Source organism: Leptosomus discolor, chromosome 6, assembly GCF_034619465.1.
Source record: "Leptosomus discolor isolate bLepDis1 chromosome 6, bLepDis1.hap2, whole genome shotgun sequence".
In the NCBI taxonomy this organism is placed as follows: domain Eukaryota; kingdom Metazoa; phylum Chordata; class Aves; order Leptosomiformes; family Leptosomidae; genus Leptosomus; species Leptosomus discolor.
The window spans coordinates 41,725,656-42,302,371 of record NC_141396.1 but is presented as its reverse complement, the minus strand read 5'-3'; the positions used below and the strand labels follow the sequence as shown (position 1 = coordinate 42,302,371).

The following is a 576,716-nucleotide window of genomic DNA, read 5'->3' as shown; positions in this document are numbered from 1 at the left end:
CCTTTGTCTCTCATCAGAGCCTTCATTGCTTTACATCCGCTGGGAAGAACTGATCCAGTTATCTCCCAAATTGCATTTCAAGAGGCTGCAAGCCTGACTTCACAGATAAACTGGAGAGCACTCCAACTGACAGGAACACAGGACATAGCCTTTTCTGCTCTGTTCAGCAGTAGATGATGATTACCCAATTTTGCTACATCAGTTGCTATCAGAGGGAATAGCATGCCCTGCCATTTTTCCCAATGTTCAGTCATTATATGGTGATTGTTATTGTCTATTAATTTATATTAGGGTAGCAATTAGCACTCTCAGAGATTGATACCCCCTGTCCAAACAGAGAAGATGCTTTCACTCCCAGATTTCTCACAGTCTAAACGTGAGAGACAAGAGAAAACAGATAAATCCAGCAGGCAGCTCAGATAGATACCAAATGCAATGAGTCACAGCAGTGCCTTGTTGTAATTTTTGCAGGCTCTGTCTTTCTGGCTGTGGAAGGCAGAAGCCCCCCTTGTTTGATTTTGTTTTGTTTGGAGTGTAACAAGCTCCGTCTCGGTCAGATCTTTATACTTCTGCATCTGATTCAAGATTGGTGAATGTAGCCAGGCACCCCTTCCTGGAAGGGAGATACATTTTCCTTAAGCAGCAAAGCCAGTATTTTTCAGCACAATGCTGACTATCTAATTTCCACTCAGCAGAAATATTAGGGTAAGCATAAAACAGCCATGTCCCTGGACAGTGATGTGCTCCACTCAGCTGAAGCAACACCTCTTTAGTGGTTTCAGATATCTCCATTTTACTATAATCGTGAGTTTTGTGGACTTGGACAACACTGCTAGAACCCTAAGAGTCCTGCAGAGGTACTTAAGTATAAGCTGACAAAGAATACCTTACTGCATTAATATAACGGTGTGTACATTTGCTTGCCTTGATCTCAGATAATCCATCAAAATCTTCATGAATAGAAAAGGCTGAATCAGCCTTACTGATAGAAATTACATTCCCAATGTTGTCTCCCTGATAAGCTGACCACTTCACTGCTGAGGGGTTCATATTCCTTCGTCTTACAAGGCGCTTGGTAAAATTGCTCATCCTGGGAAAGCAGAGGTTTAAGACCAGTGGTTAGACAAAGCATCCAGTCAGAGGCTGTGCTTGGTGTTTGCTTTTGCTTTGCTGTTTATATCACACCTCCTGCTTTATGACAGGAGGCAGGAAAGAGTGACAATCAGTTAAAAGGATGTGAAGCTCATCTTCCTGTAAACGCACCTTATTGGGCAGGAGATTATTTGTTTTCAGTTTTTCAAAAGGAAAAAGTTAGACTCTGGAGTACCTTTCTGAAACGTGTGCCTAAGCTCAAAGCCAGATTTGGACACTTGTAAGCTGCTGGGCACTGAAGTGACTTTCTCACCACCAGACAGGTCAGCGCAGCATCAAGGTTGCCAAGGCAGACTGCAGGATCTCTGTAACCAAGGTGGCTGAGGACCACTCAGGCAAATATCTGCCAGGAAGGGGTTAGCATTGGCAGCCTTGCTTCAGAGCTTCAGAGCTTCAGAGCTTCAGAGCTGGGAGCTGGACCAGATCACCTCTCCCTGTCCTTTCTGTGGTAGCAAGACTCCAGAGATCACAATTGCAATTAGGATAATTCAATTAATATTGCTCCCATAAATTCCCATGGCCACTTCCGCATTCCTCACTTTATCTGTAGCCTTAGACTGCCTGCTACCAACAACTGTCTGCCGTTGACATGTTTTATGTTAGAAAAGGCAGTCTTGGTAGTGAGAAAAGTGGTTCCTCTCAACACTGAATTTTTATCAAAATTTAATGAAAGCCATTCTGTAAACAAATCCCCAGTTGCGGGTGCTGTGAATGATTTTTCCATGTGAGATGAGAAGGCTTCAGGGAGCCTCCTGGACAACATGAAGGTCAGCACTTGGGCACTGCCCAGGGGTGGCATGTTCCAGCTGTGTACCTGCCTCTTCCCCAGCAGAGATGGGAGCAGCTGTTTGAGCAGAAAGTGGTACCAGGAGTCAAATGCTTAGTACTGACACTGACACGCTCACACCTAGGAAGTATTTGAATCATGCTAACTTAGGCAGAGGCTCAGCCCAGAAGTTAGATAGGGTGAAGTGGCTTGATACGCTTTCCTCTTCTGGGTTTGTAGAGGCTCCCATGCATCTTCATGTCAGTGTGATTATCTCATCCTTGCTGGATTGCCCCACGAACTGCTCAGCATCTCTAAGCACTCTTGTGCCTAAACGCTGTCCCACTAGGAAGTCCCTGCACAGAGCCAGCACTGGAAAGTCCCAGGAGATCCTCTGGGGCCAGTGCACAGCTGTCACTGTGCCACCTGCCTGGAGAGCCCTGCCTTGCTACAGTCAAGGTTTTTCAAGCCCTTTTACATTTCTCCAGCCCTTTTATCCAGCAGAAGAAGACTGAAGGAGGGGTGCAAATCTCACCCCTGGATTTTATCTCAAGCTCTGTCATTGATGTGCCAGGTGACAAAAGAGGCTCTGATAGGAGGGCTCAGCCTCAGCCCATCTGTCATTTAAATGAAAATGATGCAGATTGTTTCTAAACTATGATTGTGTGGTGATATTGATCTCCAGTTATCAGACAAGTCTATTCAGTCCCCTTCCCCTTCTGCACCACCAGTGCTCCCCACCTCTGCCCATTTCCACTGGCACCTTTTGTGTGCCCCAGGCAGCAGGAGAGCTACTGGGCAAGCCCTGGCCCCGGTACTGAGCCAAGCGCAGTGGGATGCCTGCCTCATGGGGGCCTCGAGGAGCTACTCTAATGCACATCATATTTTTCCTCCCCTCTCCCTCTCCCGTTTTGTTAGCAGGGAGGATGGTATTGGCACAAGGACCGTCCTGCTGGGAAGTAAAGAAGCTGCATGCACTTGCTGAGAAAGGAAGAGTGATTTACCCACACAGAAATATTTACAAAGGCAATGTGAAAGCTGAAAGAGAAGGAAAACAGCGAATTTGGAGTGGTTGGGTTTATTTTGCTGTTCAAAACTGTGAACTCATGTCTTCCCGCAGCCTGCACTCCAGCCTTGATTGTAGGGGATGATGTTGGAAGAACTGCATTGCCCCTGTTTCTGGGAAGCCAGCTTGTTAAAAGCATACTCTTCATGGCTGAAATCCACTCTTTCCTGTGTTTCCTGTTGCTTCTTTACTGTCCCCATCTACTTCTTGCCTAGCTTTCATGTTTCGCCTGGTCTTCCCCAGGAAATAGCCTGAGGAAAAAAAGCAGGACTTCTGTGCCTTTTGGTGTGTTTTAGCTGAACTATTAATTGTGACCGAAAAAAGTTGGACTTTTTGGAGAAGAATGATTTTTCATGTGTGACAACCTTTTAAATACATTGCAACTGTGTTTTTCAATGCAATTTGAAAGCTATTTAGGGTGGCTTTGCTGGCTGTTTTTCAGAAGAAAAGCTATTCAAGTGTTGAGAGGGAGAGTTATATTTTCTGATGTGATATTTTTCAATCCTCATCACAAGCTGTAATTTTTCTAACTCAAAATTCTGAAGAATTTTAACTATTTGAATGATGTTTAATATATTCCATGGACAACTGGTATAATCACATTAAATCAGTATAAAGAACAAAATCAACAGAAATGGAACCGTTTCCTCTCAGTTACACTTGATTGTCAGATGCCTGAAGTCCGTTTCCTAAACAGACACTCTTCCACCATTTCAGAACAAATAAATGAAATGAGCTCTGTACCTTCTGTATTATTCACACCTTACTAGTCTGATTTATTTGGATTAAAATTTAAATTGCTTGGATTAAATTACTTAGGTTAAATTATTACTCAGTGAAACTTTCGGGTAGCGATGCTTTCTTTGTTTGGGGTTTACACAGCGTGATGAGGTCCTGCACTATATCCTGGGCACTTTGAAGCCCAGTGCTATCACCAGCAAATGTTAGTGCTGTGAATCTGCTTCTCTGCCCCTTGGGTAAGCTACTCTTCTCTGGCTTTCTCACTCTTGTTTTTTCCTGACTTATCACAGATAAGCTGTGAGCACCCTGCTGTGTCATGACCTCGATGGTAGAAGACATACCACTTGTCTGTATGGCAGGCAGCAATGTCTGGGCAGTGGCCAGTGGTTTCTTTGATACTTGTCTGCCTTCCTTCTTGTCACTGATTTCCAAAGAAGCCATCACTTGCTTCAGCCTGACCACTTAAAAAAATGTCTTCTCACGGGGAAGAAGATTCATGTGAGGGTTTCTCTGGAGTGGGATTCAGGATGGCCCTTCAACCTGACCCTCATGCCTGCGTTTTAGGCTGCCACACCAGGCTGGAGACTTCAAAGCATGCTCAACCCTTTTCCTGTACTCCCTGCCATGTCTTATTTTTGACCTTTCCTGAGAGATAGGTCCACTAGTGAAGAGAAGATAATTCAACTCATTTGGTCTCTTGGGATTCCCACTAAGGGGAAGAATAACATCAGCAGCTTTACTGACCTGCATAGAAAATTCAGGCTCCTTTTTTGCTGACCCTACTGGCTTGCCACATACAGCTGTAAAACTTCATGCTTGTAATCCAGAAAGGCAGCTGGAATTATCAGCCGTAGGCTCTCAAATGTCATGGTCATGCCACACTGGATTAAATGATAATAGCAGAATAATTATTTTAATAAGATATTTAAGACATATTGAAATAGAAGCTTTTGTGAAACAAATGCATAGGAATTTTACAGCATCAAAGCAAAAACAGACACTGAATTTTGCAGGTGTGTTTTTTTTTAGAAAAGGTTGATATTGGTAATTCAGCAGATCTGTCCTGGTAGTGTTACATACATGCTCATGACCTCAGCTCCTAGTGAAAGACCACCAGGCCATTCATCTGGAAACTGAGTGTGCTGAAAATCTGCCACTTTGTGATGCCCTGTGTGGCATCACTTACCTTCCTCTCTTTCGCAAAGCTGCCTAGCTGATGTAAAAAGTAAAATTATTATATGAACATGGACTGAAAAGGACCATTTAGATCACTGAGCCCAGACCTCTGTTACTGCATTTGACTATTTGATAGATGTTCAGTCACAAAGGAACCACAAAAAGCTTCCCAGCTCCCCGTGACTACTTTGAGATCTATAGCAAAAGGCCCAAACACAGTGGTATACATCACAGAGACAGCCAGGGGGATCAAGACTTTCACTACTGATTTCAGTTTTTGTTAGTGGTTAGGCCTTTAGTTAATTATTAGATGATAACACACTGTCCTACAGAGAAATGTAGATAACACTCGATCATCCCACCAATCTGATTTTGGGGAAAATTCCTTTGCAACCCCAGATCTGGTAGGCAGTGTGTCTAACCTTCCGGGTATATCTCAAAGGCACTTGAGAGATTTATATTTCAATAGAAGCACCAATGTAGCCTACCCTGTCTCTAGTTGACATCTGTCTCTGATACTTCAGATGGGAGCAAAAAAATTCACAGAAGTCAAGTTTGTGGGAAGAAAGGAAATAAAAGGTCTCTATGAAGGCCAAGGAAAATCTGAGGCATGAGATTTTATATTATAGAACAAATGCCTCCTTGTTTTGGAGACAAAGGACAAAAGGACTCATCACAAATTTAAACTTCTGATACCAGGATCTCCTCCTTAGCCTACCATGCAGTCCCATTCAAAAAGCTGAAGGCTCTGTTTTACAGCTGATGAGGATCTTTGCATCTCCTGGCCTGTTGGGAGTTCAGCTCGTGTCTGCTCATCAGTTTGAAAATATGCTCCATAGCCTATGAGTCTGTTTTGTATTTTATTTGTTATAGTATTAGGCAGAAGGAATTATTCCTCTCTTTCACTCATTGTACAAGGCAGACACTGTATAACTTTCATGCCTTTAACAGGATTTTCCTTACTTCTTCAGCTTTTTTTTCAAAATGTGATATGTTCCCATGTGGCAGCACATACCTGGCTGGTTAAATTGCATGGAAATAGACTGTCACCTCTTTTATTTAGTGATCTGCTTCTATAAATACAGACATATTGACACTGGAGGACCTCAGAAGCACCTTAGCTGGTAAGAGGTAGCCTGTGCCCATAAAGGCACATGTTAAACAATGTCCAGCTGTTTTCATTCGCACACACAAAGATCACAGTCGGATGCGATGCTCAGGAGCATCTCTGTCCCTGTATTTGAATGAGAACAAGATGTTTGCTGACCTTGGCACGAGTGCCCTTCGGTCCCTAATCAGGAGAATATGTTCCCTGCGCATGCATACAAATTGAGAAATACTCACATCCATTGGCTGTAAGCATAATAATTTTAATTCAAATGTTTTGTTTTGATTGCAAGTAAGAGCTATGCATGCATAGGTAGATACAAATATTTCCTCCTTTTGTATGTCCCTAATGCAGTTTATAGATTTAGAAAAAAAAAGGACTTTTAATAAGCTCTAGCCCAATTTAATTAGCTTGGATTTTTATGACATGTTGTGTCTTTAGAAATGTAACAATCTATAGAGGAATATTTTTTTCAATATTTTTTCATAATGTGCATAAGACAAAACTGAATTTGAGCAGTTTCCTTAGTGCCTGTTAATAAAGGGTATAAGAGCCCAGTGTTCACATAATAACTTACAGCTGTTAGAAGCTATTTTAGTCAGTGTATACACCAAGTTTACAGTTACTGTCTCCAAATACCTGTGGTCTAGCCACTTACTTCAGTCTGCTGCTTATTTAGTCAAGATAATCTACCCATTGGTCCTCCTTCACCTCCCTCCACCCTGACAAGAACCAACTGTGGAGTCATTTAAAGCAACCTGAACTGGGCTTCTGGACACCTCCATGGATGCCCAATGGAGCCTCCCCATTGCTTTGCCCTGCAAGTTTGGGCTGGCTGTGGCAAGAGTGGCTGTCACAGCATGTTTGGACCCACCGGGGGCTGGTGAGGGCTGATATGAATGCAACCTGGAGCTGGATGTTTGATTATTTAATTATGATTTTTTTTGACCAAAAATATTTTCATTCAATTGAATCATTACCTCTAAAATTGCTTTGTACTTTTAATGTCTAAGTTAGTCTTGTCCCTGAAACAGAGCATATCTAACAAGTGCCACAGATTAATTTATGTGCTTATTTCTCCCAATTATGATTATTTCTGATATTTTTTGAAGGAGGTTCGCCTTTCACTCAGTCTAGGATTTCACCAAGGCTTTTTTTGATCCTGTTCTTTTAATGAGCATTGGAACCAGTCTAGGAAACCATGTAAATCTCTTTTAAACAAAAAGTAATACAGCTGAGTTATCTGCTGCCTCTGCTGGGATTAGTAGGATTGTTACGCTTTTGTATACGAATTGCTTTGGGATAATAATGTTTTCTACTTGCTTACCCATTTTTCATCAGACAAATCAGGCAAAAGGTTGTATCGTACAGATCTGTAACAGTAGCTGCTTTCCTATCCTGTAGCTGCAAGGGAAGCATGAGATGCGTTTTCATACTTTGAGAAAAAGGGTCAGAGTTAGAAGGGGAAAATGGCATGAAAGTACAAAGCCTTGGATATAAGTAGCTGGCCCCTAAAGCAGGTGCTAACAAGACCTTCTTGACAACCACTGAGTTTTGTGCATAGCAGAGGAAAAGTTACAGCTGAAAGAAAAGAAACAGGCAAGGAACAGCATTGTACTGGACCTGACTGGGATTACAGCAGCTGAATGAGTCATTGTTATAAAATGTGGGCAGCGGAGTGTCCTTTCATGTCTTTCGACGCAGATTGAGTGCAGTCCTGACCAAGATGACAAAATTCATTTGGTTGAATAGTTGTCCATATTTTTAAATGGAATGCATGCAGGGCTATTAGCTCAGCTCCCCATTGAAGGCGGCTGCACCACAGCCCTGCCATATGTTTGGCAGCATCTGAAGCACCTGGCACCCTCCAGAACAGACAGTCACATTTGAATGGGGATAAATATTAAACCACCTCACATCTTTCTCTTCCAACTCCAGGGCAGGTATTTTTTGCATTAAAAAAATACATAACACAACATAAAATGTTAAGCAAAAATTTATGTACATAAAGTGTTTTGTAAAAACAGAAAGGGAGAGGAGGACAGGACTGGCATGGATCCTGGGCTCCTCCCATGTCTGAGTAGGACAGGATGGGCAGGGACACAGACTTCTTTCTTTGTCTGAAGGAGACATTGGACTTCAGAGTCCAAAAAATATGAATAATAAATTGTGCTTTTATTACAGATTCATCACATTATTATTAAAGCTAATATGCAATTTCTCAGTCTGGAACAATCACTCTCACAAGTCTCACCCCTATCAAATTTTCCTCTCTTTGATATCATCAAGAAATGTATGTGCTTAGCTGCATGTTGAGAAGTTCAATCACATCCTTTGGCTGAAAAATGAACAAGTTGTTTTTCCATTGTGACCATTTCCTTAGTGACCCGTGGGCCTGGATTTCAACCAAATAGGAATATTGCATAACCCTGGGCTTCTCCTGGGCCAATTTTTTTAAAGTGTTGCCACAGATTTATGGTACGTTTTGGGGTTGAAGAGCTGTTGACATGATTACACAGGGCACTGTTAGACCAGTCTTGATTACTTCCACCACTGAAAGGGGAACTGAGATGGGGATAGGTGAGAGCAGAGACTAGAACAATAACCAGAGAATGGAGAACCCACCACATGACAGAAGTTAAGATAACTTTGCTAGCTTTATGTAGCAAAGGAAAGTCTTAAAGAAGACATTGTATATTTCTCTAAGCATGTCTGCAGGAGGAAAAGAACCTTTCTTCTGAAGGGCAATGCGGCACAAGGATATAAAACAGATGTGAATACATTCATGTGGACACAAAAAGGACTAGCAATGAAAGGAGTGAGAGTCTCAGATGGACTTCTAGGAAGTTAGTGGGGGCTATAGCCACAATTTTTGATAACTGTATTCATAAAGTGTGATGATATGGTTGTCTGCAATAGCAGGTAGATGACCTCAACGGGGGAAAAAAGTGCCTTTTCTAATAATTTTTTCTATGTTCCTCATAACAAAAATGTCTTCCAAAATAGATTGATGAGGAGTACTGAGGATTTTACAACACACTTTCTAGCTGGAAATAGTACAGCATTACCTCTTTTCTTTTTTGGTACAGTGTGAAGGTGCAAATGATTTGAATGCTCATGTTGTTTCACTCATTCTGAGGATCACTTTCAGATCCCACTTGTATCATTCTTCTGCCTACAGCTGCTTCCACAAACATCTCAGTGGATGGAATCCATCTAAGAAGTCCTTCTGCCGGGATTTCTCTCCCATTGCAGCTCCACACATTTTAAAGAAATTCTAAGTAGTATATAGCAATAATGATAGAGAAAAGGTGCCATCCCTGGAACAGTATTTTCTGTCAGAGTTTTATTAGCTAGACTGGATGACTAGCTCTGTAAGAGGATGGTTGCTGTTTATTTTTCCGGATTGTTATTACAACTGTGCTGATTTTTTTTTTTTATAACATGTGTAACTGGTCATCCATGTCCTGTATACTGTTGAAGTACAAATGAGCAAAAAACACTGCCAGTTTTTCTGCCATATTTTTAACCTAAAACAAGCAAAGTGTAATAAACTTTAAGGCAAATCTGCTAAAATGAAGGAGTTCCAAATCATCACAACCATTTTTGGTCCAGCTATGTGCTGACAGGCATTACCATGGGAAGATGAGCATTGCCCAACCTTGCTCACAGCGTCTCTTGATGGAGAGCCTGCAGGAAGTCTGAAAAAGCAGGACCAGAAATGTGTAGGTGTAACTGCAAACTCGTTTACTAGTACTAAGCATTGCTAGAACTCCATAAAAATGAAAACAAAACAAGGATATGGTTATGTCGTACATATACATCTCTACATATCAGTATATTTCATACATAAGAGGAGCTTCAACCTCCATGCAATTACACTGCTCGCTGCAATAAAAAGGCTGTTCCACTAACAAAGGCCAAGCAAGGTCGTTATCTGCATTACTTAACAACAATTTCCACAAAGACTTGCAGGATATATGACAATTTACAAGCTTCCAAGTGTTTAAGAAATAAAAAGAAATAGCCTTTTTACCCATATATATTATTTTGCTTGCTGTTTAGAAATTGTAATAACAGCAGCCTCAGACTGTTATTTTGTAGTCCTTGTGGTACCAAAAAAGAAATATATAATTTGAAAACAAACCAAAATAAAAACAGCATGAAGGAGGAATTGCTGAGACCAGTAGCCTATAATCAGAGTTACCATCTGTGTTGAGGTTCCAGGAAAACAAACGCATGCCACACTGTCCCATTGGCTCTGCTTAGGCTCCAAGCTTTAGCTGTGTGGGCCCTGAAGTTTTTGTATACTCAGTATCTCACCTGAATGGGCCAATTCTCATATCATATGCGTATATCAGATCATGGTTGCCGACTCCACAGCTGCTCTATGAGCTTAATAATGCATCATAACACAGGTATTGTATCATAGTACTATAAATTACTAATACATTTAATTGATCATTTTCACCACCATTTTTTTGAATCCGTAGCTTCAAAGGAATTCAGAGGAGGTTTAGAAATATTTGTAGATTCTTGATATAGTTTATGAGTTTTCTTTGTTTCTGCTTACATTCGTTTAAAGGACTAGGTTTTTTTGGTCTATAAGACCAAACACTGATAAAGGCTGTGAACTGCTCCAGTGATTGTATGTAAAGTCTCAGACACCATTTGTGATTCCTGCTTCCTGGATTGACTTGCTGCTTCTCCCTGGCCACAGCATTGCTTTAGCCTTGTGCTATAGTTAAATTGCTATCTGGGCATGTTTGTATCGTTGCATGGGCATGGTGACCTTTGGTAGTAAATAATTTTGACTGCACCAGATTGGGTTGAGTTGCAAAAAGCAAACAAATGCATGTTTGTTTTCAACCTAAGAGATGCAGCAATTTAGATCAATTTAAAGTTCAGTTGCAGGAAAACATTTTGAACTGTTTATATTTCGTCAACCCGATTTTGATATGTAGCGTGTGGAATTTGTTTATTATATATATATAAAGATACAGTTATTATTTATTTATATGCATTTATAGGTGTATCTGTGTATGTGTATAGTGATGCACATGCACAAATAGATGTGCATTACATACACAGTAATAATATAGCTCCATCATTACGAAAACATGGAGACTGGGATTCCTCTCACCTAGATTTGCCCATCAAAAAGTTGACATCTATTCTAAGCCAGTCATGTAGGTCCCTCTGAAATCTATGGTGAGAGACAGGCAGTTCCAGAGGCCCATCTATTCAGAATGGAAGATACATGTCTCTCCATTGCCTGCAGAGAAAGCCTACATGGCTAATTCAGAGCAAACAAGTAACTTTCAGAACACTAAAGTTAGGACAGGAAACCCAAAACAACTGTATTCTTCAAAGAACCCTCCTTTGTGGAGCTGACTGATCTAGATTCATGCAGCATGTCTGGTTCCTACTCTTGTTTTTTTTTGTGCTGGTGATAATAGCGGTGGTACATACCACCAAGTTAGGAAAGATGTTTTCCACTTCGAATCAGAGGGTTGGGGTTTTTTTTTTTTAATGGTTATGGTAATTATTAAAGTGAAGAGTTCATGTTGTGAATTCATCTTTTATTTTGTTTTTTAATTTTCTCCTTAGAAACGTCTTTGAAGCAGATAATTGTATAAATGTGACTTGATCAGTGAAATCACTGGGTGGACTTTGAAATCATGAGGGAAGAAGGAAAAGGGAGGAGAAGAATTCATGAGATCTACAGTAAAGAGAATTATTAATCTGCAGAAATATGTGCCTCTGTTACTACTGGCTCTGCACAAAAATGATTTCACATGTTATAATGTGCCTTCTAAAACTGAAAAAATAGGAATGGGTGTGGAAACATACATTTGTACGGAGTATGAACACTTTGATCTCTTAAAAAGGCAGATATAGAGTAAAATGTAAATTAGATGCGGAAAAAGTGCAAACCCATGAGAAAAACAAAATTGAAGACCAAAAATCATGTCTCCTGGTTTAGTCGTAAGGCTTGGCAATAACATCTATAGGCACTTCTGAAACGAAAACTCAGATGCTTGGCTCAGTGTGTAGCAGAGAAATTGCCTTGAATATAAAATTTATCTCTGCCTTTGCTGTACATTTTGAGAGTCAAATTCCAGCACTGTTTGAGAGAATTAATATTTCTCTACAGCGATGGTTTGAATCAATAGTTCATCCTATAAGCAAGGAAAATCATTGTGACAAAGTTCTTTACTTAAGTAAAACAAGTAAAAGTGAAGAACATGCTGTGTCTAATGCAGTTTAGCTCCTGAGCTACTGTAAAATAGCATGCAGTGCTTTGCAAAACTTGGAGGACGTGGTAAGTGCACTAAAAGGAGTGATAATTGCCCTGTAACACGCAACAGCACTTTTGGAGATAATAATAAACTGGTAAAAAACCTGTTAAGCACACTAGTAGCATTTTGCTGCTATCTAAGATGAGAGGGTTTAGGACCATAGTAATTTGCAAAGCTAATCTAGTTCAGTGATCCACAGGCTGTGACCTTTGACAACCCTCCTGGTGATCAGAAAAATAGAGCATCTGGATGTCAGGAAGATAAGAAGGTTGGGAAGGCAGCTGGGTCTGCAAGAAAAGGCGACCAAACCCCATCCTGTGAGGTTAGTAAACATGCCTTTTGTTTAGGCGGATGATGGATAAATTTGATGTTTTAACATCTAATTTTCAAAAGTTGCTCTTGAATTAATATGCTTCAGTTTCACAGAGGACAACTTAAGAAATTTTGTGCCAATTTTCATAGCTTCAAAGTGCTGTTGGTTTCTAAATTAAACAGAGCTTCCAAAAATTATGTCAACTATGTGTTGAATTGGCATAAAAAAGAGAAACACCCTGTCAGTTACATTTAAATAAACAAGTTAGCAGCTAGTGATAAAGGCCATGAAGGGAGCAACTCAGAAGAATGTGAGTTCCAGACTCCAGAATTCCAGTTCTCTGACCCAAACAACAGTACTCCCACACACTGGGGAATGTATGTAGGAAATAAGTATGAGAGTGCCAAAGCTGGAAGGCTGTATCAAAAAAGGCCAAAGACACAGGAAACTTCAGATTTGGATCTGGATCTGAAATTCACCACTTTGGCCTCTTTCTAAAATTAAGTGCAACTCCCTTGAGTTTTGGGGACCGCTCAGCATCATACTGCAGGTAAGGCAGTGAAGAAAGGCAGAAACAAAATGGCAATAGACTCCTAGGATGGCAAGAAGGGGAGTGCTGGAGTTAAGAAGATGCTGCTGAAGACAGGGATTGTTTTGAAGGGAACTAGATGCAAAGGAGAACTTGGGGAGAATTGGGAGGGGATGAATTAAGTGAAAGGAATTTACGTCTCATGATGGCTCTCATATACTATCATAACTTAGTTCATCTTAAATTATTAAGCCAGGTTTGGCACAGAACTGCTCCAAATAAAAATACAGAAAATGAATCCTGCTTTTAATTTTGCAGAAACAAGTCCCAGGGATCATTCAGACATCAGTCTCATTTTTTAACCAAGCCCCTCTATTCCAAAAGCACAGGCACCCCTCAGTCTCCCCAGGGAGATAAGCTTACTCTTTTACCCTGATTTCAATCTCAGGAAAAAACCAGATAAAGATATGAACTGTAAGTTGTTTATATGAACATTTAAAGCTTTATCCACCACTGGTGATACACAGTCTTTAAACAAATTGCTCAACGGGAAACAATTATTGACATTTATCTCTCCTTTAGTATACTGATTTCACTGAGTTAATAATAATGATGATGATGATGATAAACTTCAAAAGATTTATGGAGCCCAAATACTTGTTTCTTTTTTCTAACCTCTTTAATGTGTCTCTTCCATTTTTGGAAGCCGTCATTTCTGTGAAAATTCTTTATTAAAGGGTTTAATAATTTTGGTAATCATCTTGGGATGACTATAATTAATGAGCTAGGAAAATCTTTAGGTTATATTAAGGTTGTGGATTACTTGAGGAATATTTGAAAAAGAAGCAAGCCTTCCCCTTGGTATTATTAAGTATGTCCAACATGGTAGCATGAAAGATGCATCTCACTGTAAGTAAAACCACCAGATGAAGTACTCTGGTTGCAGCTGTGGTTGTAATGGGGAATGCCACACCCTCCAAAGACAGAAAAAATATGAAAGAAAGACAATCCCAAATTCTTTTAAAGGTCATATGTGGATTCAAGTTCACAGCTGGAAGCCAAATCTAGAAGGACATCAGCATGAAGTCTGGGAATTTTCCATTTGGTATCTACATTTTACAGTAGAGCCCTTTCTCTGTAAAGCAACTACTAGAAAACATTGACTTGAATACCAAACAGATGCGGAAGATCCAGATCCAGATCTGAAGTTTACATTTGCCTCATTTCTGTTCTCCCGATAGAGGGACAACCCTTACAAGTGCAGTTCACCAGATGACCTGGAGCCAGTGCTATGCCTTCTTCCTTTCTTTTTCCTTTCCCTCTTATTTTCTCTCCATCAAAGACTGACTTGAAAGAGAGATGATGCTTGCTGTGAAAACAGTCTATCCCAACAGACTTCGCAAATTTTCTTCCATGATTTATGGTCACAGAAAGGAGTTTGAAAACTTTCAGAAAAACATCCTCGTTAGTCCTTCCTTCAGTCCTGTTGGAAAGCTTGTGATGGAAAAACTAGAGCCTCAAGAAAAAATAAAGAAAAATGACAGGAAATTGTTTGTTTTAGAATGAAAATGCGACAAAGGATGGAATAATGTCTAAAAAGATGTTATTACTGATGCACTTTAATGCTGCATTTACTTTAATATTGCATTTACTGTATCATTTCAGCAACTTAAAACGCTTTCAACAATGAACAGTATTCCCAGTGAAATTACCAGGTATTTCCAGTGCATTTATTCTGTAACTAAACTTTAGAATGTTATGGCAACCATAATTCCAGTATATTGTTGGCTGATTTTACTGTGAGCATTTAGTACTTTGCTGCATGTATTACATTACCATAAATGCATATATGGGGATGTCATGTACATTTTCAAGCTTTTCATCTAGAAATATGAATTTCTTGTGTGTTAGATCTCTAGATACCAACAGTTTCAGACCCATACGGATAACCTGTCTTTCGGTTTACAAGGCAATACTGTTGATGTTTCCCCGTTTCTTTTTTTTTTTTTTCCTTTCTTTTTTTTTTTTGTTTCATAGACAAACTGTCAGGGAAAATTGCTTTTTCTTCTATGGATAGCAAACCTCTTTCTACATCAGTGTCCTATTTCTCGTTTTATTTTTTTAAAGTATATTTATGTATTTTGTACACACATGTAGGAGTAATTGGTGTATTCCTCATCATTAAAGCAAAAAATTAACTACTACATATATTTCAAATACTCCTCAAATTTTCTATTTCCAAAAAAAGAATGAAGAAAATTTGGTTTTTGAAAATGAGTATTTCATATCCCTAGTACACATAAGAACTCCAGGTCCCCCTCAGGGCCACTGTAATTTATTTAGAAAGGTAGCTGTTCATCTTTTAAAACTTCAGGAGTCTTACAGCTCTCTTCAAATGTCATGTCACTACCAGTTTCTTTCACCAGTACCCAATTGCCATAAAATTTGGAAAAAAATCCTAGTTCTACACTAAATCTTCAGCCAAGACCGAATATGTTTTATGTTTTATGTGATCAAACAAGAACAGTTCTAATGGTTCAAAGAGAGGACAATGGTTTTATATGTCGGAGTGCATAAGAAACTTAAGTAAAGGACTGAAGGAAACATCACACAGAGGACTTACCACACAATTCATTGACAGAATGACTGGGGCTTGTGGTAATAGAGTTGCTGTTGAGTAGAAGTGAGGCAATGAACAGATTTTCAAACTATTCAAAACTTACAACCAAGCAGGATGGTCTTCATAGAAGTCAAATGGCAAACACAGTCTACACAATTGAGATATAGTTTGAATATTACAAAAATCCTTTATTCCTTTTGAACTAGTACATTTTGGTGGAAAGAGAAAGTGAAAGGTGCTGTTGCAGGGGAAGAATACAGTCAGGACTGCACTGCTTGTTCCATGGGACAGTATTTTTCTCCCCACAAAAAAAAAACAATCTAGGTCTTGCTTCTGCTACACAAAGGTCAAGCAGTTTTGCCAAGGATTTTCAGCCATCAGAATTACTCCAAATGTATGCAACAGGGTTGCTCTCTGTCATATAGTATTGGATGCGACAGATTTATCTGTCTTTCTCATTTTTTTATTCCAAACTGACAGTGATATAGTAAGGATCAAGAAACTGATACCAGTCAGTTGTGTTGTGTTATGAAATATCCACTTGACATCTCACAATTTTCCACTTAGTCAAGATGCTCTATCACCTAAACAGTGAAGAAAATGCTTTGCCAGTTTCAAAATCCTAAATCTAAGCAAGCTTATATAGTAATAACGTTTAAAAATACGTATCCTATTCACATGCCATTCATTCTTTTCACATGTATTCCTAAAAGAGATCCTGCATTAAATATACACAAAGCTTGAGCTATATAACCTTTTCCAAGACCAGCTTTCGCAGCCCTGTCTGGATGTTTTCTATGTGGGTAGCAACTCCTCAGATTCACGTGTAATTGACAGTATTTCAAGCCAATATTCATGATTCTCAGATTAAACTCTCCGTTGCTTGTCATAATACATGTTGCTCATTTAGATTATTCTCATCAAATTCTGCAGATGGAAGCTGAAGGGTATTTGCAGATATGCTGAGGAATATAAGGAAGGATTTTTATTGTTTCTGTAAGATTTCTCCTTTTCATTCTCCAGTCCATAATATGTTTTGCTTAATGGTAAAGTGGCAGTTGCTGAACCAGGTTTTCAAAATGCATGTCTATCTGTCAGTTCCAATGCGTCTCACAGCAGTATGCATTAACTTATCATGCTTGCAAGTACAAAAAGATTATGCTGTGGTGAAATGTTAACAAGGTCATATCACATACACACTAGCTCGTTGCACTTTTCTTCCTTTCATTGCTCCTGTTAGGCATTATTCCATGTCATGCATAAATAATGTTGCTCTAGAGAGAAAGTCAGTGTACTTTATATTACTGGTGCTACTATACTATTGAGAGAGGCTGAACTTCTGGAGTGAATGTCAGAACATGTCACTGGCTAAATTATTGGTACCTAGCCATCAAAGACAAGTATAGCGGATGAATATATGTATTCATGAATAGAAGATTACTTTCTGCTTCAGATTACCACAGCAGTAACCATATTGAGATAATTTTCATATAAATGAGAATTGGCAAATCATTGTCTGGCATCATGCATCTGATTTTACTGGACTTCTGTCGAGTCTGTGCTCAGAAGCTCAGAAGAGGGCAAAGCACAGACTGTGCTGTGAAAGCTCAGAAGAGGGCAATTTGCGCACTAAGGAAATCCTTCACAAGTAGAAAGTCTCAGCTCCTGAAAATCCTGACAGAGAGCCAGAGATAAAAAAATTTCCCTTGATACATTTCTGCAGTGCTATGCTGAGCTTGCCAGTACATCTGCTGCAAGACCTCAGCTCCTCCCTACACTCCTCTGCTCCCGAATATCACCAGCAGCGGTCTTGGAGTCATAGCTCCAGGATTTTTGGCTGATATGATTTGGTCTCTCTGAACCCAGTATCTGTCTGTGTGGGCTGTCTAGGCCTGCTGCCTGCTTCCCACCCCTTTTTATTCCCTCCAGATGGAAAACTGCGATTTTTAGGCTAGATATTCCTGGCAGGTGTTGCGGTAAAAGGCCTGCTTCAGTCTTTGTCCCCCAAGATAAATTACCACCCACATGTTAATTTCAGCTTTAATTACAACTAAATTTAATAAGATCCATGAGCATTTACTTGAAAGTCTGTCACAGAATTTCTTTGCTGGTGTATTTTTTCACGTCTACATATATTTAGCAGTAAATCTCATTTTGCCGAAGCCTAGGTCAAGCCAAAGTAAAGTTCTTAATAGCAAATACTTTATTTCCATGGGTAACAAACAGCAACAATGGCCAATTACAAATGGAGCCGTAGAAGTCTGTGTAGGGTGAAGGGGAAGGTGTAAATTTTGTTAGTAGAGAACAAAAGTGTGTGCTGTATTATTATGGTTGATCTCACAAATGCTGCTTGGTTATTTCAGCTTTAATGAACGATTTTGCATAAGTAGACAGCCATTTTAGTTTACTCAATAATTCTGAGAAAGGGAGGAGGAAATCTAATGCAGAAGACAGGTTCAAAATAATGGCAAAATTAATCTGGTTAAGACAGAGTTGCAGGTCATGCAGGTTCCCCATCACAAACACAGCTGCATCCGGTCCTACAGTCCCTGAAATTGCTGTTATCACTCTCCAGCAATTTCTGCTATTATAGGCAAGAAAAACATGGACATCCTGCAATAGTTTGGTGATGTAACTTGTACAGTGTTTGGTGGTCTTTGTAATGACCTTTGTCTCTATGCATATAACTACACGAGGCTTTACTAAATCTACAAGATAATTAACATAGACATGAATAGCTATGTAGGAAAAGAATGATCTATTGTCATTCTTCTCTGTTGGGCTGATAGTAGTAGCTGATATTTGTATTTCTCATTTCAAAGAAGAAAAATTTCAGTTTCTGGCTCTTGGAAGATGGAAACTCTTGGGTTACAGAAGTGTGGGATAGGTACCAACTCCTCAGGGTGAGGCATCCTCCCATAGGATTTGATTTCTTCCCTGAGACCATGATGTAAAGCCATTTTAAACTCAGGATTTCTATTTCATTGTAAATCCCACATATCAAATGAGGTTTTGATGCAAAGCAGAGTCACGATGGGCTTGGTCAGGAGCTGCAGGTTTTGGGGACTTCTCATGTCTCATGAGCAGCCTTATGGTAGAACTATGGTAGGAGTAAAGCCCTGAAGGGATGAGGGATTCCTCATGATGAACAAGCCGAGCCACATACTGAAGTTTGTCCTTCAATCAAACTATGAGACAATTTGTCAAGAAGCCTGGCAAATTTCTGATGCACCTTTGACTTTTACTGCAAATTCTTGTCAGCTGACTACTTTCCACAAAACTCTTCAGCTTAGTTGGACCTATTACTTTCAGATCAAAAAAGTTTCATCAGGGAATTCCAGACCAGCTCTACCACTGAGTCTGTTTGGATTGCATTGCTTGAGGGCTGTCTCAATAAAAGCAGACTATTTAATTTCACTTTAGTTTATAGTTTCTAACATGGCTGTTTGGAAAATGAAACTTCTGTCCCCAGTACAATTCCAGTTTCATCATTTGTTTCATCTTGGAATGGAATATGTGAAAATATTAATAAATTGGTTTAATTTTGTTTGCATTTATGTCATCAAGATATCAGAAATGGACTTTCATTTTTCTGTGATGTTGTTCAGATTTTGACAAAATCTCCTTTGGGAAAATGTCACAGGCTATTTTTCTTGTTACTAATTTAGCCAGTTTCTGCTCCTCAGAGACTGCTAAAATGAATCCATACTTCCAAATCAGAAAAGATTATTCCTCCAATGAATTATCTATGAATAATGGAAGTTAAAGAATTATGAATTTGTGCCTTACATCTTCTACTCATCCTTTCCACCTGAGCTCTTCAAATTCCCAGCTTAACTTCTCCCATGGAGCAGTCATGGTGGTCTTACTATTTTTTGTTGTTGTTGTTTTTGTATGGGCAAAAGCACAGCTGGGTCCTTTGAAACAAGTTAAACAGGAGGAGACATATGAACCTGAAGTTTCTCAGGACTCACTGCATCCTGCATAAGTGACCTGCTTTAGGGTTTCCACAGGGAGAACTTCACATGTGGTAACTGGACTCATCAAAAATAATGTTGGCAGATGCAGACATATACCATCACTGTTCCGATCAGGAATGAAAATCTGCTGTGTACACTGTCACTTTTTACTCAGCTACTGTTGCTGCATAAAATTTTTCCTTATATGTAACTTGCCAGTTTTAAGCCACAGGCCATTACTCCCTTGTTTTGTAGACTGTCATTTTACTTGAAAGACTAATAATGCTTGCCATTTGCATAGTGTGACTATTGCCTTTGGACTTGGACTTCCAGATAACCTCAGCCAAAGTATACTGATTTCTGTAGTCATATCCTAGAATAGAATCATAGAATGGTTTGAGTTGGAAGGGACCCCAAAGATCTTCTAGTTCCAAGCCCCCTGCCATGGCAGGGACACCTTCCACTAGACCAGGTTGCTCAAGAGTTGGGCTTGTTCATCCTGGAAAAGAGAAGGCTCAGGGAAGACCTTACAGCGGCCTTCCAGTACCTGAAGGGGGCCTACAAGAAGGTTGGGGAGGGACTTTTTACAAGGGCCTGCAGTGATGAGGGGTAATGGTTGGAAGCTGGGAGAGGAGAGGTTTAGACTAGGTATAACAAAGAAGTTTTTCACCCTGAGGGTGGTGAGACACTGGAACAAGTTGTCTAACGAAGTTGTGGGTGCTCCATCCCTTGAAGTGTTCAAGACCAGTGAAGAGGATTACTAGCAGAAAGCAAAATTTCAGCTCTTCTACAGGGAGGAATTCAGCACATAGTCTGATATATTTATGACTTCAAGAAAGAAACAAAACTGGGGAAGGTTTATTTTTCATGGTGAAGGTGGTGTTTGATTGCTGTTGAATACTTTTCATGTATTTTTAATAGTTAAAATTCAATATTCACTGAAGGATCAAAGCACAAAAGGCCGAATATTACTCTCAGATGTATATGTTTGGCTCATACTTTTCAGGGATCATCTGAAATTCGAGGCATAGCCTTTTGCATTGGAAACTTTGTAACCTGGTGAAAGCGAGGAGCTGCAGCTCCACTTGGCAGCGATACTCCTGCAGGTGCTCTCTCAGTTTGCAGCCGTGTACCAGTGGTGCCACTGGGCTCACATGCAGCTCCCAGAGAGGCAGGAGGCAGGCAGAAGGACAGAATGGATCTTAAACCCATCTCTCCTGGGTATTTAGTTGCTTAGCACTTCCCCAGGTCCACAACCCTCGCGCTTACTCCTCCCAGCTTCTGCAGAAGCAGCTCTCCCTTGTTCTCACACTTTCTGCTCCCTCTCACGTCCCATCTTTTTATCTGACAGCTTCACTTTTATCGATAAAATCCCACAGTACCATTCTGGTGGTGCCAGACACTGGGGTGTCTTACCCCCCACTGAGCTCTCTTGGGGGCAGCAAGCAAGATCACCCGGTCCTGCCATGCTCTGCAGGGGACCTGTGCCATGGCAGATGCTCACACACCCAATATCCCTCTGGCTTTTCCATACCTGGCACATCAATCCTGCAGAGGCTGCAGGATTTTGTCTTTGCAGGGCTAGACACCACTTTTCCTGTGAGGTGAAGCCAGTTTTTCCATAAGGCCTAGTTGCCGTTTGTAAATCCATCTCGATCGTTGCCCTATCAGCCCGGTGATACCTAACTGTCAAAGAGACCAAAGCCTGACTTGGAAGTCTGTGAACTAGGGCATTCATCTGGGACAAAAAAGACGGGGATTTCAGTTCTGTATCTTCCAATGCATATTTAAATGTATTTTAACTCCATTACAAGTATTTGTTGCAACATGGCTGACTCCAGATTTTCCTCTCCACTGTAAGCACAGGAATATAGAGTCATTGTGAGAGCCGTTTCCTTTCTAGGTCAGAAAAAGTTTTAATTTCTCCATGCACTGTGGAGCAGTAAGCACAATTTTCAACACATTTATCCCAGACTACTGTGGTGACCAACTTACTTGCTTGTGCAGATCCTGATTCACATCCATTCAGGCAGAAAAGGAAATTGAGCATGGTTTCCCACATTCTAGGTCAGTGTGCTAAACCTATGGCTGTGAACTGAAAGCAGGTATCCTCATCATGGTTAGGTAAAGAATAAATTTATGCCTAGAAATTGGATGGAGCAAAGATGAAAGTAACAGGTTTTGCCTCTCTGGTTTCCCTTTGGACCGTGAGTGTCTCCTTGTTATGTTGCCTTTCATTAATGGCATTGTGAGATGCCCATCAGTGTCCCCAAGTCATAGAGACAGTGAATGCAGTCAGTTCAGGGCTGCAAGTCCCAGTGCCAGGGAGGTGCTAACATTACATTGAAAAGTCTTGTAGCATCCATGTCCCCTCCATGATGCTCTTCATGAATTGGCTTGGGTGAGCAAGTACAGAATCTATTTTTCACCTGCAAATTTTGAGGCCTACCTAAAACCGTGGGCTAGGATAGCCAAAGCTCCAGCTTGAAGAGGGCAGGCAGTGGCAGGTGCGTGGCTGGTGGCAGGCAGGAGCTGAGCACCAGGGAAGCATGCCTCCTGCAACAGTAGCCCTGAGGCCAACCTTGCAGACAACATTTGGGAGTGATATGTGAATAACGGAGTGTGGAAACAAAACTAGTCCAAATGCTGAGCGAACATCTGGCATGGGCGCTTTCAAACCATCATCTATACTTCATTCTGCTTGCCAGCACACATCATTAACTTTTAATGTAAAGAGCAAACAAATGTGTTTGTCAGCAGGATGATTATCCTTCACACATTTTTTTCCATCTCTGAACATGTTAATTACGGTTTCCCCTAAAATACTTCATTAATGTTAGGATTCTAAGCAAATACCTCTGTAACTTAGAGAAGCTCATGAGGACAGTTTGTTTTTCTCAAGCTTTCAGACATTTTGTATTTGTTACACCTAAATATTTATGCATGTCCTGCTGCACTGTCACCTTTCCCAAATGTTCCCAAGGTGTTACTCTTCACCACCCCTCTTCCTCAATTTCAAAGCCTACCATTTTGGATCTCTGTGCAAAGCAGCTGGCAAAATCCATCTCCCAGATGAGGACAGTATTTATTGTACTTGGAATAAAAATCATTGAGGGACCAGGAGAACACGCAGAAAATTTCAGTAATCTGAGGATTGATTCAAATCAGTTTATTTCATCACCGATACCAGAAATAGATTTTTCCAAGCTCAGTCTTATTCTGATATCACCATGAGAATTATCAGTGTAAAAACACACTTCCAGGAGTTATCAGACTTCAGCTATTATCAACTGAGATCAGAAGAAACTTTCAAATGTTGGTTGCTCTGAAGACAGGCCACTGGGCTTATGGAGTTAATTTTGCCTGGGGAATCACATACACAATCCTGTTCTAGAAAGCAAACAAAATGTTTAGTCAAGCACCAAAAAAAATGGAATGGAAAGGAAACAATCAACTAAATTTTTATGTCTGGAGCTAGACTTACCCTAAATATACCTCACAGGAGCTAAGTGGGCTGTAGCTCTTCTCCAAGACCCACAATGAAGCTTTTATTTCTGATACGAGTTCTGGAAGTCTGCAACAAGGGAATGATTTGTAAGGAAATATATATTTTTAAAAGCCATCATTATAAAATACTAAACTAGAGTTCCAATATCAAATGAAAGATTTTCTCCAACATAGAAAAGCATATTGAAAAGGTAAACATAAGTCTATACAAAAGTGAAAAGGATAAAATGTTACTTTCCAGTCTTTCATGGTCTCTAAATTAATCAAATCATGCTTAATAAATTCCTGTAATACAGAGCAATTTTAACACATTCAAGGGTTAATAAAAAACTTTTCAGTCAGGGTGGGACTCTAACATACTAAAGAAATTCTTCTTGTACTTGGACTCTGACAAGCCATGAAATATTTAAACACAAAAAGCTATATCCCCAGTTACATGGCAACATTGCAGCTTTAAATATTAAAACCAATAGCACTGTAGAATTCTAAGCAAGCACAAGAGTTCATTGACACCAGATAGTTCTTGTCTTCTCCTGCTGGAGTGGTAGAAAAGATGCTTTATTATAAAAACAAAGAGAGACTACTGAGGAATGCACACTCCTCAGATTCCTTCATTACCAGAGTATGGAGGAAAGAAGTATCTTGCTGATTTATCTAACTAGGTATTTATATAGCACCATTCTCAAGAGTATCTGGATTCATGGAGTGAGTAATGCAAGAGGGACCATTTGTTTGTTATGGGAATAAGGTACATAATGTGAGATAGACAGGAAAGATCCCCTGTGAGTGTGTATCACCATAGCTTGAGTAAATAGCAGCAATGATATTTTTCCAAAACATAGTGAAAAGGCAGAAAATACATACTGAAAGCTCTTTGTTCTAGGTCAAAGAGTGACACAAAAATACACAAAAAGCTGAGAGTAATAGCTGGAGAGAAGTTCATCCATGCAATGGTGATGATATGTCCTGTTTATAAGATAATCTCTCTATCCCCAGTCAGGTGGGGCAGTGTGGGAAATCAGTTTGGAGGCCAATGGCCAGAATTAAATATCTTAGGACACGCCTGTTACTGAGTTCAAGTGGAGAACCTTCAGAGGCAAGCACAGCAGTACAGCTGTTAATACATGACTCCTGGCTTTCCATTTCTATCTGAAGTCTAACTCAGATTCAAGTTTTGTTGGGTTTTGTGGTCTGTACAGCAGGTCTCCCAGTAATGTATTCTCTGCATCAGTTTCAACCTTCTGCCCACCCTGTTCTCATCTTCTCCACATCTCTGCTTCCCTCACTCCCTTTATCTTAGTTGCTTCTCCTAATTGTTTTCTCATACACTTCCCTTCAGTCTCCCCTTGCAGCCTGCACCATAGGAGATCCCTTAAACAAACCAGTGACAAAATCGAAGATAAATGCCCTAAAGCACAGGCCTGCCCTACAATAGGACTGTACAAATCCCGCCATTTTGCTCAGCGCATTTGCTCCCTGCGTGCACTCATTGCCATATTGGTGACTTAGCAACAGAAACGTTTTCCTACTGTTTGCCTGGGTTAGCCCTGCAGAACAGCACAGCTGAGGGAGGGGGTTTAACTCCTTTTGTGTGTTGCCAGAAGACTCCTTTCTTATACTTTAGTTGTGTGCACAGATGCTGGGACTGAGTGGGGACTGGGCTGGCCGAAGAGCTGTGCACACTGACGTCCCGTTTGGTAGGACTGGCCCATAGGGTGGTCAGCCATGGGTGGTGGTTAACATGAGAAGGAAATAATATAATTTGAAAGAACAAATCCAGGTGCCATTATAGTATCAACGTCTGGCTTTCCTTTGCTTACACCTTATTACTATGACTAATCTGAAAGGGAATAAAGTTGACCCTTTTATTAGGCACCCTTGATCTGTCTCCATGTATGAGTATGGGCAGATGCAAACTACTCTGCCTGTGGCCCAGAAAAAGCATTGGCTCCAGATTCATAAAGTTAGATGAGTCCAGCACTGTGCCCTAGTTAAATGCATATTTGTGCAGTTTCTGGGACAGAGCAAGTTCACCTTTGCCCAGCTCTGCAGCCAGGAGGAGGTTGTGCAAACCTGCCTGCACCTGTGCATCCCAAAAGAATTTAAATGCCTGGCATGGGAGAAAGGGTAGCAAGGGCATGGGAAGGTCTGCCATGCTCCCTTCACCCCTGTGAAACCACAGGCGTTCCTAGCACTGGTGTGGAGCTGCTGATCCCCATGTGTCAAGTTACAGCAACTCCCAACACTGGTCCTCTGTAACAGCATCCAGGAATACCTATTAGTGCTCAAGGATGCTTAAGGCTTTTCATTATAATACTTGAAATAAAAGATGCTATCTACCGTAAATGCAAAGTCTAACCTGTGAAATCAGCAAAAAGTTTCCAGTGCTTAAGAAAAAAATAAATCAGAAACTGAATTTGACTTTTTCCTTCCAGCTTTGCCTGGAACAGGTCTCATTTGTCAATGAATGCTACATAATCACCTCACTGCAGCTTCCAAACTTTCCTGGTACAGGGATAAAAATACAGCATGCACCTACCTATAATACCACAAGATATAAGAGCACAGCCAATTTGAGAATATCATCAGCTAAGCCTTATTAATAAAATAAGGTTAATGATTTATTCATATCCAGGACAACAAGAGGACAATGTAGAGCAGTTACATTAATGGTAAGTAGATGCTTTGGGGGAAAAACGTGAACGCTAATGGAAACTGGTTCTGTCTGTTTCAGTGTTTTGTATAAAAAAGTGTGTGTGATTTTTCTGACCAAATCAGTACATTAGGGACACAGAATTCCCTATTCTACATATTAAGATAGGAACTAGGAAATTATTCAGATTAGTATAAGAATATATTATCACTTCAGTGCTTGAGTAACTCTCTCAATCTCATTTCCCCACATGCAATCTTTTATTCTATCTTTTCACCCTCGTTTTCCAGAAGCCTTGAACTTGCTACTGTAATTATGAATGCAGACATTGTTGCTGTGAGAATAGCACTCTGAAAATGGTCTGTGAAGACACTATTTGAAATGGTTACTATTTAAAGCTGCCTTAGCTGTACTTCTGCTGTGCAAAAACATATGTCCTTCTAGAATGGTGCTGTAACTTCTTGAAACTTGTGGTAGACACTTTTTTGCCATAGCATGGATTTTTTGCTCAGAAAGCAGAGTATGTGAGCTGTGCTCTTCTCCCCACAAAATCCATGTGCTGATCATCTAGTAAAGTTGTGGAGTTTCTTTAGTCACCTTCATGGTTATTTGGTGTCTAAATAGTGGCTATGTTTTGTTTGGGTTACTGTTGGTAGGATTCAGCAGTATCAGAGTCCTAACCTGGGGTAAAATCACTCCAGTTCAGAGCAAGCGCTGTGCTGTCTGCCTGTTCACAGCTGTCCTGGTACCAGCTGAGAACCACTGAGAGCCACAAGCCCGCTTTTTTCAGTAGTTTTGCTGGACCGGGTGTATTGCAAAACATTATATGACCTACATACTCTCTCTAGAGTGAGATTTGGAACAGAAGAGGGAGTTGAAAGATGTCAAGATGCCATGAGATCACATGAGCAAGCACTGGTGACCTGGAGTGTGGCAGATGACTACGTGTGTGCCCATGCTGCCTTGGTTTGAGCTGAAGCACTTTATTACTGGGCTGCAGAACAACTGTGAACATGGCCAGTTGCAGCATATTACCTGATGAACATTACTTAATTGTGAACTTGCCTCTATATTTAAATAAGAAGAGAATGCAAAGAAGAGATAAATGATGTACCATCAATGACAGCATTATATGACTTATAACTCTCCTACTGTAATCTCACTGATAAAAAATGGTTATTTTCCCTCCATATACTGGTCCTCTGTTACTAATATTTTGACTATATCTGTACTAGTGAATGAAATGGAAGAGGGACAAGCAGCTGTGTGTGAGACTGGGAGACTTAGTGCTGCTCGTGTCTGCACACCCAAACTCCATTTTCCCTCAAACAGGAGGGCCTCTTCCATTGCACCTGCTGGGAATAGTCACTGGCCCCTCTCACAGCCCTAAACTGTGGCCAAGCATTGTCTGGAGAGGGATGTTTGGCAAGAAAGGTGCTAACGATTACCCAGCAGAGAGGATGGCATGGCAGAGCTCTAGTGTGGCCCTTGTCATGCCTAGTTAACCGGTGTCCATGTGGTCCTTAACATTTGCAACCTCTCTTCTGCTGTGGGACAGTGTTTCAAGGCAACTGTGAACTTCTGACTAAGCTTCAAATGTGCAAATTCCCAGGAAAGCAGGTTCACTTTCAGACCGTAACTCCTGCAAGCAACCAATACCTGTCAGGATGATCAAACGGTACCCCAAAGGCAGAGGATCCAATGGAGGTTTCCCTGGGCTATGGCAGCAGGTGAGTTAAACACACTTCTCGAGTAAAATCCTGGAAGGAAATCTGTTGCTGCAGTGTTCATCTCCACAGCAGGTAACTTGTAATCCCTCCTGTTGCAAGCTGAACACCTGGTCCCCATGGCAGGGCATGGGCAGGGTGAGAGCCACCTTGACCTCCAGCTGAAGTGAGAAACCCCGAGGGAAGGGTAGGGTAAGCTATGCATGGGTAGCGAACTGTGGATTGTAGGTTACGTAGCCTAACTTCATATGGCCTGGCTTCTTCAGGCAATTCTGATTTTTTTCCCTCCATGCTTTTTGCCTCCATATTTTCTTATTTCTACTGCCATATCATTCAGAGCTAGTTGACGTGCAGGTTTACTACTTAAAAAAAACCCACAAATTTTCCAAAGCAGTTGCAGTTCTTATTTCTTCTCTCTGTCACATACCTGAAATCATGCTGAAAAATTGCTGAGTGGTAGGTAGCCTAGGGAGAAAGATGGGGGAAAGTGGAAATGCACACTCATAACTTTCAGAATCAGAAAAATCAGATGATTTGGCAGGGGTGGGGTGGGGGGGAGAAAAGAGTTTGTTCCTTTATAAAAGACAATATTTTACAGAGAAGAAAGCAGAAGGTCAAATTACATTCTTTGACCGATTCGAGCGCTTTGTACTAGGATAGAGGAACTGTCAAAGTAGCTTAAATCACCATTGTCCTTTCTTTTAAGACTATTATTTCTCCACTAGGTTTGATAATGCGTCCACAAAATTTAGATCTGAAATCTGTATTTCACAATGTTATTGTGCACTGTACATCAGGTTTTGGGTTAAACCTATTAATAAGAACTGTTATTGCTCAAGCTATAAAAACATAGATTTCTTTTATACAAAGGGTCTGCCTCTGATCTCATTCTTGATTTATATACACATAAATCAGTGATGGATTGAGCCTCAGTTAAACTTGAGAAGCAGGGGAGCTGAATGCAATGCCAGTCAGGCAGCAGAAGGAAAAGAAAAGATATTAAATTGCTCTTGTGGCTGCCCTGTAAATCTGTCCTGTAAATTATTGCATCAAAGACCCAGGAAGCTGCAGTGGTCAGAATCTCATCTTGAGTCTGTGGTGAGGTCTAGCAAATCACCCTGTAATGCCTAGGATGAGTGAATGCCCTACAGGCTTTTGAATTGCCTATAATTCAGCTCCTGGGCAGATTAATACTGCTTCTTTTTTTAAACCCAGACAGGGCCACAGGCACAAAGATCTGTCTTCTACCCTGTGTTATCTTCTCTCTCTCGCAAGGCACAGGAACAGCCTGCACTGCTGTGCCTTCTGGTGGCTCTTCCCAAAGAATTGTTGGACTCCATTTTCTCACTCATGAGCTTGCTGACACCTAATTTCTATTGAATGTTTTGGCAGATCTGCTACTCCAAAGCTTCCCCTGTGCAGTCTGACTGCAGTGGATCAAGAACCCTGTCTCATGCAGATGCTGTGCATCTTTGTATGTCCTATGCTCGGGAGATTTTTTACTGGTGGATTCTTTTCTAGCCTTGATGCTATCTCCTTCAGAAGGTGTCTTCTCTCTGTTATGCCCAGAGAGATAAACAGATCGTGTTTCTTGATGTTCATACAGTCTGTGATGATATTGTTATTTCAGAATGTTTCTGTGCTGCAAGTCCTGCTCGCCAAATGCTTTTTTCTGCTTTGTCTGCCTCTTTCTATAGATTTCTGGAAAACATCAGGGAGTAACTTAATGTCCCCAAGCAAATCTAGATCTTTCCAGCACTTGACCTTACAACCATTAGGGTTTATGTTGCTTGTGCAGTTATCCTTTATATGTTTATATCTTACTTTCTACAGCCAGAAATAGGTACAGAAACCAGAAATGGGTTACCCTTAGCAGATAACCACTGATTTCCACTTATAAATCAAATGGGGCTCCTCACTGAAACATCAAAAATTTTATACAAGGGCAGAACAATGAGGCCAAGAATTTACTTTAATATTTATAATGTTACAGAAATTCAAAAAAAGGTCATCAGCAGTCACCTCTGGGTGGCTATGCTTTGAAAGTGGTGTCAATTTCCAAACTTTGTCTTACGCCTCTTGTCTACAGTTTTTAAGATGGCTGCATCCAGTTTTAGACATGCAGAAGTTTTTTATAAATAATAGCACTTCAAAAAGGGGTCAGTGCCTTTAATGCAGCAATTAAATATCCACATTGTATAAAACACACTCATATCCATAATTATTTTCAACCACAAAACTGTTTCTGCAATTTCCTTGGAAAAGAACCCCAGGTATTTCGTTTCACAATCACTCTGTTAATGTTACTTCATTATTTTGATCATCTGACTTAATGATCTTTATTAACAGTTATCTTCATCATGGTTTAAAAAATAAATATACGTGTGTGGTGCGTCATACAAGGTAAATTCAGTAAAGACGCATCAACATTTGGACATACTTACAAAGCAAATTATGCAAGATTATTGCAGAGGAAAGCAGAAGGTAGCAACATAAGAAATGTTGAATAATTAATATGAAAGCACCAAATTCAGATAAATTAGGTCATTGCAAAATGGTCGAAACTGTACTGTGCACAAGCATACAGGAGGAATGTCTCTCTTTCTCTCCCCCCACCCCCCCGCCCCACTGCAACTTCAAAGCAATGATACCCAGAAAAGTAGGGACTGAAGATGCTATTTAAAGTTCAGTGGCTATGCAGTGCCTTACTGTCAAGTGATCAGTCCTCCTCATCAGCTGTTATCTGCAACTACAAATAAATAAGCGTTATTTCTATATGGCAAGCAAAGAAAAGGCCAAATTTCCCCTTACTGCCTTGGTCACTTCACATCACTGTTGGGTCCTCTTGCATCCTATGGAGGACCACAGCGGAGGGATACAGTGTCTGTCTGTATCACTGTGCATTAGTTACCTCGTAACTCTTCTGAGCTAGAGGGTGCAAGATTTTTGACCCAAGACTGCCGCCTTTCTGCCAGCACTGCAGTCCTCATGTGGTAGCTGGATAAACTGATCTAAATACAAAAGCCCGTCCCTTGGTATAAATAGAACTGTCACAGCAGATCAGTTTTATTTACGGCAAATTAAACAAAATTCTACTTTTTGGCTGAGAATTAATGACTTTCAGCCAAAAGCAAATTCTTACCTCTGAGTTATATAAACCCCCTAAGTAGGCCGTTTATAATACAAATACTAACAGACATGTGGCTTCTAGGCAGTGGTGCTTCCAGGTAATGCTAGCAGAAACATCGGCTAAATATCACAGGAATGAAATAATGATGCTCGATGGTGGATGTGAGCCCCTTACACAGCCCTGTGAGGAGATACCAGACAGAAGGCTGAAGCTAGGAGACATTTATTTTCAGGCTTTTGGTTTTTAAGGAGAGCAAAGGAGCCGAGAGGGGAAAACAGTGTCAACAGTTCACACAGACTTGCTTTTCATGTTTGGGAGAAGCCAAGCTAGACTAAAACTATAACTGTGATGGAATTTAAAAGTAGTCACAATAAAGGCATCCACAATCTACACCTGTAACAAGGAAGGTCACTTCTAGGAGGTTTTGATGTAGTGAAACTTGAAAAATATATTTGGTTTTGCCCAAAGGCAGAGACTGGCATGGCAGCTTGGGGACCACAATGGTAATTGTTCCTAAGAGGAAAAAGAAAATGTTCCATGAAGTTCCAATTGCCTTTAAAAGAAAGAAACATTTGAAGGACTCTTTGGTGCTGTTCCAGGTGCAGCAGAAGGAAACCTCTCACATAGGGCCACTTTCATCTGTAGGTACTGCTGTAGTCAACACAAATTGCTGGAGAGGGGAATAGGTCAGAGGTGGATGGAGGTGTTACTATGACAGCAAACAGAAACTGGAATAAGCAGAGCTTAAAAAACAAAAAGTACAATTTCTCTGTGGAAACCTGAACAATTTTAAATCCAAAAACGGGAGGAAAAAATGGGAGAAGTGGCAAAGAGGCATCAGGAGGAACTTTTTTTCTGGGAGGATGGTCTCTATCAGTTATTTTGTTGCATTGTTGATTAATGTAATTGAAGTATATATAACTGAAACAGAAAAGGAAATAGGACTTCTTCAGGGACCCATTAATTTCTTAAGGATCAAGTGTTTGAAGGTTCAAAGGCTTTGTTAAAGCTTATTTTAAATTTAAAATTTCCATTGTCAAGGGATTGATTACCATTCTTGCTTTAGCTTTGTCAAACAATAAGTTGATTCCAATCCTTTCAAAGTTTTATGGTGATACACATACGTTACTCAGTTAATTGTAAAAAAGGGGGGACTGACTTCTATACTCAAGGACAGGTATTTCAAAAAGGGTCTGCAAGTGTTCTTTCAAATGTTTGAAATCTTGGAAACCATAGCACTTGTATCCATTATTACAAGTCACAGTATTTTAAGGTATCATAATTATTTTTGAATATTTCTTCTCATTGGGAAAATTATATAACAACATACATGTCAATATTTTGGGGTATGCACAGCATTGGATAATAGCATGATTTCATGCCATTTAATAGAAATTACATTATCCTGAAAATAGCTCTTATGTGGCAGGCTAAGACTACCGTTTTTCTGCTAAACTTTTAATGTGACCTCGTCACCCAGATTCATTTCTCTCTCCTCTAACTGACATCTAGGTCTGCATATGTCCTGGAGCAGGAACAGACTTTTACAGTGATCACTACAGTAGGACTCTCATTTTCAGTTGCAGCTCTGGAGCATTCCCATCGTAGCAATAAAGAAAGGGATACTTTAGTTTTCTTATTTTCAGAATAAACTGGCAAACAGGACCAGTTCATGCATATATATATACACACAAACAGAAATACTTAAAAGGCTTCTTCACATAAAAAATATAGTTAATCAAATAATTATTTTTAGTTTTCAGAATTTTGATCTTTTGAAGAAAATTCAGATACTTGCTTTAAAATAATTCTTTTTGTAATTTCATATTAAAGCCAATCTCTCATTGAAAAAAAATAACCTTTCATTAAAAAAAGAACCAAACAGAACAAACTTATCAAAACCAAGGTGGTTTGTTATTCCTATTATGGTAGTAACTAAAGACCTCAACTGTATTTCCAAGTCAAATCAAAATGATTTATTCAGTATCTTACACCTCATTCAGTAGGAGTGCAGTTCACTCTACCATGGAGCAATTTCTAAATCTGTAGAGTGTTTTAAAGGAGGCTGTTTCAAAATAAAAGTACATTTGGAGCCTTGATTGCATTTTTTTAATCAGAAGAAAATATTGCTCTTTACTCTTAATTTTCTACTCTCCAAATGTTCTAAAATGAGCTGTTATTAAAGATGGTGAGATGAGATTGGCCTGAGCTGCAAAATGTGTTTCTGCACTCCGATTTTGGATGGATAGCTTGTGTTCTGTCTCTCTTATCTGACATGGATGAATTGGTTTTTCAAGGCAGGAGGAGATGAAGAGAGCAAGGGAGCCAATGACATAAAATGCTGGCAAGTTTTGAAAATGTTTCATATTTTTCTTAAAGCCTCATCTGTGGAAAGAAGCTATTAATGGCAGCTTGAGGTCTCATTTTAGGAAAAAAATTGTAGGCTTTGTCATTGCAATTGCTGGCACGACTCTGGAAACTCAAACCCAGAAGGCAAATAAAAAGTATCAACATATGCCATTTGAAACAACAAGATTTTAGGGCCTTAAATTTAGACAATCAATTCACGATATCTTTGGTTCCAGTAATTGTAGCATCTGTCAAAACAGCACTGTATGCATGGGATAGAGACTGAGAGACCAGAAGGGCCAGCAGTGCCTGCCAGTGACCCAGTGAAGGAGGCCTGAGACACCTAACAGCAGCAGCTCCTCTCACCACCTTCATGTGCCGGCAACACTTTTATGCTTTTATGTTTTGGGTTTTTTTGTCCAGCCAGACTGGCTAGAAACTGATTATTTAAGGCACTGCAAGCTCAGAGCCTGAGGAAGGCAATATCCCTGCATGTATTCCTTGGGAAGCCTCCCCGTTGTCCAGAGGTGGAGGGAGGGAGGGTAAGTCTTTCAAGACGCCTTAAGTAGGCTGTCACTGTTTACAGTCAAAACCTGTTTTTTAAGATTTCATGAGTTCTTCATGTAAAGACAAGCAAACAAATTCTTTTACCTCTTTATCCTGCTTAATTTAGGAAGGCAACTCTTCAAGCAGACTTTCCTCCTGTATTTTTCCTGCTGAAATCATTGTCGTTTTGATGCACTGAATCAGGAAAAATGAGTAAGTGGGAAAGGCTGAACTTGGTTCCTCTAGTATTTTAGATGAATCTGTCATGGCAGGGTATCCCACAGTGCTTTCCAATCCCCCAGCACCATTGCAAGACAAACATCTCACCTGATGACTCTCACAGAAAGCCCTGCAGCAGGTTAAAGGGGGAAATTATTCTTTTCACCTGTAGAAAAAAATCTAAAACTCTGTCATAGGATGTTGTGCTCAAGTTTTCTCCATTTTCCCTCAAGAATAGCCATGTATCATCGAGTTTGCTGGGATAAATTATAACTGGTCTCCAAAAGCATAGCTCCCACCTCACTGGGGAGTCGATGATTGTCTTGATGAATTACTCATCTATCCTGTTAGCCTTCTGTAATGAAGATCATTTGTGTGGGTTGCTATGTCCATAGTGACAAAACCACATTACAGAGGAATACAAATAATACCTCCTTGCCATAGGCTGCTTATGGTATGAACTAAGTCAACACACACAACACCAGCATAGCAACAGGCTAGGAGGAAATTTGAGAGGAGGGAACAGAAGGAGATACTGTTCCTGGAAAGTACGTTTCACGAACAGAGCAAACAATGTATTTCTTTAATTCCTCGTTGTTTTTAATTTCTAGTCTTCCAGGTTAACTTTGATACCAGTGGGGATGCTGATGAAGCAAGTTAACACAGCAAAAACATGTTTTGTATTTGGAATTTCAAGTAAATAAAACCAGTGGACTTTTGGCCAGGTGCAATTTAAAGTTTAAATACCTCTGCTAACTTTCACAGCCAAACGAAGCAGATATGGGCTCATACTACTGTTAGCTTGGTGAATCAGTATGGGTTTGGAGGCATGAACTCGTTTCTGTTTTGCCTCAAACCTCCAAAATAATGTTTATAAATTTAATACTCACAGAGTCTGAGCTCAGATGGCTCCTTTTGGGTGGGAAGAGGTGAGGGAGGGTCTGCGAAAGCAGGGCAGAAGGGAGCGGAGAGGTACACATGGATGGCGGGGAGGAGCAGGCAGGGTGCAGCTGTAATGTATACACGTATATAAGCACAGCAGTGCAGCTGCAGCTACATGTGAGCTTACACTGATGCTTTTTTTTTCTCCACTAAACAGCATGTAAGCTTTGTGTCTGCAATTAACAGCTAGAGTTGTGTGATCTCTGGATATCGGATCAATGTTTGCTCTGGGTTTGACTATGCCCAGATACAGGGCAGCCACGCAGGGGAGGGATGGGGGGAAACTTCCAGTTCTTACATCTGCTCACGCGTGCTACAGAGCCGAGGATGTCTGGAAATAAGAGCCTTATTCACAGTGTAGTGCTTGGAGAAAGTCACTGTGAAAGTGGGCCCATGGGAAGGAGATGGGGATGAGAGAAGATGGAGGCCTGCAGTGTCAACTGAGAAGCATCAACTCATCACTTCCAAAGCACGGGGACACATGGTTAGTGGGCCAGGACTCACAGATACAAATTGTCTGATGTAATGCAACTTCTTCCTTGAGTTACACAACTGTGTGCTGCCTGTCACAATATGAAGGTCCAAACTGTCCCTTTTTATACTATACCTGTTCTCAGGTAAATAATGAAGTACAGTAATAGCAGAACTGAAATGTTTATTGTCCCCCTGAATAAAAAAATACAAAGCTTTCAGAGAAGTTTTAAACTCCAAAATGAGTACTCATGCTCACTTCAGTTAATAGGTGTTTTCCAGAACCTGAGCATACCCACCTTCAGAGCAACTCACGTACTTTTTAGGTAGCTGGAGCTGATGGATGCTGCTTGCTGCAGCATGTGGTGAGTGAAAATATACAAGGACCCTCATCTATTTTAGTGCAAAATGCTTTTACAGCTTGAATCTCTTCAACACAAAAAGGAACAACTCACAATTATATTCCACTGGCTCAATGATAGTAGAAGTAATCGCTGAGTGATGCCAGTGGTTAAGGTGACGACGTCCTCAACCACCCCAGCCACACCTGGAAGAAGCTGTCTGTCTGCTCTTCTTTCCCAAAGCTCAGGTGTCAATGCACTTACCCAAGCTGCAGGAAACCAAGTTGCAGGTTCATTTCTAGGCAGATTTAAACACATATTGCAAAAGAGTTCCTACCCTTTTGGTGGGGGACTTTCTTCCTTCTAAAAATTGCACATTTGCTAGGTAAAAGAGACAGAAGAACACTTTATTGTAATGATCTCAGTCTGAGTGTACCACTTGTAACTGTGCTGTTTATGTCAGATATCTATCAAAGCAGAGCTGGAATCTGAGTCTCCAACAGCCAAGATCTACCTGTGGAGCTCTAAAGGCTTTCTCAGATTTGTGCTTGTATTCTGGCCTGATGCAAAGCTATCCCTCCTTGTAGATTATCAAAAGGACAAAAGGATAAGATGACTTTGGAGGCATAGTTGTTAGGGTTCACCTGTTCCCCTTAAACAGGAGAAGAACCCAGAACTTGGGTCTTCTAAGTCACCACAAGCCACTGAGTGGGTGGATTAGGTGCCCAGTGTGGTAACTACTCATATCACGTGCACACCCCACTGTGAATATAACTGCTTCAAGGTAGTTATTACATACTGGCATTTTATAATCACATAGACTGGTTTGGGTTGGAAAGGAACTTAAAGACCATCTAGTTCCAACCCTCCTGCCATAGCAGGGACACCTTCCATAAGACCCATCCAACCTGGCCTTGAACACTGCCAAGGAGGGGACAGCCACAGCTTCTCTGGGCAGCCTGGGACAGTATCTCACCTCCCTCACAGTGAAGAACATCTTCCTAAGATCTAATCTAAGTTTCTCCCCTTTCAGGTTGCAACCATTACCCCTCGTCCTGTCACTGCACACCCTGATCAAGGGTCCCTCCTCACCTTTCCTGCAGGCCCCCTTTAAGCACTGAAAGGCCCCTCTAGGATCTCCCCAGAGCCTTCTCTTCTCCAGGCTGAACACCCTCAACTCTCTCAGCCTGTCCTCACAGGGGAGGTGCTCCAGCCTCATGAGTATCTTCATGGCCTCCTCTGGACCCGCTCGAGCAAGTCCATGTCTGTCTTGTGCTGGGGGCCCCAGAGCTGAACACAGCACTGCAGGTGGGGTCTCACCAGAGCAGAGCAGAGGGGCAGAATCCTCTCCCTCGACCTGCCGGCCACACATCTTTTGATGCAGCCCAGGATACAATTTGCTTTCTGGTCTGCAAGCACGCATTGTTGGCTCATGTTCAGTTTTTCATCCACCAGCACCCCCAAGTCCTTCTCCCCAGGGCTGCTCTCAATCCACTCATTGCCCAGCCTGTGTCTGTGCTTGGGATTGCCTCGACCCAGGTGCAGGACCTTGCACTTGACTTTGTTGAACTCCATGAGGTTTGCACGGGCCCACCTCTCCAGCCTGTCAAGGTCCCTCTAGATGGCCTCCCCTCCCTCCAGCGTGTTGACCTTGACACAAAGCTTGGTGTCGTCAGTGAAGCTGCTGAGGGTGCATTCGATCCCACTGTCCATGTTGCCAACAAAGATGTTAAACAGTGCTGGTCCCAATACTGAGCCTTGAGGAACACACTTGTCACTGATCTCCACTTGGACATTGAGCCATGGACCGTGACTCTTTGAGTGCAAATATGCAGCCAATTCCTGATCCACTGAGAGCTCCGTCTGTCAAATCCATGCCTCTCCCTTTTAGAGACAAGGACATTGTGCAGGACAGTGTCAGATGCTTTGCACAAGTCCAGGTAGATGATGTCAGTTGCTCCTCCCTTATCCACCAATGCTGTAACTCCATTGTAGAGGGCCACTAAATTTGTCAGGCACAATTTGCCCTTAGTGAAGCCACTTTGGCTGTTACCAATCACCTCCTTATTTTCCATGTGCCCTTGAAGTTTCCAGGAGGATCCATCACCTCATCAGGAACAGAGGTGAGACTGACTGGCCTGTAGTTCTCTGGGTCTTCCTTTTTTTCCCTTTTTTAAAAAAAGGGGTTACATTTCCCCTTTTCCAGTCAGCGGGAGCTTCACTGGACTGCCGGTTTGCTAAAACAGTACCAGCTGTGATCTATACTAGTCTAAGCATTTTAATGACTTTTGGCTAAACCTTCATAGCTAATAGTTAAATTGCCAAATGCTCCGTAAAACAAATAGGCAAACACTTTGCTAGTTAATCATCTGTCATAAATGGATGTACACAACTGCTGAGATATATAATCGCTGTTTCATCAGGGTTCATACTTTATTTACATAATTCCCTTACTGATTTTAACATAGATTTTTTTTTTTTTCCAGAGAAACACAGGGAGCGAGAAATGCTAACATAATGTCTCATTAAATGCAGCATGTTAAAAAGACAGTTCTGGTCACAGCTGGTGGATAACAATAGTGATTTTCTTTGATGTATTTTTAAAAATAATTGACTTTTGTATATCTGAATATTTATGTATATGCATATATGTGCATGCATTGTTATTTACCCATACAAAATATTTGTATGTAGAACAGGCATTCAAATGTTTGTGTTAACATATTCAAATTAAGATCTGTTAAAAGTGCAGAAAATAGGTCTTTTATGCAAGTGAGAAAGATAAAACATGAGCAATAAAATATAAATCAGCATTTTTTCTTTGATTCTGTTCAGTATTTTTGATTAAAGAGAATATCAGCTGCAGACAGAATCCATGCCATACAAATTAATGTTTTCTGCAAAAGCATATTAAGTGGTTTAGTGGGTGATTTTTTGTTCTTTTTGAGTTTGTTGTCTTTGAGAAAAATCCCAATTAAAATGGAATAACACACCTTACTAGTGTTTTCTAGTGAAAATGTTGGAAAAAGTGACTGACATCTTTCTGTCTCCTTTTCTTTGTCAAGCTTTAGAGATCTGATGAAATTACTCTAAGCCTAGAAAACATTAATGCTAAAATGATAGCTTGTAGAACTATCCTAACACTAGCAAGGAAGGTTATTGCAATACCCAGGGCTGCTTTCCTTAAAATATTCTTTTGTTTGAATGGAAGTCCACACACACTGACTGGATGTTGACAGTATTTGAATTGGAGAAGCAAGATATGAAGAGTAAGAAAATATTGCATATGGTTTATAATGGGGTTTTTGTGGTTTCATTGTTGTTTTAGTTTTCGTTTGCCTGCATTTCCTCTCTTTTCTATGCTCTGTTTTTCTAGATCTAGGTGGGAATAGGTTCTAGAAGAAGACTCCTCGTTACTTTGGGTGTTACATTCATGCCTTTGGGAAACAGTTTACATTCTCTCCTTTGTCAGCTGTGCAGTAAGGAAGCTGCAAAATGTCTGGACTCTCCAAATTCAGCAATATAGTTGACTGACTTGTTAAGTTCCAGTTTTGTCTGGATCTAGACTTTGGGGATATTTATAAGGCAGATATATCCATTCTTCTATTTTGCCTCTTTACTGGCTTTTCATCCTGATTCTTGAACTCCCTCTGCAATAACAAAATATCAAATTAGCTTCAGCACAATACTGGAAGAAAAACATTGGGAAACGTGGTTTATTTTACCAAACAGTAAAACCAATAGCTATGCTTTTTTTCCTTCCCTTAAAAAAGCTTTTTGGTTTTCATCATAAAGAGCTGTCTTTCAAATGCTAGGTAAATTCAGTTTGCAGTTCCCAACTGCTCTTTGCCTCTTAGGTGTAAAACTTAATTTCAGCTGAAGCTGGTTTCTGTATATCTACCAAAACTGTATGGAGATCATCGATGTTTCGCTGGCTTTCAGTCATTATAACTGACCCAAATTCAAAAAAGTGACTGAATGGAGGGTATAGGGTTCTGTAGCCTACTCTGTTATTTCCACATACCTAACTTTAGTGTGCCGATCTCTAAATTACCTGCCTGTGAGGCCAAACATTCGACACTACAGAACAATGCCAGAGTTGGCTCAGTTTGACTGTAATCTGGACTCTTTGAAAACATTCCTCATGACAGCCTTTAACACTATGATTGTTCTGTTTGTTTTCTTGCCACTAGGCCTACAACTATACTTACTTTCCGCTGCTCCTGTTTCAGGCCCCATGTATTTGCATTCCCGAAAATTTGGGAGGGTTTTTTGCCACCTCTCTCTGATCTTATGAAAAAGTCACCTCTCCCTACAAAAACCTGGGGACAATTTGTATGATCATTAACAATATGATAGCATTTTATATATGGAAAAAACCAGCTCTTTGTGGCTCCATTTGCAATGGAAAGCATTTGTGATTTGTGGCAACCCTGACATGGAAAATGAGAACCATAGACTGGACATCCTGCAGTGCCTCATGTGACCCAGGACAGATTTTCCATGTCTGGATGAAGCAATCCTTCACAGTCCCACATCCACTCACTAGCTTTCATGCTTTGAGTAATTCCCATCCTCTGGTCTGAATGAGTCAGGGTGCCCACAGAAAAATGGGCATGTAGTCACTTCTTTTGGAACCCTGTCCTCTTGTATGGGTAGGAGACCAAAGGCAGGTGCATCCCACAACCTGACTCAGGCATTTCCTATCTTTTCAGTGCTTGACTTTGCAATCATGGTATCCTTATACCAGTAGTCTAATTTAGTTTCTTCTCTTTTTAAAAAATTAAAAGCTGAAAATGTGCAAGTCGTTGTCCTGACCATCTCAGGAGGGATAAAATCACCAGGTTTCTGATAGTGAGTGACTTGAAACAACTGATGACAATAGGATGCTGTTTAAGCCATATCCTGAAAGGACTCCCATGCTGTTTCTATCAGTGGTTTCACAGGCGTTTACTGATAGCAGATTGCTGAGGCTTAGGTCTTGGGTCCTGTGCTGGTGAAAGTGTCTTACAGACTAGTGCTCCACTTTCATCCTTCCCCCGCCATTTGTTTATGGCACCTTTGCTGCCATCTCCTGCCACTTGTCTTCATCTTCTTCTGCTTCTGCCTCTCATTAGTCAGAAGTGATATGGTCGGCAGCTGGAGTTGTGGGGAGGACTTCTTTATCTGGTATGCTCTCACATGCTGGGGTTTTAAAGTTGCAGAGCTGGCAGTTGGAGCAGTTTGCATTGGTAGGCCTCCCAGTCCCCATCTGAACTAGTGCCTCCTGGACCAACATGGACAGCAATGTTTTTTTTTTCCCTCTAACCTCATTCTTGGAGCCAGGAGAATTACTTTTGCTGCAAGTTTCTCATAAAAAATCAGCCAGAGCCAGATACCTAGCATGATTTTCTTCATTGCTTAAAGATGGTTAAAAAGTAAAAGTTCTAAGTGGCTGCAAATAAGATCTTCTGCCACCTCTAACAAAAAGTTGGAGAGAGTGAGGGTACATCTCTCCTGACCTGTCCAAGCTACCAGGTACTGAGGGACTGATTGACTACCAATCCTCAATATAAAGCATGCACTTGTGGATGTGGATTTATAGGTCTTGCAGGCAAAATGTTCTAATTTTTATTTTTCTTCATAAGGCAATGATTTCATTCCTTTCAGTTTGTCAAGGAGTAATATGGACTTCAACCTTCAAGTCCTCTCTCTTTCATTTTTTTCTTAAGCCAGTGGGTCAAACTCTGTCCTTTAATGCACCCACCAAGTCCCACTAATGTCAGCTTTCCTTCAGAGGATGAAATAATATGTTTAGTCTCAGAAAGCAGACCTCAAAGTCAGAGATTTTATAAGCATGCTTCTTAGACCGAGGGCTTTAACAGGTGGATTCTAAGGATTTTATTATGAGGAGCTTGACATGGAGTGGAAACTCTGAGCCCTGAGAATGTGCCCTTTCTCTCAGCCAGGCTGTCATCAGATGCGGCAGCTGCTGAGCTACAGGTCCTCTGCCTTTGTTCCAGCTGTTACTGGTGGCTGTTAACCTGCTACCAAGCAGGCTATGAAGCAAAAATCTTTCAGCAAATACATTTTACAGTAAATATTTTTTCTAGAATTAAACTGTGGGTGACATGTAATACTAAGAAAAGTGTATTCAGGATAATTCAAATTTAAATACCTATAGGGTATTTAAGTGTTTATATATGTTAATGAGGGAGATGACTACTTTATAATCAAAACCATACACTGTATTGCATTCTTACACACTAGACTGTTACCTAAATAAAGAAAAGATAAATTAAAAAAAATGCAGTGGGCTACTACCTATTTATGGACTTTACAAACCTCAAGGCGTATTCCTGCTAGTTTATGGGGGCTGATTTCACATTAAATTCTTTTAAGAACTTGCTTATTACTGTATACACCTGTGTTAATAAAAACAACTGTCTTCAGAAAGTGAAAAACATTGAACATTGGCCATGATCTTCGCTACATATAACAGACAATGGGAATTAATTGTAGTTAATGTTAAAAGATTTCACTTTCTTTCTCCCAGATCTTTTCTATTGTTTACAATAACATCAGATTTTTACAGGCCAGCACCAAATAACACACCCTACTCTCTTATAGTAGCTTGGTAGAGGTTGAAATGGTACCAAAAATTCTGTCTGACTTTGTGAAGTGTGTAGTATATTCTGTCAACTGTGCTTTTCCCACCTGTTGACGAATATGGTTTTGCAAGATTTCATGGTGTTTCTTGTGAGAAGTGGCTGTTCTGTACCGCACACAGAACTGTTCGGCAGTGTGAGCTGGACTCTCTCGTCAAGAGATGTATCTTCATGAACTCTACGGAGTAAAGCTGATTCCCCTTAGCAGTGCATCTTGAATAAATGCATCTTGTGTCAGATTATTTTAAATCTTCTGAAAAACAGCCAACTTTGTTTCTCCTTCACCATGTAGGGAGCACAGCTCCAGATGCAGCAGAGAGCAGAAAGAGTGTTTGCTCTCTTCTAAGGAACAGTGTTGTTTGTATTAAATACTTTTCATTAAGTAGGTGGTCAGTCCAGGACAGCGTCTTCGTATTGCAGTTTCATACTTAGAACAAACCACAGTTATGGTCTCAGCCATTGCCAGGCAGTGCCTGTCCTGTAGGCATATTTAAGCGTGCTAAGCTACATCTCACACAGTCCTTCTTTCCCAGAGTGTGGAGTGATGTTTGCTGGTGATCAGGGAAAGAGTTTTTCTGCAGCTGAGGAAGCTGCTTACTGGTGGCAGCCCTTTGAGCTTGGGGTCCCTCTGGATACTCCCCACCACCCCCAGGAGCAGCAGCACTGCATGATGCCTCTTCCACTCTCCATCACCCTCCCTGCACATATAGGAGGTGGAGATCACACTGCAAAGGGGTGCAGGGAAAGACCACTGCCTACACAGTATGAGGAGCTTGACACAGCTTAGTGGCCACCAACCCACATTTGTTATTAAGGGTCCTGAAGGAAGACTAACTCCATTGTTCACCTTTTTTTTAGTTTTTTTATCCTGGTCTGATTTCCAGACAGTCCCCTTCTACAGTGCCTTCCCTTCTAGGCTCTATTTTTTCAAAATTACAACTTTAGAGCACTACAGAATCCTGTAACAACAAAAAGTTATAGATACCTGTGAAGACTGGGTGCAATCCTCGTTCGTCTCCCTGTGCAATCAATGCCTTACCTAAGATTACAGGTTTCAGAAGATGTTAGGATGTACATTGCCTAGTACTGTCCAAGAGGGCTGGGAGAACATACTGCATGCTACTTCATCATAGTGTTGTTCTGCGACAGACATTTCACACATCAGCATTTTATTAGGCACACCGTTAGGTTCAGCAGTGGACTCTTTCTGAGGAATATTTCCTAGTACAAGCCTCAGCGTGACTGAAAAAGCTATACATAGGGAATTGCCAACACGGCAAGAGGAATGGGACACTTTCAACACTCACAATTCCCAACAATAATGGAAAAGCACAATTAATTTTATGGAAGGGATTATATAGATACAGACAGAAATTGCAGATTAAGGCATGGGAAGCATTGTATTATGTTTCTAGCATCAGAAGACATCACTGGCTTGCTCTTTGCTCTGACACAGAAAGTTATACTCTTTATGTCTGATGTGATCTTACAGTTGTAGGCTGTAAGCTGCAGGACTGTGTGCATGTGAATGTCTTCAGAAAGCAGGCACTCCTCAAGAGCTGATCTGCTTCCAGACTCCACTTTTTTACCATTGTTTACATTTTTGTACAGATAATATTTATGTGAATGTAGAAAAAAAAAACGAAGACTGCTTTTGTTAAAATCATAGACCCACAGGGTGAGAAGTGAACTCAAGAAATACTCCAGCCACCTTTCCATCCTCTCCATCTCCCAAAGCATGCTAAGTCCATGTGTCATCCCTGCTGCTGGAGACTTTGTGATTCATTCCCTGTAAACTTAGTGTTTCATTGTTATTATCATAAAATTGTTATAAAATGTTTTCCATTACTAGGAGTGACCTCTGTGCCCATTGTCAGAGAGAGGGTTTTTTTTCTGCAGCCATATTGACTCGTGATAAGCAGCACAGTCCTTACACTCCACCTGGCAGTTATTCTGTGAGCCCTGAAATGGCGCTGCCCTAAGCAAAGTGACCCACAAGACGTCCTTCATAAGCAGTTTGTTGGTGTCCTCCTCCTGCTATCCCCTGCAGCTTCCTGTGACACAGCTCTGGTCACAGCTGTGGTACTGGCCTTGCAGGGCAGTCCTGGCCTCCTGTGCTGCAGTGCCGTCGGCCCTGGCTTGAGTTGTCAGCTCATGGATCATGGAATATTATGAGCATTTTTGACTTTGAGCTCCAGCAGGCCAAAGGGAAAGAAAAGCAAGGGGAGAAAATTCAGGTGCTCTTGTGTCAGTTAACTCGTTGGCTGTCACAGTGTAAAAAACCTACTGTGTTTACAAGTGGGAGAGTGATACAACCTCTTTCACAGCATCCATGCTGTCCCTCTTTCCTCTCTCACATGCGTCGGTGTGCCTAGGTAAAGCAAGCCTCCTTGCTCCCTCCAGGAACACACTCGGTTCATTTCTGTTCAGCAGCCTCAGAGCTGGTGTTGCAGATGCTTTAATGGGTTTAAAAACATCGGTTTTTCCCCTGTTCTTTCTATGCTTCCTGGTTAGGGATTGCATCAGGATTACTGAAATTCTTCCCAAGAGATTTCCAGTAACACGTTGATGCATTTCCAAGACTTCACTGCCAGTAAGAGTCAGATGAAATTTGGGCCAATATCAATGTTTACAGATTCTTGAGTGAGCTGAACTGAATTTGTCGACCTGAGCTGTCTTATGTTCACTGTAACACCTGTCTATACAAAGCCACTTTCAGCTCTCTTGCACTCATGACTTCTTATATCTTGTCAGTCATTACGGCTCACCTCCCACATTGGAAGGACTGACAGAAAAATTGGCTTTGATCATGTGAGATAATAACTTTTTTTTAAATGGGAAATTAAGGAAACAAAAGGTACTGGATGCGACTAACTTGCTTAGATGTAAACATCTAAAATGGGTCACAGCTAAATCTGTGCTAATCACCCTGGGCTCCTTTGCTAATCTAGGGCTCAGTCTGTCTCACCCTAAAGCAGATGCTAAGAAATGGGCCAGCTCATCAGGTTCCAGTAGTGCCCCTTTCTCACCCCTGGCACCAAGGCAAGTCAGGGTGGATAGCTCAGAGGTGCAGTGTTGATGAGATGAATCCTAAAAAATAAAACCATCAAAAAGCTATCTTCTAGTAAAGAATATGGTGAGTCAGTACACTGAGAAGCAAATAGTGATTCTTTGGGGATTTATTTTCTCTCCCACCAACTTCCTTTTTTCTTCTGTCCTCAGCTACATAGCTATAAATAGAGATGAGTAGTTGAGTGCCTGAAGCATTCACTTATCGGTGTCATCTCGTTGAAGTGTACAATTAATTTCTGTTTCAAAAATGCCAGCTGTTTGTTATCTTCTCATTGCAACTGAACAACTGCAAAACATTTATTAATTATTGCACTGGCATACACAGGCAGTTAGCAGTTGTGCATATCACATTAATCTTCCAGTTAGTGGCAGGGGGAGGGAGAAATCTTCCTGGAAGGGTCAGTCTGAAACGTTAGTTCATCTCAGATCATCATTATGGGTTCTCTCTTTGCTCCCTTCTTTTCCCATTTATGAAATTCATTATTTCCCCATGGGAAACAGAAGCTAGGAACCTGGTGGTGCTGCAGGGCTTGGTCATGGCAGACTATGCCTCCTCACCCCAGCAATGTAGGAGCAACCCAGGGCTGGAAGGAAGCTGTGTGGAAAAAGCAAGCTCTGCTAAGCACGAGCCAGCACTGTCTGCAGGTCCTGCAGAAGTTTCTTGTGTTGTCTTCACCTAGGAAGAAGTGTCTGGATGCATGTGAGGAGGGTGGAAATTACCTAGAAGTCCAACAGGCATGGTAAAAATACTCTGACAGGTCAAACAATATTGCTTGTCTGTTACAGCATTTCCTTTCTCACATAACTCACTGTGGCAATGTAAGCACAAACTGGTTGGAAATACCAATGTCATTGATCTTTAACTGTTTTTGACACTACAAGTGAAGATTTGGAAGCTCCATGAGTACTAAACTACCTAATATTTGCGTCCCACCCCATTGCACTTTTACTGAATCCATTTTCCTGGGATAACAGGTCAGGAGCAGCACAAAGCGTGAAGTAGTGTAATCAGCTGAATCACTGAATTGGAATTCTTTGGTTATGAAATCTGAGAGTAAAGAATATAATAAATGCAGTAGTTAATAATAATGATAGCAATAATAAAGATCTAATATTTTCCAAAAGATCAAAGATTCCATTTTTCATTTTGCATTTGCTGCTCCTGCTGAAGGCAGCATAAAGTGCAAAATAGGTTTACTGAAGATGGATCATGTTAAAATAACATGATATCCTTCCTTGACAACATAATAGGTTTGCTTTAAACAAAAAATTATTTTTAACAAAAGAATTGTAGTAGAGATCATTTATCTGGTTTTCAAAATGCAGCTGACATTATGTCACACAGAAAACAATTAGTTAAGATTAAGAACATGGAGACAACAGATGAATTCTGAAATAGACAGTGAACGGGCTCGAAGGATGATGACAAAGGATCCTACTGCAAGGAAAAGTACGAATGAATAGCTGCCATATGGGCCTCTCAAAGCTTAGTCTCAGGACTGATCTTGCTTCGTATTTTCATTAATCATTTTGGCACACAAGAGAGAATGGGCTGCTGAATGATACACAATGAGAAGAGCTCAGGTCCAAGAAGCAGGAAATGAATGCTGTCATACAGACAGACCTGAATAAACTCAACTCTACAAATGCAAGGTTGTGTCTGATATACCACAGACTCCTACTATAGGCTGGCAATGGAAGAGAGAGGCTAGCCGATCACGTAATAGTACAAGACATTGGGAAAAAAGAAAATGTGCTCATAGGAACATATCTGTTCCCATATTTCCAATAGAAGTGGGTAAGTACGAACGTCATGCACACGCCACTGCTGGGACCTTATATAGAAAATGGCAATCAATTGCAGCCATCCTAAGAGAAATTCGAATGTGTCAGAGGGAGACTACTAAAATGAACACTGAAATCAGGTCCTTGTAACACAAAAAGAAATGGAAAAATCTGGAACTACTGAGCTTAGTGCTGCCTGTGCCAGCAAGGCTGGGTCACTCTCCAGAATTGTCTTTTAGAGTTACTGTCTGCATTTCAGTGCCCCTTCCATATTGCAGCATCTAGGCACCTCTTTCCCCTTCTGTTTGATTGGTGTCCAGTTGATCAAGTGCAGTAGGTATCATGTGGACAGCATGGGATGGTGGGTAGCGTGGCCTGGTGGCATGTGTAGTAACATGAGGAAAATTATTATGCTGAGATAAGAGGACAGAGGGAGACTTAACTTCCAAAAGACTGTACCAACGGCCTCCTACACCCCACTCTGTTAGATATTTCATGACACATACTAGTTGCTGGACTGGGTCTTTATCTGGTGAAGTTGAAACTTTCCAAGTTAATTTTGGAGTTCGCTGTCACTTTTGACACCACTCAGAAGACGCCTCCAGTCTTCACACTGCAGCTCATCTTTGAGGGCCTTTTTACATTTTTTGAAAATAGACTTATCCAAATTAGGAAAGCAACAAGACCACAGCACTGAAGCAAACAATCACACAGCTCAATGGCAAGTTTCTGTAAGTATTATTCAGTTAGTTTGTGATTACTTTATAGAAAAAAAGAAAACAGAAAAATAAGTAAACATTGTGACTTGCTGGCACTCAGTTTCTCCGTAGGAGTAAAAGCTGTTAGAATGTATTTAATAAATGCATTGTTTGACAAAAAATAATCTTAAAACATTACAAGAAAAATTAAGAATGTGAGCAAACAGAAAGATTCCAGAGGCTTTCTAGGCATAAAACCTGACAGCTGGTAGCAAGTTCTGGTTTTAAGGCAAATGGAAGACTACTGAGAAGTATTTTTTAGTCACTCTTTCTTTTGTCCTGCCTTTTTACAGCTTCCATGCTATCTTTAGTTTCATAAACCAAACAATTCTAAATTATTTGTACAAGTATAAAATACAGAGTTTCTCTAATTTAAACAAACCAGATAGCAACCACAGCCCTGTATATACATGTTGCATTTTACTATTTGTTATGGTGGTATCTAAAATTAAAAGATAATGAGTACATTTTCCAAAAAAGTGGCTTCAGGGGACTATGAGCTAGTAAAAAGTTTAACTCCTGTTTTCTTAGTAAACACAAAATGGTCATTATTTAGCGATTACAGGTATTCTATAAGAAAATATCTCTTGTGGTCACTAAAGGCAGGAGAATAGCCAGACCCTGAGCCGTAATTACACACTCTCAGCTGCTCTGGTCTTCTCCAGCAGCTAGTAAGGAACAAGTTGTTCCCATAATAGCCTTGGGTGGCCAGCTGCATCCAGACAGTGGGGAAATGCCTGTGGAAAAGCCCTTCCAAGTGAAGTGCTGAGCCCTCTAAAGGTCATTGCTTCCAGCCGTGGATGGAAAGCTGAGCATTTGTTCAGCTGGAAGATCCTGAAAGGTCTTGCAGGAGTGTCCAAACAGAGGTTAAATGCTGCTCTCCTAGCGTTATTCATTCAAAGACTTCAAAACACTTTCCAGTGGTTAGATGGATAATTCCCTTCCCCTCTGCTTTTGCACAAAAAAAGCCTCAAACAAAACCAACAAATGACAGTCCAGAGTTTGACTTACTCAAGCCTGAGTGGTGAAGACAATCACGTTCTCCCGAGTATTAGTCCTCTGCAGACTATTCCATGGTGCTAATACCTGTGCAGCCATGAGGCATGATGCTAATGTTGGAGAACGACTAAAACAGGGATTCTGTGCTATTAGCGCTAAGCACCAGTTCAAATTCTAAAGCATTGAAATCACAGAAGGAATCATTTGTCTTTTTGCCCTTTCAGTCTTAAACTGTAGAATCATAGAATCATTTAAGATCATGAAGTCCAACTGTAAGCCAAACACTGCCAAGTCCACCACTAAACCATATCCTAAGTCTTTTAAATACCTCCAGGGATGGTGACTCCATCACTTCCTTGGGCAGCCCATTCCAATGCTTGGCAACCCTTTCAGTGAAGAAATTTTTCCTAATGTCCAATCTAAACCTCCCCTGGTGCAACTTGAAGCTGTTCCCTCTTGTCCTACCACTTGTTACCTGGGAGAAGAGACTGAATCCCACCTCGCTAAAACCTCCTTTCAGGTAGTTGTAGAGAGCAATAAGGTCTCCCCTCAGCCTCCTCTTCTCTAGACTAAACAACCCTAGTTCCCTCAGTCGCTCCTCCTAAGACTTGTAGCAGGTTTAAATGACTCAAATACACTGTTTTAATTCATTAAATGTTTTACCCCCTCCCCAAAAAAGCCCTAGGTGTGATGCACAAAAGCAATTAATAAATTGTTCAACTCTATCCCATGACTTTGTGCATTAATACATGAAGCCTCTGACCCCCTACAACATGAATGTTTTAGTGATTAAAGAGGCATTCTGGTATAAATAGGTCAAATGCAGAGCTCTGGAGCTTCCTTCACCATCTGAAACAGAGTCTCTCCTTAATTACAAAATCCTGGCAATTGAGGGAAATATAGAGAAGCCTGAAATCCTATAAATAACACAGCAATGCTTGGCTTCTTTGTGGTTTCTCAGGTGTTGTCATGTTCTGAACTGTGCAGCCAGCATTCTTCATACATTAATAATCAAGAGGAGAGATATTAAAGAACAGGAAATATGTGAAAAATACAGGAGACAAGGGAAAAATAATGAATGCAAACGTCCTTCACCTGACATTGGGCATGATCATTCTGTCCCTGTGCAAATAAATTTCTGGCTTCAGGTTTGGTAATGAGGCAGGAAGTGGCTTATAAGTGCTACTGAAGGCACATAAAGACAGCTGTACTTTCAGATAGCTGCAGTTCTGGTTTACACGGTACTCCAGAATTAAACCCTTTAAGATAATAGGCAAAAAGTAAAAAGGCCTCTTAGCTTCACTGCGTTACACAGAGTCCCTGGCATTCCCTGGCATTTGCAAAATCTGCAGCAAAAGTAACTTGAGAAAACTGAAGCTGCAACCTCCCTGCGCAGCTCTCCCAGTCCCAGCTCTGTTGGGAGGGCTGAGTCCCCACTGGTAACAACAGATCACAGCTCTCAACAGCCGTGGAGAAAAGGTGCTTTAATCAGTTTGTTATACCCTGATGGTTTAGAATCTTTCTCTAACCCAGAACCAACATCCTTTTTTATTTGTTCTTACTCCCTTGCTGCCTTATTTCCCTGCAGTGAGAATTCCCCAAGCTCTTGTTGCTGACACTGGGTCTTCCCAGAGGCAGACAGGCAGGATATTAAATTCATCAGCAGTGACATGCCTACAACTCTTTCACATGTTTTGTCCTTGAGTAAGGCAAGTGGAAACTCTAAAGGTCTCGCTCACTTTCCTGCCTTGCTCCCACTCTGTCTCTGCCTCTGCATACCTTTCAGCTGCAGAAGTACCAAGGCTAATGGTTGTGTCAGGATGTGGGATCAGCACCTCCAGGTAGTTTTTGCACTTCAATAGCTTTATTTACATATTAATAATATTTAATTTGTCAGAGAAAACGATCGAGGAAGAAGTCAGGTGAAGAACACAGCTTCCCTGTGCCAAATGTGGGCATCTGAAAATAGCAATTCAAAATCACAGATACATTTTCTGTGATGTGATTACAACTCTTCAGATGAAGAGTCCTAACCCTGAACTACCCAACTCAATTTTTTAAATTTAGATGGTTTTGTCTGATGATAAGCTTAATCTACTCTGACTTCAGATGTCTAATAGTTGTCCTTGTAAAAAAAAAAAAAATCACGATAATCAACCTAGTGTAATATGCATCCACAGATCATTCATCCCAACTGTTTGAACATTTATTGGAAGAGCGGATGATTGCTCTTTTTCATGCCCTCCTCACTGACTTTAGAGGTAGGGGCAATGCCTAACTTCAACTTATACATCTGTTAGACCTCCAAGGTCTGTTGAGATAAATTGCCTCCGATGATGGCCAGCTGGGAACTCCAAGGGTTCAAATCTCACAGCCTCCATGTGCATATTCAATGTCCCTGAAACTCACCTGTGTCCCAATGACTCAACATAATGTGGTGTATGCCACACATTTAAATGATGTTTAAAAGCAACAGACAATGCTTACAAAGAAAGTAAAATGTCAACACCAGAACAACAATTAACACAGACGTTCTTTTTGAGAGATGAAAACATAGATTTCTCCTGCTTTTTCTCCAACTGAAGTTTAAAGAAGCACATATTCCATACTGGATTCATGTGTAGAAAATCTCCCTGTTGGTTGCACTTGGCACATCCTGTTGACTCATGCTTAGTCCTCGTAATGTTCAGTCAGAAGTAGTGATTACATCTTCTTAGAAAAAGAATAAATCTTTTTAATTATGATAAATCAGTCCAGGAGAAGAATATGAGCGCTGCCAGAGAAAGAAAAAGAAAGAAATGCTGACTTATAAAATAAGTATTCCATGTGATCCCAACACAACCACAATCTTTGGTGGGAGTGACCTTCTTGGAAAACTATGCCACTTTTGTTTAGAAACAGATTTGACTACAGAAATTGAATGCAGATTTTTGAGTACCACTGGTTGGCACAATACACATCAGGATTTTGGTTTGGCCAGCTATAGAAGTAGAGTCCAGTGACAAGTATCTATTTGCACTCTAAATATGGGTTTGTGCAAATTACATGTAAACACTCATTCATACTAATCTGTCAAAAAGCAGTTCATGCCGTATTTTGCAGGCTTGCTTTTGAAGTCCAGCTGAAAATCTTATCCTTTCCCCATCTAAACTTCAATAATGTAGAAATAAAATAAACTACCATCTTTCTATTTGGGTGAAGCAATATATCTTTGCAATATTAAAAACCTTACACTATGACTATGCTTTTTCTATGACATGCAGGGGCTCCATTCTGGCAGAGGATGGGAAGGTGTCAGGAGTGTCAAGTGAAGAACATGAAAAGTTCAATATTGTGTTTTTAGCCAACCCTTCTGAAATCTCATGTGGATCCTTGAATATTGAGCTCTGAGCTCCTTGGATCTTGTAATTTGTTCCTTCCTACTCAGCTCAAGCAGAAACACCAGCAGTATCCAAAGTAAAATTTGGATTTACCGGACAATACTTTCTGTCTTCATTTACACAGAATTGATGGAGTTTTTATTGACAATTATGACCCCTTTTTTTGCACTTAGAAAAGGGTACATATAATACCCATTCTCTATACAGTTAAGGGACATTAACACTTAGCTTTCTTCTTTAGCTTCGTGTCATGCCTTGGAAATGTTTATATTCTCCTTTTGCGAGTCATATACCTCAAAGTCAGAAGAAAAAACATGACAGTTTGTAAGCTGTCACAGGAGTAATCCATTAATAAAAGGGCTATGGATTTCCACCCAATACACTGCCCATTAGCTAGCACTGCTTTATAATGCAGAGATATGGATGTTTCCTGCACAAACAATGAAGATCTCTGAATTTTGTCCATGGTGAATAAACAAAGGAAATAACTGTTTAATTTTCAGTTACAAGAGAAGCTCGGTGTATTACCCTGTATTTAAAAGCATTTGATCCTTATTAACTACTGGAAATAGATTACATGCAAAGCATGAACTTGGTGGTAAGAGCATTTCCAATTACTTGTCTTTGCTTTCATGCTCAGTGCAGTATATCAATTCTCATTTGTGAGTGCACCAGCTTCCTGAACCTTGGGCTACGTCAACCAGAATGGCATTACTTTATCCCTTTTTTCCATGGTGAATATAGTTTGAGGCATGTTCATTATGGGTTTTGTTCTTCCTTGTAATAGGACTGTGCTTATGTTAGTCATTGAATTAATGAGAACAGGTGTCTTTTTGTATTTTCTCTCTCCTGTTCACCCTGTTCTCCCACCCCCTCAATCCCTTTCTTTGAATATAGATCTGCTATTTCTTTGTTCATGAATAATGTGGTTGTTTTCAACTCAGTATGCAGCATCAAAAGGGGTTTGTCAGGTATTGTTACCTGAAGCTCTCCCTCTCACTTGAAAACACTTATATATACTGCTTCTTCGATATATGGTAAAACCTAGTCAATAGCTAAAATAAATATAGTACCCCAAACTGGCATGTATTATATTTTATAAATGTGACATGAAGGTGATTTCCAGCTATGGGACATAGATTTGCAAAGGCATTTGTGCACAAAAGCCCAAGAAAGGAAGACAAGAGGATGCATTCATGGAACTATGATGGCTTAGTTTTCATTCTCTTTTCACTAAAACAGGAGTATCAGAGAACTGCATGGATGTCTGTATCATAAAGCACAACATAGAAAACAAAGATATTTTAGTTGCATATTTGATTGCTTTTTGAAAACTTCGAGGAAGAGTTAAAAAAAGCAGCATTAGAATGGCCTGAAAAATCTGCAAAATGAGATAGTATCTGATATAGATGATGCAAAAGAGCTAGAGAGCATTATATGAACATCTGACTTTTTTCAGTGAATGTTCTGTGTTAAGACAGTGGGTTGTAAAGAATATACTCAGAATCCAAAAGTACTATCTGAGAGTATAAGTAGTCTAACAGAGAAAGAAATAGCTTGGAGGCAGGGACACAGAAGAACAATACTTCTGGACAGGTAACGACTTGGGTCATAAGAATCAATACTAGTCTCGATTTACTGGGTTTGTATTTTGGCCAAATGTTTATTAGTTTTCAGTTGTTAACACTTAGTATACAGTGGTTTCTGTAGGTCAAGAACATTTTCTTGTACCTTGAATAAGACTAAAAAATAATTCAGGAATACATGGTATTCATAAAGAACGTGATCTTTCCTTAATGGTTTCTGCCGCCTTGACAAGCAAATGTTAAAAGAAATTTTTCCACAAATTTTTTTCACCCCTAATTTTGATTTCTATCAAGAAATTAGCATTCTTTAATTCTTTTTGTTGAGAATTACTGCCTAACTAATATAATTAATACCAGTTTGTTTTCAATTTAAATAATTATATTGGTGATTAGGAAAATGAAACAGTCTAATCACAAAACAATTGAGTTTTAAATTTTGGAGAAGAGAAACAGTGAAGAAAATTTCAAATTTGAAGTAAAAATTAACCATAGGAGACAACTTCAGAGGTTGGATTCATGATTACAAGCTAACCTCCCCTTTTTCATCTTCTGTTGCTTCATATCCTGGGTTTGAGTTTTCCCTGAGATATTCGGATTGATCTGATCACACAAACATTTTTTCAATGGACTAATATACAAAATAGTAGAAGTAATAGACAGAAAGTTACACAGCCAGTGAAGCCAGCAGTGGCAGAAGTTGGGGTTCGTTGTGACTTTCAACCACACTTTTGAAAGTTCAGGTAAACAGTATACACACTGTTTGCCATCACAAGATGTTCACTGTGAAGCTGCTGTGAATTTATCCTGTTTGAGAACTGTAGGGCAGCTCCAGATTTTCTCCATGCCAGCGTTGCTCCTGAGCCTGTGTGAAACAGAGTGGTGCTGGTCACTCCCTGGGAGCAGGGAAGGTGCTTGGACCACACCAGGTTGCACCAGGCTATGTTCTTCGGGTGGCTGCTATCACTTTTTACTAGCTATGGAGAAAGACATGGCTCAAGGTTGCATGGTTGCACAGAGGAAGTTGTTTCTTTCTTCTTACCTACCCTGGTGCAAAGCATAAGGAGTGGGAATTCTAGAGCCTTGTGTTTTCATGGCAATGGTGAACAAGCACAGCCCTGGGCTTGGGAATGTCACAAATACACAGTAAATGCAATCTTTCCAAGCAATAGTCACTGTCACTTTCTAGTGGCAGCCCCCTTCACATCAGGGTCTTTTCTGGATATTTCTTCTATAAAGAGAATGGTAAAACATCCACTGTGATGCCTCAGAATTTGTCCAATTGACAATTTTACTCCCCAAAATCTTCAGTTATCAGAATATACTTACATTTTCTCTTACTATAAAAGGTTAGATTTCAAATTTGCATGTGATTTTAAGATCCCACTTGGATAAAGTGACTGTTAAAAATAGTAAATAAATATTGCGTGCCTCATAAAATCCTTTCAGGTTGTTTACACTGTAAATATTAATAGCTGCAATATAAAGTTTACTGTCCAATTATGTTGCAATAACTGCCTGGTCTATATCAGAGGACTGAATGCATCCTGCAGAGACTTAATTTGCACTATTAAACTTTTTATTAATCCTTGAAATTAGTCATGTTTTTTGAACTTTTGCTCATGTTATGAGCTATATAAACACAGAAAGATCTGGTCATTTGCTTTAGCTCATTCCAGACTTTTTCCCAAAATTTTGAACTTTGATTAATTGTAGTTGCTTTTGAAATCTTTAATTTAGAAGATTTCATATATATATATATTTTAGGAATAAAATTGTTTTAAACCATAGTAAAAGAATTCTAGCTGAAATCTCAAGATAACCTGTTAGTTTATACAAAAGTACTAAAAAAATTGTACAAATTCCAGAATTTAGGGTGATTGCTTACTAGTTCCAAGCAGGTGCTGTGATACATAAAAGTGCTATATATTTACTGACATTAAAACCAGACATTCTGAGGATCAAAATCCTTCAAGACTGATAGCAATTTATTTAACATTTTCCAATGCTACTCTAAGAAACCACTCTTTAAAATTATTTCTAAAATATATAAACTATATATGTCCCTTCCAGTTTGTGCTGCAATAAGTATGAGAAGAAGGAACGGAATGAAATGGAATGGAATGGAATAGCAGAAGATCTGATTTACTAACCTTTTTATAGTTGTGGATAGTATGACTGAGTTATATAAATAAATGACTCACTGCAGAAAAGCCTAAGTTTTGTAAGCCAATCCAAGAAATTCCAACTGTTTTAGCTAAAATTGATGGCTTTTTTAAAGGCATTCTGTCATGTCTAGATGTATTAAAGGCAGATCTTTTTATTGACATTCTTAAACTCAAATATGTACATTTTGTCTTGATGCCTGATGTCCACAGACATGTATATTTGAAAATTATGGTCTTAATATAAGAAGTCATGGGTCACACATAGTGTTCTCCAGATCATGAAAACCAGCCAGATCACAATTACTACTTATTAAATGAGGCAGGTCACAGTGCTTCAAAGCTCATCCTCACTCTAAAGGATCTGAAAGCTACATCGTCTGCTATAAATATATATGTGCATATTTAAGCTTACACTATAGCAGTATACAGAGTGCAGGAACACACACCAACACAAAACAAGCCTATGCTAGCTGAAAGAAGAGACTAGGTGACCTAAAAGGATTATACTTTGTGTTTTCTCATCTGTATTTGATGTGTTATATTTTTATTCTCCATGGTCTCCCTTTAGTACAATTCTTCCAAAAGTATTTTCTTAATTTAATTTATTTTACTGTAACTGAATCAAAAATAAGCTGCATTTCTTCAGTGAATTAATAACTACCTACTGCTGTGCAGTAGTATATAATTAACATTAAAAGAGACTTAATGAATTGTTTAATTATTATTTAAAAAAAGGAGATAAGTAGTATGTAGTATAACATAAATAATAAATAGTACTTTTCTATATCCTGTTTTGTTCTCAGGGATTGACCTCGTTCTTAGTGGTTGAACAGCCCACACAAGGGACCTAGCAAAAATGAAGAAAAGCTTGAATGGACATCAGTGCTAAGACCCTGTGAGATAAAGCTATTTTGTAAACCTTTCTGTTAATTGTGATGTCTAAAGTTACACATAAGGATCAAAGTTACTGCCAATAATGCCACACCTTAGAGCATCCTCACTTCTCTAAAATCTTCTGCTCTGTAGTTCTTGGAAATCAATTGCTCCAGGTTGACTTGAAGTTCAAGGACAAATGTTTTCAAAAAACATGATCTAAAAAGAAGATCTATGGTAACAGATTCACAAGCAGTTACACTGTGGATGGTAGTGATGAAAGACCCACTCCTTCCTTTGAGCCCTAAAATTAAACAAATAAAAAAATCTTTCTCCATAACTTAGTGCCTAACCGCTTGTTGCTGGCACTGCACTGTAGAGGTGACAATTGGTATTTGCGTCTCCACCAAGATGTGGTGACATGTGCAGTTCTGAGTCCTAAAAATGTTGGGCTCTAGAAAAACAGACTGTGTTCATTGCATGTCCAGTTGAGGGGATTTGAAAGGGCTTGATTTAAAAGATGTAGGGGCCCATATTCTATCCTGAATCACACCAGTTCATGCTCAGTAATACATGCCTATGTGGATCTGATCCAGCAGAAGGAATAATAGACAAAGAATGAATACTCTGATTTGGCTGGGAAGATCTCTGCCCAATGTTCTGCTTGGTTTACAGCCATTAGTAGAGAAATCATTCCTTTTCTGCATCTAATGAGTAATGGTTTCCTTCTGATAAAAAGTGCTAACTACTATTTTTATCTGGGCTCAGGTTTAGTGAAACGTGAAATATTTGCTGAAGTTGAAGTTGAGTCAACAAGACTCATTGCATCCAAAATATGTTGTCATGTGGGTGTTTTTCTCCTAAAATGTTGAGAGGTGAAAAGCTAGTGCTTTTATCCAGCATGCCATCCAGTCATCTGAGCAATTACTTGCTTAAAGCAAATGACGTCTAGATGCTGGAGGAAGATAAAGTTAAAAGTCAATTAATTTAAAATATTATTCTCCTCAAGAAATTATTTGGGTTTTGAAGTAAATTGAACATAAAGACTAAGAAGGAAGAAGAAAAATGTGAAATTTTATCATACCAGTTTAAATTTGATTATATCACAGAGAAAGTAAATGGCAATAAAGAAATCTAATCCATAAAGGAAGAGAAAAAGGTTAAAGAAGTCAACAGTAATTAAATGGTGATTGAAGCTGAAAGAAAATTGATCTGTGTTGGCTGAGGGCCATTCTTGCCTTTTGGGATGTTATGCATTGGTGAAGATGGGAAAGAAAGGTTTTTCTTTTTTTGATATGGAAATATATGTCACATCTTTTAGTCTATGGTGCTGTGACTCAAGACTGCGTGAAGATTCTAGTACACTGATTCTAGTGTCCGACACATGCTTGTGGGTATTGTGTAAAGATAAGATGCTCTGACAAAGCTTGGCAAGGTCAGAAGGCATGGGAGCTTCAGCAGTTTGCATGCTGTTTTGTCTTGGGGCAAAAAAGAAAAGCAGCCTAAAGCAAATTAACCTAAATAGGGGTAGCACTGACATATCCATGTAAAATCTGTGCAATGTACACGACTTGGGGATGCAGTGATCCACCTACCACATATTCAAAGTCTGGCTGTTTGGCCAGCTCTTCAGGAGGGATACTTGGATGTGCTCGCATGAATTGATACGAAATGAACATACATTGACACTGAACCACGTAGAGAAGTTTTAAAAAAGTCAATAGTGCTTCAAAAGTACTTTAAGTTTTGGTTGAGTGCTTCAGAGGCTGCATTTAATGAATTTCTGTCAGGGCATGAAGAAATGAAGCTAAATGTGTGACTCCACTCAAATTAAATACTGTCAATAACAAAAGTATTAGCTAATGCAACTGTAAACAGTAGCCTCCAGGCCAGGTGAGAATCCATTTCATAGAAATCTTTTATTCTTGCTAAGATCGAAGCCACTTCCAAGCACCAGAGGCTTATAAAATGGGATATAAACTTTGTTGTGAGACACTGAGCACAGGCTGCAAGCAAGGCTCAGCACTGTGCAGGAGAAGACCTTGTGGTTGATCGTTTGTGGCAGAAGGAAAAATAAACTACGGTAATGAGTTATAAAACTACCAATACTTACTGATTAGAGATCAAATCTTTCGGTGGTTGTTTTGTCACAGTCTCCGTTGACATCCCTGGGAATACTGAGCATGTAATGAGTCAGTATAGCATGTTTTGGCCATAGCGATGTAGATTTGTGAAATAAACAAGAAAATCAAGTAATTTGCATTATTTCAGAATAACAGGCAGCTTCTAAATGTTCTGAGCTACAGTTTTAATGAGCTTTTTGTCACTAGAGAGAGCCGTAGATACATACAATTAATAACATTTATGTTAAAAAATACGTTAATTCATCCTTTAGTGAAGAATTAGGACAAATAACAAAGCATAACAACCTTTTGTCTCATAAACCACTATTAGGAATCTTTCCCTTTTGCAGTGAATATGGCACTAGCTGCCTGCCACCATCTTGTTCAAGTTTGTCAAGTATAACACGTATAAGAATCATTTGAGAGGGCCAATTCAAAAAGTAGCTCAGAAAGGAAAATCAATTTATTATTAAAAGGCATTAGTGAGCTATACTTCTCACAACTAGCTTCCAAAAATAGGAGGATAGAGATATTTTCCATGTATTTCAAGACAACGATGAATGTCAGTTAAGATGTGAAGTTTCAGTGAATTCTTTCTGTCATCTCTGGGTGTGTTAATACCTTAGTTGTAAATCCAGGCCATTGACTCAAATGCAAAAAAGTCTCTTGAACTATGGTTCAATAAATGGCTTTGAGATTGTTTTAGTTAAAATTAATATAACTTTCCAGCATTTTCCAGTGTTCATAGAAATAACTGCTTCTTGACTTTATAATTAAGGATTATTAGAATGTTTATCAGTCTTTAGTGATAATAAGTAAGTAAAACATTGCATTCTACCTACCCAGCCACTCAGGTATAGGCTTCATCATGCAGCTCTTTTTTGACTGCACATCACTTTGACTGCTCAAGTTATTATTTAACTTCAGCAAATTCTCCTCTGCATACCTTAGTGCTGTAAAGGCCCCAAGCCCATCTTCTAGCTGGGTTTTAGGACATCCAGTCTGTTTTGCCTTGCCACAGTTCAGACTGAACTCAGAGTATTCCAGGACCTATTGTTAAAAGGATATTCACCGTATTTTTTTCCCATGAAAAAGAAACAATAGATAAGCTGTGAGGTCAAATTAGTATTAATTCTACACTAAATTCTCACATATAGAGATTAAAGCCACAGGAACTTTTTATACTGAAATTCACTATATGTAGGCCTAGCAGGACCTGAATATTTCAGTGCTCAAATTTCAGGCATCCATTTATGTTCAGGCTCTCCAAGAAGAGCACTGTGTAAATGGAGACTGTCTAGTGTTCTCATGCCTTTTGGGGAGATGTGGTCATGCCCAGTGCTAGCAGCTTGGTGTGGAGGCATGGAGGTGACAAGGGCTCTGTGTGGCCCTAGCACAGTAGGCTCTTGGCCACTTTGTGTACACAGCACACAAAGCAACTTGCTTATTCCCTGCATGTCGGCCATCATAACTGTTCATGGTCTCGCTCTTAGCTTATATCAGTGTGCAATGTGATTTTTCTTTGGGGTTTAAAATAGCTCACATTTGTTATGCACAGGTGGTTTATGGCTGTACAGAGCCTACAAATGATCCATAGCTCCTCTGACACTGGGGTTTCAATTCATCTGTCTAAATGCAATCACCTGCTTTGCTGACAGGTATATCTGAGCTTGTCACCGCAGGCTTGCTATATAGTCCATGTGATGTACTGTAGACCTCTAAAGTGGGTCAGATGAATCATTCCTCAGAAACTCACTTTTCTCTCCACTGAGCACAAGAGGAACTGAGGATGACTAACCCAGATGCAAACATCAACATTGCAAATGTTTAAGGTTAGGTGATATGAAACCTGAAAGTAAAGATGAGTTAAAATGTTAGGCAGCAATTCAGTGCGAGTTTTGAGAGTCTTAGTAATATATAAACATTGGATTTAGGCGCTTAAGTAGCAGTTAGTCATATAAATATATTAGTTGATTTAGCCCTTTGGCCCAAATTCAGACACCCACATAACACAATTTGCACTTTTGAACGAGAGCTCCAGTTCCCCCTCGGTGCCTCAGAAGAGATTGACAAAACCCGGTAGGCAGCACACTAAAGCTGGCCAGACCCTGAGGCAGAGCCTCAGACCCTGGCCAATCTTCTGAAGAGCAGCGTTTAAACTCTTTCTGTCAGAGGACCCAGGTTTAGCCTCTATCTCCGTAATGATGGGCGTCTGGGTAAAAGATTACTTTAGTATCTTTTTCTGTCTGCTGACTATACAATTCAGTTTCAAGCTGGGAGACCCTGGCTGAGTTCTCACTGTGATTACAGTGAGTTTGAATCCATACCTCCCAATGTGTTCCCTAAAGACAAGTTAGAGGGTATTTTGGACTGAAGAAAAAGCAAAAGCACATTCCTTTTTGCTGAAGTTCTACTTCATGTTGATTCTTTGAGTTGTAAGGATAGTCAAGTATGGCGCTGCAGCTTAACAACATTCACCGTGTAAGGGAGACAGCTGAGTCCTGCCACTGTACTAAAAGCTATATATGTGTGTTATTGAGTGGTCATATAATGTGTAGCAGAAAAAGTGACAAGTGATGGGACCTAACATGAGACTTGCCTTCCAAAATAAAGGATCTGCCACCTAGGCAATAGTTTACAAATGCTGTGAGAAAAGGAACATCTTCAAAAAGAAAGGAGGAAAGGGGTGTTAACCAAAAATAGCCTGTCTGCCTGTTGATTAGGGCATGGATACAGGCTTGAATTATTCTTTCAGCTGTTTTCTGTGCAAAACCAGTTTTTGTGAGAATCCTCTGATTGTGCCTAATTCCAGCTGAGCGTGTCAATTAACATAGCTGGAAAAACACTGCATTGTACAACATGAGAGCATCCTTCAAAAATGTGAAGTCGTGTCCAAACAAGGAAAATGCAACAATAAATTCTGGAAGTTTGAATATAAAAATGCAGTAAGGCCAGCAAAACTATTGAAAATATTTTTTCAAATAGTAGGCCTTCCAGGGAGTATGCAGGACTACTTGATGATCATGATACCAGAGGAAAAGGTCGCTTCAGAGAAGTTAAATTAATTATTTGCATCAGTGTTCACTATGGAAGAAACTAAGGACATTCCCACTGAGGAGTATTTTTTTTTTAGTTGGGTAATGAATATCTCTTTGGAATTGAAATGACTGCAGAAAAGGATAAGGAACAAATGGACAACTGAACAGTAAAATAAATTGCCAAGAGCAGATGTTATTCAGCCAGGTATTCTAGGACAATGCAAGGATGCAATAGATGAATTATTAGTGAGGGTGTGTAATTTCTTGCCTGAAATTGCCCTAGCAGAAGGACTGAAGAGTGCCAAATGGGATGTCAGTTTTTAGAAATTATTCCAGGGAAGATCTGAGGAACTGCAGACCTGTAAGACTGACATCTATACTGGGCATATCAGTAGCAAGTTTAATAAAAATAGAAATAATGCACATCTGGAACTACTCCATGTCTTTGACCATGGAAGTATTGCTTTATAAATGTGGAGTTCTTTGAAAAAATAAAAAACCTACGTAGATAAGGGTGATCTGGTAGGTACAGTCTACTTGGATTTCCGTAAAGCTTTTTTACAAAATCTCTCAGTAAAGATTTTAAGAAAGCTGAACATTTGTGGCCCAAAAGGGAATTTTTGTTTAGATGAATATCTGAATGAAAGACAGAAAACAGAGGGCAAGAGTAAATGTTTAGTTTCACATTGGAGTCGTATCTCCAGAAGAACTCTGCAGGGATTTGATATATTTAAAATGTCCTGCAAAATCAATGAGCGCTGGGGTCAAGTTTGCTAATCATAGTTACCCAGAACATCAAAGGACAAGGGCCAAATGTGGAGGACTTTATGTCACTAAGCAACTGGGCAATAAAATGGTGAAGGAAATTCACTGTTAATAAATGTAAAGTGATGTGCATGGGAAAATTCTAACTTCATCAACAAAATGGTTCTGAGATGACCTCACCACTTGGGAGTGAGATCCAGGTACAAAGGTGGATAACCATGAAAATGTCATATAAATATTGAATAGTAGTCAAAAAAGTAAGTCAAACATTAGAAATTTTTTGGAAAGGAGTAGAACAGAGAGCATCACTACATCGCTGTATAAAGCCACTATCTACTGATGCCCTAAGACTCTGTAAAGTCGTAACCTCCTTGTCTCAAAATGGATCCAGTAGATCTAAACCAGGTTCTAGGCAATGAGGTCTGGAAAAGAGGTTTAGATCTATGGAATCGCTGGTGGTACCAAGAGATAGATAGATAACATTTCTTCACAGACTCTTCCAGTGCTAGAACTAGTGGGCATGCAATGCAGCCAAGCGGAGCTGAAAATAGTTGAAAGGCTTAGTGAGGCTTAGTGCAAGGTGTGTGAGCGTTAGTGCAATGTACCATGCAGGCTTGACTTGCTCTTATTTCTCCATGGGCACACGTTTACATCCACTGCTGGAGGCAGAAAGCAGAGCTATATTAACATTTGATCTGAAGCAGTAAGGTCATGTTTATGTTTTAAAATTATTTAGTGTTTATATGTGTTCTAAACTGCAGGGTTTATAAACTAGGGTGCTTGAGGACTCTAAACCTCTCCACAGGATAGGCAGCTGGTGGGTCGAAGTTGTGAGGATCACTGTTTTTGTAAGAGCTCCAAAGTCAATTCTGCTTTCCTTTTCAGCTTTTGCAGGGATACTGTTGGAAGTTTCACATTGGAAAAGGCAAGGACTGAAAGGACACGGAAAAGAAACTGCTCTTCAGTGACGCAAAGGCATGTCTGAAGGCCAAGAATAGCAGATTGGCTGAGTTGCAGTAAGGCTTGTTCCTCAGCTCTCTCTAGATTACTTAGTTTGCATATAAAAAGAATATTCAGCTATACAATGTATGTTTGTGCTGTGTCTTCTGTGTGGAAGTCCAATATCCAAAAAATCCAGAGTGGTATGTTCTGCTTGTTGCAAAGGTAACTGTACATTTTTCCAGTCAATAAGAGATACACTACTGGATATCTCATCTTCAAATGTCTGTATTGCTCTGTTATGCTTCACTTTCCATTTTAATGAAGTATAAAGCACTTTACTTTCCCTGGCCAGGCAACCTTCCCAGTTCTACTGAACTGAACTTACAGAAATACTTAACTGCTGGGACACAGAAGCTGAAAAGGGATTCTTATTATTGTTTTAGTACAATTACATACTTGGCAGCTTTGTCCTTTGCTTTTGTCCTAATATCTACATGATAATGTATTTGACATCAGAAATGGTTGTCTTTTGTGCTAAACATGGGTGTAAAACCGTAACCAACTAGTTGAGGCCTTAGTTTTCCAAACTCTGATCTAACACAAGTAATGACTTCTGGGCTTCACTATTGAAAAATAACACGTACTTAACCTTAAGCACAAGAGTAATCCTGGTGACTATAACTGTGTCTGAGACAATGGAACTCACCAAGTTTCTTCCCAGAAGTTTTTGTGGCATGGGGTCACAATTGCTTTATATTTGCATTTTTGGCATTGCTCAGAAACCGTACATCCTGTGTTTAGTTCTAACTGATATGTTTCCAGATTCCTATAGCCTTATTTGATGGGGTCATTCTTTGCTTTGAAATGAAATAAATTACTTATAGAGGAAGATACCACTTACCACAGATGAGTATGTTAACAACTAATGCATGGTAAGGCCATGAATATTTGTTGGCTAAGGAGGATTTCTTAATGGTAATGAGAATGCCTTCTTCTGTCATATTAAAAATCTTCAGTAATAAATCCTAGACCACCTGAAAAAAAATTACAAATAATGTTGTTTCATGTGTTTTTGATAAAGAGATAGTAAAACCTAAACGCTGAATAATTTGGAAGAATTAATGGCAACAAGTATAAAAAACAAGTTCCAAATATGATGTGACAAAATTATCTTGCATACAAACATGATTCCAAATTCTTTAATTCTGGCAAGGAAAGTTGTCAGTAAATGGTCCTGATTATAAAATTATGAGCTCAAAAGTTTTTAACAAAAGGAAGTAGTTACCACACAACACAGACCTAAATTGTGAAACTCGTTGCCAAAGTATGTTAACAGAAGCCAAAACTATAAATGAGCTTACAAAATAATTGCACAAATTGATGAAAGAAAATGTCCACTAAGTGCTATTAAACCCAAACACTTCGTATAAGTTCCAGCTATTGTAGTCCACGATTCACAGTTTGCCAGGAATCAGAAGGGTGTACCACTAAAAGGAGCGTGGGAGGATTGTCTTATAAACATCTTTTCCTGGTCAGTGTCAAAGCCAGAGTAGTGAGGTTTATGCTCTCCTCATCACAAGGAATACTAGTTAAAGTTTCTTCTAAGTGTAAACAGAATTGGTCTGAACCACCTTTCTTAGGTGGCCAACTACTTTTAAAAAAAGGAAAAATTAAAGCCTTTTTTGCATGATCTTTTAAGGACAGGTTGCATCATATATAAGTAGTTGTGATACCCTAGCAAACCAATTCAACATTTGTGTTTAATACTGCTATATTAACAAAATATAAAGGGGTTGAGTTCCTCCCACGCCCCACACACTGACCTACTCTCCTATTGTAAGTGTTTTTGGAGAGCAATTGTGATCTGAAGAAACATTTCATTCTTGAAAGAATTATTTTTATTCACAGCAGAACATGCACAAATTTTACAGATCTCCACCAAAAAGAAGTTTTTTGTGAATAGTTGGTGAAAGAAGCCTAAGGAAAATGTGTACCTAATCCTATTAGCTGACTTAATTTAGAATTATTAAAAGCCTTGATATACAGGATTTAACACAATCTTTCTAGCAGGGTGTGATGTAATCTATTTTTGTTCCTCAGCTTACCTTTAAGTAATTTCCAATATGTTAGGAGATCAAAAGCTATCCTTACGCCACAGAGGTAGTAATCGTTCCTCTCTGATGGGGGTTGCTTGGTACTGCGGTGGGGATATGCAAAGGTTGCTGGCATTTCCAAACATAGAAGGCCAACATTTCTTCAGACTTTGAAGTTAATAATCCTTCAGAAGTTGAAAAACTGAGCGGTTTTAAGAACCCTTTTAATGTTCTGTATGCCGTGTGCTAAAGTAAGTATCTGTAAGTAATCACTGCGGACTTGTGCAAGGAAGTGCTGCACAAGCAAGCACAGGGTGCAAACCATCATGGGGTGTGCAAGGCATGTTGCTCTGCCATGACAGTGATGCTCCGGGGAGCAGAGGGTCCGACTGGGTGGCACAGGACCTTGCTAATCAGCTCAGTGTGCACTGAAATGCCCTGCTGCCACTGAACCTGAAATGCCACACAAAGGCCTTACATGTGGCCTCACAGCATACCTTTTTTGTATTCTTCCCTTGCTGAAGCTCTGGTTGTGGTAGTGCAGAGTATCACAGATTCAGTCTGATTGCTTCCTCTCTGCAGAGAAAAGAACCTTTTATTTTTCCTGCAATCGGGAGACTCAGCCCTAAAACACCTGATAGCATGTGGGTTCGGACAATAAAGGGGAGGTGATTAGGACTGCTTGTGACAACCTCATTGATAGTACACTACACAGTTTCCAAAGCAGAATTACTAAATTGCCTGGTATCTATCCCTATGTCGACTTTAGAAAGTCATTTCAGTACAGGTGTAATTTGCCTCCCTGGATCAATCTTCTCCAGCAGTTTGGTGATGAAAAGACCCTACCACCCTGGAAAGAAGAGCACCAGCCCAGCAAGGAGCAGCAGTCTGGTCAGGCCCTTGCCTTGGAGCAGAGGGCTCAAATGTTTTGAATAAAGCAAGCCAAGTCTTAAAAAATATTGCCTACTGGGGTCAACCTTTATGGCTTCTGATCACATCATATTTATTTGGTAATCACATTTTTTGCTCTTTTTATATTAAAAATAACAGTTAACATCACTGTTACGCTCTCAATATGATTTAGCAGTTGGAAACATCTAATCAATGTTTTCTATAGGCAAAAGGTGCAAAAATTAGTACTCAGAAATAATAATGAAAGGATCTGTATTAAAGCATTGCTAAAACTGACTTAATGAAATATTTAAATAATTTGAAATTAACTTTGAAATTAGGTTAACCTATATGAAGGCCTACGATTACTGAAATAACTTAAGGCTATTTCATGTTAAATTAAAAATAATACTTGAGTTAAGCATATTTATTCTTGAAATTTTAAGAGAGTCCCACCATTCAGGAGCAGGAAGCCAGTGACTGAACACCTGGAAAAATGTTTGCTTATGCCAGCTGTACCTTCTCCACAGGTGCAGAGAAGGTTTTTTTCTGCATTTGGACTTATTCAAAGTCATTCATTCAAGGTGAGAAACTGATTGGGTACTGGAAAAACAGGAAAGAGTGGGTTTTTTCTTTCAATCTATGAATAAAAATTGGGTGGTAGAGACTTGGATGTATTAGTTTTAAACTCTTAAAAAAATAGCATGAGAAAACCTCAGGGGCATTAATGAAATGCAGACTATACTATCATAGTCGATTTTAACATATTTTGATAACAAAAATCATAAATTTCCAGAACATTCCAATTATCTAGAAACATTTTTACAGCAGTTTCCTGCAAGCATCCAAAACCAATTTATAGGCTACTCTTGAGCCAAACATTAATCATCTAGTTGGTAGGGAGTATCTTATAATGTTTTATGAGCATAAGAGAGTGCAAAAATAAAAAGTCTAGAAGAGATACTTTATGCCATAATATCGTTACAAAAAATATGCATAAGGCACACCTGCTGTGCAGTGCAGCAGATATTGCCTGGGCAGTTTGAGGAGCCCAAGGGTAGCCACAACATCTGGAAGCCGAGGTAGATGTGTGCCTGCCTGGGGAGGCAGCCGGATGCCAATCCCCAGGGTGGGGGGAAGCCGACCCCTCTTCAGAGTGCAGGTAGGAGTGCACTGGCTTCGTTGGACACAGGGGAGCCCTTGGCCACCTGTCCCACCACACAGCCAGGGATGGGGCAGCTTCAGGTCCCCCCATCTCAGGGAGAGCTGCTGCTGCCGTGTCTGTGCAGCCCAGTGGCACAGGGGATCAGGAGGGCTCATTAGCCGCTCTTTGCTGAATTCAAGCAAGTGCAGAAGCCTTTTTTTGCCGTTCAACTGCCCCAGCAGGAAAGCTGACTCAAAGAAAGGTTAGGGCAGGATCACGTCAGGGTTCTGTAGTGAAAAGAAAGGAATTGTACTGAAAGCATGACCAGGAGTATCACCTTGGTCCAATTTAGAACTGCCAAGGTTGCAATGAATGCGGCAACAGTTCCAATGTGTTCACAGGCTCAGGAATCAGCTTCATTTATCCAGACATGAATACGTGGGAATACCAGACATGGCACACTCTGTGGTAGCATTCAGCAACTCATTGCTAAGAACAGGAAAGAAATGTTGCCAAGGATACTCTTTATTTGCAATAATGATAACTCTTCGTAAAGAGTCTACTATTTTGGGCATACTGTAAATACCTGTTTCACTTGGGGGAACTAGAGACAAAAAAATTACAAAATAGTTACTGATAACCATTTATATACTAATTGTTGTATGTCTTTACATCTCCCCATGCAACCCTGCCAGTCTTGGCTGCAGCAGCCCTGCCCTTCACTCAGGACCCTTCTGTTCTCTCCCCAAGGCCTGGGGATGCCTAGGGCTAAGCAGTGGGCTCTGCTGTAGCTAATTCTGGCTTTTTTCTTCCTATCTTCTAGTCCTGAGAGAGAAATTCTTTGTACATGGATATTTACCCTTCTCTGGGACTTCTGCAGCCAGACTGGCTGCACACCACCTCCCCTTACAAACCTTCGCTGCCTGCCTCACTGTGCATGAGGATTTCTGACACCCTGTTTTCAGGTGACCTGGGTGTATCCCCCTCCACAACTGCTGCGTCTCTCCCTCTGTGGTCTAATCTGTTTGCTTCTCTTTTTACTCATACTTTATACAAGTCCATAATTTTTATTCCATGCTGTTCATTGTCAGTCTCCAGAACTGGGGAGCTACCTGGTTTATCCCTGTTTTCAAGTTAGGAAACTGAGGCTTAGAGCAGGGATGTGATTTATTCAATGTAACCCAGGATCCTGGTGCTAGTCACTTCTGCTTCCTCCCCAAGCTCTCCACTTTCAATAAAATGAGCCTTTGCTTTGACTTCAATATCTATTATTAATGTGAAACCTGCACTTAAGGGAAGGCTAAAATTAACCTATGGTGTCACTGGCCAATACTTATAAAAATGAAATCTCTTCAGTCAAGTGGAATCAAACAAGTTCAAGCAACTAATAACGTGTGACCACAGAGAGAAATACAGTCAGACATCCCACATTAGGAAGACACCCTTATATAATTGGGGAAATCAAGTAAAATTTCCTTTGGTGGCACATATCTTGCAGATATCTTAGGGCAAAGCAGTCTTTTTCAAGTGTGGCAGCATGGGAAATCAAAAATCTAAGTTAGCAATAGGTATCTGAGGAGCAGTATGAATCTTGTAGCCATTAAAATAGAGGGGAAAAATCTCTCCAATTTGCAGTTATGTTTCTACTGGGTATTCTGTATTCTTTCCACTAGCTGAGCTGGACAGAACGCCCAAAGGAAACGAAACGAATGAGTCCACAGTAGGCTGTAAATAGGGAACAGTGAAGGTTCCTGCCAATTAAAAAAATGAACATGTCCTCAAGTTCGTAGCTCAGTGTCCAGGATTCGAGTCCTTGTCTGAGTATACACTGGCAAAATACAGACATCTTAGCAACACTTCCCAGGTATACTTGCTGCCTAAAATATGAACTGAGGAGGATCCTCAGGCTGGCATATTAGCAAAAGCAGAAGGCACCAGTTTCTTCTGAGCACAGCACAGGGAACAATTATGCACAAAATTCTCTCTGATATATATTCTAGTGCAGGCCAACGGTACACAAACTGTCCCATCCCAAGGTGTCTGGACACAAAGGGCTTGTCAAAATGAATATAAGATGACTACTGTGTGTCTGTATGTACAGAAAAAAGCATAGCACAGCAGTGACTGCACAACACTTCCTACTGTGTACCAGGCAAAGATTTTTCAGTTCATACATGATTCACAACTTGCTACAGGGATTCCACAAACCCAGTACATATCCTTTACACAAAGGAAGGGGTAAAAAAAAAAAAAAGAATAAATTCAGAAAAGAAAAGAACCTGAAAGTGTGTCTGCTGGATGAGTAGGCAGTGTCAGGGGCACTAACAATACACAAAGCTTAGCAAGAAACAAAATAAATAAGTAAACAGTGACATCACCCCTACCCCATCCAATCCACTATGAAGCAGAGTGCTACCTCTGATATCACGGTGTATCTTCTCACAGTAGAGATAGCAAGCAACCCCCAAAGCATTTTCTTCCTGTTATTCCGAGAAGCGTTTGCACTGTTTGGCATATAAAAGGTGAGGGACTGGAAGAGAAGAATGCGTATAAGAAACTACATGGGGGGGGGGGGGGAATTATCTCACCCAGCTTCAGCAATCTACAAGATAGGTGTCTCATCTAGGATACTTATTCAGGCTCTTTTATAGTGTGAAGGGAAAGAGAGGCCCCTCCAAGGGGGCCTTCACAGTCTATTGTGCAGACCTGTCAATGACAGAGGTGCATACAGATGGACAGTGGATAAGCACTACTGCATTTGCATTTTAGACACAACACCTACTATCTTGACCAGGGATTGAACCTAAAACCTCTCTTACCAAAAGATTCTCATCTATTCTGCAGAAGAGAGTTGGTACAGGGATCTATATGGGCAGTGACACGAAATGAGAGCGTTGTCAGTAATAAAAGAAATTCAGAAGGGAAATTTACAGCTAGAAAGTTCAAAGGCAGTGGCAAGACAGAACAGTTTGACATACATCTGTATAACCTTCTCTGGGCAGGTCCCTTTTCGAGGTTGAAAACAGCAAAATGAAGGAATTTTTTGTCACAAATAATTTGTGGAGCAGACACAGCTGCATGAAGAGAAGATAAAAATGAACCACCTTTTTACCTGCACTGCTCCCAAAATTTTGTTAAATTGCAATAATAGCTAGCATGATCAATGGCTACAGGTAATGCCTGCTGTTGTGTTCCTTGATGCATCATCCTTAATCCACTATTTAAGTAAACTGTGCTGAATAGAAAATTTTGAAGGGCTTCATATAACATTTATAGCACAATGGGTTCTGTGCCATAAGCAGTGGTTTAAAAGTAGTTTATAGATACCATATTACACGCAAGGCAGTGCTGCAGCATACTGACAAGCACAAATCTAATCTAGAAATGTGTTTTAACTCTGAAATTAATACCGTAATGCAGACTGCCTGCTAGTTCAGTTTCAACTGTATTTTATCTCCTGGGACTCTGAGCTGATTGTAGCAGAAAAAGGTGCCAAGACAGTTTCTTGTATTAAAATATATGGGTTACATATGCACCAAGTTTTATACACAGTTTAGACTTAAATATCAGCTGCATAAGGCATATTGGCATGTAAACTGTTTTCAGATGTGTCCATGGGCTTGAGTGGAAAGGAAAATATTAATGGTACTCAAACCGATGGCAGTCAGGACCCAGAAGGTGAGCTGCAAAGTCTGAAGGGGAGCTGCTGTGTTTCTCGAAAGCTATAATCTTGACATTGAGGTTAGTTCTATTTCTCCCTTATACAGCAACGTGTTGCATTATGACTGTCTAAATATTTCTGGAAGCGTTTCAGAGATTTTGTGACCCAGATGTGGATTATGTGTAACGCTAATTATGTACATGCTGGAGATGATTACGCTGGGAGCTTTCAGATTCCATTCTGCATGTATAACACTGAAAAGAAGCTTGACTTGTACTTATGAAATTCCTTTTGACCGTAAGAAAACGGAAGGAAACCCCCTTTGGAGACTTCCATAATGGGAAACAGGAAACACGGCTGTCAAGAGTGGAAAGTTTGCAGCACAGGAAAAACAATGGACTATATAAACACAAATGCCATTATCAGATACTCTGCAATGGCCTTGCAATAGGTCTAAAGTTGAAAATATGCAGTGGTTTGTGTTTTCATTCAGATCTAAATATTGCTTTATGGGCTATTCCTGTTCCTGTTGAGATCAAGTGGTATTTTCATATGTACAAATGGGCATAGGTTAAAACACAGGGGCAATGGTTTAAAAAAAGACACTCTTTATGAGAGTTTTCAGCATCTTGACTAATTTCTGCTCTTTGTTTTTGCATGTCTTCATAGTCAAAGAAGTTGAATTGGAGCAGTTATCACAAAGATTTCTTGTCTAGCAATACAATGAGTTTCAATGGTAGCATCTAAATACTAAAAGCAGGATCCTGGTATTTCGAAGTTCCATCCATGACTTTAATTTCTTTACAGGATTCATCAAAGGGCAGATTTTTCATCAGCGTGGGAGACTGTTCTAGGGAAAGTACTGCAGCTTCTTGCTTGGACCTCAGTTAAGGGCACTCTTCCAAGGCTTCAAAGGAAGAAAACACAGAGGATGCCACAGTCTGGCTGCCTGGTGCTTGAGGACTGCAGAAGAAGCTGGTTGTTGATTCAAAGTATTCCTACAGTGTGCCAGAGGTCAGCAGTGATAGAGGCACTGCTTGCAGACCCTCCTTAAAACAGTTTAAAACAATTCAGCAGTCTCTAGGGAGTGGTGGCCATTTGGGGTCCCAGCAAGACAAAGCAATCTCAAGACAGTTTATGCTAGCTCACATTCATACTGTAAGATCTGTGTTGCAATAAAATTCACTAGAACAGAATGTAACCAAGCCAGAAGCTGTCATTTTTAACTCAGGTTCTGGGAGTTCTGCAGATAAATGTTATCAGCAGTCTTCCTATTAAGGCAGCTTTCTAGCTCCTCTGCCCTGATGCCAGGGAAGGCTCTAAGACACATCTACAGGGCAAAAGTTGTATCCTTGTCCCGCAGGTACTACAAAAGAGGAAGGAAAGGCCTCTGATTAAATATAGATGTTTACATTGAGGTGGTCACCAATGCCATTAATAGCAATGGAACCAATATATGCTTCATTTCACTCCAAAGCTTTAAAAACAGCTCCTATAAATAAAATGATGGTAAATTGAGACTAGTTTGGGCAAATGCATCCACACTGTAAATGCCAGTATTTAGGTCAGATGAATTCTACCCCTGACTTGCACTTGCCAAGTACATCGAGGATCCCAGGAGGGTCACCTGCATGATTCAGCAAGTTACCCTGAAAAAGGCTGAGTTCAGCTCAGCCTTCTCTGTAGCACTGGCTCTCTTTTGCAGAGACAGCCAGACTCAGGATGAAGCAGGACAGGACCAGCTCTCTTATGCACCTGCTGCAACCACAGAAGACTTTAGAAAAGGAATATGTTCTTCTCCAGGTGGGATATATATATCCTGGACCTTCCACTGCCTTCACTAACAGACTAAAGCAGAGGTCTATTGCATGGCACTTCCTCTCTGATTCTGTATGACTGCTACAGTGAAAGGTGGATGTCGCTCTTGGAGTCTGTAGACTGATTTAGACCTGGTGAGAGAAATTGTGTTATTGGTTGGATATACTGAATGTATCACTTATCTTTTATCTTTAGAGATACTTCACAGCTCTTTTGCTATTCCTGTATTTGAAATCATGTGGTTGGTAGACATCAATACCTTTTACTTTGCTGAAGCCAACAGCAAAGATTTAAAAAAGTCTGTTCTGTCTCAAGAATCAGAAATTAAATGTTTTTATGGCCTCTAGAAAATTATCTCTTTCATCTCAAGCAACTTCACTGGCAGTGTTTCGATCTGATAATTAGATAACAACCATATTGAAAGATACACCCCCAATGAATGAGTAATTTAATTTCTGTGTAGCACAAAAGATATCTACCCGAAATGGCATCATCCACTCTGGATGATCTCTACTATCTTAAAACAATATGATTCAATCAAAGTTGGTTGGTTTAATAAAAACAAGAAGAGTGTATTAGCTAAATGGGATCGAATAATACTTGTTCATGTTCCAAATATTGTTTGCCCTTTCACCCTAGCCTACTCACAGGGTTCTTCATCCACAGCTGGGAACTGACTCCCAGCATCTCTTGGGTATCCACAGTTGTGTTGGCCCTCCACAGATTGGAGGGCTCTGCTGAAGGAGATCCTGTTTCCCCTGGCTCAGCTAGTAAGGCTTCCACTCCCTGTGCGTGGGAAAAGGTCTTTTGTCTGTGATGCTCAGTCCCACTGTGCCTCAGCATTGATCAGGAGTCCTCTCCCTGGCCTCTATTTTCAGTTTCTTTCTTTTTTAGATTCTCTGAGCAAATAAGGAATGGATGGATTATGTAAAGAGAGCACAGAAGGGGGCATGTGCCTTTGCAGTCACCCCTTACTCCACGCTGTTCTGGATGGTTCTCTTGAAATGGTGGTTAAAAAGTGGTGATTATGCCATGAAGAGGACAGCTGAGGGTTTCAATTTTTCAATTTTTCAGTGTATTCTCTGCTTTTTCTAGTTCTGCAGTTTCATGGAGGTTTTCCTAAATGAGCTGTGGCTGAGGGAAATACAAAAATTATCTGCCTCTCTTCCGGATAGAAGGTATAAAATTAAAGTGATCAGAAAGAAGAAACCACGCTTCTAACATCCAAAGGCTCAACTTCTGTCAGATCAGCACTGAGTTCTCCACAGCCTTCAGAATTAGATTCCAGTTGTTTTTTTCTGAAGTACCTCAATGACTACAACTTAAATTTTCCTTGCGTATGATTTGAAAAATCTGGTTATACTTTATGTTCACTCCAGCCACATAGTGTTCAATGACTCCTTTATTCTGGAATTAATGACAGAGCATACTTCGTGGTCCTCTTGTACAGATCCTATGAACAAATTACTTCAGTCTGCTCTAGCCATCGAGGAGAGACAGGACCTCCACAAGGCAATTCATCTTCCCTATTTAAACACCTGTTTTAGGATGGAATAAATCACCCTCTGGAAGTGCCTGTCTCTTCCCATTGACTATTAAGCGACACTAATGACTGGCAGAGAATAAACGCCTAACTTCAGAGGTCTAAGATGAAGGCCGATGAATCCCACCATAAAAAGGAAGCTGAATGTTTCACCTGGGCTGTGTTCCCTAACTGGAAAGGGATTCCAGACAAATGTTAGCGTCCCCAAACTTTGTGTCATCACAGAAAAGCTGATTTTCTTTAAGGACTGAAGAAAATCCACATCTGGTTGCCCAGAGAAGCTGTGGATGACCCTCCCTGGAACTGTTTGAGGCCAGGTTTGGTGCAGCTTTGAGCAGCGTGATCTAGCGGAAAGTGTCCCTGCCCATGGCAGGGGGGGTTGGAACTAGATGATCTTTAAGGTCCCTTCCAACTCCAACCATTCTGTGATTCTATGATTCTATGAAAAATGTTAGTGAAATGCTGCTTCATTAGTACCTTAGAAGAATAAAGAAAGAAGGAATATCCTAGGAAGAACACTAAATACAAGCTGGTAGCTGCCAGCCGGAGGAACCCCAAGCTATATATATTGACTGTTAGAAGTTTCTCTAACCTTGCATGGTAGGATAATATTAGAAGTAACAAAGATAATATTTTTGAAAGTGTTTGTGAAATTAACAGTAACATAAAAATCAAGGAAATAAAAACTTTCATTTCAGAACATAAATTATTAAGCACACAAAGCCATCCGGCATCCTCCACCCAGCAGGATGGGCTCATTGGACAAGATTGCATGCATTTCCTAGAAGTGGCTGGATGGTATATGCAACTTGGTGCACTGTGAAAGACTCCGTAGAGAACCTAAAACAGGGTTCCTGGTCAGCAGCGTAACTGGTTCTCCTTTATGCTGGTGTACAAGTCCGAAGTGTGGTAGGAAATCTTTTCAAAATTCTTCCAGAAATGGACTTTTTAAACAAAGAACAATAATATCTCCCAGAAAACTTATTTTGTTCCCTCTATCTATCTGATAGGGATGGAAAAAACAACAACTTGTTCTAGAAGCAATTTATAAAAGGAAACACTGAATATTTAAGAAAAAGTTCTCAAGAAAATGCAAATGAGGACAAATAAACTCAGAAAAATAATTTTCTGCCTCTGTATGTAAGGTGCTTTTATATCAGTCAGTGTTACTTGAGGATATTTAAAATCTTGAACATTTCACAGTGAAAAAAATAATAACAGAAGCACAAATTTGGAACGTGGTGGCGTTGTATAGGTTTATTTTCAGCCATAATTACCTGGTTCTTATTTTTTCTGGTTTTAAACTAATCATTAACCCAAAGATGTCAGTACAGGTATTGCTTATTTTGCTCAGCCAGTTTGGGAAGTGGCAAAGTTGAGGGAAATAGTGATTCAGGGACCAGCGGATGATAATGCAAGTGAGCTCATTTTCAGTGTTAGGTAGTGCTTAGACACACAACTTTTACCTTTTCTGGGACATGAAAGGTTGTACATGTATACAGGACCAAGCTGATTACTTACGGGCATCACAGAATAGCAGAATGTTAGGGGTTGGAAGGGACCTTGAAAGATCATCTAGTCCAATCCCCCTGCCAGAGCAGGAACACCTAGAGTAGATCACACAGGAACGCATCCAGGCGGGTTTTGAATGTCTCCAGAGAAGGAGACTCCACAACTTCTCTGGGCAGCCTGTTCCAGGGCTCTGTCACCCTTATAGTGAAAAAGTTTTTCATTATGTTAATGTGGAAACTCCTGTGCTTCAGCTTGCACCCGTTGCCCCTTGTCCTGTCATTTGCCATCACTGAGAAGAGCCCAGCTCCATCCTCCTGACACTCACCCTTTACGTGTTTATAAACATCAATAAGGTCACCCCTCAGTCTCCTCCAAGCTAAAGAGATCCAGCTCCCTCAGCCTTTCATCGTAACGTATAGGTTCCACCCCCTTAATCATCTTTGTATTTCTGTGCTGGGCTCTTTCAAGCAGTTCCTTGTCCTTCTTGAACTGAGGGGCCCAGAACTGGACACACTATTCCAGACGTGGTCTCACCAGGGCAGAGTAGAGGGGGAGGAGAACCTCTCTCGACCTACTGATCACATCCCTTCTGATACACCCCAGGATGCCATTGGCCTTCTTGGCCACGAGGGCACATTGCTGGCTCCTGGTCATCCTGCTGTCCCATAGGACCCCCAGGGCCCTTTCCCCTAAGCTGCTCTCTAACAGCTCACAACCTATACTGGTACAAGGGGTTGTTCTTTCCCAGATGCAAGACTCTACGCTTGCCCTTGTATTTCATTAAATTTCTCCCCGTCCAGCTCTCCAGCCTGTCCAGGTCTCGCTGAATGGCAGCACAGCCTTCTGGTGTGTCAGCCACTCCTCCCAGTTTTGTGTCATCAGCAAACTTGCTGACAGTGCATTCTATGTTGCAGAATAATTCATTCTGAGAAAACCCAGGTGAAGGAAAGTATCTGGAGAGCTCACTAATTTAAAGTTGCACTTGGGTTTTTAAAAGAAAATTTGTAGTGAGTAATGTTTTACAGAGATTAGTTTAGTCACTCTTTAACAAGCGAGATAAAAAGGTTTTCAGTGCTGAGGTTTACATCCTTCATCCCTGAATATCTCCTTCATTCCTGAATATCTGGAGTGACTGGAGTCCCAGTTGTCTAGCAATATCACTTTATATTTAGCAATGTTTCACATCTTGCATCCTCATCAGCTGAAGAGCAGCCATCAATAACTCCTGTCAGCTCAACATCACACAGACAGATGCACGCTTTAGTCTCTTACTGCTATGCAAAACTTGGGCAGAGGCAAACTGCACTGCAAATAGATGCACATATCTAGCAGCAACCTCATTTTTTTAACGGAAATTAGATGTTCAGATTGCACAAGCTGGGCTAAGCTCTTGAAATTCTATCAAAGAAGTGCAGAAGCTAGATAAATAAACAAAGCGTATTGCATTGCCCCATAGCATAATTGGCATCACCACTACCTCTGGTCTTCTTAGTATATCCAGTTGCTTGAAACAGAACATCTTTGCCTGTACTGTTATTTGCATGGGACCATATTTCCATGCCCCACCCCCAATAAACAGTGAGTATTTTCATAAATCAAGAAGAAATCCTTTTGTGTGTTTTGGATGGAGTCACTGTTGCCCCACTGAGCATCATGGAAGGCAGCAGGGCCATGGCTGTGCCCAGAGCAGCTCTTTGCTGCAGAGCTTCTCTCTGCAACCTGACCCCAAGGAATCTGTTCATCTATCAAAGAAGTACAAAGAGTAAAAGCAACAGGTGTAGTATCAAAGATGACAAGCCTTTCCCACTTTCATCTCTGAGAAAAGCAGCAGTATAATGAAGATAAATAGGAATTTTACAGACAGGTAATCACATGATAACAGATCCCTGTTATTTAATACCACCAGAGCTATTTCAAATAGTGTTAGGACTTGCCTGTGCCCATCAGTATCAAGTTCTGCTAATCAGTGATCTGTAAATGTGTATGGTTCATTAGGGTCTCGAGAACAGCTGTCTGTATCCACTCAGGATCACATTACAGGATATCATTAACTGGGATTCCATATCCGCTTCAAGGCTTTTCTTACAACTAACTCATGATTCTTTCTTCTTTTTTTTTTTTTTTTAAACTGTTCTGGAAACCGGGAGAGCTAAAGACCGAGGTTTCTGTTTTATCAGCTTTTGTTCAGTATCATTTTAATGTACATTTAAAAGAAAGCAGTAAATATAATGTTCATTGTAACTAGTGCAATAAAACACAGAATAGTTTCATGCCCCTTGCACATGCCTGTGCTCAGGCTTTACAGTTGAATTCTTTTAGTGGAACTACTTAAACCCACTCTAATCTCCTACCACCTGTAAAATATGTAATAATACATATGTATAAAACCATGTTATATATTTCAGAGCAAGCTTTCCAATTTACTTTAGTGACTTTTGTCTGATAAAATAATACATTGGTTTGGCTATTATTGCATGACTTAAGTATAGCTCCGGAAACATAAGGCTGAGTATGCTCCTTTCCATGAACTGTGCTCTAATTACGGTATGGGTTGTTTGATTTTAAATGCTTCCTAGTATAATAAGAAATTTATAGGGCATATGTAAAAAAAAATGGTGATTTTTTTCCTTATTTTTTTGAGGCAATTTGTTTCTTTCTACTTTTTTCTGCACTAATTCTAAGAGTGATGAAGCAAATCAAAGAAAAAGATTGATTCACAATTGATGGAATTGGGAGCAGGAATAAAAATCAACCAATACAGTATTAGCTGAATTTTATTCAGTTATCTTGACTATTATTCTCCCAGGGTAATCAAGCAATCACAAACTGTGTTCATGAAACACTTATTCAAATAAAACCACCCAAATTCAGTAGTCAGGGTGAATAATTACACCAGCAAAAAGGCAGAAAAGAACACATTAATGGACTCATTGCTCATAGAAAATGTGAGTTTATAATATCCTGTTTCGCTCATGTCAGCTATTATGCAATTACTGATTAGTAGATCTGTTATTAGATACTAGGCCTGATTGTTCACTACTGATTTTATAAGCAGATATCTTACATTCAATATGAGTATGACCAAAATCTGCTTATTTCAGTACATGAAACAGGATTATGTTCCTAGAATAGCTGAAATTCCCAGAATAGCTTATATTAGTAAGATTAATTAATTAAGATTAATTAGATTAGTAAACTATTAATGCAAACTGTAGATATCTGGATATAATATGATGCTCAAGCTAGGGCTCTAGGGTAAACAGTGCTTTTGAAAGAAACTTTCCAGACTTTGTTGCCAAAAATCCATCCCTTGTAACAGGCCCTGCTGAAAATCCAGATTTGGCGTACACCAAATATTCAGATAATATTGTGAATGGAGTGGCTCTGAAGTGAGGCTGTCAATCTGAATCTAGACACTAAAGCAAACAGCTCAGTTCTCTCCAGAAGTGCATAAAACACCTGCAGCAGGAGTTGGACTGGCCCCCTCATCGGTAAATATCGCTCTTTCTCCAAGTCCTTCAACGCACTCTAATGCAGTGCCCCTTTGCAATTAAAAAAAAGTCACAAATTTATAAAAACACTTGATAAAGCTAAACAGAATATACATGAGCTGTAGAAGAAAAGGTTTCCTGACACAAAACAATACATATGTGGATGTTTAAGGTGTTGTTTATGGAGCCCAATTATGTTTCAGGGCTTTGATTGTCTCTTGTTCCTTCTGAACAGGTTTTTCCATAGGGATGACTTTAGATTGCAATGGTTAGACACTGAAGCCTAAAAATGTTGACTTTCCATAGCCGGAATCCAAAAATGTTAATTCTCCTGATCTGGCATGACTGCATAATAATGTAAGTGACCAGAATTAAATACAGTTGTGTGTGCTGTGCCCTTGAAACTATAGCTGTGAAAATGTGTTCACTTTTGCTCTGTATAAATGATGTGCTACATACATTTTCTTAGCAAAAGACAGGCAAGATAAGACTCAGATTTTAAACCATTTAAGATTATTTTTGCTTAGAAGAAAAGGGCATTTGTCTTTAAAAATGGAAGGTGCTGAGGACTGCCTTTGACAGAAACCGCAGCATGGAAAGCCTCAGATGTACTGACCCCCAGTTCTCAGCTCCAGATGCTAAAAGCAGCAGTTTAATGTTCCCCTGTAAGTGCTCCTGCCTTGCAAGCAGCTGAAACACCCTTCAGGGTCTGCCAGCACCATCTCTTTCTGACAGGACAGTAGACTGTCCCCAAAACCACCAAGAGCCCCTGCAGTCCCTGAGGGTGCCCCCAGGCTAGCGGGCTGCAGGCAGTAGTCCAGGGCTGCTGGGGTGGGGGAGCCCCACTGGTCCCTGGGCACTGGGAATGGTAAAAGGGGGGTGAGGTGGAATCTTTCTGGTCATTTGCCCACTCTTGTAGATCTTGCCTGGCTCCCTGATGATATCCCTAGCAGGAAATCTGCTTGGGCAAGATCTTCTTGCTGGTGTTCACAGTCTGCCAGCCCATGATGACAATTTACTTAGAGCAGAAAATTAGTCTGAAACCTATTTATCACTGAAATATTCTATTGAAGCAAACCAAAACAAAATCATTGGTGGGCAAATTAGTTTAGTTACAATGACCTGCAGATACTGCAGATCTGGGAGGCTTGTGGCTTGGGTTGGGATGGATTTCTCCCAGTTGGAGATGTTGCCACAACAATGGGAAGCAGATTGTGGGTCATGTTGTGTAATGCAAAACTTCCGCCCTGGTTGGAAATGCTCGGCACAGAGCACAGGCAACACTCAGGGCCAGAATGGTAGCCTGTCATACAGCTGTTTACAAACTTCTACTGAGCTGTATGAAGGCACTTGCAAGCTGTGTGTATGAGATAACCAACAGCCATCTCTAAACATTTATCAGTATGACTGGAGAAAACCCATTGCCTTTATCTGTCTAGAGGGTATCTCCCTACAAACAGAAACTGTAAGGAGGGTATGTAATGTTTGCATACTAGCCATTAGCATAACAGAGCCCCTCACTATTAAAGCTGTAGTACTAAACCTGTTGGCAAAGCAGAGTCTTGGCTGTAAAACTGGATAAACAATAAGAAATAAGATCCATGACTACTTTATTTATTCATGAATCATCACCTATCACTAATAATGCTTGTTAACGAAAAAATATAATATCAAGCCATCAGCTATGAAAATGTAAGTCTCAAAGGATCAATAAGCTACAAATTATTGTTATGAAACTAAAAACAACAGATGAGACACTGATGCTTTTTCACAAAAGATTCATCATTTCGGTCTGCAAAATGACTACTGTTGAAATTCTGGTGAGACCTCAGTTCTCTATTGCCAAGCAGAGGAAGGATTAATGTTGGAATCTGCTGGCAGGACAAATCAGAGCAACGTGCTTGCTGTATTTTTCAAAAGCATTCACTTCCATATAGGAATCTTTCTATCTGACATAGCTTAGTCAGTGAATGGGAATTAAAGGTAATCATTTAGGGTACTTTTTGGGGGTATTTTTTTCCAAATGAATAATAGGGCTGTTGTAAAAGAGAATGTTGCTACTCCAATTTTCTTTTGATAAAACAATAATAAGAGACATAACAAAATGCTGTGATGAAAACAAAGTCACAGCTTAGAGCCTTTTCTTACAGCTTTTCTCACAGCTGTGGCCCAAATTGTAGGAGTTTTCCACACACTTAACTCTGGCTCTAATTTACATTAAGTAGTTTTACCATGGGCATCTGGAAATACGTGGTTTTTCTTTCATCGTATTGATTTATATGACTGTAATTATGACTATCATGGTATTTGGGAAAAATACTGGTTCTCCTTTACCTGCTTGGACTTGTTATGTTGTGCAAATTCCTGTGGGGCTTTTTCCAAAAGAACATCTGCATGCCGGTGCCTTTATCCTATTGTCCTACCTGCTCTGTCCTGGGCATGCACAGAGGGACAGGCAAATGCGCCAATCTGCCTGTGATGCTGGCAGCATGGGTCAGCCACGGGAAACCAAGTCTGACGAATGCTTTAGATGTTTCTTTGTAAAAACATAAACCCTTCCACCATTGTGAAATCAGGGCCAAAGAAGACGATGGCTCCTTCAAGCTGTGCCTCTATTCATAGCATTGAGACCAAAACCCCAGACCCAAACATCCTGAGACTCTCCAACACATGAATTCTAGATCCAGATCTGGACCCACATGGTGCGTTTTGGGCTCATTTCTGAATGAGAAGAAGCAATGGTACTGCACTGATCCAACATTCACAGCTATAGTCAAAGAGATGTTAAAACACAGCAAAGACAATGCCCCAGTGTGGTTCAATTCCCAAAGAAGTGGCTCAAGCTGATGCTTTGGAAGTAGCTGAGGAAGATTTTCAGATGTTCCAGTCTTTTGCATTGGCTTGTCAGTCACTTCTTCTCATCATTAAACTCAGTAAGGACCATTACCACAGTAACTGGTTCACCTTCACTTGTGTAAAAAACGTCCTATAAAAAATCCCACTGAATTCTCTGAAGATTCAGAGCAGGTACAATCTCTTCTATTGTGAACCTGTGCTCTTTATTGTCTTTAAATCAAGAAAGACCATTCTGAGAAAAGATTGTTCTGGGACTATTTGGGGAAACCAGTCCAGAAACTGGGGTATGCGTGAAGCCTTCACCTCTTATAGGAAGCAAACCATTCTGCTCTGTGAGCAAACCGTTAGGGTTTATTTGGTTGAATTGACATATTTGCGTGGCTGGCATGAAAGGGCATAATATGGATTAATTTTTAGCCTAACTTCCTGTGGAAATGAGATTCATGTATAAGTGTATATGTATGTATGCATTTTAAATTTTTGGCTTCTGGGATTCAACTTAGATCTATAAAGTTCCTATGAGCTGTATGAAAATAGCTATCCATTTGATGAGAAATATAATATTATTGCCTGTAATCAGGGAAAAGCATCAGCGAGTGGCTTTCCCTTTAAGAAACGCCAGAGAATCTCAACATGGGACAGCGGCCCTAGGCAAGGTAGGGTCGCTGCTAGATCCACTGGTCATGGAGCAACCTGCTTCTTTGGGCAGTATTTAATGCTATTTTAATAAAAGCTATTTCTAAGTCATTCAGGTTTTAAACCTCAGGAACTGTGAGATGCTGGAGACCTGTTCAGAATATTGGTCCAGTTGTTTGTGCAATGTCTCCCATGGGCAGGACTTTGTCACAGGGCGAATGAGCAGAAGATATCATCATATGTGGCTTCTGTGCTCTGACATATTTCTGAATCAGTTGCTCTCTGTCAGTTGTTGATAAATAGGCCAGATTCCTATAGAAATACAGCCATGTGATTGTTGGTGTTCGTGTGACTGCTTGGGTTTCCACAGACGCGCGTTTTGTCAAAACACTTTTTCAAGATGTTACATATTTCAACCAATTTCACAACAAGGTAAATTTCAAAGATCATTCATTTCCTAAAGAGACATTAGATTGGTAAGCTGTCTATGAAACAGAAGAAAGAAGACTGTACCAGAGCCCTGATGGAAGTCCTCAGGCAGGGGATTCCCACCTTCCTAAATACCAAAGGCATGAATACTGTGGGACCTGCATATGGGCTCCACCCTGCTTCACTGTCTTCCACATGTGCAAAATACATAAACTAAGTGGAAAGTGGCTGTTTAAAGTGGCTAAGGGCATCCATTAGCTTACCAAGTATATTTACAGCACATCTAAAAATTGGTGCTAGGATAACTAAAATGTTTATTGGTAGAATATGAGGACAGAATTTTATAAAATGTTTACTTCTGGACAATAAAAAGGAGGAGAGGGTGATGATTGTACTTCTGAATGTCTGTAAACCAAAAGCTTGCACAGTCCCAAATTCCAGACCACTTACAATGATATATAAATGTCATGCCTTCCATGCCTGAGTAGAAGCCAAGCTAAGGACACATGACATCCGCTCCAGATGAAAGTGATTCATGCTTATAATGTAATTCCACATATATGACAACTTCCTCAATTTTTTTTGCAGTTATCAAGGAGTTATTTGGGGCATCTGGGGAGCATTGTCACTGTAATAGTATTGGCTTGTTAACAGAGTTTGGAATTCAAATTCCCCTCGTGAAGATGAGGGGTAATGACTCAGTAACTATTATCTTGTAAAGAATTATCCATTTAGCACACACACATATATGTTAGAGATTTTCTTATGCTGAAGTGGATATTCCAGGCTTCGTTTGCTTCCTGTGACATTCCTGAAAAATGTGACTTTGTTTATTTTTTCTTGTGCAACAAATTATACAGGCTTTAAGTGGAAGTGATGCTGCATTCCTGCTCAGTCACAGCACTCTTCATCAGCTTGGTACTTCTCGACCACATGGAAATCTAGTGAACGAGTACAGTGCTCTGCAACAGATTACAGCTTTGCATCACTTTAAGGACACACTCCCTCCCAACATACAACCTTGCTGGTATCAGCACCTGCATACTTTACACCTTTTATGTTACTGCAGTTGTTAAATCTGTTCCATCTTTCCTTTTGTACCCACATCAGTTAAACTAGAATCACTAATTCAAAAGGGCTCAATGCTCATCTAATAAAAAGTTAGTCTCTGCCCCAGTGGCATTTACTGCATCATCACTTTTCTCACAGGACATGAATTTTTCAACAGCTTGTGAAAAGTTGTGAACAGAGCCTTAATTAAAACCATATTCAGCAGAAAGGTATCTTACATTATGAGTGAAGGAAAGATTTGGGTAATATTAAGCAGCTGTTAAAATACACAATTAGATCAAACTAATTGTTATTACTGGCAGCCCCAATGACAGATGAGCAGTGAAATGCTTGACTGAACAGGCCTTTGGTCAAACAACTGACATTGAATAGCTCTCCTGCAGTAGGCTCCTGACCCCCACTGAGTACAGAGATATAATACTGACAGTTAGACAAACAATGCAATTTGTATGAGTATCAAAAGCATTGTCCTTCCTGTTCTTACTGAAAAATAGTGGCTGGCTGAATTCAGACTTCAGAAGCCCTAATGAGAGTTCATAGATTTGAGGGACAGGAACCACAAAGGCAGCCTGATCTCCTGACACAGATTCACAACCTCTTCCAGTAATTCCCATTCAATAACTCATGGCTGAACTGGAACACAGCCCATTGAACAGACATGCAGTCTTAATTTTGCAGATACTGGGGGTGGATATTCTACATGTTTTTCCAGAAGTCCTAAAGTTTCTAGAAGTTTCAGAATACAGGTGACAAAGCCAGCATAACAATTTCTTGCCTTCCCATCCTCTGGCTACTCCCTCTCACCTCTGTGCTGCTGCTCCCTCATTTGTGCCAGCGCAGCTCTTTGTGGATCCATGTTGTACACCAGATTGCTGTAATGATTAAAAAAACCATGGGAACCTCTCAGTTTAACTTAATTACAGAAAAAACATATTGTTAACTGTCTCTTTATAGGCTGAGGCATTGCTGCAAACTTGATTTAGTCTTGTTCCACATACTTTGTAGGTATTTACATCCAAAGTGTGTATAAAATGCTACCTTTCTGCTATGGAAAAGCTTTACCACACTACAACTGTATTGCTCTCCCTATGCACTAAGAAGTGAGTGAACAAGTTTCATTGTAACTGTCAATTTACAAAGTTATTGGAAGGGTGAAAATTGAACCAAGCATTTCATTAGCTGGACAAGAGCATGAGAGATCTCTGATTTAAAGAACAAATTTTCTGCCAAACTGCAAGCAAAGCAGATCAGTCAATGTCTCCATTTTCCCTTTACTTTAGAAGCGGGAGTCCTGTTGTCTTCCCTTGGCAAGGCTTGTCTGTTGACATTGAGGAGCCTTTTTGAACTTGTAGGAAGCTAGGGAAGAGTAATTTCCCCACAGGGTGAGCCACAAGTCTGTTTTCCATCATTTGAGCCTACCTGGGAGACTGGGGGTTGAAAACCAGTTCCAAAACAAAACCAGACCACCTTGTCTCCTTGGACCTCTGTGTAATTTCTGCACTTGGAGGATTTTGTGGCATCAGCTCATGTGGCAATCAATCACACCTGGCAATAGGGGTGCAAAGGAAACATCTTCTGTTTAAACCTCTTCTCCTTGGCCAGGATGGTGACTAAGTACCTACACTGCCTGCATACAGCTCTGCTGTTCATGGGGAATGACTTTGTGCATGTGGGGAACAGGTTGTCCTCAGCAGCTACACCAAGACACAGGAATTTACTCTTGAAGCAACGTAGCTTCTTGGCAAATTCTGTCTCTTTCAAATCTCCAACCAATGTTTTCTTCTTTGTCCCCAGGAGGCAGCCTCTCATCCCTCAACACTTACTGCATGCACACCCCATGGCAGAGGATATGTAAAGGGAACTTTATGTGTTGGTGCTGGTTTTGCTCTGAAAGATGCTCATATACGTGATGGGCACATTGGAGGAACCTGAGTAGCATAGAATATTCTGCCAGCTCTGTTTGAAATAGCTTTCTTCCCAGTGAGGTGGTTCTGCTTTTGCCTTCATCCTGTGGAAAGGCATTATCACCATTTAATACAGCTTAAAGTGGAAAGATAAGAGTATTGTCTCTGTGTGAGGGACTCGTGTAAGGCTGCAGTTTATTTCTGAGATGATGAGAAATAGGAGCAGTTTCAAGAGAGAATACAAGTGAAGGATGTAGAACAAGCCTGATGAGATCCACAGATGAATCATTCTCTTTTCTAATCTCTTCCTTTAAAGAAAAAAAGGAAGGAGTAAGACTGTAAATAAAGCACTAGTTTTAAACAGTGCATGCAATTAACTATGGAAACAGCTTAACAGTTTGCTGTGGATTGTCCTTCATTTGAAGGCTTTCAAACAAGGTAGAATGTGTTTCTAAAACAGACTGAGACAGAATTAGCCTTGATGGCAGGATTCCTGTGTTGTGCAGGGGCTCAAATGAGATTTTTATTATAACCCTTCTGGCCTTAGATTCCCAGGAAGTTTCACTTTAGTTGCTCTGCCTCTGTATGGTGGGAAGAGGGCATTTTTTTTTTAACTGGACAGCAAAAAAATAATTTAATTCTTGGTGATCATATATCTAATATATATACACATAGTTTTAGTTGTTGACTGATACAAAAAAATTCTATATCTCCATCATGTCTTTGTCTTTTCTTCTGCTGATTAAATTTTTTAAGTTTCCAGCTCCTGTGATTAAAACCAGCACCAAGAATAGAAGGCAGGTCCTTGTTCTAAACCTACTAGGATTAAATATCAGACAGAAATAAGTATCAAAATAAAACATCACATAAAGATGCACAGCAAGGTCAAAGACTTTGATACATCTCTGTAGATCAGACAATGGCACTTTGCTGCCTATCATTATCTTCCCAGTATGATCTTAAAAGTACTGCATATTTTAAAAATCATCTAGTGCTTAAACTTAGGCATCTGATGTCATTTTGACACCTAAGGTTACCTAATAGCTGCATGGGCTGGTATGTATAACACAGGGCCACAGAGGAGGCTTGTGCCCTTCCAGAGTGACAGCAGGATGACACTCAGGAGGCCCTGAAGTCTTACTGGCACCTGTGTTTCACTGTGGAGCTACTGAGACAGCAATTCACTTCCCTGCTGTCTAATGTACAAAGCAAATTGAACTTTTCTTTTTAATTCAAAAGCTTATTGATTTAAGAAAGAGAATAAATATGATGTTAAGACTTCAGATGGTCTACACTGGTCTGGCTTCATTAATTTTAGATAAGGTTATATTATGTTACCTGAGAACTTATCCCATAACAATTACTTGAAAACCATCTGTGATAGGTAACTGATTTCAAAAGAATTATGTTAAAGTCAGGGCTGTCAGTGAACCTTTCCACAGGTAATCTAAGCTACCATTCTGGTCTCTTTTCAGTGTTATTTATAGCTGGCTAATTTGACTACCAGGTAGAAAGTATGCAAACCTAGCCATTAAAAGATCTATTCCAGATAAGAGATTATCTTGGAGCTAACAGTGTTTGTGTTCAACATTTTGTCAAAATATCAAGCTGGCCCTGTGGGAGGCTGGAAAATATTTTCCTCTGCTTTGAGGTGTTGATTCTGCTCAATGTGACCTGTACTGCAAACACTGTGAGAAGACGGTGTTTAGTTTGAGCTTACATTCTCAGCCTTACTGCAATTATAATAATTAGAAGAATCTGGTACTGATCTCTGTTTTCTTTCTGAATATTCTGTTCATTGTCACTTGGAAGCATTGATCAGCATTCAAAATAGGTTAATTAACTGCAATCTTTTTTATAGTCAACCTGAAGAAAAGACATAAGCCTAAACTAATTGCGTGCATCCACCGTCCAAAATCTGAATTCAGATCCCTTCTCAAAAGGTCCCTATTTTGGCACGTTGGACTGAAATCCCCAATGCATGTGTCCTGGCCTTCAGGCTTATCTGGAATCTGCATCTAAATAATGTTTGGCTTTCAGCCTCTGTCTTTAGGCAAAAAAAGTTTCTAAAAATGTTATGATCTAACAGCAAAACTCAGACAATAAATCAGGCCAGCTGTCACTATTTGGTCATGAATGTATACCAGACTTCCAAGAACTGGGATCTGAAAGTTGGAAATTAGACAAAAGAAAGTGGAATAGCAATAGAAAAGAGCTTAAAAAAAAAAAAAGAGACATGTATTTTTTTGTAGTCAATAAATTGTTAATAGATTTTCCTCTTTTGCAGACTGTTTAGAATTAGGGTAATTCCTTTTTCTGTTGTTTTTCCATAGAGTTGGTTTTGTTGTTTGGAGGTTTTTTAATGTTTATAGACATTTTGCTGCTCATAGGATCGCCTCTAATATACAGCAAGGTAGTACTGGCACTATTCTTGCTCCTTGATTAGGAAAATGTATCCATGTACACTTAAAAATGCAAGAAATATTGTCCAAGAAAACATCATGAATGCTTTAGTCTTCTCATGTTGAGGGCAAAACCCATAAGTCAATGCTTACAAAATGTCTCTTGATGTTCTTTATATAATTTCCATAGCTGAGATATTTCAAATTTCCTTTCCTGAATTGCATCTCTGTTAAGTGCTCTTTAAGGAAAAAAATTAAACTTTTTCTGCTATTGCAGAGCACTCGTTTCCAGAGACTAGGATCTCACACTTTCTGTGCCATCCTCAAGTTAATAACCTATTTTAAAGGAAACATAAGCGCACATTTCCATTTTCTCCTTTTGGGCTGTGCCCAGAAGTTGTGCCAATACTGGCTGTGAAGAACACTCTGTCTGCAGCGTGAAATTAAGATCATCTGGTCATGTCCATCCAAACTGAAACCAGTTATATACAACACTCCACAACACATCTTCTCTGGGCACTGAAACACCAATCATAGAATCATAGAATCACTAGGTTGGAAGAGACCTCTAAGACCATCAAATCCAACTGTTGACCTAATACCACCATGCTCACTAAACCATGTCCCAAAGTGCTACATCAACACATTTTGTCGAACACCTCCAGGGATGGTGATTCCACCAATTCCCTGGGCAGCCTGTTCCAATGTTTGACCACTCTTTCAGTAAAGAAATTTTCCCAAATATCCAATCTAAACCTCCCCTCGTGCAACTTGAGGCCATTCCCTCTTCTCCTATTGCTTGTTACTTGGGAGAAGAGATTGACCCCTACCTCACTACAGCCTCCTTTCAGGTAGTTGTAGAGAGCAATAAAGTCTCCCCTCAGCCTCCTCTTCTCCAGACTAAACAACCCCAGTTCCCTCAGCTGCTCCTCATAAGACCTGTTCTCCAGACCCTTCACCAGCTTCATTGCCCTTCTCTGGACACGTTTCAGGACCTCAATGTCTTTCTTGTAGTGAGGGGCCCAAAACTGGACACAGTACTCAAGGTGTCGTCTCACCAGTGCCGAGTAGAGGGGCACAATCAACTTCTTACCTGCTGGCCACACTATTTCTGAAGACTTATACACAAAGAAAAGGAGAAAAATCATTATTTAGTCCTGGATAAGCAATATGAACAAACCTGACAGTGAGCATATCACCACCCAGGAGATCTCAGTACAGGAAATAAGAATAATTTGCCCTAAAACACTTGAACAGGATTCATTAACTTTAGCTATCTACTGGGTAGGTAATCAATGTAAATTCATCAGAATTCCTTGATATGTAATGGAGAAAGGTAGACTCTTTTACAGTACGTATCTTCCAATTTCAATATAGGTGTTTACAGTAGGTGGGATGAAAAATACTCTAAAGATGTGTATCTCCTTATAGGTTAAATCCAGAGAGACTAGATAATTTGCTTAGACTAGACACCTAAATTGCAGATAACTAAAATTAGGGGAGTTGGGTCTTGCCCTGGGTGCCTGGCTGAACAGGGAATACTTCTCAAGTTACTTACAAAAAGAATGCCACACTGCTTAGGAAGGCTTCTGATTACTCCCAGTCCTTCCTGGGCTTCATAAACTGCTGTGCTTTGTCCAGGACCTGCTGCGGAACTTGCAAACTTGCAGAAGCTGACATAACAGGGCATCCCAGGTTTGTTAGGAAGAGAGCAAAGCACCTCAGTGTCTCTGCTTTTAGGCCATGGGTAACCCCCAGTACTGATAAATGACCCACTGAGGACTAATTTTTGACTGCAGCTTCTGCTTTCGAAATCTGTCACTGAGAATCCTAAGTGCCCTAGTGCTGAGGACCAAAACCTGTGTGCTACATGAAATGTACCTAAATCCCACCCTGCATCCCTTCTCTCTCTCCTCTCTGAAGGAATTTAGAGAGAAGCCCTAAGGCTGTAATCTTTTTTTCTGTTGAAAGGGACCACTCTCGCAGTCCTGCCTACCACAGTAGTTTTTCTTGTTAAAACACATAGGAGCACCAAGTGTCTCACTTGACAGCTCAGACATGTTTATTGATTTGTTTTTGTTGGCCTCAGACCCTCATAGTGGTTGTAATGTGCGAGGAGGTGGTGGCAATGATGCTTGCATGGTCCATCTGTCTCCAGAGGGACTGCTTGAGAAATTCTGCCTCACCAGCAAAGAGGTTTTGCACCAGTGATGCTCATTCCCTGGTCACCAGGGAAGTTATCCATATTTATTTTTGTTAACATTGCCCTTGACCGGTTATTCTCTAGGCCTTTCACCAGCTTTCTTGCCCTTCTCTGCACTCTCTCCAGCACCTCAATGTCTTGAAGTGCCCAAAAGTGCACACAGTACTCAAGGTGTGGCCTCACCAATGCTGAGTACAGGGAGACAATCACCTCCCTGCTCCTGCTGGCCACACTATTCCTAATATAAGCCAGGATGCCATTGGCTTTTTTGGCCACCTGGACACACTGCTGACTCATATTCAGCTGCTTGTCAATCAGTACCCCCAGGTCCTTTGCTGCCAGGCTTCCAGCCACTCTTCCCCAAGCCTGAGGGAACTGGGGCTATTTAGTCTTAAGAAAAGGAGGCTGAGGGGAGACCTTATTGCTCTCTATAACTACCTGAAAGAACATTGTAGAGAAGTAGGTGCTGGTCTCTTCTCACAGGTAATTAATGATAGAACAAGAAGGAACACACTCAAGCTGCACCAGGGTAGGTTTAGGCTAGACATTAGGAAAAATTTTCTCGTTGAAAGGATTGTCAGGCATTGGAATAGACTGCCCGGGGAGGTGGTTGAGTCACCATCCCTTAATGTGTTTAAAGGTCATTTAGATGTGGTGCTTGGCAATATGGTTTAGGGGTGTACTTGGTAGAGTAGGGTTGATGATTTGACTCGGTGATCTCAAAGTTCTTTTCCAACCTGAATAATTCTATGATTCAATGATTCGCAGGACCTACTGTTTTAGGGACATTGTTTTCAAACGCCAGACTTAAGCTGGTTGGGCTGAAATATGCTTGCCAAAAATCTTTGTCGCCCTTCCTGACCTGTTTTCAAGAATAGAGCATGAGGGAAAATTAATCTTGCCCATGCAAAAAATTTCTGTCAATCTTTTGTTTAGGATAGTCTCATTCTGCCACACTTTAGCAGGAGGACTGGATGGTAACCCTGCCCATGGCAAGTGGGTTGGAACTACTGGACCTTTAAGGTACCTTCTAACCCAAACCATTCTGTGATTCTATAATTCTACAATGACTAGAAACTGGGCCTACAGAAGAATGCCTCCCTGTTTATGGTCACAACATGGCATTATCCCACTTAATAGGCTCCCAGGAGCAGGATGGGCAATAGGTTAATGAAGACAGTTTCCGAACAGATTTCCAACCTAGCTGGAGGGTGAGCTTTGGACAGACAGATGCATAGGTCCTATGTGTAAACAGCAAAAAAGAAACATCTCCATTAAATATTTTGTCAAGTTTTTTTTGAATCTTTCCTCGCCATTAGTAGCACTCCTGATAATTCATACGGGGTAGTGAAGGCGATCGGATAATGAGATGATAATGGGATGGTTCAGTCTTATTTTTTCCAAATTCAGTTTTTGCAAAGCTTATGAAATCATATACAGAATCGAAGTTAATGGACTGTTATTAAGACTGAAATGTCAATAATTCAATGTGAATAGTAAAGCTGCCAGTGCAAGCTTAATCTCATCTCTTTGCTGTGTGTACATTATGATAGCCTTTAATTATACGATCACAGACTAGTTTGTGGTGAGGTAACCATCTCTGCGACACTGCTGGGAATTTGCTGGTCTGATACCAGGAGTAAAGTTTGGAGTTTTCCTTACAAAATCAGCAGGTCTTGGTGTGCCTCTCCCGTGGAGCAGGAGAAAAGGAGGGATATTCAGAAGGCTGCCTTGCCATCTGCCATCAATGCCATGCTAAGGCACTGACCAGTCCCTGCTCAGCAGTCAAGATGATGCACTCATTACAGCAGAGGTGTGGACCTTCACTTAGAGAAAGATAGGGAGCTGTATTTTGTATGTGAGAGAATATTCTGAATAAGGTAGGGAGTATCAAGGAAGAAAGGAGGAGGATTTTCAGCTTGTCAAGAAATAAGGAAGCTTTATAACATTATGGAAAGCTAGAACTTTCCTCCCTTTCTCAGGGAATTTTGGCAGTGTAAATGAAGCAATGGGTTTACAATATCTTGGTAGCCTCCTAGCAGCAAGTAAGTCAAGACAAAGAAACAAAAAAGCAGATTTACTGGCTGTATCTGCTTTTTATTCTACTACATCATGTTCATACAAAGTATTCTTGCATGCATATTCACTATTCTGTTTGCAAGGGTAACATACGTGTTATCTGACCATTTGCTGCAGAGTCAGTCTGTGCTGACTCGAGCCTTGTGAAGGACAAACATATTTAGGAAAGCTAAAAAAGGGGAAACTTTAAGTTTTATCTGAAACCATCCTAGGATAATATTATGTATTAAAGGACATAATTAATCAATTCTGAGCTAAATTCTTACTAAATTGACCAAGTTTTATGAGAGTTTGTACTTTAATACAAATGCTGTCTTAAAAAACCAAATTATTTTGTTCAATTTCTACCTATATAGGCTTTCATCTTTTCTAGCTTTTATGGGTATCTTTGAGTGAACATTTATTCATATAAATGCATGTATTTTGTTTTTAACATAACCATTGTCATATACATAGCTGTCAGAAGAATTAGTGAGGAGGTGCAGATCAACATGCTTTAGGTATGGTTGGTTTTCTACCTAGCTAATTCGTCTAATCTTTATAGTATTGGTAAATGCCTTACCCAGTTTCCAAGGGAGAAAATGCTTAAACCAGGACAGCTGATGGCCATCTCAGTCTGTGTAAGAATGCCAAACTAGGAAGCAACCAGAAAAGCGGTGATGCTCCCTTTTCACTTGAACATGTGGTTACTGGTTATTAGCCGATGTCTGGAGCCCAAGGAGTTTAAGAATTCATTCAGCTTTGGAGGATCGCCTAGCAACAGTGTCTGGGAAACCACTGCTCTGAGGGATTTTTCACTGTATTATATTCTCAAATACAAGGCAAGAGTGTGCAACGCCTCACGTAAGATCAAAATCTAAGTAAATCAACATTCAGCATCCACATATCATGATAACAGGAGTCATAAAAATAGCCTGCCTTAGACTACTCAAATTATATGGAGAAATTATACTCTCCAAACATTTGTGCAAGCAAAGTCAGTCTCACTTAAAAGTTCACTGGGAGTGATGCAGACAACATGAAATCAGATTTGATTTAAAATATGTATGGACAGGAAAAAATGCGTCTAGCCATCTTCCAGACCCATACTAGTATGGGCTGCATTGTACTACAGAAATAGGGGTTTACTGCAAATCAACAAAATACAATTGTTCAAACTGGAATTCGATCAGGACATCCATCTGAGCTTCTACTGCAAAAAGCATTACTATTTTGAGACCTAGTCCCAAATGTCTTGCAGAAAGTTTTGGGGATGGGGATAGGGTTTTTTCCCCTTCACTTGTTCTAATAGCAATTGGATTATTTCCAAAAATGTCTCGTTTAGACTTCATTTAAAAAAAACAGATCAGAGCTCTCCCACACTAGGTCGTGGTCCTGTAGGCTGTTGGAGGAAGGATGGTCTGTACCTGTCACATCAGGATCTTCATGCAGGCACATGATAAGGGAATACGAAACAAATATTTTGTGCATTTTTCACTTCTCAAGATTTTAATCTTGTGTCTATGAGAAAAGTAGGCCACATACTGTGGATGTCTCGCCATTATTCTGTGGGGACAAAATGTGTAACAGCGTGTTTTGACTTGTATGCCTGTAGGAGTTTCTGCATACTCTTGCTTCTTTTTCTCTTTGACACACACGGGAAATATTTGTTCTTCAAATAACCCAGTGTATTAGAGGGCTGTTAAAACTACTGTGAGTGAAAGAAGCACTAACAAATTTATCTGTGTGGTATATATGGACTGACATATCATCATAAGGAATTATTCAATTAAATGTGCAAATGAAAGAACATCAACATAAGAAATGCTCAGGTGAATAAAGAGGTGCTTTGAAGTGCAGAAATATTTTGAGTCAGCTGTGGGAGAATAAACAATTTTTAAGTATAAGTTTCTGAGAAAGAGCTGGGTCTCCCTGCTTAGAAAAGTCCTCAGTCCAAACCTACTCTCTAATAAACTCCAAACACAGCCAGACATAAGGAGCTTGCTACCACAGGTTCAAGTGAAATCCAGTTCTCGTCACAGTCTTCAGCTCACAAAGGAGAAGCTAATGGTCAGTCAGAGGAATGTGAGAAAACATACGGAAATCTAGAGCATCAACCTTCAAAATCAGGGACAGATGGAGCAAAATAAAGAGCCAATCTTTCCATTTATTCCTTGATTATGGTGGCTGGGCACATTTGTTCCTGTACAGGTAGGGTAGGGCAGCCTCCCTTAGAGCAGAATAAAGACAGCAGTGCAGTTTTCCTTTTGTGAATCAACCATTGTTAGTGGTAGTACAACAAGCGGTGTCCAGAGCCTCTGACAAATCATCACCTTGTACCAGAATGTCTACATGCCATGTATCCTCCCCTCACCAAAATTAAACTTCAAGTGACAAGTGAACTTTATACACAGGGAAACATGGCAGGAAATGATAAGCAAGTCTTCAAGTGTAGAATTCATCTCACCTAGCTTGACTTGTCTGCGGTGCAGACAGCAGTACCTGAACTCATGGCCCTGAGTTCCCAGCACAATCAGTGGTGAGAAATACACACTTTTATAATGTCTGCTCCTTACTAGACAACTACTTTCAACTGAAATTAATTGTGTCTAAAAGTGCCTATTTTCCTGTTACTAATTACTAACTAGAAGACCAGTTAACTAATTCAGGTGTATATACGTTAAAATAAAACACCGGCATGTGGTCAAATGTCAGCATTATTTGGGTGTATTTAAAGCACCTAATGGAATTTTTAGAGGTACTTGCGGCCCAAGTTAGCTGAGGTACCTGGCCATCTATGTGACTTTTTTGCCTCTTAAAACATGTATGTATATACATATATATATATGTCAGAGACCCTCATCTGATCCTGAGAGTTGATCTCTGACTTCCCTGAATGCTCAAGTCTCCTCCTGAGGTCAATGAGTGAGGTGGGTACAGAAGAAATGCTGAGTTATGCCTAAAATACTTTTTTTCCTCACCTTCTGTGACTTCTGTGTAGCTAAGGATCATGTGGCAAAAAAAGAGTTTCTAATCACATATCATTTTCCACAATGGCCCTTGGCCTTTGGCCTTCCTGGTCCAAAAATCACAGAGCCATGTCTATTTTAACATCCCCAGAACATAAAACAATTCAAAAAAAATAAGATAAAGAGGGGTATCACCAGCTAAATAGCAGAGTAATAAATATCCAGTCACATTAGAAGGCTTTTTGCAGGATACCAAGGGGAGTTCAATCTCTCTGGGCTGGATTGCAAAACAGTAAGTCCTTTAAGCCAAAAGAGACAGAAATAAATTTACCTTGGTGGTATTTATTTACTTGTAGCATTTCTCTCAGCTGCATCCCTCTCTTTTAGTACCTTACTTAGTCAGCTTCCCATACCATGGAAACATGCTTTTCAGGATCTCTTGGAGGAGCAAAGCCTGGCAGAAAAAAGAGGCAAACCTGGGACAGGTTTGCTTATACCATGTCTTCACTGACAAAAATGAAGGGTGTTTTACATCTGAAAGGTAAAGCTAATGTTAATTGTTTGCTATAGAACCATGGCGGAAACAAGACACTAATATCCTGAGGCTGAATCTCTCCTTTGCCATCACAAATTGTTTAGGAAAGGCTCTTACAGATGCTGCAGACAGTGCTATTTGCTGGAAGGACTGTCTTGTGTCTCTGTAACTCAGCCTTGCTAAGAGGATAAGTGTGTCCTGTCATTCAGCAACCACCTTTTTTCTCTGGTTCTTACTCCAGAGGTTTCTGCCTGGGAAAGGCCCCAGGGAAGTACTGCTATTTTACTGACAGGTAATTTGGAGATGACCACAAGCAGACAAGTTACATGCAATAAGGTAATTATTTTGTGTTAGTTATCTTGTTACCAAAACAAATTAAGCAAGAGGAACTCCCATGTTTTTGTTTCAGAGAAAGTCAAGACTTAGATAATTTGTTCTCCAAGCTTTTCAGGCCCACAGTCCCACTCGCATGTAGGGTTGCACACCATGGGTACTACCAAAATACAAATGGTACATTTGACTCACATGGAGATGATTATTTTACTGAACTCAAAGATGAGAAGAGTAAGGGTGTGGTCTCTGAGTGCAGGTACAGGGGAGGCAAAGGATACAGAAGTAACAAAATACGTCCTTCTTCCTCAGAGGTTCCAGCACAACTGCTCTCCAGGCAGCTCCTGATAGAGGGCAGAAGGGAGGAAGATGTCTATTATTCTTCCACCTTGCTAGATGGGGACATGGAGAATATCTCCTTTGAGAATATTCCCTATGGAGGCTCTCATGCTGCATACTATATTTCGTACAGAGATGACCCTAAAGGCAAAGCACATAGCTGGCAAAAGATGTGTTCAGCCATTATTACTTGAACTTGTGTGCTGACTGTTTTTCACAGACAAAGAGAATTAGATGTGATAAAATCCTGCATTTCTGTAGTATCATTCTTGAAGGACCAAAAAGACATTAATTAAACTTCTCAACAGGCCTGTGTGTAGCTGAGCAAAATGCAGTACAGAGAGATTAATGGACCTGTTTTAAACTTACTCCCCAAAATATCTTTAACTTCAGTTAAAATAACTTTATGCATCCGCATGTTACAGCATTTTCCTGAGACCTTCACCTGTCCATGCAATGAGGTTACAGCTGCCCCAGAAAACACCTCAGCAATAGAGCTTCTGGGCCATAACCACAAAAAATACCTCTTCCCTCTTAGAAAAGTTGTACCAAGTCAGTGAGGAGTTTATTGGTAATTGTAAATCCACCTTGAGAATAAACTGGTTTGGAAGGTTAATTTAAAGGGTCAGAGGAATGTGCTAGTGCTTGTTTTAGGAGCTCACTCCTTCCCTCTTTTTGGCAAGACAGGATTTTTGTCTTGAGCAACACAGTCCTCAAACAAGGGGTTACAGGGCTAGTGAACGCCAATCAAAGGTATGTGCTCATCTGGACGGTGAAATCCTTTTGGCAGGAGCATTCCTTGGACCTGCCGTGTAAAGCAGCCAAGACCACATTTCAGGACAACAAACATTCCTGACCTGGTGTGTGTTTGTAGGTGTATGTAGAAAAGACATAAAACGTAACAGATAATGGTTCACATGCAGCTTGGCCTGAAAGGTCCCACTGATTTTATGTACCTCTATATCAAACTGGTAAATGTGAAAACAACATGCCAAACCTATTCCTCATAAGGTTTTCCCATGGTTACAGTGATTTAATCCCATATGAACCCAATTAAACATGTTGCATAACATTTGGCTCTCCATCTTGAAGTCTGTAGATACTACATCATTTTTTATGTGATTTATTTCTGGTCTTTCACTAATACTAGGTAAAGAAGAGGCTCCATTTTCCATACTAAAAGTATTTGTTTTCCATTTAAGGGTCCACTTTCTGTTTGACTCCCTTCAACCTCATGGAATTATAAATTTATAGGCTTACAGAATTTTCTGACTCTAATTAATACTTCTGATTACTAAAAAAATTGCTACAGAAACTAAGGTAGAAAACAACAGAGGCCCTTCCACCAGTACCAATGCAATGGAAAAAAGAGACAATAGGAAGTAGCCTAGAAAAGTTGCTTCTGAATTCGTTTATCATATTTTCATCTTGCTGAAGACTAATGTTACCACATGTCTGGATTCAAGGATTTTTCCGTATTTGCTTGGAATTTCTAGAGTTGCTAGGTATCTTTCAAGTCAGATACTACTAGGCAGGACATATGGAAATCACTGACTTGTTCATGAATGATATCTATCTGACACTATGCAACTATGTGAACATGGCCTACATTTGATACACACATTTATATATAGACCATGAATCTTCTCTGCCTTGAAAGCTTCAAACCCAGTCTGTGTACCACATGATACATAGAAACCTGCTGCTGTCCCAGAAAGTCCTGGTCAACAGGGGAGGTCCCAGATGACTGGAGGCTTGCCAATGTGATACTCATCTACAAGAAGGGCCGGAAGGAGGATCCGGAGAACTACAGGCCTGTCAGCCTGACCTTGGTGCCAGGGAAGATGATGGAGCGGTTCATCTTGACTGCACTCACACAGCATGTGCAGGACAACCAGGGCATCAGGCCCAGCCAGCATGAGTTCTTGAAAGTCAGATCCTGCTTCACCAACCTGATCTCCTTCTGTGACCAGGTGACCTGCCTAGTCAATGAGAAAAAGGCTGTGGATGTCATCTACCTGGACTTTAGTAAAGCCTTTAACACTGTCTCCCACAGAATTCTCCTAAGCAAGCTGGTGGCTCAGGGCCTAGACAGCTGTACACTAAGCTGGGGCTGGGTTAAAAACTGGCTGGATGGCTGAATGCAGAGAGTGGTGGTGAATGGAGTTAAATCCAGCTGGTGGCCAGTCACAAGCGGTGTACCCCAGGGCTCAGTACTGGGACCCGTCTTGTTTAACATCTTTATTGATGACCTGGATGAGGGATTGAGTGCTCCCTCAGTAAGAGTGCAGATGACACTAAATTGGGTGGGAGTGTTGATCTGCTCGAGGGTAGGAAGGCTCTGCAGAGGGACCTGGACAGGCTGGATCAATGGGCTGAGGCCAATGCTGTGAGGTTTAAGAAGGCCAAGTGCTGGGTGCTGCACTTCGGTCACAACAACCCCATGCAACACTACAAGCTTGGGGATGAGTGGCTGGAAAGCCGCCCGGCGGAAAAGGACCTGGAGGTGCTGGTTGATAGCCAGCTGAACGTAAGCCAGCAGTGTGCCCAGGTGACCAAGAAGGCCAACAGCATCCTGGCCTGTATCAGCAATAGCGTGGCCAGCAGGAGTAGGGAGGTGATCGTGCCCCTGTACTTGGCACTGATGAGGCCGCACCTCGAATACTGTGTCCAGTTTTGGGCACCTCATTGCAAGAAAGACATTGAGGTGCTGGAGCATGTCCAGAGAAGAACAATGGAGCTGGTGAAGGGTCTGGAGAACAGGTCTTATGAGGAGCAGCTGAGGGAACTGGGGTTGTTTAGTCCAGAGAAGAGGAGGCTGAGGGGAGACTTTATTGCTCTCTACAGCTACCTGAAAGGAGGATGGATTGAGGTGGAGGTCAGTCTCTTCTCCCAAGTAACAAACAATAGGAGAAGAGGGAATGGCCTCAAGTTGCGCCAGGGGAGATTTAGACTGGATATTAGGAAAAAATTCTTTACTGAAAGAGTGGTCAAACATTGGAACAGGCTGCCCAGGGAAGTGGTGGAGTCACCATCCCTGGAGGTGTTTAAAAAAAGTGTAGATGTGGCACTTTGGGACATGGTTTAGAGGGCATGGTGGTATTAGGTCAACAGTTGGACTTGATGATCTCAGAGGTATATTCCAACCTCAGGATTCTATGATTCTGTAATTCTGTAAATGCTGCACAGCAATCCAGCTGCCTTAGTGAAAAGAGGCTGCATTATTATTGTTGAGGGAGCTCAATGGGAACTGCTTTCTATTGCATGGCCTGGCTTTTAACGGGAGAAACTTCTGCTACTGGCTTTGATGCTAATTTGCACTGTTAGCTTAGACAACCCAGCAGTGCTGGCACTTGTGCACAGATCCATGGCAGCAGCATCAGCGTCACACAGCACATCCGGCCACATCTGAGCCAAGACCTGCTGCTCACACTGGTATCTCCTGAATGTCTGACTCTGCAACAGCATGGCCAGAGCTGCTGCTGCCTGAGGGCTGCGAGGCATCCACCCATAAATTCTAGACAAAGGTAGAAAATCCTAAAAATATGCTTTGATGGGCTTTTCTTTTAGATAAAGAAGACCTGACCAGGAGAATTTAAGTTTGCAGTCACTTTAGGAAAATTGTGCTTTTACTAGTAAAGCTTGTTTCATTTGAAGGCTAAAATGATTTTATTATACAAGTACAAAGCAATCCTGCTAGTCCAACAGACTAAATGTACTTCATTGCCATGATGCACAGGAACCAAGCCAAGTCCTGTCCAGTTTACCGTTTCCTATATGTTGCAATGCTGTTGAAAGTATTTCCAGTCCTCAGTAACTTAAATGCAATTGCCTGAAAGATCCCAAGTGAAGACTGAAGTGAACAAAGAATGGAGGAGACTATTGGCTGTGATTGGCAATTTTCCTATTATTGTCAAGGCTGAATACAGTCAAGAAATAGTAACATTTCTGCATAGAGTAGCTTGGATTGTGCCTGAGGATGGCAAATTACAACCATCTCATATAGAAAGATCTGCAGTGTGACTCTTAATATACTTCCTCAGACACTTGTGAACTCTGGGACTCCCTCTGCCACGCTTCGGATTAGTGCTAGCAACAGTGCCAGACCTACAGTGACGACTGGAGATTTGACTGTGGGCCACCAAGGAATCAAACCCTCAGCCTCACACTTCTTGTACTGATCCGCCAGGCCTGTGAGCAAACAGGAGAGGAAGCACACACCACTCCCCATCCTGGTCACCACTACTGTGCCTAGATGCCTGCCTGCCACATGTCTCAAAATGCTCCTCTCGGTGCTGGATCTCTACCTTGCTGGCCTGAAGGGCGTATATCTGATCATGCAACTACGCTTTTGCTGGATGTAGTTTGTACCACCAGGACATACCAATTAACCCCTTGGCAAATGCAATATCTCTGGGCTTGAGGGGGTTAAATGAACGACTGAAGTACTTGTTCAGCCTTCACTAGCTTGGGGCATTGTGTTACAGTGTTTTTAAGGCTCTACTTGTTTCTATATTGGCAGAGATTTTCAATTTAAAAAGAAGTCTGTTGTCAGACACCCTAATCCATGCACTAAGAACAAACTCACCTGATTAAGCCCAACTACATAAACAGATTAGGCAGCTGTCATGTACCAACACGCATCATCTAATATGAGATGACACAATATGATAAACAGCATACATATTACTTGGAAATTTCTATCTCTTCAGCTTGAGATTAAATACTTACGGAACACACAAAGGATGACTTTTATTTGGCCATTGTCTCTGTTTCTCCAGGACAAACACTCATTCAGTAATTCATCACACATGTTTCATTCATTCAAGCCTCATGCACACCTTGTACGCCGTGGGTCAAATTCTCTTCTCAGCTGCTTTCTTTGCAAACCATTGGACATCAATAGATATGGAAATGATTCATAAGCAATGAAAACAGAGACATGTGGTTTTTTTACTGGGTAAACACTTTTGGGATTATAAGCATGAATTTCAGCAAATTTTGGGCTATGATACAATGACTTTTCAAGACGATTTAAGAAAAACGGATCTACATCCTCTTGCCATATGCTTTCTGCTATGAACATCTGGTTCCAGTGAGAGCTCACTGTGGGATATTTTGTAATGCAAAAGTGCATTAAGTGACTTTTGCTCAGAGAAAGGTTTGGTCACAGACCCTTTATCCTCAGTGTTATATGCACAGTAAGGCTCCAGTCTGTACATTACGCATCTGGGGACAATTAAATATCTACAACCAACCAGGAGGCATTGATCTTAGCAGGCACAACAGCCAGGCTGCAGACAGACAGATTGGAGTTTGTTGCGAGATCTGGGTAAGATGCAGCAATATGGAACAGAATCCATGGCACAGAAAATAGCGCAATATATCATGTGCTAATGATATTATTTTTTTGCTTAGCCAGTCATTCTTTCCTCTGAAACTGTAGCCTGTGGCAATTAAAGCAGGGCAAAAATACAAGTTTTCCTTAAGCAGTCACTGAAATTTAAACCTGTCCATTAACAAAATTTATTCACCACCTCTGGTAATTTCTAACTTAATGGACTGAAACTTGAGGGTCTGTATGCCTTCATTCAAAAATAATACATATTCTGGATGTGTACACATAATGAATAAACGTTCATGTAGCCCCAGGTTTCAGGTCTTGATTTCCCTAAGTGGCTAATGATTCTGACTTTCAGAAATAAGATGTCCACTACTTTTAGAAAAATCAAAGCCTTCTGAGGAAAATCAAGTCGGACACTCAAAATCTGAGAAGCCCACAGCATAGGCCCAAGTTCATTTTATGAACCTTTGCCTCATGATATCATTTAGCAATGAATTCCTTGCATGATTTGTATATATGAATAGTCACCCTGAGAAGCTTTTACCCAAGGGGCAGAGGTGACCTGTGGCTGTGCCTTACAGTTCATTGTCACATAAAATCCTCTTGTCCAAAACCTAAGTAAGGTGCAAGTAGTTTAGTATTTAAATCAAATAAGGGCACCCTGTTGCCATTTTTTCTAATCTGAGACAACCGAATGGGTGCTGTAAGTCACACCTGATATAATGAATATGGAGTGGAGATGGAAAGAGTGAAGAAGCCACAGAACTAGATTGGTTGAAGTTTTGGGACTGGTGCTGTTTAACATCTTTGTTGGCGACATGGACATTAGGATTGAGTGTATCCTCAGCAAGTTTGCTGACAACACTAAACTCTACTCTGCTCTGGTGAGATCCCACCTGCAGTACTGCATTGAGCAGGTCCACAGGAGGGTCAGGAAGATGCTCAGGGGGCTGGAGCACCTCCCCTGTGAGGATCGGCTGAGAGTTGGGGTTGTTTAGCCTGGAGTTAAGAAGGCTCTGGGGACACCTTATAGTGGCCTTCCAGTCCTTAAAGGGGGCCTACAGGAAAGATCATAGAATCATAGAATCACAGGTTTGGGTTGGAAGGAACCTCAGATATCATCTAGTTCCAACCCCCCTGCCATGGCAGGGACACCTTCCACTAGACGAGGTTGCTCAAGGCTCCCTCCAACCTGGCCTTGAATACTGCCAGGGATGGAACTTCCACAGCTTCCTTAGACAACTTATTCCAGTGTCTCACCACCCTCAGGGTGAAAAACTTCTTCCTTGTATCTAGGCTAAACCTGCCCTCTCCCAGCTTCCAACCATTACCCCTCATCCTATCACTGCAGGCCCTTGTAAAAAGTCCCTCCCCAGCCTTCTTGTAGGCCCCCTTCAGGTCCTGGAAGGCTGCTGTAAGATGTCCCTGGAGCCTTCTCTTTTCCAGGGTGAACAAGCCCAACTCTCTCAGCCTGTCCTCGTAGGAAAGGTGTCCCACCCTCTGACCACCTTGGCAGCCCTCCTCTGGACTCACTCCAGCAGCTCCATGTCTTTCTTGTGTTGGGGCCTCCAGAGCTGAACACAGTATTCCAGGTGGTGTCTCACGAGGGCAGAGTAGAGGGACAGAATCCCCTCCCTCGACTTGCTGGCCACAGATCTTTTGATGCAGCCCAGGATACGGTTGGCTTTCTGGGCTGCAAGCGCACACTGTTGGCTCATGTTCATCTTATCATCCACCAGCATCCCCAAGTCCTTCTCCCTAGGACTGTTTTCAATTCACTCATCACCCAGATTGTATCTTTGCTTGGGATTGCCCCGACCCAGGTGCAGGACTTTACACTTGGCCTTGTTGAACTTCATGAGGTTGGCCTTGGCCCACCTCTCCAGCCTGTCAAGGTCATTCTGGATGGCTTCCCTTCCCTCCAGCGTGTCAACCTCACCACACAACTTGGTGTCGTTGGCAAACTTGCTGAGGGTGCACTTGATGCCACTGTCCATGTCTCCAACAAAGATGTTAAATAGCACCAGTCCCAGTACCTATCCCTGAGGAACATCACTTGTCACTGGTCTCCACTCCACTCAGATGGGGAGGGACCCTTTATCAGGGAGTGTGGTGTCAGGACAAGGGTAATAGTTTCAAACTGACAGAAGGTAGATTTAGATGAGATGTAAAGAAGAAATTCTTCACTGTGAGTGTGGTGAGATACTGGAAGAGATTGCCCAGAGAAGCTGTGGCTGCCCCCTCGCTGTAAGTGTTCAAGGCCAATTTGGATGGGGCTCATGCTGGGAAGTGCTGTGAAGGTGTTCAGGTTATTGGGTATGCAGCAGACACAAGCAACGAGGAAAAGCTTCAGGAGTAGATACTACTAGTGTAATGGGGGATGTAGCACAGTGTGCTGCTTTTCAGAAGAGTTGTAGTACTTGTGCTGGTAGGTTTTTGAACAGAGCCGTGCGACCTTCAGATTCTGAAATTAGGTTGATCAAGTCTATTCTTCCCTCCATATCACCAGAGGAGTTCGGGGTGAAAAGAGTGCTTCTGGTAGCACATCTTCTGTGGAAGTCAGACAACTCTAAAAAATTTCCTCTGTGATGCTGCTTAACTGGATTCCCGTAACTTTCCAAAGACATTGCCAAGACCAACACTCCTTCAAAATATTTGGCACAGTGGGGATGGTGGCCTATGATGTGAAGAAGTTAGGTTCTTTCAAATGGAAGTTAACTCTGAAACCCAGTAATGCTAGATTAACTTTAGGCACAAAATTTTGAAGTCTGACTTCTTCCCAATCAAAACATTAAAAAATTAGTAAAATCTGTGCAAACTGCAAGACCACCGGCTCACTGTGGTTTTGTAAAATAGGTGGAAGTGACCTACTAAAATAAGCTTGGAGAACTGAGCAGATTTTCCCTCTTTCTGTTACAAGCTGGAATAGCTGCAAGGACAACGTGGCACTAGGGGAGATATTCAGGTGCCTAAACATAGGTGACTGGTGTCATTTCAGTTGATTTCTGATGGGCTGACAGGTATATTGGAAACCCATGGCCTTCTGCAATGAAGCAGGAGATTTCAGGGCATCTAAATTGTACATGTTCAGACACCCAAATCTCTCCATAGGTGTCTTCAAGTGGAACTAATGTGGCAGCTTGCCCTTCATGGTTTTAGAAATCCATCCCTGAATAGCTTCACTGTATCCCCAAAGGTGAACTAGCACAAGGGTTCAGCAGCACAGCTATATGATTAAATTTCCAACCCTAGGCTCATTCATATTTTCCTGCTAGCATGCACATTTTATACCCCAAATCGCTGTGGGAGTAAGCACTAAGGCAAACCCTACTGTTCCCCACCAGGGCTGGGAGCTGAACCAGAACTGTGGAAACATACTTTCTTCCTTGGGAGGGAGATTTGACCCACTATCACCCCACACTTGTCCCTCACATGTTTGTTCCAGCTGCCCCTTCTCTCCCCAGAGGTTTCTGCTGTCTCATGTCTGTTGCTTTGCTTGTTTGACCACTCTACCAAATGCATAATATGCTCCAGCTTTACACATCTGCATATACTGAGACGTAATGCATTTTGTTTAATGCCAAAAGTCATCTAAGCTAATTTCCATGACTGCCTTGAAACAGATTAAGAGCACTGGGGCAGGCAGCTCCTATCTGCCCCAGGGTGCTGGTGGTTATGTGGGACATCCTGTCCTCTCCCACCCGCATGGCCGGGATGCAGGGCTGAGCCTGGGGTGAGCTCCAGCACCTGCTGGCTTCCAGCTGCCTCCCATTCTCTGGGAGCCAGCAGCTCTTTGGGTGCTCCCAGTGTTAAGGCTCAGTACGTCATGAAAGCAACCTTGTCAGTCAGGGAGAGAAGCGTTATTACTCAGATCAAAGTCAGGATTTTTCTCCTGTTCTGAGTCACAGCTAGAATTATTGCTCTATATCTTATCTGTCATATTAAAGTTTTGAGTGAATTTAACTCAAAATAAAATGCTTCAACTAGTGCAATTAATGCTTTTAACACATTTCAGCATTTAAATTATTATACTTGACAGTGGCATAAGCGTAAAAAAAAAAAAAAAAAAAAGAGAGAGATTGAGACTCTAGCTTTAATCCAAGCATTAAACCATGTGTAAATTATAAGGATTCTGGACAAGGGGATTATAATGTGATCTCAAATTATTAAAAGGCTTTAATGCACTAAGAGAGTTCGCAGCCTTTGGCACTGCTAACATAGAATGTTTCAGTAATGCTTAAACTTTTCTGAAGATCCTCCTTTTTTATTTTCTTTGATCATATTTCTGACTTTATAGCAGTAAATGGAAAAGTTACAAGCAGAGCACCGGAATGCCTGGGCTGGCCAGGCACTAAAACAAAGAACCCTGACTTCAAATGTCATCTAATTGTCTTTCAGTGGCCTCTCAGTTATGGAAACTCTCAGCTATTGAAAGCTAAGACATGTTGTCCTCCTGCTTAAGAAAAGGGTAAAGTACTGGTATGGATTTCTACCGCATTTGCCACTGGGAAAGTTCAAGGACCTCCCCAACTAAATAAACCAAAATAACCTCAAACCCTAAATGGCCAAAGTAGATGACAATTGAGAAAAACCATCACACTCATACAGCATGGTATTGTCTGTGCAGACAAGCAAAGAGGAAGCAGAAAGCAGAAGACTTTACCCTCTGAATTTCCCCTGGGAAAGAGAGACTCTTCGTAGATACAGAAGACAGGCCATTACCCAGGAAGCTGGGGTGAGCCAGGGTTTGAAGCCCCAGACAGACTGAGGGTGGACCATCCTAGAGAGGCCAGGATAGCTCCACGAGCAGGATAGCTGCTGCCTCAGCAAAAGAAAAGGAGCCAAAAACCTTGAGGGGAGATCCACAGTAACTGGGCAGCCTGAGTGAACTCGTGTATCTGAGGGCAGGGCAAGCAAGTAAGATAGTACCTTCCACCCCAGGCAGTCCATGGAGAAACTAGGGCAAATGCGTTTTGCAGGGTACAAATGCAACCTCTGCTTTTGTTCAGGTTATCGAAAGAGTGCAAGGGCAGATTCTGAAACACCAGGAAATTCACAGTCAAGGCAAGATGTAGAAGAGCAAACACTGATGTGAGAGCCAGAAGACCTCTGCAATTGGGAAGCCCCAGTGAACAATTTACTTGCATCCTTCATAAAAGAACTGCTGGGCCATCATGAAACAGTGTGACTTATATACTATGATCTTTCTGTAGCTATCATTCATTAATATGGCACCTTGCCTCCCTCTGATTCATGGATATATCTTTCAAATTTAGGCCAACGTCAGCATGGACAATAACTGAACACATAGGTGTTTCGTTGTATAATATGCCGAACAAGAAGTACACTTTTGTGCCATACATCTTCTCTATGGTTCTAAAGCTTAAAGCAATATGAATAGATTTAACTCTGCTTCACTTCCTAGGGAGCCAGCTTTCTTTCTGTTTTGTAGAGGTAAAGCTAGGCACAAAGGGCAAGATTTTAAAAGACATTGAAGTGCCTGAAGATGGAGAAATGCCTTTTGGGATTTGCGAAAGTGCTTATGCAGAGTAGGTACCTGCCTCCCACTGAGATCAGTGTTTTGTATCTGTTCAACAGATGCAAATTTGACAGCTGGCTCTGTTAGAATAATATTTGCTGAGGGTAAACCAACTGTATACAACAGAGAACAGGTTCAGGACCCATGCTCCACTTTCCGCCTGAGATAGGACTGATGTGACATTCACGTGAGACAGAGATCTCACACTTCTATCCACAAGCGGCTTCTATCTGCTGTTGATCAGGCTGTGCCACACTTGGCTGCACTCTTGTCATAACCCCACCCTCTTCAGCAGCTCCTGCAAGTCCGTCAGGGGAACCTTCTGCTATGTTTCCCAAAGCAACTGCCCTTAGCAATATTGTTCTGCCTTTTTCTGCAGCAGTCATTCAGCATCCAGTCATGGATTAGCCTTCTGTTTGAAACACTTTATCTTTTAATGTCTGAAGATCTAAATTTTTAGTTCACCCATTTTAGGTATCCAGCCTCTGGCACCTTCAGAAAAGGGTATCCAGAGGCTCCTGGACTGGGCCTCTGGAGACTCATGTTCAATTCCATCACCTGCTGAAGATTTTCCATATGAATTTAGCAACTGACCTAAGAAGAATTAATTTACAAAAAGACTGGGGTACCTAATGTAAAGGCTTACATGCCAGCAAAATTCCAATTGTTCAAGCTGTGTGTAGGCATGCCATCAACCACATTCACCTGCAACTACCGTGCCATTTGACACCTGTGTGACCAGTGGGAATTGGGAGACATCAAGCCTGCAGGTGTGCTCAGGGCACAGCTAGTGTATGTCTGCAAAATCAGAGTCCAGAGAGTATGGGGACAGCAGCCCTCATTCAAAACAGTGCCTAAGCAGCAACTCCTGCCCACAGCGCTGCTACCACCACCATGGAGAAGACAGGTCCACTTCACTCTTTCATCAGAAAGGATTCAAACCAACATGTCTCATCTCCAGCAAAAGGACAACCTGGTGGGCAGTCAGAGGATACAAGAATGAACATCAATCTGGAGCTAAGCAGACAGTAAGGAAGATACCCAAATTCCTGTCCCTGACCTGCAGCCTGTCTGTGTACTTTGACCAACAACTATTTAATGCAGTGGTCAGATTTATGACAGTAATTTGCACGTTAAGAGTAATTTGAGGTAAACATGAACCTCTACTTATGGTCCCAGCCAAATGAGGATTTTCATATGGAAACAGTGAAAGAGTCTACACAGCTTTGGTGCTGTGTCTTTTTGTGTGCTTGTGAGAGAGAGTTTGTTGGCTTGAGGGTTTGTGTTACAGACACAGCTAAGCCCACTCCAGCCCTCCCAGGCTGGAGCATTGATGCTGTAATCCTGAACAGGATGCTTACTACTGAAAAGCACACTGAGAGTGAGGAGTGAAATCAACAATTGAAAAACAGCCTACAGCAAAATTCATTACCTGTGGATTCAGTGCTAATATTCCAGGGTTATACATGCTGCTTAGTTTTTTATCTGCAGTGACACCAGATACGTGAGCTCCCACGAAAACGTCTTTCTCTGCCATGGAATATCTGATATTTCATATTTAGACAGAAGGAAAGGCAAACAAATTTAGGAAAACATTCTATTCCTCGCTTCGCCCTTTTGTGGTGATTGAAACAAAACCCCACGCACATTGAGAAGGGATGCTCCTCAGTGCATGCACATGGGCTGGCTCAGCATTGGGTTCAAAGGCGAGCACATTGCTGGTGCACAGCATGGCATGCATGGGAATTCGCCACTCGCTGGCAAGTCTTTCTCCTTTGTTCAGTCACTCTCTCGCTCAAAGGAAATTTGAAGGACTGAGAATGCAATATTGAAAAACAAGCAAGGACTTTAATTACATACTCATCACTGTACTTCATAAATGTCAGTGACACCATCAAATTCAAAACACATTTGAAAACACAATATTGCTATTGATATTCTTTGTTTTAAAAGCCACAAAAAAATTTAAGATGTATTTATTTTTCTCTGTTAATAGTGTTTAGTCATTGTTAAGGATTTATACACTTAATTCATTGTGGACAGCAAAACAAGCCAATTCTCCATTCCTCCTTTCTTTCTACTGTTTTCTGTTTACTGGAAGTAAACAGCACAAAGCCTTTTCCTTTGTAAATCCTTTGTGGTTATAACCTTTAAAATTTCTTTAAGGAGAAACTTATCTGTTTATGTTGAGCTCTCTGTCTATCCTACAATACAGAGAGACACAGAAATATAGAAAATTTATTTTGAACTTGAATGACTGGATGGCCACACGAGTTTCCATGTTCCAGAGGACTCCAATCATCAGCAGAGAAGAGGTTCCACAGCCAAGCAAGAAGGAAAAACAAATGTTAGCTTTAACTTCAGTGCTTTACCTGGGCATATGATAAGCGATTGAGGCCAAATAAGTAATAACATTTTTCTACAGTTATTAAAGCCTTGACTAATGAAAGCCACTCATAGAAAAATGATTCTCAAATTCAAGTGCTAGCACCTGATCTTATCCATGCTACAGCACATGTGCTGACTAAATATCAGAAAAACAGAGAGAAATCCTTCCTCCTTCATGTTGCTTACAGATGATTATGATAAAATATCTGTTCCCAATCTAGTTCCAGTGAAAATGGTGGAATGTTCTTTTGATTTGATGACACTAAGAGACATAAACAGGGAAATTTCATCTTCCAAAGACAGAACCATCACAAGTTTGGCAGTTTGATATAGGGACATTTTAAAATGAGGCCCTGGATTAATTGATTGCTCTTAGAACTGATGTTCTCCTGACCTCTCCCAGCTCCCTTCCCTCTGCCACCAACTCAGGGAAACAATTTCTCAGTGGGGCAGGCTGTTCCTAGCTCCCCAGCCATGAGAAACGTATACATCAGGATGTTTCTTAACTCTATTTATTAAAGATTCCACAAGCTTGCCCCAGGCACAAGATTGTATAATTTTGCTGATGAACGATACACTCTTGAGGATGGTGCTCCCTGCTATCCTCTGTTGTTGGCTGCAAATCTGTCCCAGCATCATCAGAGTCTTCAGGTGGACTTCATCAGTTGTAGTCATCTTATCAGCTAGGCACAGGCTCTCCTAATGGCTTGATAAATATTCTGGCATCCCAGTATCACTATCAAGAGATTCAAATCATGCCCAGTACTTACTGCTGGTATTACTACAGAGTTATTGCCAATGACTCTTTCACTTATCTCTGTAGCCAGAGACATTTAATAGTTCTGTTTATGTCTCCACTCTGTGTGACTGAGAGCAGAATTCATACAGAACTGTCCTCCACCTGGATGGGGAAGCACACTGCCCATGTGAAATTCGAAGAACAGATTTAGTCTGTGTGAGAAATGTATTCCTACAATCCCATCCCTAGCTTGCTAATGTAAATGTGTACTGCACCGGTTTTTTTAATTTCTGACATAGGAACACTGCATGTTCAAGTCTCTCACATGGCCACTCAGTGATTGACATGGACCTCAAAGCAGATATAGGTGAAATAATTTATTTTGTTATTTTTACACTCCCTGCATCCCAAACTAACAAAATACATATGATACATATTTTGGCTTCAGTTAGAAGAATATGATGGCTGTCTTAGTGATTTTCAACCTTTCTCATGCTAAGCCTTCATCTTTAATCCTCCTCCCATCCAGCTGGGCTCTAGCTAAGATGTTCTTCCCCAGATAAAATAGTCATGATGCCTGTTTGAGACTCAATACTTTGATACAACATCAGGGAAAAGAATGAGGTAACAAATAAAGTGGACTTTGCTGCCATTTGGGGATATTAAAGTGAAATCCTTTAAGATGAAATCCTGGTACCACTGAGAAAAGAGTACAACTCACCAGTACAGGGAGGGTTTACATGTAACCTAGAGCACTGTCTAGATTGCCCCCAGTTTTTCTGAGATAACCAGGGAAGTTAAGGTGAAGATGTGTGGTTTTCAACTTTTTTTTTTCCTTTTTCAGAATGGCTCACATCCAGTATAGGAGGACTGAGAGGAGCACCATGTAGTAAAGGAGGCAAAGGCAAAATGGTCTCTGTGGTCTGCCCCGATCAGGAAACAATGAGGAGATGGGTTGGAGGGATGCAAGAAGGGTGGAGCAGAAGTGCGATGTGGGAGAGAAAAGGTGAGATGAACCAAGATACCAAATTAAAGGAAAAAATGAGTAAGGGAAGAGAAAAAAAAGGTTGGGTAAGATGGGAATGAATCAAGAAAAGAAGGAACATGTAAGACTGAAGCAAAAGAAAAAACACGAATGTAGATGAAGAAATAAGGCTTAAATTGGAGCCTTTTCAATTTTATGTTAGATTAGTACAATAACCCATGTACCTCAGCACATGACATCATGTGGCCACATGCCATGTGAAGATGAGTGACAAGTCAATCAGCTGACATCACAAGAAACATACACGTAGAAGAAAATCATACTTAAGCTGACAGGATAATTACTTTCACCATCCCTCGTACAGGCCCCCTCAGGCAGGAACCTGACTCCCAGGCCAAAAGACTGGGAGAACTGTTGCCACGTACAGAAGTATTTTTCTCCCTTGTTACATTCTGAGGCATTTCTTCCATTCTTTGAGTCAGAAAACCATGAGAACAGAATGTACTTTATGATCAACATGTAGCCAGGATGAGTACTTCCAGTACCAGACAATCATTTAATAACATCTGCAAGCAAGATGTCTCGGGAGGAGGTTGTGGTTTTTTTCAAATCTGCACCCTCTGCAATCCTTGTGGTTGATATAGAGGGTTGTTTATACTATGCAGGAGTTTCACTTGAAGAATGGAAACAGGCACTGGTATAACCAACCCTTCCCTTCCTTCCAAGACTTCCTGTTGTGATGGGACCCAGTTGTGAGAGATGAGAAAAATTTTAACTACCCTGTGGGAAGCCCCTCTAAGTTGCGACTACTCGGTGCTTTTCAGATTCAGACCCAGTGTGAACACTGCTAACCATCATTCGATGATTTAAGGTGGTAACAATTGACATGCCAAGTTCAATTGAGTTCTGGTAGCGTCTTTCACTTTCACCAGAGTTAAGACCTGCCTTTGATTATAACTACATTAGCTAGCAAGGGAAGTGATGCATTATTATAAAGCTCATGAAAGGAAAAAATACTATCGTTTCTGTGCATAAATAAGATATCTGCAATTTTTTCCAAATTCAATTTGTGATGCAGAATTTGTATTTGCCTTCAGAACAGTGAAGAACTGCCAGCTTAAATCAGCTTGTGTTCAAGCATCTACCTTACTGTTGATTTTGCTTTATATGCTCAGGCAGATGACATCTTCCAACTGTGGAATGTCCCACATATATTTATCATTTTTGCTTTGTCCAAGGTTTAAGCCAAAGTGACTGAGCAGAGATATGCTAGTCACTGAGGCTGCCCACATGTTTCCACCACAACAGTCTCATGCACGGTCTCCCATGCTTGCACGGCATAGGTGCTAGATAAGGGAACACATGCATTTTTCTGCCCTTTTCTATAACAAAGAACCTGCCCTGACTTGGTTCCTCTCTCCCACCAACTGCTTCCTGTGCCTTGTGCAGATGAAGATACCTCATTCCCTCACACTCTGCCAACTCCTCCCACACACCCCAGCCCTCCCAGCTCTGCCTGCTGTGCTTAAAGAGATCCTCAGCAGATTCTTACCATCCTGGACTGGTGCAACAGTGGTTTGACTTGAGATGCAGACAGACAAGGAAGTCTTGTCTAGGTAGAAAACACCACCAACACCAAACGAAGTCAGTCAGGCTCTGGGACAGACAAAACTCAGTTCCTTTTCCTCACTCTCCAGTTCTTTCCAGGAATTCCTTCTGAATAATGAAATAGAGAAAAACACCCTTGATATGAGACTGCTTTTCCTATCAGACACTACAGAAATGCAAAATAGTAGGTTCTTCTTTGATGCCCCCTCCCACCACCTGCATCTAAGTTTAGCTTTTATAATCACCTTTCAGAATGGGGGGGGAAGCGGGGCTTGAAGGCAAATTACAAATCACCTCAACCTCACAGTGATCAGCCAAGCCTTCGGAGAGATGCACCACCAGTCAACATGTCATGCCAAAATCTGACAGTACAGAGAGTTCGTCTGTTTATTCAGAGAATATATTTGAATAATGAGTACACTTAAGAAACCATGCTGCTGCTGTGCTCATGGAAAAAAGAGCAAAAGGCTAACTTTGCCAAATAAATTCTGTGTTGTAAATTTTTCTTTTTCCTCAGAGCCCTCTGTGTCCCAGGAGTGCAGAGCTAGCAAAGAAATTCTTTACCTAGGAAAGTGGTAACTTGGTAAACAGGATTTCCAGCTCAGAATTCAAATGTGAGGACAAGTAGAAGTATCTTCTTTCTAAAGTGTACAAATATAGGCAGTAGAGACCCTCTCAGAAAAAAAAAAAATGTATAGAGAACATACAGGACACTCAACACAGAACCTTCCTTTCATCAGAGAAGCAGCTATTTTCAAAAATTATGAACCCTGATTTAGAATTGTATGCACATTTACTGGGATAGAGAGCATTTTCTCCACTTCTGTTGGCTTCAGCTTAGGTGTCCCTCCAGGATACAGGTGTAACATTGCTGAAATTCCCTGGCCTTTGCTTGAAGGCCTGAAAGTTGCATTCTCTTTGCTTCTTTTGTTTGCATAAAAACATCCACAATGAGCTTTATTGCACTTTTCCTGTTCAAACATGGTTGCTATGTGAATTTCTTCTTTTTGACACCTCACATATTCCACATGGCCAGTAAGTGGAATTTACCTATTTGTGGTCCAAGAGGTAGTAGCTATGAGAGCTATTAGAGACAGCCAGTCTTCTGAATGCAGCAATTAACTGTTTCCCAAGGGAACTACTTCTTAGATGGTTTTCCACTAAATATTATATTCCCTCCGGACTTTTAGCCTCTTTGCTTATCTTTTCTTCATGAGTAAATTCCCTGTTTTGCACCACTTCTAGCTGTCTTCCTTCTAGCTTCTATATAAGGGAAGTCAAGAGTACCTGTACTCTCAGTGTCTTTCCCTATTACTTTACTTTGTTTTCCTCTTTCCTCTCCTACCTTTTCTTATCCAAACCAAATGCAGAGGGAGAAAGTCACTGACAAAAATTACCATACTGTTCCTTGCCTTACACAGAGCTTTTGTAGCCTGGGGCCATGCCTGGAGCTGCTGGCAGATACTGCACAGCAGAGCATGCATGAGTAGCAGGGTAGTTCCCACAGTTGTTCTGATGCCTGCAGCTCCAGTTTGACAGGATGGATATAGGATCGTAGAATCACAGAATCACAGAATCATTCTGGTTGGAAAAGACCTTTGAGATCATCAAGTTCAACCATCAACCGTACCCTACCAAGTACACCCCTAAACTGTATCTCCAAGCACTACATCTAAATGAACTTTAAACACTTCAAGGGATGGTGACTGAACCACCTCCCTGGGCAGCCTATTCCAATGCCTGACAACCCTTTCAATGAAAAATTTTTTCCTAATGTCTAGCCTAAACCTACCCTGGCGCAGCTTGAGTCTGTTCCCTCATGTTCTATCATTAATTACCCATGAGAAGAGACCAGCACTTACCTCTTTAGAATGTCCTTTCAGGTAGTTGTAGAGAGCAACAAGGTCTCCCCTCAGCCTCCTTTTCTTAAGACTAAATAGCCCCGGTTCGCTTAGCCGCTTTTCGTAAGATTTATTCTCTAGGCCTTTCACCAGCTTTGTGCCCTTCTCTGCACTCTCTCCAGCACATCAATGTCTTTCTCCTGTTGAGGTGCCCAAAACTGAACACCATACTCGAGGTGTGGCCTCACCAGTGCCAAGTACAGGCGGATGATCACCTCCCTATCCTGCTGGCTGCGCTATTCCTAATACAGGCCAGGATGCCATCGGCTTTTTTGGCCACCTGGGCACACGGCTGACTCATATTCAGCCACTTGTCAATCAGTATCCCCAGGTCCTTTTCTGCCAGGCAGCTTTCCAGCAACTCATCCCCAAGCCTGTAGCGCTGCATGGGGTTGTTGTGCCCAAGTGCAGGACCTGGCACTTGGCCTTGTTGAAGCTCATACAATTGGCCTCAGCCCATTGATCCAGCCAGTCCAAGACCCTCTGCAGAGCCTCCCTACCCTCAAGCAGATCAACACTCCCACCTAACTTGGTGTCTGCAAACTTACTAAGGGTGCATTCTATCCCTTCATCATGATCATTGATTAATATGTTAAACAGAAGTGGCCCTAGTACTGACCCCTGTAGGATACCACTTGTGACTGGCCGCCAGCTGGATTTAACTCCATTGATCACCACTCTCTGGGCCCGGCCAGCCAGCCAGTGTTTTACCCAGCAGAACGTATGTTCATCCAAGCCATGAGCAGCCAGTTTCTTCACTAGAATTTCATGGGAAATGGTGTCGAAGGCTTTACAGAGGTCAAGGTAAACAATATCCACAGCCGTTCCCTCATCCATCAGGTAGGTCATCTTGTCACAGAAGGAGATCAGGTTCGTTAAGCAGGACCTGCCTTTCATAAACCTGTGCTGACTGGGCCTGATCACCTGGTTGTTCTGTAAATGACTTGTAGTGGCACTCAAGACGATCTGCTCCATGACCTTCCCTGGCACCAAGGTCAGACTGACAGGTCTGTAGTTTCCTGGATCCTCCTTTTGGCCTTTCTTGTAGATGGGTGTCATATTTGCTATTCTCCAGTCCACTGGGACCTCCCCAGTTAGCCAGGACTTCTGGTAGATGATGGAAAGAGGCTTGGTGAGCACTTCCACCAGCTCTTTCAGTACTCTTGGATGCAGCCCATCTGTCCGCATAGACTTGTGTGCATCTGAGTGGTGTAGTAGGTCACTGACCACTTCCTATTTAATTGTGAAGGCCACATTCTGCCCCCTCTCCCTGTCTTCCAGCTCAAGGGGCTGGATGTCTAGGGAACAACTAGTAGTACTACTGAAGACTGAGGCAAAGAAGGCATTGAGCACCTCAGCCTTTTCCTCATCCTTTGTCATTGTGTTTCCCCCTCTATCTAGTAAAGGATGAAGGTTCTCCCTAGCCCTCCTTTTGTTAATGTATTTATAGAAACTGCTTGTTTCCCTTCTGGCCTGTGAAGACGCTCTTCACAATTTTAATGACCCTGACCAAATGAGTAAGCTCAAACACAGTATATGACACCCTACTGTTCACCTTCCCCTCCTACTTCACAGCTAAATATGATAAGATAAGGTGCTTAAGGTTTGACTCCAGTGGAAGCTATCAGTCACTGCACTTTCAAAGGTGACCCTTGTTTTGTAAATGTCTTGGTTTAGGAGGTTACTTCAAGATTTGGAGTTACTTTTTGTGCCACGCTTGCAGATTGTGGTCTATATATGCTGATGTCAAGACATTTTTCCTGAAAAAAGGCTTACAGAAATTAGATTGTTTCCTTATGACAAAGGACATCCCGTATCCTCTAGCCCATTTCATTGTATTTCACTATTCGTCTACAACTGTGGTTCTCATTTATATAGTCTCCCTGTGTGGCCTCTCCTATGCTTCCTTACACGGCTCTTATCACACGCCTGCCAAGTTGGGCTCTACTGGATGGCTGGTGCTAATGGAGCTGAGCACTTTCTGTCATCCAGTTGTACTTTGGCTCTGAAAATGAGAATATGGATTGCTTAGTAAAAAAATTATCTGATTGATTATTTTTAGTTTACTCTTCTGCTGCAATGGGTGAAGCAGCTTGCAAAAGGCATGATCACTGCTGAGCAAGAACAATGAAGAAGTATTATTTGTGTGCAGACTTCCCCACAGCTTCTATCTTCAACGCCAGCTTAAAATGTTCCCAGTCACTGATGCATGGAAATTGTTCAGGATGCAGTAGACAGTTCTAAAAACACCAAAACCACTCACCTGGGAAACAAGAAAAACAGAAAGTCAAGCCAAAAAGTATTTCAGCTATTAAACAAACACCACCCACCTGTAGGTGAGTGGCTAGCAGCCTGAAGCAATATGTATAAATCCTTTCTAGCAGTTCCAATGTTTTTTTAAATGTAAGAGAGAATCGGTTCCTCTCATATTCTTTGTGTGATACTTAAAATCTGCTGTGCAACGGTAAAACTGCAGCCCCCACCCAAGGTTATTCAATATCATTTTTAAGTTGATATTGAAACGACTATGTGTTTGTGAATTAAGTTCATTAGAAACAAGAATTAATCTAACTTGATAGAAAAACTCAAACCCTAGGCTCAAAACTGGGGACAAACGAGAGGTATGATTCTCAAACTCCACCCTCAGTTCCAGGGGATCTGGAGCCCTGTTAAAATAATCAGTAACAGGTATTGCACTTGTGGAAATCCAAACCTAAATCTGAGGCTGACACAGGAGGGCTAGGTCTGAGCTCTTTCAAATGGTACCTACAGAGTCAGTCACCTCTCCATCGAGTTTGCTCTTTTCTTAGATTGGTTCAGGAGGTAGTTTCCCTTCAAATAGTATTATAAATTTGCATTATTTTTTAAAATAAAAGTTCAAATTCAATACAGAACAGGTCCAGACAGAGAGGTCTGCCTGATGCAAATCTTCATGAGGCATTAAACTATCTGGGTGACATTCAATACAAGTAATCAGCCAAAAAGAAAAGAAGAAACTGGTTGTCAAGGCTACTTCTTGGACACTGAAAAAAATGGATATCATTGCACCACACTTAGCTACAGACTCTCTCAATAGTGGACAGAAAAAGGTGCTTGGGTTCCTTATAGCACCTGTCCTTATGGGAAAAATAAGGAAATTCACTACCAGCTGTGGAAGAAGAAGGACTGAAATGTTGTGTGTCCTAGCCCTGCCAGGTCGAAAGCCTTTTTGGAGTGACTTTACGGTTTTGTGTTATCACAGACAGAGCAGAACATGGTCACACAGAGTGATTTCTGTGCATCTGCATGGCCATGTATGGCCAAAGTTTTAAAACATTAGTTCCACTCCCGGGCGCCTCTGATTCTGGTATTTTGGGGGCAGTGTAGAGGTTATAAGTTCTCAGCCCATCTGATAAATAGGCCCCTGAGAAAGCTGTTCATTTCAAATTTCCCAGAACTGAGGCACCTAAAAATCATGACACTTACGGAAAATGTGGTTTTAAATGTATAGCAATCGTGTTTTGGTTTATTTCAAAATGTGTGTACAAACCACGATAGAGAATTATCCCTTCATTAACACCAATAAAAGTGATGCTAATAATAACAACCCTTCAGTGCTGTTTCTGAGAGGGAATTGCTCAAGGTTAAGAGAGGTAACCTTTGAACTAGTGTATGTTTTCAAACCAGAAAGATTAAAAGGTCAAAGTTGAAAAGTATATATTTTAAATAGCACCAGATGGCTGTGGTGCAAACACAAGGCAGAACTCAAACTGCTGTGCAGTTAAAGCACATGCGCTTGCTGGGACCCCACGGGTGAATTACGGCCTCTGTGTATGGTGGGGCTGTCCGCTATCTGACATACACCTACACCTGCTCAGTATTCAGCCAGGGACAACTTTTCTTTCTTAATGACTGTTGGATGAATAGGGCCAATTCTTCAGCCACGAGAGCCATTCACAGGGCCTGCAATGAGAATTGGGTGCATAACCGAGGACAGACGTTAGCTCACAGTCCAGTGGTTTTCAACTTTTTTTGATTTGTGGACCCCTTACTAATTCACTCAGAGGAAGTGGAAACCCCAGAGAAAATTAACACATGTGGATTGCTACAGAATATTTATGAGCTTGGTTTCCACAGTCACCTTTTACAAACAATTTCAAAAAGTCCTCTGCAGACCCCAGACCAAGACCATCACTGAAAAAAGCCTCTTTCACACTCCATCTAGTCCTCCCTTTGCAAAATCTAGTAGTTTACCTTAAAAACATCCTCTCCCAGTTTCACTATTTACCAAAATGAATGCAGCTGTACAGATTTGATTTTACCTCCAAGTCATTTGAAGGTTAACATAATTCCTTTTGCTTTTTAGTTCTCACATTTATATGTCAGCAGATATTTGATTGGCTTCCTCCCCCTTTCCCCCATCATTTTTCTCTCAGACAACTGTGCAAAACTAGCTGTAAATTATCTGGTAATCACTCAGGACTTTTTTTTCTGGGTTTATGGTGTGACATTATCCTATCGGCTTGTTGTCTAATCTGAAAAATCTTTTTCCATGTGGGAAGAGTTCCATATGTTGACCAACTAGATTTATTGCCTATTAAATTGATAGTTAACTTGAAATAATAATCACAATGAGGAATCTAGATTATAGGCTATGTGGCCTCTATTCTTTCCAGATCAGTCTTAATTCTCTGAGCTCTTAAAGTCTTACCTTTGCTTAGGATGCTGAAGACCTCTCCTCCATCTGCTGCAGAGACCCTTTAAAATATGAAATCAGAACCGAAAGTGAAGAGCAGCCTTCTTACAAGGTCTGTGAGCTATTATCCTTTTTAATATTCTTTTTTTTAAGTCTCCCTCCTTATTTCATTTTTTGGTTCTTTGATTGCAAGCACATTGAAAAGAGTCCGTTTGTATCACTGTCTTCGTTTCTCACATACAACAACAAAGTCTTTGAGCACTGGTGGAATGTAAATGTTAAAGAAGGAGAAGAATGATTCCTAGGATGAGGAGGTTTTTTCAATACCTCTCTGTGCCCTCCATCACCTCTCTAATATGATAGCATTCACTAACAGGTGAATAATGCAATATGAAGACATAAAAGATGCAAAATTTTCATTTTATAAAAAAGTAATTTTGTTGAGAGGGAAGCTGTGGTCTTTTTCAGAAAACAACACAGACAGAATGAATTATTATTTCCTGCAAAATGATAAAACCTGTGAGTTTACAAGTGTAAATTTTGTGTCTCAGAAAAAAACACATTATTTGTGCAACTAAAGTTCTTTTCTAGTTATTTTGCACGTCTCAAATTCCTAGCACTATTTTATAGCACACACACCAGGCTTTCGTGTTTAGTGTGTCCTGTATTGTACCAGCCTGTTTATTCATTTCACCAGTACTTGTCACACAGGATTAGAATAAAGTGAGGAATTATATTTGTCATGTAGAATTTTTAGTAGCCCAAAACTAGTCCTTACTTTTGTATTTGCATAAAAGTTGGGTTATTGTCACATGTCTAAACATTCCAATTTAATCCATTTATTTTGTTTTCAGGTATTCCAGGGCAAGAATCTTGATGCTATAGCGGAGTCGGTGAATTGAGCCGTAAGTTACTTTTTGAGCAATTCTGTGTTTTTTTCTGTTCTATTCACTGCAGTTGGAACATGTTTTATATGTCAGCGTAATGACAAGGGCTTTCTGCATGCCTTTCAGGCAAATTATTTTTATTGAAGGTAGGACATGCATTTACTCATAGAAATCCTACAACTCATTCTTGTTATTCCTCTAAGAGTTCTCACAAGAAAAAAAAAAAATAAATGTTCCAAGCAGCCAAACCATTAAAATCACAAATATTATCAATAAACCCATATCTTCATTGTAGTTTGAACTTGCACCTGTTTTCATTCTGGAGGTAGGCCTGGAGTAACTCCCCTGAAATGAATGAAGTTTCATATTCAAAATAAAACCACAGTAAGATCTTAATCTAGCCCTGTATCTCAAAGTGCAGAGGTGAAGATATGTATGACACATATTTTCACGTTACTTTATGTACTGGAATATTTTAACGTAGATAAGTAAGGAATTCATATACTGTGCTGTTCACCTATTCCCTATAGAATTTAATAACTTTAAATCTGTCTTTTGGAGAAGGAAAAGGCTGATACCTTAAGATTAAAATAACTTGCATAGAATTGTAATCAGAGAGATTAGCTAATGTTAGCATGTAGCCTTCATATCATCAATGTGGTTTCAAGGTTATCCAGAAATTGAATAGAGCTAGACCTCATTATCTGACCATCTAAAGAAATCAGCTATGCCAAAAAGTATAGCAATATTTTTTGAATTCTATTGTCAAGCTTTTTTTCCATGCAACTGCATTGATAAACATCTAAGACTGTTTTCAAACTGAACATGTCTTAAAAATTGTACCACTTAATTTTTTCCCTGACTTTATGTATACAAATAAAGATAGACTTGTCAGCAAGCTATTATTTACTGGTAGGTGAATCCTGTTGTATGAACCTTGTGACATCACCATTACGCAAACTGTTCCCCAAGGCCACGTGAATGTATTTGCTTTCTTTCCTTAAAAGAAGAATATTTGATACAGCTGAAAAAACTTTATACAGCATCTTTGGAATTGTGACACTTTGTTTAAACACATTAATGATTGTAACACATTATGACTGTGTCAAAATAGCTACCTGTTAGTGCAAGGTGATATGTTTCCAAGGATTTTACAGCTTCAGGTTTATGAGACTGTACTGTAAGTCCTACTTGCAAAACTGTGCACAGGATATCAGAGATAACTAGATTAAGAAGATGATTAGCCATTGTTCTTTAAAATCTCTGCCCAGATCTCCTCTGATTTTTTCCTGCATCCTACAAACACGTACTATGGCAAATTCCCAGTATCCCCATGTCTACCTGTACTACCTCCCTGATCCTGATCCTCCTTGCAGCAGCAGCAGAAGTTTCTGGTAGAAGCTTTGTAGCTCCATGTTCCTTCCATGTGCAACACCTAGACTTTCAGAACAATAGCACTGTGATGCTTCAGATCCATGAGAACAAGTAGTGGCAAATAGAAGGAGACTCTTTCTACCTCGTATATTGACCACCCTGCCTAATTCTCTATAAAATGTATAGAAGACAAACATTTTGCATGTTATGAGGACATAAGGTTGGCTGTAACTGAACTTTGCTTCACCGTTGTCTGCTGAAGAGGCCCTGCAAATGTCAGCTCAGGACAGCCTGTTCCATTTCATTTGGAATCTGATAGTACCAAAATTCATATTGACTTTTAAATGACACCTTAATGCGACACACCCCAATATCCAAACTTGGCTAGAGTCATGGACACCTAGATTTATGTGGATGTGCTGTCTGTTAGATTAGCCTGAATTTTCACTGGGCACCAGACAAATTTAAAGTCAAATCAATTAGTATTACACTAGCAAAACAGTTAACTATTGATCTCAAAATCTAAAAAGAAAATAAGTGAAGCAAATGCAATGACAGAATCATAAAATCATTGAGTCTGGAAGGGATCTCTGGAGATCATCTGGTTGAACTCCTCTGCTCAGAGCAGGGTCAGCTAGAGCAAGTTGACCAGGATTGTGTCCAGTTGGGCCTTGGAGATGTTCAAGGATGGAGACTCCACAACCTCCCTGGACAACCTGTGACGTGTTTGATCACCCTCACAGTTAAAAAGTTTTTACTTACGCTCAAATGTAATTTCCTGTGTTTCAGTTTGTGCCCATTACCTATTGTCCTCTCAGTGGGCACCACTGAGACATGTCTGGCACCATCTTCTTTATTTCACCTATCAGGTATTTACACATATTGATAAGGTTCACCTGTTCTTTCTCTTCCCCAAGCTGAACAGTCCCAGCTTTCTCAACCTCTCCTCATATGACAGGCGATGCTGTCCTTTAATCACCTTGGTGGCCTTCTGCTGGACTTGCTCCAGTATGTCCATGCCTGTCTACTGGAGAGCCTAGACCTGGACCCAGCACTCCAGCTGTGTCTCAACAGTGCTGAGTAGAGGGGAATGATCACCTTCCTTGACTTGCTAGAATGCTGTTCCTCATGCAGCCCAGACCACTGTTGTCCTTCCTTTCTGCAAGACCGTGTTGTTGTTCGATGTTTAACTTGTCATCTACCAGGACCCCCAGGTCCTTTTATGCAAAGCTGCTTTCCACCAGTTTGCCCTCAGCGTATACTGGCATATGGCCTTATTCCTCCCCAGGTGTAGCACTTTGCAATTCCCTTTGTTGAACTTCACAAAGTTCAGCTCATTTCTCCAGCCTGTTGAGGTCCCTTGGGATGACAGCATAACCATTTGATGTATCAGCCACTCCTCACAGTTTTCTATGATCTGTAAACCTCCTGAGGGTGCCCGTTGTCACATAATCCAGGCCATTACTGAAGAGGCTAAACAGTGTTTGCCCCAGTATCAACCCCTTGGGTAGACTGCTAGCAACTGTCCTCCAATTGGTCTGTTATGCTGGTGTCCAGAACCCTTTGAGACAGTTTTCAATCCACCTCTCTGTCCATTTATCTACCCTATACTTCATCAAATAGTCTATTAGGATGCTATGGGAGACAGTGTTGAAAGCTGAAGTTGCTTAAGTCAAGATAAACATTCACTGTTATACCCCATCCATCAAGCCAGTCATCTCATCACAAAAGGTTATCAGTCTGACCCAGCACGATTTCCTGTGCATAAATCCATGCTGACTACTCTCAAGCACCTTCATGTCTTAAAGGACTTTGGAAATGGTTTCCAGAATTATTTGCTTCTTCAATTTCCCAGGGATCGAGATGAGGCTGACTGGCCTGTAGTTCTCTTTCTTCCTTCTTGCTCCTCTGGGACACAGCAGCAACATTTTCTTTCTTTCCATTCTCAGGTGCCTCCCCCAGTCTCCAAGAACACTGAAGGATTATCAAGAATGGCATTGCAGTGACATTGGCTAGCTCTGTCAGCACTTCTGTGTGGATCCCTTCAGGCACCATAGAGCTGTTCATATCCTATTTATTTAAACATTCCCTAAACTAATCCTGCTCAACCAAGGATAAGTCTTCCTTGGGTCCAGATTTTTCCACTAGGCTCAGGGATCTGGGATTCCTGAAGGCCAGTCTTTCCAGTAACGAAGTGAAAGAGCTACTTTCCGTGTCCACCAGGTCCCATGCCAAATTCAGCTATGGGCTAACATTTTCCTTTGCCTTCCTCTTGCTGCTGTTATACCTGTAGAAGCCTTTCTTATTGCCCTTCATGTCCCTTGCTAGACCCAACTCCAAGTGGGCTTTGGCTTTCCTAGTCCCATAAAAACACACTTGGACAGTATCTCTATATTCCTCCTTGGTGATCTGACGCTGGTTCCATCATATGTACCCTTTCTTTTTATGTTTGATTTTTGTCAGGAGCTCCTTGTTCATCCATGCAGGCCTCCTGGCACCTTTGTTTGATTTCCTGCTCCCTGGGTTGGACCATTCTTGAGCAAGGTGAATCCTTGAAAAGCAACACTCTTCCAACCACTTAAAATACCTCTGGGATTAGTCTCTTCTTCAAATTGCCATCCATGACTTCTCTGAGATATTAGTTAGCTATGATAGGTGGCAATAGATCCTGGCCAACTTTTCCTTGAGGTTGCTTTATTTCAGATCATATTCTCTGAGGCTGCAGTCAGCCTCAATAACCAAGGCAGCAGCTTAGTAGCTCTTTTTCTCTTTAATGTCATCTTACAGAGCTGATTTAAAACATTAATAGGAGACTAGAGAGAAGGAAAGAAAGGCAGATATTTAAAACCCCAGCACCACTCCAGGGCTACCAATATCAGTGAGATATTTCAGGTTGCATTCTCTGTCCAAGATGTATTCCTTCCCACTTCTCCTGCCTTCCTTTCACTTTATCTTTATCTCTGGCTCTTGGGAATGTAGGTTTAAGATTTACATGAAGTAAAGCCCTCTTCCCTCCTAGCTAGGATCAGATTTCTTCTCCCTACAGCTTGTTAGAAACCTACCTGAGTTCACATTCCAAGAGCATTCCTTAATTAGCACATTCCTCCAGCCCCACTGGTTTTCACACTCTTTGCAGTGATCCAAGACAGTTATAGTATTTTTTGACTAACGTAACATCAGAACAATGAATTTTCAGCACTTCTTATTAGATTTCGTAGTATCTAGGTCACTGTGAATTTTTGACAGAGGACATGTATGGCATTAATAAGGAAGATGAATGGAAAGGCATTTAAGTACTTTTTCTATATAAACTCCTTGAATTTAACTGTTACACACAGTGACCCATTCCTTGGGTTTACACAAACCATGACTCTTCTGTTTAAGGAACACAAATTCTACCTCAGAATGGCTCTTTATTGGTTTGCTTAACCAAAATCCAAATACATATTTTTTAATACAGTATTTTTTTCTAATTTCACATCAAAGGGCTTTTCTGAATGCTGTTTATTGTCTTTGAAGATATTACATGTTTGGGTTAAGCAATACACAGTTTAGCTAAGTTCATTTAACTAGAGAAGTGTGTCAAAGAAGGAAAGAAAAGAAAATGGGATTATGGTTGGGTTTTTTTAGATGACCGTCATGTTTACTATTGAAATTCATTGCATCTCTGATTTTTGTGACTATTAGTTTATGGATATCCAGTGTTTTCATTTCTTATGACTTTATTGCTAATCTCTTAATGTTTGTTTTTCCTCTAAGCTCCTGCTTTTCATGTTACAGAATTGCTGGCAAATCCCCACTTTTGGGCAAAAAAAGAAAACATTTATTTTGCATTGTCTCAGGAAAAGTCTCATTATTTATTATGTTTGATAGTATGATTTTTAAGTTTGTCTCATGACAATAAAGATGTTATTTTTGTTGAAGTCCAAACCAGTCTTTTAATATTTGACATAATCTTAAATAATACTTGTTAAAGATTTAACCACGGATGGATTAATAGTGGCAATAATAGAAGTATTACTACAGCACTTCTGGACATTAATCATGGGTCAGGTTGACATAATATGAGCACAGAATGTAAGGATTGTCTTTTCTCTAAAAACCTTATGTTCTCAATCTATGATACACATTGATTAATACAGAAGTAAAATGCAACATTGGACTAGTTGTACTGACTATGGTAGACGTAACACAGTAACATCATAATTGTCAGTTTTTGTAGGCATCCAAAGAGAAAAGTTTTAAGGTGCTAAAAGAAGAAAAAAGAAGGGGAGAAAATGGTCCTAACAGCTAAAATAATTTGAATGTACAAATGAACTCAAAATAAAGAGTGAAGAGAAAGGGGAAAGGAAGAGCATTTCCCTGTTAAATTATTACCATTTGGGCCTGTAGACCAAGCGTTCCACGTTCCTCCCTCTACAGGACATAATAAAATCTTGAGTGTTGCTTTCACAGCTGCAATCTCATGAAAAAGACACTGGATTCAGAGCTGGGCCATCTTGACATCTGTCCCATTTTTAGGGGCTGGCAGGAAGTTTACTCTCCTGTGCTTTTGGAAGTCATTTGAGTTCTGGGGCTTTCCATGGCATATCTCCTGCTGCTATAAAATGCAAAACATGATATCCTGCTTTTTGCTTCATGAAGCAGTATCAGAATCTTCAAATCATTCTGGAGTTGGCTCTTTACTGGAAAGATGGACCATTCCTTGATAGGTGGCTACTACATCCTCCACCGTCTGCAAGGAATGATTTGATCGAGCGATATCCCACTGTTCTTCCCCATAAAATGCCTTTAATATGCTGCATAGCCCACTAATTACATGGAGTGCATCATCAATTAGCAGGAAATGCACAAGTTCATTGTGGGCACTTATCTTGCCCATCTTGCCCAGGAGTGCATATGTCAGGAAATCTGTGTCTCTGTATCCTCACTGGGAAGAGAGGCCAGGTGTTCCCAGCATGGCCTTTAGACCATTTACTCATCACTGTTTTGCTTCCACATCCATCCCTTTCCTCATTCTGGCACTACAGCAGTTTTGAACAGCAGCTACTGAGAGCTCCATCCAGATTTCCTCAGGAAATACCTTCTGTGGGGTAGGAAGCAAGGCAATGAAGCAGCAGCAAATGGAGCAGCCTTGCCATTTTCTTCACCACTGCTCTCACCTGCACTCGAGCCAATCACTTTAGCTTCCAACAAAGCCCACAAGGTCTGGATGTAGAAGATCCAGCGTTTGGACTCTAGTACAGGTCTCATATAAAATATCACAGCCAGGATTCTGGGCCAGCTTTAGGAATGTGTTTTTAATATTCATTGTTCCCTCTGCCTGTTATAGATGTGTACAGTGCAATTATTATAATGCTTTGCACATGTGGTGTTATGAAATGTGTGCCTTTAAAGTCATGCCAGGTTTTTTTCCTGTAACCCAAATATATTATTTCTACCTATGTTCCAGTTACTTAGTTTGCCACACGTTTTTTATAACAAAAAAAAACCCAAAAACCTCTACTTTATAATAAAGATTAACAACTATGTAAGCAATGCAACCAAGAGAACAGACCCATTTTCTTCATAAAAGAACAAATTTTTTTCATTTGTATGCTTGGATTTTTTTTCTTGTGCTCCAGCTCCTCAACACAGACACAGATGCTCACACAAACATCTATCCACATAAAAAATACATGCATATAAGCATAATTCGTATTGTACAAAAGGCTGGGAAGCCATGCTCTATCCAAACATCCTCAGCTCCAGCAAATTATGTCCTTGCATTAACCACCTTCAAGCTTAACAATTTCAGCTCATTATACCCAATAATGAAGCTTCATACCTTGCTCTGAAAATTCAGCTCTCAGAGAACATGATAGACAGTCATCAGAGGGACACTGTATTTATTGTGCCTTGGTAGTCCATTTTGGTTCCTCACTTACCATGGGGTTCAGTTAAAGTAGGTGGTATCCAGATCCCATTTGTGGACATTGGTGGCTCTGAGACTCCCATATGGGGTCTCCTGGGATAACAATGCCTTCCTGGAGAAATAAAGAGATCAATGTGTGGGGGAAGGCATGGGAAGCATGAGTGCAGGACACAGACCTTACACCGGAGTCAGGCACAGTCCCCTTGAAGAAGAAACTAATCGTTACAGGTCTTACTGCATTCAGAACTATGAACAAAACTCATCTTTTTAATCTCTCTCTTCCGTAATTTGTTCTCCACTTGGCCACCTGACAACCACTCTCCCTTTGCCTCCATTTCCATTCAAACACCCCAGTCAACCGGAACTCAAACTAAGCTGGCTATTTCTTTAGCAAACTGAGAGTAGTGTGCATGTGAGTGTTACTGGGTGATGATTTGGGAAATAATGAGACTCTAGAATAGTGTGATCTTCATAAAGTGGTGGACAGAAAACTGACACAAATGTGGGTTTGATTTTCCAACTTCTTTTCTTGTCTTCTGAAGATGGACCAAGTTATTTAAAATCTACTAGGTAATTGCTAGATATAATACTAATAATATAGGCAAAGATTTCATTTTAAGTGTGTAACTTCACCTAACAAATGTTCTTGAACATTACCTAATATCTCAATTTAAAATCCAGACAAACCAAACGATATTTCTAATAGAGCTGTTTCAAAGAGTTGTCAAAACAAGAGATAATACTGAGGGCTTATCCCCTTTTCGGTGTTATAATATGCCTTAGTATTGTCCTCCTTGAAGAACGCATATATAGAAAACCTGATATTTCACCAAGCTTCAAAATTAAAGATGCTAAAGCAATCCCAAACCTTTATCAAAAGCAAATTTTCCAGTGACAGCCTACCCAGGGTCATGAGACTGTGTCAAGCCTATAACCTGAAATACACCTATTGTAGAAATAAATAAATGCAACACTAGCTAGACTTCATGGCATATTTTATAGCCCTCAGTCATCTGGATTGGAGGTGTCCGCAAGATACCTTTGGACTGTAGGTTTAGTCTTTCCAATGGGAAATGGGCATGCAGTGGGAGACAAGATGTAGGTCTGTCCATCCAGGCCTCACTCTAACACAGACTCAAGATCTGTCCATGATATACACTGAACTCAAGAGCTGGGTGTAACAGCTCACCAGCTGTGGCTGGCTTCCCAGCTTTTAAAGGACAACATTAAATTAATAAGGCAATGATGCTAATTGTCTTTAGATGCTCTCCTGGTCTATACTACTTCGGAGATGCACCACTGCCACATGACCTAGCTGTAAAATCCAACCTTAACTTCTCAGAACAGCAACAGAGATTTGGAAGTAGATACACACACTGCAAAAAAAAATGAATCTGTTACTGAATATTTACTGATGAACAGGACGAAAATTGAGTGGGTTAAACAAGGACATCCAAGCTCTGACTAGTGACAAGTTCATTCACAAAGAGTGTCATATTGAAACTTAGCAAGAGGAGTTGTAGGAAAGACTGATGACACTCCAAACTGACCACTATGGTGACCTCCTTACACTTTACCAGGGAGACTACAGTCACAGCAGCAGGTAACCAGCAGCAAATTGGCTCAGTCTTTACCACTGAAATAACAAGTGCCAGGGCATGAGTCCACTGCTATCCCATGATTGCCCATACCATTACATATGAGAACGATACCTGGCACAGTTTTGGTCATATCTGCTAGCCCATTCGCCAGCAAGTCCTCGGCATGGCTCAGGGGGGGAACATGGGCCAAGGACCGTTCCCCATGGGCAGTTTGCATGCAGCCATCAAGGTTTGGAGGGCAGGAGAGTTCAGTCCTACAAGCATGAGCCATGCCCTTTCAGTTGGCCAGAGGAGAGCCAGGATGCACTTCATTTCCTAGTACAGATGTAGCCACCAGTGTCTTTGGCATGGGAGCCAGTGAACTCTGCAGGTCTTTGCTTTCAAACAGGAGAATCTCATATACCTGAAATAAATGCAATTATATTCCAGTTAAGTAGCAAGCCACAGTGAACATCAATTTGTTTGATGTTGTGGTTTCATTCAGTCAATTGCCTAAAACTTCAACTATTTTTCTGAAGTATATCCAGGTTTCTTTGCTCTGGAAATCTCAGAGGATCAGTCTCCCTGAGGAGATTTTCAGTACACTCTCATTCAGGCTGGGCAGGCATGTCTTTCATGCTGTGTTTTGATACTTCCACATCTTCTTCTGTCTGAACACAAGAAGTAGGAAAGCTGCTCAGAACTTAATTTAAAAGGTAAACTGAGCTCTTTTGAATTTCAAAAAGCCTCAGGATCAATCTTATTTTATCAGAACAAGCTTATCCATCCCTAATTTGGAGAGAAAGGTAGGGGTTCAGATCAAAACATTTTGATTTGGCTTCAGGTGTTCTCAAAGTTCAGGGGCATTTGGATCTCAGGTTTTGGTGTGGACTCATCCGTGACCTCCAATGCCTTTGTCTCACTTCTTATCTGCCTATTATCCTACATGTACGTTTTTTCTTCCCCACTTCCCTCCCCTCCATTGCTCTTCCAAGACTAAACCTTTTTTATTATTATTAAAAACATAATTCCTATAAGAGATAAGAAGTTCCCCAGTGTATCTTTATTAATTCTAGTTAAGATAACATTTTGAAAGCAGACAGGGAAATAGATTTATAAAGAGCAAGAGAAGACGGTTGCAGATCAGCACAGCACAGCCAGAATTTCCTACACTGAATCTGTTTACAAAGACGTGAGAGTTAAAAATTGCCTTGCATGTGAAGTCCCACACCAGTTTACAGGTAACCACATTGCTGAGTCTGAGACTAGATTGTATCTTCTAGTATGGCAAATATTATAATCTTGCTGTGCCTAGGAATGGTTGTGATTGTATTTTGTCTTGTGTGTAGATCCTTGTCCATACAAAGCTATTTGCAGCATTAAGGGCCTGTTATTGAAATATGAGTGTAGCTTGTGGATTCAAAAAGGGAATAGAGATTTTACTTCAGGATGGGAAATTTATGGATGCTCACCAGTAAGCCAGAATGTATGCTGGTGTTTGCTGGGATTTTTGGTAATACAAATATTAATTTCCAAATACATACAGAAAATGCAAACCATATAGTGCTATCTGAACATGAGCCAGCAGTGTGCCCAGGGGGCCAAGAAGGCCAACAGCATCCTGGTCTCTATCAGAAATAGTGTGGCCAGCAGGAGTAGGGAGGTGATCGTGCCCCTGTACTCGGCACTGGTGAGACCACACCTTGAGTACTGTGTCCAGTTTTGGGCGCCATAGTATAGGAAAGACATGGAGGTCCTGGAGCGGGTCCAGAGAAGGGCAATGAAGCTGGTGAGGGGTCTGGAGAGCAGATCTTATGATGAGTGGCTGAGGGAACTGAGGTTGTTTAGCCTAGGGAAGAGGAGGCTGAGGGGAGACATTATTGCTCTCTACAACTACCTAAAAGGAAGATGTAGTGAGGTCGGTGTTCGTCTCCTCCCAAGTAACTAATGACAGGACAAGAGGTAATGGCCTTAAGATGCCCCAGGGGAGATTTAGATTGGATATTAGGAAAAATTTGTTTATTGAAAGAGTGGTTAGACATTGGACCAGGCTGCCCAGGGAGGTGGTGGAGTCACCATCCCTGGAGGTGTTCAAAGGACATACACATGTGGTGTTTAGGGACCTGGTTTAATGGTGGGCTTGGTAGTGTAGGTAATAGTTGGACCTGATGATCTTAAAGGTCTTTTCCAACCAAAATGATTCTATGATTCTATCCCAACACTCTTAGGTTAGAAAACCAGGTTGTTACGGGGAAAAGGAACACACCATATACACAAAGCCAGTAATTTACTGCTGATCTAATTACAGTCCTAACAGTATTATCGAAGAGTTATTGGTTGTACAGTTACAGTGATACTACACAGTTCAAATTGCATGTTGCAGGTAAAATGACATATACACAAGCTTTGTAGTACTAACCCCCTTCCCTGGTCTTACACTCACCCTTCCACTGCCCCTTGGTGTCCTAAGGCTGATGGTGTCCATTCATGCAGGGCACAGGGAAGGTTACCATGAATCTTAAGTATGCCAAGCCCTTTGCTAGGAGGAGTATGATGTTGGTGTTGAAGGTTTCTTCCTCCTTCTCTGGGGTTTGCTAGGGCACATTTTTATGTTTGCTGAGATGCTGTGTACTTTGCTTTCCCATCATTGGTCTGCAGGTCCATGTTGTATCTCCATGCACTCTATATATGGTGAGTTTTACATACGTTGAATACTCCTTGGTTGTCATCACTCCCCTGAGAGTGGTTTAAACAGTGCCCAAGGTCGCATTTGTTTGCTGACAAGTAACTCACCCCAATTTATAGCCCTTAGGTCTCCTGTATCTATCTTTGCCTGTGCTTCCAAAGCCTCTGTCCTCATCCTGTGCCTTCTCCCCTCTCTGCTGCATTTTAGTCTAGGGTCTAGGGTCTATTTCTTGTTTTGACTTTATCTAATAGTATGTGTAACATCTCACTTGTTCCAAGCTAAGCAAAAGCTAAAATCAAGCAGGCAATGGCCCCCTGGTCAATAGGTAATTGATGTTACAAGCTGAAGCAAATCTCCAGGCGGGTAAAGACAAGTCCAGACAAACCCTAAGAGGTCTGTACTGGTAGCCTAATGTGCCTGTTACAAGAGGTGGAAACACCATATTTACTGAGAAAAAGGCTACAGATATTTTTTCTCTTTGCGTGGGCTCTAGCACTTTTTCTGACTTTGGCTTCCCATGAGGTCCTGGACAGGTTTATTCCTCCTTCTGAAACTGTAAAACAGAAATAAAATGTACTGTCACCTTAATACTGTAGAATGAGAGGAAAGTGATAGAAATTAATCAATTGTTACTTGTTCAAATTAAAATCTCTGGTTTGGTAAAACCAAACAAGTCGAATCTGAGGAATGACATTTTTCTGGGAAAGATCTTAGAAGACTTAGGAAAACCTGATCTGAAATCCTTCTGACAATCAAGTGAAGGAAATATTTGGTTTCTACCCAGATATACATGCTGAGAAGCAATAGCATGGTGGAGTATCTTGAAGTGTGTAATCCTATTCTATACTTAATTTTTCTTAAAACTAGGAACTTAATCTACTCAAAATGGGAGGATCACCTTTTAGATACATAAACAGATTAAAAAATCAGTTCATTATTAAAATACTGAGAAAATTAAATCATTCTCAGAAGCCAGATGAACACCGATAAAGCCTACTTATTCTGGACTAATCTTGTGGGGCAAAATACTTTTTAATGTGCACCAGATTATGGAGAGCATAACACATTGAAATCTAAATTAATCCTGCTTATTGACTGATAATATGCCCTGATCCTGGGGGAATATGCCTAATTTATTACTTTTTAAATTATTTGGATTCCTTCAGGATGAACAACTCCCCAGTTTATTTTCATTGGCTAACTATTTTGGGAAAGGAGTCATTAAACATGAATGGGAATTATTTTGTTTTGAAAAAATATTACAAAAAATTCACATTTAGCCAGTGCTGTTTAGATTGTATGCTTTTTCATACTGCAAGGAAGAGAGAATATTTGGAGAACAGACTCTAAAAAATAAAAATGAAAATAAGATGCATTGTATGTTTTCCTGGCAGACAGCTATTGTCCTCTGAGTTTTCCTCTGTTTCTGAAGCCACCGTCCCCAGAGCACATGCAGTACAGACTGGAAGAGTGGTGCTGGTACAAGGCAGGTGGTTCTTATCCCAGTTACTGTCATATTCACAAAATAGGAAAATGGGGAAAAATACAAAATATTGTAATGTAAAGTCTTGAAGGGCAAGTTAGCCAGGGGGTGTTACTTGATATAACCCTTGAGGCTGACCTAGTTTTTAGTAAGGGCTCTTGGCCCTGACTGTAGATTGCGACCCTACCATGTTTAACACTGCTCATAACCTAGTCTAAGAAAGATACTTTGTTAGATATTAAAAAAATAAAAGTATATTTAATAAATAACAAAATAAATTACAAAAATGCAGTTCCTGACTTAGACAATCACTCTGCAAAGATGTCATTCCTATCTGAACTCACCTCTTCTCCTATTCCCCTTGTGCATTTCCCTGTCACAGAATCTGAAAGCCCCTACTGAGACCATCTGTCACAAGGTACCACCTCCCTACTTAATTGATGTGCTCATCATATTTGTGTTGAACTGGATTCTATCAGGTCTTTAAAGGGATGAGCATGCAAACCATGCAAACAGTTTGTGCTGTGCATAAAAGAGCAGCCTGCATTGTGGTTTGCACTTCATTCTTATTTCTTCTCCAACATCATTCATCAATAAAGGTGTGCTCTCAGACCTATATGAGGGATTCAAGTGTTCAGCAGCCTCTAGTTTTCTACTAAGTCTAATTTTTTATTTATTGAATAGAATTATGCTCTTCTAACTTTGTTGCAAACCAACATTGTTAAATGATCAGTGAGGAGGCATTAGACAACTGCCAATCTTTGTTTGGTCTTTAATAAAACTTTTATGGAAATCCTATGAAATTTTATCATCTTTTATATTATCTGCCTAGAGACTGCCCTAGGAAGGAACAAAGGCTTCTCATTGGACTTGCTTGTTATTCCCTACTACTGTTTGCACAAACTGCTAACTATTCAAGTCAGCATGAACCTAGGGATGGTAAAGGAAAAGCTTTGACTGAATTTGGCCTGATGGATGACATGTTTCCCACTCCAGAACAAAATTCATTGCCTTTTGCAGAATCTTTGCACAATGTGCAAGGTGTTCCTCTACAGGGTGGATTTATGCTTGGAACGAACCAACACTTTGTCTGCAGTAAAAGGGAGAAAACAGACCTGCTTCACCACATAGCCTCATCTCCTCATACCCTTTCCCCAAGTGGAACAAGCTATGGAGTCCAAACTAACCTACGTGTGACAGGTGAACCTTTAGGTAAGGATTAAGTGCGGTTAATTTGGTTTGTTGGAGTCATTGAAGTTTCTTGCCTGGGGAGATGTGATCACTATCCAGATCATAATATTAGCCCCAGAGCTTGTGGCTGCTCTGGCAGACAGTGCTGTACAGGGACTAACTGCTTCCCAGACAAATGATGGCCAGCTCAGGGAACAGTTCTGGGAGCCCAGCATGAAGAAGGAGCAGCTTGCATCTGGAAGATTAATAGCTCACTGTTGTCTTTCAGTCCAGGCCAGGGTTCATTTCTGCATCCTTTTGGGATAGAAGACCAGAGTTTTGAAAGTGCTCAGGTATATACCATCTAAACCCTAGAAGAGCACTGATGGCACAGAAGGATATTCTACACACCTTTTTTCTGCATTCTATGGTGCCTGTTAGTTAAATCAGAAATACTTACATTACATCACTTGCAAGTGAAATATGAAGAAAGGTGAATGTGGTGGCAAAGGACTCTGAATGCATCCTATGCCTTGCTGGTAGACCCATGGCCTATATAGAGTCATAGAATGATTTGGGTTGGAAGGGACTTTTAAAGGTCACCTAGTCCAACCCCCTGAAGTGAGCAGGGATATCTTTAGCCAGCTCAGGTTGCTCAGAGCCCCATCCAACCTGACCTTGAATGTTTCCAGGCATAGGTCTTATACCCCCTCTCTGGGCATGTTTACCACCTCTCTGTACCTCTCTTTGACTATAGTCAAAGATGCAGATACTATGGAAGGAATAGAAAACTGGAACAAGCATATAGGGATCCTTCTCTAAGTGTTTCCATCCAGTTTCTGACAATGTGCAGTTCAGGGAATTTCTCAGCCAGTGTTCATATCCACATGTTCCTGGTGATGGATTTTTTCCTTCCATTAATTTGACTCTTTGCTTTCCTGAACCTATCAGTGCCCTGGTATCCTGCAGTAACTAGTTCCAGGGGTTAATTATATATTGGGTACAACGATCGAGGCATGAAAATTTCTGGAATCAAAGGCCATGGCCACAGCAGAGGTAAAGAAAGATGTGGTTTTTACCTGACTGTGTCTTATTACATATTAATGTAATTGACTACAATTTATTCACACAGGCCTTTATTGCCTAATATAAAAGATAACAAAAAATACGGTTATAAAGACAATATAAATTGCAATTATTTCAAAAAGACTCATGCTTTCTCATTCTATTTAGCAAAGTTGCATAAAGATTCTTTTCTTTCTTCCAAAAAATGCAATTTCATTTGAAGCATGAAAGTTTGGGAGGTCTTGATAGCCAGCTTCTGTTTGTGTTAAACTTTCTGCAAGACAAGGAAATCAAATTGGTTTTGCAATTGTTCATCAATTAGATTTTGATTTTGTAAAATCCAAACTGGCTATTTCAAATTCTGCCTTTATATTTCCTGCAGAGTGCTTTTGTCTTTGACCTATTTAAAAAAAAAATTCCCATATAAGCTGCTGCTGACTACCTCCAAACTTCACACAAAATCTAGCCACACCGTCTTCAAGGCTCACTGCTAAGATGTTTAGATACCATAAATTGATTATAATAAAAGTTGTTGAGGTTTGGGGTCAAGGTTCCCCAATGTTCTTGTTTTGACAAATGATCTTTGCACTTACATAGCATAAACTATGCTTAGAATTAAATGCTCCAATTGAATCAACAACTTGAATTTGCCTTTTGGGGTCATAAACAACAAAAATGAGATGTGTTTTTTCTCTGTCCTCAGCAAGAGCGTTAGAAAGAGAGAGGGAACAGCATTAAAGACTATTGAAAGGCCTTTCTGATAAAAGCCCTGGTTTCAGCTTTATACTAAATTTTATTCTGATCTGCAGTCTTGTGGTCTTTCATACCAATTATTGGAAGCATTGCCAACAAAACAGAGGTTGCACAAGAACTTTTCCCACACTCGTTTCTACCATTCTGTTTCAGAGAACTTCAGTCTTAATTTCTTAGCTCAGTTGTTTCATGGAGCTATGTTTTTACCACCCTCAAGGCAATTTCAAGTTTTTCCCAAAGATTAAAGCACTTAGAAGCTTATTGTTTATTGGAGACCTATACTACAGAGTGCAGCAGAAAGAAGGATAACCCAAGCAGAAGGACTATGTTCTGCTTCCGGAACAGCCTGACTGGTCCACCTACTGTCCTCATGGATTATTGTAGTGCAAAGATACTTTTATTAACCATAATGATATTAAATGGACCTGATGCGATTTAACACATTTATGAGAGTCTTTCATGTCTCACTGTAGGAGGTTGATATTTAAACCCTAGTGCTCGCTGAACCTGAAAGCATTAATAATCCCCTTCTCTTTGGCCCATATGCAGGCTCATTACAGTTGCTCTTTATATCTATATCTATTTTCTCTTAGGCCCTTATGCAGAAAAGAATCCCTAAGGAGGAAAAAGCTTAAGCACTTGATTAACTTTAAATACATTGAAGTCATTGCTCAAAGTTAAGCAGGTGCTTAATGCCTTCCTGAATCAGGGCCTCACAGCCTAGGGTTTCTGTGTCTGTACTGGTTCAAAAAATAATGATCTAGGATTTGATTCTGCTCTCAACTTCCTTACTACAAATCAGGAGGACTCCATTTAGATTAAAGAGCTTTGTTCATCTTGCCTCATATCTTATATAGCCCTCTGGACAAATGGGTGTCAAACATTGCCAGTTGAAAATAGCAGAGTTTAAATAAACTTTGCGTTCACTTTTGTCACAGTCATAGAAGACACATGGTGCAAGGAAACTGCAACTCTGAGCTGGTGGTGGAGCACCAGCATAAAATCAGAGAGCAGGATCAGGCTGAAGTGACTGCAGACCATTGCAGTGAGATGGGTAGAAGGGGACTGAGCAGGGACAGTGGGATGTATAGGCAGTGATGAATGCCATGATCAGGGCATGGATGTAATATGTCCTCCATGGGTATCTTGATCATCAGACCTCACTGCTGTCCAGTGTGCACATGAAAGGAGGCGTGTGAAGACTACTTTCCCTGCTCTCCTCCCTTCTGGTTACTGTGCTCCTCTTCCTCAAGAATGAGGAGGGCCTTCATGCTTCAAGGGCACAATATCTAAAATCCTGCCTAGCTCCAGTTGCTTTCCCCAAGTATGTGACATATAAAACCCAGGCAGAACTCATCTCAACAGCTTCTTAAATCTGTTTTCATGAGGGACAAGAAATCTTTTTGTATATTCTAACTTATTTGGATTTTCTCAGTTTCTGAAAAAAAAAAAAAAATTCAAGTGGCCTTGGTTTTTGGTCATGGAATTGTGATGCCAGCCTGGTCTCCATGACACACTGGGACACGAGGTCAGTTGGGACTCTGTGTTTCCTCAGACACTAGACTTAATCTGCAATTCCAGTAACAGCCATTCTTTGCAGTAACAGCCATTCTATCAATGATCTACAGCCATTGATGAACTGAAGACTCCTCTGGTGCTGTAGATCAAGCCTACATCCATGAAATGGTATCTGACCTTGCTGGGCAAGACCTGAAGTCCTACACCATAATCATATACCTGTTGACAATGATATTTGCTTCGTCCATGATTTCGGACACGTAGTGCAGACTTTCAGATGCTCTTCTGCCTTCAGACTTCATAGTTGATTTTTTTAGTGTATGACGTGAAAAGCACTTCAGGCACATTTCATGCATTTAAAGGGTGCTGCATCCTTTAAAGTAGCAAGGGCAAATTCACCATCTCAGCTGTTAATCTTCAGGAATATCTCTGGGTTTTGATTTGGGACAAATCAGCTGAATATTCACCAGGTGCATATTGACCTGCAGTATGGATGGACTGAACTCGTGGGGCCAGCTCCTGAACCAACACAAAACAACATTATTTCACAGCATCAGCCAAGGGCCCCAATTAGAAGCTGGCATCACCTATCACTGATAAGACAGGATTTACAAGCATCGACTTGTAAGTTAAATAAAAGAGCAATGAGAGCAGACTGGAGTGAGGTTTTGGGAATTACTGTAAGACTTAGAATATTCCCAGGACCAGCCAGGTACAGCATAGGTACTGCCTATAAAGTCACAGGTTCAATATAGATGTAGTCCCTGGGAACAGAGGATATGGCATACAAAATGCAGAGCTACCATTATTGCTGCCTATGCATACCACATGCATCTCTCACAGCTAGAAATATTTAACAGACATAGAATGAGCACATGCAGAGCTGGTAGATATGCCCAATTGAATGAATCAGTTTATGTATTTTAATCCTTCTTAAACAGGTTTATCCTCCAAAGAGTTTCTCATTTCTTTTCCATGATTTAGCAGCCAGCAATCTTACAGCCCTACTGTGCTTAGAAGGGGGCTCCAATTTTTTATTTCTAACAAGGTTTCCAGCAGATTTTGAATGTCATACAAGTATTTTATTTGCACATTAACTTCTTTCAGACTGAACACGTCCAGAGATAAATTATTATTCTTGAGAGCCATAAAGGCAAAAAAAGCCATCTCTCCCTGTTCTGTGGGAGACAGCGTCATTCATGGGCAAGGTTTAGCAGACACTTTTCTTCTGAACACCTGCACTGAGAAACATTTAAATATGTAATTATCATACTCCCTGCCAAGGAGACTTCCAGACACTTGCCATTGGGTAGGAGACCTATAGCCACATGTACAGGAATAATCCAAAACCATGCATGGTTTAGGCAGCTAAACAGAAAGTAGCTGTGCTTGGACTCTCGAGTCTATAGATTTGGCTACTTTGAAAACCTAGGACCCTATAAGAGCAAATCTGATCTGAGAATGACTGTGAAATTCAAACAGCCTGCCAGGTAATAAAGTTTGTTCTTGAGCATTTTGAAACAAAGAACTGAAAAGGAACAGTATTGCAGCTGTCAGAAATATCAGGACTAGATTAATTAATAATTCTCAATAACTCATGGAAGACGTGAGACTGCTGCAATCCTGAGAGATAAATGGAATACTTATCCTTTGACCATGCTTCACGTGAAACCACTTTTAATGCGAAATTCTGTATTTGGTGACGTTTTATGTGCAAGTTGATTCAGTTTTCTGCATAGACATACAGCATGCTAGTGAAGAAGTAGCAAACGCCAGCAAAGATTATTTCAATCTGCAACTGGAAGCAAGGGCATAGTCTGTCCCACTGCATGATGAGCTCATCATACTGAGGGAAATGAGCACCATGCAATGCTGCCTTGTAAAAGCTTTTGATGGCACTTTCATCCAAGAACAACAAACAAAAATTTGGCATGATTTCTGTCATACATAACATCATCATCAGTCATTTAGCTCAAGCATCAAAATATCCATTAGATAACTGCATATCCAGTGGCATACATACATGGAAAAATACAGGCAATATGCTGATTGGAAATTATTATATAGTAAAATCTGATACTTATTTATACTGACCTCTGCCATTTTCTTGCAAAACCAGCAATTATCCTTCCAAGACAGATCTATGTCTGACATGATATATGTCCACAAGAATTCAGTACTTTTCATTAAATAAGCTTGTAATAATATTAAACAAGTTTGATGTACTTGGCAATATATTGGATGATATAAATCAACCAAGACAATCATCAGCACAAGTCTTGAGACACCACGGGGATCATCCTGGTACCAAATTAATACAACTGACATCCTTAGCCATCTGATGAGACACACCAAATCCCATAATGCAAGTGACCCCACAGTGATACTTATTGAAAACCTCCAACAAAGACTTTGTAGGGAAAAAATAAACAAAACACAAAACGTAACAAAACCAAAATAAAAGTACTCTCCTTTGAGAACTTTTCAGGAACTTTGGGAGAAAAAAATAAAGGGGGGGGGGGGGGGGAGGAAGAAATAGTATGAACTTAATTGCAAAGTTATCTAAGTATTACAACCAAAACTTCAAAATCAGTGTAGTAAAACAATGTCAGCAGGAAAAAAGTAATTCTAAGTGTCAGTGGCCTGCAGAAAAGAGAAATGCTTATAGAACACTTCTAGGACCCACAGATCCACAACTCTTGGGTGGAGTTTTCCAGTTTACTCATTCAGATCTCTAACTTAATGAAATTTAGGTATCGGACGAGTCATTCTGCATAGTTTAATTAGCTGCACTCCACATAGAGGTGACAGGAATGATAAATTTCTCTGTAGACATGCAGGTGAAGACCCTGATAGATTAGGTTAGGCACTTCCCTCTTTCCATGGACTGTATGAATATCTAGAAGCCTCCAGATATTGATCCAGTTCCATTAACTTAGAATTTTACTTCATATAGGAAATACAAAGATTTAATACCTCTGTCTGCTCCATTCACAACTAATAACAGAGTTTCAGTAGACTTCTTCATTAGGCCTGAAGAGGAAAAAAACTCCATTTTGTTAAGGTCTGCCTTTCACCTACTAATTATTTAGAGCACTTACATGGCAAATACCAGCCAAACTGCTCTCAGCTTCACTGAGTCCACATTTCTTTGTCCCAAAAGACTTCTACACTTGCCAGGCCATGGGAATTTGGATGCTCCATACTGCCTCCTAAAGCAGAGCCACTGGCAGACAGGATTGCAATAGTTGCAAGACCAGAAGCAGAGGCACTACCGCTACCCTTACTGATGCTGCTGAGGCTTCAGCACAGTGAAGAAGTTAATCCCTTTTCATGGAATAGCTTTTCTTTTTATAATGAAAGACTACTACAAAATAGAGAATAGAAATAATCTATATGGAGTATCTCTACATACACTATATGGAGTATAATCACTCTCCCTTTTCAAACTACAGGAGAAATAAATCCAAATTCAATGATTTCCCTGTTCTTTCCTGGGAAGTCTAAGAATACATCTCTGAAATTATCCCACCATGATCACTCTGACCTTGACATCGTGGATGGTGTTGCTCTTCTAATCAAAATGCAAAAAACCTCAAACAAGGGATAAGTGAACCTTTAAGCATGAGACAGCTACTTTGTGCCAAGATTCAGGGGTATTGCAAATGGGAAATTGAAGCCAATGATGTTCTTTTGTTTTGATGAAAAAGGAAAACTTCACAGAGAAAGAGGAAACTTTTTAATTTAAATCTTTCTTCCAAAGGAAAAAAAAACACTTTAACAAAAGTAATGTGCCCCTCCTGAATCAGGTATTTCACTTTATATTCTGTATCTGTCATAAAAGCAACAGAAAAGAGATGTATGAGTTAGTTTTCACCTATTCCAGGGAAATCTGAACAATTGAATGAGAACTGTTGTCCATTAGGAAACATTTGCTATCAAGGGTACAGAAGGAACTTATGAAAACTTTTGAACTGTCAAAACTTTTGGGTCCAGTATTTCAGGTTCTTCCAGCATTATCTCTGAAAGTTGCATCCCGCACTAAAAATATAAAATATCCATTTCCTCCCCACTTTTGCTGTGAAAATATGGAAGTTACATGTGTAACACTTCTAGGTACTGAAAGGGTGACCATTTCATGTATTTTGCTTGCAGTAGTCATGTTTTTGGGAGACAGTGGAATTGTATATTTGGCAATGGTAAGGAATGCCACAGTATTTTTTTTAATTAGGGCTCAAGCTGCTTTAGTGTTAGAAATTTTGGAATAAAATCCTTGCAACTTGGATATTGTATTCAGATAAGATTTTTTTTAACTCTTCTTTTATTTCTGTACTTGTAGAGGTGAATTAGTCCACAAAAGTCATGAGGACACACTTGAAAAGTCACAAATTAATATTAGTATTTGACATTTGTCTAAAAAAGTGACTCAGTAACAGCAGATTTGCAAGTGTATCAGCACAGCGCTGGTTTCCACCTCAACTGAAAGGTTTGTGCCTGAGACCAGGCAAGGTCACAGAGGTTAGAGAAAACATTGCCTGTGATGACCACAAAGCATTCAGCTACTAAGGATGAAGAGCAGCTCCCTGTCCAGATTTATAAAAGCCCCTGCTGTTTCAACAGCTCAACACTGGCATATGCTTGAAAGGGAAATGATCTCCCCCATCTCCGGCTAAAGCGGCAAAATGTGATATAATGGGGAAAAAAAAGTAAGAAAGAGCCTGACACTAAGCACAAGAAAATGTTTTCACAAAGTGAAGCACTTGGACATAAAGGTTAGCTATGCATGTTGATACAGTGTAGTCACAGTTGGGTGAAATAGTGAGATGTCGACAGTGGTTTAGCTCTGTAGAAAAGGGGAAATTCTAGTGGAAGCAGCATGCTCCATGTCCATCATTTGAAACTTGGTTAGAAAGTTTCCTTAAGAGACATTGGTATTTGTGCAACATTGGTAACATCTGGCATTGTATATGGCTACTGATACAGATTTATAGATTTTATTATTTTTCTTTCTTTTTTTTTTTCGCCCTCCATGACATTGTAAACTCACTGGCAAGCAGAACAAATACACAAGCCTGAATTACAGTCACTGGGTGGACAAAACTCCAGGAAAATAGGAGTCTCGTTCTCCCTAAAGCATTGGTGTGAGACATCCTCTCCTCCAATGTCTGACAGCTATTTGTGACGTACTCTTGGTTTCACAATAAACGATAACAGCTTCAGTTCCCTTTGCTTTTACTGAGGATCCAGCTGAAGTCATCCATCACTCAAGAAGGCCAACGACACCAGACTACCAGGAGTTCTGTGCTGCAGGAGTGAATGGTCATCATTTTCTTTCCTAGCAGCTGATATAGCGTGGAAATTTTTATACTGTGTAAATTCTGCCCCCAAAAGGTAAAAGCCATCAACACACATAAGAATTAAGTTCTGAAATGTACAGATTTCAATCCTATTTAATGAAGGATGGAGAAATAACTTGTGTTCCCTCCGTCTTTTCTTTCTTTCCTCTGTAGTACTCAAGTACTTTATAAGCAGAGGAATCATTTATATGTAGCATAGGATCTGTTCTAATCCCCGTGTATTAGTAAAGTTAACACAGCTCACTCCATACCGCTGTTTGCACAGCTGGATGTGTCAGAGTAAGTTCACCCTTTCTAAGATGATCTTAAATCCACAGGCTACTAATGTCTTTCTTACTTACACCAACCACTGTTTCACACTGTTCCTATAAGGAACACTATTTTTATCGAAGTCATGTTCTTGGTGCAATCGTATGGGTGCATAAATGTTGATAAAATACCTCAGAACACTATCAGATCTGAGTGTTCATCTTCAAGCCACAGAATGTGTCTAATTATAAAGTCATTGAGACTTGTATCATGAGACCTGCAGCTAATGTCTCACTGATGGTACCTTACACTCCCCTGCGCAAAATGGGTGCCACTTTCCATGACAAAAGAAAACAGTTTACAGGTAATCATAGATGTGTGTAATTAGGAACATGGGCTTTGCTTGCACAAAAGAGACAAAGTTACCTCTGGAGAGTTCCTAAATGAACAAAAATAAAATCCAGGGAAACTCACGTTGGCTGTCATGGGGCTGCCCAATCATTCTCCTTACACTTACACTCCTTACAGGGTGAGATGTGATGGATGCTGAAGGAGAGAATGCTGCTATGCTTTACACAGTGCCATGCAGACAGGTCACGGCTTAAGACAAAAAAAAATCAGATATTTGCAGGTAGCTATCTACACATTGGACAGAGTCCAAGCTGTCACTGGTCTCTCTTGGTCAGGACAGCCGATGTTATCTCAAGAGCAGCCCAGCTGCAACAGGAATCTCTACCAAAGCATAGATAGATGGTACCAGCTGGGATGCCCAGGGCTATCCAGGACATCTGTGGGGGCTAGTGGACAGTACACACCATGTCATGCTGCTGGTGAGGCCCAGCCGTCTTTATTTTGGGACACCTTTTACAACACTAAACACCTCTGTCTAAGTGAGTGAGTCTCTCATACTTCAGGTGTTGTCTATTTTAGGATGAATTGAATCACCTTTTAGCCTGCACTGACTGTCTTGACTTGATCTCCATCAGCTCTCATGAGAGTTTATATACACAGTGTACATATCGAATCCCATCTACAGACATTAAACATTGATATCATAGTCAGCAACCTGAATCCTGTCCTAAGGTATTGTATGCTACAGGCATGCCATTACTTTTTCTTTTTAAGTTTACATTATTCATGGACAGATTGTCTGGTTTGTGAATAAGTTGCTTTACAGGTGAAGACATACCCAAGCAGCTTCCCTTTGGAGAAAGCTATGGTCCATCAGAGTGTCTTACTTTGATTTCAGCCCCATAGGAGGTAGAACTGTAATGCTTTATGACCTGAGCTGCATGTTTATTCACTGCTGTGCCCAAGGAAATAAAGCCCCTAGAGAACCAAAGGAGGTGGGGAACATGGTTCAAAGACAGTAAAGGTGGGTCTCATCTCACTTAAGCTGGTTACTGGAGAGAAACTGGATCATACACATACCACCATGGTCAGCTGTTAGCTGCACTGAGTCAGCTCTCCATCATCATTTAGTCATTATGCAAGTCATTATTCCCTAAGAAGTTCCTCCAAAACCTGAATTTTCTTCCTAGTTCAAGCAAAAAAGCCTGTTTTCTCTGTTTTCTTCCCCTGGCTTGACCCTTAACTCCACAGCTTCCTCTGCTTTCTTCACATTAGTCCTTTCAACGCTTCTACTACTATATGCATCTCTTCCCTATTTTGATGACAATTTTACTCTGGCCTTTTAGGTCTGCAATTCCCAAAATGGCTGTCAAACTTCCAAAAGGATTGTGTCTACACTGCAGGACATTGTGCTGCATGGCATTAGGTAATTACCATTGACTCCTAACTCTACCTTGGAAGAGTTTTTTTCACTTAAGCTGATTTGACATAGGCTTTTGCCTCAGTGATTGTCCACAACTATTTCAAAATTAGTTTCATGCAGGGGCTCTTTTTTAATTAGCTAAATCTTTCGATTTAAAAATAAATCTTAAAAAATGGAGCTTGGACACAGGAGTTCTCTAGGACAAAGGAAAAAATAATATCCCAGAGCTGCATAAGGTTTTTCATAGCTAGTTTAGAAACAGGCGTTCTTTTAACTTCAGTATTTGCATAGCCAGGATGAACATCATAGGTAGGTGGATAAGTAGATATTTTTTTTTAGAGTGGTTTCTTAGAGTGACATTTGGAAGTATTTCATGTTCAGATTGGATTCATAATCAGGGATAAACTCTCATATTCTTTATCGCATCATTTAAGAGGAAACATATCAAATGCCAACTAATGGCATCTGTGCCAAAAGGTAATTTTATATTCCTTGTTGAGTGAAACAGAATAATAATTTCCCTTTTCTCTCCAAAAGAGTATTGATGACAGAGGAGGAATCAATGAACAAATCAATATATGATCATCTTCCACAACAGTTCAAGAGGAACTTCTAGCAGTCCTTAAACAAACAGTGTATTCTGCCTGGCAAGAAGTTAAAAAGCATACTTGTGAATCATGGATTTGAAAAAGTCTCTGAGTGTCTCAAAGCAAACATGAGGAAGTCCCATAGTGTATGATCAGCAGAGATGGGTGACTGAGAGGGGAGAGAGAATAGAGCTTCCAGCGCAATGGAAATAAACTTTTAGCCACCTACTGTGGCCTCTGAAGCTGGCAAGAGCTAGGAGAGAAGATCAAAAACATGTGATGAAGTGAGATGCTTCTGTGCTTGCATAGATAAATTGATGCCCACTGGAACATGACGTCATGGTTTTAAGGAAAGAGAGAAAAGAATATAGGCAAAACGTAGCAGGGATACTGACTATTTGACTATGATGTACTATATCTCACAGAGCCTTACTTAAAACATGAAATCAAGTTGGCTGGGGTAGGAGCATTGCTTAGTGCAGGTGAAGTGTCTGAATGCTGAATAACGATTGCTAGTGATGTTACAGCTGGGTACTTATTCAGGCGGTGGCACAAGACACGTCGTATCAATAAATTCATAGTGAAGCAGGAGGATGAGGACTTAAAAATAACACAACTTCAGAGATTCAAATGTGGGCAGAAAATAAAATCATGCTCAACTGAAACCATTTCCAAGAGAATGTATGAGGACCCTCTGGTGAAGGGTTTGGAAAATGTCTTACAAGGAGCAGCTGAGGGAACTGAGGTTGTTTAGTCCGGAGAAGAGGAGGCTGAGGGGAGACTTTATTGCTCTCTACAACTACCTGAAAGGAGATTGTAGCAAGGTGGGGGTCGGTCTCTTCTCTCAAGTAACAAGCAGACAAGAGGAAATGGCCTCAAGTTGCACCAGGGAAGGTTCAGATTGGACATTAGGAAAACATCTCTTTACTGAAAGAGTGGTCAAACATTGGAACAGGCTACCCAGGGAAGTGGTGGAATCACCATCCCTGGAGGTGTTCAAAAAACATGTAGACATGGTTTAGTGGAAATGGTGGTATTACGTTGGACTTGATGATCTCAGAGGTCTATTCCAACCTAATGATTCTATGATTCTACGATTCTATGAAAAGTCACTTTACCTGATAATCTCCCCAGTACAGAGACCTTGTTTTCTTAGGTGTTTATATCAAGTAGACAAAAATGCAGTCTTAATCCTGAACTGAAGTTAACTGTGGCAGTAAAAATACTCTTAACAGCAACAACCTTGATCCGGGAGAAGAGATAAAGTTTAAGGATAATAAAAATGCCAGACTGATCATGTCATGAGTAGCAAATCCATGAATGCGTGATCTGAATAGTATTCATCCGAAGGAAGAAATTGGGGCAAACCTGGGAAAATATAATTAGACAGTAATTAAACCCTACCTATAAGATAGACAGATAAAAATGTTGTAATAAAAAAAAACCCTCACTGTTTTACATTTCTTCTCATAGAAGAAATATGTCAATCTATTATATCAATTTTAATGCTTCTACTTCACTGGTGATTAAAAAATGCTGAAGCAGCCAGTTGAAAATTACCACCAGGTGAAAGACTAGGGAGCTGGCAGAGAGGAGAACTGGCAGAGAGCTCCCTGCATCCTGGGGTGCATTGCCAGGAGAGGCAGGAGGGAAGCAGTGCAGAGGAGCGGTATCACCAGCCCCTTCTTGTGAGCCATTCAGTAGGGTGCAGGTCAGAGCAAGTCTTGCTTTCTGCCTTGCATACCTCATGTCCTGCGTGCTGGAAATCTCAGTCAGGCAACAGAGCGAGGGCCAGTGCAGCATGGTCTCGATAGACCCTTTTAGTTTGTCATTTTTGTGTTATTTTAAACACAGCTGGCAAGGGAACGCTGCAGAACCCTTGTTGTGCTAATTGGCTTTTTCTACTAGGGCGATCACCATTTATAAAATGTGTTTTCCATAATAACTCACTGAATAATCTCAGAAAAAAAAACCCAGTACATCCCTCCCATGCATGAGAATCACCCATTAAAGCAGAAGGTGAAGTTTGATGAAGTCAACCTGCAAAGTATAATGAGGATAACACTGCCTCAGCAAAGTTTCCTCAAGGAGGTAACTATGGTTAGAAAATCATTATACCAGTTGTGGTTAATAGGAGGGAGGAAGAATGATTCACAAACAAGTCATGTTACTTGCCTACAAGAGCACCACGGGGAGGAGTCCTGTTACTCATTACATTGCATGTCAGCTCCAGTGAGATGAGAAATGCAGCAGAACAATACCCATGACATCTTGGGTGGCCAAAGGTTTCTTACATTGTTTTCACATTCATTGTGCACTTGAAATTTTCTCAGGAAAGAAAGGAAGCCTTTGGGCCTGCTTGTAAGAGGCTTACTCCCCACATAAATTATATGATATGCACTTCAATTACACATAAACGTATATATACACCTTCAGCACCCCACAGAAGACAGGAGAAAGCATCCATTTTCAGCACTCTGCCAGATTATCATTCAGAAGAGGGGTGGGAAGAATACTTAGGCTTATAGCATGGTTGTCTCCTCTTACTTTTATTTGTACTTAATTTTGCAGGGACAAGTTTCATTTTGTGTGTAGTCCCAAAAAGGAAAATTCTTTTATTCCATGGTTTATTATTATAAATGTATGTGGAGTATGTCGTATGTTTTTTCAGGCTGCATGGAATGAAGTGAAAAGGAGTTTTCAATCTTTTAATGCTCCATGCTTGTGGAAGAGGCATAAGAATATGGTCCGTGGGGATCTTGTATTATTATTTGAGGGATTTTTATTTTTCAGGCTTGGTCAGGTTTTATGACTGGCATGTTTCCGAAAATGCACCTTTCAAGCACTGAGGTTTATAATGATTTCTCCTTACGCTATTTATCTCACTTTTCCAGTTGCAGAGCATTTATCCTCACACAGACAGAAGAAGCATGACAGGAGAGGAGAGGCAACGTTAAAGAGATTCTGCCAAACAGAGGAACATGGTTTTCCTTCTTCCCTCCCTGAAGGATATTTTCAAGAAGAGGCAAGGCTTTGCAATGCATAAATATATTAGCAGTGCAAAGCAAACAGGAAAGGCTGTGACATTTGCTGAAGTTCTACTAAACTAGCTTGGGTTGTGTATAGAAGGGGAGAAGGATTTGAGGCCTGGCAGTTTGCCCTAAAATGTGTGCATTTTACAGGCTGTCCTCTGTGCTTCCCCAGTAAAATCTCCTCCATCTACTGCAACCCAGAAAATAATTTTCTCTCAATCAAAATGAGAAAATACTGAACAGTCGATGCTCATCTGATTCTTGTAAAATCTAGACTTGCCAGATGATTCAGTCCCTCTGTTTTTCTTTAGCTACATAGCTGGGCAGTTATTTTCAGCATCTCTCTGCTGGAACACTGTCTGTCCTGATTTCAGCCAGGGAAGAAGCTGTGCCAACATCCATGGGAGAGGCCAGGGGAGAAGCCAGGGGAGAAGCCAGGGGAGAAGCCACCCCGACCGCCAGGGGAGAATATTTATCAGCAATCACAGCTCCTTCCTCTATATATTCATACAACTGATTTTTGAACACGACATTTCAGGAGCCATCACTGTTGTTTATGCAAGAATATATTCATTCTGAGACAGGATATGGAACTTAACAAAAGTTATTACACAACATGATGGCAGTGAAAGGCAGTTGAACATGGTCTGCCTAACAGTCAAATGTTGGGTCTCACATGCTTTTTTCCAAGTCAGAAAAAAACACAGATATTTTTAAACTTTAGATCCACCTTTATGAACAGGTATAATCCTGGATGGGTAATAGACAAGGCAGTATTTTCTACAGGAAAGGCTGAGAAAATATTTTCAAATGGATATTCAAAACTACTAAAGGAGTTAGGTGCTCAAATCTTACAGGTTGGCATAAGTAGATTCTGTAAGCCTCTTTGCAAATCACAGCCGCAGTGTCCATAAAAGGATTATTTTTGCAGCCAAAGCACTTAGCTGGGACTCAGTAGATCTGAGATTCATGCCTGCCTCTGACTTTGCAAGCCACTTGCCCTCTCTATACCCCAGTTTCTCTTTCTTTGAAGCAGTATTGAGGCGTTCCTCAGCTGCACAGACGAGTGCTAAGGATGCAGTCATTGTAATGTTGGGGGGACACGCGTTTATTTAATTTAGAGTAATTTTCCACGACTAGAAGTAAGAATTGGGATTGTACATAAGACTTACTATATATTCATAGAAGAAAATTCATAATGTTAATTACTCAGAAGAAAAAGATATCAAACTGGACTTACTGCTTCCCTAGTAAAAATACGACGTAGAAGATATTTCCTCAGGACTTTAAATAAGGCAAAGGTTTCTTCCTAAACAGGAAAAACTTAGTAATTACTATGTTGAAATAGCTTCACTCTATGAAGTAACACCTAACCTCATTAAAAAGAGGCAGGAGCACAGTCAAAATGGGAACGTGCATGATGTCAAACATGACCATGGTGTGAGAGTGGTTGCAGAAGCAATGCCTGGCTGCACGGTATCACCACCAGCAGCACTGAGCAAGCTCAGCGTGCCAATAAAGTGACTGAAACGGGAGACAGACTCGTCTGTAGACTAAGCTAAACATGAACTGGTACTTCAGGTCTCTTAATTTTGTTATGATGGCATGCTTTCAGCTTCAAAATCTAAAAGATGCAGATCTGCCTGATAGCAAGTCCTTAGGGTGGAAGTGCAGGTCACTCAGCTCAGCTGGGTCTCCCAGTAAACACATGCTGAGGAGCCAGCTTTCTGGCCCTCTACACAAGATTGCATTCACCCTGCAACCAGCTAACCCAACTCATCTACTCTCTGAGGGGGCCTTGTCTGTCCCTCTCCCTCTGGCCCTACAGGGAGGCTAGCCGTGGTGCTGACACGCAGTGAGGGATACTTTCTAAACCTACACACTATTCATGAAGGAAAGTAAAGAGGCTTCGTTTCACCCTTGATAGTCCTCACTGATAATGCACTTTGGTGCTCTGGTTTTCTTCAGGGAGAGCCTGGGCTCTGCTGTCAGGGCTGCTTGGTAGCAGGACTGAGGAGAAAGCAGTGCAGAAGTGCCTCTGCAGCTTTCCCTAGTGACATGAAAGTCATCACTTGCCACAATGCCACTGAGACTACAGCTCTCCTGGTATCTTCAGTAGATCTTTCCCTGGATTCTTCAGAGGAAAATGTGTAGAAATCTATTCAAGAGAAAAGCTGCAGAAAAGTAGCCCACAGGAGCAATCCCCTGGGAAAGCCAAGGCAAAACCAGTGCAGAAAGATTTTGCAAACTCAAGGTTTCCTAGTGCCTCTGCTACTCCATTATTCTCCTTTACTTGGGTCAGTTACATCCTAACAAAATGGAAAGTTGTCCTAAAATTTCTCTTGACATACTCATCACACAGCTCATTCACTCTTACGTTTTTTCATTCTTCTGGACTACGTTAAAATAACTCAGTTCCACTGGGGACATCTCTGATTACTCACTTTTAGTTTAGTTCCTAATTTGTCTTCAGAGAGGAAAGGTGTTCAAACTCAAAATCTGAATCTTCAGAGAGTATTCAGACCTGGGACTTGAATTGCTTTCTTAAGTAAACAATCCTGTAACCCCAACCTTTTTTCCAAAGGAGACATGGGGCTCACCATGGTTGTGGCTTACTGTCAGCTACCTGCCCTGGTGTCCTGCTCTGCCTCAACACCATGGCCCTGAAATTACAGCTGAGCCGAAACATAAAAAGGGAAATCATGCCAGTTTGCACTGTCTCCATATTAACCTTGCTTTTAAACACCTTTGTTTCTGCAAGGGATATAACTCATTCCTCCATCCCTCTTTAAGTGCAGTGTGTTATATTTCAAAGGCACATTAAGCTTTCTTCCTGTCTCTGGTGTCCAAACAGGATGAATCTGCATAAAAGAATGTCCACAAATGAGAAAATAGGACCAGGTCTACTGATACCTTCAGCTTGTGCATGAGAGAGCTGAGGGGGCAGTTCCTTTGCGGTTTCCTTGTATCTGGGCCAACTCTAACTGTTGGCACTAGTCCTAGCACAGATGAAAACAGTTTGGATATTAGCAAGGTATAGCTGGAGCCGAAACAACAAGAACTGCAAGAAACACCCTATATTCCCTGGATGTTTTTCCACCTTAGCTGGAGAAATCAGATCCAAGTCTTACTCCTTTACTCCACTGAAGAGGTGCAAATTGGAATGGAACAGGCAAAAAAAAAAAGGAAAGCAAAACAAAAAAAATCCCATAAAACCATAGGCTGTAAAGATAAAAGGTTATGAGGATTACCAAATCAAAGCACTGAAAGCTACTGGGTAATTTTGGATCAGATCAATTCACTGGAAACCCTAAATTTTTTTAGGACATGCTCAGAAATAGGAACCAGTGCTCCCGAGCCTCCTGACAAACCGGTATAACCATCATAGAGTCCACTGACTGGTCTGCAGCTCTTTCATCTCCGCTGTTCATTCACCCAGCCACAGGAGCATTTTCAGATCGTAACTAGCAGAAGGCACCCAGCTGGACCTCCTGTGAAGGTCCAGTTGCACACCCACTTCATTCATGTGTGCAGTTCTGACGTGTGTGTGGACCTATGTGTTATTTGGAGTATTAACTGGGTGAATGCCCAACTGGTCATCCAAACCTACAAACACCTCATATATGTACATGGTGTTAGGATTTTATGTGACACATATGATCGTAACTCTCCGCCTTTGATACTTGGACCTCCCTTTTGAAATACTGTCCCCAAGTAATTTATAAATGACTGGCAGAAATAGATCAATATAAAACATGAGGGTAAACTAAACTATGCCAAGTTAATCAAAATGCGGAAGAACCCATGCCATCCTCCAGGCCTGGTAGAAGAGTGGTCGAGCTGGTGAGCCCACAAGACAGAGGGTCATTTTGTGTGTGTGTGTGTGTGTTCGAAGGTCTCACGCACCTCAGGGAGTCCTGGCAGAGTCCAGTGAGGCACTCCTGCAGTGGGAATATCTTTTTACCTCTCCTGCCCCCTTTATAAAAAGACACATTGATCTCCTCCTTGTATTTACAGCAGCCTTTACTAGCTGCATTGAAAGAGATCACCTTGAGATTTGGTTCAAACACAGCAAGTCCCTTGAGTTTTTTCCTCAGCTGTTAGGGAAGAAAAAAAAATGTTTAAACACTCACTTCAGGGAAGCTGAAGACAAAGGCATTACCTCTTCCCAGATGTGGATTCTGCCTGACTTTGAACTGAATCTACTGAGCCATCCTTGAGACTGTTCTGCATGTTCTGTCATTATGTTAAACCGTTAATTGTCCTAGTTTCCAACATAATGTGCATTACAGTCATTAAGATCCAACGCTGTGGCAGGTTTTTCTCTCTTGTAATTCAGTCTGCCTTAAAAAGCAATGTATTATTTGAGTCTCTGAGGTCTTGAGTATTTTCACCTGTCCCATGGAAATTTGCCATTTAGCCTAATGGAGTAGGAATCAGACTTCAGAGGTTCCCCTGCCACGAAGGAAGATTCGCAGGTGAAAAGCCTAAAATTATAAGGTATACATAAATATTTTGATCTCTTAGATTTAAGCGAACATGCTTACTTTTCTGGGAACTCATGGTTTAAGTTTACTGTCTGCACTTTAAAATGTTTTAGTGTGCTTTATATGGCCAAGTCCATCACTGACAGGCTGATTAACATCTGGGACAAACATGAGCCCCCCTTCAGTGGTTGAAAGCTGTAGATAACCATTGGGGTTACTTTGTTTTCTCCAGAGTAGCAGCCCTTTTCCAAACACTCTTCTTCAGTCTTATTTGAACCCTCCTAGCTTTAATACAGCACAGGCCACTAATAGGGATACTGAAGGCCACTAGCAGGGATTTCAAGGATACTAAAAGAAATCTCCAACACCTTCCTCAACTGAGGTTAGAATTTACCCCTAAATTTACAGCTCAATATCAATTCAATATTCCAGTTTTGTTTTCTTGTTTTTTAACTAGGAGTCTGTTATGTCCCCACAACTTTCCTGGCTGGTTCATAACTGGAGAAATACATAAGAGGTCAGAAAATTTACTTCACTGCTTCAACAAGAAATTAATAGAATTGATTAGCCACAGTATCTCAAGGCTTAGATCCATGCTTTGCAGAAGAAATTCATAATATCCTGAAAGTTGAAATCCTGAAATATCATTTCACTGCTGTGAATAAGACCAAATCAGCTATTCGTTGCACTCTGTAAAGATACAGTGTAGTGAAGAAAATGATAAGCCTGGCTCGCTGTTAGCACTGTAACGAAAGCAGCAAACCATGACAAGGTTAATCCCTGCCATTAAGAGTGACTATAACACACCTTGTTGATATTAATGAGGTCTTTGAGCTTTATTTTATAAAAGGCTTAATAAGTCATAGAGTGAAGTTGACCCAAATGCTGCCGATGCTTTTCTGTCATCGTATGATATGCCTACTTTGTGACTGGTAGAGTAGGATGCTCTGTAGACCCCATTTCTTAATCAGAGATTAAAGCAGCTATCATGGTTGTAGATATGGAAAACTCTAAGAATAGGTCTTGAGTGACACTATAAAACTCTGTAAAAGACACACTATTACAGAGTTTTACAGTATCTTTCAAGACCTATTCTGAGACCCACAGCAGAGGCTACAGGACTCATAACCATGATTCTAGCCCCTGCACACATTCTTTCTTGCGTTTCATTTCTCTGCTATAAAAATGAAATATTACCAGCATTATACTTTTACTTAATCCATCCCTTTATTGCTAATAACCAGACAGGATCTTTAATGGCTACTCCATTGAAATCTAGCAAGATTAAAACCCCTAACACAGCAAAATAAGTGCTTGAGCAGTCACCCAAGAAGGATGCACTATTGTAGCTCTTACCAAACTGCAACTGTGGAATTTTTTTAGGTGCAAAATTTAAAGATAAAAAAGCAAATATTTCCTAGCAAATTGTACATTCAGTGCTTTGAGGGTTTGGGGGTTTTTTAGGCTCTTCCCTGAAGTCTTATTAGGTATCTTCACTGTCCAAAACTGTTCACTGAGCAATTCATGCAAGTAGTCTGCAGTTTGTTCACCAGAAATCTGCTGAATGTGTCAACAAAATGGTAGCTAAGCTCTGTGACTGGTTTTAATAGGATGCATCAGACATTATATTCTAGTGGGGTTTTCCTACAGTCAAATCACTGGTATAGATATTCACACCTATCAGTTTTAAGGTACAGACCAAGTTATTATTGATTTGCACAGCAGCCCTGCAAGGGAGAGCTTCCAGTAAAAAACTGCGAAGCCAAAAAGTCACCCTCAACCAAACTCCAAAAAGCATCACTTCAATACTATAAGTAATAAAGTGAAACCTAGTTACAGGTAGGTACTGAGAAGAACAGCAGAAACAAAGTGGTCATATGCTGCCAAAACTCTCGCTGCACTCTTATTCTGGCTCGCTTGTGTCTCATCCACTTGTTTTTTCCTTTTCTATTAAACTGAGATCTCTGAAGCTACGTGGTGTTTGATGTATGGCTTCATGCAATAGGGCTCAACTTGGGGCCATGCAAATGTTAAATTTACTGCCAGGTTAAATGCCCACCAACGGTCACGGCATTTGCTGTGAAGATGAACACAAAAAGGATGACTACAGCTGAGAAGAAATCTTGAGTTTTGTTTGTTTGTTCACTTGTCTGGTTTTAGGCAACAGAAAGCAGAAAAGCTTGAACTACTTGGTTGACAAAATAAAAGTAAAGCTAGCACATAAAGGTGACTAGATGCCTCAGGCAGGATAACATTTTCTCACCTACTGTTCTTGTATATTTGGATGTTCTTGCTCTTGGTGTGTTGGTCTTGCTTTCTCCTTTCCCCAATAGAAAGTGAAAAGCTCTTTCTGAAAGATTTTTGGCTGTTATCTCATCAGTCCTGCTCTAAGGTAAGCAGGTCATAATTATGCTAAGATAAGTGGCTGTGAAGTGTATTTTTAAGTGGATTCTGATGGCTATGTGGTAGATCTTTGTTTCCAGGGCACCCCACTTCAGCCCCATCTCACAGTGCCGTTAACACATAAGCCAAAACAGCCCATTTCTTGAGATGCACAGGGAATACAAAATCAAGGAATACATATACCAGACAGGGAATGGCAGCTTCACTGCTCTTTGCTTCACTGGTTTGTTGCTAGCCGTATTTGGTTCTGCGTATGTGAAAAATCAAGTGCAAAATGCCACAAATTATTGCTGAAATATTTATGAAGACAAAAATGCAATTACAAGGTTTTGGATGCTGTTATCATCATGAATGACACTATCTATGCATCCTTCTCAGCACAGCTCACTAAGTGCCACTAGAATTTCTCTTCAAAAATTATTCATCCCAGTGGAAGGTCAGGCCATCTCACTGGGTTAAGTCACAAATTTCCCAGATAGTGTGTGAGCATGTTCAGATTTAAGGAAACACCATCATCCCAAAAGTTAAAGATGGAGGTTATTACAAGGTCTAAGCAAATCAATTATTTCAAACTACAAGCCAATAAAACATTCCATTTGTTTTTCTCCGGATTGTGCTTGACTTTCAGAGCTGGAGGACAGCTGCAGGCAGGAGGGCAGCCCAGCTAGCCAAGGAGGAGCTGCAATTAGCTTCAAAAACCCCTCTAAGCAGTACAGGGAGGCACATGAACAGCCCTCCCAAGGCTTCAGTGAGGAATAAGGCACCTGCATATATTTTTTAAACATGATCTGCCCCTAAGTTCACCTGCTAAATCAAAGGCAAGTCCTGGCGGAAAACAAGCAGGAAATCAGACAATGCCAAATATAAGGTTATAAAGGAAACTTTGGAGAGAACAACATGAGCAGCCAAGAACTAGGAATCACATTTGCCTGAAAGAAATCTAACAAGATTTACCTTTCCCAGGCAGAGCCCAAGAACAAAGGGAAAAGTCAAATGCTCGGAGATACGCAGGAGCTGGGAGCACAGGTTTTCAGCACGTGCACAGCAAAAAAGAGAAGGCTGCTTCCCATAACCAGAAGTCGAAGCAAGCAGGGGGAAAGAAAGATGCTATTGTGTTAACCCTTTTCTGTGCATTGAAGTAATGCTTTGTTGAAAATAAACTGGCTTTTTTCAGAGATACTTTATGCAGATGTCAAACACTGGGGTTGTCATGCTAACCCAGACAATAAAAGAGCAGATATGACCCCTAAAACCCATCCTGAGAAGGTTCAGACTAAGTAGAGTCGCTCTGGGTGAAATGCAAACTGCTTCCCCACCCTGACAGATTCATCAGGTGAGCTCCTGACCTTGCTTCTGCTCCTGCTCCAGCCTTCACATCAGGTGAAATGGGTATAGAGGTGTTCAATGGCAGCTTGAGATCTCTGTCCCCATCCATTGGGTTCTGATTATTTCTCAGAGGAACCGCTAGCTCAGCTCACGAAATGGACGTATTGTTTGCTTGCTTCTCCTGCTGCTTCTGGTCCTGGATTCTCCCCCACTGCCGGCCCTGCTAGAGAGATGCACCTAGGCAGACTCCATGGTGGCTAATGGCAGCACTTCTCCGTAAGCCAAATGTCAGGCTTGCAGTGGTGAGACAGAAATACAGAAAAGAAAGGAAAACAAGGTGGAAAAGGAAATCCAGGAAGAAACAAACAAAAAATTGGGGAGGAAAAAAGGAGGAAAGGGGAGAGCAGAAGAAAGCTATGCGAAGGGGGACAAAGAAGAAAAAAGAGAGCATCCACTTTACATTTTAAGTTGACTTCTTTATCTCCTGCCTGGTTCTTTACAAACGTGTCACAGTTTCTGTGACACAGAATAGCCAATATAATACCCTTGTTCCTTTACACCCTCAGACATAATGCCTGGGACCTGGGGTAGTTTTTGTTATCAAAGAACAACCAAAAATACGAACAGTATGACAAAAGAAGTAGGATAGGATTGGTACTTTGGTGCAATAGCACTGGAAAACACCTAAGGCTCCCAGACTACTTATGGTGTAAATTGATCAGAAAAATGATGAAAAATAGGAAAGTTGTGCACTTGATTGTAATTTGGCAATATTGGCCATGCAAATCCAAGAAACTTGGAGTGTCACATTGGCTCTTCAGTCATTTCATACTGACTGAATGCAATATGGCCTTTCCCCTGGCCAGAAAACCTTTTGTAGTAACTCCTTTATTTTATTTCCCCCCCAACATTTCTGATATGTATATAGAGAAAATGGTCCTCTGTATTAGAAGAAATAAATATATGCCTACACTGGGGACACTTCCCAGGCTGATAACTTTTTTTCATGAGACACGTATTCGCATACTAAATATTTCCAGCCTAGATGAACATAATACAATCTAAAAAGTTTACTGTAATGTTAGGTTATGATGTCCATAAAAATACTTTTTAATTTATTTCTCTGGTCTTCAAAGTCAATTTGTCATTGGTGTATCTCACGCTTTGTGTTCTCTTGCTAGTATGGATTACATAATTAACTTCCAATAGATCTGTCATGGTTTGAGCCTACCCAGCTGGCTACAAAAGCCCCACCCCCCCACCCCTCACCCCCCTCCCGCAGCCACTCGTTCGCCCCTACCCTGTGCCCTGAGGGATGGGGAGGAGAAAATACAACCAAAAGGTTGAGGGTCAAGACAAAGGGCAGGGAGGGCTCACTCACCAGTTATGGGCACAGGCAAAAGACAGACTCAACTTGGAGATAACAACATACATTTAATACGAAAAACCACCACCATCAAGGAGAATGAGAAATACAACCAGGTCTTCAATACAACACATCTTCCCCCCACCACCCCTCCGGTCTTCCCAGGCTCAGCTCTGCTACTTCTTCCCCCCCAGCAGCGCAGGGGGCAGGGAATGGGGGTTATAGTCTAGTACAAGACGTCTCCCCTGCTCCTCCATCCTCAGAGAGAGAGATCCTTGCAGCCCTCCCCTGGCCCACCATTGGATCCCTCTCAAGGCAGATAGTCCTCCCCGAACTGCCCCAATGCGAGCCCTTCCTGTGGGGCCACAGCTCCCCAGAACCGCCCCAGCTCGAGTCCCTCCCAAGGCTGCTGCCCTCACAGTGATGGGTGGCTCGAGCACAGTTGGAGTGGCGGTCTACTTCAGGCCCGGTCCCTGCTCCTCCAGCCTGGGGCCCTCCGCAGGCTGCAGGCCAACCTCTGGGCCACCGCTGGTCTCCAGGGGCTGCAGGGGCTCAGCCACCACCCCACCACGGGCTGCAGGGGAACCTTTGCACCAGCACAGCTCCCCCTCTCCTTTCTCACTGGCCTGGGTGTCTGCAGGGCTGCCTCTCTCCCATCACTCTTTTCTCATCTGCTCACCAACACAAAACAGAGAGAGCCATCAACAGCTTCTTTCACTCTTAAATAGTTATTCACAGAGATGCCATTGGTCTGGTCTTATCCCAGAGGCCAGTCCGAAATTGGAGATGGGGGAGCTTCTCGAAGCCTCTTACAAGAGCCACTTCTGGAGACCCCTCCCCCACTACTAAACCCCCACCAGACACCAAACCACCACAAAATTAAAATATTTATTCTTATAAAATATCTTCTATTGACAGTGACAGGACGAGGGTAATTATTACAAATCAAAAGAGGGGAGATTTAAATGAGATATTAGGAAGAAATGCTTCACTGTGAGGGTGGTGAGGCACTGGCACAGGTTGCCCAGAGCAGCTGTGGCTGCCCCCTCCCTGGCAGTGTTCAAGGCCAGGTTGGATGGGGCTGGGAGCAACCTGATCTAGTGGAAGGTGTCCCTGCCCATGGCAGCGGGTTGGAACTAGGTGACCTTTAAGGTCCCTTCCAACCCAAACCTTTCTGTGATACTATGATTCTTACTGATTTATTTTCTACAGGTTTAATGGATTTGGGCATAACAAGTTCAAACATGACCTTTATTCTCACACTCCAAAATATGTACGCAGAACTATATAAAACATTCTAATCACACTGCTTCAAAATTCCTATTTAAAAATCTATTTTTCCTTGATGTAAAAAGGGAACAGTTCCATATCAGCATTCATATCAAATTAATCTTACCCCAGCAAACTTAGCAGAGATCAAAATACTGAAATATGTCACATTGTGGTGTAAATTGATCAGAAAACTGATGAAAAATGTTGAAGTTGTGCACTTTATTCTAATTTGGCAATACTGGCCATGCAAATCCAAGTCATTTGACAAAGGTGAAGTCAGAGAAAAGCTCCTGATAAAAACTGCAGCTATATAAGCTGATATAAAGCAAACATAGTAAAGATATTGCTATGTATTCCTTAAACAAAGCAGGTCAAATCTCAGAAGCAAAGAGATTTACTATAAACTTACTGAAAGATTTGTAGCTGTAAACTGGTAGGATGTGTAGCCTTCAATTCTCTAAGCATTGTATGCCTGAGGGAGGTTTTGTTGACTTGAATAGATTTACTCCCAAATGGTACCAGCCTAAGTGAAAGAATCAAGCTCTGTATGCAGACATTCTGCTGGTTAACTAAAAAGCAGAGGTAAAATCCGATGACAGCATTCCTCACATTTTCTCCACTCCCAAGATGTTGCAAGATATGACCAAATGCAATGCAAGATTTTTTTGCATATTTTCCCACCATTTTATGCAAGATGCTGGAATATGTTACATAAAGCAAGTATCGTTTTGCCTGGATAATAAATGTGAACTATTTTAAAGTGTGTTCAAGGACAGTTCTGCTTATTTCAGACTTCCTTTGATGCTTCAGGCTGTGCAGATTTTTTCAGCCACAGTTGCTATGCAGGACACCGTAAGCTATTGAAAATTTCCTGAGATTTGTACTTGAAAAACACAAGAGGGTAGCAGCGTAAGTTTGATTACTTTGGTTTAAACTATATTAGTGCTAAAGATTTTTTTAAGTGTAATTGTTTCTGGCTTACTTGTGGTGACTTGCAGAGTGCTTAATTACTGCTTGGAGGCAAAAATTGTGGCACACAGGTCACTAAAAAAAGAAAGATTTAGGGTGTGCAAAATAAGCCAGTTTTTTAGAAATGGTTAATTTGAACAGAAGTGGACACATTTTTACAGCATGCATAAAGCATAAATATTTATCTTGAAGCAAAACCACAATATTTTCCTTTCTGTTTTTAGAACCAACCATTTGAATGTTCCACAATATTATTAGACAGATCTTTCATTGTTACTAGTTTCTATTACAATACTTTCCCTGCCATTGAATTTGGAATTTTTCAGGTTATTTGGCATGATAATATAAATACTTCTCAGCTCTCCCTCAAATTCTGTTGATCATACATGAAGAAAATATCCCAAAGAAAATGTGGTGAATATATCAGAAAAAGAAAAAAAAAAACCCTAAATATTTTTTATGTTTCAATTACATTAACTTCATTTTCCCTCCAAATAGTCTTAAATTTGACATCTGTCATGTTAATTCAGGACATTTCTTCTTGTCAACATCATGCCCAAACTTGACTGCCTCCCATTTCCCACAGGTTTTGTTGAAAGCTTGTAGAAACACAAGTACAATGCAAATCTCATCCAACAAAGTGAGTCAGGTTGTTAGGTGAGCACCTCAGCCTAATCACAAACCCAGCAAATAGATGGGTTATCTCAGCAAACTGATTAGAAACAGGATTTGCTTTTGTCTTTGGAAGCTGAGACAGCACCTGCCTGAAATATGGTAAAACACAGGGGCAGAGAACAGGAGGCTGTTACGGCAACTTAGCTAATGGAAACCAAGGAAAAAGCATTGTCTCAAATGCATGGGAGCCCAAGCAGCTTATTTTTTAATTGGAAACATAAATACTTGTGTTTCTGGGAGTAAAAAGAGGTGTTGAATTTTGAGAATTTAACAAGAAAAATCTGTGTTCCTGGTTTAAGTGCTCAGACTCCTACCAAGAAAAAGAACTTGTAGTGGATATATATCATTCCTGCTGGACTGCATGCAATTAACAGTCTTCTTTTTTTTTTTTTCTTCCCTGCACACAAAAAGGCACTTTTCTCCATCTTTTTCTGCTTAACCCAAAGTTTAATTAAAGATGGCTGGTAGTGGCAGAGAGCCCTGCCCTCATCCCAAAGCACCTATTTGTTTGCCAGGATTCCACGAATAGGTCACACTTCAGCATGCTGGGCCATAGTCTGTCCTCAGTAACCTGAAGCCAAAATGAAGCCATTGGAGATTTATCATAGTACCTGACTTTGTGGTATCTCAAAGTGGTAACTTACTAATTTGATGAAATTAAGGTGCAGGCCTATATGCAGAACTGGGTTCTAACAGGCTCTGAACTAAATTTTGCTGTAATAAGTTACCACTCCCTTGAAAACAGATATGCATTCACACATATACACACATACACGCACACACACTTTCTACTTACTGCTGGCACAGGCTCCTCAGTTACAAGTCTGTTTTATGTGCGTACTGGACAAGCTGTATACATTATGGTTTCTTATTTTGGTATAGGGTCTTTTCTTTAAGCATTTTGTATCTATCTTAACATAACCCTGAAATGGCCATACCCGATCATATCAAAGATCCAGTACCTCATTATCCTCTGTGATTGTAGCTTAATATAAAATGTAAGGACAGCACAGAGCATTAATTCCCCATTATACGCTTTCAGTTTCTGATGTTCTGCGATTCAGAGGAGTCAGCATAACTTAGGAAATACAGATATACATGCATAGAGGACTTTTAGTTATTAAATTTGTTTTGCTCTGTGTATTCCAGAGTTGAATGACTTGCAAGGATAAAAAGAAAAATAGCTCTCTGCTGCCTCTATGGGAGAAAGGGGAAAAGCTGACCTGGGCATACTTTATTTATGCATGCCAAATTCATCCTAGTGTACCTGCGCTGTCTGTTGTGATTCTAAAAAGGATATGAAGTAGTATATCAGAATGTATTTATTAAAGCAGACTGAAACTCTAAAGGCATTTTCAGCGTGCACTCTGTCCCCCATAGCGTCCCAGTGCTGTGCTTCCCTGCACCCAAGCAGTCGTAGGCACATGGGAGAGAAATACTGCTAATTTGTTCCATAAGATTTTCACTGTTAAGTTTCTACTGCCTTGAAGTTGAAAAGACCAGGGTGAAAAACTGATTTGCACAATCATTGTCTTTAACCTAGTCTAGCTCTTAATATTGCCCATGTTGGCAAAAGTGTTAGGCCAAGGTTGCTTTATAGATTAAACTGAATTTCCTTGAGTTGAATAGTGTGTTCTGGCCTTTTCATGGGCTCAGACTCCCCAGTATTTTGATTTCTGCCTGCAGAGCACCTCAATCAAACATGGAATTTTAATCAAATTTTTTTTCTCTTTTTAGGTATTGGCAATACCTCCCGTTGGTTGTCAAGAACGTTCATTACCAAATATAGTTCATACCAAATATAGTTCAGATTCTCAGAATTACATGAGTTATCATGTTACTACCCCACACACATCTTTACCCCCACTTTCCCATCTCTACACATACCTTTTTTTTTCTCTCCTTCTCTTTCTTTTCCATGGAACTCTGAGGGGACCAATTACACCATTAACATACAACAGCAAGGAGGCTGCATACAGAGGCAAGAGAGTGCAGAGCACTAGTAAAATGTATGACCACATGTGCAGGCTCAAGAAGCCCACACTCAGTTGAGCTGATGGCTTTGCACCAGGGCTATCTGCCAGGAACTACAGATTCACGTTTGACCAGAAAAAAAAAAGTTAAAAGATGTGGAACTACGCTTTCTGTGTTTAATTCTGTACATTTGGGTTAAGCCAAGGGCTTTAAACAGCTCTTTAGTCCAGATGCTGAGAACATTAATGTATACATTGATGTAGAATTTTGAACAACAAACACAATAACAAACAAATGTTTAATTTCAGGACACTTGCTGGAATCCTCAGAGTTTTCCTTTTCCTTTTCTTGCTTTGGCCCAGGAAGCACGGGGCTTGAATTCACAGCCTACAGCCCCAGCCCCCACCCCTGGGTAAGACAGCTGGGTGTCATCCATCTCTGGTGTCTTTTAAAAGAGAAAGACACGCTAGCATTGCTTACCCCCAAGAAACAAGGCCAAGCTTATTTTGTTTCCTTGGCATGGCATTTACATCTATGCACAAATGACAATTTTTGCTTATCAAACGTGGAAAGAACAGAGATACTCTAAACCAGAATATATATGCCTGTAAATTCTTTAGGGATTACAGGGCCTAACACAGGAGGTCTCTTGCAGGAGCCTTTAAACTCTGTTATTATTAAAATAATTTCATAAGCCCATGTATCCAGTTGCCCACTCTCATGATTTTATCAAGAATCTCCCTGTAGCGGACATGACATTCTCTTCTGGCATCTGGAGATTACATGACAATTTCCACTTTCATTTATAATGAAAAAAGCTCTCAAGTTCACAAACAAGATATTGAAACCAGGAAAAAAATATAAGCAGCAAATAAAAAGATCACATTTTTAAAAACTGATTTTGAAGTCTGTCCCACCAGACTCTGAAGGCCTCCCTTAAGGTTTCAGGCTGGTAATTATTGCAAGCAGTTAAGGCTTAACTCTGAGGCTAGTTCTGACCCCTGTAAATTTGTACAGAGCTGGGATTTAGGAGCTTGGCTCCTGGTCTGACTAATCTAGGAAATAAAAGACATGTAGTAGGGAAGAAAGTACCACTTGGGAAGCAAGATGTCTAGTACCTAATAAGAGGAAAACCCAAAAGGAAAAAAAAGGTCTGATGGATGAGCCCCCAGCAGAGACAGAAATGGTATCAGTATCTTGGTTCCAGTACACCTGGCTGTGGTCCTCACCAGCCAAAAATCCCTTTGCGATTCTTCAAGATAAAAAGACTTCCCTGAGTACCAGTTATCATTACTGTGCCATACAGATCTGTTTTCACAGCTGGATGTCCTGATGCCCACAGCTAGTGCTGCTTGAAGCAGCGCTCATTCAAGCCACCTGCAACTCAGCCAAAAGCCGGGGTTGAAAATATTCCTATACCTTAAATTAATTTCTTTGCAATTTAAATTGAACACATCAGCCTAGTTTTTGATATCCTTAGTGACAATTTGAAGGATACCTAAAAAAGAGGAAACCCTGGCCAGACAACACTAGCATTTTATGCATTGACAATAAATCTCCCCACATCTTAGTTTGCAATATGAGAAAAAATACCAGACTTAAAGAAGGGTAATGAATTTCTACACTGATAAGAATCTTCTTTGTAAAACAGGAAAACATATTCACTGTTTCCAGACTTAAACAATTAATTACAACTCAAAACCCGTCTCCCCATTTCATTAAGTACCAAGATTTAATCAGGCTGAGTTAGGTGGAGACCAAGGGGCAGGAAAGCCCTTTACAAAGGAGATAGGTAAAGATTCATATTTCCCATTAGCCAGTTTGAAGTACAGTAGCCAGTTTGAAGTACAGGGGAGTTGTCTGGCTTTTACCCTTCCTTTGGTAATTTAAGCATTTGCATTACAGTGTCTAGGAGTTGCCTCTTTCCTCCTTCACAGATAGCTCTGACTCCAGGATGTTGCTTTGGTGGAATCAGGAAGGAATTTTTCCATCTGTGTCTATATAGACCCTCAGCTCATCCCATCTTCCTCTTTGAGCCACAAAGACACAGTTAGGGCAACAGATTTCAAAGTGTAACGCTGCCATTAAAGCACTTCACAGAGACATTTAGCTCAACACACTTGCAGTTGCTGTCTGAGGAGACACAGTAGCGAATGCTGGGGAGTTCAGTGCAGCACCATGAGATCTGGAGATGGAGAGGGGCCCTGCACGTAGTCCTGTCTGTGTTACCGCACTGATGGGAACTCAGTGAAATCATGTCCTGGAGCAACTTGGAAAATAGCTGGTACATCAATTTAATAAACTCACAGCTTATGTTGTCTTCAGTTGCCTACATGTCTGGATCAATGGCTTACTGTTCAATCCATTTCTAATGTGTTACTGGAAACTGCACTTACATTTTTCCTGATTTGGAAATGCAGCTATGTACATATTGCTTACCATTCAGCACTTTTTCTCTACAGATTTCAAAGCACATTACAAAGCAGAGGTATTTATGGAAAGGAGAAACTGAACACAAGGTAGAGTTACCGACATGTGTGCAGCAGATCAAAGGCAGAGAAACCCAGAACCCCTGAATTCTCATCCATTTCCAAGGCACTGCAGTTCATTCTTTATCCTTGTCCAGTTTGAAAGGTAACAGAGCATTTGTCCAGTGAGTGGCAGGCTCATTGGCTGTTGGTCACCAAATGGACATGACAAACTTTTTTTTTAACAAAAAAGTTCTGAAAAGATAAATTAAATTAATGCTTTACCTTGGCTTTGGATTGTTCATGGAAACTGTCAGCTGTAGCTGAATTTGTATACAGTGACACAGACAGCTCATTTAGGAGAGAATCCCATTTCCAGTGATTACTGTAGGAATGAGACACCATCAATCCAGTATGTTTGGGGGATATGGGGGAAGCTGTGCCTGAAAGGACAAGGCTGATCTCTTCCAGCCAAGGGGCACATGCCTTCAAGAAGGCAGGTGATACTTTTACCATAGGCTATCTGATATGGAGAGCTTTAGTTTCTGGGATAGTCTCTACTGGTTTGCCTTCACTAGTTTGGCCTCTGTGGCCAGGTTAACTTGCTCTTGGTCCATTGATTTACACACCTACGAAAAAATCTCCCTTACACCTCATGTTCAAGGGAATACTGGGTGAGCCTGCAACAGCAGGGTCCTACCCCTCTCTGTCACAGTGCGTAACAAGACACAAGTCCTGCGCAAGATCATCTAAATATCTCATGGTCATTCATAAGCAGCACTACAGCCACACATGTGAACCACAGATGCCCAGTCTTACAAAGGACTTAATCTCATTCCCAAAGGCTTCCAGGACTCAGCTTCTCAGCCTGCTTATCTCCTACTATGCGTAAGTTGACAACTATTTTTTCCTCATTCGTATATTCAAAGCAGAAGCTAAGAATGCAAAGGTTACTCACTTCCGAAACCCTCTCTCCATGGAGAGGTGTACGACATCTCTGATGTGGAATAGCACCATGTTGCATGCAAATATGCTAAATGTAACCAAGGAAACAGGGTGCTTACTAATACCATAAACTTCTCAGAGCATTTGCTGGAGGCAGAATAGCATCTCTGGAATAGCATCTTTGGTATCTGTATGCTGTTACTCACCCCTTCTGGAACACAATGTAAAAATAATTACATACATATTATGAGAAATAGGAAAGAAATGCATTTTATGTAAATATAGCCAGACAGTCCTCTCAATGAATGGGTAAGCAAAGCAGATGGAGCAGAATAGCAGTATTGATTTGCTTTTGATTGCCAGTGGCAAACAGTAGATACACATGATACCACTGCTCAGGCCATCTAGGTACAAACTTATTGTTAACATATATCTGGCCAAATGGATGGGTTTAACATGCTGTGGGCTGGATTGTGGAGATATAACCACAGGACACTCAAAAATTTAGAGCAAGCCCATGGCACGTGTGAGTATCAGCACTATCTTAAACAAATAACACAAAAACTTGGAGTCTGAGACAGCCTGAATAGCAGAGGGGCTGATGAGAGGAATTGTGAGTTAACTAGGAGAAAGCTTGGGTCTGCCCTGGTGTGCCAGTCACCCATAACATACCCAGACAAGTGCTTGCTGAAGGGGACTATCTGGGACATGAACCACAGAGCACAATCTGTGAAGGAACTCAAAAAGAGATGAAACTTAAGCCTCAGTTTGGGTGATGCTCATGGGCTCTGTGGATGCAGCATACCTCTCACGGGTTGCTGTTCCTCATGTCTTCCACCATGTCCTTCCCAGCACCAGGCCATACTTAGCAGTCCTTTTCCAGCTTAACTACTTCCAGCAAAGTCATACCAGGACAGGTGGGCACAGGGAGTGCACTGACCTCTAAGAAAAGCAGAATTCATTCCTTTTTGAGAAATGTTGTCAGTGTGAGCCAAGCTAACAAATCAACATTTGAGAGCAGTCAGAGTGGCACAAGGCAGAGGCAGGCAACCACTTGTCAGGAGAGCCGTGATGACACTGGTGAACATGCAGTTCTGGAGTAGCAATGGGACTGTGGGGAGGGGACCATGGAGGAGCCAGTAAACCTAGGGGAGGCAGAGGAGAGGAGCTCTCTGGTTGTGTGTTGCAGGCTCCTGGAGAGAGTTTGTTATTTCCAGGATGAGCCATTTTTTAATTAGAAAAATTGATAAGTTAAAAAAAAAAACAAACAGATGGCCAGGATCCCCTTGTCTTCTCTCAATGCCTGACCATTTGTCTCCTGTCTTTCTGGGCTCTTCCTTGTGTTTTTTAGGTTTAGAGCTCACGACATGAATAAGTGAAGGAACAAAGATGTCATAGTATCATTGATAATGAATGGAAACATTTTACCTGCCACAAGTGAATTGCAAAAACACTTGGCCATTCAGTACATTTTGAAGGAGAACTGCAAAACCTGGACATCCACCCAAAGCTTCTGGAAATTTATCTAAAGCAACTCAGAATGCTAATGGTAAGAAATGTCAACAAAAAATCTTTCTATGGTTTCCAGTATTTCCAGACATCCTTTAGACCAGCAGTACTCAAAAATACCTGTGGTATTTTGGTAATTCCACTTTTGCTCCCACAGATTCCAAGAAGTGCCAACACGTGAGAAAATGTAAAATTAAACACTATTCCTAACCTCAAAAAAGTTTCATACTTGGCTCATTTGCACTTCAGGGAAAAGCTCAAGGTAAATGGTATTTTCCATGAAATGTTTTGTCCAATTCTACTTATGAGTCCTCCACAACTTTTGTAGTGATCTCAATGCACTTTGTATCAGCTGAGCTTCTGGCATTGGTATTTTGCACTATTTGGATAAATACACTGTGTTTTCTCAATTCATTTTCTAAAAAGGATGTTACACAGGACAAAGCTAGGTTTCTTATGTAGGTGGTGACCTATACTTGGTGACGACCATCAGGTCCCTATCCACATCTCAAGCCTAAGAACTGCAAAGATCTGTATGACTCGAAAGTCTAGCAATAATAAATTATAAAATATAAATAATAATAAAATAAATACTAAATAATTCTGAATGTAGAGGATACTGAGTGAAATCCAGTGCAGTCCAAAAACTAGTTATGCGTAAGTGTCACATGTTTGTTAGGAGGCTTGTGAAATCGATTTGGGCTCTAAGTTCTGCATGTTCATGACAAAAGAAGCCTCATATGGCATCACGATGTCATTGAGTGCCATCAAGATTGGGTGAAGCCCAGCTGAATGTGGAACAATTCAAAGACCTCTTCCATGAGATAGCATTGATGCCAGGATAAAACCCAAGAAAGGTGGCGTGTTAGCTAGAGAAAACATATTAGCCATTGGTGATCTCTGGGTTTAGGTTATTCTGTGTCAGAACAAGTACAGCAGTGAACCATTTGACATTGACACAATAATCAATTTTTTACAAAATTATAACCCAAATGTCATTGTCACTAAAAAAATCTTTGAAATAGTAGGCAGGTAGACACTTTAGAAGATTAAAGAGACAAGGAATATTTACTTCAAAAAAGTAAGACAGACATATATAACATAATAAATGATACCAGCAATGCCAAATGGGCTCTCTTATTTACTCTTCTTAATTTACCTTGGGCCATAGTACAAAAACAAAAAAGTAATCAAGTAAATGTTAAAAGGTAAAACAATGAACACAGATAAAAGCAAATATTTTTTATAAAAATATTTTGCACATCTATAGCACTTTCACTTGAATGATTTCAAACCCTTTTAATGAAGTTAGGCCTCAGGTTTACATTTGGGAAGATTAAAACACAAGTAGGTGATTTGCAAAGGACATACAGAAAGTTTGTATGGCAGTTGAGAGGAGAATCTATTTTATTTTATTCTTACTGCCTTCAGACAATTCAGAATTGAACAATAGAGCTGCTACAGGACATTGTTGAAATAAGCAGCATAGAGCTTTCCTGCGTTTATTAAGAACTTTATACGAATAGCAAGTCAGAACACAAGACTCAGTGTATGTCTTTGTGCTAGAATGTACATGATTTTAATCACATATATACCATGTGATTAAAGAATTCTAAAGGGACCAATCCTATGGGATTAAGTACTTTACAATAGTGGCAACAAATAAAAGCTGTGTGATTCATTCACAAAAACACGCAATAGGCATTTCTGCAACTATCAATAAATACAGTATGGACACAGCACAACACTGGAAGAGCGAGGCTGAAAAAAATGATCCATCATGAAACCTCTGAGTTAAAGGTAAAAGATCTCAGTTTCTTCCTTTTTCGCTAAAAAAAAAAAAAAAAAAAAAAGATTATTATCTTGTGGAAGCAAAAGAGCAATTCGGTCTGGAAATAATTTAAGCTTTGGTGACAGAACATACGTTTCAGACCCAATTTAGAACCGGTACTGGTAAAGAAGCTACTAAGAAGAAATTAAAGTGTGTAATTAATGTTACAGCATTACATTAACACATAAATAATTTCTCTGGCAGGTCATACAATTCACATGCATATTTTATTAAACTGTAAGAAATAATTTTCTGTGTGACCCTGATCTTCCTGCAGGCTTTGAAGTTTGAAAGCCAGCAGTATAGCCTATAAGTTTAAAGAAATTTAGAAAGAATTGTGAAGTTAAAAGGTACTTTTGATGTTTGTTCTTTCTCTTCTATCACAAGGGCATTCAATACAGAAGCAGCAGAAAACATTAATGCCTAAGAAATTTCCATGGCAATCATGCTCATTTAACTCTTTCTAATCACTTAATATAAAAGGCTGGAGAGAGCGAAGAAGGCACTAGGAATTTCCGATTTTATTGCCCACAAATTCTTCTCTTCCTGCCCTTGCATACATTGCTAGCAGTTACCCATTGTGTTGAGAGCTGGTACCTTTGGCTGTCAAATAACACAGCAGTTTTTCCTATCTCTCGAGGCCAGATTCAGAGAATACCCCTTTGCCCTAGAAGCATTACTAGTATCTCTGATCACACAAAAAAGAATGGGGTTGCCAGATAACCTCTACACTTTTGTCCAAATAGCTTCCTTATCTCCTTATCCCCATCATCCAAATGACTGCATCCACAAATATGCTGGGCTGCAATGGAACAAACCTGTAAGGCGTGATGGTGACATGGTGATCAGTCAAATTTTTGGTTTCTTTCTTTCAAAGTAGGTTGAAAGTTGAAATCTGGCTGATAAACAGAGCCAGGCTGGCTGTGCTATGAAGACCTTCCCTTTGTCTCACTCATTCCCACCATTCTTCAAGTCTTGTAGGAGCTGAGCCCATTTTCTGGCATATAACTGAGGAAAAAGTGTAATTAAGCAGTAAATGGACACCAGTGCTGCTGAAGCTCACAGGATTTTCCCAAAGGACAGACATTCATTTTATGACTGGTAAATCCATATCCATTCAGAACATTTCTGGCCAGTAGCACCAGCAGGTGAAACTATACCATAGAGTAAATTCCTTGGTGGAAATATTTCATCTTTAAGTGTGGCAATGCCGAAGCTTTGTAGCTCACTATACTCTTGACTTTTTTGGTGGTTATTCTTGGAAGCATCCTAAGTTTTCAGCTGAGAAGGCAAATGCAGCTAGTGAATAAAAATGTTTCTAGGGGGGATTTCAGAAACCAAAATGATTAAAAAAGGAATCAAAAATGCCTCAGCAAAGGTTATAAACCCAGCTCTACCCTGTCTCCTGAGGACAAATGTTTCAAGCAGTCCCACCCACCTTGTATAATTAAGTTCAATTGCCCATTAAAATTGCAGAATCAGGACTAAAAGGGGTCATGGGTTATTCCTTTCTACACTGAACTCTCTCTAGAACTAAAAGACAGAAAGAAACACACCCACAGGCACTTGCAAAAATCCCTACATGTATGTCATGCGAAATACCATGAGATTGTGAAAAGTACATTTAAATCAATTACTCACGATCATAATTTCATAAAGCAGATTTCTCAGAAGTATTGATTTAAATTCCTGCTAAACTCTTAAATAAAATTACCTTGCCACCAAAGATGAGGTTTTAAGTCTCCCAGTTGCTGCAACAGTCTCTGTTTGCCAGCTGTATTGTAATAACCAAAAAGTTAACATCTCTGACTTTATAATTATTTGAATTTTAATGAACAAGATGAATTAAATCTTTCAGCTTAGCTGCTTATGCTGTGAACCAGCCTGAGTTCCTGAAAGATAAGAAATAGATTGTGCTTATTCAACAGCTTTTCTGTGCGGAGACAGAGGGAGGAAAAGAAGCCAGGTTTCTGTGGAATATAAACTCATTATTAAAAAAAAAATATTATAATGGTAATTACAAATATGAGTTGTAGAATTAATTAGTGAGTTGGCAAACAGCTCTGAAATGAGAACACGGGTCTTTTTACCATGTCCAGGGACAGTGTGCTTTGTTAAAGGATGGCCTGTCTGGATGTCCCAACACATGCACAGATATATGTATATATATATATATATTTTCATGCATCAGAATATAATTCCTTTGTAATCACAGTGGTCCAAAAATACAGTTGAAAGAGCATGAAAGAATACATAGTTTCAGCCAGCTTTCATTCTTTTTTCCTTGCTGCTGAAGCTTTTATTGCCCTCACTGGTATTTACATTTCACACAAAAAATATTGAATATCTTTTAAGTTTTTCCATTTCCCTCAGAATGAAAGGGATGGTGGTATGTTGGTGCAATTTGCCAATAACACTAGCAAACTAAATAGGGGATAAGTAGACGGTGAATTTGGCTCCTTTCCAGGCTGTAAATTCACTGTCAGAGTGACAGATCTCCTAGCCAAAAGTATCAGATCTTCTGGGAACAACAAAATAGGGAAGGATATGAATATTTCTATGAAACCATTTGCTTTTTCAAATTCTGTGTCCTGCAATTAAAACAGACACAGGTCATATACATATGTACATATGTGCAAACACACTTGCAAAGACTGACTCTTCATTGACATGAATACTGTTCAGCACGGAAATGTACAACTCTGGTGGAATAGCAACTGCTTAGGGATTTAACCTCATTTCTATGCAAAAATTCCAATCAGAGTTTAAATAAGGTGTTATTGATGAGCTAGATACATTTGCAGATGTTTCTGTCCAATACTGCTCTTCTTTTCCTGCACCATGCTTTTTCATGTTAAACACCAGGAGCAATGTTTTAAACAATAGGAAATGTAAGTCTCTGCAATCATGTGTCTTTAGACTATGCACACCACAATTTTTTGAGTGAGGATTAGTATCTTTTTATGTTGCCTTTTTTCTTATCACACATTTTTCTCCCTGTGAGATTTTTAGCATATTGAAGACTGTAAAATACCCTCATTCCCCAGAATTATAAAATAGTCTTGGAAGGGGAAAAGAGCCTATTTGTCACATACTTTTAAGTTTGAATATTTTTATTTCCTGTGTAATTTCGATTTTGCTGTGAATCAGAACCATCTACAGTAAACAGAAAGTGGAACTGGAGTTCGCTGGTATTATGGTCTGCCAGGAACAGGAGCTGTAATTGCAAGTCTGAAGAATTTTATACCTCTCTCATAGCTTTTATACCATCTGAATCTTATTAAACGGCTTGTGCCTGACCTTGAGCCTGAGTCTTTATGTGCAGGGAACCTTAACACTAATAATAAAATAGGCTTTAATGAACCACAGCTTCAAACAGAAGTAATACCAAACTTGAATGACTTCTTGGAAAATATTTTACTATCAGCAGATTAACAAAATAAATAATATGCCATCAAACCAACTGTGGTCTGCTACATTTTTTTGTTTCAGCCTCTATTTTGGCTGCCTGACTGGTCTTCAAGCTTCTTTATCCCAAAATCTGTGCGACAGCCTGATGCCAAGAGTAACATCCCCGTTCAGCTCACTGTGTGAAATACAGTAGGAGGTCGGCACTAGAGCTGCCTGGAGAACTGACATCCTATATGCAGTAAAATACCCAGAAATGTGCAGATCGATGTACAAGAGAAAATAGAGCTGCTAAACACGTGGCTACATGGCAGCACTACAGATACAGAATTGTTCCTTCCCCTACTATAGAAAATGTCCAGCCACTCCTTAGTTAAGATGACACTAAAACCATAATTTACACCCTGATTAATGTCAGTGGAGTAATATGATCTGCCCTAGAAGACACAGGATCATATAAACAGCAACAGAGAAGACAGGCGGTTTCCTAGCCCATCTTTTCCCAAAATGGATCCACAATCCCTAAACTACTTCAGATAGAATGGTTGTCTAGTATGTAAAAGAGCTAATGCAAGAAAGAATATTTGCAAAGCTAAAGAATAGCAATGAAACAGCTTCTGACTAGCAGGTCATTAAACAATCAACGTGATTTAAAATCTTGACATTTGTATATCATAGTTTTGCCTCCTGTTGTTCACAAACTACTTGTTATTTAATCCTTGGAGGTTTCAATAATTCATATTCCAGTTGTACTTAAAGATGGCAGACAACACTTTTTCTGAGTCATTATTAATGATAATAGACAACACAGAAGTTCTGATTTTTCAAGCTGATGGGAGTTCTAGACATCGATATCAATAAAATCATAAACCAGCTTGAATGACGTTTCACTGAGATCAAAGGAGGAATGGTCACTGCTGTTGTCAGAGGATGCATGTGTGTGTGCAAACAGATGAATACATCCTGCGTACAGGCACACATACTTGGGTTACTGTTGGTGGCCTGACACTGAGAAGGAATGTAATGGGTTTCTATAGCTGCCGTGTGACTGTGATACTCCTTAGCCTCAAGAAATAGTCACCAGTTTATTTCAAATCAGCAAGGGAGCTGGACTGTAGTAGCATCATTTTGAGGCTCTGTAGTTCCACCTACCATGGTGCTCCTAGTCATGCACACCAGGGACCTGCCAGCAGTGGGAACTCACAGACCCCTTCAGGCAGCGTCTGGGAAATCGCCCATCCACATCTTCAGACAGTCTCTCTCTGCCCTGTGTATAGAAAGAACAAGGAAAAAAGCCTATGCATAAAAGCTAGCAGGGCTGAAATAATTTTGACCCAGAAGCAGTAGGCTCCCAGCACATCAGTGTTATAAAAGGCCAGCTACAATGTTGGTAGACTTTCAACTGGAAAGAAAAAAAATCTTTTTGGTCTGACAATTTTCATGTCCTTGAGCACTTTATTTTTTAGTGACTGTATGTGTTTGGAAATAAAGACTTCCCGTGTTCTCACCTGTAGTCTATACTGCTGCTATTATGATGCCACAGCAAAAAAAAAAAAAAAATAACACAGACTTGATTTTTAATCGTTGCTCAGTTTTGCCTTTGTGTGAAGCAAAGATATAAATGATTTTGTAATCCTGACATTTTGTGGGGTTACAATATATCCCTTATGTGCCTTCTAAATACAATCAAGTTCCATTTAGGAGACGAAATACTACTATTTGAGATTCTCCTGCTGCAAACCCCCCTTGCACCAGAAAAGCAAGCTGTGGTTCCTCCTGCTGCATCCCCAGCACCATCAGCAGGATTAAGCCCCCCTCCCAGGCCCCAGATCCGTGGTCAGCAGCAGGCGGGGGTCAGGGCAGAGGGTGGGGTGGCAGAGGCAGCAGGAGGAGTGCCAGCTGGCCTATGGGGGGCTCCACTGCCTCCCTTGGCTGAGACATCAAGGGCTCAGGAGCAGAGAAAGAGGAGATGGCATCCTATGGGGACAGGGAGGAAGGAGGGAGCCGTTGGGCAGCAAAGGAGCATTTTGGAGTACTGGGTAATTTTGGTAAATCTGGGCACCATTTCAATGCTTAATCCATTCCTGATCGCAAGCACCGAAAACATAGACATGATGGTGGCAGGGACTAGAAGGAAACAAGACCATAACGCAGGCAGCTTTCTGTTAGGTAATAAACATCCTATAACCACAACTTAATTGACAGTCCAGCTGGCAGCACTGGAGTCAGCATTCAGCTAGTGTGCTACAGTTTTGGAGCCTTTGCTTTGCTTTCCAGACGAAACCTGTATTTTTGTCAGTAAAACAAGCAGATTGGACTCAGATGCGTGACAGGATTATATTACTGAGAAAGAAGGTACAGTTTTTACATAGTTATTTGCAGCCACAGTTCATTTTCTCTATGCATTTCTGCAATTTGATTATCTAAATCACTCAGGAGACAACATATAAGCTGTTGGATAATCAAAGTTTTAGATAAAAAACATTTCATTTTCAGTTTGAATTTTCAATTTAAAGAGATAGGAATAAACTGTGATGCCCAGAAAACAGATAGCAGGGACTCAGTCAATCTTGACAAGCAGACTTACTCATATTTTTAAAGTGGCTTATGGAGAACTTCTACCTATTCCTTCCCAGACACTTACATACAACTACAAAAATCCTAAACCATCATTTTCTGTCAGAGTATTTCGTGACTCCCTATTTTTGTACTTCATTGAGGAAGTGAGGATTAAAATACCCGCCTGGAAAGTTCAGTATAATCGTGATTTACATCTATTTGTTCTCTTTAATATTTTTTTTCCAAATGTGATCCTCTTTGAAATGTTGTTTCCAGTGCCAATTTTACCTTCTAGCAAAGACAGAGTGCCCTGGAATGTTTAGGCGAAGTGTGCCATGGCACTGCACACCAGCACTGGGCTATGTGGAGCCAGCTGATACAACCTTCTGCCATTTGTGGGCCTCTGCTGAATTACACGACCACCCACAGAACCACGAGATGCTTTTGAACAAGAAAAAGCACCTCTCCCTGCTACATACCTTTACATTTGGATTTCCTGTGTAATTACAACTTAGCTGTGAATCAAAACCGTCATCAGAAAACAGAAAGCAGATCAGGGTTTCTGATCCATTCTGTTCTGCCAGGAATGAGAGGTTCTCTTGCGTGTCTGAAGAGAGCTGTAGCTCTGCAACTCCAAGTATGAATCTTGTTAAATTTCTTGTGACCAAGTGGAGAACCAAAGCTGATTTTCATGCAAAGCCTCCAACATTAACCGTAAGACAGTCTATTTGGCAGAAAGTGTAGTGGCTTTCTGGTGGTACCCAGTGGTGGGCTGTCACTAAGGCCCTCAAAATACCAGAAGAGTTCCTGTGAAAATTCCTCTTAGCTGTAGGTCAGCAGGAAAGCACTTAGCCCAGAAGCCTTAGTTTTTCACTGTTAGCCAAAAAGCACACCGTGCAGTTTGACTCAGCTATTTAGTGTTTCAGAATGTTGTATCTGAGACACCCAGCCCTCATCCCAGAGCCTCATTGTTTATTAAAACCGGGGAGGAACAAAGCTCCCTTGACTTGCTTCCCTGATTCCCACCTGAGCTGGGGGCCAACTTACTTACTGCTCCTACTGCTCCTCAAACATTGTAAACATGTCCCTTAGACCCTACAGCTTGGATCTGATTCATTCCTACAGCACTCTTCCCTTGAGGAGCAAGGTATTTACCACCTTTTGTTTTTGCAGATGCAGCAAGTTGATCTTCCGGTTCTGTGGACCCCAACAACCTGTGTGAGAAAGCTGGGAAATATGTATACTTATTTCTTCCTTCTTCTGTGATACATGCTGCTTTTCAGATTCCTCCTTTCTTGCAGAAGCACAATTTAGCTGGAACCCAGTTTCCCACAACACTTCCCAATGCCAGGGGACTGGTGCCAATTCACCAACTCCTAGTAAACAACTTCCTCCTGATATTTTGCCAGACATGTTTCCCTGTAAAAACCTCCAGCCACCCAGATGTACAAATTTTGCCTGGGGAGGACTCGATGGGCTCAGAAGGAAGAGATAGTGATGAAAAGTTCCCTATTCTGCAGGTATCTGGCGCCCTTTCCTTCATGAAAAGGTGTGTCTGCAGGGAATCCAGCAGCAGAACTTACTTATATCCAAAACATGCCATCACCTCTCCTCCATTCCGTTCTGGGCAAGTCACTCCATATCTCTGTTTGGGAAGATTATTACCCTTTCTTGCCCCACCTTCACAGTAGTGTTGCATTACAGTACTGACACTGCAATACTGGAGCAACTTTTCAGTGACACTCCAGCAGATTAAAAGACAAATAAGCATGAAAATATTAATCAGGGCATCTTTTATCTAGGAATAATAGAAGAGTTAGTAAACAACAAGGATCCAATGCTAAGCTTTGTATATAGTCGTTTTTCTCTGATGTTCTGGAAGGTATCTAGGATTGATATGAAGTCCAGATGAATCAGAGTTTCTCTTCTTGCTGCAAGGTGGAGGGATGTTGATGAATGATTAATCTGGGCTTCTTTGCACAAAGGTGTGCCAACAAATGTTACAATGCAGACTGAATGACACAAATATTTTTTTTTTTTTTTTTTTTTTGCTGGGAATCATTTTGAACCCATCTGGCCACAATGAAGTACCATGAAGGAACAGAAATTTCTCTTTTTAAAAAATTATTTCTGCATCAATTTCAGTGGACTATAACATCTGAATACCTATTACTAGCATAACATGCACTCTTACAGCAGCATTTCTTTGTTCTGTGTTACTCAGTTGGCAATAAATTACAAGAGTCTTGTATGGATTACCAAAATCAATTATTTTATCAGCTTCACAGATGTAATAACACACAAGGTGCACTTAACACCACTGCCGAATGCCACCATATAAATGTTTTTCACCTGAATATCTATATTGACCTTTTTCTGCCATTGGGTTATATCAAAGACATTGCATTTCCTCCATTTTGTTTAGAATCACAAATGATACTATATGACATCCAAGTGCAAAGGTGCAAAGACTGATGTCCAGCACAGAATCCAGGAATGTGACTCTGTATATAAGATGTGTCAGTGTTTCAGGGGTCCCTCTTGCTTTCCAAAAGAGATGGCTATATCCTATATACAAGTGACATTTGTTGCTAATTGACTGACAGTTTGGTCAGAGTCACCATATGTGATATGATTCAGGCAAACCAAAATGATCTAGCTGTCTAATTATCACTGAATTACTAGTATCAGTTAAGAAGTTGTACAAAGTACGTGTGATGAAGACTATACTCTTGGAAGCATACACTTGATCTTTGCAATACCAGCAAATGTACTGTATAGGACAGTAAAATCTCTGTATTTTCTCTGGTGCTGAATTTACCTCTAGCCCTGTGTGAAGCTGTGACAATAAAGAAATAGAGACATTTTTTCCTTTGGCATGAAGTAAAAAATACACCCTCCAATTTGGATTAAAATGGAAAATTAGATCTTGAAAATTAAATACAGGTTACCCGGAGAAGCTGTGGCTGCCCCCTCCCTGGCAGTGTTCCAGGCCAGGTTGGATGGGGCTAGGAGCAACCTGGTCTAGTGGAAGGTGTCTCTGCCCATGGCAGGGGGTTGGAACGAGATGGTCTTTAAGGTCCCTTCCAACCCCGACCACTCTGTGATTCTATGAATTATGGAAATGAGTGTGGATTTGGATCAAGGCTTGTTTTCAGACATAACTCACAGTATTGAGATAGTAGTAATCTGTATGAAATGAAACGTCCAAAATTAATTTTCACTACAAATTGTTCGCCTGGAATCCTGACAACTGTGTTTTATTAAATTATGCCCCAGTATTGTGATGATTTTTAAACAGAATTGCAAGTTTTTCAAACATTTTATAAGTTAATTGTTTTCTAATATCTATTTCTATATGTGTCTGTGCATCAAAAAATACACATCTCTTAAAAACGAATGTGTGGTTATAGGTGTTCCACAAATCAGACCCACCAGAATTGCTATATGTCAATAGCTTCCCTGTGCTGTATCACAATCCTCACTCGCAAGAACTCTTACTAGACAGGAAATATCACATTTTTTGAAAATTGCCTAGGAGGTCCTGTTAACTGACCAAAACACTGTTGTTGTTAACTTTAGGGTTGCATAGTAGCTCATAATGAGTCTTGTGAAAGATAGTAGGTGCCTTTTAAAACATGCAAATTGCATACATGTTGGATTGGCTCTGATAAACTGGTTTTTAACCTGCTCTGAAAGTGCATTAACTTCCAAATTATTTTATGTGTGAAAGGTTTCTGCTTTTTATTTGACACTTCCTTTTTTTTTATTGGTTATTTCAAAAAAATTGGTAGGGGATGGAGCCATAAAAATGCATTAAAAAAATGAAAAAATGTGGCAGTTCAAATGGAATCTACAGTGAAAGCTGACAGCATGCACTGCAGAGGTGTCTCAGCAGAAAGAGTCTGCAGCAATGCCAAGACACAGAAGGCAAGTTACGGATGATGTTTCAGCTTTCTCTGTGAACCCACTTCCATTACCATCAAAATTAAAATGAAAAAGATCTATTTGCTTAGCTTCTCTGTCCTCCAGTTGCAGGACTATCACTCAGTTCTTGTTTTGTCCTTTACATTAGGACAAGGTGAATCAGAGAATCCCAGCTTATGATTTCATAAATTTATGTCTTGCAGATGCTGGAGACATTTGTATCTGTTGTTCATAAAACCTCACTGTTGGCAGGCTTTATTCCTCCTTGCTCAAGGTATTCCTAGCCTTAAATTAGCACACTTCCATTCAGATGCTGCCTTAAGGACACAACAGACTCTCTGTTAGTCTCTACATCCAGTTTTCAACCCCTTCTCTTGGCAATTGCATGAGAGGAACACAAATGCTACTGGATCAGACCTAGGACCTACCCAACCCAAAGTCCCATTTCTGATGCTGCCAATACCAAAAGCTTCAGATAAAGATTAAAAAATGGGATATTTGCAAAACAGCTTATCTCTCATTTAAAGTCCAGAGAAAACAGATGGTCAAAATCTTTGGACACAAGAAGTACAACCTCCCAGGCTTGACTGAGCTCAATGGCTGATGAACACATTCAAATGTGACATTAGTAAGATTCCTAGTTTCAGTCCTATACAGTTGTGATTTTTATTTTTATTCACATAAATATTTTCCTTTTTAGTATTTTTCTATTTTCCTTAGTATCAGCTACACCCAGCAGCACATATTTCCATAGCTCATTTGTTTGTTAATGCAAAATATTCCCTTTAAAGGCTTTATTATGTTTCCTATATTTAGTACTTTATTCAGTTTCTCTGCTCTTGTACTTTTAGCACTCAATATAAATCCTGTTTGTTATTTGGTTTAGAGTATCTTTATATATAATTACTCTGTTTTCTACAGTCAGTCTAATTGTTTCTTACTGGATAATTTTCTGTTTTTTTCATAAGTTATCTCTACAGGACTGGCGTCATTTGTTTCTGTGGGACTTCCTATGTTTCTAATAACTCTTTTTCTCTACATGTAAAATAATTTCATCTTCTGTCTACCTGTGTCTCCTTTGATTTCTTTTCTAGTCAGAAATTAATACAACTTGCCACATGAAGGCCTTTTTCAAAATACAGATACTTTTAAAAATCTCTTAGCACAGACTCCAAGAGTTCTTTTGAGATATGAGGCTACAATGAATTTAGAGCACAGCCATACACTCAAGAAATAAAAAATATACTTTCCAGTCTATGTGATCGTGCTGTTTGCCATATGAAATTATCTGCTGTAGTACTGCCAATTTAGTTATGTTGTGAGCTTCTCAAAGTCTTCCATAATCCTGCCAAATGAAGCAATTTTTTGCCATATGAAAATTATCTCAGGTTTCCATTCTCTTTTCCACATGATTGAAAAATAGTTTTAACCAAAGCAATCTCATTACAGGCAAAATGCACAGGTCATTAACTGTTCATATTGTTGAAAATGAACCACGTTTCCCATCTTTCTCTGAACCCATTTTAGCCAGTTTCTAAAATATAACAGAATTATGCTTCTCATTTTATGATTAATTTTATTTTCCTAGAAATTTATGAGTGATCTTATCAAAAAACTGTGAAAGTCCACATAAAATACATTCATCAGTTTTCTTTTACCCTACTCAAAGAGATGTAGCATGTAATTGCACATAGAGAACACAATTGACCTCGCCACAGTTATGCTGAAAATCTCTATTTTTACATCTTTTCAGTGTTTTGTAACTATGTCCTCCAATTTATTTGGTAATTATATGAGCCTTCTGCAATAAATTTGATGATTTCACCAACCACATTTTATGATTCGTGAAACCAACACAAATGCAAACTCCTGCATGCACCTGGGGAACAACAATCTCACATGTCAGTACAGACTAATGACTGGAAAGCAGCTTTCCAGAAAAGGACCTGGACATCCTGGTAGACACTAGGTTAAACAGGAGCTACCAAGCACCCTTGCAGCAAAGATGACTAAATCACATACTGATCTGTATTAGAATTTGAGCCAGCAGGTCAAGGGAAGTGATTATTGCCCAGCACTGATGAGACCACACCTGGAATACATGTTCAGGTTTGGGCTCCCCAGTACAAGAAAGACGTTGACAAATTGGAGTGAGTCTTGTGGGTGGCCACCCAGATAGCTGGAGAGCTAGAGTTCAAGGTGCAAGAAGAGAGCCTGAGAGTGCAAGATCTTGTTCTTCATTAGAAACAGCTGGCTAAAGGAGATTTTATTCCAGTTTTCAGCTATGTAGCGGGAGGGTATAGAGAGCATAGGATACATGCATAAGACAGGGTCATGCTTTACACAGTGAAATGATAAGGTGCAATGGACAAAATTTGCAGCAAAGGAAATCCTCCTTAACTATGAGGTGTCACCAGACGCTACCTGACACTATGGGGACAGGCAGGTTCTTTTGAGGATCCTTGGTAGAATGAGAACAGGCCACAGGGTTGTATTATACTTAGAACTTTATTATTATGCAAAGACTTTAGCAATCAGCATAGTTTATCGTTACACACAATTTCTAGCAATTAGCACAGCTTTCCTTTTACCTAAATTTTCAGTTACCTAGATTTTCAGTCACTTGACCCTCTGCAAATCTGGTCAAATTCTTAATAATCAGCACATGGTACAATAATCACAATCTAGACTCTGACTTTAAAAAGTTCATGAGTCACTCACTGAGTCCTCAGAGGAAGAAGAATGATACAGGCCGCGTCTTGGTCCTCTAGTCAATGGTGATTGTGCTCCCCCTTCCCCTTCCGTCATGGTTTCGGCATCCCCTCTGTCACACTGGGAAACATGAAGGCCTTAGCAGTCTGGCTGCTGTTGGATCCACTTAAAAAACTTTTTCGATAAGCTGGTGTATTTATGCATCTCAGTTTGGGAGTTTGGTCTTTATCATTTCCATAACTTAATGGACTCTGAAGAGGCTGAAGGACAGCCAACATGTAAGAATTTTGGCTGCAAAAGACAGCAAGCTGCAGGTAGTAATGGCTCCTTAATGATTTTTATCTCTTCCTCTCCATTGTCTCCTGACTGCTTGTTGCTCTGGCTTTGACGTAATGGTGACGCTCCCAGCATACATCAGTCCTTAGCATGAACTGCATGTTAGCCAAAATGTGAGCAAGAGTTGAATGAGCAGTCAGAGGAGGCAGCCCTGTCCATAATGGGTGTCACCATATGCTGGCAACAACGTCGCACCAGGTGTCAGGAGCAGGGAGTACAATGAGTGGAAGAAATCCCACAGTGAACAGTAAATTTTCTGCAGATGCTGGGGGATCTCTCTTCTTGGAGATACTCAACACACAACTGGACATGGTGCTGAGCAACCCACTCTAATTTCAGAATTGTCCTCTGAACTGAAGGGTTGTACCAGAAGTCACTTCCAACTGAGATTATTCCATGGTTTTCCAGTCCCAAGTAAACTTTTATTTTAACGACTTTTTAATTTCAGTGCTATGGCAGCTATAGCAGTTCCTCTTCCCTTCACCCTGCTTCACAGAATCAACATGTCCTAAATGCCTAAAAAGATGGTGGTTCCCACATTTTTTTCCTGATAAGGAAGGAAGCAAGAATGATTTGTCTGCTTTGATAAAAGTTCACAAACTTCCTGCGTTTGATAAAAAAATTATTTCCTATCATTTTTTTTTATCCTGTCAAACTCATTTGCATCTTTCTTATTTTCCAGAACATAATGTTGCCTCTCACCACTTAGGCCCCTTTCTATGGACTGCTGTTCCATCTTCTGAAGCCACCCGAGTAAACAGCACTGTGATTCAGCCATGGAAGGGGTCAGGTTCTTTCCTCTTGCTTTCTTCTCTGTTGAGGGATAGATACACCTGCTACTTCGACATATTCTGCTTAGAGCACTTAAAGCCTATTCTGGAAATCTGCATTTATCCACTTTTCCTTATAGAATATTTTTAATAATTTATTTGTTTCCCTTTTTCCCCCAGGCTGCTTTTCAAAGTCGGTCTAACACATACATAGCACATGTCTGGTGTTTTTAAATTTGGTTTTGGTTTTGTGCATGAACATGCCTATCCCAGAGCAAGCCCCTATTCCCAGTACAATGCTGCAAAATGTCACAAAATTCCATTCCAATTTTGGTGTTGTTTTTTTTTTCCTTTGCCATTACTGCTCCTTCAATCTCTAGGACTGAGCTTTTAAGAATATGTGTACTGTCCTTGAACAGCTGTACCTTAAATACCTTCTCTTCACCTCTCTCCCATACCACATTGATTCTTCAATGTGATCCATGACAGTTGTTCTTACCATTTATATTCATTTGCTGCCTGGAATCAGAAGTAACTGTGTCACATTGACCCTGGTGTAATCACTCACCTCACCATTCTAGCCCAAAATGGTTCCTCACATGGCATTTTCCTGCTACGTCTCTGACAGCTGAGGGAAACAAACCCCTGTCCCAGGAAAGGGCTGACCCTCTGCTACCGATTGCCAGGGTAATACGCTGGAAAGAGACAAGCAAGAACACGCAGTTGCATTGTCTCCTTGGGTTAGATGATGACTGTCCTCAAATCACTTCTCCCTCTGTGTTTCTTCATTCTGGAAGCTAAATCATTATCACAGTTTTCTCAGAGTTCCCAGAAGATCACGTGTTTGCTAGGGTACCCAGTATTGTGGGGGTATGTGACATGTATGAGTTATCATAGCATGTTTATTGTGGACTGAACCTGCAAATGAAAGGAAATTAATCTCCATGCTGCAGAAAGAGCCACTGCTTTTGGTCTCAGAAAACCTACAGAACAGACATAAATAAATCAATTTCTTAAACCTCTTGTGAAGATTTTACTTTCATAATTTTTCTTTTGCCTTCCTCTTATTATGTGTAATTATAATCTGATTCATTTGAAGATTTCTTCATTTTCAAATCTGAATAGCTGTATCAGTTGGTCTAACAAACGACACTGGATCTGCCTATGAAAACTACGTAGGTATAACCATACAGCTCTATCCATGTAGCAGAAAAACATAGCATTTATAAACAGCTGGAGACAGCCCAAGATTACAAAATTCACATCCAGAATGGAATTTTTCCTAAATTTGAGGGGTTTCATACAGGATTTGTGATCTGGTGTGTTTGGGGGAAATGGTTTCTCATACAGAGGGCTTATCAAATTCAGAAGTTGCATATGAATTTTTTTCTTATTCAGAGTACTGTCTGTCAGTCTGTCAGCAAACAATTCCTTGTAATAGATTTGTTTGGAAAAATTCATTTTCGTCCAGAGACAGGTTATTTAGATTCCCTCAGACAGGAATATGTTTACTAACTGCAACTGTTCAACATATAAGCCTGCTAGTACTTTAACAGAAGACCTACCTTAATATTAAAATTGTTTCTAACTCTGCTTCAGATCACTTTGTTTCATCCCCAACTAGCAGCATTTTGTTAATTGTTTACAATTATGAGCCTGAAGTTGCATTCCTTAAACACATTTTTCCATTCTCTTTGTATGTAATCCTTGGCTTCCAAGAAAACGTACGTCAGTTAAGAAAAAGTCCTGTTTAAATACATGAAATAGTCAAAAATTTTGCTGCATTGGCTTAGCTTTACCACTTAACTGAAGAGCCCAATGGGATTTTGCAACAAGACAAATACTTTCATTTCTTCTTTAGACTTCATCTCATATTTGGCATCACATCAGTGCTTTTTTAAAAAATGAATATTACGGTCAAAATGTCTTCTCACTAGCGAAAAATGTTTTCTCAGAAAAAATCCCAAAGAGGATAAGGAAGGTCATTTACTGGATGTAAATATCAGTAAGAGATAAAAAATATCTTTTTTTTTTTTTTTCTGTTGGAGCACTAATAGTAGTTTTCATGAAAAAAAAACAAAACATGCATCTCCTACAAAGTGTGTGCTTTAGTTCACTGAGTGCAGTGTGGCAATGCTGAAACCCAGTGTTAGTGTTGACTGATGATATCTGAACAGAGGAAAAGACATCGTCTGTCAAAGTCAAATCTATCATGCCTTTCATATATTTTATAGCTGGCTCTTATTCAACAAGTAATCCAAAACATGCAAGAAGAAAAGCTGGGAGCCAGCATCATGAAATACGACCTATTTTCAAGAAATGTTTTAGAATACTATTTTCAGTTCTCCCATGTCAATGATTGATTGCTTGTTATAGCCTATGTGACTAATGATAACCATGATGAGTTGACACAAAATTTCACACTATTTACAGCTTGCGTTGCTTGTTTTGTCACTCAGAAATATCCCTGCTTGTTGTACCACTCACACAATAATTTATTTGCAGCACATAATAGTAGACTTAAAAGTAGACATTCCAGACAATTTTTCTTTTTAGTGATAAGTCAAGGTTATTTTACTTGATCCAAAATATAGAATTTCCTTGCTCAGAAACGATATATTTGTGACCTGACCTAGAGCATACTAAGTCAGACAGCTGAATGATGCGAAGTAGACAATGGAGCCTACACATGCGTTTGTATAGAAAAAGCTACACTAAGACAAAAACAGTGAAGGACAAAAATGTTTAAGATCTCAGCTCCTATTCCTTAATTTTCTGCACTGTTCTCCCCAATAAATGTAACAGAAAGTGTCCTTCACTGAGTTTTCCAAGTAAGCAAATGGCATAAAATGCACTTGACTCCAGTATATAACTATATAGTTATTATATTCACATATTGTCTCAAAAACCTCATATTTAAGGCAATTGATATTTAAATGCTGTTTAAGTATTAATAAAAGTGTCATATGCAAGATCTACATGGTAATTATTTTAGCTGAAGATGGTAAAATCATAACTATGGCATAGGAACTTGTCAGGGCTGTGTATTTTAAGAAAAATTTAGACAAATAAGAGCCATCCAGGAGAAGAATAAAAATAAGAGATTTAGAAAGCATGACTTTTGTGGCATGATTAAAAGAATTTTGCCTTATTAGTCTAAGAAACAGAGGACTAGGAGAGGCACAAGAACAGTATTCCAAGAAGACAAGTGGTGTCCAAGTGCAGAAGCAGCAGGACCAGAGCAAATCAGTTTATTTTCCTGTAAAAAAGACAAAAGCCAGAGGCAATGGAAAACTCTCTAAATGACAAAAGCAGGCAATCACTGTAAAAGAAAAACCAGAAAGGTGATGGTATATGCTTTCTGGAGGATCCTTAAGAGAAAAATAAAAAAACCCACAAGTTATTCAGAGATAAACCATAAATATCTTGACTATGCAGTGGATAGGAGTAGGTCATCTCTGTCAATGGTATTAAAGCTAGCACTGTGTGTTTCAGTGTGGCCAGTGAGGAGAGATAAGTTGCAAGCACAAGCACTAAGGCTGCTAGTGCACTCATTGGAGGTGTCCAGAAGGAGCATCAGTGCCAGCCCAGTTCAGCTGAATAGAAGAGTGGCTGTGCCTGGCCAGTCCTGAAGCCTACCCTCTGCTGTGTCCTACTTCCAGACACAACCAACTGTGACACCCGGAGAGACATGTAAGAGCTGGACGAACTGTCCATGTCCTCAGGGCATCAACAGGCCTGACTTACCCTGCCCAGTCTCCAGGGCCGCCCCCTGACCCACAGCCCAGGACACCATTTTACCCTCTGGGCCCATCAGTCCCTGCCCCAGCGATGCCACATCAGGGCTGGACTCCAGCTCCCCACAGCCCTGCCCTGCCTGTCCATGAGCCCCACTGAACTCCCCATCCATGGGAGCCCCTGGTCCGCACAGCACCCTGGCACAAGCATGCAGTGGTGGCACTTCCCCAGACCACTTCTTCAGCTTCCAAGCATTTTGTGTCTCAAACACTTTTTCTGAGCAGCCACGGAGTCATATTGCTGGGAACAAAGAACAAAGGTTGTACTTGCAGGGGCTCAGACCTTTGGGAGGCAGCGGCTAAATATTTGTAAGTTATGATTGATTACAGGCTAAACATGAGGCCTCTGTACAATGCTGCATCCAAAGGGCTCTTTGAGCCCTGGATAAAGAAAAAAGAAGAGCTGGGAGCAAGAAAATCTCTCTGGCGAAATCGGTGCTGGAATATCAAGTTCATTTCTAGTATCTACATTAGAAAAAGGGTGTTGAAACTTGGAGATGTTACAAAAAGAAGCCACAAAAATAACTTGAGACTTAAAACAAACACCTTACTGAGAATGTTTTAAAGAAGTCCACCTCTTTGGCTTATCAAAAGAGAGATGCAGGAGTTACCTGACACTACTCTTTAAGTACTTACCAGATGTTACTGTGCTTCTTAGCCTACCAAAGAAAAACGGATCAAAGACCAATGGCTGAAACAGAACTAGGAAGAGGAAACCTACCTTAAGAACTATGGGTGATTACTTCTTGGGAAAAGCTGCCAAGAAAAAATGAACAATTCTCCATTTCTTGGTGTCTGAAAATCAAAAAGAAAGACCTTTCTACAAAATAAACCCGGGTGGACAAAGATACTTAGTAAAGGTCTAAATGGGTGAAATTCTGCATTTGAATTATACAGCCTTTCAAACTATCAATTTATTTGGCCTTAATTTGTGCATTTCTCAATGGCAGGAGACCACATATAATATTTTTCAATTCCTTTATTTGTACTTCAACTGCAAAAAAACTTGATCAGATTTAAAGACATGATAGAAAGAGCTAGTAAAGGAACAAAACAATATGTTAAAACTACCTGTTAAACAGGTTTCTATACCAGGATTGCAACTAGTTATCAAAAGCAAATTTTCTATATCTTTGGCTCACATCAGATGACCAACTTTTTAGCTTAGGAAAAAGTGACAACAAGTTGTCCCATATATAATTTATAATTCTGAACTCCCTTAATTGACATAAGTGTAGAAATCTCTACAAATGTATCAGGCAGACATATCTGATAATCTCTTCCATTCTGGCTCTATTTCCCCTAAATGCAGCTAAAGCCAGTCCAGATGGAGGGCTGGAGGCTATTCAGTTTTTTGATTGAGCAACCTTTCTCTCCCTTTGATGCAGCTTGTCATACCATGATGAATGCAATGGCAGACTTCTCTGAAATAAGTCACTAGGAGACATTCAGGGTTAGCAGAAAAAACTCAGCCATACATTTCATTCACTAGATGTAAGAATTTCACCATTTCTAGAGGCAGCTGGGAAAAACTGGTAGTTCCTGAATTTAAGTTTACCTCCTCACAGTCATTTTACTACCAAGTGTACAGGATGGTGTAGGTTGTTATCAAAGTGAACAGGAGGGGATACTGGACAGGGTCAGGCAGCCCATAACAGACCCTCCACAGTATCAGCAGTGTTATCCTCCCCTCTGATCTTGACCCAAAGAATATGCGCAGACACTTCTCTGCTCTCACACTGGAGCTCTGTGCAGGAAAAGAGCTCCTTTACACAGAGAAAACATTACCCTCGTCTTCCCTGTCTACCCTTTCCAAACATCACGCACTCATCCATGACAGTGACACCTTGCTATCCACGCTCCAGCTGTAGGACTTCAGCCTTTCCAAAACGTCCAATGGAACAGAGGTGTGATAATAAACATTTGCATCATTTACAGGTAACTTTTTCCGAAGTAGAAGAGAAGATACACTTCAGAACCATAAAGGCTTTTTGTTTAACTTGAAAGCACATGCAAACAAAAACAGAATAACAGTACGATTATATTGAAGTGCAAACTGTGTATCTGTTTTTCTGCAGGCTCCATATGAACTGAACATAAAATAGGAGCGATCCCAAGCAGTGAAGTATGTTACTTCAGTGCACATAAAGCTTTGTTACATGAGTGACCAGGCTGAGAAAATAAATATAATATTCTTATTAAATTATAACATGTTTATCTTACATTCCATGCTGAGGAAGATGTCAATGTTAATTTATATTAACATTATTTCTTTATAGTCTAATCCATATACATCCAACAAGTGAATTCATTTTCTGGCTCTGCTGTGTGGTGGCGCCAAAGGTTAAACACTTTTGAAGACACAGTAGAGAAGTAGCTATATATAAAGTGCCTGCATTTCCAAGATATTTCTTTGATAAAGTGCACATGCACACACTGCTAATCTCAAACATTTTCATGAAACAAATGGACTCATTAGTGAAGTATTTCCAAAAATATTGCTGAAAACTTTACCCAGATTCTGTGGTATTTTTCCCCATATAAATCTCATCCTGAATATTTATTGTTCACTGAATAAAAAAAGAGAGAAGGGACAAAGAAAATTAAAGTATTTGCAATGTAAAAGTTAAGGTTTTTAATTTTGGCAGGGACTCCTCCAAAACTTAAACCAGGTTATAAATTCCTGGGGACTATGGAAAGTCTGGTGATGCCATTACTCTTTCAAAAATGTGCAGAACAGTGGTGAAATCCTAAACAAAATCTGTATGTTTGGTGTATGAATGAAGACCACTTCTGAGGATCCAAATACTGCTATTAATTTCTGATTTTTCCCATTATTGTACCATCTTGAGGAGTCCCTGGCAATCTTTCTCCTGTTACATTTAAGCTTTAGTAAGTGATAGTCATGCAGTTATTTTTACTCCCTGTTGGGTTTATTCTTACCAACTTCTTTTTGTAACATTTTGTAGTCTGACATGACTTTTTTTCCCTCAGGAGATTTTACTGAAACAGAGCATAAAGCACCACAACTGTAGTTTTGCATGCCACAGCACATCTTTCAGCCGTCCCCTCCCTCCCATTCACAAAGAGTGGTATAGACAGCCGTTGAAATTATCCCAACACAAAACCACTGGATTCCATGTGCTATGACAATTCTTAAAAACATTGTTTTACCCTCTAGTCCAGGAAGCCCCATGACCATGCTTGAGAGATGTGGGTCATCATATCTTAAATCTAAGAGGTCACTCATGAAGTGAGTGGCAATGGGAATAAACTAAGCAGTTCCGATTTCTAGCCAAGGGTTAAATTCTTTACTGGTGTAACTCTGTTAGTTGTTCCTTTACAAAAACCAAGACAGCTAAATGAATTGCAGATTTCATAATACTGATATTCATTGTGAACTGATAAATAAGTTAACAAACAAATTTTTAATTACAAAAATTGTTTGCTGTGAGAGTTGTTCTTGCACAACAACACAATTCCCAGCCAGTACCTCACACATATACTAACATGCTTAGCAATTTTAGAATTCAAAATGATTTATGTCAATTTTGTTTTGGGTGGCAACAAATTACAACTTCACTCAGCAAGAAAACATTTCCTGCTGCTATCTCTTAAAGACTGCCTGCAGTGTTCAACTATCAACTGCTAGCATCACACAGACTGGAAGGTGACCAATGGAATGTGCAAGGAGAGATTAGAATGAATTTTTGACGTGCGTTTTCATTTCACAAACTCTAGTCTCTGCAGCCGCAAGTTTGTCATTTGTTACGTGTTTTTTTTCAAAGGCAGTTTTGTCTTATCTGATGTTGAAACTCTTCCATGAAGCTTTGAACGCTGAGGCATACGAAAGAGAAATTGGTTGGAAATTTGTTCATGTCTACCTCTGTGCTTGACATTTCTCCACTGGTAAGGTACAGCTAAATATTGACTTTTTAGTTAAGTTCAGATTAGCTGTCTGATCCATAAGCATTGATCGTAAACCATTATCTTTTACCCATTTACAGGCCTCAGTGCTTTAACACAAAAAAAAACAGAAAGAGAAAAAAAAAAAGTCAGAAAACAGAAAATGGAAGGGAACGGAAAAATGTGTAATTGTCTGTAAAAGAGTCATTAAATTTTGCTGGGAAAAAATAGAAATGCTATTGATGTTTGCCTTTAAAAAGCTATCTTTTTTTCATTTGAACAATCACCCTGTTCAACTCATTTTTGACCCACTCAAGCAAAATATCAAACCAGGATTGGCGCTGGGACACAAAGCTGGGAAAGATATAAAAGATTCTTCTATCACTGACTGAGTAAATACAAACCCTGTCATTTAATAAGCACTATTAAAGGTATTGCTCTATAGGGGCTCAGTGGTACTGCCAATTTTGTTTCATTGTCCCAGCCCCCCATCCCAATCCAGTAGAATAGCTTGAGTATCTCAAAATAAGAGCAGATAAGAGAGCAGGATGATATAACTATTTTAATTTTTGAACAGCCTTTGACAAAGTCCCTTCCAAAAGGCTGTAGAGGAAATGAAGAGATTATGCAGTAAAAGGCAAAGTATGCTTATAGATAAGAAATTGGCTAAGAGAAAGAAAACAAATGGGAGGAATGAGTAGGAAAAATTCAGCTTGGTGAAAGCCAATCAGTGGAGAGCCCTGAGATTCTGCTCCAGAGGGGTGGCCAAAAGGGGACGTGGCAAGAGAGGTTGTTGCTTCAGCTGCTTAGGGATGTCCCTTTGGATGTCACAGACAGCTGGAAGAGATTAGGGCAACCCGTGGGGCTCATGCACACATGGATTTATTCTGAAGCAGGTATTGCACACTCACTTCACACCATTCAGTTAATCCCACCTAATTTCCAAGTGCAGACAAGTACTTAACTTCACTAGGACTGAAGCTGGAACAGTGGCTTACTTGTAATTTCAAATACTAGCACCTGCTAAAAGATAACTCATCCAGAAGCACGATTTTCTCTTGTGAGTTTTGATTCAGAGCAGTAAAGGGAAGGAAATCTCAGAAATACAGCATTACAGGCTTCATCATGTCATTTGGTAGAGCGAGCATAGTGGAGCTACTAATACTTCAACCTTAAGCATAACAAAAATGTGCCATGGCAATGCATAGCTTGGATATGGTACGGTAAGTGTTATAAATACCTCGTGTGACATAAGATGCAAACAGAACGAAAATATGAAAACCAGGTGTGGACCGGTTTTTAAGGACTCTGTTCTTTAGATTTTCTTAGTTGCCAGCACACTGCATCTTCCACAGGAAGAGCTTGCAATATTTGAGGTTTAACGACTCCCTTTTCTATTATTATAGCATGAATGTCAGCAAAAATTCCCCAAACTTGAAAAATAACCTTTTTACCTGAAGTCCTTTCTCCTCTTTAAAACCAAACGTTGCACTTCTGCCAAGTTTCAGGCTGATGCATATTTAAAAGCTAAATTATAAATCCTCAGAAAGATATTCACAACAGCAATGCTGATAGGCTCTTAACCTGTACCTATAGTCCTAGAAATGAATGCTATGATCTCATCACATTCCACAGGTCCAGCTGGGTTTAGGCTAAGTCAATCTGTGGGTGCAAAAACTCAGTGGAGTTTTAGGAAATAGTATTAATCATTTAGAGTCTATTTACCCTGCAAATATTGCTAAGGTTGCAGTACAGTTCGTTACTTTCAGAAAGCAGGAATAACATTTTAACATTGCTCCTGAAAAAGGATGCAGGAGAACTGTCAGCCTCTAACTACAATCATTCTGTGCAACTAGAAGTAAACAGCATAATCAGAACAAGCTGAGGACCTCTTATGGCAATAGGAACCTGTAAAAAAATGTGTTGACGCTGAAAGAAAGTCTTAATTTTGCTCTGACTACTCACATTATGCAAAGCCTTTTTTAAGCAATGGGTCTTCCCTGGTACTGTGTTCACGCTCATGTATGGCTGGGAATTCTGGGGCCACTATGACAAGTGACTTTACACTCCAGAAAGCCTCTACAGTTCTCCCCAAATGATGAACTGTAATGGGATGTGTCAAATCTTCTCAGCACAAAGAGGGAGATTTGTGGAAAAGGATAGCAGAACTATTAGTATGCAAGTGACTCAGCCAGAATCCTGCTTGGAAGACGATTAACTGAGTGAATGTGACATCCTCTTATCATTATCCTTGGCTGGGTCAATAATCCTGAAATTACAGCATCACCAAAGTCAGGTGAGCAAACATCGTGTGTAGATAAGACATAAAATCAAAGTGGAGTTCAAATTAACTCCACAGTGAAGATCTGTGGAAGTCAAAAAGCATAGATTCTTCTATGCCTGAAAACCAAGTAACAGTGTGAAGAGGACGTACACCAAAAAGCTGCGAAATACACTTTCTCTTTAATAAAATTGTTCTCTAATATTTTTACAGTGCTAGTTAAAAAAGAGGATTGGTTCTTCACCAGAATCACGTGAAAAACTCTGCATACCACAACATGATCCACAGATCCTCTTTCATACCTGCTGAACCTGCTTTAGAGGGAAATTAATGACTCTTCTGATATCTCAGATGGAAGTGCACATGGCCACATTCAGCTTGGCTGCCATTCACTTGGCTATCATTGACCATCTTTGAAAGACAAGTATTTGGTCTAAGCTGGTCAGCTAGACTCCCTCTGTACACAGAGAAAGAAAACCCCAAGGGCAGCTCAATTCTATGTAGGACAAATATCAATACAAATTGGAAGAACTTTCCTCTGAAAGCAGTTAAATCCCAAAAGGAGCCTAAATTATTACCTTGACTAGAAATCTAAACTTTATGTAGCTAAAATTAGAATAAACAAATGCCATGCTAGGTGGTCATTCTAGACATTGTAAACTGCTCTTCTCTGTTGCCTGTGTGGGTTGCCACACTGTCTTGGAAAGCACTTTAATCGCAAACTCTGTACCTATAGCAGTAGAGCTGCTGAAGATTTTCCTTTAGACCTTTATTTTCCTTAAACCTACTCCTTTAGGAAGGAAAGAAGCAGGGGTGGAATGAGGGAGAGAAGAAAGAAAAAGAAAAGAAGGAAGGAAGTAAGGAAGGAAGAATCTGATGGAATAATTTCATTCAAATATTTCCCCCTTTTCAGGTCTTGACTGCTCAAGGTCTCTCCTTGTTCCCCTTCTTCTCTTATTTTCCTTTTATTCTAGAAAGAAAAGGTCAGGAAAATGTGGCCTGAATCTGAAATGAAACAAAATTATATTACTTCATTTCATATATATTTTAAATAGTTGTATTTTTCACAAATCTGAATGCAATAAACTTTTAGCTGTATTTTTAAAAATCCATGAAAAAATTACCATTTTTCAAGCACTGTATTAACTGACTGATGTTTTCAATTACCTTTCATCTATGACCACTAACAACTCAGTCAAGGGCTTGCTGATGCAAAAAGAAGTCTTTCAGGTTGTCACAAAAAGGCTTTTCAACCAAACCCTAAAGGCATTATTTTTATCAGAATTTGTCAAGTTCAGCTCAAAATATTAAAATTAAATGAGAGAACTCCAGGTCTTCAAGGCACCAATTCGAATAAATACCAGAAAATTAAACCAAATTCAGTTATGTCTCCAGCAGTTCTAGTCAAGACAGTGGCATTTCAAAGAGTTCAGATAAAGAAAGAATTTGTCCCAGTCACTGTTTTGCAGTCAATTTGCACTCAGAGTTCATTGACTTTAGTGGAAATTCCACCATGATAACCATGACAGAGCTGGGAATGATTATGTACAGTTAAGATATAAAAAGCTAATGAAGTATGCATGAATCAGTTCAATACATTGAATATTTTCTTAGGACTGCTGGTTAGATAATAACTTAAGTTGATTAAGAGTTATAAACAGGATTCTTCTTGTCTTTATCTTCTAATTAAATACTGACTAACCTATATTAGGAATGTAGTGATCTACAAAGTTAATCAAAAGAAAATTTAAAGAATAAATAAAATTCTAGAGATGTTTTCCCACCAAAAGTGCTTGCCCTTTTGTCCTGCATTTTTCCAGTCTTACCTATAGCAACCTTGTGGAGCAGCCAGCCATGTATTTACTGCCACTTCTCATTTATTGATGGTCAACATACTAATGTAGGCATTTCAGATTTGTCAGCAATTACGCGGGATAATTCACACCACATGTATACACACAAAATTAATACCGTATTGAGCAAATTTTAAATTTTTGTTTCCATTTCTTTGAAGAGAAAAGATCTGATTTTTGGAGAGCAAGAAACACCATGAAAAATACTGTAAAGGACTGTTAACACCGTCTTCCAGAACCAGGCTCCAGACAGTTCTTTGGCAGCTGGGTAATTATTCTTAATTATGTCCTGGCCATTTCACCCCATTCTGCCATGTAATAGGCTTTGACTTAAATAAGAACCTGGACCATCGTATCTAATTGGGTTATTATCAGTGATAGTAATGGAAACGAGTCACCTCTGTTAGAGCTGCATCAGTGTGAATTGATGTAGGATGTTACTTGCAATTTAACCTACTGTCTTATACTCTCAAAAGGGCAAGGTGCTGGATGGATGGTAGATGTCTTCCTGTTTCCAAGCACTCACAAAAAGCCTAGGAGCTCTTTCACGCATTAATCCTGCAGGCAGTCCTAACTCAGAATTTCCAAAGACTTGCCATCACATTGAGATGCAGAATGATTATGCAGTTATCTAAATGGAGTGCTATCAAATGTAGGGATGTTCAGAGAACTGGAAAACAGCCACTGTAAGGAGTAAACCAAAATTATTTAAACAGAAGAAGCCACCGAATGCAGAAATAATTCAGCTGTCATAATATGTTGTCTAAACATATTGGGGCTGATGGTAATAAATACAGTCATAAGAACTGGGGGGACATTCAACCCACCACAGGATTTCAGAAGAACAGTCAGAAAGAAGCAAGAATTGTGACAGATAAGGAATAGAACAAATGGAGCAAAGTACTGCTAATCCTTGTTAGGATAAAAAAGCCCAGCCTTTTATGATCTCACTGCCAGACACTGCTTTCAAGGAAAATTACATGGTTTATATCTGGGTTTTTCATATTTTGTGTGACCAGTATTACAGCCTTCCAATCTCTGCCTTCTCCACTACCTGCCTTCTGTTTATGTGATGATTAAGGACAATCTGAGGAGCTGAGATTTCCAGTGTGGCAGCCCCGGATCAGGAACTGGAGGATTATAAAACCAGTCATCCAAAAAGTAAAATTGCTCTCTCGTGCTTATTCAGTGTGCTGTAGGTTATAGCAGCTCAGGGCAGAACTGTGTGCGTAACCCATGTTAAGAAGACAGTGTAGAACTGAAGTCAGAACTTAAACTTACCTGGAAATTTCAACTAAGTTGCATATGAAGGAAAAGGAAAGAAAAGAAAAGGAAAGAAAAGGAAAGGAAAGAAAAGAAAAGAAAAGGAAAGAAAAGAAAAGAAAAGGAAAGGAAAGGAAAGGAAAGGAAAGAAAAGAAAAGAAAAGAAAAGAAAAGAAAAGAAAAGAAAAGAAAAGAAAAGAAAAGAAAAGAAAAGAAAAGAAAAGAAAAGAAAAGAAAAGAAAAGAAAAGAAAAGAAAAGAAAAGAAAAGAAAAGAAAAGAAAAGAAAAGAAAAGAAAAGAAAAGAAAAGAAAAGAAAAGAAAAGAAAAGAAAAGAAAAGAAAAGAAAAGAAGAAAAGAGAAATAGGGAAGGGAAGGGAAGGGAAGGGAAGGGAAGGGAAGGGAAGGGAAGGGAAGGGAAGGGAAGGGAAGGGAAGGGAAGGGAAGGGAAGGGAAGGGAAGGGAAGGGAAGGGAAGGGAAGGGAAGGGAAGGGAAGGGAAGGGAAGGGAAGGGAAGGGAAGGGAAGGGAAGGGAAGGGAAGGGAAGGGAAGGGAAGGGAAGGGAAGGGAAGGGAAGGGAAGGGAAGGGAAGGGAAGGGAAGGGAAGGGAAGGGAAGGGAAGGGAAGGGAAGGGAAGGGAAGGGAAGGGAAGGGAAGGGAAGGGAAGGGAAGGGAAGGGAAGGGAAGGGAAGGGAAGGGAAGGAAAGGAAAGGGAAGGAAAGGAAAGGGAAGGGAAGGAAAGGAAAGGGAAGGAAAGGAAAGGGAAGGAAAGGGAAGGAAAGGGAAGGAAAGGAAAGGATGCATGGCATCACCAGTCAAACCTTCTCTGTTTGTGACCCTTTACCACATTATCACCATTTTCCATTCCCACATAGTTTCATGATCATGTTAATGTTCAAGACTGTTTATAATCATGATGACCACACTTTACCCTTTTCTCAGGACAGATGGGCTGCTGATTCACACATCTCTCTTGACTGCTGTAATCCTGGAAACACATACAGACCTACGTTGTTCTGGCACAGAAAAAAATCCCCATTGTGTAGAAGTGTTCTACAGCCTGAATGAGCTGTAGGCAGAAAGCTCAGCATCACCGTGAGGCATTTGAAAAGCCATTTGAAGAACTATGTAGATCTAGAGGTTTTACGTCTGCTGGTTTTGGGAACATCTCTGAAAGATGCCCTAATCTACTTTCAGCTCTATTGCTGTAAAGAATTGCAATGACAGACAGGAATAGCAAGAGAAGAGAGGCTGTAGCAGGGATGACTGAAATCTCTTCTCTATAGTGTTAGCTTTAATTAGATTTTTTAAAAAAAATTAAAGAAAGCAAACTGCATTTTGCAACAATCCCATGAACTCTCAGAAGAAATTGGTTGGTGAATTTCTTCCTAAAGCAACATATTTTTTAAAAGTAAAAGAAAATGTGTATGCTCATGAGAGTATGAGCTTTGTGAGCACCATGCTTTCATATGCTCAGCAATATCGTCTTCCTGCCTTTCCAAAGGCTTCTCAACATGCACTCATCCCAATTTGTGTGTAAACATTTGCTGTTTCATAAATTTCTAGTTAAATTGAAAATAAGTTTGTGTTACCAAGTAGGGATTTCTGGTTACAACTTCTCATTTTGTACCAATGGCTACTTTAAAGAAAACCTGGCATGTTTCTGAGCTTAAAAATCCTTACTTTTTTCCTGGAATGAAACCAAAGTAAAGCTCTAATCCTTCATAATTAACTGACTATTGTTTTGGACAAATACAAGTAACATTTCTGAAAACCACATCCCTCACATAGGCATGTCAACTGTTCTTGCAAGGCCCCTTTATCTCCTGCACTTGTGTCTCATAGTGAAACCCTGTTGTACTTGGCGTTGTTCAAAATTTCAAGGCTGAAAATCTCCCTTTCTTTTTTCACTTGCAATTAACTGGCTAAGCAGTTGTTTTGTAATTGTCTCATTTACTGCAGCCTTTTCATTATTAATTAGGATTTAAAATATTTTAATAACTGGTTTTTACATGAAAAAATTCTGACAAGGCCACTTTTGAGAGAAACATGGGCATTTGCTGGTCTTTATCTGGGAGAAATTCACTGTCACAGTAAGTTCACAGAACAGTGATAGTGGCACTGCATTCATGTGCTTCTTTAGAGGTTTGTCCTTTAAAATAAAAAACATGAACTGCCATTGCAAAACTTTGCTGAAAGAATTAGATAAACATTGGGCAACTGAGTATTAACAGTGAGTGGTAACTAAAAGAACCCTTTTTTCCAGTTGTATGGTGCCATGGAAGTTATGGCAGGATATTTCTGCCGTTCTCTCTTCCTCCCAAATTACTTCAGAGTTGGTTTTTCCATGGTTCTTTTTCTATTCTTCATTATTAAATGTGAGTTTTACTCCTTTCTCTGGTTTATGAATGAAAGAGGGAAAAATATTTATTTCACTTTTTAATAGTTTGTCTCATTTTAAATACAAATTACAGGAAAAGGACCTTTATTAATACTCCATTATCTGAACTGCAAGAGGTCCAGGATACCATAGGTAATGGAAAAATCTAGGAAAAGTAAGTGCTTGTTAATGACAGATCGAGCATAAGTGTAACTTGGCCAGTGCTGATACAGAGCTCATAAGCTTGTCCTGAGCAAGTTGAAAGCTCCTGCAACCCACATCAAAAATGCCCCTGCATCGTGTCTTGCTGAAAGCAGGTCCTTCAGGTATCTGTAGGTTTGGATGGAGAAATAGTTGTCAGAAATCATCTTGCTGAACATAGGAAAAGCATATGCTGAGAAGGTAAAGCATGGAAATCTCCCAAGGAGGAGATTTCTGGAAGCCTGAGTCCTGCTAAATATGTTATGTGGTCCCTGCTCCAAGAGGGGCTGGGGCACAACACTTGATCTGTGCTGGCACTGTGTCCTCATTCAGCACTGTGTAGGAAGCCACAATTCCCACTCACAGTGTGAGGGGGTGTCAGTAATGCCCAGTATGAGTTTGAGAAGATCTGACACTGAGGTGTAAAGTATCAAATAGCTGTGTCTCTGCTGCACAAAGGTACCCCAGACCTACTGTGATTAAAAGTCCAGTCTATGCTGGGAGCAGAAGCAACAGTACTGCCCCAGGACCTAATCTGGGTGTGAGAGAGGTACATCCTCCAGGTAGCTCTGTGCCTCAGCTAAATACCAAAATAATACACTACTTTCAAAAAGCTGAGGCAGTGGGCAAAAGCAATGTGTTGGATAAGCCAGTAGGCATTTCAAGGATGTGTCAGTGGTACATGCTTTCCTAAGTGCATCAAGAGTTGCCGTGTATTTTTATTAATTCATTATGGTTGATCTAGTTATACAAACAGAAAATGGCAATAGATTAGCTCCTGGAGAGTGTTTCACATTGGATTACATTTAATGCTGAAATTCCCGTCAAACTCTTAACTTTTAAAATACTGATAACACAGTACATACTGTGCACTTTTTTGAAACCTTGAGCAACACATTCCCAGCAACACACTCAGAGCCCTAATAATCAAGATTGTATTTAGAGAAGCTTAATTTTCAGGCTATTAATCTCTCCGGCGGTAAGAGTAATTATCCAGCATTCACCGAGAAGCAATCCCATAACATGCACAGGGTGTCAGTATGTTAGCGTGGTTTGAATGACCACATAGTGAGAAGAAATGCTTCTCTCTCACCAGCAAATTATTATGTAGGTCCTTAAAAAGACTGAGAATTGTATTTGCTGGATATAAAATTGTCTCTGCTCTAAGAATCATGTCATTTCTCTTTATGCCAAATGACCTTCAAAGCTTCCTGTCATCTTTAGTATCATCTTTAAGGTCTCCCTTCCAAGACTACTTTTCCTTTTGTGACTTGGTTTATTTCACCACGCACCTTTGTCCAGCACTACATTCTGCTAAGGACTTTTACCATTATACCTATTTCTTATTCCTCTTGTCTCATCTGAAGCCTTTTTAAACAACTCCTCCTGTGCATGGTGCAGCCCCCTTCAGGTGAGTAAGGCTGAAAGGCAGTATTTGAATGAGGTAGGAACCACTGAATGCTAACTAATGACTTGTCTTTGTGCTGAAGGCATTTCAATTTCCAGGAAGGAAAGATACCTTTTTTTATACTGTGGCTTTTCTTTGGAGAAGATTAATCTTCTAACCAATTAATACCTTCCATCCAAAAAGATGCAGAACAGTGAAAGACTAAAATGGTCTCTTAGATGACATGTCCTATATTTGTAAGTAACTAAACCTACAACCTAAATTTTGTAGATGTCTTATCAATCATGTACCTTACTGTTGCTTGTGTTTGTTTCCTTCTGCAGTCTCCTGTCATATATTTTTACTCTCCTGAAGATAAAAAAATATCTATTTTTACTGTTTCTAGCACATGCTGAGTCATAATTCAGGCCTGTAGAAACCTCTGTAACACAGTTCATAAAATAATAATAAAGAAAATAAGTACTAGAGTTGGAAAATATTGAAACATGAGAACAATCTATACTGGTTTTGAGAATTTGCCCTCTGCACCTGATTAGGCAAATGCCCGGATACTCTGACTTGGATGTCTGTTCAGTCATCTGTCAGCTAACACATGAAGCTTAGACACCATAACTGTGGCCACTCAGTGCTAGCTGCCATAGGGATCTTTTCTCTCCTTCTGCCATGTAATTTCAATAAGCAGCCATGTTGCTTGCCCCTGACTGCAGAGGTTATCTGATTGCTGTTCTTTACTCACTTGCTTAATCCTTGTAAATCTTCTTATTTCTAATTATTAGTCCACAATTTACTTCAGTCTATCCTCCAGCTGGTCCACCTCTCTCCACATAAACTGTCACTATTCCTAATTCTTCCTCCCCATCTGCACTCTCAAATGCTTCTTCACCAGATCCTCCTATTCCAAGTTTATCAGAAATGTCAAGTCCTCCACGTCAGGCAAAAGTATTTCTTCATCAAATGGGAATCATGTATGCAGTGTACCTGGACTCTCCTCTTGATTTTTTAAGGGACACAATAAGCCCATGAATCACGCTTGGAAGATGCCAAATTCCTGCTGTATGAGCATTCTTCAGGGCCTGAGGGTACTATTATATTTGCTTCAGGGTTTATGAAGATGGTGAGGAGCCAGGTTTTGAAAGAGGAATTATTAGCTGCAATAAGCCTGCCACCTCTGAGATGAATGTGAGTGATCCTGTAAGAGTCAGTACCACACACACATTTTCTGGCTTCCCAGCACCCTCTGATGGGAGCTAGACTCAGTGTCTCCCTTACAGAACAATGCAGTCTGGGATAATATAGCATGAAAGGAAGGCTCATGGCATGCTCTGAGGAACTGAACCACCACAGCTGTAAATATTATCTTTGAGCCATACAAGCATGCATCATAATCAGTGTAGGTGTGTTCTCTGGCTCTGAAGGCTACACTGAACTTGGAGAGTGCTGAGAGTTGTCTTAATTCCTTGTATTATGGCTATTACTAAGAAATATTTGCCTGTTTTAAAGAAGTATTGTATGAACTGGAATTATTTACTTTGATCTCCAGGAAAAAAAATTGTTGCTGTTGTTGCACCTTTATGCTGAGAATTTCTCTCCACCGCTGATGGGAAGCACGAGCCTCCTTGGGCAGTTAGTGCCCCAGACTATGCACTACTATGTCAGTAGCTCTCTCCACGGCTTCACACCAGCTTACCGTATGAGCCTCCTGATAATCTGCATTTCAGTGAAGTTACTGGAAAACCTCTTGACACAGTTTCCATTTGCAGAAGACAACTGCCTCCTCTGTCCTCCAGGCTGGTCTGGCTACCATCTTACTTTCTCTTGAATCCCCCTGAGCTTAACTATTCCTTGTCCAGCTCCCCATCATTTATCCCTCTTCATCCCTCATCAGCCTGCCTCCTTCACTCTGTCCACAGAAAATTTGATGCTTCCCTAGACCTCAAAATCGTTAGGCTTTTGCAGAGTGTGTATGCAGCTGTGTTCATGATCAGATCTGAGCTCTGCCTAACAGCCAGTAAGGCCAGGGTGAACATTAATGTGTAAGCATGAGGAAACCATTGACTGTGACCTTGAATCCTAAGCTAACATGACAGTATAAATACAGTACCAGTTATCGCTCATATGCTCTCTGCCTGTCTGAACAACCTCTCTCTTTTTCTCTCAGGCTCCCCCATTCCCCTGCACGAAAGTTTCATTGCTTCCTCCACCATTCCTCACTCTTACTGTGTGATTGGAGACCTTTTAAGCAAGTTAAATAGACGTATCCAAACAGTACAGAAAGGCCACTAAAAAGCACCTGGTCCTGAAAGGCTTCACAGCCATCCATGCCATACTGAAGTCTGTATTTGGATACCCAGAGGCCTCTGACATTTTTTAAGTAATCGGTCTGCGATTCCTTCAAATCATTTCAGTACAGTCCTCAGTACTCACTTGCTTAAGAGAATTGTGAATTCCTGTCCCCAGTGTCATAACATTGCCCAGTCATTCTTCTATCTGAATAACCAAAAGATTAACCAGGACTGGTTCCCAAAAACACAGACACAAGTGACCTTTGCACACTCACCCATGGCAGAGACAGAGTTAGAATGCAGAAGGTGCCTCAAATCCTACTTCACTTACTTATAGAGAGTAGGGGAAATACCTGTTATACTCAACAGTTTTTAATTAAATAGTAAGGTTTTTGTGTCCTGTTTTGCCTTCACAAAGGGTTACTAAATTTCAGCATATTCCTCAACCGTTGCTGTCACTCTTCATTCTGATAATTGTTTTACAGGCAGAAAATCCCATGATTTATTAAATCACTTTTTAATGAACGTATAATAGCAACCAACAATAAATGAAACCAGAGAAGGCAAGAAGGAGCCATAATCACAGCCATCAACTCAGTCCAAAAGTGCCAATCCTGATGCTAATTTAATTTGAGATTTAAAAAGATTACAGAAACTGTATTATATTAATTTCCATTTCCACTGCCTCAGCAGTCAGCTAGCACAGGACAGATGGCATCACAACCAAAACATTTTTCTTGCCCCTTAGGTATACTTCCTCCAGTAATTTACTTTAGCATGCTATGGCACATCTGAAGAAATCAAAAATCACAATCTATTAGGATTGTAGAAGACTGGTTTCAATTAGGGTTTATATATAGCATATTTCTTTTCCTATGTTTTTTCAAAGAAATTACCTTTCAATATCTACTTCTTGACAAAAACTTGAAGCTTTTCATCATTGTCCTCCAATAGCCCTCATAATCCTGGTTTTCATGATGGACTACATGTCCTACTTGATGGATCAGCAGATGGTTTATCACAGAATAAACAAAATGAGCAACAGAGAACAACAGACAACAAGAAACCCAACTAGAAATTATATCAGTTCCCTAACTGCATATTTTAGTTTTGATTTGCAATTTTTGTGTTCAAAGTCAAAACATTTGATTTTCCCATGTTGGTATTTTCCAGTCAGTCGATATCCCATCTTGATACTCTGCCTCCTGTAACAAATGCCTTGTCTAGACTGCATGATTGCTTTCTATTTTCAACTTTTATTAATTATATAAGAAATGCTGTAATGTTTCTAGACACTCAACCATGCTGTGACAGATGGACAGGGATTATACTAGCTGTTCTTTTCAAAGTTCAGTGATTTTCATAGGCTTACAATTCTTTCTCCTCTCCTTTTACAAACCTGGCTACCTGTGACAAAGAGGAAGTGTAACTAGCCATTCAAAATATAGTATGTTCTAGCATTTAGATTAGGGTAATGTGCTGCCCTTTTTATAAGCTACTGAATACAGAAAAAAACATGTTCTAACTGTACTGTGGTTTAGTGGGTACACAGAAGAACCAGAACTAATCCTAGTTCTGGTGAAGTCCAAGAATACCAGGGACACCAACCTAATGGAGTATTCACCAAGGTAGGTGGCCAGCTTGATCAAGGAATACAAGTGAATTCTTTATTGAGAAGGGAAAGGAGAGGCAAGAAAACATAATCAACATTCAGGAATGTATCTCAAGAAGGAGCAAGACACCTGGCATTTTAGAAGATGCAACGGAGGGAATAAAAAAGTAGGCAGGAAAGAAGACTAGGATGAGGAGACAGGCAGAGATATAAAATGGAAGATCTATCAAGTTTATAGAAGTGATTCTCAGGTTTCAGTTTCTAGAAAACCATGTCTGCAGCAAACATTTCCCAATAGTCTGCAATGTCAAGCAGTTGGTACGGAAACTGAGGTACGTAAGACTACACCACTGAGTCAGTGCAAAGACTGTCAGCACAGTATCCTGCATCTGACAGTGATTAATACCAGTTCCTTAGAGAAAAAGCAGCAGAAAGACAACAGGTCAAAATGACCTCTGCCTACTATGTACTTTACAGAATGGGACCATGCAGAGAGATAACAGTCTCTTATGGTTGTACTTTTCCTGGGGTAACTGTCAGTATCAATGGTGAATCGATACATGCACACTACACTACACTATGGTATACCTGGAATAAGAATGTCCCAAACCCTTCACTCTTCACCACCACCCTCACAAAGTGCTTAGAAAGATATGGCACCTGGATGAATTTAGCCTCCCTCCACTGCCACCAGTGGAGCATGTGTTGTGCTCAGTACAACTCGAAAAATTCAGCCTCAACTCCCAACCACTTGTCTGAGCAAAAAGCAAAGTGAAGAGTCAAGTAAAACTGAATCACAAGCTCCAAGTTAATCACCATTTCCTGCTGTTACCTCTACTGGTAGTATGCTGGAGGACACCAGAGACCTTTGCATATTAGTTGGTCATTCAAAGTCAATGATTAAAGATCTAGCAAAAATAGAATAATATAATAATAATGGAAATAATTCTAAAACCGTATTATTTCTCCTAAATCAGATGGTCTTTTCCATACTTTCAGCCATTGATTTTAACATGCCAGCAAGCCTGAATCTATGTGAGCAAGCTTCATCTTCTTTAATCTGTGCTTTTAAAACATCATAGCCTACCTTAGATTGTCTACTGCAATTTCTAGAAAGGCTGCTTTCCAATGACATCAAAAAGGCAATCTAAGCAGCATGCTCCTCTCTTTATTTTTTTATGACTCCAGTGAAAAATTTGTCTTTTTCTTTCCTGCACTGGGCTTGAGGCTGTTAGACTGCCGAACGCTACACCAGCCAGCATGACTTCCAACACCTCAGCGAGTCATTTATGTCTGAGTGATTGTTTCAAAGCAAACAGTGCTGTAAGTGAGTGGTGCTCAGGCTCCCCGCAAAGGCAGGCCATAGGACCTAACTCAGCTCTTATGCAGGCACACATATGCAGCGCACACAACAAAGCCCACCCATCTAAAAAGAGTCACATTAACAGCTCACACCCCTATCAGCTAATTTGGCCACAATAATGAGTCTTCTCCCTGCCACTTGTGGAGCATTTCACTTTGCCATGGTGCACTCCTGACTGATGTCATTGTGAAGGCACCTTCGTATGAGCAGGGAATTGCTATGGACCAATGAATATCACTGGCACACTGGTCCCCATCACACTTCTGAGGCCCACAGCCTCTCCTGCTCCCCAGTCATGTGACTTAACGCCCATCTACAGACTCCGTGTCGGACACCTATTGCCTTAACTATAGTAAGTATCTCCACTCTCATCAGCATGGGAATTGTGACTTACTGAAACAAAAAAAAAGATCACTGTCTTGTAGAATTAGCTTTTTGAGCACAGATATATTCCCCCACTTTGCTGAGATCCATTATATCCCACCTAGCAAAAGACCTGCAAATACAAAGGAATGCCATGGGTTATGCATAGTAGTCAATACCAATAACAACCAGAGCAAACAGGGGTCTTACATCTCAATCCTTCCAGGCATCTGCAACCTCCATAGACTACAAATTTCATTTTTCATTTCTCCTTAGAAGTTTGACTTTACCATGTGTCTGTACATAATTGAACACTCCTGATTTCAAATACCACAACACAGTAATCATTAGCCTATGCTAGAATCCTTTATAGTAACTACCCTCAGATTTGGATAGCATTCTGAAAAAATGGTAAGCTAAACTATTTCAGCTATCTTTACAAACATAGTGAGAGGAAAAATGAAATGACATTTACAAGCAAGGGAGAATTTCCTTTTCAATAATTCCAGGAAAGGCTATTCTTATGGCAGGGACTATAATACAAAGAAATGGTATAGACTTAACCCATTTTCATTACAGTCTTAAGACTGCAATTTTGTGGTTGTAATCTAATGTCATGCCTTTGCTATCAGTAGACTTTCTCCAGAGTCCAGACAGAAGTAGACATGTTCAGAAAGACCTCAGGAATATCCTATTTCTGGCACCAATTTAAAACACAATCCTCATTAGATCGGTGCCTTTTGTTTGTTCATGTTTTTTTCTAGAATTAAACATACTTTACCTTCAAAGAAATGTTTTAAATGACACAAAGTGCCCTTTAGATCCTATTGCCAGAACAATACACTGTTCTGTCATGCATATTTTAAAATTATGGTGATCATATACCTACAAGTCTGATATTTAAATTTAACAGAGGACATTCCTCATATCCAAAGTCAGCAGCAAGGATCCCCGTGATTTCAACGTGACACGACTGGGTCATCAGAACATCAGCTCTCAGGCACAAGGAATAGGTCTTTCTCTGTAGTCTAAACGGTGCCAAACATAATAGTTGAGCCAACTAAACACTAATAGCATTGAGAAAATCACATACAAGTGTTGTGGCTTTTATTCAGTATATTTAATAAAACAATACATTTCCACAGATTTAAGGCTGTCTCTAAAACAACCCAAAACAAGGAAGCATCTCCATGTCAGAGGCAACTGGCAACACTGGCAGGTTTCCCTGCTTTAAAAAGCACAATGACTCTTAGACATCCCCTGCGTATGGAGCAGTATGCTGGCTTCTCCCAGCCTTCACAGAGTGCCAACCGCTTCCCTCTCCATACCCGTCTCTCTGCTGCACGAAACCGAAGGGATATCCCCACTTTCTGCCCCCTCACTTTGTCCCCAATGGGGCAATGGAAAGAGAACAAGACTGGAACAAAACCTGCACCTCATACATATACAGCCGACTCTTCCTCAAACTCCCAAGGAGATTTTCAAATGAGTGGGAGAGCAGTGTATCTGTTCTGTGCCAGGCAGAAATTTGCCCCTTGCTGATGTATTTCTGGGTAGGATTTTTTGTTAGGTTTGGTTTTTTTTCTTTTCAAGCCAGGACCAGATGGCTCACCAGCCTGATTTCATCTGTCAATTCCTCTGCTCCTGTATTGCCTTTGTGGACCACTCCATAGCCACAGTACAGGGCAGTTTCAGAGCTTTCTGATGCATAATTGTCAAAGCTATTCAGAATCATGAAGTGAGATACTGACAACAGCAAGTTATTTTAAGTTCTGGGCTTATTTCTATCCAAGGTTTTCTTCTACATTCAATTTCTTCCTAAGCTGTGAACCATTCAAACTGCACTTTTCATATAGCTGAAAGCAGATTTGATTAATATGATTTCTTTGTGAAAATCTGAGAAGATTAAGGAGCAATGCAGAGAATGTATGCCCTTTCTCAACATGACATTCTCTAACATTATATCCAATCATTATATTGTTCCCACTAGTGGTATCTAAATAGAGAAAAATCTATCACTGAGGAAGAATTTCATTTTTTTCATATTATAGTTTCAATCTCATGTGCAGGTGAACAAATCTGCAGTTGTGTATTGATTTCATTCTGTAACTAGGCAGGAAAGGACACATTTCAAGGGAGCATTTGCAGATTGCTTTTCCTTTGTGTTACAGGGTGCTTTTGTGATGGTCCCTTAGAAAAAAATTAAGATTGGCCAGATTACTTCTATGCTCAGTGAAGGAAAATGCCAAATAAATACGTTTACAGGCATATCAGATAACTGTTCTTTTTCTGTGCATCCCAGAGTGTGGGAGGATGGAAACTAACCATGGAAACACTTTCCAAAATTACTGGGGTGAAAAAATCAGTCCGGTATTGATTGAATATGGTTTCTCATCTGTCTCATGACCTTTTCCATCATATGTAATCAGAAATTGAAAGGTCTTAACTGCTTGCTTGCAGCACCCCCCAGAATACAGATAGAGGTTTGTTCAGTGCTGAGATACAATGGAGGCACATGGTCCACAGATTCTAGAATACAGCAGCGCCAGTATTTGGTCCTCGAAATAGGAAATACAGACCACGCCAGCACTTTGAAGCTGATGCAATATAGTGTCAGTAGGTCTCTTAACTGTATCAGTACAATACCTTGGATTGGATTGCACATTGTAGAGGATGCATATGATTTGCAACCATGTGCAGCATAGGAACACATCAAACTTGTCGATTGTATGACACGATCTTCATTACTTACTGCTGCAGGGATGTTTCCATGTCAGTCAACACGATTTGCTAACTAGTGGTTAAGGAGGCGATTATGGTGCCTGTTTCTAAAAGCATTTATACGAGTCCCTTGCAATGAGTCAAGTTGCTGTTTCTGAAACTCTAAAACCTTAACGTGCCATATTGACCGTAGGCTCTTTGGAAGGTTAGTGCAATAGCATTTCTGATTTTGATACCTACCCTTCCTTGCTTTTGGCTGGATTTAGGTTTGCATGAATGCCATTGTGAACTGACCCTGACTCCACATATACATAAGGAATTATACAACAGAAACATAGGCCTCTCCTAATGTGAAAAGCAGAGATGTGGTTGTGGGATCATCATAGAAAAGTTAAATATATTTCACTTTCAGATACAGCTCTATTTCCATTTTGATGTGAAAATATTCTAGCAAAGTACCAGAAAAGCTGTTATTGAAAATCAGTGCTTTGAGATGGACGCTTTCTTCCTAGATGGTGTAGGCTTGTAGCTCAGTAGAAGGTGTTAGTTGGATCACTATTTGTAGCTCCTGTGCAAAATTGCTCAAGGGACTGATTAAGGACAGGTAAAACAGATCTTCAGTATTTAGGATGCTGGATTGGTTCAGATGATCAACAGCTGTCACCCTCTTATGGTTGGTTGCTGGTATCTGTGTGGTTTCCAGTGGACAGTTGCCCATACTGGCACAACTAAAACTGGCACAGACCCAGAGGAGAAGCTGTTGTAGAGTCCACGCAATGGGTGGCTGAAGAGACTGATCCAATCTTTGAGACTAGAAATCTGCTCCCATAATCCACAGGAGTCCATGGACTATAGGAGCATGACAGCTGACCGACAGTATCTGCCAATCCCATGCCTTTCAAAAATCATACAAACACGCTACATTTTTTAAAACAGCTGACATTCCTTCCTGATCTCAGATACCTGCTCAAACCTCTGAGGGCTCTGATTAAGCAGTTTGTAAAGTGTAAATCTCTCCTACTCATTCAGATCATTTCAACTCCCTGCTTTGGTTTCTGGCTTTTAAGCATGCCCCGTTTCTGTTCTAAGAGAACAGCTTTATTGAATCACCATAAATAAGAAATTTGTACATTTAGTGGTATGCAGTTGCCCTGGTTGTGAATTAATGCAATGTAATTTCTTTTGGCATCATTATAAATTATTTCAAATACAGCTGTGAAGTGAAATAACATTTCACAAAAGGTTATATAGATAAAGTTCTTCAAACTGTTTTGACCAGAAATATATCTGGATAGTAAAACAATATGAGTATCAGACTGCCAGCAAAGAACACTTTTTCAGTGAGGGTGAAACACATATGAACGATGATTCATCACCCCCCAAAAACAGTAAAAAAAGAAAAACCTGAGCTACTGTTGTTTCAAAAGCCCCAGTCATCTTCTAAAGAAAAAAATAAAAAAAGATAGTTTGCCTGCAAAAGACATGATAGAATGCCACCTTCTGGTTAAAATATGAAGAAAAATATACCAGCTCTGTATTGAACATTTCTATCTATTCTGACATGAGTTTAACTAGATCATTTTGTGTATGAATTCACAATAAGCATGCAGTCAATTGCTTGGACTGGTTTCTTTGGCAGGCCACAGTATATCCACTACTGAACTTTCTGAAGCAGTCCAGCCCAGACTAAAGGCACAGCCTTGTTATTCAACAGATAAAGTTCAGTGCAGGTTTGCATCTTAAGACAAGAATCTCTCTATTTCATATCCTAGCAATGGGTTTTGGCCTCCAATTTTAACACGCTCACTTTTCATTGACTATCTGATTTTTTAATAGTGTTTCCTTTTTCAAAGATTGACTAACTTTGGCAGCAAAAGTCTTTTAAACTCAGGCCTTTGTGAATTTTCTCAAGAGCCTCATGTGTTATTGAAGTCATATAGCTACAAACTCTTAACTCTGCAACATGCAGAGACATTTTCATAACAGCTTGGAGATAAGAAAGATTTAAATATTTTCCAGTATGACATAAATAAGAATCATTTGCCACTAGGGAAGCCAGCAGCTCTTTTAATATACATTCAATATCTCACTTCTCTGGTCCTTCTGAACTGCCAAGAGCTTTAAAATAGTCATAGGATCAAGGTAAAGATAGTACTACTGCTTATTAAAGTGAATAGTTGGAAGAGACCCTGGACACACATACGTGGACACACACACACATGCCCATATCAAATTTCTCCAATACCCTTCATTCCAGGGTCACAGTTTGGCCATTCCCTTCCACTTTTGAAAAAACTCTAGGACTAACTTCAAGATACTGAAGTTTTCCCTAAAACCTTCAGCTGTTTCAGGATCATTTATAAGGAGGGCACACCCCTTGGGTTCAGCATCCCATCCCTTCACTCCCAGACTGCATGGTCCCATAGCAAAGCGTGGTCTCCAGAAATGCTCTCTACAGAGACAAGTAAAGGGGCAAGCCCAAAGCGTACCTGAGCACGACGAATAGGATTGGTGGTGTTTCCCACTTCTGATTAACCAGCTCATTTTGAAATCCCACTTGCCTTATCCATATTCACTGTATGCACCACATGAAGGGGAAAGTGGGAGAGGCATGCAGGGAGAGGCAACTGCTACTGTTCTGGAGGGGTAGCACAGGGAAGCTCTGTGAATGCACTGGTGTGACCCAGTCCCCAGTTATTGCAACATATTTCTGCAGCTTTAGACTTACAGATATCAGAATTGCCCCTGACAGGTAGTAAATTCCTGACCAAGAATCCGAGCTCCTTATATGGTATGAGAATAAAGCTGATCAATGGAGAGAATTATTGTATTGTAAAACTAGAGCAACAAGGTCACAGTGACAATTATTGGATATTTATTCAACTGATATTCCTTGAGGATTTTCAATGAGGATTTCACATTCCATAAGCACATGCTTTAGGTTCTGTCAGTAAAAATGTTAAATGCTTCTGTTAAAGTAGTGTGAAACTGCTTTTACTGCAATACTCTTTGCAGGGGAATGATATTTTAGAGATAAGAGCATGACCACTTTTTTTCAGAGGTCCTGGGAATGTTTTCAATTACTTTATGTTGTGGCTGAATCCCTCAGTATGCCACTGAACCCAAAGAAGAATGACAATGCCAGCCCCCTGGTGGGACAGTTGTGGAAATTCTTTCAGCTTTCCATGTGTAAGTTTCCCTGTGCTCTCCATGTAGCTGGCAGCAGCATTGTGCATAATGCACAAGGAATGCTTATGGTGGGACTAAAAGTGGCAAAATCCATCAATTTTATACAGAAAATTCCAAAGTTAAAACTAATTTATTTTCAGTTATGGCCACCACATGTTATTGACTGTTCTGATCACAGAAAAATTAAGCTTTTGTTTTCCGGTGCTTGGATTAAAACCTCATGTCTATAGGAGTGGGATCCGAATAAGAAGAGGATCAATTAAGAACTCGGAAACTCAGTTTATATTCTTGACTCAGCCGCTGATCTACACCATGATCTTCACAGGCTTCGTTTTTCTATGCTTCTCTTCCACCCTTGCCTTTCAGATTGTAAGTAACATTTTCAGAAAAGATTGTCTACCATTATGTGCTTCTACTATGCCTTGTTTAATGAGGTGCCAAATTCATTGAAGCCTCTAATCTATACATAATAACATAATAACCCATAATGCACAGAAAACATCCTTCACAAACCAAAAACTGGAGTTTGTCATTCCAGAGTGCCATAACTTTCCTATGCTTCTGACATGGGCTGCTCTGCAGTTTTTCACAGACATGTCCCAGAATTTTCAGACAACATGGCAGTGTTTAAAATGTAAAATGTGAAAATACCTCTCAGGTAATCTGCAGTAAATCATTCATTGCTGTGGTCATTTAAGTATTTCCACGTACATGGCATGGTCTGCTTTTTCTGCTTGGATGTCTAAGGTAAATAATCACAAAACAGTAAGTAGAGCTGTGTGACCTCCTTGAACACAACAATATACATTTAGTTTTAAGGAACTAGTGTTTCTGTAGTTGCTTATGCTAGACCACTTCCATCTATAGCTCCATGAAGCAGAACTGCAATTTCAAGTTGGGCCTCCAAATTCCTTCGTGGTATAATTCTACAACATTTTATGTGATTACACCAGAAATTAATATAGCCTAGCCACAGAAAATTGCTATCAAAAAAGACTAAAAAGTCTCTCACATTGCATACCTTAATGTCTCTCAGTCATGGTAACTGAAGTCTTGATTACACAGACATTTCGTGAGAATGGCTCTTCCTCATCCAGTCAGTGCCACTGATACCACCTAGGTAACCAGGTAAAAAACTCAAGGGAACGAAACCTGCAAGACTTTTCCCACATTGGCAATAGGCTATACTTTTTAAAAAAAAAAGGATATCAGGGAAGCATCACAAACTAAAACAGGTGTGGGTGTTCGGTTGAAGAGAATCCTTACCACTGAAAAGAGGAGAAAAAGAAAAGCGAAAATTTGGCAAGGGCTGAAAGGGAAATCACAATGACCAACAGTGGAGTCATTAAAAATGCAAAGAATACAAAGAGCAAGAAGTGTCAAAGCAGACAATGATTAAATATGAAAATATGCATTTTGGAAAAGTTATGAATGAGTCTAAAACTACGAGTAAACTTTCTGGTGTAAACTATAATGGTGGTTCAGAAGCTCTACATGAATACAAGCTCTCCAAATCTGTCTCTAGAAGCTGTGCTGCCTTTAAAGGGGCACTCAGCACCCTGACAAATGTTGATAAACTCTAAAGCTAAATCAGGGTGAAGACCTAATGCCACTATAGACTACATGTATCACAGAAAGCAGAGTAGGATTGGGATCTTTAGATTATAAATTTCTTAGGACAGATATAGATTGTGTCTGCTTTCCTTTGGGAGGTAGCTGTCAAGCTCTTGGCACAATAAAATGGCAATTAGTAATAGCAATGGGTTTAGGTATTGGTGATCTAGGAAAATACCTCCAGCTTTTAATATAAGGAAAATACACGTTGCTCCATTCCCATGTATGGCATAGCTGAGGCCAAGGGACCAGCTCTCTCTATAGCTCTAATCACAACAACCACATCCCATGAAAGGGATGAAAGCAATGAAGCACTGCCCTGCACACAGACAGGATGCAAGACACCCTCCTGGCCTGGGCATAACCCAAGGAATAGGGGGCTAGAGACAGGATGGCAGGAGTGAAGCCACCCTGTTTTGAGTGGGAAGAGAGTGGGTGGTGCAATATATGCAATGCCACTTGGTCTTGGGGTGAAAAGATGGGGTTTGACCTATCTTGGATGGGGTACTAGCCAAGGGGTTTTCTTGAGTGAAAACCATCGCTGATTAGCAACAGCAACATACCAGCAGTAAACCAGCATGATATCCAGCCTACAGCAGTGACTGACTTCTGCTGCTCCAAAGGAAGGTGGAAAAAGGGATTCAGCTCAGCCAGAAGTACCAGGTACTGCATGGGGGAGAGAAGTCCTTGCTAATAATGTCTATGGGGACCGATGTGTTCCTTGAGCTTACACCACCTCACGTACCTCCCAGGTATCTAGCTAGGAGAAAAGGGGTGGCAGCTCTGGCTCATGGGATTCATTCTCTCACAGGGAAGCTGCCTTCCTTGCAGCTCTCCCTCAAATCAACTTGCAAATAAGCATGTAGGGAGTTGACTCCTCTGCATGGCCAAGTGAGATTAGAGACAGCATTTCGTTTGTGTGGTCCTTTCGTCAAGCACTCACAGAAGTAAATGATTACACAAAAAGCCAGTTATTCTTCTGTTAAAATAAACTGCCTTTTTTAAAAAGGAATCAACAAAGCTAATTTTTCATTTAAAAAGTCATTACACAAATTTCAGTTTAAAATAATTTCTCAGCACTAAAGGACTCAAAGAAAGAGAAGAATCAGGGAGGCCATAGCCAGTCAAAAAAGAAGAAAAAAGAAGAAAGGGGGAAAAAAATGGAAACCGATGTCTTCTGAATGTTTTCCTTAAGCTGAGGAAGTCAAAATGATGAGGAAGAAGAAAGGCAAAATGTGGCATCTGCATTAATCAGCATTAAGCACTTAAAACAAGAAGCTTCAATAACTGTGCAAATTTAAATTTTTGAACTTCTGCTTTCTGTCCTTCCTCATTGTTATTCATGAGGCAGTAACTATTATTTGCAAACAAAGATAAGAAGCAATATTTACTCTTTCGGGAAAATGAAGGTATAGTTTGTTATGAATGCATTCAATTTAGTGTGAAACACTTTGTAAAACTTTAACAATATAACCTAAAATAGAGCTAGACAAATAAGCAGGTTTTTTTGGTTCAATCACTAAAGAAAAAGGAAAACAAAATGTAATCAGTTGAATTTGAATCAAAAGAGACATTTTATGGCTTTGGAAAATTAGGGTATTTTTCATATAATAGGATTAAGCTAACCTATAACGATTTTTGCTTTCATTTTAAAACCTTTTCTTTTTACAGCAGGCCATTATTAAACACTAAAAAGAAGTGTATTTTGCAAATGTCAAAAGTAAACATTCTAGCATTTCTAAATTGAAACTTGTTTTTTCTCTAGAAAATCCAGGAGTTAAATGCTTCTTTTTTATATAATATCTGTTTTACTCTTTATTCAGCTGAATTTATCTGTAGAGTATTCATATTTGCGAACAGGTTCAGTCCCCTGAAAAATTCTAGTTTGTACTATTAACCCAAAACATTTCACAAAATTTCAGTAGAAACCAGGAGCTACTTCGTATTTGTTTGGAGTTCAATTCTGCACCTGAAGACTCACGACATATTTTGAAAATGACTGTTTATTTGCTTGGCTTGGCTTGACTTTGCTTGGTTGAGTAAAACCAGGCCAAGTTCCAGCAGATCCCAGAGTGACTTGTATGTTTGGCTGGAAACTCCTGAATGCCTTTCCAATGGGTTTCACGCTGAGTGTTAAAAACTCTCAGCAGGTGAGAACGACTACTGGTCAGATCTACAGGCTATGAAAGGCCCCAAACACAGGACAAGCCCATACAGGCAAAATGGAAATTTACCACCCCAGATTCCAGGATTCAGAGCTGGGCTACGCCACTCAGGGGCGGCTTGATAAGAAGTCAGCCCTTATGGCTGCTAGTAGAGTGAGAAAAACATGGACAAGGCTGCTGCTGGGAATGGACATTCCTCCATCTCCAACATAAGCAACTGCTCCAGACACCTCAGAAGAAGCAAACATGAGTTTCCAAGCTATGGCAGGGGAAAGTAGGCATAGACACATAAAGATGATCATAAGTCAGACCAAAGAACTATTTGGTTCAGCATCCTGCCTCTAGCAGTGGCCAAGGGAGGCTGGGGAAGCATGGAAATGAAGATAAACACGCAGTAATGTTCCCCTGGCTTCTAGCACTCTATGAGCTCCAAGATTTTCTGAGCCAGAAATGGCATCTTTATGTTTTACAGCCTGTAATGGATTCTTCTTCTGTGGATTTATATAATCCCTTTCGAAACCGTGTAAACTTCTGGCATCCTCAGAATCCTGTGCTAATGCCATTGACAATTTAACTACACTTCCTGTGAAAAAGCCCTGCTTTTGTTTGTCAAATCTGCTACTCCAGGCCCCTATTTGTGCAGCCTCCCTTGTGCTACTCACAATTTACAGATTTCTATTCCTCCTCCCTCAGGCATCTCTTTTCCTACTCAGGATACCAAGCCAATGTGTCAATCCTCATCTGGAAGCTAGTTCATAACTTTGAGCACCCTGACACCCTTTCCTAGTTCTGCTTTATCCTTTTTCAGACGTAGGTGACAGGACCACATGCAGTCTTCAAGATATGTTCACCTCACAGACTCATGAAGTGCTATACTGATGGATTCTATTTTGTTTTCTGTCCCTCTCTTAATAATTCCAACTGTCAATTCCAGAGTCAACCCCATCAGTTGTACATCAGTTTACATTTTCCAATATTGAATTATATCTGCCATTTTGTAATCAGTCAGCACCTTAAGATCCCTCCAAAATTACCCTGAATTGCTAGTTCTGTTTAAAAAAGCTATGTCACCTCATTTTGTTGACTCCCTTAACCAGACCTATTTGTGTTTGAAAGCACAGAGATCAGAAACGATCTCTGTGGGTTTCCAAAGGGGCATCAATCAGGAAAGCCAACCAGTTCCCCTTTTGTTTTCTTTTCTACCTCCAAACTTGCTATTTAAACATGCTAGGACGCTTCATTTTGTGCCATGGCACTTAATTTCCTCAAAAGCATTTGATGAAAACCTCCTCAAAATCCTTTTGGAAAATCCAGTAGAATGTATCAACAGGATTTTCCCATCCAATGCTGACTGATTCCTTCAAAGAAATCCACATTTTTAAGAATAATTCCCTATGTAAGCACTATAGTTGTGTCCTACTTAATAAATCATGTGTAAGTATGTTCATTGGTTCTTTTATTTATTATAATTATCATATTTGTATATGTCCATTGGTTCTATTCTTTATTATAACTACTACAAATTTGCTAAATGCAGATGTCAGATTTACTAAGATTTATATATCCTCAACTCCCCCATTAAGCCTCTTTTTTCAAATTGTGTCTTTTCCTTTTCATAAGCAAGCAGGAAATTTTAGAAGACTGTATGCCACAATTAATAGTTGATTCATTTCATAGCTAACTTCCTGTATAACTCTTAAGTGAGCATCACATGCTCTGGCTGATCTGTTACCAGTTTTAGCTAAAACAAAAACAAAACCAAACTATTTCTAACTATTGCTATCATTTTCTTCACAGACCACTTTTTTATGAACACTTCAGTTTATAATAGATCCTCTGAAATAGCCCGTTTCAAAATACTCCGGAGCAAGAATCAACCTAGCATCCCACAGTGAATATGCCTTTAAAAAATTAATTTATTTTTTCTGCTTTTACAGCTAGATCATCTATTGCTCCCTGCACTGTCTCATGTGTTTGAAAAGGCATTTTTAAACTCTTTAGCAAAAAGTGCAAAGATGGTCACCCCATTAACCAAATCAGCTATGGTACTGTCCCATCTGTATTACTATTTTAAATTAACATAGGAAAAAAAGGCAGGTATAAGATATTACTCAAAAATCATTATTTATTTCTTAATGTCTAATGATGATTGTGATGATGGTAATCTTGACTTCACAGCATTTATTTCCATCACCTCACAGCTATTTACATACAGCGTAAGGACAGACCAACCTGCATTGGAATATCCAGTGAGGATTTGTGGAGCTCACACCCAGTGCACTGTCCTCATTACCCTTCCCCTTTTCCTCCTTTGGGGAGATGACTGACAATGACTGGTTTTGCTAGTCAGGCAAAACTCTTTATCTTCTTCACCTTCCCCAAAGCATCTGTGAACTCTGAATCATAACCCAGCCCCATTTGTTTTATTTACAAAACCTGACAAGTCTGTAAACATCTCCTGTCTCAAGGAAGCTCAGTTTATGATTTAAAATGGGGTAAAAGTATAAATTACATACTGCTGAGCCTAACTTTGAAGCTCCCATATTTAAGTTAAACATTAGTGAAATCAGAATCCTCTATTTGAAAGAGTGGTTGATAAATAAAGCGAAAAGGAATAACAAAAAGCAGATTCAAATATGCGATTTCTACACATACTCACTTAGACAAGAGTGTTTCCCACCACTCAGAGCCAAAAGTATTTCCCTCCTCATCAAGGTTTTCACAGGAAAGAAATCTGGCTATGCAAGCTAGAATGATGCACTTCCTAATCTAAACATTTTGGGGAGCAAGTCTAAAGCGTTCAGAACACACTTGCTGTACAGAGGCCAGACAGTGACTGGTACTGATCTCACGTTTGACAGCTATAGCTTCTGTGTAGCTAAGCCACAGAAATGCCTAATCATACCTTCCACCAAAACCAAGCCTGACATATACTGGTGTAGGAAAAAGGTAGTTGCCAACATATGGCTGTGCAACTTACGTTCCACTCACACACAAATGAGTAGCTCTTCTGTAAGAGGACAGAGCTTAACAGTGGAGGAAGGTGTTTTCCATTGTGGGTCATAGTCAATCCCATATTCTGTGATTTGTTTTAAAGTGTGTGTTTTGGCTAAAAGTCAAGAGCAAGTGAAAATATTTTTAGCATAAAACGTTTCCGTGGGAAATGCTGATCTACCCATCTATAAAATAGTAAGTTTCATTACTTTTCCTTTTTAAAGAAAACCTTAGAGGAACATTTTGAAACTGTCAAAATATTTTTTTGGCATTTTTTTCAAGATTTTTTTTTTTTAATTTCTAAATTGGAGTTCATTTATAGTTAGAGTATTAAAAAGAAAAAAAAAGCATAAAAACCTATATGGTCAGAATTGAAAGAAAGTGAACATACTGCAACATTTCAGCTAGTGCATTTTGATTACCCATTGAATTATTATTTCTGTTTAAAAAAAGGCATTTTGATTTTCCATTCTGCTTTTAGACAGGAAGACATTTTGAAATGGTTGAAATTCTCACAGAACAGGCAAATTGATTTCTCTCCCAGCTCCAGCTAAAAACTTAGTTCAGGCTTGTCCATTGCCCTGTGGTATCTTTGGCCTCAGGTTAACATGTGAGGGAAAGCAGAGGACATTTGTACTTCTGGCATTTTGAGGGGTAGAAAACACACAAACTCTTATAAAACAATCCTGAAGCTAAACCTTGAAGTGATACACACTGAAGTGTGTGCTGTTGCGTATTCACAGCAATCTGGTGTCTAACCATAAATTTAGGAGCCAAAACCTGACCCTGTTGAACTGGAAGGAAATTTTGCTGGAAGGTTCTGTGGGACCTAGACTTGGCCTCAAATTTCTACATAGAAGTAGCATTGATTTGAGGGTTTGCATCAGCTACACATTTTTTATCAAAGCATCCTGTCTCACCTTCATCCCGCTGCTGCGGCCCCTGCTGTTCCCATGCTGCCCCCTTGTTCACGCCACGATATTGGTTTCCTCTGAAACTGAGATTCGAGTTCAGGATTTTACCCATAACTTTCAAGGTTCTTCAAGCCTTGACCCCTCTGTTCTTGTGTAACCTGGTCCACATTTTTGTTCCCTTTCATAACCTACTTTCTGTTTCTCATTTATCTGTGCTCCCTCATCACTTTTCAAGTTGACAGTGTCAAAATAAGGTGCTTTTGCACAGCCAGCCCCAGTGTGGTGGAACAGTTCCTCTTGATATCTACAGATTTGGAAGATAAATTCCCTCCCTCTACCTCTCCAAGACTTCGATGGCCTGTATCATAGGGTACAAAGTGTGGTCAGGCCATGTGATAAGGCTTTCATTCCCCCCAGACCTCCTCCCTGTACAATTTTTTAAAGTTAAGGGCAGGCTGAGTAAAAGAATCAGAGCTCATGGCAGAATAATTGGAGTCATCTCAGGCTCACATAAAGGTCACACAGGTTAGTGCTTTTGAGGAACCCATGATAAGGCAGTGTCTGAGAGGGATTTGTGATCCAAGCCAACATTTCTTCTTGGTGTAATTTATGGGAGAATTTTAAACAAATTGTAACAGAAACAAACCCCATTTTGCTGTGAGTTTATGAGTGTTGTGTGCAATATTTGACATGCAAAGTTCCTGTCCTCTTGTTTTCCTGAAAGTATTTGTCGCTGTTGTTACAGCCTAACTCTGCTACCAAGAGCTTTCTTCCCCCATAAATAAGCTTGAAGCTGCCTCAAGTGTGTTTAAGAATTAATTCCTCCTTGAACACACTGTCTTTTAAAATAATGTGCTATGATTTTTAAAGAAATAAGAATTAACTGGGAAAATTATTGTTTCAACACTGTATTAATTCACTTACAAAAATACCCTTGTTTTACTTACATAATTCTGTATTTCAGAAAACCCTGGAAACAGTTGCACTGCTCACAGGTTTCTCAAACTGTAAGAGGAAAAAATGTCCTTTCATATTTTTCTTATATACTGTCATTTTTTCATTACTGTTCCAGGTTAGTTTCGTCTTGCTTATGAATTTTATGACCATAAAAATTAGTCACTGCAGTCAAGACTGTTTCTTTACAAAGCTGTTTCTTACTGTAAATCACAGTTTGCATTACAGCAGATTCTTGAACCAGATCCTTCTCTGGGATTCTTTTGCAACCAAACTGTTATTCATTTCTGTTCATGTAAAGATTCATAAGAACCAAATTCTAAGTGTATCTTGAATGTGCTACTACTGCCCTTACCAAAGTGTGCAGTTTTGTGTATTTTTGACCAAACTCCACAGAGAGATGATTCTAATCTAAGCCAGGAAGGAAGCGTATACCTTGTGTGGCTAAATTTTCTCTGGGCAGGAAAGGTGACCCTGGTGTGGTTGAAGAACTTGACCAGACTGTCTTGGGGTTTTGTGAAAACAAACAAACAAACAAAAGAATATATTTGTGCTCTGACCTTAACTTCTCTTAGAAATAAGTGTGTTTCTCTGCCTGTCAGTTAACACTTCTTACCTGATGTCAGCTCGTTATCATATAAATCAACTTGAGAAGTCCTGCAGTAGACAGAGAAAACTCTACCTCTTTCATTCAGATTTCTAGTAACTCTGAAATTAATATAAAGCAACAAATAGTAATCTCTATTTTGCAAAAACAGAATTCAAACCTCTGTTTCAGCATTTTCCGGAACTCAAGCAAAACAGCGCTTTCAAGGGTATATTCGGAAAATCAGCACTCTCATTCTATTTACAGTTCACCTTTCCAGCTGTGCAATGTCCTGACTTGTTTGTACCATTTCAGGGCAGTCAAACATCCACAGCGGTACAACAAAGCCCAAACTTGCATTGAACTTTATCAATTTATGAAGTCTCTCAGATTTAGGTTATTCAAGCTTTTCAAAGAACAGTTCAGTTAAGCCCTGCCTTTGCAAGAACAAAGACTTGATAAATGTTTATCTCCTCATACCACACTTCCCTCCCAAATTGACTGCCATGTCATCAAAAATGAGTAGGAATCCAAATGGGTGGAATTCAGAATAGGGACTGTATCTAAAACATGTGGGGTTTTGCTAAAGAGAATGATTCTTCATCAGTCCCTCACAGGGGACTTTACAGGCATAATTAAGCACTGCCTCCAAAATTTGTTTTCTGCATACTTTACAGACCTCTTCAGTGATGCAGGCTTGCTGGGTTTGCTAACCAGCAAATATATGAGTTGTAAACATTCCTCAGGAGCACAGCGTCCCACAGCATAAAGAACAGCTCCAGGAATTCTTTTTCTCCAGTCTTTTCCAGATCTTCTGATGTGTAACATATGGTCATTATTTTTGTTTGTTTGTTTCTGTTTCTTTTATCTTTACCCAAAGTATTTCACCACTGTACATTTGTACCATCAAATTGCACCATGGTGGAATTATGCACACTTCTGGAATGTGGGATCACCTCGTCAGTTCTTTGCCTATCCTACCACTTCCAGATAAATCCTCACTTTTGCTGACATTCCACTTCTGAGAATCATCTTGCAAAAGCCGTACTCTCTCATTCTCCCTAATTCACAATATCCATAATTTAGAATAATTTTGTGTTCAACAGTTGTTTTTTCCTTGCTTCTCACTTATAGTAAAACATCTGAATACAAGAATACTTACCATACACAATATCCTTTACCATAAATTTGGTACTAGAAAGCACCTCAATCTGGACAAAAGGTATGATCCCACAGGACTTCCAATGCTCATATCACCACCAGCTTTGTCATCATTTTGATACCTTGTTTTCTTCCTCCAGACATGATCCTGCAGTGCTGAAAAATTTTCAGACCCATTATTCAGATTTCATGACTCTTTCCTAGGGAAACTATCCCATCCTTTCTCTTCATAAGGGCTCTTCAAACAGCAAAAGATGCCTTTCAATTATTATCATATATTTTGACATAGATTTTAAACTTAATAGTACTACAGAAAAAACTAATAAAATCTGAGATCTGTTCCTAACTCCTGTAACAAAAGCATCAGCTGGCACCCAGTTATTTAAATAGTTGGTCTCCACTTATACTATTCTACTATACTGATGCACAATTTATTGTTAGACTCATTTGTTCAGTCTGGCTATGATTAATTTCACAAATTTCATCATTATTCAAAGAGATCTTCCAGTGTAGACATGCTTTATATTGTTGTCTTATCATAACTGTTAAATAAGCTAATGTATTTCAGCACAAATATTCTCTATCATTTGCTATTACACTACAAGTCCATTCATTCTGAGCAATAAAGAAAGAAACATTTCATTCAGATTTTGCATTCTTCTGAAGATAAACATGTTTATCAAAATTCTTGTTATGGATTGTGCTTGAGGGATGAGGTCAAAGAAATGACAAATTAACTTTGGAAAATATATTTCTTCAGAATGTTTTACCCCATTTCTGGTCCCAGGAGCTATGCCTTCAATGTGCTTGAAAAGATTTCTAAATTGGCAACAGGAGCGTGAGTTTTAATTTGAACAAAACAGGTATTAAACTGCATATGAAAGCAGCCAGAAGCCTTTGAGGTTCAAGAGGCCTTTATTATCTTCCTAAGGGGCCTGTTTAGCTCTGGCACAAAAAGTAATTTATACACATCTAGTCTTCTTTATTTCATATGAATAATTATTTCTTCCTGTTAGTTTTCCTTCTGTTGCCACTTTCTCCCTAGTGCAGTTTAACCTCTTTGTAATATACAGTTACAAAACATTGCTTGCAACATTAATTTCAAAGAGGTATCTCAACCTTCTTTGAAGATGGCTTTAGTTCAGTATATGCAGTATTTCTCCTGCATTAAGATTTTTTCCAAATATAGTTAGCTATTTTTATCAGATGAGCAGAATTGCTGATAGTACAAGAAGCAGAAAAGACAGGATCTCACAAATGTGAAAAGGAACAGATCACAGAGGACAGCCTGAATTGTGGGCTATTGTAAGTTGTATACACCCTTGCTAGAAGTTATCTCTCTCTAATATCCATCAGGACATCCTCGCTACTCTCTCTTTACTTATACAGTTCAAATGTCAATCTAGCCAGCACAATAAAGGGCCAAGGTGGCAGGTAAAAAAAGGGACACAGAAATGGTCTTTATCAAAGAATCTATGTGAAACTTTGATTAAAAAACCCTACAGTTTTGTCAGGAATGGCTGGATTCATTTGTGCATGTGATTCATCTCTGGGTTGAAGCTGGGAAGCTGAAAGCAGAATGTAGTGAGTGGCAATTCCTCCACTGAATGACCTCCTAACCAATTCATATGGGGCCATGTAACCATAGGAAAGGAGGGTATTATTTTTCCAAAGTTGTCAGCCTTCTTTGCTCAGCTCAGGTTTTCATAAGGAAGCAAGGCATTTTGTCTTTCTTACACACTCTTCAATAACACACAGTGCTTCTGTAATTTAAAATTCTCTCGTTACTTTGATACTGATTAAAGCAGAATATGATCTACTTTTCCTCTAAAAAGCTGGTTTAGATCTGTTGCACAGAAAACAAACCATAAAAATGTGGGTTTGTCAGTTTTATGCGAGTAGACAGGACTCAAAGACATGTGGGGTTAAAGGTTGAAACACTTTCAATTCATCATCCAGCTCTAGTTTTCAAGTGTTTGGTTGTCCAATTTTGCAAGTACGAGACAGCAATTATATGTGGAAATTGATAAATTAGAACTCTTATCAAGCCCAAGTGTTTGTATAATGGCACGATTTCGGGGAAAAAAAAAAAAAAAAGTCAGATTCAAGGTGTGTGAGGGGACACACAAGGACGGAAATATGGTTTGAAAGCTTACCTGCCAAAGATAGAATCTGTTAAATGTTTGCTGGCCCAAACACCTATACACGTATGTGGGAGGCAGTGGTTCTAAAAAAATGCCCTTAAAATAGGTAAGTATTTCTCTGCATCTTTATGGGTAGCTGAATTTCTTTCTTCGAATATGCAGTAACCCCGAACACATCCAAGAATTACTATTATCCATCTCCACAGTGATGCAAAGCAAGTGAAAAGCACTGAATTGAACATTTCACAAACATATATAATAAGTATTTAAACTGTGAAAATTGTGTTCATTGCAAACAAATGCTAGGTTTTACTAAATTTAAAATCATAATCTTGATACATAGTTAAATTTTCAGAAGGACAATTACATTTTGTACTTATAAGAAACTGCTACAGTTTCCCAAGAAAAAGTTTGCACAGGCCTGTTATTCCTGCACTGATCCTCCTTCCAAAAACCAAAAGCGAAAGAAGGGGTCACCTGTTTATCGGGAGCTTGAAACTGTTATTTTTCATTTCCATTTCTTCTTCTTTAAGTGTCAGCTTTCTTACTCTCCCCTTGATCCATAGGTGAAACTAACCTGAGAAGTTTGCCCACTTCTCAGTTATTATGAATGGCCACCTACGTACAAATGAATGATCTATAGGTTACAGCTCATGCAGACTCAAAGCCAATAGCCCTGCTAACCAGGGGCTCTCTGCATCCCCAGTTCATTGAAGCCTCAATTCTGCTCAGAAAAAATGCAGTGAATTCAGGACAAGACCTTACAAGTTCATCCAGCAATGCTTGCTGAAACCTGACAAACTCTTTCTAAAGACAAATAGACAGGTAGATAATAATAAGCTAATTGTTCCTCTATTAATCTTCAAAACACATGCCATGGCCATATGGAACACAGGACTATGGCAAACCTTTTTATAGGACTTGCCAAAACCCAAGTCTTTTGATTCATTTTAACCAACTAAAGGACCTTCCTTTGGATCACAGACTTTTCTGTCTTGAGATTTTAAGATCTGACTCTCACTTTCTGGAAAGTTAACTTATGCATGAAACTTGCAACATTTGCTTGCAGTGATTAGAAGCCACTGTCCATATTCTGTCTCATATACTGTCTGTGCAACTCAGGAATCATAGATGTCGCCCTTTGCTTTCTTTTTCATTGTGAATACCACTCTTGAAAAAGAAAGGATGAAAAATGTTACTACAGTGATTTGGGGACAGGATCATGAATTAAGTAGAAATAGTTACATTATATCTATTTTCAAAGTGACCGTGCATAGCTGACTAGGAAGAGCTGGCATTGGCCATCAGAAAGAATTTAAAGTTCCACAAAGAAATCTCATGCATGCTTTGAGGTTTACAAAAGATACATTATTCTTTATTTGAAACATGTTTATACATTAGAAATAGTATTCACTTAGGAGTGGGGCTGTGCCTCACTTTTGTATGAATAGAAAGTCCCAATGCAGGAGTAGTTCTACAGTCAAAACTCCCTCTGCCAGTGCAGTGCTACTTCTTTCATTCAGGGCATTTGCCTAAGGAATACCATCAAAAGAAGACATCTACCAATATCAACTGTGACTCCATTACACAAATTATACCAGCATTTCCTAGGCTCCTGAAGAATGACAGAGGAACAATTCCTTTAGCAAGGAAGATGAGCCAAGTATTTGTCAAGTATCCAACCATGCTGCAATGATGAATGGGACAATTTTCTCTCTTCAGAGAAGGGGCAGATTAGGCTGCTTTTAGCCTTTTATCAAAGTTTCTACTGGCTGTTCCGCTACAGAACATGTCCCCGCTCACATGTACCCCAAAATGTAAATTCAGGGGCAGAAGAAGTATTCTACAAAAGGAAACAAAATTCCAGTGCAATTTTGAATGAAGCAAATTCAAGTAGCAATACTACTTGATTAGAAGAGCAGTAACTGGAATGTAAGTGAAAACTTAAGAGTAGTTTGGATTCTCATCCTCTCAGACTCCTTTGAAGTAACTTACCAAGGAGTTAGCACGATGTTCTAAAAGTAATTAGCCTGGTAAAAAGAATGGGGAAAATAAAAAAACCTTTTAGATTCTTGCAGTGTTTTCTCAGCTTCATATTTCATTATGGATATCCAAGGTACAATGAAAGCAAAGACAAAGAAGTGAAAAAAAATCAGTCACTAAAAGAATATTTATTTTAGTCATCTTCATTAGCCCTAGTTGTTTTTATGTCGAACAATTTTTATTCTGTCTATGGAATGTAACACTTCTATAGGCCAGATTTTCAAACTGTGCCTCAACTCAGTGAGAAGTTATGTGAAGCAAAATCTCTTGCATGTGCCCTTTTTCATGTTAGCAGTTGAGAGTAAAAGTGATAGAAATGGCATTGACAACAATCAGCCTATATATAAAAAAAAAAAAAAAAAAAAAAAAAAAAAAAAGCAGGCACAACCAAAGCAGAGGAGTTCTGGGTCTAAAAATTATTTGTTACCACCAAAGATAGCTGACAGAAGAGCACGTGCAAGTGACTTAGGCATATATGAATGATGATCACGAAAATGTGACCTTCACTAGATTTGCAGTACTTCTTTCTTACACTATCTATCTGAACAGTGTTGTAATTGTTTCATTGTGACTAGCTAGATGTAATGTTAATTTTCTGGTAGTTTAAGTATTTTTATCTTTCAGAGCTCTACATTCAGGGCAAAGTCAATTCTGCAGAACCTTCAGCTGCACTGGAACTCTCCAGTGAACATCCCTTATTACATACAGTGAAATTTCATTAATATCAATACTGGTTTGGTGCATAGAATACACAATACAGATCTATACTGCAGCTCAGAAAAGACAATTTTGCTTCTTGTATTAAACTTCAGCTCCATCATCAATTCTTTTGCTACCCACACTCCTCAAGCATAAGACTACATTGCTTGCAGACTTCATTATAAAATACAAATTCAGGGCAAAAAAAATTGATGATGGAGACCTATAGTGATTAATGCGTCACTAACAAACAAACTGTCCCAATTTCCCTATGTGTTATTTGCTCATTTTGTAAGAGAAAAAGAAAAAAGAAAAATAGCTTTAAAAATGTAAAAGTGAAATATAGTCCTTTATTTCTGGCGAAGAGAATCCACAAATTTAAATCATTAAACTATAATTATACTCTGAACATTGGAAGCATTTGCAGTAAAAATACCAGGCTGAGATTAAGTCAATAAAATTAATCACTCATGACCCTGAAGGAGCATAAAAGGTTGAAAAATGCTACAAAACTGGAAGCTACCATGAGCAAAGGGACTTTGGGAATTTATTTTAATTCACCACAGCCAAGTTCAAATACAAGCTGTTCTTTGTTATTCAACCTGAGGTATTATTTTTCATACAGACACTCACATCTGACCAAGCCATAATCACATCCTGTAGAGTTTTCTTTATCTGATTGTGGATGTTTCCTGATTTAGCAATGAACTGCATATGGATGGGGTGGTGTCACAGAGTGGACTATATTTCGCTCACCTAACCACATCTATCAGTATATTAAGCGCCTCAAAGCTGGGACTTGAGCAATGGGTAGTAAAGTTGGCCTTAACTCACTATTCTCTCACTTATGTGGGCCTAACAGACACTTCATATTGCAAATTCTTTGCTTTTCCAGCAGAGCAGACAGCTCTTCTGCAGTTGCCTAAGAGAAGGTTATGAATTGCAGTAACCCCTTCTTTCTCCTCTGTGTTTAATGATTGACTGTGCTGTCTAAAACAGTACTTCTCAACGCCCAAGGTATATTCTACCCAGAAGAAACTGCAAACAGCAAGTGCAGCCCTACTCCCTCCAAGGATTCACATGCTATGGTGATGGGCAGAGACTTCATAGTAGAAACTATCTAAGAAATGAGGTGCTAATTTAAAGGGTTGAGAAGGACTTCAGACAGGTTGTGTGAAGGACACATGACCAACCACCTAAGAAGTAACCAGTAATTGAAATAGAACATGCTTATGCTTTTGGATCTGAAGTGACCTGATCCATCTGCTCTGAAAATCAAGATGTATCTGTGAACTATGGGTGAATCTTAATTTGGCTGAAGAGATTTAGGTTCTTCCTCTAGCCCTGAGAAAATTAAAACAAATTAATAAGGTCTTTTTTGCTTCATATAGTATATCAGACATCTGATTTTACAGTTATAAAAGTGAGGACAGCTGTATTTGAAGACTTGGAAGTAATGGAGAGAATTGCTTAATAAATGATGTAAAGTAACACTTCCAAGTGAAACCAACCAAAGTTCAAAGATTTTTTTCAAGGAGTGCTTTGGAAAAATACCAAATCAGGAACTATTTATGTTACCAGAATTAGTGAAGTAGGGAGTGCATGAAAAAGTATGTAAGCCATTGCCCATTCATAAGCAAAATCAAAGACCACATCCAGTCTTTGCAGTGAAAAAGTTTCAGTGAGAACATAATCTATGAGAGCAGAGCTCCATGTTATGGGCCTGACATGGATTTCTTTTCAGAATATTAGCTGAAACCTTTGTTTATTTACAAGATTTCCACTGAAGCTAGTTTAAAGAGACAGATTTTTAAAAAAGATTTCCAGAAACATATAGCAGACATCTGCAGGCAAGTTTATTCCTGAAAAGACATTCATGAATTTACATCCAGCAAAAACAAAGAGCTGTTAGGCAATTAAGATGGAAAAATTTTTAGACTGAAAATAAACATTTGTTTCTAGCCAGTTGATGTACAAGTACCACGATTTAAAATTTGAAAACATAACTTTCTGCACACAATGTTGAGACTGAATTTCTGCTTGAAAAACAGAATGTGTAAGTGTACTTGACTATGTGGATTGGTTTTGCTCTTCTCAACATGGAAGATGTTAATCTTCCACATGAATTGAAAAGTAATCTTCACTCACATCTCCCTCTTATTCTTACCCCATACACAAGACCTTCTCAATGAGCTGTATCTTGCCATCCTTTTTCAGGCAAATGGCCATTTCAAGACAAAGGGAATTTCACTTGACAAGCCTTGAGGAAGGACTTCAGGAGTAAACGTATTTCCTGGAATTAATTTCTTATGACCTAGGGATATAGGTGGAAATTTAACTTTATTTTAGGCTGACAATTCTTAGGTGGAGAACACGGAAGAGTACTATAACTTTGCTTCAGTCACTCTACAGTAAAGATAGAGTTTTCTTTCCAAGCCCCTGTTCTCACCACTTTCCTCAGCTATTACCTTTGGACTGAAATATTTTGCCCTTGTTTCTATCCCAACCGATGTTTCCTATCATTTATACTCTCCATGTTTGAAGAACGTCCAGCTATTCCTTTAGATATACAAGACCTAAAATAGTGCAAGGATATTTACTTAGCTGAAGATCTGTTAAGATATCTTTGGAATATTATTAGGCAGAAACTATTTGGCTTTAAAATACCGGATGTAGCATCCGTACAGCTCCATGTGAGGAAAATGATAAATTTTTCTGATAGAAGAGTTGCGAAAGAAAGGAATGAGATCGTTACAAGCCATGCTGTTTTGTAAGGTATATAAGGTCTTGGTCCAGCAGCTAGTCAGAAGATGACTTTCCACATCTATGTGAAACCCCACTAGTGTTATTAATAGGAAACTGCAATGGTGCATGTACAATCATTAGTCTTATAATTACACAGGCTCGTGTACTCTTGTGGGAATATAAAATAAGTGATCAACGAGGAATGTGACACAAGGATGCTAATTCTGTACTCCATCTGGACCAAAACTGCATTTCCTATGCACAGGAAAAATGAGATGTGACACGTATGCTGGGCTTGCTAAAACAAAAGAAGGATAATACAGTTCTCTTGAACATGATTTTCTCTGAAAGCATACCTATAGATTGCTGCTGTGCTCAAAGCCACTAAAGCTTAAATGAATAAAACCATTATAATTTTTTTTAACAGTAGAATTTAGGTGTGGTTCCTCAACCTGCTCATGGAATAAGAATATGTTTGGAAGGAGTTAGTTAATGGTTTCTGAGCTGTGCTGTATCACTCCCTAAAATCTCTAACAGCATTAGCAGCTAGTCCACATTATCCCACTCTCTATAGTATTAACTTTCACCGATACTAATAATTATATCATCTGTGGTATTTACCCAGTTTTATTTTATAGTTTGTTTTAGAGAATGAATTGGATGCACGGGGGTAAGTCCATTAGTGTCCGTTGCATACAATGATCTAGATGCACTCTCTGGCTATACAAGTCCCTATACTGTTGAGTGCCAGAATCCAGGAAGGTAAATCAGAATAAGCATCTTGCTATCCTTGTTCAGTATCTTACATATTTAACCTAAATAGTCAAAATTTTCCATCTTCAGAAGGAGGAGTCCGTGCTAGCTGGGTCTGGTTTTATGTGGTACAGAAATTTTTATAATCTTAACGTTATCCAAATTTTCATAGTACTCATCTAAGCCTCAGCTAAGAGTTAGGACCCCCTGTGCTAGATACTGTACTAACACAGAATAAAGTTCCTGCCTCAAAGGATTTAGTAAGGCAAAAAATGGAACAGACACACTTTGTCAGAAAGAGAGAGGCACAGAGATACCAAAACAGCAAGAGGCTATTTGTTCACTAGAGAGAGAATGAAATCAGCAAATCTGTTTCAAGTGTCTAACTTCTGCTCTCTATTCCCTGCAACATATTCAGAGAGGTGCAAAGTAACCCTGATGTTGTGATTGATATGCACTGTGGATTGAATTTGCACCCTTTGTCTCTGGTTAACAAGACAAAGTTCTCTGCACCATGGAAACCATAAGCTGCGTACATCTGTTTGGAAAAGAATGGCAAATGCTGTAATAACAAGTGGAATCCAAACCCCTGTCCTAAACCACATACACTGCAATACAAAGGCTTCTTGATATAGAAACACACCCAGAGAGACCTGAGCGTGTTCACACACAGTCCTACCAGCTGAGAGATCTGCAAATGAAGATGATGGAGGCACCACTCCAACCCAGATGACTGTGTCCTGTCTGTGAATTATGGTAGTACATCCAAACCTCCAGTCCCCACTTCATTCTCCTCAAAAAGTAGTTTAACTCATCTCTGTGCAAGCATCAAACTCTCACAGACACATAAAGCTCTTCTTTCACTTTAAATGATGTTCCTTATGACAGGTTTTTTTTACCTGAATGTCTAAAGACTTTCATGGGAGCTCAGAAACACAACTATGTGCAGAAAAGCCAGTTTCTAAGCGCACAATGTCCATGTAAAATCTTGAATATCTAGCCCCCAAGCATCTAAATCCTCACCATAAATCATAGTAAAGTCAAGCTAAGAATAGTCCCCTGATGCTCCAGTATTCGTCATAACTGATTTTCTATATAGATAGCAGAAAAAGGTTTCCCAGAGTCAGCTTGTAAAAAGGACTAGCCTCTCCATGGGTTACTTCTTTGTTAAATAAGATTTAAAGTACTACTACCTCCTGAATATATGCAAAATGAGACACAGCCCTCCATGTCTTGAGGAGTGATTTTAAAAAAAATCTGGAAAGCTGTCTATGAACTGAGAAAAAATAAAGAAAAAAAGAGAAAAAAAGGAAAAGGAAAAGAAAAAGTAGAAAATAGAGAAAGGGAAAGGGAAAGTAGAAAAAGTAGAAAAGAGGAAAAGGAAACAGAAACAGAAAAAGAAAAGGAGGAAAAGAAGAAAAGAGGAAAAAATAAAAAAGAAGGAAAAAAAAGGAAAAATAGGAAAAAGAAAAAAAGAAAGGAATCCCATATTTTAAACTTTAGATTTTGCATTCATTAAGAATCCTGCTTATTCAAAACAGATTTTTGAAACCTTGCTGTAGTTGCAGACTGTAAAGCAACAATTTGCAATGCTAAAGACATTTCCTTTTGGCATACTAATCCAGAATCTCCTTTTTTTTTCTTGATTTAAGTATATTTTAATTGGAAAGATTATATTTTTTTTAGTCTACTTAAGCAAGCATTTTTCTTCTAAAACATCTAGCTTTCACTACTTCATCTTCCTTCCTATGCACATACACATCATGTCTGGAGTACAGCAAAATAAGAACCACATGTTTCATATAAACAGTTAGATATTTTGCATATAGATGGTGCTTAGCTGGAACAACTATAAAGGAGTAAACCAGAAGGAAACAGTAGGTGGAAGACTCAGCATTTTAGTAAGAAAGCAGGAACAGAAGCAATTAATCATTAATATGGAAAAAAGTGGACAGCAATAGGAGGAGGAAAGTAGTTACTACAAGAGAGGAAAAGATTTCGTTAAGCTTTAATTTGAGGTGAGCCCCACCCAACCACAGTTTTAGTCTTGTTTAAAATACACATGCAGGGCCACACTCTGCCTTGACTGAACCAGTGTCAAATCCTAAACATTCATTTTCCATAGGTATAAGTAAGAAGAGAATTTGTCCTTTCATCATTCCATAAGTTTGCTGAATTCATTGTTTACTTTTCAATTGTTAAAAATTAAAGACAACAATATAACTCAGACAGGATTTTGATCTTAATTGCATCCAGTAAAACACAGAGTAACTCTACTAAAATAAACTCTGATACTTAGTTGTGTTAAGTAAACTTCAGTAGAGTTACACAGATTTATCATGGTGTAACTCAGATCAAAAGCTAACCCAGTCAAAAGCAGTATCGGAGTGTGTAATGCCAGACTCGTCAAGCCTCATACTTCACACACAAGCCATTCATCTGGCTCCATCTCACTCGCCTCACTGTGGTGCTTCAGTCTCAGGCGACCACACAACAGCTCTTCAGCTTCCCTCCAGCTCTGAGATCCAATATCAGATACATGTGTTTAAACTGCTGAGAAATTGTGTTTGGCAGATGGGGTCCTGGATGGGGAGGGAGGGTGGTGCATGCTATGCAGCTGGGAACAGTTGCTGGCAAAGGAGATCCCACCCTCCAAGTCTTGCACATGGTCCGAAGCCTCATGTTCCCTCTAAAAGCAGAGCAGACCTGTAAGAGGAAATCGGAGCTCTTTATCTTGATAAACATATTCAAAGGAAATTACTTCAATAATTCTCATTACAATGAAACATTTGCTAAACAGAACAACAGGTTGACAGGTAAGCTGTCTCCACAGTAAGAAATTTTGCATTTTCTTAATATTTTGTGGAACATGGTAGTTCATAACTGTTGAGCTTTCCACGGTGATCACCATGTCAAGGCACCATAAATTCAGTGGATAGTCCCTGTGAAATGTATTTTCCTCCCAAAAAGAAAAGAAAACTAAACACTGGTCACTGCTAAATGGTTAATGCATTTTCTTTCTAGGCTAGCAGTCACACCCAGGCCGTAAAATGAGAGGCAAATGAAAAGGGCAATCCCAGTACATTACATAAACATATATAGCAACTTTTTCAGCACTTCTTATAATGATGCATAAAAAAAGGTTGTTGCTTTCCAATAAGTTTTTGCAATATCTACCTGATCAGTGAATATTCCATTATTGATTGAATTACTAAAAAAAATATTGCTTTATAGCTAAACCAAATTAGGTAATAATAGTAATCTCTAGTTACAGTCATACTTTTTCATTCACAGATAGACTTGCTACTTTGAGACTATTTCCTACAAATGGGGAAAAAAAGACATAGATATTAAGGGTTTGTCTTGCTCCAGACTACAAAAAGGTTAAGAGCCAGATTCTGCCTCCATTTTGCTATGCCTGGGAAGAGTGGGAGCTGGGAGGCGGGGTAGGGGGTCGAAGCACAGTGAACTTTACTCTTTTATGCCACTCTGTTTCATCCATTATCTTCATCACCACAAGAGAAATTGTCTTTTAAGGATAGGAAGCAGTTAAGTTTAGAGCAGCCCTGTGGCTGTCCTAAAACAAATGGTTGGAAGAATGATAGAAAACAGCCTCGTTTTTTTCCTGCATTGAAGCACATGGGACTTAATGAAAAATATACAGAATTAAAACCAAAGAAATCTCAAGATTTCCTGGCTCCTAGTTCTGTCTGAAACCCCTTATTCCCCATCCAGACATAGAGGTACTTCAGAGCGTCATTTAAAGTAAAAGCTCTAATGGGAATCCCTACCAGATAATGGTAAGGTCCTTGGACTACAAATTAGGAGGTAAAAATCGTGGAAATTCAGCAATGATCAATTTTCCAGTTCACTGTCAATACTGTAAAATAGACTGAAAAAAATGTTTGAAGCTAAATCATAATAAGCCTTTCTTGAATTTTCCTGGGAAAAAATAAATGTAACTTTTAGGGGAAAAATTCTTTGTTAAACTTCTTTCATTTCAGGGTTCTTTCCACTCTTAAAGAAAAAAAAAAAAGCTTCAAGATAATGCAAAGATACATGCCGTTCAGCCTGCATTTTACTGATGCTAACCTAATCCATCAACAGCCTGGGAAATATGTGCCCTGGCAAAAGGAAGCAGATGTGCTCTTAATCGTCCTAACGTGATCTGTGGGATGGGTATCCTCAGTCATCCAGGATGGTTTCTCTGGTGCCCTTATGTCTCTTGGTAAAGGCTGAACAGAGTATTTGTCACGGAATCAGACCTTCACTTGGGATTTGTGTACTTTTTAGTCCTTTGATCACGTGTCTCATATTTTATCTTAACTGAACCTTCATGGACTTTTGAAGAAAATCATTGCTTTCCATTTTTCATCAGAGCAGCTACTGGCATGAGCAATCCTCCCTCTCTGCAAGCACTCCTCTTGAAATGTAGGAAGCCACTTGCCCAGCCTACTGAGAGGTGAATAAGATACAGTAGGTGCCAGATTTAGGCTTTTTTCAAGTAGCAGTTGTTAGATCTTTGCTACTGCTTGTTGATTGGAGGCTTGATTAATCTTCTACTGTTCAGATCCAAGAGAGGTGAGAAAACACCTTTAATGCCCAAAAGGGATGTAAGTACTGTTTATTAGACCTTGTTTATGACCAAGATACTGTGCCTTGTCTAACACAGAGGGTATGCAGGGGGCAGTCACTGAGCTCTGCCTGGCACTCTCCAGCACTGTGTATATGGCAGGTTAAGGCAGTATCAGCCCCTTTTTGTGACAGGAAAGCTGCCTTTACCAGTTTTCAGTGAAATTAGTTTCCTGCTTCATCAGCATGTAGAGGAGAAAGACCCATTAATGAATCCAGATGTCCCACTCAAATGTCTGAAAACACCAAAACAGAATACACCTTGTGTTTAAACACAATAAGCACAATGGACCCAATCCCCTTGGAAGCATGGGCCTCTGGCTTTTTTAGGAAGCACAAGACTAGAGAGCAGGTCAATGCAGTCATCAGAGAACCACATTATTGTGAAGAAAGTATGAGCTGGGATCAAATCAACAGTCCTAGTTCTTCTATCATCAATTCTCTCCTAGACTAGTGTGCCCTTTATCATTGTCTACTCTGCAGATTCATCAGAATAAGAACAAAATATATGGTCAGGATTTTCTGCACTGCAGCAAACTCAGACTGACATTTAACTAGTGCTCTAAAGTCGACCAAAGCCAGGACACAGTCATTCAGAAACTAAGAGGTCTATAAGTGGTTAATTTTCTTGGTACACATAGTGCGCTTGGCAAAACAGTATGTGTAGCATCCAATATAGCAACCCCCTTAGCTTGCCTGAGAAAGCAGTGTAGCTTTTGTTTGAATATAACCTCCTCTGCAAGGTATTTAGAAGCGTGGCGTATTGGACTGATCAGAGGACAAAGCACTGTGCACCGTCACACATAAATCTTTTACTCCTAGGAATAAAAACCAAGGCAAATGATTACTCATTAATATCACATACAAGACAGATAGAGCTCTTGCCACCTGGATCCATGTGTAAGTCACTAGGCCACAGTTCCTACTATCAGATTACTTAACCTTTTCATGCCTCGTTCTCCCCAAAAGTAAAACAATATGCTATAATACTCTTTCATCCATTACATTGACTTACCTGGAGTGCTAATAGGATGTATGAACATTTGTAGCACACTTCGAAAATGTAAGGTATTATGTAAGAAAGCAGAAAAAATATTAATGGTTTACTGCTTGGTTATATAGCAAGAACAAAAACATGGAGTAAAACTGCTATGGGCACTTTCCACAGAGGCAGTATCATAGGAGTCTTCCACAGCCCAGCCCAGCTCAGTATAGACAACATGACAAACCAGTTCTGTGGCACTGTGCAACTCCACCACTTTTCTGAACTGGATCATAGTGAAGTAGTATAGATATTTACCATGGTTTGACAACGTTCTTGATGTAGCTAAAATGTTCACTGACAGAAGACAGTGCTTTATCGTGCTAACTAGAGATAATTGATTGTTCTGTACAAAACTGGCCTGTGATTCAGGACATCTGGATTCAGCTGCCACCTCTACCACAGATTCCCATAGGACCTTGAGCTAGTGAAGTGCTCTTTGTAGCGAGCTCAGCAGCAAAGTTGCTGTGATTGACAAAGGAATTACTGGATAAAATTCTACAGTAAGTACTGTAGATTGTATACAATTGTCAGGGCATAAGCGATACAAAATCTATGGCTCTGTATCTTCTAGACATAAAGTCCATGCATCTGTTCAATTTTGCAAAGTGTGGTGGGTTGACCCTGGCCAAAATGCCAGGCGCCCACTAAAGCCGCTATATCACTCGCCCTCCTTAACTGGACAGGAGAGAGGAGAGGAAAAAAAAAATAACAACAGACTTGTGGGGTTGAGATAAGGACAGGGAGATCACTCAGCGTTTACCGTCACGGGCAAAACAGACTCAACTGAAAGGAAATGTGATTTATTACCAATTAACTCAGAGAGGAGTAATGAGAAATAAAATCAAATCTTAAAACACCTTCCCCCCACCCCTCCCTTCTTTCCCGGGCGTAACTTTGATCCCGATTTTCCTTCCTCCTCCCGCCCAGCGGCACAAGGGGAAAACAGGGAATGGGGGTTGGGGTCAGTTCATCACTCTGTTGTTTTCTGCCACTTCTTCCTCCTCAGGGGGAGGACTCCTCACACGTTTCCCCTGCTCCAATGTGGGGTCCCCCTCATGGGAGAAAGTCCTCCATGACTTCTCCAGTGTGAGTCTTCCCACGGGTTCAGTCCTTCATGAACTGCTCCAGCGTGGGTCTCCTCCAGCCTTTCAGGAACTGACTGCTCCAATGTGAGCCCCCCTCACGGGGTCTCTGGCAGCAAACCTGCTCCAGCGTGGGCTTCTCTCTCTCCACGGGCCACAGGTCCTGCCAGGAGCCTGCTCCGGTGCAGGCTTCCCACGGGTTCACAGCTTCCTTCAGGTATCCACCTACTCCGGCGTGGGGGCCCTCCAAGGGGTGTAGGCAGTCATCTGCTCCACTGCCCATGGGCTGCAGGGGGACAGCCTGCCTCACCATGGTCTTCACCACAGGCCGCAGGGGAATCGCTGCTCCGGTGCCTGGAGCATCTCCTCCCCCTCCTTCTGCACTGACCTTGGTGTCTGCAGCACGTTTCTCTCACATATTCTCACTCCTCTCACTCGCTGCAATTCCTGCTGCACAACAACTTTTTCACTCTCTTAAATACGTTATCACAGAGGCGAAAAACACTGCTGCTGATGGGCTCGGCCTTGGCCAGCGGCGGGTCCGTCTTAAAGCCGGCTGGCATTGGCTATATCTGACATAGGGGAAACTTCTAGCAGCTTCGTACAGAAGCCACCCCTGTAACCCCCCCACTACCAAAACCTTGCCATGCAGACCCATTACACAAAGTTAAAAATTTCAGCTGGATCTATTTAACCTTTTTTTAAGCAACAGCTTTTTCTTTCCCTGAGCTGCCAATGTTTTGTGATTAGAAAACATTGTATTCTCAAAGACTTACCATGCTTTCATTGTCATGTTTTTATGAACTAAGTGACAGAGGAGATAAACGAGGGCCAAGCTGTCCATGGTTTAAGAAAAATGCAGTTAAAAACTTCTTAACAATTGGGCAGAAAAACAGTGAGACAGATGATTATCTAGTGGTTACTTTCATTAAGTGGTCTTGAAGGATAAATATTTAAGAAAAACAAAAAACCGTTCACTTTTCCTTCAATTAGTTCATTTATTTTACGAAATAACAATGCTCCTTTCTTCCCATCCCCTTCAGATTCCCTCCAAGTCAATTACTTAGGCACAGACAACGCCTAGGAAACACAATCTGATAATTTAAATATAAGCCATGATGAATATGAAGGCTGCAGCGAAGTCATAAAACAATTTAATAGTCATAAAATCAAAATTTAAGTTGCTTCTTGTTTACTGAATTGCCAAAAATTACAGTATAACATGTTTTTACCTAAACAGCGTTTCTGTGTATCCATATATTAAATATACCGTTGGACATCTAATTTAGCTACTCACTGTATCTTGTAATTCAGCACTGGTGTTGAGAGAGAATTTTTGTGTTGCACTCACGCCATCTAGCTGCAAACAGCAGAAAGGCCAGCTAGACAAAGACTAGAACTATCCTTACGAAAAGGAATGCAAATCTGATTTAAGTAAAAGCATTTTATTTTTCACAGAAATAAATTTTAAGACATTTTGAGTTGTGATCTTTCAGTATCAACTAATAACCCACTGAAACTATTTCCTATTGTATTTCACTAATACATTGTGGCACTTCTGCACTTTACAGAAAAAAACTGTGTCAGAAAAGCATCCTTAAAGGTGCACAGTCAAACACAGAGAAATGTAGAAACTAAAATTCTTTAGGGACTTTAATTCAGCCTTCAGTATGTATACACTATGTTTCCAACTTTTATCAGTACAATCATACGCTACCTTCCCATATTGAAAGCCAAACCAAATATAGATCAACAACCTGTTCATCTCAACTCTCATCTGCTTACACAACAGCACTCTCCACATCCTCTGTCTCAGTCTCCTTGAGAACTACATAGTCCTTGCCCCTAGCACACAGAGGAAGGGTACTCTGCCCATTTTAGTATGACATTTATTTCAAGAAAATTCTCCATGCTAAGAAAGAATCCAGCAAAGCTGCCCTTTACTTTCTCCTCCCTTCTCCAAACTTGTTCTCACTGCCACGCAAAGGGAATGAATTAATACAGAGCAGGGGAGAAAGGAACAGAGAGCACAGCAGAACAGTCAAGAATGAGCTAGGATGCCTGCAGGAATAGGTCTTGGCACATACAAGGGTCTCAGGAGTAAGGGGCATGGTGGCAATAAGATGGCATATAAAACAACTGTTTGCACAAACTGGCTATGTATTTACTCCTGCCTTGTAAAAGGTCATAAATAGTTTGCTGTGCTTTTGTAGCACATTATTGGTCATTTATAGATGGTATAAAGAATAAATCATCCACAGTGAAACAAAATACTAGGGGAAAAAAATAAGAGCTGTACAAAAGTGTTGACATTTCTCTATCAGAGATGTTCCCTTGTTTATTTCAAAACTGTGAGGGGAACATGAAATGTGCCAGTAACACTAGACAGAATTAATAGTTTAGACATGACCCCAGCCTGCCATAAAGAGCATAAGCCAATCAATAATAATTTGACCATCTATTGAGCAAACTACAAAGTTTGCAACCAGCTTTGACCAAGTTCTTTCATAACTGTCTAATGCAATCATACACGGTACTAGTTACTGTCAAAGAGAGGATGTGGGCTGGCCCTATTAAAGAAAAACCTACACTCCTAAATTTTATGGAAATCTAAGTTTCATTGCACCATTACATATTGGAACCAGAACCCAGAGCTTCTCTAAGCTATGCACATCAAGATACAGAAATTAAAATACAGTAATGGGAAAAAGATGCCTTCTCATTCACTCATCTTTTCAATCTATCATGTGTCATGACAATGTAAAGCTTCCTTAGGATCCACAAGGGAAGTCTAAGGAATTTGCTTCAACAACCTTTTAAATTACTACGGGTCTGAAGTCTCTCACACTGCTTAGTCCTCAGCCTAAGGCAACTCAAAATAAAGCAACTAGCGTGTCACCAACTTGTCACATCAGTGTACTCAAATTAGCAAAAGAAATTCCAAAGACCTGATTTCTACAGAAGGAGTTCAGTTAGGAAACTGTAAATGTATCTTTTCAAATCACAATTTATTAAATAACAACTAATTATACTACAAGTATTATTTTTTGTACTTGTTTCCCTTTATGAAAGACCAGAGGTAACTTACTGCGCTGCTGCAATCAGAAACCACTGACATCTTTTTTTAAACTTTTTCTTGTCAATTAAAGAGAGGCCTAAATTTAAGACGGACCCAGCAGTTTAACCAGGAGCTATCATGCCATCATCTTTTCAAGAAAACAACAAATCAGGATGGAAGCTGAGTTCAGGAAACCCATTCAGAAACCCGATGGCAGAAAAAAAGAGCTTGCTGACAGAGAGAAAAAGCAGAGACAAACTGTAGAAATCACATTTCAAGAAATTCCCTTAAATGTGATAGCTGGTGTAGTCTGGTGGTCTGCACAATTGACGGAGAGCAGAGAAGCAGGAAATCAGGGAAAAAGATTAAGACTATAAACCAGTAACCTGCAATGAGTTCTATATAGAGCCTAAGGAGTGAATAAAAACACCCATTGCTGTCCTCGTAGCTTTGGGAAAGTCTCACCTATGAGGAGATTCAAGAGCTGATAATTTTATTATTCATTATAATTTTTTTTAAATCTGCAGTTAGTTTCTTTGTCAATGATGGTAGTGGCAATAGTGAGCCACATTAGCTTATTTATGCATGCTGGGCCATGAAAGTCAGCCAAGTTACTCCAAGCTGTATCAGGAGTGAATTTGTACTGTTGCTAATGAGCGAGGGTCTGTAACTGCCTCATTGCCCCTTGTGTGTGAAAATCTCACAAGACCCTACTCTCTCAACACTGGTGATTTCTGCTTCAAACCAGTCCTGAAAATTCCTTCTTTTACAAGCCCTGCACTAAATGAATCAATAGTGCACCTTGTATTTTCTCTTTTAAACATGGATTTCAGAAGCTTAACAGGAAAACGGAGCTCAACAAGAACAACATCTTTTATCATTAATAATTGTATTAGTTCCTTATCCCATTCTCTCCCTATTGTTTGTTTCCATAACATGCCAAGTCATATCGAGTCAACTCAGGCTGTAAATTCTTTAAGACAGTGGTCCCATTTTTGTGAAATACCTGCCTTGTTTTAGGAAGCTATATTAAAAATTAGAATCAGCATGAGTCTTATCTAACAAAGCGCTCGCCCAATCCTCTCAGCTAAAGGTGCAAGCCCTCCCTGGGAATCCTGCAGACCTACGCAACTTGATTAAATTTCTCAGCAGTGAACTGAGAAGGTAAAATAACAGTTTGCAGATTCTTCTACAGCTATAATAGAATTCCAGCTGAGGGCAATTCTCCTCCTGTTCCAGGTTTCTTCCAAGTGAAACATTTTTAAAACAAATAATTTTAAGGGAGCATATAGCATAGAACAAGATAAATGTCTAGGGCATCAAAAGCCTAATGCAATTTTTATTTTGACTGCCATAGAAAGTTTTTAAAAAGCTCTATTAGCACGAAACATTTGGAATTCCTTTTGCTCTCAGACTTTTAGTCATCTGTGGCAGTAGCCACTGAATAGAGAGAGCCTTTTGCTTGTTTTGCCCTGTCTGCCAGTATCTCCTCTAATCTAGAACTTTTATAATCCATTCCTTTGGACAGCAATTTGCAGGCAGGCTCCTTAAAGGAACAGAGATTTGGATTTCTCCTGGTGTTGCAATTGCTTTTTCAAGGACCTCTCTCAGATAAGGAAGTTCTAAACTAGGCTCTTATTATTTTCTAAGATTTATTTGCAAGTAGTAAGTTTTCAGTTGGCATACTGTATCTGTGTCTCTTAAATTTTTCTGATTTCAGACTGTGTCATGGAGAAGCTGATTGTGCATTTATTTGACTGGAAATCCAAGACATTGCTTTTTACAAGGATTCTGTTTGCAAGATCTTACAGCAATGGCTATGTGCTCAGCAAATCTATTATTTGGTGAAACGGAGATGTGTTGTTTAGTGACAAACTACCATAGCAGTTTTTATTTATCTTGTTATCACTCTTTCTAATGGGGCGGGGGGGGGGGGGGGGGGAGGGGAATGAAATTAAATTACCATTTCTCTTCTGAGGGAATCATTTAAGCACCACTTATGCCTTTCTGAATAGCTAAACCTATATCTCAACAGCTTTCTAAACAGCTAAACCTATATCCAGGATCTTCTGGTAGCAGAGGGGATTTGTACTCCTATAGCTCATGTCTGCACACTTCCTGCATATGAATACAACCCTGAAGGCCTGAATGGACACGGGGACTGAATCATTCTGCTCATCAAACTTCCTTGTTTGATGGCATGTTTCCTTCTATCCCTCATCAAACTTCCTTGTTTCAGTTGGTCTGAAAATGTCAGTACAGCACTGGGTAGAATAGGGCTTGTTCAGTACTTTGTCCCCATGTCCATAAAGAGCAGACTTTTTGTTTGTCTGACCTTGGATAGTTTTACTAACCATATTCACGAGTGGACAGTGCCTCTAGCATCTAGCATGATGCTTACTGGCATCACCTATTAAGAAAAACACTTACTATGAAGACATGCTCTCTACTGAGAGTCTCTGTAGCCTTAAAACAATTGTATAGCACCTGTTTGTGATCAGTTCAGACATGAGCTCCCTCTATGCAATGTAATGAAGCCGAGTCATTGACATTGTCATAAGATAGATCATCTTTTTAATTAAGGCTGTTAACTGGGCTCCCAGAACATCAGGAATGTAAGAAGCTTAGTAAATACTAAAATGTCTACAAATAGGAGTAAGTCCCAAGACAAGCCCAGGTCAACGTCTAAAGTATACTGAAAGCTAGGACACCCAGTTAACAGAAGCAACCAAAATACAAGTATTTCTGTCTTCAGCAGTCTCCCACAAAACACATAAAACTCTGGTAGGATAAATTTATCAACATGTTTATAATTTTTATATTCTACCACAGAGGAAGGAGCAGGATTCTCATTTCTGCTGGGAGAAATTTCTTTGTAAGGAAACTTACAAAAGTTCATACAGCCTACAAATTCTAAAGCAATTACCACTTTGGGAGCTCTGTGCCAACTCTTATCTTTCTCTCAATTCCAGCTCCAAAAGTTTTTTCAGTGAAAGACAAAACGATTGATCTAGACCAAACGGGTACCTTATACATTAGGTCTTTTTCCAGGAACTATGTAGTTCATCCTATTTCAAAGTATTCATGTTCTGTATATAACTCTTGAAAAACTCATCCACTAGGCAACTTATATTCTATGTGACTTGGGTAACTTTCTTTATTTCATCTGTTCTCTAAGACCTGGAGATACCTTTTCTGCAACACCATTTTTTATCAATAACTAACAATATGGTTTTCTTTATTTAGAAGTAGCATCTATGCACAAGGAGTATGAAGATACATAAAAAAGTTCAGGGAACCTCCTCAGTGGTATTCAAACACAGCTGCAAAAAACCCATCTCCCAGCTTTTGGCTCAACAGGCTGGGAAGAACTCTATTTTTATTGACAACTTCTATATAGATTTTATATAGAAAGACCCTTGAACCTCCAACATCCCTGCTAGTAAAGGTTTAGAACATATCAAGCAGTTTAGCAACTCTTACAATCTAGTAAGAATTTCTGTCTTGCAAGCTAATTATGCCACAGTTCTCCCTAGAGAGTATTTGGTTACTTATCTTTCATGGTAAGAAACACCTCTGTCAAATGTACATGGAGCTGACAAAAGTTTGGCTGATGAACTTCCTTTATGACTCCAGAAAAAATCAGTGCATTACCCAACTCTTTTTCAAGCTGTTTTCTAGAAGAAAGGAATTATTTTTAAAAGTATACAATGAGTAGACGAAACATAGCACTTTCCCATCATGTATGTAGGCTTTTGCTCTGAACTATCTCAGAGTCCAGATGTTTTCTTCAAGTCCCTTTGCTTCAGAAACCACGATAGAAAATTATTTCCCTCCTGAAATTTATTCTCAGTAGAAAAGGAACACTGCCACTTACCAGCTCTGCCTGGCTGGTTTTTGCCTTCTTGGCTGTAATACAGGCAAAGTATTCTGCAATAACAGGAGAGGATTTTTATTGGGTTTTAATCATTCTCCACGATTCTGAGACACAGTGGGCTTAACAATCCAGGCCTATACTGATCCTTATCATGATTTATACTGTGGCTTCTTTAACAACCATGCAATTACTACTCTGTCACCATTTTCTCCCATATCCCAGTATTTTTTCCTTGGGTGTGCCAACAATATAGTGCCATTCTTTGTTCCAGTCCTTAAAATAGCTGTCATAGTAGTAATACTGAAGAGTTTACATCTGTGCTGTCTAAAGTCACATAGGGCAGAGAGAAGAATATGGAAACATTTGTTTTTCAGAATAATTTTTATTCTTCAGAGAAGGTGGGTTTTTTCTACTAAGAAAGCTCTACAATGATAAAATATAGTAGAAGAAGAGAGACCATCTGGGAGCTAGCATCCACGATTTACTGCCTCTGACAGAAACTAAGAAAACTTTACTAGAAAAAAAGAACTAAGCTTTACTAGTAACTCCTATGAATTTTGCAGGGAAAGATAAGAATCAAGAATGGGAACACTGAAAACGTAATTCTGCTTTTCAGAAGATACTTTAAGTTAAGAAATATACCTTATCCAGTAACTATTTTAAAAAAAATCACTGCACAATCACAAAAATCCCAATGTTTCTTACGTTCATTTCACATACAATTGCAAAGTTTTTTTACATTCCCTATTAAGCTAACATTGATGGTCACACTGACAAGACACATTTTTCTGCATCTTACAAAGTTGAATTAAAAGACACTATAATCAAAGAATAATTTTGTTTGGAAGGGATCTTTAGAGATACTCTTATTTAATCTCCTGCTTACAGCATGCTAATTTCAAAGTTAGACTGCATTGCACAGGAGCCTGCCTAGTCAGATATGGAAACTTCTGCAAGGGTGATAATACCACAGACTCTCTGGGGTGTCTGTTGCAGCACTTAGCCATTCTCATTCTTCATATCTAATCAGAAATTCTCTTGTTGGCTTCTGTTCTTTCACTGTGTACCTCAGAGGAAGAGTCTGGCTCCATCTTCCTGTGACCCCTCTTTAGGGAGCAGCAGACTGCTATCAGTTAGGTTTCCTACCATTCTGCCTTTCCTTCTCCAGGCCAGACAAATGCAGTTCCTCCAGCATCTCCTCATTTGTCAGGTGCTCCAGCTCCCTGAACATCCCAGTGGTCCTACAATGAATTCTCCATTTTATCAACGTCTCAACTTCATCCACAGACAGTCTCGAAACACTGTCATACTACCAGGATAGCTTGAGCAGCATTCAGATGACAAAATGAGTCCGGATATATAAGCATCTACAGAGATATGTATTGTGACTTCATAATCAAAAGCATCTAAATGGGCGATCTTTTCTTACTAAGAAAGGTCATGACTGCTTTGAAACATACTGTGCATTTCATATGTACAGTAATCAGTTGGAATATAATATCACATTAATTGCTTCCTAAAAGATTCCACACTCTGATCTACTGCTAGTCGTCAAATACGATGAGCTTTACCCTTTCTTGTAACCAATGGTCAGTTATTTTTTCCATTTAAGTGCTACTATTGCTTTATTTTGCTTTCATAAAATTTCTGCTTTCACATACACATGAATAAAAAAGAAGTTAGGCTTTTTGTTTTATCCTCTTTATGACTTGAATAGAAAGAAAACACATATTCCTTAATGCATATTTTGGGTTGGGGTGAATTATATACAAACTTGTCATTATTTGTAATTTATCATTTAATTAAATTATAACTTCTAATAACTAAGCCATCTTTCAAACGTATCTCCAATTATTGTCCTAATGATTTATTATATTAACTCTTTCCCATTGGTAAAAAGGAAGTAATTGCTGTTCTACTCTGGCATCTTTCATTCCAATTTTTACTCCCTATAAATGTGTTACAGTTCTTCCGTTGGCAGTCAGAGAAACTCTCTACAAAAGCAGCATTTACTGCAGTTTCTCCAGAGCCAAGGAATACATATGCAGCTTGACATTTTGGAGTATCTGTTTGCAAGCATTGATCTACAGTAGTTATTAGAGGTATTGCTCTTACTATTTTACACAGTCTTAAAAGTGCAGCTTATGATAACTTTTGTTGGTAACTTCTATGTGTTCACCATAAAGAAAAAAAAAAAGCATCGCATAGAAATAAATGTTGAAATGGACAAAAAGTCTTCACGCAGACACTGCATGTCTCTAGATTCTCCACTTCTTTAGGTACTGGAAAACAACATCACGAGAAATAAAACCAGTCTCTTCAAACTACTGGAAGGCCTTCTTAGTTATGCACCAACTGCAAATATAGATTATCTCAGATTTTAAAAACAGGTAATTCTATTCATTCCTGAGGGATATGCATCCATTTTCTCTTATATCACCTGTCCCTTTAAATAGTAACAGCTAGACAATAAAAAACTATTTTTGCACTCCGATTTCCTGCTGTAAAGAAGGGCCAATTCTAATCGTAACATCTTTTCAACCCAAGACAAAAATGAAACTAAAGTTCTTGCTAAGAGACAAATACAACCTGCCTCCACATTTCTCCTTTACAGGCGTCAGGATCAAGCCTTCCTGGCACGCTTCAACCCCGGCATTTCTAACAAGAGGAAATAGTAAGAAAAACACAACTGTGGAAGAAAGCTAACAAAGAACAATGCCTTTCTTGTTAATTAGAAATTAAAATTACATCTAGAAATACTAACTATTCAATAACAAAAGTAAATTGAAAAACCTGCGTCTACACAAATTACTGTATTAGATTTGCATAGATTTCTGACCAAAGATAGGTGGGTTTAGACTACACACTGTAGCCTAAAAAGGAGGAGGAAACAAAGCAATAGAAACTTTCTTTTGCCAAGACTAAGCACAAAGATCCGTTGTGTAATCAGAAGACAAGTGCATATATGTATGTATTTGAAGGTCTGTAATTTAGCAGTAGGAAAAAAAATGCATCTGAAAAAACAAATTTTTTTTATAGTTCAGGGCATAGCATTACTTTTTTGTTTGTGACAGGAATCATTTTAAAGTATTTAACAAACTAGTTTCATCTTCCATAAAGACTTTAGCATTTCATGAAACTGCCACCAAGACACCAGGGCAACAGACTGACCTTTCTTACACCTTCTTCAGTCATTTGTTACAGTCTGTGCCATCACTGATTCCATTCAAATCCGCAGCATAAATGCACCAATACTAGAGACAGAGGTCCACTACCTTCATGTTTGACAGTCAAGCATCAGAACTTTCTTGTGGCCACTGCAGAGAATTCCAGTACTAACATCAGAACATTTGCTTACAGCCCTTTAGGGGGAAAAAGAATTTTAAACTTTTTTAAAGCAATATAGAAAAGCCCCCTCCAAAAAAAAATTTTAATTACAAAATCTAGTTCAAGGAATTCTCACACAATAGGTTCTCTACTCGGGAGTAATAGATATACCTGATTAATCAATATGTAATGTTTCCAGTTTAGCTTCAAATCTCCCTTTAATTAGAGCAAGATTGCTATTTCTATAAATTGCAGTTATAATCAAGCTTTTCAACTTCTTTGATCCTTGCTGCTTGATGCACTTGTATAAAGAATATGAGTCTGTTATATGTTTAATGACTTCTCACTGTATGAGACGAAATATTTTATCACTGAAGTTTCTGAATGAAAGAAAAAGAACTTGCAAACAGTTGAGAATAAGTTTGTCCACATCTCTTTCAATACAATGAAGAGAAGGCTGTTTCTCCTCACTACCTGTAAGATTTCTTTCAGTGTGCTCATTAGATAGGTTTAAAATATTAGCCACGCAACCAGAGAGAAAAGTCAATAGTTTCCAGTTGTGCTCTTTGAAAAATACCTAGAGAACCTCAATTCCAGCTGTCACTTACTTTCTGCTGCACAGAAGGACTAAGACATTTCTAGAAATAGTCATCTTTAAAAAGCCATTTGGTTTTCACTGTGTACTGGTGACCTCATGAAGAAGGCATGTCATCTACCATTTCTACTCTGCTTGAAAATACTTGTGGTGCTCTGTTCAACTTGTCCAAAGATTTTTAGGTAACAACCCAAGGAAGCAAAACCCAATAATCTGTTTTCTCCACATAGTTGTTACTATCAGAATGAAGAAAGGATTCTTGGAAACTTTCCAGAATCTTTTTAATTTTCACATCATCCATGTTTCTAATGTTTTTCAAGAAACTCATAGGATGACCCATGGTTAATGTTAAATGATGACAGTAATGAGTAGATTGCTAGATCCTTTGATCTTCAGGATTTGCTTTAGACCCTGCTTGTGATCAGTTTCCTAAGATCACCCAATGGCTTACCATTTTGACATCCACTCTAACACATACCACATTGCTCTTCATGTGACTCTGAACCACCACTACTCTATTCTCTTCTTTCTGAAGCCAGAGAAGGCACCAGTCCAAATATGGCCCCCACTGAAAATCTAATGGCTAGAAACTATTCGTGTTACAGAAGCAATGTGTTCTTCTCATGTATCAACCGTCTGATTGCCATGGGGATCAGAAGCTGTATATACCCTCATACTGCTTTTCTTGCATGGTTCTTCACATGGAGATGAGAAAAAAGAAAAACCATACAACACAAACAAGTTGAATGAAAAACAAAGAATGTAATGAAGCTTTTTTTATATATTAGCTACAGATTAAAAAGAAGAAAAAACCTCTAACCAAAAAAGGAAAAGGCAAGCAATTAATTTTAAAAAATGGCTCAAAATAATCTTACAAGTTAGTAGTAACTCAAACTGTTAAGAAGTTAATTTGTATTTCAAACTCAAAAGCACAATATATGGATGTTTGATCTTGTCATGGAGCCAAATTAAGTTACATTAACATTTCAAAGCATCATTTATAGGAAATGTAAAATAGAATCGCCAGCCCTCAGAGAAGGAATAGCTAATACGAATTATATCTTGTGCCAAACTCTCTCAATTCTGGATGACCTTAGAGCCTCAGAATACTCAACTTCATGCAGACAGCCCTGAGAACCAGTATAAATGATGGCAACTAAAATGTCATCTAGAATTTCCCATAAATGTTTTCCCTCCAACACTCCCCAGCTATGCCTTATATATACTTTCTAAATAAGAGTTCAAGAATGAGTCCTGGAAGGACAGTATCCAGCTGGTTTTCCACAGCAATCTCATTCTGAATGAGTTTTTGACAGTAAAAGTGGAATATCACAACACCTGATTCTGATTCACAACACCTTTGTTTCACGGTTACAAAGAAATTATATATTTCATTTTGTGAGTACTAACTATTGTACAAACTGTTGTTATAGCAATAAGTTAAAAATTTCCTGAACTGTAAAAACCACACCTTTTCAGAGTTCCTTTTCACTGGTTTGAAGTATTTTTTAATGTAGAGTTTACTATTTGAGTTTCAGCATAATGTGTCATTTCTTGGGTTTTAAATGAAGTTCATTGTTTAAAAATCCCACTTTTCTGAATTTTCCAGCACAGTCACACAACTCAGGAAATTACGTCACTCTCCTAGTGCCAAAAAACAGGTTAGAAGCCCCAAATCTCAGCACACTCTCTCAGCTAGTGACACAAGCAGCCTGCTGAAGTGAATGAAACCTTTATCCTGTTCACCAAAACTGGGATTTTTCATGTTTTTTTAAGAACTCCACAAAACCTAGCTGCTGAATATGCTCACAAGGTAAGCTTTGAAAGATAAAAATCTCAAAAGTGACAAAATAGGTTTCAGAATAGGAGAATGGGATTCAGACCTCTCAGGATTAACTGCTCACAACGTTCCTGTGTTTTAAAAAGCAACTTATTTTTACTTTAAAACCCCCAACATTTTAAATCAGATCCTTTTTTTTTTTTTAAATACTTAACAGCAAGCATGCAGATTCTGAGCAGCAAAATAGGCAATGCAGTAAGTGACAACAACAGAAACCCCAACAGCCACTCCTTTTGAAAAGTGTCATTTCAACAATTTAGGAAAGACTAGCTCAAAGTCAACACACCCCAGTACAGTAATCTACACATAGCTATCTATGTACGATTATAGTTAATAGACATGAAAATTAGGGTCCAATCCAGGCGACTATCTGGTAGGTGTTTACTTCACGGTAAGCTCTTCAGTCTCTGTTCACTGTACTGAAAGTAACTCTAACTCTCGTAGCATGAGATGGGGAGAGGCCAAAAGCCATGCTCTCACTGAAGCAATACCCAAGACTGACAGCAAAAAAAAACCAACCGAGACTTTTTGGTTTTCCCACAAGTCATTTCTTTCCAAATGGTATCAAGACAGGTTGAATTCAAACAGCTATAATTAATGCTTATGACACTGAGCCTTCACACCATTAAGCCAGGTAAGTGAATTCAGACTAAAAAGCCTTAATAGCCCAGTGCATCTATGCCCCTCCAGTGCATGGAAACATCCTGTCAATTTTCTTCAAGTAACAGACTCACACATACATCAATCCTTGTCTAGCCACTACTACAGGTAGAAACAATTGATTCACAACACCCAGAGCACATTAGATAGATCGCTGATAAAGTCACCACAATTTTTTAATCAACCACAAGTGCAATGTCAGGTCTACTTATATTTGTAAGCTCTCAGCATGTTTCAACAAATTTCCCCAGCACTCCAATGTCAGTATTTACAGACCTAAGCTTGCAATGTTGCACGAACACGAAGTACCACACATCATCTCCATCTCCATAACTGCAGAGCCTGTGGGGACCACATCAGACCTTCCATGTTGTTGCCATTTCCTGAAACATACAACAAAGAACACAAGGTCATGCAATATCCTGAATCAATATCATTGAGGCTACTCCTTCAGCAAATATAACTCAAGTTCTGGCACTGTTTTCTTCTCTCCCTTTACCCCTAAAGTCCTGCGCACAAGTTTACTAGTTAAACCAGTATTGCTTAGTTCTCTGAATCAGGAAGCCTTTTTTTCTATCTATGCATCAGGGACACAATCCCTGTTCATGACAACCCAGCTAAACATCATCCTTCCTTCTACTGTGACAGCTTATGCTTCCAAATGTCAAATAGAACAACTGGAAAAGCACTCATGGATCTTTCATTGGGGCCAGTGAAAGACGCAGTGTCCCAAACGACTAGCTGCCTTTCTCCTCGCTTAAAGAAGCTTCTCAGGCTTTGACTTTACCTGTGTCAGTGGTCTGGTAAGTGCTCTGCTTTGCTTACACTGAGCTATACCCCAAATGAAGGGAGAAATGATACAGGTTGGCCCTGGATGATCACAGATCAGCCATTTCCAGCACCACTCAGACACAAAGGGGCACAACAGCCAAGTTGCAGTCCCCTTCATCTCTGTCACAAAAATTTGCAACTGGCCCACGTCAACCAAGGACAGAAGCAAGGACACAACATATAGAATTAGAAAGGTAAATATTTATTCATGCGCATGAGGTGCCCCAGCCAAATTGGGGCACCCTGAATGTGGTTTTACACATTCATATACCCTTCAAACGTTCAGGTACAACACAATTTGACTAATCACTAACACCCACACTACTAATTAATAATCATAGCAAAACTTTGCAAAGCAACTATATTTTTGCAGCATTCTTGCTGCTGTATATTGATCCAGATGTCCCTGGAGCCAGTCATGCTATAATTAGTTACCTATAATGCCAGACAATGCTGGAAGGGTTTCAAAGACATGTCAGAGGGGCTAAGATGCTAACCTTGTCTTGGTTGTCCAGGGGTATCCTTTATCCTTCATGGGCAGTTATAAGTTTCCAAGAAGAAAAGTCCTAATTTCCAGAGCCAGGCTGTCCCTTAAGCACAAACAATACTAAAGTCTCCAGTAAAATCCCACTACCTCATTACATTACAGTGTACAATGTGAACTAATATACATAAAAACAAAGTTTATCACTTTCATGCTATAAAGGTTGACGTAATAGTTAGGGAAGGGAGTTTTTGTAACGCCTCCCCAACGTGCTGCGGCTGTGGACTGGCAGCGGGAAGGCACTCGGCCTTGCTGTTGTCCTCGTTACAGAGGCAACAATAAAGAATTCTCGTTTCTCCTTTTTCCTGGTGCCAGCACAGACGATGGGCCCCATTTGTAACCACTTCGCTAGGTTAAATTCTCCTGCAGGAACAGACCACACCTTCACATGAGCCTATGTCAAAGCCCACTGAGGATCTGTTTTTACCTCACTGACCACAAGCCACATGCACTGACCAGAAATCATAGGGCTGGGGTTTCACCTTGCTCTTTACAGCCTCTAAATTTAAAATAAAATGCGCCTGCCCTACACGCCCGGAGCGACAAGCCGGTTGGGGAACCTGCCCTTCCTCCCGGGCCGCCACCCAGGGCGACAGGCAGAGACCGCCATTATGGGAGGGCGGCTTTGTACCCAGTGCTGCCGCCTTGCAGAGCCGTTTTACTCACCATTTTATTTGTAATTGAGCCATTTGCCAGGAGGTGGCAGCATAAAATAAAATATCCCGGAATTTTGAACCCAGCTATTCCCCAGCAAAGTGGTGTTCGGATGGCTACATGGGCCTTCTGGGAAGCCTTACACAGCAAAATCTCGATTGACAGAAGTAAGCAGTGGGCTACAAAACCCTTGTACATCACTTAGGTGTGTAGCACCAGGTAGTAAACCATTTGTTTAAAGAGCATGTTTAAGTTTGGTGACCACAAAAGCTGCAGCCGCGCCAAAGCAGCGCAAGCCAGGGACACAGGCCGGCATGGTCCTCCCTTCACAAAAGGAAACAAGGGAGAAACCAAATCTCTTTGAACAGGTAAACAACCAGCTCTGCCGTAAAGCCTCCACCATTATAGCTGTGTGCCCAAGCAGGCTCTGACGCACAGCGAAGAGCGAGTGGCCCAGTGGGAAGGTGGTTATGCCATGTTCTCCCACCGTGCCGGCCAGTGGATGAGGGCTGTCCGGACCTGCAGTGCACCCAGCGCATTGTCGTAGCAGTCCAGGAACAAGTCCTTTTGCCAGGGTGTTAGTGAGGCGCAGTATCCCTGGAAGTCCCACGCGCTTCTCCCCACTCTGTTGTGTCTGGGGCACTCTGTATTTGAGGCAGCAGAAGGTTTCCCTGTAAGTATCGAAGTTAAGCCTAGGAAATTCATTGTACTTAGCAGTTCTTATGGGATTACGGGGCACTGCAGCTGTTTTTTCCCCAAAAATAATGCTAAAAAAGGCATGGCCCCCAGTGTGATACAACAATTTAGGAATAATTCTCATAATGAAAGTAATTACAATTCTAATGTATTTTGAGACTTGCTAAAATACGAATAACACAAGTCTCCATTTTAGCACCCAAATATATTAAAATAGTTAGTTTTAGGAAGCTACAGCCTATTCAGATTTGATAACAGTGATGCCAGTTCTGGTGCCTGGAGCACTTCTCAGATACCATTGGAAACCCTGGAATTTCTAAAAAAACATTGGGAATGCTGATCTGTCAGATGAACAGTCTTGATAATTTGAAAAGAAACAGGTATTCACGCTGGTAAATTGGTAAGCTGCTGAAACACATGGACATTCTGCTAAATTTGTAAACTCTTGCATGTTCTAAATGGGTTTTCATGAATAACCCTTGACCATATAAAATACCAGAGCAGTAGGAAAATAACTAGCTTTTATACCTTTATATGCAATAAGCATAAACAAATCATATTCTGAACCTTTAGGTAAACTTGGACAATTGAGACTCAGTTATAAAGAAATGTGTAATGTAAGGGCTCTACATATATCTGATATCAATAACTGATTTGTGGTAGAAATCAGTTTTTTGGGCATACCTCGAATATCAAATGCCAATTTGATGCTTCTGGGTCACTGAATTAATTAGCTGTATTAGTTGCAAGCTTACTTAAATTACCTTCCTTCATATATTATGCCTGCATAATAAATTATTCATCTTACAAAACTTCTTAGCTAAAGAGTCTTGCCTCTTCCTAGCTACAGTATTTACATCAAAGCTGCAACCAAATACCACAGTATTTGTCTTAATTAATTAAATTATAAGGAAAAGACTCAAATATGCCTAAAAAAAGATATGTGGAGCTTACAATTTGTCGAACTATAATCTGTAAAACTCTGGGATTCAGAAAACAAAGACACACATCTCCAGGTGGTATGTGGTATTTTAATATCACAAGAGCTCTGTACTTTACAAGTTCTTATCAGTTATTTCACTCTCTTTTCAGAAGAAGAAAAATGTTTGTGTTTGGAAACAAAAAAAATGCTTTTGTGTGTTGGACTTGACTGTGTGTGACTGAAGCATGTTAGCAAGCCCACTTTTATGCATGTACTAAGTGAATGCCTGGATCACATATACATGTGGAGGGTTTTAGTGTCAGATTTCTTCTGTCACCTGTTATAACAAAACTCAGTAAAACTTGCTTTAATTTGGGGAAAAATATGCACGCTGAGTGGTGACAAAAACTAGACCTTTGATGGGACACTGGTTGCAATGGTTAGTATAAATTTGTCTATCTTCATAGCTGCAGATATGGGTTAAAAATAGCAATTTTTTGGTAACTGTTTTTCCTTGTGTTGGAACATTTTATGTTCATCCTCAGTGCCCCTGCTGTTTCATAGGCTTTGGTACCTTTTTCGTTAAGAGAATATAAATTTTAGCTGTTACATAGGACAGCTACATATTCTATAGATATTCATCAGTCACCCCATTTAATAATTTTTCATGCTTCTCCAGTGATTTTCAAAAGGAAAAAAACCCAAACAAACAAACAACAGACCAAACTCTTTAAATCGTGTTTGCCTTATATCTCTAGCTCACCTACTTGTTAACTACCAAACCTCACCATTTATTCTGTAAAGGCATTTGTTATGCCTTGCTTTGAAGGAGAGAACATTTGTCTGTTTCTAAACCACAGTTCAAGGAAGTCCTAACATAAATAACATACCTTAAAAAACCCTGAGGTGAAAGTGACTGAGATCTTAAATGTTTTTATAACATGTAGTCAGACAATCTAAATACAATAGGCCAAGTTCTACCCAAAATTTGAGTTGACTTGCACTTGCTAACAGCAAATTAATATGATTTGGTAACCCTCCCTCAGCAGCACCTACAATGGGTCTCTGAAATGATGAACTTTACACATGTCACCTAAATCATCTGCATGCTGCAGCTATGCCAACAAAGCAGCGCTCTGGGAAACCACAGTGCAAAGTGATGCTCAGTGCAGCTGCAGAGCTGGCACAGCAGCAGACTGTGGCAAAGGCAGAGGTAAGCTCATCATTAAGTCAACCTCTTGTTCTTTTGTGCAAGCTTACACTGAGGTGAAGGCAGATCATTTTGCTGTACAAACACTGAGACAGGTAAGCACTGAGGCCCTGCCCTATCAGAACAGGCAGCCATAGAACCCCACTAGGTTCAGTGAAAGCAGGTGTATGTCCTGGTCAAATAAAACCATTGGCATGTCACCTCTCAGATGGAGAGGTCTCTTATTTTCACACTTGGTCCATTTAATGTTCACTGTAATTGAAGGTGTTATCATGCCAGGTTGGATTCATATAGCAGATCTAGTGTCACAGCAGAACTGTTGGGCATACGTATGGCTGCGTATAGGTTGCCTATCCTCTACCATATTATGTTGACCAAACACAGACATTTACAATTAAACATGTTTGTAGCTCTCTTAAGAAACATAAAGTGATGTGGTTGTTGTATTGGTGCTAGGAAAACATCTGATGGAGGTCAGATAATATTTTGGTTTTGTAAGCTGGTTCAAGGAGCTTTATGTGGTTCATGTGGGAGTCTTCCATTCTGTGTTTTTTTGTTGAAGGAAATAAATTAGAGCTGGATAATCTCATTATTAAGTGGCACTGCTGATATTTATGACACCTGAGAACACACAATATCTGAGCTCCCTAGCTGTAAGAAGAGGTTGTACCATCAGTTTAAGCCGGTGATATTTTGTAATTTATTTCATCTTATTTACACATGCAATTTATCAGTAGAATGTTATGATCTGACAGCCCTCTTGACTCTGGCTTCAGTGAACTACAACAGAATTCAAATCTCCTAACTAGAACTTTGTGAATTTATCACACATGGTCTTTAGGCTTCTTCTTTTATCTTTGCAGTCCGCTAAATCACCACGATGAGAGTCACCACGCATATCTTCACTGAACAGTGAATAAAGGAACAGAAGTGGCAGGAAGAAGGTGGAGTTCTGTTGTTAGAGAAAATGCTGTAGGTGAAGAGGCCTTTGTCCTTGTTTCCAGACAAACACAACTAAGAATTAGGTCTGATATTCAAAGCTGGTTCAGTGCAGTTTTTTATGAACATTGCCAATAATCAAAATATTTCTATATAAAAATAAGCCTAAATAACAGTCACTCCTGTTTTGGAGAATGTCTGATCTATATTTTTTACCTTGTTAATCTGGTTCACTTCGCACACGCTACTGTTGAAAGCAGTTTACACATGTTTAACTTACGTGAATTCAATGAGTGTTAGAAAGTTAATCAAATTTTAAAGCAGCTATTAGCCTGACTCTTGGGCAAGTGAACATTATTGGGCAATTCTGAGAATTAAGCAAGCAAGATTAATGCCTTTCTGTAACTAAAAGTGTAATTGGCTAACCGAATTGTGAATTCCAATCAGCTCACTCTGCATAAATGATAAATTAGGAATTTAAATAGCTGAAGAAGGAAATAATCCTGTATGGTGGGGTTTATTTCCCCTAGGAGAGAAAGTTCTGTTTTTCTGATTGAGAGAATATGGAAATATTATTCCCTAGGATATTTTATCCAGTAGTAATTTCCACAATACTCTCTTATAGTTTGTCAGTCTGATGTTCACGACTTTCATTGTCATGAATTAGGTGTTTAACTAAAATCCATTAGAATTACATGGATATAAGTCTGTAAGTGAGAGGAAAATTAGGCTCATCAATTCTTAGCATTAACTCAAGAACCCATTTAATTATGGGATTTGGGAAGTTTGTATTAGAAGAATAGTTTAGAATTATCTTCTAAATGGGATATTTACTGATTAAGCAATCGTTTTCATGCATGCATGAAATTTTACTGACACCTAACAGCTAGTTTGGTGACAGCACCCTCCATCAGCTGAAAGGAATGTCATTGGCACAGAAAAGGTGATTTATTTTTCCCTTAGAGGCCTCTGGGCCTTTGTAATTGCTGGGGAAACTTCCATTTGTACAGGCTTTGCATAAAGTACTTTCTTTTACTGACTTGGGAACGTTTTTAAGGAATGAACTCAGATAAATTTGTATTTCTACAAAAATATTTCCTCTTTAATTAATTCTTAAATTCATATTCATTTGCTGTTTTTCTCTGTAACATGCTTTTCCTCTAGTGAGACAGCAAAGTCTGAGAACCTTAACTGAAAGATATGCTTGCTTCAAATATGGATCAAAGTATAATCCAGACATTTGTCATTCCCTACCATGGATGATATTTTCTTCTTTTGACATAAATGGTATTAATTTCCTTTCTGACTGAAGGTTGAGGACATAGTTTTGTAAATGCAGGAAGGAAGGCATATTATGTGTACTGCTCGATAAATGATTTCAGACTTGTGTAATGTGTTTTGGAAGGAGTGGAAAATCCTTAAAAATTTCAGATTGTAGGTTTAGTTTACTTTGGTGATAATATGGGTGTGGAATTCTGCTGCTAGGAGTCCTAATATTTTTTGTCTTGGTCCTGGTCAGTAGTACTGTGCAAATAATGTTTTCTTTTGGCATTTTTTCTGTTTCAGACACATCTGGTCTTTGCCGGAAAATTCAAGCAAGGAAAGGATGTATACTTTAAATGGTGTTCAAAAGATCAGCAAAGCCAAGACCTAAGTTAATTCAGAAAGGTTTTGGATTTTGCATGTAATAAAGCAGAACGATTCCAAATGCAGAACAAGGAATCTGTTCCCATGCAGCTGTTATGCACTGATGGAAAAAGGCTTGCCAGGAACATGTAAGCCTGTGCTATCCATCACACCACCCCAAACGGAACCGACTTCAGGGGTAACTGAAAGGAAGAGCACAATATGAACATGTTATATAAATTGTTATCAGCCTTGCAAGGCATACAGTTATATCAAATAATACAGATATCAAATAATCCCAGCATATTGCTTTACGTCGAATGTTGGGGTATAGCAATGGTATTAGCATTTAATTGCCACGGGCCATATTCCCCATTGTGAGTTTAACACACCGATCTCGACTCCTCTGGCACGATGAGTGCCTGTTAGGGAATTTAGACAGGGGGGCTACACATCCTTTGTTGTCATCCTGACATAGCCTGCACTCGGAAAGCTTCTCGTTGGGTTTCCGAGCTTCACCTCCATGCCGTAGGAAGCGCGCTAGTTGGTGAGCCGCACGCAGGAGCCAGAAAAACCCTCGGAAAACCAAACCTACCCAAGCTAGCACTGCAGCCAGAGGGGCTGGACTTGCGAGACAGCAGCAGGCAGCCCTTCTTGGTGAACGCAGGTGCCGTATGCTCAGACCTTTTTTTTTTTAAGCAACAGCAAATTCCGGCTTCTCGCCGACGCAGCCCCCTTGTGGGAGAAAAAAGCCCCTGCCTCGCCGGCTGAGGGGCCGAGACGGGATGCGGCGGCGGTGTGCTCGCCGGTGCCTCTATCCCCCCCTCCGCGGCGGGCGCGGCCGTGCCTGTGGCTGCCTGTCATTCGGCTCCCGTCGCCGGTGCGTGCCCCTCGCTGGGCCCGGAGGGGGCAAACCCCCTTGTGCGGGGCGGCTCAGGCGGGACCTGCCGCCGGGCGGGGGGCGCGGGCGGCCAGCGGCGCGCGGGGGGGAGCGGGGCCGGGCGGGGAGGAGGGGCGGGCGACCTCACGTCACTTTCCCCGGCCGCGTGTTTACGTAGGATGAAGATGGCGGCGCCGGTAGCTCCACTGCAGCAGCTGTCGTCGCTGTGAGGCGGGACGGAACGGGCAGTGAACGTGTGCGAACGGCTGAGGGGAGGGGCGGGGCGGACCCGACCCGACCCGCCTCGCCTGCCTGCCTGCGTCCCGCGCCGTTAACGGTCTGCTCTCCCACACAGGCGCCATGGAGGACGAGGAGCGGCTGAGGAAGCTGGAGGCTGGGAAAGCCAAGGTAGGAGGAGGCGGTGGCGGTGGCGTGGCGGCAGAGGAGAGCGCGGGGAGACCGAGGGCCGGTAGTCAGCGGGGCCGGGCCAGGCGGCGGCAGCGGAGCGTAGCTGCGGCAGGGGGCTCGGCCCGGGGCTCCGCCGCAAACAAAGCCGCGGGCGGAGGAGGCGCTTAGCGCTCTACTCTGTGCGCGCCCCGGGCTCCCCGCGCTGGCCTGGGGCGGTGCGGGGCCGAGTGGTCGGGGACCGCGGCCCCGCGCGGCGGACGCCACTGGTGCCCGGTGCAGGGCCGGGCGGTGACAGCCAGAGCGGCCCTCCCGTGGCGGGGCCTGCTCGGCTGGCGGCGCCGGGGGGCGGAAGAGACGAGGAGGAGAGCTAATCTCCTTCGCGCTTGGCACCCGAGGCGCGGGTTCCGCCTGCGTCTTAAGCCTGGGAAACTCGTAAACCTTTGAGGAAGTTTATAAAACCGTCAGCTGTTCCCCGGTGAGGTACTAATGCCGTGACAGAGCCTTGGGAGGCGGAGGATTAAAGGCGCCTCCAGCGATGGGGGAGGTTTGTTGACCAGTGCTCTGAAAATGCCGGGTAGGACGTGGGTCGCCTACAGGACCCAGCCGCGGGCGCTGGGCCTAGCGAGTCCCGCCTCCGGCGCTGTCAGGCGGCTCAGACGGTGCCTGCAAGCTTACCGAGGTGTTAATCGGGGAGCTTATTTTACTCCTTAAGCATGGCTCAGTACGCACTGTCTGCAAAGCAGTGTGTCTTGTGGGCAACAGACTGGAGTTAGCACGCTCCAAGAGGACCTCTCTTTTGCTTCAAAGAACACTTTGGTGTGGGCAACGAGATAATTGATGTCACTTGTAGGAAAATAAGCTAAAATTAATGTTTTGACATTATGTATCATCTGGTTCCTTCCAGCAGTCATTGTGAAATGATGAGGGGTTTAGAAGAGTGTAAGTTAGTTGTTCATCTAAAGGCAGGTAACTTGGCGGGAGCTGATAGTACGGGCAACAAGAGAAGCTAAAGGTGAAACATCAACACTGTCTTGTTTATGTGGTCTGTGGAAAAGAGAATGTAGTTCGGCTGTGAAGTATTGAATAGGTCTTTTGCTATATTAGGCAAAGACTTTGTGACTTAGTGTGTTTCTGTTCCTTTTGAAAGAGTGTTGGGAAACTTTAGGTGGAGCTGTATGTTTATATAGGAAAACCTGTTCTTAAATGTTTAAAGCAAGAATCATAGAACAGTTTTGGTTGGAAGAGACCTTCAAGGTCATAGAGTCCAACCTTTGTCCTAGCTCTTATCAACGCCACTAAACCATGTCCCTAAAAAATGGTGTTTACACAACATTGTGCAGTATTCTTAGAAGGCACTAGGACAGATCGAGTACCTATGGCAGCACATTCTGTTGTGGCCAGGTTGGCTAAATCTTTTGCAGAAAATTAGAAAGGGGTTTGCAAAGAAAACGGTTGAAGAAAATTTGTCAGTATTATAAACCACAGTGGAGAATTTATGTTTTTCAAGAGAACTTATATTTTTCTGTCTATGTTGGCCTGGGTTTAATGTAGCAAATTAATGACACTTACTGAAAAGTGAAACAAAAGCCAAGACTCTAGCAGGAATTCAGTTGCTTCCTTCTTAGAGAGAAAACACGTACACACTTTACTATTTTGCATTTTAGGAGCACTGTCATAACTCTCACCCTTCTAGTCTCTTCTGACTGAAACCTAATGATGTTCTTGTAAGTATTGGCCTGAAGACTTTTATATTCTATGCTTTTAAACATCCCTTGTGGTTTAAGTCGTTCTAATGCTTTAAAGCTATACATGATTTACATGGGAAGGGATTGTAAAAGCAGTGGTAGTTTTTCAGATGTTTTCATTGGTGTTCTGTGTACTGTTTACCCCTTTTTTTCACAAGTGGATGATGTAATTGAATGTGTTATACAGCAGAGACTGGGTCACAGTCTTCCAGGGACAAGTGTCACTAATAAAGGCAGGAAAGAAGAAATTGTGTTAGCAGACAATGGAAGCAGGAGTTGCTCCTGCTGTTGCTTTTTTCTTTCAGGTGTACAAACACATTTGCAGTAGCATGATTATTGTGTCTTCTAAAACTGCTTGGCTCCAATGAGTATTTTCTGCAAAACACAGCAACAAGCATCCAAAAACCTTTTGAGCCTCGCCACTGAATGCTGTTTAAATAAAATACCTGGAAAAGTGCGTTAAAGTATGGGTTGTCACTGTACTAAAAGCACAAGTATTGCTATACTGCAGATACCTTGATGCTGCTGCCTGAAATTATAAATTTTAAATATAAGTAAGAAGTTACATAAACTGTGGGATGAATGTTGACAATTGAGAGGCCAGTAGAACAGTCTGGTAGGTGCCGTAGAGGTGGCTGGTTCACTTCTAACAGTGGAGTTATTATTTGAAGTTGGGGCTTAGATTCTTGTTTGGTTTTGTTGTTTTGTTTTTTTTTCTTGAAAATCAGGTGGCTAACTACTGCCAAATCTCAGTATGTGCCTTTTAAGCAATATTAACTGTCTGTAAAGCAACCATTTGGTGGTTTTGTGGTCATGATGTTGAGTGGCAAGCTGTGGAGTTTGGTTTTGTGTGAATTTATCTGCAATGGATCTTTGTTTTTCTTTGTCCTTGATGTCTTCTTAAGATACCATCTCCTCACATAGATCTTTTACAGAGAAGTGCATTGCAAATGGGTTTTCTGCAATGGAAGCTTCTTTTGAGTCCTGCTTTATTATTACTGGAAATGAGAAGCTGCATTGTGAATCTTACCTTGATTGAAAGGTACTAAGTACGTACATACATACCTGGTGGAATGGGTCGCGGTGTGAACACGCAGCCTTCGTTAGTACGTTATTTCAAAAATGGAATTAAAAGCTCTTGATAGAAGCTCACCAACATGCTTGTGTATCTGCTGACTTTTGGAGACTACACCAAGTCTTTATTATGAAGCAGTTGTCCATATATTGCTGTTCTGTCTGTTACAAACCCACAAAGGCAGGGGAGGCACAAAATTGAAGCTGGCAAATTACATGCTCCTTTTTCTGGCCTTGTAGTCATTAATTTTCCTTTGCCACAAGGTAAATGTGCTGGATATTAACCCAGCCTCTATAAATGTCTGTCTTCCTTAACCATTAAAATAGTCTGTCTGTGTCTCTGTAGAACTACCTTCTCTCCAAACCAGCAATTTCTTTGTCTTAGCTCCTCATCTGATTATGGTGGAGCAAGAAGAGTCTCAAAAAAGCTAGTTAAAGGAAACAGGTTTGACTGTGATGAAAGGTGGAAAGGAGAAGATGAGCGCCAGCAGCAGAAACATAGATGCATGTTAAGTTGATCAGTGCCTCAAAACACGGTGAACTTAGCAATCAGTTGGATATGTGCCTTGCTGAAGAGACGCTAGAATATTGTTGATGGCCTGAGATAGTGTAGATATACCTGGTCTTACAAAAGACTACTGAGGATGGTGATTGAAGATCTTGGTGTGATACTTATATACACACATACTGCATGTGCATGTCTCTGCATCAGTTTGCTTGGATATCCTATCTAACATTACAATGGATACTATTTATGGTATGTGGGTATGTTAATTTTAGGTATTTATTTAGCAGCTTAGTAGCTGGCTTTTCTTGTCAGGATGTTGCTCTATGTTGATCAACTTTCAATACTGTACAGGGTAGTTTGCTAGCTTTACGATAAAAACATCAGGGACTCAGGTTCCCTTGTGAGAAAAAGGCTGGGAGCATTTTGTTAAAGCTTTTGAAATTAAAAAAAAAATTGATTTAATTTATACACACACATATATGAAACACACCACTATTAGGTTCTATGTGTATTTGTAATACATTCTTGTTGAGGTGTTCGAAGAAATCATGTAGTTGTTAAGAACCTTAAGAAATTAGGGAACTGGTTTAGTTAAACGCTTGAGCGCCAAATAAGCAACATGGCTGCTTTTGGTCTATACCAGAGGATTGCTGAGCAGACGGAATAATGAAGTTGGTTTGGGAAGCTCTAAGGGCACTCAGTGGGCAAGTATGACAAGTTCTGTAAGTAATTTGAAAAGTTATCTTCACAAATTGAATAGTAAAAGGAAAGAATTGCATATTTTATCTTGTCATGCATGTGAATATTCCAGGTGACTGAAAATGAAAATTATATGTATTATTAAAATAACATTGTCTGAGCATGTTTGCTGGTTGCGTTCTTATGTGTTACTCTTGAGGAGAGAAAAATATTTTATTTTGTCATCTCTGGCCTCTTTGGACTGAGAAGTTTTGGATTTCTCAAGGAAAGCTGTTGATCATGTTTGGTTTAAAATAAAAGACTCAAGCAAAGCATGGAATAATTATGTGCCACAGTGATTAAAGCTCTAATTTAAAACAACCAGAAGAATTCAACGTATAGATTGTGTTTGTAAAACAGTCCTTTTAAATTTGCTGTAATTTACCTGAGGAGGGGGAAAAAAATTAGTATTTCAGTGGCTGTTAAGAATTTTTCATCACAGAAGACAGGTTAAATATGTTTAAACCTTACATCTAATCAAAGAGTGGGCCTACTAATGCATCTTTTGTTTTCCAGTGTAGACTGTTCGTTTTGTTTATCCTCTGCCTCAAATAACTTGAACAAAAATAACTAAATAGAATCCTGGAAGCATTTTTCTTTTCAGTCTGCATTCTCTTACTCTGCTTTTCTCTTAAAATAGTAAGTCATATCTGGTCATATCACAGAGTGCTAATTTCATAGAACCCTAATTGTCGCTGTCACTCTTCATAGAGTATGGAGGAGAGCAGCTTTATGGGCCAAAAGCTCACAGAATGAGAATGATACTGGGCTATGTCTGTATCTGAAGATACTTTTAGCATATTAATAGCCAAGAGAGGAGGCAACTGGAGTCAGTCTAGGCTGACTCTCAAGAGTTTCCTGGAAAGATGAGAGTGAGCTTTGGTTCAACAGATGTGAATGGAAACTGCCTAATTGCTTCATTGACATTGAAGCAGGAGAGTGTAGTAGAACTATGAAAAAATATTGTAATGAAGAAATAGGCATTAAGACAATTTACTTGAGTGAGCCCTTTTTCTTGCACATGAAGATCCTCACCTGTACCTAATTCCTAGGCATTCCTCTCTTGTATTGCTAAGCTGTCTCTTCTCCCTAGTCCTTCTGAACTTGTGGGTTTTTTGGCTCCTCTTCTTTAACAGGCTTAAGTCCACACACCCTCTGCTTTGCATCTCTGTCAATTCTAAATGCAAATAGTAGGAGGTATGGGGAATTGCCTGTGTGTGTTTTGATTATGAGCATGAGTAAGCTTAAAAATTGGTTTTTGTCTTGCAAAGGAAATCACAGATACAAGGATGGAATGTTACCCTGGAGAGAAAATGCGTGGGTTTAAAACCGAGTAGAAGCAGATAGGGCAGAAATGGAGTAGAGATGAGAGAGAAAGAAAGAGCAAGGTATTCCCCTCACTATGCATGCTTTTATTTTTCTTCAAGACAGTGGATATATCTGTATTTTATCATAGAAGGAAGATTTGTATGTATTTGAGATGTAAAAATATTTTATCTGTATAGCTTATTGCTACTGGGGTGCTGCATAAGTTCAGATGAGAGATCGAATGGAAAGGTAATTTGTGAAACTGTTTTGAAGACATTCTATTTCTAATAGCAGAAAAATTGGGATGACTAGCTTAAATACTGATTTTTTTTTTTTTAATGGAACTTCATTGTTCTCTTGAGGATGATAGAACTGCCTGCTCTTTACAATTTTCTCAGTGTTCTTTTTTCCTTTAAAAAAAAAAGTTTAATTTCTTCCCATTGTGTTCAAGTTTATTCTGGACTCTTTTGGGTCCTTGTAAAAATAAAAAAGTACTTGAGTTGAAATCTGGGATTTCAAATCTCTAATTGGCACTACTAGAACTCTACCTATTTCTAAGTGTGTTTCCATTTTTCCTGTGTTTGCAGGTTTTGATCTCCATTTCCCTCATTCCAGATATCTCTTCTTACTTTTGATACAGGGCTTTATTTGTTTTAAATGTTATTGTCAATATACCCTTTTCTTCAAAGCTCTAAAGTAGCTGTCTACCTCACAGTGGTGATGCAAGGTAGAATGAGCTTGAACCAATACTTGCTTTCTTCTGAGGATGAAGACAAATAACCTTCAAAATGACCTTTGTTCTGTAGTGAGTTTAGAGAAAATAGGTCTTTAAACAAAGATGTCCAGTGAATTTCACAGAAATGGAGAAATAAGACAACACAGTATTGTTAGTAGCACTATGAAAGTAAGAAATTCCGTTGTAAAAACACAATTTAAAATGTTTTCTTTCTCTTGTGTAAAGAGATACTCTTTGCCTACATTCAAGACTCTTCATTTTAGCATTAGTCTCTCCCTCATTTCTCTGGTCTGCTTTCCAACTGCTTATTTTCTTAGCATGCATGTTGCAATAGCAAAACAGAGGTGACTGACATTTGTTTCGCTTAGTTATACCAGTATCTAGACAAGTTTGTTTAAACTGATTTGGAAGTAAGCATGATCACCACCACAAGTTCTTTCTAAAGTACTTTAATAAATTGTGTCTGATACTCCAAGGAAAGTAGATTGGTCCTTTTGGAATACATGGATGTTACCAGAAAAATCCTGTAATTTTTTCCCACAGGAAATAACCAAACAAGGAGATGCTTTGAAATATTGATGTACAGAAATACTAACTGGAGAATAATATATGGTTACTGTAGCATCTAAGTAATAAGTGAAAAATCTGATGAAAGTGAGGACAAAAATACAAAGGCTGCTGAAGTAGGTCCAACTTTGTTGTCCTACTTTATATTGCAATATAAGATTGTATACTAGCAACACAATCATTGGGAATCCTACGTTAGGGGCTGAAAGCTCTGTCTTTATATATCTGCCCCATAGCTAGAGATTTCAATGTATTTGTTTCAAAATCATTTTGTGACTGGTACCAGCTAATGTGACACCTTGAATTTGCAAAGACATGTTAATAAATGTACTTTAGTTCAGTGAACCACATCTGATCGTTGCAGTCTCCTGAATACTATGCTGAAACATAAAATAGATCTTGATGCTTATGATGATGAGACACTTGTACGTTGACTGCAAAGTGCTAGCATGCCATATTGTGTTGATGGTTCTGGTGTTCCTTTATTTGCATTTTCACATGATTTCTTGAGAAGCCAACAGTTTACATCGTAAACTACCTTTCCTACAAACAGTGGAGAAAAGACAGAAGAATGAATAAAATCTTTAAGATTTCTTAGAATTCTTAGTTTCTTGGAAGTAGGGAGTTGGTCTTCCTGCTTTCCCCTCTTTTCTGAAAAGGAATATCAACAAGCTTCCGGATAGAACAAATTCAGTAGTTGTCAGCTGGGCAAAAGAACATGAGACTCTGGAAACCAAACACTAAGCTTAGGAAAGTGGGGGAGTGATCAAATCACAGTTATAACAACCGTAAGCTGACAACAAAATAGAGATAGTTTCTTGGACCTTGCTTCTGAATTGGAAAACATGAAGACATTTTTAGACTCTCCACAATAGGAGGAAATAGTTTTAAAGAGAATGTATACACTTTTGGTGATATTGCCAGGGGAAAGCATAGATTTGATGAGAAATGTACTGCCATGGCAAAATTACAGTATATCTCTAAAACTGCGATCCTGAGCTGTAGAGCCAAGAAGATTGGTGGAGTTGAAGAGGTGGAGTAGATGGGATTCTGGGACTGAGTATATTTCTGTGCAAATATTGATAAAATAGGCGTTACAGAGAATAAGCAGAGTAAGTTGCATAAGAGCTTACTGAAATCTGACTTCACTGGTAGGCTGTGGTTTAACAGGCTTAATCCTGGTTTTGTTTTCTAAAGTTTTTACTTGTCTTAAACTCTTACTTCTCTGTGAAGAAACCTCCTGTGTCCAACCGCAAAACAAGAGGAAAATATTTAAATGTTCCTAAATCCATTATATTGTGTAAGCTGATTTAACATTAGTACCATACCTTTTAGTTGAAAATATATATTCTTAATGTGTATAGGAGAAATATCTTACAGATAATGTTCCATAAGAATGATAAGAAAACCCTGTCTTGGTATGGTTAGTAGTATGTTGTGCTGGCTTGCAAAGTTGCTGTGTTTGAAGAGATAATGTAAATCCTGATACTGGACTTCTCAAAGGGGTACGTGTTTCCTAGGTTTTTGTTATTTGGAATATATTCCAGGAACCCAAAAGTCCGTAGACAAGTATAGAATTTTTTGAGCATTGTCAGTGTCTTTGTGAGCTCGCTTTTCTCTCATGATTCAGAAGCCTGTCAAAATGATACAAGCCTGTCAAGTTTTGCACACTGAGCATGAAATTCATGCAGTTGGTTCTTTCCTTATATCTGCTCTGTTCCTCACAAAGCTGTCTCTCACAAACCTACTGAGTTTGGGAGCTTTATTCTCACTCTATTCAGTGCCAGACATGCCACATGGTATGAATTCATGTAAAAATAATATAAATAAGGTGGGAAAATGATGAAGCGCAACTGAGTTTGACTCGTTTTAAAGTATTTTACAATTTAATAAGAAAAATAATCAAAACCACAAACAGTGGTTTTAAAATGAAAATTTAGGGTTTTATCTGTTTCTACGCAGAGTTGGAGCACAGAGGTGGCCAGAATGCCTACGAATAATCTCCTAAAAATGTATTTCAGTCCTCCAGACTACTTTGAAAATCTCAACATTAGTCGTTGTGAAAAGATTGCCTTTGACAACTGGGTGGAAGTCATCACATCACTTGAACTTATTAACAAGGAGTGGCTATTAGTCCCTGCTTAGCTTGAACAGAATTTAAACTGTTGATCTGTATCTGAAAAGCTGATTGTCTTGTTGCCAAAGATGTAACCTCTCAAATTCTGTATCAATTCCGTGACACTCAACTTGAAAAAACTGGTAATCTTGTGTTTGTTTTTAATAAAGTTGTATTTAGACATAGTCTGATCATTCTAAAGGTGCTTTTTTCTTTCAGACTTCTTAGTTAATGAGAAATTAAATATGAGCAAAACTATTCAGATCTTCCTGCGCTTTATAAACTCTTCTTCCTCATTTAGTACGTAGATAAATGTTACAGTGCAGGAGGAAATGAAAATAGGCATTGTTGTGAAGTGTAGGTGTCCTGCTGATCAGGAAAAAACACTCAGCAGGCCACAGATCCCTTCTTGCAGCATCAGCACAAACCTGAAATGGCAAATGCTTCTGAGGTTTAAGTTTTCTTGCATTAGCTACATAAAGAAGTCTGGACAAAGCCTTTTCAGATACAGATTCTCCATGCGTTTCATTAGGTGTCTCAATATCACTGCATCTTTAAAGCCTTGTACTCTAGAAATGGTAGTCAAAGTCAATTAATTAGAATTTGCAGTTGACTTTTTGCAGTGTGTTGTGGGAGAATGAGCTATGTGAGCTGGAATGGAGTATTGATTAGGATCCTATGGGAAGTGGCAATTGCCTGAGTATGGCTTTTTAGATATGTCAGGAATTTTCTTGTAGGATTCTAATCAGTATTCATGATTTTTGAGAAAGCTAATTACCCCCAACCCTGGCCTTCTGGAAGCTACATCAGTGCTTGATAATATACCATAACCAAGGCTGAAGTCATCGTTAAGACTCTGCTTATACTCATTAGATAGTCTCAAAAGACTGGCAAAAATTGCTCTTTAAAGGAAACAGACTTGTCTAAATGAATTGTCAACACTAAGGTCCTTGGGGCTCTGCACAACTGTTAATTTGAGGGCACCTTTAGGTAACTAGGGCTGATTCAGACAGAACTTTTTACTGAAAGTCAGTATGGTGTTAAGATTTTTGATACTGTTTGACATGCTCTTATAAGCAAACTAAAGATTTGGTCTAGGTATAATCATGGTTTGGTGGTTATAACGGAATAAAAAATTGTTGTTAGTATTTTTGTTTTAATGGTATACTGTCAAAGTAGGTGGTCTTCCAGGGGCCTGTGTTGCTCAGTATTTTTATTATTAGTGGTGGAAAGAATACATAGTTATATGTAGACAGTACTAAACTGAAGTGAGTGGCAAACATGGTGAAGAGGCTTAGAATTCAAAATGATCTTGGCAGATGATCTGGTACAAAAGGACATGGAAGCAACAGTCAAGGCTTTCTTTGCCCCTTTAGTGTTAAGGGCTGTCTTTGGGCTTCCTAGGTCCCTGAGTAATGGCAGAATCGGAGGGAGTGAAGTGTTATCCACAGTACAGAAGGTCAATCTGGGGACCACTTAAGCAAATTTGATGTACTCAAATTTATGGGACTGATCAGTGACGCATCCTGCAGGAGCTTTCTGCTAGTGTTACAAGGCTATTCCCTTTGATCATCTTTGAAAGGGCATTGTGATTGGGAGACTCCAAATGAGCAGGGGAAAAAAGCAAACATCAGACCTATCTTCAAGAAGGGTGAGAAGGAGGATCTGGAGATCTATAGGAAGGTCAGCCTGGCTGTGGTCTCTGGGAAGATTATAGAGCAGATCCTCCTGGAAGCCATGTTCAGGCATCTGAAGGGCAAGAATATGATTATGATTGGAATTTATCAAGGGCAGATTAATTGTCCTCTGGTTAGCTGAATGGCTCAGTAGATGGGGAGGGAGTGGTGGATGTGGTTTACCTTGACTTTAGGAAGGCATTTGATGTGATCTGTTGTAACAAGCTGGAGATAAGTGGTTTGGATAGGTGGACTGCAAGGTGGGTGGAAAATTATCTGAACTGCTATGGTCAGACTGCTGATACAAAGTCCTGGTTGCCAGCAGTGTTCCTCAGATGTTGAAACTGTGGTCAGTACTGTTTGTTTTTATTAATGACCTGGATAATAGGAGGGAGCATGCCTTCAGCAAGTTCATGGATGATACCAGGTTAGGGAGAGCGGTTAATGAATTGAAGCAAAGAGCTTTACAGCAAGACCTTGACAGTCTGGAGAAATGAGCTGAGAGACAAATCATGAAATCATAGCAGCATGAAAGAAGATGGTAGAGGAAAGTTCGCATGCTTTCCTAATGGCAGAAAGGAGGATTTTCAAGTTTCTGTTTCATTTGTGGGGTATAATGGTAGTCTACAGGATCCTCCAGTGATTAAGAAAAAAGGATGATAATGTGTGATCTAACTTGAAGCCAGGAAGGGATCACGCATTTCACAGTAGTGGTCAGCACTGTTTGGGGGTTGTCATCTTCCAGGATACACAACTATAAACTAAGAACAGACAGCTGAGGAACATCATAAAAAAATTTTGGTTTGGATGATCTCTTTGATGACTGGTAGGGAGATTGATAGAGATGGCAAAAGCCCAGAGTTTTTGTATGCGGTGTTCTCCTTTCTTCAACAAACTCTCTTGTTTCCTGCATACCATTCAGTTTACAGTGAATGAGAAGGTATTCCACAAATGACAGTATCTCAGTCCAGTCTGGGCACTGATTAAGGCCAGTCCTATAGGGAAAAAATATAAAGACTGTGCCATAACGCATGCATACCCTATATCAGGGCAAAGTGATTTCTACCTGCAATCCTAATTTTGGAGTATTTTTGTTTTTCATGAGCTCTTTAAATTAAGCCAGACTGTGTTTTTCTAATGTGGTAAGCTTAGGTAGGTAATATTCTTGAATTTTACTTGAAACAAGATGAAAATAACTTGAGGTACAGAATTACATTATCTGGTAGTGTGATAGCTGTTACCCCAGGTGATGGACTGATATGATCAAATCTTTCCATGTGTTCCAAAATAAGTCTATGGTTTTGGGTATTGTCTTCATCTGCTAAGAGTGGGGAAGAACAGCTTTTTGGTTTGGGCTATGATGTCCACGTAGCTGTATGTGTGTGTGGAAAATAGATTTCGAGTATTTTATTAGGAATCCCCTCAAATTAATGTACGAAATGCCATAAAACTGGTGAAAGTGAATTTATTCAGGTGATTTTTCGCAAGTTGAAAACAGAAACATAATGGTGTTCTGCTTATAGTTATTTCATACATGAATGTATCTAAACCGGAATATCAGTCAGTCTGGTAATGCTCAAAATCAAATCTAGTGCAAGTAATTTGTATTTAGAATCCTATTATTAGAAGCATTAGAATCATTACTTTCCTTCTTGAAACTTTTATCTTCTGTTTTTATAGTTTAATGTTGATTCTAAAAGATTGATCTTTACAAAAATGTAGAATGTCAACCCTATCTTTTAAACATGCAAGACAATTAATAAGCAGAGGAAATTGTCTGTGTTACAAATATAAACTTGCAGGTTGCCAGTTATTTGATCGACAAGCACTATGTGGGGAGCCTGGCAACTGTTGCTGTTGCATACTTTTGTATTTTTATAGTTGGCTTCTAACTGGCAAGCACAGATGGCCATAGGTTATGAGGTTTGTATGTTTCTGAATTAAAGAAAACATTTATATGGTATTTTAAATTGCATTGTCTAAATCTCATGTGTTAACTACTCTGTGGGTTTTGATTTTAATTGCTCAGTTATAGTATGGAATTTTTGGAACCAGCTATTTTAATGTTTTGTTAATAATGGGAAAAATTTCTGTGCCCAGCTGTTGAATAATTGTAATATTTTTTCTCAAGTAACTTCTTGTTAAGTAATCAATCTTATTTTGAGGTAGTAGCAACTTTTTAAAGTTTTTTCCTGAAAAAAATTAATCAGAGTTGACACTGTGAGGACTTTTCTATTGCTGATAATGAAGAATGTTCTACCTCAAAGTCAGAATTGGTTGTTTCAGTGGTACTTCATAAAGGATTTGGGACTGTTCTAACCCAGAGCTTAAAAGGATTTTAGAGAAACCCTGTGAACTGCTGTTTGAAAGATCAGGCATGATCTGTCCATTCCAGTAAGTTCAGTACTATATAACTTTTTATTTTCCTCAGAATCCTAGCAAAAATGAGGACTAAACTCATTTTTCTAGGATGCGAATTCATAGCTTTTATTGCTATCTATTCTTGGTAGTCTGCCAGAAGCTGAGGAGGGCTAGGAGAATTGAATGGCAATAGGAATCTGAAGATACTCTATACTAATGTTTCCATAGTAGTAAATTTAGCTAATTTATGTAAAGTCAGTATACTGTTTCTCTCTGAAGTTAACTATACAACGTATTGTAACTTTAGAGGTCCCATAAAATAAAAACATAGCTCATGCTTTGTTAAATGAAATTCAAGTTATATGTGGTTATGAGGAAAAAAGTGGTAATTGAGGAGAAAAAATACTAAATACTAGATTCAAATTTTTCTTTTACCAGAAGGACTTTGCTCTTTCCATCTATTATTACAGAAATTTACATTGGAGTTTAGCCTTACTTCAGGCTCAGGGAAAAGATAGACTCACTTTTTTGCTGTCTTATGGTCTTAGGAATGTTTTCCTAAGGTTATTTTGGGGGGAGGGGGGAAGAAAATTACTGAACAAGACAGATTTATTAACTTTTTTTGGGTGCATGTAGTGTTAATGACATGGTTTCATTGCTTTTTAGACTATTCCTATTCTGGAAGACATTTCTTTTGACTTGAGTATTTTTTTTAACACCTAAATATAGTGGAATAACATGCTTAATGCTTAAGTCTGTTACTGTATTGCAGTTGTGTTCTGAAAATAAATTGTTATCCTGAAAGAACTCAAAGGGATTAGTTAGATGAGTCTCCAGCTGTTGTTTTAACTATATGCAATGAAATAGCTGATATAACTATATGCTGGTTAAAGAACAGGTGCTAAACCAGTTGCTTTAAGAAGAAATAATGTGAAGTAACTACCTGGGCAATGCTCAGATGGTTCATTTTTTTTGTGTTACAGAAGTATACTTACATGTCTGATGCCTCTGCTGCTTTCCAAAAGTTCAAGTTCTGAATAGATCAATGATTTAATACGGATATTTGACCACTAAGCTGCTACTATGCCATAAACCCAGTTTTCTTCTGAAGACCAGCTGAAGCTTGCTATCTGTGACTGTGTTATTTCTTTTTCTTTCTCTTTCTTGTGGTGTATGGTGTTCATCTGTATGCTTTGTTTAAATAATTCATTGTGAACTGTCAACAAAGTTGTGTAGGTGAGTATGTGTAAAATTGATCCTTCTTGTAATTCACTTGACTGCACTGGGTTTATAGAAATCAAACTGCAGTAAATGTAAAGCTTAGCATTATAAATTTGTTGAATTAAATACAACATTGAAAGGAAAAGTGGGTCTAAAGTTGGAAGCTGGTATGTAATTTTAATGCTTAAGTAGCATGGGGACTATCTCTCATTTGCTTTGTGTTCAGGAGGGCTGTATCTGCCTTTTACTTCCAGAAGACAGCTTAATTCGCAAGGCTGATTTCGTCAAGAGCTGAGTAGGGAAAAAAGTACTCAAAATCCTAACCAAAGTTGTAATTGTACAACCTTGCAAATATGTCTTTTCAGCAGCTGAAGCTTGCTGAAGAGTTCATCTTTATGCAGTACTACAATTTTTCTGCCAAGTGTGTTTTGTAGGCATTACTGTAATCTGTGCAAGTGGCTTCAAGGTATGGTACCTTTTGCAAGTCTCAGGCCTTTTTTTGTTTGCTTGTTTTACCTCTGTCTTCATGTGGTTGAATTTACTGAACACAAGATTTGCCCCGATTGCTTTGTATCTCCAAGGCCAGTCAGGGATATGCAGCAATCTAGTTTCCGTTCAGGTGGTGTCATGTTTAGCCTACCTAATTTTAGTCTGCTACATGCCACCAGTGGCTTAGTCTTATTAGTTATTCTTAAGTTCTAACACAATATCTGACAACTTAGAAGTTTGGAAACTTTTCATTAAGATGAGAGGTATCATCTTGCTATACATCTAAGACCATGATAGGTGGGCTTGTGTCACCTTTTGGAGATCAAAAATGTTCTTTATTCTTTTGCCTGTTGTAGCCTCTACCACTTACTGTTCAGCTGCTAAGTGTTACTAAGATAAAATAGTTTTGTATCTTGATTTAAATCACGAAAGATCAAATTGTCTGTTCACTTCCTGGAGTCTGTCTTTTGTGTCAGCAAAACGCACCACATCCTATGTTTCCATTCAGTAGGAAAGTGATACTAAAATCATATTGTAGGCTCTAGTGTACACTTTTAAAACAGGAACTGTGTTAGTTGATAGAATCTCATCTACATTTACATCTTGTTTAAGGTCCTGCGCTTTAGTGAGCTTTCAAAAGGTTATGCGATGTTGAAGACTCTTTCTGTGCCACTGGGTTTTTTTCAGCCTAGCTGAAGAAAGCTTCACTATCCAGTTTTTAATTAAAATTGGTGTTACACATATACCTATATGAACAGGAGGGAACTTCTGTCAGTGTGTTGCTCTTATGCCTTCCCATCATTACTGAGCCTTTGAAAACTCTGGGCAAAAGCAAAGGGTAGACCATGCCTTTTGAGACAGCACCCAACTGGTGATCTCCCTCCTAACATAGAGTAAAAGAGGTGCTGTTTTACACCTGTCTTGGTCTTGAAGTGGTGAAGACTTCCTAATGTTTTAGGTTTCAGATGTGGATGATGTGTGGTTTTTTGTAGAGCAGCAGGAAACAAGCTTTCTAGTGCCCTTTCATTTTTATCACTGGCAGCTTGGCCTGATCCATTTATTTCCTCTTCACTTTGGGGAAATATGGTGCCAGTGTGGGTCAAAGGCTTTTTTCACCCTCTATATCAGCAGAGGCAGTTATACAGCATTCAGTATGAGAAGGATAAAGTTAAAAAGTAGATAGGAGCAATATATAAATAATGTATGTAGAAGTAGGTTAAGAGACCAGTTGGACATTTTTTTTTTTTTTAGTAGTTAGTCTGAGGCTTTGCTTTTCCTGAAGCAGTCCAGCATTGAGATGTGCTTGGTGTCCTTGTGTCTGTTGTTGTAACTGACTTAAGAGTATTTTCACTTAACTTCCATTCCTTGTCCAGAAAATAACCTAGCTGTAATGAACTTAGCTGTTCCTAGGTCTGTTCCTATTTAAATTCTTGGGACATGGAAGAGCAGACCAGATCAGAACCACACTAATTCCGAGGCTTTCCAGCTCACGGTGCCATCTGGAGGGGTTCATTCAAGTTCAGTGCCCTTGGTTGTTAGCACTGACAACAGTATGCTCTAACTTGATACAGACTGCTAAAAAGATGAAGGCAACTGCCCTGTGTGCTGTTCCTCTCGCTGTCCTGGGTTGTCCTCTATGGTACTTCACCTGTAACTGTAAATTGTGGTGATCCAGTTTTTTTTTTTTCAGAGTGCTGCAAAGGACCAGCTGTCTCTGAAGCTGAAAGATTCTCAAGCTGATATTTAGGTAGAGACTATAGCGTTTCTTCTTTGCAAGTTTCTTAGCCTTACTGGCATCCTCTAATACTTGTGAGCCACTTGCGTCTCTGTAAGAGGAGACATTCTAAGGTCTGGCTCATGTTATTTGGGAAAATCTGACTGTGAGTGCAACATAAAAAAAATAGATTGGAAATACCTCATTGCTGGATGATTATTTTCTTGTTCATTCAGCCTAATGTTTCCCATTTAGTAAATTCAGCATCTGTTGAAATGAAGAAATAAACTAAAGCTCCATTTGCCTCAACATATAAGCAGATTGAGACTTGCAAAGAACACTAATTCTTTACTTAGTGTTTCGATTTTCAGCTATGTGATATAATATGTTGAACATATTTGCAGGTTCCTCGCTCAGTTGTCATCTTTCTGTAGATTTTAATCTCAGGATTTGGAAGGAGTTGTGATACTTTCCTATTTGATTAGCAAAATTGATCCTATTCTATTATTCTATCAACTTCACTAGAAAAATGTCTGTTTATCCTCTGCATTTGGTAATTTTCTGTTTATCTCCTTCTCGGCTATCTTTTTCTTAATATAGGCATCAGGAACCTAGCAGATGTCGGTAGCACTGTAAATTTGCCTACATTGCAGGAGTTAGAGCTTTGGCCACACTACCCTCAGTGCTTAGACCTTTTGAGACTATGACAAAAAGTGACAAAGTGCCACTTCCTTCCGTACCAATTAGCCTGTTCAACACCTCTTTAGGAGGCAGACTGTCAAGCTTTTACAAAACTTGTTGGCCTAACAGCAAATTAATTTTAAACAGCCTGGGCAAGTCTTTGCTGCCTAAACCACTTAAACTTCTGTTGGTGTCTCCCAGACTGTCTTCCTTATTCCTTTTGAGGGCCTCTTATCTACTGCTGTGGAACATAAAAATGTTACTGTATATTGGAATCATAAAACCAGGTCACAGGTGAGAGAGATTACAGCACGTGTTTTTTCAGTTATCCAGGGGAAGGTGGAATAGATAACCTGAGACTTAAACCACTGCAGACCTCCAGCTTCTGAACCATGGCAAAATTTGATTCAGGTTGGCCTTTTTTAGTTTGTCCCTGTTGGCTTGCAAGACATCTAAGTCAAGACTTCATGGGCTGTATCTGTGCTTTTTAGGTGATCAAAACAAATCCCAACCCAGGGCCCTGCTTTTTGTCCTTTGTGTGTCACTTTCTCGGTAATCATTCAGAAATTATACCTTATTCAGTGATGAGGATTAGGAGCATTATAATTGGAAAAGCCTGAGCCTTTCTATCACAGGACTGTCTGTGATCTTCCACGAGTTTCATGAGGCACCTGAGTGTCAAGGATAAAGAGCAAAATCAGCTGTTACTCGCTCCTGGAAAACGGTGATGGAATTTTTAACAGGATTCAATACTGCTTGGAGGATCCAGGGTCTTACCAGCATGATGGGAAAAGCTGGAGGCAATGTGCTTGCAGATTAGCAGATAGCAAAAGATGACTTGCCCTAGATAGATTTTAACCATCTGAAAAACCATGCAATGGTAAAGTTGCATCACTGCTGACTATGTTCCTGATGCTTTCCCAGGGTAAGGTGCTTATTCTCTGTCACTACTCAGAGGTAGATCAATGCAGAGAGCCTTCAGCTTCTGGTTTTGGATCCTCCCTCCTCCATGAGTAACTCCTGTGTTTACATCTTTTGCTCTTGCTTTCAGCTTTTGTAAAACTCGACAGAGACTTGACATTGAATTGTTCCAAAACTGCAGATCCAGAACTGACAGAAGCAGTGTTAAGTTCTTCACAGACTTAGTTTTGGCATCATCAAGCTGATGTGCCTGGAAGACAGGTGAGGTGGGTTGACCTTAGCTAGGCACCAGGTGCCAACCAAAGCTGTTCTGTCACTCCCCTTTCTCAGCTGGACAGGGGAGAGAAGAATATAACAACAGGCTCATGGGTTGAGATAAGGACAGGGAGATCACTCACCAGTTACCATCACAGGCAAAAGAGACTCACCTTGGGGAAAAAGTTGATTTAACTTATTACCAATCAAATCAGAGTAGGATAATGAGAAATAAAACCAACTCTTTAAAAGACCTTCCCCCCACCCCTCCCTTCTTCTTAGGCTCAACTCTACTCCCAGTTTTCTCTCCCTCCTCCCCCCAAGCAGCACAGGGGACAGGGAATATGGGGGTTGTGGTTGGTTCATCACACTTTCTGCTGCTCCTTCCTCCTCAGGGGGAGGGCTCCTCACATGCTTCGCTTGCTCCAGTGTGGGGTCCGCCCCATGGGAGACACAGTCCTCCATAACTTCTCCAACATGAGTCCTTCCCATGGGCTGCAGTTCTTCACAAACTGCTCTAGCATGGATCCCTTCCATGGGATGCAGTTCTTCAGGAACAGACTGCTCCAGCATGGGTCTCCCATGGGGTCACAAGTCCTGTCAGCAAACCTGCTCCAGTGTGGGCTCCTCTCTGCCTGGCTCCATGGGTCCTACCAGGAGCTTGCTCCAGTCTGGACTTCCCATGGGGTCACAGCCTCCTTCAGGTGCATCTGCCTACTCTGGCGTGGAGTCCTCTGTGAACTCCAGGTGGATATCTGTTCCACTGTTAACCTCCATGGGCTTCAGGGCGACAGCCTGCCTCACCATGGTCTTCACTGCAGGCTGCAGGGGAATCGCTGCTCTGGCTCCTGGAGCACCTCCTGCCCCTCCTTCTTTGCTGACCTTGGTGTCTGCAGAGTTGTTTCTCTCACATAGTCTCACTTCTCTCTCCTGGCTGCTGTTGTGCAGGGTTCCTCTCTCCTCCCCGCCCCCACTTCTTAAATATATTATCCCAGCGGCACTACCACAGTCACTGATGGCCTCGGCCTTGGCCAGCGGTGGGTCTGTCTTGCAGCCAGCTGGCATTGGCTGTATCGGACATAGGGGAAGGTTCTAGCAGCTTCTCACAGAAGCCACCCCTGTAACACACACACACACCCGCTACCAAAACCTTGCCACACAAACCAAATACCACAGGGTAAAGGAATGTATAGTTGTATCAGCTTGTGTTTCTTTCATGTTTTGTCCACAGTGGAAAACCCGTTTTTCTAGAAATACAAAACCAGGAAGTAGATTTGTGTTTTAATTACAGTTTTAATTCTACAAAATTTATTTTCCTTATTTGCCATGACTGCTGGTGGACTTTTTCCTGCTTGTCGTTGAGATATAGATAGATCCTCTACTCTAATTCCTGACTCTCATTCTCTGAAGGAATTAGGTATTTGAGACTCCCCTGTCTTGATGTGAGCTTCACAGAGTGTATTTGTTCAGCAATAGCTTTTTGATACGCTGCTTTTCTCATTTCTAGTTTTTAAAATTTGATTAAAAATGTGAATTTGAAGCTATGTTGCATTGGTAGTTGGACAGTTTTGTGTGTATGTGAATGTGTGGAGTAAAAAGTGCTATGATTTGTGCATACATCCATCACTACTGGTGTAGTTTTTTCTAAAGTATTAAATGCTCATAAAGAAGTTGTCATGTGAGAACTTGAGTAATCGAACACCTCAGTCTGCATATGCTTGTAGCTTCCATATGTGCCAATCTTCAGCAATGTTTAAATGGGAAAAAAAAAGGTCTGTTTATAGCTGCCATGGTAGAGTTTAATCTGGTAATTCTGAAGAAGTGAAAGTCAACAACTTAATGTTGAAAGGAGAGAAATCTGGCATGCCCAGATGCCTCAGTTAAAATACGCAAAATAGTAGAGGAAAGACATGGGGTAATTCACTTGTCCTTGAGCTACACGTCTAATTTTGTAGACAAATAAAGACTGTAAAGCTGCTTTAAAGAAGCCAACTTAACTTCCCATTACAGAAGATTTCAATCAAGTTGGGGAGCAGAGTTCTTGACCAGTGACATTACATGTCTTTAATTTTTAAATAATAAAAGTTAAAAAAGAAAAAAAAAAAGGCAAGATCTCTCAGTTACACTTGAAGTAAGGTCATGTACTTTATGTCATTCTGTCATTTGGACAAATTCTGCTTATCTTTTGGATAAATTGAAAATATTTTGTTGAGGCGAATTTACAGTTTTAGGAGAAAGTGCTAATGTCGTAAGAAGACAACTGGAACCTTCACCCTTCCCATTTTTGAGAAGCTAAATCTATGGTGGTTGTGTTTGGGGTTTTTTTCTTAAACTTTGAAGTCAAGAGGTGACCATCCTTTCTTTTCCTGTTCAGAATTTGAGGACTTTATAAGCTTTAATAGATTTTTGGTGAAATAATGAAAGTTGCCTGTTTAAAAAATAGGGAAAAAAATAAATTGACCTAATTAGGGATGCAGTAGGGAGGAAGTGAGTATTAAATACATAGATGAACATATTTGGCTCAGCAAATCTGCAGGTCCTCCCCCTGTAGACAGAGTGGGAGCCATATGCTAAGCTGTCAGTCATCCTGAGAATGGAGAGGAGGCTGGAGAAGCCCATGAAGAAATACAAATAAAGGGCCGTCACTATAAACTAGCCAGAAGTCAGAACTGATCTGTCAGCGATGCATTTGTTTAGATTGGGGTTTCTCAACTGTCTTGGGGCCAGATGAGAAGTGGAGAGAACTTCACATGATGGCTCGCACTGTAACACAGTGGTGACTGGGAAGCAGGATCCCTGTGTCCTGCTCCATTCGGGTGTCACTGACCAGGTTGGATGGAAGCCTGGCTTTTGTGATTGGTGAATATCACAATTAAACATGCTATCTCTTCTGTAGCTTTTTCTTAAAGTTGCAGCAGACTTGTTAAAAATACGTGATATTTGGGTATTAGTTGATGTAAAATGTATTTAAAGCTTTAGGGTCTTTATTTGCATGCATTACATTTACATTGGAGCTATATTTATAAAACGTACTGTAGCACTTAATGTTGGACTCTTCAGTTGGAAAATAATGATTTTTTTGTTTCCAGATTTTATTGGTAGGATCTGTTTAATTTTGAATTTTAATTGTTAAAACCTGCCATGCTGCTTTTTCTTATTTGAACAGAAATTCTGTTCTTGTTAAGAAAAAAATATTTTAAATGGATTTTCTTGTGTAAACCAATATAAAGTGATTAAAAGTGATAAGCTCTTCAAAAGAGAGTGTCTTACAGTATTTGAATAGCTTACATACTAATTGGTTTTTCAACTGTGTGCCTGGCTCACCTGTTACTTTTTGTTCATCAGCATGTTTTGCTACAAGGTAGTGTATCTTACTGTTTGTTTTTAGACTATTCCCTCTTGTGAGTTTTGCTATTTCTTTATGAAGTTTTCAGTAAGTTTCAGTCTGGTTTTTGAGTTCTGACATAAGCTTTTTATAAAACTTTATGATACTAGGTGGAGGAATGGTTTGCTTTTATCTTTCTGGTTTAAAATTTAAAAGTAATTTCTGTAAATTAATTTTGAAGTGTTTATTATTATAAAATTGAAAAGTGAGATCAGAGATTGTCTCATTGCATTTGTCCTTTATAATGGCATTTGTACTTTTACCCTTGAATGTTTTGATTTCTAGGTTATCAGTCTGTGGAACAATAACTTGCTGGTATGAAGCCGAAAAGGGATTCATTAATGGATTGTTGTTTTACATTTAAGAATATTTTTTAAAGCAAACTATTTAAATGAAAGAATGATCTGAATGTGTCTCAGATCTGCAGCATTAACTTCCAACTTGTTTTCAGTAGCATATAGTTTGAAGCTTTATGTAGAACAGCTGGTAAGCCTTTATAGATGATGTCATTAGTAATAAAGAGGAAAACTTTCACCTTTAACAAGATTTTGTCTTCTATATAGCTTGCCCAATTTAGGCAGCGGAAGGCGCAAACTGATGGTCAGAGTGGATCAAAGAAGCAGAAAAAGAAGAAGAAAACAGCAAACATCAAAGATGAAGAATCAATACAAGACGGGATTGGTACTGATCAATTTCGAGGTGATGAAACATCCACATGCAGCAGCCAAAGGGAGGTGGCCCCTACTGCTGACTTTGCTGTTATCAGGACTTTGTATAGTGGAGAATTTATCCAACACAGCCAGACTTACACCACTAAGGTAAGTTTGTCTCAGGCTGTAAGCAGTTACTTGGGTGGGGGCAAAATAGTCCATTAATTTTGAGAGTAGGAATAAAGGAATTATATGAGATTTTGGATATTATTTTCTTGCCTCCTCTGTCTGTCCTTAATATGTCCAGAGAGGGCACTTTCTACCTGTCTGCTGGCATCAAGTTTTCTGTGGTAGTTGGTATACTGTAGATCATGGAAAGTTTGGTGGTACTGCTGTACTCCCTAAATGGGAAAACATTCTTTTTGTTTTATTGCTTCATTTTATACATTCTGTTTTATTAAAAGTTTACAAGTTGCGGTGGATTTTTGATCACTGCAGCTATGGCTACAGCAGAATGTAAAACTAAATGTCTTTCTTGTATCCATAGTGTAATTTGACTTTCTGGTTAACGAGGAGGAGGAATCAATTTGGAAAACACTACTTAGAACTGGATGGCTTATGTGACTGATAAACAGATACTCTACTTTCACTACTTAATGAAATATAATCCTAATTGCAAGTGACTGAAAGTACCTGCTCCAGGAAGGTTGTAAGATGCCCCGTGTGATATACCCTGGCAGTCCAGTTCAGTTCTGAGTGGACATGAATTCACATAAAGTAATATGTTGCTCCAGATATGAGGGACAAGAGATACAGATGTTACTTACAGAATAGATTGTTCCACTCGTGAAAGCATTGCCTCTAAAAGGACGAGTACCATTCTGAACAAGTGTCCCAGCCCATATTCCCAGCTCTGTGCACACATGGATGCAGTATTTTCTGAAAAATGTAGTCTAGATGAATGCTCTGCATTACTGAGAAGTAATAGAGAAATGACACTTTTAAAAAATTCCTTGTATTTGTGTTTAAAAAAAAAAGGTTACCCTGGTGGAGGGGCCCAGAGACTAAATCACACATGCAAATAAAAACATCTACAGTAATTGATCCACTTATTTTACGATTTTAAGCCTACAGTATATCAGTACACTAGATATTTTGAACTTTATAGATACATCCCTTTAATATGTAGCTTTTCATACTTAGAAAGGTCATGTTAGGTCTTCAAAACTGTTTGTAGTAACTCAGTAAAACTGTCTGTTCCACTCATAGGTTTTCCTTGAGGAGGTAATAAATTTTTCTAAAGCTTATTTAGTACCAGAATGACTGTTTTCATAGGTGAAGACGAGACTTTTTTGCCTTCTAGGAAAAGAGAAAGGTGTACTTCATGAAATGCAGTGGGTCATCTACAGCTAAAGAGAGAGGACTGCTAGGGCAGAGAGCTGTTTCGAGGGAATCGCTTAAACTGTTGTCTTAACAATATTATAGTCTACATAAATACAGTAACTGTATGAAGAAACTTTCTTAACCAAATATATTTTGAAATACGTCATGACTGCATGTTACAGATGGACTCCACTGACATGCTTGCTCTTAGTCAGGATAAATCCTCTCCTGCAGTTGGAAAAACAGGGTAAAGTACAGAATCATAGAATAATTTAGGTTGGAAGGGACCTCCACGGTCATCTAGTTCAATCCTGTGCTCAAAGCAGGTCTAATTAGATCAGGTTGGTCCTGGTAGCCTATGTTGGCCTCTGAATGCTAAGTACAAGACATAGATGATTTTTAAAATGGAAAAAATATCTACGCTGCAGTTGCTAAAAATTGTGTATATATATTCTTGAGATTGGGTGTTTTTTCTGAGGTCTGCCTTATTCCCAGAGCGACTTATCTTATGTTTAAATAAATAAATATAGACGTGCATAGATGTTTTTCTTTGTTCTTAATGTAGCTTTAAAAGAATAAGCATGGTGATTAGTGTTTATTTGCAATTTGACTATCCTGAATTGCTTATGTCTTAGTGACTTTAAAGACAGTATTCACTTCCATCAAAAAAAAAGCTGCTTCCAGTTGGTAGAGCACTTTTCTTTGTTACATGGTGTCTATGGCCTGCTTATTCATGTTAAATAAGTAATTGGTATTTTGGAGTTGGAAGATGACTGCTAAATTCTCTATCTGTGCAGTATTAATAGAAGAGGAAAAATTCAGAAATAGTTTCAGTGAATCTCAGAACTTACTGTCTTTAGTCTTGCACGTGCAATGATTTGGACAAAGAGCCTGTATTACAGTAATTGGATTAGAGCTTGCTTATTTGAAGTGGCAGGCAATGTAATAGGCAGTTTCAGGCTAATCTCTGCAATGGAGAATTACAAACAGCTTCTTTGAGCTGTTTGCTTTTTCACCCAACATTAAATCTTCATAGGCTGCTATGTCAGGAAAGTAAGGCAAGATTACTGGATGCATTATGCAGGATTATTTTCTAGCTAAATTTTGATTCCACTGACTTGTGAATTCCACTGAATGAAGAAATATTTAGAATTGTTCTGTCTGTACTGCAAAATAGACTCAGAACATCTGAGTATACTGCCTGTCTCTAAAAAGCCTGACTGGGCTCTACTGTGGTAGTTGTGTGGATAGAAGTTTATCTCCCTGCAGTTTTTCTAGTATTGTTTTTTAGTCCCTTGTGGAATTAGCATGTCCAAATAAAAATAACAAATTCTCTTACTCAATATGAATAACAGAAAGTGGAGTAGAGATACTCCTCTGGGAGCTTATTCCCCATCTGAAGTTAGATGAGTTCCTTTTCAGAGAGGGCAAAGGTCTGTTCAGAGAATTACAAGTTATATTTTGCAGTCACCCCTTTCCTTCCCCCTCTGCTCTGTTCCTCCATCCCGGTGTAGTCCCTTGCATTACAGAAGAACTCTGGAAGAACTGTCATTGCTTTTGTCCTTATCCATTCCATTTTACCTTCTGTCTGAACTTATTTGTAATTTCTGTAAGGTTTTCCCTTCTCTGTCAGAGGAACAGTTTATTTACAAGATGTATTAGAGAAATGCCAGTTGGTATTTCTTGGTTAAAGTCTCTGGGTCTTAACTTGTTTCATGTTAAATGCCTTTTTTCTTGGGTCTTACAAAGAGAATAATATGTTGAGTTTTTGTCTTTATTCTATTGCACCTTGGTGTCATCTTGGTTTTGACATTTATAGTGTCCTTTTCCATGTAGAGGTAAAAGTAATCTAGAAGACATAGGCCAGGAAATAAATTAGATCGGTGACACTCTTTGGTTTAGGATTGCTTCTTTTTGTGACTTCCTACAATTAGAAATGGAAGAAAGCAAAAGCTACTTCCAAGCTAAATAATTGCTGAGATCACGTTCTCTGAGAAGTCTTGAAATGATGCATTGGAGCGGACTGCTTTACAAGAATGTACTAATGCTAGGAAAGCAAAAGAAATTAACCTGTGGCATGGTAAAATTGTCCTTGAGTCACCTGGGTAGTAAAAGCTATTATACAAAGCTTCTTAGAAAAGAAAAGTTCCAAGTTCTATGATGAAGAATACCTGCTAATTGACTAAAGTTGGATTAGTAACTCGTCTTTTGTTTTTCACAGGACAAATCTGTTTGGTAATAGTTTTAGAGTAGCTTAACTGTTTGCTCAAGTAGGTGGTAAAGTTTGTAGCTGCATGTTCATTGTTTCATTTCTGTAACTTGCTCCAGTTGTTAGTGCCTGAGATTTGACAGGCAAGGGAATAGAAACAGAGTAAGAGGAGACACCGGGTAGGGTTCCTGAGAACTAAGGGAGAAAAGTGAAAGAAATATGGAAACATAAGCAGTATGGAGAAACAGAGATAACACGTCAGTGAGAAACGGTGTAGGTGGCAAGGGAAGGTAAGGCATTCCTATGATAGAAGCATGAAAACAAAGAGCAACCAAAGGCTTTAACTAGAGAAGAGGTAATCTGGGATGTACAGTAAGATGGAGGATTTGAAAAAGAGGGGTGGATAAGTAAAATGTAGTAAGAATTAGCCCAGTCACTTCAGGTAATCTAGCATCCCTTGAAAAATGTTTTGAAATTGGTGAATGAAGATAAACAACTGTTTGGAAATGGTCCGTTCAACAGTAAAGTCAGTGCCACAACAGGATGTAATAGATTCTCAGCAGTGTGTGATTCTGAGTGAAGCCAGTGATCTTTCCATTCACTGTCTGGCCAGAAAATTGCCAGGATATCTTACCAATTTTCTTTGATGCATAAGGCAGCCTCTGGTATGATGCCTGCCTTTATCTCTGTAAATATTGATGTATAATAGATTTACTGTCACAGAAATTACCTGCATTGAAGAATGGTCTTTGCAGATTTACAGAGTATGTCACAGAATCATAGAATCATTCAGGTTGGAAAAGACCTTTGAGATCCAAGTCCAACCATCAACCCTACTCTACCAAGTACACCCCTAAACTGTATCTCCAGGCACCACATCTAAATGACCTTTAAACACATTAAGGGATGTCATTTTAGATTAAACATTTATAAGGCTGTATTACCAAACAATAGAAACTTAATTAAATGCTTAGGTTACCTTTGTTGATGATGTCTTCTGATGCAGGAAGTTTATACACTGAGGAGTGCGATACGTCTCTGCAGATTAAGATTTGGCAGTGGTTTATCTCCACTAAGATGTACTCTATTTAAATCTGATTGTAGTCAGTTGGTTTGGGTAGGGTAGTAAATTACCAGGGAATACATTCCTTTGAATTGAATGGTTTTTGGAACTAAGAAAGGCATGACAAAGCAGTATATAAGAATAGCACTTCATATTCAGAATGAATACAAATATTCTACAGGTATTAAAGACCCATAAAGTTCAGGATGACCTGAAGAGAGGGTTTCAGGACTGGGATTTTCGGTTTATGTTCTTTTTGCCTCCCTTGCTAGTCGCAGTCCTCTTTAGTCTTACTCAGGTTGTGATCATCTATGGATCACTAATGACCCATGTGAAACTGACCAAGCTAAAATAACTTGATTTTGCTTCTATCGCTGGCTAATACACCAATGCAGAATCTTGTAGTTACATTTTTGTAACAGCTTACACTTAGGTCATAAAGTCAATAATTTACTTCAGGTAGAATTCGTTTCCATGAATACTCGGTCTTGGTTCTTGCCATTTAATACTCACATCCATTGCAACTGGAGTAGTTCAGTATTGGATGTCTGTTCTTGCAAAATGTTTTATTGTCAGCTGTGAAAGTTTTCTAAAGAAACATAAAAATCACTTTTCAATTCTTGTGGCCAATTTCGTATATGAGTTCTGTTGTGAATCCTGTGATAATGCTGTATGTCCAGTGCCAAAGAACATGACTTCTGAGCAATGCTTTACTGCATACAGAAGGAAGTTACTCTGAAATGGACCTCCTGTGTTCCACAAGCTGATTACTTCCTTTTCTGTATCATTTTACAGTGTTTCCTCTGAAAAAAAGTTTACAGATGGAAGTGTTTTTAATTTTCTGAACATTTAAGTGTTATCATTAAAGGTACTGCCTGCACAGTTGATGGAAACAGTTGCCTATAATCTTTGAGATGTCTGTGCAGTGTATTTTAACTATCAACCACATTGTCAGTGAAGAAAATATTAAATAAGGAATTAAAACATCTTGCCGGAAGAGAATAGCTGTTTGTAGCAAGAAAATGCTGTGGGGCATAGGTGGTAGAATATATGCAAACTAACAGCTTGAAGTCAGAATGTAACAGAAACCTGTTTCAAATGCCATCAAGTATTGAGAGAACTGGTGAATACTTCATTGGCGTTACCCTGTCAAAAGATGATGTGTGGCCCACAGTGTGTGTATATATGTATTTTTTGAAGTATTTATTTTTAAACTGGACCCCCGTGGTTCGGACAGATGAGCTGTGTAAAACCTAATTACTTCTGTTGACCAGATAACAACCGAAGCATACAGAATGGATGGCTTAATAATGGAAGGAGCTGGATTTTGAAATAAGGTTGGTCAGGTCTCAGGAACAGAACGTGGCTGCTTGGACAGCAAGATGAGTGCCTGTAAAATATCGACTACTTGTAATGTCGTTGGATCTGATAGCAAGAGGATAGCATGAAGTCTTACAGTGTTGGAGTCCGGTGTGTGAGTTCGTAGGATTTAAGTTTTTTTAACTCATTTTTAGCAGGGTTTGGATGAACCCTTTAGCACAGAAGACAGATCCATTTAACTTGAGTTCATTTGGCCGTCTTTCTGTTTTTATCTTCAGTAAATCCCTTGGCAAAAATACTTGGCCTTAACAGCCAAAAAACTATCTAGATGCAGGATTGAAGGGGATATTTTAGAGAGATTATTTACGCTGCTAACAGATATTGCACACCTAAACTGATGGAGCACTGTATGGTTTCTGATAATTTTTTAAGAATACTCTAGTTTATTTTACTTTAGGTTGGTATCCAGAAAGGACCAGCAATATATATGAATTTATAAAAAAAGTCTTGTATCTGTCCAAATTACCATAAAAAATTAGAGAATTATTTTCAGTAATCACCTTGCTTTGGGAATTCATATTTTCTCTCTCTAGCCTAAACTTCACTCTACAAGTTCTTTGCCTTTGACTGTGATTATCTACTGGGTTTGAGTTTACCCCAGGATCTAAACATTAATTTATCATCTTTCTTAGAAACAAGGGTCTACTTACATCGTTCAAAAGCATTACAAGGAAAATCTATATAAGAAGACAAGACTACTTGTGCTTGTTTTTTTGCACGTTGGAGAAGTGCCTGTATATAGAGCACACTACAGAAAGAATTTAGAGTGGTTGGATCTAATTAAATATGTCCATTTATAGGAATACCTCTGAGCCTCTATGAGAATACTTCTAATCTTCCCTTGTGAAGTTTTCTGAATTGGAACAAACAATGAAAAATTGTAGGATGATATGGCCATACATTTATTATCTGCCTTGTGAAAATAAATAACAATGTGATTATTTTTTTTCCCTGATTTTATTCCTTCCAGAGGGCTTTGTCTTAGACCAAGGACATAGACTACAAACAATATGTAAAAATTTTGTGTGTGTATATGCATATATATACAAATATACCTTTATAAAGTATCAATAAAAATATGTATTTAAATAAAAAATGAAATACTGTTAAGTACTAATTGTGTATTCCACAGCAAAACCACTTTTGTCACCCTGTAATTTTAAAACATAATTTTGATTTCTGTTTCAGTTTGTGGCTTGTTTTTAAGGTGGACCTTTTTAATTTTTAAAATTATATGCACTGTATGAATTTTAGCTTCCATATTCTTATTTAAGTTAGTTTTGTGCACTCTGTACATAAAATAATACCCTTCTTTTAGGTTGATTACTTTGTGGAGCAACATATTGGATTCAAAATATGTAGAATCAGTGATGCTGGGACTGTAAAAACTGCAGAGCTCCAATAGGTCTGCGTGGCAGATTTCTTTTTTAAAAATACAAGAAACAACATAATTGATATTCCAAATTTTAGTTATGTCTGCTGATGCAAAACTATGTTCCTTTGAAAATAAGCCTGACAGAATTCAGTGCAAAATGGTGAGGGATTTAATGTGAGGCTGACTAACATGTTAAGTGAATTTTGAAAAGGCCTATTATTCATTTTTGCTGAAGTAGTTTTAGCTCAATTATTTTTCTAGTTCAGAAGGCTATTTACTTATTCTCCAATACTGTACCTTATATAGATAATTTCAATATTTTGCATATTTTCCTACTAACATCTTGATTCTCAAACCTGATACATTGTATGTAGTTCACCAAGATACTCCTGTATTTAATTCAGGCATCTTCCATGGCATGTTCATGCTCAGTTTAAGGTTTTGTTCCTTTAATAGCTCTAATTCATTAGATCACAAGATTTGAGTCTTTGTTCTTGTCCTTCCTGATTACTCTTACCTTTCCTTGGTTTCCATGGAAGCTGAAGGAGAAGATGAGTGTTTGTTTTTAAAATTCTAGTCAACATAAGTCTTGCATGTATGAAAATGACATTCTGTATTCAATTATGTTCTTAAGCCGGGAAAGTTCCTAATAGGTAAAATTGATCTATCAGAGAAAAGTCCTTTTCTTGATACTACTTAGTTCTTTTTAAAAAAAAAAAAAAAAACAAACCCCAAAAAATTAGAAGTTACACTTCCAAAATATTATTTTGTACCTATAGATTGTATTTTCATTAGAAGACTTTGTCATGTAATTGTGTTTCCATGATCATAGTTGAACAGCAAAGTACCTTTGTCTTTTTTAAAGCTGGGATTTCAAGGAAGTGAAGGGGCCTTCGCTTTGCATGCATTTTAATCAAATTCATCTATATCTCAATATTTTCAAAGACTTATCTACATTCTCAGAAACAGATGGAAAATATCTTGTTTAATATATGTAGAGTGCCATCATTGTAAATATTTTAATATTTTATTTTAGCCAGAAAGTGAAAATTCCACCACAGTGGAAGATTACAGTTCTGAGGTAAGACCGAAGTAATGCTTTTCTTAACTTTTCTTGCAACTTTTTCTTTTACATGCTTACTGTAATGTTGTGCATTGTTTTTCAAAAAGAGAAGGAAAGAAAGAGCGGATGAGATATTATAGACAAAGCTGTTGTATGTCATTACTGGTATGATTAATGTACCATTAAAGCAAGAATTATGTCAACTACATGATGGGATGGCCACTGTAATCACTAGTGCAGTAGATACATGAACTGTTGTAATAGTGTCATCATGATGATTGTATTAATGCTTCGTGTTGCCATTGGAGTTGTGGCTGTGCGTAAATTCTACTAGTTTTTTGTGGGAAACTATTTAACAAGTTGACGATGTTTTAATGAGTTCCAAAGTGGCCATTGCACAGCAACTGGCTGTGCGTCAGTCTCCTGGTGGTAGGTGGTGAGTGTTTGCCTTTGCATCACTTGTTGTTTGAGGGTTTGTTTTGTTTTCTGTCACTTACTAAGCTGTCTTTATCTCAACCCATAAGGTTTTCTTGCTTTTGCCCTTCCAGTTCTCTCCTCAATTCCACTGGTGGGGGAGTGAGCAAGTGACTGGTGAGGGGGTTTAGCTGCTGGGCAGGGTCAACCCACCACACATGGACATCTACTACTCATCTGTGTCACATTGAAGGGTAGTGTAGCATATTTTGAACTTTTGTCTTGCCAAATAAAAGCTTGTTATGTTTGTAAGGAGTAAATTACCTCATGCAGAAATGTGGCTCGAGAACAGACTTGCAAGAAATAGCCATGGAAAATACGAATAAATATTTTCTAGTTTAAAAAATTCATTTTTCATGTTTTAAACAATTGCTTTCTGTAGTGACAATCTGGGTTTTGTTTTGAAGTTCTCTGTGCTAAATACTTCTGCAAAACGCACCCCAGAATCTTAAGCTTGGCAACAAGTAAGAGGGGATGAAGTAATCAAATGAGTCTCCATTGCTGAAGTAAACTTTGTGTAGAACACTTTGTTCCTCTCTTGATTTAGACTTTGTAAAAGAAGATCACTATGCCTTAGTACCCTACTTGTTTGTAAATTCTTCCCTTCTCTGCAATAGCTCCTGTCAATCTCTTCACCTTCCCTTGCTCATCCCTTTTTTCCTCTTGCTTGGTTTCTTAGATAGCTCTTAGAGGCTTTTCAGGCTGTTTCTATTCTTCCTTTTCCTTCCTCAGTCATTCTGAAGCCCAGTTTCTTTCCCAGCCTTTCCAACTTCATCCAAGCATTGTTTTTCCTTCCTTCTTTTAATGGCTTTTTCTTTTCCCCTCCCTCTCCCTTGAAAACCTTCTCCTTTAGGAGGACCCCAACATATGAAGAGGAAATAATGTTCAGTTCAACTTTTCCTAGATGAAAGCAGTCATTTTTTCTTTCCACCCTCTATAATCAAGTCTCATCTTCCTTCATAGAATTTGTCTCGGCCTTTTTAGTTGAACTCTTTTCCTATCCCACTCTTCCGCGGTTTGACTCTTTCTCTTCCACTTCTTCCTCCTGTCTTTGTTTATAAGCACCCTCACTTCATCTCTTGGGCGTAAAGAGAAAATCTTACTTCACATTCATTATTGGCTTCTTTCAAATACTGAATACTGAACCATATGGACCCTTGGTCTGGTCAGTTGTGATTGTTCTTATGGTGTGTGTTTTTGTGATGTGAAGTAAAAAGAAAAAAATGAATTTGAGACTGGCACTTTTGGAATTGAAGATTCCAGTCCAGCTGCTGGGGAGTGCTGTAAGTGGAAGAAAGAAAAAATACTTTTATGGAGGGATAGGTGCAAGGGTTTAAAGCAAACTCTACCTGGGGAAAAAATATCAGTTTCAAGATTTAGTATTTTTAATGGATAAAACATGGTTTATTTTGCCCAGGGAATTGAAGTAGCAAAGAACAAAAGGAATCTGAGTTTGCTTTATATATGTAAGGTGATAGGGCAGCATGTGCACACCGTTTGCATTGAGAGTGTAGCAAATACACTTTTGAACAACTGCTATGACCTTGCTGCACCTTTTTAGAATATGCATTTTCGTGGTATGTGACTACTGTTACATGGAATGTGCAATGTGTGAAGAATGAACCCTTGAAAACAGTTGACAACGGTATCGATGTTCATGTAGTTTTACAAGTGAGAGGTATTACATATATAAGGAAATACGAGTATCGCTTCTGAGGTTATAGGAAGCAGTGTTGGAGACTGATTGCAAAAGCTCAAGAAAACACATCTTTGCATGAAAAGATAGTTTCTATATTCTATCTGGCATAATGCCTCATGACAATTGTGGATAGGGTCTGATTTTTAGTGTTTTGTTGTTAGCATCAGTTGAATTCAAAGCTCTCATTTTAAAATAAAATTTAACTTTACCATGCTTCATTCTTTGAAGATTTCTGTAGGTGCCTACAGGGAGCAGTTTTTCAGATACTGAAGGCAATAGAATTACAGCCAGACTGCCTTCTGAATGTGCCTTTTAAAAAATTGCAGGTTTCCTCAAGAATGCAATGACAGATACATTTCTAGCACCACTTATTCTCATTCCTGCAAAAAGCCTTTTTACCTCCCTGGGAGTTATTTGGTAAGGCAACATAAAACTTATCAATAGTAACATGATACTGGATTTGGTGAAGAACAAACTCAAGTGGTGAGAGTTGCTGGCTTAATAAGCTCTTTTTAATTCCAGTTCATTATAATTGCTTGGTATCTGCAATGAGGCAACAACATGTTTAGAAATGCATATATTTTAGGAATGCAATTTTCAATATGTTTCATGTCAGCTGTCATGTGACTTTTAATAATAAAAGCTCTACTTACATTCATGGCCACCTGGAAAATAAAGCCTTTTCAGTTGAAGATAAGAATAAGTTAGATTTTGTCTGTAACAGCATAATTATGAAATTGTATGAAATCTTGTGCTTACCTGTTTTTCAGAAACATGACCTCCTTTTTGGAATGCTAAGTAACCACACATTTGTAGAAACATAGGCCTGTATTTCTTAATCTTTTCCCTTATTTTTTAGAAGATTTTTATTTTTTAGGTTTTTTTGTCAGAAATTGTGGTGAAATCGAGGCTGTCATGCTTCAAAGTGCAATAGGTCATATATAATTTGTTCTGTTGTAGTTGGTAAAGTAAGTCAGATGTTTTTAATTCTTCAGCCCTTTTTGAGGAATTGGGTAAAATTGAGTATTTTCCTCTTTAGGAAATTTATCAGACGCACAATTATAACCCAATACAGTTGCCTAAGCAAAGTTGAAGGAATCAGTGAATGTTTATGTAGGAATTCTTGTCTTGAAGGAATTTTATTGTAAATACAGTCGCTTGTTCAGTTTTGTTCTGCCATCTCTCTGAATACCAGCACTTTCAAAGGTAGTAGCCAAATTGAAGACTGATAAATCCTTCCTATGACCAGCTTGCCATTTTAAAAAATACTCTGTTTGAGCGAGGTTTATTATATTATTTTATAATTAATTTAAATTAAATTATAATGGTGATTAGCTATTTAAGCTTTAGGCCTAAACTCAGAACTAAGGAAAATTAGGCTTTTTTCCAACAGTTAGGATTTTGGGGGTTTTTATAACTGTGTAAATTTGCCCCCATATACTTTCCATATGCCTCGATTTTTACGGTATCGCTGAAAGACAATTCCACCTGATTTTTTTCCTTTTACTGACTCTCTTCCAAATTTGCCAAGTGTACCTCTGAAAAGATGGTTAATGTGAACTCTATGAAGTTCTTTTTTTTAATTTTTTTTTCTGAAATGTTAATGAAATTCTATCCCTCAACCTTAACCACTATGTAAGTTCTGTATTAATAGCATGTTCTGTTGCATGCTATTCATATATCGAAAAGTATATTAAGCCATGATGTTTTAAAAAGCTATGAACTTGTTATTCTCCAGAACTTATTAACCTTATTTATATTGTATGATTGTAATTATTTTGATCGCAAACTGAAAATTGCTTTTTATGGACTATTCAAAAAACCAAACAAATTAATTTTTGCAGTTGCCCTAATTGCTAATTTTAGTGAAGTTTCATATAGTCAATTGTGACATAACTAGAGAATTGAGGAGATGCTAACAACATTGACAGTGTTGGAGGTCTAGTCATTAGTTTTTGTGAAGGAATCGGATGTCCAAAATGTAAGAGAAAAGGGGGGGGAATGAAAACAGAAAGTAAAATGGTTAATTCATTCCAGATACTTCTGTATATTTCTACTACCAAATCAAAGCACTTTTTAAATCGGAAGTCTGCTTGCCAGCCTGTAATAGGTTTTATTGTTTTCATGCATTAAGGTGTGTTCCACATTTTTCAATGTTTGAACAGTATGTATTGATTTATGCTGAGCATGAATTTTCTCTTTACGAAGGGAAATCTCTCTAGTACTGGCATTAATGTTGTAAGTAGTTATACTTTATATATAATTACTGCTATTTCTGAGGTACAATTTCAGGTCTTCCAAGGTCTAAGGAACATTAAAAGGGGTACAGTAATTTCATAAATTTAATCCTGACCTCTGGTGGTAATTGGCTTGAATAGCTGCCTTAGTTCAGTGGTGGAATTGGTTTTCCTTGTGCTTCTCTGGAAGATGCCTTTTGTTTGTCTTATACATATGTATTTACTGATGCAATATAAACTATACCTTTATTTTTAGCCAGTAGACTACAAATATTATTTTACTTTATATTAGTAAATACTATTTCTGTGAATTATTTTGAAAAGACAAGCAAGAAAGAAAAATCAGTGAGAACGTTCTTTAAGAGACTTCCATGACCTTCAGTTTTCTCATGTCTTTCGTTCACCAAAATAGTTGCTTCTGGATAGCTAATGTGTTGTAAAAATACATTTTTTTCTTACTTCATGGTTATCTGTTTATGCAATTGAGTGCAGATCTCTTGCTACTCCTTGCTTCCGTTGTCTTAAAATGTTATGTGGTTTAATGTAGTTTCTTTAAATGTGTTTGGGGTATATAACTAAGTGTATCATAAGGCATTGAGGCATGAGGACATTTCAGCATTAACGGTGAACTGCAAAGCGTTAAATGAAGAAATATAAGAATCTACGTAAGTAGTGTTTACAAGCTTGCAGAAGATCTCTGAGTGGGAAAACCACTGGGGCCGTGAGGCAGAACAGAGGAGTTCAGCAGGCCTCGTGTAGACACCTGTTAACACTGGAGTTGGTATCTGGGCTACAGTCTTCACGTATTGCAGATGAGTGAAAAATTAATTTTAAATTTAAGATATTTTGAAGGTAATCACTCTGCCCACAGCACGATTTGTGTCGTGCTGAAAGTTGCAAGGGTGCTGGCGAGGCTCTGGTCGGCACAGCACCCTGCGGCAGGGCCTGCCAGCTTTTTCCACAGACAACAGCACCAGTTGTTGTCTTGCCATGTTCCAACCTGCACTTCACCAGAAGGCATAAGGCATTTGAAAGGAGAAGATATCAGATGAGAAGCAGCACGGACTGCTGCGTCACTGTGGTTCACTTCTGTGGTGTATAAATGCTAGGTTCCTGCAAAACGGTGCGGGATTTCTGAAGTTCCAGACAGTTGTTTTGAACATGTATAGCAAAATCCATTTTATAAGTAAAAGGTCTTTTGTAGAAATTTCAGCTGCTAAGTAGTCTGGAACATCTAATGAGATCAGGCTTTTATGTATTTCCTAGTAGCTCTGCCTGTAAAGCATCTAAGAGTCTTCGATTGTTGCACACAGAAACGATTCACAGGAAGAGAAGAGTGTCCACTGTCGTGGATTACAAGAATCATAGGCTATATTTTTATCAATTAAATCTGAATAAAATGGCTGTTAAAAAAAGGAAAAGTAGTATTTCATAACAGAGTTTCTATTAAACTACTAGCAGTATTATGAGACGTGCACCAAGGTATGAATAAAGCATTGGTGCTAGGTGCTGTGTAGACACTTGTCTGAACGTAGAGCGAACATCTGGCAGTACATGAACAATGTACAGTGCCTCTATGAGTTGCCTGGACTGGTGTTTGCTGTAATTTTCTTTATGCTTTCTAAAATAATGTAGGAATCTCTCTGTGGCATCTTCCTTCTTACTGAGGAAGTCAGGAGTTGAATGGGCTCTGTGTCAGCTGTTCAAATTCCTGTCTAACACAGGTTTATTCATTCTCTTCGTATAAACTCAGTTACTATATTGATCCCACTTACAACAGTGTACTTCCATGTCAGGTAACTTATTGATTTGCTCAGGCATGAGATAAATAGACTTTTATCTAGACTATGGCAGATGTCTGAGCAGTATAGCTGCTTTGTTTGGTGTAAACATAATATTTGGGTCTGAAATGCTATGATGCCTTTCCATCTCTAGTACCATTATTTTTGTTTCAGGCTCTGATGTAATAAACAGCTCTGAGGGGAAATACAGCTGTCCTTACTTTCTCATTTTAAAATATTGATCTTTTGTTTTAAAAGCCTGCCTGTCTGTTTTATGATTACTCACAAGTGCACAGCATATTCTTTTCATTTGGAATTTTTTTTTAACCTGCAACTGCTACTTTGGCATGTTCCTGCCTTTCAGGATTCGTCGTTATTGGTTTGTGTGGTCTGTAGAACAAAAATTCTCATAGAAGCTGAAAGGGGTTGCAGTGTTAGGTGAATGAAAGGATTTTTTTTTTTTCAAATGTGTTACTCAGAATGTATAATTCTTGCTGGTTTTCAATTTTAAGAAATTCCTTTAAATTGAGGATGAGAGTCTGTGATAACTGCCTTTCATCCACTATGGAGAGATTGGTGACTTTCAGAAATAGTAGGTCATGGGGTGTGTATAAATATCTTTTAGAAGTCATAACTATACTTAGCAATATGTATAAACTTTAAACATAAAATTTAAAATCCAGTAGTACTGCATTTTAATAATTTAAAGTATAAAGCTTTACATTGGCCTTTAAATCTGAATTCCTTTGTTTTCTCTAGATGTTTAAATTCATAATATGGTTTTTATTTTTAGACAGTAGCATCTGTTTTTGCAATTTTGGGTGTTTTACCTGTTACCTATGCTTCCTTTGCAATTTACTATATATAAAGCTATTTTGTGTTTCAAATGAAACAGATTTTTGTAGCGTAAAAATTCCCGTGGGTTTGCAGGAATCACCACAAAAGGTTCAAATGGATGGAAACAGAAATAAAGCTTTTTTTCAAGTAATAATGTATTAAGAAATTGTCTTTATACAGGTAAATGGTTGCAGTTTTGTGACAAGAACAGCTATACCTGCAGACTTAATTGGGGTACAGTAGTTCAAATTGAATCATAATACTAATGGTGAATATGAAGAACCTCAGTTTGTTTCAGCAAAAACTGTTGCTGCCTAATACTTTATTTTGCATGCTGTGCTCTGTATACACATTGTTTGTTATATATTATAGTGTAGCGTTAAACTTGAAATGCAAAACAGTTGCTATTTCTATTAAGGCTAAGATTATAAAGCAGATCTTCCAGAAATGCTTTTATTTGAGGTGTGAATTATACTTACAAAGGAGGTTACCATGGCAATAAGATCTTCAATGCTGTATTGTATGTTAATGTACTAAGGGGGCATTTGATACAGAATTTGATATTTGAGTTTGTTGCTGTGATAAAGTATTAAAAAATGGCATGCTAAGGAACTTGGATTGATTTAGGAAGAAGAATTTGGAGTTGGAAAGATTTGTTCTGAGCATGGAACGCGGCACACTCACACGCAGCTAGAGGTGATGAAGAATGAATTGTCTGGGAAACAGCAAGAGATTGAAGAACTAAACAGAGAGCTAGAAGAAATGAGGGCAGCATATGGTACAGAAGGATTGCAACAGGTATAAATACCTTATGTTGCTTTCTACTTGCTACTTGATTACATGCAAAAATTCAGAGCATCACCTGAAAGAGTTCACACTTAATGGCAGCTGTTCGGAGTGCAGTCAGTGTGTGTATAGAACTACACATAACTTCTTTCAATCACATACCATGCACTGTGTTTCTTTCAACGGTGTTTCCATTGTGTGTCCTTTTCCTCTGTATTTTGTGACTAAAATTCCAGTCTTCTTCACAGCGACTTTCTTCAAATCAGGAATGGAAAGACAATTTTCTTCAAGAAAAGCCCCTAATTCTTCTCTAGCTGTGCAAAGACTGCATATCTTTAATACCTTCCTCTGCCTCCAAGATAAGAACAACTCAGGTTTTACTTCCTAAGGAATGATATAACTGAGTTGATCCTTGAACCAGAAAGGTGTTTGTATGTCAGACTTCACAGTCTGAAATACAAGGCAACTGTGTCAGAATGTTTTAATAAACATCAAATAACCTGGGATCACAGGGAAGTGTTTCTTACTTCAGAAATACCGTTGGAATTTAGTTAAGTTTTAAAGTAAAGAATATTAAATACTTTTCCAGTTTAAGCAAGTGATGCAGTGCACTGAAGTCAGTGCTTTGCTGAGCTTCATGTCTTGCTTATCTCTCTTAATTTGGATTCAGGTCACATCATTGTGTTTTTCTATTTTTTGCGGAGTGCTATAGAATACCAAAATTGTTCCAATATTCAGTTGTTTTCACCTTCATTATTACTGCACAATTATAATTTTTTTTGCTTTCGTTTGTGTTTTATCTGTGAAAAGGGATGTCATGTTTTCTGCCAGACTAGAATATTTAAATAGTTGCACTAGAGGAGGCGGTTTATCATTCCTTTGTCTTTTGATGAATCTCTGGTGTTGCATTTTAAGTCAAACTTAGTTTCTAATTACTGTGTCTTGTATCTGTTGTGCTAAATGTAATAGTCATAATTATAGCATAATTAAGAACAGAAGTATAATTTTAGTTTCTCACAATTGTGACTACTGTTAGTTCTTCCAAAAAAAAGGTGAAAGTGAAAATGGTTGCATTATTTTAAATGGCTATGAGTTTTATTTTAAAAAAAGTTAAAAATATATTAAACCAAAACAGGCTGTTGTACAATAATGTTTTAATAGCTGCATCATGTTTTTGTATGATAATGTTACAGTGCATACCATCTCAATTGAGAAATGCATATGGTTTATTTTTCAGAAGAAAGAAAAGAATTGTAAAGGGGGAGTATGGAAGATATGTTGAATGCTTTAGTTCTACCTGTATGTTAAAGAAAAGATTGAATTAAAAAAAATTGAAAATTATCACATAACAGTGTGTGGATCAGAACAGATAAATTTAGTTATTTAATGTCATTGAACAGATGCAAAAGGAAAGGTGTGGCGCTCTTAAGTTGTGTCTGCTCTCTTCCTGATTTTCTCTAGTATAACAAGCATCTAGTATTCCCACTAGATCCTTGTGCTTTTAAAGTAGAGTTCACTGCAGTGCTCTGAAAAAAACTTTAAAAGAATGTCCTCGCATTCTTTGTGTAGTTTGGCTTAAGGGACTTCTGTTTTTTATGTCCCGCTGAATAATGTCCCTGTCCTCTAAATCAGTAAACTTTACCTGGAGGCATTATAATTTTGCTTCAAGAGTCAGCATATAACCTGGAGAACCTTCTCTTTTATTTGTTTGCATTGTAAACAAGACAGTTGCAGAAGGTGACTAATGGGTTAAGAAATGTGCAATACATAGAGGTGAGGCTTCCACTAGCCTTGAATGAGTTCAGGCTGACAGAATGACTTTAAAGTCAGTAACATACCTATTTATGTAATTGCACATGAAGATGGTCCCGATTTAATGTTGTAGAATTTCTGGCTGCCTGAGTGTAAGTAAAAAAATAAAACACACTTGCAAAGGATTTTTTCTGTACTTCTATCATTTCTTCATCATTACAAATTACAAAAGATTTATCTATTAAATACACTGTATCAGTTTTGCAGCTTGAGCTGATTTTCTCATGCAATTATGAATATTTTCCCTGGGTTTGCGATGTAAGATACTGCATGGTGTCTATTACGTGCTTTTAGTATGATGAGTGCAATTTATTGCACTTTCAGTAAGAGATGATATAACTTGCATTTATTGTGGGAAAAGTGTGTGGACGTGAGTAGTTGTAAAACATTGCTGGAACACTGTAAGTAGATACTCTGGCTTCCTTCATTATTTGTTTATGTGGCCATGCTTTTTAGTTTAAAAGCAAGTTAAATATATAACTAATTAACCTTGTTTAAACGTTCAGATTTTGTTCTTTGCTAACTATATTCTATGGAGAGGTCATGTATTGGTAAATCGGGGGGGCGGGGGGGCCGGGATATCTGTTTCTGAAATATCTACAAATCGAGTTTGAAAATGTAGATGTTCCAGTAGGTGTCTCTGACATCTTTTAAATGGAGAGGTTAGGGATGACATATTTTTACCTACCTAGACTAAGATAGTATTTTTTTTTTGTCTGTGTCTTTGATGTGCACTAATAGTTTCAATTTTATCTTTTGTAGCTACAAGAATTTGAAGCTGCTATCAAAAAAAGAGATGACATTATCACTCAGCTCACTACTAACCTACAGCAGGCACGGAAAGAAAAGGATGAAACGATGAAGGAATTCTTAGAGCTTACTGAACAAAGTCAAAAACTGCAAATTCAGTTTCAGCATGTAAGTTACAGGGCTGCCAATATTTACTTGGGTTTGAAAATTGCTGTCGCTTTGGAGGTTCCATAAATGACTATTTCCTGCAGAAACAACATTTTTTTGTGTGTGTTTTTGAGGAATTGGCCGCTTAGTGTAGATCAGCAGTCACTTTACTGATCTGACATTATAGTGCCTGGTTTATTGTACTAATTCACTGTAAAAATAATAAAGATTAGTCTGCTTTCTTCCCTAGTATGTGGTGGTAGCTTCTGGTAAAAACTGGATGATGGCAGGGAAAAACACTTGTGTAATTAGTTCTGAGAGCTTTGGGCTGAAATCCAGCCTGTTTCTTTTAAACTCATCAGCTTAGGTAGGCCACTGTTTCGTGCTCCAGTCCTTCTTATGTTTTGAGGTAAAACCTGCCTCTTACTAGAAGGTAATTTAAATAACAAAATTAAGTTTCAGAGAAGCGTTTGTTATAAAAAGCACTGGTGATTGAGGTGCCATGGACACTTAATCTGCATGACTACAGCTTACAGTGTTGCATTGAATATTGTAGTATTTTGTGCTGTTTGAGCACTTTGTATAGCTTTTTATTGAGCTTCAGGTGGATTATATTCTGAAGCCTGAGTGTTTATTACTAAAAATCTGATTTTGGGGACAGTAATTACAATTAGTTCATTTTACTACTTAGAAATGTTTCTGAGAAACTGCTGCCCTGGGCAAGCTCACTATAAAACAGTATTAAATATTTTTTTTTTATTTTGGCCATCCCAAAAGTATAAGGATATTCCAATTCCTCCTGAAAGGACTTATGAAATTTTGCCATAGTCTCTGGGCTTGTGATGTGTAAGAAGAAAGTAAAGATCACTCACTCTGTAGTGCAAGCTGTTTCTGAAAAAACTTGATATATTTTCGGTTTTATTTTTTTAACATTAAAGTTGCAGGCAAGTGAAGCCCTGAGGAACACCAGCCATAGTTGCACAGCTGCTGATTTATTGCAAGCTAAGCAACAGATACTTTCATATCAGCAACAGCTAGAAGAACAAGAATGTCTGCTGAAGGATTATCAAAAAAAGAATGAAGAATTTGAAGTGCAGGTTACGCGTCTTCAAGACAAAATCGCAACATATGAAATGGTATGTTCCTTACTAGAAAGATCTCTTTTCTTAATTGTTTTTTTCTTTTCATGATTTTGTAGTTCCTTTGAAATTTAAGGGCTGAAGCAGAGATTATGAGTGACAAGAGAGAAAGCTTTCACTATATTGCACCAGATATTTTTTTGAAGTATCAGAGCACAACTGGAAAAAATTGAAGTGATTTTTTTTCTTTTCCTTCTTTTTTTATGGGGGTTGATGAGGGGAGCAAGGGGAGGGCAGGGATTGTCACTTATTCCAAAGGTAGAGAAAACCTTCAAATGAGATCAACAAATTATTTAATTTAGTTTTTCTAAATGGTCACTGGCCCCATAAAGAAAGGCATTGTGTTTATATAGCTAGCTCTATAAATGTTATGTGCTCAGATAATGAGCTAAAAATAAGAATATGGTTTTGCTCATTTTTTTTTTTTTTTTAAAAGGAAAAACACAAAAATGAGGGAGAAGATTTGGGTAAGCTACAGGAAAAAGAAGCATTAGTTGAAGAGCTGGAAGCAAAACTTGGAGAAGAAGAAAAAAATTCATTTCGTCTTAAGGAAAAATTATCAGATGTCAGTAAATTACTTGAAGTATTGAAAGAACAGATTTCGTTAAAGAACCAGGAAATAAGTAATATGAAAGCTGAACTTAGCACCTACAAACAGAAAGAGAGACAATGCTCTGAAGAAATAAAACAATTAATGGAAACTGTGGAAGAATTGCAGAAACGATGTTATAAAGACAGCCAGTCTGAAGCTGACATTGTGCAAAGGATGGAATTGGAAACTCAAAGGAGACTGGCACAACTTCAGGCTGAATTAGATGAAATGCATGGCCAGCAGATTGTACAAATGAAGCAAGAATTAATTAAGCAACATGCAATGGAAATAGAGCAGCATCTTTCACAACAAAAAGTAGAATTGGAGAAACCCTCAAGTCTGTGTTTGGATGAGGATAATAATGAAGATCGCATGCATTTAATGAATATTAAAATTACTGAATTGAATATGAAATTGCAAGATGCTGACAATGAAAGGGAAAAAATAAAGCAAGAATTGTCACAACAGATGGAAGTAATTTCAGCAGAGAAGTCTCTTCAGCAAACTAAAATTGAAGATCTTTTCCAAGAACTGAATTTTTTAAGAGAGCAGGTTCAAAGAGCCAAACAAACTATAGTGGATATGGAATGTAGATTAAATGAAGCTGAAAAATACCAGTTTGTGATTGAAGATTTAAAAGCTCAGCTGGATTCTGCCTCTGAATTTAGGAAGGAATTGGAATTAAAACATGAAGCAGAAGTCACAAATTACAAAATAAAACTCGAAATGCTAGAAAGGGAGAAGGATGCAGTTTTGGGCAGGATGGCAGAATCTCAGGAAGCAGAATTAGAGCGACTGAGGACAAAGCTTCTGTTCAGTCATGAAGAGGAACTTTCCAGACTTAAAGAGGACTTACAAAAAGAGTACATGGTGAATATGGAAAGCCTTAAAGATAACTTGAATATGCACCATAAACAGCAGTTAGATGAGGTACAAAATGAAATGAGTAAAAAGATAGAAGCGATGCAGTATGAAAAGGACAACTTAATCACAAAGCAAAATCAGTTGATATTAGAGATTTCAAACCTAAAAGATTTACAGCAGTCTGTTGTAAATGCTAAAGCTGAAGAAATGACACTTCAAATCCATGAGCTGCAGAAGGAGATTGAAGTGCTTAGGCAAGAGGAAAAAGAGAAGGGTACCCTTGAACAAGAAATTCAAGAGCTGCAGCTTAAAACTGAGTTGATGCAGGAACAAATGAAGGAGAGAGAAGATGGCCTTCAAAAAAAATGTTTAGAATTTGAAATACAAAATAACCTTCTTAAGGGGGAAAACAAAACTCTGGAAGAGAAGTTAAACAGTATGTTGCTACGCTCTGAAGAAAATGTCATTTTTAACAACAGTGTTAGCTCTAAGTCAGAGATTTTGGACTTGCAAAAAAGAATAGAAGAGCTGATTACTGAAAATGAGCAACTTAAAAACAAAAACAATCAACTCCAAGAGGATACAGAAAGGCAGAAGAGTACCTTTTCATTTACTGAGAAAAAACTTGAAGCTAATTATAAGGAGCTGCAGAAAGAATGTGCAAGTCTTCTAAAGGCAAAAACTGAGTTAGAAGAGAACAAGAATATGCAGGAAGCTGAATATAAAAACAAACTTAAAGCTTTGAATGAAAAACTTCTCCATTTACAAAGCAATAGACAGATTTTATGTAAAACTAAAACTTCTGATTTTGAAGCAAGTAAAGAAATCGACATGTCCAGGGCAGACATGTTTGAGGTTGGAGAAGCTGTCGAGAAATATGCAACAGAACTTATGGAAAAGCTTGAGATTACCCAGCGTGAAAAACTGGAATTATCCCTGAGACTTTCTGATCTCTCTGAACAGTTGAAGTCAAAGCATAGTGAAATTTGTCATTTAAACGAAGAAGTTAAATCCTTAAAAGATGAGAAAGAACAAGTTCTGGCAAAATGTAAGGAACTAGAAGTCATAATTAGCCATGCTCAGAGAGGAAATAGCAATAGTAACGAGCCTAAGAAAAAGCACTCTAAAGGAAAAGCTCCAAAGACTGCTGCTTGGGCATCTGGAAGTAGAAATAAAACCCTTGGTTCAAGGAACAAAGTTGACGAAGGAATGAATGTAAGAGGAAATCTAGGTTCAGATAAAGATATCGGTCATGAGGCAACAAAAGGAAAGGAAGTTCAGCAAATGTTGAAACCAGAACAGTCTCACGTAGAACATTCGCATGGGATGACAGACAAGCTGACAGATGAAACACCGGTAATGGCCATTACACAGACTGAAAATAATAATCTTCAGCAGCAGGTGGATGCACTAAAATCAGAACAGGTATGTTACAGAAAGTAATTTATGTATGAAAACTTGTGGAAGCTTGCACTTGGGAATTTGCATCATATTTTTCCTATTAGCTGCTTTGAAGTACAGGTGCATTGTCATGTGTGTGTGGCGGTGTGACCAGTGGTTGAACGTGGTTATGTGAATGACCAGAATGCTGCCTATAGTCAGGGTATATAGGGATGCTATTTTTCAGTGAAAGAAATACTCTTCCCTTACACTTAATCAAATCAACAAAAACAAAAGGTAAGGAGAAGATGGCTAGAGCACTTCACACTTTGATACAGCATTTAACTAACTTGAGGTGAAAACTTGTTCAGGACATACATTTTTAATCTGTGATTAGCTTTTGAGTTCTCTTAAGTAGTCATTCAAAGAATATAAAGAGATAATGAAACTCTTGACATCTTCATTCACCTTTTATCAAACTTGTAAAATATTAATATTCCATTATCAAAATTTTTGTGTAAATGTGGTTATCACTTCTGTAAGAAATATATCTAGATGCAAGCATGAGAAGATAAATGCGAGAAGATACAGAAATAACGCATATTGTGTGATTCTAATCAATCTCCATGTTTTGTTGGCAAAATTTTGCTTGTATTTTTTGGTAGTGTAAACGAATTGTAGGTAGTATGGAAAGGATTATTTGCCAATAAAAATAATTAAGTATTGAGTTCCCAGTATTTAATTAGGTGCTGGAATCACAAATCTGGCTTTAAATTTATATACAGTGATGAAATTGAGTAGCATGCTGCAAGAAGTGTGCAACTAAGTTTTCTGTAGAAATAGATGTTAACCAGTCTTCTGCTATTCTTTTAGAGTGTTTTCTTTTTTTCACATTCTAGAAATCCACCTAACGGTGAACTACCACCACCATTGCCCAATTTTATGTTGTGCTGTAGTTCATTCATTTCGTAAGAAATAGAATTGCAAGCAAAGCCACGTTGGAAACGGTTGTAAGATTACAGAGCTACAGCTGTATGATGTAATACTTTAATTTTTTTGTGAGGATGTGATATGGGTCTTGCAATTTCCTGCAGTAGAACTAAAAAAATCATTACGGTCCATAGGTGCCTAAAAGCGTTTTCAAACTTGGACCCTAAATAGATCAGTATTGGCATATCCTAGACGTGTTTTTGCTTTAGCAGTGACGTCCCCAAAAATGCAAACTAGGACTACAGGCCTTGGAAGTCAATGCTAATAATAGTCTTTTTTTCTGTATTTGAAGTGAACTCCCTTGACTTCCTCTGTTGGTAGTGATATTGCTCTTGCTTTGTTGGGTAAAACTCATTGGGTTTTTATTGCTGCAAAGTAGGAATTGAAGCAGGTTGAGTTTTGTTGATTTTAGTTTGATTTTTGTTTTAAATTGAAGAAGTGTCATACTATTTTGTTACAATTCAATTTTCTAGACACTGTATATTTAAATTTACCTAATGTATACCATATATGCAGCCTTCCATTCAACACGTTATTAACTTCAGAAATTCACGAAGACATAACTCTTTTTGTTATCTTGTATCTCACTCTCTGCAAAATGTGTCTTTTTATTCAAAGACTGATTTACAGCTACAGATGGAAGCACAGCGCATTTGCCTGCCCCTGGTTTATTCAGCTCATGTAGACCAGGTTTGTAAATATCTGAAAGCCGAAAAAGAGAGTGCACTTTGCCATCTTAAAGAGGAGCTTGTACGTAGTCATCTACAAGAGATGAATGATCTTAAAAAAATGCATCAACTGGAACTCCAGTCCTTGAAAATTCAACAAGCAGGTAACTTGACAAAAATTATGGGAGTAAAGCTCTTGATGTGAAAAAACAGTGTCTTTAAAAGAAAACAACCACAATAGTTTGTGCATGTATCTCTGCAAGAAATTGGGTTTATAGAATATTTGGAATTGGTTTCATACCAAATTATTTACTCATTAAACAAAAGGAATAGGAAGTATTACAACTCATGTTTTGCTATTTGTATTAGGTCAATTAATTGTAAAGAACTCTATAACAGATTCATCTATAAGGTTGTATTCCTTACTGAAATAATAAGCAAATGCATCAGACTGTTTGCCTCTCTGCTCTTTGAATACCTGCATTGACTCACATTAAGCTTCTTTGCTACCACTTTTTGCCTCGGTGGCCATGCTGATTTTTCTATCCCTACTTTTTCTGTCATCCCATGATTTGCCATAGTGTAATTTTTTGGCATAAGTTCTTTGACCTCCGGTATGTTTCTGTAAAGTTTGATCTTTCTAGAGCTCACTAACACACAAGCCATTTCTTATCACTTACTCCTCTTGAACATGCAGTTCCACCATAATAATTGAATCTGTCTGTGTGATGGAATGAAAAACCTATGCCTTTCTAAGAGCTGAAGAGGCAACCTCAACAAGACAGGAAATTAGGCCTTTGAAAAGTTGTTGTGCATCTAGCATTTAAAACTGATACAAATCATTTGTATTCTAGATGATGAAGTCAAATCTACACAGAGACTTATAGAAAAGCTGAATGAAGCTGTAACTGAGGAATGTTCTAGGCTTGCTCAGGTAACAAAAAGCCCTTTTTGAAAATGGAAATTTTGAAAGTGAAAACTTATGTGTACAGTAAGTCATCGTCTTTTTTTCTGCATCTTTTTTAACAGGTTTTCTTTGCATTGATCTCAAAATAGAGTGCTAAAGCTGATCTGCCAAATAACATTGCAAGGGTTTTCGTAGTTTATTTCCTAAACTGTTCTATGTCCTTGTCCAGACAATTCTTCTGTCTTATAGCTCGTCTTAATCTTCTACCTAATATTTGTCTTGTATCTACTAGTTTGGAAGTGTATTTTTTCCTTTCTGTATGTCTCTGGCTATAAGGTTTTGATTTAACAGCAGTCTGATGTCACGCCTATGTTGCCACGCAGGGCGTCACTCTCTCATATCTGTAATAAAATAGTAATTTCTTTCTTAGATGCAACTTATCTTTCAAAGACTTGAAAGTGTCTAAGAATTTATCAAAATGGGTGTATTTAGTTATTGAAAACAATATAAACTGTAGTCAAAAACCAAAGCTTACTTTTAGTCTGTATTCTAATATCAGCCACCAATAATGCTATTTTACTATATCTTTTTTTTGTAGACTACTGGTAACCAATGGCCCTTACATGTACTTTTTGACCAGCAAGTTATTTATTAAACTTATTTCTGGGTAAATTAAGCTACTTTCATCATTCATTATAAGCCATGGTTTTCCAATCTTAAATACTGAAAATGGTTCGTTTTGGTGGTTGGTTGTTGGTATTTTTACCTCCTTTGCTGCACTTTTTTCAACAACTTTTGAGAAAATGGATAGCAGAACTTTTTTACTTGAGAGACAAGATAGAAATTAAGCAGAACTCCAGAAAGTAGCAGCTGAATGAGAGCCTTTGGCCTTAGTTGTTTCAGAGCTGGGAAGAATGCTGCTCTTCTGTATGATTCCATGTTGAGCTTTTGGAGAAATTCTGATTTTTAACTGTAAGTTGAATTTGGTGTCTATCGAGTCCAAAATCTTTAAATAAAGAATCCCACTGTGTGCTCTGGGCAGGCCAAGTTTCTTTTTGAGTATCATTTGTCTTCAGTAACTATATGGCTAAATCTTCTGTTTGCCTACTCACTGTAAATATGTGAGCTATTCTCCTGGCCACATAGCACCAACAGATGTGAGGCATTCTGTTTATGATTTACTTGAGTTTTCTTCTGCCATCCCTTTTAATCTTATTTGTTCAATACTTAAATACCAGATGAATTGTAATCTCTAAAAAGATACAAATTTCTCCCATAGATAATCCTTTTTCCAAGTAAAATTGCAGTTTACAAGAATGAGACATTTACAATGTAGATTTGCTTTTGGTATTAATAAAGGAGACCTCTCTATGCAAGACTTTAATACTCGGCAGTTGTAAATTATATAGCTGTGCCAAAATATATGTATTTATGTTTTAGCTGAAAAGTCTTTCCGTACCTGTTTCTTTTATTAGGCGTTTTAAAGATTGTCTAGATTCTTATGACTCACCTGTGCCATCATTTCTACAGAAGATAATACTCACAAAATACTTCCCTGCCACTATTTTTCTTGTTTTCTTCACTTTTTTTTTCTTTGTTTCATTTGTTGTGAAGGTTTTGCGTGCTGATCAGAATGAGCATTCTTCAGCTGCTATCGAAGTTGGTGATAGGGAACAGGATATTTTCCATAGACCTGCTACTGTGAAAGAAAAACTGAGTGCAGAATTGCTGATACACAGAGGTCAAGCTCAAGGTAATGGCATGGTGCTGTCATTTAAAAAAAAAAAAAAATACTCATTTGAAGTATTTGAAACTGGCAATTATGCCATTAATTGTTCAGATGCTAATTAATGTGCCTAAATAGCTGCTTTAGAGATTTAGTCACTATTCTGAACCACTTTTAAGTATTTTCTTGTGCTGTTTTAATTATATTGGAAATTGGTTAAAAAAGGGTTTGTTCCCCTACCACCTTTTGCAGAAGAAGCTAGCAGCTCTACCAAAAAAATCACATATAGCAGTACTATATAAAAATGCATCCAAAATTTGGAAGAAGTCTCACTTGTTTCAGTAATATGTAATGTTTAGCAGATAATTCTTCAGTGGAGAACTTAGGAACAATTCACTGTATTAAAATTTATGGTAAAATGTTTAATTTTTTTTAAGTCCCTGGTTATGTGTGTAACCTAGCTGTGCAAGAACATATGGATGCTCCTCTACACAAGATAATGGAAGAATACAGTAGGCTGAAAGTACTTCAAACCCAGGTAAACGTTTTATAGCATATGAGTATGTAAGCATTTGAATTTTCTGTTGCGTGAATTCTCTTTGCATGAGCAAAGAATGTATTTAAAAGTGTGTTTGCATATCCTGGTTGAGTGTCAGAGAAAGGCAATTATTTGATACAATGGAGAAAGCTGCTACCCATGTCACAGACTTGTGGAAAGGCTGAGGTTAGAAGGCACCTCTGGAGTTGGTCTAATCCAACCCCTTTCACAAAGCAGGGTCATCTAGATGAGGTTGCCCAGGACTGTGTCCAGCCAAATTTTGAATATCGCTAAGGATGGAGACTCCACAAGCCCAGTGCAAACCTTTTCTTCAGGGTATGCATTCCCAGCTCTCTCGGCCTCTCTTTGTAAGACAAGTGCTCCAAGCCCCTAATCTGCTTTGTGACCCTCTGCTGGACTCATGCCAGTGTATCCATTTCTCTCTCACATTGAGAGTGCAGCACTGGACACAGCACTCCAGATGTCTCACCAGAGCTGAGTAGAGAGCAAGGATCATTTCCCTCAACCTGATGGTAAACACCCTTCCTAATACAGCCCAAGAGGCTGTTGGACTTCTGTCATAATGGCACATCGCTGTTTTCTGTTCAACTTGGTGCCCACCAAGGCTTCCAGGTCCTTCTCTGCAAAGCTGCTTGTCAGCCAGTCAGTCCTTTGCATGTACTGGTGCACAGGGCTGTTCCTTTCTAGGTTGCAGGATGTGCCTTTGTTGAACTTCATGAGGCTCCTTGCAGCCCATTTCTCTAGCCTGTTGAGGTCTCTTGAAACAGCAGCACAACCCTCTGGTATATCAACCACTCCTCCCAGTTCTGTACAGTCTGCATACCTGCTGAGGGTGCAGTCTTGTCCCATCATCCAGGATATTAATGAAGAGGTTAAACAGTATTGGCTCCGGTGTTGACCCATGAGGTACACCACTAATTACTGGCTTCCAACTGGTTTGTGCCACTGATTGCAACCTTTTGAGCCCAACAGTTCAGCCAGTTTTCAGTCAGCCTCGCCATCTCCCTTATTCATCATTTTGTATGTGGGCGTGTAATGGAAGGTGGTGTCAAAAGGTTGGTCAGGTATGATTTCCCCTTCATAACCTATGCTGACTACTCCCAAATGGAATATCTTCTTGGCTTTGTGTGTTTGGAGATGATTTCCAGGATTATTTGCTGGGTCACCTTCCCAGAGATCAAGGTGAGGTTGGCTTGCCTGTAGTTCCTCAAATCTTCCTACTTTCTTTTCTTGAAGGTAGGATTTCTTTTATCTAGTCCTCAGAAAACTCCCTCAGTCACTGTGACCTTTGAAATATAATTGAGAATGGCCTTGCAATAACATAGACTAGCTTCCCTCAGCAGTCCTTGGTGTATCCCATCAGGCACCACCAAATTGTTCATGTCTAGTTTGTTTCCTAACCTGATCCTCCTCCATCAAGGTTGTCTTCCTTGCTGCAAACTTTTACGCTCATCCCGGGGTCCTGGGATTCCTAAAGACAAATTTTATCACTAAATTTGGAGTTAGGTACTTCCATGTATTAAATAGAGTGCACTAACCAATTACATTTAGAGATGGTTGCAGGTCATGTGTGTTGATGGGTATACATGTACAAAAAAAAAATTTGTATGTGAAAACTACATCTTGGGCCTGAGGAAGGGTATTAGTGTCTTCCTCTCCTTCCTGGAGAGGAAGTATAGTGCTCCTGGAGTCAGAAGAATAATGACTTAACAATTTATATCCAGAAAGAGGCGTTTGAGATTTACAGTGAACATTCTGCAGAGGCTGATCAACTAGCTGTAAATGTGTACTTGGTCATTCAGGCCACAAAATGAAACACATTGTTGCACTGGTTACACTATTTTAGCATTGGCCAACAGCCTTTCTTACATGTTTGTAATTGCAGTTAATATTTTTGAATTACTGCTAGACACATTGTTGTTACTTGTATTTACTTCATTATTTTTTAGGTCAAAGAACCATGGCTATCTCCTTCAGAAAGAAGGAAAAAAGAGGAACCTAGCCATCGGGAAACAAGGAAGGAATGTCTGCAGACCCCTTCACAGGGTCTAACAGGTAAAAAGATGCATATGCTGTTCTTAAGATGCATGTGCTCTTTTTAATGTATGTATATTCAGAGAGAGAGAAGATGATGACTTCAAATTTTAACTAATTTATAGCTCACTACAGCTGGAAGCACATAACAGACTTTTGCAGATTTTACAGTATGATACTCTGATTTTCTTAAATCTCTAAAATGTTTTGGAATTCTGTGAAACAGTTTTGGCTTAGTCTTTTTCAGTTTTCCATGGTTCAGGTTTCATTACCCATATGAAATATAATTTTGCAAAAGGCAAGATTGTTAAATTTATTTGTTATGGAAAAGTAATTGATATATCAGAAGAATTTTTTTTACTACAGTCATTAAGTCTGTCACTGCTAGTAACTTGAGAGGAAATTAATTTAGTGTAATTTATTCCACCCTCTTCAAATAACCTACATATAGATCCTATGATTGGAGAATACTGTTTGAAGGAGATAGTGAGCCTTAAAGCACAACTTGAAGAACAGCATGCTCGAGAGCTGGAACACCTGTGGTCCTACTTCCGGCAGCAGCTGAAGGAAAGTGAAGAGAGGTACACTACAGAGATTGCCCGCCTGCAGGATAAGCTTCAGAGCTCTGGGGTATCCTCTGACCACACAAGGTATTAATTGGTTCTTTAATGCTTATAACTTTGCACTGCATACAAAAAAAAAGTGTTTCAAATAGCCATGCATGTAAAGCTACTTGTTTTACTTCAAAATTTGAGAAATTCTTTATCAACACATTACTGTTACGTTGTTTTGTTCCTTCAAGAGTTGAGTTACAAAGAAATGACATAAATATTGCCAATTAACTAATGCAGCATTTAGAATTTATTACATTTTTATAGTTAATAGAGGAAGATTTGACAATTGGAATAATGTATAAATGTCATTTCATATATATGAGCTTTTTAGCAGTAATTTCAAAACTTCTAACTCAACAGACCACTTTTAACCCTCAGAACTCCGGGCAATGTATTTTACATCTAAAGATACATTATGCAGATGTAGTTGCATGAAATTGATAATTTTCTAGAATGATATGTAGCAAGAAAATTTGCAGCAGAGTTGAGGTCCACTGGACACATTCTGGCTTTCACCTCATGGGTGATGGGATATACTCATCAGCCTCCTCCTGGCCCTGACCGTTGTGGCCATTCAAACCTGAAGGAGGTACAGGTGTCTAGCGGGGGATCCTGACAACTGTGGAGCCTCCTGTTCCCTGATTCTTTCACTGTCTCCTCAAATGTGTTTGAGGAATGGTGGCTGCTTTTGATTGTGCCATGTTCAGTGTCATCTCTGGTTTCCTGTTCTTCTGGTTTTGAGCCTCGTATTCCTTCCTTTTGTTTCATTTACTGTAGTACAAATGCACTCAGTTTCTCTGCATTTTTCTTTTATCTCAATCTCCCTTCTGTGAGAGAGTACTGGAGGGATTGTTGGTCAGACCAGTGCCCAACCGTTAAAGGGAAATGGGTAGACGCAGTGGCAACAAGAAAACCTACTAGAAAGGGGAGAAAATTGTCTAGCTGTTTTTAGAAATTGTTATATTTGAGATATTTGATATACTTACCACAGTACTCTCTTAAAAAGCAAAGACTGTGGGAGGATAAATCCTTAGAAGTTGGGAGAGGTGAAGATAAGTATTTTCCATCAACTGTGACCCATCAGAACCCAAACAGCTGTTTATCCTTTGTTTGATCACAGCCTTTTCTCAGCTATCTGTGTTTTTCTAACTTTTGAATAGTTTTCCTCTCATTCCTTAAAATACATTTCTAGTCTTGGAAGTGGCAAGTAAAATGCACTTGTATATACCTCTTACTCACTGAGGTGAGTAAGAGGTCCACATTCTGCCAATGTTTATGCATCTGTAAGACTGAGGCCATGGTTTTATTTTTTCCGCTATCTGCCTTGTAGAATCAGTACACATTTATTAGCCTCAGCTCAGTTTTAAGTGACTATGTAGCTTCTTAATTACTTTTTAGTCCTTTAAAAAAAGAAAAAATTCAAGCTATGAGCATTTTCAAAATGCATTTTGTGAAAGTGTATATAGTTCTGTATGTGTGTTGGCCAGAACAAGGTATAAATTTTCATATAAGATTTCTAAATTATTTTAAATGGGTAGTTAGTGTTCTGATTTCATCCATAATAACTATTCACCTAAAATACTCAAGGCTCATTTTACATATGTTTAATGAGCATTTATAGCGATTAGCTAACAGTATAAAAAAGATTTCCCATGAAGAGTTGCATTTTTCTCTCTCACATTCTTGTATTTCATACCTGAAGTTCAGGTTTTAAACATTAAAATTAAACTGGAGTTCTACAGGAGAAGTTCTTTGATCACTACTACCTAAATTGGTTTCTAATAACATGGTATGGAGGTGTGCTCATTACATCTCAAGCCTGAAGAGGAGTGTCTTTCAATGATGTGGTCAATATGTTGAATAATCTGTTACATAGTCAGTTTTCATCCCTGGTTTCTTGCTGCCTCTTTTAAACTAAGACTGAAGTAGGAGTATAGGTGTGGCCAAGCCTGAGAGTATTTTTGGGACATTTTCATCTCATTGTATAGCCTATTGCAACATCAAAAAAGGGAAGAAAAAAGGAAATCAGTTGCTACTGTTCATTCATCAGATCAAACATGAATCTTAAAAATAGTGCATTGCTTTCTGTAGTCAAAAGCTTTATAAGATTACCATTCTGGACTCCATTTCATGATTACCTAAATCAGCTGTCAGATTTAAGCAAAAGAAAAGCTTCATGGTCTCTGTAAAACCCTAGTGTAGTTGAGATTGTAAGTCTCACAGATAAACTTATCTTCTAACTGAATCTGGTTTATACGCTGTCTCTTAGCAAGGTATTCATTTCTTTGTGGTAGCAGATCACAAATACTAGAGGAAGTTTTTTTTTTTAGGTAGTTTGATACTGTATCTTATGCTTTTGGCAGTGTATTTCTGTTAAGTCTTTTTCAGTATGTAGCAAAAGGGGAGCTAGTTTTGGTGGTATGTGGTGGTGGTCTGGTTTTTACTGATTTATAGCTCTGAATATATAGAGCAGTTCTGTTGGAAAAGATGGTCTTTGAATGTATTTCAGCATGTTGTTACCTACATATAAAATGAATCATGTTAGATTTCATACTGTGTTCATATGTATGCCTCATCTGTATAACAGAAGACAGCAAGCAAGCAGTCCATCTGGTGATAAACATCAATTTAAAAGAAATATAACCATTTTGTAGGTGTTTTTATGGCGTCATATGCATAGCTATTCTGGTTTCTCTCATCCTTATGATTCGAACAGGTGCTTTTGTCTTCATCTTATTGTGTATAGTTATTGAGCACAAAATATTCTCAGGTAACTTTAAAAGTGGTTTGTGAGGTCCTTGGCAAAACTAGAGTTAAGGTGTTAAGCTGAGAGGAAGAGCTAGCATTTGGAAGGGAGATGAAGTAGACAGTCCTGTGTATGAAATTAATGGCATGCGAAAAGGTGTGTTCTGAAGAAACTATTTGCAGTTATTGATCTTTTGAATATATATTGCGTATGTGTATATTCATAGAATGTATATATGAATAGAGGAAAAATAATGTACATTGAATTTTATTTTATTTATTTATTTAACCCATCTGCTGCTTTTACCTTTTTAGTGTGTCCACAGATTCAGAAATAAAGCTAAATGAAATCTTCAGGAAGGTGAAAGGCACTGAAAGTCTTCGTCAGCAAAGAACAGATGAAGCACTGGAGGTATCGTATATCTCAGTTGACAGCAAATATATGTATGATCAATATAATTTAGATGCTTTGGGTTCTAAGGTGAAACTGAAGTATGGACTAATATTTGGTAGTTTCAGAGTAAGTATCATCTTAGTACTTTGTTATACTGTCAGACAGTCCATGTTAGAGGAAAAAGATTTAAATTTTGCTGAAATTAATTTCTGGAAATTATGAGTAATAAAACTTGCTTTATTAGTCCTGGGTTTAAATTGGTAGGCTTTTTTCTGTTTTCTTTTTGTTTGGGTTTGGGTTTTTTTTTTTCCTCCTGAAACAAGACATTTGGGTTTGGCTTCTTACTGAAGTGGGAGAAAATTAGTGTTCAAATTCTGGGATTTCTTCAGGAGTCTTTAAAAACCTGTGACTTTTTTGAAAGTTATGAAAGAAGATGCAATTAAGTGAAGTTGTAGTACTTTGGAAGTATAGACTGCACAGTTTAGGAGAAAATTTGCAAAAGTAACCCCAAAGATCTTAGAAACCAAATGCAAATGGAAAAGACCCCATACATACCTCCCCTAGTATGGCTGGAAACCTGGCTCAAAAATTCTGCGCTTTGGAAAACAGTGATGCTGGTTTGTACTGCGATCCTGTGCTTTCTCACCCATTTCTCTGCATTTGACAATTCAGATAGTGCTGGGAGAAGAGTTGTTGCAAACTCAACTTTAAAAATTTATTTTGAAGCAGAGACAAGTCAGTCTTTTACCCAGTTCTTTTATGTTGTGGTACAAAATTCTGTGGTTTACATGAAGTGAAGATAACCTAATTAAGGAAAAAATCTGTCAGATTGAAACTTTTAGAATTAATGAAATAAAGGCACAAATACATGATCTGGGATTTCATGGTTTTCTTACAGCTTGCTAGTGAAATTGAAGTGTGGAATGATCTGGATGTTGTTCAAGTGCTGGAAAAGCAGTACCAAGAAAGATCAGGAGAAATAGCAGAGGATTTATTTTTATTTTGTTACTTTAAAATATGTTTAAGAAATACTGTCATTTTCATTTGCTGTTTCTGACAGTTCAGTCAGTTGCAATGCCATGTGCTAACTTTTGTCTGATTTATTTACAAGGAGTTTTTTCTTTCGGAATCTTGAAGGGGAAAGTCTTAAAACAAAAAGTTAATTCTGAAACATTCTGGTTTTTTTTTTTTTAGTTGTCTGTCCTATTTCTAACTTATAATTTCTGTTCATGTGAGGAATGATGGTGGTGTTTAAAACTTCAAAGAAAACAGAAAACATGCAACCATACTTGATACTAGAATTTATTTAGAAAATCCAGAGGCTGAGTAGATTTCTGTTCCATTCAAAAGATTTTGCACTTAACAGTTGCACACTATCTTCTGATCATATTTTTTGTGCATTTTAGTATATTGTGTAAAATGCATAGATTTTATTTGGATCTAGTGGCTTTTTCTAAAATGTGAGAAGTAAAATTAAGGTTTTATAGGTATAGTATATTAAATTGTGGATTTACTTACTGTTTGACTTCCAAAAAAGTTTTCACTTCTTTGCAGAATGAAAAATCATCTCTGATTTCATTATATCATGGCATAATTAAAAATTGAATTAACATAAATTAAGAATTGGAAAAAATAAAGGAATACTTCTTAAAAAGCTTTGCCATCAAAGTTAAGAAGAGTGTTATAGCCAGCACTGGTTGATGACACTAAGTAATCCACATTTCTGAAGTTCCATTTCTCTCATCTGCAGCCAGGAAAACCCTTCTTTATGGGACAGCAAAGTACATCATTGGCTAGTGTTCTGTTAAGAGCAGTTTAAGTTTGAAAGATAAATTCATATTTTCTGGAAAGGAAGAGTTGGGTGTTTTCTTTTGAGTTATAACACTTCTGTATTTATTAGACTATTTTTTTCACACTTTTTGTAGCTTATGCTGTAAATGGCCAAATTCTAAATCTAGAAAAGGACTGCTCACATGATTGGAAAAGGGGTTTATTTGTATTAGAAGGAGATACTTAGCAATGCAAAAGTTACCAGCTGCTTGTAACTGCGACTGCAGCTATTTATTGCCAGTAGAAGTTTTTTTCTGGTCAAGCAAAATTCCTGTGCTGAGTGTCAAGCACATGGCACTGCTGTCTTTATACAGCCCAAAATTCCCTGTCAGTGAAACATTTACAGAGGTTGCTTGGTTAGATAGAGGAAACTTAGTACACCTGCACTTACATCAGTGTGACAGGACTTTTTAAAGTTGCCTTTTATAATCTTTTTTAAAAAGAGCTAGATAATTCTGTGCTAAATAATATATTTTAACTGAAAATAGTATCATACGTCATTAAACCACCTTAAATACGGCATGTCGGTGTATGTTGGCGAGATTGCCAAAAGGTCTCTGTTCTCTCACTTTTCTGTTTTCCTCTGGAGAACAACAAAAAAAAAAAGAACCATAGTTTAGAACTTTTAGTGCTTATATTTGTATTACTGATGGTCAGCAATGAGATTTCTTCAGCAATAGGAGATGCTGTGGAGCATAAACTAATAGAAGCTTTTCTTATTTGTTCAGGGAGTTGTGTCAATGGGTGTAGCATATGCCGAACAGACTGAATTGTCAAGAATGGCTAGGCAGAGGGAAGCAGCAGCACAAACACAGATTGTATGTCAACAGGGAATGCATTTTGAAATTAAAAAGGAATGTAGTGAAGAAGAGGTTGACAGCCCTCTTAGAAAATCAACAGAAAAAGGCAGTCATCGTCAAGAAGAATCGAAATCACTTTGCAAGGAACTCACTGAGGAGTCTGAGATCAACTCCCTTGGAGAACAGCTCCATTCTAAGAGCAAGCCTGGTTGTGTGTTAGGACAGGCCACGCATGAATCTCTGATTTCCGAAGAACGTTTTTCCCATGTCAAAGAAGAAATACTGGTAAGTGTTTAAAAAAAAACAAAACAAAACAAAAACAAATAAATTTAAAATATATATGTTTTTATTTTATATATGCATACCGGTCTGGTTTGTAGCACCATATCTGAATAATCTTTCCAATGGATTTACAGTGCATTTCATGAGAACTGCAAAGAAACAAATTAAGATGAAAATTCAGTTTAAATATTTCCCTTTCAAAGGGGTCACAATTTAGGTCTAAAGTTATCTACCCTTCTTTCCTGTGTTCTGCCTGACTATCATAGCATTATGCTATGCTGTGAGGAAAGGGATATGACACTGGTTACATGAAAATAGATTATTCCATTTCATGGATAAAACTATACATTTTATTGCCTGCAGTACAAAGACTTTTTGTAAGTGATGTTAAATCTATTGTTTCTACAAGGAACAGATTAAAAATAGTGCTTAATGAGTTTGAGTCCCTTGTGATAAAGGATATTAGCTGAACACAAGAATTGTGATAGTAGTATGTAAAATATATATTTAGCATTTCACAAACATGGGATGGGAGTAAGGGGGAATAAATGTGGTAAAAAGCAGTCATAACTTTTGATTCCACAATTTCATCCTAAGTTTAATTTTTTTTTTATTACATTTGGCATTAGTTGAAACAAAAATTACACTTTCAAATTTGTGTAACAAATATTTTGATATTGTATTATCTTGATGGTGAATAAACTGTAATGTTGCTCGTTTGTATGATACTGCTTTCTCAAACTTCTGTTGTGGTACACGTACTCAAACACATGTATGTCTGCCTCTGTATTTTCTGTTGAGATCCCTGACAGTTAAAAACTGTAAGAGAGAACACTGTTCAGTTTTATTTTAAAAACTTGTCTTTTAAATGGACGATAATTCTAAACCTAATTCTAGACCTTCCAAGAAGCAGGAACAAGCTAATGCTTTCGTGATAGCTACTTTTAATTTGTGAAAGTATTTTCTAAAATTTATTTAAATATTTACTAGAAACTGCTATTGAATGTAAAATGCTAAGAGTTCCAATATTTCAGCTCTACAGTGATGTGACAGCAACAAACACAGAAACATCAAGTCAGCTGTTGTTATATGAGGAGCGTTTGGAAGACATGCGGCAGGAGCTAGTACGACAGTATCAGGAACATCAGCAGGTGACAGAATTACTGAGACAAGGGCACATGCAGCAAATGGAACGTCAAAAAGAAGATCAAGAACAACTCTTAGCAGAACTTGAGAGTCTTAAAGTGCAATTAGCTGAGGTAATATGGAGTTTGACTCAATAAGTTAACATGGGTTAACAAAGGGACGTCACCAGGCAGATTTATACTTATTTATACTTGTATCTCTCAATGTATAGATACACACACATATATATTTACTATATGCAGGTGTACACGCCCATGTACACACACACACACATATCTGTCTGTGTGTGTATATATACAAACACATTCATGTTGTACGTATTAAATGCATATTTCTTTAATCAGAGCTCAGGCAGTGATGGATCAGTTTAGACTCCTGTGAACCTGGAGAAAACCTGCAGTGCTGCACAGCAGCCAGAAGAGTGATTGAGTGCAGATGCGTTGTAAACCATGCCACCTTCCAGACACACGGCCCTGTGCAGGATGACGGCTGGCATCCATTTACATCAATGAAGCCAGCAGCCGTGGCTTGAAATACTATAGAATTCTTCATTTTTCCTCATCCCCATTTGAGGTCTGAACTCGAACAGTATCAGTGGCTTCCTGCAACAACATGTTTTGGCTCTTTTTTTTTTTTTTTTTTTAATTAAATCGAGGGAAATGAAGTCCTTACTAACTCTTAGAATGAAACAAAATCTGTGGAGTTTGGTGGGAAACACCACCATTTCTTTGCCTTTTTAAACTTAACTTGCTGTCACTCTGTATCTATTCAGAGCCTATAATAGGTATGCTAGTGAAAGTCACTATTTTAATAAGTCTTCAAAAATTGTCACTTATAGGCTCGTCTTCTTCAAGGATTCCTTCCCTTGAAAGACAAAGTAAACAGAATCTGGAAGAATTTATCTTGCTCTGGTTTTATTTCAACAATGTAACACTGCGGAAATGAACATGTAATCAGTAATCAGTGAGTTCTAAAATTCTTTGACTTCACTGTGGAGTGGAGCTTTACGTTCCTTCAGACCTGAACCAAACCTGGTTCTGTTATGTTTAAGTTTGAGCTGAAGGAGCTGGGGAATCTGGAGAGCCAGTCACTTGTGTCTTAGGTGTTTTTTCCAGCAGTGTCAGGGGTCTGTTTCTCCTAGCTGCTTTGTAGGTGTCTTTCCACCATTTATCCTGATAATCTTTTTATTTTGTTTTCAATATATACGTCCTTTCTCCTTTTGCCTCTGTCAGTTTGGAACTGTGTATTTCATCAGGGGTTGCAAATCCCTGAAACTGATGAAAAACATTAAGTAGAACTTATGCTGCTGGCTTTTCTCCAGTTTTTAAAGCCATATCTTATCCGTAAGAACTGCCTAGGAACATATGCATTGCGTTTAAGCTATGAACACTTCTAGCTCTTCTAAAAGAATGTGCGTGTGTAGGCTTTTTATAAAAATAACTTATTTTAATCTTCTGGTGCAAAACATGTACTATAGCATGTAGTATTTAGATATTAACCTTCCAGTTTGCATTGTGTGTTTCATAAAGAGCATTCAAATTGTGTGGAAGTCTTAAAGAAGGTGTAAGATACCAAAAGTATTGTAGTTGCATTCCATTCTAGAAAGCTTTCAGAGTCTTTGTAACAATTTTAAAGAAGTGGACTGAAATTTCGTTGTGCAAAATGTGTAAAAAATTAGAAGTGACAGGACTCACTAATACTCAGAAGCTTAAAAAATTGTGTGTGCCCCATAATGCTTCTTTCTTAGCGTGCCTCAATGGAGAACGACAGCCTGGTTGCAGAGAGAGAGAGAATGCTTTTAGAAGAACTGGAATCATTAAAACAATATTCTGTACCTGGAAAAGAGAGGCTGTTTTGTGAGCTACAAAACAACAGCACACAAACAGAGGTAAATGTGGACTTTGACTTTCTTGGCAGCTGTGGCATGTAAAACCAGTAAGAATCTTTTCTGTGACTACTATTTTTATGTAATATCTTTTCCTAAAAGATGCTGGGTATTGCTTGAAAAGAGCAGGTTTAAGAATAGTTTTTCGCTTCAGGTAAGCAGAAGCTAGTTTAACAGCTTGAGGGTGGGGATTATTACTATAGCTCTTTGCTCAGGTAAACACACATTTTCATATTGCTATAGCAACACCAAGAGAAAGCACAAGGACTGTTTAATCAGCATAACAAAGTTCTTTCTAATTGGCCCTGCCTTGGATTTCCTGGTTTGCTTCTATTTATGTTTTAGTTAATTTTTCCACATAGGAAGAGTATTTCTTGATTTGTGATTTGGTGTAAAAGTTTTATTACCAAAACACAACTAATTTAGGTTTTAAATTTCATATTCTACTGCGTATAAGAAGAATATGTTGATTTTGACATGACAGGATTTCTGTCCTTTTTGTCTTCTCTCCCTCTGCAAAAACTTACTCAGAATGAAAATGAAAACCAAAACAATGCGAGAGAGCAGATCTTTGAGGATGAAGATACAGGAAGGAAGTCTGAGACATCTTCAACTCTTCTTTCTAAAGAAAGGTACTTAAACTGTTAATAAAACATTTTTTTTTAACAAATGTTGAGACTAGTGTTCTTGTTGTTAAATTAATATTTAGAAGCTTTATTCTGACTGATAGTGGCATTTTTTATTCTAGATAACCATATTTCTAATTTACACACTAGATTAAACAACGTCTTATTTTTTGTAAAGCCTGCCGATGTAATGGCCTGGAGGATGAGACAAATCTTAACGTATTTTACTATGTCTTTCATATTACAATCATACAAAATCATATACATCACTTACACATACGTGTGTTTGTATACCCGTTGTACGTACATATTTGAAATAAGTTTATATGAATATTTGATAATACCTTTTGACTCTAGCTTTTTTATCTGTGTAGAACAATCTTTTTAATTGTCACTTTGAGAAAAATAGTAAGTTTCTAATGAATACTAGGCAAATGTAGACTTCTGTCTTAGAAGAAGAACTAGATTAAAAAACAAGATAAAAGTGCAAGTATTGATAAATAGTTTGGCTTTTTACGTATTTTGTAAAAAGAACTGACTTTTAGCACAAATGTACTTTTAATATTTATCTACATGATGTGAGTTTTAGTCTTAAAAAAGGAATCCTAATTTTACTGTTGCAACTTCAAATCTTTCCTGGTTGCAAGGGTGTGTAAGGAATAAAACCACTTTAAAAGCAGGGAGAAATCAATGCACCAATGATTTTGTCCTGCAGGCATGCATTTCAGAAGGCTAATGAGAAACTTATGAAGATTGTTTTAGAAGTTGTGAAGACAACTGTGGCCGTGGAGGAGACGATTGGTCATCATGTTCTTGGGTTACTGGATCGGTCTGGGAAGGTCCAGCCTTCCAAACCAGCTGGATGGGACACAGAGAAAGAGGAGTCAGTAAAACCCTGTATCCATGTGGGGTATGAAAAAGGTACTGCTTGTGTGATTTCTCTATTTCAGTAACAGGTCACATTTGCATAAATAAACTTAGTTTTGAAATTTTTAATTAAAAATAAACTTTTTTGAAAACTATTTGTGATTTGACTGCATATGACATCTCTGCTTAAGAGACGACATTTCGCGAGTTGTCTGGGTCGTGCCTCAAACAAGTTATGACGCATGTCTAGGGTCCTGTTGTAAAGCCTACAACAGAATGGGAAAGTGATTGAGAAATACAAAAATAAATAGGTTCCTGTTGAAGGAGGTGAAGGGAAAGAGAATGAAACATAGCTCCATGGCATCTTACGCCAACTTTACACCTTCCTTTGTACATCTGGGGAATGGGAGCTGGTGTCAAAGGCCCTATCTCTGCTAGTGCACTTAGTGTATGTAGGGATGTTGGTGGTTCCTCTGGCCAGCTGGTGTGCAATAACCTGTGTACTTGCTTGTGGACTTCCTTAGCCTCCTAAAGACTGTGGTTGTGTGCGAACAGCCTTTTGGAAACAGTGCCAGGAACTTTCCAACTACCAAACCTTGCCCATCAGCTGTTTGAAGGATTGTGAGTTGACACAAGCCTGACGGAGCATTTTAACATTGTAGTTAATTGCTCACCAGTGTCTTAAGAGCTCTCCTAGGCTCTGTTTAATTTCCTGTGATTGTACAAGAATAGCATCTGTCCACTTCTCTTTTAGGCAAGAATAGGCACTCTGTCATATTGCCATTTAGGTACCCATGGTACAGAAGCCAGCATAAGGATGTGGACATGCATCCTGGGTCTTCATATGGGGAAGCAATATGCAACAGATCAGCTCAGCCTAAAACACATTATACGTCTGGTTTGGGCTGAAATTTTAACTACTGTGAGAAAAAGAACTGTAAGTCAAAGACTACATTTCATTATTAAGAAAGCATCTACTACAGAGTAATAATACAAATGGTAAATGAAGATTAACTTTACCTCTTTCATTTAAAATGTAGATTATGAAATATTACTAATTCCCTTTGGCTTTAAATGTAGGTCACATTAAACCTTGGGGCAAGTTAAGAAAGGTTGTATGACTTGTAGCACAGTGACATCTATGTCTGTTGATTACTCAAAAGGTTATCTGCAGTGAAATGCGTACAGCTGTGGTCTAAGGATTCTTGAATTTTTCAACTTAAAAGTACTTTTATGCCTGTACAGTATGCTGTTTCATTAAAAACCCTCATGAATTTGTTTTCTGCACTTTTCACTGTATTTAGTTGTGAGGAAAATTGTTTTTTGAAAACTCAGACTTTTGGGGCTTTACCTTTTTCCCCAGATTTTATATTGGGCAACTCACCTTTTGGCCTTAATTTTTCATACTTGTCCAAGGATCTTAAAGATTGACAACATCTGCTACTATAATTGAAGGAATCACTTCTTTCAAAATGGAATATTCTTGCACTTTACTTTGGGGTGGGAAATGAATTGAGTTTGCTTATGTTAAAGCAGTTCAGAGAAAGTATCTTCAACCACTGATAGCTATTTTCCATGCAGACTCCTAGCCAAATGGTAACAGGAGCAATGACCAGGCTCAGTTTACCACCTTCCTTTTTATCCTGAGGTAGTCTTAAATTTTATGTAAACCACATTTTAAATAAGTTTTCTGTATTAAAACCAGCATATAAATATTCTTTGTTCTCATTGTATAGTCTGAGGTGTATAAAAAGCACTGAGGATTTCACAACATATATTACCCAAAGAAATAAAAATGTGTTCTGGTTATGAAGGCAGTGATCACAGGCTGTCACAGTTACATGTAGCTGTCATGTATCATGCCTGTTCTCAGAACATGTGCAGTTTCTTTTCTCCCTCATTCTCATTTGCTGAGAATATTGCTCGCTTTTCTCAGACAATACATACGTAACTGTGCAAAGCACTAACGCGATTGTTGCCCTTCACTAATCTCGTATGTGCTTGCTCTGCATGGGCACAATGCCTGTGTTTGCTTTTTGCCTGCTCTTCCACAGCAATGTGCATACTTGTATTTGTCAGTAATTATTCTCATTAACAATTCTTAATATGGATTACTTGCATTACATGTATCTAGAAAAACACAATTGAAAGAGTAGCTTTATTTGGTGTTTTAGGTAGGAGGCCCTGATTGGCATGTGTTGCCAATTTCTTGTGAAGTCTTCTTGTGAAAGCGTGCTCTCTTAAATAGAAGTGTGTTCCATTCTGCTAATGGTGAAGGTTCACTGTTTTAACTCTGGTGTTTGCTGTTGGTGTATTTTGAAGAGGCACATAAGGTTTCACTCTTCTGTGATAAGGCGATTTGTCTGTTATTGTAAAGCCCCCCCTTGGTGTAGAGCTGTTCTCATCCCAGTTGTTTATTCCAGTATTCTTTTTTGCATGTTTCCTTACATTCAGAAGTAATTACAAAAGGAGAAACCAAAGAGTGAGGATTAAAGATGACCCAAGCCTACAGAGGCTATAATGGGTGAATGTACACTTTGTAATGTATCTCTGAGGTTGTATTCACAGTTACCTTGTTTTCCTTTCAAAATGATACAGCAGCATCCCTGCTGTGTACACAGTTCTGCCCCTGGGACCAGCCAACCATAGCAGCAGTTGTACTGTTTCATCAGCTGAAGTATTTGATCCTTCTTCGAATGGAGTTAGATGACAAATTCTATTAGTGTTTTCAGCAACAGGACTGTTGTTGTTAATTTTCTATGCTTCCACTGAATGGCCTGAGAGGACATAAGCTTTTAAAAATTTTTCCTCATTGTTTTTCTGGAAGTAAGAAATAGGATGACACTACTTTCATATTTTAAGCTGTGCATATTACTGTATTTTCTAATACCTAGCCAAACAGCTCTTCCTTTTTAATTACTTACAAAATTGGTAGGAATAAAATTGTGCCAGTAAAAATCTAATAATAAACTAGAAAAAAATAATGTTTTTAACAAAGCGAATTCTCTGACCTTCTGAACATAATCCATACTTATTGACAAGCAAAACTCAGCTTACTGGTTTTTGCTGCGTTTCAGCAATTTAAAAAGCTGAATTGTTAAGGTCGCATACTTATAACCACAACCTGATTTATAGAGCATATTAAGGTTTATCTGCAACCTTGCCTGTGTTATTGGCTAACGTGGGATTTTATTTCTACCAGAGCGAGTGAAGTTCAAATTTCAGTCATAAAACATATCATTGGAAGTGAACAGCTTCTGTGCAGAGTAGTCCGGTGATTTGGGAGACTTGGGCCAGGAATCACCGTGACAGAGCCAGCAGGCTTTGCTCTTCTCCTCTCTTGGCTGTTGTACCTTGGGTAGAGGGACTGCAGTAACACAGGTTGCTCTGGAGAAGCCTGTGCGGTTATGGCATTCCTTGAATGTTAAACCCTCTTACATGCTTTTTGAGCTCCTCGTTTCCCAACAGTGTACCAGCAACAAGGTAGTAAATAGCTTTATACCACCATAAAACTGATTATTTTGTTTTCACCTTGTAACCCCTACCCTTTAATTCCTCACTGGAATCTCAGGAGGAAACTGAGATACTAGCTCGACACGATGCAAAGTATGTATTGTTTCATAAATGTCAGTTGGTGGCTCATAAACAACTTCTGTATCTGAAATGTCTGCGTAAGCTCTGTATAATTAAGCAGTTTTCTTAAGATTTATTGGGCCATGACATCTGGCGTACTGAACTGCAAGCTTTATGGCAAGGAAACAACATGAACCTTTGCTGGTTTGGGGGCATGGGGTTGTTACAAGGAGAGCGTTTACACAAGGAGAACGTATTTTTACTTGGGCCAGTTATATTCCACTATCTGTGTCGACTGAAAAAAAAATTGGGGGACAGAGAATTTGATCTTAGCTCTGTTGGGGTGGGAGATTGAATGGCATTATAATGATTAGTAAAAGGAGGTTAGGCATTCAGCTGTGAGGGTCAGTTAATAAGACATGACAATATTTCTATTTCTTGCTTCTGCCACTGAAAATCTTCTGGAAGGATCCTGTACTAAGATACTGTGTACTGAGACCGTTTTCAGGGGAAAATGATACAGAGATTTTCACTTACAAGTACATTTCACGTGAACTTCTGTTCTTAAGTGCCACTTTGTAGAAATTATAATATGGGTGTCCACATTTATCATTTGCCATTGATTTTTCTGTTTGAGTTGCCAGCCCTACAGTATAAAGAGAATTAGTAGAGGTTTGGTGTGCATTTCATACTTTTTGGTTTTCCTTTTTTATTATTGAGGGTAGTAAATTTTCCATGTGCCAAATTAAACTTCAGGTGACATCCCTCCTTCTTTCCTCTTTTTTTTTATAGTTACATGTAAGGTGAATTACGATTGTTTGTTCTGAGATTTTTCATAGAATAAAATTATATTTTTACATTGGTTTATTTTGTATTTATCCATGAAAACGGAAGCAAATTACAAAAGAACAGATATAAGCAAAACAGGAGTTTAATCATTGAATAGAATCTCAGAAGGGTTTGGGTTGGAAGGGACCTTTAAAGATCATCTAGTTCCAACTCCCTGCCATGTGCGGGGACACCTTCCACTAGATCAGGTTGCTCCAAGACCCATCCAACGTGGCCTTAAACACTGCTGGGGAGGGGACAGCCACAGCTTCTCTGGGCAACCTCTTCCAGTGTCTCACCACCCTCCCAGTAAAGAATTTCTTCGTATTACCTCATCTAAATCTCCACTCTTTCAGTTTGAAACTGTTACCCAGCCTTGTCCTATCACTACACCCCCTGATCAAGAGTCCCTCACCACCTTTCCTGTAGGCCCCTTTAAGCACTGGAAGGCTGCTGTAAGATCTCCCCAGAGCCTTCTCTTCTCCAGGCTGAACAACCCCAACTCTCTCAGCCTGTCCTCACAGGGGAGGTGCTCCACCTCCCCAGCCATCTTTGTGGCCTCCTCTGGACTTGCTTGAGCAGGTCCGTGTCTGTGTTGTGCTGGGGTCCCCAGAGCTGGACGCAGCACTGCGGGTGGGGTCTCAGCAGAGCAGAGGGGCAGAATCCCCTCCCTTGACCTGCTGGCCACGCTTCTGATGCAGCCCAGGATGCGGTTGGCTTTCTGGGTTGCAAGCGCACACTCTTGGCTCGTGTTCATCCTATCATCCACCAGCACCCCCAAGTCCTCCTCCCCAGGCCTGCTCTCAATCCACTCATCGCTCAGCCTGTACCTGTACTTGGGATTGCCCTGACCCAAGGGCAGGGCCTTGCACTTGGCCTTGCTGAACTTCATGAGTTTTGCACAGGTCCACCTCTCAAGTTTGTCAGGGTCTCTCTGGATCACCTCCCTTCCCTGAGGAAAGGGAGGTGATTCTTCCCCTCTTCGGCCTTCTGGCCCTTAAAGGGGGCCTACAGGAAGAGCAGGGAGGGACTCTTGATCAAGGGGTGTAGTGATAGAACAAGGAGTAGTGGTTTTAAACTAGAGGAGGGTAGATTTAGACTGGATATAAGGAATTTTTTTTTTTTTTTTTTTTTTTTTTTTTTTTACGATGAGGGTGGTGAAACACTGGTGCAGGTTGCCCAGAGGTGGTAGATGCCCCATCCCTGGAGACGTTCAAGGTCAGGTTGGACGAGGCTGTGAGCAACCTGATGTAGCTAAAGATGTCCCTGCTCACTGCAGGGGGGTTGGACTAGATGGCCTTTAAAGGTCCCTTCCAACCCAAACCATTCTATGATTCTGTGATAAGGGTTATAGGACATGAATTATGGGTTAAGCCTAAGGAGGAGAACAGATAATTTGTACTCCATCAAGAAAGAATTAGATTTTGCAATAACTAATATGTCATTGTTTTATCTTGTTTATAGCTATACTGCTGTACTGTGGGCTTTTATTTTGTAAGACCTCTGAAGCTAAGCAGGGTCTTACCTGGTCAGTACTTAAGATGGGTGGCCTCCCAAGAGCATCATGTGCTGCAGTAAATGTGTTGGTAGCTCAGCAGGGAATGTTTTCTTTCAACTCAATCTTTAAGCAATACATTGGCACCGCATTTGGAAATACTTATGCTGCTGGATATCCATCTTGTGTGAAGGGCGTTTATTCTCTGAGGATATTAAAGCTTCTGCATCACTATTAATGTTTTGGGATACCCAGAGCCAACCCAAATTTGTGTGGTGAGAAGTCAGAATGTCACTGAATAAAAAATGTGAAATTGTTCACTTTGCGTTCGAAATTGTTCATTTTACACTGCAAGGGGGTGCAATATTAGGATGTTATGGGAAAGCTTTTACGCTGTGCAAACCCATCGCAAATATTTTGTGTGCTGACAGAAAATGACTGCCAGCCACTGCTAGGCTGACACCATTGCAGTAGTTTGTGACTGAAGTTGTGAAGTACAGTACTCAAAAGGTCTTTGAAATTCTGTGTAGATGAAAGGTGCCATGCGAATATATATTCTATTCATTGTTCCTTTTATGCATACGGTGTGCTTCTGGAGTGTGAAAAGATTTTATAACATTACATCCTACATACCTAAAAGGAGATATGAAACAGTCATGATAAAACTAGCAGGAAAAAAAAATGCTAAATGTGTCTGCATTTAAAAAATCTTAGCAATTATAAAAGTTAAAAAACTCTTGTATATGGGTGATACAGCTGCATCCATAATGAAATAAATGCATAGATATTATTATCAGAATGTTTGCAGGTATTAAAGTATAGTGAGTAAACCAGGTGATTAATCATGTCACAACTTGTTAGAAAAGAATTAAAACAAACCTGAAAACTCAAATCTGACTTTTTTGCTAGGTTTAAAACCACATCAACAAGACGACTTGTATTTCCAGTGTTACTTGCATGTCTGGTTAAGAGGCAAGAGCGAGTATAAGGAAATTGTATCAAAAAGAATACTAACTACATTTTTAAAGGCAATTTGTACAATTGGCCTATTATAATTTCATTTCAATTTCTGTAACTAAACAAACTGTTCCACTTCAGCAATCACAATTCGTGGAGTAACCAGGAACTTGAATTAAAACATAACCCAGTGTTGCAACTTTATCGCTAAACAGACATTGACTGTTCTTAACTCATTTAGTCATAGTGCTGTTTCCAAAAAATAAGGTATCTTTTTGAGAAAACATTAAGCAAAAAGAACATCTAATTGTTTTTTTAAAAAAAAAAAGCACCAAAACATTTACTTTATTTTATTTTAAATATACTTCCTTAAAGTAAACTGTCACTGTAAAAAACTTCCCACAATAGCCTTTATTTCTGATGTTTCAAATCCAACAGCCTAATGACATAACACTTCTTCATTTTTAAAATGCAATGTCCGCAACAGTTATGCACCATCATGATGTACTGCTATATTGTTATTTCACACTGAAAGTGCGATTTTAAAACATCAGGAGTTTGCTTTCACTTGTCTTGCTTAAGTATGGCCCTGAATTATCTAAATATGGCAAATCTACTGTTTTCTAGATTAATTCCTCTCAGTTTAATACCAGAGGCAAACTTTGTGTCTCCTGCTTTTCAGAAAGGATGGATCATGCCCTTAAACTCCATCAGACCTCAGGAGGATTGAGCAGGAGGCAGGTGCCAGGTGGCCTGTCAGTAGGGACAGTTACAGTCCCCCTCACTGGACTTGATCTGTTCAACTGCCCATGTTAACCAGTCTTCAATTCTCTACTAATAATGCTGCATTTTGATGTTCTGTATTCTATGCTGTTTGTCCTGAGAAGTTGTCTGAATTTCGTGCGTGTCTTTCCGTTGACTCACTTCAGTCTGTACTTTTGACTCACTGCCTTGAACAGTTCACCAACATAGCAGGGCACTGGTGAAACGGGGACTGGAGGTTTTTTTAGCTGGTTGTATTTTAAAGATGATCTTGCAACTCATTATTACAAGTGATTCAAGGGTTACTGGTAGGAGCAAAGGTGTGAAGATGGGCCTCAGAGCCCAAAAGCATACAGAAGGGACACCTAAAATATTCTCTGTTAGTATCTCCTTTTGTCTTTCCCTTCTGCTTGTTTTTAGTTAGCACATTCTGTTTGTAAGTTTTAGTATCCGATATTTCCCTTTCTGTCTTTGTGACCAATACAAGTATTTTAAGCGGTTTATGACTTGTCTTTCTAACTGTAACTGAGATGGACTGTCTTTCATGGTTTGCAGTGCTAAGAGTTTGTGTGAAAAGGTAACTATTGTTTTTCCAGAGCCCTGTTCCTCATATCATGGTAGTAGTATGGGAGATGATGATATTAACATGTGGTCGGGAGCAATGGATGAAGGACTGCTGGGCCAACATCTTGCAGAAAGTGGAGTGGAAATAGATCCTGAAAATGAAGAACTCATTCTGAATATTAGTTCTCGACTACAAGCAGCTGTTGAAAAGCTTCTGGAAGCTATCAATGAAACTTCAAATCAGGTAAGGTGATCTAATAGTGAAATGTTTTGAATGTTGTGTCTAAGTTATTTTTTTCTTTATTTTCTTGGAATTTGTTTTTATAAGCCTAAAACCTGCAGGCTCATTTTGAAAGCTGAAACAGTACTTCAGGTGCCTATGCCCAAGAAAGTCTGCTTCAGCGTGGCTTTAGTGGTGAATTCAGATTCATGTTAGAAATCTGCTTTGGACTGAAGAGAAAGCCTGGATTTGGGCACGTTTATCAATCTAGGGCAGTCTTTCATTGCCCATACGGGTCATCTGTGTTCTGCTGCAATCCAGATGTGAGACAGGAGCTGTCAGGGCACATTGAGCTGGCCCTTGTGAAGAGGGAGGATTTAGGGGAGCTGTGTCCAGTTCTGATAAACATTTTAGTCAATTGACTGGCCGAGAAGGTGGAGCACTCCTACTGTCTCTTCCAACTACGCTTTAATTGTGGCCGGTTAACCACATATCCACCTTGCTGTCAGAAAAGGAGTCTGCATTCCAGCTTTCCGGTATTTTTCTGTGAGGTATGTGATGCGTGAATAGTCTCCAAAAACGAGGCAGTGTATGGGTGCTCCTTTCTGTTTCATTTGGGACGTTTTGTGTGGAGGGACGTTTTGTGTGGAGGGACGTTTTGTGTGGAGGGACGTTTTGTGTGGAGGGACGTTTTGTGTGGAGGGACGTTTTGTGTGGAGGGACGTTTTGTGTGGAGGGACGTTTTGTGTGGAGGGACGTTTTGTGTGGAGGGACGTTTTGTGTGGAGGGACGTTTTGTGTGGAGGGACGTTTTGTGTGGAGGGACGTTTTGTGTGGAGGGACGTTAGTTGGTCTCAGGAGTACTTCCCTGTAAATCAAAATGGGAGCTATTGAACAGGCTACCCAGAGAGGTGACAGAAGCCCTAACCCTGGAGACATTCAAGGTCAGGTTGGACAGGGCTTTAAGCAACCTGATGCAGCTAAAGGTGTCCCTGCTCACTGCAGGGGGGTTGGACTAGATGGCCTCTAATGGTCCCTTCCAACCCAAATCATTCTGTGATCCTGTGACCTAGCTTAGCCCGTTCATATTACGCTGCTTCTATCATGCTTTACTTTTAGATTACAGACATCTCAGTTTGGAGGTATCAAAGCAAATGCTCTATCTCACTGTAGCTTTTTAAACTCTCTTGAAGAACTCAGTCTGTAGAGTCAGGTCTTTAATCTGTTTGAGACTAGAATTCGAAGGATACAATGTGTTTTATGCTACGGACCCATATGTTATCTTAGGAATTATATTACTTGAAAAGTCATTGCTTTCTTGTCTCTAGGTGTAACGTGTCTAAATCATAACTACTGGAAGTGAAGGAGAGAAGCTGTGATAATGAAAGTAATGCGAAAATTCATCTGTCTAATACTTTAAAAGTTTTAAGCATTTAAGCATTTGTTACTATTGAAAAATACTTCAGACATGAAGTTGATAATATCTTCTTTTTTTAAAAAAAAAAAGAAGAAAAAGATAAAAGACTTAATGTGTGACTTACTAAAGTTAAAAGTAATTTAAATACAAATTTGGTGAACCCACCTCTGGCTTACTAAAGCAAGTAGTCAAGTGGATCTTGTAAATCAGTTTCTGCATTGCATTTATTTGCAACAGCTGTCTTCTGTTTGAGCATGTATTCAATTAAAAAGAGATGTTTTGCCTTTTTTAGGTCTTTTTTCAGCTTAAGCTGTAGCATTACACAATAACGAAAAAGGATATACAGATATTCCAAAATATTGAGTTCTTAAAAAATATATTAATAGACATTTGTAGGAAATCTTGCATTTAAAGACCAGATGATATGGATAAAAAATTTTGAGGTTTTGTAGTAATTAAGAATTCATGCTGCAATTATACAAGTATTGTCAATTATTTATTCTACTTGGTGCTTATTTTTTCTTAACATTTCCTTGCTGATCTTCAGATGCAGTAGTTTTATACATAGCCCTAAATTATTTTACTTCTGTGACTCATATTTTTTCAGTATTTACTTTTCATGATACCGATGAAAGTACTCAGTGTATTCTAAGCAGCATATTTTTTTTTGTCAGTTGGTCAAGAAGGTTTATTTTCCCGTCATAGCTTTGTAGCTGAGACCTTGCCAATACCAACAACAGAGTTACGTTTTGTCTCAAACAGATATATAGACATTTTTTTCATTAATATGGATTATACAAATATGTATCTGGATTTTTTTTTAAGTTAATAAAATGTTAACCTGTTTACACATTTTCCAATAGTATTAAGTATAAATATTGACGTCTTTGCTGGCTGTTCTGTAGAGGTACTTTGTAGGCATTCAAACTTCTTTGCTTTGCAATGTCTGGTGTCTGCTTACTGGGTTATATACAGTTCCTGTGTATGCCGAAGGTTTGTAGGTGACTTGAGAATTATTTTTAAATATTCAGAAATTGAATACTTTATTTTTTCTACTCTATGATATTTTATAGTCTAAAACTAATTACAGGCAGAAGGGATTTTAACCTTTCCTCTTAATCAGTTGTGTTGTGCACACAGACATGTACCCATCTCCCGGAATAAACTTAAGAGTGAGAGAAACCTGGCAAAATCTTCAAAGTAACTATTTGAGACCTGTCTGAACACACACTTTCAGACCTGAAGTGCAGTTTGACTCTTTTTCAGGCAAGGCATATGGTGGGTGTGTTAATTCTGATTCCACCTGCTGATCTTGTGCATAGGTAAGGAGGTCAGGCCACTCCCCTGAACTCTTGTGGTTGGGAGATCCTAACAGGAAGCCTTTAAACTAGCAGAGTTTGAGAAAGTTCTTCCTGTTGCATTAACTGCAAAAACAAGAATGAAGGCAAATAATGACATATCTGTATTTCTCTTTCATTTGCCGTAGTGGAGCTGGAAAATCATTTTTAGTTTCTGTTCTGCTAGCTTGCTTGCCTGCTGCAGTGTGCCTGTGCAGGTAAAACAAAATTATGTTTCCTTGCCTTGGAAATTATCTGCCAGCTGCTATTGGAACATTTCTGGTGCTTTTTCATGTGAAACTTCTCTAAGAAAGATTTTTTGGCGTGACCATGCGAAGTTTTCTTGCACCTCTCTCTCTTTTGAATTAATCCACTCCTGCAGGAGAGTGTGATCTGAGGCTCCTGCTGCTTCTGAGTAGGTTTGTCACCACCAGTGCTGATGTGCGTCTTCAGACTGTTAAATGTATATGTTCTGTTACAAATTCCTGTTAGAAGTTTCTAAAGCCAGCCTAGCTAGTGCAGAATACCCACGTGACGGTTAAGAGGACAGCAGCAGTGATATTTTTTGGAATGAATTCGTACCGCACTTACTGGACATCTAATCTGTTTAGCGGTTTGAGGACTGAAGACCAAGAAGATACATACGAGGTTGAATCTCGTGTGCCTTTACCAGATCCTTTTCCTTTCAGTGAACACTTGGATGAGGATAATTCTGTAGTTGTAAATACTTCAATTTTTCACCTCAGCCACAAAAAAAAGGGGCACATTTTAAAAGTTGTCTCTAAAATCTCCTTGCCTACACCTCCCTATTCAGTAAGTATAAAAGTTTTTAAAGGAAATTATATTTTAAACCAGCTTAAATAGAAGAGAATGCAGTAAAAAATGATATAAACTTGTCTCTGTCATTAAAGTTATTATGTACTGCTGACAGGCTTTTTTCCTAGACCTTTTTTTTTGGACACTGGAAAAGCTTTAAGTGTATAGTTCTCTTTGTTCATTTCTAACAAAAGAAATTTAGGAGACACAGAAACACATTGAATTAGAGATCTGAGATCTCTTTTTAAAGCACTTTAATGTTACTTATTATGTTATATTTTTCTCACTGTGAATAATTAGGGGGGGACCTGCAGTCGTTTAAAATTGTTCCTTTATAGCTTTCATGAAGTGACTAGTAACAGTAATTAGCACAAGATTGCTAACGGCTTCCAGTGATCCCATGAAGAAATTTTTGTTCTTGAAAAATTATGTTCTTATTTGTGCATCTTTTTGGTTTTGCCCTGTGCTATTTTTAGTAACACCTTGAGTTCTTAGTAGTGAAAAGAGCTGGAGAATAATTTTTATTCTAAGTTTTAGTTGGAGCATTCTGATGCATTAGAGTAAGCCATTTTTATGGTTGTTGATGTACAGTAAACCTATCAAGTTTCCCTTTTACCTGAGATGGTCTTTCATTAATACACTTCAAAATGTAAGAATAAGGTAAGAATACTCTGTGAATTTAAAAGTATCTCAATCTGGTGGAGGTATTCGGCTGCAGTATTTATACCCTTCTTTAACTCCTGTCATAATAAATAGTTCACATTAATGATGTCCATCTAAAAAGGAATGCTGTAGAAAAGAAATCAAGTATTTACATTCAGTATATTATAAAAGAGAATGTATTGATTATTCAGACATTCTTTTCAAAGTGTAATTTTATTTATAAGTGGATAATTTTGTGTGCAGTGTTCTATGAAATGTTCCTAACCTATCTGTCTGAGATTTTAATGCAAGCTAATCATACTCATGACTTAGCTGGAGATGGTAGGAAAGCTCCTAATTTCTTCAAAAATAAAAGAAAGAATATGTTTATAGAAACTGTAGCAAAGCCACAGATGTTACTATCTTACAAATATCTGCCGATATTCATAATATTAGAAAGGAAAAGGAAAAAAAAAGGGGGGAGGAGCAGGAAATATGTATTATTTTGTTTTCTGACATTGTTCTTACTCAAAATAAGTTGTCTTATTTTGAATACAAGCCTTACAAAGAACTCATGCCTAGTTCAGCTCTGACAGTTTGTATTTGTGTCCCTCGAAGAGGTGGATGTAGTGTGTAAATGTTAACAGTTGAGAAGTAGAGATCTTCTTGTAACTGAGTCCGGTTTGCTGTTATCTTAGATGAACATTTTGTGTAATCAAAACTTCTAACATTGGAGTAATGTTCCTTCTTTACTATTTTGGTTTTTTTTTTAATTCTAATTTTAATTCTTTTTAAAATTATCACTTTGGGTGTGTCTAAACTGAGCGGTAAGTATACAATTTTATGCATTTCAGTTCTGGTTTTCCAGTACTTTAGGATAGTGACGTGATGAGATTGCACTGTATCTCTGGTAGGTTAAATATTAACCCATTAGACAAGCAGAGAAGAGTAAAAAAAATCTTCAATAGCTCTGTTAGGTGTACACAATTGGCAGAAGCATTGCTTTAGTGACTTGTTGGCTGAAAAGTGCAGTGGATTCAACATTCACGTTTTCCTGGTGTTCTCATTTATCTTCATCTTAAGGAGAAAAAGAGATGAAGCACCACTTGTGTTGATTTATGTCCAAATTTTTGCCAGTTTTATGCAGTATTTTTTAGCCATTCTAAGTATATGGCGGGTGATAGCTTACTTGTATTTAGTACAAAACTCGTATGTAAATAAAGGTGAATCTAGTATAAACTCATAAACCAGGAATTACCGGAACAAAGATACGGATTTAGCCAGGTGGCTCGTTGAGTTCACTATACAGACAAAGCCTGTTTGTTTAGACTTTTGTATTGAGTCAGTCTTCCTGTTGTAGCCTGTGAATACATGTTCAGGAAAGATCTTATCAAATGTCCACTAAAGTTATGTGAGACTTCTCATCACACTATAAAGCAATTGTTAATTAAATAGAAATTATAGAATAGTTACTTATCAGAAAACCTTTGGTTTCACTAAATTCTGTAATTTTTTTCCTGTGGTAGCTTGAACATGCTAAAATTACTCAGACAGAACTCATGCAAGAGTCCTTCAAAAAGCAAAAAGAGGCCACAGAATTCATCAAGTATCAGGAAGAACTACAAGAACGTCTTCATGAAGAAACCAAAGCCAGAGAGCAGTTGGGTTTGGAGCTTAGTAAAGCTGAAGGTGAGTAGCTTTTTTTTGATAAGTTATTCAACTTTGCAGTCATTTACCTATTAATTGGGTAAGGAAATTGCAAATTAAATCAATTTCTTTGCAAATTTTAGAATTTTATCAGCTTTCTGGATAGTTATGGGCAAGATGACCTCTGGAGGTCCCTTCCAACATCAACCACTCTGTGGTTCTGTTTCCCAGCTTTGTCTCACTTACTATCATCTGACTTATTAAACATAATAGGTTGGATATATGTTACTATCCAACCTATCTTCAAAATTAATTTATTTCATCATAACATGTCTGTCTGTGCAGACGAGCTTAAATATTAACAGCTTAGAGTCATAGAATCAGAAATAGTTGAGGCTGGAATCCACCTCTGGAAATCATCTGTTCCAAGCCCCTGCTCAAAGTAGGGTCAGGTAAAGCAGGCTGCCCAGGACTGTGTCCGGTCAAGTTTTGAATGTCCACAACCTCTCTGGGCAACCTGTTCCAGTGTTTGACCACCATCAAAGAGGAGAGAGAAAAAAAGCAAAATTTTTTAATATGTTGAAATGCATTTTTTCCATCTCTCAGTTTGTGCCTGCTGCCTCTTAACCTTGATTTAGTTCCACACAAACATAGATAAAAATGTAGAACCTTCACTCTGAGTTTGATATGGTGGTGTTATGTTTCAATTTGCACCCTGTTTGAAGTGAACTTCTGAAGTGTATTTGCAACTGTATTAAGGAAGCAATTAAAAATCAGAGGGTGTAACAGGGGAAATCTAATAATCTTTTGTGACATCAGGAAAATATGTTCAAATCTCACAGATACTCAGTTTGTTCTTTAGAAGTAGCTTTATTATTTCAATGTTTTGTTTCCACTCAGCATTTCACCCATCTGTTTGTAATTAGCATCTAGAAAAGATGCAAAAAAACACCTACCCTGTAGGTAGGATCTCTGGAGTAGTAAGCAGAAAGATATTTTAGTTAGTTCTGAAACTCAGCAGACTTCTCTGTTTCAAAGTGGGAGCATAGCCAAATGTTATTGCTGGAGAAAGCTGCCCCGCCAGCCTTCCTCTTCTTTTTACACAGACAGAGAATCCAGTGTGACTTCATACCCTATTAATAGCTGTGACACAAATGACCTGAACAGAAGTGTGGGTTTCTAAGCCATGTGTCTAAAATGGGGGCTGAGGGACAGCTGGGAGCCTGTCGGGTCATACGGCGTAAACATCATGTGTCGTCAGCACCAGGGCTGGCTGCGGCATTGCAGTAGCTTCAGCAAAACTAGACAGGAGAACTGATTTCAGAGTGAATAGATTCTAATCTGAGAGAGGCATTAACACTTTTTTTTAATATTAGGAGTGGAAAAAATCTTGTATGGAACAGACCTTAAGATACAAAACAAGATGAAATCTTCCGCCAAAATATAAATGACCCAAGAATTCATATTCTTGCACAGATGGAGTTATAAAACTGTTTAGTATTGATGAATTTCAGAACGTAGGCAGCTTTTATATCGTAAAATCATAGAACCATAGAACAGTTTCGGTTGGAAGAGACCTTCAAGATCATCGAGTCCAACCTTTGTACTGGCTCTATCAACACCACTAAACCATGTCCCTAAGTACAATATCTACCCGTCTCTTCTGCTTTCTTTGGAGGATAATATTTTTGTCTGGATAGGATTTTTATTCACAAATCTTCAATAATAAAGTAAAATAGACTAATATTTTAGGACAAAGCAGAGAGGTTAGCGTTAAGTTTTATTTAAAGATAGGAATCTGTCATAATGTCAGCGCTGTCTGCATCGGTTTAATCCTACAGGTAGCATTTAAAAAAATAATGCTAGAGACTAATTTTATTTATTTTAAAGTTTTTTATTATGAACTTTTCTCTGTTGCTTTGCCCACTGGGTCTGTGTTTTTTGGCTTAGTCAGTTCTCCACTAAGAACTATGAGCTTGCCTTTTCATTTACAGTAAATACATTACCATTTGTGCAAGACATTATTGCAAAGAGTGCATGCATAATTGTTTTTGAAGATGACATCCCACAGAACCTGCTTATTATCCATTTCTTATTTTCATATTTTTATTATTATTTTATCCTATTACCACTAGACAAGCAAAAAATCTAAAATTAACTGGGTTCTTCTCTTGAGCAATATACTTCTGTTATAAAATTTACTTGTGCAAGCAAAGTAGTAGCAGCAAAGAAACTGCAAACTCTTACTAGTTTATAGATAATGGGCTTGCCCGTATGTAAATGAAGGCAAAATCTACCTGTAAAATTTTATTAAATGCTTGAAATATTCCAGCATAGCCTGGAGATATAACAGATGAGTCAAGTATGTACTTTTTGCTAGCAAAGAAAGTATATTAAACGCAAAAATCTAGAGAGTGCTATGAAGCAATGTTTTGCACTGTCTGGATTTTATCTGATTATGTTTTATTTGGGAAAAAAAGCTTGGAAGCATATAAAGTGGAAACAATCTTCAGAAATCTTAACTGGAACTTCATTTTAATCAGAGCAATAGCAATGTCATTTTATAAGACTTGACAGACTGGCTGTGTTGATTTGGTTCATGAACAGTTCTGGAATATGACACACAGAATTCGATGCTGGTTTTAGCCTTTCATAGATATATTGCACAGCTGAGCTTTTAAGTTAGGTGCAGATTTATGTCACATGTAGAGATTTAATTCAGTCTTTAATTCAATTCAGTCAAGAATTCAACTAATTTGCCCTTCTTATTGCTTTAATGCTTTATAACTCCTGAATTAATTAAATCTTTTTTCATCCTTTTTTTTTCTGTGAATATTCTGAAATTAATGCACTTTTTAAATGACAGGCACTTTTTTTGATAGAAGATTTGATATAACAAACCAAAAATGTCTTTTATTTCATTTCTTCTGCTCATTGAACTGAGTTGTGAGCATCCTCTGACAAAGCCAATCTGCGTTCTCTTATCGAATTCCTTACATAGGTATGCAGAACAGTGTTTTAGTTCATTATACAGCTGAGGTACTCTGTTTTCTCTTGAGATAAAACATGTCATTTTTGATCATTTCATTTTATCACAAAAACTGCCATGGCTGAGACATTTTCAAACCTCTGGTGTTCTGGTGGTGCCAGATATGGCTTACCTAGTGTGGTAGAAAAACTAATGCAAATTTGTTCACTGAACTCTGACAACTTCCATAACATCTCTCAAAAAGAAAAAGAAAAAAAAAAAGAAGAAAGAAAAAAGGGCAGGAGTAAGTACCACAACACATGATCTTAGCAGACTATTTCACTGTTCCTGCCTTTTCAGTGGGGGTGTGCACTCCATTTGAGCTTGGAATGCCTTCTCAACTTCCAGGCCTTTACGTACTCTTTGTGAACAGCATCTGGTACAGAGGAAATAACTGCTAGAATTCGTGTTGTCTCAACTTTTTGAAAGGAAATTCACTGATTTTTCCTAAGTCTTTAGCTTTATGCTCACTTGTGCATCATTCGAAGATGGTGACACTTCTCACAGCCGTAGTATTATTCGTAAAGCTAGAGCAGAGCTCCCCCTTAGATTCCTAAATAAACTACTTTACTGTGAAGCAACTCTTAAAAACATACGAGACATTCTCAAGATAATGTCCCAAATTCTCTGTTTACAAGACCATTAATTGTTCTGTGCTAGTTTAAAAATTGTGCATTAATAGTAAAGAAATGAAATTGTTTCTTAGATGTCAGCTGTTACAGGGCTTTTGAGAGCGCTTCAGGTGCTAAACGTGGAGATTTACAGCCAGTTTTGGTGCCGTATGATGTTGGAGGCATCTATATTATACCTGACCTGCAGGAGATCGATGATCTTAGAGAAACTGTGGTTTGAGGTCAGACAAGTGTCTTGAGGTACCTAAAATGCCACCTGGCACTTGAATTTATTTGAAATTTCTTATTTCTCCTGTGTTTATTACACACTTATTTTTCCATGGCTTTGGAACTCCTGTTTGCTCCAGAGGTCTTGCGCTGAGAAAAAAATGCGGAGCTATGTTTGGTCTTGTGATATCCTTCCTGTAGTTTGTTCATCACGGAGGAATAGCAAGGACAGGAATAGAAGCTGTCAGGTACTGAATATCTAACATGCATATGCATTCATGTGGGAATACTATAGTGACTTCACCATGCAGACAAATTCAAATTGCTCTTTATTGTCTATTAAATCTGCCCCAAAATTGATGTTCTACAGGCCTCATTGATGGTTATGCAGATGAAAAAGCATTTCTGGAAAAACAACTTCAGGAAAAAATAGATATAATTGACCGTCTTGAGCAAGAACTGCTGTGTACAGGTAACAAATTGCAGGAGTTAGAGGCTGAACAGCAGCAGATTCAGGAAGAAAAGGAGTTACTCACCAGACAGAAGGATGCCATGAGAGCAGATGCGGGGCCAGTAGAGCAGCGTATGTATTCCTCAAAATCTTTCTATGAGATTTTCTTATACTTTCAAATATATAATAAGTAATCTTGATGAAGGTGGTTTTCCCCCCTCTTTGTAATCATTAATAAAAGTGTGATAGGGCAAAATGTGATGTTTTCGTACTTGATGGCTCATGTTAGCCCAGTGACTTTTCCTGATATTTAAGCAGAAAGTCACTGAATTTTCAGAAGTGTTGAGCAATGACAATTGTTCTTTAAGCCAGCAAAAGCTCGATACCTTTGAAAATCTGCTTTTATTTATATTATTGCTGGAGACGGAATATGTTGAAGTTAGCACCTATGGATGAAAATACTGGTCTAAATACTTTCCAAAGTTTTAGAGGGACTAGCAAACATACTGACTGGAACATGATTGAACTACGCATGAGGACCATACTTATTTTAGACATGGAAGATACACTTCTCTGACAAATTCCTCTTTTGGGAAAGAATGACCCAGAAGCTATATTGTAAGGAAAGCTTGTTATCTACCAGTAACAAAAACTTTCAGCACTGGTGGTGAAAATTGCAGATAAATACCATGTCAATGTATTCTAACTAACTGCTTACTCAAAAAAAAGCATTTACCTTTATGAAGTAAATGTGTCTTTTAATTCTTTCTTAAACTAATAACTTAAATTAATATTTTTTGTTAGAACAGTACTGTTTTAAGAAGTATTGATCTTTCAAGGATTGCAGTGCTTACATTGTAAATAGCAGGATGAAATTACCTCTTTATTTAATTTCTAAAAGTTTATGGCATTTTGTAATGTTGCTATTTTTATAAATTACATATCGTGTGTATTTGCTATTTCCTGCATCCACTTTGTGTAACAATGAAATTTTAAAAACAGCCAGTTCTTCCTACTTTGTAGTGAAGAAGATCCTTGTCTATGACTCCAGTTTAGTTATTTGTTATATGTTTTAGGTTTCGAAATATTTTAAAGTTATTTTCACGTATTACAACTGCAAAGATAAACAATTGTCTAAGTATGTGTAGGTACTTATGCATACAAGAATAACTTACCACATTCCCTAGGTTATCTCAACAACTTTGTCATTAAATGCCATATCTATCTTTGGCTTCATTTTCTCTTACATTGTTGCGCCACAAGAAAACTATAGCTGGCATGTGAATTACTTGGCTTCTTTTTTTGTTTTCTCTCTCTCTGTTCTCCTAGGCCTAGTAGATGCTGCAGTCGATGCAGCTTCCCAAGCAGGTGTGTTTGTATGTCGCATGGCCAATCTGTAATTGGTGGAAGACTTACACGTACTGACATTGTTAATCAGGATTATTGGGCTTTTGGCTTACTGACATTATTTGTAATTCTTACTGGCCTGCAGCTTTGATGTTGTATTTCATACTGAGTTCTACGTTTCTCTAACAGCATTTCTTATAATTTCTAAACATAATAAGCAAATTCATGAATAACCATCATCTTATTCACCTATGAACTACAGATACTTAGATGGTATTGGAGGGGTATTTTTGTAGCCTTTTTTTTTTTATTTTTATTTCCAAATACGGTTGAGTCATTCATTATGGTAACTAAACACTGTGTTACATTGGTATTTAATGGTTACTGAGAAATGAGAATTGGTTAAATATGATGTAAGATGATGGTGCCTAAAGGATCTTTCTTCTGTAGTGAAAGTAAATTGTATTCTCTCTGTCTAAATATCAATCGTATTTTAAAGATTCTTCAAATGTAATTGCACTTTACAGTTTGGATTTTACCTCAAGGGATTCATATGGTTAGTTAATATGTACTTCAGTGGGCTGCGGCTTAAGAGTCTTAGTAGAGTGGTTTGGGGCTTTACTATATATGCTTGCCACCCTTTTCATGAGGACTCAAAATTGGTCATCCATGCAGTCACTGATTTTACAAAGCTCCAGTTACAGGTCAGTAGTTTCCCTCTCTATCTGCCCTGCAACCTTGCTAAGTCATTCAATATTTCCTTCAAATTATTTATATGTATCACATTAAATGATGAAGACTGGGAGTGGATTGATTTTACTGACACTGGGGATGAGAAGAGGGTTGGGTTTTCTGTTCTCCATTGTTAACCCCTGTGCTGACTCTAGCTGTAGTCTGAACCCATGCATTTTCTTTTCAATTACAGAAAGACCTTTTAATTTATATGAAACTTAAACAGAGAAGTGATCTGATACAACTTCACTAACAATCCTCTGAAGCCTAACTAAAGGATAGTAATTTTGATATGAATTTTCTTCAGCAATTATCTTGTTATTTTCTCCAGAAAGAAGAAAATATGTGTTCTAAAAAAGAAAAATAGTAAAAACCCAAACTAGTTCACATCCTTCTGCAGAGTACAGCATGGATACCTTGGGGAGTGGTTTTGCTTTGTAACATTGCTAACTGTTCATATCTAAAAGTAGTGTGTGATGATTTTATTATAACCAGAATTGCTGGAGGAAACAGAAAAGCTAATGAAAGAAAAAATTGAAGTACAGCGTCAAGCTGAAAAAGAGTATGACGACCTTCAGAAGCAAGTGAAAGTCTTGGAAATAGACTTGGAAGAACAGGTCAATCGTTTCATAGAGCTAGAGCAAGAAAAAAATGCAGAACTAATGGACGTAAGGCAGCAAAACCAGGCTTTGGAGAAGCAACTTGAGAAAACAAGAAAGTTTCTAGATGTAAGTATGATAAAAGGCTAGTTTCATGAAGATGAGTGGGCACCTGTACTGAGGTTTGGTTCAGCGGGAAATGATATTTAATTCAGATTTTGAGTAAACGTAAGGAACCACACAATAGTAACAGTGTTATAGGTTCCAGCCCAAGAATTTAATTAACATTTTAAAAGTTGAAAATTTGTTTGAGATGCTTGCTTAGGACTGCTCTGTATTTCAAAGTAGAACTTAGTAGGCTTCTTAAATGTTTAAAATAACGGGAAACTTCTAAAATCAATGAGGAAACAGAAATTTTTGTGACCTTAATTTTAAACAGTTTGTGAAATTTCCATGTTTTTCAGTAAAGTCTGTTAGGATTAGTCTAAAGTCTGTCCAAGGCCCTGCATCTGGATCGGGCCAACTCCTGATATCAGTATAGGCTGGGGGATGAGTGGGTGGAGAGCAGCCCTGCCGAGAAGGACTTGGGGGTGCTGGTGGTTGAAAAGCTGGAAATGAGCCAGCAAGTTGCGCTCACAGCCCGGAAAGCCAGTCACATCCTGGGCTGCATCAGGAGCGGAGTGGCCAGCAGATTGAGGGAGGGCTTTCTGTCCCTCTGCTCTACTCTGGTGAGAACTCACCTGCAGTGCTGTGTCCAGCTCTGGGGCCCCCAACAAAAGACATGGACCTGCTTGAGTGGGTCCAGAGGAGGCCACAAAGATGCTCAGGGGGCTGGAGCACCTCCCCTGTGAGGGCAGGCTGAGAGAGTTGGGGTTGTTCAGCCTGGAGAAGAGAAGGCTCCAGGGAGACCTTCTAGCACCCTTCCAGTACTTAAAGGGATCTACAGGAAGGGTGGGGAGGGTCTCTTGATCAAGGAGGGTAGTGATAGGATGAGAGGTAACAGTTTCAAACTGAAAGAGGGGAGATTTAGATTAGATAGTAGCAATCATTTTTTCACAATGAGGGTAGTGAAACACTGGCACAGGCTGCCCGGAGAGGTGGCAGAAGCCCCATGCCTGGAAACATTCAAGGTCAGGCTGGACGGGGCTCTGAGCAACCTGATCTGGCTAAAGGTGTCCCTGCTCACTGCAGGGGGTTGGAGTGGATGGCCTTTAAAGGTCCCTTCCAGCCCAAACTATTCTATGATTTTGTGACTTTAGGTTTTGCTTTATTTCTACCTGGAAATTGAAAGCATAATTTCTCTAAGTTTCTTTTATAGTCTTCCTTCATAATATCCTAGATGCTACGCTAAACTTCCCAGCCAGTTCTCTTATACATATATTTGTCCCCATTCAGAGTGGCAGCTGCCTCTGTTACACTGAACTTCTTCCTGCCTCAGGCTGTCTCTGCAATTTTGTTTTAGACTCTACCCCATTTTCAGCAAATGCTATTTTCCCCACCTCCTCCTTTTCCCATTTTATTCCTATAAAGTGTCCTGTGCTGCTCTTGGGAGAGAACTATTATTTCTGTGCCTTCTCAATTAACTCTATAGCTGACAGCAGTAGGGTGGAATAATTTCTTACATAATAAATATAACACTCTGTGGCACCTTCTCTGCATAATCCATTATTGAACAGTATTAAAGGAGAGATCTTTCCAGATACTTATTAGTGCAAACGGATTTGCTGTATTTCATTTTCTACAATTACAAGATTATTTTTCTCACTGAAACTAGTGTGTCATAACAGGACAAGGTTCAGAAGTAAAAACTCGTAATACAAGTTCCTTAGTCATAACTGCATTATGGTTTGGGATTATCAGTAGCTTGAATGGGAGAGTTACGGACCACTGAGAGGAGAAGCTGTTTGTAGTAGCAGCAGTAGAATTCTGCTGTTTCCTTGGAACAGCAGGTGAGTTTTAAAAATCTGCAACTTGGAAAGTTTGAGTTTTTATTCTGGTTTCCAGAATTTTTGCAAAATATTTAGTTGCTAGACTGAAGCATCCCTCTTTGTATCAGATACTTCAGCTAGTTTATTTTGATGTATCTGATAAAGTTTGTCTGGTTTACAAAGTGGCATTTAAAGGTGGTGCTTCACTGAGTGCTACCAGTTGCACATTATTTCCTATGTAAAGATGTATTTCCCAAATGTCAGACGGGGATATAACGGCTGAAACTGGTCAAAAGTATAAATGAAATGCAAAATTCAAAAAAATGTATTTTTTTTTTCTGTTGGCTCCCCATCAATATTAACACAGAGTTAATTTCTATTCTGAGTTTCCATTTATGCTACATATATCAAAGGAAAACATTAGGAAAAGAAAATCATAAAATATTGGCTTATTAACATTTATGTGGTGTACCTGGAACAGAAGAAACAGAACTGTCATTTTTGTGAAATAATACTTCATGTATCTATGCTGCCTTAATTTTTTAATTAAAAAATGTGAGATTTGTTGCCTCAAATGACGAAATAATTTTTTGTAATGGTAGTTGAAAGAGATTCAGCGACCTTAAAAATACTGGTGTACTGTTACCAGCCTCACGTTAACAGAAATAAGTAGTAGTAATATACTTAATTTAGATTTTAAATCTTCTAATTTAGTTTTTAAATCAAATGGTGTACTCACATAATTTCTTAACTTTCAGGAGCAAGCGATTGACCGAGAGCACGAGAGAGATGTATTCCAACAAGAGATTCAGAAGCTGGAACAACAGCTTAAGATTCCACAAAGGAGTCAGCCTGTCAATGAACATCAAACCAGAGAGGTAACATGTTTTATTACTTGTACTCAATGAATAGAAATGACAGCTGTTACAACATTGTAATGAAGCTGGTTTATGGTGTACCTAACCTTCATCCACTTACAAGCCAGGGAAGTAAATCCCCATAGATGAAGGGTAAGGTGTTGGGGCAAAGTGGTGAAACTGTGTTTTGGGGTTTTTTTAGGCTGGTTGGTTGTTTCTAGTAGTAGATGTACGGAGACGTTGTGACTTTCAAAAATGCTCTTTCATATAAATTTATTTAGAAAATCCACTGTTTTCAAAGCCTGTGGAAACGTTCAGGACTACTTTAGCAATTTCACATATTCTTCTGTTGCTTCGTGACATCCCATTTATAGCACCGGTACACAACTGAAGGGCTTGACTTACCATGGTTTAGCACCTGAGCCGTAGCAGCATGCTCTATGTACGCTTGAACCTCCCCCGTGCAAGTCTGTTTTCACCAAAAAAAATTTAGTGACTGTAGAACAGCAGCTCAGGGGAGTCACAGAAAACTCTTAGACCCAGCAAAATCAAGAAAAGTGGCGGCAGTGCAAATGCTATATACTATGAAGCTTTTGCATGATTTATTTGATGGCCTCATAGTCAATTAAACTGCATTTTATTTTTTGTGGGTTTTCTTATGTCCTGCTTTTTGAGCAAGGCTGATATTTTTGCATTATTTTCTTGCCTGATTTTCAGTATTAAAACACCTCTTACTAGGTTGCACTGCGATCTTCAAATCAAAGCTCTTACTGAGGTAGTTCAGTTGCTGTAATTAAATTCTTCAATATTAGCAATACTTATTACTCTATACTTTAGGACCATAGACAGTAATAGGACATAAACTAATACATATGAGATGCGAGTTGTCGAAATCACAGAATGTTAGGGGTTGGAAGGGACCTTGAAGGATCATCTAGTCTAAACCCCCTGCCAGAGCAGGACCAACTAGAGTAGATCACACAGGAACTTATAATTCTCACGTTTAGAGGTCTATTTCATGGGGGGTTTTAAATGTATTTTAATCAAAGGTTTGTAAGGAGTCTTACAGACAAAGTATTCAGTCGTTACTATGTGATATGGCTGTTGGCAGCCTCTGTGAACAATGAATCTTCTGAAATTAGCTGGGTACATGTCAACCAACACATATGGAGCAATTCTGCATTTATTTCCTTCTATTGCAGTGTTCGCTCACTCCTCTCCCGTTGGCATGTTCCACAGATGGGAGAGACTTTTTTAGCAGTTAGTTTTCCTGAATCCAGGATATTCCTTATAAGTTCATTTTGTTATGTGTCTGTTTAGAATTTGGACATGGGTAGTGTGTGAATTCCTGATTAAAATTCTCATGTTTAAAAGAAAGAAAATTCACCCAAGAAAAAAATTTCAAATTTGACAGCATAATAAAAATTGTCCTATTTTTCTGTACAGAATCTGTATGTAAAAATCATCCTGATATATATGCACATGCACACATGTGTATGTCAGCAGATATGCTACAATGGAAATTTAAAGCAGGCTTTAAAACAAAAGACAGCTGTGACTGATTAAAATTTTGAGATTTGTATTAGATGCTTTTAAATTAGAATTTTTAGTAGGTAGAAAGATAGACAATAAGATTGTGTCTGCAAGCAGCAAAGGTGTAGCAGCAACTAGAGCTGGGTGATGTTCAATGTGATACATTACAGTTTATAGACAGTTTCAATAGTGTATTGGATTTACATTTAATTTTTGTCAAATGGGGCATATAGTCTTACTATATAGTATATTTTGATGTCACAACGTTACTTGGAATATTTCATAAATATACATTTTGTCATTATTTTATGAGAAAGATACTTTTTTTTTCATAGTTGCACAGTTTTTGAAATGCTCTTCTGCTTTGCGTGAATGCTATGAGCATTTTCTGTTGATAACATCATTTCTTTTTCACTGTTGTTTCAGCTTACTCTGTCAACTTATGCCAGAGAGGGTGGTCGCAAAGAGTCTGCTCTAGACTTGATTTTTCTTTTTCCATTTCTCTCTCAGGACTTTTCTGTGGTCACTTCAGACTTTGATGTTACTCATGGATGGATAACGTCAATAATACCATCCTGTCAGCTTTATGTTCTGGTCCTCTTCTCTCCTATCTATTGAAATGCTTTGAGTCTTCTACCTTTTGGCTCCATCGTAACTTCCTAATTGTAAATACTGAAATCAGTTTCTTGAGTGGGACAAACACTACTTTCCATGTCTCTTTCTTGATTGCTTCGTTTAACTCAATCCTTAACTCTGTGCATCAGGCCTAATACCATGGATTTGTTAATCAAAATTACAGACAGGAAAGATGTGTAATCATTTCTGAAATACTGCTAGAACTGGGGTCATTCCTATCTCTACTACTTCAGTTACTCTTTTAATAAGTTGTTTCTGAGCCACAAACATCTGAGCTGCTGAGATTCAGAATGCATTATTTGGATGCTTTGTTCCCTATAGAAAGTGAAATTCTATCATCGATCACATCTGTTTGGTCCCGTTTAACAAACCCAGCAAAACCCCAAAACTTCCCGTTTCATAAGACTGAAGTACAGCTATTCTCTTCAGTGTTAAAGACCCAGTGGGTTTTAGGATATGTCTGTAGGTCACCAATCAATTCCTGATTTTGAATAATTTTGTCACAGATTTTTGGAACTACGACATTCCTCAAAGATGCAAATAGCATCTTGACCTTAGGGTCAAGACATTCCATCCATAGATGTTGAAGGTATCTTTGTAGTGGGCTGCATAGGGATGCCATGCCACTTGCTCTTAACTGACTAGAGAGTCTGAAGGCTTCAGAAGGATGAGGTCAGTTCTAGAGAGTAGGTGACATAGCACAGAACATACGACTTCTTAAAAAATGCTGTTTGTATTTGTTGGATGTAGCGCTCTAGTATCCTAGGTTCACATTCTGTTTCACGTAAAGACTAGGAGTTCCATTACCAGACAAAAAAGAGATATTTTTTTCTCTGACAAAAATGAGTGCTGTTGCTGTTGCTAGCAAACCCTTTCAATCTAGTACAATATATTCATCTTCCTGCCATGTTGTCACCAGGTTGAACAGTTAACAAATCATCTAAAAGAAAAAACAGACAAATGCAGTGAGCTTTTGCTCTCTAAGGAACAACTTCAGAGAGATATACAAGAACGAAATGAAGAAATTGAGAAATTGGAATGCAGGATAAGAGAACTGGAACAAGCCTTAATCATCAGTGCAGACAACTTGCAAAAGGTATTGCTTGGACTAAAATGATCCTGTATTCACTACTTTCTTATTTTCTTGAGAAAGAACCAGTATATCTTTTTTTATTTGTTTATTATTAATATTATTTCTATTTAAAGGTGGAGGAAAGGAAGCAGTTTGGCACCATCATAGTAAAGGGAGAATTACCTCTTGAAATACAGCTGCAAGCTGAACGAGAAGCTGTGGACAGAAAGGAAAAGGAGGTGAAATACCTGTGAAATGTTCTATGTTTCCCCTTATATATGTTTGGTTTATCAAGTTTTGCTTTCTGTTGAATTTAGTGAACTATAAAGATGAAGTTTTTTAACAGATCAAAGAGACAGCAGTCTTTGGAATTCTCTTGTAAGCCATGATAATTGTTGTTATTTTATATGTTAATGCTGGTGGCTTACAGGAGTGTTTCTGGAATCAAAATTCAGCCTAATTAAGAAAAATTCATAGTGATTTCAGCTGATTTTTAGTGGATTTTAAAATTCCATTCGGTTTAAGGACTCAGAATGTCACTGAGTACACATTCTTTTGTTTGTGCATACCAAACCAGTTTACTGCAGACATTGCACTTAAAAATTATGACATTCAATTTTTGGTATGGCTGTCTACTCTTTTTCCACCGTGTGTTTTGGAAACATAGGTCACGAACCTTGAGGAACAACTGGAGCAGTTTCGAGAGGAGCTAGAAAATAAAAATGAAGAAGTTCAGCAATTGCACATGCAACTGGAAATTCAGCGGAAGGAGTCCACTACACACTTGCAAGAACTTGAATGGGAGAACAAATTGTTTAAGGTAACTGTAATACAGAAGCTTTGCTCTCCCTCCTCCCAAGAAATAAATTCTTGGAAAAAGCCAAGACGCCAAATTCCTTCTCTTTCGCAAGCATTGCACAGTTCAACTTGCAAAATATTAAAAAGCTCATATAATTACTTCTCATTCCGTGCAATTTAGTTTAATTCCTATGCCTCAGATACTCATACACAAAGATGCAGAAAATGTTATGTACAACTGTAACATGGTGGGTTTTGGGAGGCTTTTTGTTTGGGTGGGTTTTTTTGGTTTGTTTTTTGTAGGATGAAATGGAAATACTGGGCCTAGCTATCCAGAAATCTGAAGATGCCACCATAAAGGACCATCATTTAGTGGCTGGGAGGCTTGCTCACTTCATGCAAGAAAAGGAGCAGGAAATAAATCATCTTCATGAGCAAATTGCAAAACTGCAACAGCAACTTGAAGTCACAACTGACAACAAAGTACATACTTTTGAAATCTTTTTCAGAGTCCTACTTTGTGTTGCTAGCTGTGTAAAGAAAAAAAAAAACTGTCCATCCTGTCCATCCCCAATTAGGTTATCTTCTATTGCTGCCTTAATTTAAAAATGCAAATACTTCAGTTTCAAGGAATGATTTGACACTAATCTGTCCTTCCTCTTTTGTCTCATTTTTTTATGAAGGATACTTTTTGCTTGCTTTTCTTTTTATCGTTCTGCCTTATTTCTGCTTGAGTTTTTGTTTTAAATTCTTTTCATTCCTTATTCTTCTAATACTTCTGAACATTTAATAGTACGTAGGTGGCTGAATTCAATCTCAACATTCATTCTACCATCTTTTCGACAATTACATCCTTTCAGTGGTACGTTTCAGTGACGACTGCTGCATCGTGTTGGATTTTAGAGGGTCTTTAGCAGTTGCACTTTTGTGTTACATGAGCTTGTGTAAACACTTTCTCATCACACCAGTGTTGGCAAGATCTTTAATCCGGTTTGAAGCATGGTTGATGTGCAAACAAAATGCTGTATTTTATTAGAAATGGAGAGCAAGAAAGAAAGCAGCAGACTTATCTTTCTTTTATTTTACTGATATTTAACACCTGTAACTTTTTGTTATTTTCGAATTAAGTGTTTCCATGATAACAAGCTTAATCTTTTTCTGGCCTCTGTTTCATACAGACATAATGCATTTGATTTTGACAGAAATACTACTTACTTTGCATTGGTGTAAGTGACAGCAGAAACATGCCTTCAGTCTCATTTTTTATAGAAAGAAAATTGGATTTTTCCCGTGGATGAATTTTTTATTCTGACCATTATAAATATGAAAATTTATTAGTCATAAGCTTCATCCCCAAAGCAGGTATTATTCAGTAAGGTAAGAACAGGAATTCTGTTACCCCTCAGTAGCTGACTGAACATTTAGGGTAACATTCTATGAGGACATACTGAATCCAGTAACATAGAGTTCTGACCGAGCTGGATAATTGCACTGAGTTTTTTATGTGCAAAATTTAGTTACAGTGAACGTCAGTGAATAATGACGAAACTTTGAAATGGATTTAGGAAACTGGATTTTGGAAAGATCATACTTTAGGAATCCAGAACAATTCTGCTGTATACAATGACCACTATAATAAGGTTCCATGTCTTGCCTTGTGAAAAATACCCAGGATTCAGGTATAATTAATTATAATGATTGGTTCTTCTGCTGTTATATGAAGTTTAATTTTCTTAATTTTCATCCTCTTACTCAGTTATATTTTCCAGGACATTAAATAATCACTTTACTTGATTATGAGATCAGTATTAAACATGAATAGATGTTCTTACGTTAGTCCCTTCCCTAGTCCCTTAGATATCTTCATCCCACTAAGTGCTTTTCTTTTAATTGCTGTGTTTGCCTTCTGTGGTTCTTTATTCCATCATGTCATGAAGAACAGAAACTGTTTTGCTGACTTGATAGCAATCACCAGGATCACTTATTTTCATCTGAAAATGGATGGCTTGTTCACATTTTATTTAGTGTTTTTGAGCTTCCTCTAGTGTCGTTGGATTTTTAAAAATAAGTTCTTGGTTGGCAAATCAGCTGCTCTAATTTACATGGTCACATTTATAATTTATTTTTCTAACTGTTCTACTTACTACAAAGTTGTCTAATTATTCTAGTTAACTAACTAAACCTAATGAAGTGTTGAGAGATGAAGGAAAACTCATGGCTATTCTAGTAATGAATTTAGTTATCGTTCTTCTTTTCTGCATTTTTTTTTCTTCTTCGTATTTCTAAAAGGCCCTTTTAAAGTTCTTACCTATTTTAGGTACCATAACTGATTTTATTTTATAATATCTCTTTCCAAATATTTTTGACAGATTTCCTTCTGCCTTTTTCATTTCCAGTGTAGAAGCACTGTTCACTTCAGATCTCTAGACATTCCCTTAAGAAAATATATGCACTTTGTTTCTTAGACTTACTACTTATAATCTAGTCTGGCTTTTTTTTTTTACTTTCTAAAGGACTTTTTGTCATTCTTCTACACTCAAATGGGAATTTGTTCCTACTGCAATTTAACAAGCAGATTTTTTAATGAATTTTATAAAGCTTATTCTATTGGAATCTGATAACTTGTCTTACTATTCCTTTTGCTAAGACTTTTTTGCTTATTAAATCTTAGTGTTCGTCAACACCACTCATTCAATTTTTTGTGTCTACTCGTTTAGTTCTTGTTAGAAGCTGTTATAAGATGCTTATCTTTTCTGCATCGTAAAGCCATCACCCTCATATTTGCTCAGTCCCATTATTTTATGCATTTCTTGGAATTCTGAGCCCCTTACACAGCCTGTAATTTTAAGTGTCTTTATAACTAATCTAGGGAAGTATTATTCTCACCCTCTTCATGTCTTCAATCTCTCTTTCAGTTTTGTTTGAATAGTCATATGCATTTTAAAATAAATACTTCTATAACTTTGTCTCTCTTTACTTCCATTTAAATAAATAATTGTGCTCCAGGTCTACAGGTACTATTTGCATGTTTTTGTGCATACCTGCATATGTGTATGCACACACACATAAACAGGCAAACAGACATTTAGGTTTGTGATAGGAAGTGTCAGAGTCAACTGATACATGTTTTCTGTCATCTCAGACTAAAAAGCATGTTATAATGATATTTTTCAACACAATTAATTAAAAGTCTATTTGTATTTAAAATACATATCCATCCTAATTGGCTGTGTCCTATATAAATCTATTTGACCATATGAATGAGTGGTGCTTTTGCATGAAGAGCACAGTATCTGTCTCATCCAACTGAAAGTGTCTGACCTGTGTATGGGAAACTCAGGGATCTTTTTGAGTAAAAACACTATATAAAATCTTGATAAGGGCAGACAGAGCTTTAGACCAAGCTGTTGGGGAAAAAAGGATTGTGAACACTTAAACATCAGTGTTTCGTAGCTCCGTGAATATTACAAAAGCTTTCACTTCATTTGATGCTTTCACACCTATTTTGCAGTTCACTAAGGTCACAGGCTACTTTGTCAGTCCTATGTGAAGATGTCCTGATTCTCATAAAGCTTTACAAGAGGCATCACATTAAGAAATTCACTGAGGATGTACTTTCTTTTACAAGATGTGTCAATGTTTGATTAAACAGTCGCTGTGAAGTCCAGGAGAAAAATTACCTGAGGGTTTAATAGTTACCTATTTTGAAGTTCCTTTCTTGGTTTGGTGTGTGTGTCCCCCCCACACAGGTTATTGAAGACCAAAATGAGCATATACGGGAGCTTGAAGCCCAGGTAGAATGTCTGAAAAGTGATCAAGAACGTGTGAAGAAAAGAAATGATGATGAAGTAGAGCAGTTGAATGATATAATTGATAAGCTTCAGCAGGAACTGGCAAATATTGAACAAAAAGTACCTGCAGACATTGCTGCTTTTCAAGAAGATGCTGACAGTCTGAAACACACACTTGAAGCAGTTCTGGCAGAAAAGAAAGCTTTGGAGAAGCAGTTAGAAAACATAAATGTAGAGGCATCTCAAACAAAGAATGAGCTTGAGGAAACCAAGTTAAAAATGAACCAGCTAAAGCAAGAAATAAGTATGTTAAAAAAAGAGTATGAAAGAATAACAGAGAAGTATAAATCTGCTCTGATGAAAGGTGATAGGGAAAAAGCAGAAGATAGGAGCAATGGGAAAACTGAAAAAGTGGAAGAAGGCTTATGTGAGAAGGTAGAGTTGCTAGATCAGTCCCAGCTTAGGTCTTCAGATGAGAATGCAAGAGTCACCATTAGCAAGATGGAGGTACAACTGCAGCAACTTCAGGCATGTATTGAGGAAAAGGATTCAGAACTGTGCCAGTCCTACAATGAAATAAAAGACCTGAAAGACCAAGGCAAAGCTGAAAGAGAAACACTTAAAAAGAAGATATTAGAACTGGAGAAGACACTAGTGGAAAAAGTTGCTGCTGCTCTTGTGAGTCAGGTTCAGCTAAATGCAGTTCAAGAGCAAAGGAAATTCATGCAGGAAGTTCCGGAAGCTTCAAAATGTGTGGAGGAAGGAAGCAAGCATGCCCAAACAGAGGGATTGAGTGATAGAACTGAAAATGAGACAGGATCAAAATTATCACTGTTAACACAGAGGCTTAGTGAGATGGAGGACCAACTGGCAATGGTAAATTGTAACTTGGAGCTAGAAAAAGCAAATGTAGAACTTGCACAAAAGGAAGCTAAAGTGAAAGAAGAGAGACTCTTAGAACTTCAGCAATTTCTAGAAGAGGTTCAAGAAAAACACAAAAGAGAGATTCAGAAATACATTAAGCAAGAAGAAATGCAGACATATCAGGTAATTAAGATGCCATTTTCTTTTGGCTTTTTTTCACTAAAATCTGGTATTTTATGTAAACTATAATGAATGAAACACTTCCTAATGAGACTAATGATAAGAATATTCTGCTGCATGGGGTAGACCTTCATTTCTCTATTATTCCTGGAGTTACAAAGAAGAGAAAGATGTTATTTTAGATGAGCCTCACTATCAATTTCCGTTTTACATTAGAAACACCTGGCCTTTTCATGAATGTAGGGTGATTTTGAATTTTGGACATCTGCTTTCTTACTCTTACTTGAATTGACATAGAATGGAGTGAATTATGCTTTTACATGGCATGGAGGTAGAGAGATAAAAATTAAAATTATAAAAATTATCTAAGAGAGGGCTCAGAATGGTAAGGGAGTGGTAGCAATTTGTCTGTACAGTTTTTGGGGGGAGGGAGGTTGTTTGTTTATGTATGCTTTGGTTTTGGTTTACTTGCTTTCCTGTCTTGCCTCCAAAGATATTTCTCATCAGTAGTTTTTACCAGTATACATTTGTCCTGGTTTCCGTTCGCCACTGTTTATGTTGCCTCTGAATTTAAAACCTTCAAAGTTGACTATGCTTGATGGGCCAAACATGGGCTTGGTTGCTGAAACTCTTACATTCAGAGACATCATGGAACCCAGTGCTGGATCAGAAAAGGTTCTAAGACCTTTCATCCAAATGCAGATTGAATGAATGCCATAAATATCTTATAAATTTAATATTATCAGACTTCATTTCCTACTCTGTTGACCTTCCTCCCTGTGCTTTCTACGTGATGTAGCCAATTTCTGCTTGCAGTTCCACTGAAGACCTGTAAGAAGATGGTCTTTCCTCCCCTGCTTGTCTTTCCTTCTAAGCTTATCCTGTTTGTGGGAGTTAATCTAGGAAAATGATCTTTCAGTCTTAATTTTTTGAGGCTATGTTAATCCAAATAACATACATTCATTTTCCTCTGTGGTCTATTCATTTATGGCTTTTGTAAGCTGCTGGGAAAGTGGTAATTGGTGTTAATGCTTGTTTCTTCTTAAGATTCTTCATAATTTTCCATATCTTGTGTTGCCACGTAGGTAGGAGCACAACTCATGGAAAGTCAAAAAGAAAATGTGCTTATTAATGAACTTGAACTACAGCAAGTTAAAGAAGAGGCAGCTGCTGCTAAGGAAGAACTGAGCAGTTATAGAGAAAGGGCAGAAAAACTTCAGCAAGAACTAGCAGTAAGAACCAGCTTGTTCCACATTGTATTTAAAGCAAATGATTATACGGGACTTATTCTGCAAATATGCATGCTATAGGTTTTTTCAGTCTTGTGCTGAAAATGCCACTAAGAAACGGTCACTCAGTACCTACCATCAGTGGAGTAGAGCTGATACTGTAGACCAAATCTTCATTTATTGCCAAAGTACATAGTTTTACAGTCCACTACAGAGCAACAGTGGATCTAGAGCTGCGTTTCTTAGGAGATCATATTTGTTACCATGTGTCACAACTTCTTAAAAATAGAACTAAACTGAGTTCTAGTGCTATAGAGGGTTGTTTGGGTTTTAGATTTTTTTTTAAGTATTTTGAAGGACTGCAATTCAGATTCTCCATATTTACAGGTTAAAGAAGCAAGTCTGATACATCTTCAGGAAAATCTGTTCAAAGTCAAAGAGAACCTAGTTCAAGTGGAAGAGAGGCTTGCAAGTTACGTGAGAAAGGACAAGAAAATGGAAAAAACTGAAAGTAAAAAGGATGCAGAAATATTGTGTGATTTGTCAACCAGTGAGTCTACTCTAATTAGAAAAAGCTCATCATCACAAACAGACAAGACCGTGGAAATCAACAGCTGTATCCAGACTTCACCAGTCTTTGTTAAAAATGCAGAAATCCAAACTGATTTGCAAAATGAATGCTCTTCAGAAGAGATTGCAGAGATCATAAAGGAATTCACTGAAAAAATTGACCAAATGCAAGAACTCCATGCTGCTGAAATCATGGACATGGAGACAAGGCATATCTCTGAATCTGAAGCATTAAGGAGAGAGAAGTTTGTTGCAGTGCAAGTGTTGACTGAAGAATGTAACACTTTAAAGGAAGTCATAGAAACTCTACAAGCTAAAGAGGTACGTGTCTTATTTTATATTCATTGAACTACTTCGGTTCTTGCTTTTGCTCCTGCTACAGAAATTCTCATTTAAAGTCTGTTAAGCGTGAACCACTGCATGTTTGGAATAAAGCTTTTGAGTGTTTTAATGTTTCCACGGCCTAGGGAGAGATTTTGAACCCCATCCTCAGTCATGTAAGTTTGGGAGTGTGCTTGACCGACAGGTGCTTCCTTGTGCTACTGCCTTGGACCTGTCCTGCTCTGTGGAGTGGGGACAAGTGTAGGTCACCCTACGGAATTCCAGCTTTCATGTCTCCATTTTGATTACTTTGATTGCAGGGGAAACCAAACAAATAGGCTCATATCGTTTCCTGCTCCTTAGAATTAGCTCCCTTACTGTAGGTGATTAAAGATTTGATTGTTCTCTTTTCTAAATATAGGCAATCTCACCTTCTGGATTAGCACATTCTCCACCGTATCAAGCTAGAGATGCAGGTTCTAGTGGTAAGAAACTTGTTTTTATAGATTTCAAGCAGCATTATGAATTAAATCTGCATTTTTAATATTAAGTTTACTGTTAAAGAGTTTGTCTTCTAAGAAATAAAAACAACTACTTCCTAGATCAAAGCAGAAGCCCGTCACATTAACAAAAGGTGCTGAGAATGCCGTGTCTGTTAATTTGCTACAGAAGGAAAATGGCTAGAGTGGAGATGGGTTGAGGCATCAAATGCTAATTTTTTTCTTCCCACTGGACTTTCTATATTCTCTTTAGGTATTCCATTGTCTGTTCAGCATAGCTTCATCATCTTTTGATAGGAATTAAAGCTACATCTCCCTAGCAGTGGGAGATGATGACAGGTACTGACTTCTCCAAGGGCAATAACAATTATTAATGTGATCCTTTTCATAGGCAAAGGCTAAGCATATTAAGGGGAGGGTCATTTGGCAGAAGTGCTTGTGCAAATAATTATTTCTCTTTTAGAACTAAACTAGGATTGTTAGGTTTGGTTTTTTAGTTTTGTTTTGCTGTTACTGCTTTGAAACTGAAAAAGAAAAACTATGAAACAGGTAGTCTCCAGGCTTAGAGTCAGCTCTGGTGACATGCAGCCACTTGTTACAACAACAGACAAAAATACTTTTTTGATGCCTGTTCTTCAAAGTTTCACAGTAATCCAGCTTTCATGTTTTTCTCTCCTTTTATTTTAGACTCCAATTCAGACTGGAGTCAAGGAATTTATCTTACTCAGACCCAGGGATCGGACACGATATCTGAAGGAATAGATGAAGGTGAAACTTCAACAGATTTACTTCCAAAAAAAATTAAGGTAAAATAGAACTGATCATTTTTATTATGGAACAAGACTGATACTAGCCATTTAGATAAGTTTTAAATTGTCGTCTGTTTTAATAGATTTAAAAATACTTCTGATAAATGACGTGCTTTTTTGCATGTTAAATTGGGTTAAATATGAGTTTTGTAACTGTAGGCTTGTTCTCGATTAGGATTACAAGAAATATAACTACTGTTAGTTATAACGTATTGTAGTTATTGTGCATTAATGATAATGTCATGATCATATATTACACAATTTTATAGATTCTGTTATTATAGGTGTAGAATAATATCTATATTATGAAATAGTATCTAAATAACAAGTGTGTTAATTAGAAGCACAGTACTCTTACTGTTTATAATAACACTAAAAAAAAGGCAGGTCTTTTGCAACAAAGCCCTAGCTTAATAGCCATTTAAAAAAAATAATTGCAAAGCTCACCTGAAAGCTTCCCAGGACTTTGTTTGTAAAATGTCAGTTTCCATCAGGAACTGTTTTAAAATTTGGGTATTGATTTGGTGGATGAACTTTGGGAATTTTCATTTGAATCTGAAGAAAAATACATGTATTTAATAAGTTCTAGGTGACACTTCTGTCTTTGATAGGAGGAAGCATAAATAGTTTCTTTATGCTGATCAATTTAGAAGTACCAGAATTCTGGTATCTATGACATAAGATTGTTGTTGTTGTTATTGTTGTTATTATTATTATTAGGACTAGCTTTACTGATTTCTTTTTGTATTTACTGTAGAGTTTACTGAGAGCAGTCCATCACGAAGGCATACAGGTGCTGTCTCTCACTGAATTTCCATATGCTGAAAGAGAGATGCCACCTCTTAAGCAAGAGCCAGAATCTTGGCTTGAGGAAAGGAAAGCTTTTCTAAGCACCATTTCATCTTTGAAAGACCTAATTGGAAAAATGCAACTTCATAGGGAAGCTGAGGTATAAATAATATCATAAGATTCTATCTAAATTAAAAAATATAACATTATAAGGCACATTCAGAATTCATGTTTAAACGCTCTAAGTACACTGCTTCAAGGCAAAAGATTTCAAAAATATGCAGTAAAGCTGCATGTCACGCTTTCTGGTAATAAAATGTGTGTTAAATTACAGCTTGCATTTGTTCTTCTGTGTGTTGATAGCTTTAGACTGTATAGATCCACCTTTTAAAAATAATTCTATTTTGAAAGCATGTTTCCAGGAGCAGTTTTTAATGTTGTAATTTATTGGAGTAGTAGAACTTGGATGCTATTAAAAAGATACTGTAGTGAGAGAAAAGGGGGAAATTTGTTCAAAATATAACACAGTGTTACACAGTAATCTGTTAAAACTTATTAAGACTTGCCTGTCTAATTGCACCAATTAGACTTTTGGGTATATGTAGGTAGTTTCTATTACATCTGCATTTCCTTCAGCATGTGAAGTAGGATGATTAACTTTCTATCATTATAAAATTAAGTCTTCTTCATACACAATATCTGCACACTGCAACATGGCTCTCTGACAGTCTGAGAACATACAGGTAACGTCATAAAAATGAAAGTGGTAGTGTGATACAGTAACATAAATAGTAACTACACAGGGGTAAGTTTTCAGTTATAAAAAGCTAAATTTCTTCCATCTAGCACGCAGATAAAAGTTTAGCATTTGTGCATGCCAGAGAAATCATAATGTACAATAAATACACCCATTTGTATGAATGATGGTTACGTAGCTATTGAGTCAGAAAAGCTCAGTATTCCACTGAAAACACACACTTTACATAAAATGATAATAACCACACTTGATGTAATCTTTAAATTCTGCTGTTTTAATTGTTTATACACCACTGCAGGTCTATGCAAGTTCTGAATGTCCTGAAGATGTCTCAGACTGGCGAGGAGAACTTCTTTGTGCTGTTCAGCAGCTTTTTGTGAGGGAACAAAATGTTGTTCTTGCTGCATTTCAAACTGAACTTGCAGAACTGGGCACAAGAGATGCAGTGATATTGATGAATCGGTTAGAGCACATACTACAAGAGCAGGTAATATAAAACATACTTTAGTCCAAGTGTGTTTGTCTACATTAGATTTTAATTTTTAATGTATAAATCCATTTAAAAGTGTGTATTGTAATAGTAGCTTTGACAGTCTAAGGGTGAAAACAAAGTAAGACTTGTAGGAAGATGAGGTGTCTTTAGAAAGAAAAACTGGTGTGGTGCGGGAAAGAGATTTTTGGGTGCACAAACTGTAGAAAAAACAGCCTTCAGAGATCAATTTGAATTAAAACACAGTTGTTCTGAGCTTGATTTCATTAAGTTAATTAGAATTATGTTACACTGTCTAAGAGAAAAGGTAGCTCACATATATGAAGTAAGTTGTAAGAAGAGGAGGTGATAAGGCTGCCATGGGACAGAGAGAAGTCAGTTATCTCCTCTGAAACATGGAAGGATTAGTGAGGAAAATTACAATTTGCCATAAAACCAGTAACTCTTTTGGTTCTATAATTTTGATGCCTAGTAGAAAAATAAATAACAAAATAACAAGCAGTTCTTCCCAGTATTATAATAGTGACTTAATTATGACTTAATTGAAAATGTTTTGAATATATATGCACTATGAATATATAAGTAAATGTGATATCCACACCATAGATTTTCTAATAAAATCTGGGGTTTTACTTTTAAATGTTTCTAACGCTAATAGGCTACTAACCAGAGAGCAGCAATGGACTGTCTTCAGAATGCAGACAGAAGAAGTTTGCTGATGGAGATTCAAGTATTACATGCTCAGATGAACAGTAAGAAAAATAATCCAAAGAGAGAACAAGAGATTGATTCAAAAAGCCAAGGTGACTTCTGTCGTAATAGATGTCTCTTTCCAAAAGCTTTCATGGCAGTGCTCATAACATTGTGGGTGAAAAAAATACTGATTTTCTTTGCTCTCTGATTTTGGTACTCATGTTCTGAGCACACATACGTTCCATCTTTTTCAATCTCATTGGACTAATTTTGCAGAAATTAAGATATAGCCTGTGTTCTTATGACTTGTATCAAATTGAAAGTGATACAAAATTATTTCAATTGCTATAAAAATCAGCCTTGTATTTTAAGGTTATTTTCTATGTACGTGCTTCAGTGGTTAGGTTCAACAGCTTTGGAGTTATCTAAGTTGGATAGTCAGTCATAATGAATAAACTAAGAAGCAACTAGAATCAACAGCAGGAAGTTCAGAGAACAGGTATATTTTAAAATTGCGTAAGCACTCACTGTCTGTGTTTTTTCACAAAAATTTGGTCACAAGTATGCATACTTACCTAACTTCAGTTATGTTAGTCGTCATCTAAATGATACGTGCTGATATGGTTGTGCACGTAGCCTTTTAAAGAAGTGTAAGAGTTGAAGTGATTTCTTGGAAAGTGTGGAAGGTATTCCAGTATAAAAAGCGTGGTTGTCCTTTCACTCCGCTATTGAAAGAGTATATTATTTTAAAATATCACTCTTTGGTGATAGCTTTGTGGTCATTCTCTGTGCTAGGGGAAGCTACCCAAATAGACAGTGTTGTTTATTTACTAAGTAATTTCCATATTAATGGTATTCTCATTAGAAATGCTGGAGTATAATATGCAGCAGAAGCAGTTGCAGATACTGGAGATGCAAGTGGAGCTCCGGAGTATGAAGGACAGAGCAGCTGAGCTTCAGGAACAGCTGAATTCAGAGAGAATGATGGGTGCTGAGCTGAAGAATGAACTTGCACAAGCCAAACTAGAGCTTGAAGCAACCCTTAAAGCACAGCACAAGCACTTCAAGGACCTAGAAACAATCAGGTGCGGCTTTCAGTGCCAAACTTTCCATGATAAAGATGGTCTTTTCTGTGTTGTCTCAAGTCATAATACTTATTTTAAGGAAGTTGATCTCATGTAATGTAAATGCTTCTCAGTTTTTCTGTGAAACGTATATGACAAAAAATAGGCTTCTGTTCCATTTGACAAAAAATGTAATTCTATAGATTAAGAAGATCTGCTTCATAGTTTGTTTTAATGATTTATTATATCAAATTTCTTTTTAAATTTTGGCACATTAGACTACTGTGTACAAGCTAATAACTGTACCATATTTATTAAAGGTTTTCTGCTTCTAAAAATTAACATGGAGAAAAAAGATTGCAGAGTTGAGATGACTTTGCAAGTACTTCCATATGAAATTCTGTAACTTCTAAGTGTTTGCTTTGGCGTGGTCAACAGCAGAGGTAACAGGCCAAGTATTTGGCACTCAAGAAAGCCATTGCTATTTATACCTTTACTAAATGGATGTGCCCATGTACAGTATCTTCACGTTCAGCTCAGAGATGACAAATTAAGACAGAGTTTAAGTTTGTGTTACCTTATAGATTACCTTACAGCCTTTACAGACCATCAAGAGCAAGATTCTTTTGCAAATTGGTGCAAAATTGATTTGCAAAAAAATGAAAATTCAGGACATACATTTTTTCCCCCAAAGATAGATTTTTTTTTCCCTTGGAGATATGTGGCAGCAAGATGCATTCCCCCTGTGTCCTTTCAGATTTTGGTCAGTGACCGGATTAAGTTGAACACTTGCTGTCTCTGAGCCACCAATTAATAAAAAATGGCAGATACAAAGTTAGCAGGATGGACACACTTTCTGTCATTTTTGAGCTATGCAACTCTTTTTTTATTTTTGAGTTAAGCTTGGTTTTCTGCATAGGCTTTTCATTGTTACTGTACTACAGGAGCTGTGTTTTCAGTGCACAAGATGGAATAAATATCAAGGAACTGATCTTACTGTGATAGGATTAGATCCATTGTCTAATCTAAAGTTTGCCCATTTCTCTTTTAGGACTGAAGTTAAAGAAAAAGCAGCTGAGCTAGATATTCTCAAGGATACAATGGCCAGTGAACAGAAAAAATCAAGAGAGCTACAGTGGGCTTTGGAAAAGGAAAAAGCTAAAATTGAACGCAGTGAGGAACGAGGAAGAGAAGAGCTTGAGGTATTCCATAATGCCAAATGGCCTGGGACATCAAGGAGCACACAAATATTCTTTTGGTTAAGACTTCGTCTCCGCTTACATTTTTGTTCAAATTGTTTCAGTCCTTTGCAGTGTCTGGTACAGTGAGGAAGAGAGCAGGTATCTTAGTACAAGTATTAAGACAAAAAAGCGATCACTTTAACAGCATAGATTTATTTATATCTTGAAGTCTTCACTTGCAGAATCACTTTCACAGTTACGGAAAGTAAAAGCAGCTAGTTATCTTCAACTTCAGAACTACGGCTGTTTGTATCTCATTAAAAGTGCATGTTACAAATATTCTTTTGTGAGATGATCTGATTTTAGAATAAAGGCACCTGTAATATATTTTAATGCCAGATGTAACTGCAGCATTCAAAGTATTGTCACATTAACTGTGAACAGCAAAACCTGTTAAAAGCAACATGTGTAGAGGTAGCGTATTTGCAATTTGCAGAAGATAATGGAAAGTATGTAGAAATGGCTTTAATCAGTTCTTTTCTTCTGTATTCTTATGGGAAGGATTTAAAATTTTCACTTGAAGATCAAAAACGAAAGAACTTACAGTTAACAAAACTTTTGGAACAAGAGAAACAGCTGTCAACTGATCTGCAACAGAAGATTGAGTCCCAAGAAGCGCTCAGTGCTGCCCAGCTGTCGTGTGAACGAGGCCGTAATTCTGAGTTGCAGGTGCTTCTTGAATCAGAGAAGGTTCGAGCTCTCGAAATAAGCAGTGCTCTAGAAAGGGAAAAAGAGCTATGTGCTCAGCTTCAAAATGCTGAAGATAAGGGACAAGCTGGAACACCTAGTCCATCTGAGGAATTACTTAAAGAGCTACAGAAACAAATGGATGAAAAGCATGGCCGTATAGTGGAGCTAGTAAGCGAGATGGAGAAATACAAACTGGAATCTGCGCAAGTAAGACAGCAAATGGAAAAAGAAAGGCAGATCCAGAGGAAAGCATTACAAGCAGAACAAGATGCTAACATAATAGCACAGAAGAAACTCCATGGACTGGAGTCCAAAGTAGAAGACCTTCAGTGGCAACTTGGAGAAAAGAAGCAAGAAGTTCATAAACTAAGGAATGAAACAAAGAAGTTGCAGGAAATAACCCAAGAACTACAGAAAAAGGAGCAGGAGAATGAGGGAAGAAGGGGAGTCGAAAGGACACCAAGCCACAATCCAAATGAGGTACAGTAGGACTGAGAGCAATGTGTAATACTGAACTGTGCATTTTAGCTTTTAATTCTTTTGTTCAGTTAACACTGTGTGTTGCTTTGCCTTTACTCGATCTATAAAATAGCCTGTGGATTACAAAATATGGGCACCAGAGAAGGGGAAAGGGAAAGCATTCCAGTTTTGCTACCTAAAACTATTCACATGCATCCTCTGAGACTGAAGCTGTAGAGGTGTGTGAGGAAGAGCATGAGCAGGTGAAATGCATCTGACAGTATAGACACACTTTGTGTCTTAGTATAGGAGAAGACTATTCCCTTCATCCAGTCACAGGAATGAGCTGTTCCTATTCAGGAATGCTCCAGGTCAGTGCTCTTAACCTTTAGTTCATAAACCACAAGTAGTCTTTGAAATATTTAAAAGTGATCTCGCACCAGGTTTAATAATTAAATTAGTAAGTTATCAAACAAACATATGCATGAATATGTGTATGTTAGCAAACAGAAGCAAGAAATCAAGGTAAAAAAATGAATTTAAGAATTTAGCCTAATTTTTAAACGAGGGAAAGTTGGAGCCACTGTTGCCTGTAAATTTTTCTCTCTCATAAAAGGTTTGGAAAGTTTTAAAATTATTTTTAAATTACTTTTAAAACTCTTTAGAAACTTCCCTGTAAGTGATAAGTGTTACTGGGTGAGTGATTTCCGGGTAGGACAGGAGACTTGCCTCATTGCTGACTGTGGTTTTGCCCATCCTGCCATTGTTCCATGCTTTTGGGCAGCTGTCTGCCTGTGGAGCCAGGAACGAAATTTTTCTCTTCGTCTAATTTGGCTACTGGTTTTGATCTTCTGAAACGCTGGAAACTACCCATAGCTGGAGGCAGATGTTGAGTGCGTTGGTAACTGTGGTAGCACCAGCCTTCCTGCCATGCTCAGTTTGTGTTCTTCTGCTCCGAGGTAACTGCCAGCACTGCCGTCAACAAAGAGCCTTCCTTGGATCAGGGTGGCAGTGGCTGTTGGGGCTTTTTCCCCTCCTTGGCAGCAGACAGTATGATCTGCTTTCCAGGATCTGCCTGGAGTTTCACATAATGAATCTCCTATGACATTTGCAACACCCTGCTTTTTTTCACTGGGATCACACCACGGTCAAATATCTAAAGGCACAGCCGTAGACTCAGGTTTCCTTGGGAAGGCTAGCAGTTCTTCCATGGTCAGTGTTGGGGGGCTGTTAGTGACGGTGAGGAGCACATCTTCAGTTCATTGCTCATGGCAGCATCAGTGGTATGCTTGCCTGTGACTGTGGACTGACATCCATCACCATGGTGGGCTTTTCCAGTCCTGTTCCGCTGACTGTGAATTGGTCACTGATACACATGGGCACAGCTGCACAAATTTCGTGCACAACTGGTAAAGGCGCTGCTGGTGGAAGAAACAGAAAGGCTTGGTGGCTTCATGCCAGCCGTGTTTGTTGAATGGATTTGGACTGTAGCTGTATGATTGCTAGGTCTTAGTCAACAGAGACATCACGCTACACCATTCACAAATAACACTTTAGTGGTATGCTACAACGGTAGTGTAATCACACTAAACTCCTTTCTGTGTCAGAATTGTTCTTCAGTTTCTGGGTGTGTTTCAGAAGCAAATATTTCCATTTTAAAACACTGGACCACATGCATTTTATATATATATATATATGTATTAAAAAAACATATTTATGTACAGACTACCTGGGATACACCTAATGACAGAACAAGAAACTGGGTTCTCCAGCAAAAAATGAAAGGAGCTGAGACCAGTGAATCGACCTACCCCACACCGACGGGAGGAGATCTGTCTGCTGCTACTGAAATTCTGGAAAGTGTCAGACAAAAGCTGCAAAACGCATCTCCAAAGCTGAAGCAGTTGGCTAGGAAAGCTGCCAGCAGGTTAGACCAGTCTTCAGCTACTTGGTTTTGTTAACAGCAACCAGCAAGCTAATGTACTGGGTTTTAATCATAATTCATAGACTGCGGGCCTAGCTGATGTTGGGGTTTTTCTGATTTTACAGTATATGCCATTACTTGAGATACCCTGTAATCCTGCCTCACATCAGTATATCAAGTGCTGCTCTAAATCTTACACATTTAATATGGTCCTTTATAAGTTACAGCAAAGTTGTCTTTTTTTTCTCTGAAAAGTGATAAGGTTTATTTGGGTATGGTGTAGGTAGATAATTTTTAAACAATTTAGTAATGAAATAATTCACTGTATAAGAGGATGAATATAGGGATTATTGCTATGAATCATCCCCCTTTCTTCCCCCAGAAAAAATTAATATTTTGTTGTCAAGTGAAACTGATATTGATTCTTATTTTCTTGGATTACTATCTCCTTAAGAAAAAAAATAACATGGTACCAGGTCCATGGGAGGTTTCAATCTGTTTTTATTTTGCTGTGATGGTGATTTAATATTAAACATTCATTCTGAAACATTTGGGCAAAGCAGAATGCATTATATCTTGAAAATACCCTAAGATTTTCTTGCCACAGATTCAAAAAATTTGTGGGAAGCAGAACCACGTTTTTAAATGTGCTTCGTGTAGAACATCCTTTTCTCAAAATGAGTGGAAACTGTTCCATGCAAATGCTTTACAAAATCAAGCCAATTTCGTGTAGAGTCACTGAGCAGTCTTGAAAATGTTGCCATGTCTCCGTGACTATGCTGAGGTGACTTGCTCCAGTCCCCGAGCATGCAGGTCGGTGGGAAGTCCTCTCTGGCTGGCTCGCAGCATCAGGCTGTACCTGCTGCTGAAACTGTGCCTTTTGTTCCAGGTTACAGTTTGAAACAGCAGATGATCAAGACTTCATTGCAATACAAAACGCTGTTGAAGAAGTTATTTTAGAGCTGCAAAAGCTGCCTGGATTGTCCTACCTGGAAGAGGTGAGAGTGCAGTGTTGTAACTTTGGTGGGAGAGCTTGGAGGATGAGCCATGAGTGGGAACCAGCAAGGAGTTGTTAAGTTTGGACCTACCCAGGTCTGTACTTTATAGAGGAATATCTGCTCCAGTGAGTGTTCTGATTGGGAGTTGGTGAAGTATAAAAAACCCTTTCCTTTTATTTTTAAATTTTAATTACCTTAAAAGAAAATTTTCAACTTTCAAATTAGAACTTTTACATTTAAATTATAAATTTTTGAATCTCTCAGCTTTTTCTTTAAGAAAATTTATTTTTCTTGCAGAATTATGTCTGTAACCGAGGCAATTTTTCTCAGTACTTCCCAATATTAAAATCAGCATTTAATATTCTGTGTTGATACAACGCATTTACTTAAAGTGCTCTGTATTTACCAGAGGAAAGACAGTCAAAGACTGAGCAGTGTGCAACTGTGTAAAAACTGAAATGAGGTAATCTGTTAAAAAGAATGCAGCAGTATTTGATTTTAACTGAGCTTGGCTGGGTCCTTGCCTGCATTTTAAACAAGTGTTTTCATCATGACTTGAAAAAAATCTTTGAGGCTTTTCTTTTCCTCTAGGTTAGATAAATCTAAACATAGTTGGAAAGCTTTGCAAATTGTTACAGCTGATACAATTGAGCTTGTGTGAAAATATTCTACTGTGATACACAGGATAAGGATAGAAAAGAAAGTCCCATTAATCTATAGTTTATTTACATGTACGCTTCTGTTTTCTTTATATAAGTTATTATGAAGTTATTGTCAGTATCTACAAAAGTTTTTCACTGTAAGCCAGTTATTGTCCAGTTGACAACTTGGATCGAAGACAAGTTGTGTTTGGTTTTCTTTCTTCCTTTTAGCTGAAGGTGGTGCTGCCACCCGGGACTCCCTCAAGCTCATTGACTGAGAGGCTACTGAGACAAAATGCAGAGCTGACGGGCTTTGTCAGCAGGCTGAGTGAAGAAAAGAATAACTTGAGGAATGCTGTTATGAAACTGGAGGAAGAACTGAGAAGATACCGGCACAGACAACCTTCTGGAGACTACGTATGTCTTTAGTGGTGCTGCTATAACTATGTATATATAGGCATGAAAACATCATTCTTGGTCCTAGTCACCTAAGTGCGAGTGATCAAGCTGTCTGTCTGGCTTGGCTTCTCTCTGCAGAGTAAATGGGTTCAGTTATTCTTCTCATGTGGTCAGTATATCTCGACTCACTCTCTTTACTGCAAACTTTGTGATTTTACCCAGCTTTGTTTTGTTAACCGCTCTTTTCTTTTAAACTCCTTGTACTTCTCTTTGATCTGTATCTCATCACCGTGATGAGTAGCAAATAGATCCAGATAGCTTCAAGTTCATGAAGGTAGCATGGTCCAATGAGGGGAATTTTTTTGTAGAAGCTGTATTATTCTATGACATTGATCAGGCTCCTCAACTCACTGCTGCTGGGGTGTTAGGATGCAAGGGTGGCCTCAAACCTAATCAGTGGGTAGTTTTTCTCTTGTTAATTTTACGTTTTGGTTCCACCAAACCAATGACTAGAATGACACAGCTCAAGCTTTTCCAAACCGTGTGGTTCAGATTCAGTTTTTTTCGTTTTCAGTCTTCTCAGCACTCATCGGATGTTGGAGTTAATATCAATTCTCTAGTTGCCTCTGAGAAGGAAACTTGGAACAAAGAAAAGCTGTCACTGCAGAAGTCTTTGAAACAAGCCGATGCGGAGCTCTCCAAGCTGAGAGCAGAGCTCAGGAGCGAAGCTTTCCTCAGAGAACTGGGATCAGATTCTGAAAATGCTGTTTTAAGGGTAGGAAGACTTTGTCACCCACATACTAACTACAGCTGCTCTTTTTGTTTTTATTTGGGCCTGTTTTTCATTGTTTACGTATTCTAAGTAAACAGGTATTAAATCAGTTTTAAAATTTTTACCCTCAGATACCTGACTCATATTTTTTTTCTCCTCAAGAATGGTATGTAAGCACCTATGTTGTCCATTTGTGTGTATTCTATTTCTCGCTGCTCAGGTGAGCCTCAAATTGTGAAGCCTCATTCAACAAGTGTGATCCATGAGAGCAAGAAGTGAATAATCACAGAAGTGCTATAGGAGTAATGATGTTAAAAGTCTTAGAACTGTAATCATTCTTGGAGCTTTATGGGGCCTTTTTTTTCTTGTTGTAGAGAATTTATGGCAAATACCTACGAGCAGAGAGCTTTCGGAAAGCTCTCATATATCAGAAAAAATACTTGCTGCTGTTACTAGGCGGATTCCAGGAGTGTGAAGAAGCCACACTGGCCCTTATTGCACGGATGGGTGGACAACCTTCCTACACAGACCTTGAAATCATCATACATCGTTCCAAGGGGTTTACACGATTTCGCTCTGCAGTCAGAGTGTCCATCGCAATTTCAAGGTAAACTGGAGGAAGTTAGATTTCAAAGAGACAGGACTGTGCAGTTTACTATATACTTTTCTAGCTCTCTGGTGAAATCTAGAACTTTTCATGTTTTCCACTTTGGAAACACTTTCCATTCTGTTTAAATTGTACATTTTTGGTAGTCATGGATACAGTAGATATTATTGTTGAGCAAAGCACTGATAACAGGAATAGGCAATCCGATTGTAGTTCAAAAGGGCTCTAGAGTATTCGGTAATCAGACATGGAGCGTACTGGATAAAGTCGTAATATTAGGAAAAAAGAATTATTAGCAATTCTAGGGTATGCACTTATTTACAAAGGTATTTTCTACAACTTAATTTCCTTTAAAGGTAAAAATCTTAGGCATGTATAATACAGATTTATGAACTAATTTTATGCAGCTAGGCAGTCATAGAATCAGAGAACCATAGAAGAGTTTCAGTTGGAAGAGACCTTCAAGATCGAGTCCAACCTTTGTCCTGGCTCTGTCAACACCACTGAACCATGTCCCTAAGTACAACACCTACCCATCTCTTAAACACCTCCAGGAATGGTGACTCCACCACCTCCCTGGGCAGGCTGTTCCAATGCCTCACAGCCCTTTCAGTAAAGAAATTCTTCCTAATTAGTCCTTTGAATTCACAAGACTTTAGGTCTCACACTGATGAGGAAGAACAAGTGAAGTTATTACTGCATAGTACTGCCATGTTGCCAGCAAACCTTCTTCACAAAGGTTTGAACTCCAAGCACTTCTGCATGCTATTGATCTGAGCCTTCTGTGTAGTATAAATTCAAGGAACTATTAATGTACCTGCTGTAAGTGAGGCTTTTACTCATATTGCTCTGCAGTTACATTTTTGGGATGAGACAGGGCAAAAAGTGTATTTAGTATGATTTTAAAATGCTGATGCCCTTTGTTGCTTAGGCCCTTGAGCCATTTGCTGTCCACTTGGACTTATGCAGCACCTCTAGAATCACTGGTGTTGCAGATGTGAAGCTGAAAGCAGATTTGGACAAAAGATGTTTCTCTTAGGTCTGTGTATAAGGATGTTTTCTACTTGATCTTCAGGTTTTAGGCACCCATCCATTAATTTTGCTTGATGTTCAAGAAATTCTTATGCCTTCTAGAATCCAAGAAGCAGAATATTTTTAGCAGACTTTTTCATTTATCCTGAAGTATTTTATTTTTTTTATTTGAAATGCAGAATGAAGTTCCTGGTTCGTCGATGGCACAGAGTTACAGGTTCTGGTATACTGAGTATCAATAGGGATGTCTTTAGCCAGAGTACAGGTAAATCATCGTCCATTAATGACTGAAAAATGGTATTCACAAGTCACACCACTGCTTAATGGAGATAGTTTTTAATTTGTGTTTAATTTGTATTATTATGAATGGGGTGCTGTTCCCCCTTCCTTTTGCTAGAATTGCTTGGATCAACCTGTTTCTCAGGTTTCTGAGAGTTACTGTGCTCAGCACAGACACTAATCTATTTGCTTTCTCTTCGGTCTTGTTTTGCTCCGTTGTGGGTGGCATTTAAAAGAGTATGGCAACTTCCCCTATGGAGTGTGTTTGTAAAAACAATTTTAGCTGCATCATTGGGTTTCTCATAAGAGATCTGCACCCCCCGTTCCAAGAGGGGATGCTGAGGACAGGGATGGACAGAGGAATTGTAGCAACTACAGGACACCACAGTGGCAACAGAGCCTATTGACCAGCCCTCCCTGGCCTTTTCCTCCAAACAAAAGCCTGTCATTCTTCTGTTACAGTTTGGAGAAGTCTGGTTCTCTGTTTGCCTTTTGGTAAGAGCCTAAGGAGAATCAGAAGCTTATTTATTAATTCCTGGCTGTCTACGTCTGTGCTGAAACCCTGTCCTGCTCAGTCTGTGAGAGTTTTCTCATTAACATCAGTGAGGCCAGGATTTCACCTCTGGTTTTCTCTGAAGCAGTCTGAAACTGGTCTGCATTTGTTAAACACCATTTTTGTGATGCACAAACAGAAAAACTCCCATTTGAGATTCCCAGTAAAGTGCAAAAGGTGTTACTTTTTTTAGTTTTCATGACATTGCTTTTTATATTTCTAGGTAGTGAAGTGCGGCCTGATTCATTCTCTGGTGGTGTAGATCTTTATGGAGAACAAAGGCATTCCTATAGATCCAGGTCAGTCATGGAGTCTCCTAGATCTCTCCTGTAGACTTTCAACATAAGTACATTTTAGATTATTATTATTCTCTGTCAGAACACTGTTTAACTAAATGAATGTGCTAATGCTTACTGCTAAGGTTTGTAATCTTTTTAGATAAGATTTTTTAACTTAAATTACATCTCATGCCTTCAGTGTATGTCTACTCATCACCTGATCAAGGCCAAAGCTTGCAGACTTTTGCTATCTGATTTATGTCATGTTCTTGGAACTGGTGGTAGATTGCTGGGTGGAGCTACAGTTACCTACCTACATCTGTAGAGTCTAGGCTTTGCGACCAAGCGAACCTGTTCTTTCTGGTTGGCAGCAGAGTGTGGCATGGAGAGGGGCTGCCTCAGGTGCCCTCAGCCGAAGGAAGGGAAAAACAGGGACAGAGAAAAGCAGGGCAGCTCACCATGGCTGGGGAAGGTCATCTGGGTACTGTGGGTTGGGAAGAATTACCGTGGCCTTATGGCCAGAGTGTGGGTGGAAGCTGCTTGGTAGCTCTGCTGCTAGTTCTTGTTTAAACCTTTTGGTTGGCTCTACTAAGCTGTGATAGCAGAGGTATGAGTGAATCAGGTGCCAGTGAAACCAGTTGTTATTCATCAAAGGCAATGTTTTTATGAGCACCGTCAGCCTTTAGTGAGTGCATATGGAGTTGTGAGCTCAGATTTTTACTGAATGTCAGATTCTAGTCATTTTGGTTTTTCATTTTTATATAAACCACCTCAACATTTGTAACCTTAGTTTGTGGCAACCATAACAGTTTACATGGAAAAAAATGTTTAATCTATCTTAGCCACTTTTGACTTTTACTTATAGAGAGTAATGAGGAGAGACAGAATCCTGTACAGATGGCTGTGTCCTTGTTCACACAAGCTTCTTAATAGAAAAGCAAACTTGAATCTACCACAGCTTCTGCTGAAGTCTCAGTAGGAATTTTCTGATCAGTCTTTGTCCCAAAGAAATGCAGCAACAAATCAGGTGCAGTAAAAAGAAAAGGCAACTGGGAAAAGCGGTTTCTCTGGGGAAGGCAGTATGATGGCTTGGGCAGTAAATGGCAGGGAGGTTAAATGGGTATGTGTCCTGGTTTAACAGCAGCTGGCAACTCAGCCCCACCAGCCACTCCTTCACTCCCCCCCTCCCTGTGCGATGGGGATGAGAATCAGAAGAGTAAAAGTGAGAAAACTGAGATAAAGACAGTTTAATAGGTAAAGCAAAAGCTGTGCACACATGCAAAGCAAAACAAGAGATTCACTTCCCATCGCAGGCAGGTGCACAGCCATCTCCAGGAGAGCAGGGCTCCATCACGCGTAACAGGGATTTGGGAATACAAACGTCATCACTACAAACATTCCCACCTTCCTTGTTCTTCCCCCAGCTTTGTAGGATGAGCATAATTTTGTATGGTCTGGAATATCCATTTGGTCCCAGCTACGTCCCCTCCCAGCTCCTTGTACCCCCCACAGCCTCCTCGCTGGTGGGGTGGGGGAAGGAGCAGAAAAGCCCTTGGCTGTATGTGAGCTCTGCTCAGCAACAGTGAAAACATCCCTGTGTTACCAGCTCTGGTTCCAGCACAAATGCAAAATTTGGCCCCATACCAGCCACTATGGAGAAATTTAACTCTATCCCAGCCAAAACCAGCTCATTCTCCACCCCTTATTTCATACCGTTTACGTCATGCTCAGGTTTCACAGTCCCATACGTTCTTATTACCCACCACCCCCCTTCCCATCCTTTGATGTAATACACAGATATCATTCCCTTAGTCTATGGACCACCCCTGTGAAATGTCTGTGAAATGTCCATAAACGTCCACACAATATCCATTGAGTTCATTTAGTCCGTGACTTTGGGCTCCATCTGTTATGGTGGTCACTCAGGACAGGAGAGGTGGTGTGTTGCGTGGAGTTACTGGGCACCAAAGCCAGCTTAGGTTGGGTCACTGCTGCACTTGCACTGCTTCTTGTAAAACTTGTCCTCCACTTGTTCAGGTGGTTCCTGGTAAGTAGTTCCTATCACATGCAACTCAAATCACAGGTTACATTACTTTAATGGTATTTCCATTACAGTCTCCACCCCTGGGCCAGGTTATAGGGTTTAACATGTCAGTGAACTCCTCCCCTTGCTCCTAGCCTGGCTAGCAGTAAGGGGTTCCTGCTATAGCAATTCCTATAACATGCTACTCATATTCCAGATTCCAACAATTTAAAGGTATTTCCATGACAGTCTTCACCCCTGGTCCCCTTTGGACCAGACCATCGGGTTTAATATTGCAATGAACTCCTCCCCTTGCCCCTGCTCTGGCTTGAATGTATCCACAGACCTTAGGGGTGTAGTTGCTCCAAGCAGAGCCTTATCTGTGAGCTACAGTCTCTCCAGGGCTGTGCCTGCAGCAGCATAGACATATCCGCAGCCGTAGTTGCTTTGGGGTGCACCTGCTCCAGCATGGCCTTCTCAGTGGGCCACAGTGCCTTCAGAGATATACCTGCTTCAGCGCGGCCTACCCACAGCCACAGTCCCTTCAGAAGTAAACCTGCTTCAACATGGCCTTACCCATGGCTGCGGCCGCTCCAGGGTGTACCTGCTCTGTCATGGGCTTATCCATGGCCACACACTTTGAGGTGCTCCAGCATGACCTCAAGCACAGCCACTGATGCTTCACGGTGCACTTGCTGCAGCATGGACTTGCCCACAGCCGCAGATGCTTTGAGGTGTGCCTTCTCCAGTGTGGACTTACCCTGGAGCCACAATCCCTTCAGAGGTATACCTGCTGCAGCACAGGCATTACCACGGCCACAGACACTTTGAGATATACCTGCTTTGGTGTGGACTTATCCATGGCCACAAACACTTGGGCCTCATCCACAGGTCACAGTCCCTTCAGTTCAAGTTCACACTGGAGTTCCAGCCTGTCCAGTCCAACAGCGCAAATACAGCAGCGATGCCCTGGCCATCTGCCAGCCCAGGCACATTGCCATTGCTGTTAGCAAAATGTCCCCAGGCACAGCAGACTCAGGTGAAGCAGCACAGCAAGCAGTGAAAGACACTAACAAGCACTGGGCTCTAATATACAGTGAGGCAAGCAAGCCCCATGGCAAGCCTGTGAGCCTTCCCCTTAATAGCTAAAGAGCAATAACAGCTATTAATTCAGTCTAGCACATATGAATCAAACCTGTTGTTATCCCGAACTCTTCGAGCCCCACCTTGGGTGCCAAAAAGGACTGTTGTGGTTTAACCTCTGCCGGCAGCTCAGCCCCCATCAGCTGCTTACTCACTCTCCCCCAGTGGGATGGGAGAGAGAATCAGAAGAGTAAAAGTGAGAAAACTCATGGGCTGAGGTAAAGACAGTTTAATGGGTAAAGCAAAAGCCGTGCACACCAACAAAGCAAAACAAGGGATTCATTCCCCACTTCCCATCACAGGCAGGTGTGCAGCCATCTCCAGGAGAGCAGGGCTCCATCATGTGTAATGGGGACTTAGGGAAGACAAATGCCATCACTCCGAGCGTCCCCCCTTCCTTCTTCTTCCTTCAGCTCTATATGCTGAGCATGACATCATACAGTCTGGAATGTCCCTTTGGTCAGTCGGGGTCAGCTGTCCCAGCTGTGTCCCCTCCCAACTCCTTGTGCCCCCCCAGCCTCCTTGCTGGTGGGGTGGAGCGAGGAGCAGAAAAGCCCTTGGCTCTGCGTGACCTCTGCTTAGCAACAAAAACATCCTTGTGTTATCAGCTCTGGTTGATTACAAATCCAAACATAACCCATGCCAGCTACTATGGAGAAATTTAACTCTATCCCAGCCCAAACCAGCACAGTATGATGTGCTGGCTACCACATGGGTGAGTTAAGGGGCATGCAGCCAGGGCTGTGTCACCCCTTACAGTATTTTGCTGTGTCTGCTGATACTTACATTTTACTTGAAATTTCGCTTTTTGAAAACACCTGTGTTCTGCCCCTAGGTTGCACAGTATCCATGCTGATTTGAATCCAGTCTCTTTCGCCTGTTCTCAGCTCCAGAACTATGATCCCGAAAGAGCTTTAACCGACTACATAAATCGGCTGGAGGCACTACAAAGGCGACTTGGCAGCGTGCAGTCAGGTAAGGGCTCAGGCAGTCCTGCCCATGACTTCTGGGTTGCACAAGACACAGTCCTGAGTTAGAATGTATGTGCTGGTTCTCCAAGATACATAATAAATATCTTTGATTTTAGGTATTTTCAGCCTTAAACAAGAGGCTATTCTGAGCTGTTGCAAAAAGCTCATTACAAAGAAAATTGTTAAATTCTTTGGAGGGAGACATACAAATGTGCTTTAATTACAGATTTTGAGTCTACTGGTAAGACTTTAACTTTCCCTGATCTCTAATGAACGTGCAGCAAGGATTCAGTTGGCATCTTATTAAGATTTTAAGTTAGATGGAGAAAAATGTTGAGAAGTGGGAGTACAAGGGGAATTTCTTCTACCACTTTGATTACAGAAGTTACAGCCTTTTGTCTCATAGATGATGGCAATTTTTGTGCTGCTTTAAAAGGAATACATCAAGAAAATTGTCAGATCAATGGGACGTAATTTATCAAACTTGGTTTTTGCAGTTACAGTGTTGAAGTCTTAAGTCAGCATAAAATTCATCATTTGAGGAAGCTTTGTTCTTAAAAGATTTACCATGTAAAATCTTTCACACTTATTCAGCTGAATAACATGTCATTGGTGAATCCTCATGTACTTATTCCAAGTAATCTTGATGAAAAATCTTTCCCCATCTTACAGGTTCGACTTCATACACTCAGTTGTACATGGGTATGAGAAGATAATACCCTTTCAGCATCTCCATCATGGCAGTGCTGTTAATGGATTGCTTTCTGTAAACCCGTGCTCTTTCTGTGCTTTTGTATAATGTGTATATTGTGGGACCAATACAAACACAGCTATACGATTGTATACACTTCCATCCTGGCACACCCACAGAGACTGGGATTTATGTATATAGGCACTTCTATGTCCATGCAAAAAAAAAAAAAACCCACCAAAAAACCCCCACCACACCCCACCATTAAATTACATGTATATTTGTGGAATGCTAATTTAAATGATTAACTTATGATGTGTATTTATCAAAAGGGTGCAAAGATGAAACGTGTATTAATGAAATTGAGCTACATGGAGCAAAGTTTACTTGCACTTTTTTCTGGCAAGGCTACTGAAGTTACATGCCTCTCGTAATATTTGCTACTGGCAGTACAGACAGAATATCACTTGTAGAGACCTATTTTTGTAATGGTAGAAGTTTTGAATTTTATGGATATTTTGTCAAATTACTGAAATAAAGATGACTTCATGCTTTTAACCGTGTTCGAGAACCACTCCCTTACTCACACTGAAAAGGCTCCTCCTGCTCGTGGTGGCTGCTGCTAAGCAGAGGAGACAGGTTAAAGCCGGGTTTCTGAAGAGCCTGGTCCCATCTGACGGGGCTGGAAGGTCCTGCACAGCCTCAGCTGCTGCCACTGACACAAACACAAGGCTTTGTTACAGTTACTGTCAGGAGCAGGACAGACAGGGCTGGCTCCAGGGAGCACTGATGAGGTGGGGGGGAACCTCTTTGCATGACCAACTTTCATACTTAGAAGACAGAAGGAAAGTTTACTACATACTTACTTATAAAAGCTTTTTCAGAATTGACAGCATTGAGCACAGAAAACTTCCACAAGAGGTTTGTTTATAAATTTAATTCCAAGTTCCTGTGAGCCAGAGCTCGTTACCATTTATCATCACCACTTCTGAACCAAACACCATTTAACAATCCTGTGTGAATCGGTACGCAGGGGACAGACAGATATTTCACTTAACTTGTGACCATTTTATACACGAACATGTTATTTACAAAATTAATGTTATTTGTATCATCATACTATTACTTTCACACTTACATCAAACTTCCAGAGATCACTACTTGCAGAAGGTTTTTTTAGAAAATTGTTCTTTCTGAACTGAAGCATTTTACAGCTGTAAGTTAGACATCTAAATCATTTATTCTCAGAAAAGACTTCTCTGTGAACGTTCCGTAGCCTGCCTCTTGCTTAGCTGTACAGTAATTTTTTTAAAAAATAATCAGCCATGGCCATATGCAGTTTGCTTGAAACAGAATCACTCATAAAGGTAGGGCACCACCAATTACTTTCCCCCATAGGGCCTGTTCCCTGATGTGTTTACTGGCATTGCATACAGAGGTAAGGTGCACTGGTTTACCCTGTATTATCCAGAGAAAAGTAACCTTCAATTATTTTTGAAAAGCAAAGAGTTTCAGTTATAGAAATGACTTATTTCTTCGCCTGAAAGAGCTGGCATGCACCTTAAAAGTGTTACACCAATAGAAAAGACACCTTTTCTTTAAAAATGCAATGAGACAGTTGTAGAACAAGCAGTTACACACAGCAGCATTAACTGATGTGGGCAAACAAACGAAATAGACACAAAAACTCTGCACTTGGTAGATTATTGTTCCTTTCCTAACCATAGATGGAACAGTTTCCATTTGCCACTCATTTTCTCACAATTTTATTCAGAAGTCTGTTAGTTTACACAACTTAAAGAATTACGGGTTTAGCTCCAGGATTTAGAGTGACCTCCTCTTATATCTGATAATGGGATTATTAGGTGTGTGGATCATTGTTGTGTAATTTATAGTTGGAAAATAGTCATTGATGAGATCAAATTCATACAAACGAAGCAAAGTAGACCAAATAGTCTTAATCTGAACATAGGCAAAGTTTTCTCCAATGCAGCGATGACGGCCTAGAAGGAAAGCCATAAAAGCAGTTAGAAGAGTTAATCACATCACCTTTGACAATAACCTAACTTTAAAAATTTGATGCAGACAGTAATTGCTTCTTTCCTCTCTAAACAGCGTGAGGCTCTGATGCTGCACATACACCAGTATGAAACTCCATCAAAGTCTTGTTTTCATAAGCTGTCACTGCGTAACACAGACTGAGTGATTTAAATGAGATTGTGTTGCTCTGTCCTCACCAAGAAAGCATTAGTTTATGTATCCTCAAAGAAGCATTTGCAACGCTAAGAAAAGGTATCAACGCTAACTGTGTTGTGGTAAACTGTTGGGGCAGCCATGATTCTATGCAGATTTTTGCTCTGCTTTAAACTGACTTTGTATAACCAGGTTTTTACCTTGACTTGAAAAGACTCAAGTCAAACATCACACGCGCTAACCTGAAGATCTGTTCTGATTGCTGTGAGCAATACGCACAGCTCTTGCTTCATTCTTTTAACAGCACTTTCACTGTAAGAAAATTTTCAGGCAGGAAGAGGCTACAGCACAGGGAGGTGCTGTATGAGACAACCAGCATGAGCCACTTCAGTACACAATCGCTCAGGAATGTGTTGTTTCATCACTCACCAGCGCCAAATGGAACATATGCAAATTTCTCTCCAGCTGCTGGGTTGTCTTGGAGATACCGGTCAGGCTTGAAGTCTAGAGCATCTTTCCAGGAGTCCCTGAGTCTGTGGTTGACAGTGGGAGATACACAGACCTGATGACCAGGGGGAATGTTATACCCAGCAACAGTCTACAAGAGAAGAGACAAGACCCCACACATCAAAAGATTTTTCTGGTTTTCTTTTTAAAGTGTTACATCATGAGGCTTGAATTTCAAAAGAGATTTTGGCTAAGCTCGTTTAAAATTAATGCAGCCTAATACTTTATTGTTTTACTTGTACAGGGCACAATGTTCAAACGTTTGCAGGAACTTTTCGGCTGCTTTAACAAGGCTGGCAATTCTACAGAAAGAGTTTTCTAAAAAATTGAATGAACTTAAAATTTATTGAAAGCATTTGTCAGGGGAGGGATATTCTTTTAAAAAATTAGTTAACTTATTGGACTTTGGGTTTTATTTGTACAAACAGCAAGTTTTCTTTCAGATTTACCAAGCTTGTACTACGTGCAAACCAAATTTTTCCAACACAGCTATTAAAAATACCTGGCAAACAAAAAAATACCTTTAAATGGTAGCACCAAACTAAGAACTCAAGTGAGACCGAGAGTGAAAAGAAAGGGTCAGTTTTGCTGAATAAGACTGCATGTGGCTGCTACTGCGTGTCCTCAGAGCCCTCCCTTCTCTAGGCTGAACAAACCCTGCTACCTCAGCCTCTCCTCACAGAAGTGCTCTGACCCCTGTCCATCTTGGTGGCTCTCTGCTTGCCTGACTTCATCAACATCTTGATTGCTGGGGGCCAAGGGGTCCAAAACTAGCACAAATAATTCCAGATGAAGGTAACAACTACCAAGTTCAAGGTATTAATTACTTTCCTCAATCAACACTGGCTGCACTCCCAGTGATAGCGCCCAGGCTGCCATCACCTTTCATCCCTCCCAGCACATGCTGCTTACCCATGTTTGCCTTCTGCCAGCCAGGACACCCCCCACCTGGCCTGTTCTATTGAAGCAAGGTTGGCTCCAACACATGTACTCACTTGGGGAGTCTTGGCCATTCTCATCATGGTCATTATAGGAGGTCTAAGCCTTAGAGTTTCTTTTAGACAGCGATCCAGCAAACTGAGATCCTTCAACTGAAAATACAGAGAAAGTTATATATCAAAATACAGCCAAGATTATTCAACACAAAAAATGGTGGGTTTTATACCATTTTAAAGTAAATTTTAAAAAAATAAATGAAAGAGTAAGCAGCTTATATTTACATATACTTCATTAGCTACCCTGATAATTTTTTTTCCCCAATTGATTCAATTAAGGAGGAAAAAAATCTCTGACCAGTGCAATCAAATACAACTAGTTTCTTACTAACCTGTCTCACAACTGTTTTCTGATGCCTAATTAAAGAGAATAAGGTCACACTTTCCTCAGTGGGAACATGAGGATCTGCCTCCTCTGTAGAACTATCGTTTCTTAAATAGACATTGTAGGAAGTGTAATTTCTTTAATCAGCACTGATTAAAAACGGTAGCAAGCTGAAAATTTATTTGGAGAGGAGAAGACGGAGGAGATATATTGGCAAACAGTGTTATCACAGAGCGATTGTGCCAGATTATGATTCTAACACTAAGTATATGACTGCATTTTACATTACTTTTTAAAATAAGCACCTGAAAGTATATAAAAAAAAACAGAAGGAATAATGTAGCATACAAACCTGGTCGTAAGTTAATGGTGGCAAGTCGTCCCCACAAACTGCTTTTTGTTCTGCGTAGCACTGTTCCTGTATCGGTTTGTCTCTGGCTATGAAGAAGCCAAGCCAGGCACTGGTGGTGGAAGACGTGTGCTGCCCTGCTAGGAGCAGCCCAATAAGCATTCCAGCAATTTCATCATCTGTCAGCGGACGGCCATCCCTAGGTTGAAGGGTGTTACGTTAGAGCTTCATTTGATCAGGTTTCAGTTACAGTGGCATTTACAATTTCTTCTAATGTACTTCGTTCTCCTCCTCCTCTTTTGTTGCCTACCCTGAATGGAGCAGCAAAAGATCTGGGAGTAGAGAGAAGGGAGAACAGACAGAGAGAGACCCTAGCAGCCTTAAGGAAAATCATTACTGAACAGGCAGCAAAGAGAAAGGAAGCAACCTTGTGACCACTGATGAAAATCTCAGACACCTGAATAACATTTACAAGTGAAGTTTTTAAGCTGTTTTTAAGAATACAGCTAGGGCCAATTGCTGGCACCAAAACCAATTAAGAACATGAGGGAATATTTCTTTTTTTTTGGTAGGTTCGTTTTGAGCTCTTTGGTTAAAACTAAGTAAAACATCTATAAATGACAAGTCTTCAAAACCTTGGCTTACTTGTATGAAGCATCAAGTAGAGTTTGGAGCATATCATCCTCCTTTTCCTCAGACTTTCGACGTTTCTCAATAACCTCGTAGAAAATATTCTTTATTTTTTTGTGTGCTTGATCTCGACGTCTGTGATTCAAAACACTTCTGTTAGCAACATTGTATAAAATAACGCATAAAATGCTTATGAGATTTATTGGGCTGTCTAGAATAGCTTTGCAAACAAGAAGTACAAGGGGAAAAAAAAAAACAAAAAAACCAAAAAAAACCAAGACATTTAGATGAAATACTTAAGTTACTTCATCTGTTATTTCTGGTACCTGAAGCTCGGCAGAGGTAGCCAGCCTGGCAGAAGCCAGGCAGCATGAGTAAAACCCCCATCCAAATCGGCGTACAGCTGAGCCACCTTCTCATTCAGTAAGCTTCTTATTTCTTTCCCATGTAAGCAATGACTTGCTGTCAAAATGATAAGTTCTGAAAGGGCTTCAAACAGGTCTGAGGGAAGATTTGAAAAATGTTACTGAAGATGCATGTCAGGTGAGATGTTCTGTTTCACAGGTTATTAATTTTTATTTTGTAGAAGAGAACAAGTAACTGGACACAGATTAATGATTTTTAAATAGAGCTTTAGATTGTTTTACTAGGAGAACAGAGCATCTAATTTCAAATTTCTGTGTATCTGTCACCTGTCTGTCTTCAAACAACTTTTTCATTAGATCACTGATTTCAACGACTTTTTTCCAAGGTATTTTTTTTGAGACATTTTTCTAAGAGAGCTAGTAATCCTTACGAAATAAGCCATGCAGCCCAAGCTCAATCCTTAATAAATATAAAAGTAGTTATACAAAAACTTAACCTTGAAATCCAAACCCATGGGAAACCAGTTCGTTTTGAGGCTCACTGTATTATTTTTAAATAATAATATTTATACATTTAATTCAATGATATATAATTTTATCTTTAATTACATTAAATAAATATAGAAATTATATACTTGTAAAAGAAATAAATATGTAACTCCTAACTATTTTAATATAATTTATTATATAAATATTACGTATTTATATATCTGTTTAAATAAATACTATTTCTGACACTGTTAAGCCACTGTGGGCTTGCAGGAGTGATGGGTGAAGTCTAGCAGGCTAGTTGCAAAAGACAGGTGGGAAATAAAAGAAGAATTCCACGTAGATCACTAACCTAACCTTATCAGCTTCAAGGATGCAGTTCTTCAGTGTAGAAAACTCCTGAGCTAAGATCTCCGAGAGGCTCTGGGAAGTCAGAGCAGTATCTGTTCCTAGGAACTAAGAGTTGGTTACACCGAGCTGACTCACATCACGCAAAATGAGGACGACTCAGCCAGGCAGCAGTTACACTCCCTGTTATCTGACTACGAAAGCACAAGGAAGATAGCCCTTTACTCCAGTCAACGATTTTATGAGCAGCTTTATTCTCCAATAGCCTTAAATTTGATTAAACAAAATCTGTATTTTGCACGTTTCTTCTGATGTTCCATGCAGTTTTACCTCTGTCATTTTTCATTTATTTAATACTGCAGTAAATCATTTACAAAAACATACTGCCTTGGCCTTAATTCCTTCCCAGAAAATCTGAGGAAAAACGCATCTGATCTTGCTTACTTTTTTCTCCACTCTCTCCCCAGGCTTTGAAATACTCCTTTGTTTCTTCCTCAATCACAGATACATGCTGTTTGAACTGAGCAATATTTAGCCCAGTTTTGAGCATCTTCTTTTGTTCCAAAAATACCTAGAGGTACCAAGTCAGAAAAAGCAACCAGTAAAAGGATCATATTAATGTAATTAACAAGTTATTATCATTTGCACTATAAGAATATACTGAAGTAAAAAGAAATTATGATTAAGATAGCAGGGTACAACAGATACTCAAATTTAAACAATAGCTAATACTCCATTTTTCACCTTTGTTTTTCAAGCCAAAGTTTAGTAATATCCAAGTAAAAGACCAGCTCAAGGGAGCTACAATTATCGCTCTTACAGTACTAAAGCAGAAAATAGTTTGAATATCTTTGTTAAACTTCAGCCCTGAAGATACAAGAAGCATTCAAGACTGAAATACGGAACGCGCTTTAGATACATAAGCACAAATGGAATCAGACCTGTCCTTGCAAAGGCTGGATTCAGTCTGGGTTCCTTGTTATGTGGCCTCCTTGCTTTCTCTCCCCCAGAGCGTGTCTTATCTCATGCAGTAATACCTTACCTCTGGTGTAGAGATGCAACTTTTACAAGGCCTTCTGTTCTCACTGCCTGGGAAGTCTGATACAGAAGCAGGAAGCAAACTGCTTCCTAGGAAAATGGTGGGATTCACCTCCTCACCTCTTCCTCTTTTTCTTTGTATAGACTCATAGCTAACAAACCTACAGCTAAAAAGCCCATTATTAGATGAGAACCATTCAATGGATTGACATGACATCTACTCAGAAAATTATTCAATGAATTTTTAAGCCCTAATGATAAATTACGACATCTGCCCTAGAGATCTGCACTACATGAAAAACTGTCTTCCCACGCCAAGGGCTCTGCATGTACTATAAAGTTATTCACCAAACAAAAGGCATAAGAACAGTTACTTCCCATAAACTTCTGTTTTCAGAATGCAGTGGGGACTCCAGCAGTCTATCAGATGGTACACATGCAGAGACAAGCACATTTTCCCTTGCAACATGCTATCCTACCTCCAGCTTGCTGGAGACAGGAGTGGCACACCTGAGAGAACACATCCCCTGCCATTTCAGCTCCTCTCAACACAAAACTATCTGCAAGAGGCTTGGAGGGAGGAGACAGAGAGTGAATGAGTTGATATATAGACTATGCATATTAACAAACAATTACCAGAATTACTGGTAAATAAGTAACTTCTTCCTTCTAAGGAGCCATCAGTTCCTTTCTAACAAGTAGTCAGCTGTAAGGGGTGGCTTTTCTAAACACGTGACTGAAAGTCACTGTCAGATTAAGACACAGAGACTTGGCAGCTTGAGCAGAGAGAAGGGGGCCTCAAAAGAAAGTTCCATCAATGGTAGAATGCCAGGGAAAGTTTGAACGGCTCTAAATGCCTTCCCAGTAGATGACTGAAATGAAATCGTGGTGGTAGAGCACTACGCAAAGAACCAGCTCACCTCTAGCAGCATGCATTCTGGCCACAAGCAGACACACCACCTTGCTAGCTCCATTCAGGGAAACACACAACTAGAGATTACCAGTGCTTGCCAATAACAAAATCCCTGCATTGCCTCGCTGTGGAAAAAAGTAGCCCAGAAAATTTTCTGAGGAACCTGAATCTGCAGAGATAAAAAGAAAGAAGCCCTTCTAGTATCAAAGGTATGAATGAAGCAGACTTATCCACAGACACCCAAGGCTAAGTAATACAAAAATATTAATCTCTTGACTAAAGCAGAACCCAAACACACTCTAGGGGGAAAACTAGGGTAACTCTAGAAAAAGACCTTATTTCAGAAAAAAAGCAGTCTTCATGGACCAACGAAGTAAGCGTTAACCATCTTTATATGCTTGAAGAATATAGTTGTAAGAAATGCCCATTTCCAAGGAGCTTACAGAAAGTTCTATAAAACTCCTGAAGGATGAGATTAGATGCCATGGAAGAACTAGCTCTTGACTGAAGACATTCAAATCCATCTGAACTGCAGAGTGGGAAAGCAGAAGCCAACAACTGTAACAATATGTGAATGAACTTTCAGAGAATTAAGGACAAACCAGCACCTTTCAGTTTCAGGTCGACATCCCACAACAGCCAGAATCCAAAGAACAAGCACAACAGCGTAAAAATCTGGCCAATTTAGCAGTCTATGATTCACGCACACTTTTCTGAAACTAGCATATACCAGAGAAAAACACAAAAGACTTATTGCAGAGAATCATGTACCCTCTCCACTCTAGCAGCTCCAAAAGGGATCCCCAACTCCATCCCTAACTTTTTGAGGAAGGCCTCCAACTGTTGGAACTGGTAGAATTAAGTCTATTAGAATGATCCCACTTGTCGAAAAGGTCTCCTAGGACACAAGAAACTATCTCCTACTTGTTATCCAGGCTGCAGTCCTGCTGGTTTCATTCACAAAGGGACAGGAGGAGCTACGCAAATCCACAAGTGCGAAAAAACCCACCCCCCAACCAACTAAATAACCCTCCCCCCAAACTTTGTGACATGGTCTATCCACAATTCAACATTTCCTGACAAAACAGGAGACAACCAAGTTCTCCTTTACTTATTTACAAAGTCGCACATTGTTGGTAGTCAGTTGTATATGAGGTTTCCAAAAGAACAGTAAGAACAACATACGTACTTTGTGAGTCACTGCACAATGCCAGTGTGGAGGAAAACAGACAAGTGATTACTGGCCCTAAGCCACATAATTAAGAGGGCAACAATCACTGAAAGTACCTTCAGCAGGGGAGAATGAAGAGGCATGCTAAGGAGGAAAAGCCTTGATGGCCACAGAAACTTTTACCAGTCGAATGACTGGCATCTAGATAACAAAATTAAGCCAAAGCTGAAAATCCAAACCCAAAGTGCATCACAATGCGGTTTCTGCCACCAGCCTACTCTGTTGTACAACAGGCTGTCGATGTCAACATACACTCAATATAGAGTCCCAGCAGAGCAAGTCTGTCCATGGAAAAGTTGGCATCTCCAGTTTAAGAAACCGTCATGCCAGCAACAGGCACAAACAAGAGCAGCCAGGGCTTAGCTCGGAAACAGTGCCATGGTGCTTCCAGACCCACGCAGGCTGCATTCTGCAAACACACACGGGCTGATTTTTGTCCAAGCAAGACAAACCTTGTGGTGCAAATCAGCAGATTAATACTCCTGTACCTAGATTTGGCATGGCATAAATGAAAAATTCTCTCTCAAAAAGAAGACCTGAAGTTGCTCGTAAGGGAAAAGTAAACTGCGGTCAGTGGCATGCTATAAGGGAAGGAAAAACAGACCCACTTACTAGTTTTTCCTCTATGGTGAGATTAGATGGTTTCAAGAACAAAAAATAGCATCAAGACTGACAAATGGCCAGGTGATAAATAAAGCAACCTGAACATGTTCAGTCTTGATTATCCAAGTGAGACGATTTGCCTGCAATATGCCACCATTGCATATGAACACACAACCCCATCATACAGAGCCAAGAGCTCAGGGCTTCCTGCTCAGAATTTAAATTACGCTACCCTTCTACTCATCTTATATTTAAAACACATACCATATTAGGGACATCATAAGCAACGCCCTTGCCAAAAACTGGCGTAGTTAACCGAGAGTATACATCCTCTGCATTCAAATCTTCATTTTTACTGTTGAAGAGTAGAGCAGCAGCATCACTACCCAGTAAATACGTGAATGTCTTGCCAACCATAGTGAAACTGAACACAGGTCCATACTAAGAGAGAGAAAAAACCCACCAGTTTATTTTAAATGCAAGGAACACAAATCATTAAATCCGTATCTCTTTATGTAGAGGCTTCCATAAATCACTTGCTCTCCCAAGAAGTGTCTAGAGATTTAATAAAGACACAAATATTTTAAACCCCATTTAAATTCTGTTCTCAGTATACTTATTAGTGATATCTAACATAATAACAAACACAAATGATCTTGCACGTTTTAAAACCATTTAGTTTAAGAAAAGTAAATAAAAGATCAATTACAGTACAAAAACTAGCAGGGAAATTACAGCACACATAGCCTCCAGTGATCTAGAAACACTGTCTCAAAACAGTCTGGATTTGGAGCTACATAGAGGTACTTGAGCAAATAAGATTTTAAAGTCTAAAGGTCATCTCCAGCAGATCTTCACACACTGAATTTGGCTTTCTCTAAGCTAACCAAGCTAAGATTTAAACTTACATTTTAGACAATGTGAAACAGATCATTAAACCTTATTTCATCAGAATTAAGGCTCTGTTGCCTTAGTCAATTTCTTTTGGGCTGTTATAGTATAAAACCCAGCCCTTTGAACATTGGAGAGGGTCTTGAAATTCATCAACTTGCCTACAGAGGTGGTCAGCTACATCACAGGCTGGTCACAGGTTAGTAAAAAGCAAGATTAAAAGCGAGATTAAAATTAAGACAAGAAATAACATAATGAAAATGGCTTCTTGATTAACTTGTGAGTCAGCTGTGAGCATTACCCAGATACAGATATATATTTTTTTTAAACCTGAAACATGAGAGATCTCTCAAAAAGCGCTATTTCTCTAACAGCAATGTGCATAAAGAGATCTAAAGAAACCAGAGCCTGCTCTGCATGTTCCATTCCATATTCGAGGCAGTAAATGAGAAAGCACTGATTTTAAACAGGTTCCAGATGGAGAACTTAACAGATACACACAAATATTTTAGCAAGTGCTCAGCCAGTCGTGTGGGAAAACATACCTTGTCATAAGCATTTTCCAAAAATTCAATGGGACTTTTTCCAAATGCTATCGCATGTCCAAGGAAAGGGATGCTTGATGAAATATAGGGTGGGTATTTCTGAGGAAGAAAGAGAAAATTAAATCTTGAGTTTTTTCAGAGAATAATAAAGTCATGCCCGTTTACATAAAAACTGAACACAGAGGAGACTTTATGCATGTTTTGTTTAACGTGGTGGGTTTTTTTTTTTTTTTTTTTTTTGAAAAGGTCAACTTTGGACAACGGATTATTTTTTTTAAATAGCAGTTAGAGTGAGGCCCATTTAAGAGCAGTAGAGGTTCAAATAAAACGAATGCGATGGAGATCCTTGCTGACCTGCCTCCGAGAGCACAGCGAAGAAACAGTGCAAAGCGGAACGACAGCAGCCAGGGGCAAAGCGGCGCTGACGGTTTGTCCGACAGGCCCCCAAAAGCTCCAACCTCCGTTCACGTGCGGAGGAGCCTCAGCGGCGCCGGCGGAGCGGTACCGGGCGCGGCTTCGTCCCCACAGAGTCAACGCGCCTCCGCTTCGCGCCGCACCGAGCAGCGGGCGACGGGCCGGGCCAGCGCAGCGCTCCCGCTAGACACCGCCCCCGGGGCAGCCGCGGGAGCTCCTCGCCCGCCGAGGGGTCCGCTCGGTTCCCCACGTCCCTCGGCCCGCCACCACCACCCCTCCGCGAGAAGGCGGCGGGTTCCCCGCCCGGGCCCGTCGCCGCTCCCTGGCCCCGCCGCGGGCGGCCCGAGGCACCGCGCCTCCCACAGCGCCTACCCTCCGGTGGGAGCCGGCGTGGCGCCGGTAGCCCAGCTGGAAGAGGTAGCCGAGGCTCAGGGCGAAGGCGGAGGCGGCCAGCACCAGGGAGAGGGGGCTGCCGACGGCCACGCGCTCCAGCAGGGACCCGCCGACCTCCATCACGCTCAGCATCGCTCGCCGCCGGCCCCGGCCGCCAGCCCGCCCCTCCGCGCGCCGCGGGGCCGCCACGCCCCCCCGCGCTGGGCTGATCTCTGCCCATGTGACGATGCCCGGCGCCCGAGCCAACCGGCGGCCGCGCTCCACGGGGTGACGGCATCTGCCGGGCTGCGAGGGGCGCCATTGGGCGGGCGGGGGGCGGGGCCAGGGCCGTGGTCAGCGGTTGGTGGCCGGCAGAGACCTGGCGCGGAGGGGCCGCCGGCGGGCGGGGCAGCATCGCCGCTGGCCGCGGCCCGTGAGGGGAAAGCGGGGCCCCGTCTGCCTCCCCCGGCTCCCGAAAGGCTATGTCCGCCGGAGGGCCTACGGCCGAGGCCGCCTCCGAGCTGCTCGGTCTGGCCTCGCCCGGGACGAGCGCAGCTGCCGGCGCTAAGGGGCTGGTGGCCTCTGGCCTGCAGTGGTTTCCCGGTGCCACAGCCCCAGGGCAGCGGCCCGCTGGGGTAAACTCGTGGGTGTAAGCTCTTGTGGGCATCGCGTGTGTCAGCCCCACCCGAGTTCATACCCACACATGCAATGCTACAGGCTGGGGAGGAGCGGCTGGAAAGGTGCCCAGTGGAAAAGGGTGCTGGTTGACAGCCGGCTGAACGTGAGCCGGCAATGTGCCCAGGTGGCCAAGAAGGCCAACAGCATCCTGGCCTGTGTCAGCAATAGTGTGGCCAGGGCAGTAGGGAGGTGATCGTGCCACTGTGCTCGGCACTGGTGAGGCCGCACCTCGAATGCTGTGTGCAGTTTTGGGCCCATCACTACAAGAAAAACACTGAGGTGCTGGAGCATGTCCAGAGAAGGGAAACGAAGCTGGTGAAGGGTCTGGAGAACAGGCCTTATGAGGAGCGGCTAGGGAACTGGGGTTGTTTAGTCTGGAGAAGAGGAGGCTGAGGGGAGACCTTATCGCTCCTTACAACTACCTGAAAGGAGGTTTTATCAAGGTGGGGGTCGATCTCTTCTCCCAAGTAACAAGCAATAGGACAAGAGGAAATGGCCTCAAATTGTGCCAGAGGAGGTTTAGATTGGACATTAGGAAGAATTTCTTCACCAAAAGGATTGTCAAGCATTGGAACAGGCTGCCCAGGGAAGTGGTGGAGTCACCATCCCTGGAGGTGTTTAAAAGACTTGTAGATGTGGTGCTCAGGGACATGGTTAGTGGTGGACTTGATAGTTTTAGGTTAATGGTTGGACTTGATCTCAAAGGTCTTTTCCAACCTAAATGATTCTGTGGTTCCATGAGTCTATGTATTTATCTCATGCACAGTCACTCCACATGAGTCCATACCCATGTGAGGGGGACACACATGAGTATGAACTTGAATGAAGAGAAACACATAGAGATATGAACTTGCGTGGAAAGACCACGTGTGGCTTGAACTCACGTGGGGGTGAATGCATGTGGATGTGGACACACCTGGCTATGAACTCACGTGGGAGAACCATGAGTAGGTATGAACTCATGTGGGGATAAGTTGTATGGAAAAACAACACGTGGGATAAACTCCCTGTGGAGATGCACAAGTGGGTATGAGCTCATGTGGAGATAAACGCACATGGGTATGGACTCCTGAGGATAAACATGAGAAATGTGTGTGGGTATTAACTTGTGTGGGGAGAAACTCATATGGGGCGTGTGGGTGTAAGACATGGTGGAGAAACATGTGGTGACACGCATGGGGGGATCACATGGGGGGATGACCTGCACCAGGGGGCCTGCCTGGGATAGCCCACATCAGGTAATCCACCCAGGATAATCCACGGTGCATAGCTCACCTGGGATAACCCACACTGGATAACTCACACCAGGTAACTGACCCACACCAGACAACCCATCCTGGATAATTCATACAAGATAACCCAACTGGGGTAACCCACACCAGGAGAACCCACCTGGGAGAACCCACACCAGAATGACCCACCCAGAATAACCCATGCCAGAAAACTCACATGGGATGACCCGCCCATGATAACCCATGCGAGCTAAGCCATCCTGGATAATGCACATCAGAGAATCCACATGTGGTAATCCATGCCAGGTTACAGGCAACAGGCTGTATTACACCAGCAGCATTACTCAGTCAGCTGAGCCAGACGCATGCTCTTTGCAGCAGGAAAAGGTCAGTCTTGTAAATGACAGGACCCTGCCCGGCACATGCTGGAGTGATCAACATTTGGTGCCTGTCAGGCCTTTATTTGCCAGATGCTCACACTTGCAGAAATCATGCCACTTGACAAGATTTCACAGACGGGGCCCCTACAACAGCTGTATTAAAACCAGTAAATTTAAGAGATGATGCTTGGTTAGAAGCCATGGCAGATCACAGCAATAGGCATTAAAAACTGCAAAGCTGTCTGTCTCGGTTGTGTGCTCCATCACCCTCCTATCTCGTGATGTATTTACACTCTTCGGGGGCATAGTTCAGTGCTTACATTTTACCAACAGACTGAATGCCTGATACTCACTACTCGGGTCAAGCTGCTGTAGATTTTTAGTGATGTAATAGATTTGGGGAGCTGGCTGATATTACTGTTATTCGCAATTAAATGGACCAAATACTCCAGTTCCCCATGCTGTCTGGAATTTCCTTTAAGGCACTATGAGATGTGTCCAGTTCTCTGAGGCAAACCAGTTTAGACAACTCCTCTGGAATTTTAGTTAACTATTAAAGAAATAATAGAATTCATTTATTTAGATACAAATCTTTCTCTTTTGCAACAAGTTTAAAAGGTAACTGTCCTGCAGGCAAAATAACGTTCCAGAATTTATTTCCAACAATAACAGCTTCTGACCTTTGATTCTAGTGGAAGCTAATTTGGAATTTTCCAACAAAAACATGGATGCTGAGCACAGAAATTTTCAGGGAAGCTTTTTAGACATGATAATAGAAAGACAATTATAAACACGCAGTAGAATAATACCTCTATAGCTGGAGCTTTAGAAGTTCTTTTGGTCATTGTTATCATTAATGAAAAATTTTACCCTCTCGGAACACTCTAATTGTATTTTCTGTTTTCCTCAGCCACAAGGAACTGAAGCATGCAGTTCTTCTTTTTGGTTCTGTTCTTACTTTGGTCTTTTCTAGTTTTTACTTTCCGTCTTGGAACTTCAGCTGTTCTCCAATTACTGTGGAAACTGAAGATGCAGCTTTCTGAGAAATGGACATAAGATCACATTACTTTTCACTCCTGGGTCTGAAGAAAGCCAGCCCTTGGAAAGGATCATAACCACATTTGAAATGATATAAAGAAATAGGAGCCTTTTCTGAAATCAGGTATGAAATACCGATTTTGCGAATTCCAGTGGAAAGTGAGATTTAAATGCCTAACTCATCAGTAGTTTGTTTGCTCTGTTCCTCAGTATTAAAAAAAACCAACCAACCAACCAACCAAACTAAACCCAAAACCTCTGGATTTTAGAAATGTGAAGTAATTTTCTCTGCTACAAGAACTCAGGGATCCAATACAGCTTTTCTTGTTTGAATTAGTGAGTTTAATGACCAATGAATTTCAGAAGTCTGACTCGAGCTGGAAGCCTTTGTTCATTTCACAGAGAGGAATCTCGGAGGCAGGCTTATCTACCAAGTTCCAGCTAGTTGTTTTGGCTCTTGATACCCACTGGGATGGAAAACACGTACATTCCTAGTAGTACTAGAAAAATAAAACATAGATGGTCTATTTCAGATCAATCCGCTTATCAAAATACCACTTCAAGATACACCTCAATAGCACTATATAAAGTGAGGTTCATGTCTAGTATTTCTAATAAAAGTCTACCTTAACAGATTTTTGTCCAATCCTGGTATTAAAAATAAGTAAATATGTACATGTATTTGCCTCCTTAGAAGCGATTTTTCTGCTCTTTGTTTACTCTAGGTGTATTCAAACACAGGAGCTTTTACATCTGTTAGGAGGAAGTCTATTAAGAATAATTTTGCAGCACAAAAATCTGTGCAACACAAGTTTTTCTTACCTAAAGGAAATGTTCTCCCTTCAACCCATTCATTTGACACACTGCAATGCCTCCAGCAAAGAAAGGTGACGTATTTCAGAAGGAAAAAATGCAACTAGTCGTTTGATACATTTAGATCTTTGATCATTCCAGATTGCTAATCTGTAAAGGATGAGGAAAAGCTTCTTTACTCTGAGGGTGGCAGAGCGCTGGAACAGGCTGCCAGGGAGGTCGTGGAGAATATCTTCTCAAAACCTGCCTGGACGTGATCCTGTGCGACCTGCTTTAGGTGACCCTGCTTTAGCAGGGGCATTGGACTAGGTGATCTCCAGAGCTCCCTTCCAGCCCGTGCCGTTCTGTGATTCTGTGAATACTCTCTATCTAATTATTTGAAACGTCAAGTGTTTTCAAACACTTTAAAGAACACAGTTCTTCAGGAAATGAGTGAAACTTATTGTGATATAACAGCAGCACCTGGAGAGCCTTCGTCTCAGACATCACTGCTTGCATGCTCTTGATTCCATTCTCACTTATATCCAGGCAAACTAGTTTCATAATGCTGCACATTAAAGCATGCAGAAAATGACGACAGTTTATTTTTGTTCAACTCCAGATGCTCCAAATCTTTAATGTCAGAAATCCCAGGTATTATTTCTGAAATAGATTTATCACTAAGATTTAAGGGTTTAAGATCAAATAGTGCACACAATGCATTTGGAAACTGAGAGAGCTTGTTATTGCTGAGTCAGCTTTCGTTATCCATGCACCATTTTTTAATTCAACAGGAATGTATCTTAACGCATTTCCAGAAAACTCTATTTTGGAGAGGTCTTTTAAAATGCATTATTTATTCATCCAGTGAGTCCAGTCGGTTTCTACTTAAAGAAAATTCCTTTTAGTGTTTAAGTCTGTGAACATTAGCAGGAAGCTGGGCTGAACGATTGTTATATATAATGAGATGTTTCAAAGTTGCAAAGATTATCTATAATGCTTTTGAATAAATTTTTTGCAAGGTTCAAAAACCTAAGTTCTTGTAAATTCTCCACTTTGAAAGAAACTCCAATTTGTTATCATCAGCTCTGAGTACTTTTAGTTTTGTCAAGTGGAAAAGCTGCATAGGCAAAAATATAAGCTTATTGTTACTAATTGAAAATTCTTGTAGTTTCTTAAACTCTGGAATATCCCTTGGTAAACTCTGAATCGAGTTCTCACATATGCTGATGTTTTACTAGATGGGGAAAGTAGCTGTGGTGGTTTGACCCTGGCTGGAGGCCGGGTGCCCACCAAAGCGGCTCTATCACTCTCCCCCTCCTCAACTGGACAGGGGAGAGAAAAATATAACAGGTTTGTGGGTTGAGATAAGGACAGGGAGATCACTCAGCATTTGCTGTCACAGGCAAAACAGACTTGGCTTGGGAGAACAAATGTAATTTATTACCAGTTAACTCAGAGAGGAGCACTGAGAAATAAAACCAAATCTTAAAACACCTTCCCCCCACCCCTCTCTTCTTTGCTGGGCTTAACTTTGTTCCTGATGTCTCTCCCTCCTCCCTCCGAGCAGCGCAGGGGATAGGGAATGGGGTTTGGGGTCAATTCATCACACTGTTTCTGCCGCTCCTTCCTCCTCAGAGGGAGGGCTCCTCACACACTTCCCCTGCTCCAATGTGGGGTCCCTCTCACAGGAGGCACTCCTCCATGACTTCTCCAGCATGAGTCCTTCCCACGGGCTGCAGTTCTTCCCAAACTGGTCCAGCATGGGTCCCTTACACAGGGTGCAGTCCTTCAGGAACAGACTACTCCAGCGTGGGTCCCCCACAGAGTCTCTAGCAGCAAACCTGCTCCAGCGTGGACTTCTCTGTCTCCACGGGTCCACAGGTCCTGCCAGGAGCCTGCTCCAGTGCAGGCTTCCCATGGAGTCACAGCCTCCTTCAGGCATCCACCTACTCTGATGCAGGGTCTTCCAGGGGGTGTAGGCAGTCATCTGCTTCACCACCCATGGGCTGCAGGGGCACAGCCTGCCTCACCATGGTCTTCACCACAGGCCGCAGGGGAATCGCTGCTCCAGCGCCTGGAGCATCTCCTCCCCCTCCTTCTGCACTGACCTTGGTGTCTGCAGAGTTGTTCCTCTCCCATATTCTCACTCCTCTCTCTCACTGCAATTACTGCTGTGCAGTAACTTTTTTCCTCTCTTAAACACATTATCCCCAAGGTGCTACCACCGTCGCTGATGGGCTCGGCCTTGGCCAGCGGCGGGTCCATCTTGCAGCCAGCTGGCATTGGCTGTAACAGACATAGGGGAAGGTTCTAGCAGCTTCTCACAGAAGCCACCCCTGTAACCCCACTTGCTACCAAAACCTTGCCCCGCAAACCCAGTACAGTAGCAGAGATCCTTGAGAATATTGGGCTTTGAGTGGAATTGATGTTGAGTACCTTCCAATTTTTCGTATCAACTATGGTATCTAGTAAAGTTTTTAGCTTGTTGCCTGCCAGCTCTGAAGTTTGAAGGCTTTCCAATGCAAAAGGAAATTCATCAATGGTGTAGTGATTGAGAAAGTGTTCCTTAATATTTACCAGGTTTGGCAATTCTTTAGGGAGACATGGGAGATAAGTGGTTGAAACTGGCATTCAGTACTGTCAGGTTATGAAGTAAGGATATTGCTCGTGGCAACAGTGTCAGTCTATTTCTTTCAAGTAACAAGATTTCCAGATTACTTAATTATCAATTTGAATAAAATGTTTTTATTTCGTTGTTGTGCAAGAGCAAATATTTTGAATTTTGATTTTCAAAAGCGAGCAGAGGCATGCTGCCTAGACCCTTATCATTTAGTCAAGGTGTGAAATTCTCAGCTTTTTCTTCAGTTGATACGTTTTTGTCACTTTCAGGGTTCATTGCTGATGGTAGTATGTCTGGTCCAGCATTTCCATCGTCAGCTTCTGAAAGGATTTGCTTTAGTTCCCCAGTATACTCTTGAGCTGATGTAAGCAGTGTGTTTTCTCACACCTGTTTCAGAGAGACCTTGAAGCATTGTGGCATCATTTATCTCAGCTGAGAATTCACATTCATGCCTTTTTCTCAGGTAAATCACTTCTTGATCTGTTTTCAGTCATTTTAGGGCTTTCCTCAGTCCCAGCTGCTTTAGGAACTTCATGTGATATCATAGTTAGGTAGGCTACTTTAGGATTCTCTGATGAATGAGGCATCATTAACTGGAATCTCACAAAAGCTTTTGTTTAGTCCTTTTGTATTCAGACCACTTCGAATTTGATCTTCTTCCTTCTCCTTTTCCTGGGTTGCTAATTGATTCTTAGTATCTTTTAAGAAATCAAACTGTAAGTGTGAAATCTACGTGGAATAATACATTCTAACATTAGCAGACTGAACTAGCAATTGTAAGAGATCTTGATAAAAATCTAGACGACTTCTACATTTATGAACTCTTCCACATTTGTGAACTCTCCCACTGCCCTGTTTACTCCCCCAAAGGGATTATTTTACTGCAGTGCTTGCTACTTTAATACCTTGTTTTTCCAGACAATAGACTACAGATCACAAAATGTAAATCAGAAGCGTGTGATTTGTGGCTTGACATTTCATCGAATAGCCCAACCTGTCTCAGACAACAGACACTGCTCAGCTTAGTGGATATTCCACAGTTCTCTAGAGCTCTCTTTGCATGTTCTTCTTGCTTTAAACTTTAATTTACTATGTTAAACTTTTGTTCTCCTGCTGCTGGTGATGTATCATCATAAACAGCGTTTTCCCAACTTCACTGGACTGCCAGTTGACAAACCAAAGGTATTAGTTAGGCTTTTACTCTCTCCTTACAGGCAGATTTAGACCATCCTACTTTAAGTCTTCAAACACTAGTTCCTCAGAGATCTACATTTTCCCTAGTTCCTTTAATATAAGTCTTTCTGCTGATGGGGTAAAGTTGTACAAAATTATTATACTACCCTTACCCTATATTAATAAAAAATCTTTAAGGTCAACTGGAACCTTTGCAAACCACATACATCATTTCTGTTGAGCCTGTACCTGCATTTTTTCACTAACAGCCTATTTTCTGAAGCACATCTACCTGTGAGCTAACCATGGTAGGGAAACCCCAAACTTTCTCGAGTAACTTTTCCCTGTCACCAAAGCAGCAGCAAGAGGACATCTGGGCTGCAAGAGGGTTCCCCTCAGGACCAAGGCCTCCCTCTTGGACAGGCCATTGCCTTCCCCATGCCACAGGCAGAACTAGTCCCTGAACTCAAACAGCTCCTGACCCAGGGGAAAGGAGGCTGGCACCCCATCTCGGCACCTACCTCAGCTGCCGCCACACCAAGCCCTGGCACTGGTAGCATAGCATGGAATCCTGTAAATTTACAGAGCCACCTGTAAATTTAAGGCCAGAGACTTTGTGGGTGGTTTGAGTTTTGCTGTGGTTTGGCTATCACTAACCTCAAATCTTCAGCAGGTTCACTTCACCACGGCAAAAGGCACCCAACAGCAGGTGGGCCCACCCTGCCCGAAGCGAGGCCTGCGCTCACAGAGGCGAACCACAGAATCATTCAGGTTGCAAAAGACCTTTGAGATCATCAAGTCCAAAGTATCCTCAGGTCAGCATGCTAGTCTGACGATTAATTATTCCCCTGGATAAAATTGTGCCTTTTTTGGGCAGTTTTAAGCTTTCAGTTGCTATTTTGCCTTATGCTGCCTGGCTGGAGTATTCTACTCTCAAATCTTTGCTTCATCAGCCATACAGTTACTCACTTTTTAAAGAAGTGCTCGTTAGATAAGCTATAGGAGCTGAGTCAAGCATCTCTTGCTTACAAAGGCTTAATGTTCAGACTTGCCATTCTTGCAGCTCATTTTCTTTTGCTGCTGTTTGGATGAGATAGGAGGGTCGTTACCAGTGGTCTGTCTCTCAGTGCTGGATTTCTCTCTTCCTACTTTTCATTTCCCCACTTTCAGATAAAAGGATTGTACTCACCCTCTTTGTCACAGCAACACAGTGGAACCTCCTATGTGCCCAAGCGCCAGACGCCTGCTAGGACTGTGTAACAGGGCCCTCGCTACTTAACAACTCCATTGCCACACATCATCTGCAAACTTCTGGTTCACCATGACTAACAGCTTCCAGTTTTCTTGATGTTTTCAGAACTCCTGAGTGGTTTCCAAGGTGCACTACCTTAATTTGTAGTCACCATGGGACTCCCTGTGATGCTCTCTGATGCTCTTCCTACATACCTTGCAAAGATGAGCCTGTTACTGCTCTTTGGTAACAGCATCTGCTCGGCAAGGCATTTGATAGCACTTTCATGCTGGCTGCAATAATGAAAACAACAAACATGACTTGTTGCAAACAATTTATTAGGTAGTAATAAATAAGAATTTAGCAGAAAGAACTATACAGCAATAAGGCATATTATTGTTAAATATGCAATTGACAGACATTTTAACAATTTTCCTCTAGTTTTCTAACAAAGTGCTATGTAGAGAAGTGTATTTCTGATACCAGTGCCAAGTGATGACAAGGATGCACTATGAAGGACCTGACTGTTGCATTATTTACCTTAAATAAGATATAACAATCCATGAAGATTTACTGTTATTTACGCCAATGAGGTTTAAGTAGATAAAATGTCTCCTGTTTCCTTTTAACTGCTTACTACTTTAATTTCTTAAACTGCACTTACTAGTCATATGGTATGAGTAAAGATACTACACAACAGCACAGTTCTTAACATTCATTTTAACTTTTATTTGAAAACTTGAGGCAAATGCTAATTTTTATTTTTTTAAAAACTTTTTTACAAAATATTGCACACTGTTTTAGCATGCAGTTTACATGGAAGAAATAGTCAAGTGCACTTAAAACCCTGAAATACAAGCAGCAATTTTAAAGATTTGTGTTATGGAAACTATTTTCATGTACAAGGATATGTTTCAGACTGCATAGGGTCTCACCTTACACTTGGGACCCAATTTGTTGAGACCCTGACTGCAAAGAGCAGGCTGAATGCTTACAAACTGTATTTGACTTCCTTGCAGTACAAATCTTCATTCCTGCGTCCTGCACTGCTTGTAGTCTCAAGAAACTGAAGTAAGTTTCAGTAGGAAAATTAGTTTAACAGAAATAACTTGGTACCTCCTATGTGAGTTTTCATTACTGCCTATGTGTTGCAATCCAGGGTAAGGTTTATTAAACTTTCTGAAGTCCTCTGAGTAAGATGCATTTGTAAATCTGTATCTACCCCTCCTCCATATACACATTTTGTATTGCACAGCAAAAGTAAAAATCCATTTTTAAAAAAAAAACCCAAGCATGCTAAACATTTAATATGGCTTCTGAATGATTTAAAGTATTTCCCTTTTGATCCTCATGCAATATTTTAGAATAAATATGAATACAAAGTATGAGAAAGTTAAGGGTAAAAATAAAGCCATTTGTCAGAAAACGAAAACCAAGGGTTTATCAAGGTCTAACTGGTCTTTTAAGCATACTTATCAACAGTATCTTAAAGTGTGTCTACAAAATACTGTAACATCTACTACCTCCTTGATGTTCCACAGAACAACACATAAGGTAAATAGGTTAACTGAGACTTGCTTAATGGCACTGGTAGTCCCATAGTCCTCTGGGAACAAAAGCCTTACTTGATTCATGCTCATCCAACTTGGTAAACCATTTACAATTCCTTATCTTTATTGGTTAAGCTCAAGCCCTACAATAGCTTATATATGAAACACAAAAATATTTATAAAAATAATAGCTATGCTGTATGGTTTTTTTTTTTTTTTGAAAATAAACCATGCAGCTTCTGTACAAAGTTAAAAAACTGTACAAATTGACTTTTCTGTTGTGTAAAATTAATGTACGTGGAAGTCTTCTGTTATGATGAGAAATAAGTTGCGGTTTGCTTAGCCATCCAATGCTGTTTCACAACTTGTTCATTTCCATCACTCGTTTCTCTCACTTGGCATTAACTGGCCATTTAATTTAATCAGAAGTTTTATGACGAGACCTGCCTATATAAAGGTATACAATTAAATTCTAGCAGCATTTCAGAACTGTGATGCAATCAAGTATATGACAAATGCAAGTAGATAATAATAGTAAGTTAGAAGTTGTATCATTTTAGAAACAAGGAGAAGAAAACCTAGGTTTTTCTCAGCTATCAGTGTTTTTCAAAATATTCACTTTCCCTATAACCACCTTAATACATAAGAATCAAAAGCAACTACTGTCAAAGCATGCAGGATACTCACAGCTGTAATTTTGTAACAACACATGCTAACACGGCGTATCACCACTGATGCAGACTACAGGTAAAATAAGCATTTTCCATCAGACACCCACCAACACTATCACAAGCTGCTGGTAGCAATTGCAGTGAAGTTGCTTTCTAACACTGCCTTCATAGATCCCCAGTTTTATCCAATCTCAAGCGCCGCTAGTTTTGATAGCAAAGTTACCAGCTCTAACTCTGTGATTTCATCACATTTGGAATTATCCATAAGAGTCTGACGAATTGGGCACACGCAACAAACAGTTTCAATTAAAAAAAAAAGTTTACCCTAATGATCACAGATACGTTTTATGTATTTTGAACCCTAAAGGCTTCACATGCTAGGAAAACCAGCAAACATTATGAAATACTAAAAAGAAAGTTTTAAGATCACTTTTGTGGGGACTTTGCTTGGGCTTCTTTTATACTGTACAAGGGTGGTCAATCACAAGAGAGAAGAGGCGCATGTCCAGTTTAGGAAAAAACAACTGAACATAAAGTAAGAAAAATGACAATGCTTACCTGTTTGGTATGCACAATAAAGCTCATTTTGTTTTCCAGACTGTGGATTTGAAAACATGTATCTCCATCTCCCAACTGCCACATAAAGCAACCATACTTTAGGCTGAGGAGTAAAGCCTACAATGAAATGTAGGAAACTGCCACTCAGAAACTATTCTCCACAATTACAAACTGAACTTCCCTTCGTTCACTTAGACAGGATTCTGACTTAGAACAGTATGTCCCACAATCTAGTTGTAGGTTATAAAGTAGTAAAGAGGAAAAATACAAGGCTTTCTATTAGTAGTGCCTTATAAAGATCTTAAAATCTTTGAAATCTTCACAGTCAACTTTAACTGAACAGTCAGATGTGAAATGACTACTAGCACAAAGAGTTTAAGAGAACAGAATTACAGTTATCACTGGCAGTTCACTTAAGCTGACCTTTGTTTCCATGTTGAGGAGGTGCAGCCCTTTTACATTTACTCCTACATACACTTTGATGACTTTATGGCTACTTGAACTTGCTTTGGTGAATATCTGTCCTGTGAAAAAAGCTGCTCCGTAGGTTGGAATTTCCCAGCAATTCTGCAAGAACATGCGCTGAAGGTGATGCATCTCTTTACTTACACCTTCACTGCTGCTGAGATTCTAGAAATAAAAGAACAACGGCAATCAACAAGTCTTCCCAAATACTTGTGGTTATTTGAAGAAAATCCACTATTTAGTGGAATTCCTACTAAACGAGTATCCCAAAGTACTTTCCCAGCAACCGTCCTCCTACATCGAAATTAAACCCTAGAGCCAAAGAAAAGCTCAAAAGCCGAAAGAGACTGAGACAGAAAGCAGATACCTGAATGAGCCTCAGAAACCTGAACGACAGACACCTAATCTCTGTAAGGCCCCACAGTTTTGCCTCTCAGAAGCACATCGGACTCATCAGGGATAAGCAGCTATGAACTCATCTGACACTACATGCATCACAATCCTTAAAACTAAGCATTCTTCCTCCTTTAAGGGGTCCAATCCAGTCAGGCATGGAAAGATGAGCAAGTATCTTCCCCCAAAAAACATGGACTTTTTTTTTCTTTTCTAAGAAAAAAAAGAGGTGCAGATTTCTTTTTAGTGGAGCCTTCATCCAGAATGAGACAAGCTTCTGTTTGTTCTTCTTCAGTGGAGTGACACAGTCACAATGACATATTGCTAGAACGCTCCTGCCTCAAAATAGACTATGTAAAGTACCCCAACCAACAAAAAACTTGGCTGGGCCACACACGAGGTGAGAAGGCACAGGCATGAGAGAGAAGACAAGTCTTCAACAGTTAGGGGGCCATGATGGTGGGTGTGGTGGATGGGACCAACCTCTTTGCATACACACCCTGCATTACAGCTTAAATGAATTCTACACAGCCATCTTAAAAATTTAAAATATATTAATATCTTTGGAAAGAAAGACTGTAACTCATTTCCCCTTCCCCCTTACCCCATCCCCCAAAATAATGGCCTAAGAGCAGAACTCAGGAAAGCTATGCTCATTCTTACGTATTATCTGACCCAAGAAAGAGTAGAAGCTACTCTGCTATGCCCTCTGCTATGCCACAGTCTTAGAAAAACCACCATTATCCCCTCCTTCGTCTGTACTGGAAAGAACAGGAATGACCTGCTGGTTTCTGACAAAAAAGGTGTAGGCACCAAAACAAAGTTTATGATTGAATAACCTCATCATAAAAGAGGGGCAAGGCCTGAAAACATTCCCTGGGTGCCTCTCCAGTGTTTCCTGGCAGCTACCTTTAGTGATGCGTGTCAGCCACTACGGTTCTCCCTTTGACATGCCTCACTTTTTCCACCACTTTTTATGAAGTTCACAAACTTAATCTTCAGGTGCCTCTGACGCCGTTTGGAATCCACAGCCCTCAGTTAGATGTCTTTCACAGAAGCAGTCCACGTTTAAAAATCCTGCTCAATTAACTGCTCTAGTCAAAGGAGTTTGTGTGTGCACGCATGCGGGCATCAGCAGCACTATCAGATCCCCAACATACAAGTTACGCTGGCAAAAAGGACTTGTGGATCTATCGCTACAAGCAGATGCGAAAATACGTCAGAGCGGATTTTTTTACATGTATGCCTGAATTGCCAGTATCCCCACTACACAGTTAAGAGTGAAGATCAATGAACAGATGACAAATATATTTACTTCTAACAAACGGATCAACTGCAACTGTACAAGAAAAACAGCATTCCAACAACCTTTTCAAAAAATTCAGAACATATGTATTTCTAGCTTTATATACCAGTGTTTTTGTTCATTAACTGCCAACCAAACAGTCAAAAAATGTTTAAGACAAGATTTTTCTGCTATTTCATTATTTATCTCACCTTGTATTCATGAAGTATCCTGTTTGTCCAATGAGGAGCTTTACTTTTTAGTTTAGTGATTGGTACAATAGATTTAAGATTTTCTTCACTAAGAAACAAAACAGAAAAAAAGTTTTTCTTCACTACACGAAGTAAGGCGAAAGAACAATTTGTATCTTCAAGTCACACGCTGAGCTAGACGTCAGCTCCTACTCTATGTTGTCTCATCAGGTGAGAAGCTTTCCTGAAATGTAAGCTAAGGCTTCTTAAGATTCATTTTAATTCTCAGTTAATGGAGATCCAGCTTTGTGTTATACACTTTGTGCCACGCATCACGGACCTGGCAGGGAAACAGTAGCAGCAGAACACATGACTCTTACTTGATAACAGATGGGTTTAGTGAATTCCAGTGTGGAAGCCAAAATCACATATGGACAGCCACTTAAGCCAGAATCTCCCACACTCAGAAGAAATGACAGCTTAGAGATACTCTTCCCTTCACAGCTGTACTCAGCACCACCAAGGACTTGGCCCAGTTAATTTCCACATGAAAGTTGCATATTACATGACATGGAAATGAAACAATTTATACAAAATGCCTTTTTAAAAAAACTCAAAACACAGCAAAGAAAAAAACACTAAAAGGAAGCCCTTACTAGTCTGCTTTTATGCCCAGTTACGATAGTCTCAAAAACCTAGTCATGCAACCAACTTTGTCATTTTTAAACTTCGTTTGTCAGTAACTGCACATATGATCTACCAAGCAAAAAACCCTGCTCAGGACAATGTGTCCGGATCTAAGGTCAAGGATAGTCTCATACAAACAACAGCCTGGATATATTTTTCAAATGACCAGTCTTTTAATAAGCATTTATATGTATATAAATTTATAAGCATATAAATCTCTTCATCTGTCTGAAGAAGAACTATTTGAGGTATTTTCCAACATCTTCATTTGAATATGGATGAAAAGCATGCCCAAATGCCCAAGAGGCTCTTTATCTGCACTAAACTGTCTTTCCAAGTAGTCCTGTCTATAGTCAAACACTTCCATTGAGCAGGATCAGCTCAGAACCATGTTGCTGATTTGCCTCGGCATGGACAGGAACACTGCCCTGCAACTGCTGGGGTTCAGCAGGGTGTAGTTTCATACTAAACCCAGCTGTGTTTAACTGCACACTGCTGCAGGAGGGCAGTCCCACTTAAACCCAGTTCTCCTGACACTCCATCTACCAACTGTGTGACATCAGGACAAGATGGGTCAGCAGCTGAACTTACTGAAGACCCCACCCAAACATTTTCTCATCAGTGAGCTCATTCACCTAGCCTACTCTGTAATGGCACAGTCTCTGCATCTCCCAGAAGGAAGAGAATGAACAAGCGCAGTCAGCACAGCCCGCCCTTTCAGAGGCAGCCCACACTTAACTCAGAGTAACTGTAGCAGAAAACGCACCCTGGTTTAATGATGGTGGAGAACACAACCAAAAAAAGGCAAGCCAAGACAGCTCAACTGATGCTGTGAGTGAGAGGAGATGAGAAGTATAGTAGCATTCCCGAACAGCACAGCTGCTGTTCCATGAATGAACTGAGGTGGAGATGGTAGGGGTGGAGTGAAGGTGCACACAATAGCAAACTGGAATCCTGATGGGCTCAGATACTGATGAAATGTACGTCAGAGGAATAAGCCATATATCAGAACAGCTCAGCTACTGTTGTGCTGGCAAGCAGAGAGAAAAGCACCATCTGGAAGAGCCCTACCAGTGCTACTTTTCTGAACAATTTAGTATAGCAGTTCCCATACAAATGAGAGAACAGAAATAGTATCTCTGCATGGTCTGTCCTCTTCAAAGAGGGAGGAAAGCCAGTCCCAGAAGTTGGTCTAACTGGACATAGCAGCAAGTTTCTTCAGCATTGTCCAAAGCCTCAGTCCTGTCAAAACCCTTCACTCACATCAATACTGTTACTCATTTTGGTATTATTCTATCTGAGTATAGACTTACAGAAAACAGAACCTCCACCTGCCTGGGACTGCAATAATTAAGATTCATATATTTTTCAGAGCCCATGCCCAGCTTCTATTAACGCTACAAGGGTTATGCGATTACTCTGAATCAGAGCTCAGTGATGGAGAAAAATAAGAAATATGTCATACCTCACATTCGAGAGTTCCATAGTAAGTGCTATCTAAAAATACTTAATCTAAAACCATAATTACAAGCTTTAAACACACATACTTACTTTAGAAAGCCCTGTTTATGTTTCTTGCTCTCATAATTTCCATAGACTATTTGCAGAAGCAGACTTGCCAGTGTGATCAGCTTGGCATCAGGTGATGTATAGAAACCCTTCAGTAAATTATATCTGGCTTCATCAAAAAGGATAAGAATAGCTAATGGATCCTCAATCTGTTAAAAAGATTTAAAGAATATAATTTCTTTGTAAAATAAAATTAGCTTAGAAACTATAAATACATTCTCTCACCAATTCAGAGACAGAAGACAAAGGTGTGATCATGACTGAAGCATACATTTTTGTAATGCTTTGTAATAGAAAAAATGACATATTTTCATTGACTTAATTCAACACTTCACTGATCTAACACACTTACAAATTAAAGGTCACTACCATACCATGCCCAATCAAAAGGTTCACAGAAATACTGACATCTCTGGGTTTTTTCCCCTCATGAATCCATTCTGAATAATGTTTCAATAATCCCATTGAAATGGATTAAATATCTGAAAAATCATGGCACAAAGAAGAGAAAGAAAATTGGGCAGGTTGTTTTCAGCTGTATGACAATCAGACAGAGACTGAGGCACACAGATTTATGACGAACCAAACTGGCAGGAAGGTGAGAAATGAGAGAGAGGAGAGAGAATGTGCAGGAAGGCAAGAAGAAGGGAGAGAGGACAAAACCTGAGACTCAATCATTACAGAAAAGGAGAGATGTCCGGTTTAAATAAGTTTGGAAATTACTACAGTCATTAAACACATGAGTGTTGATGGTCAAAGTGTTCTTACTCTGATGATTTCATGCTATCACTTCCAAGTTGTGGTGGTGCAGACCCCCGCCTTGGGCCGCATCGCAATGTCGGCACCAGCCATTATGTTCTTGTTTAATTGCAAAATGCAGTGGGCTGGGGCAACCCGGTACTTTCTGACCTTGCCTAAAGACGCAGGAGTTGAAGCATTTCGGTCCCTTCCCGTCCTGGGTGCCAGCACAGCAAGCTGGGGTAATCAGGCACTCCCTAAACACACCGGGAAGTCCTGCTGCCTGGGAAATGCACCCGCAACCCCTCCTGCCTGGATCACAGCCCACTCTGAAGAATGCCAAGATTGTCTGACAAGAATAATGGCCACAATGAAATGACTGACCAAAGTCAATCATCTTGCAAACCTATAAACACCGATCCTAAGTGAGGCCCCTTGGAGCTCTCTGGGATCACAGCAGGCTGTGTCTTGCCATCTGCCCCTGAGCTGGGACACCTCTCAGGCCAGACTCTGACCATCCACTGGTAAAGCTGATGAAGGAAAAGACTGACTGCCTGCAAAGGCAGACAAAGGGAAAAACCACACCTCTGCAAAGGCCAACATAGGGAAAGACCGTCCGCTTGTAAAAGTTGGACGAACGGAGATGTGTGCAATTCACTATAATTAGGTTTCGTAAAATCCTAAAGATCATTGGGTACCAAAATTTACTACAATCTGCAGAAAGAAAACATCTTAATCAGAGGTTAGCCTCTCTATCTGTATGTGTGATTTGTTTAGAAACTTTGCTGAATCCTTATCTAAAACACTGCATTGAGTATAATGGATTGTTAGTTATTGACTGATTATGCACTGCTATATAATCATGTAGCCCAACCTTACGGTTTACTGTGACAGCGTTAATGGATTTTAAGCTCCTGCTATCTTCAAGTTATATAGGACCCACAATACTATGTTAAATCACTACGACTGAAATCCCTGGACCCAAATCCCCTTAGACGTGAACCACTGACCAAGTCTGGGACTAAGGGTGGATCTAGCTGTACCTAGATTCCTCTCTGAGAAGGAGTTTAGAGAGCAAGAGGGTCCATTCTGAACCTCGTGAGTTAATGGGAGGATTTCCTTAACCCCTTTCACTCCCAATCTCTGTCTAAAATCATTCCACCCCAAGTCGATATTTCTCCGTGTGCTTCTCTCAAAATCAGTCCAGCCCAACCCCAAGTCGATTTACCTTTGTATATTTCTCCCATGTAATAAGAGTGAACCTCACCATCAAAACTGAACCTTGATAAATCTCTGTTAAACTTTGCTAAATTCCATCAAATTCATTAAACTTTGTCAAATTATCATTCTACCTCAATAAAACATATTGTTGCTTTCCTATTCTGAATAAGGTGCATTCCACCCATTCCATGGCAAGCAGGATCCTAAATCAAGATTTTGTTACAAATTATTTAAGTGAAACCACTCCTTCATGACACAAGTGCAGACCTTTTTTTCTATTTCCAGTGGAAGTCTCACATCTCTCCTCAGGAAAAGTTGTGAAGTTTCCCTTTGAGGATCCAAGTTTGTCAGTTCAGTGAATATTTCAGGCCAATCTCGAATATGCTGCAAAGGCTTGTGATATGGCTTCAGCTGGAGGCCTGAAAAATAACAGGTTTTGGTTATAAATAAACAAGCAGCATAACCTAGCACACATATATCATTAAATGCTGCACCAAAACCAGAGTATCTGAAACCGAGGACTCGTTAACAAACATTTTCCACTATGTTTTCTAAACTGCTATATATAAAAGGTTTTGGAAACACGGATTTTGACAAAACTGTCTGAATTAATTCACTAAATGCAGTAGTGATGAAACTTTGTTATTTTCACCTTCTCAAGAGTGAAGTGGTGTTTAAAAATTGAATGGAATACCAAGATGGACCTTAAAAACCCACAATAATAAAATATTAGAGACTGTTGTCTCAATTATTATGGGAGAAAGACAAAGTCAAATAATCTTATTGCTGACAGAAAAGTACAGATACAGCTTATCTTACAAACTTATTTGCCATTTTTGGATATATACAAGCCATAAACTTTTCAGAACAGACATTCTTTTTTTTTTAATCTGTAAAACATCTTGGTTCTTAACAGGCTAGTCATTCAATGAGCAGACATGTTCTCCTGTCTATATGAGAACTGAGAATACAGAGCTTCTGACTACAGTTCTGCTGTGTACTAGAATACCTGTGGTTCTGCTCATTCCCGTATCCTGCCTGTCCTTGTGGTTATTACTGCTTGGCTGTTTGCTAGTAGTGAGGAACTAGAAGGCTATATCTGCCCCATCCTCAGTGCCCTGGCTTTTACAGTGTGACATTTGACATTATATTTAAAACTTCGAAGGACATGTTATAGTGCGACATCTTTTCACTGTGAATAATCTGCTCACGCAACTTGTTCACCCTACATTCAAACACAGGAAAACGTCATACTTCCTACAAACAAGACAACTATGGTCTTTACAGTTGTAGACAACAAACTGCAAGAAATACATTTTATAATGAAACTTGTCCATTAGTTGTTTGAAGCTGTAAATCAGAAGCTGACCTACTTTCAAACTTAAGCTAAATATCTCGAGAATTACTTGTTTTTAAACAAACAATGTATCAGTGAGCTCTTCCCCTCAAATGCAATCAATGATTTGAGTAAACCATGACATACATATTTAGAAAAGGCACAAGCTGCAAGACTTCAACACTCAAATACTTCCCTCTCTCCCAGACGTTAACATCTATGTTTGAGGGTTACAGCAGCCATGTGGTATACAGGAAAGTAAAAAGTCAAATGGCATGACACTGGGAGAAAAAGATTAAAAAAGAACAGATTTCCTGCAATATTTCTAGATTAAAAAAAAAAAAAAAAAGGAACGAATGCCACTTCAGTGGAAGTTTAACATCAGTAAACAAAATTTTAAATGCAAGGCTTCTCTGTTAATACTACTGTCAACACGGTAGCCTCCCAGGCCTGAATTGTGCTTTGTAAACCCATTATGATGTGTCCCATAGCCGTCTTGCTGCAGCAGTTACATTTTCTAACAAAACACATCACAATCATTGACTCTTTTGTGGTTCTATTTATCTTTTGCTACATATCTCAGACTACAACTATAATACACTTTTTATTTAGCTCAGAAATATGAAAAAAATACATCAAATGTAGTAACGACATTTTGCATCAGAACTCCTTCCCATCAAATATATCTGCAAACGTGTTTATCAAAAATCCTTTCAGTGCAAAACACATGAAAATTTATAATAATTAAAGGACCTAATGAAAAAACATTAAATCAGCTTTAATTACTAGATTTAAATAGATTAAACATTACTAAAAAGAACTACATGCATCCAATTTCAGATACTCTGGGAATAAAAAATACCACTAAAATTGAGGTAAGTTGACAGTAAGGGCTATGACAGCAAAGGTGCCCTATAACAGAAAGGGAATCTGGACTAGCCTCATCCTCCTAGATGAAATATATTCTAGATGCTACAGTGATACAGGGTCAGACCTACTGGGGGTACCCAAAATGATGGCTAGAATGGACAAGCTCTCCATAGCTCTGAAAGCACAGTTTGTAAAGGCTGGCAGTTGATCTACTGGAGGAAAGCTTAAGCAGAGGAAATAGAAAAGTTGGTCTCATTCCTTATGGAAAAGGTATAAAGAATGAGACCTACAGCAATTATGGAGTCTCTGGAAGGGGCAAAGTATATTAACAGGCAGCCTAGATACAAACTAACTCCTCAGAAATGGCTTTTAAAAGCTGATAGAAACAGTCAGAGAGCATGTTTCCTATTTTCCTAAGAAAGTATTATTTGTTTCTAAAGGGAAGCGGAAATAAAAAAGCTATGATAAACTCTCAGGTATAACGATCTTCCTTGTTACTTACTGAGGTTCTCAGAACAGATCCAGATAGTGAAGTACTGCTGAGTTTCTTGAGACAAACGCATCCCCTCCATTATCTGCTGTACAGTAGTATTGTTTCCATGTTTCAACTCAACAGAGCGGTATGACCCATCCATACGATAAATTCGTGCCTTTTCATACTACATAAAAATTTAAACATATTAGACAAAGAGCTTGTTAAAATCCTTTCTGTTGGTGCTTCTGAAGAGAAAAGCAATTTTACCGTAACTCAGCAACATCCACACTGTTCAGAACAATAAAACCACACAACTCCTACACATTAACTACTTGTCAAAACTGCTTCTTTCATGTCCTATGCAAGTTCTTACACTGCGCTTTCACCACAGTAAATACATGAAAGATCTTACTAGTATTTTGAGGACTTCACTTCTGTTGAACTCAAAGGCAAGTAGGCATTTAAAAGTTCCCTGAGGGATCTAGGCTCAACCGCCTACGCATATCCCAAAACATCCACCTCACTATTACTGGCAGGTTATGAATTATTCCTTATCAGCCCATACTACAAAGACTGATTTTTCAGAGGGAAGCACGACCCTTTACAGAGATCCCAGTACATAAGAATACAATCTCACTAAGGTCTTTTAGCATTTCTTTAATATTACTACTAATAAATCATTTTTCCCCTTCAGAACTCACAGAGCTTTCACTGAACTGCATGTGGGCCCAGAGTATGCCTCCTGAAAGACTTAAAGCACAGACACTGAAGTCATAAACCAGTGAAACTTATAGTGTTCATCTCTGTAACAGGTTGAAAGCTTCAGCTGCTTAAATAAAAAAGATGCAGGAATTCGTTATTTCCCTTCTTCAAATCTACTCGGTCATCAAGAACCAAGACATCAATCTTAAAAACTTCTGGGAAAAAAAAAAAGATTAATGCCTTGGAAAATGACAATTGACTGAAAAAGGCTGGAATGGAAAACATCAGCCTATTTTTGCTGCAGTAGTCACTGTGACTCTTATTGCAGTAATTTCTATCATTATTTTTTAAAGTTAATGTATTAATTCAATAGTAATAAGTGACAACATAGTATCATCTACTACGCTGTGAAATCTACTTAAAATGTGTGCGTTAGTCTTTTAGCATCATTAGACACACATCTGCCATTTGACCAACCGCATAATAAGATCCCTAAAATAAAGGGGGTCAATTCCCTCATGAAGTATTTTGGAAGATTTCCTCATACAGAGTGAAATGAAGATAATTTAAAAGATCTTGAAAAGCTGACAGATTTACTGCCACCTACCTACAGAGATACAAGTAGCATCTGAAACTGAAGAAAAGAAACAAGTAGTTTTATATCATTTGGCTAATTTTAAATCTACTTCAGGATGAGAGGAATCGCATCGTAAATTCTGGTTACTATCCTGGCTAGATCTTCACTGACTGCCAAGGAAGCCTACACTGACTAGCTGATGTAAAGCCTATTTTGTAGAAGCCTACATTTAGCCAACTGAATGCTCCTGTTTATCAACATATAAGATGACAATGCATAAAGAAAGTTAATGGTTATATGAGCAAAAGTAGACATAAAATTGGTAGCTAATGTGATGCTCCTACAAACAAATCACAACATCACATTTAAAGTCTTACAAATATTTCTTGAGCTATACATAGACAGAAACATAGATATTTGTCAATATTTACTCTAACAATTTCAGTATACTGCACATTTCCAACAACAGCTATAAATGAGCTTAGCTCTTCTACATGTTTATGCACAAATTAAATACAAACTTTAACTTATTTAGAAAATACATTCATACGGGTTTATTTATGGCTTCCTTCAGCAGTTTCACAGTTTCTTCCCACTCATTTTGTTTGTTCTCTTCACAGACATTCAGTGGAGATCTTCCTTGTTGATCAGTAATGTGCTACAAACATAAACGAACACTGATAACACATTTTTTTCACTGGAGACAGGTAAACATTTACATATTTTCTTGAGATAATTAAAATCCTTGATCCTAGGGTTCAAACATCTAACTGATATACAATGGGAAAAGTAGAGGTAATGAAAAATATTTAATAATTTTCCAACAGGATCATTGTGTTTACACATTGTGATCCACACACAAAATATTTCACATGTACAACTAGAAACTGTTGCTAAAACTGCTTTTTCTATACACAAACAGAACTTACTCTGTCAATTTCTGGATGATTTAACAGGATTTGTACTATTTCAGCATGCCCACCTCCAGCAGCAAAGTGAAGAGGAGAGCTGAGTTGGCCGTTCAAAAGATTTGGATTGCATTTCCCTTTCTCCAACAGCATTCGAGTGGCTTCAACTTTTCCATACCTGCAGACAGGTTTAAAGCAGAACAGACCCAGCAAATGTAAAAGAAAGTATTTTTTCAGATAGTCCTAAATATGGGAAAGTATATTTCCATGCTCAAGAGTTTTTAGCTTTGAAATGACACCAAAGACAGTGGAACATTAATGAAGTTTGTAGAAATGAGTATCAGTTCTGTACTTCTTTGGTGGTAACCATTGGTCTAGTAACCATTTACTGGATTCATTACAGACACATCGAACCTCACTTTAAACTAGCTAAGTTTGGGAGTTGTAGCAATTCAGCCATGGCCAAACAGAGCTCAGCCTTGCCTGAAAAAAAAAAAAAAATAAACTGTGTGAGAATCAGAGTAAAGCTTCTGGTTGTCATGCAGATGGATCCTGAGGACTCAAACCTCACACTGATAACTGGTAAATCTTGCATATACTGCTTGTGAAAACTTTCTGACAAACACTAAAAATCAAATAAGATTTTTTTTTTTTATAATCGAGTTTGATTTTCATGTTATTCAATAAATACAGACACTACTATAAATACAGAAGACTAACTTGCATAAAGACAAAACAAAAGCATTTTTATAACAACTGAGGAAAGCTCTTCAGCCCTTACAGATTAAATCATCACAAAATTTTAGTCAAACAAGCTGACCTCTGTAGGTCACCTAGTGCAGCTTCCAACTCAAAGCTTGACCATCACCAACATGTGCTCAGCTCAGCTACTGCTATGCTGTAAAACTGCTCACAGCCTTTAACCAACAAAGACTGCAAAAGCGACCACAGTAAACTAGACCCAGTGTTTCCAACAGGAATTAGAACAGATGCTTCAGGACAGATATAAGAACATAAGAGGCAATAGACAAATGTTTGATGACATGATCTCCACACCTGGTCTCCACTGAAACCATTCAGAGTGAAATTAACCCAAAACCTGAAACTATCTTTCTCTTCACTTAGGTTAATGCTAACATGTATCAGAGTCAAAGTGTAAAAAGCCTAGAGCTTTTTTGATTTCTCATGTTTGAGTCTCTATGATAAATTATATAAATGATTAGTGCTGCATAATCTTCATAGCAAGAACGTATTTGATTGGTAAAACTATATTCATTTGACTCACCAGCATGCATAATGGATAGGTGCCCAGTGGTCACTATCTAACTGATTAACAGAAAACTTTTTATCCAGAAGGTGGCTTAGTAAATCAGAGTCGCCTTCACAAGCACTGCGGTGAAGAGGGAAATCATCTACCCACTGGTGTTCCCTATGAATTGAAAGGGGAAACAGGAGGAAAACACAGTTCAGAAATACTTCGATAGTTGAGAACATTGACTTTTTTTAAATTACTAACTTAGCACTAACTGTAGATCTACACGAAGAATAAAGATGAAGCTCATGTAGATAAAACACGCCAGTATTCATACAACTAGTAATTTAGTGATGCAGTAGTCAAGCCACAGCTGTATTCATTATACTAAGAAATGCTTCTGTAATGTTTACAACTTAAACCTTTCTTGGTCTGTCCTTTAATTGCCATGTTTCAGTACTTAGAGACTTCAAATAGAGTTTTTTTAAAAATATATATATTTATACAGGAAAGCCCTAAGTAACAGGAATTTCATTCTGACCAAGTCTACCAAGCAATATAACAAAACAAAATTATCCGTTAATGAAAAAGGAATGTAATATAATACTTGTCCTCTGTGACACTGCTCATGCTACGTTGCCACTTTTCTCTTTTAGGAATCTGAATCTTTGAATAGTCTGGGGCTCCAAGGCCAAAGTATGGATTTATTACCACTTTGTCAACCTGTGAAGACATAATTTAAACACAACTGAAAAAATATCTTACTGCGATTTGGCTAAACAATCCCTCGTCCAGGCCAGGTATTCTCTTGAAACAAAAGAACATTACAGTAAGGCAGTAACATTTTGTAATTGAAGAGAATGATGTTCAAATCTGAGGATTTGAAAAACCATTTAGCAGTAAGTGTCCAATAAAGAAATCTGATTATATGAAACATAAAGCACACACTCCTATCAAATACATGAACAAATTGCAACATGAAAATGTATGTATGCCTCAGAAATATAAAATTCAAATATAGTTCTTACCCTGTTGGTATACTGAAGGTCAGAGCCAAACAAAGGATTATAGACACACACATCTGCTTTCTCCAATGCCAGCATTTTACTCTTTATTTCCAGGGCAGTATAACCCATGTGTAACGAGCTCTCTGTTTGACCAGGTTCTATAGCATAGGCAGGGTTTATTACGTTTGTTTTAATTCTCTCTAGAGGAGATGGTCTGAACAAAGCTGGGATGGAGTGAGACTGGGTGTGCCGTTCATCCAACCACCTGCAGGAGAGAATGGGCAAGTAACTAATTTTCAGGTAGAAAGTGACTATTTTGGCCATGCCTGTCCATTACTTTGTTTGATTAAGGGTTGCATGTATGATAATCACACATTTTAATTAAAAATTAATTTTAATTATAACATGTACAGCCAATTTTATAGCACTAAATTAATCCCCAAACATGAACTTTTTTAACCAAATACAGTTAAGCAAACACTTGCTCAAACACGTTTCCTGCGGATGCAAACTCTCAAAGAAAAGGAAATTATAAGGTAAGAGGAACATTGGTTATAGCCAAAACACTTAACCACACCAACACTCACAATTTCATTTAATTTCAGTTTATCAGTATTACTACTCTCAACATACAAATTTTGAAACGTAAAGCAGTTTGTTTAAGGGTGAGCTAAAGTTTCACTATTTGTACTGACTTAAGCCTTCTAACTCCTGTGTTTCATTAGGGAGAGGTGAGAAAAGGCAAAAAATCAGAAGGTACTTGGATAGTTTCCAAATGCCAAGGCTCTTTCACACAGGCTACCACCTGCCTTTTCACAAAGTTGTGCTGAAGGTTATTCTCTCCTATGCGCACCCCTACTGACAGCATAGAAGGGCTTTAGAGCCCTCTTACTCTGAGCTGGAGAGGAAAGTCAGCCCTGTACACCTGCTGCACTTTTTCCTGCCACATATGCAATGTAACACAGGGCTCAGGGATTTTTTAATAAATATATTTCCACCAAATTGCAAAATGATTTTAGTGTTACGTTGAATGGGACACATGTTAACTAAGAGTCTAAAGCCAGGTTTGTATTTAAGGTTTCTGCACATACTTTCTTGCAAGCTGAAATAAACACGTACTTTTACAAAATACAATAAATTCTGGTTAGTGATTTAGCCATTGAAGAAAGGAACTATAGATCCACTGACAGACCGCTTGGATCTTGTCTGTCCCAGAACCCTGTGTAAGGATGGCAGAACATGGCCTGCAGTTCAACGCATATGCTGAGGCCAGGACTTTTACGTCCCAGATCCAAGCTATCATGTGCTGCAAAAGCCGTACTCATAGTCCTGCTGGGAAGGAGGACTGTAAAATGGTGATCATTGTGCTATAAACACTCTCTTGCCTCTCCGAGGTATTTTCAGGCATTTTCTCTGAACAGTTGGCAGATAAATTAGTTACGGTAGTTTGAACCTTTGAAAAGTGTTGTTTCAGATGACCGACATAAAGCACAATCAATATTGTCTACTATACTTCCAGGTTTCTCTCACAACTGTAAGGCCGGTAAAACATCTTAAGCAGAGCTTAAGAGTCTGAAGGCACTCATTAAGCAGCAAATAAATATAACAACTGGCACAACGGTGCACTTGAAAAATACTATGACTCTACTGATGAACTGTAAAAACCCTACACAGGGAACCTTTTTAGGTAATATCCTGTAACTTATAACTTTTCATGTCAGCCAAGAGTTTCACCTAACTTTATTAATGCAAGTAAGTTCATACGTAAGTAGGTCCACTATTTGTTTGTTAAAGGTATATTAAAAAAAAAAAAGACCAAAAAACTTATTCATTTTTCAAATTACTATAAACCTGGCTAAACAACTAATCACCTTTCTGAAAGTTCATTCCCTACTGCAAATAAATTTGTATGGCTGGGGAATATGCACTCCTTTTGTAAATGTGGGTTAATTTAAATGCAAATCATAACGGTATACAACTAACAGGATATTTTTACTACACCCTGGCAAATACTCTTAGAGATGGCAATTATGGCACTCACAGAAGATTAATCGTATTTCATATAATTTTACAGAATCTTCACTGTGAGAAAGAACTTCCAAAAAGCCACCTGATTTAGATAAACACACCATTCTAAAGTTTGCAAAAGATTTTTTAAGATTTAGAAATATGTTCCCAAGATTTCAGTTTCTGACAAATGTGAAGAAAATAACATGGTATCACAATGATTTCCTTCTTAATCACAAGAATGCTATAAAAACTATGTGCTACATCTAGAAATTTTCTTGTGTAACTTCTATTTGAATGTATTTTACTGATGGCATTTCTTACTTATCCAAGGCAATTAACATTCTTGCAGTAAGCGTAGCAAAATGGGTGCTGGATTCACTGCAGACCCTCATGATGTCTTGTAAACAGTAGAACACAGGGCATCCAGGACTGTATGCATATTTTGTATTATCTAAAAAGGAAACATACTCTGAAGACACACCAATGAGAAGAAGAATCATCTTTTCCCTTCTGCATCTTTTGTAGTTACATTCCAAACTAATTGAGAGCATAATCTTACTTTAGACTAGAGTAACTGATTTTTTCTCAAATGCTAATTGATAGAAATGACACACAATCCTGATGTAAAAATTCACAACTCAACAGGGTAGCCTTAAAAACCTTAAAGTGTTGAGTTACAATTCCATCAGCGTGATCAGCTTCATCTAAGGAATTAATATTAAACGTATACTGTTGCCAGAAAAAAAGAACAGGACCCAGGACTAGAAGAAGTATCTATTGCTATTGGTAACCCCACAATCGTTTTTATTTGATAGTTTTTATCCTTAAGGCCTATCAGTAAGGCAAAAATGAAGGTGCTTCCCCAAAAGCACACAGACATTTACTTCAGGCTTTTTTTGAAAATACTTTCCTGATGTAATTTACTTTGCTTTCTAAAGACTTTATTCACCATTCCTTATTCAAACAAAATTGTTTACAGACTTCAATAAGCATTCTTCTGTGAGTAAACAACATTGAACTGAATAGGATGTCTTACACTTGCATTCAGTAAATTCTATACAAGTTAATGCATATGTTTTGAAATATAACCAAGTGAATAAATACAGCCCAAATAAAACAGAACTGTGCTATCACTACAGAAACAAAGGCAATACATTAAAACCAAGGGTTTTTCCTTAAGTTTAAGTAACTTTCCCCAGTTTTAAAGTACTTAGGTTTCCATCTGAACGTAACTTTTAATGTTTAAATACAAAAATTATCATATAAAATAATAATGTTTAATGTTTTAATGTTTAAATGTTAATAATGTTTAAATAATGTTTTTTTCCTTAAGTTTAAGTAACTTTTTCCAGTTTTAAAGCACTTAGGTTTCCACCTGAACGTAACTTTTAATGTTTAAATACAGAAAAGCCATGTAGCATATTCATAAAAATGCTTAATAAACCCTCAGCTGAACTTCTGCTAAAATGGGTGCAACTATCCAAAATTATGCTCAACATTACCTTTCACAACAGTTGGAACAATGTAAAGTGACGCCTCCTGGCCTGCCTTCTCTCCATCAAGAGGAAACTTCTTCATTAACACTACACGCTTTCCTAGCACAGTATTAAAAAACCAAAAATAATTAACCAACAAAACAACCAACCAAATAAAACAATCTAGTATTGGCTATCTGAAAGCTTACCCGACAACCTTCCTAATTTCTAGGAAGAAAAACCTGTGATTATTATGAGTGATAATCTAAAACAAACTAAGAAATTCTAAATAAATATGAAAAAAATAAAGAGCACAAATACGTATATATCCATTAACATGAAAAATTACATGACTGTACCTCTCTTTTCATAGCAACTTTTCTATAGCCCTGATTTTTCATAGCATTCACCCCCCAAACCACCTAGCTCTGTGTTAGAAAAGGTTCTTTTTGAAACAGGAAAGCACAGCGGCATGCTACATGCCATATTAGGGTGAATGCTTTATTCATGTAGTGGTAGGACAGTATTTTCCATGTTATCCTCCCTTCTACCCCTACAGAATTCAGCATTTCATTTGCTTTTCTGACCTTGGCTGCATATCTTAACAGTGGCCACACTAAGCTGGGCATATTAACGCTTGGGCCCTCTGTCAGTGTCAATGTAAAACTCTCTAAACAGCGTAAGACAGTTTTTGTTTTTACTGGGCATTCCTCTATGTGTATTAATGCTATTATGGTATTTCATGTTTGCTGCTCAACTAGCTTTGTTAAGTCCATCTAACTCCAGTTATTGCCATCCGCAACACCTTACCATCCAGCCAGCGATCCCTTTTCTAAATTGTCAGCACTGCATCGTCATGTCTGCACTGACAACCTTTCCAGTATAACCTCACTTACAAAGCAGAGATGAGGTACGCACCAAAAAAAGTGCTTTAGTCAGTACAGTTTATACCAATCTGGACATGAAGCTTGCTGGCCAAAACCACTTTTGTCAGCACAAGTGTGAGGTTGTTTGCTAGACCAGCTATGCAACTACAATGAAAAAGAAAATGTACTAATCAAATTATATCTGTGATACAGTTATGCCAGAAATAATTTTTCATGTAGATCTTGTCTACTGAACAATGTTGGCTTTAGAACGCTTTACAAGTGATCAATCCACTAGTCCAAGTCAAGTTTTAGCTGAAATTACAGGTAAAAAACCCATTCCAATCTGATTTACCAGAAGTTTAGCTATAAATCTCAATTCGAGGTGAAGAAGTAGTACAGACAGGCAAAGTTCCACTTAATAAATACCTTTTAGCAAGCATTTTATAGCGTTGGAAGGTAAAGGGAAACAAAGGTAAATTAAAGGTTTTAGCTGTATAGTTGGCCTGGATTTTTTTCATGAAACTCTAAACAAACCTTCTTCTTTTAAAACTAACTTAAACTAATTTCGTGCTTTTGCACAACCTCTCTGTGCCTATTTAATTTAAAAAATATTTTTATAGAGCTATTGACAATAAATCACATTAAAACATTTGTACCTTTAATACCCTGATTGGCTGGTGAAATTGGTTTGGTGGCTTCTAATACATAATCCAAGATGCCCTGGGTTATCTCGGTGCCTCCCTGCAGTTTAGTTTCCAACAAAACTTTCTTTCTTTTTTTCTTTTGGCCTTCAATGGGAACTTCAAGCAACAAAATCTTTCAAACAACAATGAAACCAAATGAGTTTAAGCACAAGTAAAACAAGTACAGGACACTTTTTTGTTATTTTATTTATCATACCACTGTAAAAGCAGTAACAAAATTCTGGAAGTACTGAATGTGGAGGAGCAGGATGGCAAAGTCAGAACGACCTCCGTAACAGTGAGGTTAAAGAGAATAAGACCAAGCTCCACCCTTGCCCTGAACAGCCCGCAGGGCAGAAGGCCCTGAAATGCCATGACACACACCGATATTACAAAACCATAAAGTGTTCAGGTACCATAAGGATGGGACAATGTATAGTAGATATATGACGTACATAGGCATTATTTAAGCAATGTTATTGTCATGTTTTCTCTTCTGCTATATTATTACGTATTTACTACTTATTATTTTTAAAATTTTTAATAAATTAAAAAAAAAAAAAGTATTTTACTTCATAGGATTTAGCTCGATATTCCCGAGAATTCAGGCTAGCAGTGTTTTTTGGACGAATCACAGCAACATATGCATCTCCAACGTTTTCTGGGTTTCCCATCTCCCCTTACTTGATCACTGGAAACAATAAACAGGAAGTAAAGGTTCAGCTGAAAAAAATAATCCAACAGCATGCTGAACTTCAGGATGCAGTAATTATATTCACCGATTCTTTGTGTTATTGTTTGTTCTTTAGCTGAAGAAATTCCAACGGCTGATACAATTCTGCTTCCTTTTTGCGAAAGGGGAAAATCTTACATCACATAGACTTAATACAAATAATCTTGGTCCCTAACGCACTTTTAAATTTTTTTTTTTTTTTTTTCCACTTTGGAACTATCTTCCTCATTTTGCAAGCCAGGCAAAAGGTCAAAGAATTTTAAGACTATGAAATTGAAAAAGAAAACAATTCTAAAGTGACAAGCACTGTAATTTATAAAACATGCTATGACAAAGTACTGCATTTCTAAGACTTCCACAGAGATTTCAAGAAAATACCTGATCTTCCTTCTCTCCCCGCCCCGCCAAAGGTAGAACATAGTCTTACCTACAGCCCAAGCAACAAAGCTGATAAAAATAAACTAATATGGATTAATTTACTTCATGTTACTTCAGTGGGGCTGCAAACTGGTGCACAATTCACTGAAATACAGAGCCTCTGAAAGGATTTAACATTTAAAATGAAACTTTGCTTACCCCTTACCCTTCTGTTTAACCCAAAGTGACAATTCCTATAATAATAAAACTTTAGGAAAATTATAGGGAAAACCTCCTAAGGCTAAATCACTTCACATATCAGATTTGAAAAGGGTCATGTCTGGTCATTAGCACCTTCCAGCTCATCATTTTCTTCATCCGCAAATGAACCCCCTTTCATCCCTTATCACCAGTAAGCACAATTTTTTTTGCATATTAACCCCTCCACAAAGATTTTTAACATTACTGTTTCTAGCTTCTTCACCTCTTCTACGAGAAACAGAGGTCTTCAGATTCCCATGCCCTTAGTCCAGTATTTTTGCTGGGATCAGACTAGCTGAAAACATATTAAAAAACCCAACATAAATAACAGCATGCAGATTTTCACCCGCAGTTAAGGTAAATATGTCACATGACTTAATGGTGGTACTTGGCCAACAACACCCGAATAGAAATATCTATCTATTTGCACTACAGTAGCAGCTGAAAACGTTAATTAAGCAACGTGTCGACTTGCGAGAGCTCGTACTTTGGGATGTCAAGAGTTCTGGAAGGAACAAGAAACAGCCGTCCCTTACGGGCAGCCCGAAATGCACGCTCCCCGGCTTCCCGGGACGCACCGCGCTGGACTGGGTTTGGGTCACGGGCCTGGGCGGAGGGAACCTGGTGGGCCGGGCCGGGCCGGGCGGCGGGCGAACTCCCTCTGCCCCGAAATCCAGGGGCGGGGAGCACGTCCGGGAAGGAGCCAGCCCCGAGAGTTGCGGCGTGACTCCGGAAAACAAACCCAGAGGACGAAGCAGGGTGGACTTGCAAGGCCGTGACGATAACGATGACGGCCTTCAGCAGGCGCCACCAGTGAACGGATCCTGACCAAATCCGGGACCAACAACGCGTCCCCGTCCCAACGGACGCAGGTTCTAGAGAACATGCCTCAGCCGAGCTCCTCCCTGCGCCGCCCAACAGCACCTCCAGAGCCCAGGTCTCTCTCCTCTCGCCAGCCCGGGACCCGCCGGGGCAGAGGGCAGCTTCCCCGGCCCTGCCGGGGAGGCCGCCCCGCCCGCCCCGCCAGAGCAGGCCCCACACAGGGAGCCGCGCTGGCCTCGGCCTCCCCCGCAGCGCTGTCTCGCTGCGGCACGGCGAGACCGCCACCACGGAAGGAGCCGGCCGCTGACAGAGGAGCACGACGGGGGGGAAGCGGCGCGGCGTCGCCGGTACCTCCCGCTCCGGTAGCAGCCACCCCGCCGCCCCGCGCCTCACGGCCGGGAAACGCACCCCGAACTTTCCTGGTCGTGCCCAGGAGCTGGCCGGGTACCGGGCCCCCCGAAGGGTGCTCACGCTGCCACCCCGCAGAGCGGCACCGCCTCCCACGTCCTCAGGACCACACCACCGGGGTGAGGGGCAGCGCCCCGGCCCCGTTCGCTCGTTCCCTCCCTTGCTTGCCTCCCTCGGTGGTACCGGCCGTCGCCTTCCTCGCCGCATCCTCTTGCCGCGCCCGGAGCCCAAGCCCTACGACCGACACGCGCCCCGCTCCGCCGCAGAGCGGCCTGGCCTGGCCCGGCCCCGCCCCGCTGCGCTCCGCTCTGCTCCCTCCCCCGGCTCGGCAGATCCGCTTCCCGTCCGAGCCCAGCGGGCCTCAGCTGACGATGAGTTTCCGGGTCGGCGGCCTGAACTTCTGCTGCTGCTGCCGCCGCCACCAATTGTTGACCGCGGGCGGCGAATGAGGAAAGGAGACCGGGCTGCGGGCCGGGCCGGGAGCATGAGACACTGCTGGCCGGCAGGGAGGTGCTGAGGCGCAGCGGCCTCCCGAGCCCGCGGAGCGCCGCTGGCAGTTGTCATCGCCGCCACGAGCCGCCACCGAACAAAGGGGCAGCGAGACGGCGGCAACCGCAGCGCCCTGCCTGCGCGGAGGGAGCCGCCCAGCCGGGCGGGCACTCCCCGTCACTTCAGCCGCCAAGTGACGGCCCTGGCTGCCCGCGGGCCGGAGCCTCGGCGGAGCGGGTACTCCCGAGGGCGCCGTATCCGGAGAGGAGCAGGGAAGAGGGAGAGAGGAGTGGCCGCTAAGCAAATGGAGGCGCTGGGTGGCGGGCGCGGAGGCGGCAGGCAGGGCCGGGGAGAGCCCCTGTGAGGAGCCGGTAAGTTCCCCGCGGCGCTGGCGGCGACCCCAGCGCCACTTAGAGAGGCTCGGGCAGGGTGCGTCGGGCTGCGAGAGGGCGAGGCGGATCCGGCCGGGGGCGCGGACGGCAGACTTCCAGATCTGGGCGTCGGCAGCCCGTCGCATCATGGACGGGGCGGGCCAGGAGGCGGCTCCGGGGGACGCCTGAGCTCCTCGGCGCCGTCGGCAGGCGAGGGGAGCGAGGCGGAGGAGGCGAGAGCAGCGGGTAGCGCCGGCGTGCGGAGGTAAACAAGCCGCAGGTTATCGAGGCCGGTCGGCCCCGGGGGCGGCGGTGCTGCCGGTGTGTGGGCGGGCCCCGGTGGGCCAGGGGGCTGTGGGGAGGCGCGATGGCTGGAGGTGACGGGCTGCCGGGATGGTTGGTTGCGGGGGTAGGGAGGCCGCCTCCGGCCCGGGCGCTCGACCGGTAACGCAGGGGCGGTGGGGGGGCGCGGGGCGGGGGCGGCCGGCGGCCGCGGCCCCGGGGTGTCGGGGCTCCCTTGGCCGGGACCGTCAGAAAGTTTGGAGCTGCCAGGTGGCCTGGCTTCAGCCAGCTCCCGCTGTTGAGCTCATGCCCACCTTCGTAGCCTGGAAATCCTGCCTTGAAGGCAGAAGGGAAATATCGTGAGCCGCCAGAGTGGGAGGTGTGCTGCTGGGTGAGCTGGGCGGCGTAACCTTGCTCCCCGGCTCGGTAACGCCGTCCTAAGCACTCTTCGTGAATGAAGTTGAACGCTGACGATCTCGTGTTGTAATTTTTTTTTTTTTTTCTCTGAGAAAAAATTTGAGTTTTGATGCTGTAACACTTTTATGTAAGTAGCAGTATCCCTCTCCTAGGCATGTGTAAACGCATACTGGAAATTGGGCAACTTTTAAAAATGAAGAACCTTGATAATCCACGACTGCTCAGTCTGTCTTCTATTTGTCGTTCAAATAGTATGTAGAGGAAATGAGGAGTCACAAGAACATGCTCTGCAGGGGAAGGCACTACTACTGCAGCTTAATTTTTTTGCGCGGACCCCTCCATCATTACTAACCATTGCTGATTGCGCTTTCTTCTTTGAGTGTGTGTCTGTGCTTACCAGTTGCAGAAATGGGTTTGTAGTTGTAAACATAACATCAGTAGGTGTGCTGTAATTGAAGTACATTCCTTAAAGACAGAGACCACTTTTGAGAGAATTACTAGCTATAGAGGTTAGCAATGAGAAGAGACTGTGCCTTCCTTACGAGTATGGGTATCCTTACTTTCATCTCTTTGATTTTTCAGTGTGAAGCATAGTGGATTAATATCTCTCTAGTCTCTCCGGGGTACAGAGAAAAAAGACTCTTCTTCCTTGGGCGCGGGGGGTGGGAAGCTGTAGTCGTAGGGAAAGCAGCACCACTTTTCAACTTCTGAGAACGTATGACTTCTGTGTAGGCAACTCAACTAAATGAAGTGGTAGAATTTATAGCAACTTTGGGGGTTTTGTGTGTGTTGGGGGTTGGTTTGTTTGTTTGTTTTCCTGGACATGAGAAGAGTAAATGGCTGTCCTTATAAATAAGTGACCAAATTACGGAAGAGGCTTCTGGAAACTTTAGTTCCAAGGCTTTTTGTGGTCATGTACTCAAGCAATTCCTTCTTTAATAAATTTTCGTTTAGTCCTTAAAAAAAAAAACCAAATATTTTAATAATACAATGTATTATTCCTGAATAAACATATTGCTAGAAATCTACTGAAAAGCTAAACAATGTTGGTGGTGCCCTTTATATATATATGCATCAGCAAAATATTATGAATGAAAATTAATTATAAAAAAAACCCCGAAGAACAACAACAGTGGCAGTGTTATAATAATAGTATCAGTAGTGAAAAGACAAAAATTGAGCAAGGAGGTTTTATACCGTCCCTCTAATATTTACTTGTGCCATGCACGTCTAGAGGACTAGGTATGTATGTGTGCCAGGACATGATTAGGCTTATTGAAAACCCATGGAGTTTCCTAGACATGGTTGTATGTTGTTTGTAAGTTTATACATATCTGTTTGTTATGTGTTCCTATCAGGCATACACACTCCAGAAAATTAAAGGAAACTAAACATGTAAATTTAAAAGGGAATGTCTTCTACAGCCGTCAGGTTTTGTTCAATGGAACAACTATAAAAAATGGGTTTAGAAAATGTCATTAGGTCTTTGTTCACTGTAGAAGGCCTTGTTAGTACTATGGTGGATATAATCTGTCCTGAGCAGTTTCTCACACGCTGGTCTGACGCCTCTGCTGTGATTGATTAGCACTACATTGCTTTTTGTTTCAGTAATAAAGCTTTGTTAAATAGTTTGACTAGCAGGGTTTGTGTGGTTTTTTGTTTTTTTTTTTTTTTTACTGGGGTTTTTTGGGCTTGTGTTTTTGTTGGTGTGTGTGCGTGTGGTGGTTTGGGTTGTGGGTTTTTTTGTTTTGTTTTGTTTTAGCTTTGCTGTTTAGGTGTCTTGTAGTTACCATTTACCTGACTAGTTAATTAACTTCACCTTGGAATCTGAAAACTTGAAGTTGCTCTCTGCAGTTGTCACTGCTGCAGTTTTGTTGCCTTTGCTAAGGTCACTCATGCCAGTAAGAAAGAAAATTGAGAAGCTGGAGGTTACAAATACACTGTGGAACCAGCTATATTTCTAATCCCATGATAGTATTTGCATAATTGACAATGATACATAGCAAAGAGAGATCTGCTTTGGTTGAAGAGCAGTCCCGTGGAAATTCTGAAATGTTCAGAATGACAGGAAAGTTGTGTTTCCAACACCATCAGCATCAGACAAGACTTTAACTGCTTTCCCTCCCTCCTTCCAATATATATGCCACATAGTTTTCCATGGAGTGTTATTGAAATCACACATATGTGTAAATTTTAGGGGCAAAGGATGTTTCATGCAAGATTACATTACAGTAAAAGTTCAAGCCAGAGAAGTCTACATAATGTTTAAAAACTACTACTTTTCTTCAGAACCACTAAATGTTTCCCAGGTTTAAAATGGAACCGGTAAAAATAGTCTTTGTTTGCCATTGTGGAATGGCAAGTGCAAGGTCCTGCACCTGCATCGCAGCAATCCCCAATATCAGTATGGACTGGGGGATGAAGGGATTGAGAGCAGCCCTGCCGAGAAGGACTTGGGGGTGCTGCTGGACAAAAAAATGGATGTGGGCCAGCAATGCGCACTCACGGCCCAGAAAGCCAACCGCATCCTGGGCTACGTCACAAGCAGTGTGGCCAGCAGGTCAAGGGAGGTGATTCTCCCCCTCTGCTCTGCTCTGGCGAGACCCCACCTGCAGTGCTGTGTCCAGCTCTGGGGCACCCAGCACAACACAGACATGGACCTGCTTAAGCAGGTCCAGATGAGGCCATGAAGATGCTCAGGAGGCTGGAGCACCTCCCCTGTGAGGACAGGCTGAGAGAGTTGCGGTTGTTCAGCCTGGAGGAGAGAAGGCTTCAGGGAGACCTTGTTGCAGCATTTCAGTATTTAAAGGGGGCTTTACAAGAAAGACAGAGTCTTTTTACAAAGGCCTGTAGTGACAAGACAAGGGGCAGTCAGTCTTTTTAAGTTGGCACAGGGTAGATTTGGATGGGATACAAGCAAGACACTTGCTCTGAGGGTGGTGAGACACTGGAAGAGGTTGCCCCCTTCCTGGCAGTGTTCAAGGCCAAGTTGGATGGGGCTGGGAGCAACCTGGTCTAGTGGAAGGTGTCCCTGCCCATGGTGGGGGGGTTGGATGTGTGATGGTCTTTAAAGGTCCCTTCCAATCCAAATCATTCTGTGATTCTATGATATTTTTTTTCTGATTAATATTAGTTTATCTTCTCTAGTATAGCAAAATACTATATTTTGCATTCCAGATTGTCTTAATTTATGTTTTCATATGTATGTGTGTATCTATTTTTCTGTCTCATCTCAAAAAAAATACTTGGAGTCCTATGCAAATAAATGTAGTTATTGCGGAATATCTTCAGTTTCTTAGTCCAAAAGTGACTTTGGAGAAAGACAGATACTAGTCATTTGCTTTGTTTTTTTTTTAAAAAAAAATCTTTTCTGAGTTTCCTTAACCCTCTGTGCTTTGTTAACGGTACAGTCTTTACTTTCTGCTTCTTTGTTTTTAGTCTCACATACCTTAAATTGTACTGTGAAAATGAAAAGAAATAAAATAAGTGTCTGTGTAAAATCAGCCAGGGTTTTCTCTTATTGGCGTACAGAGCTGGTCTGAAGGAGTCTGTGTTATTTCTCCAATGCTCTTCCTGTATTCTTATCTTTAGTAATTGAAGTAATTTTCAGAAGTTGCAAACATCTCATCTGTTACATAGATTAACACTTTAAATTCACATTTAGGGGTATTCTTCATCTCCTGTTTTCCAAGCAAGAGAATTGCCATGTTTTTAGATAAGACAAACACTTTTGACCTAAAGCTATTATGTCATACTGCTAGTATCCTTGAATTTTCTTTTAAGGGGTTTTGTTGGAGTTGTTTCAGAGATATTTTCATTTTGTGGTTTTGCTTTGATTTATATTTTAAAGCACATGAACTCTGACTGTTGAAGGATAATTTAAAGTTGTAGTAACAGGTTGTAAGTAGATTACTGCAGGGAAACAGGATGGCCTCTCTGATGAATTCCTGGGATCCTTCCTGGGTTGGGTGGCATTACAGAGCAGCTGTGTGACAGTGTTGTCTGTAGAGTTCCTCATGTAATTTTTCTTGTTCAGTTCTGTCCTGACAAGGAAAACAAGGAGCTAAAATGAATTCTCTAAAGGTAAGTTATATGTTGGTGTGTAAACTTGCACCTAGGAATCAATGTTTGCACATAGCCTGCAGAATAGCAGCATTATTCTTTGACAATAAGTTAGTATAGTTTCATAGAATCGTACGATAGTTTGGGCTGGAAGGGACCTTTAAAGGCCATCTAGTCCAGCCCCCTTGCAGTGAGCAGGGACACCTTTAGCTGTATCAGGTTGCTCAGAGCCCCATCCAACCTGACCTTGAATGTTTCCAGGGATGCGGCTTCTACCACTTCTCTGGGCAACCTATGCCAGCATTTCACCACCCTCATTGTAAAACGATTATTCCTTATATCCAGTCTAAATCTACCCTCTTTTAGTTTAAAACTGTTACTCCTTGTCCTACCACAACAGGCCCTGGTAAAAAGACTGCCCCCATATTTCTTATAGGCCCCCTTTAAGTACTGGTAGGGCGCTAGAAGGTCTCCCCGGAGCCTTCTCTTGTCCGAGCTGAACAACCCCAACTCTCTCAGCCTGTCCTCACAGGGGAGGTGCTCCAGCCCCCTGATCATCTTTGTGGCCTCCTCTGTACCTGCTCGAGCAGGTCCATGTCTTGTGCTGAGGACTAGAGCTGGACGCAGAACTGCAGGTGGGGTCTCACCAGAGCGGAGTAGAGGGGGAGAATCACCTCCCTCGACCTGCTGGCCCCACAACTCTTGATGCAGCCCAGGATGTGATTTGCTTTCTAGGCTGCGAGTGCACATTGCTGGCTCACGTCCAGGTTTTCGACCACCAGCACCCTGAAGTCCTTCTCGGTAGGACTGCTCTCTATCCACTCATTGCCCAGTCTGTATTGATATGGATTGCCGTGATGCAGGTGCAGGACCTTACACTTGGCCTTGTTGAAGCTCATGAGGCTCACACAGGCCCACTTCTCAATCTTGTCCAGGTCCCTCTGGGTGGCACCCCATCCCTCAGGCGTGTCGACCGTGCCACTCAGATTGGTGGTGTCTGCAAACTTGCTGAAGGTTCACTCGACCCCACTGTCGATGTCACTGATGAAGATATTAAACAGCACTAGTCCCAGTATGGACCCCTGAGGGATGTCACTTGTGAATGATCTCCATCTGGACATCGAGCTGTTGACCGCTACCCTCTGGATGCAACCATTCAACCAATTCCTCACTCACTGAACAGTCCACCTGTCAAATCCATCTCTCTCTAATTTAGAAAGAAGTATGTTGTAGGGGACTGTGTCTGAGGCCTTACAGAAGAACAGACAGTCAACATCCATAGCTCTTCCCTTGTCCTCTGATGTAGTCATTCCTCATAGAATGCCACTAGGTTGGTCGTCAGGACTTGCACTTGGTGAAGCCATGCTGGCTGTCCCAAATCACCTCCCTGTCCTCCATGTAACTTAGCATAGCTTCTAGGAGGATTTGTTCCATGGTCTTCCCTGGCACAGGTGGGGAGGCCGATAGGTCAGTAATTCCCAGGGTCCTCCTTTCTACCATTTTTACAAATGGGTGCAACATCTCCCTTTTTCCAGTTGCTAGGGACTTCACCTGGCTGCCACGACTTTACAAGTATCATGGAGAATGGCTTGGCAACTACATCATCCAGCTTCCTCAGGACTCTTGATGCATCTCATCAGGTCATGCATGTTCAGGTGCCTCAAGTGGTTATGAACCTGATTGTCTTTTACAGAGTGAAGGACTTTATTCCCCTAGTCCCCATCTTGTGGCCCATCCTCACAAGAGGTGTGGGGAGAGAGGTTGCCAGTGAAGACTGAGGCAAAAAAGTTGTTGAGTATCTCAGCCTTCTCATCCATTGTTACCATCTCTCCAGTCTTCTCATTGGGGGGATAGTTTTTCTTCAATCTTCCTTTTTTGGTTGATAAACCTACTGTAGAAGCCCTTTTCACTATTTTTTTTGTCCCTTGCCAAGTTCAGCTCCAGCCCCACCTTGGCCTTGCTGACCCCATCCCTACGCAATCGGGCAGCATCCTTACATTGTTCCCAGGATACCTGTCCCTGATTCCACTGCCTATGCAGTTTCTTCTTGTCCTTTAGTTTGCCAAGCAGGTCTCGACTTTTGCCTTGCTTTCTGGATTTCTTACACCTGCAAGCACGAAGCCTCCTGCAGCTGGAGTAAGATGACTTCATCCGTAGGCTCCCCTTGATCGGGCAGCCTCTAGTAGACACCAACCACAAGATTCCCTTTGTTGCCTCGGTCTCTAATTCTTACCCATAAGCTTTCAGGCTTCTTGTGGCTTTTCTTCAGAGACAGCTCTTCACACTCTTATCTGTTTCTTGATGTAGAGGGCAACCCCTCTGCCCCTCCTTCCTTGCCTGTCCCTTCTGAACAGCCTGTAGCTGAAAGTAATCCCAGAGAGCTCCAAGGGGCCTCATTTAGGATCGGTGTTTATAGGGTTGCAAGATGATTGACTTTGGTCAGTCATTTCATTGTGGCCATTATTCTTGTCAGACAATCTTGGCATTCTTCAGAGTGGGCTGTGATCCAGGCAGGAGAGGTTGCGGGTGCATTTCCCAGGCAGCAGGACTTCCCGGTGTGTTTAGGGAGTGCCTGATCACCCCAGCTTGCTGTGCTGGCACCCAGGACGGGAAGGGACCGAAATGCTTCAACTCCTGCGTCTTTAGGCAAGGTCAGAAAGTACCGGGTTGCCCCAGCCCACTGCATTTTGCAATTAAACAAAAACATAATGGCTAGTGCTGACATTGCAATGCGGCCCAAGGTGGGGGTCTGCACCACCACAGACCCTGACTAGGAGAAAGACATCGAGGTGCCGAAGCATGTCCAAAGAAGGGCATCGAAGCTGGTGAGGAGTCTAGAGCAGATCTTATGAGGAGCGGTTGAGGGAACTGGAGTTGTTTAGTCTGGAGAAGAGGAGGCTGAGGGGAGACCTTATTGTTCTCTACAGCTACCTGAAAGGAGGTGTAGTGAGGTGGGGGTTGGTCTCTTCTCCCAAGTAACCCATGATAGGATGAGACGAAACAGCCTTAAGCTGTGAAAGGGGAGGTTTAGATTGGATGTTAGGAAGAATTTCTTCCCTGAAAGGGTTGTCAAGCATTGGAACAGGCTGCCCAGGGGAGTGGTGGAGACACCATCCCTGGAGGTATTTAAGACGTCTAGATGTGGTACTTAGGGACATGGTTTAGTGGTGGGCTTGACAGTGCTGGGTTAACGGTTGGACTTGGTGATCTTGGAGGTCTATTCCAACCCAAATGATTCTGCGATTCAAACTTCTGTTGTGTAGTCTGCCATGATATATAGCATTCCAAGAGGTAGAAACTTAGTTATTGGCTGCTACTTCTCTATATCTCTCTGCTGCATTGAGGTTTTCCTTTTCTTTCTAACAAAAATAACAACAAAAAGAATAGGTATTAGATTTTGACATATGCTTTAATTGTGAACATTGCATCCCAGAAGCATATGAGTAAATAAACCAAAAAGACCTTTGGAAATACTGCGTTCACCAAGTTCTGTAGAATAGGGACTGTCATGTGTTAGCGAAATGGTATATATTCATTTTAAAAGAGTATTTTTAAACTGCTGTGAACCACTTAGACCTTGCTTTATAATAAAGGCTGTGGTCAAAAGTACAGACTAGGTATTTCCAAGTCATTGTGGTATTTTTAGTGAATCCTTAAGTTTGCTGGAATGATCTGAACTATTCCATTTATATTTACAGTTGACAGTCTGTAAGGCATAGACATAACCCTCTCTCACTTTAGCATTCTGAAACAGAGCACAGTTTAGAGGGAAAGATTGAGAATGATCAATTTCTGGACAATCTGCAAGACTGTATACAAGTTGGTTTAAGAACCTTGACTTCTAGTAACTGGACTATAGGTTTTCAAAGCCAAAAGAACCTAAAGAGAATTGTTTTGCTGTCGAAGAGACCAATTGGTTGTAGATTATTCTATTAAGCAAGAAAGTAAACCACCATTTGTATACCTCCTACATATAACTTTAAGAAATGTTTTGGAGCATTTTTCTGTAATGTTGAGTAAGTTCTTGTATTTAAGAGTGGGGCTTTTTTTCAGGAGTCATTGTCAGAGGTGGGAAGATAATAAATGCTTATTAAAGAAAAGGTCCATTGCTTGTTTTCAAATTCTGGATTAAGTTAAGGTACTAAAATACTTTAATGGAGGCAGATGTTTTCTTTTTCATGTAGTATTTTTAAATCTGATGCATTTAAATCCCTTTGCTTTTATGTAAGTTAACAAATATGTAACTTTTGATAAGTGATTTGTTTATACTTTTGAGCCATGATGGCTACCACTATTGAGGCATGTGTTATTTCTCTTCTATAGAGCGTCTCTGCTATGTCTTGTAGTAGCTGTTCTATCTTAGTGTTGTGTCGGTGTTTCCTATGTATTTATTTGTATGTGTTCCAGCTTCTGAATATGTGTCTTAGTTTTCTTGGTTTTCTTCTTTCTATCCTTTCCCCCCTCTTTTTCTGATTATTTTTGTGTGTTTCATTGCTGTCTTGTACCTCTTGAAGCAAAGGTCTGTTTCTTCAATTGACAACATGAATGGCTTGTAGCTTTGATCTGCTCTTGCAGAACATTTTTATGGAGTCAGGATTGTCTTTGGCGTCATCTGCTGTGGTAATGGCTGTTACACTGTAATCCTGACCTGATGCATCTCTCTCATGAAATTAATTGGATGGGTGACACCTTTTTAGACACGCTGTGGTGGTGTTTCTGTGGGTTTTTTTTTACCACTGTCAATGATTTGGCACTTCTGTGCAAGCAGAAATCGTAAACAGTTCTTGGCAGATGAAAACATAAAAAGAGATGCATAGTCTTGCATAGGCTGTGAAGCAAAGCCCTAGCAAGAAGTAAGGTAAACTAAAGGAAAATTAAGTCAAGTGGGCAAGTTTTTATGTGAATACCAACCTGAATTAAGATTTAACTGTAATTCACATAGAATTAAAGGTTATAGAGAGGAAAACAATTTTTTTTTGACTTAGACTCTGATAGAGGTTGTCAGCTAGGGGTAACCTGTCAGTTAACTTACTTGAAAAGTGGTAGAAGGATGATTGTGGCTAATTGTGAAAATTCTTACGCAGTTGAATTCTGTGGTAATTGTCTTAAACAGTTCAAATACTGACTTTTGAAAAATGCACTATAGGAGTGTTAGTGACCTCCCTATCCCCCCCCTCCCCCTTTTTTTTTTTTTTTAATGAAAGAAGGCTTGAGGAAGGATACAGCTTTGGAGATTTCAAAGCTATTTCTGGAAAAATACACTTGAAGTTGATATATAACGCTAATTATGTATATAATAATGGCTTATTCCTTGACTTGAATATATTCAGTTGCAGTTAAATGTAAACACAAGTTGGAAACTGGTTCTCTGCCCCAAGTACTTCACCTGATGATCACTCTTCTTGGAATTTAGCATAGAAAAGAATTAGATTTTTCTAGTTTATAAGTGTAATTCTGCTTTAAAAGCAGACCTTGCTCATTCTTGTAGCAGGTACTTTAGGTCACTGTAGGAACATGATGTCCTGTTTGCATGCCGCTGGTTTTGGTCCTGATTGTAAGTTACTACAAATGAAATAACTTAGTGGAGAAAATTGTATTTGTATCTATTAGTTTGGGCTGTATTTACAGTCCACTTAAGATCTCTTCAAGGACCTTTCACAGATAGCAATTTGGGTAGCAATCCCCTCCCCTGCCCTTTTATTTCAAATGGATTTCTAATAAGAATTTTGAAGGCAGAATTAAATATGATATATTTCTATCAAAGCTGTTGTGCAGAAGGTCAAAATCTTACTGTATCAAAAAGCAAGAGTGTATTTTTTAGGATATGTAGATGAAGCACTGATAATGATGATAATGTTAATAATGATAATTGAAATATTTTGCGTTATGAGAAATAGATGAAAAATTATGAGAAAAAGTCATGTTATATACTTGTCTATGTTTTTGCACTACCATTATATTAAATAATGGTTCTGTTAAAGTATATCATAGACATAAGGATAGGAATTTTAGGGTTGTTTTAATTTACTAATGAACCCTGTACTAAGGGTTTGATTGTTACTATACTGATGTGGTATGCAGTTGTGTATTTTTCTTTGTATTTTTATTAGCTAGTATGTGTGTAAGGTATAAAAATAATATATGTAAGGCTGGATGCACATCGGGACTAATTTTCGGCAGTAGCAACCTGTAAATGCTCTTGCAATAGTTTTCCTCTGAAATGTTCTTTTTCTTATTACCTTGTCTGTGTAAAATACTTGCAGAATTGTTACTTTTTTAGGATTTTTTTTTTAAATCCAGGTGGCTCTGCTGTGTTCTAGATTTCTAAGCAGCTGGGGCACAAGCCAATGTATTAATCTCCAGTCAACTCTCTATTATGTTGAAAAACTACAGATAGACATGTAGAAATGTCCTGGCAGAGTAGAAGCCAGAAAATGTCTTGTTAGTCTATTAAAATGGTGAATTTTATCAGTGTCTTGAATAAACTGCAAACGTGTGTAGCTACTGAACTATGAAAACCAAAGTTCCAGCTGTGCTAATAATGCAGGTTATACATTTTAACATTTTAAAGAACTTACAGACTGATGCAGTTTCATTCACATTTGCTAAATAGTTGAATTTATCTCTGTACCCATACAGCGAGGATTTTGGTATTTTAAAGCTCAGATCTTGAGACACAGCTACCATCTGACACGTTTATTATGTAGAAATAGTTCTACTACAAGACTGTAATACCAAATAATCTAGGCCTATGCAACATTGTGAGTTATATTCTAAGATAATGCATTTGTTCTTCATGAAAGAACTCCAGTGACTTGTGTTCTCTGAAAGCTGGTATATGGAGGTACACAGCCTGCAGTACTGAGACATTACTAACAGCTGTGTAGCTTATTGCTGTACAAATACGCAATGGCTCTTAATTTAGGCCCTTTTCCCTGACTTCTTGAGAGTCACTTACACAGATGCTTTATGTATTTAGTTCTCCATATTTAGAAGGATGTATTGGAGAGAAATCTTTCATTGGAGCTATTTCAATGAGTCACCAAGTGCAAACTGGCCATTAAAAAAAAATACTGAAGAGGCTTTATTTGGTGCCTTGTGTATTGAAATACAAGTTCTTTGTAACGTCCATTTACCAACCTGTTAATTAGTTAAGATTAAGCTATGTGAAAGTCCTTTATCCTTTTCAGGACATGATAATTAGTGTTCAGTAAGATTAAATAATGCAGTTTTGCATTTATAACCTTCGTAAACTACCTGGATGAGGTGATGCAATGTGCCATCAGCAAGCTTGTTGATGACACCAGGCTGCGTGTGCTGGAGAGCAGGGCTGCTCTTCTGAGGCACCTCAACAGGCTGGAGAAATGGGCTGACAAGAACCTTGTGATGTTCAGCAGAGAGTCTGAACATTTGAACAGAATAACTCTATGCAGTAGCACAGGCTGGGAACTAATGGCTAGAAAATGACATTGCAGCTAATGTCATCACTTTCCTGGTGGACACCAAGTTGAACGTGAGTCAGCAATGTGCCTTTACTTAGCAAGAATGAAGCCAATAGCTGAGAGAAGTGAGTATTTCTGTCAGCTTGACCTTTGTGTGATTGCATCTGAAACGGTGTCTAGTTTTGTGCTCCCCAGTATAGGAGAGATGCTAACATACTGGAGAAGGTCTATAGGAAGACTGCCAAGATAATTAGGGCGCAGGAGCACTTAAGGTAAGAAGACCTGTGTGTCCTCTGTGTGTTCAGAGAAGACTAGGTGGAGGATCTTGTTTTCAATTAATGGGAGGGTACAGAGAAGACAGAATCAGACTCTTCTTGGAGGAGCTGGGTGACAGGCCTAGAGGCAATGCAAAAAGTTATAGCAAAAGATGTTTCGATTAGACATTAGGAAAAGATTTACACTATGAGGGAAGTTGCTCAGAGAGGCTGTGGGGTCTTCATCCTTGGAAATGCTCTATATTTAATTGAGAGCAGCCTTGAGCAGCCTTTGAAGCTTTGAAGATTGTCCTGGTAAGAGGATTGAAGCAGTTGACCTCCAGAGGTTCCTTCCAGTGTAAATAGGTGCTTGCTCTGTATCAGATGATATGGTTGCACAACCAACCATTTTCTCCCTCCTGTGCATACAACTGGTACTGGCCCACCTAAAGCACATGGCCCAGAGGGCTGTGGAGCTTCATAGAAGAGAACAATATAATTATCTTACGTAAACTCTGCTATACAGCTCAAACTGTGGTTTTTAACCTGACTTCTACATAGTCAAAGACTTGAAGTGATTAGTTTAGTGTTTTGAATTATCATGTGTCTGTAATGAAGTAGACTAATTGTAAATGAGGTATCTTTTGTCCAGAGTTTTGTTTTAAATAATGTTGGGTGGGTTTTTTTTCTGTAATATGACTTTAAAAATTTTTCCTGCTATGCAGAAGTAGCCTGATTTCTTGTGCATCCTTTCAGGCAGTGAAATAAATGTATAGCTGTGATTGGAATACAGGCTTATTCTGGTTTTATTTGTTTGTTGAGGTTGGAGGGGGGTTATTGTTGCCTTTTTTTAATAAATTTGTAAATCCAGACTTTCTTATAAGCAGGCTGCCTGAGGTTTATTCTTATTTGCTTACTAAAGGAATAGAAAGTTAAATTTGTTTGTCTGGAATGGGAGTTAGACAAGCAGCATATTCTTATGTAAAATACTTTGTTGTAATGTTTAACTAAAAAGAGGTAATTTGGAGCGTTTAGTGTCTGTTACCCTGGATGTTATTACAATGTAAAATAAGCAAATATGAATAAAAGTCACATAATTTTACTGCAAAGGCAATGTAAAGAGCCTATTGTTTTGATCTTTTATTTCCTAGAAATACCTTTTAAGTTCAGTCTCAGTGAGTCAATTCAGAAATCCTGTTTATTTTTTTTCTGCATATATTCCTATTATATATACAAGTGAGGAATCAATATGGAGAACCAGAGTTTTAAAGTCAATCTTTAAGAAGGTGACTGTTTGTTTGTTTGTTTGTTTTATACACCCCCCCCCCCCCCCCCCCATTTCTGTTTTAGCTATTCGTATAGTTTACTAAGGAGTGAATGAGTCAAGTTCCTCTTAAATTAGTGACAAGCCTTAGAAGTATACTGAATTAACTTCAGCTTTGTAGGCTGTAGTATCAGGGTAGCCATGAGGAGTTAGTAATAACTATGTCTTTCATTATTTTGCAAATGTACAAAGGTACTCAATTAGCATCTACTCATGAGTTTGAAGGAAGAAATCTTAAACCCCCAAATCATGGATTTCCTGGGAATTTCTATAGGAATTATACAATATCTAACAAAACAAGATAGTATTTTCTGGGTGTCTTCAGCATGTTTTAGCTGCTTCAGAGTAATGATGACATGCAGATCAAAGCAGACTGGGTTAGTGCTAAATGGAGTTGTAAAAAAAAGTTTCTTTTTGAAGCTTAAAACCTCAGTATGAACTTTGAACAAAAGAATATTCCCAAACCAGTCTACCCACAGCTTACTGTGAAAATAAATCTATTCACATTCCTCAAGCCAGACAGTCCACCTTAATCATGCCTTGCTTTAACTATTGTATATTTTGTTTTCCCCAGTACTGCCTGGGTCTGCTTACTTTAACTCTGTTTGAAGATTCTTGTTGTCCTTTCCAAACTGCCTGCCCAGCTGCTGTATCCAAACAGCTCTAAGTGAGGGCACCCAAGAAATGTTATGATGCAGTAATTGTATGTTGTGGCCCCGATTCCCTACAATTGAGGACACTTCTGATAAAGAATTTTTTCTCTTTCTCTTTAGATGTGCTCCATTCTTAAAAACAGAAGTGACTTTAAAATTTGTCCATGTAGAATTGAAACATGAGAGCAGTATTCTCTCTTTCAAAATGGATTCAATAGGTCATGAGGCTGTAAATGCAAAATTTGGGATTTTTTTTTTTTTAAATACAGTTCGCTGTTCTAATTGATTAAGGAAATAAGATTTCCATGTTACACAGATACTTGATTACATCCTGAAAACAAGCAAACTATTGCACAGGTGTATTATGTGCCTTTTAGAGTAGGTGGTTCCAGCATCCCTGATTCCTGGAACATTCTAGCCTCATGCCCTTCTGCTACAGTATGATATGTTTTTGTACAAACCACCATTTGGAAAGGAAGTCTTTTATGTTTGTTTTATCTCTTTGTAGAGGTATATTTTTTGTTACTGTATGTTGTTAGTCATGGCTATTCTTTAAGCTGTTAGGTGCTTGCTTCAGAGGTGCTTCTTTCTTTTACTGTAATACAAATACTATTCTATTTCTCTCACTTCTGTCTGTTGCTCTCTTTCCCTTGCTGAATCTTCCAGACAATCTTCTTGCTATATAAGATGTTACACAAGTACATAGGGTGACACCAGGGTAGATTTTTAGAGCTATTTGTGCCTTTTGAAATTTTCAGAAGATCTTAAGACTTAAATCCTCTAATGAGTACCTCAACCCTATTGATAAAATATTGTTGTTTCTCCATACCCACCAGCAATTGAAAATCTGGCCCATGAATTGTTCCCCAGCAAGTTTTAAATATATTACAAAATATGATGCAACAGCATATGTGATATAGGAGGGAAGGAAGGGATGACTGTCTGTTGTTAAACATCATCCTTTCCCAGAGTGTAAGAGGATAGGGACTACATTATACGCATTTCTGACTACCAACCCCCTTCAAGACTGTGTTTGTTTAAGAAGCTTTGTGCCAAGTTACTAGAGTTTGTTCTCACCAGAGTCCTGCTGGGCCTCCTGCAGCTAAAGCAAACACCTTTCACCATGACCTTCTTGCCCCACTCCTGCTTTTTGACTTCTAGGGTAGCAGAGCAAAGCTTGGATGTCTTTGCCTTCTAGTAAGTGCAAGCTCACCTGTGTGCTTTCACTGCCTATTGGGCAGTGATTTTAGTTGTCTTTCCACCTAGGCCTTGCTTGCCTAGCATATCGGGCACTGGAATAGCGTTTGCTGCTGCTGTTAATCATCATCTGGGTTTTTGAACAATGAGGTTAAAACTGGACTCGGACACAGGTACTGGTTCTGCTGATGTTTTTGGAAAGGGCTAGGGTGATGTTGCTGTATCAGTTATTGTTGAGAGTTTGCATCCTGATATAGTTTGATGCTCCTTTGTATGTGGGTCAGTGTGGGTACTTGCAAGCTTGGGTGCAGTTTACAGCAGCTGGTGCTGCCTGTGGTGCTGTGATATCTGCTCTGTATCTGCAGTCTCCCACTCCACCCAGCTACATCCTCCAGTCCATGCTCCACCCACCATCCCCTTCTGAATGCACTGCCATTGCCAGAGTCGTAGCTGATAAAATAATGCGGGGCTACAAGAGAAATTTCCTGAAAACTGTTTTGACTTTACACAGTGGTGCTGGTGTGCTCCTGCCTTGCCTCCAGCACCCAAACAACTGTGGGCTTTGCACAGTTTGCACATTGCTGGTGTTTCTGCTGCTGTCTGCACTTCAGTTTGAACAAATGGTGTTTTGAAAGTATTTCCACTCTTTACAGTATGCACTGGTACAAAAAAATCCTGCCTCCCTATTCCTGCTGCTGTACTCTGGATGTTTGGACCATCACATCCAGGAAGAAAATGCAAAAGAGGGAACTGATCGGAGTTACAGCTATTCTGCTTATCTGTGCAGTCAGAAAGGCCTGTGCCAGCACACAACAGGGGAAAGTGCGGGAATATAGACGAACAGAAGGGGTGGATCGGAAGCAGAAAGGACAAGATCAGCTCTGATGTCGATTAAAACCACTTTAGAAACCGCAGTCTAAAATTCTCAAACAACATTAGCATCGTAAAAAGATAACGGAGACAGATTTCCAGCTTGCTAAGTGCATGCTTCATAATAACTGTTTAAATGACTCTGTAGTTTTTGAGGCTTTCGGGGAAGTCTGGTAGAGGTCGTGCACTGATCTGGGCAGTGATAACAGGGAACTTGACCTGGGGGAGGAGAACAACCCAAGACAGGGACAAGTACAGGCAGCCAAATACAAGTCCTACCAGTACCTAGCAAATGCTGGATTGATAATTGAACTTTTCTTAGTGGTAGGTCAGGCTGCTTAAGAACAGCTTTACTGGTCATAGTAGAGGAAGGTGAACAGGCTTCTCAGGCTGAAGGAGAGACATGTTGACTTGACTGACGCCAGTAAGCCTGCACTTTTACATAAGCAGGCTGGATTGTGGAGTCTCGGGTGGCCATGTGCCATCTTCGGCTGGGTGTCGTTCTCACTGCTTTGCAGCCAGGTTTGATAGACATTGAAGTAAAAGTCTTCCCCTTTGTGAGGAGGCATGCCTGGCTTTGGAGGCAGCAGGAAAGGAACGTGTGCCCTAATCACAGTAGCACCACCACCATGGTGGGGAAAGCCCTTGTGGAGATGTCCTGTGTGACTTTGCGAGCATGTTCAGAAATAGCACTGGCTAAGATAACCTCCTGTGCGGTGTCACTGACACCTCCCGAGTCAGGAGGATGACCTAGATCTTTCTGTTCTGCAGGACCGCTCTGTCTAATGTATCAGCGAATAAGGGATACAGAGGTCCTAAAAGTCACCGTACCTAACCAGAAGTACTGCATCCACTGGTGAACTAGCTATGTTTGCAGCACGGTCAATCATTCTTTTCTTATGACCCTGGGAACTGTATGAAGCAGATGTGGAAAGAATAGAGTCAGTGATGAACACAGCCCTGGCTGTGTTAACTCCACATTATATATTTTGATGCTACGTGGTCTCGTGGGCAAGCAGTATTAGAAACAAAGGGTATGTAAGTCTGGTAAATATTGCTTTTTGGAGCATGTGCTTGCTGGCACAGTAACTGGCTGTAAAAAGAGGTAAGGCACAGCAGCTTTCAATCCAAAAAAAACCATCCTGCAAAAACTTGGGCAGTGCACAAAGGTGAATTAATGGACACGGCATGAGATGATTTGGGCTACTGGATAGCAAGCCAAAGGCTTTTGCTGAGAGCAGGGAGCATTACTGTATGACCATTAGCAATCTCATACTGAACAGGCTTAAATCTTATGCCTCAGATGATCTGGTTCTATGGCAGTCCAGCATAACTGTCACAATCTAAATCTTTTTGTAATGATTCCTGTTTCTAGACTGCAGTGTTCTGATTTAAAGCATAAAAAGTAAAGTATTTCCTGACTGATATATTAGGCTGTATAGTTAGTGTTGAATGCTTGAACCTGTTTCTAGACAGAGGAATTTTCTTCTTTATATTGGGAAGTCCAATGAAATTTGTTAGGTATGCTTTGGCTATTCAAGTGTTTTCTGTGTGGGGTTATCTCCATGTTCTTCCCCAGCAAACATGAAGTGGAGAACAGTAGTAAGTGTGACAAGGTTTACAGACTGCTGGAAAGCAGGGGACAGGGGGATTGTGTGGAGAGGGGCAATTTTTTTGGCAAGTTTCCTCTTACTTGTTGTTATGAAGTAGAGAGGAGTAAGGAGAAGCAAGGTCTGCTTACACAATACCATGAACATCTTCAAGTAGGAGAAAAACCACACAAGACTGCTTATGCTTTCCTCTCTCTTTTGTAGCATCTGGCTATAATCTTTCCTTGATAATTCAATATCTGTCAGTGAGAGAGGTATTTCATGAGAAAATGGGGAGGGAAGTCTAAAATAATTCAACATTCTTAAAAAAGAGAATATCACTCCTCCATCTGAATGTAGATGTACTTTACAGATTTCCTGCATTCTGTCTGGATTAAAGTAAAAGGAGATTAGCATAGACACCATCCCTTTATCAAGTATGGTTTGCCAAAGTGAGATGTATTTACTGGGTGATGAGAGCCAGGGTCTAATTTTGTAGGTCTGATCTCTGAACTGTTAAATCTGTGTTGAATCTTGTGGAAAAGTTATGGAGACTCTTGTTTCAGATTATTTTTCTCAGTGCAAATACAGTTTTCTTTAGTATGCTTTTTGATAATGAAAACATTGCCAAAAATGTCATTTTGTCATGTTTAACCTCTCTCTTAAGAACTAACTTGGTGCTGGATTACTGGAGGTGAGTTAACATGATGCAATTTTTGAAAGATTTCAAGACAGGCTTGTGGAACAGCCGATGCGTAAGCCTGATGCCTGTTCCTGGAATACTAGTAGAAATTACGTAATAATGGACCAAATTAGCAGATGTGTGGATAAATGTGATATCCTGAGGAACAGACAACCTAGCATTGTAAGGGAAAGTCTGATCTCACAAATGTGCTGAAATTCTTTGAAGAAATTGCCAGGGAAAATGCATTTTATATCATCTGCTTGGATTTTCAAAGGGTATTGCACACGGTCCCTTGCTTATAAGTCCTAAAAAGTCCAAATAACTTTGGAGAAGAGGGAACGTCCATTGTGTGCAGAAGTTGCGGGACAGGAAATGGGTAGGAATAAAGAGACAGTTTTCACAGTGGTTGAAGGTTACTGATAGAGTCCCAGATAGATCAGTGCTAGGACCTCTGCTGTTTAATGTGGGGATAAATGATCCAGAAAAGATGGTAAGTAGTGAGATGATAGTCTCTAGACAATACTACAAACATAGTCTCAAATGCAAAAGAATTTTATGAGATACAATGGTAAATAGTGTATGAAGCTCAATATAGCTAAAGGTGAAAGATTCACATGATATAGGGAAGAAAAAGGGTCCTAAATTTATAGAGAATATTATTATCTCAATTATTAACACTCAGGAATGAGATATTGAGGTTATAATAAAAACTCTGAAGAAAATCAGCTTAGTCCTTAGTACCAGTCCAAAAAGTAAATCAGATGTTGAAAGAGACCATGTCACCACCATGTAAATCCATGCATTTTGCATGCTGTACACAGCTCCTTGTCTCCTAACTCAAAAAGGTGTTAGTGGCATTGGTAATAGAGAGAAAAAGCAGAAAGGATCATAAAAGTTGCACAGGACTTTTCCTTAAGAATTAGGGTGAGTCAATCTGTAAGAGAGCAAAAGATTGGTATGACAGAAAGGTGATCACCTGTAAAAGGTGTTATGATAGAAATCTCTAAAATCATGAGTGGAATGGAGAGAGTAAATAGGAAAAGTTTTTTGCTGTCTTCCTCTCAGTTCTCATGGGCAGTGAAGATGAAATTTAACAAGGGGCACGTTAAAAACAGATGTTTCTTCACAATGAATAGTTAAGCTGTGAAATTTTGGGATGCTGTGGCTGTTAACATTTTCCGTAGATTTCAGGGAGTTTTTGAACAAATAATGGAAGAAAAATGTGTTATAGCTTATTAATATAAAAACAGCACATCTGGCTCCAGAATTCATTGAGTGGTAAATTGCGGAAGAGTGGGAGAGTGTTGTGGAAAAGAAAGTATCGCGCTTGCCCACTTTTGTACTTTTCATTGGTATGCTCTGCTGGCAACGCTCTGGGTAAGGTATTAGATGAGAAGTATCTGATCCACTACTGCCATTATTGTTACTATATGTGTTTCTAATCTTTGGAAACAAGAAGAATGCATATATTGGTAACTAAACTTTTAAAAGAACTAAAGTTATATATCATCTGTTTGATTTCATATTTGTGAAGTCTAAAACCAATGGAAATTTTGCTGCAAACCAGATATAATGCTGTTTCATGAAAGCACACAATAAATTGTATTAATCAATAAAACGTTGACATATAAACAGTAGAAGTGGTAAATGAGATTGTTAGAATTGAAGAAGTAATCTAGTTGTCATTATAATATTGAAGATGATTTTCATTATATATACTCGAGTGCTTTAAGCTAATGTCTTGAAATAGAATTGCTGTTAGGGATAGAATTCTTTCAAGGTAGGAATAAACTATTTTTTTCTCCCACTTAGAATTTTGGATATTTATTCCTAAGCAAAGCTTGTCTTTATTTTTGAGGGCCGACCCTTTTTTCCCCTCGGTCAGTCTGAGGTAACTTCCAAAACAGCAAAGGACTCTTCCCAGTCTTTGTCAGACCTACAGTCATTTTGAATTTATACTGTATCCCTTCCAGATCTACAGAGCTGAAAAAAAAAAACCAAACCTGTGGGTTTTGCTTTTATATTTTTTTTTAAGACTTGTCTAATGTTTTTGTAATTCCTCTTTTTTTAGCTTGGTAATATAGCTACAAAAAAGCTCATTAAAGCTTTTACTTTTAGTCTGCTGTAGAAGCCAGGTAATTTTTCAGTTTTCCAAATTGAATATCAATTAAACCTCCTATCACAAGAACACACTGGCTCCAAGAATCTATTACAGTTTTTGAAGTATTGGACACTCTGGATGCAAGCAATAAGAATGCTCATGAGTAAATATGACTGATGAAGAATTCTGAATTCAGGACAAGGTCAATCACTTAGTTGCTGGACTAAAGAAATTTCTTCCCTTAGCAGATTGTTCATTGTCTAATTAAGCTTTTTACAACTCCTTGTGTAGTATGTAGGACTGACTGCTAGCAGTGAAGATAATGGATTATATCAATTTCTGAGGTTGCAATCCAGGAAAACAGTTTGTAGCATGCAGAAGAATGTAAATGAAACAGAGGAGTGCAGCTCCTGCAGGTCTGCAATGTCTTTTAAACTCATTCTGGTGTTAGATCCACAGAATGCCCCTGGAGAAGTTATCCAAGATTCTGACAGAAGACCAGCGCCATTCTGATCCTTTCTGATTTCTTAAATCTTGATCTTGTCAAGCACAGGGATAGGAGCCCTTACTGTTGTCAAGGATCCTTCATTGCTCAGTGCCCAGAAGCTTGCCATCTTTCTTCTGTGAAAAATCATAGATTCTTTCATGAATTGGGGTAGTAGTTTTCATCCAGAAACTGTTGCTCTACGTCTTTATCTATTATATTCTTTGGTATAATAGTTTCAGATCATCAAATTTGGCTGAGATTATATCTTGCCCTAGATTCCTTTAAACAGCTTTCTTGTCTGCCTTCTCTTAGCTTTTAGCAAAACTGTAGGATGATGTCCAAAGATATTTCTTGATGTAGTTTAGTCCAAACTCATGGAAGTTGCTGTTAAATTACTGCATTGGAGATGAAGAAAATTTGTAAGCTTTTGTCTGAAGGAAGAATAATTTGATTATGTAGGCTGATTACTGAAGTGTGGTATGATGTAGCCTGTGTGCTAAACCAATAAAACAAAACCATTTCTGGTTTTCTACACCAGTATTGCAATAATTTAAAATGAAAACCTACTGCAAACTGGTTAGCCTTAATCAGTACAAATGCCGTAGGATTTGTTGAAGCGCAGATGCTCTTCTATTGTTATGGCACATTTCTGCATGAACAGAGAGTTTTTTTATTTTCAGGAGTAATAAGAAATGGCGACAGTGGATGCAAGAGTGAAATGTTCCAGCAGATACAAGATGTAAGAATCTGGTGACCTGAATGCTCTGGTTTAGAAAATAAAAGATGGGGTTTATATAAAAGTTTTGCTGTTTAAGGAAGACCGTAGCAGACAAATGTAACAGGACTTTAAAAAGAATGATTGAAAAAAAAAAGGTAGGTCTATGTTCACTAATATTCTGTGGGCATGTGAGCTGAAGTGTATGCCAGGTAGGAGTGAGCAGAAAACTCCCTGGCTGATACCCCCAAACTTCTCAGCAATATAAGCTGTGAAAAGAACAGAGCAAAAGTGAAATTAAAAACTTCTTTATTTCTGTCATAGTACATCTGCTTTCTTTACTTACGGCTCAGATTTTTAATATAAATACTAATTTGAAAGCGGATTTTAACATACTTTTTTCTTAAGCTTGAGTGTCAGGAGGGGCACTAATATTAATCATTTGTTTATGCTTCTATTTGTTTGTGAAGGAAGCTTCGATGCCCTGACTGGAGTGATGTAAGACAAGTAGCAAAGGTACATACTACTTGAGAAAGTTTCAACAAAAGAAAAATCATTGTAAGAGACTTATACAGTCCTGATCATTTCCTAGAAATAAAAAAATCCCAGAATAAGGAGTGTTTGTTCAGGACAACCACAATTCACCAATTCACCTACTTGTGTAGGCTGTTTATTAATATGTCCTTTAGTTTAAATGAACACCTAGTTTTGCCTTACTTAGCTTGCATGACAGTGGCCCATGGATGATGAAGGTTTTATAGTTTCCTTTCTCCTTTCTGTTTTTGCTTTCTACTCACTGACTACTGCAAACTGTTTTCCCTTTCCTGCATTCTTCTTGCTCCCGGTAATCCAGCCAGGCTTGTTACTCCTGCTGCTCTTTTTCCACCACCTTATCTGGTTGCCAGCAGGAATAGTGACAGCATAGGAGAAATGGCATAACTGCTGTTACTGTCTTCTCTGTCTAGCTTCAGCATGATCCCTGGGTGTGATTGTGGAGGAAGTTCCACTAACCATCAAGCACTGTTAGCTACGTTATGGTCCCAGTGTCTGTAGAGTTACTTCTGGTGGAAGCTTCAAGTAAAAAGCTGAAGATCTTCTCAATTAAAGTTGTAAAGATTTTATTACTTGAGTAAAACAGAATCCTTTTTTTGGACCTGTTCTTGAAAGTCTTTGTAACATCAAGCCTGTATGCTCCGTTTGATTTCATGCAATTTTGATGCTGAATGGGTCAGATTTTGCAAAATAAGGGACTCTGGTAGCTTGTGTTTCTCTTTATTCCATTCCTTGCCTTACATAGGAAAGGTCAGTAATAGTATCTACAAAGAATGGCAGTCATTCATGTTGTATTGGTGTCAACATCAGTCACTAGGTATGTTGATTATGTTAATAGCAGAGCTGATAGCAGAACTACTAGGAGAACTGCGTGGCCAGCAGGTCAAGGGAGGTGATTCTCCCCCGCTACTCTGCTCTGGTGAAACCCCATCTGCAGTGCCATGTCCAGCTCTAGGGCCCCCAGCGCAAGAAAGACATGGACCTGCTTGAGCGGGTCCAGAGGAGTCCACGAAGATGATCAGGTGGCTGGAGCACCTCCCCTATCCCCACTGCTTCACCTGTCCTCAGGGGACTGAGAGAGTTGGGGTTGTTCAGCCTGGAGAAGAGAAGGCTCTGGGGAAACCTTGTTGCAGTGTTTCAGTATTCAAAGGGGGCTTTACAAGAAAGACAGAGAAAGACTTTTTACCAAGGTCTGTAGTGATAAAACAAGGGGCAATGGTTTTAAAGAGGGTAGATTTGGATTGGACGTAAGGAAGACATTTTCTCTGTTGAGGGTGGTGAGGCACTGGCACAGGTTGCCCAGAGCAGCTGTGGCTGCCCCCTCCCTGCCAGTGTTGAAGGCCAGGTTGGATGGGGCTGGGAGCAACCTGATCTAGTGGAAGGTGTCCCTGCCCATGGAGGTGATGTTGGAACTAGGTGGTCTTTAAGGTCCCTTCCAACTCAAACCATTCTGTGATCTATGATTCAAGCTCAGGTTGTTTTGGATTTTTTTAATAAGCTTTATTCTCTCTCTTTCGGTTTTCTTTGGCTTGATACTTGTCTTGAAGCCCAAAATCATTACCATGAAACAAATTGTGTTTCATTGTAATTACACTAGAGTCAAGAATAATCTTCATAAATACAAACTCTAAGTGACATACTATAATTAAATTTTGTTATCCAGAGCCTTTATGTAAATGATTAAACAGTTTGTACGCAGTGAGAAAAACAGCCCAATATTCCAGCAGAGGTGTTTTGTCAGAAGTTAAAAATATTTCTTCAAGTTATGCGTTTGTGTAAATTACTGTGAGATTAGAGCTAATATATCTTTTGCCATTTCCCTGCCAGAGTCAGAATTCAGCCAGTTGGGTATACTAAATATTTTATCAGAAGTGCAGCAGTGGCACTGCTCAGGTTGTTTTTGTGGGGTACATAAGGTGCAAGTGATGATCCTTGTCACTGCAGTTATGTGAATGGCTCATTCGTAGCAATGATGACTCTTGAGATTCCGGGAATTTAGCACCCTGACAAGCAGGATGCATACTTCTTGGACTAGAAAGAGTTAAATAGTTCCTGGAATTGTGTTTCAGAAATGTTGTAAAACGCTTGTGAAATATTGTGTAGAAAACGTATTTTGCTGCGGGAATCGGTCTCATTTTTAGACACGCAGTGATCATCTGGATTCTCTGTTTAGACCTTAAACGAATGTGTTGCTTTGAAGCAGTGCTGAGCAGTTAAGTTTCCTCTTTGTTAAAAGGAAATTGATTTGTTCATTCATCTGAAAAAAATCAAGATCTTTTTGAAAGATCAGTGGAGTCACACTGTCTTTTAGCTTTACGGAAAACAAAACCAGCGCATAAGAACGCTTCCAGGAAACAATAAAAGTATGTGTGTGTTTGTTTCTAGTCCAGTACATTTGTGAATGTTGTTCATCATCTTTCTCAGACAGTTGAATGTGCTTTCCTCACCTCCCACTTGAATAGCATAGAAACAGATACTTCTTTAATGTAAGTAGAGTATATTTTACAAAGTTTCATCCCATAGATATTTATGAAATAATTATAATGCAAGTAGAGATGTACTCTGTCTCTTCAAAGCACAGCTTGCTAAAGTGGAGGTAGGGAACTCGGCATACATTGCATATTGCTTGAAATAGTGTGTAATACTCTCTTCAGTGCTTTCAGTTATTTGGATAATAATAGAGAAATTACGGGAAGTGTTGTTTAGTTTATTCAGAACATGCAACCTGCGGAGTATCAGCCGTCTACAGATAGAGCACTGGTCCTCTCCATAGTGTAGCTATGAGTCAGGGGTCAGCAGTAGGATGCTGTGACTATTGCTTTCCTCTGATGATAGGAAGTACAGCATGATATTTTGGGAGATTCTACATTGAAAAATATAGATTGATTTGTTTGCTCACTTTTTTTTTTTTACGTTATTAAAAAATGTTGCTGTTTATAAAACCACTAGTTTTTTGTGCTGAAATGTGCTGACTTCAGATATTTATTATTTCTAAATGCAACTGTATGCTTTGTAAAAGTGCTAGAATGGTGCTTACTATGTACTGTCTGATTGCATTTGGCTGACCTTGTGTACTAGCTATCCTTACTTTTTAAGGATGCTTAAAGAGTACCCTTAAAAGTATCCTAATTTAAGGATGCTGCTTTACGATGTAGGCCTCTTGCGTGTTACAAGAACCAGCCACAGCGTGACCGTATCAACTGATACTGTTTCCTTTGAAAAAGCCTCCTCAAACTGAGAGTTCTACTTCAGGAACATGCTAAGGTTTCTAAATGCATAAGGGATTTTCAGATTTTACTACGGAGGAGTGCACTCGTGAGGAGCCCCGTGTGGCCATCCTCTTTATTTTTGCATTCTGTGGATATGCCTTGGCAGACATAAAGTTCTGTTTTCAGTTGTATCAGTTTAACACCACTGAAAATGAGGTTAATGTTAAGGCTTTTGGCTGGCTGAATTCTACCAGAGGCTCTCCAGAGAGCTGGCTTTAGGCTGCAGAGCAGTTTCGCACTTGTTTACCTGAATCTTAACATGGCTTTTAAATTGTGTCAAGCTGGGCAAACATACTGGCCATACATCCTGGACTCAGTCAAGGCCAAGGTCAAAGCACATTGCACCCTGCTTACCTTGGTCAGTCAAGCTCCCCATAGGGTTTTCTATAGCTGTGTTGCTGTCTTCATTCCTACTTTGTGTCCTAGCGGTACTCTCCAGTACTGGTTGTCTTTACCCTCAGTTTTTCTAAGCAGGTCAATCTGACAGGAACACACAAATTTCTTCAGACTTCTTGCTCCATAGAGCATCAGTCTGTTTATCCCATCTGTCCCATCTCTGTAAAACCGTTGCTTTATAACTCTTGGTGGTGGTTTCATTTGTTCTTTTTGTCTACTCAAACTGGTTTTTGAGGGGACACACATTTATCTTTAACTGAACTGAGCTGTGTTCAGTTTTGGGCACCTCAATGCAAGAAAGACATTGAGGTGGTGGAGAGAGTGCAGAGAAGGGCACAAAGCTGGTGAAAGGCCTAGAGAATAAGTCTTACGAAGAGCGGCTGAGGGAACTGGGGCTATTTAGTCTTAAGAAAAAGGAGGCTGAGGGGAGACCTTGTTGCTCTCTACAACTACCTGAGAGGACATTGTAGAGAAGAAGGTGCTGGTCTCTTCTCACAGATAATTAATGATAGAACACAAGGGAACAGGCTCAAGCTGCACCAGGGTAGGTTTAGGCTTGACATTAGGAAAAAATTTTTCACTGAAAGGGTTGTCAGGCATTGGAACAGGCTGCTTGGGAGGTGGTTGAGTCATCTTCCCTTAATGTGGTTAAAGTTCATTGAGATGTGGTGCTTGGAGGTACGGTTTAGGGGTAGAATACGGTACTTGGAGGATGTACGGTACTTGGTAGAGTAGAGTTGGTGGTTGGACTTGATGATCTCAAAGGTCTTTTCCAACCTGAATGATTCTGTGATTCTATGATCTTAGGGTTAAACAAAGTGTGCTTGAGTCTTTTTGGCAAAGTGACTTCCATCCCAGCCAACAGGTTGGGCATGATGTGTGTGAGAGTACGGAGAAACAAATCGGAGAAGCACTATACTATCTGAACTGGGTTTTCATGCTGCCATGGGAGACATTGCACTGGTTAAGAACATTACCAATCTCTGGTTCATGTTCTTTAGCTTATCACTGATGCTAAATGTCCCGTGAGTCATCAGCTGCTGGTACTTCTTTATATAGGGTGGTATTTGTTCACTTTTGCTTGGTGAAAAAGCGGTGCTGTCAGCATTGACCTGTGGTACAGAAGTCACTTTATTATGTACATTTATTGAATGAACAGTGTTTTATGCACTGTATCAAAAATGTATTGAGTTACTTCAGTCAGTGGAACAGTCTATAGTGAGCTTTTTATACTAAAAGAAACAGTGTGTTTGAGATTAAAAGCCAGAACTATCAAGCATGTCTGTCTTTGGCTTGACTTAATCTGATGTCAAACATTGCTTTTTGTGCTGCTTCGCCTTCTGTTCTAGATAGAGGATGTCTTAGGGTGGTAGTGTTGGGATTACACTAGGCACAGATATTTTATATTATTTTAAATTTGGTTAGTCTACTTAACTGAGGAGTGAAGAGCTAGCCCTGAAAGAGTTCTGCTGTATTTTATGACTGGAGCCTAAAAAGACCATTAAGAAGAATATCTCTCTTGTATCAGTAACTATGCCAGAGCAAATTAAATCAGATTATTAAGACCTTGACAGATGGTTGCATTGGGAACAACTCTCTAGTGTTATCTGGACTTTAGAGAACTTTGAATGTTTTGTTGTTATTTTAAAAATTATTTTCTAAAGACATGGTGCCTTGGAATGAATATGAAATGATCTGCAGTTATAGGTGTGACTATTCCAGTGTGTGATTATAGAATGACAACTCTTTTGTTCCACCTTACTGAATTGCTGATCCCTAAGGATAAAAAAAAAAAAAAGGACACACCAAAACAGTTGCTCCTTTGAGCCTGCAGCACTGGAATTTTTTTTCTTCTGAATAACTGCAGGGGTGCTGTCTTCATCTAACTATCACAGTATACCTTTGATTCGGCTGCACAGTATTTTGTCTCTCCTGCCATGTGTGTACATACCTACCCCACAGTGGATTTACTACATTTCATTTAGATGATGAATGCAAGTACTATAGACAACACCATCAAAATCAATGTAGCGATTACTTTAGCTACATCTATGCCAAAATTAAAGTGGTAGCTGCTTCTAGTCTCTGCTGCAGCTGCTCCTGTTGCATTCCTGTAAGTGCATCGATGCAAAGAAAACCAAAGCCATGCTTAAATTCCTTTTTTCTCCACAAACTGGAGTTCTGAAAGACATGTGCCTGAAAGAAAATACTCTGTGTCGATGAAAGTCTTTGTGCCTGAGTCAGTAAGCCAAAGTCTTAAATTACTGAGTTGAGCAATAACTTCAACTTCAATAACTTCTACTTGTGGGTACATATGCCAGCAGAAAAAGATTGTACGGTAAGTTGCTAGACTCTGTATCCCACAAATATATAAATGAGGAAACAATTATCTTACTACCTTTTACATTGTGTTTTATTCAAGTCAACTCTCAACATTACTGCCACTTTTCAACCTTGATATTTAAAACATAGAACCAAAACCCAACACAAAAAAAACACAAAAAAAAAACCCCAACAAACACCAAAACCAACAAAAACCAAACAAGCTGTTTCACCACCACTTTTCTATAACTCGATTCTCAAGCTTTACTAGTGCATTTGTTACTTAGAAATTTGCAGAAATGTTTCTCCAGATGCAGGTATCCAGCAAGAGCAATTTTTGCGCATTAATTAAAATTTGGCAAATCTTAAATCTTTACTGTAAACATGTAAAAGTTAGTGTTAGTCTGACTTTTTCTGCTACATCTTAATTACAGATGTCTCTGCCAGCCATGCATAGAGTAGGTGTGCACATTTGAATGTGCCATTTTTTTATTTTGTTCTTTTTTGTTTATTTTTATTTGGTAAAGTGAGCGATTTTTTTGGCACTGTGATGCTCTTTACTTTGCGTAGAGGGGAGGATGTAGGAGTAAGTCAACAAGAAGTGAAGGGACGGAAAGAGTTAACAGGATTCGGGCAGCTCCTGCCTTGAGCCTTGAACAAGAGTAAAGGAAGATAACAGGGAAGTAAACAGGTGCAGACCCTTAGGCACGAGAAGGTGGCAAGGCGTGTGGACAATGCTTGTACACCAATCATAGCTTACTTAGTGGCGCATGTACTAGTAGAGAAAAGCATATAATAATGCCGTAGCAAACAATAAAGGTCTTCTGTTTGTCCCCAATCGGAGTCCGTGCCCTTAATCTCCACAAATGGTGTCCCAAACAGGGACTTGAATCGCGGCAGTGAGCGACTGGTGGAGAGCCCAGCCGAACGAATAAAGCAGTGGCTTGAGAGCTGCTGTCCGGACAAGTAATCACCTAGAGAAAAAGGTGAGCGGCTGATAACATAACTTAAGGAGTAGCTGAGCCGGTGGCAAACCTGTTGAACTCCCCAGGCTGCTGAAAGGAAGCAGGATCGCGAAGTTGCATTAATCATCTCTGCAGGACAGAGGTGAGCAACGGGGCATGATGGGTGCCTCTGTATCTACGGAGGAAAAGGCTGTAATGAAGAGCTAAATAAACAGCTGAGTAAATAAAGCAAGAATCTCGATAGTTTAAAAAGTGAATTGGAACAAAAAGTGCAGGAGAGAGAGGCCAAAATTGAGTCCTAACTTAAGTGTATCTTGAAGTGGGTCACGACCACAGTCCCCGGAGTGGACTCATCTACTATCTATTCCCCTGAGACAGGGGACGAAGTTCGCCGCAAGGCTTGGGAAGAGGGGGACTTGGAAATGTTGCGTGCCTTTCTGGTTCAGTACAGTCGCCAGACGGACCCCTTGGAGCACCCCCTCTCCGAGTACCCCTGGTTCCACAGGACGCTGTCGCGGCTGAAGGCGGCGCAGCCGGTGCTGGCGGGCGGCGCCGGCTCCCACGGCGTCTTCCTGGTGCGGCAGAGCGAGACGCGCCTGGCGGTGCGTCCTCAGCCTCAACTGCCAGGGCAAGCCGAGCCCGACCCCCGCGGCCCCGACGCTGACGGCCTAGCCGAGCACCTCCCGTAGCCCCCGACGGCGAGGAGGAGGAGGACGACACCGAAGGCTCGTGGGGGTGCGGTGGAGACGGAGGGAGGGGGACAGAGGACCCCCGGCGTCACCCCTGGGGTCACCCCAACCCTTCCACCCCCCCAAAAAAACGGACCTCACCTCCTCCCCGGTCGTTTTTCGGGGGGGTGGGGGGTGTCGCTAAGAAAATTAAACAAAAAAAAAATAGGAGAGAAAAAATAGGAGGAAAAAAAAAGGAAAGGGGAGGGGGAAAAAAGGAGGGGAAAAAAAAGGAAAAACAGACAAAAGGAAAAAGGTAAAAAAGGAAAAAAGGGGAAAAGGTACAAAAGGAAAAAAGATAAAAGAAAAAACGGTAAAAAAACAAACAAACAAACAAAAACGAAAAAAGAAGGGAACTGCATAAAAGATATAAAAGCCTTTGACAGGTTTCTTGAAGTGGATTCCTGCTAGTTAGGAATAGTTTGAGTTATAGCTGTTAAGCTTGTTTTCCTGTGTTTACTTTTACTTTGCCTTAGTCATGTGTGTTTCCTTTGATTTGTAAAAGGTAACTCAGTGCTAGCACCAATGCAGTTGATCAACAGAAGCCTGTGTTACAGTCGGGCATGCCACGCTGCAAAATTGCACAGCCATTGATTTTTTGCTTTTAGCACAAGGTCATGAATGTGAGGATTTTGAAGGAATGTGTTACATGAATTTATCAGATCACTCCGAATCAGTCCATAAAAGTATCCAGATGCTGAAGGACGGAGTTCTCAAGTTTTGGGTTGATGACACATGGCAATAGCTGAATCAACTTTTAGGGAGATGAGGTTTTGGTAGCTGGTCTAAATAGCTTATTAAGTTGTTGTTAGTATGTCCGCTTATCTTCCTGTGTATCCTTATCTGTATACCATGTCTCTTGCAATGTATTGAACGTTTGGTATATGACTGTCAGAGCTGTCTTGATTGTAAACAAAGAAGGGGGAGATGTAGGAGTAAGTCAACAAGGAGAGAAGGGATGGAAAGAATTAACAGAATTCCAGCAGCTCCTGCCCTGAGCCTTGAACAAGAGTAGAAGAAGATAACAGGGAAGTAAACAGGTGCTGACCCGTTAGACATGAGAAGGCGGCAAGCCTGCAGGATAGCAGCCAATGGGGTTAGCAGTAGTGGCGCATGGACAATGTTTGTACACCAGTCCTAGCTTACTTAGTGGCGCGTGTACTAGTAGAGAAAAGTGTATAATGATGATGTAGTAAACAATAAAGGTCTTCAGTTTATCCCCAGTCAGCGTCTGTGCTCTTAATCTCCACAGAAGGAGGCAAGGAAGGAAGAGGAGCACTAACCAGAGCTTTTTTTTGCTGTGTTTGGGAGAGGGCTTGGTATCCTGAGAGTTCTTGAACATAACTTTTTACTTGCTTCATTTGTGTTAGTCTGTCCCAGTAGTGAGGATTAAAATTACCAACATCACTAGGACACTCCTCTGAAGTATACCAGGTTACTAAGCTTTCTCCTAAACCACAAAGCTGTTCATGATTCCCTTCTGCAATAAATTATGATTTATAGTGCAGGATAAACTCTGCAGTAAATATTTTAGAAACTCAGCTTTTAAGAGTGAGCAGTTTAACTGCAGTATCCAAAGCAAATAAAATAGTTACCTTTTGAGCTAACTGTGCTTGAAACAGAAGATGCTTTTAGAATGCAATGTAGTATTTTATATTTTCAGCAAAACCAGGTGCTTTGAAAAAACAAGTAGTTTTGATATCTTTTTTTCTTTACCCTTTTTGTGTAAGCAGTTCATTATCACTTATCTTTCCAAAGGTGTAGAAACTATGTAATATACACTAATTTTAGTCAGTGTATTTTATTTTAATAATACAAAGATTTAACTATGAGGTGCTATGTAAAGTCTTACTTCTTTGAGCCTGGCTCAGTTGGCTATTAAACAATAATGTTCTTATAGTTTACATGAAAAACTACTTTTGTCAAATAAGTAGTGCAGGTTTTTTTGAGCTCCAAATCGTATTCAAACTTTTTAGGTTAAACTGTGGGATCACACAGTGTTACATTGTAAAATAATGGTTGCGAATTATGATTAGATCTGTTGCTGATCTTTGCTCATAATATAGATAATAGATTTTTTGATGCAAGAAATATATAGTATTTTCTTCTTATAGTTAAACCTGAGTATTTTTTTACTGATTGTGATAGGTTTCCTGAGCAGAATGGTGTAGTACTGTCTCCCTTCCTTTACTTCATTCCCCAAGATACAGAACGGCTGCTGTATGATCATACGCTAGTTTTACATTCAGTGAGAAATTCTGCTTCAGTATTAAAGCAATTAAAATGTAAATTGAGAGAGGTACGTCATCTCATGAAAGACTTTTGTGTTCAATACGTGGTTCCTAAATGAGTGTTAAAGTAGGATGTTCCAAAAATACTTATGTGATCCCACTTGTGCAATATTTTATCATTCATTATAAATTTCTAGCAAGCATTGTGGCAGTATTTCAAAGGAGGAACTCCTTCTAAAATCCTATTAAGCCATTGCAATTGTCCTTCTTCAAACTCACTTCTGTGATGATGTCCAGGGAAAAATCAATATTAATTGGGCAGCTGGTGCAACTGCTTTCAAAAATCTCATTGTTACCTTGCTCTACCCATGTCTTTCTGTATCCAACCTTTCTTCATCTTGTGTTCAGCCTTCAAGCGCCTATGAGAGTGGCTGTCTCTTTGTTAAATATTTATAGAGCTATGGTATCAAAGTGTTGCTTTTAGCAGTGTTGCAAATAATCCCATAGAAGTTTTACTGTTCATTGTTAAAGCAGATAAGAGTGATGCCCTTGACTGAGTTTATAAGAATCTTTCCTTAGACTTTAAGATAGGTTGTGATTCTGTGTAATCAGTACTTCATTTTTTTGTTAAGATGAAACTTTTATTTGGCAATAGTAGAGTAGTAAATACAGTTTCTAGTTTTGAATGAGATGGTTGATGTTTGAAAGTCTGAAATAATATGGGATATAATTAGCAAACATTGCATTTAGTTTTTCCTGTATTCTTTAGTGTAAAAGATTATGGTATTTGTGGTTATGATAAATGTTATGAGGCTATGGTAAAGGCTATGACATAGCCCTTCTGTTATCACAGAACTTGAAAATTTAGTGAGTACATCTGCCTGCCAAACAAATATCTTGTCTTTGTCCTCTAAGATTTTATTTGTCTCAATAATATTAAGACAAAATACTTGAAAGTTATTGTTTTCCTGTTGTTATTTTTCTTCTACTGCTATGTTTTTGTAATATGGCACATTAAAGAATAGCCTAAAGATTTTAAATGCTGGGTTATACAAACAGCAAAGCAAGACCAGTGACACTGAGACTGCACACTACCTAGTCAACCATGGGAGCTGTATTAGCAACCCCTGTATTCAGCCTGCAGGAGCTCTCCAGGTCCCTGAGGTTGTGGACTGGCTGGACCTTCAGGCTTCTTCGCTGCCACCTCTTTTCCCCCCTTTCAGGAGAAAATATGCGTTTTATAGAATCATGGAATCATTTTGGTTGGAAAAGACCTTTAAGATCATCAGGTCCAACCATTATCCTAATACCACCAAGCCCACCACTAAACCATGTCCAGAAGCGCCACATCTATAAGTCTTTTGAACACCTCCAGGGATGGATTTTACATGCTCTTCACCTTCAAAAACATGAAAGGAGAGGTTGAAGGAGTGAACCAAGTTTCCTTTCTCTGAATCTCTGCCTGTTGCAGCATTGGTCTTGTAAGCTTACTGTCCTCTGAGAACACGTAATGGGTTGGAAGCTCTTAATGGAAAAAAACCAACACAAAAAGAAGGCACACTGGGCCCCTTTCAGCCACTGTTAGATCCAGAAGTGTTGCACTAGCTCATGTTTTGTTCTTTTTCTCCTTCAGTTGAAGTAGAGGCTTCTTTGGTGGTGGATGTAGTTGATCTGTTAGCTGAAAGATGAACTGAGGACTGCAAATGGGCAGATCTTGAATATTTTACGGCAGGGCACTCAGGAGCCACAGCAGCTTGAGAGAGGCAGCAGCTGTCACATCTTGGTTTCTTCTGGACTTCCAGGCACGCTGGGAGCCAACTGTTAACAGCCAGGGTACAAAGGCAGCTTCTCCCCTATCTTTCTGCTTTTCTGCTGGCATGTTTCATGGCTAGTTCAGGAAAGAAAACTACATCATGGCCCACCAAATTTCTGAAGCATAAAAGGCTAATGCCTGTCATAGTGTTGAAGATGAAAGACCTTGTGGATACTGTATGAAGGTGAAAGCCCTTAGTACAGTTTATCATATCATGTATTTTAGGTAGGAAACTCTTTTCTGGGTTAGTTTTGACCCTGTCACTTCTCTCCTTGCATTCTTCTAGAGGTTGTTTTCTTGCTATCACATCAAATATAAGCTGTTTGCCTTCACCTGAACGGCTTTCATGGACTATCCCCATTCTGTCATCTTTCATTTTATTTTGATAATGTGATGATTATAGTTACATTAGCCACTTGCTAAATTTTCAATACCGCTGTGCTGGTTCTTGGTATTGCAGGGAGTTTCACTTGTGTCTGTTCAAAACCACATCATTGCTCTGTTTCATAATCCTTCTTCAAATTCTCACTTTCCTTTGACTGAGAATCTTTTCATTTGGGGAGCCGTCTTGTTGTACAGACAAGTATTTTACTCTCTTTATTTTGTTAACCTTTCTATATCATGACTGTATCATATATAACTCTTATGCACATAGGCTGTAAGCTTTTTTTTATGGAAGCAGGTGTCACTGTTTTGTTCAGTGAGTTATGCGGTACATGCTGCATATTCCTAAAATTCCCAGATGATAATGTACATAATAGTTCAAGCAATGTTCCTACATCTTTTGTATTATTAGTTGTTGAAGACTGCTACCATCTAATGTGTCTGTATTCCATCAAAAAGAAATACAGTTTCTTTGGTGTGCAATAGAATAAATGAAATTTATGAATTTTGCCTTTTCTGCACTGCAATAACTTGAGCTTTATAGTTCTGTAGAGCCACTCTACACTCAGTTCTCCCATGCATTTCCAGACCCCTGCCTAAATCCATTCAGATCTCCTCTGCAACATCTCAACAGTACCACCCTGCCCCAGCTTCCTCTCAGACTGTCAGAGGGCACCATCTTATCTCCTGGTACTCGCGACACCCTCTCTCATCCCTACCCAGGTTTATTCAGTGTTCCAGTTTTGGGCAAGAGGCAACGTGTGCTGCAGTTGACACAAGCTCTCCATGTGCTGATTTCCAGAAATAAGTGTGTGCCAATTGACACTGTTGCGTTCTAATTTCAAATGATGGAGGAAGGTTTTGTGCTTTTCTTCTTATGGGCACTCGTAGGATCTTCATTATTGATTTTCATGAAGATTCTAGGAACATGATATCTTTCAGGCACTTGCACTTGGCTGATTTAGTTTATAGTCTTGAGAGCTGTTGGTGGTGGATAGGGATTGACAGATAATACAATAAAATGCCATAAACTGATCTCGTTAACAAACTTTACTGAAAATCATTCTTTCAAGTTATTTTTGAGATCCTAGTTGTTGAAGGTAGTATGAACTGCTGGTTGATTGAAAAGAGTGTAGAGTTTGTCTTGGGTTTGTACAGTCCTTCATTAAAGCCTGAAACTATCCAATATTTAGAGTAATGCAGCTGCTTCTGCATCTGAAAACACATTAATCTACAGCACTGAGAGCTGTGACATGGTAATGTGAACATGCAGTGGGTTTCTTGAAGAATATAAATGTTATCTGCATACTATCTACATGTTTATGTTTTAAAATATACAGATGACGGAAAGATACAAAATGCTGCAGCATCCTTAGTGTGATTGAAGAGTCTGGGCTTTGGTTTGTGTGTATAACTAAACATATGAAAGGTGTGCATTTGCTTTTAGATGAGCGCCTACTTTATTATTATGAGAAACTTTCAGCTGCTTGACATAGTTGCTTGCCAGGTAACTCTGGTCACAGAAGAGAACATGGGCAACATGTTTAGCATGTTGAGTCAGCTGATTTGGCAGTATCATTGATATCTCACACAATGACATCAAAAGGTGGGACACAACTCCAAAATAAGGGTTGCCTCACCAAGGTTTTGTTGGAAAAAGGGATGAAAACGGAGGCCACCATGGCCACTGCTCTCCTTCTTGAATGGCCCTGACGGCACCGGTGAGATTAGGAGAGATCTCTTCCCTCCTCTTCACGAAATGACCTCTCAGAGGAACTGCAAGAGAGGAGACAATGCAAGACTCCTGCTGGTAGGGTCTCGTGCAGAATAAGATCTGATCAAAGCTATAGTAAGACTGGGATGGAATGTGACACAGAAGTTCACAACAGTAGCTGAAAGCGGCTCATGAGAGGACTATTCTGGGAAGACAAAAATACCTCAGTGCAGCTCTTCTCCACCTTTCCCCAAATCCCTTTCACATGAATTGCATCCACATCCTGACTCCCCTGGATTTTCTGCAGCTCTGGACCCTTTGGATTCCTCTTTCTTCTGTCTATAAGGCCGTCTGGGCACCAGTAACTGTGCTGGAAAGCCAATGTAGGATTAGAGGTTTTGAGATAGTCCCAACAAGTTGAATATAAGGTACTGGGCACAAAGCAGCTTCTGCCCTGCCTGATTATACGTGGCCAAGATCTCAGTTTCGTAACCTGCTGTGCCTGGCATATTTGGATCCCCATGTTTGCTTTATGGGGTGAAAGGTCTGGCATGGAGCAGTCTGGGTGGGATGACTCATGCACAAAAGAGACCTCCTAGAAGGTTCACTGTGCTACCAGCTGCAGCCTGGTGCTGAGTCCCCTGTCTGTCCCTCTGACGTAAACCAACGTGTGCTCTTTCTGACTGCACGACCTGATAAGCTTCTCTTGTCCCATTGTGTGAGTGGAGATGCGCTGGCTGCTCTGTATTTATGCAAATTGGTCTGCTGGTCCCCTCTCAGATAAAGGTGAGAGGCTGGGGAGCATAGCACCTGGAAAGTACTTCAAAGTACTTGTAAGGTACAGTTGATCTGTGCCAGTACAATGCTTGGCATTGTATGGACCCGTTCCTTGTTGATCTCTTAAGTGTCATTTTAAAAAGGGGGTTAGGTGTTTAGAAGAGTCTGCTTAGCAGGGGCCATGGTAATTCCTGTGTTCATGGGCATTCGTCTTGCTGGCACAGAAAAGTGCCGTTTACACCTGCCTACACCGGCACAGGTGCTTCAAGCACGTTTTTACATTATCTTCTTTAAGTAAAAGTTAAACTGATGTCTGCTTTCTTGCATGCTTTTGAAGAATTTTACCTCCTTGTTAAATAATTTTGCTTTGCTTCTACTGTGTTTTGAAATCACTTCTAATTTCTAATTAATTTCTTATTCATGGAAATTCAGTGTTCACCTCTGTCTTCTACAGGTGACATAGGTGGATTTTGGCCTTTTTTTTTTTTCTTTTCCATGTGTTCAAAGAGTATGGGTGGTGAAGATATTTGCAGAGGGAGGTGGCACAATTTGTCAGGGAAATAATCTGTGAAGAATTGGCAATCTGTATTTACCTAGAAGGATTTAAGCAATTCATGAGTTGAGTTTACAGGCCCTATGTACTTCTTCAAATGCCTGCTTACAGTGCTGTAGCTTTGGGTGAAAGAGTGTTTTACAGAATAACTGAAATATTGTTTGTCTTTTAGGCTGTGAAGCATGTTACAGAACCGTACAACAAGTGGATGAAAGGGAAAGGAAGAAGTGCCATTGGTAGCTAGGATAGCAACATGGGAAATACAACCACCAAATTCCGCAAAGCTCTTATAAATGGAGATGAAAACTTGGCCTGCCAAATCTATGAGAGCAACCCTCAACTAAAAGAAACTCTTGACCCAAATACTTCTTACGGAGAAACGTACCAGCACAACACTCCGCTCCATTATGCTGCTAGGCATGGAATGAACCGTATACTGGGGTGAGTATGATTTGAAGTTTCACTTAGGTGTGAATAACTGACCCGAGAAATGCAAGAGTGTCAACTCAGTTATAAATACCTTATGTGGGTGCACACACGTGCATATTTATGTGTGTGTTGCAGACACAGAATTTGTAACATGTTCAAGTAGTAATAGAAAACGTGCAAATTAGTCTATAATCACAGACTGGCATAAGAGTTTTTGATTTTATTTTTAGTATCTTTGTTCCCTCCTTGTAACATTAGTCTTGGACAGTTTTAGCGTGCTTCCTGAAGACTCCTATACCGTGGTTCTTTCAAAATAGCAACTGTTCCACCATTCTTGATGTGCTTTCCTGTCTTAAAATAAGCTGTTTGTAAAGCTGTACCTAATGGATACCTACTGATTGTAGCGACTTCCAGGTGGCATAATGTATGTTTATTCTTGTGTTATTCAGGCAGCTTTTATTTTTCTTTTTGGATAATAACGGTGAACGTTAGTATCTTGATAATGAGTAAGTTTATTGTTGCCTCAGTCAACGTCTACAGCAATCCCTAATGTTAGCTATTTCCATTCTTCTGTGTTTGTGTCAGTGCTGTAACATCAGTTAAGATTAACATCTTATCCATGTCCAGACATCACAGTTACAAGCTGTTTATGTCTACTATTTCATGAAGCTGGTACTGAGTAGGCAATGCTAAACATCATCTTCAGTAGATAGTAAGTTAGAGAGAATTTCATAAATGTCATCTTCCTTATATTAGGAAACAGAATGGAAATACATACTGAGCTGTATTATTGTTAATCTTTTTGTCTGTCTGTTTATATCTGGTGATGGGCCTGTGGTATACATAAGGTCTGTTTTGCCCCTCATGTCCTATAACTTTACTAGCTGTCTGGCCTCCCACCATCAATTTTTCCTGTCTTTTAGGTTCACCTAACAGTTTATTATACTTTATAACTTCTCATTTCTCTTGATTTTTGCTAAATATTTTTCTCCTCTTCCCCCTGTATTCTATATTTCCATTTTAAATTAATGTTTTCATTTTATCACTGAATCTTTTTGTTTGTTGTTTCTTAATATCCCCAAACTTTCCACCTTTCCTAATTCCAGGAAGAAATTAACTAAGCTTAATTTAAAATAGCATCCAGTTTTTATTTACATTTTCTGTGCGATTTATTTTTTTTTCTCTGAGGTTATTTCTCTCAAGAAAATACCTCGTAAGAAAATATAGCCTCACTGAAACAAGGGCACGTGTAATTGTTTGCATATACGGAAAGCAATAGAGTCATAATTGCTGACTTCTGAGCAGTCCATTAGTTAATTCATATTGTACCATTTTAATGAGATCTCAAATAATTGCTTTGTGTTTAAAAAAAAAGGTAATTCAGAAATGACATTTTACTACTAAGTGATGTGACCTTTAGCACTGAAGTGTCACAGGACAGCTCAGTTTTGTTTTGCCCACGTTGCGTACAAATTATCAAAAGAATTATTCTTTTTTCTAGTTTGTGTCCAAGGTTTGCAATACATTTTTGCCAGTAAACATAGTGGAGTTGCTATTATTTGCTAGAGTCTGAAAACCTGGACTGTTAGAGTTGTCTGTTGCTAGGAGGTTTTGTTGCTGAGGGTTTTTTTACTGAATTTTGTGCCTACTTTCTAAGGGCTTTGTTCAGAACTCTTAAGACCTGCTGCACAAAAATGTAGCTTTTTTATCTAAACAAATTGCTAAGAGTGAAGAAGTATCAGACTTACAGTGTGCCTGTTTATAAAGCTGATAGTAGAAAGGGCACAAGTGATTGCCAGTTAAGCTTATTTCTTTTGATACAGAGTCCTGGATATGGCAGGGATTAAATAAATTGAATATTAAAATGGATGCTTCGATTTACTGATGAAGTACAGTAGCTAAAAATAAATTAATTTTAATCTGTTTGTATTTTGAGAGCCATTTACAATTATGAGATGGCCATAATACTATAGTATTTTATATCTACCGCTTCATTAAACTTTTTAAATATTTGGGAATATGTACTACACCAAGTTGTAGTTCAAACTCTAGATGTTACTTACGTGCTTACCATATCATTCAGTTTTGCTTTATAGGCTGATACTTGTATTATTGTAGGTGGATATGAACTGACATGTGGTTTACGATTCACTGTGTGACATTTTCTCAAAATAGAGTAGTGCGATGCGGTTGTCAGTACACCTTTTGCATAACAGAATATATGTGAGAGAGATATTCTGGGATGGTTAGAAAAAAAACTATCTGGCAATGGTGTTACCAAATGCTGAGGCAAAGGGACAAAGACCCTGTTACCAGATGTGTGGCTGGTGGTAACTGTCGAAAGACGTGGTGAAAGCGCAAGCACCAGGTTTGCCGTGAAAGGGGCTTGGGGACATCCTCGTATAGAGATGTCATGGTTTGAGGCTGAGCTGGCCACTAACAAATGGCAGACGCTCTATATTAACCACTCTCCCCTCCCAAAAGGAAAAAGGAGAGAGAACAAGGGAGAGAGACTTTATGGTTTGGGAAAAAAAACTAAAACAGCTTTAATGAAACAATAACAATAAAAGGAAAGATAAGAATAAGGGAATAATGTAATATATACAAATAGATACAAAACCAATATGGAACCGAACAACCAAACTCCACCCCCCCCACCCCCCCCCCCCGATGACCATACCGTCACCACCACGCTGCAGGGCTGGCACTGGGGCAGTCCCAGGCTGGACTCGGCAGCAGACAGGGACGGGATGCAGGAGCTGGACTCAGGCACTGGATTTCAGGGATGTACGGATCAGGATCGACGACAGAAGAACAGAGTCCTCCTCAGATGTCGGCCATTGAAGAAGAGAGACAGACCCTCGTGATCTCTCAGCTTTATACTGAATAAGACGTATATGGGATGGAATACTCTGTTGGTCAGGTTTGGATCACCTGTCCGGTTCGCTCCTCCCTGCAGGTGTGACCTTTTATGTGCTTGCGACCCTTTTCACTCTCGGCACCCCAACATGGAGTACAAGATTTAGCAGTGACCTTGGTCACTATAAGAACAAGTATAAACAAAGGCCTCTCTGCATCCCATTCCTTGGTACGAACTATAACATCAGGCCTTATCACTGCTAGAAGCAGTCACTGTCTGGAAAAACCTGCTGCTGTTTCAGAAAGTGCCGTTAGTTAGAGGAGACTTAACTGAAAAGTTAAACCACTAAACCAGAATTAGTTCTGCTTTAGCCCAAACCAAGACAAGCGATCTCAGAAGTGAAGACACAAGAAACTGGAGAAGTGAAAGGGTCATGAAGCAAAACTTCTGACCTGGACAAATTTGTATAATCCAGCATGAAGTCTACTAGCAGAAACTTAAGCCAACAAAGCTTTCTCAGCGATTCTGAACTGCAGTTGTTTTACAGCAGGTGTCCGAGTCATCCAGCTGCCATGCATTTCATCCAGCATTTACAGCCCAGAAAATGGATTTAGTAGATAATGGAGCCATAAAAATTTGAAAATTTGCTGTTAGTTTCTTTTCTCTTCAAAAGATTCAGCAAGAGTGTATTAAAATACTAGGATTGTTTCTATGATAATTTTTCATGAGTATCATAGAAAGCCTTGTATTAGAAATCTTGAAATAAAAATGGAAAATAGTTAGGCATTCCATTAATTTGTAAGTTTTGTTTGGTCTAAATAATATTTACCTGACACATCAGTTTGTTTTAACAGAGCATTTAATATTTAAAAATGAAAAATTGCTGATCACAGCAAATTAGGACAAACAAGAATTTTTGAAGCACTGCTTGAAGTTGCCAGAAGTTACTACATAGGCGCTCAGCAGTTCCCCGTAACTGACAGCTATGTCATTTTCTCTGTCCAGCTAGTAGGGTTATATAGTTAGAGTTTGGATGAGGTGGTGAGATGGAGGGCTCATCCCCAGCAGCACAGAGGAGCTGAGAGGTGGGGCAGCAGGGGGATCCTGTAAGCTCATCAGAGGGAGGAGCCCCCTGCCCCAGGGCTGTTTGCAGAGCCATCCACCCCATGTCCCAGCTGTGACATCCGTCAGGAGGAGTCTACGGAGGGGGATGGTACTGGGTTTATGTGGCAAGGATTTGGTTGCAGGAGTGGCTTCTGTGAGAAGAGATCAGGAGCTGCCCCATGCCAGACACAACCGGCTTCTGCCAGCTCTGAAACAGCCTTACCACTGGCCAGAGCTGAGCCTATCTATCAGTGATGCTGGTAGCACCTCCATGACAACATATTTAAGGAAGGGTAAAAAATGTTGCACAACAGCTGTGAGAGAGGAGTGAGAATATATGAGACAATCAGCCCTGCAGACACCAAGGTCAGTGAAGATGGAGGGGGAGGAGGTGCTCCAGGTGCCAGAGCAGCGATTCCCCTGCAGCCTGTGGTGAAGACCATGGTGAGGCAGGCTGTCCCCCTGCAGCTCATGGAGACCCCACGCTGGAGCAGGCTCTCCTGGCAGTAGCTGTGGCCTGTGGAGAGGAGCCCACACAGGAGGAGGATTTTTGGCAGGACCTGTGACCCTGTGGGGGATCCACGCTGGAGCAGTCTGTTCCTGAAGGACTGCGCCCTATGGAAAGCACCCATGCTGGAGCAGTTTGTGAAGAACTGCAGCCTGTTGGAAGGACTCACATTGGAGCAGTTCTGGAAGGACTGTATCCCATGAGAGGGACCCCACACTGGAAGCAGAGGAACAGCAACAGGAGCAGCAGAGATGAAGCATTATGAACAGACCACAACCCCAATTCCCCATCCATCACTGCTCAGTGGGGAAGGAGGTAGAAGAGTCAGGAGTGCAGTTGAGCATGGGCAGAAGGGGGAATGGAGGAAAAGTGTTTTCAGTTTTGGTTTTATTTCTCACTGCCCTGTTATTAATTGGCAATAAATTAAATTGGTTTCCCCAAGTTGAGTCTGTTTTGCCCGTGACAGTAACTGGTGAGCCATCTCCTTGTCCTTATCGCAGCCCACAAGCTTTTTTGTTGTATTTTCTCCCCCTGTCCTGTTGAGGAAGGGGAGTGAGAGAGTGGCTGGGTGGGTACCTGGCAGCCAGTGAAGGTCAACCCACCACAGGGATCAAGGTGGTTCGGGGATAATAGAGCAGGGGCTAAAAGAGGCTGGTAACATGGAAATAGGTGGCTTGTCAGATCATGATGTTCATCTGACCATGCTTTATCACTGCAGTCCGTCCTGTCTTTTCATTAAACTCTGTTTCTAATCATTTTCCTGGGTGATGGGACTCTGCTGTGTCCATGTTTGTCTAAATACCAGCAACTGAAGTATGGAACTCATGACAGAGAGAGGTCCCTGAGCCTGGATGCCAGCAGCTGGAGAGACTGGAGTTCATGCATATGTCAGTACATATGTCAATGTGGAATGGCTAGTGAATATCATAGAGTCATAGAATCATCATAGAATGGTTTGGGTTGGAAGGGACCTTAAAGACCACCTAGTTCCAACCCCCCTGCCATGGGCAGGGACACCTTCCACTAGATCAGGTTGCTCCCAGCCTCATCCAACCTGGCCTTGAACACTGGCAGGGAGGGGGCAGCCACAGCTGCTCTGGGCAACCTGTGCCAGTGTCTCACCACCCTCATCATAGAAAATGTCTTCCTTGGGTCCAATCCAAATCTACCCTCTTTCAGTTTAAAACCATTGTCCCTTGTCTTGTCACTACAGACCTTGGTAAAAAGTCTTTCTCTGTCTTTCTTGTAAAGCCCCCTTTAAATACTGAAACACTGCAACAAGGTCTCCCCAGAGCCTTCTCTTCTCCAGGCTGAACAACCCAGACTCTCTCAGCCTGTCCTCCCAGGGGAGGTCCTCCAGCCCCCTAAGCATCTTTGTGGCCTCATCTGGACCTGGTCAAGCAGGTCCTTGTCTGTGTTGTGCTGGGGGCCCCAGAGCTGGATACAGCACTGCAGGTGGGGTCTCACCAGAGCAGAGTTAGCGGGGGAGAATCACCTCCCTCAACCTGCTGGCCATGCTGCTTGTGACGCAGCCCAGGATGCGGTTGGCTTTCTGGGATGCGAGTGCACACTGCTGGCTCATATTCAGTTACAAACTTAAAAAAAAACCCCTTTGAAGTTGGACTAGCCAGAGAGAAGGGTAAGTGGCCTGGGAGCCATATTTTGAATCAGCCTTAAGTCCACAGGTCAGCCAGAAGGCCTGTTCAGGGTAAATGGAGATGAGAGGATCCAGGGGCCAGGTACTGGGAATCTGCAGTACATGTGTGTGTGAGGTAACTGGAAGGTCCAGGTCATCCAGCATCAGTTCTGGGATAAACAGCATCCAAGGTGAGTTACTGGAGGGAGCAACATTGTTTATATGCATATTTTTGCCACCAGTGGACCTTCACCCTGGTTGCCTAGAGAGGGGAACAGAATGAAGCCACCAGCGTTGTTTGTGGTCAGGTAAGTACTGAAGGGTTGTGTCCACGTACATCTGTGTGGACCACCATGTGTATTGTGTATGTTTGTCTGTGTGTCTATTGGGAGCACAGCCTAGCCCCTCTACTGGCTGGACCTGGGGATGTGGAGCTACAGCAGCCTTGCCTCCCATGGGCTACCAACTTTGATAGCCCCTAACAGTCCCAGGCCTTTTACTAAGAATAGAAAGAGAAAATACATGACTTCAAATCTCTCCAGAAAACATGAGAAGGTTACTTTGCATTTTGGAAGCAAAGAACTAAACATTTTAAGTTTTCTTTATTGGACTATATTGTAAATGCTGCAGGAACAATTTGAGTGTCATTAGTCAGTGATTTTCTGCTACAGTCTCTACGCATCTGGTGGTGGTGCTTAGATTCAGCACTAATGCTCAGAGATGCTTGCCTTGGTTGTTAACAGCTCTAGTTCTGAAATCTTATTTCTGCATTACAAAACTGTATTGATGTCGTTATTCAGACTGTGTTCACTGCAAGCTAATAAATAGGTAGCCTCTAAGGGGTGATAGGTAAGGCTTCTGGAAGTAAGAGGAAGAAGTTACATAGTACTCAGAAACATAAAAAAAAAAAAATTGGTAGCAGTCAAAGATGGATTTTGAGAGGTTTGTACAACATGTGCGTTGGTCTTACTCCACTATAAATATTTACCATGATTCCCTATGAATGAAGGAAAATTCCTATTCAAGGGGACAGTTTAAATTTCATTCACTAAATGGTTGTAAAAATATTACAGAGAAAGAGCACAGAGGAAATTTGTTTTCTTTGGATGATCAAGCACCTCTGATGCCCTCAGGCTTCTTTTGGCTAAGGTACATTTGAGACCATCTGACTGCTCAGTTCAAAAGAATCACTATCAGTATAGAAAGTTACTCACTGGGGTCTGACTGTCAGTGAACCGCTCCTGAAACAGGACAAGAGAACAGGCTTTTCCAGAGAGTGGCTGTGATGGAGTGGCTGGAAATCACGAGGACGCTACTTGTGGTTGAAAGGAAAAAAAGCCAAGAGGATAGTCATCCTCAGTATATAAGGAAGGCAGGTGGCCCAGGGAGGGAGGAGATCCGGAAAATGAGCTGAGGGTCAAGTTCTGGGTGGCGAGCAATCATGTTGTGCATCACTGGCTTTATGTACTCTTTTATTAGTGTTATTGTTGTTTCTTCTCTCCTTGTGTTGTCATGTTAAAGTGTCTTATCTCAACACATGAGGTTTTACCTTTTTCTTCGGATTATCCTCCCCATCCCACCAGGGCGGGGGCGGTAAGCAAGTGGCTCTGTGCTGTTTAGTTGCTGGCTGGGCCTAAACCAAGACAACACCACAAAAACCCAAGAGGGACAACGCAGGAGCAGCGAAGGGATACAATAGAATTGTGGAGCACAGATCCAAAGATAGCGTACACTAGAAGTGAGGAACAGTTGTTATACTGTGGAGCAAAAAAATCATGCTTGATACATGGTTTCTGTGCCTGTTAGGAGAAACAGCAGCACCAAAATACAGAATTAAACCATTCCTGTTGCAAAACCAACATCCTTAAGTTATCCTTAACCAGAAAAATACTGTATTTATTTATGAGCGACTTCAGCTTGGCCTTGCCTTGGACAGTCAGGAGTACTGTTTCCATGATCCCATGCTGCTTCCAGATTTTATTTCAGTATTGTGAGTGAGATTTTTTTAAAAGAAAGAGAGCTGAGTGCCATATTACAAGGGTCTTCCACTGCTTACCAGCAGCTTTTGTGACTAAATGTCTTCTGTAATGCAGAATCCATATGATCCTCATCCCTGTCTCTCGCCGCTTCTTCCACACATTTCTCTACAGTTAGAACCAATTCTCAAACTTAGGTGTTGTCCTTCCAAGCCCTCTCTCCAAATCCTTCCTTTGAACACAGTTTTTTTCTGAAAAGACTATCCACATTGAATTCTCTTCTCAGATAACTGTAAGCCTATTATTTTTAGATTGGTTTCAAACAAGTATTAGAAGAAATAATTAGCATGAAACTACCAACAAGTGGGTTCATCTTCACCATTTAACATACAGCCTTGTATTTCTGTTGCAGAGACCATTATCTACCTAGCAGTGTATGACATCTAGTGTTGATATTATTTATATAGCAATAATGATGAAAGTACACAGCAAATACTACAGGCTTTGCATTCTGTTTCTTAAAAACTATAAACGTATTGCAGAGATTCTCTCATCTTCCTCTATCTCTCCCTCCAGAAAAATCCTTTCAATCTGTATGCTGCTAGATCTTTAATGACACTAATTTTTATTTTCCTTAAATGTCTCAATGAAGTAATTCCATTACATTTAAATTGAAAAAAATTAGAAATCTAAAAAATCAAATCATCCACAGTCTATACTTTGGCCAAAAGGAAAACTGGGTTTATATACATCGTCACTGAATATTTCAGCTGGGTGTTGCATGTTGCTATAACAGTTAATTAGTTATTTCTGATAAATTTACTTCTGTTGACCAGAAACTGCAAGTCTCTCAGTCGTTATTCTGGTAACTACTGAGCCAACAGCTCTCTGATAAGGAAGCCACGTGTGTCTCTTACCCCAGGGTGAAGTTAAGCGGTTTGGCTCAATGATTCAGCAGTTACTAATCAACTCGACAGAGTGACAGACTCTACCTGGTAACAAAATCAGCTGAAATAAAGATTCAGTCATCCTGGCTGGCAAGGACCAAAGCTGTACTCCTCTACAACCTAAATATAATTTTACTTTCTCAGTGGTAAAATGTTTGCAAGGGTTCTGCTAAGGAGAACAGACAACACAGAACAAGAAATCTTTTAACAGTGTACTGCATTAATATATCTCATCTCACCAGCCACTAACGAAGCGACCTTGTTCTGCAGTATCTGATTTCCAAGGAGAGAAAAATAAGAACAATGTGGGGAACAGATGATTGTTTTAGTAAGTGCATTTAAACAGTGTCTAAATGTGTGCACAGAGGAGCACTGCAACCTAAGGTTCCTGCTTTCCCAAGGGTGCAAAAAAAAACTAGTAGCAAGAAGAGGAAGTCATGAGGAGCACCAATTAGGTGGATATCTTTTATACAAAAATCAGAAGTCAAAACTTAGAGGAAAGAAGCATATGCAACTATTATACTTTCATAATTTTTTTTCCCAAATGAGCTGCAAAATTGCCTGGAAAACACCAAACAAATCTATTCATTCAGTTACCATGAAGAATTAAAACAAAAGAGAGGGGAAAAAAAAAAAAAAGACTCCTCCAGGATTTCTGAACAGCCTACTGAAAACTTCCATAAATTCAATACAAATTTCCTTACACAGGGACCCTGTTGCTTTGGTTAGTAACTCCATGCTTTTCCTATTTGCCCATATTAGACAAAGAGCTGCTATTAACATTCTCGTCATTTTTCTTTCGCTCACATTTATATGAGTAGTTATACAGTTATACTGTACTGGCTGTCCTGGCTGTGCCCCCTTCCAGTTTCTTGTGAAAATTAACCTTATCCTAGCCAAACCCAGGACAGGTGTACCAAGGCAAAGAATACTGTCTATCTACAGAAGGTCATACTTGATCATATTAGCTGAAACAAAACCACTAAACCAAAGGAACTTTTCAACCTGTTACCGTCTTTTTAGTAAAGAGAATAGCAAGTTCTTTATTGATGCATATTTGTATAAGACATTTCTTAGGTGTCTTTAGGTGATGGGCTACGTTAACAGGAGTCGGTCCAGAAGTCGAACTCAGACCCATGTGCTGACTGACCTTTAATCACTTTAGTAGTCTTTTAGAAACAAGCTGTTTGGGAAAACCGTAGGTGAAATGACAGCAATACAGTGAAAAAGAGTATAAGGCTTTTTTAGAGCCAGTTTAGGAGAGAGTGAAGACAGTGCTTGTTTTCTAGGCAGTAATTTTGAACATTACATTAAGTCCGTAAGTGAAATAGTTCCAGAAAGGCATATGTTGGCAGAGTCAAAGAGTTCCATGGCTCTAAGTAAAAGACATGATTTGTATGTGCCATAGTCTGGACTTGGTTCTCAAATTGGTGGTTTTCTCTGAAAATCTGCAGAAATTGTTTGGATACTCAGGAAATGGTTTTAACCCATTTTGCATATGTACCGTACTTGGTAAAAGTCGTATGAATGGGAACAAATGGGAGGCATTTTTGTTTAGGAAAAATACAGAATTGGAGGCCAGAGTGGAGCCCTTGACGTAAGCAATCGTGAAATGTCTGTGAAGACTCCAGATTTCAGAAGGAAGAATTAGCTCTTCACAGACTTCCATCAGAAGTGGAGGCGGTACCGTGACAGCCTCTCAGGTGCTTGCTTTGCTGTTAACCCAAGTCACCACTGGTATAACCTCACTCCTTAGTCTGGCAGGATATTACCAGTGTTTATGGGGATTCTGGTAGTGTTAGTAACAGTTCTTATGCAAGGGGCCAATGGAATTTAAGGCTTACAAAAAGTCAGGGTAATAGTCTGTGTTTTTTCTTTGATAAATGGTTAATGATCTGCCAGCAGATTCTTTATCCTAGAATAGAAATAGTCGCTGTCTCCTGCCCAGGTCTTTACTGCATGCAGGAGATTCCTGGGCTGTAAGAGAGGCTTAAGAATCTTAATGAAACAGAGAAGAAACTAAGTTCTAATAAGAATTTTCTAGCGCTATATAATGAATAAAATTGCCAATAATTACTTTTAATAGGCTTTCAATATCAAGTAAATAATAATACTCTTCACAGAATTATTTAAACCAGCTCATACTTCTGCATAGCTGTGTAAAATGACTAAAAAGATTTCTTCAGGTGCTTGCTAGTGCATGTGGTTGTTTTGTTATAGTACATTTGGAGGAAAAAGTACTTTGAATTAATGAAATAACTATGATTATTCGAGGTTTAATGCATCAGTGTTGACCTACTGTGTTGGAAGCTGAATGATTCGATAATTGTATGAATTAATGCATTGCATATGACTTAAATTACCAGGTAACAGGGCTTGGCTCTTCTGTATGTTGTTGTAACTCATGGCTTACCCCTACTTCTCTTAATGCTCAGAACATTACGAGCTTTAGGTTTCTGCCTGCACTGCAGTTTGCAATGTAACTTTTTTAATAGCAAGCCAGAGTTACGGGGGCTATCTTAACCCAAGGACAAGAGGGGATCATAGAATCACAGAATGGTTTGGGTTGGAAGGGACCTCAAAGATCATCTAGTTTCAACCCCCTGCCATGGCTGGGACACCTCCCACTAGACCAGGCTGCTCAAGGCTCCATCCAGCCTGGTCTTGAACACTTCCAGGGATGGAGCATCCACAACTTCCTTAGGCACCCTGTCCCAGTGTCTCACCACCCTCAGGGTGAAAAACTTCTTCCTTGTATCTAGTCTAAACCTGCCCTCTCCCAGCTTCCAATCATTACCCCTCGTCCTGTCACTGGACTTTTTAAAAAGTTCTTCCCCTGCCGAAAGGGAGCCCTGTGCAGATTAGTTACCTTGTTGCTGCAGCTCACCTTTTTCCAGTACCTTACTTGTCTTGCTTAAAGCAATGATGCAATTTGCTGTGTAGTTTACATAGTATACTTAAGTGCTTTGCATTCAAAAATGAGTAAATTTCTCTGTCTTTGAGCAGATTCAGACTTGCTTCAGTCTGCAGCTGTCAGAACTACCTTTATAATTTCATTTTACACTAGTTTTTATTTTGGTTGTATTTTTCTATACATAGGTACATTTTCATATTTTTTATATGCATGCATATATATATAAATGTGTGTGCATACATATAGCTATAATGTATATAGCAATTTTTTAGAGAGACAAAGAGACTGTGAATATGGTGGTTTTCATGCCCCGAACATGAAAGATTTTATTAAAATGTGTTGACGTTAGTTTCACAGGGGGAGGGAATTTGTCAGTTGTTTATTATTCAAGTTCACAGCCTTGTGATCTTGGGTCTCTTGCTGCTTTTCTGCAAATACAGATAGTAGTAGGTGTGAATGTTACAGCCCTTTCTTTTTTGTCACTATTTTCAACACTTTCTTGGTGCTTTTGTCACCTCAAGTTTGAATTCTGCAAAGAGCTACAGCTTGAAGCAAAGTCTGGAAACAGCAACTAAAGTCTGGCTGCCTTGTGGTCAGGTGGTATTTCCCATAGGCAATGCATATTTTCACTCTATCAGTACATTTCCAGGCAAAATTTAGCTTTTTATACCTCTGAAGTTGTGAGCGAAATTGCAGGGGTCTGTGGCACTTTTCTGTGGAAGTCTTACACATCAAAAAGCACTGGTAAAAATGGAGCCCTGTCGAACAATGAATTTGTGGATGTAAAATGTATTCATTTACTGGGTTTTGGACACTAGTCATCTCTGAAGTTTGAGTCATGGGTTCAGCTGGGCTTTTCATTGTTGGCTTGACGTCCCCTTGCACTGAAGAGCGGATCCTTTGACTTCTGGAAGAGATTAAAGAGAGAAAAAGGGGGAATACTGTGATAGCTCTGGTGCTTATCACATCCTTTTATGAGTCACAGAAGTTGACAAGCAAGGAGAACAAGTAATCAAGCCTAATTTTTCCCAAAGGCCAACAGTGATTTTTACAAATGCCACAAAATTGTTCGCAAAAATTTGCGTATGGTTCTTATGAAGTTTTCAAAATATTTAGAGGTGATTGGAGGTTTTTTAGCGGATAACTTTGGCAGAAGGGCAAACGTTAAACTTAGGCAAGGGAATAGCCTTCTAGGGAGGTTTTTTTGGATTTCTTTCTTGGAAAAAAAATCTGCTGATATTTCTTGCTGATGGGGTTGAAAATCTACCTTGCTGATAGACTTATTTGAGCAGGGATATTCTTTGTGCTATGAAGCGATAGTAAAACAGTGCAATAACACTTTAAAAGACTTAAATCTATCCTAGAGCTTTTAATCATTTAGTTAATACAGAAAAGTGCCTTTCTATATGTTTAAGAACAGAGAATCTGCAAGCAGGCAGGACATCAGCACTTCTCATTTTGATTAGGATATACGTAACTTCTTAAAACAAGAGTTTAACTTTTTTTTTTCCCAGGAGCTTAATTTTATGGTGGAAAAAGTTTACCTAATAGTTACTCACTACTAAAGTTACCTTTTAAACTATTGTTTAACCCTTTAGAGAGAAATTCAGGATTTAAAAAGGGGTACTGATATGACAGCCATCAAATTCTAGTTTTATGCACAGAGTTTCAGCCTAGGGCAGAACCACTGAACTGTAAAGGATAAGGTGAAATACCTACCTTGAGCTATGGGAGAGCATTTGTATCCATTCAGCATTTGTCTTCTACAAAGCTTCATTTATAAACATAGGTAAGTCTTAGTAATGGAAAACTAACAGGTTACAGCATATAGTCAGTCAAATAGGGAAGAAATTCCCATAGGTTGGGATTATTAAAGAATTTCATACAGTCAGTTTTTTTAAAAAACAAAGGCAGGGAGGTGAATATAGGCAGGATGGTCTCTTCAATTGATATGATTCAGTTAATGTTACTATTATGTTAGCAGAGGTTATGAATATTTTTGTTTGTGTGTAGAATACTGTTTTGTAAAGTGTCTGGTTTATGGCTCTCATGAGTCATCACAAAAACATTGTGCTATTCTGAAATCAGATGCACTGTAACCTGATTCAGGAGTGAATCACGTGCTTTAGAATACCACAGCATGGAATTCCACTGATGATAAAGAGCTAGATATTGAAAACGGACATGAACATTGTACTGTTACCAACCATAGAAGGTAATGATTAGATAGCTAAAGATACTAGAGAAACTTCATCTGGTTTGGGAGGAGACAACGAGGGTCTTCTTGCAATTAAAAAAAACTCAAGCCCTGATTCAGTGTCATACAGAAACCACAGACAGTTCTTCACTGAATTTTAAAGTAACATTTTACTTTGAATTAGAGAAGTAGCAGGAATCAGTACATTGAGTATAAAGCAACTTGGAGTGGGAGGAAAAGATGTGGTTAACAAATATCCAGAGGACTCTCCTGCCTTCAAAACATGTCTAATTAGGGCAGCCAGCCACTGTGTTCCACAGTGTAAGTGCAAACCTTCAAATAGAGTTCAGGCACTTGATGTGAAGGACAAAGTCTGTGGTCTTTGCATTGCTGAATTGTTTCTGTTAGCTTCCTACAGCGAGCTTGGTGCTGTGCCTCTGTGCCAGTTGAAGCCTTTAATCTTGTTATGTCCTCAATTGTATGTCCTCAGGGATTCCAGTTGAATGCTTCTGCATTCGAAAAACTGGTGCTTTTGCTACCGTACAGCAGGCCACTGTAGTCGGAGTCTGGCCCCTTTTTTATCACCCTTTCTTCTGCGCTCATTCCACAGCGAAATTGAAGATAACAGTTGTCTGCTGCCTTTACAAGCTTTATGTTACAGACATCAGGTGAAAATATCTGGGCCTACTGACTTGAACATCAGTGTTTTCTAGTTTTAAAAACTGCTGAAAAAGGAGCCACACATGAAGTCTTTTACAGTCTTCGGCTGCTGCCTCTTTCTTCCCAGTGCTGTGATCTCTTTTTTTTTTTTTTCTTAAGGAAGATGGAAGAATTTTGGGATGGAACATTAGGAGGCATATGGATAGTAAATGCCATGGGTAGGGTGAGGAGGGAATAATAAAATTTTTAAAAAAACCAAACACTTTCTTTATTCTTGACTTAAGGACTCTGAATTGAAAAAGTAACAGCTTTGCATTTTTGTTCATACCGCACTTTACAAATGCATTGAAGGCTAAGTTGGGGGTGATCTTTACTTGAGGTAAAAATATAACGAATCAAATTGTGAAAGGGAGTTAATGGAAAAACGGATACTGGTATACCATAAAAAAGATTTTATTGCAAAAGTAGAGAAACTCAGATTTTAGTGAGTCTCCAAAGTTACATCTCACGGAGACCAAGATGACTTGGATTTAGCCCTATATTTTCTATATCCAGGTTTTGCAGTGGATACCTGCAAAACCTCATATCTAAGGCATCTGGCATTCTCATATCCAAGTGCCTGTATAGAATTCATCTCCTCTCCCCCAATGAGTTATCTTTTCCCCTCCCTCTGCTTTCCCTCCTTCTGTCTCTGTTCTTTCCCCGTTTCCTTCCCCTCCTTTCTTTCCATTTCTAGTTTCAGACTGTGTAAGGCTAATTCAAATAAGGAAAGTGTTTGAAACTGGTTAGTCTTACTATTTCATGCAATTGGCTGTGAAGCATTTTGCCTGTGTTGCTAAATCTCTTTCCTCTGAAAAGAAAAAAAAAAAACAAGCAAACAAAATGTGCTATCACTTTTTTGGCAACATCTTTAATCTCAAACTTGGCATATTTGTATTTCCTAACAAATGCATCTATCATGTCAGCTGTCATGGAATGAAAGAGGGATTTCTCTAAGGAACATTTTTTGCTGCCAAAATAGGGCAACATAGAAAAGACTGTTTTGTTTTTATCTTTTCCTCTGAATGCTTTGTTACCACTTATTTAAGAAAACAGTATTTTAGTAATAAGTTTCATTTTGAACTCAAACTGTTCAGAGGTTTTCAGAGGGAAGAAAGGTCAGAAATTTGGCTGACCAAATGGCTACTATTTAAGACATCCTTCCATTGCAGGACCAGGTCATCTGTACCTGATTTTTTCTACAGAAATACTTGTCCAGTCTGTTTTCAATAATTTCCGAAAGGGAAGTTCCACACCCACCCTGTATAGCCTCTTCCTTTAATAAAAGAGTTTCGGGATTATTCTTTGTGCTGAACAAAGCATGGGAGAGCTCTGAGAGAGAAAGGCATACTGTGTAGCACCTGGGATGTATTCAGGGACAACAGACAGGGGTTGTGGTATTTGGACTTGTAACCATAGCATAAGGCAAAAACTGAGGTAAATAACATTTTATTTTGTCAATTTGGTTACTAAGTTCTCCTGCTCTCTGCTGTTCACCAAGGTCTGATTTTGTATTTAGGCAGTGCCTGCCTTCAGGTGGCTGAGCTGCCTGTTTTAAACTGAAAGTGATTGAAACTGTTTTACGGAATCTAATCTGGTATTATGTCTCTGGAAACTGCCCTTCCTACCTTCTCATGGAGTTCTTTCACTGTTGCTGTCTCTCTGACTGACCCCAGCCCTGCAAAGAGATAGTCTTTCTTCTCTGCCATCTCCTACCATGCAGTCTCCCTTAAGAAAAAAATTACTATTTTGGTATACTTCAAAAGGCTAAAGCAAGTTTGGGTTCACAGGGCTTCTATGATATGTCTCAGTGCTTCCGTTTCAGAACTGGATTGTAACTACTGTAATTCCTTGCTGGCAAGAAGCAGCAGAGCGCTGCATTGTCTCAGGAGCTGTCAGGAATCAGAGCTGTGATTCCAGGAATGAGTCTGTTCCTTCCCTACCATTCCCAAGCTGATCCTTTTGGCCGGTATAGTTTATTGTCCACTTTGAACTGCCTCTAAAGCATTCAAGAGAAGATTTAAATTCTTGCCAGCCTCTGTCATCTGCATAGGTGAGGGTTTGCATTATGTTGCACTTCAATGTATTCTAGAGCGAGAAAGCAAATGGAGTCTCTCCTCAATGCGTGCAGTGCTATCAGGAAAAGTATTTCGTGTATTTTGAGGATGTAGTAAGTACTTCATTGACATCTGGCTAAAGATATGGGAAAGGAGAATGAATTTTTAAGAAATCGCTCTGGCATTATCTATTTGCAACCTACCAAATGCACTACTACTCAGGACACAGAGGAGAAAAAAACGAAGTATCTGTTTCATCAGTCTTGTGACTTAATGACATTTATTGCAATCCAACACAGGATTGTAGAATAAACTTTGACAATTAAAATTTGTGTCACACACTGACAAAGTAATTGTATGTGGTACTTAATGATATTTCAGTAATTCATCCAGATCTTGACTCTTGACTCGTAAAAGAAATGAAGGAGAGCTGTGCAGTAGTAATTATCTATTAAGAAAGTTTATCATTAATATGGCTAATCAAAATCTTGGCAAGGAGAGAGCAGTCATAACAGACCCTTCCCACTTCAAGGAAATGAGTGGAAATGTGTGCTAATTATTTTTCTTCTACTTTTTCCCCACCTTGCAGAACTTTCCTTTTTGTTAGAGATGGTAACCCAAATAAACGGAATGTGCACAATGAGACATCTATGCACCTGCTGTGTATGGGACCTCAAATCATGATCTCGGAAGGAGCTCTTCATCCTCGCCTGACACGACCCTCAGAAGACGACTGCAGAAGAGCAGATTGTCTGCAAATGATCCTGAAGTGGAAGGGAGCAAAGCTGGATGAAGGACAATATGAACGAGCAGCTATTGATGCTGTTGATAACAAAAAAAATACACCTTTGCACTATGCTGCTGCCTCAGGGATGAAAACCTGTGTTGAGGTAAAAGTTCATATATAATCACAAGTCTATATGCTGCTAGTAGTACGTGACATGCACAGTGTTTCGCAAAGCTGTTTCGGGGAAGAAAAATCTGATGTAGTATACTGAATTAACTTTTTAATTCTATTTTTTATTAATTGGAAAAATGACAAACAGCCCAAAATTTACACTGTCTGTAGACAACAGTGAAAAAAATGGATTGCATACACATTAACTTCATGACATAAACTCCTCAGCATGAAGATGACTCATGTAGGGTTATAAAAATTTGAAATAATTACAAGACTGTAACACGGGAGAAAAAGCTTTAAAGATAGCCATAGGCGTACACATATATGTGTAAAGAGAAGTGAAATAACTGCCTCTTTATTATTAGTTTTATAAAACTCTCTTTATTCTGCTCTATAGCCAAGACTGGGAAATGCTGGCATTTGCTGGCTGTGTTTTGAGAACAGATTTGATGTCTTTAATTTACGGTGACCAGCTTTTTTACATACATCTTTATCATCAGTGGAATTCCATGCCATACATCTGTGCTAACATACTTAAATATAGTCACCTTTTTACAAATTAAAAATCACTTTAATATTTGTGAAAGTAGTGGATAGTAATGAGTAATTTGGAATCATAATGACTTTGAAGGTCTCCCATCAAATTTATTTCTAAACTATACCAAGTAATGAGGACTAGTGTTTAATTATACTGGTAGTTTAATTTAAAGAACATGAGAACAGACATCTAACATTCTCAAGAACAGCTAACGTTGACATAAGTCTGTTTATTGTAACATCAGTATTTGTATTTTGAATGGTGACAATTCAGAGTTCAGCATTTATATGTAAAATTTAGGCTATTTTTCTTCTATGTATAACTTCATATTTATTGAGACTACACTCATTAACTTAGTATGATCAGCAAAGTTTATCACCTCATTATTCACCTGCTTGTCTAGATAACTTCTGCATGTCTTAAACAGTCATGTCCCAGCACCTCTGGGACTTCACTGGTGACCTCTCTCTGCAGGAAAAACTTAACACTCGCCCTGTACTTTCCCAGTTTTTACAACTTTACAAACACGTTGGCCGTGTGATGTTTTAAAGTGATTTATTCTGAGTTGTTACGCGCTTGGTATACTGCTCAAAAACATTCATAGCCTTCTTTATTCCATTTTACATTTTACATTTACATTTATTCTTATTTTACATTTACCTTTTCCAGACTTTGTTCTTTACATATTCTTCATCTGGAGACAACTTCATATTTCTTCTTCTGGCCTGTTGTTCTACCTTCACATATTCTTCTGATATTTCTACAATTTTGTTCCATGCTTTTATTTAGTATCACTTTTTGAAAGTAGACAGTGGATTATTTGTCTTTTTTCTGCTTCTGCAAGAATGGTGAGTCTAAGTACACGTTGGGAGTTGTTACTGAGTGGCTTTTGATGGTAACATTCTGAATTAGGTCTTGTAGACTACTCTGGACAAAGCCGGGAGCTGCTTCTCCTCTCATGTGTTTGCTGACTATTTTGTCTATTAGTCAGTCACTTATGTAGTCTGAAATTTTAATTTAAGCATCGTGCATTAGCATAGCATTTTCTCAGTGTACTTGGGAGATGCAGTGACTCAAGTTCCCTTTATTTTTGTGGCTTCTGCCCCTGCTGCATTTCTGTTCTTGGTCAGCATGTCACTTCCGTTCTTAGAGGTTTGGTCAGGTGGTCACCAAAGCTTTTTTTGTTTAAGTCCAGAATTGTATTCCACTGGGATTCTCTGGTATTTGTTGATAGAGTTAGTTTATTTACCTGTGAGTTCGTTGTGGTTTTTTTTTAAAAAAAAAAAAAAAAAAAAAGTGAATAGCACCACCATTCCAATACTGTGAACTTCTCTGTGATTCTCACATAATATGTTTTGTGGTATTACTTTGTTACACTGATTGTATTCTGTCAAGTTACCAGCTATTGTCTGAAAATTCTCATTTAAAATTTGTCATTTCAATTCCCCAGCCTCAACTGTGCACCATCTTGAACTGGATGCTCTTCTTTATCTTCATTAGTCCTTAGTTTTTCATTAGTCCCCTCTTTAAAAGCTCAGATAGTGTCTTTCTATTTCTGATAGCCTACCCTTCTCTCATTCTGTTAGTATAAAGATCATTCTCCCTACTTTTCTGAGCTTGTCATGGATGGAAACTCAGCTTCCTTATGCCATTTTCTGTGCTATAACTTAAGCCTCTGTCTCTCTGGTCCCCTGCCCAATACTGAGGGGAGTTAAGAGGATTCTGCTCTTAGATGCTGATACTTAGCCTCCAGTATCACAGCCTGAATCTTACCCCGGTACCATCTCTCTTCTCTGACCTGTGTTCTTACAGCTTCACAAGCTCCATGCTAGCAGTTTGTCTTCAGCAATCCCTAGAAATTATTTACACACTTAGTGATTTTCACCAAGGAGGCAAGTCAGTGTGCTCAGACCCAGTTTGTCTTTGAAGAAGAATTTATGGTCCAGTCCACATTTGCCAGAGTTTGGACACAGTTATGTAGTCCAACTAGGCATGGTTTCTACATTAGAAGTTCAAACTTCATTATGTGCCCTACCATAGGGTAGAGGACCTTGGACCCTAAGGTTAGTATCTGAGATATCTTAGGTCCTCCAGTATAGTGTGTAGTCCTTCTGACTCCTTCAACAGGAACAGGGTTATGAACAGGAACAGTGCCTTATGAAAAGCCCAAAACAGAGCTTGATGAAGGACTTTAACAATGATCTCTTTGTTCCTGGAAGTATTTGAGGATTAAAATCCTTAACAAAACAAAAAGAGATAAAAAACTGAATTGCCCAGACCTGAAGTTGTCTTCCCTCTCTCTCCAGTAAACTGAAGGTTACTTAGAACCCCAGGAGTGCCTTTTGCCTGGTTTTATGGTGGTTACTCTCACTTCAGAGCAGCATTCCTCTTTAATATTCTCCTTCTTTTTCCAGCCTTGTGTATTCCCCTATACCCACATAAGGAAAGGAAAAACCAAACATTGTCCCATATGCATGAACCACCTGCTAGTTGATTTGTTCAGAGTTGATAGTCAAATGTGCAGTCTTGATACTACTCCATTCACATGTGTTCTGTTTCTCCTGTGAACAGAACAGCTGTCTGGAACCCATTCCTAGAGACAGTTTGGGCAAAGTTAATGTGCTTACCTCAAAATAATACTGAATAGAAAAAAGACTTAACTTTCCTGCTGAACGGCATGATTTGGGTTTATGCAGATATATTCCACTCTGTCACAGTGTATTTGGCATATTAAATGGCCTTTTTGCAATTGATTAAATTATTAATGTGATTATTTACATTATTAATCTTCTTTTAATTACTTAAGACACACAAACCTTTTTAACTGTGCTTCCAGAGAAATATAGTATCATTATTAAAAACATGTTGATTTGCATATTCCTCATTTTGCAGATTAGATTTTGAGCTGCATAGGTCTATGGAGTGTTCTTTCAGGTATATTTATTATTTTTCTTCCTCAGAAGGTGTCTTAGTTGCCTGAGTTAAATTTCTGTTAGAGTTTAAAAGGTACAGACAGAATGTGAGACTCAAGTTAACAAAGTTTTGGTGATGTTGAGTTCAGACAGAACGAGATAACTGTAGGCTGGGTATCTTGATACTTATCCTAGTAATATCTTTATTTCTGCATGATACTCTGCTATGAAGATAAAATATGGTGTCATACTTAATGACACTAATATCTTCTCAGCTAAATCTTGTTGTTACACTGGTTTGTGTTATTTTGGGGTTTGCATTTATTTTTATTTTGGAGAAAGTGGGAAAAGTGAATTTGTTCCTCCTACCTAAGGAATCTCCCATTTTCTGTCACCACCAGTGTGCCAGTGCTGGGAAGAATGGTGGAGTTTTACCCATATATAAAGAATGTGCAAAGTCGTTTCCAGCTCCATCTTGCCAGGTGCTTGAGGACCTCAGGCTCCTCATTTTCTATGAAGTACTGACCATACTAGTAGAGCAGAATTTTAGTGTTTAAAACCAGAGAGAGACATGTTGTACAGCATTGCCTTGTAACATGTTTCTGAGATTTTGTGGTTCCATGGAATTATGGCAGGTATAGGTATAGTTATGTATGAAATCAAGCAGTAATTTGTTTCATAACAACACAGAATCTTTCTTTCACAAAGACCATTACTATTATATTTGTCTCTTCTTTCTGTTTTCCTTGTGTTTTTTTTTTTTTGTTCTCTTCTTGACTGGCATGTCTTTTCTTCAGGGTATTATTAGAGTTGGTAATTAATAACCGTTTACTTTGCTGTTTTGCTTTTCAGCTTCTAGTAAAACATGGTGGAGATTTGTTTGCAGAAAACGAAAATAAAGACACCCCATGTGACTGTGCAGAGAAACAACACCACAAAGAGCTGGCTCTTAACCTGGAATCTCGAATGGTATTTTCACGTGATCCTGAAGCTGAAAGCATTGAAGCTGAATATGCTGCTTTAGACAAAAAAGAGGTCAGAGGATACCTTAAATTGGAGTATTTTACTCATTTATATTTGTAGCGGTTACATTGTGACAAAATTCTGCAAGGAATTTCGGTAGATACTGTACTTTGTACTGTGTATTTGTAAACCATTAGATTTTGACAGCTCTTTCTAGCTTTCAAGTTAAGCTCAGAGAACATAACAAGTATATTGTCAAAAGTAAAGAGAAGTTTTATTCATATGCTTAATTACATGGACTGGGTTGAAAGTGTTGCAGGCTGTGAGGCTGGAGGAAATACAGTGAGGCCAGAAAGCTGGGAAACAGTTTTTTTACGTCTTTTTATTTCTTAAGATGCCTTTCTGTCTAAAAACGAGCGGAGAAATTCTGAAAAGGAGAAAATCTGTAGGATAGAATAGGGAAAATGTTCTGGTGGATCTTCCTAGGTCAAGACTGGGTTGAATGTCACCAAAAACCGGCTGATTAGTGCAGGATTTCAAAACATTGCATTTACTTTCTTGTTTTATAACATGATGCCTGAAACTACTGCCCACCAGAACTTGTATGAAAACCAGGTCATAACAGGTGTTGCTATACCGATGTCAGTTTTTCGAAGAGACAGACAATTCGCTGACAGAAGTTTGCTTGAATTCTGGTATGCCTTACAGAAGACTGTGATTTGATAAGGATAATTTGACCAAAAAGATTCTGAGCAAAAGTTCCCTCCCCCATCCATTATCAGATCTTAATAAACTAAAATTACAAATAGAATGCATAGAGAAATTATATTATTCAGTAAATATTACGAAGTATTTCTGTGTAAGTTAAAGGACAATAGATTTCTCTATGGCTACTCCCTTCAAAAGTAGCGTGGCCTTGCCTTTCACTAGCTTAGCCCACCTATGACCTAATGATGCTTAAAAGAAAAATCATTCAGATTTAGATATGAGTAGGCTTAGATCACATCAACTGTTTCCCTGAAAAACGCCACGCATGGTCACTTTTATTTGAAATCAAGAAAGTCTTTGTACTGTTCAATTAATTTTCTGACTAATTTGCTTGAATAAATTCAAAAATAAACAAGTTTAATTAAACCGTTTATTCCCAGATGAGAGGTTTTGACATGAGCTTTAATATACTTGAATTGTACATTGAAATAGCAAATGTAATTAACTAATTTTAGTTTCTCTGAATATTCCCATCTAGAGACACTCAAATTGTTGTAGGAGTGTAGTCTGAAATTATATTTTCTCTTTGGCAACACCACTTTAAAAGATCATTGTGGCTTCCTGTCACGATTGCAGTTTACCACTCCTTTGGTTGTACGGGTAGAACTATTTGAGTGGTTATGTTGTTGACTGGATCATAGCAATGATTTGACTTAGAAGAAGAAAAAGTTTTCAAGAGTGGTAATAGGTAATTGTTTTATTTAACCTGAATAATTTTTGTCATTATATTTATATCATGGGTTTGCTGGCATATGCACCAGGACAGCTAAGAGAATAGTGAATTTACAAATATGGGTGGGGCAAATCAAGAATCACTTGAACAGGCTTTTCAGCAAGCGAAAATAGTGTCTCATGACTGTTTAAGGTAGATGCTCAGAGTGTGGTGGGTTGACCCTGGCCAAAATGCCAGGTGCCCACCAAAGCCATTCTATCGCTCTCCCTCCTTAACTGGACAGGAGAGAGGAGAGGAAAAAAAATAACAACAGGCTTGTGGGGTTGAGATAAGGACAGGGAGATCACTCAGCATTTACCGTCACGGGCAAAACAGACTCCATTAAAGAAAAAATGTAATTTATTGCCAATTAACTCAGAGAGGAGTAATGAGAAATAAAACCAAATCTTAAACCACCTTCCCCCCACCCCTCCCTCCTTTCCCAGGCATAGCTTTGATCCCGATTTTCCTCCCTCCTCCCCCTCCCCAGCGGCGCAGGGAGAAAACAGAGAATGGGGGTTGGGGTCAGTTCATCACACTGTTGTTTTCTGCCGCTTCTTCCTCCTTAAGGGGAGGACTCCTCACACACTTTCCCTGCTCCAATGTGGGGTCCCCCTCACGGGAGAAAGTCCTCCATGACTTCTCCAGCGTGAGTCTTCCCACGGGTTCAGTCCTTCATGAACTGCTCCAGCGTGGGTCTCCTTCGTGGTGTGCAGTCCTTCAGGAACCGACTGCTCCAGCATGAGCCCCCCTGACAGGGTCTCTGGCAGCAAACCTGCTCCAGCGTGGGCTTCTCTCTCTCCACGGGCCACAGGTCCTGCCAGGAGCCTGCTCCGGTGCAGGCTTCCCACGGGTTCACAGCTTCCTTCAGGCATCCACCTACTCCAGGGTGGGGGCCCTCCCCGGGGTGTAGGCAGTCATCTGCTCCACCACCCATGGGCTGCAGGGGGACAGCCTGCCTCACCATGGTCTTCACCACAGGCCGCAGGGGAATCGCTGCTCTGGCGCCTGGAGCATCTCCTCCCCCTCCTTCTGCACTGACCTTGGTGTCTGCGGGATGTTTCTCTCACATATTCTCACTCCTCTCACTCGCTGCAATTACTGCTGCACAACAACTTTTTCACTCTCTTAAATACGTTATCACAGAGGCGAAAAACGCTGTCGCTGATTGGCTCGGCCTTGGCCAGCGGCGGGTCCGTCTTAAAGCCGGCTGGCATTGGCTATATCTGACATAGGGGAAACTTCTAGCAACTTCATACAGAAGCCACCCCTGTAACCCCCCCCCGCTACCAAAACCTTGCCACTCAGACCCGTTACACAGAGAAAAATCAGCTTAAAGACTTGGTAGTTACAAGGGACTTGAGAAAAAGGTAATTATTATGTTAATTTTGGGTCACTTCACTGAGACTGTTAAAAGATAGTTCTATTCCTCACTTGACTTGTTTTCAGCAAAGTTGTTGAGCGTGAGAGCTGAAACACAGGAAGGCCTGCAGACCTAGATCTGCCTGATGTCCCAGGGCAGTTTTCCAACACGTTCTCAAGATTCACAAGCTGAAAAATGTCATCCTGGAATTTGGTACACCAGTTGGTGGTCTTGGGGCTTTGGACAGAGCAATTCCTGCCTTCATGTGCTCCCTTCTTCTTCCCCCCCCCCCCCCTTCTTTGTGATTTTTCAGTGAGGTAAGCTCTCTAACTTCTTGTGTAACTGTAGCAGCACAAGTGCTAACTGAAGAGAGATGCCAAGAGCTTGTAGCCAGGTGAAGTTCATTTTTCAGTCTGAGCCCTCAGAGTGGCCAAAGCCAGTTGACCTTAGACTAGCACTGAACTGCAATCCAAGTGACTACATGTCCTCGTCCTCCAGGCCTGCGGATGAATGTCTGGGCTGGGCAGTGAAAGCTGCACTTAACCACTGGCCATGGTGATGCCTCCAGCTGTTACCTTAATGTGGCATGAGAAGTGATCCAAAAGCCTTCCCCAGAACACATATCCTTCACCAAAATTGCCCCTCAGATGGTCTTCTACTTTTTTTTCCTCTCAGTTTCAGTTTTAAAAAACTTTAAACCCTGAGGGAAGCAAATGTGCAGAATACTTGTTTATCATAGTATTTAGATTGTAATTGTTCGGTGATGCCCTTTAACATCCTTTCAAAACACAAAAAAATAATTCATAAGGAAATAAAAAACTTTGAAACACTAAGAAATGCATTTTCAGAGTCATTTCATCTCTTGAATGAAGATTAGAGGAAAAGATAAAATGTCTGAAGACCATGAATAGGATTTCTTCCCAGGCAAAACAGCCAGAAGTGCTTAACTCTCATGTTTGTGGCACAGTAGTGTCTGGAGTTACAGTACCCAACACCTCCCCTTCCAGACCTGCCATGTTTACCACAGAAAATAATCCTCTTTCATACAGAGCAAAAGATTTTTGTAGTGCTCTGTGCAGTGTCGTTGAATTAAGTGTGTATATTCAGAGTAATAACAAAGTTTTGTTTCTGATGTTGAGAACCTGTTTGTGCTGTTCTTCACATTAAAATATTACCAAGGAATTATGTCAGTGCTCATGTTTAGAATTGAAACACTTGTAATAGTGAAAAAATAACTTACACGTACTTTTCTTTGGTTATAGAGGCTCTCAAGCTGTCAAGAAATACAAATTGATGAGTAGACCCACATTTTTGAGAGCCCGACAGCAAAGAGCTGTCCATCTTCCAGCAGTTCAGTTTACTCCTTCCACAAGGGTTTCTCAATAAAATCCATTTCTGTCACACAGCTACCCAACCTTTTAAATCTCACTTTAGTACAGTTCTTCCTGAAGCATATTTTTAAAGTAACATTTCTCTTTCAGATAGCTTTTAATACAGCTTAAACATTTTTAGTGATCAAATTAGAGACTGCAGTTAAAGATGAGTAGCAAACACACCCTAATAGTTTTGAAACACAAACATGATTAAGTGTGTTTCCACAAAATGCAGTTTGGAAGGAAAAGAATGTACCAACACACACGTAATCTGTATTTCCCTATATGAAATGGGAATGCTAAATATTTTAAGAATGGAGTATAAAACGTGACTCTCTTAACACTCTTAGTTAGTTGCAGCAAAAGAAGATCCATCCGTGATGTGCGTGCAGTGGAGAGGAGATTAGAAACCAAGACAGGAGATTATTTTGGATTACCTTCTTTATCTGGTTTCTTTTCTCTTACTTTGTTTATGAACAACCTCCAAAAAAAAAAAAATCAAGTTTATGTTTATCTTTTAAATCTGATTGAAGTTACACTAAATAGTGTGACTGTAACATTATTTTTTAAACTGCTTTTATAGATTTTGGTTGTTTTATTTGCACAGTCTTTTAATTTGCTGTTTATTCTAGCATGGGAGCACATTTGTCTTGGTGATGTATCCCTGGAAGATAACAAGCACCTTCATTTCAGTCACATCATGCAATGTTTTAAGCTTACATAAGAAACACCTGGGCATGAGCAGTACTTCAGGGCAGATCGTCTAAAACAGTTTTGGCTGTCAGTCAGACTCAGTGAAGTGCACTGTGCAAAATAAGTGCCACTGAATACTGTAGAAATACACTACTAGTGAGTGTATCAGATTTATTGAGTGTGCGGTAATTGGAATGGTTTTCTTCGGTTCCAGAATTGTTGTCATATCTATCTATCTATCTATCTATCTATATATATACTAGTGAAAATATCACAAATACAAAGAGTTATCTGAAATGATTAAAGTGTACTTTATCTGTACAGATAGGGAATGGTTTATTAAGTGAAAGGAGAGAACAGTCTACAGGTAGTTTGACGAAGATGTATATGCATTTATTTATGCATAGTATATATACTTATACTTGAATGTGTTAGATGGAGTATAGATAATTTTTTTAATATATGACTCCATTAACTATAGAGCTTCATCCACCCATAAAGGAGGAAGTTTACATGAAGTATATTTGACACCGTTTGATTATATAGTCATCACTGCAGCAAAGAGTTACTTTTCCCTTTGTCTATTTTAATGGTACTTTAATAAGAGTGAAAAAAAAAATAGTAGTTTGAAAAGAACTGTTACAATAATCAGCTTACGTATTAAAAGTGCTTTCAGGAGAAAAGTGATTGTATCATTTATGATATCTAAATATTAGTGGTAAAAAATCAAGAAGAAAATCGTTAAGGGTGGCTTTTGAGAATACAAAAATATGAAATCTGTATTGAGAATCTCACCAATGCCTTAAAGTAGTAATTCAAATAGCATATTCCAAAATCATTATATAGCTAAATGATGCTAATATTGAACAATACCTTTTCACAGCAAATATCAATAACGAGCTCCTCCATAAATGAGTATTAAAGGAGGTCTCTGAGTATCATAAGCTGTAATTAATATCCTTTATAGTATATGGCAGTGCAGAGGTAAGTTATCAATCTTTGAAGCAGTGAAAAACAAACCTCTGTGATATTACACGAAGTATATACATCCTCATAACTAAAGACTGCGTCTTCATAAGTCTCTACAAGACTAAGTCTTGTACACATTAACATTTTTAAGAGTTCTCATTGTGTAAAGCCTTCACTCCGGAATTTCCATATTAAGCTACTTAATAGTGCCAGCCTAAAATTTGCTTCCTTTCAGCTTCTTCTGTGGGCTCGTATATTATTTTATGAAACAAATGTCTGAAGTTTCAAACACATTCTTAAGAAATATTTCCTTCATTACTTAAAAAAATAAAATTAGGATTCTTGAAAACCACAGGATCCAAAAATCTCTGCTGGGTTGTGTGGAATTCTCCAGCTGAGATAATGTAATAGTCTGTAACTAAAGGGAGATGCTTACCGGTGTTTGACATAGAACCAATGAGTTAAATGTCATTTTGAGCATAACTGCATTTCAGGGTAAAATACTAGGTCCTAAAATATGCCTATATGTTGCAGGTTTAACAGAAAAGACATTCTTTTTATGATGCATGTGGTCTTCAAGAATTGAGTACTGTTCTGGTGACAAAGCTACTTGGTTTACAATTGCAATTCAAAATGCAGTTCAGATTCAGTCCAGATGATTTACTCTTTGCTTCCATTTTTTGTTGCATTATATTCATGCAATTATCATCATTCAAGCACCCAGCTGTTTGTATTCCTGTCTCTCTGACATGTTTTTATAAATGTTCTCTTTTGTAAGAATTAAGTAGGTCAGTCAGATTCCAGCAGGCTATGAATCAAGTGGCCCAGATTTATTTCAGTGCAAGCTATTAACATTCAGGTTGTCCTTCACTGAGTCATGCATGATCAGCAATGGAAGGACATACAGGAACTCCCTGAACTTGGGCAGTTAAGATAAAGGTCAGGACATGCACAATCTGTTGCTCTTTGGCTTTCTCAGAAAGGACAAAGAGCCAACGCAGAGCCTTGGCACCATTACTCTTGCTGATCAGAAAGTTTCTCATATTGAGACATTGCTGTTTATTTTACTGACTAGCTAACAGAAGAGGTCCTTGTGGGAGTCAGTTATGGCTTTAGATGCATTTTTGTAGATTTTATTGTGATATCTAGAATGTAGGAAGCCTGTTACGTTTTTAGAGTAGGTGTCTCAAAAAGAACAAAATCATTTAGAAGCCTTCTGCTTGTTATCCTCAAAAGGTTATGTGCACAGTAGACTTTTACTTGGACTGTAAACTTCCAAGCACAGAACCAGTCTTTTCTATGTGTCTATGTGTGTGTGTGTGCATCTCTAACACTGGACAGTCCTGGTCTTTGCCCTACATAAAATCAAAATATAGATAGTAAAAAATAATCATGTATGGTCTTAACTGTGGTTATCTGTTATTGCTGCTACTCTGTGTCCTTTCTTCTCCAAATTGATAAAGACAATTGCCATTTGGTGGCCAGGTTCCTAATTAGTCCTGAGCACATACCAGTTTTATGTCAAATGCTTTAAATCTTTTGTTAGCCATCCTTTATCTAAATAAAACCAGTGCATGTAAGAGTGAATTTTTTACATGTCCTTTCTGTATCCATTCTCTGTACATACCCTCCCACTTGTTTTTCTACCTTTTGGTGATTTTCTCTGTGCAACACTACAAATATATTATTTGCTGTCATGTTTTTCCTTTCTCAGTCTTAAAAAGCAGTCTGCAAAACATGGGTATGTGTTCAAGCTAATTCAGAATCAGAAAATTACTGCCTTTTCGTCTTACTTGACCTTTTTTGACACTATGATAAGGGGATGGAGTTCCAGACCAGGAAGGCAGCTGGATGATCTGCTCTGACTGTGTAGGGCTATCAGAGTTGGCCATTGTTTCTCAAAAAAGAGTTTTGACATCTTCATGTACAAAGAATCCGTAGCCTGGAGATACTCAAAAGCCGTCTGGACGTGGTCCTGGGCAGCTGGCTGTAGGTGACCCTGCTTGAGCAGGAGACTTGGACCAAATGACATCCGCAGGTCCCTTCTAACCTCAACCATTCTGTGTTTCTGTGAACCTCTAACTGCATGCCTCATCTATCCTACTCATGACTGACTTATGCACTTCTGTGAGGGTGGATATTGCCTCAGAAGACCTGTATCTGGTTCTGTTCACAAACATATCCCTTCTTACTATCCAGTGTCTCAGGGTATCCTCCTTCAGATCAATTCAAAGTTAATGGGTCTCAATTCATGTATAAAGTTAGTGTCAGAGAGTGTGTATGCAACGTATATTAACCTGTTGTTTCTCTCGCTCTCTCCTGAAATCCTTTGTTCAAGTCTAGTCATGAATTCTCATACCCATGCCACAATATCTGAGATTTAATCATCTGAAAATTCAGCTGGATTTTGTGAAAATCTAGGGGGTTTTTTTTGAGAGAGTGTCACTGTTAGGCTAGTTCATCATTTGAACGTGACCTCCAACTATAATGAAGAACTCTAGAGATACTGTCTTTAAGATTTTGAAATGTGCAAAGATCGTACTATAAATACTGCAAAATTACAGTGTTTCCATATAGCTTTGCATGGTCGTTGGTCTGCACAATGAATAAGTTTTGTCACATATTACCTCACTATTGAGATGATGATCAGTAACAGTGCTTTGAATGTTTTCGTTGTAATATGGCGTTAGAGACTAACTGGAAAATACTACGAATACATAAATTGTCTGTCTTCTTCTTCTCAAAGCCATATGAGGGTCTACGACTTCAGGACCTGCGTCGGCTTAAGGATATGCTGATTGTGGAATCTGCTGATATGCTCCAGGCTCCTCTCTTTACTGCAGAAGCTCTGCTTCGGGCACATGGTAATCCAAAACCTTAAAGACTAAATAAACTGTTTTAGCAAAAGCAGAATTGCAGTTGTATGCTTACTTTTTATTTCCAAGTATAAGAGGAGTAACGGTTAATCAGATACCAGGAGACAGTTCACACAGTACTTCAGAAAGAAGTACAGCTGTAGTATGTCAAAAAGCATTGAGGCAGACAGTGAAGCTGATAGGAGAGTGATTCAAACAGAGAATTATAATGGAAGACATTTTAACTTAAGCAATGTGGAGAAACAGCTTTCCTGTTTTAGTGAGAGACACAGATGTAGAACTTCCGTGGTTTTATATGTCAAAAAAGTAAAATTCATTTTACTTACTCTTGTCAGACCATTTGGTTTCTGCCACTGTGTATTTGTGTATAAAACTGGATCAAAAAATTATTTTTTTGTTGCAATAAAAGCAATCTAACCGTTGTAATAAATGGTTGGAAATTACCTTAGGGTTTAAAGCATACGAGTGTACATCCTTTGAAGGATTTTTTAGTTGCCCTTTTAATACAGAGTATACTTTTCATTGTGTATATCTGTAACTGGTTTAATTTTACTGAAATCAGTCAGTGCTCTTGTTGTGTACTTTCATTTGGGGTTGTCAGAATGGGCGTGTACTGAATTCAGCGTGTGCCAGAAAAAAGTATCTCTGAAACTCGGTGAAAGCTTTAGGCTTTGAGTCAGTGATTCAAAACTTATGCTTGCTGAAGCGTCTGCGTTGTTACTGTATGCCAAAGGAACTGCTCGGGCTGTTAATGGTTGGCATGCCCATTGCTGTATTGCCGGATTAAACTTTCATAGCCTATTATTTTTGTGGGCTTCTTGTGAAAATAAAAGGGAGAGGGAAAAGTGAAATAGGAAAATTTTAGACCTGTGACACTTAGCAGACTTTCATGAGAAGGTAGGGTACCTGAAACTCATCTCTTTTACATTATTTTCAATAGTTGCTATTTGTGTTCCTTTAACATTGAATTAAGTCAACATGAACTTGTGCCAGCCTGATGATACTTAAAGGCACTGTCTTTGCATATATGTTTTTTTAACATTGATTATTTGTTTAATTCTTATAATATATGCAATATTTGAATGCTATTTTAGAGTCTCAGAATTCTCTCATTAAGGCTAAATATTACTAAATATTTGACTAAGTGGGTAGGCAGATTCTGTAACCTGTGCAGATATTTTGAAAAAGAAAATGATGGTAATACTGTTCAAACACACAGCACAGTCTATAGTAAGTCCAAAAGCAGTGAGGTTGATGTAAACTGTGGAGAAATCTCTGCCGGCATCTAGCAAGCAGGAATTGAAAGTTGAGAAGAAACCAGTCTGTGTTGGAAAGCTCATTCTACCGATGTTGCCTTAGTGATATAGCGATAACTTAATGCAATTGGCCAGTGCCGAGAAAGAAGCACAGCCAATTTGCAAGTCATGAGAAACTCAGCTATGTTGCCTGTAGCTGTCATCATACACTGGAAATTATTCAAACAGAATTCATTTTATTTGAAATGAAGACATAGAATTGGTTCAGCCTAGTAAAGGGAATAACAGAGCTACTTACAATGGTTTAGACAGTCGGGAAACATTGAATGCCGAATTGTAATGGTTTTGCATTTAATCTGGAAATACATAAAATAAAAATGTGAAATCTTAACTTAATTCACACGCGATACATGAAAAGCATGTTTTAAATTCTTGGAAAAAGATCATTCTTACATACTACTTTTAATAGTTTACAGACATATATTATTTAATCCAACAAACTTTGCTTTCTTTTATTTTACAATGATATCAATTTACTGACACAGGCTGTAAGAGTTAAGAGTGTATTTTTCTTTTTTTTTTACTTTTTTTACTTTTTTTTCAATTAAGAGACAGAGGTATGTAGAGGTAGAGCCAAGATAAAACAATGTTATTATGGCAGTCATGAAAATAAGTAACTTTACAGTTTTTCTGCAAGTGTTTTTTCAACATTGTTCCTATTTCTCTTCTCTACACAGCGGTTGATTTCAGGATAAAAGAGAGGGAATTCAGCAAATAAAACTATCTCATATTTTGCTAGAACTCATAAGTTAGTGAAGAAAACACAGTGAAATCCATTTAGTAGCATGTCTTAACCCTGGGTAATTTTAAAGATACAGTACAAAGGAGCTCAAGAAAACTTTTAGCAAATTTTATCTGTACCTTAGCATCAGTCAGCTCCCCTCTGAAAGGTTATAAGCTCAGGGTAATTTGAAAAATTAATATAGAATTTATAATTTTTGAAGTGCAAATTTGTTTAGGGTCTATATCTTTAATCAAATGAAATTAAACTAACCCATGATATGTTTTAGCTTAGATAAGTAAGCACTTGACCAGTAAATCATCTTCAGCTTAAAGGCTTTTTTCACATTAGGAGGGAGCAGATTTCAGTGTGACAACAATGGTTATTTGACAGGGGCAATATTTTTACCAAGTTCAGTACTTAGAACACATATCCTTTTTTTCCAGCATTAATACAGTACAAGAAAACCACTTAGCTTTTTCGTATAAATCTAAAATTTGATAAAAATAACACAGATCTTTTGGTTAATAACATTGAGTTTCCAGTAGGAGTACCTAATATTAAAGAAAAACCCAAAAACAACAAAACAACAAAATCAAACCCTTTGAAATATTTCTTTAAAGTGAGTGAAAATAATTGGGAAATTTATCTTTCCTTATGCCATTCTAGTTCATCTGATCTCTGTGTATTGTTGATGGGTTTAGGTTCAAATCCATATAGGAATTTGTGAGATTTATATTTAAATGAGAAAATTTAAGTATTGTTAATAGAAAAAGATCACAATTCTTAAGCTGGCTTAACTGTTAGGAATCAGAAACAAAAAACATTTCAAACAATGGTTAAGAAAGATTTGATTTAGTTTTAAGATCTTCATATGTAATAAAATGTGTTTCACTGGTCTTTCTTTGTATATAAATGGGCAATGTTAATTATGACTAAAAGTAAAGCACTCAGTAACAATCACAGAATAAACACGAAGTAGGACGATATGAAATACTTTTTGCAATCAGGTGGGGTTTTTTCTTTCTTTTCCCCAGAAAGGCATCGCTCTTACATGCATATAAGAAGACTGGTAACTCATTAGGTCACAAATCTTTCTGTAATCCAGTTGTATCTTAGTCTTCTTCTTTCGTTTGTAGCACTTGGCTTCATCTTCATAAACACAACAGATGAAGGTGAATCCATATTGAAGAATTACTTTTTTCATAGGAAGGGAAAATATTGAAAATTATGTGGTGCAAGGGCTATTATACTTTGATCTGTCTTTGCAAGTCACTGCAGTTCTCATTTCTGATTGAGTCTCCTAGCTGTAAATAAATAATAAAAATAATTTTATTTAAGAGTGGTACTGCAGAGAAACCAAATGCTTGCAATGCAATGTACATAAATACATTGCATTATGTATTATCTTGGAATGTGTTCTGTAATATTTAACGTCTAAAGTTCCATTCACCTTAGGGTTTACATATTTATTTATTTATTTCTAAATATTTTTGCTTAGTGTTTATATATTCCTTTGGGAGTGCAGTTACAAAATGTATTTTAAACACTGTCAGCTGCATTATTTGGTGTATCTGTGTATTTATTGAAGACTGGGACAGGGAGAAGTTACTTGAAGCATGGATGTCTAATCCGGAGAACTGCTGCCAGCGTTCAGGGGTCCAGATGCCTACTCCCCCTCCAAGTGGGTACAACGCATGGGATACACTCCCTTCCCCACGAACTCCACGCACTACACGCTCTTCTGTAACTTCCCCTGATGAAATCAGCCCCTCACCAGGAGACATTGAGACAGCTGTGGTAAGTTTATAAATGAATCTGAAACAAGAAGGGCAAAAGGGCTGATTTCTAAACATAGCACACCTATGCGAGCAGGGGAGCTGCGTGTTGTCATCTCATTCTGAGAGCACATTTGTGAAGGTGTAAAGTGATTCTTTTTCCAAAAGAGGTGAACAGAGAAGTTGATGCCTTACATATTCTATATAATAACACAATCAAGCATCTGGTGAGTATAAAGCACGCTGTTTTCACCTTGGCTGTCGCTCAGAAAGTGGCATTTTAGCCAGCTACAGTCACATCGGTGCATTTAGCTCTTTTGAGCTTCTCTTCTCATCTCGTACTTGCCAAGATGTTCACAATCATTGTATCCATTGCCCTGAATGCATTCAATGCTGTGAACCCTGCCTTTTGAAAATTTTCTTTAGAAAACAAAATTCTTTTTGTCTGCATTTTGAAATGTCAGCCCACTAGTGTACTGTAAGCTTATAATGACTTTTACTGTGTGGGCTTCTTCAAGTGGTTTTACAAGGCTATTGCAAATTTGACATATGAAAGCGCCTTTCATTAAAATCAGTGTGGTTCTTTTGGAAGACAGAATTCTCTTTTTAATAATCCACAGCTGCAGCAATATAAAACTTTTGCTCCATGACCTAAGCATTTTTCTAGAATTACTATATTCAGTCTTGCAAATGGATCATCTCTAGATCTCATATTAAAATTAAGATTTTACATTCCTGCATAGAAACTTTTTATTTCTTTAATTGTAAAATGCTGAAAAAGAAGCTATATAGAAGGAATAATACTACTGTACATTTATTTACGTTAGCAGTTAAATACTGGCTGGGAACATTTCCTAATGAAACTGAGTAATGACAGATTACATGTCTTCAGTTTTACAGTGTGTGTTTTGTTTTTCACTGATGGTCCGTAAGCCAGGAATGCGTGTTTGAGTGATGATTGCCATTCTAGATCTAGCGTGTCGAAATCCAAATCCAGAGTTATATAGACTCATAGAATCATAGAATGTATTGGATTGGAAGGGATCTCTGAAGGTCATCTAGTCCAACCCCCCTACAATAAGTGGGGACATCTCTAACTAGGTCAGGTTGCTCAGAGCCCCATCAGGCCTGACCTTGAATGTCTCCAGGGATGGGACTTCCACTACCTCTCTGAGCAGCCTGTGCCAGTGATCCACCACCCTTATATCAAAGAACTTTTTCCTAATGTCCAACCTAAATCTACCCTTTTCTAGTTTAAAACCATTATCCCTCATCCTGTCGCTATAAACCCTTGTGAACCGTTCTTCCCCTGCCTTCTTATAGGCCCCTTTCAGGTATTGGAATGTTGCTATAAGGTCTCCCCGGAGCCTTCTCTTCTCCGGACTGAACAACCCCAACTCTCTCAGTCTGTCTTCATAGGAGAGGTGACATCATCTTTGTGGCCCTCCTCTGGACACGCTCCAACAGGTCCTCGTCCTTCTTGTGTTGGGGCCTCCAAAGCTGGACACAGTACTCCAGGTGGGATCTCACCAGGGCAGAGTAGAGGAACAGAATCACCTCTCAGTCTTCTGGCCACACGTCTTTTGAGGCAGCCCAGGATGCGACTGGCCTTCTGTACTGCAGTTGCGCACTGGTGGCTCATGCCCAGCTTCTCATCCACCAGCACCTCCAAGTCTTTTTCCACAAGGCTGCTCTCTAGCATCTCTTCTCCCAGCCTGTATTGATACTGGCAGTTGCCCTGGCCCAGATGCAAGACCCTGCACTTGGCCTTGTTGAACCTCATGAGTTTCACCTGGGCCCACCTCTCCAGCCTGTCCAGGTCCCTCTGGATGGCCTCCTGTCCCTCTAGCATATCAACTGCACCACCCAGCTTGGTGTCATCGCAAACTTGCTGAGGGTGCACTCTGTCCCTTCATCCAGGTCATTGATGAATATGTTGAACAGGACTGAACCCAGTACTGGCCCCTGGGGAACACCACTAGCCACAGACCTCCAGCTGGACTCTGCGCCACTGATAACAACCCTCTGAGCTCTGTCCATCCCACTCTTCCCACGCTTCCTAAGCTTACCTATGAGGATGTGATGGGAGACAGTGTCAAAAGCCTTGCTGAAGTCAAGGTAGACAACATCCACTGCTCTCCCCTCAGCTACCCTATTAACTGAAAATAATAATTTTTAAAATGTTGTTTATAATATACATTTTTCTGAATTATTTTGACAGGAAAGTGAAAACTAAAAGAAATAGATAAAATATACCCACAAACTATAAAGCTGCTTTTCAGATTTTTTATTTACATCCTATCTTATAATTAAAACTGTTCCTATAAATGTTCTCTCCTTGATACTTTGTACACAGGGCTTCATTAAATTCCTTATTTTAATGTTACATTTTAAACATAATTGAAAACTCGTATAAATTTAATAGTGAACATTTTTGACGCATTGTCAACTTCTAAAATATTTAACTTGGGCAAGAGAATAAGCTGAAATGACTGAAACAACAATAAATGTCTTCATCATGTTTTGCACTTTAAAGTCTGAGTTTTTTTGTTTGGTTTTGTTTTGGCTGTAACACAAATGCTTTTAAAAAGTGGCATGCCACAGGCTAACTTTTTCAAAAAGTCCTATTTGTGTGTAATATCTAATGTACTGAATGCTGAAGGAAATTTTCATGGAATCTTTGTTCCAACAGAAAGAAAAATCCGTTTGTACTCCTTGAAGAACATGATTTTTTTTTCATGCCTAACCACAAGCAATAAGTAGTTTCATCTCTATGCTTTAAACATTTTCAGAGTAAGGGTCTCGATATTGAATATTATTTTTTCTATAGTACTTAGTTGTGTAAAGTTCAGCAATGGTATCTTCTGTTGAAATATTTGTAGCTTTCTTCTTATTTTGATCAAAAGCCTCAAAGTATTTTAAAAAAATAGTATTTATGTAGATTATTACTTGAAATATTTGCTGCTGTTGCACAGCCGATTTGCTCCACCTTGATTTGGACCTGACTGTGGAATGGTAAACATTTCCTGTAGCCTCTGTCATCTCCAAACTCCATTGCTGGCTGCCTGTGAAGCTGATGAAAAATTCAGGTCCCTTTTGTCCCTAGAACTCTTAACTCTGAGGTCCCAGTGCTCTGCAGGGTGAAGCACTCACTGAGCTGGAGGACATGATGGAAGACACCTCAAAATGTGCTATTTGGATAGGGAGGTATAGAAACAGAGATACCTGTTAGTGTCAGAAGGATGGAGCCGGGCTCTTCTCAGTGATGGCCAGTGACAGGACAAGGGGCAACGGGTGCAAGCTGGAGCACAGGAGGTTCCACACTAACGTAAGGGAAAACTTTTTCACTCTGAGGGTGACAGAGCACTGGAACAGGCTGCCCAGAGAGGTTGTGGAGTCTCCTTCCCTGGAGACATTCAAAACCCGCCTGGACACATTCCTGTGTGATCTACTATAGGTGGTCCTGCCTTGGCAGGGGGGTTGGACTAGATGATCTTTCGAGGTCCCTTCCAACCCCTAACATTCTGTGATTCTGAAATGTTTCCCATTTCTATTTCTGTAGCTTAAACTTTTTTTCTGGTTGCAGTTAGATTTTTTTTTTTTTTCCCCTACTGAGCACTTCCTTAAATTTTTGCTGAGATTTTCCAGTGTAATGTGTCCTGCTAACAATATGAAAGGCTTTAGGGTATTTCTTAATCAGGAGTATTTTTTTTCATCTACAGTGTGACATTTGTATGTGTAATATTTCTGTGTTTGAAGACCCAGTGGATATGCCTTGTCGACATGACTTCTGCAGAGCGTGCTGGGAGGCGTGAGTATATGTACTTTCTGTCTATTGAGAAATTTTCATACTTGCCATTTGAAGAGGAGAGGACATAAACAGCTAGTGTTAAAGTACTGTTTGGGTTTTGGAGAGTTTCTGGTTTGACCCTATTGAATATTTCAGTTGTCAATCAACTGTTTTGGGCTTACAGAATGTTTGGTTTGGTCCTGATTCAGCAAAACTCTTAAGCAAATTTTCAAGCCTGTATGTAAACAGATGAGCCTGCTCTTGATTTACTCAGTGTGTGTGTGATGTTGGCAGCATTGGGGTTTACATCTTCTAAATTAAGCACATGCTTAATTCCATCTCTTACTTTAGCACACTAAACTTCAGCTGATAGCTGAGGAGTAGATTTAACTTCAAAGTTCTGTTAGTGTAATGCTCTTGTTACTACACATTTTTTTTTAAAGTCAGAATATTCATGCTAGTAAGAAACTCAGACATGGATAGTTGCTAGTATAAATATTAATCATAGTTCTCAGGAATAATTGTATCTGTATGCAGTGCCTTTATATTCATCTTTGTCCCCATTCAGGAGATTGTACTACTGTACCACTGTAGTGTCTTGTTACGGTGTCATAACAGCACAGCTAGTCCTGCTGCAGATCAGCCCAATTTACATGAACCCATTCCCTCCATGCTAAGGAAGAGCACTTTCTCTTTTAGGTGGCAAGAAGATTTCAGTCATGCTTATGTTGTCTTGCAAATTGTTACGCAGCGATGTAGGAAGTTCCCAAGAGATCACTGGCTTGACGTGGCGCTTCTGATTGAGGTGCTGGACTGAGTGCTGCAATTTGTGCATGCACTCGGATCTGCAGTTCAATGTCAAGCAAGTGAGGTAGCACATCTAGGGTGGAAATAATGTTTCTGAGCCAGTCATTTCTAGGTTACTCAGAGCCAGGACTGAGTTGTCCCATTCTAACATGCGAATCTAAGATGGGAAGAATTGACAAGTCTCTCCACCCTAACTATTAAAGGATCCCAGGTGACTAACTCAGAATAGCTGCCTATCCTTTAGATGGCTGGAGACAGATGAGTATCATCCTTGATGTCAGATTCATAAGTTACAGCTTTTAAACTAAGCAACCTTGTGCACTGTTAGTTAAAGTCCAACTTTCAGGAGATTTCTGAGCTCGTTGTGTCTTGCATTCTGGTGCTATGGAACTGCAGAGGTCCCCACTTAGAAATTTGTTTCCAAGAGCAGACCTATTTTGACTAGCACAGTTGTAAAAATTAATTGCATTTCAAATTATTTATTTCCTAGATTAATTACACGGACATGTTCTGTTTCTGATTTAAGTTAGAAGTAACGCTTAGTTTAATTAAACACTGCAGAGCTGTCTCTGATAAATGGCAAGGATGGAAACCACCAGCACATAGGGCTAAGCATAGCTGGTGGTGCTCACTTTTGAACCATGACAGTGTTCTTTTATTTTTTTAATTATGCTGTTCACCAGATCTGTAGCCCTTTTGAGCAGAAAGGGATACTTGCTATTCGTTGTTTAAAAAATGATAAATATGAGTGTCTGTGAACCTAGTATAAAGTATTCAGCAGCCTCTTAATTTTTACTTTTTATTCACAAATACTGACTGACAAAATTCTGGCAGATTTTTGAATCTGAAAATTCAGGAAGGTGAAGCTCACAACATTTTTTGCCCAGCATATGATTGTTTCCAGCTTGTGCCTGTAGACATCATAGAAAGTGTGGTTTCCAAGGAGATGGACAAAAGATACCTTCAATTTGACATTAAGGTAAATTCTCAAACTGATCTTGTACTCTTGAACTGTATTTCATTTTATAAAAAATAACTTACAACTTCCATGTGAAATGCTGCAATATATCTGTAACTTTCCAAGTAGAAATTCATAAATTAATACTTACACTGAATCATTGGCTGTCTTATACGCCCTATCAATATTTGATATACCACTGAGAAAGAAGAAAGAATGTTGTATTTATTCCTTAAACACAAATGCAGTACTTGCGTAATGAGTAACCTAATGCAGTAGTGATAAAATTATTTGATAAAACTAGTGTTTATAACAGGTGATATGAAGCAGAATTTTTGGATTATTTTTATTACCAAGAGACTGTTTACATTCAGAAATAGTACCTTTTTCTATTTTAAAAATTTCTTAGTGCATAATTCTTTTCCATCCAATGCTTGATATGATTGCTGTGTATAGGAAGAAAAGTAGGAAAACTTGTTTTTAAAAGCAATCTTTTAATTCATCTTTTTTCTTTTATACTAGTGTTGTAATGAACTAGTCTTTGAGATAATATGCTACTTTTCAGTGGTGGCAGGGCAAAAGAAAGTAGAGAAATATGTTTTCATTTACAATACGGTACTTTCTCTGTGTGACAAAGTCTCTTTAATACACAATAACAGAGTCTTACACAGTAGGCTGCAAATTATATGACTAGATCTGGTTGATCTTTTACGTCTTGATATTTCAAGCTGATGGTGATCAGCATAGGTTTAAAGCAAAGTAGTGAAAGTTCCTTTTCCTCCTCATTTATTAGATGTAAGTTTTACAAAACTTATTATATGCTACATTAACAAAAAAAGATTGGAGGTAAATTCCTGAGTTAGTTTAGTTCTGATTTCAAGTTTACTGAGGGTGGGATATGTTGTGGGATTTTTGTTTTAATCAATAAGGTTTTAATTCTTTTCAGCTACGAGAGTCAGTTCTGTTAATGAGTGTACTGCCAGTGCATATATAGTAGAAGTTTACAGTAAGGCATATCACAAAAGAATTGACTTGCACACATTGAACATTTTGTTTGGGATGTAAGTCTTTTGCATCTTAGTGTTAGTCTGGAGCACTGTTGTTATTTAAAATATATATATATATTTAAGGTGGGGGTTAAATTGTTCCCTTTTTATAAATATTTTAAGTAGCTACAAGACTGTCCGTATGCTTTTTGTCTTTGTTCCTTCAAAGGAAGATTGTGAATACAGATTGGTTTATATCAGTGATGAAATCTGGTCTTATGTGGTAAAATATTTTCCTTTTTTGATCCCAGGCCTTTGTTGAAAATAATCCTGCTATTAAATGGTGTCCTATACCAGGCTGTGAAAGAGCAGTAAGGCTAACAAGACAAGGATCAAATTCAACAGGATCAGATACTCTTAGCTTCCCTATGCTAAAAGCCCCTGCTGTAGATTGTGGAAAAGGACATCTTTTCTGCTGGTGAGTGCTAGAAACTTCCCTACATCTATATAAACTCACTGTCAGTGGTATTCCAGGGATTAATTAAAAAGTCCCAGTTAGCAGCAAGTGTGCAACAAAAATTTGTATGGGATGGTATATGACCGTACTATCTTGTAACCATGCACCAACTAACCTCATGTGCAGAAATATTTTAGTATTTTGGGGCACAGTAAAAGTTTATAATACTGCCTTACCCATTATTGGCTCTGTTCGATACAAAGCAGAGGTATGGAGTGTTGTGATATTCTGTTCTGAGGGGACAGAGAAGAAGCGGGATATTGGCAGGGGGTTTTTGTGTCTGCTCTGGATAGTTGTAGTGTAATTAAAACTTGTCACATTCTGAACTGTAGTACAGAAAATTAGCAAAATTTAGCTCTTTTTGGTTTAGTATCACATCAAAGCAGCTGGAGTTTAACAGGACTGTGAAGGACCTTTTGCTTTCATACATAGCTATTCTGTCTGCAGGATCACTCCAATCATTGTTTCACTTTAGGATCAGCACTTGTTCTTTATGTTACCTTCTATTGAGTCTTAAGATGAATACAAGCTCGATAAGGAGTAAAAAGCTAGAAGATATTTTAAAAACAGCACTGAGATTGCCTGTCTTCAGCATTTCCAAGGAAAGGACAACCACAATATGAATAAAAGCAAAAAAGTGGTGGGGTATTTTTCTGAAGCGCAGAGCAAAGCCCTGTCCTAGTTCCTTGAGCTTATCAGACGGACAATTTATGACTTTTGTAGTGGGACATCCTTTTCACTGTTGGAAAGTCAAAAAGGGTCAACCAAAGACAAGCTGAGTAATCCTCCTTTTCACTTTTCAATTGGAACCATGATGGAAGAAGAAGATACCCTGAATAATCTGCTTGATTGCAAATATCATAAGACTTTTAATGAAAGATGCTTCTGACTTCAGTTCATTCCCCATGTGAATGGAAAGGAAGAAGGAACAAGAGGAAAGTAGATGTAATGAAACAACCACAAAAGCCAGAAAACAGAACTTCTTCGTAAGAAGTTGTTCACGATGGATGGAGAACTTAGAAGGAAACAAGTCCTGTGGAAACACCAGAAAATGTTTTTTACCAGTGAACGTATAACAAACCTTAGTACTATTCCACAAGAAGGTACTGTCCTCTCATCCTTGCTTCTGATTACAGACAATTTTTCTGTTAACCCGAAGGACAGATCTTGAGACCGCTTTGATATAATACTGACATGATCCTTCAGACATTAGCAGCTTCGGCTTCCTTTACATGGGCTGAATGTACTAGCTCCCTAGAATGTCCTCTGAGTCTGAAAATGTCCTCTGAGTGCCTGATTTTTATGAGAAATGTCTTTTTTATGTTTACTGATAATATTTCTGAATATTCTTTTTATGTTAATGCTTTGAGATACTGCACAAGCAAATACAGTTAAGGTCTTGAAAAAGACCTCATTTTAGCAGCAAAATGTCCAAGAAGGCCTTTCCAAGGCCTTTTTGTCACCTTCACAAAAATGAATGAAGAGTTTCAGCAATGGCAAGAAAGTCCTGCTAGCGACCAAAGCATCCTGCAGTACTATAAATCAGAACCATTTCCTGAGGACAGTCATATTAGCCTTACAGTACAAAAACTCTGTGTGTGAATGCGTTCCTCTGGAGAAAAAGAAAGTGTATTCTCTGTTCAGAGGTTTTCATCATGACTGTATGCTTAAAGGGACTTGCTTTGTATCTTTAAAGTTTAATCAACACACCCCACAGTTCCATACTTCTGTCAGTTCTGCAAGTTTTACCCAGGTAATCTACAGCTTTAACATTGTAATAGCAGTTGATACTGCGTTTAGTAAGAGATTCTTTGGAATTTGTGTAATAGAAAACCCCAGCCAATCCCTAGATAATCACTTGCTTTTTTCAGCTCTATAGCCTTCCTGCTCATAAAAGCAAGAAAATTCTCTGAGTCTATTGAGCAATTTCCTTTTTTTTAACATGGAGGTAGCAATGTTCCTCTTAAATACAGAGTTCCTTAGAATTTACTTATTTTTCATTACCCAGCACTAACACCACCTTCAACAAAATGTAATCTATTGTCACAAACACAAAATTCTATTCCCTTTCTGAAAAAGTATTCTGAGATATTTAAATGTAGTTCAAATGGAAACTGTGCACAAATCCTACATCTGTGTATTACCAGATACATTCAATGTATTAGAACCCCTTCATACTGATTCAGAAGCACAAGGAATTGTAGCAAGCAGACGCTTCCAGCAAATAGTCATAGCAGGCAGTGCATGCTTAGCTTTGCACCATCAGTCCTCGTTCCTTTCATCCTATATGGAGAAAAGGGGCAGAGTCTTGTTCTGTGGCAGAGACATCTCTTCAGGGGCACTTGGGAAGCCAATTATAAGTTGCAACAGTGTTTTGCTGGTTTGACTCAAAATCCTTTATATGGTATAAATATTATCATGAGGGGAAAGAAAATCCAGAGCTGCGTTCTTTGTGGATGAAGGGATTTAGCCCTTCCATCTATTTTAACTTGTGGAAACCTGCTACAGTTTTATTAAGTGTGTAGTGCACCTTCAAATAAATCATCCTGCCAAGTGCTGAGGAGGGCAGCCGGGGGAGGCTGACGCTGTTGGTTTCACACCTGTTTGGCATTAGTTCCCTTCAGTCAGTGCTGCAGGGGGTCTATCCAAAATACAAGTTTGTTTCATAATAAGTTTTATGAGTGATAGGCTCAATGCTCTCAATGTAAAATGCCATCCCAGTATAAAAATCTTTGTTGTGGGGTGGGCTGAGAAAAGAACTTCCATGAGAAGTTGTTCTTTCACACTTTGTTGTGACTGTCATATGTATACAGGTCTAGATATAGATACATGAGATATATATATATATATGATTGCACTTCATTAAAAATCCAGAAAGCTACAAACTTGAAAGCATCAAAGACACAACCTTTCCCCTCCTAGTAATAGATTGACTAATCAGCTTTTAACTTAGAACTGAGTTTGTTAAAACAAGTTAAAAAGCTTTTTAAAGTTTTTGATAATTTCAGTCCTTTCTGGGAACAAATACTGTGTGAGAGGTCTTGGCTCCCTTGTAGTCAATGGTGTAAGTGTACTTCTGTCCCACAGAAGGGAAAGGTGTCAGTTTTCAACCAGGGCTGAGATTGCCTTATTACAGACTGGTTATTCATTCCAGTACAAGCTTTCCCAGCTACAGATCTTAAGTATCTCCAAACCAGAGATCCTTGTGTGGTGAATTTAAGCTTGTTTGATAGCAGACAAACTAGTGGGGAAAATGTTGAAAACTGTTGCCATAACGTTTTCTTTATTCCTGCGTTCCTGCTTGGGACATGGACAAGAGGAACGGGAAGAGTATTGATGTAGCTTCTGAATCCACACTGCAGAGAGCAGTTCATCATTGGATCTGTAGAAAACTTGCCTATGATCTGATGCAGCTGGTGCCCACCTGAAATATACTCCCTCTGATTTTTGTTTAATGTGGCAGATGTCTGAGGCTATTTGCTGCCATTCCAGTAAAAAAGGGAGTCATTACAAATCTGGAGTCCGTATTGACACATCTACACCGAAGCACCATCTGGAAGCCATATATATACTGCTGTGTAGTAGTGATTGCCATCCTTAAAGCTAGCAGTAACTTCAAGAGAAGCTCAAGGGACTAATTTCTCCACTGTGTCCATGTAACTAAGTTAAAGCCCCCATTTAAGAGACTCTGGTGGAAAGAGTGAGCATCCTTAATATATAATATTTATTGCTGGTGTTGAAGGGCTTGGGTCTTGTTCTAGATTAAAAGCTTGAATCTAGTTAAAGATGAGTTATTAGAGCTTAATAGATGCAAGTAATTCTACATAAAATGCATTTCAGCTCTAGCAAACTATCTAGTTTTGGATAATCTCTTTATTCTAGTTTACCTTTGTCACAGAAACTCTCCTAGCACTTTTTGTGGCACTAAAATAGTTCCCAGGCATAACTCAAACAAACTGCAAATCAGATGATTTATTTCAGATTGTAATTTTTTAAAGTTCTTTTCCTTTCCTGTCTCATTGAAATTCTTTATTAATCTTAATAATGGTCATCTGTGCTTGTGAGCAAGTAGTCTAAGTGTGTTTTAGAATAGTGTTAATTGGATGGCTTTTTGTCTTTCTGACTTAATTGAAGTTTGATCGTGTCTTGATAATGGTTTTTAGCTTGAACCAATCTTAGCTTTAATTCTAAATCTCTAAATGACAAATTATTGTGTGTACAACTTCGTTTTCAGGGAATGTCTTGGTGAAGCACATGAACCTTGTGACTGCCAAACCTGGAAGGACTGGCTACAGAAAATATCTGAAATGAAACCAGAAGAACGTAAGTTGTGGGGGGGTGATTAATTTTTTTTTTGCTGCTGTTGTTATCTTTTGGGTTTAGAGGGATTTTTTAGTTACATTGAGTAAAAAGTCTACATTGGTTGAAAAATAGGGTAAAAGGGGAAGAAAATTAAACCCCTGAATGAGGGGCTGCTTCCCACTTAACTGTATATTAGGCAGTACTGTGCTAGACAATAAAACCATTCATAAACCATTCCTCCCCATAAATCCACGTGTGGTTCGGTCAGGGCATACAAATCTCTTTTCCCTTCCTCTTGCAGCTTTGTTTCATTAATTAGTTGATTTATTCCTAAATATAACTTTATTTATCCTGGGCAATTTTAAACCTTTTAGCCCAGTCTGCACTTCTGGTTGAGTTGTGTTCTATGCAGTTGTTTGCGTGCTTTGAAACTAAATCAAGCCAACAGTCGATAATAATAGTAAAGTTGAGAGTGAATTGCAAGGGAATTGTGGGGAATGGCTTAATGATAAATAAAGTTTACTGAAAAAAATAAAAAAAGGCTAGGCTTACACAGGACATGTTTTCTTGTTCAATATTAACAAAAAACTTAAAGATTAACAGTAATTTCAGTAAGTACTAATTTAACTTGGTTTACCACAGTTCAGAGCCTTTCCATAATATGATATAAATATTCTGGAAAGCATAGAAAATTTTATAAAGAGACAAAATACACCATACTTTGTCAAACTATGCAAATTTTTCTCATATATCTATTTGCTTATTTAGATACTATAAATGTTATATATAATATATATAAATTTGTGTGGAAATATATAGAAATAATGTGTAATGATATTATATATAATACATATAAATTAGAAAACATATATTTATATATGGGAGAGATATATAGTGAAGAATTGGGATATTCTGTCAAGAAACAGGTGAACATATCTCTTTCCTAATGTGATTTTCACAAAAGATTACACAAGTACAATTTCAATTTCTCTGTTTTTGCATACTCCTTATCCTCCTGTCGCCCTCAAAAAGTTGTGGGAGTGAGTGAGGCATATGAAGATGCTGCCAACTGCCTGTGGTTACTGACAAACTCCAAACCATGCGCCAACTGCAAATCCCCAATTCAGAAGAACGAGGGCTGCAACCACATGCAATGTGCAAAGGTAAGAAAGACCCTTCGTATAATTTGTTGTGAAACCATAGTTCAGGAGGTGTATGTCGTGTGTGTGTTTTAGGAGCACATCCAAAACCTCTCAAATGTCATACCTGAGATCTAATGGAACCTGTTGCAAGAATTAGATAATTTGCAAATGGTGGGTTACATGTACTTAGAAAATGTTTAATATTTAGTGAAATCTGTTTGGCTGGCAGGTGGACACTGTAATGATCAAGATTTCACAAACACCTAAGAAATACTGGCAATCCGGTATGAAACTTGAGGAAACAGAAGTAGTTGATAGTTTAATCATCGTGGATGATGTAAAAGAGAAAGAACATTTTTAGTTGGCAGAAGATGGTAAGCTCTAATGAAGGTTTTGCCATTTTTCTTTTGCATTATTTCTCTAGCATAGCAGCAAAGCGGAGAAGTTTAAATAGAAAACTGTAAACAGGAGTTAATCACTAGGAATGAAATGACAGCAAAGAGTAATTCCGAAAGACACTTATTGGTGACAGCAGCCAAAAAACTAGTCATGAGTTTGCACTATGCTACCAAAATAGAAAATTTTTTTTTTGCCATGAGTTCAGTATCATTTGAGAAGGCTTCTTCTCTCAAATTATTTAAAAGCAGCATATTTAGCATACTGTTTCTTCATGTCAGAAATATCTTATATAACTACAGCTAATACCTCATGAGGAGCATCATTAAAAATAAGAAAGTAGCACACATTTGACATAGTCGGCCTCCAAGAAAAAGCTAAGAGATTTAGAAAGTAATTCTCTTTATTTTTCTGGAAATGTGTTAGTCTCTCTGCATTGCTATGCAGATCCGGTTTTCTTTATATCATCATCACATATTCTCTCTCTTTCTGTGATACGAATTGAAGGTTGGGGCTTTTTTTTGGTGTCATTTCTTTGGGTTTGTCTGTGGCAGCAGAGAACAGATTCTCCTGCAGTTTGGTTTATGCCAAGTTTGCTTGGCAGTTTTTTCTTAAATGATTTTTAAAACAGCTCATAAATTCCACAGTGATAAAAACTGTAAAAGGTATGTTTGTTGCAGCTTCTGCCACTGAGCTCGTCTCAATCGAACAAAAGTATGGCTTCAGGCTGGAGAAGAGTTTGGCTGTTAGACGCTGTTGAATGTAGATAATTTAATTCAGTACCATTCTGAGGCACTAGCTGACAATCACAGTTCTCTTTTCTTCTGTACCTTATAAACAACTAAAAGTGTCCTTAAACAGTCGAATTCCTTTTGTGGTGGTGAAGTCTTAGCAAACAGAAGCTGCATCCTCTCAGCCTAGTGAGGAAGGAAAGGAAGGGTATCCTCAAGCTCCTTGCAGGGCTCAGACACAAGGGATAGTGGTCACCTCGCTTATCTCTTCCTCCACTGAAGTGAGAGTCTGTGACGGAGCATCTGCTTTTGCTGCAGTAAGGTCTGCTCAAGCCTACTGTGTGATGAGCTATGACTGCCTCTTAGCATCTAGCATGTACCTTGGCGTATAGGAGGATATTCCTTACTCATAAAATCACATTTCTGTCCTTAAGCAGTCATCTTCCCGTTTTATGAGCCCAGTTTCTAAGGAGACGAGGCTTAGGGAGTCCTGCTCTCCCACTCCTCTACCTGTAGTAGTTTTTGTACCTTCTGGGTACTTCGAACCAGATGCAAAGGAACAGGAGGGGGTTCACGGGTATTAAATCACTCCAAGTTTCATGACACTTGGTAGCTGTATGGTGCAGAGACTCAACTTGCACTGCCACCAAGAGAGAAATACCTGCCCAGCAATCACCTACTCAGCAGTTACCTGCCCAGCAATCACCTACTTGGCTCAGGTTGTGGCCAGGCAGCCGACGTGACTTGTTAAGCCTAGGCAGTGCTGCTGTGTGGCTTGGTGATCATTAAGGCACATAAAACAGACCTCAGGGGTTTGGGTAGAAACAGATGTGGGGTTTCAAATGTTTAATGAGACTGAGGTATTGGAGGATGGTCTGGGAACACTGGGTGAATCTTGGGTTCTTGAAGAGGCTTCTGGACATGCGAGAGATCAGAGGATTATGGTGGAGTGATCATGCAGGGAGACAATTTGGGAGAGGTGAGATTAGTACAGTAGGAGCACATACACATAAGTTAATGGGAAGTCAAGCTTTATTATTGCTGCTGCTTGTGAAACAACTTGTTTCGTACTGTTTTTCTGAGTATTTTGTGGTGATTTTTTTCTTATAATGAATATGAGTGGTTTTGAATGAAGCAGAGATACACACTTAATGCTTGCACACAGTTATTCCCATACTTCATTCCCAGCACTCATCTTACCATTTTGTGTAAGCAAGCAGCTTCAAAAAAATGTTTAAGAACAAAGAAGGTGCAGCACAATAACAAGAAGAAATACCCTAGTCTGCATTGCTTTTTAGAAGAAAATCTGCACCACTGGTGAGGCAAAATTAGCAAAAGTACAATGTGAGAATTAGATTTCATTTCTTCCTGTAATATATCTAATTGATTGTATAAAACAGCTACTGGTAAACACATCTAGTATGGGCTTGGTATTCCTGGAAAGGTTAAACTTATCAAAGAGGGAAAAAATGTGACTTAATTAATCAAATTCCAATAATAATATTAATGGCTTCTTATTAGTTAATGGATATTTTTGCTTAGTTTTTTCAGGATTTTGGTTTGCTCATCTGTAAACCAGATAAAATAAACAGGATTCACCAAGTCGTAAAGTCCATCCGTAAATAGCTTCCAATTATTTTGAAATAAACTAGCCAAGAACTCAATGCTGAGTTGAGAGTATTTAATACAGTTTGATCTTCTCTAGTGCAGAGGAGCCTGGATAAGTCAGATCTCCTTTCAAGGTGTTACCTAGTTTGAAAGCTCTCTACTCGGTTGATGCAGAAAAGGCTCACCTTGAAGTAATCATTGTTCAAAGTTCATGTTCTGGTTTCTTCTCTTGCTTTAGTTACTAATATTTTGCATCAGGAACACCACATGACAAAAATAACAGGAATCACGGGTTTTTCATTGATATTAGGAAAAAATTCACCCTTTCTGATGAACGGTTTGTGTCGCTTAAAAGATGGGACTGTCTTTTTTAAAAGCAAATCAAAAAATGAGGCCTAATCAGCTGTATTTATCATTTGGGCTTTTTCATCCATTTAACTTGTAGATCCAACACAATCTTATGATCCAAGGAAGAAAAATTATGACTGACATGGTTTGATAACCCAGATCTTCTGTAATAGGTAAAATAGGAAGGAGGCTCCTCAGAAATTGTTTTGACCATGAGCACACTCAGAATGGTGTTAATTCGATGTTCATGGAGGAATAACGACGCAGAACTGCAAGTCTACAATGTGTCGGCTTTTTTTTTTTTTTTTCCCCTTGTTCCTTTCTTTTCTGAAGTGCAAATATGACTTTTGCTGGATATGCTTAGAAGAATGGAAGAAGCACAGCTCTTCCACGGGAGGCTACTACAGATGCACTCGCTATGAGATTATTCAACATGTAGAGGAACAGTCCAAGGAGATGACAGTAGAGGTAACAAATGAATGTGTGTGTTTGAAAAATAGCGCTAAGGCTGCAATTTTCTATTTTGGACAACTTTAATCAAAATTCTTCCTAACTTGGGTTCTAAATGGAAAAATACAACCTTAAATATATCAAAGAGACAGAAAGAAAACACTGCTTGTTTGTGGATAGAAACATGAGATTGGGTACTGCTTTTGGCTTTGGTAACGACTACTGGTTGACTTGACTCAAGTCGTTTTACTTCTCTGGTTTCCTTTTGTGAAATGGGCGTGCTGCTACTGTAGTCAGTTGCTATGCCCTACAGAAGACATGCCTTAATTTTGGCATTTAGAAAGTCTGCTTAAATAGCATGCACACCCAGTGTATCAGCTCTTTGGTTCCTGGATTTGAAGACTTGTGAATTTCAAAAGTGACACTCGTCTCTTTACCTGCATGGCACTCCCCAGCATTGTGTCCAATACTTCATGAACAGTGGGAATAGAAACAGTTGGCTATATGTTTGTATCTAATTGTGATTGCTAAATGAAATCATAAAATTTATCTTGGTTTCTTTTGTTTGCTCATTATTTTCCAGGCTGAAAAGAAGCACAGAAGATTTCAAGAGCTTGATAGGTTTATGCACTATTACACAAGATTTAAGAACCATGAACTTAGCTACCAGGTGTGGGTTAAGCTGTTTTTACCAACTTTTGTTTCTATTTTATTAATCCAAAAATAATTATCTTATTGTATTTTATTTATTTTCTTTTTCTAGTTAGAACAGCGCCTTCTAAAAACAGCCAAAGAAAAGATGGAGCAGTTGAGTAGAGCTCTCAGTGGAAGTAAGTATTTGCTGCAATCTATGAATTTGATCTGAAATCAAATTAACTCTGTTACGGCTAAACCTTTATTTTTCTGGATAGAGCTCACATCAGTCTGCTGTGTGATGTGATCCCTCCAGCACTAGAATTCATAAGCAGTGGATGAAAGCTAAATGTACAGTAAATCTTACCTATTCCAAAGACTCAAGGAGAAAGTACCTAAGAAGCTAATATTTTGTGTTTACTTCTTTTAGTGAGAACATTGTGTAGTCATTGAGAACTTGCTGCTCTTTACTTGCAAAATACTTAACTGACATGCACAGAAATTTTATTATTTTGGAAGAAAACTCTTAGAGTAAAAGAAATGCTGACATCAGCAGGAAAATATTTTCACAGTGCTCGTTTCATCTTACAGCTGAGGGAGGTTGTCCTGATACCACATTCATTGAAGATGCTGTCCAAGAACTTCTGAAAACTCGACGCATTCTTAAGTGTTCTTATCCATATGGATTCTTTTTGGAGCCTAAAAGCACAAAGAAAGAAATATTTGAACTTATGCAGGTTAATACATGCACGTATTGTGCTTTTTTCAAATGTTGCTCTTTTTTGTAATACTAGTTAGCAGTGTCCTTTTGCTGGTTTTGTAGTGTAAAACTGACACACCTGTTTTGTATTTGTAACCAAGTTGGAAAATTATGCAGTTCTATTACTCTGTGACACAGTAGCTTTCAGTTCAATTTTAGAATGAATGAAAAAAACAACACTTTGCTGCAGAATGAAAGGGATAAGGAGAGGTGAAGGGGGAAGAAAAGCAAATTATTTACTGTTGAGCTGCTTTTCTGAAGATGACATTTTACCTTCAGTCTTTGTCTCCTTCTCTAGCTCCTTTTTCCTGTCTTTCACTACTAATGTGTCTGACAAGTGGGTGGGGACAAAATTGGGGGAGTACCTGGGTGGTGGCGACATCAGCAGCAAGGGCTGCTGCCTCCTTTCCTCTAGGGCCCCCAAAGATATTCAATATGCGTGAGTGCAGGAATGCCTGCTCCAAGCTGGAGGACAGCATGTAGGTCGGTAAAAGGGTAGCCTAGAAGGGCAGAGATTTTGGGGTATTTTGGCATTTCAAATGGTATTTCCAGGAAAATGGATATCATTCTGCTCAGTATGTGTGGTGTGGAGCTCTGCCCAATTTTCATTTCACTGTAAAAATATTTTATTCTGTATGTACTTATTATTGCAGACAGACCTAGAAATGGTCACTGAAGACCTTGCACAGAAAGTGAACAGGCCTTACCTTCGGACTCCTCGCCATAAAATCATCCGTGCAGCTTGTCTTGTGCAGCAGAAGCGGCAAGAGTTCCTGGCCTCTGTGGCCCGTGGCGTTGCTCCTGCAGACTCACCAGAAGCACCCCGGCGCAGGTAATCCAAACAACATACTGTGCAGGTCAAAAAAGTTCATTAATAGCTGCCCAAGTGGGTAAACCCACTGTCAGTCTTGGACAGTGAGGTGAAGTGGAGCTGATAAATGTGGTGGTTGTAAATTTTTTTGGACATTTGATCCTTGTGGAATTACAACCTTTCACTGAGGAAAAACGTTTTTGAGAATCACTGCTCTGTATGCTGCAACCTAAATTGCTTCCCCATTTGTAATATATTAATGATTAGATGTTGTGGCTTCCATTTCCCTTTTTTCCTTCAAGATTGTCACTACATACCTAGTACACTCCAAAAATCTTTAAGTATTCTCTAAAAACACTGAGCAGTTCTGGAATAGTCAGCAATTGAACTGTGTGGTTTTCTAAATAAATTTTAAGGTAAGAATTAAAGCAGAATTGTTAAGTTTAGAGAGTTGCAATTGCACTAGCTTTTAGATGTTGAGAGGTTTTGAAGCTGTGGAGATTGTTCATACTTTGTTCTACTTCTGAATTTATGTTGTATCTCTTCATTTTGTAGCTTTGCTGGTGGAACATGGGATTGGGAATATTTGGGATTTGCATCCCCTGAGGTAAACTATTTCTTTTTTTTTTTTTTTAACTTAGTTCTGCATATTCTAGAAACACAGGTATGATCGCAATCTGCATGAAGAGCTGCTTATTTTGATTCAAAGCATTTCAAGTTGGTTTAAGCTTACCATTTTATTTATTTCACAATAGAAGGAAATATATGCATTGCAGTGATGCAATGACTCTAAACAATGCCTCTATCATGGCTATAGTTATTTAAGGTGGCATTAGGCATGCTATGTTGTATTCATCATTTTCCAAGTACATAACCAGTTTTAAAATTATGTATAAAGTGGTGTCTGTGTGCTGGGGAACCTTCAAGTAATAAATACATGAAATTGAGTGGATTACTTTTGAATGCAACATTGGTTCAGCAGAAAAGTGAGCAAAAGTTGACAAAAAGCCTGAGAAATTTCCATCCCTCTATAGCAATCCAATAAAAACATACAGGCCTACACCTAAATATTGTTAACTGTTTGAAGTGTTTCTTTTTATGAATTGAAGCAGGATGGAAATTGCATACTCAAGTGAGATGAACTTCTGCTACTTAACCAAGAATGAAAATTACAATTTTTAAAGTGAATATTCCACTGTCTATTTATGGGAAAGAGTAAATAATTTCCAAGACTCTGCACTAAAATGTGACAAGCTTCCTATACAGCTTTCCTTTGTAATGTTAATTATTATTTAATATTTTGAAAACATTAGATTAAAGCATTCTGTTAGGAAGGAAACTTGATTTCAACATTTCCTTAGTGCTGTTTTCTTTCTAGCTAATCATTTCAGTTCATTCTGGAAAACTCCATGCACTTTTTCTGTATATTTCCTTTGCTATTGTTGGTGAGCATCATGCTGGTGAGAAGATAGCTTGCTTCTCTGCAAAAGATCAACTTGCTTCTCCTGTCCAGTTCCTCTAGTCCTTTCTTTAGAAATAATTCCACATTTGATATCAAACTCATTGTTGTATTATGTGTCATCAGTGGGACTGGTTGTGAGAAAAAACCAATAAGAAATATGCTGACAAGCCGTTTAGCAGTAGGTGCTGTTGCAGTCGTGCTTAGATGATTGCTTATGAGTTTTTGTCATTTGCCTAAATGTGGCACTGTGTGATGCAAGTTGTTTTCTTTGCTACATAGCTATCAAGGATACTTGCAACCACCTATGCTAAAGGAATTTTCTAGAATGAATAATGCTCATCTTTGTTTATTGTAGTAAATTTCACTACAAACTATTTTACATAGAGCTGTACAAGTAGCAGAATGTCTGTGTATACCAGATTATTACAAACCCAAAATCTTACTCGTTTTAGCAACTAATGCTGCTTGTTGTAGACCATTGTGTGAAACCATGATGTTCCTACCAGTAAAATTAAAACTCCTTTTGTTCACATGTATAAAGTTGTTCCAAGTAATCAGAAATAATTTTTTGTCAGTAGTAATTAAGATACCTTTCTAAAGGTTAAAAAACAACCAAAAGTTAAATGGTTATCAGTAAAATCTGTTCTTTTATTGCAAACAGATAAGAGATAAGACCTGATATGACTAATAAATTGTTGTGTTCAGTGATCACTTCTCGTTATTCTTTAGCCAGTTCATAGTTATATAATTATATATTTTAAAAATAATTCAGTTCTGTTGTTTCATATCAAGATTCGATTTTCTGTTGTTTGTGGTGCCACCTTCCATTTAGGAAGTCCCTGAGCTCCCTAGGCTCTGGAAGAATATTTTAGAGAAGAATCACTTCATGTTTGCCCTGGTTTTTATGCAGCACCTGCTGCTAACCACTGTTGATGACAGAATATTGGGCTAAATGTACTGATCCAGTACAACTATTTTTGTGTTCTTACAATTTTCATGATGTTACACAGATAAAAATCTGCCTACGCTGGTTGTTTTGTGACTATTCTTTTTTGGCTTGCATATGTCATTATGCATAAGAACTTGGGCTGATACACTTTGTGGAAAGACGACATCCCATCATAATACCATCAAAATTAATATGGTCATTGTGTAAGAGAAATGACACTTTTAGATTTAAATTTTAGATACTTTACATGTGGAGATTCTCTAGGGTGGAGAGTTAATGCAAGAAAGGAAAGCTAATGGTAATGTTATCTTTCCCGAGTCATTTGGCCAAGTGAAGCCTTTGGATTACAGAGTTCCCAGCCTGGGGCTTGGAGAAGAAAATAGCAATATTCTTTGTATTCTTTGTATTCTTTTCCGAATGTGTATATTTTTATTGCCTTGTGTAAATGAATAACTGAGATTAACAAGAGATCTTACCTATGCAGGTTCAGTGGCAGCTGTACTATCCAGAAAGCGTATCTGGAAATTTGCCTTCAAACATAAAATTAGTCTCTTAATATTAGGAAAGGTATGGAAATCAAGACATTTATTTCCAAGTATTAAGATAATTAATCCCTGGGACATGAGCTTGATGTGGCCAAAAGCAAGTCTTTTCCGTAAATGTTATATAAACTGTCTTTGGTAAATACACACAACATGAGAAATTACAGGCTGCAGCAGTTCCAGTCTGTATGGTATGGCTCGTTAGCAGCTCAAGTTAGGCAAAAATGAGGAGATGTATAATTCATGGAATAAAAATCCATCAAAGACTGTTTAGTAGAAGAATATCAGCTGTGGCTTAAGAAGTTCCTGAGCCATAGTGTCCTGGAGGCTGGCAAAAGCATAGCAAGTCCCGGTGTATGTCTGCCAGCTTTGCTGGCAACAGGGACTCTGAGACAATCTATTGGTCTAATTCAGATTAATTGGTTTTATGTTCTAAAGTCGCTATGTATTTATTAAAAAGCGTGTCGTTGTACGTGTATATAAAGTTGGACATCAAAGCTTTTAAAAAAGATATGTGTACATGAAATTCTTTAAAAAGGGAGATTGCAAGTATTAAAATGTCGGTGATATGCCAAGTATTTTTCTTTGCTATTTCATTATTTTATATTTTAGGATTACCTTGGATTTTTTTTTATCATTTATGTTATGCATTGCATGATATAACTTGCAATTTATTTTTCTGAAAACAGGTGATTTTATAATAAACATATAAAATCACGCATTTTTTATAAAAATGTGATGCTTGTTACATCAGAAAAATATTACTGCATGCTGCCCTGTACTTTGTGACCTTTGGTTTATGCAGGAATATGCTGAATTTCAGTATCGGAGGAGGCACAGGCAGCGTCGACGTGGAGACATGCACAGTCTGCTGAGTAATACGCCAGATCCTGATGACCCTAGTGAGGGTACCTTAGGTATGTTCCTGCCTGGTCCTGGATTTTTTTCTATTTCAGAAATTGCTAGTAGTGACCACAGCATTTGTTCTGCTGTGGATACCCTTTAAAGAAGTTTCAGCTACGTTGCTGTATTTTCCTGGGTGCAACATAAAGGCTTATTTTTGCATTTTTGTGTGTGACCTTAGAAGTGTTGCTGACTTCATTGTGGCTGCTCCTCTTCTTAAAAAGAAATGTGTTGATCTTCCCACTAACAACTCCTCAGCTATTTAGAGCAGGTTTGCTTTCCTGAAGAATTTTGAAGGGCATGTACTTTCTATGGCAGCCTTATCTATATAGCAGCTCTTTTATGCCAATTAAGAGGACCAGTTGTGCATAAAGAGTGTAAAAGAGGTTTCCACTGCTACAGGCCTGCTGGAAGACAGTCACAAGGCTGTATTCCAAAACCCTGCTCAGAAGCTCCTGTACTGGCAGAGATGGCCAGGAAACATGTCGGCATGGGCTAGGACTTCCAGCACGCTGCTTTTCTAAGCAGAGCTACAGCTGGTAATGCAGTCCCTTAAGGTCACTGTGACTTGGCTGTCTGGGCTGTCTCCATTCTGCCAGGAACTTTAGCAAAGGTACAAAAATAGCTCGAATCCAAATCCTACTGTGACACTTTTTCTTCAGAGCTGTCAGTTGTATGCTTGGTCTCTAAGCCATGCTGCACAAACTCTCATTGCTGTGTCTCATGGACTTAAGTCCTATACATAGCTTCTCCTTTAAAAACAGAAGGAGAAATTCTTTACTGAGGAGAAATAAACAAATGCATTCTTTATTTTAGAAACAAAAAGAATTTTTGGTGAGCTTTGGTCCTTCCCTATTACAAGTCAAATGCAAAACTGTTGTGTTAGTCTCAGGACTACACTTTGAACACATGGATATTGTAGTGATGACCATCCTGTTAAAGCATACAAGAAAGTGTTAGTCTCACCTTATCTCATTTTGAGTTTTGAAGTGAAATCTCCATTTTCCAAAGTCAAAATATTTATTTTTATTTTTAATACAGGGTAATTTTTCTGGAAGCAGCATTTTACTTCTGGTTTTTTCTTGGTTGCATTCTGTATTGTGTCCATGTGCAGTAATTTTCAGGACTTTCCATAAATCATATATGTGCCTTAGAAGCACTTTGCCCCTCCTGCCAACGGGCTTGTGCTCCTGATGGCATACCCCATCCTTTCAAAGAGAAGAAGAAGGGTATCAAGAGCAGAAAGGCACAAATGAACCAGGCGGTCACTCGTAAAACAGTGTGGAAGGAGTGTTTTGGATTATTTAGTTCAGGGTGAATAAAGGAGTAAAGTTGCACAGCTAGAATCCAAATGGAAGGAAGGGATTCTGTCAGTAAATAACAGTGGACAAGGCTTCCTTACTGGTTCTTCAACTATTTTTGTTTCAATTGCCCAAACAGATGCTCAGGAAGGTGGCAGTAGTAGAAGACATGGCACCTCCATGGTGAGTTCAGCTTCTATGGGTATTCTGCACAGCTCTTCGCTTCATGACTATACCCCTGTCAGTCACTCTGAAAACCAGGATTCTCTTCAGGTATCTCCCCTAATCTCTTTTCCATTCTCTCTGCTTTGCTTGTCTTCCTCTGCTTTGCTTTTCAGTGTCGTTTTGTCTCTGCAGATTTTCTTAATTCTTTGATGAGAAAGGGAGAATCTAGGACAACAAATCATGCATTCACACCAGTAAGAACTGCTAAACCATCACTAATGTAACAATAGTCACGTTTTAAATTCTGTTTCAACTGTGTCAGTAACAACTGATTCTGATAAATGACATGTAGGAACAATGAATGAATTCCAGATTTGAGTCCAAATTACTTCTAATCCAACATACATAACAAGATGAAAGTTTTATTCTGAAAGCATCCTTATTTATTTCCACAGGCTCTGAGTTCTTTGGATGAAGATGACCCAAACATCCTGCTAGCTATTCAGTTATCATTACAGGAATCTGGCTTGGCCATAGATGAAGAAACTAGAGACTTTCTAAATAATGAGGCATCTTTAGGAGCAATAGGTACCTCTTTGCCTACAAGACTGGACTCTGCTCCCATAACTATGGATAATCCAAGAGGTGCTTTGAGCAGCTCTGAGCTGTTAGAACTTGGTGACAGTCTGATGAGACTAGGTACAGGCAACGATCCCTTTTCAGCTGATCATCTCCATTCACACCCTTGCAGTGATACAAGAAGTGGATTATACTCAACATCTAGTGACGCTGATTCCAGCAGTCAAGATCCCAATACCAGTGAGAATCTACTTGGAAATATTATGGCCTGGTTTCATGACATGAACCCACAGAGTATTGCTCTGATCCCCTCAACAAGTACAGAAACAGATGAGGATTCACAGCAACCCAGTACTGAAGATGGGTCAGCAGGGCAACCAAATCTTAGAGACACAGGGCTGGAGCCTCAGGAAGAGCATGCACTATTTGAGGATGCACTCAAAAACGAAGGCAGAGGAACCCAAACAGAGGAGAGCACTTCTGAAGAAAACATGATTCGAGGTGAAACGGTATCACAAAGTGGTGATAATAACAGGGAGGCAACAAGCACCCTGGATGCTTCAGGAGATACTTCAAGTCAGACTCCTCAAACCTCAAGTGAATGGATTGAACATGTGCATATAGTATGAATAAAAACTACATGTGGATTAAATGAATGGCAGTTAAAGATGGTACAGTATGTGGAGTAAGCATTATGGAGGCTTTGTTCCACATAATTACAGCTCAGTTGTAACCACTGATGTAACAACAGATATTTAGGAGTTCTTTTGAATTGTAGTTCTTTATAACAACGTGGACCTCTCAAGGAATATCCTTTGCATTTAATTAGGTAGTACTTGCCTTTTTGCTCTCAAGAAAAAGGAATAAGTAGGTTGTATTCCACATTCCTAATACAATGCAGCATCTGTTTAGCCTTAGGTTGATGATCCTTAACTTGAAAGTATGGATTAAAGGCTTACACTGATTATTTTGGTTGGTTTTCCTAAGAAATAGTTTATTCCATTTTTTTAGAACTCTTTCTTTCACCAAAATAACATTTAGCAATTCGTTTGCATTTTGGTTTTATTTTCCATAACTTTTCCTTACTCATTTTTCATTTTTCTTAGCAGTGTGAACAGAGTTATTTAATGCTTCTCTTTAGTACTGCTCCAGGAACAAGTTTTAGGTGATATTCTTTCCCATTAAAATCAAAGATTTTTTCATGTCTATTTACAGTCCAAATGTGCCAAACTGTGCATAGTTAGCGGGCAGTAGCCTAATGAAACAGTGCAGTGTTACTCTATCAAACTGGTCCCACAATTCTTAGCAGTGAAAGAAACCACTGGGTAGCATTGCTTTGCTAAATTACACTGGCATGTGTTGCCATGGAGACTGCATTTAATTAAATGTAGCCTGTATCTTAAGTTAATAAAACCTAATGCTGCTGTTAAACAGTTATTTTAAGTATTAAAATACAGTGAGTTAGCAACAGCTATGCTGTATTTTAAGAGACACTTTAATGGAAGTGCAATCATAGTTCTTTGTTTTCATAATTCTACAAAGCGTTCTATGCACTAATCGTGCAATTACTTTTAATGATAACATTTTATAAAAATATAGGAGTACAGAATTTTCATATATTAGCCAGTCCCACGATTAAAGTTTGGGTAACACATTCTGCTCAACATGTTACGGTGCCTTTGCCTAACCCAACTGGATAGTTGCCACAGTTAAACAAGTAATTCAAATTCAATATCTGTTCTGGAGTAACTGTGCTATTAATTGCAAAGACCTCCATAAAACCACCCATGGCCTTGCCTTTACAGTAAATAACTAAATGTTCAGTCAGTGTTTTTGCATAAACAAAACACTGCTAGGTATTTGTTCAAATGCACAATATTCATTTGCTGTGTGATTACTGTTTAGTGTAAAAAAAAAAAAAAAAATATATATATATATATAACGCACCCCCCCCCCTTTTCCTAGTTATTGTACTGTGAAAAAAAATACTGGTTTTAGATTTGCTTAAAAGCATCAATCTACAGTTAATGAGATACAACGGTACAGTATGTAATTACAACTAGAGTAAGTTGTTCAAATGGCTGTTTTAATTACATCTAGTCAAAACTTGTAATAACATGAGCAAATTACATACACTCCATTTTAAGTTTCGTTTAACTGTTACCAGAGATTTGTTGATACAATATAACAGTTTATTACTACTGAGTGTGTATAGGCAAGTGTCATGATAGCAAAGTTTATGTATTGATTACTGTGAGTTCAAGTGAGTGTTTTGGTAACTAATTCATGCAAATCCAGCTTTTGAACCTTGCAGTCACAAGGTTCATATTAGTAAAGAAAGAAATAAGAATATTTTACCCTTACCCCATAAAAATCTTGTTTATTTTGCACGCATCTTTAGAGAGAATGGAGTAGTCTCAAATAATTTTCCAGCTTTTCCTCTAGCTGCCCTACTTCTGACATAATCATAAACCTTTGTACTTTTTTGAAAAATACTTATTTAAAATCATTCTGTGGTATAAAATCCTTCAGCTAAAACAGTTCTTCATGAACGATCATCATGAATTGGTCTGAAAGTTGCTTAACTCACATAGCTTCCTTGAATTGTAATTTCTGACTAGAAAGATTCTCACAAAAAGATAGTGTATTGCATTGAGATGTCTTGCAAAGTTACAGTAAGATATGTAAGAGTGCTCTCTGTGAAGATAGTGAAGTTTGTGGGTTCTGGTTTTTTGTAATTTGTTTAGGTTGTGCAGTATATCCATTGTTCCCGTGTTACTCTTATGAGCATGAAATTAGCCTATTAAATTTGTATTTTCTTGGTACTTATTTTAACACCATAGTCATTGACTTTACAATTCAAAAATAAAGTTTGGCAAGACTATTTTGTAAACCTGTTGATTTTATAATGTAAAAAAATTACTCTAACCTTGAATTGTTATTTGCACTTTCATAGTCTATACTTGATACATTCCCACTTTATATACAAGTAGGATACTACAACCATGTAGATGTTTGGCCAAATGAATGCTGTTAATAATATGTAAAATTCTTTGATTAAACATTTATTACTTAAACTAATTCCGTTCTGTGTCGTTACATCTTAGACTTACAGTAGCAGATTCTTAAGCCTGATGGCAGACATTTTTAGGATATGTTCAGTCCTGTGCCAGATTAGCTGCGGACCATATAGTAAGTTGAATGTTTTGACTTGTAAGTATAAGGTATGTAGATTCACTGCAAAACAACGTTCACTAGAAAACAAAATCGAAAGTAGATAATTTTGTCTTAATTGCTACAGCTGTATTATGCGTTCTTTTTTTGCAGAGGAAATGCCTTGTCATTACAAATAGTGGTGCTAAAGAGAGCTGGGGACTAAATTTTGAGGAACATCCTGTTACTTAGTGGTACTTAAGTGCCACTAATAGCCAGTCTCTGTTGCTACCAGGAAATTCCAAGTTAACAGGCACTTGCTATTCTGTTCATTGTTACGGTAAGTTAATTAGCTTCTCCCAGCAAGCTGCCAAGATGCTGGAGAGCTTCTAAAATCTAATGTGCAGAGTTGGGTTTGTCCCTGTATAAGGCACTTTCCATGACCTGCTGCTGTGGTGTTACGGTATATGCTGAAATTAGCAAGTACTGAGTTTTACTAAGATCGTGAGTATCACGAGAAATTTTTGGGTTTATGGCAGCTAGAACATATTAACAGATAGACAAATTTAAAACAGACTTTCTGAGATGTTTAAAATCACGACATGCTTCAAAACCAGACACCCCCACTGCCCAGTTTGAGAGGTCTGTTTATCAAGGCCAATTTCACTGTTACCTTCTCCTCCTTCTCTTCCCCTCTCCCAGCACGCACCAGCATCCCACTGTGATACTCATGGAAGCTAGTTTCTTTACTAAAAATTGTCTAGACAATCTACTCGGACAATACACTGATTATTGTTCTTCATAGTCTTCTGTAGATCAGACAGGTATGGAAACTTGAAAGATGTAGAGAAGCCAGTGATGATGCAAAACTGAGTGTCCGATTTACCATCTCATCCTTTTAACTGAAGAATAAAGCACAAGATGTGCATCAACAGAAGGAGATGGATCCCCTGTAAACACTGCATAAAGCTGTGTTTGCTGTCACTCTTTGTATGAGGGCAAAGAAATGAAAGAAGGCTTGACTCTCTGCAATGATACACTTTCATTCCACTTCAAAAATAGGCAAGTAGAGAATATATACTAGCCTCCAAATATATAACAACATAAAAGAATTTAAGTAGTTCATTAAAAATTAATAATAATAGAATAATGGAGTAAAGAAAAAATGTTTCCTAACTTAACTGCAAAGCCCTTTTTTCCTCAGCTCTTCAGAGATACTTAAGGTTACATCTCACCAACAAAATCTTAAAGCTAATTGTTAACAGGATGGTGTTTTTTAAAATTATGCAGGTCTTGATCTTTACAGAAATAATTTCTGCAGTGAAATACAAATTTGAGAAGTTTTTTTGCATATACTTTTTAGGTCATTTGCATGAATATCCAGATAAATGGAATATAAGCAAGAAAATATTAAATGTATCCAGATAGATGTTCAGTACTGCAAATAGATAATCTTCAGGATTCAGATTATAGTGATATTTTCATCCAAGCATAAGTGTTTTATCCACCACAAAATACTGGAAAAAAGATGAGGGATTTTATCTTGGGGGTTTTTACGTAAGAATTGTTCACAGAAGAATTACTTGCCTTTACACAAATGGTTTTAAGGAGTATTTATCAGTTTATGAACCCAGGTGGTTTTCTATGAGCAACAGTGAACATAACTATGAAAATTATTCATCAGTTATATTTTGGTCACTGCAGCTTCTGCTCCAATTATCAGATCAATTTTATTTATAATAATCTATTTGAAAAAAAGGCCTTGCTCAGACACTAGCATTTTTGCTGTGCAAGTGCCACAGTCAATCTTTCTGTCTGCATTTTTTTTAGCATGGCAGTCCATATAGGCAACATTTGCATCCTTAGGGATGCAACCAAACAGCACTGTCGTATTAATCAGCCAGCCAAGATTCACTAATGCGATTGCAAAGAATGCTAGAATTTATACGTTATAGCAGAAAACGTCACGTTCTGCAGTTTAAAAAAAAAAAAAAAAAGATTTTGAAATTGGTCATCTTTATTTTCTGCTCATGCATCTGGAGTTTGAGGCCCTCCTTCTGACCATGATGTATTTACCTATAATTCAGTGGCAGCCACACACCTAAAATTCCATTCTGTTCTTTGGAGCATATGCAGACAGTGTTATTGAGCAGAGCACTCCAAATTCTGCTTGGCTATACTTTAGCCATCCAGCTCCATGATTGGAGATTAATTCTGTCCTGGAAGACAGAAGAAATTGGTAGACTCTTTGATGGTCTAAGTAGAAACCACATTTATTCCAGTTGTACAAAATGAGCACAACATACATGGCACAGAAAGAAACATTAGGATGTAGAGCTATGGTGTACACAATGTTTATTCGTTACACAAGGGGATGCGCAAGGTATTTAGTTAAGTAACTTCCCCTTGATACACAGTGAGTCTTGATAGATTTTTGCAGTTTCTGCTACCATATAGGTCTTCTCAAAAATAGCGTTAGGAATTTAAATTAGGTAAGTGGGTAAGATAACACCAGAGATGCACTTTGAATAGACTTTCAAAATACTATGCTAAAGACTGCTGCTCCAGATAGGAGTCTGTTTGTAGCTGCTGTTAAAAACCCAAAGGACAAAACTTCTTTTATAAATGACTTCACTCTGCTCTGTAGACTCACACTGGAAATCTATACACTGAAACACAATTGCAATTCGTTACGTAAAGAAAATAAATCATCTTGCAATTCCCTGTTATGTTGCTATTTTCATGCTTGTCAGCCCTTCAAGTTTTGCTTGAGTACAGGGCTTCTGCTGTATCACCACAGCGCAGCGGTCCAGTTTCATCTTTGAAGAAACCAGTGAACTCAAATAAGGATGAGTGAAGCTCTACATTCTGTTGTAAGAACAATGTAGGGAAAGGCTGAAGTTCACTAACAGAGCCAGACAAGCAGTAAAACAGGGACTGTAGGAAAAACTCTGACTAAACCATAGAAAAATATCCTAGGCAAGTTTGAACTGGTTGCAGAACCCAACAAATAGAGCAATGTGCTGCAAAGCTTCATGGAAACCGAGGTGCACTCACAATTGTCTCATGTACTCACACTTGCCATTGCAGGATGGCACAGAGAATGCCAAGGACACAGGTGCTGAGATCAGAACCAGGAACATTTCAGTACTACAGTGAAGTCCCACTGGAGATAACGAATGAAACTCAGGCTCAGTTTAATGCCTACTGCTGCGGGTCCTTTGCCTAGTGTAAAAAGAAACAAGAAGTCACATAATTCTACTGAGAGCCTGCCACCTTTCAGGAGACTGGAAGGGCACTTACTGCGTGGTTCCTCAGGAACAGGGACTCCCCATGCAACATATAGAACTACAGCCACAGAACTTGAGCACCACTTCAAAAAATGCAGCTGAGGCTGCATCAGAAGGGGCAGGGGGGATGTGCCTCCCCCAGAGGAAAAGTTATTTGAAAAAAACCCCATACAATGGCAATCCCAAGTAACTTGTTAAGTGCTGCTGACTGAAAAGGACACACATCTGTCATGTTTTTGAAATCTAAGTGTAAAGCAGTAATAAACTGTCAGTAGTAAATAACTGAGGTTGTTTTGCACTTAGTACGAAATCTTATCCACCTGGCAGAGCTCCTTATATATTTTCACTAATGAAATAAAGAGACAGTCTATGTGATTAACAAGTTAATTTACATGCACAGTTGGGAATGTGCATGTTGTGCCTTCAGGAATCAGTGTTGACTTGCAGCTGTCATACTGGCCTACAATGAAGACAGGAAAACATTCTTTAACAAAAAACATATATAAAGAAAATGTAGTCACAGTTACAGCAGTACCGACTTTTGTCACTAGTGCAAGGAAAGGGAATGCCCAAGTCACAAGTGAGGTGCCACCCAAGGGCCATCATTGCATCAGCAGTGTAAAGGCTAAAAACAAAGCCTGAAGTATTTTTAGTGGCATACAGTTTAGCTGGAACCACTGATTCAAATCCTGTTCAAGTTGAAACTGTTCCAAGATCCTCCTCAAGAACTGTCACAAAAGAAGTAGCAAAAGTAACCTGTAAAGATAAGTTGTTAAGCAGAAAGCCTGTACTACAGGATCCCCATTTGCAAGAAGATACAATAGTGAAAAACTCTCAGCTGTTGCAAAAATAACTCCTGAGAGCCTGAAACGTCAAAACATGACAAGTGCAGAAAGATTAACTTTTGTTAAAAGACGTATTTTTGCTGTTCTTGTACCACAGAAGCATTTTAGAGTACAAATAAGTAGTTTGAGACACAGCTTTAACATGCCTTAAAAGAAAAAAGTACCTGTGGTCATGATATGTTCTCTCTGCCACTGCTTTACCGAGCCTTGTCTCAGGGGGCCAGAATCCCAAAGGCCTCACGAAGTCTGGGGTTAATTCTTGGCTCTACCACACACTTGAATGAGTAATTAAGACCCAGGAGTCACAAAGATAGATGCATGCTACTTATGCAAGTAATAATTGTGCAATATCTTTCAAGAATACCATCATTTTTAGACATAGGAATTAAGAGAACTGTCCTGGTTTGGGCTAAACTAGAACTAATTCTGTTTTAGTGCTTTAACTTTTCAGTTAAGTCTCCTCTAACTAACGGCACCTTCTGAAACAGCAGCATGTTTTTCCAGACAGTGACTGCTTCTAGCAGTGATAAGGCCTGATGTTATAGTTCGTACCAAGGAATGGGATGCAGAGAGGCCTTTGCTTATACTTGTTCTTATAGCGACCAAGGTCACTGCTAAATCTTGTACTCCGTGTTGGGGTGCCGGGAGTGAAAAGGGTCGCAAGCACATAAAAGGTCACACCTGCAGGGAGGAGCGAACCGGACAGGTGACCCAAACCTGACCCACAGAGTATTCCATCCCATATACGTCATATTCAGTATAAAACTGAGATCACGAGGGTCTCTCTCTCTTCTTCGATGGCCGACATCTGAGGACTCTGGTACATTCCTGAAATCCAGTGCCTGAGTCCAGCTCTTGCATCCTGTCCCTGTCTGCTGCCGAGTCCAGGAAGGAAACTGATTTACTTCCCAGCTTTAGCTGAGTTTACACTGTGCAAAATCCCTCAGCTCCATCAGCATTTCCAATTCCAGTCAGGCCACAGACTAACAGTTGTGTTTCAACACACTTCAGCTTCAAAGAGTGGCCAGTTCTATTGAGAAGAATCAGGAAGATTCTGAAGAGGATGCTCAAAAGTTAGGATCAACAGTATTGAACTTGGGATCCTTTAGAAAGGAACCAAGAGAGGAGCACTTTTAAGAAGTCTTGAGCCCCTGTTCCCTGCTACCCATAACTACCGGGTATCCGGCAGCTCTCAAATCGGGATATTTCACCTATTGCCTACATAAAGAGTTAAGTATCAAGCAACAAAAAAAGTTAACCCTTGCTAACTTTATTGGGTGTAACTAAAATAAAAGACATGCTATTTCCAATTTCTGACAAAATATCCTAACCGCTGCTCTTTCCATTACCTTTCAAGCTAGGCAGGGAGTGATCAAACAGCACCGACAGCAGTCCCTGCCTCTCCATCTTGGTAACTCGAACAACCTTTCACGAGGCCAACAGAATAATCATAGTAAGTGTGCTGTAATCTCAAGGTGTCGTTTTATTGAGGTTCCACTGAAATGACAGTCATTAATGAAGCTGCACTTTGACTTGTCAAGAAATACTGAATTAAAACAGTGGATAAGCTATCAATCAGAACACTATTCAGTAGCATATTTAATTAAGAATGTACAGATATATGTAAAAGACATACATTCTGCATCTGTGGCAGAAGAGGAAGACTCTGCAGCATTGTTTTGGAAAGATCAAAGGGGAAGAAGCCGGGAACGGGGAAGATGGTAGAAAGGCTACGGCAAAACCGGAGTTGAAAAAACCCAGCTGTTTCCAAATTGGCTTGTTTCAATAACACTTTATCTTATAAAATTCACAGAATAAAAGCAGTCACAAAGTATTAGGTACTTATCTGGGCATAAATGGACACCGTCAACTCATTTCTACCCTGTTTCTATGCAGACAAGTGATGGCACTGAGAGGGCCCTGGCAAGGGAGGACTTCTGAGGTGGGTGGCTGGGAGGAAAGGCAGGCAGAAGGTACAAAAAAAGTGGCGGGAAGAGTTTAAAGGTCTGTGTGAGATCACCAATCTGCAAGATAATCACATAAAACTACAGAGGGATGGATTAAAGGTGCAAAGAAAAAAAATAACAGCCCAAGAACTACGAACAGCTTAAAAGGAGATGAAGGTAAAATAGGATTTAAATCAGAATGAGGAAATAAACTTGGCACCCGAGACAAGAAAGTCAAAGCTGGTGTGAAGGAGGAGTCCAAGAGGTGAAGCATAGCTGCTCATGAGTCAGTATCAACCCAGGCAAACCCTCCAGCCACTGCATGCTGCATGAGCGGAGCATCTGTAAAAGGATCCCTGCAAATGATGTCTATTAATTACGCAATTATTACCGTAATACCATTGAATGACATAGCCTCTACTTTACATAATAATCTGATTTTAGCAGGATCGTTTTCCTCTATGCAAAAAAAAAGTTATTAAGGAAGATGATTTGCTCTTTGTGTCCACTGACAAAAAGAAAGACAAAAGGAATCAACTTAATTTGCACCAAAGAAGGTTTAAATGAAAATTCAGGGTGAAGGATGAAGGCTGAGTATGGAGACTAAGAGGCTGCGAATCCTCGTGCATGAGTGGGTATTTCTTTCTTAATATCAGACCAGAGAAACATCTACATGGGATAGCTTGAGGCCATGTAAGTGGCATCAGGGTGAGGAACCACTGCTAGATCCATGGTTCCCACATTTAGCCAGTAAAGCTTCACGAAGACACATGTGGTTTTGTTCCTTAGCCTTTTAAACTATATGGTACGTGACGAGGGTCTGTGCAAGAGCGGCAGCTGGCTTAACGAAGACCGAAGCTGGTGTGTGCTGAGGGTGAGATCCACAATCACTATTCTCCTGTATCTGGACAACTATGTGAATCCATCTTTTGTCCTCCGATTTTCCGGCGGGCAGGAGAATGGCAACTGTACGCCCTTGGACGACGAGTTCCGGCGTCTGCCTGCAAATGGCGACACAGCAGGTACCACGGCCAGCCCCTGTGCTTTACTACACCTTCGGGCCTCCCCCCCGCACGCCTCTGGCTCTCGCCGGGCTGAAGGGAACACTGCTCTCTTTGCTGACGCGAGAGACGTGCCCTGCTTGGGCCGGGTGCCCTTTTCTCTTTGGGGGCCGAAAGCCAGCGCTTGCTGACTGCCGTTTCCCAGAGAAACAGCCGCTACGCTGCCGGGACACGGGACCACGGACTCCCGCTCTGCCCCCCGCGCCCCCCCGGCACGCCGAGGCCCCGACCCGCCGCCGGGCCGGGCCTCACGCCCCTGCCGGGGCTGAGGCGCGGCGGCCGCTGAGGCGAGGCGGGCCGCGGGCTCCCCCCAGCGGCGGGCGGGGACAGGGCCGGTCGCCCCGCTCCGCCCGCCGCGCCGTAGCCACATCCGCCGCCGGCGGGAAGGGGCCGGCGCCGGGGACGCGTTCCCCCCCCGCCCCGTCTCGCTGCCAGGGGCCGCGGGCCTCGCCGCCGGCCGCAGGATGCCGCTGGGGCTGAAGCCCACCTGCAGCGTATGCCGCAGCACGTCCTCCTCCATGTGGAAGAAGGGCGGCCAGGGCGAGATCCTGTGTAACAACTGCACGGCCCGCTCCGCGCCGCCCGGGCCCGCCGCCTTCGCCACCACCTCGGCCGCCGCCCAGCACAGCAACGGCGGCGGCGGCGGGAAGCAGGTAAGCCCGCCGGAGCCCGGCCCCACGCTCCGCGCCGGGTCTCCGCGGGGGCGGGGCGGGCCGGGCCGGCCGTTGCCCCGCCCGCGGCAGCGCCTTCCCGGGTGTTGACGCGGCGGTTCCCCCCTAGAGTAAGCAGGAGATCCACCGGCGGTCGGCGCGGCTGAGGAACACCAAGTACAAGTCGGCGCCCGCCGCGGAGAAGAAGGTTTCCACGAAGGGCAAGGGGCGGAGGCACATCTTTAAGCTGAAGAACGTAAGGCGCGCGCGGCCCCGCGCGGCTGGGACGGGCAGCGCCGGCTGCGGGGCCCGCGGGCGGGGCGGATCCGGGGCTCCGCCTGTCCCCTGGAGAAGCGCCGCCCCAGGGCGGGCAAGCAGCCCCAGCGCGGGGTGCTGCAGCGGCTGTCGCAAAAACGACCTGAAGCGTGGCGGGGGGCGCAGGGTGGCCGTCCCGCCGGCTCGTCCGCGGGGTGCGGGCGCTTCTGCGGGCGGGAGGCACCGGCCCCCACCGCGGGCAGCCCCGCGGCTGCTCGCCTGAGGGAAGGGCGTTTGTGTAGGTAGAGACGAGTCGTGTGATTCAGTCCTCGCTTCCCCACGTAAAATCCTGGGAACGAAAATATCAACTTTATTGTTCCCCATTTTAAAGTATAAATATTGTACCCGATTTCTTGTGTTTACTAATTTTCCAAGAAGACAATGTGTCAGCATGTTGTCCAGAAGGAGAGTACCCTGGAATTGTGGTTGGTTGGTTTTAATGCTTTCAATTTTTCCTTTGTGTGTTCTTCCCTCAGCCCATCAAGGCTCCTGAGTCTGTATCCACTATAATTACAGCAGAATCAATCTTCTATAAGGTACGGTTTATGCAAGTTTGTCCGCAGAAAGGATCTTTCTATTTCCAGTCTCAAAAATTACCACAGACAGTGAAAGCACTAAAGGATGTACTCACAGAAACTGTCTTTCCTTGCGTAGCAGTCATGTAGGGTTTTGCTCTGCCTTGTCATCACCATTGGGTCTTGCAAGGTAGTTTTTCACAGTAGTTTGTATAGTTGTCATTGTCCCTTTTTTTTTTTTTTTTTTTTTCCTTCCAAATCATCTGGTTTCTGTGTTTACTTCTGGAAACCATCTGGTTTCCTTAGGAATTTTTACGACTGAATTTAAAAAACTTTTAACTCTGAGCATGCAGAGGTCAAGCAAAGGTGACTATAGCTGATTACTTAAATTTGTGTGATGTTTCTTACCTTAGGCCCAGAGAATACTGCCTGTAGAGGGGATGGGTTGCGCTGCCCTAACATCTACACTGACTCCCGTTTCAGAGCTGGGTGCAAGCAGTCTCACATACCCTGGGAACAAGCTCTGTTGATGACTGCAATGAAAGCAGAAGCTAACCTTACATTCATGCTTGAGAGCATTTTTATCGGCATGCCAAGGGGCTAGTGTGTGGAAGTTCTGAAATCTGGTTTTGTTTCCTGGCAGTGCAAACATACCATTTGAAATGTCTTTTCCCCCAAAGAAAAGGTCGGGACAGCCACTGGGAGACTGCAGGGAGACTGCATAGCCAGAGGAGAAGTGGTAGACTGAGCTTCCGTATGCTCTCCAGAGACCTGATGCTTCATGTCTTGCATCCCAGATGAATCTCTCTTTGCTTTTGCACAGGGTGGAAGAGAATTGATGTCTTTTCTTGCATGTTTTTGCCTTTTTTCAGAAAGTCTTAAGAATTATGTCAGAAGTTTTATTTAACATCTCTTTAGGCAAAATGTTTCTGTTTTGATACTTCACTGTGATGTTGAGAAAGGGGGTTGTTTGGGGTTTTTGAGGTCTTTTAAATTTGTTTTAAGAACAAGCCTCTCCTGGATGATGCTTGGCAAACTCTGATCGTGGCAGTGCATGTGCTGCATTCTGCCGTGTGGTGCTGTCACCACACGAAGCGAGTTGCCTTTGCTGTGCAGCCTCACACACATTCCAGAGCACCATGGAAAGCAGTGTGGCCTTGGCGGACCAGGGGATGGATCTGTGTTTTGGGCCTCCTTTGCATGCAGGTGGGTGAACTTCATCCACAGAAAGCTGCTTTCCCTGCACACACAGAGGAATACTAGAGTTACTTTTTCTAGAAGGTGGTGTCGCACTCTCCTACGTCTGACAGGATGAGACCGTCTCCATCCTGCAGAAAGGGGGCGTAGCAGTCCTGGGAGAGAGAGATGTAGAGCAGCGGAGAGAGCTGTGTCTTTGGAGGCAGATGAGGCCAGGTTGCTCCTGAGACATTTGACAGGCAGAGACCATGTTGAATGGCCAGTCTAGTCTCAAAAGCTGTGCTGATGACTGCTTAGGTGAGACAGTGCTCTATCTCATGCCACCTTTCTTTTGCACGTGGCTGAATTAAGGCTGTCTTTTGAGTCTGGGCAATTTGAGTTAATTTTAAGGTGCTGATACTTAGGATACTAATGAATCAGAATCACAGAATGAAGCTTCTAAAATCAGATTGTTTATTTGATTTAATTATCATTTCTATGTCTTCTAGGGTGTGTACTATCAAATTGGAGATGTTGTGTCAGTGGTTGATGAGCAGGATGGAAAAACATACTACGCTCAGATCCGTGGGTTTATTCAGGACCAGTACTGTGAAAAGAGTGCTGCGCTGACCTGGCTTATTCCTACACAAGCCAGCCCCAAAGATTGTTTTGACCCAGCATCCTATATCATAGGTAATCTCTAAGCCTTCATTTTATACAACTACATGTATGTGCTTAGAGTAATGCAGGGTTGTAATTTTTAAATTAATTTTTTTGGTGGTTGAGATCTTCAGTGCAATTCCCACATTTTAGATCCTAATCCTGTAAGCATTATCTCATTTACTGGAATAACCTTTTTTATTTATCTTACGTGTGTAATAAGAGTAGCACTGCTGCAGTGAGGGTGATTACGTGAGTATTTGTGCTCACAGGCACAATTAGAGTCTTTCAACGTGTAACGATCAAATTATTACTGCATAGATGGAAAAAGTTCAAGATCCTACAGTATGAACCTGATGTGCCAGTCCAAGCTTTTCCTTTTAAAGGGACCTGAATTATCTGATCTTCATCCTGGCTACTTAAAATACCTAGCGTGCAAGCAGTGGCATAGAGCGTGCTCTGCTACTGATGATGAAATTGTTAATTCAGAAAAGTCCTTTTGACAGGCAGGCCACAAGCAGTATCTATTTAAAATACTTAAATGAAGTACTCAAATAACTGAATGCTTCAAATGAGGGGGAAAAAAAAGGCGGATCAGCCCAGCAAAAATAAAGGTAGATGTTTCTTGCCTGGTATTTGAGGCCACTTTGCCAGGAAAGGCACTGATGGAAAAGGCACGTTCTCTAAGGGATGTTGGCCGTTGTTGAGTATTTTTAAGTTGTTGTGCCTTTAAATTTTGTCTTTGAAGATCCTTTCTTTTTTTCCTAGGACCAGAAGAAGATCTCCCAAGGAAAATGGAATATTTAGAATTCGTTTGTCATGCACCTTCGGAATATTTCAAATCTCGATCGTCTCCCTTCCCTACTGTTCCTACAAGACCAGAGAAGGGCTATATATGGACTCATGTGGGACCTACTCCTGCAATCTCCATTAAAGAAACTGTTACCAATAATTTATAATTTTTTAAAGGACTACTTTGGACGAGTTATTTTGAGTGTACTCTCAGGTCTGTGAACCCCATACAAGAAGTTTAAAAGAATTATAAAATGTTCATTTTGCTTTATGGATTATGGTATTTGTTTGTTTTAAATTATATCAGATCTTCAAAGTGGAAGTTTTCTTTCCATTTGATGTGTTACTTCTGTGCTCTGTTCTTCAGACAATATTGCTCATTTTGGGACAGAACCACAAGTTTCATGTCATCTGGTGAGGAAATAGCTGACTTCTGAAATGACTTCTGAAAGTTGCCTTTAGTGTTCTATTTTCTAACTTATTTTCTAGAAAAGGAATTAAAACACATAATCATCCAGCACTTTATATACTTGTTTAATTTAGTTAACTGTGACTGCAGTTTTTTTTTTTACTTAAATAATTTAAGACTAGCTTCAAATAAACACTAAACTTGGTCAGTGATGCAGGTAACAGTTTTCTGTTACACTGGAGAGGGGTCAGCTACTTTGATTTCTCCAGACTAGAACGTGTCACCCACAAGGCAGTACTCGATTTAACAGTCACCTTTTAAGGGAATTTTGTTCAGCTGAGTCTAAAACGTGGGCCTGTGTCTGTAGCTTCCTGCTAAACTTTACTTATATAAGGGGATAAATTTCTTGGGAAGCTGGATGCAGATTTAAGAATTAGTGTTATTTGGCTTTACCATCCTGGCATCCTCATGGTAGAAATGTAGCTTCATTTCCCAAGCAAGTGGACACCGACGGATGATTTGAGTTTCACATTGTTCCTATTTATGTGTGTGTTAGCTTGGTCTCTTCAGGTTGATTTTAAATTGTTTTTTCATTCTTTGCAATTAATGATGGTAGGAAAAAAATCCTCAAGCAATTCAAATGAAAAAACATTTGACAAGGGAAATAAAGTCTAGTTTTATATATTGACAGTCTCAATATACAAATGAAAATATTTAAATGGCAGAACAGGAAAAATGCCACATACTAAAATACCAACATTAAAGTTTTCTGCACTAAACCTTTTACAAGCCAGTCAGCTCCAAACACTGTGAGATGTGCTTGTATGGCCTGAATTCCCTGGGGTTAGTGGTTCCTGCTGCCTAGGAAGGATCAGAGCTGTAAGTGGCCTTCAAGTTAGATTTACAGATCTTCTCAGCTGCTTTGTTTTGGGTTTTTTTGGACATATGTGACCATAGCACCCAGAAGTCCCAAATCAACTTCAGTATATTGTATGGAAGCCTATATAAGTTGCACTAGGCTTATGTTTTAACTTCATGAAAAGCTTTGTTTTAAGATTAAGTGTATTTTGAAAATCTCAGGTATTGACAACTTTTAATACAGTGGGACTTGTGACAGCAGGAACCAGGTACATTGATTTCAGTCTGCAGCCTCAGTTCTGCTCTCTTCAAATACAAGGAAGAACAGTCAGTCTTAAGGGAGCAGGCGCTAAATTTAAAGAGTGCTGTCAATAGTTCAAAATGCTCAGAAATTAGCAGTATACTGCTAATACAGGGTTCAGTCTTAAGAAACTTCAGTTGGTACATGCATGAGATGTGTGCGCATGTTCAGTGTGTTGCAGTAATTAATCCCAAGGTGACCCTGCTCCCCACCTCCCTCTCCTTTTACTTCCTCTAGATGTCTTTTTTGCTGATTTATCTTTATTAAATGAACAACCATAAGAAAGTAAAAATAACAACTCTTAAAAGATATTTACAGTAACCAGAGTGACTCCCTCCACTCAAATGTTTTTCCTCCTTTCTCTGCAGTCCACAAGGTTTTTGCTTGGGCTGACTGTAAATTGGCATAATCCATGGAGCTTTGCTCTTCTGTGGGCTGACTTTCCAGCTCAGCTGCTTTCCTTGTCAAATCCTTGTAGGAAGAGGGAAGAAAACAATGCTTACCTTCAGCTTTGCTTTTCTGAGTTTCTACAGTTTGCACCAAATGAAGAGTACTTGCTTGCCATTTGCCTTATTTGTCAATAAATTGTAATACAAAAGGGACAATTTAGAGAAATACCAATGTATGGTTTATGACTTGAAGTTTGCTTCACAGAATGACCTGCTGACATGCAGGTCTCTGCACCCTTCTGTTTCAAACAGCAGGTCACACTCAGACGGGACTGACTGCAGGCTTGTGTTAGATATGTAGTTTGAAAGCTTAAGCAAAAGAAAAGAGTTTGGAGCAAGATAATGTCTTACGCTTATGAAAAATAGTATAAATGTTCTACTTAGAGTAGCAAAGAGCAGAGCTCCAGGTAGAGGATGTGTAACCTGGAACTTCTGTAACAAAAAGAGAAGTACTGTGAGCATTGCCAGTGTGAAATGAAAGCCAGAATCAAATAAAAATGTCATCCTTCACTGCATTTGAATCACCAGCAGCACTAAGTTTAAGAAAGGTGTATTCTGATTAAAGAAAACAACTGCAAAAGCCTGCACAATAAAACCAAACCTATCAGATGTTGTAGTAGGTGATCTAAACCAGATGTGAATCTGCTTCAGTTCTGTTGCTTACCTACCTGTGACAGATAATTATTTGGTTTGGGAAGATGGCGAGACTCATCAGTTTTTCTTACGAGACAACCCACAGGAACTTTAAACACATTTTTAGCTGTCTTGTCTTGCCATCATTAGGGAATGAAATAGAAAAAAATCACAGAGAAAAAAAATATCTACTTGTCAGCTGATTAAACATAAAACTCGTCTTCTAAAAATTTTTGCCAGACTCTGTAACACAGAAAAGGAGCTCTGCGTTTAAACATTTTTATTTTGTTTGCTGTGGTGTGGTCTGAAGCTACTGATGCTACCTCTGACAGTGATTACAGGTACTGTACGGTACAGGCTAACTCATGTCAGCATATCTAATAAGTGCACATTAAGTAGAGACGTATGCATTTCTAAGGATATAGACAACTGCCCCCATAACTGGCAGACTGCTCGAGGTGTTCGTTATGGTCATGCTTGTGAGGGTTTCCTGAGGACCCCAGGCACAGTGCAGTCTTTAGCTGCAGTTGGCCAACACATGTTCAATCCCCAGAATTGTTAGGGATGGTGATTAATAAACTAACATCAGTGACATGCATGAAGATAAATCCTGAAATCACAGCAGCTGATTTAAGCTTTTGCTCCTTTTCCTGGTCTGTTAATAAACTGAATAATTCCTTAAAAATATTTAATTGATTTCTAATTCTGTTTTTGTTGACTTCTTAAACTGATTGCCACCTGCTGTTGCCTTTCTCTTGATTCTCACCAGTGTTTCCAAGAGAGGCTCTAAGAAAAGGAACAGATAAATGGTAACATGTTAATGAGAAGAACCCATCAACACTTTGTGATAAAAGTTACACCAAGGGGTCCTATGGCTAGAGGTTACATGGAAAACACAGATCAGCCATTAGTCTCACCCTGCAGTGAGCTGTCACAGACCCTTGCATATATTGTTTTATGAGAGTAACAGCATTCAAAGTGGAATTCCTAAACCAGTCTTCACTGAGGCCTTTTTAATTCAAATTCCTGAATGTCCCTTCCCCCTCAGAGGATCCTGTGCTTTGCCCTGCACGAAGACCCACGACCCAGAATAGGGATTTTTCTATGCTCCTGGGTCAAAGATAGACTTCTTTTTCCCCCTAGCTTGAGTGACTTCTACACTAGACTGAAAGGAAAGACAGCAGTAAGAGCAAAAATAACCTCCCCAAGCAGCAGGTTGCAGCACATCCTTCTGTGCACGCACCACAGCAAAACACAAGGGAATTAGTATGGTCCAACAAAAGGAGGGCAATGTGACACTAACACCCTCCAGCCTGCCAGCACAGCTCCACCAAGCCACAGGGACTCTCTGAGCTGATTACCCTCAGCTGTATGTCTGACAGCTTAGAGTTTAGCCCAGGGGATATATTTTACCCAGAGATGGGTGCAGCCTCAGCTTCTCTACCCTCTCCCAGACTCCCCATATTGACTCCAAACCCCCAGCCTCAAGCACCCCTTTTCCCTTAAGGCAAGCATGTACATATCTTTAATCAAAACCAGGGAAGAGCAATGCTGTGTGAGCAGAGCAAGCATTTCCATGAGAAAGAAGCACCCTGCTTCACCTAAATGTAAATACATCCCTCTGTCTGTAGCAGGATTCAGAGCACAAGGCACAGTGGAACAACCACATGGGAAGCTCACTTGCACCTTCTTGCCGCACTGTGAACCCAGCTTCACCCTGCCCCAGCTCCCCGAAAGAGCACCCACAACTACCCCCCCGCCCCCCCCTTCCCCCAGCCCTCTTGCACAGGGCTTACCCCTACGCCAGGCCTCCACTCTGCTATTTGTCTCCTGTGCCTCGTGACCTGCGCCTGCAGCCCTGTCCCCAGCCCTGTGCTCAAGTGGAGGAAAAACCTTGGGGTTAATTCGCACCAGGACTGGTTTTGGTTTTGCAAGGGCACCTGGAAACTGGTCTCCCAGCTGTACTGACCTACAGCTCTTCTGTGCAATTTGGCAGAGCCCGTGGCTCTCAGCTACTGGCTCTGCAGAGGTCTGTGCCTGCCCACATGAATACATAGTTGGGACTTTAAAAAGAAGTTGTTTGCCTGCAAGAAGTGATTTCAGTTTTGAGTTTGCAGACACCAGCTATAATTACCTCCTGCATCCAGACTGCAGACTGCACATAAGCCCGATTTCCATGAAAACAGGCTAAAGTAAGAAATTATCTAAACTTACATAGCTGGGGTTCTCTCACAGTAATTACTCCTGTCTTTCTTGTCCACTTTTTGTCCTTGATAAGACCTTCTGGCTGAGAGTTTCACATGTTTATTATTCCTGGTGTCAAAATATTTCTCTCTAGTGCATGGTTTCTCTCTTTAAATGGTTTTAACCATGTAGATGTCCCTTTCTTCTTCTGTATGAAAAGATAAACAATCAATATTGAATGCTTATTTTTAAGCTCCCTTCATCTATTTGCCCCATTCTTTTCAATCTTTCATCTCCAAGTCACTAAATGCTTTCATCACCTGGCTCAGTCTCCTGTGTTGGCTCTACCCATCTCTGAATCAAAATGATGAAAGCCGAATGTGGCATTTGGAGACCATCCTGCTGGTTTCTACAACAACATTATGGCATTTGGAGAATTAGTTTGTGTCTCATCCTTCATGCACTCTGATATTCTGCTTAATCCTTGGACCTGCAGCACCAATGATCAACTCTAGACAATAAGGAGATGTTAAGTCTCATTTCCTAAAGAAAATGGCATGTAGGAGACCTGAATGCCATGGAAGAGGAACGGAACAGAGACTTCTAAGTCACTGGCAAGAGGCTCAAGCCAGGACAGTCACATGGGCCAAATACTCAGGACCCAAATATCTTTAAAATCTGGCCATAAACTCAGGAACATTACCACAGGCCTTTTTCTTCCCCAAGTAGCTGTAGTTCATTTGGCCTTAGAAACAGAAATTAGTATTTCAAATGACTCCTGAGTGAATGTCACCTGCTAGCATGCTGCTCCATCAACTAACTCTGTTAAACCTCAGTCTTCTCCAACCCTGATTAATGGAAATAATCTTGTATATTGCAGACATATGCCTCCCACTGAACTGCCCTCTCCAGATCCTCGGGCATTGCACAAGAGACAACACATTTGCAGTGCATAGAATCATAGAATTCTTTTGGTAGGAAAAGACCTTTAAGCTCATTGGAACGGACTGTTAACCCAGCACTGCCAAGTCCACCACTGAACCATGTACCTAAGCAATACATCTACAAGTATCTAGGACAACTCTCCACGGCCAGCTTTCCATGGGAACAACTCTCCACAGGTTGGACAGTCCTCCCTGGCATGTGGCACCATGCCAGTGCCCCCCACTGCATGGCGCTGGGGAGGACCACAGTCTGTGCCACTGCAGCGCTTCTTCCCCCTCTGCACAATGCACATGGCAGTACCATCACCGTATATACGTGAGCAGAAATGAGTCTAGGACAGTTCACCTCAGCAGTGCTCAGGTGGCCAGCTTTCTAGTCACAGGGGTGACTTGTACCAATACAGATTGAGTGGGAGTGGCCTTAGTAGTTGTAGGTGTAGCTGCAGCCCTTGTTGTCAGAGTTGGAGTAATGCTGTTGGAGTTTGAGTAGTGACAGTGTTCATTGTGGGAGCTGGAGTAATGCCAGTGCTCATCGGGGGGGCCCGCTGGGTCTGAGTGTCTGCAATGCGTGTCACTCGCAGAGTGTGAGTATCTGTGACGTATGTTGCAAAGGCTCGTGGGGTCTGAGTAGCTACAGTGACTGTTGCTGAAACTGTGGTTGAATAACACCTAATCCTGCACCCAAGTTTAATCTGATATCACACATTCACAAGAATCAATAACAAATTAAATTATAAAAATACAATATTTAGATAGTAAGAACCATGGCTAAACCCTCACAACCTGGTGCGATCAGCTTGGTGTAAAAGGGAGCAGTATACTTTCCCAATGTGAAACTGAAAGTGTAATGAAGAACAAAATCCTGTGTGACACCAGAAGTACCCAGGTAAACTTGGTACGCGATTTATCGCAGCCTAGACCAGCAATAAGGACCATAGCACAGCGAGGGCTCTCACCCAGTGCCCAGAGCTGATAGCCTGCAAATAGACACAAACAAGCAAACAATAATACAACACATACGGCAGGTAAGGCAGCATCATGGCATCTAACTCTGAACCAGAGTCTAATAAGAGATGATATAATATTGGTCTTAGTAACTCCATCATGCTGTGAGCTGTCTGTTTTAATTACCAATTGTTTGAGACTCTAGAAGGAAAAAAATCTACCCTTTCAACAGAGCAAGCCAGAATTTGAACTATTCAGGTAGTTTATCAAAGCCCTGGTCGAGCCCCACAGTTGGGTGCCAATTAATCTGTCGTGGGCTGAGGCTGGGCTGACAGCTAACGAATGAGAGATGCTCTCTGTTCACCCCTCTCCCCTCCCAGAAGGGGAAGGGAGAAAGAGAGTAAGTGGGAGAGACTGATGGGTTTGGAAAAGAAAACTAAAACAGCTTTAATGAAACAATAACTATGAAAAAAACCACAATAATAATAAAAATAAGAAAATAATGAAATATACACAAATAAATACAAAACTGATACCAAACCCAACCCACCTCCCCCGATGATGATAAGCTGCAGGGCTGGCACTGGGGCAGTCCCAGGCTGGACTCGGCAGCAGACAGGAATTAGCTACAGGAGCTAATGGAGAGTTTAACCCTTGTGATCTCTCAGCTTTATACTGAATATGACATATATGGGATGGAACACTTAGTCAGTTTTGGGTTACCTGTCCACTCCCTGCGGGTGTGAACTTGTTACGTACTATCCACAGTTTCACTTATGGCACCCCAACATGGAGTACAAGATTTAGCAGTGACCTTGACTTCTGTAGCAGAAGTACAAGCAAGAGCCTTTCTGCATCCCATTCCTTGCTATTAACTATAAATATCCAGCACTATGACTACTCGAAGCAGACACTGTCTGGAAAAATATGCTGTTGATTTCAGAAAGTGCAGGTACTTAGAAGAGACTTAACTGAAAAGTAAAATTGCTGGACAGAATTGTTTCTGTATTAGCTCAAACCAGGACAACGTGCTCCCTTTCCATGATTGGTAGGAAATAGAAGTAAATGGGAGGAATGCAAATTGAGGTCACCTGCATAGAATACTGGAGTATTTTATATGTGAGAATGTGTGAAACCTTTGACTCTGAGGGTCTCTGAGAACACATCAAACAAGTGTCAGCTAAGACTTACTGTAGTTAAGGATTGACTGTAGTTAATGTTATCTTCCACCTGGAGGTAGTTTCTATTTTCCATGTTTCTGTAGCAGTTTTCAGTATCTTTCTGCTTTTACAAAATGGAAATTGGAATCATTGTTTGTATATGAGCTTAAGAAAGGTTCTTTTTCTAGAATCAGATACTAGGACTCATATTGGGAGTGATGGTGAATCGCCACACCACCGTGGAGATGATAGGGAACTGCAGCACCTTGAACACTTGAAAAATGTGATCATTTACAACAGTGCAATGCAACTTTTCCGAAGGATATATCTGAGCCAAACTAAGGCTGTATAGAACAATCTTGTAATTCCTGCACAGAACAGATGATGCTTGTCCACAGAGGGCAGTGAGCACTTTTGATCTGTCAGGAAGGAATCTTCTGATAGAAGAAGGGCCATGTGTGTGTTCCACCCCACTCTTAAAGTCAGAAATGGAAGGTAGACAAAACTGTGATGATACAGGGAGGGGAGAAGTCCTGAAAATATGGTCCAGTCTTTCTCTGCTGTCCAAATGAAAACGAAGTAACCGATTTTGTTTTGTCCTTTCCCTTGAAACAGAGGCTGGGAGATGCCGGTTTGCGGTGTTAAAACCAGTTTGCACCCTTTGCTGCTTTAGAATTCTCTCCCCTCATCATAAGCCTTAAAATCTGTCAACTCAAGAGAAAAACAGTCTCTGCTTTGCAGTGTCAGTTGGATTTGTTTGTTTTGCACAGATGAATGAGATATTAAAGGAGTAACATCTGTATAATAATACAGATACCTTCCTTCCTTCCAAGGACTGGCTTGTCAGTGTGCAATGACTTTCAGGATCTTAATTCTGTCATTTATTACTCATCAGCAGAATTCTCAGTTCACACAGCAGTTCAGGAAATTTAGGGGCAGCTCCTCACTCTTCAGGCTTGTCTTCTTTCTCTTCATGCAATTCTATCACACTGTGTATTACAGAACAAAATGTGGGAACTTGGGAAACTACATGCAAGCACATAAAAGAATATCTAGCACTTGTATTTAATGATCTACATCCTCTATTTTGGTAAGCAGGCACCAGCAGCCGATTTATATCAGCTGATAATCTTGCTTAATAGCATCAGATTGCCTAATGGTGAGCTCTCTATCGAGGCCAGTTTTATACAATCCTATTGTATTCCCTATTTATACAATCCTATTGCATTTCCTATTGGTTTAGACTGCAGCAGAGCACATGAGTTATGAGCTGGATGAGTCTTATCAAATCCAAGTCACTGCTGTAATTAAGGGGCGTGAGTCAGAGCTTTCACACTGAAAAAAGGAAGGGACAATGAAAGTTTTGTTCTTAAAGGAGGGAAACTAACACTGTTGTGGTTGTACCTGTTTTCTTGAAATAAATCTTTCCTGTAGCTTAAAAGAGAAGTCACGTATTTTATCCAGAATTTACTAGGTGAAATGTCATGCCTGGTGCTTTGCAGATTGTGTTGTGTGCTATAACATTCCTCTTCCGGCCCTAAAACTTCTGAATACCTTCTTTTATCATCAGAATAATTAGCTTGAACGTTAGTGGGTACGATGTACCTGTATTTCAGACTGCGGGGACATAGGACATTGATATCCCTCAGGGCAGTACTATGTCTGACACATACCATACTGTGCAAAGATATTCAGGTTTGTTCTGAAACAGAAAGTGATTTAGACCTATGGTGGATAACAAGCTGAATACACAGTGACATAAGATGATGTTGTGACCAAAGGAAATCAAGTGAGATGTAAAGAATGCTAGCATCTGCAGGGAGAATGAAATGAAACTTCTGTTACTACGTTCAGCATTTCAGCTGGGGTACAGAGGTCAGTGCAGGCTTTACCCTGTTAAGGTGGTGGATCAGTTGGGGAGTGTCAAGAGGAAAACAGTAGGCTGTAGGAAACCACCTACAAGGAAATGTTGAAAGAAGTGGGGTTGCTTAGGCTGAGAAGGATGTGGCAGGTACTCCATCCTGTTCACGTGGTTGATAATGCAAGAACGAAGAAGCTTGAATTTCACTAAGGAAGATCAGACTGGACTGTAGGGAAAGTTTTTGGAACTTAAGGAAAGGGTAATTGGGGAAAGGCGTAGTATCTCTACCCCTGGAGTCCTTCAAGAGTGTGTTTGATTAGTAAATGTCTGGAAGAAACGATGTTATTGCATATCTTCTTGCCATTACCTGGAAGAGGACCCGACTGAGTTTAGGAAGTTATTTTCTTGTTTCTTTGTTTTCTTTTGATTTTTTTGATTTCTTTGTTTTCTTACTTATTGTTTTGGGGTTTTTTTTTGTGGCATCTAAATTATTTGACCTACACAATTCCACCTTCTGAGAGACCTGGTGGAACATCTTCATCTCATGAGTTATGGATAGTGTTAGCAGGCTAGGGATGCTATTCTTGGAAATTTAGTTTACTGTCCCAGAAGTGATTAATATTGCTTATTTCAGGAAGTTAAGGTTTGCCAGGTAGCACTGGGGCAAAAGGTTACAGGTAGGAATAGATCTTGAACTTGAGACAAAATCCAGAATCACGGAATGGTGTAGGTTGTGTGGGACCCCCAGAGGTCATCTGGTCCAACCCCCTTGCTCCAGCAGAACCACATACAACTGGTTGTACAGGACTATGTCTGGAGGGTTCTCAAATATTTCCAAGGATGGAGACTCCACAGCCTCTCTGGGCAACCTGTGCCGGTGCTCTGTCACCCTCACAATGAAAAACGGTTTCATGATGTTCAGGAAACACTCCTGTGTTTCAGGTTTGCCCGTTGCCTCTTGTCCTGTCAATGAGCATCACTGGAAAGAACCTGGCTTCTTCCTCTTTGCACCCTCCTTTCAAGTATTTATATACATTGATGAGATCTCCCTTGGGCATTTGGTCAGAAAAGGAAGCTCAAAGAAAATGCACCCCCCCCTGATAAATCATAGAATCATAGAATGGTTTAGGTTGGAAGGGACCTTAAAGATCATCTGGTTCCAACACCCCCTCCCTGGGCAGGGACACCTTCTACTACATCAGATGCTCCAAGCCCCATCCAACCTGGCTTTGAACACTGCCAGGGAGGGGGCAGCCACAGCTTCTCTGGGCAGCCTATGCCAGTGTCTCACCATCCTCACAGTAAAGAATTTCTTCTTGATATCTCATCTAAATCTAGCCCCTTTCAGTTTGAAACCATTACCCCTTGTCCTATCAGTACATGCCCTTGTAAAAAGTCCCTCCCCACTTTGCCTGTAGGCCCCTTTCAGCACTGGAAGGCTGCTATAAAGTCTCCCTGGAGCCTTCTCTTCTCCAGGCTGAACAACCCCAACTCTTTCAGCCTGTCCTCATAAGGGAGGTGCTCCAGCCCCTGATCATCTTCATGGCCTCCTCTGGACCCACTCGATCAGGTCCATGTCTTTCTTATGCTGGGGGCCCCAGAGCTGAACACAGTACTGCAGGTGGAGTCGCACATGGGTGGAGTAGAGTAGGAGAATCACCTCCCTCAACCTGCTGGCCATGCTGCTTTTGATGCAGCCCAGGATATGGTTGGACTTCTGGGCTATGAGACCACATTGCTGGGTCATGTCCAGCTCTTATCCACCGTCACCCCCAAGTCTTTCTCCACAGGATTGCTCTCAATTAATTCTCTGCTCAGCCTGTATTTGTGCTTGGGATTATCCCAACCCAGGTGTAGGACCTTGCACTTGACCTTGTTGAACTTCATGAGGTTGGCCTGGGCCCACCTCTCCAGCCTGTCAAGGTCCCTCTGGATGGCCTCCCTTCTCTCCAGTGTGTTGACAGCACCACACAGCTTGGTGTTGTCAGCAAACTTACTGAGGGTGCACTCACTCCCACTGTCCATGTTCATGACAAAGATGGTAAATAATATTGGCCCAAATACTGAGCCCTGAGGAATGCCACTCGTCACCAGTCTCTACTCAGACATCAAGTCATTGACTGCAAATCTTTGAGTGCAACCATTCAGCCAATTCTTTATCCACTGAGTGGTTCACCTGTCAAAACCATGTCTCTCCCTTTTAGAGACAAGAATGTTGTGTTGGACAGTATCAAATGCTTTGCACAAGTCCAGGTAGATGACAGCAGTCACTCTTCCCTTATCCAGCAATGCTGTAACTCCATCATAGAAGGCGACCAAATTTGTCAGGCAAGATTGCCCTTAGTGAAGCCGTGTTGGTTGTCACTAATCACCTCTCTGTTTTCCATATGTCTTAGCATAGTTTCCAGGAAGATCTGCTCCATGATCTCACTGGGCACAGAGGTGAGACTGACTGGCTTGTGGTTCCCTGGGTCTTCCTTTTTTTGCTTTTTAAAAATGGGGGTTGTGTTTCCCCTTTTCTGGTCAGTGGGAATTTCACCAGTCTGCCATGATTTTTCAAATATGATGGATAGTGTCTTAGCAACTTCATCCACCAGTTCCCTCAGGACCCATAGATGCACCTCATCAGGTCCCATGGACTTGCGCACCTTTATGTTCCTTAGATGGTCTCAAACCTGATCTTCTCCTTGGTTCTTTGTTCTCCCGGTTCCTGCCTTTGCATTCTGTGAATTAGGCAGTGTGGCTGGAGCACTTTCTAGTGAAGATTGAGGCAAAAAAGTCATTGAGTATCTCAGCCTTCTTGTTGGTTGCAGCCAGGTCTCCCATTCCACTCATCTGGGGGGGGAGTGGGGGGTGTATAGTTTCTTTCATCTTCCTTTGTTGTCCTGTATACCTGAAGAAACCATTTTTTTTTTTTTTTTACCTCCCTAGCCAAGTTTAGCTCCAACTGTGCCTCAGCTTTCCTGATCCCCTCCCTGCATTCCCAGGCCATATGTCTATAACCTCCCCAGGATGTATATCCTTGCCTCCACTGCCTATGTATTTTGGTTTCGTGTTTTAGTTAGTCCTGCCTCCCCTGCCTGACTTCTTGCATGTTGGGATTGAGAGGTCTTGTGCCCTAAGAAAAATGTCTTTAAATATCCCCCAGCTCTGGTTTGCTACTTTATCTATGAGGGCAGTTTCCCCAGGGATCCCATGCACTAGCAGCCAAAACAGCTGCAAATTTGCCTTTCAGGTTTAGGGTCCTGACTCGACTTTTTACCCATCCTGTACCCCTCAAGATTGAGAATTCTACCAGGGCATGATCACTGCAGCCTGGGCTACCTCCAATCTTCACCTCTCCAGTAAGTTCTTCTGCATTGGTGTGCAAGAGGTCCAGCAGTACCTCTTCTCTGGTCGGGCTCTCCATCACCTATACTAGGAAGTTGTCCTCAGCACACTCCAGTAGTTTCCCGGTCTGCTTGCAGTTCGCTGTGCTGTTTTTCCAGCAGACGGAATCTGCAGGATGAAGCCTGCTAGCGTGATGCTTCCTGCAGTTGAACAAAGAACTCTTCATCGACCTCTCCTTGATCGGGTGGCCTGTAATAGACACCAATCACAAAGTTTCCTTTGTTGGCTTGGTCTCAAATTTTCACCCACAAGCTCTCAACCTGGGCATTACTGTTCTTCAAAGATAACTGTGTGCAATCAATCCTGGTTTTGACATAGGGCAACTCCCCCACCTCTCCTTCCTTGCCTGTCCATTCTGAATAGTTTATAATGATCAATCACAGCACTCCAATCGTGTGATTCATCCCACCAAGTTTCTGTGATATCAATCAGGTCACAGTTTTCCATCTAGGCAGCAGCTACCAGCTCCCTCTGTTTCCCATGCTGTGTGCATTGGTATAGAGGCACCTCAGCTGGGCTGTTGGCCGCATCATCTTGTTAGAGGAGTTTGCCCTAATTCCCTTGAGGCAATTCACAGGTGTTTCCTGTTGCTTCCTAATACCTTAGTAGCCCCTGGCTCTTCTCTAATTCTTAGAACTCCATCCCCTTCCCCTGATCAATCTAGTTTAAAGCTCTGTTTATAAGTCCAGCCAGCTTGTTTCCCAGGACACTCTTGCCCCACTTGGTCAGTTGAGCCCTGCAGCTGTCAACAGGCCTGGTTTCTCAACCATGCCCAAGTCTGTAGAAGCTGAGACCTTAAGCATGATACCAGCTATGCAGCCAGTCATTCATCTGTTCAATTTGCTTCCTTTTTCTTGAACCTCCTTCCCTGACGGGGTGGATAGAGGAGAACATCACCTGTGCTCCTGATCCCTTTAACATTGTTCCAAGGAACATAAGCTCTCTTGATATTTCTGGATTGCCTTGTTGCAGCATCATTTGACCCTGCTTGCAACAGCAGGAATGGGTGATAGTCCACAGGCTTTACCAGGTTTGGCAGCCTCTCTGTGACATCATGGATGTGAGCTCCTGGCAGGCAGCAAACTTCTCTAGAGACATTTTCTGGATGACAAATGGGTGCTTTGGTGCTTCTCAGCAAGGAGTCTCCAACTAGTAACACCCTACATATTTTTCTGGTGGCACCAGTTCTAATGTGAGTATGTGGTTTGACCAGTTTTGCATGGCTGGCCTTTCCTGGATCTTGCATGTTACTCATGCTCGCTTCATTCTCCAGACCCAGGGCATTGTACCTGTTACGCAGGGGCACTTCATGGGGAAGGGAAAGATTCCTCCTCCTGCCTCAAGCAGAGATGAGAGTTCAGCCTCCTTTGTCTTGTGAGTTAGTTGAGCCTGTCAGCTCAGGGTTGGAAGCCAGCTTACCTTCTCTTTGTAAAGACTTAAGGCAAGGCTGTTGCTCAGCTTGTGACAGCACATAATACCACACATGGACCTCTCGCTCAGATTCCTGGATACCGCGCTGCCTGTTAAGCTCCTCTTGTACCATGGCTAATTGCTTGATGAGTTCCTCCAGCTGGGCACACTTGTATCCATGACATCCACCTCTGTCTTTGGACCCTAAGAGGACTTCCAGGTTCTGGAGTTCCACACAACTTTGGGTCCGGGCAGCTCTTTCAGTTCTTGGGAGGTCAGTCTGGGTGTAGGTGTCCACATAGTGAGCTTTTATCTCTTCTGTCTAGGTTTCAGCCACAGCTATGTAGTTGTGGAGGGTGGACACCATTTTGTTTCAGCAGGAGGCTCTCTCTCTTTGGCTCCCAGAATAATAAATAAAACAGGAGATGGTGATAACGGACATGGAGAAGGCTGAGGTACTCAACAATTTTTTTTTTTTTTTTTATGGCAGTTTTCAATGCAATGGTAATCTCTCTTCCCACATGTCTCAAGACCTTGAACCTCAAGGCAGGAGCTGGAGCAACTAAGTTCCTCCCATCATAGGAAAACATCAGGTCTGAGATCATCTGAGGAATGTGAACATACACAAGGCCATGGGACCTGATGAGGTACATCCCAGGGTCCTGATGGAACTGACAGAGGTAGTTGCTAAGCTGCTCTCCATCACATTTGAAAAGTCATGGCAGTCAGGCAAAGTCCCCAGTGACTGGAAAGAGTCATGCCCGTTTTTAAAAAGGGCGAAAAGGAGGACGCTAGGAACTCCCAACCAGCCAGCCTCACCTTCACACCTTGTAAGATTATGTAGCAGATCCTCCTGGAAGACATGTTGAAACATATACAAGACAGGGAGATGATTAGAGACAGCCAATGTGGCTTCACCAAGGGCAAATCATGCCTGACTAATCTGATGGCATTCTATGCTGGAGTGACTGCATTTGTGGGTAAGAGAAGAGCAACTGAGGGCATCCATCTTGACTTCTGTAAGGCCTTTGATATGGTCCTCCACAATGTCCTTGTCACTAAATTGGAGAGCTATGGGTTCAATGGGTGCACTGTGAGAAGGATAAGGCATTGGCTGGATGGCCACCCACACACCTGGAAAGACTCTGCAAAGATGAGACAACAGAGCAGCCCGATGGCGTTGCAATTTCTGTGGGCTGACATGCATTAGGAAACCCTTGCGCCGTCCCTGACCCACAACACTCGCTCTGTGCGCTGCAGAGGGCATCCACTAGGGTTCCACACAGGCCTCCCTGAAGCACTTGTAACATCCTCAGATCACAGCGGGGTGGAGGTGTTTCCAAAGAACGGCAGCTCTGCTTAAACCAGAGCAGCGCTGAGGAAATCGCTGGTGCGAGGCATTGCCAGCTTTCACAGGAAAGCTGAAGCAGGGAGGCTTGTGCCTCTGCTGCTCCGTGGGCCTGAGCCTCGTCCAGTCTCCTGCCCGCGTTTCTCTGCCCCAGGGTGCTCCTGGCTTCTGGGAGAGGAGGTAGCAGGGCCCTGAGGGCACGTGAGGAAACAGTGGGTGTAGCACCAGGAGAGGGGGGAGAAAGCAGCATGGGTGGGGATAGCAATGCCACTGAGACTGATAGCGATACTGAGACTTTTTCTGCAGTTTTCATGTCTTTATTTTCTTTTATTGCATAATAATTAGATTTAGGGGGCTGGGATCTCTTGGGTGCCTGAGCCCCACTTGCCAGCCCAGATGTATTTCAGCAATATTTAATCTTGTTTCAAAATAAATCACTATATAAAATCCCTCAGGGTGTGTTTTAAAATGCAGTGTAATTTTATTTTAGTTTTAAGGTTTATACTGAGAAATGCTGGAACATGACAAACTAGGTCTAGGCAAACTTGTGTGTTAGAAATAATCCTGCTGCAATTGGGTCGTACAAGGTACATGCACAGATTTAGATATGAAACACTTGAACCGCTGGGAATCTGCAAATGTGGCTAACAGAGAGCAGAGCCCATCTTGCTTTCGTGCAAAGTGTGGCTTTCCCACCTCTGCAGTACATAATCTGGGTGAGTTGTTTTTCCTCATTTATGCTGTTGGAAACGGTGGATTTGCACTAACTCAGAGGAGGAAGCAGACCAAACACACGCTGGACTTGAGGTCTGAGCCCAGGTGGCTGCTCCCATGTTCTACGAAGGCATTGCATAGTGCACACTGATGCTTGGGACCTCTGGCCCTTGGCTTGGCTGTTTGCATGTTTAGAGTATGTCATAAAAATACCAATTTTGTGGAAGATCAGTAAGTATAAAGGTTTTATTACAGACTCTGCTTTTTGGACAGAGATTTAAATTTAGAAAAGTGAGTGTCATATCTGAACTAATGCATTCATGCTTTTTTTTTCTTTTTTTTGGGGCTGCTCCCAAACACCCATGGCCTGACAAGTGCCTGCACAGATCAGCTTCAGTGTTGTCCTTTGCCTAGACCTGGTGTATGTGAAACACTTGGCTGTCTCCAGAGCTAGGTTAGGAAATACTCCCTGCCATGAGCTGCCAGGATGGACTGCCAGATTTTGTCCCTGCTTTACCAGCAGAAATTGAGCCATGCTTCTCCATAGTGCCTTGACTAGAGAGCAGCTTGAACAGCTGTGGCTACTAAGCCACAAGTGTTGAAGGCTTGGAGCGGGCAACTTGTTGGCTGAGCTGGGACGGCAGAAGCTTATCTGCAAAGATAAGCTAATAGCAAAGAGAAAGAGGTAGCTTTCAGCATGCACAGCCTGAAGTGCCCTTCCCTATCAGAGTATCTTGGGTCCTTTTGGAATGGGATTGTAGTCACATCCCAGCTCCTTAATGCAGTGGGATCAAGCCACTGCCTATAGCTTTCACACCAAGATGCTGGAGGCTGACTGGGGTGGTCAGTAGGGTTGGAGTGCATGGGTAGGGGGAGGGTCCCAGGAGTTCTTCCTGACTTTGGTGTTCTGTATATTAATGAACTTGGAAGCCTGGGACAAGTTGGGCTCTGTGTGGCACTTCACAAAACATACCCTTTAGAGACTTTTGGCAGGCTGTTCTGATCCTTTAGTGAAATTTTAGTTTGGTGTGATGAAGTTCACAGGGAATTCCCCTGGATCAAACCAAGCCTGCTTGTGGGAAGGGTAAAAAAGGGGGCATATGGTCCAGGTAGCCCAGATTTTTGTTCTTCTGTATCGCAAAGGGAACCTGTTTAAAGATCCTATCAGGGTGAGTCTTGGGAGATGGTGTTTCTTGCCAAATACTAGTTGTACAAACAAGTTTGCTGGTTTGTTTTAAAAATGGCCTAATGAGGAGGAAAGCAGGTTGGAATGTGTTAGTCTGAGTATGCAATGAACACTTGCTCCTAAGGATGCTGTAAGGTAGAGGGGAAGGATACAACCTGATCCCCGACCAGCTGCAAAGTATCCCAAGTGTCCGGTCATGAGAGACTCATAGTGGAAGTGTTGTATGGGCCAGGTGAGGGACAAGGGCTGAGTCGATCCGCTCAGCCATGAGAAGGGTAAAGGAGGTAGAGCTGCTGCTCTCAACAGCTTTTTCTTGCTGCCCTGAACAGGAGGAAGGGTGTCATCTGCACCACTCTTGGCAGCTGGCAGTCCAGCTTAGGGCAAGGTGTCAGCCAGTCTTGCAAGCCACAGCTCTTGTAAGCCTAGTTTTACAGTGTGTTCCGTTGGTTTATCTTTTTATAATTTTGTTGGGTTTTTTTTTGTCAATATGTTTTTAAGTACACCTTTTATGTATTTCAAAGAAATGTCTGTTGCCACTCCCAATGTGTGAGCTAGATTATAAAGATCATGCTTGCCCTTAACAGGCCGATATGAAGACCATTGCTGGAGCAAAACTGTCCCTTAGAAGTGTCACTATTCACAGGTACTTCTTAGAGGAAATCCATGAAATGTAAGGGTTTTTTAGGGGTGATGCTTCTGCTCAGGCAAGAATTCCCTCAGTTGCCCTTTAACTCAAAAATATTAGCTCACTGTTTAACTCGATGTTTTAGTCACAGTTTTTAACTGAAAAAACATCAAGGGTGTTGGCCCTTGCTCAGTCTGCAGAAGGACAGACTTTTTTTTTATCTGCTTCTTTAAAAAATGGTTAAAAGAGCAGATATTGCACAAACCCATTGTTTGCAGTTGAATTTAGCTGTATGAGCAATGGGGTGTACTGGAAGAGAAGTTTCCCATACATTGCCTGATGTATAATGCAGTGGCAACTTGTGGCATATTAACAATGTGTAAAGTTGAAAAAAAAAATTACTTCTGATTGTTGGAGGAGTGCTGTTTGTTGGCACAAGGGAAAGCTCTTGAGGCAGTGAAAGTAGGTGGTGTCTGATGAAGGTTTCCATCCACACTAGTTCAAATGAAATAATGTTTTCAGCAGTTAGAGTAACACAAACCTGTAGTCTGTGCTAACAGCTCACTTGCACAAATTTGTCTAGGGTGAGAAAAAAACAGAATTTGTAGGTTTTGTTTTTGTCCTCGGGAAATAGCTCTAGTGTGAAAGTGGGATGCATTTGTGCCTTCTGTCACTTTTGAATCCTTTTCAGATAGTTTTGCTGGTTTGGCCATGTACCGTTTTCATGGTCATGGAACATAGAAATAACAACTTTTGGGTAAAAATCCAACAAATAGGTGGATTATGTTTCGTTTGGGTTTTTTTGGTGTGGGTTTTTGTTTTGTTTTGCTTTTTTTACCAATAGCCATTCAATATTTTCGTCTAAATATTGTCTAAATATGTGACATGACATCAGTTCCTCTCCTTTATTTCTTGCAGGAATATGAGTAAGGTATTTTTGTTGCACCCCTCTTTACACTGGAGGGAAGACAGAAGGAAGAAAGAGTGTGTAAATACTTTTATCACAGGGGAAGTTTTAATCCAAGTTTGCACAGTTTGTTGGAATTCTCTGATAATTGGTAATTCACAGGTCCTCAAGAAAGCAGAAATATTTTTTACCTTAATGGAAAGGCCAGACATGTGTGTTCAGTGCATGACGAGACATCTGAGCGCCACCTTCCTCTTATCCCTTTGTAGCCTTAAGGTTTGACACAGACTCTACTAGACAAGTTGATAATGACTCCAGAAATCCCTCCAGATGCTGCTCAGGACAGAAGCCTTTGTGATTTACCACCCCTGCAGAGAGGGTGCATGGTGGGAATCTTTGTCAAATTCATCATCTCTCCTAGCCAGTTCTGCATCCATGTTTGCAGCAGGGAAACATCTGATAAACTGCAGGATATGATGATTGAGACGAGGTGCGAACGTGCTCTGCTGATTCACTACTACCCGTCATGTGTGTGTCAGTGCTGAGGGAACAGGGCACCCATCTCTCAGCCAGGTCACTGCTGGCTTGATGACTTGATATGGAGATGCTGGTGCTGCACTGAAACATGTACTCATAATGCTTACCCCTTCTTTTCAACTAGCAAGCAATAAGTATAGTTAATAGCAATTCATGGTTGTTTGGCAGTCCCCTAGACAGTCCTAACCTTTAAAAGACTGGAAAAGTTGTGGAAAGGAACTTCAGGGTTCCTTTGCACCTCTCTGTTGTCTGGGCTGCTGTTGTAATGTGCTTGGTTAAGGCTTTTACTTCCATCTCCAACACTTACCAAAGAGCAACAGCTAACAGACCTTTGTCATATCTACATTTGAAAGCAAAACCCCATCAGTGGCTTTGTTTGTGTCAGTTACATTATGTATTTGGGATTCTGTTCCAACATGACAGTGCTACAATTGCTGTCAATGGTGTGACAAAGTAAACGCTTGGTGTTCGTGTGGCACATATAAAATGTGGTTACTGCAGACAGATACTATATATGTGAGCCAGTCCTCCAGAACATGGTTCATAAGAATTACTGCCATGTCAAGGTAATGTTAAAAATTAATGACCAGAAAGACTGTATTTAGCTTCTAATTAATCCCCATTAATTAACTTTTTATTGGACCCCAAAAATATCATTGAAGTGTTAAAAGTTTGGGTTTGCATTTTTTATTGTAATTTCAGTTTATGTGCAGCAGAAGAGAGAGGGAAAGGATCTATTAAAACAACTCCTGAAAATTCATGTCATGGGGACTTTGATGAAGCCCTGTGTATTTCTCTTTGTTCATCTCCTGCATCCTACCAAGCAGTTTCTCATGATGATCTTTTGCAGACACTGTTACTCACATAAACTTGTTTCTGATTGTTACGTCATGCCTGAATCTTCAGTACGGCCTGGACAGCTTTGCTGTGTGATGGTCTCGAAACGGTGGTACCGTGTTATCATCCACCGTGTGATCAATGACCAAGAAGTAGAGGTGTTCTACGCCTATTATGGAAACCTCGACATTGTCCAGAAGTCTTGGCTGAGATTCCTCAAGGAAGTAACTTACACATGGGTGATAGAATTGCAGAGTGGTCAAGGCTGGAAGAGACCTCTGGAGGTCATCCGGCCCAGCCTCCCTGCTGAAGCAGGGCCATCTAGAGCAGGCTGCTCAGGACCATGTTGAGATGGTTTTTGAATGTCTCCAAGGATGGAGACTCCACGACCTCTCTGGGCAGCCTGTGCCAGTGCTTGGTCGCCCCCATGGTAAAAATGCCGCTTTCCAGCCAGTCAGCCCCCAGCAGGTACTGGTGCACAGTGTGGTTCCTCCCCAAGGCAGGACTTCGTTGAACTTCATGAGGTTCTTGTTAGCCTGTTTCTGTATCCTGTCTTGATGAGGGTGGACTCTCCCCCATCATTTAGACTGTTAACAAAGATGTTGAACAGTGTTGGACCTCGTATCGACACCTAGGGTACACTTCTACGTCCTGGCATCCAGCTAGACTTTGTACCACTGATCACCACTCTCGGGGCCTGGCCTTTCAGCCAGTTCTCAGTCTACCTCACTGTCTGCTCATCCAGCCCATACTTCATTAGCTTCTCTATGAGGATCTTGGAAGACACAGTGTCAAAAGCCTGACAGAAGTCAAGGAAACAATGCCCAGTGCTCTCCCCTGACCTATCAGGCCAGTCATTTCGTCGTAGAAGGTTGTCAGGTTGGTTAAGCATGACTTCCCCTTGGTGAATCTGTGCTGGCTACTCCCAGTCACCTTCTTGTCCTTCATGTGCCTGGAAATGGTTTCCAGAATTGGTTGTTCCCTCACCTCATGGATCGAGGTGAGGTTGACTGGCCTGTCTTTCTTCAGAAAGATGTCCCAGTGTGTGGATTTACTAGAAAGGATCTGGGTTTTTATTCCATAATGGTGCCTTGCAGGTCTTTCCTTGCTTACATGCTAATGCAGGTCGTGACACTATTTAAGGCTTGTTTTGCTGATCACTCTGGGCTCTTTGCCATCAGCCCTGTCTGTCACTCCCTCAGTGACTTTGGGCTAAATCCTTTCCTGTTTCTACCTTCACTCTTCAGTCGTTCCTCTTGCCATTTCTTGTCACTTTGGGGCAAGCTCCCTAATTCTCCTTCGTGGGTTCCGTGGATGGATGTAAACATCCTCCTGAACAGACATCATCCACGTGGGACGTATTTGCAGTGTCAGAGGTACTTGTTCTCCTCTGCAGTTCAGTACCTTTTCCATAGTTGCTACTTCCCTCTCACTTGCCTCTCTTTGTGTCTGGCCGTTGGCATTCTTTGGTTCAAAAGTGCTCTCTGTCCGTAACTTTATAATCGTGAAGGGTTTTGATGGGAAGATATGTGGGCAAGGGAAGGCATGAGGGACAAGTTGTTATGGCTATTTCTGCTGTGCCCATTCTCTGGATATGGGGTGCTGCTGCTGGGTTTTAGTCATAAGTGCAAAATCCAATGTGTGCCTCTCTGTTCCTAAGCTGATTTTAAAACCCAGCAGAGGAGGGAGTTCTGCTCTTCTGCCTGGTTTTGCTCTGGTATTCCTGTAGTGGTAATGGCTTTGTTTTGTATTGTAGGTGGTGCTACTTGAAGCTCCCTGCTCAGGCCATCCCATGTTCTTTGGCATGCATAAAACCTGTGGAGGTACATGTTCACATGCAGTTTTGTTTATTGACATATGTATGAGAGCTATCGAGTAGGGGTTGGCTTTTTCTCCTGATAAGGGCAAACATTTGGATTAGTTCAGGTCCCACTGATATTTACAACATAATTGCTGCTGTTACATTCAGCAGAGTATGACTGTGCAAATCTCAGCCTCTGAAAGTGTTCACGCTTCTGCTGTCCATTTTCTTTACGGTGAGAGTATTGCTGATATTGTTGCAGAAACGGATAGCTGCTGTTAAGCAAATGAGCAAACTTGTTTCTTCCCCTGCCAGTAGTTCTCCAGGGTCCTTGGTTGCTCCAGCCCTCTATTTTAAAAGCTTCATCTGTGACAGAGCTTTAAGTGAGTTGGTTTGATGCAATCAGCATAGCCAAAGGATTACAGAGAGCTTAAGAAAGTTCTTCTGTGCTGGGAAACCTCCTGGTCATGAAGCCTGAGAAATAAATTAAAAAAAAAAGTTATTTCCTCTGTTTTTTGAGGGTTAAGGAATCACAGTTTTTATTGTGATTAGGCTTAGCAGCTTCTTAAAAACTTTTGACACTTTTAATGTTTATAGTAGCATGATTCCAGGAATTAAAAAACAAAACCAAAACAAAACCCAGACAACTGTATTTTAGGTAATTGTAATAAAATCACTGGTGAATGCCATTGAACTGTGTTTGGAAATAGGTATTTAGGGTGCAAGGGCAATCCCAGTGTAACTGACATTGCAGGCTTTGGGGTAGTTTGATGCAGTTCAGTGCTAGGAAGCTTGTCTGCCTCACTCTCCTATATTTGTCTCTAGCCTGACTCAGCTTAATGGCCATTTGGAGAAGTGCTCACGAGAGAGAGTGTCTCAGACAGTGGATGTTGGTCTGTTTGTAGTACCTCTACATTCGTGTTTCTTCTTCAGGGTACATGGTCCAATGCAGCAACTCTCCTATTCAAGGAGCTGTGTGGCTTCAAGCTACTTCTGGGCCTTGTGGATGAATGCGTGAATGGCATTTTGCATCTCTTCATTGACACATCCACCAAGGAGGATGTCTACTTCCACCATGTCTTGAGTGATGGAGAATGTGCTGACAACTGCAGAGAGAACATTCCTTCCCAGGTCAGGAGGGAGGTGTGTCCTGCTGAAAGGAAGGGCAAAGAAGGGATCGGTTGGGTGCCTGTAAGGGGAAGATCTTCGGCCTGAGTCAAGTGAAGAGTAAAACTGATATTCCCTGCTGTCCTTTAACTTACTATTTTGTAACTATGGTGAGAGTGTGCTTTTTGGTGAAGGTGGAATCTGATGATACAGCACAAATCTTCTGGTTTAGTAGAAAAATTATTTTCATCATGTCATCTAACAGTGAATTTGAAGGTTTTGATTTTTCTTTTTTGAAGTTGATTAGCATGTTAGAATCTGAAGCTGATGCACATCTTGTATAAATAATACAGAAAAGTAAAATAGCTATAGATGTCCTCAGCGTAAGGCCAAACTGAGATGGAACTGAGAGGCTGTTAAGAGATGTGTTCGTTCCTTAACTCTGCACTGTTAATTCCAGCAAGTTTTCCTAGTCATAACTTAAGAGGCTCTGATTCATCCAATCAATTAATGAAAGCAAGTTGATAGTGTCTCACTTAAAGTAGTGTTACATAGTAGCAGGGGCAGTTGAGTGAGGAACAAGATAGCTAAATAGTTTTGGCCTTCTCTGCTCTAGGCATTGAAGACTAGTTATGCCATTAACAACCTGAATTATGAAATGATCTTGTTTTAAAAAGTCTCTTACTTTGCCGGTGGAATGTACAGTGTTGGGCAGTGTACCCATGGCAGATTGTATGTTGTGCCTGGACAGACGTTGAAGATTTAAGCCAGTGCAGAGAGCATTTATGATTTAGGCCCATCTGTGTTGTTATCTGAACATCTCAGCTCAGTTTCGGTAAGAACTGTGTGAATATGAAAACACTTAGGAAGGCACTGCCACGATTTTATATCTCAGCAGAAAGTCAGGCTTTACAGCCCGGAGCACTTGTGTCTGTTGTTTTATTCAATAGATGCAGAATGTGTGTTTTGGCAGGATTAGATCCTAGGATTGTATTTTTGCATGTGTATGTCCCATTTTGGGGGGAGGTGGACATTACTGAGTAATTTTGTTGCTGCAGGGAGCGGGGTTGATTTTCATAGTAAGGCAGTTTCTGCAAGAATTTGGAGCTAACTTGTGGGTGGTGTGCTTCATAAAACCCATTAGAAATTTGCTGAATCCTTTTTATTCTTTGTGGTAGTTACAACATGGTTTTCTTGATGATACTGGGGTGTTTTTCTTTTTTGTTCCTAGGGATTCATGGAACTGAATCCATTGGCCTTGAATGTTCAGCCCATGGAGAGCACAAGAATGCTGAGCTGGTAGAGCCAGGCCTTTGCTGGCAGCGGAGATCTCTAGAGACATAGTGAAACAGGTGGGGATGCCCTGTGTGACCAGGCAGGAGTCTGGCTGTGGCATAGCGGTAGTTCAGTGAAACCAGCTCCAGGGATCAGTAGACATGTATTGGTTTAGTCCCTAGTAGTTTTTTGTGGAGTTGGATTTTGCTTTTATAAAAAACATGCAGGACTATAATATAAAAACAATTACATGTGGACCATAAATACATCTCTAGCTGCTTGTCCTCCGACCCTTTGCAGCCTTCAGGGAGTCTGTGTGCTTGGTGATTTCTCTAACCATATGCACCATAGTTGTTCAGTTAGAGGGAGAATGGACTCTGAGAACTCAGACTGGTATCAGATTCTCGAGATCAGTTTGACTTAACGCTTTCGTGTTTTGCACCCCTGGGAGCCAAGAAGTGGTGTTTTCTGACATCTCTGGGGTTTTGCAAAGGCTGTATAATAACTTAGGCTATCAGTTAAATGTGGGAAAAGATCAGAAGAACTAGTGGTGTGTTATTCACATTAAGGGTCTTGCTCCTTCTAAACTTACCTGAAAGGAAGTGATTTGCAATCCTGGTTGTTGCAGGGAGTGAGGTTGCATACAGCTACAGTTTTATTAAAGAAATAACTCTAATGAATGATACCCATATCTGGATACTGCTTTACACCTTTGATTTCAGAGCAAGTTAAAAAGAAGAGCCCTTCGCTATGTAACAGATGGAGAAGCTGATGAACAGAAGGGTTAATCAGGGAGTAAAACCCAGGTCTTGAGTGCAATCTAATGTAGCACCTGGAAACACCAGGAACACTTGTCTGCAGGTGACTCTCTCCTTTTCTGTGTTATTTAAATTGTAGTGTTTTCATGACAAAGCACCTTTCAAGTAAATGTCAACTGTTGAAGTGTTCAGCAGTGGATGTGGGACACTGGGCTTGTTGGTGTCAAATACAAAGTCACCAGGAGTCGGCAGAAAGTTTGGGGGGGTGGAGAAGGTGGAGGTGGTCGACTTGAGCAAGAGCTGAACAATGCGCTTCTCTTGCACCCTTAAGTACCGACAAGCCCTGGATGGACCTGGACAACAAGCACCAGACCTGACCAAAGGCAAGGGTTGAGCACTTGGTTTACCTTGCAAAGAACAGGACAGATGTGGCACTGGCCGCCTGTTTGAATCAACCGAGTGAGCCTGGGGTGAGGTGGAGGCCTCACAGCCTGATGATGCTTCAGTAAAGCCAGCAAAGCCCCCCCACCTCTGTACAGAACAGTTTTGTTCTCCACAAACCCCTCCCCCCCCACGTTCTTTTCTGATCAACAACACCACAAGCCTTATTAAGAGCCATCCAACACATGATAATTGACTCAGTACCACCTCACCAAGCGTATAAATCTGGCATTTTAAATCCTCCATTTTGAGGGCAAGAACTAGAACTACCGGATGGGTCAATGGGCCTGGACCTCTCTCCTCCCCAGGCAGGGGCGCCTTCTTGGTGAGAATCGCAATAATCAATTGTAATGCTAAAGTATTAATCCATGCTTGCTTATTTTAGTGCTTACTTGTTATAATGTATATGTGATTAATGGTAGTCAATAGAGGTATACATTAATGGTGTCCCAGAAATCAGGGTTCTTTTACCTGACGTGCAAGGAGCCGAAAATCACACAGAGTTGAGATATTTGTTTCATTCCAGTTCTGAGCAGAAAAGGGTGCTAGGTGGTAGCTCCACGAAGTTAGCAGCCCTTCTGAGAAATAAGCCTGGTCTTACACGCAAAATAACAACACAGAAACTACAGTAAAGTAAATGATGTCACTCCTAACTTTACATATGAAAGGCAACATTTAACGTTCTGTTATCTGGAGACTTCTGTTGTCTTTGAGATTAGTTTGGTGCCACCCAGGTCTGATGCCCCCATGCCCTCAGCCCCCATCAACTACACAAGGCCACCTGGTTACCAAACCTGGAAGTTTTGTCGTTGTTAACCCTTTTCTTTCAACAACAAATCCACCCTTTGAGACTTATGGGTATGACTTACACATTCTGTAAGTCTCATTCTTATGCTTCTTAATCACCTTCTAAAGGATCACCTTCCTCTGATTCTTTTTTCTCCATTTCTTTGATAAAAGGGTTGTCCTCTAATCTGGCCATCATTATTTCTTGTTATTGGTTTGCGTAAGTCAATACATACAGGTAAGCATTGAATCATATAGCAACAGAGTATCAAAATCACCACCACCATAATGATAATCACAAAGAGTTGCTTCAACCAATTTAAATTAAGCAACCAAGAGTTTAACCAAGAAAAGTCTATTCCTTCCCTTTCATAGAATTTTGAAGCCAATCCTTTAAGTTCTGAACCTTTTTCTCTATCAGTTGAGAATTGTCTAAAAGTTTAAAACAACACATTCTTTTAAATTCTTCACACCCATGATTATGCCTTAGGAGCAAGTAATCAATAGCAGCTCAGTTTTCTGATGTGGCGTCTCTAATTTGTGCCACCTCCTCACTTAAGGCCACTAAAGCCTGGGAGGTATAATTTATGCTTTTCACTAATACACACACAATTAGTTTCATTGTTTGGTAGTTCATAGATATTCCCACCCCAGGAGTTAAGAACACAGCAGCTGCTATTTTCCCTCTCTCTCAGGGGTGGGGGCTTAGCTTCTCTTTCCTCCCAAAGAGTTACTACCGCATATCCTGCTTTTCTTTCCCTGTTCTGCACAAAACTTCTGCCATCTGTATGCGGTTCTAGGTCCGTGTTTTTCATCCTTTAAATCCAGACTGTTGGCATAAGCTTGTTCAATAGTAGCCTAAGAGTCATGTTGTAAGGGTTCTGGTTTGGCTATAGGCAACAGCTTAGCTGGATACCATGCTTAGAGTCATGTCCTCTTGATCTGTTAAAATAGCCTGGTACTTTGACAGTTGGCTTGCGGAAATCCAGTGATGTCCCTTGTTGTTCAGAACAGCCATCACAGCATGTGGGACCAACACTGTTACAGGTTATCCCAAAGCTGCCATAGCTCGGAGACAAGCAAGCCATCTTTTGCTGGCTTCATCAAGCTGCTTTGAAAAGTAGGCCACTGGTCTTCTCCAGCTTCCAGGTGTTTGGGTCACTACCCCAGAGGCCACATGTTGTCTCTCATTGTCATGGGTTAGGACTGGGCCGGCCACTAACAGATGACAAATGCTCTCTATTAACCCCAGTCCCTCCCCGGAAAGTTGAAAGGGTTTAGTCATATCGGGGAGGCCTCAGGCTGGGGCTTCCATTAATTTCTTCTTTTTTATTTCATCAAAACTGCTTCAGCATTCCAACAGTTTTCCTGGACCTTTGATTGCACTATATAAAGATTTGACTATCAGTCCAAAATCGGGAATCCATATGCACCAAAACCTTGCCATTCCCAGGAATCCTCTTAATTGTCTTTCAGTCTTTGGCACTGCAGTCCAACATATAGCCTCTTTTCTTTCTTCTCCCAGTGCCCGTTGTCCCTTAGATACATTGAAGCCGAGATACCGAACCTCTTTCTTCGCAATCTGGGCTTTCTTCTCTTCTTCAAGACTCGATAGCCAGCTGATCCCAGAAAGTTCAACAAACTTATTGTTGCCGCGAAACAGGTCTGTTCTGTATCAGGTCAAATCGGAATGTTGTCCACATACTGTAGAAGAGTAACACTTGTTATCATTTCGCCATTTTTCCAGTTCTTTAGCCAAAGCCTCACCAAACAGAGTAGGGCTAGTTTTAAATCCTTGAGGAAGTACAGTCCAACATAGCTGCTCTTTTCTTCCTGTAGTCGGGCTTTCCCATTCAAAAGCAAAGGTTGTCTGGCTCTGCTCGTCCACTGGAATACAAAAGAAAGCATCTTTCCAGTCTAGTACAGTAAAATAAGCATTTGTCTTGGGTACTGAGGCCAGCAAGATGTAAGGGTTTGGTACAGTGGGATGTATATCCTTAGTTATTTGGTTTATTACTCTCAAGTCTTGCACTAGGTGATACTCTTGAGAATGAGATTTTTTTATAGATAGGATTGGAGGATTGAACTCGGATTGACATTCTCTAAGCAATCCATACTGTACAAAAGTATTTATCAGGTGCTCCAGTCCTTTGCGTGCTTCCAATCTAATTACTCTAGGAGAGTAATTGTAGTAGATGATTCCCTTCTGAAGGGAACAGAGGGCCCCATATGCTGCCTGGTTCCACACCACAGGGAAGTCTGCTGCCTCCCTGGAGCCCAGGTTAGAGATATTACTAGGGAACATTCCAGTCTGGTACGGCCATCAGACTACTACCCACTGTTGGTTATCCATGTTGGTAGTGATGAGGTTACAGAGGGAAGTCTGAAAGCAATTAGAAAGGACTTCAAGGCACTGGGGAGATTGCTTGATGGCTCAGGAGCACAGGTACTGTTCTCCTCAATCCTCCAGTGTTGGGGAAGAATTCTGAAAGAAGGAGGAAAACTCAGCTGATTAACATGTGGCTTAGAGGCTGATGCCACTGGCAGAATTTTGGGGTTTTTGATCACGGGGAGGTTTACACTACACAGAGTCTGCTGGTGACAGATGGAGTTCAACTGTCTCAAAGGGGAAAAAGGATCTTTGCATGTGAACTGGCGGGACTCACTGAAAGGGCTTTAAACTAGATCTGAAGGGGGAAGGGGGTAAAACTGGGCTTGCTAGAGTTGGGCCTAAGGGTGGCAGGCCATTGTTGGGAGGGAAATCCTTAGCCCAGCTCAAGTGCATCTATGCTAATGCACGCAGCATGGGCAACAAACAGGAGGAACTAGAAGCCATTTTGCAGCACGACAGCTATGACATAGTTGCCATCACAGAAACATGGTGGGGTGACTCCCGTGACTGGTGTGCTGCAATGGATGGCTATAAGCTCTTCAAAAGGAACAGGCAAGGTAGAAAAGGCGGTGGGGTGGCTCTCTTTGTTAGGGAGTGTTTTGACTGCATAGAACTCAACAACTGTGATGGAGGGTCAAATGTTTATGGGTAAGAATGAGGAGGAAGGCCAGCAAGGCAGACATACTGTTGGCAGTCTGTTATAGACCACCCAACCAGGATGAAGAAGCTGATGCAGTGTTCTAAAGACAGCTGGCAGAAGCCTCAAAATCGCCAGCCCTTGTTCTTGTGGGGGACTTCAACTTACCAGACATCTGCTGGAAATACAACACAGCAGAGAATCAGCAATCTAGGAGGTTCCTGGAGTGTGTGGAGGATAACTTCCTGACATAGCTGGTAAGTGAGCCCACCATGGGAGATGCCTTGCTGGACCTTCTGTTTACTAACAGAGAGGGACTGGTGGGTGATGTGGTGGTCGGAGGCCATCTTGGGCTTAGTGACCACGAAATGATAGAGTTTTCAATTTTTGGCAAAGTAAGGAAGAGGGGCAACAAAACCACTACCATGGACTTTCGAAGGGCAGACTTTGACCTGTTTAGGACATGAGTTGAGAAAGTCCCTTGGGAGTCAGTCCTAAAGGGCAAAGGGGTCCAGGAAGGCTGGACATTTTTCAAGAAGGCAGTCTTAAAGGCACAGGAGCAGGCTGTTCCCATGTGCCATGAGATGAACTGGCGGGGGAAGTGACCGACCTGGCTGAACAGGGGGCTTTTGCTGGGAATTAGGAGAAAGAGAAGAGTCTACCACCTTTGGAAGAAGGGGCAGGCTACTCAAGAAGAGTACAGGGATTTAGTTAGGTTGTGTAGAAAGAACATTAGGAAGGGAAAAGCTCAGCTAGGACTCAGTCTGGCCACTGTTGCAAGAGATAATAAAAAGTGTTTTTACAAATACATTAATGACCAAAAAAGAGCCAGGGAAAATCTCCATCCTTTATTGGATGTGAGGGGGAACATTGTCACCGAGGATGAGGAAAAGGCTGAGGTACTTAATGCCTTCTTTGCCTCAGTCTTTAATAGTCAGACCAGTTACCCTCAAGGTAGTCAGCCCCCTGAACTGGAGGGCAGGGATGGAGACCAGAAGGATTCCTTCATAATCCAGGAAGTAGCAGTTAATGACCTGCTATGCCAATTGGACAGTCACAAGTCTATGGAACTGGATGGGATCCACCCAAGAGTGCTGAGGGAGCTGGTGGAGGAACTTGCCAAGCCATTCTCCATCATTTATCAGCAATCCTGGTTAATGGGAGAGGTCCCGGAAGACTGGAGGCTTGCCAGTGTGACGCCCATCTGCAAGAAAGGCTGGGAAGAGGATCTGGGGAACTACAGGCCTTTCAACCTGACCTCAGTACCAGGCAAGATTATGGAGCGGTTCATCTTGGGTGTGCTCACATGGCAAGTGCAGGACATCCAGGGAGTCAGGCCCAGCCAGCATGGGTTCATGAAAGGCAGGTCCTGTTTGACCAGCCTGATCTCCTTCTATGATCAGGTGACCCGCCTAGTGGATGAGGGAAAAGCTGTGGATGTTGTCTGCCTGGACTTCAGTAAGGCATTTGACACAGTCTCCCACAACATCCTATTGGACAAGCTGGCGACTCATGGCTTAGACAGGTGTACTCTTTGCTGGGTTAGAAACTGGCTGGATGTCCGAGCCCAGAGAGTTGTGGTAAATGGAGTTAAATCCAGTTGGCGACTGGTCACAAGCAGTGTTTCCCAGGGCTCAGTATTGGGGCTGGTCTTGTTTAATATCTTTATCGACAATCTGGATGAGGGGATCGAGTGCACCCTCAGCAAGCTTGCAGATGACATGAAATTAAGCAGGGGTGTTGATCTGCTCGAGGGTAGGAAGGTTCTACAGAGGGACCTGGACAGGCTGGATCAATGGGCTGAGGTCAATCACAGGGAGGTTCAACAAGGCCAAGTGCCGGGTCCTGCACTTGGATCACAACAACCCCATGCAGCGCTACAGGCTTGGGGATGAGTGGCTGGAAAGCTGCCAGGCAGAAAAGGACCTGGGGGTAATGGTTGACAGCTGGCTGAACACGAGCCAGCAGTGTGCCCAGGGGGCCAAGGCAGCCAACAGCATCCTGGTCTTTATCAGAAATAGTGTGGCCAGCAGGAGTAGGGAGGTGATCGTGCCCCTGTACTTGGCACTGGTGAGACCACACCTTGAGAACTATGTCCAGTTTTGGGCACCACAGTATAGGAAAGACATGGAGGTGCTGCAGTGTGTTCAGAGAAGGGCAACAAAGCTGGTGAGGGGCCTGGAAAACATGTCTTATGAGGAGCGGCCGAGGGAACTGGGATTGTTTAGCCTAGTGAAGAGGAAGTTGAGGGGATACCTTGTTGCTCTCTACAGCTACCTGAAAGGAAGTTGCAGTAAGGCCGGTGTTGGTCTCTTCTCCAAAGTAACTAATGACAGGACAAGAGGTAATGGGCTCAAGTTGTGCCAGGGGAGATTTAGATTGGATATTAAGAAATATTACCAAAAGAGTGTTTAGGCAGTGCAAAAGGCTGCCCAGGGAGGTGGTGGAGTCACTATCCCTGGAGATGTTCAAAAGACGTGTAGATGTGGTGCTTAGGGACATGGTTTAGTGGTGGGCTTGGTAGTGTTAGGATAATGGTTGGACTTCATGATCTTAAAGGCCTTTTACAAACAAAATGATTCTATGATTTTGTCTAGGATTCTATCTAGGATTATAAATAGGATTCTATTTAGCAATAGTGGATTCTGTCTAGGATTCTTACTACTATTCTACCTAGGAATGGTGGACTCTCTCTAGATTTCTATCTAGGAATGGTGGATTATATATAGGATTCTATCCACGAATGGTTGATCAACAAGGCCAAGTGCAAGGTCCTGCACCTGGGTTGAGGCAATCCCAAGCACAGGTACAGGCTGGGCGATGAGTGGGTTGAGAGCAGCCCTGTGGAGAAGGACTTGGGGGTACTGGTAGATGAAAAGCTGGAAATGAGCCAGCAGTGTGCACTTGCAGTCCAGAAAGCCAACTGCATCCTGGGCTGCATCAGGAGAAGTGTGGCCCGCAGGTCAAGGGAGGGGGTTCTGCCCCTCTACTCTGCTCTGGTGAGACCCCCACCTGCAGTGCTGCACCCAGCTCTGGGGTCCCCAGCACAACAGAGACATGGATCTGCTCGAGTGGGTCCAGAGGAGGGTCATGAAGATGCTCAGGGAGCTGGAGCACCTCCCCTGTGAGGACAGGCTGAGAGAGTTGGAGTTGTTCAGCCTGGAGAAGAGAAGGCTCTGCGGAGACTTTATAGCAGCCTTCCAGTGCTTAAAGGGGGCCTACAGGAAAGATGGGGAGGGAATCTTGGTCAGGGAGGGTAGTGATAGGATGAGGGGTAACAGTTTCAAACTGAAAGAGGGGAGATTTAGATTAGATCTTAAGAAGTTCTTCACTGTGAGAGTGGTGAGACACTGGCATAGGCTGCCCAGAGAAGCTGTGGCTGCCCCCTCCCTGACAGTGCTCAAGGCCAGGTTGGATGGGGCTGGGAGCAACCTAATCTAGTAGAAGGTGTCCCTGCCCATGGCAGGGGGTTGGACTAGATGATCTTCAAGGTCCCCTCCAACCCAAACCATTCTATGATTCTGTGATTCTTTATAGGAGTGGTGGATTCTGTCTAGGAATGGTGGTTTGTGTCTAGGATTGGTGGATTCTATTTAAGATTCTATCTAGGAAGGTCAAGTTCTGTCTAAAAGTGGTGGATTGTCATGGATTCTATCCAGGAATGGTGGATTCTATCTAGGAGTGGTGGATCCTATCGTGGATTCTAGCTAGGAATGGAAGAATCTATATAGGAATAGAGGTTTCTGTCTAAGTGTGATGGATTCTGTCCTGGATTCTTCCTGGAATGGTGGATTCTAGCTAGGAATGGTGGATTCTGTCTAGAATTTTTATCTAGGAATAGAGGTTTCTGTCTAGGTGTGATGGATTCTATTGTGTATTCTATCTAGGAATAGTGAATTCTACCCTGGATTCAATTCAGGACTGGTGGTTTCTCTAGCAATTTTGGATTCTGTCTAGGAATGGTGGATTCTGTCTAGGAATGGTGGATTTTATCTAGGATTCTCTCTAGGATTAGTATATACTATGTAGGATTCTATGTAGAAATGGTGGATTCAATCTAAATTCCTATCTAGGAATGGATTCTATCCAGGAATGGTTGATTCTATATAGGATTCTACCTATGAATGGTGGATTCTATCCAGGAACATTGGATTCTATGTAGGAGTGGTGGATCCTATTGTGGATTCTATCTAGGAGTGGTAGAATCCACCTAGGAATGGTGGATTCTACATGGATTCAACTTAGGAATGTTGGATGCTATGTAGGATTCCATGTGGGAATAGTGGATTCTATCTATCATTCTACCTAGGAATGGTGGTTTCTATCTGGGATTGTATGTAGGAATGGTGGATTCTATCTAGGAATGTTTGTTTCTATGTAGGAATGGTTGTTTCTATCTAGGATTCTATCCAGGAATGGAGGATTCTATCGAGGATTATATCCAGGAATGGAGGATTCTATCTAGGATTCTGTCTAGGGATGATGGATTCTATTTAGGATTTTTTCTAGGAAAGGTGGATTTTATCTAGGAGTGGTGGATCCTATCATGGATTCTAAGCATAGTAGAATCTATCTAGGACTGGTGGATTCTACATGGATTCTATCTCAGAATGGTGGATTCTATCATGGATTCTATCTAGGAATGGTGGTTTCTATCTAGGAATGGTGGATTCTATTGTGGATTCTATCTAGGAATGGTGGTTTCTATCTAGGAATGGTGGATTCTATCGTGGATTCTATCTAGGAATGATGGTTTCTATCTAGGAATGGTGGATTCTATCATGGATTCTATCTAGGAGTGGTGGTTTCTGTCTAGAAACTGTGGATTCTGTCCAAGAATGATGGATTCTGTCTAGAAATGGTGGATTTTATCTGAGATTCTATCTGGCAATGGTGGATTACACCTAGGATTCTTAGTACAATTATATCTATGATTCTATCCATAGGGTTCTGTGTAGGACTGGTGGATTCCATCTAGATTGCTATCTAGGAATCGTGGATTCTATTTAGGGTTCCATCTGGGAAAGGTGGATTTTATCTAGCAGTGGTGGATTCTATCTAGGAATTGTGGATTCTTTCTAGGATTCTAGCTAGAAATCATGGATTCTATCCAGGAATGGTGGATTCTAGCTAGGATTGTATCTAGGAATGGTGGATTCTAGCTAGGATTGTATCTAGGAATGGTGAATTCTATCTTGAATTCTATCTAGGAACGGAGGTTTCTGTCTAGGTATGTGTCCCGTCCCACTCCGTGGGTTTCGGGGTAGGTGAATCTTTTGTATTCTCTCTTTTAAAGGGGTTTTCCTCTGCTTGGCAAAGGTAGAGAGTTAATAAACGTCTTTGGTCAGTAGATGGCAGCGATAACGCACTTTAATAACAATATTTCACTGATCAGATAAAGGTAATATTTTCCCTAATTCTATCTAATAATATGGATAGAGACAAACAAAAGGTTTTTTGTTTTTTTTTTTTTTAAAAAAAAGGAGAAAGAAAGAACGAGGTAAAGAAACGGAGAAAGAAAGAGTTATCACCACTCCTGGTATCCAGTGATGTCTCACAGGTCCAGTTTGATCTTCGATTCTTCAGTGGTGGGTGCACACCCGTGCCTTGATTATTGGTATTTTTATTGTCCCTTCCATTAATATTCATGAGTCCTGTTCACTTTATCCCCTCCTCGCTTTCCGTGCTAATTAGAACGCAGGCTCAGTATATAACATTTTGGGGGTTCTAAGGGTGTTCTCTCCACTATAGAGAAGGGAGTGGACCTTCTCAAGTCCAGAAACACCCCTCTTCTGCAGGGTTTGTCTGTTTGGATAGGGGAGGTTGGGTAGCCACTTGAACTGAAGCCCCCCTTTATCCATCACCCCAACTAAAGTTTCTGAAGGAGAACACCGCTCCACCCTCTTATCTCTGAGGAGGGAGCACCGCTCCGCCTCCGCAAGGCTTGTTCCCTCCCTGGAGCAGGCTGTGCTGCAAAGCAGGCTGTTTTAGGGCTAGTACATAAAACTTTCACTGTAAAACAGGTTTGTTCAAGACACATACGTAAAACCTGCAAAAAAGGTTGTTTAAGGCAAAAAATCAGACTTTCCTTCACACCTCCCTCTGCTCCCAGGCCCTGCCCCCAGGGAGCCACCAGGGATGATGCAAGGTTGAGGGGAGAAGTGCAGCCAGAATCTCTGCTGGAGTGCTGAGGAGAGGTATTGAGGCCTGGCTCATTGACTGCAAATGTGCTCTAGGGTCTTCCTTTCATTGCAGAAATACCCCTCTGAACAACGGATGCCTGTGAACCATGCCTCGAACAGCGCTGCGCTTACCCCTCCCATACTATCTGGCAGGATCAGAGACCAAATGGGAGCACAAACTGACCCAGTAGGCTCCGAATCCTCCTCTGGTGATGACAGGGCAAGGAAGCATAATGGATAGGGCGCAACAGTGTAATGGCATTTCTGAAGGAGGCATTTCTGGGCCAGAGGGAGGACATTGTGCCTACAGGAGTGGTGTGGCAGGAGGTCACAAACAGCAACCTGACTGCTGCAGAGCCTGGGCTGAGGGATGAGCAGGGGGCATCTGTCCCCATACTCAGGATAGAATGTGACTGTGGGATGCAAGGCAGCCCTCCTACCCAGGAAAAGTAGGGAACACCTTGGGAGGGCCATGCTGTACAGTAAGCAGTGTAGGTGCAGTCAAATCTCCAGTCTCCATGGTGCCATCAAGAACCGTCCTCCTGCACATGGATGAAGTCTCCACAGAGGAGGGCAGGGATTGTGCAGCAGAGATTCTGCTAGTGAATTGTTACAGTCCAGAAGAGATAAACTCTTACTGGGACTGCTGGTTCAGCTACCCGCTGAGAGATTAAGGTACAAACAAAGCCAAATATTGTCAATACCACTACAAATGTTTATTTAGAAGAGGAGGGGGGGGTGTCAGAGGGGGGAGAAGGGGGAGGGAGGGAGGTGGGGGAGAGGGAGAGAGAGAGAGAAAGAGCACACAGCAATAGTCACGGCCAGGGATTTGCAGCTTACTGCTGTTCCAGTTGGGTGGTCTGTTCTGTTGAGTGGTGGTCTGGTCCCAGGCAGGCCCCAAAGAGGCTGCCAAAGTCCCTTTTATGCCAGTCTCAGGCCAATCTGATGGCGACATGCTGCGGTCAAGCGATGAGATCCAATCCATCAGTGGCATGCTGCTTTCATGCACCAATCATGAGCTAGCAGTCTATGCAACCTTCATTACACAGCTTGTGAGCTTTAGCGCATTAGCCAAAAAAAAAGTCATGCCTTTAGCCGTTACAGCATAGCGACAAGCAAATATTTCAAAGAAAGTGGTCTTCCAAGAAACCATGCCATCTAGCCCAAAGTCATAAACCACTCCCATGCCTGAAGCAGCGTACAAAACAGGCATTCTTCCAAGAAGCCACATTCGGCCTTGAGGAGAAGTGCTGTGGGCTCTGAGGCAGTGTGCCGTTCTTATGGCAACTTGAGTCTACTTCCTCTTCAAAACAAAATTTGAGACAAATATTCCTCTTGAAAGCCCACTGATATACAAAGTTTGAGGCAAACATAAAATTCAATGGTCCAAATTCTTACAATTCCACCCCATGGCTCAAACTTTGTAGGAAAGAAATGGAAAAGGAAAGGAAAAAGGAAAGGAGAAAAGTTACAGTAATGTATCATACATTTTTTCTTCTGGGACATTTGTCACTGATCTGGTAATGAGTCACAGCATTTTGGTTGATTAGTATTCTTCTATAGCTATTTGCATACTGTTAATGGTTTGTGTTATTAGTTGTATCAGACGGGATTAAACAGGGCAAGATTAACAACATAAAACCACGTAAAATTACAAACATCAAACATTTCACCCAGGGTCCTCTGGGTAGCCAAGAGAATAGATCAAAATCCCGTCCATTCTGTTTTTGCACAGGTACACATATTAATTTTCTCATTTCCTAACTGATCTTTTTTATTGCTTGCCCATTATCATCAATTTGCAAACAACAATTTGACTAATTTTATTTCCTACAAACTGCCCCTTCTTCAGCCAACAGATAATCTAAAACCATGTGATGTTGAAAAATCTCATTTCTCATTTGGGAAGATCGGTTGACTAACAGATACCAAGCATCAACTGTCTGATTGGTTATGATTTCTGATACTGCCTGCAAGTGGATTATATGGTTAAGATTATAGATCGATTCTCTGGCTCCTGATACTAATTCATTGGGATTCCAAGTGGCCAGGCCATAATGTCGTATGATTCTCTCAGAGGGCCACTCATCCTTTCCCCATTTTTTGACCACTGTTTCTGGTCAGGCTGGTATCAACACTCCTTTTTCCTAACCCACCTCTTCGGTTGCACTGCTTGTGCTAACCAAGTCTTTGAATCCTAATGGGCCTCCGCAAATCCAACAATTAATGAGGTTAAACACAGAAGCAATTTTCCCAGGCATAGCTATATAGTATGAGATTTAGAATTGACATACACCATGGCTTTTCCATTGATGGTCAGGTGATCCTAAAACAAAACAAAAGAAAACAGCATCTCCTGGAAATTTAGGATTCACTTGAGACATGAATTGTGCTTAAACATTACTAAAAGCATTAGCCACAAATAAACGTTTGTGAGAGGGGGCGATACCACATCAATGAGTGTCTTCCAATTTCAGAGACGAATTTTGTGCCCTGGTGTCTACCAAAAAGGTGACGGCGACACCCTTGGGTCATTTTCAGTGAGCCTCCTCAAATATAGCCACCCTTCTCCTGCCCCCCCCCCCCCCGCCCCCCCCCCCCCACTTACTGGGAGAGGAGGAGATTGTTTCCCTGTTGATCTGTTCTTACATAGGTCTTCCCCCATAGCCACTGCAGTAGTTTGCAGGTCTGGAGGAAGCCCTTGTAAAAGTTGGACAGCTCAGTCATTGTGGGAAGAATTTCTCAAGTTAATGATAAAGAGTTGCCAGTTGTGCTGAATTCTTAGCCTGCTCCAGGCTGGACTTCGTCCACACCACAGGAGTCTCCAAGGGCCCCACAGCAGAAAAGTAGGCATGGTTGCATGTTGCATCTTCAAGGAGAAGCTCTTGCTGTGTGAGATGGTGAAAGGTTACATGCTTTTTGGGTTGTGGCATATGTATAGGTATCAGTGGTGTGAGGGCACTGTAAAATGTAGCTGTATAGGTGGGTAGAACAGTAAGGCTTGCAGCAGTGATGTTTTAAATGCTGTAGTGCAATGATGAACCTCTTCTCCCTTCCCCTAGCACAGATGGAGAGGAGAGGTTGTGCAAGAAGAGAAGTGTGGGAAGGGGGGATCCTAGGCAGCCAGGGAGGAGCACTGTGAGGAGACAGGAAGCAGGAAGGGCCTTCTCCTCTCCTCCTGGTTACTACTGCTGCAGAGCAGTGCTAGGGTGGATGGACCTTAGCATGATGCAGCAGAGATGCTGAGGTTTCTTTATATCTCAGTGCCTTGCTTTGCCCTCATGTTCTTTCTTACAAGCCTTGATGAAAAAGGAATTAATTTGAAATATGAAAAAATCAAAGTTCGTGTACTTGCCACGAGATTCTTGTGGATATACAGTTTAGATATTTCAGAACA

The 576,716-nt window shown here is 39.9% G+C and overlaps 7 protein-coding genes across 8 annotated transcripts; 4 read left to right on the top strand and 3 right to left on the bottom strand.

Annotated features, from left to right (window-relative positions):
• The first annotated feature begins 281,294 nt into the window (after window positions 1-281,294).
• Window positions 281,295-379,977, top strand: AKAP9 (A-kinase anchoring protein 9). The gene is made up of 51 exons (XM_086467319.1): window positions 281,295-281,312; window positions 283,454-283,708; window positions 291,987-292,031; window positions 299,222-299,275; window positions 299,669-299,839; window positions 302,402-302,557; window positions 303,475-303,672; window positions 304,112-306,556; window positions 308,120-308,333; window positions 309,024-309,103; window positions 310,691-310,829; window positions 311,240-311,340; window positions 313,311-313,416; window positions 313,847-314,045; window positions 317,070-317,166; window positions 318,047-318,152; window positions 319,711-320,063; window positions 321,095-321,319; window positions 322,954-323,094; window positions 323,623-323,723; window positions 324,433-324,638; window positions 332,796-333,007; window positions 338,721-338,883; window positions 343,079-343,291; window positions 344,489-344,527; window positions 345,734-345,966; window positions 348,524-348,643; window positions 351,711-351,887; window positions 351,998-352,102; window positions 352,531-352,683; window positions 352,965-353,144; window positions 356,411-357,499; window positions 358,582-358,728; window positions 359,113-359,616; window positions 360,038-360,101; window positions 360,804-360,922; window positions 361,683-361,874; window positions 362,770-362,958; window positions 363,620-363,764; window positions 364,520-364,739; window positions 365,770-365,920; window positions 366,461-367,129; window positions 368,833-369,035; window positions 369,922-370,030; window positions 370,903-371,088; window positions 371,645-371,845; window positions 372,217-372,449; window positions 373,661-373,746; window positions 374,537-374,612; window positions 378,593-378,732; window positions 379,401-379,977. The coding sequence occupies exons 1-51, from the start codon at window positions 281,295-281,297 to the stop codon at window positions 379,442-379,444; spliced, it is 11,772 nt and encodes a 3,923-aa protein (XP_086323445.1). The 3' UTR covers window positions 379,445-379,977.
• Window positions 379,978-381,243: 1,266 nt separating this feature from the next.
• Window positions 381,244-391,780, bottom strand: CYP51A1 (cytochrome P450 family 51 subfamily A member 1). Its single transcript, XM_086466892.1, has 10 exons — window positions 391,628-391,780; window positions 390,842-390,940; window positions 389,670-389,846; window positions 386,065-386,191; window positions 384,745-384,919; window positions 384,434-384,553; window positions 383,792-383,987; window positions 383,115-383,210; window positions 382,042-382,210; window positions 381,244-381,422 (listed from the first exon to the last, which is right to left on the bottom strand). The coding sequence occupies exons 1-10, from the start codon at window positions 391,778-391,780 to the stop codon at window positions 381,244-381,246; spliced, it is 1,491 nt and encodes a 496-aa protein (XP_086323018.1).
• Window positions 391,781-393,650: 1,870 nt separating this feature from the next.
• On the bottom strand, window positions 393,651-401,030 carry LRRD1 (leucine rich repeats and death domain containing 1). The gene is given in 13 exon segments (XM_086467317.1): window positions 393,651-393,797; window positions 394,245-394,297; window positions 394,300-394,377; window positions 394,380-394,467; window positions 394,898-394,956; window positions 396,131-396,323; window positions 396,325-396,477; window positions 396,607-396,730; window positions 396,732-396,813; window positions 396,816-396,973; window positions 398,233-398,354; window positions 398,356-398,467; window positions 400,990-401,030. Coding segments are annotated over 13 exon segments (1,410 nt in total).
• KRIT1 (KRIT1 ankyrin repeat containing) lies at window positions 401,022-423,178 on the bottom strand. 2 transcript variants are annotated; one of them, XM_086467440.1, is made up of 16 exons: window positions 422,839-423,178; window positions 422,240-422,399; window positions 420,742-420,834; window positions 419,561-419,690; window positions 417,251-417,494; window positions 416,830-416,945; window positions 416,256-416,399; window positions 414,992-415,148; window positions 414,613-414,720; window positions 412,811-412,967; window positions 410,370-410,521; window positions 408,126-408,292; window positions 405,909-405,996; window positions 403,977-404,183; window positions 403,554-403,670; window positions 401,022-401,067 (listed from the first exon to the last, which is right to left on the bottom strand). In XM_086467440.1, exons 1-16 carry the CDS (start codon window positions 422,938-422,940, stop codon window positions 401,059-401,061), a joined length of 2,151 nt encoding a protein of 716 aa, XP_086323566.1. In that variant the 5' UTR covers window positions 422,941-423,178; the 3' UTR covers window positions 401,022-401,058. The 2 variants fall into 2 exon arrangements, with proteins under 2 accessions (XP_086323566.1, XP_009951305.1); XM_009953003.2 differs by lacking the exon at window positions 401,022-401,067 and adding an exon at window positions 401,094-402,771.
• A 2,491-nt stretch (window positions 423,179-425,669) lies between these two features.
• Window positions 425,670-523,811, top strand: ANKIB1 (ankyrin repeat and IBR domain containing 1). Its single transcript, XM_086466323.1, has 20 exons — window positions 425,670-425,707; window positions 463,662-463,930; window positions 481,406-481,706; window positions 486,020-486,202; window positions 494,755-494,872; window positions 498,513-498,721; window positions 502,422-502,510; window positions 504,131-504,275; window positions 505,552-505,718; window positions 509,992-510,080; window positions 511,092-511,222; window positions 514,618-514,752; window positions 515,318-515,404; window positions 515,498-515,564; window positions 515,959-516,104; window positions 516,781-516,959; window positions 517,494-517,545; window positions 520,697-520,808; window positions 522,235-522,368; window positions 522,716-523,811. Exons 2-20 carry the CDS (start codon window positions 463,743-463,745, stop codon window positions 523,466-523,468), a joined length of 3,285 nt encoding a protein of 1,094 aa, XP_086322449.1. The 5' UTR covers window positions 425,670-425,707; window positions 463,662-463,742; the 3' UTR covers window positions 523,469-523,811.
• Window positions 523,812-533,598: 9,787 nt separating this feature from the next.
• GATAD1 (GATA zinc finger domain containing 1) lies at window positions 533,599-537,457 on the top strand. Its single transcript, XM_086467099.1, has 5 exons — window positions 533,599-533,787; window positions 533,915-534,040; window positions 534,576-534,635; window positions 536,300-536,483; window positions 537,219-537,457. Exons 1-5 carry the CDS (start codon window positions 533,599-533,601, stop codon window positions 537,407-537,409), a joined length of 750 nt encoding a protein of 249 aa, XP_086323225.1. The 3' UTR covers window positions 537,410-537,457.
• Window positions 537,458-554,948: 17,491 nt separating this feature from the next.
• On the top strand, window positions 554,949-562,192 carry LOC147415362 (tudor domain-containing protein 5-like). The gene is given in 7 exon segments (XM_086467316.1): window positions 554,949-555,017; window positions 556,854-557,056; window positions 557,954-558,160; window positions 559,697-559,763; window positions 560,675-560,872; window positions 562,080-562,119; window positions 562,122-562,192. Coding segments are annotated over 7 exon segments (855 nt in total).
• Window positions 562,193-576,716: the final 14,524 nt, after the last annotated feature.

What these genes read in the sequence shown, in the direction of transcription:
- GATAD1 (XM_086467099.1), top strand. Translation starts at nt 533,599, where the DNA reads ATGCCGCTGGGGCTGAAGCCCACCTGCAGCGTATGCCGCAGCACGTCC. An exon ending in ACATCTTTAAGCTGAAGAAC is followed by an intron (nt 534,041 to 534,575) that starts GTAAGGCGCGCG and finishes TTCTTCCCTCAG; the next exon opens with CCCATCAAGGCTCCTGAGTC. An exon ending in CCCAGCATCCTATATCATAG is followed by an intron (nt 536,484 to 537,218) that starts GTAATCTCTAAG and finishes TTTTTTTCCTAG; the next exon opens with GACCAGAAGAAGATCTCCCA.
- CYP51A1 (XM_086466892.1), bottom strand. Translation starts at nt 391,780, where the DNA reads ATGCTGAGCGTGATGGAGGTCGGCGGGTCCCTGCTGGAGCGCGTGGCC. An exon ending in TGGAAAATGCTTATGACAAG is followed by an intron (nt 389,847 to 390,841) that starts GTATGTTTTCCC and finishes TCTCTCTCTTAG; the next exon opens with TATGGACCTGTGTTCAGTTT. An exon ending in CTTATGATGTCCCTAATATG is followed by an intron (nt 386,192 to 389,669) that starts GTATGTGTTTTA and finishes TGGTACCTCTAG; the next exon opens with GTATTTTTGGAACAAAAGAA.
- AKAP9 (XM_086467319.1), top strand. An exon ending in CTTGAAAATTCAACAAGCAG is followed by an intron (nt 308,334 to 309,023) that starts GTAACTTGACAA and finishes TTTGTATTCTAG; the next exon opens with ATGATGAAGTCAAATCTACA. An exon ending in CTGAAAATGCTGTTTTAAGG is followed by an intron (nt 371,846 to 372,216) that starts GTAGGAAGACTT and finishes TTCTTGTTGTAG; the next exon opens with AGAATTTATGGCAAATACCT.
- ANKIB1 (XM_086466323.1), top strand. Translation starts at nt 463,743, where the DNA reads ATGGGAAATACAACCACCAAATTCCGCAAAGCTCTTATAAATGGAGAT. An exon ending in GAGACATTGAGACAGCTGTG is followed by an intron (nt 498,722 to 502,421) that starts GTAAGTTTATAA and finishes TTTCATCTACAG; the next exon opens with TGTGACATTTGTATGTGTAA. An exon ending in ACCTTCAATTTGACATTAAG is followed by an intron (nt 504,276 to 505,551) that starts GTAAATTCTCAA and finishes TTTTGATCCCAG; the next exon opens with GCCTTTGTTGAAAATAATCC.
- KRIT1 (XM_009953003.2), bottom strand. Translation starts at nt 422,940, where the DNA reads ATGGGAAACCCAGAAAACGTTGGAGATGCATATGTTGCTGTGATTCGT. An exon ending in ACCTTCAGTATACCAACAGG is followed by an intron (nt 416,946 to 417,250) that starts GTAAGAACTATA and finishes ATGTCTTCACAG; the next exon opens with GTTGACAAAGTGGTAATAAA. An exon ending in ATCATCCAGAAATTGACAGA is followed by an intron (nt 414,721 to 414,991) that starts GTAAGTTCTGTT and finishes TTATGTTTGTAG; the next exon opens with CACATTACTGATCAACAAGG.